Source organism: Meleagris gallopavo, chromosome 19, assembly GCF_905368555.1.
Source record: "Meleagris gallopavo chromosome 19, MGAL_WU_HG_1.1, whole genome shotgun sequence".
In the NCBI taxonomy this organism is placed as follows: Eukaryota; Metazoa; Chordata; class Aves; order Galliformes; family Phasianidae; genus Meleagris; species Meleagris gallopavo.
The window spans coordinates 1942894-2501271 of NC_139422.1; the positions used below are offsets into that span (position 1 = coordinate 1942894).

The 558378-nt window shown below is 48.0% G+C and overlaps 13 protein-coding genes and 1 long non-coding RNA gene across 25 annotated transcripts; 8 read left to right on the top strand and 6 right to left on the bottom strand.

Moving 5' to 3' along the window:
* Positions 1–110582: 110582 nt before the first annotated feature.
* On the top strand, positions 110583–158082 carry LOC146543113 (voltage-dependent N-type calcium channel subunit alpha-1B-like). Its single transcript, XM_085239659.1, has 8 exons — positions 110583–110593; positions 110702–110793; positions 113351–113503; positions 117682–117869; positions 136871–136974; positions 149491–149606; positions 157891–157947; positions 158033–158082. Exons 1-8 carry the CDS (start codon positions 110583–110585, stop codon positions 158080–158082), a joined length of 771 nt encoding a protein of 256 aa, XP_085095785.1.
* A 2587-nt stretch (positions 158083–160669) lies between these two features.
* Positions 160670–176085, top strand: LOC146543114 (voltage-dependent N-type calcium channel subunit alpha-1B-like). The gene is made up of 6 exons (XM_085239660.1): positions 160670–160751; positions 160843–160932; positions 165260–165469; positions 173162–173274; positions 175738–175850; positions 176052–176085. The coding sequence occupies exons 1-6, from the start codon at positions 160670–160672 to the stop codon at positions 176083–176085; spliced, it is 642 nt and encodes a 213-aa protein (XP_085095786.1).
* Positions 176086–183014: 6929 nt separating this feature from the next.
* On the top strand, positions 183015–278975 carry LOC100539318 (voltage-dependent N-type calcium channel subunit alpha-1B). The gene is made up of 31 exons (XM_031556159.2): positions 183015–183129; positions 187957–188024; positions 192752–192858; positions 207619–208440; positions 209724–209938; positions 211224–211344; positions 214876–215005; positions 215999–216058; positions 217051–217157; positions 226041–226137; positions 228047–228207; positions 229322–229459; positions 230322–230523; positions 232036–232200; positions 232578–232688; positions 232843–232926; positions 241446–241562; positions 243504–243569; positions 244185–244276; positions 245637–245787; positions 249018–249145; positions 255301–255397; positions 262309–262417; positions 264229–264336; positions 265709–265821; positions 266008–266135; positions 267207–267333; positions 267968–268078; positions 272565–272772; positions 272901–273112; positions 274685–278975. The coding sequence occupies exons 1-31, from the start codon at positions 183042–183044 to the stop codon at positions 275219–275221; spliced, it is 4980 nt and encodes a 1659-aa protein (XP_031412019.2). The 5' UTR covers positions 183015–183041; the 3' UTR covers positions 275222–278975.
* Positions 278976–280920: 1945 nt separating this feature from the next.
* LOC104913712 (uncharacterized) lies at positions 280921–323567 on the top strand. Its single transcript, XM_085239661.1, has 68 exons — positions 280921–281017; positions 296728–296875; positions 297063–297221; positions 297728–297923; positions 298280–298417; positions 304543–304807; positions 304891–305207; positions 305881–305925; positions 306278–306397; positions 307946–307984; positions 308097–308150; positions 308649–308702; positions 309624–309731; positions 309834–309887; positions 310213–310266; positions 310347–310391; positions 310631–310684; positions 311028–311072; positions 311167–311220; positions 311306–311350; positions 311441–311494; positions 311592–311636; positions 311790–311843; positions 312029–312073; positions 312481–312534; positions 312667–312774; positions 313233–313286; positions 313562–313615; positions 313776–313820; positions 313942–313995; positions 314129–314173; positions 314511–314564; positions 314723–314776; positions 315112–315165; positions 315361–315414; positions 315615–315668; positions 315831–315875; positions 316198–316242; positions 316366–316473; positions 316626–316679; positions 316854–316907; positions 317089–317142; positions 317233–317340; positions 317417–317470; positions 317585–317692; positions 317993–318046; positions 318189–318242; positions 318401–318454; positions 318831–318884; positions 319114–319221; positions 319338–319391; positions 319501–319554; positions 319763–319816; positions 319958–320011; positions 320143–320196; positions 320357–320410; positions 320879–320932; positions 321090–321143; positions 321230–321283; positions 321372–321425; positions 321506–321523; positions 321624–321677; positions 321799–321861; positions 321962–322127; positions 322419–322525; positions 322779–322859; positions 323019–323201; positions 323361–323567. The coding sequence occupies exons 1-68, from the start codon at positions 280921–280923 to the stop codon at positions 323508–323510; spliced, it is 5289 nt and encodes a 1762-aa protein (XP_085095787.1). The 3' UTR covers positions 323511–323567.
* Positions 323568–324125: 558 nt separating this feature from the next.
* On the top strand, positions 324126–327498 carry SLC31A2 (solute carrier family 31 member 2). The gene is made up of 4 exons (XM_010720798.4): positions 324126–324244; positions 326178–326244; positions 326402–326609; positions 326818–327498. The coding sequence occupies exons 1-4, from the start codon at positions 324239–324241 to the stop codon at positions 327014–327016; spliced, it is 480 nt and encodes a 159-aa protein (XP_010719100.1). The 5' UTR covers positions 324126–324238; the 3' UTR covers positions 327017–327498.
* On the bottom strand, positions 327471–346629 carry NIBAN2 (niban apoptosis regulator 2). 2 transcript variants are annotated; one of them, XM_031556161.2, is made up of 14 exons: positions 346596–346629; positions 337376–337506; positions 335167–335295; positions 334769–334874; positions 334359–334526; positions 332248–332363; positions 332070–332174; positions 331277–331439; positions 330840–331027; positions 330503–330658; positions 330260–330376; positions 329776–329883; positions 329573–329684; positions 327471–329280 (listed from the first exon to the last, which is right to left on the bottom strand). In XM_031556161.2, the coding sequence occupies exons 1-14, from the start codon at positions 346612–346614 to the stop codon at positions 328241–328243; spliced, it is 2658 nt and encodes an 885-aa protein (XP_031412021.1). In that variant the 5' UTR covers positions 346615–346629; the 3' UTR covers positions 327471–328240. The 2 variants fall into 2 exon arrangements, with proteins under 2 accessions (XP_031412021.1, XP_085095317.1); XM_085239191.1 differs by lacking the exon at positions 346596–346629 and adding an exon at positions 345960–346160.
* Positions 346630–352768: 6139 nt separating this feature from the next.
* STXBP1 (syntaxin binding protein 1) lies at positions 352769–366196 on the top strand. Of its 2 annotated transcripts, XM_085239149.1 has the most exons (20): positions 352769–353015; positions 358867–358916; positions 359032–359113; positions 359368–359444; positions 359596–359674; positions 359940–360043; positions 360531–360679; positions 360940–361024; positions 361129–361259; positions 361707–361814; positions 361904–361964; positions 362212–362277; positions 362390–362470; positions 362560–362698; positions 362799–362908; positions 362992–363093; positions 363776–363861; positions 363963–364117; positions 364947–365070; positions 365951–366196. In XM_085239149.1, exons 1-19 carry the CDS (start codon positions 352979–352981, stop codon positions 365054–365056), a joined length of 1812 nt encoding a protein of 603 aa, XP_085095275.1. In that variant the 5' UTR covers positions 352769–352978; the 3' UTR covers positions 365057–365070; positions 365951–366196. The 2 variants fall into 2 exon arrangements, with proteins under 2 accessions (XP_085095275.1, XP_085095276.1); XM_085239150.1 differs by lacking the exon at positions 364947–365070 and having other exon boundaries at positions 352772–353015.
* A 1339-nt stretch (positions 366197–367535) lies between these two features.
* Positions 367536–376546, bottom strand: AKNA (AT-hook transcription factor). Of its 3 annotated transcripts, none has more exons than XM_085239146.1 (20): positions 376399–376546; positions 376011–376326; positions 375212–375894; positions 374669–374743; positions 374291–374441; positions 374015–374172; positions 373877–373936; positions 373501–373604; positions 373183–373398; positions 372943–373116; positions 372633–372858; positions 372446–372552; positions 372109–372332; positions 371914–372037; positions 371443–371613; positions 370951–371045; positions 370564–370830; positions 370338–370448; positions 370098–370257; positions 367536–369205 (listed from the first exon to the last, which is right to left on the bottom strand). In XM_085239146.1, exons 2-20 carry the CDS (start codon positions 376225–376227, stop codon positions 369001–369003), a joined length of 3528 nt encoding a protein of 1175 aa, XP_085095272.1. In that variant the 5' UTR covers positions 376228–376326; positions 376399–376546; the 3' UTR covers positions 367536–369000. The 3 variants fall into 3 exon arrangements, with proteins under 3 accessions (XP_085095272.1, XP_085095271.1, XP_085095270.1); XM_085239145.1 differs by having other exon boundaries at positions 373501–373607; XM_085239144.1 differs by having other exon boundaries at positions 373501–373634.
* Positions 376547–379636: 3090 nt separating this feature from the next.
* Positions 379637–407039, bottom strand: WHRN (whirlin). 2 transcript variants are annotated; one of them, XM_085239147.1, is made up of 13 exons: positions 406344–407039; positions 397542–397757; positions 393881–394006; positions 389266–389468; positions 388886–388922; positions 387872–388084; positions 387564–387776; positions 386354–386386; positions 383354–383425; positions 382442–383024; positions 380951–381129; positions 380597–380719; positions 379637–380173 (listed from the first exon to the last, which is right to left on the bottom strand). In XM_085239147.1, the coding sequence occupies exons 1-13, from the start codon at positions 406920–406922 to the stop codon at positions 379991–379993; spliced, it is 2760 nt and encodes a 919-aa protein (XP_085095273.1). In that variant the 5' UTR covers positions 406923–407039; the 3' UTR covers positions 379637–379990. The 2 variants fall into 2 exon arrangements, with proteins under 2 accessions (XP_085095273.1, XP_085095274.1); XM_085239148.1 differs by lacking the exon at positions 386354–386386.
* A 14497-nt stretch (positions 407040–421536) lies between these two features.
* Positions 421537–424694, top strand: ATP6V1G1 (ATPase H+ transporting V1 subunit G1). Its single transcript, XM_003211202.5, has 3 exons — positions 421537–421700; positions 422136–422236; positions 424143–424694. The coding sequence occupies exons 1-3, from the start codon at positions 421619–421621 to the stop codon at positions 424314–424316; spliced, it is 357 nt and encodes a 118-aa protein (XP_003211250.1). The 5' UTR covers positions 421537–421618; the 3' UTR covers positions 424317–424694.
* A 6649-nt stretch (positions 424695–431343) lies between these two features.
* TMEM268 (transmembrane protein 268) lies at positions 431344–439373 on the top strand. 5 transcript variants are annotated; one of them, XM_085239364.1, is made up of 10 exons: positions 431348–431549; positions 432771–433071; positions 434157–434266; positions 434929–435072; positions 435532–435681; positions 436626–436736; positions 437537–437617; positions 438142–438315; positions 438745–438971; positions 439065–439201. In XM_085239364.1, exons 2-9 carry the CDS (start codon positions 432966–432968, stop codon positions 438949–438951), a joined length of 1083 nt encoding a protein of 360 aa, XP_085095490.1. In that variant the 5' UTR covers positions 431348–431549; positions 432771–432965; the 3' UTR covers positions 438952–438971; positions 439065–439201. The 5 variants fall into 5 exon arrangements, with proteins under 5 accessions (XP_085095488.1, XP_085095490.1, XP_085095489.1 ...); XM_085239363.1 differs by having other exon boundaries at positions 431349–431549; positions 438745–439206; XM_019621390.3 differs by lacking the exon at positions 438745–438971 and having other exon boundaries at positions 431353–431549; positions 439065–439373.
* Positions 439374–445127: 5754 nt separating this feature from the next.
* LOC104913661 (uncharacterized) lies at positions 445128–448198 on the bottom strand. The gene is made up of 3 exons (XR_795532.4): positions 447744–448198; positions 446573–446730; positions 445128–446447 (listed from the first exon to the last, which is right to left on the bottom strand). It is a non-coding gene; the product is annotated as an uncharacterized LOC104913661 (long non-coding RNA).
* Positions 448199–473179: 24981 nt separating this feature from the next.
* On the bottom strand, positions 473180–490193 carry TNFSF15 (TNF superfamily member 15). 2 transcript variants are annotated; one of them, XM_085239307.1, is made up of 5 exons: positions 490034–490193; positions 489675–489855; positions 483440–483491; positions 483031–483078; positions 473180–477690 (listed from the first exon to the last, which is right to left on the bottom strand). In XM_085239307.1, the coding sequence occupies exons 2-5, from the start codon at positions 489804–489806 to the stop codon at positions 477263–477265; spliced, it is 660 nt and encodes a 219-aa protein (XP_085095433.1). In that variant the 5' UTR covers positions 489807–489855; positions 490034–490193; the 3' UTR covers positions 473180–477262. The 2 variants fall into 2 exon arrangements, with proteins under 2 accessions (XP_085095433.1, XP_010719102.1); XM_010720800.4 differs by having other exon boundaries at positions 489675–490191.
* Positions 490194–519681: 29488 nt separating this feature from the next.
* On the bottom strand, positions 519682–534742 carry TNFSF8 (TNF superfamily member 8). 2 transcript variants are annotated; one of them, XM_010720801.4, is made up of 4 exons: positions 534245–534742; positions 529594–529639; positions 522087–522158; positions 519682–521713 (listed from the first exon to the last, which is right to left on the bottom strand). In XM_010720801.4, exons 1-4 carry the CDS (start codon positions 534404–534406, stop codon positions 521316–521318), a joined length of 678 nt encoding a protein of 225 aa, XP_010719103.1. In that variant the 5' UTR covers positions 534407–534742; the 3' UTR covers positions 519682–521315. The 2 variants fall into 2 exon arrangements, with proteins under 2 accessions (XP_010719103.1, XP_085095499.1); XM_085239373.1 differs by lacking the exons at positions 529594–529639; positions 534245–534742 and adding an exon at positions 522941–523671.
* Between the last annotated feature and the right edge of the window lie 23636 nt (positions 534743–558378).

The window sequence follows — 558378 nt, forward strand, 5'->3', positions numbered from 1 at the left end:
GAGAGTAGGATTTCTTTTCTTTTAATGTGGTGAGAGCATCTGATTCAAGCTTCGCTCTCAGGCTGCTGCGTGTAGCTTTGCTCGTGGCAGCTGCTGGCACAGGAGGATGGCTTTTCCTATTCACCCTCTGCTGATACTCCCCTCGGCTCCACTTACAACACAAAGAAATCTCCAATAATTCATTTGCCTTGATTTTGGCACCTGGCATGCAGAGCTTCAGGGCATCCCCAGGGCCATGCAGCTGCCCCAGCACTGGACGATGAATTTTTGTACTGAGCTCAGGTGGGAAGGGGGACACAAATCCACCTATGGGGAGGGACATGGAGGGGTTGTGCAACCCAAAGCATTGCACAGCATCCCATGGCATCCTGATGCCCCTGGAATCTGTAGGATCACCCCAAAAGCCCAGGGCTGCAGCAGGTAGGAGCTATCGATACAGCTGTGTGATTTCACCCCACCCCTCATTCCTGAGCCTGTGCCAGAGCTGGAAGCAATATCCCTTTATTTCACAGATAGCACAGAATATTCCCTCAGCTGCCAAAAGTGTTCTGTTATCACTCTGCTCATTTCCTCCCCAGCACGCAGGCAGGGTGAGGGGCTGCTGGTGGTGGGGAAGGGCTCAGCCACCCAGAGGCTGAAGGCAGTGGACACAGGGGCTGAAGGCCCAGCCCTCCCTGCCCCAGGCACAGCACTGCTGTGCTCAGCACCCAGAGACAGCAAATATTGCTCAATGCCATGTGGTCATGCCACGTCTGCTCTTACAGCAGGGATGTGGAAGGGATCCCATTGGAAGGGGTGTCTGACGGGAGGGATTTCTGATGGGAGGTATCCCTATGGAAGGGGGTTCCAGTGCAAGGGATCCCAATGGCACCCAGCAGTGAGGAAATGTTCCTGTACCCAGAAAGTTTGTATTTATAATGAATAAATACCCCCCAGCTCATCCGGAATGAATGGGGAGGTGGAAGGGAGGGACTGTTGGCAACATGTTGCCCAACCACATTTACACCCCAATCACTATCAGCTCAGTGCCAGCAGAGCTGCCAGAACATTTGGAGCTTTTTAGGTCACAATTTAGCACCCTGGAGGTCTTTAAGCTTCTATTGTCCCTAGGAGGAAGGTGCTGGCTTTGATAGTTGCCCCTTCTCAGGAATGCAGGGATCAGGGTGTTTATGCCTTAAGGCAGACAAATGCCATCACTGAGCCTTTGCAGCCTGTGCTGGACTCATCCTTATAGCTGGGATTAAAGTCATCTTTACAACAAACCTCCCCAGCTGACCAGCTAGGGGCAGGGCATCAGCAAAGTAAGCCAAGAGTTTGTTTAAATACTTGGAGTTCTGCTATCTAACAGGAATGACAGGAGATTACATTATGCAGAGGGCTGGCTATTTTAAGAGGGAGCCACTTGCCAACTTTCCTGGTTGCAGAAGTCTTTAATACTGCTGCTGGAATAGAAAGCGTTGGACACGCATGGATCCCATGCACCCAGCTGATCACCAAGGATGGGTGTGCACAAGAAATGAAATGCCTGCAAGCCCAGGTGGTGCAGGGGGTGCTTGGGGCTGATTTTAGGGAAGTGGCTCCTTCAGTGTCTGGGGCAGGACATGGAGTTGTGGGAGCACCAGGATGCTGACATCCCAGCGGGAATGCAATAGTGATGGTGGGTAAATGCTGAAACGTTTCAGTGCAGCTCACTTGTAGATAAGTATTGCACTGGGGGCTTTGTGTTGTAGGGTGGGCAGAAGATGCTCCTCCTGAGCAACAGCAATTAGTGCATTTTTCTTTGTGCTTTGTAAGTGTAATTCTGAACAGCACCTGAGCAGATAAGCTTTCCCCAGCCAAAAGATGAGCATCCTGCCCTTCTATCTCTGCTGGGAGGAGTATTCCTTTCTGGTTGTGCAGCTGCTGGAGGAAAATTGCTGGAATAAATTGCTGAGAAGTTTGTGAGCAGCAAACGTGGCCTGCAACATTAGCAAAACTGCTGTGTAAATGAGTTTTTTTTTTTTTTTTCTATTTAGAAAGAAGGTGATTTGGGATGATGCTCTCATTTATACCTTGAGAATCTCTATGAGACAGACTCATGTTGGAAGAAGTTGGGAACTCATGCAGCCCCTGGCCTGCAGGAGGCTGTTCCTACCCTAGCTGCCATTGCAACTCTGTTTTTGGAAGGGTGCTTAAAAGATTTGCTCCTGATGCATGGATGCACTGTTTGCTGTTTGTGTGTCTGCCCTGTGACTCTGCATAGAAATCTTTCCTTTGGGTGAGTCTGCATCTGGTCCTCGATGAAAACTCAAGATAGGAAAAAATCTCTTATGACAGTGTTTTACACAGACTCAAACAGATTGCCTGGAGGCTGTGGTGTGTCATCTTTGGAGATCCCCAGCATCTACCTGGGTATATCTCTGGGTGTCCCTACTGGAACAGGGGTGGGACCAGATGGACGCAGAGGTGCTGCCAGCCTCAATACTGCGGTTCTGTGAAATGAAAAGGATAGGAAAATCCTAAGCCCGCCTCAGAAGGGGATGAAGAACTCAGAATGGGAATGAGGAGGTGGCTCAATAGGGGCAGTACTGGAGGGTAATGTTCCTCACCCAGAGAGTCACCAAGCTTGCATCCTCCATGGCGTGCTTTGGAGCATCTCCTCTTTGCAGGGAGAAGCACTGCATGGATCTCAAGGTCTAGTGATCAACATAAAATCCCTTTTTCCCATTATTTGGAAGCCTCCATAGTATTGTTCTTAAATTTGAAGGAAAGCTACCAGAGCAGGAGCTGTGTCTTGGTTAAGCACTGATTTCCCCACCTTCCTACATGATCATCTGCCCAAGGTCCAAGGGAAGCCCCTGGTGCTGAGCCCTGTGTGCTCTTGGTGTCATTGACCCGCAGAGGAGATGCAACACCTGATGCTGGGGACAGCAATGGGGTCCTTGGGAGCTGCTGCCTGCAGGAGCTGTGGGGGAGGCTGTGAGCCAGAGCTGAAATGTTACATTTCTCTGGAACAACAGTTTTGCCGCATATTGGATTCTGTTAAAGGAATTCAATTTAGAAAACATTATGCCGGGGAGAGGAGGAGAAGGGCAAAACATTATGGCTAAATAATTTCAATTAACCATTCCAGACCTTTCTTGCTAATTCAGTTGAAATAAGTGCTGCTGGTCTATGGGTCTGTGGAATGGAGCTCTTCTTGCAGTCCCGGTGACGCCTGTGCTGACTCCCACCAGCGGAGGGCTGGACCTGGGGATGTGCTGTTCTGATGTTAGGGAGTCTTGTTTCTTGAAGGAAAACACAAAGAGAAATCCGGACTTCGAAAAAGCTCTGATACATTTCAAGCAGCCCATCGTTGCTGCCACTTCTCTTAGTACATAGTTAATTTTCAAGATAATTCTTAAATCCATGAAAACATCCAAGTGCTGCCTCAAACCAGGCAAATTATTTAGCTCCGTTCTGCTTTGGAAAAACAACTGAGCTCCAAATGAGAAGCTTTACCAGAAGTTTTTGGCAACCAACCATGCTTTTGCAAGCTAGCAGTTACTCATGATGGAGAAAGTCAAACTTGCTGCTCAGATTATTGATTATTCCTCATTGACCTTCTGGGCAGCTACCCTTGGTATCAAGGTACAAAGCAGCAGTTTCCTTACCCAGTTCTGCTGCAGTGCCCAGGCTAGGGTGAAAAATACTTACTTGTTGTTGGGAATGCCAGGAATTCCTTGGATTTCAACTCAAAACAAAAGGAAGCTGAAAACATGTTGTAATGGAAATGCTAAGTCATAACTTGAAGCAGTGACTGAGCACCTGGTAGGAAGGCAGGGCCAACCCAGGGGAGCTCAGCTGCATGCAGCACACCTGAGTGGCTAAAAGGGTTGGAGCCAGGATCCAGACCTTATTTAATGGTTGGCAGGGGAGGTGCAGGCATCTCTGGCTGGAGATTCCTGCCTACCTGAGGCATTTCAAAGGTAAGTAGCTCTTTCCCTTCACTTCTGTATCTACTTGGGCTCATTCTCATTTGCTACACCCAAAGACTTTGCCATCCTGCTATTATTGTGGTACTTTCCATCCTTTCTGTCCCTTTATAGCATTACACATGTGAATGTTGGATACTGCTGTTGAGTCTTTATCTCCCTTTGCTGGGCTACAGTGCCTCCATGTCTCTGCCAGTTCTCATTCTTTCAGTCCTTTTCTGTAATGCTCTGAAAAAGTGACACTTTTCAGTTGAAAACAGCTTTTTTCAAAGCGTGTGCATCCCCTTCTCACATGTCTAAGTATGTCTTCTCTGCCATTGTTCTCCTTTAATGTGCCGAGCCTCAGTTTTGGTTGTGAATTCTTTGGGTCAAAGACCATGTGGTTGTGTAAGTTCAAAAACTGTGCAGAATGTGTCTTCTCAGTGCAAATAACCTTGGTTTCTGGTAAAAATAACCTTGGAAGATGCAGTGCCAACTCTTTGTCTCTTTCCATGTCTATCTTTTCTAGCTCTTAAGAAAATGCTCTTTTCCTTCTTGTTCTCTTCAATCTGTTATCTTTGTGCTTTCCCATTTGTCCATTTTCCAGTTTTTGACCTGGGTTTTGCCTCACTCCTCTAACTTATGACTTTTCCTCCCCCAGCCACACATGAAGAAGAAACTTTTGGATCTTCTTTACCAGGAGCACAGCGTCCTGCCCTGGTGCTGCTCAGTATTTAAGGACAAACTATTGCTACTGGAGTTCTGTATCCAGACCTGGGGCTCTCAGCACAAGAAAGGCATGGGGCTCTTGGAACAGATCCAGAGAAGGGCCACTGAGATGATCAGAGGGCTGGAGTGCCTCTCCTGTGAGGGAAGGTTGAGGGAACTGGGATTGTTTAGCTTGGAGAAGAGAAGGCTGCAGGGAGACCTCATTGTGGCCTTCCAGCGCTTGAAGGGAGCGGATAAACAGGAGGGGGAACGGCTGTTTGTGAGGGTGGGTGGTGATAGGACAAGGGGAATGGTTTTAAACTGAGACGGGAGATTTAGGTTGGATATTAGTAGGAAGTTTTTCATGCAGAGGGTGGTGAGGCACTGGAACAGGTTGCCCAAGGAGGCTGTGGATGCCCCATCCCTGCAGGCATTCAAGGCCAGGCTGGATGTGGCTCTGGGCAGCCTGGGCTGCTGGTTGGTGACCTGCACACAGCAGGGGGTTGGAACTGGATGAGCATCGTGGTCCTTTGCAACCCAGGCCTTTCTATGATACTGTTCTGCAAAGAGGACTAACATGTAGCACTGACTCTGGGGCTTTTGGTTTACTGACCCCTGTACTCCAATCACCTGCCCTGTGGTAGATGTAGGCTTGCTCAGAAGATGGGTTTCCTTATGGGCTGTGCAGATTTCTCTCCTGATTCCAGTGTGGCTCTTGATGTTGGTTCATGCATCTCGGCTCTGCTGCAGAGAGGCAGCCTGGAAGCCATTGAGAAGGCTCTTTTAAGAGCACTTTAAAGCAAAAATGAAGCTGGTGCCTAAAGAGTAGAGAGCACTAATGAAGCTGTTTCATCTTTGCTGGCTGTGTGTTTACAAGGTGGGGGTAAGGAGAACCCTGCTGTGCGTAGCAAACACATGTAGGGCAAAGCAGTTAATGGGATGAAAATGAAATCTATACACAGAACTTAATTAAGAAGCTGTTTTTATTCACGTTCCAGGAGCAAACCCCCTGGATCAGAGATGTTGAACACTTGGTGGGTTGTGGTCCTGCACAGGCTGTGGTCTGTGGACCTTATTTAAATACTTTTATTGTGTCTTCAGTGGATAACAAAAGGAGAAGGTGAGGGAGGAAACAAGGATGCAGTCTGGCCCTCTGGCTTTGGGAGCCTTCAGCTCATTGTTGTAGAGATGTTTGGGTTTACTGTGGCATGAAGCCTCATCCATAGTGTCTGCAGGTTTTCTGCAGGGACAGCATCACATCTCAACCCTATGAGCAAGGATAGGTTTCACAGGTTGCTGCAGTGGGGTGAGGAGGGTATGGCAGAGGTACATTGTGCTTCTCTTGGGAAGGATGAGCTCTCTTGCTCTTGTGCCACTTGCAGAGCAAAATGATCCTTATGTTTATTTCTCAGTGAAATGAGAAATGCAGTCGTGCCTGAGAACTAATCCTTTATTAAACTGACTGAAATAGGAATAGCAAAAACTTCAGTGGAGTGAAATATTCTAAACAACGAATGGGGCTGCTCGGTTGCTGCCTGCTGTTGAATGCTTTAGACCCAAGAAAACAACCAACCCATCCCCACCATGCCTACTGACCACATCCCTTAGTGCCTTATCTCCATGGTTCTTAACCCCAGGAATGGTGACCCCAGGATGCTTTGGAGCTGCTCCTACAACCTCACGTGCCCATACAGAAGGTAATGCCAACCACAATGTGTTCAAACACTTAGTGAACAAAGTCCTGCTCCCACAGCAGTTCCTGTTGCTCTTACCTCTTTCCCAGCTGAAAAGAGACATGTCTTCACCACACTGACCCTTTTAGGCCATCAGAATTCCTCTGGTCCTGGTGGTGTGGCTGTGGGCCCTTGGGCAAATGGCCCCAAGGAGAGGCAGGGTTGCCAATGACCCAGCTCACCAGCATCCATGTGTGTTTCTGTTCTACCCCGGTGATGAACCCTTTGATTTTCATATTCCAGGAGATGATATCAAGTGGATTCTAAATCCTCATTCAGTGGCAGAGCAGTGTATCCCTCCCCTGAATGCTTCGAGCCATAATTGCTGTGTTTAAGTTGTAGAGATGCCAGTACTGAAAGCTGGCAGTACATTTGTATTTAGCCATGGATTAGCTTGAATAGTGGACACTATCATTAGGCAGGAACATGGGGACTAGCTTCTTCCCTGTGCTGGGGAAGAAAGTCCTTGTGTTGCTGTGCTTGTGGAAAGATACAGAGCTGGGAGGGGAGCAGTCCCTGCTGCATCCTGCCTAAAGGTCCTGGGTTAAATAATGAGTAGGAAGAAGCATTTGATCTGATGATCACATCAGCTCTTTAGATGTTAAGGCGAACATCAAATAGCTGGACATGAAAGGCAGACAGCTAGTGCCGGATGGTCTTGCCTCCACCCAGCACGCCTCAGCAGGGCACTGAGTACCAGTTCCTCCTTAGTTTTGCAGGCTTCTTTCTCCAGGAAATGTCCAAGTTTCCAAAGCAGATTGAGATGGTGTGGCTTCCAGTAAGGGCATGGCTATGGGGTTTGGTGTTCTTGTTTTTGTTTTTTCCACGCAATGAAAGATTTTGTTATTTTAAGGGACTTTTTCTGATTATAGAAAACTAAGTGAAGGAACAGGAGTGTTTTCTTGCAATAAGCAAAAAGACCGTGTACTCAAATCAAACTTTCTCAAACACATCTGACATCCCTTTGAATTCCCATGTTTGCTCAATGGCATTAATTTTTCAGTTTTGCAGAGGATTTGAACAGCGGTTGTGAAGAAGGATGCAGAGCTCCATGTGAGTCAACCAGTGACCTCCAGGGAAGGAGGCAATCAGCTGCCATGGTCACATCTGGGCACCTCTGGCCTTGTGTGCTTGGGGATGGGCCATCGCCCTTCTGCTTGTTTCCCAAAAGCCAGCAATGGGATTAGTTCATGTGACGAGCTGACTTCAGGGTCCCTCTTCTGACCAGTGGGCTTTGCTTTCTGCTAAAACTCAGGCAAGAAAATTGGCTTGCTGCCCTAAATCTGCCTTATTTTCTTCTCTTTTCTTTTGGCAACTCTGTGCTTATTTGCAGTGCTACCCACTGAAAAGCTTGATCAGCTTTGCTACAATTAGTCTCTCTCGTTTGTGGGTCAGTCTGTGCAGATCAGGCACATGCAGCTGCATTCAGTGAGGTTTTGAAATATGAACTCTTCAGACATCTGACTTTCCTTGCGATGAATGTTTGGTTTGTGGCATGTGCTCTGTTTGCTGATTGGAATTATTTTCTCTGTAATAGAAGCTCTCAGTATCTCTCCTAATGTAAGAAGGAATAATTAAGTCCTCTTGGTAATGCAAATAAATAATGTCACTGGAGGATCTTGAGTGCATCATAAATCATCAGAGCTGTGTTCCTGAGATGCCACATCCTTGTGTCCTGATGCTGAATGATTACAATGGGGTTTTATCACACGTTGTGCACTGATCACCTGCTGGCCCTTGATGCCACCTGTAATGTTACTGCCTGAAGATTTCAGTGATGCTGTGGTGTCACTGATGATTGACTGCAACCTTGAGTTTTAATGACCTCACTTTAGCAGCAATGAAACATCTTGGGCTTTTGGCTTTCTTCTCCAAATAGCCCCACAGTGGAGAGAAGTGCAACCATGCTCAATCCATGTTGAGATGATGGTACACGGTCTTGGCCCTGTGCTATAAGTATAATGCATTTATATAGGTATTATTCTGAATGTATGTATCTGTGCATATAGATAGCAATATTAGATCTCTTGGGAATTCATACTTGACATCCTACCAGCTGTATGGGAAGAGGTGGGTGCCAAAGAAAGGGCTCTCAAATGGGCTACTGGGGTAAGTATTGTTGTGATAGCACGAAGGGAAATGGTTCCCAACTGAAAGAGTGGAGATTTAGACTGGGTATAAGGAAGTTTTTTACACTTAGGTCAGTGAGGCACTGCACAGGTTGCCCAGAGAGGTGGTGATGCCCCATCCCTGCAGACAGCCAAGCTCAGGCTGTTGGGGCTCTGAGCACTGCTGGAGCTGTGGGTGTCCCTGTGCACTGCAGGGAGTGGGACGTGATGGCTTTTAAGAAACCCGTCCAACCCAAACAATACTATGATTCTAAGAATTTTGGAGAAAGGTTCAACTTCTGTGCTAGCTACTCTATGGAAGTAGCTGTTGGGTTCTGAGCTGTTCCTGTTATTTGATTCCTTGAGATATGGCCTGTGGACTCTCATTGTGAGTTAGGTCTTCACAGAAGGCTTTTTGGGTTGGAGCAAGTAGTGGTGTCTCTCTTGTGCACTATCCCAGTGATGAGAGTATTGAGAATGCTAGGAAGTGCCTCATCTGTGAATCTTGCTGGTTGCAAGTGTGTGTGTGTGTCTGTGTGTGTGTGTCTGTGTGTGTGTGTCTGTGTGTGTGTGTGTCTGTGTGTGTGTGTGTCTGTGTGTGTGTGTGTCTGTGTGTGTGTGTGTCTGTGTGTGTGTGTGTCTGTGTGTGTGTGTGTCTGTGTGTGTGTGTGTCTGTGTGTGTGTGTGTCTGTGGTTTATTCACTCAGCATTGCGAAGGCTTGGACAGTTTCAGGCATGCTCGGGAAGACTTTCAGATGGAAAATTAAAGGCTAAGCTTCTGCTCCCCTCTTCCAAAGGGAAATCTCTCTTGAGTAAAGCACTGGGGACTTGTTGATGTTCAGAAAACCCACAGGTTTTTCTACACGAATGCTAGCAGCTTCCCTCTGCTGACACAGACTGGCTTGTTTAGTCTGGCCCTTCTGCAGAGTCTGGCATGTGAGCATGGAAAGGAGCTGCTCTGCACAGCAGGAGCACCCATCTGACGTGGGCTTGCGTTTTGTATTGCCCTGCCCTGGAAAGAAGGAGGATTTCTAGGGTAATGGTACAGAAGATGGACCTGCCTGCTAGTATGAGAGCCCCAGCTTCCCTGAGATCAGTGACAGAGGAGAAAGAACTTATGGATGAGCAGTGGGTGCCCTGCTCCTACCTTCTCCTACCACCTTGGTAGTAGTATAGCACTGCTGTGGCTGCCCAAAATTCATCACCAGTTGTGTGCTGGTGGTGCGGCCAGGACTTTCTAGAGTTGCTCCCAGTGCCCAGCAGTGCTGACATGCCCATGTTGGGTGCATTCCCCAGCAATTCGCCTTGCAAATCGTCACCGCCTCGATGCGTTGCATTAGTCAGACACCTACTTCGTTTCTAAAGCCACACTGCTGTATGTCAGTGGGTCTTCCTGGTGTCTTCTGCTCTGTGGGCACAAGAGCCATGGGGCTCAGAGCCTCTGCAACTGCCTGTAGGCTCATGGCAGGCACAACCCTGATAGCTCAGCATTTCTCTGGCCAGAGGTGCAGCAGATCTTTCCTTCTCCTTTACAGGAAACAGTCCCAGTGGGATTGCTCTGCCACCTGGGCAGGGAGCCAATGACCTGAGTGATTCTGCAGCCTTGTAACCCAAATGTTTTTCCACCAGTGAAGAGAGGAAGCAGGGGGCTGCTTCAATTAATGCTGTGCAGTGGGGATAAATGATGCATTTAAAGGATTAACTCTTCCCTTTCCTTCGCCTATCTTCTCTTTAGCATGACAGCCAACAGAGAGTGCGATAGAGCAATCTCTATCTTGTATGTGACCACAAGAGATTAATTAAACAGTAAGCCCTAATTACTGAGGCTAAGGCTGACCGACTTACCGTGCCTTGTAAAATAGCTGAATACTTAATTTACGCTCGAATGTGGACATAACTTTCACCATTAGCTGAATAAACAACGAGCACCCAAGCTAAGCAGACAGCTTTCCTAATAGGTGCACCGTTATAAATAGAGCTCTCCATTGGTGTGGGCTCACTGGGGCTGCCTCCCAGCTACAGAGGGTTTTCATAGGGAGGGGGATCTGCTTTGCAGTGCACCAACCTGCCCTAAGCCTGAGGGATTCCCTCACTGTCAGTGCTCTTCAGCTTTCAGGTTGCTTATCAAAGCTGTTGTCATTTGCATTTCACTGCAGGTTGGAAGAAAAAAAGGGAAGATACCGAAAGGCATAAAACAAAACCGAGCCCCAACTCCCAGTGCAACGCGGTGGAAGTAGGGCACCTAGCTCCTTTTCTCTTTTTTCTTTTCTTTCTTCCCTTTCAATATCTGCCCTAATAACAGTAATAGATTCTGAGAAGTGCAAGTTAATCTATAGCTCCAGAGCTTTTTATTGTGTTTCTCCCTTTTTGTGCGCATTAACCTTTCAAATCTTAGAAGGCTGTGGAATGTGCATTGCTTTTTTAATTCCTATTATTCTTGCTTGCTGCCTGCTTCTCAATTTGGTCCTAGACAGAGTAAGAGTACAGGCACCCATTAACCCATGTGTCTCGCTGAGCACTTCACCAAACCCTGGGTCTGTCTCTTAAATTTGTGTTATGTGTATTGCAAGTCCCAGGTGAGCTTAAAGCTTCAGCGTGCTGCAAATGAGGAGGGAGCATCCCAGAGAGATCTGAGAGATCTGAAACAGGGAAAAAGTAAGCAAAGGACCTCTTGATGTAATGATCTTTTATATATCCATGTGTCTGGGGTCATTGGGAAAGCTTGGATTAAACCTTGGTGGCCCTTTGCCTGCAGACTGTAGTGCTCACTGTGTGTTGGCCAAAACAGCTCCTGGGATTTGGGGAATGGGGAGAACATATTTCTTCACCAGCCTTAGACCCCTGCCTGCACATCTGATGTGTATCTGCAATCTATCTTAATCGAAGCCCAATTTTTTTTTTTTTAAGACATCCTCTGTTCACCTCTTTATGTGCTTTGTCTTTATTTTGTGCCATACGAACTGAGGACCCTGTATAGGAAACTAATCCTTGTGGTTTTTTTTCTTTTCTCATCTGACCATGTGTTACTAAAACCTGTTTTGTTTCCTAGGTTAGAAGGCCTTAAAACCACTTGGAAACTGGAAGATAAAGGATGTGCTGATGAAAAGATTCAAAGAAGTTTTCAGGTTTGCATGACGATAGGATGCGTGAAGTTAGTGCCACTATCCCAGTCCAGGCTTCACCTGGCTTTCCTAAGTCTGTACCAAAAGATGAGGATGGATTCCCACTTAACTGCAGCTACAGCACTGTAGATACTGTCACTACTCCCCACTGCTTCATTCACCTGCAGTGATACCTCCTGGGAGATAAGCTTACTCACATTGTTGTTTCCAGCTCTTCTAGACAAAAGGCTATTTTTTCTTGGGTAGAAGAAAATACTGAAGAGGTATCTGCTCTCCCCACGTGCCCTTCCTCAGACACATTCCACGTGCAGTTGCATAATTAAGGATGTTGTACATGCAAATGGCAAATTTTTGCAAACGTTAGCTGCAGAAACACCCACTGAAGCTGCAGGTAGCCAAAAATTATACCGTCATCTTCCTTGCTTTTAGAATACAGCCTGTCATCACAATTGCCACCCTGCAACTTGGGTAGAAGATGGTTCAAAACTTGAGAAGACTCAGTAGGCTGGGCCCTCCTCCACCTTATCCTCACACCACTCATGGAACCATTTCCCTGTGTGTTCCATATTCCTTTATCCATCTTTTCTCTCTTTGCCTGAATATCTTCTCTTGCCCATCATGGAGAAGACAACATACTCTTTGTCCTTGATCAACCTGTATTCAGTATGAAGAATGAAAATAATCTGGCAAACTGTGATTACTTTTGCAGTGTGATTTGATGTGTGCGTGTTGTACTGGGGACTTGATAGCAGGTGTCTGCGTGGGACAACTACACACTGTTGGTTTCACGTGGAAAGAAGCATGGGAGCAAGCTGCCTTCAACTTGCATTGACCTCTGGGTAAGTGATTGATTATTTTCCTACAGTATAAACCTCTGACTTTCCATTGCCAACCCATCTAGTTCACAATCAGAGGCCCAGAAGAGTCAAGGTGCTCAATCAGTTTTTGTGATGCTGCTCATTATCAGGTTTCAAGAGTGATGTGCTCCCAGAACTGAGCCTATACATTACTTAATTTTGTCTGAAGTCAGATTTGAAATGTTGTTGTGACATCTGGATATACTGAGAAGCATCTAGGCAGATTTTCAGAAGAGCCTAAGCATGGGATGGACCTGAATCTTAATGAGGATTAGAGCTTAATCATTTTGGTAGCACAGATAGATACGTGCTGAAAGACAGGCTGATTCACCAAATTCCCTTCTCTGATGACCAAGTTCTCAGCTGAATTGAAATCCATGGAAGAGGAGGTGTGATCTTGCAGCCTTTCCCTGCTGTCTGGTCAGTCTTTGAGATCAATGGGGTAAGAACAATCTTGGAAATGTTGGAGGGAACTGAAGTATGAAGCCTGATGTTAAAAAAAAAAAATAAAAAAAAAATAAAAAAAAAAATAGCATTTTCTGTCCATCATCTTGCTGAGGTCCCTCTGCTGTGAGCACTTGAGTGCTTGTGAGCAAGTTGCTTTGCTGTTCTGAGGAGGAAGCATTGCCCTGCTGTTGCTGAGGCTCAGATATGGTGCAGTAATGTCAAAGGCAGTAATGTCTGGTATTCACTGTCCACATTCCCAACTCAAACTCTGAGCAATCAGGTCAGGGTCTCTCTTTAATCTGCGTGAGTACAGCAGCTGATGGTAATGGATCCCAGTGACTCAGAGCACTGTTTATATTACATGCAATACCAGGATCGTGACATGTGCATAAGAGGAGCTGTGTCTTCATGAGTCTTTTGTTTCCCTTTGATAGCTGTTTTATCCTTGTATTGCTGACAAAAGTTAGCAATCCATCTTTCCCACTGCCCTCCCTTCCCTGTCTCTTTCATAATGCCATTTGGCGTTTTCTGGCATACTTGAGCACAACCTTTAACACTTTTCTCTACCTGCATCACAGCAGGATCTTCTTCTAGCACAGCTGGAGCAAATTACATGCATGTGAGTGAGGAAAGAAGTCAGTGGCCAGGAACAGCTCTGTAAGCTGTTTTTCTTGGCCTGGAGCTTTAGACTTTCCTATGGAATAGAAAGAAATGTTCAGCCTTGGCATTTAATAATTTTGTGGAAATATTGTGCTCTTGGAAGTTGCTCTGTCTGGTGATAACCTTGGTCCTGAGTTCCAGTATGCATGGGGTTGAAGTGGCTGCTGTGTTCAACCTTGGGAATTTCAGAGAGGTGGATCCAGACTGCCCTGGGAGTCCCTATTGGCTACTTATGCTGGTGATGCAGCTATGTGCCAAGATCCTAAATGTCACACCATTGTCTCTGTCTGGTCTCAGCAAGGCAGATTGCCTGCCCAGATGGAAGCACTGCTCCAGTCAGCCCATCACCTGCCTCAGGATTGGTCTTCTGGATGGAGGTGAAAGTCCAGGGACGTGCTTGGTTGCCTGGCAAAGCAGCTCAGAGAGGAGGACAGCTCATTGCTGAAGCTGAAGCAGCTGAGGGCCATATGATTTTCTCACCTTTGTCTTTAGTTCTTACCAAGAGGGGTTTCTCATTACTGAATCCATTTTTAGAATTTACCATGAAATTGCTCTTTGCCCTCCTGTAGTGATAGACCACAGATGTCTGACCTGTCTTAGCGCTCTGATTTCTTTGGTTGTCTCTTAACTCCCTGCTCTGTTCATAATCTTAAAAAGCCCAACTAAATCCTGATGCTTCCCTTTCTAAAGCTTAAATAATCCCCGCAATTGCAACCTCTTTCTTGTGTTTAAGGATTTCAGAGCTTAAGATCTGTGTGATCTTCCTTATGGTGTGGAGGAAAGAAAAAAAACAAAAAAAACCCAACACAAAACAGATCCTGAGCATGCAGATAGAGAGAAGGGCAAGCAGTGATGTAAGAGAACAACACCACACCACATTGCACCATTTTCTAGCTGTCACAAACACCCCCACTGGCCTGTTTGCTGACTTCCTGCAGTGCTGTGCTGGGGAGTTGGTGGCTTGTGGGCTCTGGGAGGAGAGAAAAAGACACGGGAGTCCACGTTATACCTGATTCTCAATACCATTTGATATGAAAGGCTGGCTGTTTTATTTCCTTGGGGGTTTTTTTTGTTTGTTTGTTTTTATTTATTTATTTTACTTCTCAGAGCTTTGTTCCCCAGCCTTCATCTTGTTGGATGCAGGCACAAAGATTTCTGTAAGCAAATATATTTAATTTTCCAGATGCTGATTTCTATCAGTAGAGGTGAGGGATTATTGAAAATGGCATTTCTCCTTCCAGTGGTTACTGACAGAACCAGTTTTTCCTCCACTGCATAGCATAAGACCACAGGATGTTAGATTGAGTGACCAGAAGCTGAGAAGTAAGAATTTAGACAAAATAAATCGGCTGGGGGGAACTTGCTTTTCTAAATTCATTATAGGAAAAACTGTAGTGAGGGTGAAAATGATATTTTTAGGGAAAACTAAAGGGAAAGAGCACCTCCCACTCTTCTCAGCCCATGAGCTGTGAGCTCTCTGCACCCTCCTTCTGCCTTGGTAAAAAGATGATGTGGCTTCCCTGGTGCGTCCATTTGTGGGGATCAGCTTCAGCGTGATGCTTAACAGATGATAATTTACATGAGGAAATGCATATTAATCTGTGCCCAGGGATGGTTTGGGTGTCATGGGGGTCCTGAGCTGGTGGATGCCAGAGCAACTTGGTGGTAGCTGAAGAGTGAGGCCCTGCTTCTCGAAGTCTTAATCTTCTTTCTCTGGGCAAAGTTTTTACCAATGACTCCAGCATTCAATTCAAGCTGCAGATTATGGTGAGCTGGGACTGGGGGGCAAGTCCTGATCTATGTTCTTCAGCCCCATAGACTCTTAAAAACATGTGAAAAGGCAAACTACAGCCTTCCCAGCCTACTGATCTTGTGCCCAGGGCTTCAGATGGCTTTGATCAACCCTCAAAGCAGCAAGAAATGCTGTGCCTTCCTCCCTTGCTGCTTCCTTCTACAGCTCCCTGAGTTAATGTTTTTACCAGCTGCCTCCAAAGGGCATCTTCTGGCCATCCTGCAATGTAAGAAAGCCCTTCAGGTGCCAAAGTCCTCCATAAGAAACTGGTTTCTTTTGGAGAGTCACCCTTTTCGATGTTGCCAGCCCTTATTTGTGAAAACCCTCTTGCTATCTCCTGAAGTCAGCAGATGTTGTTGCTGCAGTCTTGCCTAGTTGGTGGGTTGGTTTTGAACTGAGACAGCTTGGATGACTAAGGCAAAAAACTCATAAGCAGCAGAATCCAAGGTTTCCTTATTGGGAGGAAGTGAAAATGTCCCCTTGTTGAAAGCCCTGACATCTCTGGAGGGCTCCTTCCAGAGATTAATAATTTCTATTGTTGGTTTAGCCTAAATGTAGAAGAAGGGTATCCTTACCAGCTACTGTGGTGATTGTTGGTGTGAGTGCTTCAGGAACAAGGAGTGAGCTTTCTGACTTGGGGTGGATGGAAACAATAGAGGGTGTTGGAATAAACAGGATTAAAGGATTTCATCCATAAATATGGAATTAAAAGTATCCAATGCTCTACAAGAGGAACACAAACCAAGGGGGAACAAAGTTGATGGGATGCAGCTGTCCATTTTAAGCCAGCCTGCACACACTCGGCTTTGCACCACGTTATCCATGTGCCTTGTTCCTGCAGCCCCCTTCCTTCCTGCAGGGGCCAGATGGGGTCAGGCTCTCAAAAGAGCTTTCGCAACCCCAGCCCCCCATTTCTCTAAACCTTCCCCAGGGATCTTAATGGCGGGGGGGGCTGGAGCCTCATTGCCCTGCAGCTTCCATGGGTGCAAGAGCCGGGCAGCACACATCTGGACAGCGGCGCGCAGGCGCGGGGGCTGCATCGCCTGTTCCCCATCCCCTCCATCCGCACCTTCGGGTTGGGGCTTTGCGCGGCCGCGGAGCCGTTCGTGGAGTTGGGGGCACTCGGATCCTCCTCCCCCCGCTGCCCCGGGGAGTGGCCGCGGTTCCACCGTATTTAGCGGGATGGAGGTGGCGGCCGGGCCGGGTCGGCTCCTTCCTTCCCTCCCCGCCTCCCGGTGCCGGTGACTGGAACGGGCGGAGCCGCGGCGACCGATTGGCTCCGGGCATCACATGCGGCGGGGCCGGGTAGGGCCGGGCTGGGCTGGGCACGGCGGAGCGCTCCGGCGGTGGGCACGGCATCAGCGCAGCCCCTTCCCAGCCCAGAACCTCGTCGGTCGCCGCGGAAGGGTCCGCGTCAGCCTCGCGGCTTCGGCCATGAGGTCGGGGCGAAAAGACGGCACCTGTGCGGGGAGGTGAGCGGAGCATCGGCACCTTCCTTCTACCCGGGCAGCCCCAGCGACGAGCGAAGAGGAAGGGCGGAGGAAGGGAAGGGAATTTTTATTATTATTATTTTTTAAAAATCTAGCTATATATTTTGGTGCAATCAATCCCAACCCTGCAACAGAAGCCCCCGGAGGGAGAAGTGCTGCGCGCTGTGATGCGTCTTCCTCTCGTCTCGGCTGCCAGATTGGATTGTAGCACCCAGCTCCGTGCGCTGAGAGAATGGCTCGGTTCGGGGATGATCTACCAACACGCTATGGAGGTGGAGGGCCGGCCGGGGCTGGAAGAGGGAGCAGCCGGCAAGGTGGTCCCCAAGCCGGCCAAAGGATGTATAAGCAGTCGATGGCTCAGAGGGCCCGGACTATGGCTCTCTACAACCCCATCCCTGTCAAACAGAACTGCTTCACAGTCAACAGATCCCTCTTCATCTTCAGTGAAGATAATGTTATACGGAAATATGCCAAGAGAATAACAGAATGGCCATATCCTTTCGGGGAGGCTGTGTGGGCATGGTGGGGAAGCTGGGGAGGGGGGAGACATGGAGAATGAGACCCCTCTTGTCAGCTGAGGATGTGTCTGCTGCTAATATAGAGATGCATGTGTGATCCGGTGTGTGCAATGGGTGTGTGTGACATAGATCCTCGTGTCTGACATAATGTACAGTTGTGTAGCTTGGTATCACAGGAAAATGCTTCTGTGGGAGCAGCAGAGTGTGCTTTTGACTGTGCCAGAGGTGTTAGATATACATGCATTCTAGTGTGTATTTAGGTGCAAGATATATAGTTGCATAGATTTGTATTTCTACAGTATAAATGAAATGTTAATGGATTTGTTAGATTTCTGCTAATGAATCCCAATTCTTATTTCCATCTTAGAGACTTACAACTCTTACTTCTAACTCTGAATAGAAGAATAAATGTAGGATAAAAATGGTGACACCTTAGCATTAAACTGCATTGATAGGAGAGACATTGATAGCTAAGGTACCTTGTGAAATCCCACTAACACAACCATTGCAGTCGTTTTTTCAGTGCCTTACGTCCTGAATCCATTGGAACCAACAGGAATCTTATCACTTTGAATGAAGTACCTAATCTAAGCTTAACCTGTTCTAAAAAAAAAACAAACAACAACAACAGAAAAGTGAAGCTTTGTGAGAGGGGAAGGCAGTAAGTGGAGGGAAAGCTCATCTGTTGTACTGTGAAAGGGGCAGATGCTTTCTGTCTCAGAACCAACTTCCAGGCCGAGTGAGCTGCAAATATCTTCCTTAGAAGGAGGTTTTGCTTGTAATGATACACACAGCGGGGTTGTAAGCTCTGAGAAAAGGGAAGTAGGCTCTTCTTCCAAGATTAACTGAGGTTACCAGGTAGTAGATGCAGTGCATGCGTGTGTGTACGTGCGTGTGTGTACAGGAGTGCATTACACTGGTGATCTCAAGGGAACTGGTTGTTTTCTTTTCATTTGAACACACACCAATTAATTGTGAGCTAACATCAGGAAGGCCTTCTCTCAGCTTCCTAGCAACACTTTCAATTGCCATGGAGGCCGGCTCCCCTTTAGTCTTCCCAAGCTTTCACTTCCAAAGAGGCTAACAGAAAAAAATACATCAGTAGAGTGAATGCACTTCTTCTCCTCCTGAATACACACGCGTATTGATCTTCCCATCTGAATTATAAAACCACAGGCATTGCTGTACTTCCTTATCCATTTCTGCTCCCTGCATGAATAAACAAGCTCCAAAGCACCAGTGGCAGCCAAAGCATCGCGTTTCCTACAAGGCTAGATACATTCCATCCCTCGCTAGCCTCATGGGCTACTGCTCTTTTAGCGTACAGTGTGGGAAGGGGGCCCACGGCGCTGCGGAGCCAGCCGGCTCAACAGAGCCACCAGCAGGTCCCCACGCCCGAGCTGCGGGGCCGGGTCCTGTCCGAGCTGCGGCCCAGGAGGGCGGGGGCAGACAGGGCAGGCGCTGTCCGTGGTACTGAGTGAGGGAGCTATCCGTGGTGCTGAACGGCGCTAGTCGCGGTGTCGAACGGACGCTGTCCACGGTGCTGAAAGGGCGCGACCCAACGTTCTGATGCACGATTCCCGCTGTATGGTACGGAGCTGTCCGCGGTGCTGAGCGGAGCTGTCCGCCGTGCTCGGGTAACGTTGCCGCCCGCGACGCGGCTCCGCCCTAGAAGCGCCGAGACTCGCAACGGCTCAGGGCTAGAATGAAAGCATGAGACGAGGGGCTACCCTGTGTTGGGTTTGCCTTTTTTCCCTCTAAGATCTCTTCTCTTCTGCATCTCGATAGAGCACTGACTATTTTGCTCTCATCAGGAGCAGGTGTTGCAATCTAGCAGTTTGGACCTGTGTAGACACTCTAAGTCAAACAAGTCCATCACTTGTTTACATGATGCGAGCAAGTTAAATGATGGCAAATTTCTGAATAATAATTCAACAGATGATATGCAGCTGTATTATCTATTTTGTTTCAATTTGGGTCATTAATTTCATTCAATAATGATAAAAAGATAGCTTTCTGTTTTTTTTTTTTACTTTTTATTTTTTCTTTTCTTCATCCTTGTTACACTTCACCTTGAGTAGCTCTGATCTTGTGTAGATCACTAACTTTTACAAAGATGAGATCTAGTTTCCTGTTCTTCTTCCAAAGATACCCCCCAAAAGAACTGAGAAAGTCTAGGAGACCAAACGTCTCCAAAAGAGATAACAGATCTTTGAACATTCAACTGTAATTGCTTTAGGTATAAATGAGTTTAATTGTGGTTCTTCTTGTGCTGTCTTGTTTTTTTCTTTAACTTCTGGTTCCCACTCCATTTGAATACATGATTTTAGCTACAATCATAGCCAATTGTATTGTGCTGGCTCTGGAGCAACATTTGCCGGATGGAGACAAGACACCTATGTCAGAGAGATTGGTGAGTTCTATTCATTTATTTAGTTTTTTTTTTTTTTTTCTTCTAGTCTAATACAAAAAGCAATCAGCCACCCAATGTTGTGGGTACTTGTATCTATTTTCAAGATCCATATGTGAACAAATAGAAATTGAACTTACAGTCAGAACAAATAAGGTATTGACAACAAACAGAAGTACAGCCTCCCGATTTTATAAGCACAAGAATGCTTCATCACACTAGCCAATCCTGTGCAATTTCAAGAAAAGTGAGGGACTTTACAGCATAACAGAAGAGCAGCAAACTTACACTGTATGTAGACCAAGACAGGAAGGGTCTGCTCAGATTTATGTGTAGAATCGAATGAATATATTTGATATTTTCAGAGGAAGTGTTAGAACAATGTAACCTTTAGGCCCGTGAGTCTTTCAGCTGTCTTCCAGCTACAGCTGTATATTAAGGACCATACAGAGCAAACTTTTGATTTAGAATATTACATTCCCCTGCCAAAAAGGAAACCAACTTACAGAGGAAAATAATTTACCAGCAGGCTTTATGGTAATGAGCTCAATTACCTTATTTCAGAAGGAAATATAAGAATAGCTTCAAAATCATTCTTTCACTTATCATCGCTGTAGGAAAAAATGGATAATACTTGGTCTGATTTTTTTTTTCTCCTGTTGTTAATGATCTGGAATATATTTCATGTCTAAATTCATTAGTCTTGGTGTATGTTCAAAGGATTAATAAATATGTATTTCCATGCGTTTTACATGTAGACATTAAATTATTCAAACAACAATAATACTATCCTTCTTGTCAAATGCTTGAACCTCTGAAAGCTGGTTGCTACAGTTTCTAAGTCTGGTCCATAACAGTGGGCAACTTTCACAATTTCAGTCTTCAAAATAGAGAAAACAAGAATAAAGTGTGTAATTGATAGACCTAGAAAGAACTTCAGGCTCAGCTGGTTGATACTGCCTGTTTGGAAATGTATCTGCTGATACTGACTGCCTATTTACATTGTACACTAGTCACTTTTAATATTAATTATTATTATTGTGTTGGACTAGATTATCTCCAGAGGTCCCTTCCAACTCCTGTGATTGTGTGATTTCTAGTTAAGATGTAATGATGAAAAAAATGAAAAATGTATTTAACTTTTTCATCAGGTGACAACGTGTTTTGGTATGTTTGAGGATCTGATAGAAAGGCAAATCTGGGTTTGTGAGCAAAGCACAGATTTAGGATGATGACTGAGCTGGGAAAATTCCAACGTTCCATACATGGATCTTAAACATATACAGTAGTGAATAGGAAAGGTAGTTTTGTGAATATTCTGGCTTGGTAACCTTAGGGCGATTTGTTATTTTATGCAGGAGGTGGTATGGTTAGCACATTGCGTCTATGTTGCACTATATCCCTAGACTTACAAATGGATCCAGGATGGTATTTATTGCTTCTTTTCTCCATTGCATTAATTCTGTTTTTCAGTGCCCTGTGCTTCCATGTACTCTTTTGGTTTCTGCCCATATCATGACTGTGCGGGGCACTGGCATTAGCAGCAGTGTAAAATAACTGAATGAATTATATGCATAGTACCCAACTTGTTGTTTCTGCCTTGGAGATGAAGGAAGAATTAACCGTCAATTTTTGTCCGTAACAATGCTGTGCAGCATTGTATTTTAACCACATATTCTGAGGCCATCTTAACAACCGCACTGTAACTGCAGTGTTAAAGAGTTTAGCATAGAATAACAGTGATGATACTTACAAATCATGATATTTTCTATTTTCAAAATGTGCTTTAAAAATTAAGCATTGCAAATAAGAACTATTTTCTGGTTTTCAAAGTGAAACTTCATTAGAATGCTCCTGTTGTGTCCCACAAACTGTGAGTAGTTTCACTGAAAATGTTACAATTCTCTGTTAAAACAGAGTGGCCAAACTATCTCATATATTTCCAGGTTTTTTTGAGCCAGATTATAAGTCCACATAACATCAGGTACTTGACTACTGTCTTTGGCAGGAATAGAAATGGCCTCTTTTGGCTAATGATTTATGACTATATATTCCTTTCTTCTGGGTTCATTAAAACTCCAAACTGGACTGCGGACTCATTGCTGAAGAGTTAATCAGATGTTAAGGATAAGATGTATGTCATCAGCCTTTTACAACTGTGAGATGTAGGGTGAGGTTTTGAAGGAAAACAAAATCTGCTCAGATACTTTGTACCACAGATAGAAAGACAAGGAATCTTAAGATCATCTGTTTGTTAAAGACGAGAAAAAGATGAAGGAGGAATCCTTGCAAATATTTTCATTATTTTTCTCTTCTGATCAAGATTTTCCTCAATGTATCTCCCCAGGGACCCAAGATACGATCCTGCAGTGCAATCTCAATTTGCTTTCCATGTGCATGTTTCTTGACAAGCGAGGTTAATTGAGTACATGGGAAGAGTAAGTGATATATCAGTATATGCAATATCTCAAGAGTTGGAATGGCTGAATTATAAGTAATCATTTTTAGTTCATATTCAGAATGTAGTTTGTAGCACAGAAAAGCTGTTGATGCCTCTTTTGTCTCAGGACTTGGTTAATTTCTAGCTCTGTTTGTCTGCAATTTCTGCACAACTGATGTTTATATGGAAGCATATAATCTTATTTTTCTATCAAGTTAGGATGGGGGAGACCAGTCTGCTAATAAAATCCAGGAAAAATATAACCAGTGTTTGGAAACTTTGTCAAAATCCGACTGTTTGGGCAGAAATGTACCTCATGTCTATCACTGGAAAAAGTGACACTAGAATGGGAGTCAAAATCAAAGCTCTGAAAGTACATCAGTCTGGTGGTTAAAGCAGTTAGAAGTGAGCTGGAACCTTGCCTGCAAATTCTTGTTTTTCAGACAGGAGAAATAAACTCACACTCCCACTGAAAGGGGAATGCTCTACTCCCTAGGCTCTTGCCTGTGCTGGTCTGGGAGCTTGGCATTCTTTGGGTGCTGGAAGTTTTTACTTCAAATCAGTAATTATCCACTGGAGCAGGAATGCTGCAAGCTTACTGCTCTCTGTTTCAGCTGAATGCCTTAGCCAATAGTTTGTAGAGGCAGTTTCACTCTGTTCCAATAAATATTGCATTGTTTATACACTTTGGAGCAATGCCAGGATAAAATATGCTGAGGGAATTGCACTGAGTGGCCCAGAGCCTGATTGTGAGATCTCCAGATGTAGGAAGGTGAGCTTCAAATTGAAGCCTGAATGACCTTGCAGGTGGATGCCTCAACCATTGTGTTCTTGGCTGTCCAGCCTAAGGTGTGCTTGTGCTCCCTCCACTGTCTTGCTAATTTCTTTCTTTCTTTCTTTCTTTCTTTCTTTCTTTCTTTCTTTCTTTCTTTCTTTCTTTCTTTCTTTTTTTTTCTTTCTTTCTTTCTTTCTTTCTTTCTTTCTTTCTTTCTTTCTTTCTTTTTCTTCTTCTTTCTTTCTTTCTTTCTTTCTTTCTTTCTTCTTTCTTTCTTTCTTTCTTTCTTTCTTTCTTTCTTTCTTTCTTTCTTTCTTTCTTTCTTCTTTTCTTTCTTCTTTCTTTCTTCTCTTTCTTCTCTTCTTCTTTCTCTCTTTCTCTCTTTTCTCTCTTTCTCTCTTTCTCTCTTTCTCTCTTTCTCTCTTTCTCTCTTTCTCTCTTTCTCTCTCTCTTTCTCTCTTTCTCTCTCTCTTTCTCTCTTTCTCTCTTTCTTTCTCTCTCTCTTCTTTTTTTCCTTTGAAGCTTCTATAGACCATGATTTTTTTCTCAGCCTGACACAATATCTGAACTAACAGGATAAGAAACTTATTTTCTGCTCTGCTCTTGTGGACAGCCTGCTTGAAGACATCAATGGGTCTGTAGGATGTGTGTCACTGTAGGGCTCCTAGGGTTTGGCTGGTTTTGATGAGGATGGAACATAATTGTTTTCTCAGATATTCAGCATGACAGATCCTTCGCTTGCCTAATGGATTTAATTCTTTAACCTATTCACTGGCACTTCATGCAGCCATATATGAGCAGTTCATATTAAGCTTTGCATGAAGAAAGGCTTACACACCCAAACCTATTAAGGCTGTAATATCCAAAGGCCAAGGAAAGACATTAGGAAATGGACTAGGAATAGTAATGACTTCCCAGACGTAGAAGTTGTTTCTGATCTGAAACATATTGATTAAATGTGTGTTTGGCCCAGACTCAAGCTTTGCTGTGTCCACAGCAAACAACCTGCTGGCACAGCTCTGGCTGCTGCCCAAATTCTCCACCCTCTTTCTAAGCATTCACATAGATACTTATCGTCTCCTACTTCCCTAAACTTGAATTCAAGCAAGACCCCAGTACCCCATCTGAAAGGGGCTTCAGGATGACCTGGAAGGAAGATTTTTCAATTGACAGCAGTGCTGTTTCAGTGTTGCTCAGGGCAAGTCACCCACTCCTCATCCTTCCATTACACACAGTAATGCGAATCCTTTTTTTCAGCAGCAGCTCCTACTACCTAGAGGGGCATCACTTCTGCATTTAATTCTATCCTTGTTACAGACCTGATTCTTAGGCTGAATTAGTGTAAATATAGATAGGCTTTAGAAAAGATCTTTTTTCTATCCCCTCTTATTTCCTCAGCTACTCACTCTCATCAATGTTGTCAATAGTTGTTTTTTGTTTTTCTTTTTTTTTGTTTTTCTTTTTTTAATAAATACCCAAGCCCATATGTGATCCTTCCTGATTTCTTAGATGTTGGTAAGAGCTTTTTTGACCCACTTCTTAAGAACTCTGTATCCTCCTGACTTTGGGAAAAAACATATTCTATAAAACCCTCGAGTATCTGAACACTGGTCCTTTAAAGATGGGAGCTGTAACCACAAGGCATCTGACCCAGATAGAGTGTATGACTAGTAGCAGAGTAAATGCAGAGCTTTCAGGAAGTGAAGGAGTAATAAGCAAGGAGTGCATTCAGAGTGGGGGAATTTTAAAATTTATTTTATAATGTGGTAGAAAAACTCTTTTTAGAGGTCCACTAGTAGATGTGTTCTGGAAATGAAGGATGGCCTGGGGGGCCTTTGTTTTGTGAAGATTTTAGGTGTTTGTTGATCTCAAAGGTGTTGTAGGGCTGAAGAGCAGGCAGCCTAGGCAGCTAGAGTGGCTCTGTGATCACAAAGGAAAGCCAAGGGAGCGGTAAGGTAGATTCTCCTTAAACCCTGTACGATAATTTCAGACCTCTCTTCCTTCTTGTCTGGCCACAGGGGAATAGGAGGGGGAGCTGTGAGGTTAAGAAAGGTAGAAGGGACTAGAGATGCTGTAGAATGAAGGATATAGGGGTCTTGTGTCACTGAGATGTGCGTAGGGATGCAGGACTCTTGGTAGGAAACAGAAGTTTAATTCAGACGCTGATGGAAAAGCCTGTCTACATGTAGTTATTTCCAACAGCTTAGAGGTACCCTCGGGGATTAGTGCTTCGTGATTGATTTTCTGAGTTGGGTATACATCAACGTGATAAGTGTTCAAGGCTCTTTGGGAAGGGTATGCTATCATGTTCTATAAGAGAAAAACTGGATTTTTGTAACAAGCATCATGCCTAAAGCGTGGTCTGTGTGCTAGTGCTGGGTTGAAGCTGTGTGTTGCTATGTTTGTGAAATATTTGTATCAAAACTGCTCCTTTCTTTGTTGTGGCCACAAAGACTTGACACTCATGTTCTTTCTGCACAAAATAAACTACTTTTAGGCATTAACAGAACTGCACCCAATATCTCAACTCTTGATCAGAATTATCAAAGCTACCTAATAACAATTTTCTAATTTCCTAATTTGGTAGTTTGTTTCCTTTTAAGTAGGGCTGCCTCACTTCAATTACCTTCAGCTAAAATCATGGATCTAAGGCACGTGTGAAAATTGGATGCAGGTGCTCAAGCTGCTTAGCATGCTCTTGAAATTGACACCTGGTGTTTTCACCTTTCCCTTTGCTCTTGTTTCTTGCTGACATCTCCTTTTCCAACAGTGAATGCTTCCTTTTAGAAATGAATTTCTTTAAACTCTTATCTATATAATATCAAGGGATCAATATAATATTGAGGGATCTGGTGCCAAGGATGGAAAGGAAGTTTAATAAAGCTCTAAACATGCTCTCTTCTTTATTGGGTTAGGGTACGAAGTCTTAGCTTCAATGGGGGCACAAAGCAAAAATCTTTCTGCTTCCACTATTAACAGAAGGAAATTAGGTTTCGTCCCTGAATCAGGCACACAACAAAACAAAAATAGATGGATTTGAAGCTGTGGAATGTGAAGCAGAAAGAGCGAAAGAAATGATGGAATAAAAGATAAAAGACTTCCTGGCGATGTTTGTAAGTTTGTTTTCCCCAGATTACTCTGGTTTGTTTTTATAGTTCATCCAGGAAACAGAAACGTGTTTTCTTCCATATCAATAACTATAGAAATGTAATTTCACATTTAGATATATGCCTGGAGCAAGATTTCAGTATTAAAGTTCTTTCCAGGAGTTTGAGTAATTGTGAAAAGTGGGGGATGAAACCACTGGAATAAAGGCAAATAGAATTTTCCACGTAAAAAGTCAAGTTTATCCTCAAAAGAATAATTCTGAAATCCTTCTCTATGCTTAGTTTCAATACACTTGAACCTTTTGATTTCAACTCTGTCCAGAGCTGAAAAGAATGGGAAGTTGGTGCGCGTGTTTATTCTACAATTGTTGAGGCGAGTGCAGTCATGTGGGTATCTTTGACGCTTCTGCTTTTTATTCCTTGCAGGATGACACTGAGCCGTACTTTATTGGAATATTTTGTTTTGAAGCTGGTATAAAGATCATTGCTCTGGGGTTTGTTTTTCACAAAGGCTCTTATCTCCGAAATGGTTGGAACGTGATGGATTTTGTTGTGGTCCTCACAGGGTAAGTGACCTCTTCTTGCTGTAAGTTTAGGGGATAGTCTTGTTTTGATTTGCATTATTTTTAAACTATGGGTTAGAGTGGAAGTGGTTGTGGTGAAACATTGCTTTAAAACTGCATTTGCTGTCTTTAAATGATGATTATTGAGCTGAGTGAGTCACTTTCAAAGCATTGTTTGAACCAACTACAGTGAGACTTTGGGGAGATTTATTTGTATACATGCTGGCATGTATCTCATCCGAATACTCACTGACATTTCTCAGGCTTTGCAGGTTCTAATTGCCACAAGGTACTTGAACCTGATTTGAATCAATCTATCTTCTGACATTACAGTCTGACTTCAAAAGTCAATGTAGAGTGAGCTAGTAAATTAAATGCATCCCATCTTTAAGATATTATTGTGCTGAAATCAGTGAAGCTTCTACAGGGATGAATTTAATTTTCTGTAAAACAACGTTGCTGAAAATAATTCAAAGAGGGTGCATGTCTTGTAAGATTGTAGTTGAAAAATGTTATCTGTGTATTTTGTATCCTATTTGGAGACACCACTAATTTATTTCTGGGAAATGTTTTCTTGTTACACATTGCAACAATTTCTGTGTTTAACTTAGTGGATAATGAAAAAACAAACATTAAGTAACTCTTACAATGTACAGATTGTACTTCACTGTGAACATCAGGGTTTACAGAGGTTTGCATGAGGTCCTGATCTTGCAGCCTTCATCTTGGAATCTCAGTTTTTGAGTGAACACTGGTTCTTGTTTCTAATATGCACTCATTTCACAAACCTTCCATGTGTGATGAATATATATTCTTTGGTCTACTTAGTGGTGTACAGTAGGATGCTGGTAGGAAAATGCTGGCACACACATACAAATATATTCATTGAGTGCATTAGCACTGTAATTCTATTTGCATTCAGCACACCATGTGATATAGCAATTGAGAGGCCAAAGGGAGTTCTGTATGTATTGAGAGGAAGAAAATAAATATGCAGGGCTTGATCCTCCTGCTGCTGGGGCTGGGTATTTAATCAATAGAAACTTCAGTGGAGCCACAAGGAGAATCAGATTTACATACTTAGAAGCACACAGGGTATCAGGATTAAAAAAAGAATTAGCATAGATGCTACAATTATTTGCACCAATGGTACATTCTGATTTCTTGTTTGCAATATGCCCTTCTGTGTGCTTGAAGAAACAAATGGAAAACCCAGCCAGCCAACCACCAAAACTAAGGCCCTTGTTCTGGGAAGAACTTGCGTTAGTTTATCCCACAGCAAAACATTCAAGTACCTGTTTGAACTTGGCTGGCTCCAATGGTTCTGTGCTTCAGGTCCTACATAAAATCTTTCCCAAATTAAAGCCATTTGATTGGATTTTACCTGAATTTTTATAAACATAGGCCAAGGATCAGAATACGTATAGTTAAAAAACGCTTGGCTGTGATTGAGACTTCCAACATTTTGCAATAGCATCTGAAACTGAGTGTGTGCCATGCTTGTGGAATCACAATTGAACGCTCAATGTATAGTCGCGACACGGGCATTCCTCTGGTGCCAGTTTTATTGCAAGTGCTGTTTGATCTTGGAGTATAATTGCAGAATATCGGCTTGATTAGACAGCTGTAATAAGGAACCCTGTTGCTATCTGCAAACATGCGGATTCTTTTGAAGTACAATCCTGTTAATGTCAAAGCTTCTGGTTTCCAATGGTGATGCTAGCTGGGCAGTATTGAAGCTGTCTTGTACATGGGCTTCCCACCAGGCAGGCAGTGTGGGGAAGGCAATGTGAAAACCAATCGGCACTAAGCCCAAGGGTTAGCTCCAATGAGGAATCCCACAGCCCTCTAATCCTGTAAACTGAAAGCTGGATTTAGCAAGGCTCTTGAGCCCATGACCAAGTGTTGGTGTTTGGCCTTACTGTGAAAGCACCAGGTATGCTTGGTTAGGTAAATGTTGTTTTTCTGAATCTGGGGCTGTATTTGCAAATCCACTAATGATGTGGAGGGACCTGCAGTAGAGAAATAAGATTGAATGATCTGCAGATTAACACAGGGTTAAATTAGTATTTTCTCTGCAGCCTGCTGTGTTTTGTTCTGAATTTCCTAGATCCTTATGTTTTACCTCACTGCTGTGTTGCCATGGGTCTGTGCTAGAAAGCAGACGCTCCTGTTCTTTAAGCTTCCTCCAGTGACCAGAAACCCTCTCAGCCACCCATTGCCTTCCCTGCTTGGCTAGCTGCTCCTCAAGGGGAAGTCTGAGTGAGAGTTTTACTGCAGATAGATAGCAGCTTGATATTTCTGCTTTTAGACTTTGGAGGCAAGCTGCTGAGGAAGAAAGCTCACTGCTAACAGCCCTGGCTGTTTCTCCAGGGAGGTAATAGCACAACTGGTGCTTTAATTTTCCTTTCTGTGGAAGACGATCGCAGATCTGTTGGAAAAATAAAATAAAAATCAAGCCAGGTTCTGTAATTTATCAGAGAATAATAAAAAAGGACAGCACTGAACTTGTGCTTCACGTATTCTTACAAATACAGTTACGTAGGACATCAGGATTTGAAACATTGTTTTACTACTCAGTATCAAAAGCTTTCCTTTGCCATATGTGCAAGATTTCTACTTGAATATGTTACTTCATGTTTTGCAGGCAGCAATTGATGTTCGGTTCCTAAGCTCAGTTTCACATTGATCTTCAATATTATAGAGGGATTTTGATTTCTTCTTTTTTCCATATAAACGTGAAAGAACATGGAATGCATTTCATGATATCACACGCAGGGTTGTACACCTGCTAATCCTGTTGGGTGCACATTTTTAAGGTAGATAGCAAATGTCAGAAAACTTGATCTCATTTTCAGCTTTTAACTAAAATACCCATGAAAGCAAAAAGCATCTTTGCTCTCGTTGGCTGTTTCCATAGGAAGAAGGCCAGCCAGTGTCTGAGTGTGTTTTGGAGGAGGCTGTGGGGGAAGACTCTGCATTAATTGAACTTACCCTTATGTAAATGTTAAAGTGATCGTGCAGTAACCCTTCCCACACCTGCTTTTTTTGACACACCCCTCCCCAGCTTTTTCTACTCAAAGCCTTCATATTGTTATTACTGATAAATATGGTTGTTTTTTTTTTTCTGCAGTGATGGACATCTTGTTTGTCAAAATCCAACAGTCAAACTTGTTAATCAGAAAATAAATCAGGGTTCTGTTATATGTGACCAGGATCAATATCCTATTGAGCTAAACTGGAAACTAATTGATAGTAGCCCTAAAAAGCTTGGCTTGCTGTTCCAGAAAATACTCCCCTGGTTTCTTTCGACAGCAGAGTTGCAATGCTTTTTCTCATTTTCCTCCAAGAAAGCCTGTGCATCCACTGCTAATAAAGGCCTAAGAAAATAATAGACTGCTGCTTCCTGGAAGATTTTCTTCCCTCTGTAATTTATTTTTATTTATTTCTTATAAACTCTTCCAGTTGTAGATGAGTATTGAGGAAATGCGCCCTGCTGTGATGTGCCTGTTGCTATTGTGGAGACACATGTAGTTTATTGCTCCTGTTCATTTTATTTTTCACGTTTTCATGGGCTTGCATTTGTTCCTGTGATCACGTACCCGTTAGCAACTCTAAATCACCAAAAATAGAAGAAAAAAAAAAAAAAGGCAAACATCCAACTGGGCTGGAAATATACAACCTTAATGCACTGTTCTTGAGGGAAGATTAGGGGAATTTATTTACTTTCTATTGCTGCTCTGGAAACAGAGCCCTTCCCACATCCAGACCCCTTGTTTACATCTTTGGACCTATGAATCTGCATTCAGGACTTTCAGGGCTCAGATCTGTTCTTGTTGGAGCTCATGGGAAGACGGGTCTCTTGGCTTTTAAACTGAGAGTTATAAGGGACTCTCCTCCTACGTGTTGTGGAGCCTGTTTATAATTCTGCCTTCTTCATATCTTGTGTAAAAGATTTCATGATTCAGCTACACACCATGAAGAGTGGTGCTGCTTATTCCTCTTCCTCACTAGCTACCTGAGATTTCCATTGGTTTTCCATTAGATTTTGTGAGATCAGGGAAATAATTTATTCCTTTTTCTGCATGTTTATAGTTTTATGAGTCTCTATCTTTTCCCCTATCGGAGACCTCAGCTACCTGACCTCCCTGAACATGAGAGCACCACTGACTCGTGCTGCTATTTGATCCTTTCCCTTTCCATTGGATCCTCTGGGAGGCAGTGACCACAACTGTGTGTGTTGTTTGTCCAACACTAAGAGTGGCTAATGACCAGTATAAACAAGTGGAGCACTTAAAAAAATATAAATAACCTCATGATCTGTCATTTATGAGCAGAATTAAATTTTTTGGCTTTTAATTGGCCTGCATTGAACACTCTTGAAGAGTCTTGGTGTTGCCTTGAGCCAGCTGGATCAGCTGCCTGGATCTCTGGGTGGGACTGGCAGAGACAGCATGTGCCAGGCCTGGAGCTGCCAAAAGATATGTATGAAGTATCCATGCAATTCCTGATGTCTCAGGCAGTTGGGAACAAATTACAATAGCTAGAATTATCTCGATTGTCTGGACGATAGGTTGTGGTGATGCTAATAATCTGGGAGGTAACTCATTTAATAACAAGGACCTGTTCATCCTTGATATTTGCTTTGCTAGTTACCAGGACCGTCTCCGTACGTGGGCAGTCTAAGATGCTATTTCTGGTGCAGTGCATGAGAAGCAGCAGCAGGCTTAGTTGCTGCAATGACTATCAAAGGGAGAAGCACAGGAACCATCAAACCTGGTCTGTACAGTGGGCTGCAGAGATCTGATCTTCTAGCTTGAGGTAGATTGTACCCTTTAGACAGCATGTGAGATGTAACGAGGCTGGGAAATAGTCTGAAAAGTGAATGTGTGGTTGAGGGCTGGGATTCCTAAAGCTGTCAAACAACATAGATGCCTGTAGTCTCTAACATTTATTCTCCACACGCATTCCTTTGAATTCAAAAGCTCTTAGAATAGGATGACTGAATTATAGGGCCCTACGTGACTGGTGCCTGTGTATTGCTGAGAATGGTTGAATCCCCCCTCCTCCAAATAGCCATAGAGGATAGTAATTTGAAAACCAAAATTAAAGTAGAATAACAAAAACCCTTGAAAGCACTTCCAGTTATGCTTAGACAATATGCTTGGTGTTTTCTTTTTAAAGCTTTAGATCGAGACAGCCAGGGAATAAAGGAGGTGGGTGCAGGGAAATGCAAATTTCTTTTTTTCTACATGGAACTTTCGCTGTGTCTCTGCTAGAAAGCAAAGCTGAGCAGCAACAGGAGTTGGGTAAATGAATGTTTTAATAGGGGCAAGCTTTATCTTGGAGTTATCTCATGGAAAGTAAGTAAGACTTGTTATACAGAAGGGGTGGTGATGGGCCAAGTCTGATTGCTGTTAGCATTATGCATGAGTCATGCTAAAAACAAAACCTCTACAGATTTTAATGGAGATGATCACTGTTCTCTATTTATTTTATGCTCCAAAGATGGATGAATGTTTGTTGTCTCAGGAAAGCTCAGGATACATTCTAATATTAAATTAAATAAAAAGAGGATGAGAGAAAGGGAATTAACTTGTTTTCCTGAATGCAAAGTGTTAAGTGGAGATCTGACAGCTGTACTGGAGCAGTGATGGAGGAAGGCAGAGAAAACAAGTGGCTACTAATTAGAAGAGGAGAGGGCATGTGATCTCTCAATATGGACCTTAAATTTAAGGTTGTCCTCTCGTCTGTCGCTTGACCATCTGGGCTCATGGGACACTGAAGCCACACTGGGGAGCTTAAGAAGCATAGGGCTGTAGATGGTCACAGACCCTCAGAAGAGCCACAGGTAGATGCAGCCCTTCCCTGGCAGAAGTTAGCCTTGAAGCAAGGCTCTGCTCTCCCTATTGTGGTACACTGAGCGTTTCAGGTCAGAATATTTCTGAAGGGCAAAGAAATAATGAGATCAACATGCTCCTTTCTTACTTTATTAGAGCTGAATTCAAGATATTGAATACTTGGTATGCTAACTGATAAGCGATGGGTACTGCACAATAAGCCAGAAGAGGCACTGGCAAATAGTTTTTTTTCTGAGTGGAGAAAAAATGGAAGCATTTATTCAGTTTTCCATTTTGTGCTGATTTTCATGTTTTGCGCTTGTTTATGTTCTTTCTCTGAAAGAGTGCTTGGGCAGTGGAACAGATGCCCAGGGGACAGAGGTGGAGGTCCTGGAGGTGTTTCAAGAAATGCATAGATGTGGCACTGAGGGACGTAGTCAGTAGGCATGGTGGAGATGGGTTGGGGTTGGACTTTATGATCTAAGCGGTATTTTCCAACCTTAATAATTCTAGGATTCTATGCTTCTCTCAAGCTTTTGGCACATAAGGAGAGTGGTGCTGGGCATGACCTAAAGAGTGCTTGATCTGCAGGCCCCGAAGCTGAGCTGCTATCCAGCAAAAATGCCCATAGCACATGAAAGGGAGATGTGCTTCCTCATCGCAGCCAAGGATTCATCAAAGCCAGCCAGGATAATTAGTACAGAGTCCAGACAGTGGTTTTAGCTTTACACAGCTCTTGAAAGGAGGAATATTTCTTGGTAGGGAAATATTGCCTCTTCTGAGTGGACCAGATGTACCGTGCACGGGCAATTACAGAGATTGCAGGTGTGGAGAGAGGACTTTGGGCCTTGTGATCTGCTCCTAATCTCTGATCCTGCCCTGGCAGAATAGGTATCCATTTAACTGTTTGCTGTTCTCTATCAATGGAAAGAATTGTTTGTCTAGCTACTGGGTATAAATGTTAGGATTTGAAAACCAAAAACAGTGAATAAAAATGCGGCTCTGAAGTGCACTAATGTTAATTTTATTACTCCTTCCCCATTAAAAAACAAACAAACAAAAAAATGCAAATCACCCAAGCCCTCTATTTGGTGTTGAGTGCTGTCTCATGATTAAATGTGGAGGAGTGTGCAGGATTTCTCAGGCTCGTGCTTCTCAAATGCTACTTTCAGTGCTGTGTCCCAGTTCCCAAGTGGCACTTTGATGGCAAAGTGTCTGTACATCTCAGATGACAAGAACTTGGCTGTGACAGTTGAAAAGAAGGAAGATTTAGAAAATCAGCCTAATTTTAATTGTAAGCTAATCCTATATGTCAGGAGCAACAGGCTCATGTTTGAACAAGAATCCTTGAATCCATGGATGGCTCCAGGTCTCTGTAGGTAACTCAGGCCCTATGCTCAGCACCTGCCATCTGGGGACCTCAGGTGCTCCTCAAGACCAAGAGAAGCTCTCTGCTTACCTCTGCTATTCTGGATATTCTCTATACTGAAGAATCTGATAGAGCTTAGTTAAGGAAAGGTTTCTCTGTAAGTCAGCTCAATGACAACAGAATATGCATTGCAAAAACTCCTGGCTACATGGGAAGGTCAATTTCCTGCCATGGGAAAGCCTGGCAGCTTGGGCTGAGAAATAATTCCTGCTTCTTGTGGCACATGTCAAACCTGGACTGTGAGGTGGGGTTTGGAAAGCTTCCAGATCCTTGCAAAAGAAGCCTGGACTCCTGAATCTTTCCTTCCTGGCATGGTTAGCATTAGCTGAATAAAGGGCTGACAACATACAACCTTGTCTTCTCCCACCTTCTTTTTCCTATTAGTAGTCAGAAAAATAATCCTTTCCTCCTTTCTTTCTTTCTTCCAATAAAATGAACTTATTTTCTAAGTGATCTTAGAGTGGAACCTTGAGGAAACAGGTCAGTGCTGGAGAAGATGTCTTGGTTTCAAGAGCTGGCTATGAGGGTTACATAGGCTGATCTTGTGATCAGCTGTAGATTTTTAAAGGCATCCCCTTGGAGCAAGAATCTCAGATAACTTCAGAGTTAAACCCTAGATTTTGCCAGTAATGAATTTAGCTATTAACTCAGTTCAAGGTAGTTCATGCTGGGCTGTATGAGAAAAAGACAGAAATAGAGATGAGAGTGATACTGTGTTTCACTGGGAAAAGAAAGAATACCTGGGCCTCTTGAAAAAGAAAAATGATTGCTCTCAACATGTCATCCCTCCACTGTAAATCTGCTTGCAAATGCTGTGAAGTTTGTCCCTTATGGATGCTAAAGGCGATAGGCTAAAGTTTACTCTTTCCACATTCCTATTATTAAGAATACATGTAAAATTGGCCAGTGAGGGTCTGAAAAACAGGACACACACCATGAATATGGGTTTAGACATGATTTAGTGGTCTATGGGGTGATGTAGAAATAAAGAAGGAAAGGACAGAATGAAGAATACCTGGAAGAACCAAGAGTTCTTCAGTTACATAACGTCCTTCTACTGAAGAGTTCTCAAACTAAACTAATAACCAGAAACATTTAGTTGGATGTATCTCTATTCTCATTCAAAGTGTAGTTGAAATAACAAAGCTTGTTCTTCAGCTTATTTTCCAATTCAGAAAGATAAAGGAAGATTGCATTGTCTTTCGTTTCAGTTTCCCATCTTGAACATCTTGAACCAGCATTCTTGAATAAAGCTTTTCTTGAGTTTGAGCATAGGAGCTTATGAGAAAGGCTGTGAAAATGATTAAAGGGTTGAAAAAAAAATCTCTATTTCAGGAGGAATGAAAAGGCTGAGAGTTAAAATTAAGAGGAAAGTCTCATAAGGGTGATATAGTTCAGAGGAAAAAAGAAGAATAAAGAGAGGAAATTGTGTTTCTCTATCTATTTTGGCAGGATGCAAAAAGAATCAGTAAAGAAATTGAAGTTTTAGAACTCCTTTACTAAGGGAAATATAATTAACTCATGGAATTCGCTGTCACAAGACTTTGCTTCAGCTGGGCTCTTTTGGGTCTTGAGACAAAAAGAGCCTTGAGATCATCTACAGATTCACCAGAAAGGAAATGGATTTTTGAAGGAATGTGATTAGACCTTTTTACTTCCTGCTGCTCTCTGAAAGGAGTTAGGTGGAAATTTGAACAGGCTGTTTCATAATTGTCCTTTTCTTTATCTTGTAATTTCTTCTGAATCATGCTGGAGATATCCAGCAATCCAGTCTGTTACAGCATGACACGTGAAATGAAGCAGTGTATGTCAAGGGCTAAACTTTCTTTTTATATGTGAAACAATATCAATAGGACTGGTAGTATTCTATCACTTAATGCCTGATTTAAAGAGCAAACATCTTTTGCAAGCCGTTCTTCAGCTTTGAGAAAAAATTGATATTCCAGTGCTGTATAAAATATTGTCCCATATTCTGCAGGCCTAAACTTCAGGGGAAGATCTGGGTTTCAACACTGTCCCTCATTTTAAATGATTCCAGGGTGATTTTTTTAATAATATAAATGACATTTTGATAAAGCGCTCTGGTTTTGGAGAGCATTGAGGGCTGGTACCATCAGGCCAGGTACTGTAGTTTTGCTGCTCTTTCCATGGTGGAACATCACTTTGGCCTTGTGTTGGGAGGAGAGGGCTCCCCTTGGCTGCAGTCCATTTGCAGAACCTGGAACGTGTCAACAGGTTCTGATGGATGAAATGATCTTCTCACAGTGAGATCCTGTGCTGGATGAAGCGTCAGTCAGGCTTGACAACTCACCCAGCTGCAAGAAGCTGGGCAGCAAAGCTCTCATGGTAGGTAGAAATGTTAACATACTTCTCTCTCAACAGCAATGCAAATTTCTGCTGCTTTTCAGGCCCCCTAAGTTGACTGAAGGGTGGTAGTCAAGGGCTACGTAAAGTGGCAGCAATCTATTTCTGCACTGTGAAGGAATAAGCAGTTTTGGCTGGTGTGTTGGTAGACAGTTAATAGTAGTGTTGGTGGTCATAGAAGTAGGTATGAGAAAAAGATGGGATGAAATTCTGAAGTCTTGTCCTGGTAGACATATACTGTATTCTGGCTGGTATGGCTAAAAGTTCTGCTTCATGAAGGAGATGCTGGGAACAAAAACCATGCAGGAAACTCCTCAAATGTTTTTTTAAAATCTCATGATCTTTGAAAGCTCATAACTACATGCTCCAAGTAAATGATGCTCTAGAAGTCCAAAAAACATTCAGCTGATAACATCTATATCCTCATCACCCATCTGTGCATGTTATTGCTGTGCTGAGATGCATGTGTTGGGAAAACTTTGCATTTCTTATCTCTTGAATCATAGAATCACCTAAGTTGGAAGAGATCCATAAGTGTTGTCTCTGAGCATTTTTTGCTTGCTTCCTGAGCAGGAGAACTACAAATTCCTGAAGTTCTGCGTTCAGATTTATCTCCTAGGCTGGACTGGCTTGTGGATCCTAAACTTGTGGCATGGTTTAATTTTTTTTTTCTTCAATAGAATTAATCAAAGTACTTGAATTGGTTAGATACATTGTAATGGATTTGGAAAGACTATACTTGGCTACCAGTTGCAGAAAAGATAAAACCACCAAGTCTATTACTAAAACAACATTATTTTTTTTCCTTCTAGGTTACAACATTAAAGCTAATTATAACAGGTATAAAATCATGGTAACCTCTGACTTTCGCAAGAGGTGAAAAGGACAAAGGAAGCTCAGCCCGATTCAATTTACTTGCTTTAATTGGAAGACATGAAAGAACATGAGACTATAGCAACAGATAATATTGCTTGTCTGAGACAGATCCAGGCTAATAATCTCAGTTTTCTTGCCTAACAGATCGTGCAGTGGGAAAGGATTTGGGGGTGTCTTGGTGTTTTTCTGCCTATGCCATTGGCTAATGAAAGATTTTTTTTCAGTCACTGCTTTTCAATTTTGTATCCGCATTTCCATCTCTTCAAAAATGAATTCAGGTGCCGTCATTGTCTTCATAACATAATAGTGAAATAGGCTGGTTGACAGTATTGAAAAGAAGTGAGTTTAAAATGTCTCAAAAGAAGTAAAAATAATTCTTAAAAAATGTTGAATTCAAGCGAGGAAAATTTGAATCAGAAGTAAAATAGATGGTAACAGCATAATTTTCTAGAAATGCAGATGCTCACTCACAGTGAGTGGGAGAATCTTGCATGGAGCTCGGTGTTCATGTACCATGGGGAACGTGTTAAAACGATGGCGTGCCACACAGGGGAAATTGCAAATGTGGGTGTCTGTCAGATTTTAACCTGAGGAAAGATTGGACCTTTGGAGGAGGTGACATGCTCTGAGTCAAAATGTCCACAAGTATTTGTCACTGATTTGCCAGAGAATAAAAAAATGCCTTGACTCTTGCTGGAACAGAGAAAGATGAATGTCAGCCATGGCAAAGACAGTCTTTAGGTTACTGTCCTGTCTTTAAATTGCTTGAATCATGGGTAGAGTTTGGAGAGATTCGGTTCACACAGAGGATGAATAAAAGGGAGAAGGTGATGTCCTCACCAATGCCTCTTTCCCAAGGAAAAGGATGGAGGTTGCAATCAATGTTTTATTGCAGCAGAAGTCTCATGGTGAAAGCAGCAATGCCAAAGCCATTGATTATAACTGCTGGCCAGGTTCAGGTGTTGGGATCTCAAAGGCCTGATCCGAGAATCAGCCAATGCCTGGGACTTCTCAGGGAACACAGAGAACAAAAGCAAGTAGGTCATGTGTTATATTTTATTTTGAATCCCTGGAGTTCTTCCAGCTCAGCAAATACTTTCTGTTTCTAATCCCTTAAGGGCTGCCCTCTGGTCTTCTTTGTGTGGAAAGTAGGAGAAAACCTTCCCTTGCAATAGGGAACTCCCCTTTATGTAATTACAAACCTCTGATCTTCAGCAGAGATTGAACTGATGTTATGTATACTGCAATATGAGGAAAAAAATTTCCCTTTTCCCAGGTCACTTTAGTAACTCCTGGTCCATTAGCAAGAATGGAATAAAGTTCTGCAATTTTTTTGAAACCCTTTTTCTTAAGGAAGAAGGTTTGGGTGAGGCTTAATTTCAGTCTAATAGGCTGTTAAAATCTTCACATTCGTTCTTTGATAATGACATTAAAAATCGATTACATTAATGGAGCTCAGTTGGAGATGTTCTGAAATACAGATAGGATCAAAAAATGTGACTTTGCAAAACAGAGCCTTTGGTGCAGCAGACTTGTAAGCTCTGCTTGGTCTTCCCAGTCACATCTGTATGGACCAAATCTTTTCTTTTGTTAACTCTTCAGGAAATAGTGGCAAATGACGTGCAACTTGGTGTAAATCTATTGCTAGTGGGGTGAGGAAGGAGTAAGCTTCCTACCCTGCTGTAAATGTTCACCCATTATTGCAGCTGAGCTTCCTGCCTAGAAATACACCATCATCACTATCAGCTCCAAAGGTTGTGGAGTCCTCCCTCCTTGGAGGTCTTCAAAAGACCATGTCACTTGAACATGGTCCTGAGCAACCTGTTCTAGGAATCCCTGCTTGCACAGCAGAGTTGGACTTGATGACTTCTAGAGCTCCCTTCCAATCTTCACCATTTTGAGATTCTGGGCTCACTCAGGCCTTGATAATCCAGCTCTGCACTGCAAGTATCTGCAGTCCTAGAGATGTCTGGTACCCCTTGCTGTTGACACTGCAGTATGACCATGGACTTGCCATAGTACTGTGGCAAAATGTTCTTGTTCTCAAACCAGTCCCAAAGAGAAAGATGGACTAATGGCTGGAAACCAGCTCAAGTGAGTGGTGATCAGCTTTTCTGGACAGTGCAGATTGGCTCATTTGGCTTCTCTGGTCTCCATCTGTGAAATAACTGCATTGCCTAAGTGCATAACTGTGTTGAGAGGATGAATGCATTGGAGTATCTCTAATAATCACATCCTCTAGTAAGGGAGGATGTGTGGCTTTCTGAAATAGTTAAGTAATGCTGTTCCCAGCCTGCTTGCACTGAACAGTATCTTCACCTCTAATTCCCAGATTGCAGTTCACCATGCTCTCATCTCATTTTATGTAAAGCTGTACTTGAACTACGTTTTTTTTTTCCCTCATGAAGAACATGTGAAACAGATGTTGCATGTCTTCCTTTAAAAAGCAGCTTGGATTTCTTACTGGTCAGTGAATCTCTTTTTTTTTTGTTTTGTTTAAAAAACTGAAACCAACTTATGAGAGCTCAGAGAGATTTCTGGGTGGTTACGAGTTTTTAGCTTTGTACGATTTCCAGACGTCATTGTAACTCTGAAAGGGGATAGGATATGCTGGTGATAGTCATCCCTTGTGTCCACCCTTCTTGTGCAGCAGATGATGTGGAGCTGAATATGCAGAAATGATGCAGACCTGCTGTAGAAAGGGGAAAGAAGCAGAGGCTATACAATGAGGAGAATCGTGCTTGATTCTTGTAGCTGAGTAAAGTTTGCCCTCCTTATTCCCAAGTGGGGCTTCTGAGATGATTTTGTCGATCTTTCAGGCGTCAGCCTGCTGTTCTGGAGGTATGAGAAAATTGGGAGAAAAAAACTTCTTCCCATGGTTGGCTTGTTCAAATTGCCTTAACGTTTGTGAAATATAACCTTTATCCAGGGAGGGAAGGCTGCTATAGTGTGGGGCTTGATGCCATTGCAAGAGGTGTGTGTGTAGACAGCGCATATGGCACAAAGATGAATAGCCACTTGTAAAGCTTCCTATGAGCTTGTAAAATGACAGTGATAGAAGACAACTACTACTGTTGCTTCTATGGGCTGCTATTGGGTGCCCATGCTGTGCTCATGGCACTGCTGGTGGGGCAGAGACCCACTGGCTCCACATGATCTTGTTTCTGGTAGTAGTTGCTATGCTTTGGCCCTGCTGCTAGTGTGGGAAACAAGACTGAAGTTGAGACTGCAGTGAGTGTGCTGGGGCAAGCTCTCCACCTGGTGCACTGTGGCATTAGGATGGATGGATTGAGGTAGGACTGGAGAGGAAGCTGCATAGCCACAGCAATTTGGGATGAAGAAAGCATGGTAAAGGGATGGAGAATATTTACCAGGACAAAGATGAGGCTATTGTATATGTCCCAATGCTTTCCACCATTCTTTGAGTCTCCTGGCTTTAGAATGAGAGGGAATGGCCTCAAGTTGTGCCAGGGGATATTCAGATTGGATAGTAGGAAAAATATTTGCTCAGAAAGAGTGGCAAGGTATTGGAACAGGCTGCCCAGAGAGCTGAGGGCCTCACTGTTCCCGAAGGTTTTCGAAAAAAGTGTGAATGTGGACCTGAATGACATAGTCTTGAGTGGTCACAGGCATGGGTTGATGGTTGGAGTAGGTGATCTTGGTCCCTCCAATCTTAATGATTTCACGATGGCTCTGGGCAGCCTGGTCTGGTGGTTGGTGATCCTGCATGTAGCAGGGGATTGAAACTTGATGATCATTGTGGTCCTTTTCAACCCAGCCCATTCTATGATTTGTAGGAGTATTTTTGTAGGAAAGGAGATCTGTGAAATCCAGTGACCTTGTGCCATATTTCATGGACAGGTGGTTTGAGAAACTCAGCGGAGAGACAGAACCTTATAAAATCTTTAAAAACTGGTGAGGATGGGTTGAGGATGAATAAGATCGCTCTGCATGACCTCAGTGAAGCACTTCATAAAGTGTGTCTAAAAAGACGTAATCACTGCCTCACCTCAAACATCAACATAGAGCAGCTGGCAGGAAACTACCAACCTGACGCCTGTCCACAGAACTACATCCTGTGCAAGGGCTGCAACAGTGTGTTATCACTAAAGCTGGGAGTAGTTTATGCGTAACTTTGTAGTGGGGAGGTGAATTTGACTAGAAAGGATGGTGCTGCAGCCCACCTTGCCAGCCTCACAGCACAGTGTTCTTGGAAATGAGCTGTTTCAGGCATATATCGGGGAGCCAGAGGTTTTTTTGGCTTGCCACTTGCTGCTCATTTTCTCCCTTGTATTAGGGCTGCGGTTCCAGGAACCCTGGGTGTACATGGGAGCACCTCTCCAACACACATACAAGTAATTAAACCTCTCAGCTCTTTTCTTTAGATTTACTGTCGTTCTTCAAATTTAGGTTTTAAGATAGGACAAAATGTGCAACTGAGAGCTGACATTCTGTTCCAGCACTGAGCAGGGGAATGAAAGGATGAAGAGGAGACTATTCAGGCAGCCCCGGTGTTGCTCCTGAAATAAGAGGTGGTTGCTTGCTATCAGGTACAGCCTTTATTTCTATCTCCCTCTTCTCACCCCATAATTTAGTAGTTAAATTTAGCTGTCTGATAGGTATGGCAATGGATGTGGCGTAACCACTTTGGTTGTGCAAATAACTACTATTCTGGCTCACTTGTAGCTCCGAAAAGAAATAAAATCCAAGAAATGACATGACTGTTATTCAGATGAAAAGACAAACAAACCAAAAAAACAAAAACAACAACAACAAAAAACACACAAAAAAACAAAGCCCCTTCAAAAATAAAGACAATTGTGTAAAATGAGATGTAACTCTTTTGTTCAATCTAGATTAAGAAAAAAATAGAGCTTTTAATGTTTTAAATAATTCAAACTTTATTTGCAAAATTAAAACTTATTATCCTCGCAAATTGAAAAGATTAAGTTTGAATTGTTTCAACTTAATGTTGTTGAAATTAAAATAAACAACAATTGTCTATGCTCCCTTCAAGGAGCTGTTTTGGTGAGCTTAGCATTCGTTACTGCAGTGATGTGGTTGACCTAAATCTTTGGGGGCAATCCAACAAAAGCTACTGAGCAAAATAGTTCTATCATGCTGCGTCAAGTTGCATCAGGGGTGGTTCAGGTTGGATATTAGGAGAAATTTCTTCTCAGAAGGAGTGGTGATGCACTGGCACAGGCTGCAAACGGAGGTGTTGGAGTCACCATCCCTGGAGATGTTCAAGAACAATGCATATGTGGCACATAGGGAAATGGTTTAGTGGGCAGTACTGATGGTAAACGGATGGTTGGACTAGATGATCTTAGAGGTCTTTCCCAACCTTAATGACTCTGCGATTGGGCGGATGGGGCCTTTTGCTGAAATGCCTTCTCCTTTAAGTCTCCCTGATTGCTTGGTGATCACCCAGTCTGCAGAGCTGAACTTCAACCTTGCCCTGTCAACAGAAGGATAGGAGACACCTGTGAAGTACATGGAGCAAGTGCACCAACCTGTTGGGATGGGTGTGGATGTTCTTGCTCTGTTGAATATTAACCTGCCTCCCTACAACACACCTGTCCCTGGAGCCTTTTACAACCCATGAATGCAGCACGCACATGATGGGTGCCATCGCGACGCTCTTTGATCTCAGTGCTTTGCTCCCTTGGGGTTCAGCACACATGGGAAGAAGGCTGCTGATCCACCTCATCCCAGCTGCTCCTGTAGTGGCAGGGAGGAGAATGGGCCCACTGTGAGCATGGAGATGCTCCTCAGGGGGCAACCAGACAGTGGACTTCTGCAAAGCAGGCTTGGTGCCACAAGCCCATTTTCTGCTCAGTGCAGACTTGGTCAGAAATTGGGGAACATTAGAATTAACGTTGTCTGGTGGTGTCTGCTCCATGCTGCCCTTTGATCATCCCTATATTCTCTGCTGGGCTCCAGCACTGTTTGAGGTTGCAGAAGGGACCATGCTAATTTCATTTGCTGTCTTTATTGCTCAGTGCACAGCCCTGGGTTTATTTACAGCTCACCATTCACACTGGGGCTGGAGAAGGGAATCTTACTTTTCTTCTGGGCCTTTCTTTTTATGGACTTCATTGCTATACTGAGCTCTTCATGCAAACATTAATTCACTTTCACAATGCCCCTGTGAGATAGACTGATTTTTTTATTTTATTTTATTTTATAATGAAAAGGTAGGTATAGAAATCTGAAAGAAAAAGGTAGTCATTAACTCTCACTTAACACTTTCAAAACGTATTTTGGGAACAGCAATAGACTTGTTATTCCTGTACAGGCTCCTTCCCTGTGAAGTTTCAGGGCAACAACCCAAAGCAAATGATTTCTAGGGCTTCTCATAAGTTTTTCTTAAAACCCTCCTTGATTTAGGATAGGGCTGTGCTGCTTCATCAGTTCCTAAAGAATGCTCATATACCCAGAAATGTAAAACTATACACAATAAAAAGAAGTGGGAGTCAGCCTTTGAGTCTGTTGGTAACTTCATGTACTTAAGATGGATAGAGGCATGCAGAAACTAAAAAACATGTAGGTGATCGTGGTAAAGATTGTCTTAGTGGCCGCTTTAGCTTAACGATGACAGTCTGTGCAACTTGTACTGAATGCTCATCTGAAACCTTCTACCACTCATCCCATCATGTAGCCCTCTGTGCCATCTGTCAGTGAAAAGTGAGTTTTAAACTCGTTGGTGATGTAGCTGTACTTGAGGAGGGGGGAAAAAGCTTTCATGATATTATTTCTTTATTTGGTATATGTGTGCTGAAGGAAGAAAATGTCCAAGAATAATTGAGATGAATCAGTTCTCTATATGTGGATGGTTTGAATATTTAACATCTGAGCTCTTGTGAAGCAAAAGGGGCAAGGAACAAACACTGCTTATTTTTAGGATTGGAAAGTTGATGGAGCTGTTGGCCTAGATCGTGTGCTCCTTCCAGGAGGAGCAAGAGAAAACAATCCCAAGTGGAGCATAACTGTGTGATGAGTGGATTTCTCATGTTTAAGCTGACAAAAAAGATTTGAGTTTACTTTGAGTTATTTCTATTGGTGATGAGGGAGGTAAAGCAAAACAAAAAGCAACCCAAAAACCTGTGTGTAGAAAGTATGAAACTAAATCTCTTCTCTCTTTTTGAAGCTGGTTTGATTTCATGTGTCTGAACAAAAAGTTATGGAAAAAAATAATAGGAGAAAAGCCATCAATGAAGTCCCACTCCTACTTGAAAGGGGGTTGGGGTGGTCTGGCATTACTGTTTCTCTGCACTTCTGATCTTCATTAGTCTTACTGCTGTAGCATTTTGGGTCCCAAAGCCCTGTTGGTGCCAGAAGGGTCCAATCTGAGTTTAAGACAACAGCTCTGCAAAGATGTTTGTATCCCCCAGATAAGCTCAGCACATAGCTGCTAACTTCCCTTTTTCAGCCATGAATGGACAGCTGAAAATTAACCCAGCCTGCTACCCTCTGCCCCACGTTAATTTGGAGACACAAGGGGAAATCATTCAAAAACAAAATGTATCTATATTCCTGGGCAGTAGTTAGTTGTCTTGCTTCCTCAGCCGCTCCAGTATTAAAACCAGGCATTTTGTAGGCACTTTCCTCTGCCCTTCTCTCTGCTGTGCCATTCTTGGAACTTTGTACTGGTTTCAGTCAACGATGCATCTTAACATTATTGACCTATTCACAAGCATTCCACTGGTTGTCAAATGGGTTATTCATAAGCATTAAATTAAACTTTAGTAGCAATTCAGAGAGAAGTCTAGGCTTTCCTCTTCGCTAGAAGTATTGCTGTTACTTTAAAAGTCAAAAATAAGATCAAAATACAGTGAAGAAAGGATAGTAATAATTGAGGAGAACTGCCTTTCAGCTGAGACTGAGAATGGAAAATTTCTACCCAAAAGACAAGTATTTCAGGAAATGACAATGGTACTATAGTTCTCTGAGCTAATGCATTCACTGTTAAGTGAAGATTATTTATATTGGAGGAAAGAATTGCAACGTGGCACAAGATATTTGGTTGCATGTTTGGAAAAAAATTAGAATCCACAAGCAGGTATTCATAGTTTGCAAGTAAGGAGCCTGGGATACAGATGAGATGAAGGATGAAGGCGCCAGACAATTGCTCTGGTAATTTACATTTTGTTGATATCTAGAAAATTGAACTGCAATCAATTTGCTTCAAGCAGAAGTACTTAGCAGGTATGGGGAAAACTGTTTGAGACATTAAGCATATATTCAAACTAGTTTTCCTGGAATAAAATCATTTGGAGTTAATGTCTGTTCTTGTTCAGTTGAGATTATGTTCTCCATGTTGTTTTAATAGCAGGTCTAATGCAATTTTTGAGACTTTATTGGAGAGGCAACATATTCTTACCCATGTTGTCTGCAGACACTTTTCTTTTTTTATTAATGCTTGGACGTTTCTCGCTCCAAAGGGGAGATGCAAACCCCCAGCTGACTTGGGCTGGTTTGTGGTCTTGACAGACAAATGTGATTCTTGCCAGTTCAGACAAGATTTGCTTTTATTCCCTTTATTCAGCCCTTCTGAAGTCATTATAATGGTTTTTTACCCTAAGGTTGTGTGATGCTGCTGTTTCTGTGCTGTGGGCTCTGTATGAGTATTGCTTGGACTTACAGGTCCAAGTGTTTTGATGTGTTAGGTTCCTGCACCAAGATGAGAGAAATGGGAGGGTGAACGAGTTCCCAGTGAACCTCGACTATCCCAACTCAGACACATTCCTCTCACATCATGCCAAAAGGAGCTTTTCAACATGTTCTTCCTTTCTGTAGTCTACTGAGATGATATGTTGGCTGGGACCCTTTCCAACCTGCTGCACAGCCATTCTTTCTGCCAATAGAAAGGCAGAGGTTTCACGCTTGCGATTCAACATTGTGCTCTAGATGGTAGCGACCAGGTCCTCAAAACTCAAGTTGCTGATTTCAGTGGGTTTCAGATCAGTCCCCAAAGATTTTCGACCACACTGCTGTGCTGAATTCATTGCCTGTGACTGCTAGCATCTTAGCCTGCAGGGCAGCCAGCAGTGCTGGTTGGGTGTGCTGGGCTGCTGTATCCTGCTGAGTTATTCCTTCAGCAATAAAGACGGGCGGGTTGACGGATAAAATATTTTCTGTCTTTGTAATGTCTTTCTTCGCTCAAAATTTATGGATTTCTTCATGCTCATAAAACATTAGAAAGTATATTCTCTGTCCTATCAGTGCATTACTTGCGTAAATTTGAATCCATCACTTTGAAATGATATCATTGCAAATGGGGTACAGGATGAATAATGAAATATCTTGAACCCTAGTAACTTCAAATTAATGTCCATTACTGTGGAGTAATTACTGTCCCATAAACGAATCCTTTGTACCTCTGAATAAGTTTTTCCAGCCCCTCGTGCCACAAAGTCCTTCAAACTTTCTCTTTCAAGTCGATCTGAACCAAAAATACACATACTCTCTAGGCCCTGATAATTTTCCAGACATTTTAATTGGTTTTGTGGAACTGTCTGAGGCCAGGAGTGGCTGGAGTGCATCTCTGGATGACCTTGTCCTGGACACCACTGTGATTTGCAGCCACCCTGTTGCTTTTTAGGTCTTCAGAACAGCATGCCAATTCTGTGGCTCATTCTAGACCATTTTGGAGCTAGTAGCAAATTGTTGCAGTTGTCCTTTGTTGCAAAAGTGTTCTATCCTGTTCGTGTGGCTGTGAATAGATTCTTCTAGGAATATCTCATGACAGATTTTTGCTGATGAAAGGAGAGGAAAAACTCTAACCCAGGTATAAGCTAACATAACTCATCTCTTCCTGTGTGTCAGGTTTGCTTCTGTTTCTCAATGCCTGAGGCACTGAATGAATCAGAATCAGGCCCCAGTTATCTTATGTGCAACCAAGGGAAACAATTGATGTCACTGAACATCGAGAAATTTAAATCCACTGTCTTTCAGGAAAGTCATTCCTCCCATTTTACCGATGCTCTGTGATTGATCTTGCTTAAGTTTAAAGCTGCTCTCTTGGTTACAGATGAGGAACTGGCTCAGGTATCTGAAAGGAGCCTTAGCAACATAAATATAGACCGCAGCTCCTCAATTCTTAAGATGATTACTCCATCTTACAGACTATACTACTCAGACTCTTCTGTGTCTTCTGTGGTTTGTGCAGTTATGTCTGCAATTTGTCAATTTTTATAGTACTATTCCATCTATTCTACATAATTCCAATATAATAATGTAATTTTTTTTTTCTTTTCACATCTTGCTATTTGAAACAGATCATGAACATAAAACCATGCAGATAAGTTTTCTCTATCCAACCCAGAGCCTCTAGGGAGCCAAAGGGTGGGCAATGTATGGCTGAGACCTGAGCCTAGTTGCGTGCTGATGAATCGGCTCTGTAATTACCTCATTTCATAATGACTAGTTGGTGCCCGAAGCTTCAGGAAAAATCATCCCTAACCTGAATGACCATCAGTCTGTGTCATTAAACAGGGACTGACCTAATGAACCAGAGTTATTTAAAAATTAAAACATAATCTCTTGGGCGCCTCTGTCTGCATGAATCTCTGGAGACTGCAGATCTGCGTCGGGTCTTCTAAGGGAAGCTTTCAGAAAAGATTTCTCTCTCATGCTTTGATTCACAAGCAAGATGGCCCTGATGGTCTAAGGAGATGACTGTGCTGCTGTTGGGTCATTCCATCTTCATGAGGGCTCTTTAACACTCTTCTAGTTTTTCTGCTAGTGCAGGAAGCTATTCAAAGTAAGGGTCAAGGAATCTGATGCAGACAGTGCCATCCCCCTAGCTGTCCTTGCCAGCCACTCAGCTTTAAATATCTCAGATGACAGTATGAAAGGCTTCCTTCGGGGCTTTGAGACTCCAGAATGAATGAGTATCCTTGGATTAAATGATGATTAAGTGGCTGACGAAAGGGGATGAATGAGGTGCTGCAAGGCATTCCGTTCCTTCATTATAGCGGCTGACCTCAGGCCAAACTTCCTCTATTTCCATGTCTGTAAAATTGGAAGTCCATTATATCACAAACTAAGGTTGAAGTTGGTGTCTTACAAACCAGCCTATGTTGGAGGACAGGAACCATGTTTCTGCAGGAATTGTAGCACCTACTCCTGTATTTCTGCACTGCTAACATTTCTTAGGAGAAACTTTCATAAAACAGGAGCTAAGATAAGAGGCAGATTTTTCCCCAGACTGGAAACCTTTGTGATCCATGTGGCAAGGAAAAATGGCTCCACGAAGACCTCATAGAATGGCTTAGATTGGAGAGGACTTTAAAGATTGTCTAGTTCCAAACCCCTCCAGTGGGCTGGTTGCTCCCCACCAGATCAGGCAGCCCAAAGCTCCAACCAATTTGTCCATTCATGCCTCCAGGAGAGGGGCATCTACAACTTGTGGACAGGCCTTTAGGGGACCTGATGGAGATGGTCAAGCTTCTGTCTTCTGTGAGTCTTTATTGAAGAGCTTGAGGCAGCTGGCAAGCAGGCAATTAGAGTATCTCAGGAAAGATGGAAGAGCAACACAGCTATTATCCATCTTCAAGGAAAGGAAATGAAGGAAGGACATAGTAGGATAGTAGCAAAGCAACACAGAACAAAAATGCAGTCATTTTTGCTTTAGGCAGCTGCCTGTGGTTTATTTAATTTTTTTTTTTAAGACCTGGAAAGGGAGCAGGCTGCAGAGCATACTAAATTCTTCCTTCTATGGAGCTTGCTGTGAAATTCATTGTGGATCTTCCTGGTGCAGATGTAAAAGTGAGGCCTCAACCCAGTAAGGTCAATGAGCCCACACAGCACTTCGAGCTGAATTCTTGTTTTTTTCAGTCCCAGCATCCTGGCTATGACACATCTTGGCATCTGCCTTTCTTGCACCTTTAATTGCATTTGGTTTGTTCTTAGCTTCCTGCCTTGGGCTGCAGAGCACTGTTGCAAGCTGTGGAATGGCTCCCTGCCATCTATCCCAATGGTCATGTCTGTGTGCCATGTGAAGAGACTGTTGCATCTTATTAAAACTTCCTGTTTTAAAGGAAAGATAAGAGAGGTGGACATAACTAAGATCTCGTGATCATTAACTAAGTGATGTCTTATCTGTGGAGCTCAGTTTTACATAAAATCATTTAGCACCCAAATGATGAGAAAAATAACTCATAGCGGTCTGGATGAAAAATCCCTGGCTCTTATAAAAGCTTAGCATTGTTACTAGGAACTCCTTGTTATGCAAATCTGGAAATCTAAAAGATAAAGAAGTGAAAATGTGGCTTCTGGTGGAAAACTACTCTTGTTTGACCATAAGGGAATAAAAGAAGCTTTGTCTGGGGGGGCCTTAAACCCCTCCCAACTTCGTGGTAGGACACAACACATACCAATGGTGTTATTTTCTGAGTGTTGGAGATATATTTTCTTTCTGGAAAGAAGCAGTAATGTTTGGGTGAGAAGGACATGAAGTTCCTTTTTTTTTCATCAGGTAATACATTTGTTCAAATATAGGAGTTTCAATATAAAAATGTGGAAGAAAGAAAATCTGAGAAGTGTTTCATTTTGGATACCACTTCATGTATGGCTTTTACATATTTGAAATGATATGCTCTGACTTTGTGCTTTGAAATAACACTGATAATATTGTCTTGCACAAGCTTTCCCTTAGATCATCAAACTGAAAAGTTCTCTTGATCAGCTCCAGGTGGCAATAATTGTTTTGTTTTTTTTTTTTCCACAATTTTTTCCACTCTCAGAAAAGTGATTTTCTCCCCCATGCCAGGGAAAGTATCTGCAGTGAGGAATTTTCATTGCTGGTCTCCTCTGAAATGCATTCCTCTTGAATTGAAAGGGTCTGTGCCTGCTGGAATGGGAAGCACTGAAATCTGACAGGGAAATGGAATAAAGTAGACACAGAAGAATGAGGATATGAGGTTAAGTGTGCCTGATTGCTTCCTTGCACCAAGCCCTGACAGCATGTTCCATAGAAAATTGTAGTTTAGCGTAATGTGAAAAAGAAGAGCTTTATTCTGTTTGCATGGATGGTTTTGCAACCTCTATTGAGGAAACATGTTGATATGAAGAGTACAGTTACATGAAAGAGCAGCATCTGTGCTGTGCTGTAATCTGTAATGCCAGAAAAAAACACATAGAAGAAAGTGATTTGTCCATGTGACATCTGGGTATTGCTGGCTGCAGATCTTGGCTGTTAAATTCAGTTTAAAACATCTGAAGAGTCTACAGAAGCAGTTTAGCAGACAAAAAAGAAATGCTGAAAGGTTAAGGATCCCCTACCAGCATTTTCCTTGAAAACATGGAGTGTTATAGGTGCTTTTGTGTAACAAAGAGAAGGCTGGGCAGTCTTCAAACACTGGCAATGAAAAGGGGTTCTGGTCAAGCCAAAGGCAAAAACAGGCCAGAGTCATAAGGATGCATATCTGAGCAGTGTTCCCTGGAGACAAAAGTGTGTGTGGTTTCTGCCCCATGGGGACAGAATCCTTTCATTTTTGGTATTTTCACGGGGAAAGGGTTAAAAAACTTGCACTGATTATTTCAAGTTGAAGAGATTTAGAAGAAGGGCAGCTTATGTCATCAGACCTCCCTGTTCCACCCCGGATAGATGGGTTTCTGAAGAGGCACTTGAGGGTTTCATTCTGTTTTCTTTTATCCTCTCATTTTCAGCATCTGCATTGGCAGGAGTGGCCATGGAGGGGTCCCTAGTTTTCTTTTCTTTCTTTCTTTCTTTCTTTTTTTTTTTTTTGTAGATTTCAATGAAGTCATGAGAAAGTAGCCTTTGCTTCATCTAATTTTCACAAAATGCCTTAAACATTTAATACTCTTTGTACAAAAGGGCTGTGTGCTTATAAAATGGGGCCCTGGCTAGAAAGGAGGGCAGCAAGCTTCAAGGCAGAAAGCACTCAATAAAAAACTCCTCCCTCAAATGAAGGATTTGTGCGTCCCCTCTGCCTCTTCTGAGAGGAAAAAGGAGCTGAAGCTGAGCAAAAAATGATCACGCCGTTTTCAACAGTTGCTGGATGAAGTGCATTGCTTGCCAATCCCCACCTCAAACGTGCCATGTGCCTTTGGTATGGTCACTGGGATTGTCTTACAGCCTGTTTGTACGTTTGTCTGTAAAACAGTGATGGCTCTGATCCATTGGTTGCCCACTCAGGTGGCCCTTAGGCAGAAGAGGAGCAGCTCTTATTTTCCTATTGTTGAGAATTTTTAAGATATTATTTTTTTCCAAGGCTTAGATAGCTGTTTGCCCAACTGCAAAACAAGTGCTCTTCTAAAATTTTGGATTAGATCTTCCAAAAAGGAACTGTTAAGGTTGAGAAGTACTTTTTTTTTTTTTGCCCCCACACATACATATATATGTATATCGACACATTTACATACAGTAATGTCCTTCTCTGGCAATACATATTTAGTTGAGCTGGTGTCAATGTACCTTTTCAAAAGTCTCCCAAATTCAAAGCATCTGTACAGAAATTTGCTGAAATTAAATGCTCTTCTTGTTGCAGTTTTTCAACGGAAATGTGGCTTGATAGTGGATAATCTTAACTCCCAATCATCATATTGAAAATATTTTAATTTAAGAAATTATCACATTCCATTTCATTTTATTAACCTATTTATCTGCATTTGCAAGAAGCCTGTACATGATCCAGGATTCCATTATACTAGGTCCTATAGAGATATGAATTGGATCTGAAACCAATTAGAGGCTCAATTTAAACATGTAGGTCAGTCATTAATCTCTGGTTTGCCAGACAATACTGCTACTTTCTCTAATACAATAGCTACACATCTGTATTTTGGAAATAGGATTCAGAAGAAATTAAGCTTGCATGCAGGATGGTAATTGTTGCATCTCTGTTAGCAGGAAACACTAGCAGCCTCTGTTTTAGCACTAATGTACAATGTATTTGTTAACGGTCCAAGAAAGTGGGTTGTGAAGATGCGAGGGTCAAAGTCTCATGTTAGTAGTGAGATTAGCCAAGACTGAAGGATTTCAGAAGGTGGAAGCCAAGTTAGCATGACAGGCAGGAAGACAGGAGCTGGAAGACAGTGCTGACAGCCATATAGTTTATGCCACGGAAAGGGATAATTTGAGCTACTGATGTGGTGAGCGTGCCTTAAATGAATGATGACTATGGAGAGAAAAGGGAGTTAGATCTGAGTAATGCTGTGGAGAGTGAATGGAAAATATGCTTAGTGCATGGCAATGGTGAAAATAATAATGAATCTGCTATGATTACAGTGGGATAGAAAAATAAGCTTAGCATAATATCAGTGAAAGTCCCTTTCTTGAGCTGTTCTCTAATTCTTGCGTCCGACAGTGGGCATGAAGTAGAAATACAACTTGTCAAGATGAAAAACAGTAGAAGTAATATTAATGAGAAGTCTAGGGTCACTCAATGTAAAGAGATGACTAAAAGGGGAATGAAAAATGTAAAAAAAATAAGAAATGATGGGCCAGTGAATCAGCAACTCCTTGTTTATGAAATACAAGTAGGAATTGCATGTAACTATTGAAAATAATAAAGCACATGGAAGGGAAACATGATGTGTTTACCTTTTACAGAGGACGTGAACTGGGGAGCTCAGTGTGTAAATACTCTCAAGATTGAGACTTGTGCACGCGGCATCTTAAGACAGCCCAGCACTGCTGCTGCCTTTAATGCACAATGCTGTGGTTGTTTTGTGGCACCTGCTAACATGGAAGGAGGAGAAGGGAGTGAACAAGAAGTGCTCTTGGGTTTCATGTTCCTTCTCCAAAGCTTTTGGACCAGGCTATAGTTGAAGATGAATTTTTTGGGGGTGTCTCTCTCCTGGAAAGTCTGATTTTCTCCAGTCTAGGGCTGGATTTATATTTGTGCTGTAGGAACTAGGTTCAACAGCTCTATAATCTTCTCTCAGATCATTTTCTTCCTTCTCTTCTAAAATTTGCAGATGAAAAACAAGAGGCTGCTTCATCCCTGCCCCATGACTGCAGTTGGTGTGTGTGTAGCAGAGGTGCAGGGTGAGGCAGCAGGCACTGGGGGATGCTGCCTTGCAAAGCGGTGTTGGGTGGCTGAGGAGGAAGCCTGCATGGGGCTAAAAATAAAGCCCAAGGGCGGGTGGGGGATGTCCCCACCGGCACTCATCTGCTCTCGGGTCAGTGCTGCTCCAGGCATTCTTCTCACCCACCCTGCCTCGGTCCAAAGTGGTTGGCCTCTCTGGTTGCCGTCACATTGAAATTAGCTGGGGAGAGACACTTCACCCATTTCCTTGCCTAGTTTCTATGGTGATATTCCACTCAACTGTTTTCAGCAGGTCTGAGTTTATTTCCCTGCAGATAAAGCAGCCTATGCTAATATACTGCAGTCTGGGCTCTATATCTTGGCAACAAGCCGAGGGTTCATACCACTGAGATTAAACAGCTCTGGGTTGAACACATCTCTTGCTAGCATTGACAGTAGCTGGCATTATCTCATAAAATAGTGGTTTGATTGTTTACTGCTGCTGTTTGAAACCCCAAACTGGAAGGCTGGTGTGGCAAGTGGAAATGTGCAGTTTCACGTTCTGTCTCTGTGCTTCCTGGTGCAAAAAATCTCAGGGACCTTCAGCTTTGTCTTGGTGAAGATTGAAATACAGCTCAGGATGTAGAAGGAAAGATATGTGAGAGAAGAGCGATGGAAGCATTGGGAAAGTGCTTTTGATAGAGATATTCAGGCTGCTAGATCTATGTTGACTCTAGGTGAGTAATTCACACTCTTTCCCCATTTTGGAGCTGCTGCAGTCTCCATCCCTGGAACACCTAGAAGGCTTTTTGGATTAGGTCCGCCTGCTGTTTTCTTCAACATACCCTGAATGCTTTGGGTGCTGGCAAGAGAAAGTGATGAATGTCTCCCCATATGCAAGAGGGATGATGGAGTTTTCTTTCTTGCTGCTCTTTGTACAGTCCCAATCCAGTTTGCTCGCTGTATACCTACCCTTATGTTGGCTGAAGGGGCTACAGCTCATCCAACCCCTTAGAAAATGCTGGTTGTTGAGATCTCTGAGGGCCTTGTTCTTCAATCACATCCCAGAGAGCAAGGCTTTGTCCCACTGCTTGATATACCAGGTTGTGCAGAAAATAGAACCCTTCGATCCAGCTAGCCCAACCATGACCCTCTGTAAGGACACAAGAAGTAGAGATGAACATATTAAGGATTAAATTTAATTTCTTGCTGGTGAGTAACATGAGGGGAAGAGGAAGACTGGAAGTATTACAGCAGAGCTCATGGCATAGTGCAATGCTGCCATTAATCGTGGTTTTCCTCTGAGCAGAAATACTGCCCAGCAGTAAAAAGGGGACAGGTGGTCCCAAACACTGGGTTCAGTCCTTGAGGACCAGGCACCCTGTGCTACATCATGGAGCTGTGAAGTGATGTTATGTTGAGAACCACTTCATTTTGCTCAGTGATCGCTAGGCTCCTGGTTGACTCCTTCCCCCCCACGTCCGCAGGCCAAGGCCTGCTTTGAGGGCTGCCATCTTCAGAAGCATCTCGGTAATGCCGACTCTTCCTACGGGTGCTGTGTGAACAGGCAGGAAAGCAGGTCTGCTGTGGGCTCAGACGGCATCTGTGCCTTCACAGGAAATGTGGTGGCACCGTCAAGCCTCCTGCAGTGTGACGCAGGTAGTTGGCTGCTTCCCTGGTACGCTTCACACCTCAGAAGTATAACTGATCTCACTTACCAGTGGCATTTTAACATACCCACCACTAAAGCTCTGGGCTGACGTTTCCAGCAAATTCTCTTCTTTTTGCAAAGTGGCCTCAGTGTAGAGAAGACCTGTGAAAAAGAAGGAAGGTTTTCTTTTAGGAAGCGGCAAAGTGAAACTGATCCCAGGCTCCACCTGAAGATGCTGCCTACCTCCCTCCATTGGGGTGACTGAGGGGGGTGGAAGGTCATCAAACCACGTTGTCAGCACCCATCCTGTGGGCAACCCCCCAGATCCTCAGGCAGCTTTGGCAGCCAGGGTCCCATCTGTGTTAAGGAAGAGGCAATTCTGCTGTGCAGAAAGGATGTGGGGGAAAGCGTTACTGTTTCTGATGGGATCAGAGCCCACTTTCAATGAATGTTATGGAAAAATACTGCATACCTCAGGGAAGAATATGGCTCCAGGGCAGCCCCCTGAATGCCCTGAGCACAGTCATGGGTTCCTCTTTGTTTTTAAGACTTGCACAGTATTTACATGGACCCAAAACAGAGAGCGTTGATGTAGCTAGTAGGGCTGGACATCTCTGGAAACCATCTAAATTTACTCCAAGCCTTCAGGACACTTACAGATCCTGAGCACTATCTCACTCCCTGCTCTATGTGAAAAATTTAATAAGGTTATTGTTATAGCCACAGCACAACTGCAGACAACTGACCTGTGTCGCAGCTAATTGTGCTGCTTTGGTTTATTTTTGTCCATCTCAGACTAACAGCTTGTATGTCTGACAGAAGCTTGCTTTCCTTTTCCCCTTCTAGTGAAGGATTATTAATAGATGAGGCATCAACAAAGAAAAGACCATTTGAGAAATAAGATGGGACACTTGCTCTCCAGTGGAAAAAAACAACAGCACACACCCACATGAAACATTACTTTCTTTTTAAAGAGCATTGACAAGAAAGCCCTCTTTCCTTCGGGACACATTCATATTCCCTAGAGTTCATGATTCACCTAGCGTTTCTGCCCTCTGCAAATAGATTAAAATCTGAAGGACTTTTTTTTTTTTTTTTTCTTTTTCCCCTATTGTGCTTGAATGATTTTAACCTAGGTCAGATGCTGACTTGCAGAAGGCTGGACTTGAACATCATTTCCTTTTATCACTCTTATCTCAGACCTCATGGTCTCTCTTTGGGCTCTAAATAAAATGGGACTAAACATAATCAAATCTCATGCTTCAGGGCAAAATATAATTACCTGGAGGGATCAGGAAGAAATTGTTTTTCTTCTGTGAATAGCACTGATTAATGCAATGTGTGTTGATGGTGTTTTTTCTCTGACAAGCTAAAAGTGCTGCTGCAAACAGACTCCATGGGCCAAAGGTCTTATGATGCGCTGTGATAAGCTGAAGGCTTGTTGCATGGTGCCTGGAAGTGGGTTCTGAGAAGCAAAGGAACTTTATCTTCTGGCTTTAGGAGACTTTTGGGTTTGGGTCTGAAGCAGAACTTCATACAGAGCAGTATGGAGGAGCTGAAAGTATCTATAGAGGAAGAATCACAGGATTGTAGGGGTTGGAATGGATTTCCAGAGATTGTAGAGTCGAATCCCTCTGCAAAGCAGGCCCCTCAAGCAGGCTGCACAGGTGGGTCTTGAATATCTCCAGAGAAGGAGACTCCACAGCCTCCCTGGACAGCCTATTCCAGTGCTCTGTCACCCTCACTGTGAAGAAGTTCCTTCACAAATTGGTGTGGAACTTTCTATGCTCCAGTTTATAGCCATTTCCCCTTGTCCTGTCCCCATAGAGCACTGAAAAGAGGTTGGCCGTTTCCCTCTGACTCCCACACTTAAGATATTTACAAATATTACTAAGATGCCCTCTCAGTCATCTTTTCTCAAAGCTGAACAGACTCAGGTTACTCAGTCTTTCCTCACAGGGGAGATGCTCCAGGCCCTTTATCATCTTTGTGGCCCTCTGCTGGACTCTCTACAGGAGATCCCTGCTGTTTTTTTTTTTTGTACTGGGGAGCCCAGAATTAGGTACAGTACTCCAGGTGAAACCTTACTAGGGCAGAGCAGAGGAGGAAGATCACCTCCCATGCCCTGCTGGCCACACTCCTTTTAATGCACCCCAGGATTCCACTGGCCTTTTTGGCCACCAGGGCACACTGCTCATGGCCAACCTGTCATCCACTGGGACCCCAAGGTCCTTCTCCATAGAGCTCCTCTCCAGCAGGTCATGTCCCAATCTGTACTGATACTTGTGGTTATTCCTTCCCAGGTGCAAGGCTCTACACTTTTGTTAAACCTCACCTGGTTTCTGACTGCCCTGGGATCTATTCCCCAGTTACTACTGCTATTTCCATGCTTTTGGTTTGGCCTCCTGTGAAGCAAAAGTAATTCATCTGTCCCCCAAACTTGTCTTCTTTGGGTCTCTGACACATCTTCCCTTCTCCAACAGGCAGTCTCAGAGTGCAGAAATGGTTTTGGAGAAGAGTATTTTTTTCTGGTGCAGTACTTGCCCTATTTCCCCAGGGATCCTGGCAAAAATATCTCCTCCAGTAGGTGAATGCTTTGAGGGTATTGGGAGCACTGATGGGGAAAACGAAATAGCACTGAGTTCAGCAGGAAAGGTTCTGTGTGGAGGCCTTGGGCTGCCCCAGCCCAGCTGCCATATGGCTGATAGCCATCAGCTGGTTGTTGCCAGGTGGCTCAAACCTTAAGTGCAGCCCTGGGACCAGGTGGGAGCAGGGAAGGTTGAAAAGGATGGACTGTGGGAGGGGGCTGGTTTCTGAACCTCAGCTTCCTGTTCTTGTGGAGTTTTTACTTTACCCTGATATTTTAATATTAGATTGATACTACGTTACTATACTGCAACAGATGAGGCAACTCACTCGATAGATATAACTTATAAGGTCTCCCTTTGCGGAGAGAACAAGGCTTTGCTGCTGTCTTGAGTGGTGGGCGATGAAAGCCATGCGCTACATGATATAAGGGAAGACAGCAGAAGCGTCTGGTCTACCTGCTAAAGGAGGATGCTGAGCTCAAGGCTTCATTTTCACTTGCACCAGGCCTCAGGTCCTCAGTAATTTGAGGGTGTGTGTTATAGATGGGGAGATCTGAGCTCACTCACAGCCATGTCCTGTACTTCTTGATCTATCCTATCATGTGCAATGGCAGGTGAGTGATCTGGGGCCACCTAGCCCTGCTCTTCTCAATTTTTCTGTTTGCTTGCTGCACTCAAGATCAAAACATCCATAGGAATAGATATACCCTGGGACCTTTTGGCATAATGGGCTGTGTTTTCTGTAGGTTGATTGGTGGCTCAGGTACCATTTACATTTTAAGAAGCCTCTATGAAAGGGAGATAAAAAGGAAAAAAAAGCAATGTTCTGAAACTAAGACCAGGATTGCACAGAAATCAGCAAATATAATTTTAATGTTTCCAAAAGCCCCGTTAATTATCTCTGTGAAGTACTGAGTTCTGTTGAGGCTCCAGCTGCTTTGCCAGTGGTGCAGACACTGGAATCGATAACCTGCTGGCTACACCAGGACCCAGACTCACATGGTGGGCATGTAATCATGGCTGTGGGATTCATAATTTTGCAATCTGTGTTTTTTCTTGAAGTTAAATCCGTAGCTTTTATTAATTATTTCATTTATAAAGCACCTTCTTGGAGGCAAGAAAGGTGTTGCGCAAGCTATTAAGGTGCACTAATAAAGAAAATAACCTCATAAAAAAAAAGTGCAGAAATGAAAGGATCTACTAAAAAAGCAGCATTGTGAAGGCAGTAGGTGTTACAAGCCTTATACTGATGTGAAAATGGGCTCTTCTGATGTTGTAAAGAATAATACTTTGCTACTGCGAGCTCAGAAACCATGGTGACAGGACTAGAGTAAGATTTTGGATAGAACTAGGGTAAATGGAAATAGCAAAGTCAAAGCAAGATGTTTTGTTGATTTTATATAGTGAGATATGTCATCTGTCATAGCAGCCTGGGCCAGGATAGTGCCTCTTAGTCCCAAAGTGGGATGGTATCCATTCATCCTTCTCCCTATTCATGGTTGTATCCATCAGGTGAAGTTCTTCATCTCGCAGTTTGCAGGGCTATGGTTCCTGAGCTCTGGTTGTTTACCTGTTGTGCTAAGACTGCGTGCTCTCTCTGTGTGCTCAGTGCTGAGCGATGGCAGGGATGGTGGTGTTTGGAAGCTGTGCTGAAGTCGCAACAGTGTAAAAGGCTGGAGATTGTGATGATGCACAAAAGTGGTCTATTCTGTTCATTCTGCTGAGCCCAAACGTGGCCTGAAGTATTGCACAACACTGGCAGCAAAGCAAATGGTGCCTTTTGTAAGAAAGCAGGTTTTTAATCAGTGGTAATTTCTATGTGATTTCTCAGAAAGAGGAGCAAAACATACCCCCGCTTCTATCCCCACCTCCGTTTTCAGCCCCCAGTTTATTCTGCCTGGTCTATTTCTGACTTGTCAGAGTTACTGGGAGAACAAGATTAGCAACTGATCATTTATGCTGATTTCCTAAGCACGAAAATGTCTTTCATTAAAACTGTCATTCAAGGAAAAAAATGTTAAATCGTGCATTGAGTTTCACGGCATGTTGCAACTCTGGATGTGGCTTTTATCTGTGTCTCCAGAATAGAGAGATTCGGTTGACTGCAAAATTCCCTTGAGAGAAGGAGAGGAGCTGTTGGTCCAGACTGAGCATGGCAGTTGGAGCTCGATGATCCTCAAGTTCCCTTCCAATGCAGCAGGATGAGGTGCTATGCGTTCTACTGGATTTTATGCAGCCATAGTGGAAGCTGTTCATGGAGGGAGAAACAAGAGCTTGTGTATCAGCAGCGTTGACTCAGGGACTCTACTTTTTGCCTCCCACTGCTGCGGGAAATGCTTCCCAGTGTCTGATTTAGAGGCATTTACGGCCTGAAGCTGGGGGTGTGCCTCTCTTCAGGGTGGAGGTGGTGTGGAAACATGCCAGCCCAGTAAAAGCTTTCTACAGGGCTCCCTAGAGGCACTGCAGCAATATGGGATGGAGGCTGAGAAGCTCCTGGCCTTCAGCTCATCCTGCTGTTAATCCCTCTGTGCTGTCATCCCTGTCCCCTGGCTGTTGGCTCTGGGGTCTCTCAAGGCTTCCTGACAGCCCACAGTGCGCTCAGCCATTCTGCACTGCCCTCCCAGGCTCTGACAAGGGCAGCAGAGCTGTATGCAGGAAACAATTGGGCCCAGCCTGTGATCACCTGCTTCATTCTCCTTGTAACCCCAGGCAGCATCTGCAGTGTTGAAAGGTTGCAGCAATTACCCACCTTGCCACCCACTGCTTCTCTCTGCGAGTTCCATTTTGATCCACACTCCTCCTGGCAACTTGTAGCATTACCTCCCCATGCTTTGATGTTTAGAGACTTAAGCATGTCAGAGGCAGCATAAAAATTGCATGTAATTATCCTTGGTCTGGGTCTTTGGGAGCAAGCAAACATCAATATTGATGCATGATGGCATTTATGTTTTATGTGTGAGTGTATATCTCCTATCCTCCATATTCAACAGCGGTTTTTGATCACTGTCTGTGTGCTGAAATATTAGAGAGCTGCTCTTGTGCTGCTGCTTTTCCTGCTGGGGCTGGATGCTGCTGGATCCTCTGGAGCTGACTGCAATAAAAAGAACCCAGGTCTGGGAGGCTGGGAGAGCCTGGTGTTTGTACCAGGTTTCTTCTTTGCCTCTGCTTTCTGCACCATTGCTGACACCAATGAAAAATTCATGCTGAAAGATGGGAGGTGGAGGATGAGTGCAGCTAGGAGAAGAGAAAGGGGTAGGGAGGAGGGAGGGAGTGGTAGCGACCCTGCAGTGGCTGTGGGATGAGGTGGGGAGGGGGTTAACAGCAGTGCGTGGTGATGGAGGGGCACACGCATGAGTACAGAGATAAAGAGGCAGTGTCTCTGGAGGGATCTGGATCACCCTCCTCAAACTGAGGATCTAGGGGATTAGCTATGGGGGAAGGGGTAGTAGTGTTGTGTAGACATAATGGTTGTGCAAGGCTCTTTTCAGACACCTACCATGGAAGAGAATTCCCATTGTTGCCAGCTCTCTCTGACTTGGCCTTTAATTGTAGCTAGGACCAGAAATTTCACACCTCATCTTCCCTTGTGCACCCAACCTACTGTTCCTACTATGCCTTCTCTTTCCAGTGTTGGTTGTGCTAGGACTGTGTTGTAATATCAGCAGGGACCTGTCCCAGGTCAAGATGGATGGGGCAACACCGGATTGTGTTAATGCAAAAGAACCATATAAAGAGCTACAGGGTGCAATGGGAGCTTGGGAGGGCATGGGGAAGGATTAGGCTGTCACAGCCCTGATGGACAGCGTGTGCTGGGATGGGACAGGCAAAGCACAGTGGGCTGTTCTAGGTGGGTTTCCAACAGGGTGTTCCCATGTCTAAGTGGGACTTATTCTTAAGCAGGGTGAACAAATGAGGATTGGGAATGATTCCAGACCAACCTTCTCACAGTGTTAAATACTGATGAGCCACACAATACAGGGAACCCGTGGGACTGTAGTGAAATCCCCTATGGGACAGAGCGTGTGTGCACAAGGCAGAAGCATCAGGGATGATGGGATCTGTTTGAACCTCAAGAAATGAGCTCGCTAGACACCTCTCCAGCACACAGAAAACAACTTGGTGTTCTTGAATGGATCAAAGCTGACAGGGCAGGCAAGAGAATTGCTAGTGCCATAAGGCAGAGGCTTTGATGACTTTGGGCTGATGCTTTACTGTACGAGATTATGGGTTGGGTTCCTGCTGGCATTTCATGATACCTTGGAATGTTAGAAAACAAAGCCATGCTATGCATAGGTATGTATCCAAGAAAAGTTCATACTTAAACCATGCTTTGTTCCCTGTGTATCTGGGTTCCCATATTGGGAACTGGAGATCTGCCGTTTGACATAGGGGAGCTGGGAACAGTGCCTGGCTGGCTGAGCATTCTCCATGCACAAGCTTGTATCAGCCTCTTCCTGCTGCAACTCATTATTCTGCTTCTCAACTCTCAGAGGAGTGATTTGATGAGAAATGCCACTGCTCTGGTATTTGTAAATGTGAATGGCTTCTCCCAGGGGCAGCTGCCATTTTGCTAATACCACATCAAAATGGATTTCCTTCCCAGATATGGAGTAAACCACAGAAATAGGAAGAAAAAAAAAGAAAAAAGAAAGACTCCCCGACTCAATCACTATGAAACTTATGGTTTTCCGTGCATTTAAAAGGGGAATGACATTTCCTGGGCTTTTGTTCTTCCTGTGGTCACTTTTAAAATGCTCCTTTCTTGAGACAGCTATATGACTTTGGGTGGTAAGTAACTGCAGAGTAGAATCTGTTTATGCAGCAGTGATACCACATCGGGTTCTTGGTGTCAGTTTCTCTTTATTTTCAATTTTTTCTAATTACAACTAAAACATCCAGAAACACATTTTTTATTTTATTTTATTTTATTTTTTAGCAGCTTGTTACCCCTTCTTGCAATCACCGGCTTTGATGAAGATAGTCTATTATGCTTCAAAGTGAGGTTGGGTTCTTGTAAGTAATCCTGTAAATTGAGTACCACAGGAGCCTCTCGTGCCAAATGAGATCTGAGGACTCGAAGTGGAAAGAAATTGTACTCTTAAGTCAAACGCTCGTACAGTTTCGCTAGGCAACACTGACTGGTTTTCTGTAGAATGTTGGTTTATTCTTGCATTCCCCAAGGAAATTCATAGTTGATCTGAAAATACAAAATTTTTAATGTTGGTCTGCATGGTGTGAGCATCCCCAATTATGTCACAGAGGTGTCATGACAGTGGTAGTGGTGGTGTTGGTAGATGATCTTGAGAGCTTCCCTCGGCTGTCCAAGCTTTGATGGACTTATTCAATCTAATACTCAAGAGTACTCAATCTGTACTCTTCAATCTAATTTGTTTTCAAATAATCTGATACAGAGAAAATACTCATTTAAAAAAAAAAATAAAAAGCTTTATTTCCCTAAAATACATTGTTTTAAACAAGATTATAGTTTATATTTCTCAGAGCTTTGTTTTTGTTTTTTTTTTTTTAATCTTCAATAAGGCAAGAACTTTTTGCCTTAAAAACAGGGAGACAACTACAAAACAGCTTTTATTTCCAACGCATTGTAACCTACTTCTCAGTGCAGCTAAAAGCAGTCTCTGTTGCAAAGCACTCATTGAAACTCTGACCTAGGGCTGAGATTAAACAAGCATTTTGCAGGTTTGTCTGTATGTTGACACATTTGATGTATTGCCGATCCAATTAAGTTTTCGCACAGTAGTTGTATTGCTACTGCAGGACTTCTTTGTTTATTAACCTTTCTTAGTGAGAAATTCCTTCCACAACCCTCAACAGATTGGACATATGTTAATCTCACACAATAGAGAGGAAAAAGTGTCAGAGGGAGGTGAACAAGCTGCAGATCTGCTGGAGGAAGTAACTATGATAGACTGTTTCTGCTAGGGCTCAGGTTAGGGAATTTAGTAGTTTCTGTGCTCATGGCTGCTGTTACAAAATTAAGCTTTCCTGTGGGTAACCTACATATTGTCTATACATCTAGCCTTGTGTTAAACTTTCCACATTAGGCAACTTGAATCACATTTTGGGAGAAACGCGTTTTGTTCTCCATCTAGTCACTGTTGGCATTTCAAGCCAATTGTGCTTGTTCCCTATCAGTGTACATTAATGCTTGATTAAACTCCTGTGATGTTTATTCTCTCTAACTGGATGGGTCTAATATGCTGGAGAAACATTACTGTAGGTGGGCACCTTGTTTCCCATGGGCAACCCAGCACACCATGCATGTGCTGAGGGCTTGTATTCCCTTGGGAAGGGTTACACTATGAGGGCTGGAGTAGAATCATAGAATCACTCAGGTTAGAAAAGACCTCTAAGATCACCAAGTCCAACCCCAACGCATCCCACCATGCCCACTGAGCATCCCTCAGTGCCACATCCCCATGGTTCTTAAACACCTCCAGGGGCAGTGACTCCACCACCTTCCTGGGAGGACTGTGCCAATGCATCACCACTCTTTCTGAGAAGAAATTTTTCCTAATATCCAACCTGAATGGTGTGTTTCTCATTGCACCAAATTCACACTAGCTTACAGAGCCATTAAATTGATTTTGACTTGCTGATCTCTGCATCATGTCATTCATCAAGTGTGTGTGCTTAAAAACACATCTGATTTTTGTCTCCCTGGAGCCTATGCCTAGAATCTAGGGCTATGAAAGCACAAAAGGCTGTGACTCAGGCTGCAGAGCCAGAGGCATTTTGTGGACAGGAAAATCTCCTGAGTGCTTTTCCAACCCTACAGGCAAGGAGTTTCCCCATGGGGTCCAGGTATAATCTACAAATTGTTCAGCTGGTTTCCTCCTTTCTGTTGTTGTCCTGAAACTTTTGCTTTGAGTTTGCAGATTCACTGTGTGTTTGTTCTTGTTTTTGGTATCCAGTGCCACTATTATAACGGTCCATCTAAGTGCACTGGTCAGATGGTTTGGGTTTTTGTCTCCTGGTGCTATTTTTCCCATGCCAATTCAGACAGAATAAGAAAAGTGAAATGCTAGTGAAGCAAACCTCGCTCTTTGGGTGCTGCATAGCCCCAAGGACACTGCAGTAGGAGGGACTCCAGGTTTTCCTGTCTCTCTTTGTCACCCTTTACTATGCATCATGCAAGGTTTCTGCAACAAGTGCAAGGCACATGCTTTAATCCTCCCCTAATCAGTGAAAAATTAGTAATGTTCTTAAACCAGCGGGGTTTATGTCTGTGGTTAAATAAGTGCTCTACTGAAACAGGGCCTGCACAAATAGTGACAGTACAAATGCAAGTTGTTGATGCAGACTTCTTTCCGTCACTTGAATTAAACCCAAACTTATTTCTTCTTGGTTTTGCCTTGTATTCAAAAGTTTTCCAGTCTGGAGCAACTCACAACAGCTTGGACATTGCAGCTTATTTCCCTGTTTGGATATTTACTACACTGCAACAACCCCTGTAGGAACCCTTCAAGTAGCAGTCTGACTCTTAGCAATCTGTGAGGAGGGGTTGAAGGATATTTGACTCATCAGGTGCTCTCCCTGGCAAGAAGCAAAAGTGAACAGCTTCAAAAGCTTTGCTCCAGGGTTTGTTCTGTATTGACTGCTTTGTTTTTGAAGCTGCACCTGTAGTGCCCATAGTACTTTGTAAGCAGGCTGAGCTTGCTGAAAGAAGGAGAATGTTGATAGAGGCTAGAAAAGAATGAGGCTGGAACTCAGCACGCTGATCTGTTACATCATTGTAAGAGAATTTGCTTTCCTCTGGCTACCCCTAGAAGTATGGGTTATTAGTTCCAACATACCAACTACATTGTTCATCAGTTTGGGAAGCTGAGCATGAAGCAAAAATGCTTCAAACACTTCCTTGGCCTGCTTGGCAAATCAGCACTCTGAAAGGCAGACACAAAGCAGCATCCAATTTCCTTTCCTTTGGCTGTTCATCACCATCAGCTTTTCTGTAGCCTCCTTATGGGCTGTGCAACAACATGAACATCTTCTGGGGCACAGGGAACCCCACGAAGGCTTGGATGGGCTTTGTGCCTCCTAAGGACCTACAGTTCTCTCAGTACTGCCCTATTTTTTTTTTAATGCCTCAGATATTTTTAGATCTTGAGCGACAAATATAGTTAATGCATTCAGCACTGACGTCAAACCCAGAGCCAGTGGGTAGCTGGAATAGCTAACGTTTTATTTAATCATCTTGGTAAGCAATTTTTTTTTTCCCTCCCTTTCTTTTTCAGTTAGAGAATCGAGAGAGGCAGTTTGAGCAGGGCTGTGAGTATAGAGGAAGGCAATGTTTGTTTTGGTCTCCAAGAGAAACCTTATTCTATGTCTTGTTGCTCTTCAAACTAATGTTTATTTTGGAGAAGTGAGACTGAGACACCATCCTTTGGATCTGGCAGTGTCAAAATGTTGCTCTGATGACTGTGGTTAGCTGTGCTTAACCCTTTTTCTCCCCAGCCCATTGAGGATGTGAATGACAGAGCTCTCATGTTTTGCAGTTAAAGCCTTCAGATCAGACCCAGGTGTGTTGTTCACTGATATTTTAGTGATATGTTCTGACTGGTGCAGTCAGTGCTGGGTTAAGAAATAAGGTTATTGCAGGGGTGATGGAGCTGTGACTCTTCCCTTGACATGAAGCACGTGGAGGGTGTGGTAATTAGTTTGTCTTATAAAAAGATAACTTCCATGTGCACCAAAAGCAGCTGAAGTTAGTCCTGCCATGGCTCTCCAAGTGTTGTGATCCTAAGTATCTATCGTGCTTAGGATGATGTGCTTGAATGGTGAGAATTATGACGAGCAATCCATAGAGGTACAAGGCAGGTGAGTATCCAAGAAACATGACCTCTTGCTTCCCCAGTGAATGGCTCCCTTGTGTCCTGTGAGCAGATGCTGCAAGGATCAACTTGTTGGTGACTGCAGTAAGGGAGGAAAATCTCTCTGTGCCCAAGGTAGCTATGATGAGAAACTAAAATGTCCCAGCAAAATTCAGCTTAGACATTAAGAGAGGCTCTGCAGGGGTAAGGGCAGGGTAGATGGGGATCTTTGTGAAGATGCTGGCAAGCATTCATTAGCATCACTTCTAAGGCTAGCAGGTGGACCCAGACCTTGTCTAAAACCTCCTTCCAAGTCTATGGTCTATGCCTGTCGCCCAGCAGCACCCAGTGTCCCAGGACTTTGGTCTTCCATTGGTGACAATCCTGCTCATGTGACAAGTCCCTGTCTCCACAACCCCACTGATAGTACTGGTAGAGAGGTGTGCCCATGCAGAGTGCCACATTCCAGCATTTGATGGAAGCATCTTACTGTGGAGTGAGATGTGCTCAGCTTGTAGGTAATTATTATTATCCAGTTTTGTACAGTCAAAAGCATGCTATTTGAGCCCAATGTCTCTGTGACACAGAGTAGAGGAGAGAGAAAATCAAACCTATCTGAGTTGGGCTGTAGCTGCCAGGCAGCTCCAGATGTGGTTTACTTTCATATATGAAGTATTGTAAGAGCTGGAGCTGGGCTCCTTATGCTGGCACCATGTGAACCAGACTCTTCCTCTTCCTGGAAAATATATTCTTCAGGAAAAAAAAATAAAAAAAAAAAGAAAAAATATTTTGAGATGTTATTATTTTGTCTGTATGCAAAGGCTTTTGAAGTAACATTTCTTATAAAATAGGCTGAGTGACAGGAATGAAGACCTCCAGTGTTACAGTTTCAGCAAAAGTGTTAGCAGTGGCTTGTTTGATGTTGGGAAATTTCATATGCAGTGCTTCTTTGTAATAAGTTCTGCCCTATTGTACTCCTTGGAAGGATGCTTTAGGAGGAGCAGCATATTCTGTATGACTCTCCAATGGGCTGGCTGGAAGCAACTGGTGCTTTGGCACTTGGCACCACTGTTGCCTTGGTAAAATGCTTGCTTTCTCTTTTCAAACACATCCACTGAGAAAAGGGAAACATGAGCTTTTCTTTGTAGGTGTCTGCAGGATTGAGCAGCTGTGATTTGCACTCACAAAAGACTAAATCCCAAGTTACATCCCATTAGTGCTCAGTAGTCAGCCAAAGTGTGCAAGCGACTTAACTCCATGTGGTTAAAGCTTAGAGATACTGCAGAAGATAATCTGTACAGGTAGCTTTAGAGTTGCTTAATTGTTTCTCTTTAAATCATCCTGGGGACGTGATGGAGCGTTGTCTGCACTGAGTGTATAAGCCCATAAGTAAGGTTCTTATGAGTCGTGTAAGCAGAGCCCTTTTGCACTTTTTGGGATGCCCTCAGGCTATATGTGAGGCTGATGAACATTTGTGTGTCCTGCTGGGAGATGAACCCTGCTTCCTTGCTCCTTCTGCCCTCTTTGCTGCTGCAGGGCAAAGCCAAAGCTTGCTGCATGCAGCCACCACCATGGCTGAGTCCACATGGCCTCGTTTATTATTTAGAGCTATTGGTAAATGTGACTCCAGGGCTCCTTGCAATCAGGTTCTGCCTGTGCTTGGGACTGCTTTGCCTGCTGTGTGCCATCCAGCGTTCTCTTCCCCTCCCTCTGCCAAGAGCTCCTGTTATTTCGGCTTTTCCTCTAGGATCATTCTCCAGGTAACAATGTTCTTTCTCTGCAACAGTAGAACCAAACACTTCTTTTAAACAGACAAGTCTCTTTGTGCTTTTATGTGATTTTTATGTTATGGTTTTTTTTTTTTTTTTTTTTTTTTTTTTGGATCTGTATATAAATTTTGCTGCAATCTGCATTGTAGAAGGCTTTTAGGAGGAACCATTAAGAATGAAAGGACTGGGGTCTGATGATTGTTTCATAGGGTGTGTCAGTGCAGAAATGAGCCTCTCTTGTCATTCATGTACAGTTCAGACCAGATTTGGACCCCAAGTGGCATCGATTTAGCCGCAAAGCAATAACTTTGTACACTCAATTGATTCCTAGGAAGGGTTCTGCTGGGATTCCTCTTTTCTCCTAGCCTAGCAAGCACATCAGGTAGGTGATCTCGCATGAACCTTGCCAAATATTTTAATTTTGTCCTCCTCTCGCTGATGCAAGGCTCAGCATGTTCCATACTGCGATGAAGGTCAGCATCTATTTGCACCAACTTTCTTCTGCTCAACTTCGATCAGCAGTGCTGGAGGCAGGGTTGGGATGTCATATTTTTGCCCAGGATCATATAAGCAGTTTATGCTCTCACAAAACCTCTTTCTGCTGCAATCTCTCCAGCGTTGAGATGAATGTAGGTGCCACTGTATTAGAAAACTGATGCTTTGCCTGTTCTCTAGCAAAGCCAGTTGGACATGGTCATAGTTTTTCTGCTCTGCTGTGGGGCTGCACGGCCGTAACAAAGCAGCCAGCCCTATTCTGTTAGCTCAGGCCTATGTGGCATGGCCAAATATCTCCAGCTCACATGCTAATTAAGTTGCCTGTGCGGCTCTGCAAGTATGCCACAAAGCAACTACCTTCAGTTCCTCTGCAGACACCCCCCTGCCATGGCATTTATAGCACACCTGCTAGTGGGTGGTGTGATTCTTTCTTGTGTGTGTGTGTATATATATATATATATTTTAATTTTCATTCATGAAGGATGAGGCTGCACCACCCACTCAGGAGCGATGCTATCATCCTGCACTGCTGTAGGCATCAAAGCTCTCATTTCTGAACAGAGGTCCCCTAGGATGCTCTCTGTGGTCAGGCTGCTGTGGCTTTTCATGGGGCATGAATAAAACCCCTCGTTGCCTAGGTGCCCTTGGAGCACTATGGCTCTCATAAAGGCTGGTGCAGAGCTGCTTTTTGCTTTATTAGGCCCATCTGACCCTTTTTTGACTCTCCTGGTATTACAAATAGAACTCAAGCTCCCTAAGAGAGCCCTGGCCTAGGCAGACTAGGAATTTTGTACCGAGAATTCTTTGTCTGAATGCATTTATCCTCCTTTCCAGCTAACAGTCAGGGTTGCTTTACCAAGTCCCAGACTGTACACTTAGAATCCTTCCTTAAAATTATGTTTTTTTCTTTATTTTGGACATTTCTCCACTTCTTCAGCAGTTTTGGAAGCATCTCCAGACCCATCTCTGCTCCCTTCCATCTCCCTTGCTGTCATGATCATCACCCCCTTCCCCTCGGATGCTTTTCTCCTCTTCCTTATGTACCCCAATGACTTCCCTGGAGCTTCAGACCTGCACCACCTCCTTGCCAAAAGTCCTCACTTTGCTTCAAAAACCACGGCATGTGTTAATCTCACTGCTTCCTTTCTTTGTAAGCCCTTTTCCACCTTTTTGGGTTGGTTGTGGCTTCAGAGGCTCTTTATTGTGCAGCAATGGTTTGAAGGTCCTCTTGGGTATGGAGAAGGGATGTAAGATGGAAACAGGTGAGGAACTGCATTACCCCAAAGGGATCACAGAATGGTTTGAGTTGGAAGGGACCCTTAAAGGCCATCTGCTCCCACTCCCTGCAGTGCACAGGGACACCCACAGCTCCAGCAGTGCTCAGAGCCTCATCCAGCCTGACCTTGGGTATCTACAGGGATGGGGCATCACCACCTCTCTGTGCAACCTGTGCTAGTGCTTCACTACCCTTATCATAGAACACTTTTTCCTTCTATCCAGTCTAAGTTTCCACTCTTGCAGTTTGAAACAAAGCTGTTGGATGAGGGGTTCTGCACCTCTACTGCTCTGGGCTAGATGCACACCAGCAGCCTGTGGGCCAAGCAAATGCCTACAGGGTTGGGGTGGTCTCTGAGCTACCTGGGGCACCGGGGACAGGCAGGCAGGTGTGTCACAGTGCTGCATAAGGATCTGCACAGCAGGAAAGAAGCAACGTGATATCTTTGCCTTTCCTTAGGGATAGGGAATGTCAATGTGATAAAACTCATTTAAATGCCTAATGGGAGACTAAATATCCTTGGACAGCAGAGTTATTTCTTAGGCTTTTTAGACAGCTGCTGAATGTACTGGAAGCCTCAATGCAGTCTAAAGTAATAGAGGAAATATTTTACAAGGATATGACCCTGATGAACAGACTGTTTTAAATGAGTGACCTTCTAGACATATATACTAATAAGTTGTCTAAATAAGCAAACCCAGGAATAAGTTTCCTTCCTTTTGCGTGTGTCACTGCACATGATATTTTTTCCCCTTGGAATGTAATATAGGAAATTGTTTCTGAAGAAATTACATCAGTTTGAACAGTGTGCTGAAAAGAGAGCTCTCTCTACAGCTCAGCAGTCCATCTGCATCTCAGCTGGGAGAAAGCTGGATGAAAAGGAGAATGAGAAGAAGGGAGAGCCAGGCTGGCATCCTGCTCAGGGTGGCTCCAGGGCTGCCCCAGGTGGGGATGGTGGTACCTGTGCTTGAGCAATGTCATGCACTGAAATATGGGATGGGGACTCAGATCTGGCAATAAGTCCAAGCTGTCCCTCCTCTGGGGACCCTTAGAAGATAGGGCCCTATGAGAAGACGTTTGTTTTCAGGCAGAGGATTGCAGGAATGGAGGACAAATTCCCCCACACACTAAACAACTGCTTTTCCATAGAATCATGGTGCTCACCAAATCAAGGCATCTGCATTCTACTTCTGGTTCCTGGATCTCCAGAAAGGAGATATAGGCTACCAAGTTTCTGATAAAATAGACTTTTTCTGGTATGGTAGACTTCATTTTTACATTTCCTGTAGCCTGTTTAAATATAAAGCAGAGATCTTCTTTCCAGAGATGTATGACCTGTATCTTGCAGGTGAGGGGACAACTCATGGGATGAACAGAATACTGTTGGCAGGGCTGTGGTGAGCTGGAAACGCAAGGACCTGCAGACTTGAGTGCTGTTCCTGGCCTTCCCATCTCTGGAACATCTAGAGTGAAAGGTCTGTGTGTCATGGAAACACACTGAGCAAGATTTGGCTGCTCCAGTATTCTGCTGAGCCAGACGAGTGAGTCTGGTAAAGTATGGACTCTGTGAACTTTTTCATTTGTCCGTGTACTTCTGCACCTCATCAAACCAAAGTTGAAGTGCTGCCAGCAGCTTTCTGCAAAATAACATGGTTTTTTTTCTACTTGATAAGGGGTATCTTCTGGGTCCACTGATTGTTGCCAAAGAGGATTTGTTCTCTTAAGGTATTTTCAGGCTGTGCCCAGAAGACTTTTTATGTCTTTTTCTGTGACTTGAGTTATTTATCACAGTTCAAAGGATGGGAAAACGTTGCAGCATGAAATGGTTCTTACTTTTCAATGGGACATGGCTCCCCATAGTGTACATTCAACAGTGATGGATAGAGCTAGCCATGGGTTGTGTTTGACCTGGCACTCACTGTTACAAGATCCTGGCTGGCTTTCAACCTAGCACGTCTTTAGTTTGCCAAATTGTGCTGAAACAAGTGACAGATCAGAGCAAGGTGTGGACCATTTCCCAGCCCTGACCTGCCTGGATGAGGGGCTGGGGGTCCAGCTGGCTATAAGCACAAGGCAGGGATGGAAGAATAAATCAGTGTTTTGTTTAGACTTGTATGACTACTTGTATGAATTGTTAGCTTGGTCTTTTTGTTTTAAATAAATGTTTTTTATCTCTTAGTGCTCTGGAGTACAGTGCAGAGTTTCAAAGCAGGGCGGTGCTGGCTCAAAATCTCGAAGATGAATTCTTTTTGGAAATCTTTTGGAAATCTCCCCTTCTTTCTTAGCCAGTCTCTGCCTTGTGAGGGCTCCTCGTTGTGGAGATGTAAGCACATGGGAATGTCAACAATGTCATGGACACGGGTCCTAGCTGCTGGATTTCACTTCTAGTTTGATGTTTTAAATGTAAACGGTGGGGTTGTGGAGGGAAGTTGCAGGCTTACTCCTGTATCAATATCACTTGGAAATGGTATTGCAAATCCCATGCTATAAAAACAAGATTAGGAGAGAGACGATAAACAGTACAACCACCATTGATGCCACATAATGCGTTGTGTCCTTACAATATAAATTTTTCCATTTCCTTTTCTAATTTCTAGTAATTGAGCTCAATGAGCCTGCTTGGAGCTGATTTCTTGATAGAGTTTTCTTTACATCTTTTTCTGATTTCTGGCCTCACTCCAGCTGCTTGCTTGATGGTGCATTTTATTTCAGCTTCTTAATTTGCTGTTAGAGTTGTCAACACCGCAGGGCCCCCTTACTGCTTTGCTTTGCTTAAGTAGAGTGGATATATTTCTTAGATTAGTTAACCACTTGGTTGCTACTAACATAATAAAACTTACAGGTGTTATTGGAAGGCACCTGTTATGTTCAGGTGTTGTACTGAAGGACATGGTATAGTGGGTAATACTGGTTGGACAGGATGACCTTAGAGGTCTTTTCCAACTTTGGTGATTGATTCTATGACTCTGTGGCAGACTATGTGGCAGACTATGACTTGGTGGCAGAGGGAGTTTAAGAAATTGCTAATGGATGTATCAGGTATGCTCAGGTAGGGAACAAATCAGGGACACAGAGATGAATTTTCTGGATTCATTCACACTTGCCTTCGGTCCCAGTGAAGTTCCTGTACAACTCACAGGAGCCCAGCAGCAGTCCGAAAGGATCAGCTGCCACTGTCTTTTTCCTCATCCATGTGCAGGTAATTGCATTTGAAAGAATATTGCGGGTTTGTAAGCCAACTGCTTATGTGCAGACCACTCTGATCACTGATCTGTGCAGGTCAAAATCTCAGCCTTCTATGTCCAAACCGTTCTGTTGGCTGCTGCAGAACGATGCTGACCTCCAGCTACCTCGGATCTGGCTCGCTGCCTTTGCAGTTATCTTTCATGCTGGTTTTTGTTGATGCAACAGAAAGCTTTTCCATCTTCTCTTTTTCCAAGTAACAGACACGAACAAATCAGGATTGCAATGAAGCAAAATAAACATGGGGCATAATACAGAAGCGCAAGTGCTTTCTATGAGAACTTCCTTGTTTCCCTCTGTAGTTAAGTGTTGGATGGCTTTATAGGAGAGCTTTCCCCAGTGTGTTTTTCTTGCATTACCCATTTACATTTTGCAGAGCTCAGTTATGCAGACAAAAAGTAGTTGTTCTGCAGGTGTCCCTATGCATCTTCTTTTTTTCCAGAAGCTCATTTTCTGACAGTGTGTTCTAGCACTGCCATGCTATTGCTAGCTGAAATGTCCCAGCTGGTTTGTGTTTTCTGTTGTCTGGATGGAAAAAAATATAAATAATTAAGAAAAAAATTGGTCCTAGATCACATGATCCCCTGTGGAGCTGATTTTCGATTTTGGCTTTCATGTGGATCTCTCAGGTTGAAAATCACATGAATTCTCTCTTGACATTGTGACCATGCTGTTGTCTGGTGGCTGTGTAAGACAACTCGTTCCATTGCTCACTGGAGAATCATCATTGAGAAAATAAAACACATGTTTGTAGTCTGTTACTCAAACACTTATCTGCTTCTTTGGCTGAATCATCACCCCTATGCACATAATCACTGTTTATTGTTTACCTTGCTTCTGAATTAATCAGCAAGTTGCTTTATAGAGGAGAAAGGAAGAAGCAGTTCTTTTTTTTTTTTTAACCTTGCTTATGGCAAAATTTCTTTGGATTCCTCAGTGCTGCAGAATAACTTCTGCATCTTGGGCAAAATAACTTTCCTTACATGGAGCTCATAGACTAGCACAAAGTTGTGACTACTGCTGCATTGGAGAAAGTCTAATTGTGCTTATTTTTGTGTTACGTGGTAACTAGCAATTAGAGGAAAGGTAGCTTGATCTGAGGCCATGGTTTAGTGGACAGAGTGGGGATGGGATGATGGCTGAACTTGATGACATTAGAGGTCTTTTCCAACCTTAATGATACTTTGATTCTATATGCTATGGAAAGAATAACAATCCTTGCCATGAAAGGAGTATGTTCTCTAGGCATTGGATGGACAAAACAGATGACCAACAGGGAAGTAGTTGCTTTGTGGGTAGGGTTTAGCAGGAGAACATTAAACTAACTGCTGGTGCAAATACCAGTGCCATCAGTAGCACAGTTCTTTTTGCAGGAAAGAAACTGCAATGACTTTCTGTTTATTAGCCAAAAGAGGGGTTTGTTGCTGTTGTTTTTTTCCCTTGAACGCAGAGATCTGCAGAAGAGAAGTATCAGTCCACTTACAGTTTGAACTGAAGAGAAATTTGAGCTTGATAGTGATAGAAAAAATCAACAATGGCTAATGGTTTCTAGCTTTAATTCTCTGCTATGTGCTTGTATTGGCAAAGGCTGTCCACCCTTGAAGGAAAGTGGGTGGTGATTTGCATGGAAAAGGAGGAGGAAGAAAATGTTGGGACATAAAGTAGAAAAGGAAATTGCCATTAATTGGAGAAAAGTCTGGATTCATCCCAGTTAGCTTCAAATCTTGAATCACGTGCCTGCAGTAGAGGATCAGGCACTGTAGAGAAAAGCAGCTTGTTGGGGCTCTTCCATACTTCCATTCTTCCTGGAAATACACCAGTAGCTCCTCTGTGCACAGGGGAGACAGGAATGAGTGTCCCTGTGCAGTTGATGTGCTTTTGGCTTCTCTGCCTCTTGTGCTGACCCTCTGTGGCTTTTCTGTGCTTCTCTCCAGTCTTCAAACTGGGGAATGAAACTGGGTGTGGTGTTCAGATGGAGGTTGTGAAGCCAAATTAATAAATAATTGAAAACCACCTTGGTTCATTCAGGTGGACTCTGTGATTTGTAATGGAGCCATTGGGTCTCCAGCTGTATGTAGGGATCACTTGTATGTTACAGACTGGTAGGACTGGGGTTGCACTTCTCCAGCCTCATTTCCTAAATCTGAGGAGACTGCAGTGTAAAACTCAGTGGCAACATGCCATGGAGCACGTGAGACGAGTGCATATTTACATTTTTTATGCAGAGCACATACACCAGTTTTTACAGCCTGAAGTAAAACTTTAATAGTTGTTTGATGGTAAATTTCCGTGTCAGCTGCTCTGGAATTTGGTTTCAGGGCTGAGCCAGGAGAAGCATATTGTAGCTAGGGGATTCCTGGTTATGTGAGAGCCACAAATGTGACCTGGGAAGGCAGAAATCCAAGAGGAGAATGCAAAGTTTGAATGATAACAGTTGCCTCATTCTAAGATGCAAATGAAACACCAAATGTTCAAGTTCAAGCTGGGGTGGCAGCTTTTTTTTTCCCCCCCCTCTCAAAGGATCTGGCCACCCCCAGAATGGGTCTGGTATAGTTTTGTTCTTGAACATATTGAAGGCAGAATTCATCATCTTGGTAACTTTTTCCATATGGCTGTTATTCCTGCTGGAAATAGTTCTGCATTTGGCTTCCTGTTCCCTGGTCCTTCTTTCCCATGTCTGATATCTTTAATATCTTTCTTTATTTTCTTGCTTGAGCATAATTGTGGGTCTTTTCAAATTCATAGCTTGAAAATGAGCCCGTGTTGGATGCTGGATGAAAGATGAGCATGGAGCAGTTAGGTATGTGCAGCACTGCTGCCGTAGCGTGCACGTCTCCAGCCCACTTGTTCACTCAGACGTACTCGCTCCTCCACATGGTTACAGGCACTGGGTTCACTCATCCCAGCTTGCATCCACGCACTCATTCACATCCTTTGCCAACTCCTCGGCTCCACCTCGGTGTTAAAAAGCAGGAAAATTTGATCCGCATAACTTTTTGTGCCTCTCTATATGCTCTTTATATTAGCGTGCCTTCATGGGAGTTGGATTAGATGATATTTAAAGGTCCCTTTCAACTCAAAGGATTCTGTGATTCTGTATGGATACGTGTTGTCACTGCTCTTCAACTGAAATGGAAAGAGGTTAGAGGGATTCTGTGCTTCTCCAAGAGATAATAAAGGCAAATATGCAGCAAGCATTGGGCTTCTTCATTAGAGTAGTGCTGGGCTTGGGCAGGGGATCTTGGTTCCAAGTCCTGATCCTTTGCGTTGAATCCTGACAGAATTCTAACGTGTGCTACTTAAGCCACAAAAGGGGCATCTGCTGATACGGTGCTTTCACAGTCACTACTTCTCCTTGATATTCTCAGTGCCTAACACCTGGTGCTGCAGTAGGTTTGGTCTTTGCTGGAACAGCCTTGAGGTGCTCTGTTATTGGCAACGGTTCTGAGTGAGTGCCAAGGACTGACTCTCCCAACAAATCATTCAAGGCTCTTCTCCATGTGCATCATTGTAAAATGACATTTAGCAGGGTAATTGGTTGCCTGTGAAAGTTAGGAGCTGATGATAACTCTATAAAGGAACAGAATATAGGCTGCCTTCCATGCGCTGCTCTGCCCAACACCTGCATTTCAAACTACGTTCATCTCAAAGGAAAGTGGATGAGTGTTTGCTAAGCAGACTCTCAGAACATTCATCCAAAAGCTTTAATGCTTGATTTGTGCTGCTGTGCTCATCAGCATCCACTTCTCCAGTAGTGCCAGGCAGTGGTAGCACCACATCAGTGCCAAACACTGACTTCACTGGGACGTCTGGCATACTGCAAGTCAAGCTTTCAATGTCCAGATGGCAGCAAATTACCCATTAGGTGAATAATTAGGTTTTCTGGAAGGGAACAGGACCTGTGGCTGACCTGTGTTCACAAGAGACATTGCTTAGTAACCTTAGATCTTGGTCCTGCAGCTGATGGTCTTGGGATTGGGAACACAGTCCACATGGCTCTCCTAGTTGCTGGGCAAGTGCACTACTCCTTCTGCATAGGCAACCCATTGCAGAAAAGGCACAAAACATGTTTATTTCTCTATTGGACAAAGTTAGGTGGAGCATGGAGACCAAGGAAAGTAATGCTTTTGGAGCTGAAGCTTGCCTGAGCTCCTGGCTGATAGAGCACTGAAGTTGGGTTCATAGGGGTAGCAGGAACACTCGCAGACATCAGCCTCACAGCTGATGATGCTGAGCTCATTAGCACCATCTAGCAAATAATAGTGCTTAAGGTCCCTGAGAGCAGGCTAGAAAATATTGAAGGCCCCTGAAATGAGGAGGGAGGATCCATGAGCTGAGTTGTCTTGGCCAGAAGCTGGTTTGTATGGTAACACCCAGACAGGGGAGCTTGTGTGAAACAGCCTAATTATTGGCACAGCCTTACTGGCATCAAGTCCATCCCTCCCAGGTGTGCTGCCAGAAGAGAGTAGGGCAGAGCTGGTGTGCAGGTACTGCTTGACTGGCCTGGAAAAAGGGAATTGATGGGTCTCAGAGGGATCCTCTTTTTTCTTTTTTTAACATCTAAAAGGAATCAAATGCATTTGGAGCTTTGGGGAAACTTGTCCTCGCTTAAAGCAGAAGATCTTTTCTGTTCTCTTCAAGACGTGCTTTCTTTTGCTTTTTGATTTGCTTTCTTTGGAGAATGTTTCCTCTACCAAGAGCTAGCCAGATCCTCTCAATGTATCTTTGACCAGCCAATGCAGCCCATGTTTTTGTGAGTACATTTGCTGCTTTCCTGCTTGAGACGTGAAACGTGACCAAGTCTAGAAAGAAGGCAATGGGATCATAGAATCCTATAGAATGACTTAGATTGGAAGTGACCTTAAGTGATCTTAAGATCTTCCAGTTTCAACCCTTCTGCTGTGGACATGTTTGCCATCCACCAGGTCAGGCTGCTCAGAGCCCCACGCAATGGGTTCTCCATCACCTCTAGGGATGGGGTATCCACAGATTCTTTGAACGACCTACTGGGTGGATGGAGAAGACTTTCCCTGGGCTGTGCCAGCTGGCCCGCACTCAGCTTTTCCAGTGGAAGTGGCCATTACACCACCTTCCACCCCAGGTGCGTTTAATCCATGGCAGGACAACACTGGTGCAGTGGCAGTCTGGATGTTTCTTGCTGGAGCAGCTCAGAGTGCTGCTGAGGAGGCAGCGGCATTGCCAATGTCTTATAGACAAGCGTACTTGGCATTATCCTTCATATTCAGCATTGTTCTATTAATTTCTCACATTAAAAGCCACTGCCCTTGCTTGGGAAGGAGGAGATGAAAGGACAGACACTAGCTGTCCCACCTGCCAATGGAGGGTCACTCCTCTCCTGGCACTGAGGATGCTTTGTTTCCTATAGAATAGCTGTGCTTAGTGAAATAATCCTTCTAACACAACACACTGCAGCTATATGTGAAATATATTCAGGTATTAAGTGAACAATGCTGTGGTTTTTTTTTTCACCTTCCTTTGCTGAAATATTCAATGGTATTAACTCAGCCTTGCAAATATCTCTGGAAATCCCGAATGCTTTCCTTAATCCCTCTTTGTATATTGGGGAAACTGAGGCACACCGTGGCTACCTGTCTTTAAGAGCCTGTACTGGTGACACTTGCTTTAAGGCACTGAGCTGCTATGTCTTCTTTTCTCCTCTCTGCCCTGAAGACAGCAGTGGATTTTGTACTCTGGGGGATGGTAAATGATGACCGGCTGTCACTTGGTGTCATCACCACATGAGAATTGATGCCACATTCATTGTGTTGCCGTGAGTCTGACACAAACAGAGGCAATGAAACATCAAATATTAAAATTTGACCCTTATTTCTTAACCTGGCATGCAGACATGTTTGCGGACTTGTATCATCATTTTCTTTTTAGTTTTTATTTGGTACCTTAGAGCTTTCCCTGACTCTGCTAGTACTCGTTAATGGATTTTGTTTTAGGGCACACCCAATGTTCACCCAGTTTTTGTCAGACAGACAAAGGTAATATTTTAGGAACTTGCCAAGATCCCACATTCCTCCCTGAAGTGTCAGTCTCAGCCATCTGCACTCCTTCCCACACTCAAACCTGCTGCTTGTGCTTTTGATTCCTTTTCATCTCCCACCTCGAGAACCAGCTGGACTCCTCCAAGCTTTGAGCACGGACATTGTGGTGTCCTTCTGAAAACCACCATACGCACCTTTGGGCATGCACTGAGGATGCAAAGCAGCTTTGCAGACCTCAGACCACTGCTCTCTATTGGGACAGTCCCAACACCAGCTGGACAACTACTACAATTGTCTCTTGGCCTTCAGCAAGGGGTAGAAGCTGGAGTGTTTTGCTGTGTCTTGTAGTCATTGCATGGCTTGTGCAATAACAAAGAGCAAGTATTAATTGCTGGATCCCTGCAGCTTGGGTCTGTCCCTCAGTGCCTTGTGTTTGATTTCTCTCTCTCCTTCACTGCAGCCTCTCCTTTTGCCCTGTATCAGACCAGTGATCAGCAGGAGGCCTCCTGCTGAGCTCTGATGTTTCTTTCTCCATGTTCCTGTAGCGAGAAGCAGCACAGTGCATTTCCCCCTTTAATTAGCCTAACGATGTGTAGGAGGCAGCAGGGCTGTTTGTTCAGCTGCAGGGGACGGAAGCACAGCCCATGGCATTAGCAGGGGATGTTTTGACATTGTGGGATGCGATGCTGTGCCAGAGGGACCTGCACAGCCACACTGCTGTGACAGCATCCATTGGCACCTGGGTGCCACTGATGGGACCATTCTGAGGTGTCCCTCCTCCCACGAAAGCTGAATGGTTCATCTATAGGGCTGTGCTCATGTACTGATGTGTTCTTGGCTCTGGAGATAGCTGGATACTGCAGCATGGGGTGATGTTGCATGGGGAAGAATTCATCCCCTGCTGGCATAACTACTCCCTGGCACCTTGGTAGCCCACACCTGAGAAATTTAGCTGCTCTCAGCTGTGTTCGTATCTAGAAGGTAAATTTTTGTGTTTCCGCAGGTGTTGTGAGCTGCACCGCACCGTGTAGGTGCCTGGAGGATCACTGGGGTGATTCTTGCTGTAGTTCCCTATCTCCTCACAGTTCCATCCAGCAACTCCTTGCTGTAGCTATGAATCTTGCTCCATTCTTCCTGAAAGCTCAAGTTAACAGCAAGCTCCTGAATAATGTGCTTTGAATTATCCCTTCTGGGCCAAAGATGATGATTACTGCAGGAAGAACCCTTGAGATGTTTGTATTTGGAGGGTTAACCAGTTTCTCAAAGGTTAATATTAAGAAGGGGCGATTAATAAGTAATGAGACATGCTGATGAGGTGATGTGACAACTCCAGGAAATGTCTATGTATTTTTGAATAATCCTTAGGAAGCATTATACTATATTATTTAGCAAGCCCAGCTCTAACCATTGTCTGGTGCCTTAAATTCCCCTGTCCATGGGGATTCACTTAGTTGGTAACTTGTCCCATTGAGATTTCTATGTTTTTCTCTGGTGATCTTATTCCAGAACTTTGTGATAGACAAGGTGGTAGATGCTGTGGAAAGATGGATGGCACCTGCTTTGCTGCTGGACATCTGCTTGTGCTCTGTGGCCCTATGTTTCAATCCCAGCCCCAGAGAGTTCCTGGGCGAAGAGCTGACGGATATAAGGAAAGACTTGGTGTTTGTGTATATACAGTCTATCTAGATTTTGTGTTTGTTACAAAACTCAGATCTTTGGTCTTGAGAGATTCCATCAGCATGAGGTTTACAAGATCTAGTTGCTAAATGTCCTCTTCTTGTGCAGGTTGGCTGGGAATGGGAGCAGAGTGGATTCCTAAGATTTATCCCTGTAACCCCCCATAACCCTGTCCTCAGAGACCAAGATGAAATTCCCATTAACAGGGATGGCTCTCTTTGTTATCCTTATTAATAACCAAGCTAGGAGAAATGCAAATAGTACTTTAGAAGCTTAAATTTGCACTGGAAAGATTAGGAGATGGAAGATGATGGAGAGTTAACTTGGTTGCATCGTGGTAGCTACATGCGCTTGAAGTCAACCTTGTGTGGAACAGTTTCTCATGGCCAATGTGACTGTTTTGGTCCAAAAAGCACAGAAATAATCCTGAAGGCTGAAATCTTGTGTGCAGCATCCTCTGCTCTGTTCTGGAGGTAAGGTGACTGGGGAACAGGAGATGGCCCCATCCTGTTCCAGAGCAGCCCCATGGTGATCAACCAACTGGTGGTACTCAGGCCTAAGATCAGACTTCTGCCATTCCCTTCAATACAGCAGGTTTCAAATAATTCAATTTTCTGGTTCCTGTTTCTTGGGATTCCTCATTCTCAGTACTATTTTGCCTTTCTGAGACCAAACACCAGTGACAAAGAGGGCTATCAGGCATGCTTCAGTTTGGGCCTTTCTCTTCTTGCCATCATTTCCATGTTGCAGCAGTGCATGGGCTCTGCCATTCCTGTGCCAGATGGATGCTCCTACCCAGGACAGGATGTCTCCTTGTGCTCCTGGTAACCACATACCCATGGGGATGGGCTGGGAGACAATGATCTGGAGCACTTGCGTAACATGCAGAGCATCCAAGTGGACTCTGCTGAGCTGTAGCAGGGCTAAAATGCTGCCTCTTGTTTATAAATAGAGTGAGTAGGCCAGTTTGCCTTAAGATAAGAATATTTCCTCCCCTGAGAGCATTCTAAACTTTCCTTTCATGGCTGATGGAGCCAGGACTACTGAAGACACTAATTTCCTTCCCATTAATTGACCCCCAGTCTTTCGCTGGCCTTTGATTGAGTCTTCAACCTCAGCTGCAGTCTGGGTGCTCCAGTCCCACCCAGTGGTGCTGGGATTGGAGATGCTCCATTGAGGGATGGCAGATTTTGGAGAACTCTTACACAAGTGGCTCCCTAGAATAAGTGAAAATGTGAGTGTTCATGTGAAGAACGGAAGTTTTGCAGAAGTAGTTATGAGCAATTTTCTTGTGATAAAGGCAGACAGCATGAAGGACAAGAAATTGAAAGACACGGACTAGTTTAGAGAGCTGCTGGAAGAATTCTAGCTTTTCACACTGCCAGGTGCAAATAATCATTGTGTTGCTGCAAGAGAAAACCATGCTCAGCACTGTAATCTCCTGGAATATGAAGTTTGGTAGGTATGACCCCATTGGGAAGGCTGAATCAGTCTAGTACAGTCTCTCACTATCCCTGTCCATTCTTCCTTTCCTCCTGCCCAACCATAATCCGCCCCCAGTCTGAGCCACTGGGATGGGAACTGGGATTATGAAGTCTGGAGAAGAGCAAGCTCAGGGGAGACCTTATTGGCTCTCTCTTGAAAGCAGGCTGTAGTGAGGTGGAGGTCGGCCACTTTTTCCAGGTAACTAGTGATAAGACAAGAGGTAATAGTCTTAGGTTGTATCAAGGGAGGTTCAAGTTGAACATAAAGAATATTTTTTTTTCTCAGAAAGAGTGGTGGAGTATTGGCACAGACTGCCCAGGGAGCTGATGGAGTCACCATCCCTAGAGGTTTTCAAGAAAAGGGTAAATGTGGCACTGGGTGACATGGTCTAGAGTGATCACAGACATGGCTTGATGGTTGAACTGGATGATCTTGATGGTCTTTCCAACCTTAATGATTCTATGATTCTGTGATTGCACCTGAGGCGTGAAGCAATAATCCCTAAAAAAATAAAAATAAAAATTCCCTTGATTTGGTGTTCTAAGTTCAAATTTTTTTTTTTAATAGTCTCTTAATCCAACCTTGAGAACTTCAGTGAATGTTTCTACCATTTCCCCCTTGAACACACTGTAATGCTCCAAATTGTTGGTTAGAAACTGATTCATTTACTCCTGCTATAACGGATAAACGAAGTACGCTGAGAAGCTAATTAGTTGGGATGTTCTAGGCCATTTTTCTAGCCAGGTGTTCTGGTTCTTATTTCTCAGCTGGCCCCAGCTCTACCTTCTGCCAGTTTCTCCCGTTGGTGCTCTGCTCTCATGGCTGTGGCAAAAGGTTTGAATTATCACTGTGATATTGATGTGATTGCCGTGGCAGTTTGCACTTGCTGCCTCTCTGACAATTGTAGTTCTCTCTCTGTGACCTCACATTTCCTTTCACAAATGAATCTTTTTAGGAATTTCCAAATGATTTTTCGGGAGGAGGAGGCCATTGCAATGAAAGCACTTTTTGCTTGCAGCTCAGCCCATCCGGCTCTTGCTGAGCACTGTGCTCGTGCTGAAGGCAGCAATGACTCAGAGCCAACCTCCTGCTTCCCCCAGGTGCCAACTGACAATGGGCTGATGCAAAAAATGATGTGTGTGTGTGTGTGCATGTATATGCATCTATGTATTTATAGCATCTGAGAAACTGGGAGATATGACTCCTGGACCTAACGACTATTTTGGACGCTCGTTCCTCTCTTTTCCCTCTTTGTCATTGGTTTGTGGCCATGCCATAGTGGGCTGGGAACAGACCTTGGGCTCAGATAGCTGGGGGAGAACAGGGTTGTGTTTATTGTCCTGGCTGCAGAGGGACATTGTCTCCAGTGCCAGCCAAAGGAAGACAGATTTAGTCAAAAGGGTGGTGACTACTGTCCTTTCCCTTGGGCACAGATGTAGGATGCTTTGTGTGTGGTCTGCCTGGCAACACGCACTGGCTGTCCTTCAGTTATTGCTTTTAGTTTGCAGCATGGTGTTCCATGTCCTCTGGACAAAAACAATAGGGATTAGGAGGTGTATGTACTTGTTTCATACTCCTTTCTCTCCGGCTTATTGACTTTAACACCTTGGAATCCTACTGAAAGCTGTTTCTTGCCCTGAGATTTGGAATTGATTGTGCTTCCTTCTCTTTTGGTGGTTTTTCCTCGCTGGTTCATAGATTTCACGAATAAATCCATGAGCATCAGCTTTCACGCGGTCTGAAAAGAGGCTTAAAAAATCTCTTCGTAAGGAATCAGATTATTTTTGATTCTGATTTCTCAATCCTGGAATTGTCCTTTTTGGTTGAATAAATAGAAGTGACGAGATTGGCTTTCAGTTAGCTCTGCTCTGTCATCCCAAGGTGGATCTGCAGCAGTTACCAGAAAAATCCTCCAGAGACGGAAATGAATCATTTACCAGTTCAGGCAGACGTTGGTAGCAACCTGCGTGCCTGGGGACTGCATGCAACAGCATTCTGCTTACTTTTGTCTCCTCCATAATACAGCTTGTGGCTTCCTTTCATGCCTCTCTTCATATGAAAATGCAGTTGCAACCCACTCAGGAGACAACTGATCCAAGCAAACAGTTATTTGTATTTAGGCTAGGCTGGATGTATGCTATTATTTCTACTAAGAACAGACTGAATTTTATGAGATTGGTCTTTGCTTGCGGTGGATTGTAAACTGATTGGGGACAACGAATGTCATTTGGGTCAAGCTTGGATGAACTGACCTCCAGCTGGGAAAACTGCAGGAATTCAGGATGTTGTGCTAGAGCTCATTTTCTGCTGAGTCTTTGCTGAAGGCTGCAGTGGAGCTTGGAGGGTTCCTGCTGCCCCTGCCACCAGGCAGGCTAATCACTGCAAGACACTGAGATGGGTTTAAGGTCAAGGGCCAGAGGGAGAAGAACTAGAGTTTATGCTAACCCTGGGATGCCCTGGATGTTTGCTGGAGGGTTTTGTGGATGGCCATGAGTAAGAAAGGATGGGCTGTGCCTTGGGAGAAGCAGAGAGGAGCCACAGGTGGGGTGGTCACCTGCAGCTCAGGCGCTTATTTTAATGCAGTTGCTTTTCTGCTTTCTCTTTTTCAGCACAACTTCTGAGCCCTTTGCAGGCAGGGTGATTTTCCCCCTTATTTCATCCATATTTTGGGGTCTTGCTGCAGACGGAAAAATGAGTAACAAGAATGAGGGACTGTAACATGCATTTGGGAACAGTAGAGGGAGCTTGGAGATGGGTGCAGGATCCAGGCTATGGGGATGCTGCCTTTTGCCTGGTGTGAAGGCTCTAGCTAGGACTGTTGGGCTCTGTCTTGCCTGGATGGCTTTGTTATATGACCCTGGGCAAGACAATTAATGTCTATCCAGGCTATCTGCTTGCTTGGGAGAGAGGAGCTGATGCTGGTCCCCTGGTAGCCACGTGAAGGCTGCAGATGCAGTGTGTGGGCTGTTGGTGAAACCAGAACTGAGTGCTCAGGTTGTCATCTGGGGAAATCATGGGCATCACCCTCAGGTGATTCAGCTTCCCCTGCTCTGTTCAGGTCACATCAACAGCAAGTTATCCAGTGTGTTTTTCAATGCTGCAAGTGAGAACAGACCTTACATCAGGGTGCTGTGTGTATGTAAGGGAGGGGAGATGGTGTGCCAGAGGAATGGCTCAATTCCACCTGAGGCTGATGGAAAGCTTTCTTTTTAGAGAGATCCACTATATTCTTCCCACTCCTGCATTTTGGGAGCCAGTTTGTTGTTTGTCTCATTATTAACCACTACTGGTAGTTCAGAGCCTAATGAGTTTGGACTTTTTTTTTTTTTGGGGGGGGGGGTCATTTTCCCTTTGGGATAAAGGCTAAAAATGACCACAAATCCCAATCAACCTGCAAAGCTGCTGGGAAAAATGAAGCAGAGGGCTGCACAGCTCATATGTGCCAGTGTGTACAGCCAGCATTGAGCAATCTGAATGGCAAAGTCCACAAAAGCTGGTTGGGTTTATTGTATATGTAACACAGGTGCTGTCTGCTTCCCCGGATCCATGCTAAGTCAGGTCCTGCTCACGCTGCCACTTGCATTAGTGAAGAATTCACAGTCAGCACTGGCTGAACAGAGCTCTGTGGGTTTTGCACAGTGCTGCTTACATTGCCCGGATTAGGAACTGCTTGTGATCCTCAGCCCATGGGTCCCTGGAGGACCTTTTGGCAGCCCCAGAGTGGCTCCAGGGGATCACTGCCACAGAACGTGGCTGTCTGCTGTTAAGCTGTTGAGAGTAGTAGGGCTGTTCTGCAAGCAGAGTGAGCTGCTGAGGCTGTGCACACAGCATGCTGCTCTAAGTGCTGATGGGGATGGGTTGGGGTAAGAAATTACTGCCCTCTGCTGCAGGTTCCCATTCCTGTGTAGGGGATAACATTGGGGAAAAATTGTAGGAAAACACAGGGCAAGAAGAGAGAGGTGAAATAAGGTCACCCAGAGCATGCACCCAGCTCACTGCAGCAAAGCAGGGAAGGTTGCCTTCACCCTGTCCTGTGCTTTGAGCAGCACTGAGCCGCATCCCCAGGGTGAGATGAGAGATTCCCACCAGGACAGGGCTCTACACAACAGCAGTGTTCGCAGGAGGGAGATGAGGTGATGGCCCTGTGGCTCCACTGCTCTGCAGACCCACCTTCATCCGTGTTGTTGGTCGCCTTTAAAATAATGCAGCATTATCATTGCTCTGGAAGAAGTCATTTCAGCTCTACCACCAGTTCCCAGCCCTGAGCCCATTCTGCAGAGGGACATGGTGTGACCTCACACTACATCCTCGCCAACCTGGAGTGGAGTGAATGAACAGGGTTATCTGAAGGCCGGCTGGGTCTCCCTCCCTGCCTTAATTCCATATGAAATACAGGCGTATAATGAGATCAGACTGATGTTCTGAGTGCAGCTGGGGCTGATTTTGCATGCTGGAGGCATCAGAATTCAAAATAAATGCTTTTAATGTCTGAGAAATGGGAATGAAAGGAATGCCTTCACAGTACCAGAGGGAACAAGGCAAAGGCAACGGTGAATGAAATAAATGATGTGATGACAGGAACGAAGGGAGAAATGAAAGAGCACGGAACAGGTGTGAGAAATACCATCCCTGGCGTGGACCCACGATGGATTTACTTCCTCAGGAGTTGGAAGCATAAATGCTGCTGTGACTCTGGACCTCAAGCGTTTTGCTTAACTTTCACTGCTGCGAGCACTGCGGTTCTTTGCTCTACTTTTGTTGACATCTTGGAAGACCTGGAGTTGATGCTCCATGTCCCTGTCTTTGCCAGCATCCAATCACAGGGACAGGTATCCCCACAGCATCCTTGGATGGCTCTGCTGGATTTTCCCAGTGGCTTTCCAGCTTCTGTTTGGAAAGCCAAAATGTGAAACTACCAGCAAAGCAGAAATAGTTTGTTTTGGTGACAGATCAAAATATTTTTATTTTGCTTGTGGAGTTTATTTTGGGTGAGTCTTAATGAAATTAAATACGGTTTCAAAATGAGAACAAACATGTTCAACCTAATGATAAGACAGATTGTGGCTGTTTTCCCGAATGAAAGTTTTATGAGGTCGGCCCATTCTAGCGGGATATTTTGATATGATCAAGTTGGCATTTTCTGTCAGAAAACTGTTCTCCCAGAAAATCTGCAGTTCTAATCAATATTTTCCTTTCTTGCTGCCTGGGCACCCTAGGAAATGGATATCTTGGTGCACTTCGTTGCAATATTTTTTCTTCTCCTGGTGACATAATTGAGCTAAATGGCACCTGGCAACAGAGGCGGCTTTTTAACCCCTTCCCTGCCTCTGAGCTGCCTCCTTCGCAGGCTGCTGAGCTCAGCAGAATGTGCCACTATGGCATGAAGCAGAGCACAAAGTTGGACTATGTCTGCTTCCTACCTGGTCTGAAATCCTTCAGTGAACCCCTCTCCTGGTTCTCTATGCACAATACCAGAGACTCTGCGTTGTTTTGTGGGCAGGGGGTTTGCAGGGCTGGCTGTACCCTGGAGCTGACAGCACCTGGAAGGGTGGGAAAGGTTTGTGTCAAGGCTTCACTGAAGTGAAAATCTGCAGCCTTTTGTTATAGGGCAGAGGATTCAGGTGGGAGCCGAGCGTGGCTCTCTGCATGTGGAAGCAGTTGCAGAAATCAGTGGGAATGTTTGTGCTTCCTGAATTCCTTTTCTCTCTTTGATCCTTGACTCCAGAGAGGGTTTTCCATGCTGTTCTGGCAGCATGAGCAACCTGGCTTGGTTACAGGCATCTGGAGCCCAGTGCTGCTGGAAACCAAGCTGGGAAATCCTGGGAGAAATCATCTCACACTGTGAGGGGTTGTGCTGAGGGGCACGTAGGCAGGCTGTACCTCTCTGCAGCAGATATTGAAGCATTTTGGTGCCCATCCCCTTCTTCAGGGAATGTTTTGACCGCTTTACAATGGGATTTGGGAGCAAGACTGGAAGGATTAGTGAGAAATGAGCCCAAGAGCACCAGTGGTACCATGGGGCTGATGGGGAACATCCCTGTGGGGTGGTGGTGGGAAGGGGATGAGGTTGGACCAACTCTAATTGAACGTCTGCTGTTTTTGCTCCCATATAAAGACTGAGCCAGGTGACTCCCAGGCTAACATCACGGATTTTCAGGGCTGGAGCTGAGCAGTAGGGGCTTTTGAGGCTGCGCAGGTGTTTCATGAGATGTAATCTCCTGTTAGATCAAATGATACAACTACAAGAAACACACTTTTTTTTTTATTTTTAATTTTTTTTTAAGCAATCATCTAATGGCAAATGAATTCCTGAAAGCTTCTCTCTTTTCCCAGAGGGCCTAATAGGAAACATTGCCTCTCCTGCTAGCCCTGCTGTTCCCACCTGTCATCTGTAAGGAACTCACCAACTCTTATATAACATGAAGAATACTTGAATTTGCCACTGTAATTGGGGCCTTGCCCCTGCTTCAGGCTCTGGAGGGAGCTATTAAAACCCCTGGGAGCTGTACATGCTCTGGAGAGAACTGAGCTGCCTAAGGGCAGCAAAGTCTTTACCAAGAGCTGCAAAAAAGTGAGCTGATTGTGCAACAGCATCGCCTCGCCGTCAGCTTGCACAAGGAGTGTCTGGGCTGTGCCTTTCCCAGGATGTGTCAGTCCAGCAGCAGCACTCTCACTCTTCATGGTCTCTCCAGCCATCAGCTAATGAGGAAGCATGCATCAGTGCAACAGAATTGTTTGAGTTGACCCTTAAAGGCCATCTGGTTTCACTCCCTGCAGTGTACAGGGACACCCGCAGCTCCATCAGTGCTCAGAGCCTCATCCAGCCTGACCTTGGGTATCTACAGGGATGGGGCATCACCGCCTCTCTGTGCAACCTGTGCAGTGCCTCCGTGTCCTAAGAAAACTTCCTCCTTATATCCAGTGTAAATCTCCCCTCTTTTAGTTGGAGACCATTTCGCCTTATGCTATCACAGCAGACCCTGCTAAGGAGTCTGTCCCCTTTCTTCTTACAGCCCTGTAGACACTGACATGCATCTCTCAGATCTCCCCAGAGCCTTCTCTTCTCCAGGCTGCACAGCTCTCTTAGCCTGTCCTTGCAGGGAGGTTTTTAGAAACAAAACCCCAGTGCAACTCTTCTGGCACCAGTTTGCAGCAGGGCAGCTCCTGGGGCAATCCACTTGTGTGCTCTAGCATGCTCAGGCATAATGAACCTCCTCAAAGGTTGCTATTAATGAGAGGCACGTTGGAGCAGAACGACATTTTCTGGGTATGGGACCAGCTGGGAGATGAGGGGTAGTAATTGTTTTGGGTGCCCGGAGTGGGTTTGTGTCTCAAAGCAGCAAAATAAGAACATTTTGAGCAGTTTTAGGGTTAGTGACCTGATCTGACTTTGTGTTTAGTTTAGTGATGTATGGTAAACAGAAGGATGGGTGTCCTCCTGTAGGGGTGAAACCATAACTGCTCTCTTTGACAGCCTCCCTGAGCGTTTAGTAGTGTTTATATGAAGTGGCACAGCTTGCCCAAGAGCTCCTTGCTACATCGTGCTCAGAGCTTTTGGATTGAGGAGAGAAAACTCCAGAACTAAGCTCTGCTTGATTTTTAGGATGGGAATCCCAAACTCGTTAGGGATGAGCCAGCTAATCATCAGGTGTTTGGAGTGCCTTCTGGTGGAGCAGCTTTCCTTCTTGTGTATCAGCCTTGTGAGCAGCCATTGTGCCAGGGAGTGGGAAAGGTCCGTGGTTGATTTCTTGGACACCAACCCTGCTGCTGCCTTCTCTGCATGGGTTTGTCTGCACCAAAGGATGCAACAATAAGAGGAGAAATTGAGAGCCTCCTCAATTCTTTTCCATTTCTGTTTAAGCAATCTGAGAAATATAAGTCCCATCACGGCTGGTGGACCCTAGGTACGTTTCTCATTGCTTTTTCCCCAGATAGATGCAAAGATGTGTTGCACTGTTCTGTTTTTTATACATATACTTTTGGTGCTTGTTTATGCTGACATATGGAGAATTGCTGAAGTTAAAGCACTCTTCTTAACCACCTAATTTAGCAAATACCGAGAGGAAATGTTTGATTACTCTTTCAGCTCTTCACTTTTCCTGGCTGAGGCTATTTACTGCATTCATCCCAAATTAGCCAATGCTTTGGGTTTCACTCCACATGCATTTTCTTTTGATAAAACATCTTCCAGAAACTTAGATCTTCTAGATTAAAAATGAGAACAAAAAAAATAATAGTTCACAACTTCCAAGGAGGGCTCCGCCAGAAGAGGGGTGGCCAGCAGGGATGGGGAGGTGGTTGTCCCTCTCTACTCTGCCCTCATCAGACCCCATCTGCAGCACTGTGTCCAGGTCTGGAGCCCCCAGTACAAGAAAGGCAGAGAGCTGTTGGAGAGGGTTCAGAGGAGCCACGAAGATGAGCAGGGGACTGGAGCACCTCCACTACAAAGACAGGCTGAGGGAGCTGGGCTTGTTCAGCCTGGAGAAAAGAAGGCTACAGGGTGACCTCATTGCAGCCTTCAGTACCTAAAGGGAGCCTACAGACAGGAGGGGAATCAACTCTTTGAAAGGGTAGGTAACTGTAAGACAAGGGAAATGGTTTGAAGTTGAGGGAGGGAAGATTTAGGTTGGATGTTGGGAGGAAGTTCTTTACAGAGAGAGTGGTGAGGTGCTGGAACAGCTGTCCAGAGAGGCTGTGGATGCCCTGTCCATCCCTGGAGGTGTTCAAGACCAGGTTGGATGGGGCCCTGGGCAACCTGGGCTGGTATGAAATGTGGAGGTTGGTGGTCCTGCATGTGGCAGGGGGTTGGAGCTTCGTGATCCTTGAGGTCCCTTCCAACCCAAGCCATTCTGTGATTCTGTTGGATGTGAAATTTCATGTTATTTAGGATGCATATCAGTGCTTTTGTAAGGGAAAATGAATTTGTGGCCTGAAGATGTTTTATTATGTTACAAGCATTTTATTTTCCTCAAGTGACAGCTGTGTTTGCACAGAAGCAAGAAATTTGCACTTGTGTGTGCTGACAGTGTATTTCCACGCATGCTGAATGCTGCTTGTGGGGAGGAGACCTGTCCAGAGGTTTGGAGATCTGTTTCAGCTCCCACTTCTTCCTTGGACAAATGTAGAGGATGGATTTCTCATGTAGCTAATATTGAGACTGAAACCTACTGAGCTGGCTCACGTGTTTAAATTTTTATTAGGGTAATTACCATAGAATAATTGAGATTCTTGCTCTGGTTTGACCTGCATCAATTAATTTGTTTCCCGCCTCCATGTAAGAGGATGCAGCTCTCCACCATCTGAGGTATATCGCTTAAAAATACATTTCTAACTCCTTCTGATGTGCCGCTGTGATTTAGAAAGAAAGAGGGGCCCTCTCTCTTCATGGACAGCCTTAATTGAAATCTGCTTACTGCACAAATGCTGCAAATCTCCAAAGGCTCTTGCAATTACTGGCAGCTGCTCCGATTTTATATACTTCTTTTTTTTTCTGTTCCTTTGGTGCAAGGTAGAAAACTGTGTGTTAAGGCATTAGCTGTCTCTGGGGCGAGAAGAGTTGGGTGTGGGGTTTGGCCTTGGCAGTGATGTCTCTGGGCTTCGGGCAACTTAACACTCTGCTGGCTGAACGGTCAGCTGAAATATTCTGGTGTCGTTCTGATAAGCCCTTGTGAGGAATTGCCTTGTCTGAGACTTGCTTTTGGGCAGTGTTGACACGTGGCTGCCTCCCAAATGCAGCCACTGTTCCCAGTGCAGGATGTATCCTACCAGCATTCCCATCCCTGCGTGTCCTGTGGCTCCTTGGGCCTTTTGCTCCATCCCTGGGGTTTCTTTGCAGCCCCAGACCCAGGAGCTGCAGTTCTGTTAGCACTGTGAGGTATGTGTGATATACAGGTGGCTGCCTTTTGTTTTCAGTTATGCTTCTTTAAGATGAAAAGTCTCTCTCAGATAGAAACTGCGTGCCACTTTACTGTTCAAAGAACGAAGGGATTTGCAGGCTACATCCCACCAGCGCAGACAGCGATGAGCTCTCCCCTGAGCTCCCCTTCCCACACTGGCCCATCCCAGCTCCCCATCACACTTGTGCTCCAGACCCCTAACAGCTCCATGCTCATCTCTGCACTGCAGTGAGGGCCCAGCACTGAGCACAGCGCTGAGGTGCGGCCCCACCAGTGCCGTACAGAGGGACGATCCCCTCCTGCTCCTGCTGGCTGCACTGCTGCTGACACGAGGCAGGATGCCGTGGGCCTTCCTGGCCACCTGGGCACACTGCTGGCTCGTCTTCAGCTGACTGTCAGCCAACACCCCCAGGACCTTTTCCTTCATGCAGCTTTTCAAGAGTCTGTAGCACCGCATGGGGTTGTTGTGACCAAAGGACTCGGCGCTTGGTCTTGTTGAGTTTCATCCCATTGGCCTCAGCCCATTGATCAGCCTGTCCAGATCTCCCTTTATAGGGCCTTCCTACCCTCAGGCAGATCAATGCTTCCTCCCAGCATGGTCTTTAAAGCCTTGTTGGGTCTTGTTGGGTTATGCATTGCTTTTGTGAGGGAATTTGGAGGGGCTCAGGTTGGTGGTAGGATTAAAGTGAAGCTGGACTGTGCTTAGGGATGGAACAGCTCTCCTGTGGGCTGGCAGTGCAAGAGGAAGGCTGAAGCCTTACAAATTCATCAGGATGGAGTGAAAGAGCCCTTTGGAGAGATGGGGTGGCCCTGGCCATTGTGCTCCTGGGACTGGGGGCTACGACAGTGTGCAGGTGTTGGCCTGGCCCAGTAGATATCAATTCCTGTGACCCAGGGATGGCACAGCTCTGCTACTCAGTTGTCTTCCGCTGCTGTCAGGACACTGGCACTCACCCACCAGGCTCTGGCTATGAGGAGCCAATCTCATTAGTAAATAGATATTGGGGACCACGTATTTATCCCATCCTGAGAGAATGTAACACTAGAAATCACAGTTTATGATTTCAGAATTAGAAGACAGACCAGAGACAGCTGATGTGGAGCAAGCTGGCAGTAGCAGGTGTGTGGAAAGAAAGGCTTTATGTTGTACAAACACTGACACTGGAGTGCAGGAAGGCTGCTGGTGTGGTGGTTTTGGGGTGACTGTTTTCAAAGGGGTTGTAGGACACTGTGGGGTATAAGAAGGGGATGGACATGTACAATGCCTTTGTGTGAGTTGTCCAAAGGCAGTGGGGGAGGTGAGAACAACCTGAGGGCCAGCACTGTTGCATTATCATGTGGGAAATGGGTATTTGTGAGGCAGGAGGCTGGCTGTGAGCTCTGGGCCTTTGCTGAGCTGGGCAGCAGCTGCTGACAGAGCACAGGCTGAAACACCCAGGTGCTACAGCGTTCAGGGACTCAAAGACAAGGCTGATACTCAGATGCCCCAGCAGGAAAAGCTTCCAACCCAATACCCACATCTGTTCTGTTTGTGAAACAAGGACCTTAGATCAAGGGACTGAGGCACATGACTTTTTCCCCTCTATCCTCTCAGCACTCCTCTTCAGCTAGCAGAAAGCCAACTGCCTCTGATCCTATACCCCACACCTCCTCCTTTGCCAGAGGTGACGGTGGGGAGGCTTCAATGATTTCTTTTTGGCAGGAGGAGAAGAGAAGGACAAGACAAAGCTCTAATTATAAAGCTGTTCTTGCCAGATATTTCATGCTCCTAATTGCTGACACAGGCTACTCAGGGATGTTTTTCTCCCTCCTTTCCTGCCTGAATAAATAAGTAAAGGCGGGTTAAAGGATGCTCATGTTTCAGAGCAAGCTGTGTGACAGATGAGAAGGATGTTTCCGCCAGTGCTTTGGCCTGATCTTTTCATTGCTGTGCTAAAAACCACAGGGTGAGGGTGGTAGGGATTTATTGACTGGCCAGGGGTGGCAAGAGACAGCTTGAACGCTGAAGGTGCAATTTGACTTAATCTTTCCAGCAAAGGGAGGAGATGAAAGCCTACAGATGAGTCAATTATCTGGGCTGCAGAGCTTGGTGACCTGCAGGCTGAGATGTGAAGGAGGATTTGCTGACCTTGTACCTACTGCGAGGTTGGATGGCGTGGTGGAAGATTGTTGTCCCATTGTCGAGGTGGGACCAGGGAGGGGAGCATCCCTCAGGGCTGCTGAGGGGCTCAGAGGAGAGCCTGGCCCAGGAGAGATGGTGTGCAAAGTGCATGCCACTTGTTTGTCCTTTCAAAATTGCTCGTTGTGCAGTTGTGATCAAGGTAACCAGCACTGGCTGTGCTTCAGAGAGGTGCTGACTCTGTCATGGCTTTTCTGCAGGTAGCGAGCTGAAGTTCTCGTGGAGGTCACCTCATACCCGTGTTTTTTACTTGAAGTCACACCAGCTACATAGCCCTGAGCCTTTCCCATGCCTGGCTTTGGTGTCAGTGCACTGCCCAAATGAGTTCTGCTGTTCCTGCACTACTGTTGGTGTCCCCCTGGAAATGATGAGTGGGATAGATCTCTAGATAAATGAAGGATTAAGGAGGTATTTCTGTAAGCACACAAGGTCTCTAAACTGCTGTGTTAGAAGAACTTGGCATTGGATCGCACAACTGATTTTATCTGCCTTTACTTCTCCTCTGCTGCATCCAGATCCATCCAGCTGCACTCAGCAGCTACGTAGGGAGAGCTGTTTACAGGTTTGAAGTCTTAAGACAATAAAACACCATCTCCAGCCAAATCTCCACTCCCAGTTGCCCCATCTCTGTGTGTAGCTGGTGGAAAGCCACCTTCGAGTCAGTTTCAAGAACTGTCTGCCTGTACTGGTTCTTCTGTTGCAGTGGGAGGTGCTGAGTGGTTTTTAAAGCAAAGACCAAAGTTTTGAGATACATTAGGTTCACCGAGGGCATGCAACAGCTGAAGCTGATGTGTTGAGTGGAAACAATCCTGTTGGGAGTGTTGCAAAAAGCTGTAACCTTGTAATTTGGAAAGCTGGAAGAAAGGCTGGTGGCCATTCCATAGAGGAGGCACCATTTGGTCAGTTATGCATTGGTAAAAGATAGTAATTTTTCAAAATGTTCCACAAAAGATTATAATTAGTACAATTAAGCATCTTAAATGGTAATTTTATTCTACTCAGCAATGGTACAAAACACAAAGAAACTTCTGTGAAACAATGGATCCACTGCATGACAGCCAACATCTTCGTGTTGTGATCTGTACAACACGCGCTTGTTTAGAATTATATTTAGCTCATTCAGTCCCAGATAACTTCTTATCTACTGGAGAAAAGCCCTTGTGTTACTTGCATACTTTGGAACATGAGTGAGCACAGAGGCAGCTGTGGCCCAAATTGCTGTACACAGTGTGTTTGGGTGGAGCTGCACGTGGACGAAGGCTTGGGGTACACACAGTGTCATTAGATTTGGCACTTAGGAACATGGTTTAGTGGGCAATATTGCTGGTAGGTGGATAGTTGGTCTGGGTGATCTTAGAAGTCTTTTCCAACCTTAACAATTCTATGATAATCTTGCAGGATGCTCTCTTTGTGCCTCAGTTTCGCTTTTCACTTATAACTTGCATGATACATCCAACAGCACAGCAAAGTTTGGTGAGGATGGGAGAGCAGCCACTCTCCTTAATTACTAAGTCAACCTGTAGAAAATGTCTTTTTAAAGTATATCTCCAAACTCTGTGACAGTTCGGAAGCCATATGAAAGAGTGAGAACTATGGGGCAAGTGCTTTGAAACAAATAAATCTATTTGCTCCTGGGTGCTGCCAGAGCAGCAGCAGCAGCAACCAGGAGCTCTGATGGGCTCTGGTTCAGAGCTCTCCCTCCCCTTTCTTTCCTCCAGAGCCTTCATCCACTGCTTCTCGTGCACTAAACAGTCAATTAGCTTTCACGTTTCCAGGCGATTTCGTGGTGGCTGGCTCTGTCACTACAGACCTCAGCTGGAAACTTCGTTACAGAAAGAAAGCACAAAGTTGGGTGGGAGAGGAGATAATTACCTTTCTAATATAATTATGGTTGGGCTGGTGAGTCTTTTATCTCAATCTATGTACTTCTAGTGGTAGCACAATAACAGGCAAGGATTAAAATTTACTAGTTTATCTCTTGCCTGTGGCAGGCAGGGCTGCTTTCTACTTGCAATAGAGAGGAAATTTGTTAGAGGGGATTTCATGTTTGGCATTTGGGGAATGGGGTGATTTTTGGAAGAGGAGGAGGAGGAGCCCTTTGGGCTATTGAAGCATTTCCACAATGCTTTCTCCAAAGAAGGTGCAGTGTTCTGGAGGAGAGGTTATGTTTGGACGTAGTTCCATCTGTGGTTGATGTGAATTGGACTCTGGATCTGCAGCACAGAGAAGGTCTGCTCTGATTGATCCAAAGCAATTTCCCCACTGAGGCTATTCTGCCATGCTGACATGTCCACAGTTTGCTATGGGGAAGGAAACAGGGACTGGTGTCAGCCTCCTGCTTCCCATACTCTCTACTGGCAGCTGAACTGCTTCTATAGAATTGATTAACCCTATAGAAAAAGTATTTTTTCAGTCCTCTGTGTTGCTGTTCTACTCCCCTCCATCCCTGATGTGCACAAGAGGGAAGAATGGTTCAGAACATCTGATGAGATGGCAAAGTGCTGAAAATGTCAGCGTGGTACCACTCACTGTTATCTTCCACCAAACATAAGAAGCATTAAAATTCTGCTGTCTCATTCATGTAACAAGGGAGAAAGTTGGAACAAGAAAGCAAAATGAAAAGAGGAAGATGACTTCCATCCTGCAGCTGGGCTAGGGGAAGGGACACAGTGGGAGCTGAACTCTTTGGTGCAACCAAACTGGGTTGTCTCAGGTTCTACAAGGGGTACAGAAGTTAGGGTTAGACTCTGCTCTCAGATCACAGTGAAAAAGCTGTTTGCTGGCAGAAAGGAGCTCTGGGCTCCTTTCTGATGCAAGCTGAATAAATGGGAAGGGGGCACCTGGGAAGATGCATTCTGATTGCATCCAAGCATCTCCATGGCTGGAAGAAATGGGAAATTTCAGGCTGAAATGCTCCTTTAGTTTTTGCAGCAGTGTGGACCTGAGATAAAATGCCAAATTCTGACTCTACCCCAGCCTGTAAATTTAGTCATCTGCAAAACCCAGATGCAAACTTTATCACTCCAGCTCCACCTGCGCTCTTGGCAAACCCAAGCAAATTGATGTTGCTTGGCATTCTCCAGCCCCTCTCTTTGCTCCCTTGCTTTTTTCCTCCTCCCACAATCTCAGTTATCCTCTTTTGCTGGAAACTTTGTTGGAGATCTGTGTCCTGCATGGTCTTGCCTTCCAGAACGAGGATGTGTCTTGCCACGATTCTTCCTTCTGAAGCAAGCTTTTCCTTGTCCCAATTCACACCCAACATCTGCTTCCATCCCAGATGCTCAAAATCTCACCACGTCCCAATGGGAAGGCAGTATGAGCTGCTTCAGGTGAGGGCTGCCTTTCTACAGCCTTGCAGGATGGCTGCTGAGAAATTCAGGCTTTTTCCCAATGAGAAATAGCAGAGGGAAAATTCCCAGTTCCCGAAGATTTCTTTCAAAATGTAGAGCTTCCCCTGGGAGAGCTCAACCTGATTTTAAGTGGAAATGCCTACTTTCAGCCAGCTTTACAATATCATTGCAGTTAGAAACAACCAAATAAAAATAAAATCTGAAGTCATATTTGAAGACAAAATGAAATCAAAATGGTTTGTTATTTCCCTCTGGAAAACTGATATTGATGTTTCTCTAACAGTACACTTTTTTTATTTTGGGTGGAAAAAGGGTATTTTTCAGCTCAAAGCCCTTTTTTCTGAGTGCTTTTTCTAAGAACCAACAACACCTCTTGATTTGCTTGAGTTATTCCCTCTAAGATGCCACCTATTTGCACGTTGCTGTGGCTGCTCTTAATGTAGGAGTTATACAACGCAGTGTTTTGTACATTCTTCTGCTGTTTCTTAATTGAGGTGTTGCTAAGAATAAGATGATAATGACACTGTGCTGGAGCTCTTCAGAGCTGTTGGTGGTGGACAGAGCTATGGACTGCTCCAGTGAAGCTGGAGAAAAAGCAGAATCAAGGCAGAAGGAAATGAAATCAGTCCCAAAACAAGCTATGGACAGTGGTTGAAGTAGGGCTTAAATTTTTTACGGTCTTTCTTTCTCTGTTGGTGTCCCTCCAGACACGCCATGGATGCATGCCTTCCTCTGCTCTCAGCATGCAGTTGCCTCTGCTTGTAGGGTGGTGGAAAGAGGCAGAATTTCGAGGTGTGATGGGATTTCCCAGCTGGGGTGCCATGGAGACCCACTGTTAGGTTATTTCATTTTGCTGTATGTGATCTGGACCATATGTGAGGCTTAGGTCCATGTTGGAGTGACTCCTTCTGTGCCGATGTGCTTAACTATTATGCTGTGTGGGGTCTAAAACAGTAAGTGGCTCCTTCAGGAGGGATGTGGGAAGAATGGCTTCTGATTGCTATCTCCATCCAGATTTTAGCTGAAACGTCTTGATTACCATTTCTTTGCTGGAGCTGAAGAGTGCCACATCTTCCAGCTCTGCTTTGTTATCACTTTCCTGAGCTAAAAGATGGATACAAGTTTCCAGAGCTTTTTCAAATTGATCTTGGTCCTATCCAAAGCTCATCTGCAAAGTCCCCTGGGTGGCAGAAGGATTTAGGCAAAGGTGACAAGTCCCACGTCTCCCCCCAATGACACCTCATAGTGGCAGTCCACACCTGCAGCTGCCTCTTCCCATGGTTCCCAGGGCTACTGGAGCCGGGAATCACTCAGACACCAACCAAGAGGGAAGGGGATGACTAAGCAAATGTCAGAAATGCTTACTCTGGAAACCACACTGCATCGTCCTGCACCTTCCCCAGTTGGAGCTTAACACTGTCTAGACGATGGTCTGTTCTGTGCAAACTCCATTAGCTGATGCTGGCGGGCTGGAAATGTGCTCGGAACGCCTTCATTGCCCCAGTGTGCTGGATGCAACCTCAGATCTTCTTTTCTGGGGTTTTGGTAATCGGAGAGCAGCGAGTTGGCTGTTGTAATGGCAATGGGTGCTGTGAGCAGGAGAGATGTTCTGGGAGAACAATGGGCAGAGATAAGGGTTGGGAGCCAGTCAATGTGCAGCATTCCCCTTCCTAAAAATGCACAAGAGGTGTATTATAAAGAAAAAACAGAAGCATGAGGTGAAGGAGTGACTTGTCTCGCCTTGCTCACTTGGTGATTAAACTCATGTCAGGGATTAAAGCCACTCTCACACTCCTCAGTGAACTTGACCCATGCAGTTTGGATGCCAGAAATTGCCAGTGCTGCTTTTGGTTTCCTTTTTGCTTCTTACACTCTTCTCCATTGGCTGCAGAGATGATTTAGCTCCTAACTAGACACTTAACTCTGGTGCTGAGAAGCTAGGAGGGATTTCTGGACCATTTCACAGCAATAGGCTGTATCAACAAAAAGCATTTGATGCTGTTGGCCCGCATCCCAAAGTCCTCCATGCTATATTCTCATGCACCGCCTTGTCAGAAAGCTGCTGTGGGTTGCAGGATGCTTCTTGCCTTTTCTGTAGCTGAGAAATCCCCCATAGATCTCTCTCTCCTACCCCATAATTCAGATCTGCCTTTGTGTCACGGGGGAACTTGCTGCAGCAAATCAGTGGTGCTGACGAGCACCCAGTCCTGCTTGTATTTCATAAGCTGCAGGCAAACTTGCCTGCGTGGTCAGTGCAGTGAAATGAAACCCCAAATCTGCAAAGCTTTGTGCCAGCACAGCCTCATCTGGAAAACTGCAGCTTCCACCTCTGCTGGCTTGTAGCTACCCAATGGGCCCAAGAGGACTGCCCTGGAAATTTGGAAAACACAAATGTTTGCTGCTGCAAAGGGACCTTCTATGTCAAGTTTCAGCCCAGAGCATATATTTTTTAAAGGCAGGATTATGCAGTCCAGAGACATTGAGCTCATGATGAAAATACTGCCAGGCTTTTATCTGCAGCAATTCCAGCATTCTTAACAGCCCAGTGGAGACCGAAAGCCTCCGTTATCTGAACCACCAATTAATTTAAGCACATTCCCCTCTCCTGATATGAAGATGTCGCTTCTCCGCGTCGATGACATTGCTTTGGCCTCTGAGGTCAGGAGGCTCAGCTCAGTGCGACCTGGCAATGATGATCTGCATTGCTGAACCTTGGTGCAGTTATATGTTGGTTTCAGGCAGCAGACTGTCATGTTGTGGTGGGTGAAAAGAGGGAGGAGAGTGGGGAGAGAGTGGACAACTGCAGTGTGGGGTGGAAGAGGTGCAAAGAAGAGCTCGTAGGGACTATGGTTGGAGGCATGTAGGTGTACGTTGGCATTGGTGGGGTGCCTGTGGTAGTTGCACGCAGAGGATGGCAGCTATGCTGTCTTCTCTGAAAAACCTTGACACCAGGCCAGTGCATACCTGGTGTATCCAGGTGATTAGATTTCATTGGCAGCAAGTGGTCTTCACCCCAGTTCTTTCTATCCAACGACCTTGGTGTTTTTCACTCTTGAGTAAAGTAGATGAGCGCTCCTCTCCTAGATGCTGTTGTTCATGCTCTACAGAGGGTGAATCCAGTCAGGCATCCTCTTCTTACTGCTCATTGTGGTCCTGCAGGGTCTCAGCCCTGGGCACAGATATGCCAATCAGACCCTTTCCCATGGTCAGGTGGGAGAGGTGATACAGCTGAGACCTTGCTTGATATCAGGATAGAGCACATCCGAAATGGTGGTGTGTCTCCTTGCTCCCGGAGCTTTGTTCAGTGTCTGGGAAGGCTGATGGGATTTCATGTCTGTCCTCCTTATACATAAAGTCTTGGGACCTGGCTTGTGTTTGAGTAGTGTATGTCCAACTCTTCGGGTGGGACTGACCCTGCAGCTTGACCCAGCAGCTGCTCTTGCAAGGGAATCCCTATTTCTGTGGCATTATTTGTGAAGAGTGGTGTGATATCTCACACTTAGCAGTGGAACAAGGTTAAAAAAGACGCGACTAAACTTTACACTTTAAACTTTTGACACAGGCTCAGTTTGATTTGGGATGATAATACAAATAATTCACCAGTAAATCTGGATGATGGAGCCCTGCATGCAATGGTGCAAGCAGCTGGGTGCAGCCAGAAGAGACTTTCTAATCAGGCATGAAGGTTTCTGGGAAAGTCTCCTCTGTGTTGGTCCTTCCCAGCAGGGCTCAGGTACAGGCAGAGCACTGCTGTTGTGCAGTCGCTGCTGAAATATATTGTGTCATAGTTGCACCATGCTGGGCAGAACCTCCTCTTCAAGGCTGCTCTGCTAGAGGCAGTACTCACCTGGGACTGTTCCGACCTTCACCAGATTCAAATCCTGAGCTTTATCTATGCTAGATAGGGAAACAAGGGATTTTATCTGTCACGGTCCTGAATTACAGTTCCCCAAGCGCCAAGCAGATGAGCTGATATAGTGAAATTATCCTAAAAAACAGAAGGGGGGAAGTTACAATTTCTGTTTGCAGTATGGAAGGAATAAATTCTGACTTTCTCATGTCCACAGCCCAGCTTGCAACAGGTTTAAAGCACGGTGCAGATGGCTATGCAATTATTGCCAACATCTACTCGTTATATTAGATAAGGCCCTGGGTTTATTTAGGAGAAGCAGATGGAGGGAATACACAATATTTTAGATGTCTTGGCAAACTGTGTTTTCCTTAGAACAACATTACATATTTGCTGTGATAGTTCAGGCCAAAACAGAAAATAATAATAATAAAGGAAAAGAATTCTATGAAAGAGGGAAACCAATGCCTTTTGGGAGTGGCAATCAGGTGTGCACTAAGGAAGGGATATTACCTTACAAGTCTTTTGGTATCAGTTGACTTGCTTTAATCCTCATCTTCAAGACTCCTGTGACAGAGGAGATTTCATCTGAAAGCGAATATTTTTTGTGTCTTGTAGATTAAAGCTTGAAAACATGACCCCAGCTGCCTACAAAACCTGAGGAGTCAATGCAAATTGCCCTAATATAATTAGTATTCTTTAAATGTCTAGTAATTATCAATCTAGCTTTGTGGATTTGGGGCCTGACTACTTATTTCTGGAGTGTGAACGCTGGTCAGGCTTCAGCTCTGAGCAAGGAGATTTGGATGTGAAATGCATGAGCAGCATTTGTGTTGTAGTCTGGCTCAATTCAGCTCCAGCATCGATTCAAGCTAAGATGTCTGGGAAGGCACAGGCGAGGAGGGAGCTGGCACACCCTTTGGGGTGTGATGTGATGGTGTAACATGAGCAGCAGCCTGGAGCATTCGACATGTATCTAGGGAATAATGACACAACCGTGTGCTGTCCAACCACTCTTGAGTGTTCAATGTTGGCTCCTATCCACTCTCAAAGTAATTAGCTAAAAGAACTCGTGAACTAGCTAGTGAACTAAATGCTCAACATCTCATCTTGCTTGCAACGCTTGCAATGGACTTGAAGTCATGAGCACAGTGCCAAAACCAGATCATTAAATTAGCTAGACCCAGGCATGCAGGTGGACCCAGGCTGTGTTCCCATAGAAGACTTTCCCAGCTGCTAGAGGAGACATAAGGAAATACCAAGCAGTGGTGGGTGCTCATACACCCACTAACCCCCTTTGATGCTTGATTGGCATATCAAGTTATATCATCTCCGTGGTCATCTGTAACGATATACAAATAGCAGCCTGACTTGAGTGTTTCTCATCAGGCATAGCATGCTTGTACTGGAAGGAGCAATACAACTAGGCTACAGGCAGGCAAGAGGCAATGACATACTGGTGGCTTCTTGTTTGTCAGCATTTTGCTCCACTGTAGGGGAAAAAAAAAAGAATGTTTTTGAGGTTCTGGTCAAGCTCTCTTGCTAGGATGGTTCTGATCAATTGGTGTGCTGTTTTGGATTTTTGTTTGGCCAAATGCATGAGTATATCTATGCACAGATGTTGATGCTGATCCATTTTTGCCACTTTAGAGCTTGCAGTGGTGCAGTGACACCAAAGTGCTGCATTAACACTTGTTAACATTTAGGAATTCAGGACTGCACCATGGCAGAGCAGAAAGGAGAAAGATGGCTCTAGCTCCAAAGATCAGCCACCTCCTTGTGCTGCTTCCTGGCATTGTGTTCAGAAGTGGATCAGGCCAGGAAGGGTGATGATCACTGGTTGATGAGAAGATGGAGTGCATGGATGCAGAGGAACGTCTTCCCTCCACGCATGCCCTCAAGAAACCAGTGCAGGCTTGGCAGGATCACTTTGGGAAGAAAATCCAGCTGTGCAAAGAGGCTCACAAGACAGTAACAATACGAGGATCTCCTTTTCATCCTGACTGGTGTGCATAGCACCGCCAAATATTTTCCTTCTCCTTTGCACCTGCCCCTCAATGATGATGCTCTCTGTTTCTCTTCTGCTTGCACCAGGAGAGATGGTTGCGCTCTGTTCTGAACCTTTCACTGTTGGCTGCTTTTGTATATGTGTTTTTCTTTTTTCCTTCCCCCTTCCCCCAACACCAGTGTAATTTGACAGTGATGACATTTTCTGCTCAGCTCCTGAACAGCTATCATTGGGGACTGGCCAAATGCAGAGGGTGTTGTGGATCTGGTTCCAAACAATGCAGGTTTTGTCACCGCTCCCAGGGCAGCCTGGCAAGGAGGCTGGGTGGGTCCTGTGATGATAGAGGGCTGAGATGTGCTTTTAGTGATTCAGATCTCTCCTGCAGTGTCCTTGCTGCCCTGCTAGCCCACCTGGCAGAAAAACACATCCCCCATCCATCTACCAGCTGTCCTCTGCCCTTTGCCCAGTAGAGAGCACAGTCACACTCCTCCTGACTTACTGAAATTTAGCATCTAGTTGGGGAGATATTTTTCTTGCACGCAGGATTTGAAGTTTTGTCTTCCTTCCTTCCTTCCTTCCTTCCTTCCTTCCTTCCTTCCTTCCTTCCTTCCTTCCTTCCTTCCTTCCTTCGTCAGGCAAATGGCAGCTTTAAATCAAGTCAAAAATATTTGTAGGCTTGACATGAATTGCTTTCGCTAAAAAGGAAAACACGTTAGAAGTCAGAATAGTTCATTTTAGAATTTGACAAGTGGAACAAATGATCCCAAATGGTGTTTCACTGCTTTCTTTTTTTTTTTTTCTTTCTTTTTTTTTCTTCCCCTCCCTTCTCTGACATAAAGTAAAAACACTTTGAACGTTTTGTTGAGTCTGACATTTCCCTCCCTGTCTTATTTAAGAATCTTGACCTGCGGCAGGAGGTTGGAATTGGGTGGTCTTTAAGGTCTCCTCCAACCCAACCATCCTATGATTCTATGACTGTGAGCTACTAAGCTAACCCCCTCTGTTTTCCTGCCCATACCCAAAAGACTGTGGGACGCCAGGAAAGTGCTCTGGGCTCCCAGTTCCTGCTCTCCTCATCCTCCGGTGCCAGGAACAAAATTCTCAGATGCCCATTTCCAAGGACAGAAAGCAGTCATCTCTCCTTTGTAATGTTAATTTAGCAAGACTCAAGGTATGACCTACTTTCCAGCCACGATGAAGTGCAGGATGGCTTTAACTCCTCTATGCTCAGATTTCCCAGTGTATGCTCAGTAAAATGATTTGGACACACGCATTTTCCTGCCAGCTGCCATGGCTTACAGCAAATGAGCCTCTTTTTATACTACGTGCCATGGTGTGTTGATGTCTTTCCTGCTTAGAAGCAACAAGGACTTATTTGAGTAATTGCATCGTTGTAACCAGAATATCTCCCTTCATCCTGGGCAGATGCCAAGCCATCAGCCCCGTGCTCTGCAAAACCTCATTCTTTTTCTTTGAATGCTGCACGCTGCTTGGCTGCAGACTGTCTCACTACAGCAGAGGAGTGTGTGCCTACAGATGCTCCTCTCCCTTTGATCTCCCTGGAGCCTGGTTCAGGAATTACAGTCGGGAAAATAGGTTGCAGGTGGTTTGGGGAGGGGAGTGGTAATTCTGCTCTCATTTTGCTGTGTCTCTTCCTAGGACTTTGGAGCATGTCTGCCATGCAAAGAGGTTGCACTGGTTTCCAGGCTGCATTCTGTATGCTGAAAGCCAGTGACAAATTCAGTGATACCTACAAAAGAAAGAGTTGAGGTGTTTTATATGCTGTTGTAAGTGTGCTTTGAGGGGAAGGAGTAAGCTTAGACATGCAGGTATTTGGATACTGAGATTGGTGTTGGCCATCCTATGAGGTAAAGAGCTGGCAAGCAGGGTCCTTCCATATGGAAAGGCCCGGGGACAGCTGGTGGGGACGTCACTGATGTGGAGTGCTGGAGCCAACAGTGGGACCTGTTCATGCCATGAATTAATCAGTGCAATTAGCATGCCACATCTACTTATCGGCTCCGACCTGGTGTTGACTGTGTGTCATTGGTAGTCAAGATAAAGCTTACGCACCGTGAAATCAAATGGAGTGAAAGAGGGCATCTTTCCAGCAGCTCTCAGCCCTGCCTGCATGCAGCTTTGTGCTGCAGCTGGGAGAAGCAGGGCTGGCAGTAGGATCCACGAATCTCATTTTGGCTCGCACTGCAGCTTGGGTTGTGAGCTCTAAAGGAAGGCTGGGGAAGAGGTGCTGCTTGAGTGTTCAGCTCAGTGATGGAGATGTTCCATCCTCCTCCATAACTACAGACATCTGCTCCTTCCAGGGTCAGGAAAAGTGGTCTAGTGGTAAGCACAGATGTTGTGCAGTCTGGAGACCAGAGCAGCAGGATTTGCTTGTTGGAGAGTGCCACAGAGCTGATAGGATTATAATGCTGTAAGTCGTCTGAAATATGATAAGAATCAGATTTGCTGGGTAATAAGCTTTTATGGCACCTGTGGATGTTACATCCAGTTTCAATCAGTTGTCACGGCCTTTCATTTTCCTGTGGATGAAGCTTATGTTAATTTTCCTGACACCTGGAATGGTGTATTTTGTGACTCCTTGTGGAACTGTGGGTATTTCATGAGTGTATGCTTCTCACACTGGACTGGTTGGTGTATACGTGTGTCAATGCTTCTTTAATTTAGAGCCCAAAACCTAGAAATCCAGGAGTCCTTTGGCCTGATTCTGACCCCAAATAAGGCTGATTCCCTTCCAAATTGCTACTACAGCATCTGAAGTAATCGGTCCAGGAACGTGATGATAGTGGGCTGGTGCCTGAGTCAGAGCAGAGCCATTTGCTGTGCAGGATGGACATCGCAGCCATTCAAAAGGCACCCAATAAAAGGCCTGTCTGTTTAATATGAATTGAGAGGCCTTTTTTTTTTTTTCTTAAGGCAATGAAACTTTTTGATAGAATCTTTCATTTCAATATGCATATATAGTTCTTTCCAACAAACTTAACCTGTAAATTTGTCAAGCGTTTAGATGATTGCTTGTGGGTTCTCCAGCACTGAGGCATCCATATAGTGCAAGCACAGTGGCAGTGATCCTGGAGGTGGTGTCAGCTGCCATGGGGCTGGGGTCTGTTTCTGTCTCCTGGAGGAGAAATCAGATAGAAATACAAGGGGAAGACCACAGATTGAGATGGCAATCAGCCACAGGCCTCCCATAGAAAGGGGAAGCATCTTTAAACTGGTTGACCAATATTTCTGAAGAGTTACCACAGCTGACAGCCATCAGTATTGGCTCCTTCAAGATAGGGAGGACAAGCCTACTTCTCCTTCTTCCCATTGGTTTCAGTGTTGGTGAAGGACCTGGAAATCACTGTGGCCCCATATTTTGGGGTCAGTTTTGCCAAGGTGTCTGTGTTAGGAGGGGTTGATTCCATGGGTATGGTTTGGTGGTTGCTATTTCTCTTCACAAGGTGGCTTCTGTGCTTCTTGCAAACTGGATCTTTTTCTTTTCTTCTTTTTCCCTCCAGGAAAGCTGTCTCATCAGTATTTAATCTCTTTCCTAATCCCACTGAAGAGTTTGACTCAGTTCTTATGAATGGTTTCTTTTTTTTTTTTTTTTTTTTCTGATAAGATGTCTGAAAAAATTGCTCTTTCCACTTACTTTCTAGGACTAGAGTTTACTACAACCGAAAAGATTTCATTAAAAAATGCCTATGTTTATGCCAGTGATTTCTCCTCTAGCAGAACCCAGTGTTGTCCAGCAGAGACACCTACTTGGAAGTGTTAATAATTCTGTTCTTTATCTTGCTGCTGTTTGCTGTAGCTTTGTGTTATCTGCTTGCAAGCAGACACACCAAAGCTGCTGGACTCACAGCCAGCCCCGGTTCTTTGGCGAGCATCTCTTGTGGCCTCCAGTGTGATTTATGGACAGTGATAACAGGAGGTAGCACTGATATCAGGCAGCTCTGAAATGTGCAGCATTGCGTGGTAATGTGTCTTGTGGAAGCAGTTTGCATAGAAATACTGAGCTCTCAGGTACTTCCAGAAGCGGATTGCTAATTATTTATGTTAGCATAATGTTCAGAAAGGACACTTCCCCTCTGTTCTTTGCATCCTTTTATACCCAGAGGAATGAGTTCTTTTTATAACTGATTCCAGGTTTTCTTAGAACAAAAGATTTTGGGCATTTATCACAAATTTGGCCTTTGTGTCTGGGAGCAGATGTCAGAGCTTGTTAGTGTGGAGGTGGTAGTACAGAGCACTGTGTGCAGCCAACGTAGCATCTAAGTGAGGAGCAGCGTGCAGCAGCCCTGAGCACTGCTGAGCTAGCAGGATCTGTGCCCAGATCCCTAGAGCTGCAGTAGCATATGAGGAAGAAAGGTCTGATGGCCAGCCTGTACAAAAGGCAAATGGCACAGAGGTATTGTTGCACTCAAACAAATGCAAAGAGAGCTGCAGTGTGTTTTACAGGAGATGCAAACCCTCAGACTTTGGTTGGAGCAGACCCTCCCCACCTGTCTGTGCCAGCAATGGTTTCCAATTGCTCCCACCATCCAGGCTGAGAGAGGGGAGCTGGCAAGAAGTGACTGCTGGTGTGAACAGCCTTTTGTCAGTGTAAAGCAGTTCCAGAAATGTCTCAGGAGCCCCAGGCCAGGATGAGTCGTGTTGCTGCAGTCAGCCCCAGATCCTACCTGTCTCTTTCCCAGACACTATGTGCACAGCCTGCAAGGCTGCAGCACCTGGCCCTCCTTGTGCAAAATGCATTGCTCAAAGCTGAACACCCACCTGGGCTTTCTCACCACCTGCCTCACTTACCTGCAAGTCTCAAATGAGGGCTTCTAGACCCAGAGCTGTTGCCTATTTTACCACTTCATACCCTTGTTCATCCATTTCTTTCACTGGAAGTAGCATTATTTAGCTTGCTGCTGTGTATTTCTCTCTCTAGTCAAAATCTGTCTGGGGCTTTATGGTGTTTCAGCATGGCTGATTCATGAACAGAGTTGGCAGCTACATCTCAGCCATGTAGACATGGACAGGTCACAAGATTAGACTGAGATTTGACGTGATCCATGGACCAGCTGTCCAACTACAGGAGATGGCGGGATGTAGAGTGCCCTATATTATTTGGCTAGGGAATTACAGCATTAATGATGTGGGAATTAATGAATACTTAGAGTTTTTGACTAAGGAGGTTTGCCACATGTTGTTTTTTTAATACCAAGACCACTGAAGAAGACAGGACTTGAGTAAAGACCTTCAGCCATTGATGCCCTGGGAGTGTTTGATGGTGTCCCACACTCACTCCTGTTTTGTCCTTGTTGAGCTCAAAAGCAAATTAATGAACATACAGAGTATCCCTCCCATTCAGCCCGTGGCACAAACCTGCCTGATGACAGCACAAATCCATCTTAGCTCACTGGAGACTAATTGTGCTTTTAGCAGCAACACCTGAGGTGGATGTTCAAGATTATCTTTCAGCATGAAGTGTGCACGGTTCCATTGCTGCTGAGGTTTATAAGCGAGCAATTATGTTGTGAGGATGGAAGGAAGGGAAAAGAGGAGCAAAATCGTTGGCACAAGAGCAGAAAGTAAAAATTAAAGTCTCTGAATACGATAGCCCTTGGTTTAAGTCATCTCCTGTTGCTTCTGCTCAAATTGCACCAATAGAGCTGATGTAACACGAATTTTCAGGTCGTGGAAATGTAGGAACAGGTGTCCTATAGAATAGATACTCTGCTCCTCAGGTTCTGGCTTGCTGCTGCCTCTGTTGCCATCCAGCATCTCAGCATGCCTTTTCCTGATCTCCAGCACCTCCTGCTGATTGAGTCTGGCCCTTTCCGCACAGCAATGCTGAGCCTGCTCTTCCCTGGCCCACACTTGGCAGCAGCACTAAGTCAGTCAGTAAGTCAAGGACAGGGCTTTTATTCTGGAAACTGTGAGCACAGCTCCATCCTGCATGGCCACTTTGCCAGACATCCTGCATAATACATACTACATAATGAAACTACATGTCTCCTTCTGCATAACTCTGATTTTCTTTGTGTTTTTATGGCAGCTGGCCACTTGGCTGAGAGATCAGCTACACGTTATCAGGCATTGAGCAAAATGGCTCGTGGGCGATTGGAGGCTGATCTTGGGTGCACGTTGCGGGTGCTCTACACCTCTCAGAGTGTTTCTGTGTGTTGCTGTGAGGGAAATGGACAATGGGAAATGATTTCAAACTAAAAGAGAGGAGATTGAGCTTGAGCGTAAGGAAGAAGTTTTTTACATGAGGGTACTGAAGCACTGGCACAGGTTGGCCAGAGAGATGGTGGATGTCCCATTCTTGTAGACATCCAAGGTCAGGCTGGATGGGACTCCAAGCACCCAGTTGAGCTGTAGATATCCCTGTTCAGGAGAGGTTCAGGTTGGATGTCAGGAAGAATTTATTTTCTGAAAGAGTGGTGATGCACTGGCACAGGCTGCCCTGGAGGTGGGGGTATCATTGGAGGTGTCCCAGAAACCTGTAGATGTGGTACCAAGGGGCATGGTTTACTAGGCAGTGCTGATGATGGATGGTTAGACTAGATGATCTTAGAGTTCTTTTCCAATCTTACTGATCCTGTGATTCTATTATGTTCTTCCTTTACTGCGTTCTGAAACACCAATGTGATTTCATTTTCTGAAACTACTCCATTTTTAAGAATCATTTGGTTTTGGGACCTGTATTTCTTCTTAGAGCCATGTGAGCATATCAGAGGAAACACGCTCTACTCTCTGGATGTTCTCCTCAAATAAGATTCCCTGAACAAAAATTAATTTTGCAGAGATAAACTGTATAACCAGAAACTTCTTTAAATATTATGAAACACCGGGTATGGGTACCTGAGGGATCTCTGAATTTATTGCAAAAAGCTCTGGCAGGTAATTTCTAGCACAGCTGAGGGGGTTCTTTCCCTCTTACTGTCTTAAAATGGCATGTGTTCTCTAAGTACAGGGTGCTGTTCTGTAAGGGCCAGAGCCAGAGCCACTCTAAATGCAAACAGCCTCATAAAGGTGTTGTGGATTTTCCCATGTCTGAGTAAAGCTTAGGAGAAGCACGCAAACTATTGGTTTTCAGCAGATCCAATGAATGACAGGTATAAAAACTGAAGCAGCCTGAAAAATGCCCATCCACGCTTTGGAAACAGGAATTTGCATTTAATCCCGTTTTTCTTTCTTTTTCTTTTCTCTTCTTTGAACTCTAGGATTCTAGCAACTGCTGGGACCGACTTCGACCTGCGGACCCTGCGAGCCGTCCGTGTGCTGCGGCCACTGAAGCTGGTGTCAGGAATCCCAAGTGAGTGCCATGAACCTGTTACCTTCACAGCCAAATGGGTTCTATACCTTTTGGGGTCTAACGTGCTTTTATGAACAATATGTTCTTCCCTTACGCTTTCAAGGCTCAGGGTTTTTGCTGTCCCAGTTTTGGTGCAGCCATCTGATGTAGCTCCTGAATTCTGTTGGTGCGTGGCAGGGTGTTGTCCTGGGACTCCTTTGTCGTTGGGTTTGAATTGTTTCAATTCACATACAAAGCTCTGAGAATAGAAATTTACAGCTTTCAGACCCCTTGACCTGACCTTGGAACTTCTGACTGATTTACCAGCCCAGTAACTCACAGCGGGGAAAATCCTAAGGCAAGGAACAGACAGGACTCGGTCTTATCTTCTCATTGGCAACTTGGTCTATTTTACATGCTGATGTGAAGGGTCTGATGAGGATAAATCGTGCCTTGCTTATAGCCTGAGACCACCCAGCACCAACACCGCTCCTTGCTGCTCTTTTTGAGCAATAGGACAAGAGGGAATAGCCTCAAGTTGTGCCAGGGAAGATTCAGGTTGAAAATCAGAAGAAACTTCTTCTCTGAGAGACTGGTCAGGCACTGGAACAGGCTGCCCAGGGAGGCGGTGGAGTCTCTGACCCTGGAGGTGTTCAAGAAACATCTAGGTGATGTACTGGGAGAGAAGATTTAGAGGGAAATATTGGTGAGAGGTGAATGGTTGGACTGGATGCTCTTGGAGGTCTTTTCCAATCTTGGAAATGCTGTGATTCTATGTTTCTTTGTCCTTGTTCAACAGTTGCTCTGCACAGTTGACTGTCAGGAGCGTATTTCATTTCTGGATGTGGAACAGAGAGGTCTTCTCTCTAGCAAGAGCCAGTGAAGGGAAACCTCTTAGCTCAGGGGAGGCTCTGCTCTGCATTAACTCCTTTCCTGCTGGCCGGCTGCTACCTCAGGATCAAATGCCAGTGCTGTAGAAATGAAGCAAAGGTTTACGCTATGCACTAACAGCAAATTTTCCCCAGATCAGCATCCTTTCGTGGGCAGGGCTTTAGTCTGAATGCCCAAATAGGTCAGGTCCTTGGTTGGCTCTGAAAGGCACTACTTACTAACATATATCTAAAAAGGAAATGCTGTATGTTTGTCGTGTCTGTGTCCAAGGATGCTGGAGAAATAAGGCTTGGGGAAAAGCTGATTTTTTATTTTATTTTATTATCTGATATATTTTTTATTCAGGTAGCTCAGGATGTACCTTGTGCACCTGAAATATTGTCTTCTTTCTCCACGTACTGCAGTCACTTCAATAAAAGATATTGCTTCTGCTGATGACTGCTATGGGGAAAAGGGCCTCAAGTCAGAGAATTTTGACTTAAATTACTTCCAGCCAACACAAGTATCAGCTCACTGAGTGCTGAGGAAAAAAAAAATAAAGGGCTCAAGTGATGATATAAATGTTTACAGAAAGGCCAAGCCCTGGTGTCCTTGCTAGGGGCTGTGATCCCTTGGGGGGGTGTTGTCTGGGTAAGATGTGCTCTCCCATCTGCTGGCATGCCCTGGGCCTGCACAATCATAACCATAGAATCTCTTGAGTTGGAAAGGACCTTTATAAGTCATGTTGTCCAACCCCTGGTGATGAACAGGGGCACCTATAGCTCCATTAGGTGCTCAGAGCCCCGTCCAGCCTGATCTTGGGTGTCTGCATGGCTGGGGCACCACCACCTCTTTGGGCAACGATATTTTCCCATATGGCATTATTTGATTTACTGAAAGCTGTGAGCAGTGTGTATTTTTTCCCCCTGTAGTAAATGTAAAACTCAATGCTCATTCACACAATCACCTTATATGCTTCTCTCCTACATTCTAGGTACTTTTTCCTCTCCAACAGATCTCAACGCTTTTTTTTTTAATCCTGTATTGCCCTCAGAGTGCTCTCAGCAGTGCAAGGTGGTGAGACAGCGATGACCCTTCCTTCTCAGCACCTTACAGCAGGCCACCAAGGTGGCTTTCAGCTGCCAGTTATCGCTGAATTTATTTTGTTATGTGCGTCTGCATGACGTTATCTGACACCTCCATCTCGCCTCTCTAGCCTTATCTCCCCTAGTTTTAATTGAAAATGAGTTTTAGTGCCTGAAAAAGCTATAGATGGAGAACCCTGGGAGAACATTTGAGTCTGGTTTTGTTCCTTTTGCTTCTGTGCTGGTCTTGTGGAAGCAGACCTCAGGCAACTGGCACTGTCAGGGGAGATGCTGTAAGGGCCTCGTTTGGCCCCCAGCTGAATCTGGGGACTCCACCAACTGCAGGGAATGTCCTTTTAAAGTCCTTTTAAGTCTCTGAAGCTTAAGAGACCTTTGAATCTCGGATCTGAAGAAAGGAGATCAGAAGAAAATAACTTTCCTGGTTGCGTGTCTGAAATATCGAGTGTGTGAAGGTGTCTTTACAGCGCCCTAGAAGAGCAGCACTGCGTGGAGTTTCAGTCCTAATCTGTCCCTTAGATGCCCTGTGTCCCCTGCTTCACCCCCGTGCTCCAGCCCTCATTTTCCTTCCCTCCCCGATGACCTGTATTTCCCTGTCCCTGCAGGTCTGCAGGTCGTCCTCAAGTCCATCATGAAGGCAATGGTGCCTCTGCTTCAGATTGGGCTGCTCCTCTTCTTCGCCATCGTGATGTTTGCCATCATTGGGTTGGAGTTCTACATGGGGAAGTTTCACAAAACCTGCTTCTCTAACGAGACAGGTGAGTTTGGAGCTGTGCTGCCATCCCAGTGCATCTCGCGGCACTCTGAGATCCCATGCTTTCCATCTCCATTTCTATCTTTTCCATCTCCATAAGATTCCTTTCCCCATCCTGTTCTCATATTGGCTTTTCCTTTCCCATCTTTACTGAGTTAACAGACTTCTGTTCATCCTGTGCACCTGGGATGGGTCCTCCTGCCCCTTCAACACCAGCTCTCGGTGCTAGTGGATTGCTGTCAGTCTACACAAGAATGATACAAAGGTGTTCAGGGCCTCCTCTCATGGGAGATTTGTTTCACAGCCATCACAGAATCACAGAATGGTTGGGTTAGAAGCAACCTGAAAGATGACCGAGTTCTAACTGCCCCGCCATGGGCTGGTGGCCCCCTGCCAAACCAGGCAGCCCAGGACTCTAGCCATGGCCACAGGCACCTCCAGAGAGGCATATAATAGATATACAGAAACGAATTTCAATGGTTACAGCCCACTGAAGGGCAGCTTTTTATTTCAACTTGTTGGTCTCTGTTTGGTATCAGTGGGTTTAGCTCTACAAACTGCAGCGAAAGGGAAATTTCCTTGCAAGATCTCTTGGACAAGTTGTATGGATATCAGAGGATGTCAGTGCCATTGGTAATATTGGAAAGGTTGGGAGCAATCCCAAAAATTTGAAAAAACAAACAGGTAAATAGATGAAAAGTAAGGAGCCCTCTGATGCAGAAAGGTTAAAAATGCCCTTCAAACAGAGCAGGGAGCACTCATGAAGGTGAATGAGGTGGATAGGAGCAGGCATCATGCAGCATTGGCAGTGCAACAGGTGCTCAGCTTCACTGAACTCATTTCAATTAAAATAAAAAAGCCATTTTTTTTCCATGTAATTTTTAAATATTCCTGCTACAATAGCGCTAATAGGTGCTGATTATCTGGACTAACCACAGATGAAAATATTGTTCCTGTCTCCAAAAGATTGCAATTTAAGGTATAATTGACTGTCTTTAAAGCACAGTCTTGTATTTTCAGTGATTATCACTAATAGGTCTTCATATTGATTTATTATGTGCATTCAAATGGTAATAAAAGAACATCCCAGCCAAATCTCTGGGCATCCTTCACAAGGATTTGTAATAAACAACATGGAAACAGTTTAATATATTCAGTTTACACAGAGTTTAGCAAAAAGAGGGAGAAATTGTTTTCTTGCTTATGTTCCTAAGAAACATTAACAAAACAGAACACAGCTTGTACAGGACAGTTAGGTGTTTAGAGATTGTTTGTGGGCAGCACAGAGTGATTCCTAGAAGAGATGGAGTTTCACAGAATCATTGAGGTTGGAAAAGACCTCTAAGATCATCCAACCCAACCGTCCACCTACTGCCAATATTGTCTACTAAACCACATCCCTCAGTGCCACATCTCCACAGTTCTGGAGCACCTCCACCTCCCCCCTGGGCAGCCTGTGCTGGTGTCCAACTGATCTACCAGAGAAGTTTTTGGGCTGGAGGGGTAGGAGAGGAAAATTGTTTTGCTGTGTGTGCATTTTGGTGCCAAGCAGAAAAGGTCTCAGCTCACTGCAGCGACTGCAGAGGAACAGCAATAACGGTGACCAAGAGGTGCAGGAAATAGCAATGCTCTCACTGAGATGGCAAGGAGAAAGCAATTAAGAATAACAAGAAGAAAAGATTTGCTGAGGAGCATTTTCAGATTTTTTGTGTTGAAGCCCTAGAATGAGCTGGGTGAGTTCTTGCACCCTCAGCTTGCAGGCTGGGAGCACTGGGCTCTGCAGTTCATTCTCTGCTGGGGTGGCTGCAGCCAGTGAACAAAATAATTCAGATGTATTCATATTTCCTCCCCAGAAAACTAGTTAGCTTGGAATGGAAAAATAAACCCCAGCACTCTGTTCTCTGCAAACAACCCTGACATCAGCGATGACTGAGAGGTCTCAGTGCCAAGCTGGGGGCTGAGAACAGATTTTGTCACTGTGCCCCATGGTGTGCAAGCGACTGCTGCTTGCTGAGTGACCCCCAGCCAGGAATTGGGAGCGCAGCCAGAAAATGCTGCATGTCACATCTCTGCCCTGCAGCACCTGGCATCTCAGTAGTGCAGAAAGCGGCTCTTCTTATGGGCACTGAACCCTATTCTTCCCCTCCCCTCGTTGTAGGGTGAGTTATGGGGATCAATGCCACCTGCTTTTCAGGAAATGATGCTTCTGGAAAGGCAGTGAGGCTTCCTGGCTCTGCAGTCCCTGAGCGGAGCAGCAGAGCATCCCACAATGCTGTCAGCTCAGCCTTTTAAACCCTAAGTGCTCATCAGCTCCAAAGAGGTGCATTAACGAGCACAGGCCTGAGACCACTGGCTCTGCAAGCTGACTTCAGCATGCGAATATGAACCTCGTTAAAAAGATGACCCTTGTCAAAGGGTTGCAAATTGGTGGATGAGGACTTGCTCACATTGGTGTCTATTCAAATCCTCAAAGTGAGAAATCTCCGGAGATTTTTTCCCGGGATTGGGGACCAGGTGAGGGTTATCAGTCATGAATTCAGGTCATTGTGGAGGGAAGGAAGTGGAAGTGTCAGCAGTCAATGTTGCTGTAGCCCTACGGGCCCGGAAACCCTGCAGGAGAAGACTATGACAGAGGGATGCTGGGGACCAAAATATGGCAAAAAGTTCATTTGAGGCTGACAGCACTCAGCTGGGCATGAGAAATGGATAAAAACATTGGTAGCTGGGTATTGTCTGGTGGGTGCCAGACTTGTTTTCCTCTCCTGGCAGCCTCCGTGCAGTCTTGCTCTGCAGACACAGGATAGTTTTTAAGCAGATGTCCTCTGCAGCTCGCCCAGGCCAAACACTCTGAATCTGCTCTAAAAAACAGGGGACATCACATTTACTTCCCACTTCTTCCCTGGTGTGCTCCCTTTCCTCCTCTCTTTACCCCAGTTATGAGGGTAGGGACCAATTCTGCTCTGTCAATGTCTTTCTGTCCGAAAGAAAAAACTCACTACTTTTTTAGAGCAGCAAAAGGCCAAAGAGAGAGATTCTCTATTAGAGCTCACAGACGGTCAGCAGGAGCCAGGTTTGATATTTCTTTGCACAGCCCTGTCTCACCAACCCCTTCCCAAAGCCTGCAGTGACCCAGCTGGGAGCTGGGGAGCGATGCCCTGCATTGAGGTGTTGAGTCAACAGGAAAAGGCTGCACTTACACACATCCACATCCTGCAGCCACGCTGATGGGTTTGTTTTCCTCCTGCAGGCTTTGCTCTGTGGAATGATTATTCCTAATTATTGTTAGTGCTGATTTTGTTTCCTCCCCCTGGTGAATTTGATTTTGTGGAGTTTGCTGCTCCACCACCATAACGTGTCGCTTTTAAAACCATTTAATATTTCCAGAATTGCAACTCTGTGTAAGCAGGGACGTTGTTTGGTGTATTTATTTACTTTGAAAACCCAGCACTTTATTTTTCCAAACTGCTCTCTGCTGGCGCTCATGTCTCTGGAGGGATGCAATGACTCACAGCTGGCCCTGGAAGACGTGGGACACTTTTGGCCATCCCCAGTGGCCCTGAACCATTGCAGACTGCTTCCCCGTTTGCACTGCCTGAACCAAAGCTCAGTGGAGCAGCTCAGTGGAGCAGCCCCATCCCTGCTGCTGGATGCCGTCTTTGACCTTGGGGTAGAAACATGGAGCTTTAAAATGAGACTGGAGCTGAGCAATTAGCTATGCTGTGTGAAGCTGTATCCATATCTCACAGCATCTTCTTGTACACAACCATTTCCAAACCTTTGATTTTATTTTACTGCACTATTTCTTTTCTATAGTGCTTCTCATTGGTGGCACCAACAGGCATGGCTTAGTGATGGGACTCGGTAGGTCAGGTTGGACATGGTGATCCCGAAGATCTTTCTAACCCAGATGATTATGATTCTGTATATGATGTGGCTGAGCGCTGGGGCAAACTGTGGGCATTCAGAGGTAGTTCTGCTCCACTCTGCCACTTAACTGTCCCTTAAGGCATGGCAGTATATAAATGCTTGTACAAGTGTAACATCTGTTACATGCCCAGAGTGGCACCAAGGAATCATGAAACTCAAACCAGGTTTGTGTGATGGTGCAAAGAGGATCCAGCAGTTCCAGCTGCGTGGCTGGCTTTGGTCAGTAAGTTTTTCTCCCTCTGTTCTCCTGTACAGGTGAAGAGGTGGGAGATTTTCCTTGCGGAGAGGAACCTCCTGCCAGGCAATGCGAGAGTGGGACCACCTGCAGGGAGTACTGGCAAGGGCCCAACTATGGCATCACCAACTTTGACAACATCCTCTTTGCTGTGCTCACCGTCTTCCAGTGCATCACCATGGAGGGATGGACCGACATCCTCTACAATGTGAGTCTGCAGCTGGGGCTGTAGGGCTCCTGGGTGCTGGTATGCACTGCACTAGCTTGAGAATGTTTGTACAGGAAAACAAGAAGTCAATTTGTTTGGCTTTTTTTGGCTTTTTTTTGGGGGGGGAGAGGGAGGAGGGGATCCTTTTTGAGTCTTTGAGAATCAGTGTGGGCCTTGTGCCTGTTGCAGAGCTGACCCCACCTTCATGCTTTGTTAAGCTCTTCCCATATTTTCGTAGTGGGTGTAACAGGTCTGAAGGATGATCCTTGTGTTTTGTACTTGCATTTCCTAGGATAGTAAAGGACTTTATCCAGTACAGGGGCACAAAGGACACAGCACTTTTCAACTCACTTTAGGAATGGGGATGACTTAGCAACGTATGACTGCATCAGCTGCTTCTTTCTGTTGACTGTGGAAGAAAGGATGGTCTGACAGCTATGCGTGGATGATCTGAATTACCACGTCCTGTCTTAGGCAGAAGTGCCAGTGTGGAAAATAAAACATAGCAGGCATTAATAGACCATTTCCCTGACTGGTAAGACTACAAAATATTCCATATACTTCATTATAGGCTTTGGATCCACGCTGGGCTCTTCTGCAGACCTTCCTGTGAGGGTTTCTGTAGCAACAGGGAAGTATTATTAATACCAACCACGGTAAATTGCAAGGTACAAATCGTCAGTGCTTGAAGCTGATATATCTGATTTATTACCATTCATAGCTCAGTTCCTCCGTTTCTTCCAAGTCCTTACCTGCTTAAAGTAATCTCTAGAAGGGCCCATTTCCCCATTGCATCCCCTTGCCCTGAAAGTTTATCACACAACCTGGTTCTCCCACTCTCATTCAACAATCCCACTCCTTCCTCTATCGCCAACTGTTGCAAGAAAAGCCCATTAGCATCCCGACTGGGATTGATTAATCAATATGTGGTGTATTAGATCATTTTCTCCCAAACTGCTTTTTGTACCACATGCAAAAAAACCAAACTTTAGTATTGGGGTATTGATTGTGGGGGTTGCTTTGAAAATTATTATAGTATCATTTTAGATGTCCCTTAATCTAATTGGAAATAGATGCCTGGATGAGATGCAGCATGCATTTGCTGTACAACGTCAGGCCTTGCCTGAGACCCCCAACCCTGGTTGGGTTTCAATGGTTGATGGGTTCTTTGTTGGATTGGAGGATCTCTGGATGGTTTACTTGCAGTGTGCTTTGTGCAGTGCTACCAAACCACTTTGCAGCCTTCCCACATCTGGTGCCTGCAGCCAGCTCTGCCCCTCTTCTCAGCCCCATCCCCGTGCTGCTCTGCTGGCTGAAGAGCTGGCTGTCCTTTTGCAGGTTAGCAGCCAAGAAAAGACGTGGGTGGAGAAGATGCACCCTTAAGTTTTTCACAGCTTCAGTCATTGGCTGTTCCCTAGCTGCTTGGCTTTCATCTTGGTTTCTCCCATGCCCACTCGAGGTTTGTCAAAAAGAAGCAAAAAAAGAAAATTGGAAAAAAACTAAGAGAAAAAGAAAAAAGAAAAAACAAGAAGTAAAAAGCCCAAACCTTGCTGCAGTTATGGCAGCACACATGGTGCAGTGGGTGCCAGAGGCTAACAGCAGTGCAAAGAGTCCTTCCAGCTCTGACCTGTCCCACACCTCAGCTGCAATCATGAGTTCCTACTGCAGCCATACTGGATTATCATGAAGTGTTGCCTCTTGCATCCAGCAGTGGTGGAATGCATTTTTCTGCCAGCTCTCCTGAAGGAAAGCTGCATTCCCCAGGTGTGGGATCCTCGTCGGAGCTATGAACCTACTTTCAACGTGTAGCTTAATTAAGATTTGCAAAGGTCTGTGAGACTACAAGATACAGTCTCTGTAAACTGTGACTATGCATTAATAAGGAACAAAGCTGGTGCTTCTCTCACCAAGCAGGAGCAGAGGAAGGCTGATCTTCCCTTTCCCCTGCCCTTATCTGACCACTGCCATATGCAGGGTTTGCTTGGCTGGGGTGGGTTTGCTGCCTTGCTTTTGCTCACCCTTCTTCCTAATGGCCCCACCTCGGGTCTGTCCTTAGGGCTGAAATCCCTGGGACGCCAGGCAGCGTAGGACTGAATGCAATTACTGGGAAGCTGAGGTTACCGACTGCTTCCTTAATGGGCCATTCATTTCCTGCTGCAAAATAGTGATTGATTGATCGAGCTGCATGAATGGGGCTTTGTTACTGCTCTGCTTCCTGCGATGGGGTGCTAAGAGCTCGAATTTGTCTTTGCAGTCAGGATGGGGTCAGTCGCAGGGTGAGACTGCTTTACCACTTCTGCATTGACACTACCAGGGGACAGAGCCGTCTGCCCTGAAAGCAGCTTCAAGACAGAAAAATGAGGGCTGTGTCTGAAGGTTGATGTAAACCGATGCTCACGAAAAGAGGGAGCTTGTGTTCGGGTCCGATGGCCTGGCTCAGGTCCTTCCAAAGGTTCCAGTGAGAGTAGCTCTGTGAGGGTTATCGAGTGGTTTCTCCATGACTTCACATGGTGTGCAGATGCAACTTCCATACATTCCTTGCCATCAAAGGCAAGGCTTTGCAGTCAGTAATTACCTTGCGGGTATCCACTCCTCCCGTGATAAATCGAGGAATTAGGAGGGCAGAGAGAATGCTGGCTCGCAAATCTCAGCCCAGTTTTTCCTTGCTGATCCACTGTTTATAATTCCAGAGTTTCCTTTTAATTGGGGCCAAAGAAAGCTTTCTAGCAAGGCTTTATCTGGAGGGTGATTTATGCTCGAAGCAAAAAGACTGAATCGTTAATCAGGTGAAACGCGCTAAGAATAAGCTGGGGAAAACTCTTCCTGAGTCAGCAGCACAGGAACACCAGAGCAATATCTCCGACGGAGCACTTCTGTGGGCTGCAGATTTGTCGGCTGCAGCGTTGTTTATAGCCAGAAAGGATGTGAGGAGCAACAGGTGATTTGGGGAGGTCACTGTATGCAAAGGACAGGAGACAAAAAAGTACCTTTTGTCTTCCGAAGTAGAGACAGAGCATCTTTTGGACTGGGAAATGAGGGAAAACCTCCTTAGAGCACCAGATCACCAGCAATGCTGTTCAAGATGCTCCGGCCACTACAGCAGGCTGATGCACCATTCTGAGTCCTGCTTTGGTGGTGCTGACATTGGGCTTTGCTCAGGACAGGGCCTTCCCATAGTAAGAATCATAGAATCATATCATAGAATCATAGAATGACCTGGGTTGAAAAGGAGCACAATGCTCATCCAGTTCCAACCCCCTGCTATGTGCAGGGTCACCAACCAGCAGACCAGGCTGCCCAGAGCCACATCCAGCCTGGCCTTGAATGCCTGCAGGGATGGGGCATCCACAGCCTCCTTGGGCAACCTGTTTCAGAGTAAGTAAGTAAGTAATGTTCACCTGGAGTATCACACCAGGGATGGGAGTGATGTAGGACAGCAGGAGCTGCACTGTCTGCTTCCCATGTGCCTGAAAGAACTATTGTTGAGCTCATAAGTGGTAACTGGTGATCAGAGCGTCTCTTGGGACCATTATGTAAATGTATTAATTAGTTCTCACAAAGTATTTTAATATGCTAAATATTATCATGATGCACTTGTTATCCTGTCGGAAGCACAGCTGACAATGACCTGGGGATGTTAGCACTGAGGGAGAACAATTCCACAAATGCCTCCAGGTTTTTGCCAAAGGGGAAGGAGGATAGGTGAGCTGAAGCTGTGTCGGTGGTTTGGCAGCAAAGGCTGAACCTTCCCACCAATATTCCTGTTGCTGTGTGACATACGGCACCAGAGAGGCAGTCTGACAGAATGGCATCTGACATGGAAGTGCATATGGAGCAAAAGTGTGTCATCAAATTCCTCCACGAGGAAAAAATGACATTCATTGACATATGCTGAATATTTATGGAGACCAACACAGAGAGGCAGTGGGTGGGCTGCATTTCAGCAGTGGTGACAGTAGTTACCTGCACTGGTGCAGAATTTTACAGGTGTGGCATGTAGGCTCTTGTTCAATGCTGGTGAAAATGCAGAGCTAATGGTGGCGACTATGTTGAAAAATAGTGTTTTGTAGCTGAGATTTGGCTCTATCAAGTAGTGTTATTGTGCTCTTTGTTCCAGTTGTAGTTTTCTATGGAAGTAAACAGGAGGCATGACTTTTGGAGCGACCTTTGTGTATGCAGCCCAATACAATTGCCATTCACTTAATGTGAATAGCCAAAAGGTTGGACACCCATGAAGCAGATGATAGTATAAGTCCTGGTTTCCTTCCTACAGCAATGATTCTCAGCTTTTCCCATACAAGGACCTTCTCATCCATCATGACCCCTCTCCTGCCCGTGACCCTGATCACTGGGGGAACCTCAGATTGCTCTGCAAAGTGTGAAAAACCAGAGATGTTTTGTGCCTGCATACGAACTCCCAGCTGTAAAACGCCTTGCTGTCCTCTATAGAAGCACCAGTTACTCCACAGGGACTTAAACTACACGCGGGATATTATTGATAACTGTAAATGAGATACCTCGTGTAGACCTAATGGCTGAGGTTGGTTGGGGCTCAGCGCTTTTGTTGTATACTCAGTTGTTTGGGAAGGTTTTTGGGCTCTGTGCTGTGGTCCTCTTGCAGTTTCCTGGTACATAACCCTCTGGGAGGTGCAGTCGTGCCTTTGCAGCACACTGAGCTTCCAAGGAGTTGAGGAGCGTGCTTTGGAGCTTTGTGGCCCCGTTTCTCCTACAGGAAACCATGGCTCAAACCTGACTCACTTGAAGCTGGTAGGAAACTGGATGTTGACTTTCAAAGAGCCAGATTTTCACCTTTTATCTTTCCTCTGCAGGAGCTCAAGGATAACATGGTGGAATTTGCTTTGCAAAACAGGCACTCCTGGCAGGAAAGGAGAAATGTCAAAGTGTACGCTCACTCTCTTTTGATCTTAATGGCAAGAGATTTTCCTGTTTCTTCTATTTTCTACTGTCAAATATTAGTGTCCAATGGGTATTACAAGAGCGTGGACTGGGCCTAACCTCTAATATGCTTGTAAGTAGAAAGGAACAGTTCAAATTAAATGTAAGTTTGCCCTAAATTGGATCTCAACTAGAACTATACCCTCACTGAATTGAGGATGATTCACTTGGTATTTTTTCACTCCTTTTTGTGTCTTTGAATTTCCTACAAAGACACAGGAAGAGAAGGTCAGGATATAATTATTGTTCCATGCCCAGCCCAGAGGTGGTGGATGTGTTGGAATTTATTGGGGCAGAAGAAAATCTGATTTAGCTTGTTGTTTGGATACCTCACATGTGTTTCTGGGGACTTTTGACTTTCTGATGTTGTGTTGCTTCAGCCAAAATGCTATTTGGGAATGTGGCATCTGCCTAAAGCCTGGGATGTGAGTGCAGGGAGAGCATACACAGCAAAATTCCCTGCTGCACTATTAGGGGATGGATTATCCCTGGGATCTGGTGTTCACCAGCACTGAGCATTCACTGCCACAATGAGGTTGCTCTTGGAAATATGTTGAGCATGATGAGAGATGCTCATATACAAGCACTGGTTACAGAGCTGGCAGTGCACATACAATGCATGCTGGAGCAATGGCAGCTCAGCACCTGTACTAGAGTTAGTGCTGCTGCACGGATGTGAATGACAATGCTCTTTTCCTCCCTGCAGTTTCGGAAAGAAGGAAAAATCCCTGAATGCTGTTAGTGTTAAATAGTATTTACTATCCAGTTAGGATGACTGTAATCTTCTAATAAGAGTCAGGCACCACCTACGTGCACACAGGGTGATGGATAATCCCTCTACCCCTCAGCAGCAGCAAGTGTTGGTTTCTGGTGGTTCAGTAGGACCAATTGCTTACAGGAAAATTAAGCAGAGATGTCTGGAATGGGTTGATGCGCAGACCTGGTTACAGAGGTGTGGGTTTCACCCATGCTGGCTCTCAGCCTGCTGCATCCCCATCGTGCTGTTGCAACGCGTGTTTGGCTCAAACAACAGGGAAGATCATTACTGTGTAGAAAAACGCATCTTTGAGGATGACATTCATTCATTTAAGCTGTTCTTATCACTTGTTTGTGGCAGTCGTGTAGTCCTCAGCGTCTCTCCCAGGCTTCAAAAATTCTTGCACAAACAGAACAACCCACCACTCGTATCCTGCTCCAGGCACCAACATAATGGCTACGTGAAAATAACAAGTGTTCTCCATGCCTTAAAACCCTCCCCAGAACTCCATGCTCTGTCCTGAGTACCTTGCTATGGGGCAGAAGGTGGACTGGATTTCTCCCTTGGGTTTCTCCAGGGAGATGTCTAACAACAGACTTTGGAGTAGCACTGTTAGTGATGAGACCTGGTTGGCTGTATGTAATACAGCAGTATAATAAATTAGCACGAATGAGCAGCACAGCTTTCACCTGCTAGGCTGAATTTCTCTTCTGGCCCCTGTGAGACAGATCTAAATGGGAGGAATCTGCACCCCTGATGGGTCTTGTGTGGGAGGATGACCTGCCTGCACAACAGATTTTCACCACTCTAAATTCTGCCTTGGCCAGCATCCATTTATTCATGCCTTCCTCCCACTTCTCCTGGATTTTGGAGCACCACAGAGTCTGTTTGCCAAAGGGTGAGGTCCCAGATCTTTTAGAATCACAGAATTGTTTGAGTTGGAAGGGACCTTAAAGGCCATCAGGTCCCACTCCCTGCAGTGCACAGGGACACCCACAGCTCCAGCAGTGCTCACAGCCCCAACAGCCTGACCTTGGCTGTCTGCAGGGATGGGGCATCACCGCCTCTCTGTGCAACCTGTGCAGTGCCTCACTGCCCTGACTGTAAACAGCTTCTCCCTTATATCCAGTGTAAATCTCTCCTCTTTTAGTTGGAAAACTTTTCCTCTTGTCCCCAGACCCTGCTAAAGAGTCCATCCCCTTCTTTCTCACAGCCCCCCGGAGATCCAATTGTGTTTTATGGCACTCTGTGTGTGCTTCCAAAGATAATGTAATAGCAAATGGGGAGCTTGTCTAAGGCTGAAGTAGCTTTGCAATGTCTAGATGCTAAGACAGGTCTGATGCATGTCTCAGGCCATGCCCAGGTCTCCATCTGTCTGGAAAAACAGGCTGTCTGCCCCCACGTCTGCTGGAAGCTCTCTGTAAAGCTGAAAGGGTAGGGCATTTCAGCCCTGATTCAGCACATTGCCCTGCTCAGAAAACCACTTGAGCAAATGGAAATGTAAAGTTGAGCAAGTGTTTAAGTGCCTCACCGTATTTTCTGCGTTTTATTGAATGTCTCAATGAAGGTATATTCAAAATGACTGTGGGGCAGCCACCTCCAGGCTTTGATAGGAGATTTTAACACATACAGCCGGAGAATGACATACATCATACAAACTTAAAGAGCCCTTTCAACAGAGCAATTGCTCTCTGAAAAGAAATGAAAATCTCTCCAAACAACAGCTTAATCACCAATGCCTGCCAAGAAGTGAAAACTCCAGCTGAAGAAATTCGCTTGCAGCTTGACAACATTACAGCAGCGAGGGGATAAGCAGCTCTCTTACATGCCCTGCAATTGGTTTCCTACAAAGGGAAATAAAAGCAGCTGGATGCTTTCAGAAGCATGCCAGCCTGCTTGAGCCATGACTGCTACATCTGTGGTTGAAGTGGAAAAGAATAAGAGAAAACTTCTTTGAAAGAAAAAAGCAGAAAAGAAAAAAGTGAAGACCTTACTTGCTGTTGTAGTTCCTATAGCAATCCAGAAGACCTAATGCTAGGTGCTCCTGCAGAAGAGGCTGGCTGTGCAAGGGATTCAGGATGATGTCTTTGATCTGCAGACTGCGTGCCCTGGGGCACTGATGAGCTGTGCTAAGAGGTGCAGTACTGGCATATGGGGTTGTGCTGTTGTTAGGCAGCTTGACAGTGGGATGAGTGGGATGCTCGGTGTGTGGGTGGGATGCTGGGTTTAGGAACCTGCACAGATGGTGATCACAGGTCTGTTTTCTGTGCTGTGTCAGTAATAGGGAGGCAAGGAACAATTTGCTGGGGCAGAGGTCCTCTGTGCTCAGCATTTTGGCACATCTCAGGGTGCTACAAGGTGCAAACTGAGGCTGCTGTTTGGCAGGAGGTTCATCATTCTCCTTTGCAAGCAAAGCCTCTCTTCTCCTTTCTCCTCCAACTGGTAAATTTACTAGAGTTACAGAGACTTTCAAGTGGGAGGTTTTTTAAATCCAGATGCATCTTCTGAGGAACATAGTTCAGTGGGCATAGTGGTGATTGGTTGATGGTTGGATCTTTTCTGACCTTAATGATTCTATGATTCTTCAAGCAATGCTCTTGTTGCCCTTATTGCTTGTAGATCCACGCATCAAAGTCAGGCATGCACTCAACTACTCTCTTACAGGAGGTAATCATCCAGTAAGTATGAAAAGCAGCATAACTTCATGTAACAAGTCATGCTCTAAATCAAAATCACCTTGTCTAGACTGAAAAGTCCTGATCAAATGAGAGATGCACAGATTTACAGGGGTTTGTTGCCACAGAGGAGCTCAGGGTCCAGCCCATTGAATTGGCAGCTGTGCTGCCATTTAACTCTACTAAACCAGTTGGCGTTTGGCTGGATTAAAAACATACATTCACTTGTTTCCCAAGAGGGAAGCAGGTACATTTGGAGACTTTTGCTGAGCAGGGCTTCTGATTTCCCAGCCAACTTGTTATGTGAAAGATGGATTTGTTACTTGGTGTGCAATAATCCAATCACACACAGAGACAAGATATTGATTAATTGCAAAGTTGTGCAAGATGGTCTTCCACAAAGCAACCACACCCCAGGATTTTCACTATGCTCTTTTATACATATTTGTATCACTTAACTCTGCTACAGCCTCTAACCTAAATTGGTCAGTTAAAGATAGGGCTCATCTCTCTACTGCAGGCTGCTAGTTGTGCTAATGAACTAATTAATTTATTCAAGATTCTCCTATCTTTAAAGACAAGTTTAGTTGTGGCACTGTGATTAAGAGTTGCTCTGCTCTAATCTAATTAGCAGTTTCAAGGATGGTCATCCTGACCTGGATATAAGTTTCTATTTGCTATATCAAGAGATACGCTTACGAAGACTTGCACCAAGTTTTTGACTGAGACCTGACAAACCAAGCTTGCACTGCTGCTCTAATTAACATGTTGCATAAAACCTTTATGAAACATCTTTAGGTAGAGCTGGGAGGATCTTGGCCAATTTTTTTTTTTTTTTTTTTTTTTCTGTCTGAAATGGGAAAACTGTAGGAAGAAACCAGTTTTGGGCTCCTGTCCTGAGAAGCAGAGTGTGCGTTGACAAAGGACTGTTGGACCTCAGGGTCTTGCTGTGTTCTGAAGTTTGTGTGATTGAACTCTCAGCTCTAGCTTGTTTTGTAGGCTGTAGAAATGCCTACCAAGATATTTTTTGCTTATAATTGACTGGAGGAGATAGCTGTACAGCTGGAGGTATTCTCATTAAAAGACAAAATGAGAAGGTGGCCTGACCTAAATAGATCCATATTCTGCACAAACCTAATTCTCTGTTGAGGAATGCACATAACAATAGCCTATTGTTCAGATTTTATGCAATAAAATCAAGAACTTAATTCAGTTAAACAGATTTCTGCTATTGAAAATTTCTTGGGAAGCTTTTGCCTACAAAAAAAAAAAAAAAAAATCAGTGCTTGAAATATATAGGTTTTTTTCTTTCAGGAAAAGTCTAGACCTGCATTTAAGATGATGAGCAAGCCAGTGCATTATTCTTAGGACTGTCATTATCTGCAATGATTTGGGGCATCGATCCATTATTTCCCATGGTCATTGTCAGAAAGTGACTGAGTATTGAATTCTTTGTTAAGTGTTCTGGGAATCTGTCCATGTGAGAGGCTCTGTCTTGCTGACTTAGGGATACAGGCAATGGGGGCTGCTGAGCAGGAGGACAAGTTTATTCTGCATCTACTCACCAGGCCAACAAAATTCATATTTTAGTCTGAATGTACATTTACCCTGATGTAAATACTGCATGTATCCTTGAGCAACCATAGCTCATAAATAACTGTGTCTGTGTGCACGTGCAAGTGTTTGTACTCCTCTCTCCTTACAACTTTAAGAGTAATTTGGGGATAACTTCGTCTAGTTGATGAAAGATAGCGTGTTCCTTAAGCCTTGATGGTTGGTTATGCAGTAAAAGAAAAAAGACCAAGGAAGCCCTGGATGTAACATGCCTTAGGCATGAGTCTTTTCATGCAATGAGTGAAATACAAAGCGCTCTTACTTTCCAAGAATTTCAAACTCAAGAGTAGCACTTGTTTTCCAAGGAGCAACCCTTCCTCAAACTCTCCACAACCTCTGTGCTAACCTTCTGGGGGCACTTGGCAATGTAAGGTCTGTCCCTTCCCAGAAAGCAGGTCTTGGCTGTGTGCTCAGAGAAAGGAAACTTGAAGGCAACAACAGGCCACTGCGGTACTGGTTTTAATAATAGATTAAACTAGAGTTGTGCTGGATGAATTGGCTGCCCATTAGCATCTCTGAGTTATGCTTAGTTGAAATTATCTGAAGTACTTGGTTTTACTTGTAATTTGGCATTTAAATGATGAATATTAAATGCATGTATTTGCTAGATGTTTCTTTTGAGGGCTTTGAAATAAAAGGGGTCTGGCTTGGTGCAGATGCCACGTGGTGCTGCTGGGTAGCCCATGGGTTGGTCCGTGGGTCATCAGCAATGGTTTCCTGTCACCCATGGCCAAACAGAAGTTGCAGGGAGTGTTGAGGTTGCAAGTAGCCTGTGAGCTGCTTTGAGGTGTCTCTGGTTAGAGCCTTGGACATTTTGGGCTCTGTTCATCATTGTGCTGCTGACTTGCTCTGTGGCCATGGAGAAGGTGCTCACATGTGTAAAATGCTCGTTGTTCCTAATGAGGTCTGTGCTGTAAATGCCCTCTGTGGTTCCCAGGGTAACTGGTTGCATGATCCTTGGGTAATGCTTTCACCTGGTTATTCCATCATAGATCTGACCTTCCTTAGCATGAACAAACATTTCCTGTTTCCTACAGGAGTTGCTTAGGCCTAGTTTACATTCATAATTCAAGTTCCAAGCTGTTTAAAATAAGAAAGAGGAGAGATTAGCAAAAATAAATAGGTAGAGTCCCTTGACCTGCCTGTAATTTCTGACAGTGAATGAGAGTTTTCACAGCGCTGGGCACGCTCATGAATAAAGCAGCTGAGTGAGTCCACGCTATCAGGGGACAGAATGAATTTTTTATTGAGAAGTCCTGTTAGCATATTTATGTATTGATTTGTTGGAGCCGTAAGCCTGCAGATCAAGGCATAAAACATCAGCGTTTTTGCTTTTTTCTGTCTTAGTTCTGTGCTTCTTTGGAAAGCATAAGGCTGGAAGAGGGAAGAAACAAGGGGAAGGATTTGGGCTTCTATTTTAATTTGGTTGTATTAACATTATTACTGTGTGCAACAACCGTACTTAGAACACGCTCGTCCGCAGCTAGCAATATCCTAGGACAATTTAAATGCTGCCAGCATCAAGGATTTTACCAACAGTCATCTTTTGCTTTTTGAGTTGATCCCAGTAGTTGAATAACTCTGTATTCTGCTCCTCTAAATATCCAGTGACTGAGGTGTTGGATGCTCCTTTTGGGGGCAGAAGGATTAACATTGTTTCAGAACACCACAGATTTTAGTGTTAGGAGACTCAAAAGATTTGTGGATATTTTTTTCTGTTGCCTTCTTGGTCACAGGGTGGATCCAGGCAGTAGCAGTAAGCTTTGAACGAGGTGGATTGTTATTTTCTAACATTGGTGAAGCAGGCTGACTCATATCCTGAAGGTAAAAAGTTGGAGTGCAGTAACTCAGAGGTCTTCTGTGATGAGAGAGGATCTTCTCAGAAACATCAATTTGGGTATAAATGGGCCAGGGGTGTAGAGAACCTCTTCCCAGACAGCTCACTTTGAGCAGAAGTTGTGTTCAGGATTTGGATGCTTTTTAGCCAATGTAAAAAGCAGTGTGGAAGGCCAGCGGGCTCTCAGAATGCTTTTCTTTCAACTGCTGGGCTCCAAGACAAGTGCTGTCACATCCCAAAGAGCCTCCAGAAAGTACTCTGCCACAAAGTCCAAAATCCATTTGGGAATTACCATGAAGGCACAGAAGGCACAAATACGATGTGTTAAGGAAGAGATTGTCCGAATCGTTTGCTGTTAGTTGGACCTTGGGTGGACCTCTGGGATTCCTGAGTTCTTGTCCTTACCTGGACATGCGTGGAGACCTCCAGCTCAGGAGTTAGCCTTAGAACATGTGTAAGCAGACAAAATGACGAGATGTAGTTGGTGCTGGTGCGTGGCTCCAAATTTCCCTGCATCTTGCTGGACTGGGGCTCTTCCATTTGAATCACTTCTGGACCTTAGAGCACCTGAATGGACCTAAACCCACTGTTCCCAAATGGAGAGATGCTCAAGGGGACCATCTGACTCCCAATCCAACTCTGCCTCAGTGCATGCAGGGATGCGATTCGGGCTGACCACTAATGCCATTAACCAACCCATCCTGCTTTTCTCCTTCACACAGACAAGCACACCAGGCAGGTGCTCTGTCATCTGCTCCTTTGGGTCATACAACCCCTGAGCATCAATTGGACGTGCATCTCTCTGCCAATTTAATTTTGCTTGGAAGGGTCAATCGCCAGCAGTTCCCCATCCCTGGCTGTCGTGTTCCTGCAGAGCTCAATACCAGATGCTCTCTGCAAATGGACTGTAACATCTGAAAGTCAGTAACCAAAGTTATTGGACTGACTTTGTGCCAAGGTTTTTATTTAAGCTGTGACTGACAAAAAAAAAAGGAAGAAATATCTTAAAAAAAAAAAAAAAAATTGAACGCAGCTATTTTGCAGATTCTAATATTTCATATGATAAACCAGAATGTGAGGTCAGGACTTGAGAGATAGGACTTATCTCACTGGTTCTTATAGTGATCTACTGGGAAATCTGTGAGCAGCTCTCCTCTCGCCTGCCTGTGACTCTGTTTCACATGCTGTAACCCCAAGGATAGGCTTCCCCAGTGCAGGATGTGGTGATGTTTCTGGGTGAAAACTCTTATTTCTGAGGGTTGCAGTACTGTAAAAGGCTTGTACAAATCTTTTCAGTTCCATTTTGTAATCATCTTTGTTGAAAATAAAAGATGGAATACAATATCAGATGTCCTGCTAGGCTTTAGATTTGAGATGTTATTTTAGGGTGGATTTAGGGCAGATGTGTTTTCTGTAGGAATTTCAGCAGAATGGAATCCAGACTTGGATGCAGACCTTCTTGCACTGGATGGGCAAAGCTTATGCTTGGCCATCAATATGCCTTTAAGGACTTCAGATGACAGTTAGATTTGAGCTTGGACCTATTAAGTTTGTATGAAACTTATATAACTCATTGTCCATCTGTGAGAGGACTTGTTACTTTCTGTAATTGAAGATTAGTGCTTTGGGATACAATGTGGACCATGCAGCATACCAGAGAAATGTCTAGATTAAACTTCATTTGAGTCTGTGATGATTTTGTGAGTAGATCAGTCATTAAATCCCAAGCTGAGCTGAGAAGGCCTTCTCAGCAAATTTGCGTTTGCTGCCCTTATAGTGTCTTGTGCAAGGTCTTTCTCTGATAAAAAGAGCTCAGCAGGAGGAATTTGGTGCATGGAGAAAACGTGCTGGACAGAGCAGGTCTCCTTGTGCTTACTGTGAGTGCTTTTCGTTGCTGTGGTTTTGCTGGTAATTTCCACGTTTGCCTAATCCTAAGACAGGAAACAGGCAGAAATGAATCAAACATAAATGGTGTTGCTAATTAACAGGAAAGGAGAGGACTGTGAGAAATCAGATAAAAGGTAAATAAAGTTCATCTCTCAAAGACAGCCGAGAGTTTCCCCCAAAGCAAAAGCACTTATCTAAGGGAAGATTGCACTTTAATTGCCCCAAATAAGCCACGGTCTGCCATTGGTTGAATTAAAGTGAGTGAACTCTAGACATACTTTACATTTTGATTAAAATCATAGTAGGAAACATAGAGGTCTGTTTCAGCTTGGGCTGTATCTGTCAAATTAGATCTCTTCTTTATTGAACCCTGCTTTGGAAACTTTTCCAAAGGTTTCTATGCTGGTCCATTAATCGCTTGTCTTTCACATCAACAGTATGCTGAGAGATGGACAAAGATTGTCTTCCTTGGAGAGATGAGAAAATTGCCTCCAGGTTGTAGTTCCTTTCTAAAGTGGCTGAGAAAAGAAAGGTGTAGGTAGCAGAATGGGGCCCTGTTTAGAAAAGACAGATGTTTTCCTCTTCTACTGGTATTTAAAAGGGCTGTGGGCAGTGCAGGGTGGTGGCAGCTCTTTCGCTTGCACCAGCTCCAGACTGCACATCCCTCAGCCCTTAGATTCACCCAGACCATGGCTTCATGTTCACTTTGCTGGCTCTTGGTAGATGTAACACATGCCCAGATGTGTGGGAATCCCCCAGTTATCTCCTACGTGAAATACAGACTTAAGTCCTGTGTTTCAGAATATAGATATGTTCTGTAATGTAGCTGGAGGAGTGTGGGAATGTGTGGGCAGCTGTGCTGTCTGCTTAGAGAGATTTGGGGGATTGTTCTTTGTTTGACTTGCTGTAATTTTCTGTCTGTAAATCTCCTGAAGCCTCAGGTTTGCCATCTGCTGAACAGAGGCAGGAGCTCCCCTGCTCCCAAGGCTGTGTGTAAACCAAATTTCACATCATGTTTGTTGGGATTCCAGAACCAGGAACCCAACACTGATTCAAACTCTGGAGCATGCCCAAAGAAGAACAGTGAAAGGTCTGGCTCACAAGCTTATGAGGAACAACTGAAAGAACTGGGATGGATCAGTCTGGATAAGAGGAGGCTTAGGGAAGACATTATTGCTCTCTCCAACTGCCTGAAAGGAGGTTGTGGTGAAGTGGATTTGTCCTCTGCTCCCAGTTAATACTGATAGAATGAGAGGCAATGGCCTTAAGTTGCTCCAGGGAAGATTCAGGTTGGGTATTAGGAAACATTTCTTCTTCAGAAGAGTGGTAAGAAACTGGAACAGGCTGCTCAGGGAGTGGTGGAGTCACTGTCCCTGGAGGTGTTCCAGATCTGTGGAGATGTGGCATTGATGAGGGGCATGGTGGAAATTAGTTTATGGTTGGACTTCATGATCTCAGAGGTCTTTTCCAACCTTAATGATTCTATGACTTTCAGCAATCCTAGTGAAAAAGCACAGGCTTCCCTTCCTTGGTGCTTTGGATCTCTTTCTGCAGAGGCTATGACAGTTTTCCCAATTCTGGTGGGAGCATTACTGGCAAGAATGTGCTATGGAGGGCTTCTTCTCCTACCAAATTCAGCATTTATTCCCTTTGATCAGCCCTGTCTGAAGTCAGGGTTAGCCTGGAGGGCTGTGAGTCCTTATGCCCCAGCCATAAAATCATAGAATCGTTAAGGTTGGAAAATACTACAAAGATAATCTAGTCCAACCATCACCTCACCCCCACCATGCTTACCAAACCATGTTCCTCAGTGCCACATCCACTCTTTTCTTGAACACCTCCAAGGATGGAGATTCCACCACCTCCTTAGGCAGCCTGTAACATGGGGAGCACGGAGCCAGAATTAGGGTCCCCAGAGCACTAACTGCTGGGATGAGCTGGGAAAGTGATGGCTGAGCAAAGCTCTGCTGGCATTTGTTGGCTGGGGAAGTCCCTGTGCATGGGGATGGGATGGGGCTGGCTGGGGTAGAGCTGCTGCAATGGCAAGGAGCTCCAGAGATGTGAAAAACTCATCTTGGGGTTTTGCCTCTGTGTATGTCCTGGGAGGCAGGGTTATGGCCAGGACTGCAAAAAGGAAGGCAAAAGGTAATAGAAGTGCATTTCTGCTCTCGACAGCCCATTGCAAGCAGGAGTGATTATCTCAAATCATACCCTTAAATGAATTAATAGTTAGACACAGCTGCCATCTTGTTAGCATAAAGAGGCAGTGGCCCAATTGTCTGTATTAGTGCTGGCCTTCCCCTGCTGTCAGACAGGTTGCATGAGGCCTGGCTGTGGGAAGCACCTCGTGCTTGGCTGGAGTACACTCTGTTCTCTTGGATTTATTGGCACTCAGGGCATTAATCTCCCTGCTTGACAGAAATCTTTTAGCTCCTGCGTTTGTTACAGATGACAGTGTTCATCCACTGATCTTTGCTGAGAGGTGGGGTGGCTGCTTGAGGATGCTGTCAGTCTGCTTGCTGCTGCATGACAGGGAGAAGAAAGCTCCCAGATTAACGCCGAGGTTGTCCTTTGGCACCCAGCTGTGACATGGGCTCTCCAGTTGAGCTTTGGGCTCTGGGGTGGCCAATGCAGCAGAGTCACATGGAGGAGCTTAGAGAATTGCAGGGGTGGGTTTAGGTCAGGCTTGTAGAAAACAGAGAAGTGAAAGATGGGAAACATCTGTGAGGGTACATATGGCTGCTCATTCTGGGTGAGAAGCAGCTTGCAGATGAGCAGAGGTTGGGCACAGGAAGCTGTGACTGCTGGGCTCATTGGGAAGAGCACTTGAGTGGCTGGACTGTTTTTAGAGGCTTCAGGTGCCTGAGGAACAGATCTCCGTGTCCCTTTTTCTACCATGACCCTGCACTGTCCCTTAGCATTCCAGTGCCTCAGTTTCCCACCGTGCAGCACATCTCCTTCAGGAATTGGATGCTGCCAAGCTTAATGGACATGAGCTGTTCATGCCTGTGCCCAGGGCACTCCTGCAGCAAGGCTTCACTTTGCTTTGGGCACTATTGAGGTGCTGCTGGTGAAAGCAGTGGGTGAGCAACAAGGGAGCCCTCTTGCAAGCTGGTGCTTCATCCTGATGTAATTGTGGCACATCGTTACATGTATTTTGTTTCTACTTCTTCCCTGTTGGGTTAGGCCTGCAGTTAGGATCAAGTGGCACTGACAGTCAGCCAGGCATTACTCTGGCAAAATATGTCAGCTGGAACATTAAAATTGATTTTGTCTTTTGGCTCATTCTACTTAATGAGCAAGTCTGGAGCTGGGCCACAGCCCAAGCTCCAGCTGCTGTTTGCAGGGAGGTGCCTGCAGGATTTTTCCTGGAGGAGAAAAGCGTGGCTTTCCTGTCAGCTCCCAGGTTTCATTCACTGAAGCATCTCACCGTGGCAGAGCTGCTGCCATAAGCTCTGCTTGGGTTCAAGTGTGTTTAGCAGCACTGAGAAAGACACTGCATGTCTGTGAAGGCTCTGCTTTCATGGGAGGAGATTTCTGCTCACCTTTTTGCTGATGTTTTGTCCTCTGGGTTGTTCTGAATCACTACATGAGAGAGAAGTGACAGAGCAAGGCTCTGCCCTGCCCTGAGCATCAGGCAGTCTAGCAGGAGCTCGGAGCAGGGTGGTTAATTAGCTGTATTTCAGCACATTTCATTTTAAGGGCTTTGATCGTGGCATGGAATTGTGGATCTGTCGCCAAGTTTGGGCTTCAAATGAATAAATAAATGATAAACGATCATTTGGCAGCAATGAACCTGCTGCACTCTCTTTGCATGTTTATGTGGTTTCTCTTCTTCCATCTGTTCCCTTCTTCCAGCTCTTCCTTTTGGGTTTCAGCCCCCTTTGCCTGGCCAATGGCAGTTCCCAGCCTTGCTGTGCAATGGGTGACATGAGGGCTGCCACCAGGGTCAGCAAAATGAGAATGGAGGCTGGGCTGTGATGACAACTATTGGAAAAGGCATCAAAATCCCTGTAAGGAGATAACAGGTGGAACAGAGTTTTCCTGCCTTTCTGCTCTCGTTTTCCCAGCCTGTTTTCGTTTCTCTGTCTCCCAGTGGTTTTGCCTTTGGCAGGGCTGGTAGGTGGCTGGGTTGGTTGGTCCATGCTCCTCTTGGGTGACAAACTCACATGGGTATTTCTGTAGATGTTAGCTGTTTGGAGAAAGGCTTGTCATTCATTTGACCTGGAAAAGATTCCTTGAGGAAGGATTTGTGCGCTGTATTAGAAACAACTCAGAAGGTATTGATTTGCATCAGTGTTGTGAGTGTTATTACCTGCACGAAACGTGATGACTTTGGTCACCCGTGTCATGGGTGCACTCTACTTATGCAAAGACTTTGAGATGGAGTTGAGCACACACAGCTGGAATAGTCCTGCCTGCGTCTGATCTGGTTGGATGGGTAGGTTGTGCTATTCTGTGCCCACTGCAGGAGGAGGCAGGAGCAGCAGAAATGTATTTGGGACTCTGTATTTCTCCCCCTTATCCCTCCCTTCCACCTGACATTCTCAGATTGCTGCATTTTTCACTCACAAGAGCAGAATTTGCATTTTTCTCAGTATGCCGTGTGGCATTTTACTTTTCAGCAGCTCCTTAAAGAGCTCCCTTGTGCTTGGTGAATGCAGAAACTCTCACAAACCCAACCACCCTTCCCTCCCCCTAATCTGGGCTGCTGCTTACTCAGGGAGCTTCAGACAGAGCTTTGATGACAATTCCAAGGTGCTGAGCAAGCAGCTGTGGCATTGCAGTTGCTCTGAAGATGCCTTGTTTTCTTGCAGACTTCTTGTCTTTTGCTCCATGTGTGCAGACCCTGGGCACAGTGCCATGCAGCCTGGTTTAGTGGAAGGCTGTGGTTCCTTCCCATGCTCCAGATGGAGATACTGCACTGATGCTCAGTGTGAGGGAACACAGAGTGGTGGGTAGGGACGAGGATGCTGTAGAAGGTACACAAAGTTAGGGTGCTAAAATTTGCAACGATCAATTTTGGCCCCTTCCAGAGTTAGAGATGAACCCTTATGCTGGAGCTGACAGTAAATTGTGGTGCAGGAAGTGGTTCATTGCATCACCTGCAGTTGTATTGCAACTGGTTGCCGTAGCTAATTGATGTGTCAATGGTACACATCCCCATGGAAATCTGAAGGGAATCACCGGTGCCTCCTGCTCTTCAATTTATGGTATTTTGTTTCTGAGGCTCATTAATATTTATTTGTCTCTCTCCTCTTCTCTTGGTTTCCAGACAAACGATGCTGCAGGAAATACCTGGAACTGGCTTTACTTCATCCCTCTCATCATCATCGGCTCTTTCTTCATGCTCAACTTGGTGCTGGGCGTCCTATCAGGGTAAGGCACTGACAGCTTCTTTATCTCTATCTGGATACCAAAAGGAACAATGTATTGGTTTTAGCACTGTGGAGAGGATGTAGGTAAAAAGGAGCAGATGAGTGATCTATCACGCTGTACCCTGTCCCCATCTGCACATTTCATACCCTGCCCTTCCCTTGCTGTGGTTGGTTTTTGTAACGCTATAGAGCTATAAGTCAAAGGATGAGCTGGCAAGAAATCCTTTGTTGAGATGATAAACTGAGGCAAGGGAGATTTAGTTTAGGTATTAGGAGGAAGTTTTTCATGCAGAGGGTGGTGAGGCACTGGAACAGGTTGCCCAAGGAGGCTGTGGATGCCCCATCCCTGGAGGCATTCAAGGCCAGGCTGGATGTGGCTCTGGGCAGCCTGGGCTGCTGGTTGGCGACCTGCACACAGCAGGGGGTTGGAACTGGATGAGCACTGTGGGCCTTTGCAACCCAGGCCATTCTATGATGCTATTATATGATTCTGTGATTCTGAATCCAGACATATTAAATGATCTCCCTCTAATTACACCAACTTGGGCCTGTTCTGCTGCTGCTTGCTCTTGTGCTGCCTTGAAAATCAGTGTTCACGCTGCATTTGGTGCAGCATGGGGAAATAAGCAGCTCAAACAAAAGCTAATTAAAAGATATCAGTGTAAATTTTTTTTAATAAACTTGTGCAGTTTAAGCCAGTGTCTGGATTTTAGGAACATCCTGGTCTCATGATACTCAAATTCCAGGGGTCAGCCAAGGATTCTGCATTTGCTGGCCACGACTGTTGGGTTTTGGCCATTGTGGAGATCAGGCTGCCAGGTTTGAAGCCTAGCTGGAACGCCCCCAGCGTCTGTGGAAATTTGATCTGCATTTAACAATCTGACTCATCTTAATGATTTGTGAGCTCTTAGACTGTGGCACCTCATTTTGCACACAATTTCTTCTTTGCTCATCCAGGTGATCTCAATTATGAAGGTCTGTAAAGATGTAGATTTATTTCTGTCTCTTGGCAGCTGAGGAAGAGAGAAAAGAGTTAATGCTGTTAACTGATAAATGCCTTTTGGTGGTGCACGTATGCTCTTTAAGTTACTAGAGAAAGAAAATCATTTTCCAAAGAATAGATTCGTGCTTAAGTTTAGTATTTTGTTAGAGATCCTCATCCTCAGTGCATGAGCTGAGGTGAGGAGTAGGAAGCAGCAAGGCAGTTCTGTTTCAGGATGAGGATATGTGTGCTGTCTAACAAGACGACGTCATGGAGAAGGCCAAGTGGTCCAACACATTGATTCTTTGGTCCAGCAATAGTGGCCATGATCAGTGAAAGCCACTAAATCAAAGCATTTCCTCAGACATCCTATCATATCAGATGCTCTGCAAAGGAGAGCTTGGTGGCTGTGTGTGTTTGGCATATGATTTAAAGCAAGAACCAGAGGCAGGGCTGAGTGTGGTTCATTAGGTAGTTCATCTTTTCTGTTCCACGGTGGGGTCAGCCCACATAAGCCGAAATGGATGCTTGTGATTTAAAACAAAGCCTGGAAGCCTGCAGGCTCCTATTCTTTCATCTGCTTCAAGAGTGTTTGGTGACTGAAAGATGGGGACCTCGGACTGGCTCTCCTGAAAGCCTCTTTTTGCTTGGGGCAAGATATGAATATTATATAAATGTGTATCTTCTGAAGGGGATGAAAAGCAAGGAGGCAGTTCTGCATGTTTGGTTTCCCTTTGCTAGTCGTAAGGATAATGATATTTTCTTCGCAGAGGGAAGCTTCTAAATTTTATTCTGTATCGTGGTTCGATGTCCTTGGGTAGAATAATTCCTGGGGAGATACTGAAGAAAATAAACCGTGCAGCACAGGTGTTGACCACATTGCTCAGCAGGCTCCTGGTGGGCTTGCAGCTATTGAGAAATGAAGAAACCTGTGTGTACTGGAATGGCCCAGAGAGGGAAAGACCTTCTGAAGGCACAGACTGTTGTCTTATTTACTATCAGAAAGCCCCAGACAACACTTCAGAAAAATACGCATTTCAGCTGGAGGTTATTCTTTGCACAAATCTCTGTGCATGGTTTTGATCACTGAAGGAGAGCTACAGAGGAGGGGTTGTTGGTAAATGCATGTTGACTTTCACAGGGCAGAGTTTCACCCAAGGGCGTAATGCAATCCCCGTTATTACAGCAATAGTGTCAGCTGGTGGCTCCTGCAGTGGGGACCCTCAGCAATGTCCCTCCTTCTTTCTAGAAAAGAAACTTAATTTAGGGTTTGGGCTTCTACAGAGAGTCCACAATCCAGGTGATCTCAGCATTCGCTCTCTTGCTGCTTATTTTCATGATCTGAGCACCTCACAGCCTTTGGATGGCACAGCGCTCTGCCCTCTTCCCTCTCTGCACTTTACAAAGGGAGCAGTGGAGTGGAAAGAGGGGGCCAAGATTAGATCACTGGTTTCACAGGCTCTTTCGAGATCTTTGTTACTGTTGATTTTTCAGTTTTTTGCCGTATTCATGGAATCAGTAAGGTTAGAAAAGACCTCTAAGATCATCAAGTCCGATCATCAACCCATTGCCACCATGCCCAGTGTCCCTCAGTGCCACGTCTCCATGGTTCTTGAATACCTCCTAGGACAGTGATTTTACCACTTCCCTCTGCTGCCTATTCCAGTGCTTGAGCATGAGTATTCATTGTCAGAATTAAAGAGTTAATCTTCAGTATGCCACTGTACTTTGGAAAGCCACAGAAAAGTCTTTTACCAGAGTGTTTTTCATTGTCCTTGGTTCTGAGTCATTTTCTCTCATGTATTTGTGCTCTGTACTGGACAATAAGGAAGGCACATTTCTGAGATAGGTATGTGGACACTAAAATATGGCAATACGAATAAGCTGAAATGACAACAAAGTTATTTAGCTTCCTACTGACGCTAGGTTATACAGAATTTTTCCATAACTCTTAATGGAATTTTCTGCCTTTCTGTAGTTGCTTATGAACCCAGGTCAATGGGCAGACACCACCTCATAAGGTGGTCTTAGCTCCTGGGTTTATCTCTTGTGGAGCAGTGGAGATGGATTGGCCTAGTTGGGATCCTGAGCCTCCTCTGCTAGCAAAACATGGCAACATTTGCAATGCAAATGTTACAGGAGAGATTATACCTGTTTTAAAGTAAAGAGCAAACAACCTTTCCCCTCTGTTGCTGCTTCTGGAATTATAATAAATGCAAAGACAGGGAAGTGCCAGAGAGATTGGAAATATGTAAGTCTTAGTAAAAACTTGGTATAAAAATAACCCCAAATCTCAGGCCACAGATGAGATGTCAAAATCCTCTGAGTACATGGCTAAAGAGGTAATTAAAAGCATGTGGACGTTATCATTTAGATTAAATGAGACTCTTTCTGCTGTACAGAGTGTCCTCCTCCAGCATGCTGATCAAAGCCCTGCTGGTGCTCTTGTCAGCAGCTAATATTTAAGCACCCTCCCTAAAAGATGCTCTCTGCCTTCTATTCCTTTCCTATTGCTGATGAAAGCTCTGTAGCTACTGCTGGCACAGCTTGGCTTTCCTTGTGCCACCAAATACTGAGATATCCCCAGTAGTCCTAGGATAGGGGGTGCAATGTTTTTGGGAGCATTATTTTTCTGATGGTGCAATGGGAGTGCTGGGTTCTCCTATATCTTTACAGGATGTGTTGAGGTGGATGTCATGCCTGCTCACCACAGTCCTTAAGATGGATATCTGCCTTGGGAAATTGGGAAATTGGTAGCTATTTCCCCCCCGGCCAGGTTTTGGGTCATGAGCATGAGTGTGCTTTTCTCAACCTATGGACATGGAAGGATGTACAGTTTTCCCAGTGTATTGTGCTGGTCACACATAAATACAAGTGAACTGCAGCTCAAACAACTCCTACAATCCTTCTGTCTTGCTTACAAAAGATGTGGGGCTCCAGCAGGAGCGCAGCATCTAGCTTGCAGTGTTGTAGAGGTAATACAGCTTTGTGTTCCTTGTTGGGACTTTTCCTCTGTACTTGGAGCAGGAGAAACGAGGTCAACTTTTTCTGGGGCAGCATTTGATGAATGCTATGGGTGATCTGTGGGAAGGCTGGAGCTGTGTGGGACATGGAGAGCCCAGGAGGTGGTGGTGGAATCACCATCCCTGGAGATGTTCCAGAACCATGGAGATGTGGCACTGAGGGTCAGTGGGCATGGTGGGGGTGTGTTGGGGTTGGACTTGGTCTTTTCTGAGAGGTCTTTTCCAACCTGAATGATTCTATGATTCTAGCAAGATTTGACCTTAGACACCTTTTACTTTTCCCCAAATCACAAAGTTGTTTGCTATCTTTGATTCTAACTTGGAAATGCTCTGTGATGATCCTGAATTTTTTTTTTATTGAACTCTACACGTGGCTCTGTGGTTTCCAGTGAGGAGAAAATAAAATCTCCCTTGAAGTAGGGAAGTCCTGACCAATGCTCATTCATTTGTATGCCTTTGCACTGATTTCTTACTATCAGGATACTAGTAGGCATCTGGTGGCTCTTCCCATCCATCTCCATAAGCACCATTATCTACCCAGTGGTTTCCCTTTCTTTGCAGTGACTGAAAAGCTGTTTTTTTTCATCCTGATGCTGTTCCCTCTCAGCCCAGATATGGGCTGAAGGGATTACTGAGTTTCCTACTGCTTGGGTTGAATTGGACATTAATTTTACCTGGCAATGAGCTGAATGATTCTGGGCAATGCATTTGTTACTGTTTTGACGCTTTGGATTACACAATGCAAAGAGGATAAATGTTATCATGGGATGCTGTGATGGAAACAATTTGATTTATTTCAAGTCTAAGTGCTTTCTGGCACTGTTTCCCACAGCAGTGGGGAGTGATGTGGGTGATGAGACGGTGGGAGCACTGTTGGGAGAGGGCAGCCTGCTGGGGATGATGATGCGTTGGAATACTGAATCCGTGCCTTGCGAGCGTGAAAAATGCTGCTTGTCACATCCTCAAATATTTATGGTGAAGCCTGAGGTGTTTCCAGGCCAATAAAGAGTGATGATCTTTCCTGAGGTTTACTCATCTGGCTGCCATGTTCAAAGTGTGGAGTGGCACACTTTGCCAGTTTGCATTTTCCCAGCTGAAGTAGTGCCTTCATGTTGTTCAGACTTGCTCTGATCTGTGCAACAATGGCCTCGTGTTGTATGAGACCACCTGCTGTAAGAACGGCAGGGAGATGTTGTCAATGGTTGTAGCATCTTTGTAACAGCAGGAGCCTGGCAAGGGACACGGCCACCGACCGTGCAGGCACCTTGCAGGTGAAACGAGGGTCAGGTAAATGGTGCTTTCACTCTTCCTTGCTGCCCACTGTTCTGAGCAGTCTGCAATGAGATGATGCTCTGGGGGCAGTGGTGTTGAACACTGTCTTGTGTTCAGGTCTCCCTAGGGGACATCTGCTTCCACATCTGACAGCAGTGCCTGGGGTTGCTGAGACCTTGTGGCTGTTGGAGCAGCTCGAGGGGAAGAAGCACAGCCTTATTTGGACCCCGTTGAACTTGCTCTGCTGGGTTTCGTGACATGTTTTCCCAGCCTGAGGAATTTTGCCAGATTGAGATCGTAAAACTTCAGCCTGCAAGATGCGCAGAGGCTGGAGGAGAATGAAGCTGATTAATTTGTCATAATGGCAAAGTGTTCTTCTGTCCTCCTTCTATCTCATTACAGAGACAATCGTTCATTTTCCCTGAAAATTTGTTCCAAGTCTGCTGTTACCTGCTGCGATCTGACTTTGGCAGCTGTTAACTATTTACTCTAGAAGAGCTATCCTTAAAAGATATGGACCTGCCTGCTTTCTCATAGTTTATTCCTTCTCCAACCTGTGTTTAAAAGGGATGAGAATGACAGGACAAATGGGTTGATGGTTAGACTAGATGATCTTGCTGGTCGCTTGGGGGTCCGTTCCAACTCAGGATGTTTTATGACTCTATTTTACAGGACACGGCTTCATCATTAAGCACCAAGCCCTTATTTTCAGGGACCAGAGCCTATATTTGGACTCTAAAGCCATTGTTTTATCACCTGCAGCATAATTTTTTAGGCTCAGAGTCTTATTTTAGAGCCCAAGGGCATTATTTTTAGGGTAGAAATCCTCCTCTTGGGGGTCCATGGTCTTCTCTGACAGGGCAAATCCTTCCTTTTTAGTGTTCGAACTTCATTCTAAGGGCCAAGGCCTCATTTTAGGGCCCCAAATCTCCTTTAATGGCCACCCCTCCCATCCCCCTCGTGAGGGCCCAAAGCCTTGTTTTAGTGCTCAGAGCCTCCTTTCCCATGCCCAAAGCTACATGCCAAGAGGCAAAGCCTGATATATAGGTCCCAAAGTCTCTTTTGGGAATCAAACTCTCGTTTTGAGGAATCAAAGCATCACTTCAGAGTCCAGCCCCCAAACTGGATAGTGCAAAGCCCCACTTTGAAAGGTTCAAAGCCTCATATCAAACCATCCTTTGTAGTGTACAAACCCTCTTTTCTCCACTCTAAAGCATGTTAATGGGGCACAAAACTGCTTTTTGATTACCCAGAGCTGCCTCCTTTAGGTGGGGTTGATGTTTGGACTTGATGATCTCAAAGATCTTTTCCAAGTTAAATGATTCTGTTTCTATGTTCACTTGTCCTTCTGTTTTGCTGCAATGGAAATTAAAGCCTGTAAGATAGGAAAGACACAGTAGAGACCAAAATTTGAATTGCCTGGGGCCTGCTTTGACTGAGCTGGAGGCTTGAGCCACTTGTTCATCCATCACATGCACTGAGCTGATACTGTCTGTTGATAAACGATGTGTCCATGTCCCCCCAACACCCACTGTTGCCTGGTGGGGCCGGGTTTGCCCAACTTTTGCATTCACAGCACTTCAAATCAGGATAGGTGGAATCAAAGTGAAACTGGCATAAGCTGGATGTAATGATAAAAGGAAGGAAGATGTATTGAAGGCTTCACCTCTGCACTTTTCTTTCTAGAAATACAAGATGTATCCCACACCTGGCTTACAATTGAAGCATTTTCCTCTGTGTTCAATGATAAAAGTGACTGTGAAGCCTAGCTCAGTGCTGAGAGATCAATCTCACCATGATACTTTCATCCTTTATCAGCTGGTTGAGGGAAGATATTTTGTCCTCCTCTTCAGAACAATGAGGAGGAAGTAGCAGCAGCTCTGGCCATGCAGGATTGATTGAGCCAGTCCTCATCCCTAAGTGGGGGATGTTTGGATGGATGAACCAGTTCAATCAGGTAGATCTGTATACTGGGGGGAGACAGGTATTCCCCCTCAAAATGTTCCCAAGGTCATCTTCATTGGTTGTAGCCCCAAGTGAAATAGAAACAGGTAACAATGGGTGTGTTTGAGATTTCATGCATCTGATGGGACAGAGTGAGAGTCCTTACAATTTTATTGTCTTCAGCACTAAGAAACCTCAGTTCTACCCATTCTACTCTCCACCTCTTTTTTTTTTAACATACTGGCACCCACCTCAGTGATTGCACTGAAGGGAACACTGAGCTCTCTTCTCCCTGCCATCGTCCCCCCCTGACTCCTGACCTCCTGTGTGCTGCCATAAGCAATTCAGCCCCAGTGTCCATCTTGCTCCTGCTGGCTCTCCGTGTGCTCCCTTTCTTCCAGGCCTCCCTCTATGTCTTTGTCTCTCGATGTACAGGTTTGCAGTAGGTGAGATAAATGTTTAGCACTGCCAAGGCTTTGTGTCCTTTGTTGTATAAGCAGTTACAGTCATAAAGGTGTTGGTTTTTTTTTTTTTTCTCCTGCATCCAGTAGAGACTTCCACTTATAAAGGATTTACTGTTCTTCAGAAAGACAAAAGACAGAGATATGAACCTGCAGAACAAATTCGTTCCCTGGAGCGAGAATCTACTTTTCTGTAGACACTTGGGTGCTGATGTGGTTAGTGAATGAAATGCTGGGGTTTTTAACCAGATCAGGCCCTGCTGAATCAAGTTGCAAGGGGCTTCGCAGGACTGTGTGGGTGAGGCAGGAAATTCAATCACAGGAGCCTTGCAGTACTGCAGGATGGCAGGAGCAGAAGGAGGGGACTCAGCAGGAATATGCCCGCCATGCTGTCATAACAAGCTTCACCCAAGCAGTAGAATCAAAGAATTGTTAAGGTTGAAAAGGCCACTAAGATCAAATCCAACCATCAGCCCATCTCCACCATACCACTAAGTCATGCTGCTCAGTGTAACATATCTATTTTTCTTGAAAACTTACAGAGATGGTGATTCCACCACATCCCTAGGCAGCATGTTCCAATACCTCACCACCCTTTCTGAGAAGAAATTTTTCCTAATATCCAATGCAAACCTCCCCTGTTGCAACTTTCAGCCGTTACCTCTTGTCCTATCGAACCAAAGTAGGGGTTTGGTTGGATTGGGAGAAGATGGCAAACCCCTTCATCACAAAGACCTGAGAATGAAACTAAAAATTAATTGAAGTTCTGTCCCACAGTTGATTAACCAGAACAAATGGTAGGAAGTGGACATCCACCCTTAAAACCCCATTAAGTGTTTCTGCTTGCATGTAGATTCTCTCTTCCCTTGTGCTTGGAGGTTATCCTAGGGCTCTGGAGGATCTGGTGAGTCAAGTACAGCCCATGAGGCTGAGAAGCACAAGAAATCTGGTTTAACTGAAAAAAGAAATGCAGGTAGTTTCATGTCCATCTTACAAATTTTATCAGCCAGCATGTTCATTTGTCAGCTGTCCTGCAAGTGCATCTCTGGGTTCCTACTGTAGCATCCTATAGAAGTTTAGTTCAGCATTGTTCTTGTTGAAGGTTTACAGGCAGTTAGGTAGATAACTGAATCTTTTTTTGAGGTTCTTTCCGTGGTCTCTCCCCATCCAGATAGTCCTTGAGTGGCACAAAACAAGTGAGTTTGTGGAACTGCTGCTCCTCTGGCTTGTGTCTCCTACAGTGATGCTCCTCCAACTTGCATGTCGAGCAGCCAGAGGAGTTGGTGTATTCCATCAGCTGTCTCCAGCCCGTCCTTCACTGCTCCTGAGTGATGTGGGCTGTTTAACAGGCTGCTGTCAAATAACAAGTCTGTTCTTGGGCATTGTTCCATGTTCAAGTAACAAAGCTCACAAATTAAGCCTTCGGTCTTGGCCAATTTTCTTTCTCCACCTGGAGAATTCACTTTGGCCAGTGAGTGACTCAGGCAATCAAACATCTGTAGGCCTGGCTAGTTCCTTAGCTAGCAAATCACCCATTTGAATTTCTCTGGCAGTTCTGAGGGGCTCGCGTCCCCCGCTGCCTCAGTTTTGCTCATTCCTTTGAAATACTTGGACTAGAGATGAAGCTGGTTCTTAAACTCTTTCTTTTGTTGTTCTAGACATAAAATTCTGATGACTTTTTAAACTCCTTTCTGGGAATTCTTGTTGAAGTCCTCCTGAGATTTGTGCTCCTTTTTTTGCTAGCTCTGAACAGTGCTTTAGATTCATCAGAGGAAGGCTTTTCTCTCAGCATAAGAGATGAGTTTTCATGAGATAATGTGTAGCTCAGTGGTACTGTTCTGAATGAGGAGCTAATTACCTATGTCATTATCGTGAATCGCTAATCACCACCACTATTAGAGCTAGCAATGACAGCAATGCTGCATCGTCTCTCTACCTCTCTCTTTTGAGTGGGAAGCTTTTCTGTCTTCTTTCTACTGGGAAAGCATGAATTACAGATGTTGAATTATGTGATTAGTCTTGCAGCAAGCCTGGGTGCATGCCACAAAACCCAAGACCAGGCAGCCTGTTGCACAGTACTCCAGTTCAGCTGTTGTATGGGAAAATTGAACAGAGGATGTAGATCAGGATTTTTGTTTGTTTTCCTTTTCAATTGATGTGACGGTGCTTTGCACTTAAGACTGGCATGGATAAATTAATTGTAAGAATGTCATTGGAGTATAATATTTTTATAGACCCTGATGGTTACTCATGAGTTGACCTTGTCTCTCTTGTGACTGGGAAACTCTGGAGTTTCCCTGAAGTGGCCATTCCAGTGCATATTTACACCATGATTTATTTCACTCTTCCTCCCAACAATGTGACAAGTAACAATCATTCATTTTCCCGGTGACTTTAAGCACCAACCATTCTCGAGAAGAAAAATGTGACACATTGAGCTTGACTGGGATGGCATATGGTTTCCATGATGAATGCCCTTACGTTGATGTCTACTCCAGCTGTCTCTGTAGGATCAGTTATTCGCAACTGTCATGTTTTAACTAAAATGCACTGTAGTCATCTATCCAGGCAGATCTTATCTTCATCCTAAGCAGTGTCTCCTGATGCTGTGCGGTGTGTAGGAGTGCCAACCTTTCCAGCTCTCCACCTCCTAACGCCCATCCAGGCAGTGCTGAAAGAGGAATGTTTTGGGGGACATCTTGGGGCACAAGGTAGCTGTTAAGAAGGATGAGAGTGGATGAATGCCTTATTTAATATTCTTCATTCCAGAATTAGCTGCTATTATGAACGTCCTGGATGTAAAGCTGGGCAGGAGGCAGCCTATTTTCTGCTAAGATTTCCAAGAAAATTTGGGAGATTTTTAACATTTTTAAAGTCAGTGGCATAAATAGCAATTATGCTGGATAAAAAAGTAGATTTATTTACTGCTATGAAACACTCCTAAGGGGTTTTCCAAGCTTCTGTTGGAACAGGCAGAAAACCTTCAGCTTAAGTATTTCTAGATGAAATATGCCATTTTTATAATTTGTTCCCTTTTTCTTTGAAATAGTTCAGAAAATTTGCCGAAAATCTCTCATAAAGAAATTCTGAGATTTTTCCTGTTACTGCAGATGGGGAATACTTCAGTTCCTGAATGATGATGAATGCAGTGGAGGAGAGAGAAGCATGCATTTATTAATGCATAAAGAAAAAATCTTTTGACAGATTCCAGCTTAGTTGAATCTCGTGAGGTAGGAGAAAGGTCCACGATGCTTTCCTCCACTAGGAAGACCATACCTCAGGACTCTTCAGTCTTCAACCTGCTAGAGCTCTGCCGTGCTCAGAAGACAGTCAATGAAACCCAAAGTGTTTGGGTCTTCTCTTGAGAGCTGCTTTCCCAGCAGCGCCAGTTCCAGTACCAACCCCTGAGGAGCACCACTCAGGAGGAGTTCCATGGCCCTGAACCAGTGGGTGCTGAACCAGAAATGAGAACATTAAAAAGGAAGAAGGAGAAAATGGGCATCCCAGCTGTCACATGCAGGTACCCGAGTCCCCAGGCAGATGTGCTGAATGGTGAGGAGCTGCTAGCTGTCGGTGCAAAGTGATGTTTCAGCTTCCTCCATTTCACGGATGGGTCTGCCTAGGGACTCGGGTGCCAATCAGGAGAGGGGAATGAGGATCACATCATGGTTAATTGCAGCTCTCGCATCATGGCTGCAGAAGTGTGTGCCGCAGTGCTGAGCCGAGTTCTCCTGCAGTCCCCTTCTCCTTGGGTCAGTCCTGCCAAACTAAGCAGAAGTGTCAGCTTTGAAGGCTGAAATGTAGGCTGTGAATGTAAAGCTGGCTTTGGCACTTGCAGTTCCTTGTTCTCCATTCTTCCTCCTTCCTCCCATCTCCTGTTCCTTGTTAGATTCTAACTGAAAAGTGTTTGTGGATAACAAATAGGTGACGAGGGGAGACTTCAGCAAAGAGCAAAGTTAAGTAATGCTTTCAGGGAAGGACACAGCAGTGTTAAGAAGTTAAATGGGATGAAGAGTAGGGCACTGCTCTATGTGAGAGTCAGAACCTCATTGAGATTAACCATTTAGGTTAAGCTATTGTGGGATTCACTCCTGTAACTGCTCACTTGTGTATGCTCAGAGCAGGGGATTGTAGGGGCTGGTTCAGAGGTGTATAAGCAGTAGATGGGCACATGTCCCTGCAGAGGTCACCTCAGCTGGAGCGTCAGGTGCTCCTTAGAGGCAATAGAGATTAGTCTGGAGAAAACCCCATTGTGGGTGTGTGGGAGTGGTGGCTGCACTGCTGCCTTAGCATCATTTCAAAGCAGGCTGTAGGATGTACTTGGACAAGGTTTTGGCAGTGGTTGAGTGTCTTTTTTCTCTTTTTTCCAGCCTGCATTATTTGTTTACTTTCTGACCCTCTATATAGTCCCATTGAGATGATTTGATGCTTTCCATATGACTATATGACTTAAGAAAAACTAGATCACTGTTGCCCTCAACCTAGATCATCTGGGGTATTTCTCCTTGCTTCAGAATAACCAACCTGACCTACAACTGTCGTTGGACTTGTTCATCAAGGCTGGCTTAAGCCTGGGAAAACTCTAAGGAAAGCCAACTGGGAAGAGCAGATCTCTTCCAAAACTCAAAGATCGCTGGTGCTTCTATGACAAATATTCTGCTTCCAGTGGAATCAAAGTGGTGGCTTGTTGGACGTTGATGCGTAGTGTGCTGTGGTTTCTTCTTGCTGCTGCTGCTGCTTTCAGTCTTTGTGAAGTTATTCTCAAAAATGAAGGAGAAGCTGCATATCTTCCCTGACCTCGTGTGATGTACTTTCTCATTCTTCTCTCTCTGTAGTGAATTTGCCAAAGAACGAGAGAGGGTAGAAAACCGTCGAGCTTTCCTGAAACTCCGTAGGCAACAGCAAATAGAACGGGAGCTAAATGGATATTTGGAGTGGATCTTCAAAGCAGGTAAGTGGAGACAGCTAATGTTGGTTCACTAAGGTGTGTGGCATGTAGAGTTTGATGATGTTAAGGATCTGTCTTTGGTGCTCCTGACCATCCAAGACTGGGCATGGCCCAGCCAGCAATTACTGGTTTTGTTGAGGTGTCACACTGAAGTTATTGTGGATGACCCCAGGTTGGTTAAGCACAAATAAAGAGCTTGGTCTAACTTTATTGCTGAGAGCAAAACATTAAAGCATTAACTGTCTTAAAACAGTACAAAACAAAAAGCAATATGGTGCTGAGTCTCCACTGTGGCGAAACTGTTGTCTTACATGAGTCATTTATATTTTATTTACTTTCCACTGCAGCTATTTCATAAACCTCTGTTGCTATAATGGCAAAATACGCTGGAATGTCATTTTTATGAGCTACAAAGATCACTTTCATTAAACTTACCCCAGCACACATTAACATTGCTTTACAACGATTATAACTGAGCATAACACTTTATTGCAAGCAGTGATTAACTTTAACAAAGACCTAAATACTTTAATTTAACAACAACAAAAAAAAGGGTGCTTTCTTTTTCTTTTTTTTATTATTGGACTGTAAAGATTACCAATAATCCTTCTGATATATATTGACATAACCTCAGTGCAATTCATTAACATTCGCTTCCATGCTTGTATTTCTGCAAAGCTTAAACAATGGAGTGAAGTGAAAATGCCTTTTAAAAAAAACGGTGGAGAGAAAAAGAAGTGGTGGCTTCACAAATAGATTTTCAGGCACCTTTGTAGGCAGGTCAACTTAATCCCTGCCCACTGTGACTAGGGAAACTGAGGTCCAGTACTGTATGGTGACTCGCTGGACGCCAGTTGATGAGCCAGTGGCAGAACTGGCATGTGATGTGTTGCCAAGTCTGTGGGCTGCTGCTATATCTCTGCTCTGAACTGTATGGTGGCTTTGAACCCATTATTCCCCAGAGCACTATCCACAGTGACAACTGAGTGCCAATTGTATTGACTTTTGTCACTGTGCCTGTTCAACAGCAACTGCCCTCAGTTAAGCAACCGAACTTTATCTCCCCTTAATTCTGTGACTGTAGGATTGAAAAATAAAGGACCATTTGCTTTTCTTTCAATTTGGAATTTGTCTTCTCATTTGTTTGCAGCTGTTTTGCTAGCCCAAATTCAGATTGATTAATGGTTTATTGGTTAGCTGGAGCAGAGTGCTGTAGTTCTGCCTTGAGTCTGCTGCCATCTTGCTTTTAAGGATTTGGTCTTTTCTTGGACTCTAAAATCCAATTTCTCCATTGAAACAATAAAAATTAGTTTTTTTTTGCATGGATGTGCGTTGCTTTGTTTCATTCTGGAGACTGTTCAGTTATGAGCTGTCCACTATGAGGAGATTGCTAGCTGAACCTCGAGGTCTGAAGGTTGAGGTGGAGAAGTTAGGAAACACAGCTGCTCTGCTCCAAGCACTGAGTCCCTATGGGAACAGCTGGCTTTTTGATTTCTGTGTTGCCAGTTCTGCATAAATGCCACATGCATATACAGTGAAGTTGCTCTAAAATACCCATCTATTTTTTTTTCGTTTAATAACATGAGGTTCAGGAGGTCTTACAGAACAAGCAGTGTATGCAAACGAGCTGAATTAGGGAATAATAAAATCGTCCTATTAAGGCACTGTTGAAAATACGATAGGAATATAAAAAGGCTTTCTAGTACAGCTGAATAATAACAATAATAAAAATCAACTTAATGCTAGTAAATCTTTAAATACGAAATATAGCATGAAGGCAAGACCAAAGAGAGAACTAAGTGTTTGGAATTCAGGCACTGAAATGTGGAACTGTGCAATCAATTGGGATTTCCCATTTCTGTTGTTTTAGAGGCTGAGATTTCAGCTGTGATGCTGTGCATCAGGAATTTCCCAACCAGACTCCTTGTCCAGGACTGTGGATGGGCCAATGGCCAAAGCAAAACCAGATTGCTTTGCAGGAAAAGCGGAAACAACTCACAGACATGTTACAAAATATTTGCATAAATGGAAGAGCAAAAGGTCTTGATGTCCTACTCTAATATAACTATGGAGGTTTTTATTTATTAATCACATAAATATCTGATTATTTTTAAATCCTTATAGCATCCTTGACCTCAGAGAATCCTGCAGCAAGGAGTTCCACACATTTATAGTTGGTTTGAATGGAGAAAAAATATTTTCTTCCTTAATTTTAAATGTGTTGTCTTTCTGCACAGGAGTATATTTCTTTTTATTACTCCTCTTTTTCTGCTGCATTTCTACCTTGTTTCACCTTATTTTTTCCTGCTGTAAAGCGTGCAGAGCCAATCTGCTCATGTCTTCCCTTCCCATGGAAGGCTCTCCAGGCTTCTAATATTTATAGTATCTATCTCTGAGCATTTTGTTTGTTTATTTTTTTCTCTCATTTATTTTTGATGCAAAGTAGGAAGAATGGAAAGCTGTGTTCCAGCATCTTAAGGGGAGTCTTAACCTGGTTGACTTTGCTCTGTAACAGTTTCCATATACTGAGTAGTTAGTGGGGCTGGAAGGGAGTTTTTCTTGTTCTCTGCCATGCTCAGGTTCTTAGCTCAAGGGCTGTAACTCATTTAGTACCAAGGGAAGTATTTGAATGACTGAAATATTCCTTCATCTGTATGCTACCTCCCGTTTGCCAACAATGATTTTGATTTAGCATTCTGCTCATCATTTACTGACCACTTTTGAGTCACTTTTAATGTTTCTTAGAGTCATTTTTCTTTGTAAAGTGAATAAAATTTTATTACCTCTTGCTGCACGTGTTGCATTAAACAGGTGATTCTGATAAACTTTGGAGGTTGATACCTTTAACTCCTTTTCATACTGAGATTGTAGTCTGTTCAGTACACCTGAAGAAAACAATGGGTCTTTGTTTTCTATTTCTTAAATGCCATGTGACTCGATCATGTTCTAGACTTGGTCTGATGAGTTATCTTAATAGACACTTACATTGTAAGAATGAAACTCCTTAGCAGCCTGGGCGTTTGATAACTGTCTATACATCTGTCCTTTTTTCTAGGAGTACTTTCTATTATTTTTTTTCCAGTGATGAAATAAGGCTATAAAAAGGAAGATAATATTAATAAATAATACCTGCAAAGTTTTCAAGGAGGTACTTTGGCACAGCTGTAATATTTTGGTGCCAGTTCAGTACTTGATTAATCACCAGAAGTACAGCTATACTTGAAACTGAAGCAATTGTAGCTTAGGCTATTTTAGATGAGGATTTTTTAACATAATCAGCAGTGAATCTGCTTGAGGAATCTCTACTGAGGTGTTTTAAACAATGGCATCCTTAATGTGTGACTACTTCTTATGCTTAATACAAGAAGCCTTAATTGATGGAGTGCTTAACAAATCCCTTCTTTATTTACTGAAGGGCTGGGAACAAAGGGAAGAATTGTAACAGCTAATGCAGTGCTGAATTTAGACATGTGTGACTTAAAAGGAAAATCAACCCACTGTCCAATCAGTTCCCTTAGAAGTTGGATTTACTTTCTTGAAATAGGATCAAACAAAGATTGGGGATGAAGCTGTTGCTTCATCTACTTCACATGTGTATGTTGAAGAATGAAGACATAGGATGTTCAGGAGAGTTCAAATTATCTTTAAAATGAAATAATAGGAGATTTAATGTACAGTGCCCGTATGTGTTTGTCATGAGGCCAAGAGAAAAGATCAAATATGGAAAATTGTCATAGAATCATAGAATGGCCTGGATTGAAAAGGACCACAGTACTCATCCAGTTCCAACCCCCTTCTATGTGCAGGTCGCCAACCAGCAGCCCAGGCCGCCCAGAGCCACATCCAGCCTGGCCTTGAATGCCTGCAGGGATGGGGCATCCACAGCCTCCTTGGGCAACCTGTTCCAGTGCCTCACCACCCTCTGTGTGAAATTGTAACTCAGTGGAGTCCTTTTGGGGATGTTGTGAAAAAATGACCCGTTGCACTACATGACTTACAAATCTGGCAGTGTCTTCAAAGCAGTCAGATGCTCAGTGCTGTGAGTTTCAGGCCAGAAGCAATGGTCAAATCACAATTTCTTGCTTCTCACAGAATTTGGTCTAGTAGTTCATGCAGTAAATGCCAGGTCAAACCCATAAATTTTGACTGTATGTATTACTTAGAAGCAAAAGGTGTGGCTCATTTAGAAATGGACCAGTAGTCCTAACTTGGATGTCAACGGAAGAAGTCAGTTTTCTGTTTTTAGCAAATCCCTTAAACAGACCAACTCTTCCCTTCTGAATGTGTTTAAAAACCATCTGGATGCGGTGCTCAGGGACATGATTTAGCAGAGGGTTGTTAGAGTTAGGGTAGTATGGTTGGGTTGAGTTTGGACTCAATGATCTTGAGGGTCTTTTCCAACCTGAGCAATTCTATGATTTCCAATGCTGGCAGTCAGCTGACAGAGGTGCAAAAATCAATGCTTAACACCACGTCTCCTCCTGGCACAGGTGAACCAGTCTTATAAAACAGCACTTCTCCAGTCCAACCAATATCAAATAAAGTCTTACTGGTGGTCAGCAGCTCTGTCCTGTCCCACCTGCTGCTTGTTAGGACAAGGGTTGCTCCTTATGCTCTTTGTTTTATGTCTTCTTTTGACTCTGTGCAAAAGCAATAGGAAGTCAGTTTGAAATTGTGCCTTTCAGAGGAATCAAAACACGGGGAAGTCAAGCAATGTAATCCATGCAAATGATTTTGCCACCGCTGCTTTTTCAGTTAAACTCCTTGAAACTGTAGCATCTGTGAGGCTGTCATACTGCCTTTCTATAGGAGAGCAGAGAACTGGGTTCTCTGCACGGAGTAAAGAGCTTATAGGTCCACAAATATTCTTTTGAAGGTGTTTCTCTTATCTTACAAGGACATGCATCATTTTGAAAACACACTGCTCAGGGACTCAGAGCCTTTCTGTTCAGAAAGTCGCCTGTCTTCTGCATTTTAATTCTTTGCCAGTCCATCTCTTTCACACAGCACTGATTCTGAGCATTTCTTTTCTTCTAGAGTAAGCAGGCTTTGTGAATGGCTTGCAGTTCTCTCTTTTGGCTCTCTGTAACATGGAATGGGTAAGGTTGGAAAGACAGCTAAGATCATTGGGTCCAACCATCTACCCATGTTTGTGACTGCCATTTCCTGACACAACATTTCCTGACACAACAGAACCTTGCAAGCCTCAGGTTTCAGCTTTCTGTAGAAGAAACAGACCAACAAGCCCTTGATACGACTGGAAAAAGTAACCTTATATCCGTGAAAACTGACAGCAACACATGTGAGATGGCCAGAAAGGACAGTTGCTAGAAAGACAAATTAGGGTTCAATAATTAGGGTGAAAGCATAGGGCCTTTTTCTAAGAGATGCATTTTATTTGCTTTATCTGTTTAACACATTTGAAGCTTCAGTGGTTAAATTCAGTTCCCTTCCCTTCTTCAGTAGAGGATGCCTGCTTTGATTCCCAGTCCGTTGATGTGCTGAGCATGTCAGTGCTTAATGACCAGCAGTGAATCTTACAGCTGAGAAACTCCTTGCTCTGATATCCTAGTGAAGGTCCCATGCCTTTGTTTGGAGGCTAGAAGTCGCTGATACAATACTGTGTCTTTGTTGAATATTTCTTTTAATGCAGAGGAACTGTTCTTTGGAGGTTTCTCAGGCTCCCTAATTATCTTCTGCCTGTCTCTATTACAGGGATGACTAAAGGCAATGCGACTTCTGAGCGTCTGCTAAGGATGCTCCCTGGTTAAAAAAAAATCCCGGTAACAATGTGATTTCTTTCTGCTGAATTGTCTTATTAGCAGGTTTTGAAACCTCTTAAAGCCCCACTGGGGTGGATGTGATCTTGCAGTTCCTGGTGGATGTAAAACAGATGGGAGTGACTGTGGAGGATGAGAATGGAGGAGTCAGGCTTGAGACAATGCATAGATGAGATGGAGATTTTGGTTGTTTTAAAGTGACAGCAGAGCTGAGCCTTGGATGAGGAATGCCTGTGGAGGGAGAGAGGTCAGGGATCAAATCATGGCCTTGGATTTGAGATAAGGGCTCATCTGGTCTGCAGAGTTATCTCAGGACTCTGTATATTGTAGGTGGAAATAAACTGATATCAAACTGTTACTTGCAAATTCTCAGGTCCCACTGGTATGTGCCATTCTGGTGCAGAATTGAGTCTCCACCTCAGCAAACAGGCTTTCTTTACTGCAGCACATGAAATAACTGTTAACATGATGTGATGGAAGCCTGCAACTCTCAGAGCACTGACCAGCAAGCATGCCAGGTCTGGCTGAGATCTTCCTTACAAAGACACCTCTTGCACTGCCCTTATCTGGTATAGCTCCTAAGGAGAAGCTGCCAACCTGCTGCCCTTTGCTAGCTCATTACTTTTATTACTCACCACCTGCATGGCCGTGCATCTGCTCCCAGCAGTCCCACAGCATATTGTATTTGTCCATCCCAGCATATTGTATTTGTCCATCCCATTTGCAGACCCTTTGTCTGGCTGCCCTTGGGAAGGGGCCATCTTATCTAAGCGTCACTTCTGTTTTAGGGCAACCATGTTTGTTATTAATGGTCATTAATCCTGTTTAACTCTTTCTGTATTATCAACCCCACAACACCACTGCAGCTTTTCCTTAGGCGAGGCTACAGAGGTACCTTCTGATTTTGAGCTTCGAGAGAGAAAGTTCTTGAGCCATCTGAAAAAAAAAACCATTTCAGTTGTCCAACTCAACCAAGGAATTTCTAGAAAAAACCCAAATTATATTGTTTTCCTTTTTTTTTCTTTTAATGATTTCATGCCTTTTAAAGTGCAGATTTACAGCTCAGTTGACGTTTTTAACCCTCTCCCAGCACCACTAATTTCCTTCCCTCTTCTGTGTCTTTGGTGCATTAGTTTGCATTTTGTTTTGTTCTCCTCTGCTTAGGTTTCTTGTCTCCCCAAGTCCTTAATATTATTTTCCAGCCGTCTCAATTTGCTGTCTTATTAATGTATCATTCATTCTCTTTCTCCCCCAGATGATTAATAAAGAGATTATATAAGACTTGTGTGGTAGTGCTGATCCCTCCAGTATTCCTCCAGACAGCTCTTTTAGCTTCACACTTTGATGTTTGGCTGTGGTTTGCTGTTATTTTTGTAGTTAGCCTGTTAGCCTTCCATCTAGGCTGGTTTAAATGGGGCTTTGAGTAAAGTTTTGTAGGAATGCAGTGTCAGATCTTTAGTAAGATCCTAAATTACATCTCTGCCAAACATGGAAGAATTTGTCATTTTTAATAATAGGAGGAAGTATACAGTTTACCAGCTGCCAATTCAATATTTTCTACAGTTCAGATCGTCCTTTAGAAAACCCTTACATAATTTCACAGCAGCAAGCTAAAATCTGTAGTTCAGACCATATGAACTGTGAGGTTTCAAGTGTTGGTGCAGTGTGTGGTGTGTGCTGCAAACTGACTTGGGCGATGACATTTGCATTGTGAAACCTTGGGAAATTTGGTCGTTCTCACGCAGATAGAAATGACTCATTTCTGATTGAGGGGTGGTGGGTTTTTTGGTGGTTTTTTTTTTTTTTTTTTTTTCCAGTGCTCTTCAAATTCTTGTAGTGTAGGAAAGTATAAACTCATATTTTGGAGGCTATACAGGAATGGAAGGTCACTGGTGCCATCTCACATGTGTTGTGCTTTGAACTGTGCTAGCCTGAACTCTGCTGTGGCAGCCTTGCCATTGGTTTTATTTTGACAAATATTTGATCCAATGGCTGTTTGGTGACTTTTGTCCCCTGCAATGTGGCACAGCCCCACTTGTGTTGCCTTATGCCGTGAGACGTGGATCCCTTCCCTCCAGGTTAAGTCCTGGTCTTATTGATGGACACATAAGTGTGGTAATGGCCACAGAATATCTTCCACTCCTTGGAGTCTCCAATATGTATGGGCAAGAGGGACCTGCTTTGGCTTTGCTTGGGGCTGGAAAAGTGTCTGTGCTCTACAGAAATCCCTTGTGTGTGGTAGCTTGGTGAAGAAACTGGCTCATTGTGAAGAACATGGAGGAATGCTGTAGGTAGTGTAGGCTAACCTCCTTCCCTATGCAAGAAGGGCACAGGGTAACAAAAACTCTGTGAACCATCCTTTCTCTACAGGCTTGGTGTAACTGGGTAAAACAGTGGGATAAGGCTGTTGGCAGCTGAGACAGAGGTCTGCTGCATCCAGCTCAGCTGTTTTTAGAGCGGGGATGTGATAAATCAGAGGTTGAGCCTGGCTTTTTTTCTCCTTACAGAGGAAGTCATGCTGGCTGAGGAAGACAAGAACGCAGAAGAGAAATCTCCTCTGGACGGTAGGTCGTTTTGCTGTGTGGTTTTCCTCCCGCAACACGAGAGATTCACCTGCTGTATGCTGACATGGCTTTCTGCTGCAACCAGAAGGGTGTGAGGAACACGCTCTTGCATGCACTTGGAATAAGTCGGGCTAAAGAGTCCCTTTTCCTGGGCCTTTTTGAGGTTGAAGGTGGATGATGAGCAGTTATGTGAGACCACTCTGGGATGGGGATCTGCCCTTGGGGTCAGTTGGTCCCTGCACTGCCTGGGGGCCCACGGTGCGGCGGGGGCGGCTGTGCCTGGGGATAGGCTGCAGGGCGATGCCAGGAGAGAAATGCATTGACTGAGAGAAGGCAGGGCTCTGAACCGAGGTTTCCAACGGACGTGACAAAGAGACTAAGACCCCTGTTACTTGTAAGCAGTAAGACATAACAGGGTGTGGTGATCCTATCTTCCAACATGCGACCCTAGCTGTCAGGCCGGCTGGAGCTTTGGACACAGTGCAGCGAGGATGCGGGGATCGCTCTCCCTGTGCCTCGAGACCGATGAGCTCTTAGGGTGCGACAGTCAAAGTTCAGTTAAAGACTCTTCCCTCTCCCTTTTCTGACCATCTTTCGTCCTCCCATGTCTCCTCCTTTCCCTTCCCCTCCCTTTCCCCCCTCTTTTTTTTTCTCCTCCCATTCACTGTCAGGGAGGGCCGCCTCGGAAGGGCCGATTCAACAAGGCACGGCACCGGCAGAGACTAGCAGCGGCAGCAGCTACAACAGTGAGTGGATTGCAAATCATCAGGGGCTCAGGTGGCACAAGCGGGGCAGCGCATCCCCCTCGCCCCGAGCGCCCAGGTCACCAGCGATGCTTCCCACCTGCTTTGGTTCCTTGCTCTGAGCTCGGTGGCTCCCGGTGCAATCCGTGCCCGGCCGCTGGCTTGGCTGTGTGACCTGTGCTCGGGAGGACCTGGGGCTGGAAAGAGGTCAGGGCTGAGGTGCGCTTGGCAAATCTTTCTGTTGTGTGTGTGAGTGTGTGTGGTGGTGTGTGGATATAGCCAGGGTTTGTGGTCTTGAGCTGCAATGAGCGTCTGGAAGAGCTGAAGAGTTGAGTGCTGTAAGCAAACTAGAGGTGGGTGCAGGCCGTAGAATTCAGAGATACACCAAGGTTTCATCCCTGCTGATAAGCTTAAGTCAATCTTCCCAGCCTCAGGGAAGGGCAACTGATATGGAGCAGCCCACCTCTCTGCTGATTAATTGTCTCAGCCTCCTACATGGGAATGTTGCATCCAAAGTATCTGTAGAGATGGGGAATGGTTTTAAACTAAAGGAGGGGAGATGTAGATTAGATATCAAGGGGAAGTTTGTCACAGAGGGTGATGAGTGCTGGCACAGGATGCCCAGAGAGGATGTGGATGGACCCGTCCCTGGAACTGTTGAAGGCCAGGCTGGATGGAGCCCTGGGCAGCCTGATCTGGAGCCTGATCTGTTGGTTGGCAGCCCTGCCCACAGCAGGAACTTTGGAACTAGATGATCACTGAGGTTCCTTCCAACCCAAGGCATTCCACGATTCCATGGTATACTCTAATTGCTAAATTTAGAACTTTTGGGGGGGGAAAGAAGATAAAGGAGGTGGTGTTCATTTCAAGCCAATGAGTGCTGTAAAACTTTACTCCCAGGGTTGGTTATGTTCCACTGCTGGGATGGCCCCGGACACGCTGGAATTTACTGGGAGAGGTGCAGCCTGAAGGAGGCTAAGGCTGGTGTTGCTGGGACTGCCCTACTGCTGGGTGGGGAAGGAAATAACAGAAGAAGTTATCTGTGAAAATTACATCCAGGTTACAACAGTGGGTGAAGAGCTGTGCTCTTCTCTGTTCTTCAAGCCTGTGAACCTGGGAGGTGTTCTGGGGGCTCCCTCGAGGTGACACGAGCACTAATTTGTGAAGGAAGGAATCCGTTTGCAAGGCAGGGAAACTGGTGTAGGGTGAGAGAGTCTTCTCGTACGAACCCACCCCCATGTCAGTCGCTGTGGAGTGCGTGGGCTTGCTGTGTGTGCCTCCTGACCAGTCTGTATCACCACACCGTGGGGTGTCTTACTGCTGATAGCAAGCGGTGCTTAGTTCCTGTATGTCTTGAAGCTGTGACAAAACTGTGTCGACGTATTTTTTCTCTGCTAGTTCTCGAGGTTTGCAGGTAGGTGGTGGCGGGCCCAGCATCCTGCATTTCCCCGTGTGTGCTGGGTGAGCAGTGCAGACCTCTCCCAGCCTCAGGCTGCGGTTCTCCTTCCTTCCTTCGTGTAAACCGATGCAGCGATGTTTACCCTCCCGATAAAAGATGCAGTTGAACAAAATGTGTTCTCAAAGAGCTAGGACGTTCCCAGAGGGAAGGGGTTGTGCAGTGGGTGCTATTAAGAGCGCGTGCACTGATTTGCAGCAGTTGCTTTCACCATAGTGTTTTCGCTGCTTAAGGCATCGCTCTGCGGTAAGCTGTACCCAAGCCCTGTAAATGCTAACTTCTTAATGGTGCACACTGTAAACAGCATTAATGTTTTTAATGGATGGAAGCACTCATCTCATGACCCATGGGGGCTCAGGGAGTTTCAGTGACCCTGCCCAGCCTTTCTGCTGCGCTAAAAGGTCCAGCAGCTGCAGTGACCCCCCTCCCCCCATCCTCTTGCTTCTGTGTAAGCATGCAGAACTGTGCCTGGCAAGCCTTCAGGATGTAGAAGGTTAAGTGAAGAACTGCCCTGCATCGAGGCATGCAGAGGCCCTGCAAGGCTCTGGGTTGGCCAATTTGCTCCAGCTTGCCCTTGTGTGAGAGCTTGAAGCTGGTGTTGGGCAGTAAGTGCTGGCCATGAAGAGAGAGAAGGGAGGGGGAGAGAGAACCCACTCTGAAAGCTCACAGGACGTTTTCTCTTTAATTTGTACACAGTGTTGAAAAGAGCCGCAATAAAGAAGAGCAAAAACGACCTGATTCATGCTGAAGAAGGTGAGGACCATTTCACAGACATTTGCTCCGTTGGTGAGTACTGGCTTCGCATTCCCCCAGGTTTAGACCTTCAACTAAAACACGTTCATGTCCCGTTTCTTCGAGCGGCTCTTTTGCTCCGAAAGGGAAATCACTCAATTTACCAAAATTTCCCAAAAGCCAAAGGCACTGCAGCTTCACCCACTCCCCTTGCTGCCATGCTATTGCATGCTGCACCTCCAACAGAGCCCAGATGCCTGGAGATACCACAGTATGCTGGGCACCCCACAGTTCTGCTTGGAATGCGCTCATTTATGCTCATGAAACCCAAATATGTCAAACGCTCCCGCTAAGCCTCAGCTGTTGTGGGGAGGACAGGAAGTGGACAGACATTTACTCACATCTGCCACTGCAGAGCGAGGTATGGATTTGCCAAGAGGAATGGGCACTGGGAAATGCTGGACAGTGGCCCTCGACTCCTCATTCTTGCCTGAACAAGGGTTCTCATTGAGTTTTCCAGTTTCTAAAGGCAGATGTGGTGATGCACAGCCACGTGATTGTCCACACACCTCCAGTATAGAGGGTGGCATCCTGTGAAGTCTGCCATTGCTGCTGCAAATTTGGTATAGAATCATAGAATCACTAAGGTTGAAATGACCAGATCACCAAGTCCATCCTCACCATGCCCACTGACCACATCCCTCGATGCCACATCTCCATGGTTTTTGAACATCTCCAGTGATGGTGATTCCACCTCCTCCCTGTACAGCCTGTGCCAATGCATTACCACCCTTTCTGAGAAGAAGAAATCTTTTCTAGTATCCAACCTGAACCTCTCCTGGTGCAACCTGAGGCCATTATCTCTTCTATCAAAACCTCTTGTCCTACCCAAAATGCTTCAGTTCCAGAGAACACACGTGTGTCAGGCTGCTGTGGTCCTACTTGTCCTGCAAATTATTGGGCAGCCAGGTCCCACTCAGGGACTGCCAGGGGAGGCCAGTGGGGGTCTGCATGGGAGCTCCTGGCACTCCAGAGAAAGGGAGATCTGTGGGCATCCGTCAGTTGTGGCTTTTCCTTGCTGGCTGGAGAGACATTTCCCTGCCTGCTTTGGAGTTGTTTTGCTTGCTCCTCTCCCTGTTCTTTGAGTCTGTATTTTGTTTTGCTGCTGAAGTAGCAGATGTTCTCATTATCTTCCAAAGAAATGTCTTGGCACCCCAGATACCACGATGCAGCAAATCCTGGATGCATAAGGGTAGCAGCACAAACAGTACACTTGAGAGTACATGTCCATGTATGCTTGTAAGCATGAGTGCCTCAAATACTCTTTGGAAATTTGGCATTAACCTTTTAGAAGATCACAGCTGTTGCTGGATTTTTTTTCCCCCATTTTTAAATGAAGACCTGCTCGCTGTAAATGAGCATTGCTCTGTGTGTTCCTGACACCATCACCCTCTGCTGAACTGCTGTGGGGTTTTATGGCCAAACTGCTGACAATCTTATGAGAAAAGCTGATGAAGGAATGCAAAACTGCAGCAGCCGTGTGTGGTTTTTGTTTTGTTTTCTTTCCGAGCTGCTCGCATCCCTGCATGGATAACAAGCAATGGTCATTTCTGGAGCATTTGTTGATGGCTGCAACCGTTACGAGATCTTTTCAATCACATCCAAGTCCCTCCAGGCACTGGGCACCCATGCCATCCAAACAGATCTCTCTGTTCAGCCTTTCAGGTGGCAGCGGATGACAGAGCATCTGGGCTCGTGCATAATCTGGTGCAGAGCTGGGAACTGTCTCGGGAGCATATGGCAGGGAAAATAACAGCAGTGTTTTCCACCTCCTGCGAGCGGTTCATCCACTGGGGGAAAGCGGGTTTGATTCTGATTTGTGGAACAAGTCAAAAAAGAAGTGGGTAAAGCAAGCAGGATAAAGCCTGCTCCTTCTGCAGGCTCTGGAAAGACTGAAACTTCATAACATAAACAAACAGATCATATGGGTGATTATGCATGAGGAATATGTTTTTGAGCAGTTTTTTTTTTTTTTTTTTTTTTTTTTTTTTTTTTGGATGGTTTCCTTGTGCTATCGCATCTTGCTGATGAGAGCATAAGGACTATGGAAGAACTAACAACGCAATTACTGAGTGCAAAGTGATGCAGACCAGAGGGGCAGAGATGCTGACAGGTCTCTTGCTGGCTGTTGCCTGCATACGTTGCACTTTAATTCAAATACAAGTACCTCAATGAGCCTTATAATTGCATTATAAAGCTCGATAGCAGTAAACACTTCCCAGTGTGTTCTCTGCAGTTATTCTTAAGATTTATTCTTTCATTTTCTCCTGACTCTTTGACTTTTCTCCGCACTAACCACCCTGCAGCAGTCAGTGCTGGCTCCTCACTCTCCAAGCTGTGCTAGAGACATCTTTAGGAAAGAAGACGTTTTAAATACACAATGTGGCCTGATATTCTTTCCTGGAAGACAGAATCATAGAACCATTAAGGTTGGAAAAGATCTTTAGGATCATCAAGTCCAACCCCAACCAGTTCCCCCATGCCCGCTGACCATGTTACTCAGTGCCACATCTCCATGGTTCTGGAATTCTTCCAGGGATGGTGATTCCACCATTCCCTGTGCAGCCTGTGCCACTCTTTCTCTAAAGAAATTTTTCTTAATACCCAACCTGAACCCACTCCCCCCCGGCACAACTTGAGGCATTTCCTCTTGTCCAATTACTGTTACTTGGGAGCAGAGGCTGACCCCCACCTCGCCACAACCTTCTTTCAGAGAACTGTAGAAAGCAATAAGGTCTCCCTCCTCCATCCCAGCTCCCTCAGCTGCTCCCCATCACACTTGTTCTCCAGACCCATCACAGCTCCATTACCTGTCTCTGGACACGCTCCAGAGCCTCCATGTCTTTCCTGTAGTGAGGGGCCCAACGCAGAGCACAGCATTTGTGGTGCAGTATCACCTCGGACTGAGTAAAATTTCTTAACCTGTATTTCATTTTATCACCTTAAAGTAACAGATGAGCACTACTACTGTTAATTTCTACACCAACAAAGGAAAGATGATCAAACTAATAGAACAACAGCCCACCGAGCTTCCCAACAAGGATTTGGTTTGTAACTCAGCCAGGTGCAGCCCTGCATTTGGATGTTGCTGGATGGCCAGAATTGAGCAAAGGAGCACGGAGCTTGCTGGTTGGGAGGTGGTGCTGCACAGCTCCCTGCTGTCACCACCCATCTGTGACTGCGGTGTTTGGTGTTACTGCAAGATGACACAGGGTGAGATCCTCACCCCTTCCGTCACTGGAGGTGTTGAAATGCCGACGAGTGCACTCGAATCACTTGGCTGCCATAGCCAGAACACTTTGTTCATGTAACTCAGCCATCTCCAAGGAGAGTCAGTGCGGGTCACCTGCTGTCAGGTGCTCGGTCCAAGCAGGGCAGTGTGTGTCCTGGCCAGTCCTACCCATTGGGAGGCAACAGCCAATGACAGCGAAGGCCAACAGCACGCTGCTTCACCTTAAACTGCCAAGAGACAAGGTTTGCTACCATAGTGTGAACACAGTGTGATGCAGGTAGCAGAGAGCCTGTGGCCATCACCAGTACCCTGCTTGCAACAGCACTTGTAGCTGTTGCAGAAGAACTCCCATGGATGTACGTGTTCTGCACTGACCAGAGATTGCTTTTCCATCACTCCTTTCAACAGTGCTTCTACCTCAGGGGGAGAGCTTACATTAGGAATTGTTTCCTTCGTCAGCTTGCTATTATTAAAACATTTGATTCTCTTCCAGGGTTTCAGAGCAGACTTGAAATGTAGCTGATAAAGGCAGAATGGATACAAAATGAGAAGCTGTGCCCAAAACATGATGCATGGAGGCAGATTGAGCCCTTTGCTGCAGAGAGATGTGAAGTCAGAGTAAAATAAGGAGGCTCAGTACGGTAATAAGGGCTTGGCCGTGCTGATGCTCTGAGTGGGGATGTATGGACCTGCTGGCAGCTGCACAGCTCCAAGGGGATGTGCTCCATGCACATCCACCATACCCAATCCAACCACTCAACCCAACACACCACCATACCGAACACATTGTTGCTGCAGTCTCTTGGGATTCTAAAGGTTCTGAGTTCAGCTGGAACATTCAGGATAGCTTCATGGAGTTGGGAGCCCACTTCCTACTGATGGTGGAGCTGAGTATTAAGCCATGAAGTTCTAAAATCTCAGCCCTTGTACCTTGCAAAGTCATTGCAAGCAAGATGCCTGTGCTCAGTCCATTCTCAGTGTGCCCAGCCTGGTGCTCAGGAGTGGGCCTGTATACCCTTAGGCATCCTCTGGCCTTTCTCCTGCCTGGATGTGCTGTGGTGACTCTTCTTTCTATGCCTCACTGTCCAGGGTCTCCTTTTGCCCGTGCCAGTTTGAAGAGTGGGAAGAATGAGAGCTCATCCTACTTCAGGAGGAAAGAGAAAATGTTCCGCTTCTTCATCCGGCGCATGGTGAAAGCCCAGAGCTTCTACTGGATCGTGCTCTGCGTGGTTGCCCTCAACACGCTCTGCGTCGCGATGGTGCACTATGATCAGCCAGAGAAACTCACCACTGCTCTGTGTGAGTACCAGGGACTTCTCCTGTACCTTTCCTCTCTGGGTCTTGTGTTTGGGCTGCTCACAGCACTGGTGTCGCATCCTCATGAGGTCTGTTTGTGGCTTCTTAGGTCTGCCTAGAGTAGGGTGGCAAATGCATTAATGAATTGCTCTAGTAGGTTTGTTGAGTCGTGTTTCATTGAGTCATGTTTTCATTGAGTCTTTCAGAAAACGACTACATCAGTAGTCTCATCTCATGGTTTGGGATGATTTGGGAATGTGATCTTAAACTGTACCCGAAACTCAACCACGTGATTCAACCACATGTTAATCTGGTGATGTCAGAGGAGGGTTTGCTCTGTAGGAGGAACTGCAGAATTTGTGCCACTTTGCAGCTGATCTGCATCCATGGGTATTTCTGTTGTGACAAATCCAAAGCTCTGTCAGTGCTGGGATGACCATTTGTGCCATCACCAAGGCTACCTGGGAGGAAAAAACATCTGTATGTGTGTACAGAATCATACGCTAATTTATTGCACTTTTAGCAATTACTTCTATATTCCTTAACTGCTTGCAACTTTGCAGAAGAGCTTTTTTTGATAATTATGTCTTCCTTAAATAAATGGATAAACCTCAGGATGCCCTTCTGTGGAAGTACATGGAGTAGTGGTACAAATAATACCATAGAGTGGACTTATTACACTTGTGATAAAGCTTTATTTTTAGCTTGTTTCCTATGGTCACCCATCAGTATAAGGCTTCAGATAGTTACAGATTCTTTTGAAGTATGATTTGTTATTTTTTTTAATTGCCAATAGTTCTGTCTTGTGATAGAAAATCGGTGGATGCCCGTACACGTTGTGGTGTTACACTGAGGTTGCAGAGTTGCTCGTGAAGCCTTTTGTTAAAAAAAGAAGTGGAGTATGGTGAATTGAGCTTTTATTTTAATGAAGATTGCAGGCTGTGACTACTGGAGCTGGAAAATTTGTTTGAATATATTGGGTCAGAATGGGATAACACTGAGAGTGGGGCTTCATGAGCTTTGCTTTGGAAAGGCAAGGGATGGAAGGTTTGTTTCTGAAAGGTAGAGCTATAAAATCAGCCATCTCTGAGTCTGTCAAACAGCCAGAAACACATCTTTATTCAGATGGGGCAAGTTGAGAATATGAGTAAAACTTCTAAAGTGAGAAAAAAGGCTAGGGGAAAAAATATTTCAAACAGTCTGACTTAATAAGTGTGACTTAGATCATTAAAGTTACTTATCTACCTAATTTTCATTGATTTCTATATAAATTACATACTCAAATATTTTTAGACCCACATCTTCAGGTCTTGCATTATTATAAGGGAGCAAATGTTTGAAGTTTTTCTTTTATAGAGCTAAGGGGTCAGGAATACTGGCTGCTCCGACTTCAAAAAACACCCTATTAATGTTTGCTGAAATATTTAATACAGACAGGTAACTGAAGTTATAATGAAATGTGTAAGGAGGACAGAAGCTCCTTTCAACTGTTTCTCTTGCAAGATTTAGACTGAAAAGACAGACCACACAGAGATATCAGTCTCACTCATTTCCCAAATTTAACACTGGAAAGCTAGATTGGCAGAGTAATTAGCAGTGTGAAGCTTAGGATTTCCTTTTGAATTAGGACTAAATATCTGGGAAAAAAGTAACACTTTAAGTCTTTCAGCTTAAAAAGGAAGAGTACAGATTTCCAGGCACTCTTTTGGGAACACCTTACACAGTAACATTTCTAAGAGGACATTAAGAAAGTTGTGAGCCAGCAACTTCTCTTGACGTTCATCTGGGAGCTGCTAGGGTTGCTTGTGTTGATTATAATGAAATTCCCTCTAGGTGGGAATTGTATTTGGTACAGCAGCCATTAATTAGGCTCCCAAACAACCTCAGCTGCAGACAGGAAGCAGGGAATGTTGAAATTGTGTTGTGCCTTGAATCAGGGACTGGGGTGGGTCTATCTTTCTGAAGCTGTGAAATTTTCCTAATGTCCAACTTACGAATTACATTCAGAAAAATGTGGGTGTCATACTTTAATTTCTTGATGCTAGGATGCTGCTGCCTGGAGAAGTTGTGGGTGCTCCAAAGGGTTGGCTGGGGCAGCCTCATCTGATGTCTGATTTAATGGTTGGCAACCCTGCCCATGGGACCAGGTTGGAACTGAATGGTCTTTGAGGTTCCTTCCAACCCAAGGCATTCTAGGATTCAATGATACTACTCACCCAAGAGCAAGTGTTACTACTGAGTTCTCAACTTCATGGGGAGTGTTACTGTTTTTTTTTGGCACAATCTTTTCTGCTAATCTGTTGTTGAGTACAAGGAATTTTATTCCCTAAGGTACACTGGGCCACGTGTGGACTAACTGGTTTTCTCATTATTGCTTTCATGGTAAGACTGGGCTTGACTCCTCTCCCTCCTGTGTACACTGACCACAGCCATCCTCATTAACCCGGCACCAAACACATTTGTGAACGAGCCCATCTGTAGTTCAGCTCTTGAGGAGTGCTCCTTGAAAGCACTCTTCTGCCCAAGGCTCGTTCACAAATCCTTTAGATGCAGGCAGAACAGGATATTACAAAACCAGGGGATTTTAAATAGCTTCTGGAAGTACTTGGCCAAATCCTTTAACTGTACGAGTGACACAGTCTAGGAGTGGCTTTAGAGTTAATCCATGGTGAGGGAGTTTCACTGCAGAGGAGCAGGGCTTGGCTGATGGGGTGCAGAGTGATTGAAGCAGCCAATGCTAATGAAGTTGTTCTGCGGAAGGTGCTCAGAAATGGGCCAGTGAGGAGCTGTGTGAGCTGTGGCAGAAGGAGAGGAGTGTGGTGAAGTCTGAGAAGATCTGTTAAACCCTGCAACTCTACCAAGCAGCTCTAATTCAATTATACCTGTCCCTCTGGGGGAACATTTAATTACGTTACAAATTAATTTTACTTAAAGAACGGTGGGTTAAAACCTTGCAGGTATGCATTGATTTATTTTTCCTGTGGTCTTTTCTTTTAACTTTTCTGCTGTTGAGTTGTTCTGATTAGCTTTCTCTACTTGATATTCCATGTTGCTGCAACTGCTTTGAAAAGGGAACAGCAGGAGCTTTACAAAGGGGCTTGGAATTTCTTTAGTCATATTGTAAGAGCTATTCACCCTGATGAGAAATTTCTGGTATTCTTGAGGTATGGTGAATAACAGGACATACTTCATGCCCTCATGGTTATCTCCAAATTAAATTGGAAGTTTTCCTTCCCTGTATGGGAAGGACTTCAGTGCCACTCTGCAGTAAGTTTTCTTATACTGTACAATCATACCTGGCATGTGCCCTTCCCCAGAGCATGGACTATCAATTAAGCAATTTTCAGTTCCCTGTAGAAGACTATCTCCTATAAAGCGTGCCATGGTCATTTGTTTGCACTTATTTCCACCGAGAGAATTCTGACAGAAAAGAACTCTATAATCTAGCATAGACAAGCATCACTTGAAGTCTAGTTGCAGAAAAGATGCATCTTCATCAGTAAGGACAACAAAACATAAAATCTGTAATGTGGGCACATAGTGCAGATCACAGAGTCATGGAATGGTTGGGTTGGAAGTAACTTTAAAGATCATCCAGTCCTGACCCTTGTCATGGGCCCCCTAGCAGATCAGGCTGCCCAGGACCCCATCCAGCCTGGCCTTGGGCACCTCCAGGGGTGAAGGACCTGGAGCTCCCTGGCATCCCCAAATCAGATTTTAGGAACTGTGGTGAAAAGGATTTTGGATTAAATCAGTAAGTTTTCCCCTGGGAGGAGGGAGCCTTCTCACCAGACTTCCCTTTGCCTATGGCTGCCCTCCATGAAGACACTCTCTCTGGATTTCTCTGGCTAATGCTGCGGGGATCTTCAGCTTGCTTCTCAATTTGTCTAAAAATGGGTTCTATAATGCCTCCATTCTGAAAAGCACAATGTTGGAAAACAGTGTTTTAGACATTACAGCTTGAGAACAGCTTCTCAGTGTGCTGTGCTGTGTCGAACCCCGTGTTTGATGCAATTATGCCTTGTTGATGATATTGTGTTTGCCTTTGAAGTAGATAGCCAGCTCCCTCTGGATATAAATATGCAGCATGTGTGGTTGCAAAGAAAAGGCTTTCTCAAACGAGCATATTTATTTATGTCTGCTGAACATTTCACGTCTGCCTTGTCAGAGGGAGAAGTTGTAATTCACTGAGGTTCTCCTCCTGGTTGGTTTAATGCAAAAGGAGAAAGAGAAAAGGAAACAGAAGTGGCAGGCTTGACACCTGCTCTTAATGACACAAGACTTGGGTTGATCCAGGGCAGAAATGGAATTAATCCATTGGTGATTGACAAAAAGGAGCTGCTGAATATCTAATTCAAAAGTTTGGGGCAAGAAGATACTAGCGTGGCCTTTGCCAATGGTACAAATTTTTAATTAAATAAGAATCTTAATATCAAACTTTTTAACTAAAATTTCATTACAAAATGCTTCTGTTTAAGGCAGATTAAATTACCTGTGGGGTCTGAACACCAGGAGGTCCAAACAACAAAATTGCATTTTCAATTAGATGGGCAGGGCCACGTCAGAAGGAATCACGTATCTGATCTGTCAGCTGGAGAAGCTGATTCACTCTGAGTGAATTCCTTGTGTCCAAGGAACTCACCACGTTCACCTCCATCCCCTGTTCTCCCATTGCTGTGGTGTGTGGTGAAATACAGCTATCCTGCCTGTTTTGAGCTCTGCTCCAGATGGAAGTCAACGGCTGTGAAAGGATGAGATGGGTTTTTCTTTCATGGGTGACTGAAGGAAGTTGTTTCTTGGATATTTTGAGTTTCCTGTATTTTGATATCAAATATTGTTTGAATCTTTTCTACTTTGGCCTTTTGCTGGCTGATTTTCTCCCATAATAATCTGGACTTGCATGTGTGTGAGCATAGGATGTGTCAGTCCAACGATGAAACATTGCACTGGGTAGTGCCTGGTTTTTTGTTCATACTTCAGTGGATGGGTGATGGAATATTAATCCTTGTTTCCTTCCTCCTTTCCCTTCTTATGAAATGATTGCTTTTATTTTTGGCAAAGTGCACTGAGACCTGATGGTGAAAATTGCAATTAAAATCCTACCTAGTATTTTCATTATTTTGTGAAAGAATACTGGGTCTACCTGAAAGGTAAATGGGTCTGGTGGATAAATAGGATGAGAAACTCCCTACGAAGGGGAGACACAAAAAGCACGTGAAGGCTGTGCAGTGCTTTCTGTTGGCCTGCTCTGCAACCTCTTGCAAAGGTTCTAAGTTTGGTCTGCCAGCATGGCCACCAGTTTCAACGCATGGGTTTGACGTCAGTCTTCACGACAGGGGGACTTTGCATTGAAGTCATTCAAATAAACACCATGCTGAGCTCTACTGAGCATGAAACCTAAGACACCAGAGGTAACTTCCCAGCAAGGGAGCAACTCCGTAAACAGCATAAACACTGCTGCAAGATTTCCCTCTGGGCTAATGAGCAGAATAGGTGACAGGAGCAGCATCAATTCTTCCTCACCCAGGGAAGATGCATCTGCTTTGCTAAGGGAGTTTTGCCTCTTGTTTATTACCATTTCCAAAGTCTACAGGATGCAGAATGGAAGTGCAGGATGGAATTTTAGAGTCAGGCTTGGAAGCTACAGTCTAAGCATCTAATTTAGAGGGTCAGCTATTAATAGTTAAGAATTTAAACATTCTTACTATTTGCAGTCTTTTTAATTGTGGTCAGGAGAATTTGTTACCACTGAACGTGTTGTTTTGGTTTTGCTTCAATTTCGTATTCTTATCCTGTTGGTGTCTCATGTCATGCTTGAGATTTAGTTCATCTGGTCCCTTCCTTATCCTCTGCACTTGGACTGTGAGATGTATTGCCAGTGTAACTGGATGATTGCCACTGGGATCCCTTGTGTTGTAAATGCCTTTTTGCTGCCAGGAAGGAGAGAAGAATAGAGACATGATGTAGCAGGTGTTTCTCCAAGCAGGTTCCATGCATTAAGGGGAAGGCAGAAGTGCTGTTCCTTCGTCTCCATGCCATCTCGATGCTCTGTGAGCATGAAGATCCAACCAGTGGAGCCTACCTGTTGGTAGGAAAAGGGCTGAGAAGTCTGCACACCTCACACTTTGCCATCTTATTCCTCAGATCTGAATGCTTTGCCCTTGCCAGTCTCCTTTAAGGCTATTACTCCTAGTTTCAAGGAGTCTGTTACATGGTGTACATAGTTAATGCCCTCATGATGTTCCCTCCCTTACTGTAAATGTTGGCAGAAGTGCCCTTGTAGGCTCCTTGCTGAAGCATTAATAAAACCACTCTCATCTAGCTGATGCTTCCTGGATTTCAGTTAACATCATGCTCATGATATTTCATGGCTTTCTTTGATTTAAAATGTAAAACCCCTTTTTATTTTTTGATAATTGAAGCTGTATTTTTCAGGCAATTGCACAAGACAAGCAGCGATGTGAGATGAACTTGGGCCAAAAGCACTTAGGAGAAATGTACAAGGCTGAAAACTGAACAAAACCCTTGTCTGAAAGAAGCCTGCTGTTCTCCCTTCTCTTTCCCCATGCTTGTTGGCTGAAGCCATGCATTCCAGGTGTACAAAACACCCAGGATTTGGGATTTCTTAAGAGAAATTCCTCGCTGCAAAGTGTATCCATTGCCACTTTGCTGTCAGCATGCACCTTTGAGAGAAGCTTGGTGCCATCTCTTTACTACTCCTGGAATCATGAAACTTTAATTAGAGGAGAAGCCTTCCTTGCAGCATGTGAGAAAGTCTGTGCTGCTTTAAGCAACACCTCTGCTCTCTGCCTTCTGAAGTCTGACTCTTTCTGTCAGTGTTTCTCTATAGGGAGAGGTTTGCTGTATGCTATTTGGTTTGTTTTGGAAGCACTGAGGGGATTTTTACCCTTTTAATATTTGATTTTTATTAATATTCCATTGTTGCTGCTGCTCCTTGGATTCCCAGTCTAACTTTGGTAACTTACAACACCGAACACAATGTTTCCTATAGCTTCAAGTCCTAAAAACCTGACGTGGAAATAGAAAACTCCAACTACATTCTTTCTGCCCTTCGTTTCATCAGATGTGACACATTTTCCCACCAAAATCATGGCAGCCTTTTGCCTGTGATATGCCAGGCAGGAGGAATCTGAACTTGCTCTTCCAGAACTGTGGTTGTGCAGGCGTAATAGGAATCAAAACTAACAGCAGACCCAACACCTCTGAGCCTGAGCTCACAGAGGCAGCAGCTCTGTTGGGTAAGGAGGTATTTTTATCATGAGAGAGCGTTATAAAAGCTCACACCCCACTCCCAAAATATGCATGGACGTCCCCAGCACGCATTTGCAAAACGTTGTCTGTGCAATTAAATCAGACCTTTGGGAATTTTAGATCCAGAACTTTCCTTTTGAAATTCCTTTGCAGAGAGATTGAGAGTATTATTTAATGCTCATATGGACCTTCCCACAAAACACGTGCAACACTGACCTCCCAGCTCCTCAAGTCTGAATGCAGCTCATGTACATACAGACATAACCATGTGAAACTCTCCTCAGGGTCCTGTTTGCTTTTGCAAAGGGATTTTCTTCCAGCAGGAGAAAGTCTGCACTGTGAAAAACGACTGCTGTTCCCTGCATGAAGAGATCTGCCCACTGAGGTCTTGTGGACTAATGTCATCTCTTCTCTGGTTCCTAGATTTCGCCGAGTTTGTTTTTCTGGGTCTGTTTCTTACTGAGATGTCTTTGAAGATGTATGGACTGGGACCAAGAAATTACTTTCATTCCTCATTCAACTGCTTTGACTTTGGGGTGAGTAGGCTTCAGCTGCATGGTCCCCCTGATTGAATAGGGCTGGGCATTTCAGAGTGAGTATGGGAAGTGGTGCCGACAGGGTGTCTTTGCCAGGGAGTGGTTGTCATATAAATTAGCTGCAGGGAAACACATTAAGGCTCCCCTGGTTATCATTCCTCTTGAAGAAATGTGACAGTCAAGGGTTTCATTTCCTCAGTGAGTTACAGGCTGTTCACAGCATCAGCACCAGTAAGTGCTGTGATTAATGGGAGAGTCTCTCTCCCATTCAAATGAGGTGATTGAAAGATTACAAAAAAACAACCACACATCTTATTGCTCATCTCCCTATCATCCTTTCCATGGCCGTTACCTCAAGATACATAGGCAGTGCTTTTCAGACACGAGTGCCCTGAAGCCTGAACAGATAATACAAGAAAGCTGTAACTCAGATCCATTTAGTGCTGACGTACAGACTCTACAGGTAGAGCTACCACAGTCCCTTTTTGGCAGCATCATTGTGAAAGCCCAGAGCTGAACAGCCCTTGAGATCAAACCCAAGAGCCATCTGTGTCCAAGAGGCTGAGGTTGGTTTGGCTGCACCCAGTCCCTCCATGTGGGTCTTTCTCCCCAGGTGTCTGTAGCAGCTGACAGTGGATCAGGGCCATGAAATGTGCTGTGCAGACCCTTCTGTCTGCATGGCCCAGTAATGCACAGCCAACCGTGGAACGAAACCAGTGCATAAATAACCTGCTTAGTGTAAGATAGCTGGTGTGGACTCTTGCATCCAGAATGCTCTGTGTTTCAAGATAAACTTGTTCCTGCCGCTCAAGCTCAGGTGATACAGGAGCTTGACATCAATATGAGATAAATCCACCAGGCCTCTCTGCTTTCTACCATGCTGTAGTGAGTGCAGCACTGGCACTGAGCTCTGCAGAGGGTTTCCCAGGAGGTAAAGCTGTTGATATGTTCCTAATTCTCCATCCTTTAGAGAACCCGCTGGGATCCTACTTCTGTCTGTGTTTTTCTCCTCACCCACCTTCCACCCCCCAGAACTAATTTGGCTCCTGCACCCACACTGGGACATCTGAAGCCAGTTTAGTCTGACAAACCATCCTGATAGAACAGTTCAAAAGCAAAGAGAGAAATAACAAAACAGAGCAACATCAGTCTTGGGAGAAACGGTCCAGCGGGGTCTCATGTGCAACTGCCCCCAAGAGGCCCTGCTGAGATGCCAGGGAAGCTAATGATCAGTGTAATGCGTGGAGTGCCTGAGGAAAGGCTTTTGCTGATTCACGAGGGATTCCCAAGAGGGATAGGCTGTGGGAGAGGAATCTTAATTCCTTCCTTTTGTAATGGGAGCGACCGGCTGAGCAACTGCTGTTTGTTCCTCTTTTCCCACTGTGTTTCCTTGAAGCTCAGGGTACCATGCTTCTTGCAGAGCAGCTGCAGGTCCTGCTGTGTTTTTCGAAAAACAGACAGGCTTCTGCTTGTTGAAATGGTTTACAAGCTGCTGAGTGCCACAGCACTGTGCAGGTCCCCAGCATTGCTCTGCTTTGTTTATGGCGTGCTTCATGCCATGGGACCACGGTCTGTGCGAGTTCTGAAATGCCAGCTTAATGCAGCTAATGATAGCTATCAGCAGAGAAATGCCCATCCTCTCTAATTAGCTATGCAGTAACCCGTGTTGATATAATTGCCCTTTCCCGATTGTGCTTAGCCTATTATTATTTTGTCCTTTTTGTAATAGGGGATTTCAGGAGAAAAAAAAAAAAGAAGTATTTATCCCTTCAGGTTAATGCTCTGCGAACCTTAAGACAAACGAGCGAAAATTAGAAACAAAACCAACCCCCTTGACTGAGAACAATTTATTTTGCATAACCTGAGGCAGATGATGGGTGTGCACATGAGAGACTCTTTAGGATCTCTTCGTAGCCATTATCTTAATCACTCTCCCAAAGACTCAGTGGCCAGAAGTGCCTGGGCATTCAGTGAAGAGCTAACACTTGGCTGTTCTGCAGCTTTGGGATGCAGCCATGGTGCTTTTCTAATGGGATGAGGTGGATGGGGCGATGTCCCCACATCTCTGAGGGCTGCCTGGACCATGCAGGGTAGGCAAATGAAATACCTGTACAGATGGCACTTACAGTTATATAAATTATGAGTTATAGTAATGAAAAAGTCTTGTGTCCTCTAAAAAAGGCTACTTTGAAGTAATTGACTTGCTAGAGAAGAAAGAAGTGATTTCCCACTCTATGCCAGTCTATATTGCCCTTTTTTAGATTGGACTGCAGAAATTTAGAACCAAACCCCTCTTATACTGCTGTTGGCTAATTCACAGTTTTGCAAAATTACACTGAAACCTTCGTTGGAAAACCATCACATCCCCAACTTTTGACTCTTCTTTAGCGCCCAGCCTCTCTGGCAGCGCCACAAGGATCTAAGCAGAAGTTTTCCCTTCTGTAAAATGAGCTCCTCTTCCAGGTCATTGTGGGAAGCATCTTTGAAGTCATCTGGGCTGCAGTGAAACCTGGTACCTCGTTTGGCATCAGCGTGCTGAGAGCTCTGCGGCTGCTGAGGATTTTCAAAGTCACCAAGTAAGTCCAGCTCCTGTTTCACTCACCTTAGGCACCGTGCAAAGTCACCCCATGGGTAAAGGAAGGAAGAGAACCACAGGTGTAGAATTGTCCTTCCCTTGGTTGGTCAGTCTGAGCTTCTGGTAGACAGAAGTTAGGCTGTTCTTAGAAAGTTGCACCTTTGAGGACTTTTAACAGCTTTTTCCACACCTTTCTGTGCAGCTTTGTAGGTGTGGATGGGTTGGGCTTGGACTAGATGATCTTAGTGGTCTTTTCCAACCTCAGTAATTCTATGATCTACAGCTCCATCAGTGCCCCATCCAGCCTGACCTTGGCTGTCTGCAGGGATGGGGCACCAACACCTCTCCGTGCAACCTGTGCAGTGCTTCATTGCTCTGAGTGTAAAACACTTCTACTTTATACCCAGCCTAAATCTCCCCTCTTGTAGTTTGAAACCATTCTGCTTGGGGCAGCTGCATCCAGCTTTACTTCATTATTTGTTAAACTTGCTTAAAACAAGACTCTCAATAAGTGCCTGCTGCCCTTATCTGCTGCTGATGGTATTTAAGGATTTAGATCTACTGAGCTGAGCTCTGGCTACCACCAGATAATAAATCCTGATGCTCAAACCACGGTGCTGACACAAATATAAGTGCACTGCTGCTGTCTGTGCTCTGTCTGCTCTGGGGATGTCTGAGGTTTCTCTCTGGAGCCTGTAAATGTGAATGTTGACTGGAGTTGGGTTGCTCCAGCTTCTCTGTTGTCTTCGTGCTCTTGTGTTGTGTTAATGTGTGCTGCCATTAGCAACAGCTGCTGTGCAACTTGCAAATCCACCAAGAGCAATTTCTCTGTTTTAAAACAGTGCTGTGGGATGGGATGAAATATTTGGGTGCTCCTGCTGTTGTTTTTCCACCTACACCATTGCCTTCATTGACAGTAAAAGAGCACGTTGAAGTAAGCAGGTATTTTCTGGCTATTCCCATGCATGGGTTTTGTTAGCTGGAGAATTTGCCAGTTTATATCTGATGCTAATCATCACGAAGACTCAAAATCCCTGCATGACAGTGTGCCATTGGAGGCACTTGGGAGTTGGGAACACCAAGTTCTGTAAATGTCCAGTAAATGAAGTGGGATCTTGCCCTAAAAATGTCACTTCGTCTACCTCCACTCTAATCTTACTTACTGAAAATGGCACATTTTGTAGCAAATTTTTAGCAATTAATTGTCAGCGGAGCTACAGAGATAGAATGTATCTGATTGTATGGTGTGCTTTTTTAGAAATTTGGACATTTTTGCGAGGTAAAATGATCTTTTTGCCTGTTGTGACTACTCGGGATTTGAGCTGGTATAGCAAAGAGCTGAAGCCTGAGGTTTAACTTGACAAAGCAATCATGAAACAGGCTGAGCGATCTCCCACTCTCAGGGCAGCAAGTCAGATTTTCACCCCACTGATCCAGAAACTCCCTTGGCCTTATTAAGGAGATTTCTCCTGATGGAAACATCCTGATCCCAAGCAGTTGCCTTTCCCTCCACCCCCCATTTTTCGTATAGAATCATAGAATGACTTGGGTTGGAAGGGACCTCAATGATCATCAAGTTCCAACCCCTCCTGCCATAGGCCAAGGCTCCTTGCCTCTGTATTTAGCTGAAGATAATAGTCCACCTTGATTTGGAGAATTGCTATTAGGGCTTTTGATTCCTATGGCCCAAATCAGTGTGACTGCTGATGGCAGAGTGATGTGAAAGTTAAAAGCTAAATTGCGTCAGTCCCAAACGTGGCACCAGGATGCACTGAGAGGAACACAGCCCAAGAGGGACTAAAATTCAAAAAGGAAGACAAGGAGAGGACAGCTCAACATGTTTTCCTCTTTGTCATGTTTGAAGTTAATGGGGACTGGCAGCTGCAGAAATGTAGCCCCTCGTTATGTCCTGGTGCTCTGTAATCATCCAGGGTTTGGTGTTGAGCTACTCTGGGGTGAGCTGGAGCTGCTTCAGTGGGGTTAACCGTGAGATGGTGCTGGAAGCAGATTTTGCCTGAAGGCATTGCACCAAGCAGGACAAAGCCCCTGTGACCAACGACTCCATCCTCCTCCTCCTCCAAGGAGAGATTTGGTTTTGTCTTTCAAAAGTAAAGATATTCCACAATGAGACCAACATATCCCCCGAAACCTGCAGTTGTTGTGTTATGAACATAACTTCTCTTGGAATGGGTGCATGATCCCAGAGCAGTGTGAGGCGGTTCGGTCCTCCCAGCTGCAGCAGGGGAGAGGAAGAAGAGGAAAACAAAAGGAGTTCGGGAAAAATTCCTGCCTCAAAAATCCTCATTCTTGAACTCAATGTATTTTTCAATTACATTGGCAGGGGGAGATTAAAGATGCCAGCAGTCCTTGCTGTCCATTTTTCAGAGTTATTTTTAATTAAAGAATGGATCTAATTAATTTCTAAACTGAAGACTCTTCTACCGCTAATGGTTTCTGTGCTCTGATCTCCAACACAGATACTGGAACTCCCTGAGGAACCTCGTGGTCTCCTTGCTGAACTCCATGAAGTCCATCATCAGTTTGCTCTTTCTGCTGTTCCTCTTCATTGTGGTGTTTGCTCTGCTGGGGATGCAGCTCTTTGGAGGGCAGTAAGTCTAATTAATCATTATGCTTTCAGTCACTTGGAATACACAAAAGGAGAGGGGCAGCAGGGCAGGAAAGTCCGACTCCAATGGTACATGCACCAACCTTTCTGCTGAGAAGTGGTAGACAATTTCAGTTTTGACTTTGCACCTATGGACTAAGGCTTCTTGGAATGGCTTGTTCTGCAAAATGGTTTTATCTTTTCATTGTTCATTTGAATTTAGGATATAATTAATTTTGAAGAGCCAGTTTTTCTCCAGATCCAAATTTACTTTCTGCTCATGGCTCTGTTAGCCATCTTCTCAATGACGTCACGTTCTCCACTGCAGTCATTGGGATGTTATGTCCAGGTGAAACCAGTGTTGGTCTCTGACTCAGATTACAACATATTACAGGACTGCAGGAGATTTGCTTGTTCCCTTATTGCTATTGTTTTTATTTCTGACTCTTCTCTAGGTTCAATTTTAGAGACGAAACACCAACCACGAATTTCGATACTTTTCCAGCTGCCATTCTCACAGTGTTCCAGGTAAAGCCATCCCTTGTCTTGGGTCAGAAAAGAAATTCTTGGGCATCTCTTCCTGCTTCTGGTGAGCAGAGAGGTCTCCAATGAATTTAGGAAAGGTGAATTCCTTCCTTCTTAGGTGTTTTGACCACATTAACCAATCAGTGCATCATTAAAGATCAATGCTCCCGAATTAAGGGAAGCTAGAGCAGAGTATTTTTTGTTAGGTAAAGAAATATCTTGATGAAATAGATGTTTCTGTGCTCAAAGATGTTGCATCCATGTTCTCCTCTTCTCAAGGCCCCTGCCCACAGCTGCACACTGCAGTGGTAGCATTTCATGTGGTCCAATGCATAAACCATTTGGCCAAAAATCACAGCCCGTGCGGGTTGACCTGCCCCACTTCTTCCTGCAGTTGCTGTAATTTAATGAGGAGAAGTGCCTGAGCTAGCTCCAGGCAATAAGGAAGTAATGTAGCATTTTGCACTGTAATAGCTCAAGATAAGATAATGCTGGATAAGAATTACAGTCGATGGGGGAGCACATAAAGAGGCATCAGCCTTGGGCAAGTTTGTGTGATGGCAGGGGAAAGTAGCAGCTCTGGGAGATGCAATGTGCAGGTTTAAGAGGCTCATTTTGCAGCTGTTCTCTGCATGCCATTTTTAAACATTTATTTCAGGTACTGAAGTAGAGAGGTGGAGATGCACAATCCTGCTCAACGTGCAGGTAGCAGGTCCATGGAGGACCTCCCTTCCTTGCTAGGTGTAGCACAGGTTAAGACTTTACCCTTATCCAAACTTCTCTAGAGCTCAGCAAGATTTGGGTTATGTTATTTCACATCCTAAAAATGAGGAGAAAAGACAGAGGGGAAAAAAAAAGATGGGTTGGGTGGATGACAAGTTTTGGATTAAAAGAGAAAAATAGTCTTAAAGAAAATGCATCCCATGACCCCTGCGTAAGCAGCTTCATATGGGCATTGCTGTTCTCCAGATGTAGAACAGGTTCTGCAGTACTTACCTTGCAGGATATTGCAAATCATGGTAGATTAATATTTGCATAGTATTTTAGTGCTCATCAAAGGAAGGGCTTACAGAAATGGAAAGGTATTGCCACAGAGTCGGAACGGAGCCCCCGTCAGGCTCCGGATATCAGCATCTGGAGATTTCATTGCTATTTTGGCTTGGGACTACAGCTATCTCTTGAAAATACTTTGCTGAAATATTTCCTTTCTGTTCCCAAGATGAATGTCCCTGTAGTGTAGTGGATGTTCGATGAAGGAAAACAGTGCTGATTTTATGGCATCTGTATAAAGCATCAGAGCTATGAATTAAAAGCAGCAAAACCACTGGCACCGAATTAACTCACTGACAATTAACCTCACAGAGGCATTTCAATAACCTCTTGCTCCCAGCCAATCTCACTCTTCTCTTGAGTGGCAGATACGATGTCAACATTTCTTCAACAGAGGCTTTGGATCCTCCTTGACCAGCCAGAAGGTCCATTTGGATGCTACTCCAATAAGCAGAGTGTCATTATCCATGCGATGCAGTGAACAAATACAACAGAGCCAGATACACCCTGCCCATCCCACACGCCTTTGCAGAGGTTTTAAGATGGAGATGGATGACCTCCCTCAGAGCCAGCCCCTTCAGAGCTCAGATTGAACATGAAGCTATAGAACCACTGAGGTTGGAAGGTTGATCACAGCCTCTGTCATGGGTCTCCCAGGATGTGTTGTGTCTATCTGGCTGACCTCAGCATTGGATGCTACTGAGTCCCACTGCCCTTCAATCCCACAGAAAAGTATCACACATTTTTACCCATCTCCTAGCTCTCAAGAACAGCCTTTGTGAGCTGAATGCCAATCAGTGTATATACAAATATATATATATTCACATATATAGGTGTGACAAATAGCAACGTGCCTCTATTGCAGCAGCTATTGAGCTGCAAGTGTTTACAACACCCATAAACACAGAGACTCTATAAAGAAGAAATACCTCTGTCAACCATATGTATTCTGCTCCTGGAGGGCAGCTGCTTAAATAACTGCACGTACTGTGAAGGAGGGGAGCCCCAGGGGCTGCTGGAGGTGAGGAGCTGAGGCAGCAGGGTGCAGCCAGACCTCAGCATCCATAAAAACACTTTATAGATTAGAAAGGCCTTATTAACTCCACGTGCTCTGCTCCTTGAGGGCTGCTGCCTAATTGCTTGAGTAATTCCTGCAGCTGAGGAGCAATGGTGCAAATGGGGGAAGGACAGCAGGTCAAAGAGTGCATCTCACCAGGGCTTCTGAGAGCATCCCCAGCTCTGCGCACAGCTTGCTGAATTTAGACCAGTTATCTCTCTGCAGCAGTTTCATGAAACTTCTTTCCTTCATTATCTCGTTTCCTTTTCAAAACATTCTGCCTGGATTTTTGAAGCCCAAGTCCTGCTGGGTGTTTGTGCAGCCTGCAGTCTGCGGTATCTGCAAGCCCTGGTCTCATGCAGGTCACACAAATGCTCTCACCAACCCCCTTCTCATGAATGTCTGTATGAACAGCAATCACTATATGTTCATTTCCAGACAGAAGGAGCAGCTGTGAATTCATGGGAATGATGTGAACACAGGTTTGTGAACGCTGCTCAGTGTAATTGAATGCCAGAGCTTGAAGCCCAGTGGTCTGGTTCACATTCCCTGCTGCAAGCCCAGGGCATCTCTAGTGGTGCAGATTGCTCTGGGCTTGCAGTGAATTTTCTGCAACCAGATACTGCATTTGGGAAACAAGTTTGTATATGCACTGTACAGCCTTGTGTCTCTTCTTGCCTTAATGCTGTCATCAGCACCAGCCCTGCAGCAAGACGTTTTCTCTCTATCAGCAGATAGTCTGGAATTTGTAATTATTTGGAGCATACTGTATGCACATGGGATTCATTGCTTCTTCACACTGTGCTTCAGGGTGTTTTTCTGTTTCTTGGTTTTTGTTTTTTTTTCTTCTTTTTTTCTTTTTTTTTCTTCTTTTTTTTCTTGTGCTAAACACATAGACAGCTTTCTATTTAGGTATCTGAGCTCTTAATTCCAGTGGCATTTCTCAATGTAATGAATGTAACTATCAGTAGGATTGGCTGTGGTGGGCAGATGAAAATCTAATCTGCTGCACTGTATTGGTGAGGAAGGTGGTTCAGGATAATGCAAAGTTAGCATCTAGAGTGACAAGGCTTATTTAAGGCTTAGGTACTTCCTCTTACTAAAATGAGTTTTGTATTATTCATGTTTGCTAATCAGCCTGGGGTCAGCATCCCATCCTGCAGCCAGCACAGCTCTTCAGGGCTCCGCTCATACACAGAGATGTAGAGGAGCAGAAACTCCTTCAAACTGCCCTTTGCTATCCCCACACGCATTTGGATATTGCTTCTGCTTAGGTTTTCTGGAGACTTATGGATGCCTGGTTGACTGAAGATCCTTGTGGCCTTAGGAAAAATAACCGTTGTGGTGCAAATCTTGCAGTGGTTGTGCTAGAGGGTTTTCCATTTGGAGCAATGATCAGCTGCAGCAAGGCTGTTTGCAGCCCTGAGGGTCTGGGGAATCGTGGGTTTTCAGTAGTGGGAAGGAGTTTAGCTGTGTTTCTCCTGTTATATGGCTAACTCAGTGCTTATAGACTCTGTGTGTTTGGTCATGACTGAGCAAACTCTGAGTTGAAATGAGGGGAGATGAAGCACGCGTGGCACTGGGCTTGGATGTCAGAGTTTTCTTTGGAAATATGAGCTGCACGTGGAATTGTTAAAACCTGACATCCCTGCATGACTTACAAATGGAGGTGGGTTGGAAGATGTGTTGGAATGTGATTTCTACATGGGAGCCCGTGCCAGAGGTGGAAAGCATACGCATAACCGAGAGGCAGCAGAAGAGAAAGCTGTGTGTGACCTGTGACCATCTAGGGCTGCAAGGCTGGTGTCCCACTCCACAGCCTGAGACCAGTCCAGGATTGTGTCCAATTGCCCAGCTTCCCCACTTTGTACCTTCTTTATCCTCCCTTTGTGTCATTTTCTTCACTCTTGCATTTCTCTGTGCAGATCCTGACTGGGGAGGACTGGAACGCAGTGATGTACCATGGCATAGAGTCACAGGGCGGTGTCCACTCGGGGATGTTCTCCTCCATTTACTTTATTGTCCTGACGTTGTTTGGTAACTGTATCCTTGCATACTACCTTGTCTTTGTGCCTACTGTAGGCTGCCAGAAATATCTAACATGGTTTAATTCCTACCCACCCCAACCGTGCACTTTTTAAAACCAGATCTTTGCTGTGGCTTTGCTCCTTGTAGCACCTGAGCTAAGAGTAGTAGGCAAGCTGTCCTTATTGGTGTCAGACTTCTGGTGGCTATGTGAGTATGGTCTTTGTCCATTTTAATTTTCATGGATTTAGATTAAGCATTTTGAGTTCATTTATGTTGTAGGAAAAATATTTGAAAATTCAAGTCAAAGCAGGACATCTGTACTTTGATTATCTTTGTGGATAGTTTACACTAAACCAAGCAGAGAAAGAGTTGAAATTGCTTTAGCAAGTAAATTGGGCGTCAGTCTCTTGGTGCCATGACAGTTTAACCAGCTGTGCTACTTCAAATGCTTGAAAATGTCTTCGCATAATACTTAAATCATGAGTCTAACTCTTGTATTTTGGGCTCTTGGAGTATTTGGTCCTGTTCCAAGTTAAGAAATACATCCTGAAGATGCTTTGTTTTGCTTTGTCATTGGGCAGTGGGAACCTGGGAGCCTCCAGAAGTGACCCAAGGTGTGTGCTGGAAGTAGCTGTCACACAGAGCAAGGACTTGGAGCAGGAGGCTGTGTTTTATGTGCAACCAAGCAAAGTGATCCTCAGACCTAATGGCTGGTGGGACGGGAGAGCCTGCAGAGCACAGAATTAGTGATAGCACTCTCTTCTTTGTGATGAAGATGCTGCTGGGCTGATGTTGCATAGCATTGCTCACGTTAGCTGGCTACATGTTCATTGGTACCAGCTGTTCACTGGTGCAGTGATAAGCTGTGTGGTATCAAACAGCATCCTTAAGAAACAGAAACTTGAAAATGGTTGCATATATGAAGCAGTGTGCCTGGCTTGTTTGTTCTGTAAATAGGGATAATAAGGCTGAGTGTTTCTGTTCTGCTGGAGCAGCAGATGACTAGATGAGGGGAGAGCAGTGGATGTTGTGTACCTTGACTTCAGCAAGGCTTTTGTTGTCGTCTCCCATAACTTCCTTGTAGGTAAGTTTAGGAAGTGTGAGATAGATGAGCAGACAGTGGGGTGGGTTGAGGCTGTGCTGCCATTCAGCGGATCTGGACAGGGTGGAGAGTTGGGTGATGAGGTTCAACAAGGGCAGGCGTGGAGTCCTGCACCTGGGGAGGAATAATGGCACGCATCAGTACAGGTTGGAGGCTGACCTGCTGGACAGGAGCTCTGCAGAGAAGGATGTGAGTCCTGGTGGCCAGCAGGGTGACCACAAGCCAGCAGTGGGGCGTGGGACATCAGAGCCCATGGATTGTGAAGCAGGCTCAGCCCTTTGCATTGCATGAAATCTCTCCACTGGCATGAGGAGCTGTGGCAGAGAACAGCAGAGCAGGCAGCATGCAAGCTGTGCATGTCCCAGAGGGCTGTCTGTGGGGTTTGTCCCATTAATGTGCACTGCCAGAGCAATAGCAGCCAGGACACGTGAGCTGGTTCAGCAGCTACACTCAGGCACCCGCCTAAGCGTGCTCCTTCCAGAAACATGCTGCGTCTGAAAAGTGGGTCAATGGAGAGCTGGGATTGCTCTCAGTCCTCAGGGCTTGGCATTTGGAAATGAGATTAAGTCGTAATCAGGCTTGACAGCAAGGCTGAGGGGAAGAGAGAGAGACTTTTAACCTCAGAGCAGCTGAGATACAGCAGTGTTGAAGAACAGGATATTAATTCCTTTCTTGCCCCTTCACTTGAAAGGGAGGTCTTCTCCCTTGTACTTCAGTTTCATTAACAGGCAGCAGGGGTTGTTCACATGGATGCAGTGAGGACCTGCTCACCTCTTGCAATGCCATGGGTTCAGACTTTGCCTCTCCTTGCCGTGGCCAAGACTTTGCCTGAGAGGATCGTTTGCTTTCGTGAATTGGAAGAGCTCTTCTGCACCACACATGACTCTACTGGCATTTAAGCACCGTGAGAGGGGGCAGTGGAGGATAGGGGGTTAAATCCTTGTGTGTTTACCGTGGGAGTTGCAGCATTAAGCCCACAGATGCTCACGCTGGTATTTCAAGCAGGTTTTCAGGAAGGTCAGAGCTATCCCTGCTTCTCCGTAGTTACGGTTTGGATGCTGAGAGCAAGCAGCAGGCAGTCATTTATCTTGGGGTGAAAGCTGAACTGTGTGACTTACCAGGGACTTAACGTTATTCTTAGCTGTCAAAACATAAGCAGGAAGGTCTGAAAATAAAGTTCAGTTTGCCAGAAAATAGCAGAACTGCATTTTTGCTGGAAGTAAAAGAGCCGTTAATGTCAATGATGCTGCAGTGTGGGGCGAAGCACAGATGTGAGCCGTGGGTTTCACCTTCCTACTGAGAGCGGGTGGGTGCCCAGCACAGAGCAATCCTGCACTGCTGGTTAGTTTAGTTATGGATTGGCTTAATGTCAAATGTCTTTTCTTCTATAACTCGGGACTTAAACATTGCAGCCACTCTCCTTTTTACACAGATCTCCTCCAGAAAGCTTAAGAATATGTTATTTAATGCAATTTAGAGAATGGGCATTGGTGATTTTGGGTCAGCTTGCAAAACCTGCTCCTTTTAAACATGAAGACCTCCTTTGCTCTTCAAACTGATGTGTGCTCTGTAATCGTTCCATTTCAGGAAGAAGCAAGATTGCTTTCCCTTGCTTTTGCTGTAGCTCAGTTGCTTCTTTGAATCTATTTATATGGATGGTTGGACTTGATGACCTGAGAGGTCTTTTCCAACCTTAATTGTTCAGTGAATCTGTATTTTCAAAGCACGTTGCAAGGAAAAGATCTAGAAACATTGGTTTTCTGAGACAGAATTCTCTTGCATTTTCAACTGCAGAGACCTCTGTGTCTGAAATGGTTCAATGGAAGCAGTGTGACTGGAGTGACAGCAGGACTTGGCTCATTTTCTTGGAAATTACACCATGCTTTTTCTTCATTGTTATGTGGTAAATTGATAAATTCCTGCATCTGTTGAGGGAAAAAGAAGAAAAAAAACCCCAAAAAATTATGAAGAAAAGCCTAAAATGAAAAGCAGCTAATGCTTGGGGTCAGGCACCCTTCCCAGGCCTGGCCACTGGCTGCCTTCTGCACTTTGCTGCAGCGTGTAGAGCTGTGCTCAGTGTCTGATCAGGCTGTACAGCCTGGAGATGGAGGTTTGTTGGTGTCTGGGTGATCCCAAGCTCTGCAAAAGGGTTGGAAGGACTTCTTTGGGGGGAAGAAACACTCAATTCCACCAGAACATGTCTGCTTGATTAATCAAAACATCCCCAAACTAAAAAAGAAAACAAAATAATGCTGTTTCCAGTGGCCAATTATGTTACACGAGGCATTTTCAGCATGTGTGTGTAGGAGGCAGAGGTAGGAAGACAACTTTGTTATGAGACATTTCTTCCCCCCAGCCAGGGGCTTGGAGGCGTTTCCAACATCGAAGCACCAAGGGTGGCCCCTCAGCCATTCACCAGGTAAAAGGAAATGGAGACACGGATATCTTTGCAAATGAAAAGTTGATTTTGCTCTCTCTCCAGCGTGGGAGGGAGATGATCGTTCTGGTTATCATCATTCCCTTCTTGTTCTTCATTTGCTGGGCTCAGTGGGAGCGAGGAGCTCCTGCCCCGTACCCCTCACAGTGGATGTGCATCACATTTCACAGCTCTTGCTGTTCCCTGTGGAACCATCTGTGCATGGTAAAACCCACTATCCCATGCTACTTGTTGTGGTGAAATCCTGATGGATGCCTGGAGAAAACCCAGGAGTCCTTGTCCCATTCCCTGCAGGATGCAGACACATCCTAAAGGAGTACACACTGCTCCTACTTCCACTGCCCCAAGCAGAGGATTGGGTTTTGATCAGTGTTTTGGCTCTGGAGGCATTCATCTCAATGGGAATGAGAGGCCTGAAAGGTTCTCAAGTCTGATGAGGGCTCCTGAGAAGGAAAGCCATGAAGCCTTGAGTTTTTGGATCTGGGCAAGTTTTGCTCTCTGGCTGCCCTGGGAAGTCTCCTGAAGCTGTGCCAATGCGAAGTGGTGGTGCCCAGCATGCAGCACTCACAGCCAGGGTGCTGCTGGAGCCAGGCTCATATATGGCTCTGAGGAGGCCAACAGAGTATGAATGCAACAGCAATGCAATGCTTTGTGAATCTCCAGAGGGTAAATACATTAGATCAACTTACAAGGCATGTATGCTCATATTTAGGGCAGTAGTCATAGCTTTACACAGCCATGGGGTCCTGTCACCAGGCAGTGTATGGGAGCAAATGTTTTTTTGCTTCTTGGGCATTGGTTAAGACTTGGATTTGTTTTGCTTGCTCTCATGTTGTATGCAAAGATATCTGATTTACAATTTCTCTGTGGCTGCTTTGCAATTTCTGAGCGGTTGTCACATCCCCTCTGCTGTGATAAGCCATGAGAGTTCCTCCCAACGGCACGTGGCACAGCACTGATCTCCATGTTGCCCAATGTCTTTATATGCTGACATGGTCTTGAAAATGGGCAATTTCCAGGAGCTACCGGTTGTTCTGTTAACTAGGAAGGATAAATGATGGTGAAATCCTGTGTGTGTGGGTGTGTGTATCCCCTCAGGACGTGTGCTGGTGAAGTCAGGTGGGTGTCCAGCACATGCTACTCCTGGTGAGTTAGAAATAAAGACAACAGAGCAATGGTGCAAGGGATCCACCAGTAATATAGCCGTGATTGGAAGTGGAGAAAGAAGGCTGTAGTGTAGGAGAAGAGTAATTGCTTTCTCTATTTGCTATGTGAAGATTTTTCCTTAGCTGCTCCCCAACAGATACACTCCTGAATGTCTTCTTGGCCATCGCCGTTGACAATCTGGCCAACGCCCAAGAGCTGACCAAGGTAAGTACGTGACTTCTGGTTCTTCAAACTTGGGCCACAGCTGCTGGACCTGAAGCAGAGACTTCCATTCAGTCTGTGTGCCAATTTACACTGCTGATAAGAACCCAGAGGTCCGCTCTCATTCAGTTCTGTTTGGTTCTCCAGGCTTGTTTCTGCAAACTGTTCCATTTCTTGACGCCAGGGCAGGCAGCAGGCATTGCTCATGTCGCTGCTGTGTGGAGGTGAACACACTTTTGTAGCTTTTGCTTTTTTCAAGAGCAGGGGCGAAGGAATTAATGGGTTTTGGCTGACTCATGTGTCTGAGGCTTCGGCGTGGGGAGTCACAGGTGGTGTGTGGCTGCCTTTGCTGTCTCATGCTGGTGCTTCGTGTGTTGTGGAGTTTGAATCAAAGAATTAATATTCTCCAATCAACTCTGGAAAACAATTTGAAGAGGTCACTGTGAGTTTAAAGCCAAAATGTTGGAACCTTCCCACCTCCTACCAGGTGCAGAGAGCAATCCAAGGCACAGCACAGGCAGAAAGCCGAGTCCTGGCACGAGCTGGAAGTGTCACTGCTGGAGCTCTGCTGTGTGCTTAGATTTATACTGAGCATTCCCTATGGAAACAGCCTCTGTACAGCACAGAAAGGATTCCAATTGCTGCAGTTTGCATTCGGGTTATTGCACACTTTTTGTTCCTCACTGTGGGGTACTCAGTGATGTTCAGCAGCACTTGGCTTGGTTTGCACACCTTTGCTCTCACGAGGTGGAGGTGGATGTGCACAGCCCATTGCCCTAAGCCAATGATTGCTGGTGCAAAAGCCCTCTATTTGCCTTAGCAGCTATATTTTACAACTTCTGCTTGTATAGTTGGGTAATGAAGCTCATCCTATTTCTTTCTTAATCCTTATAGCACTTTCTCCTGAATATTTCAGCAGCTGACTGGAAGGGTTAGAAACCTGACTTTGTTTATGTTTATAAAGTATAATTAAATATTGATGGATTCAGCGGCATTGCAAAATCATAAAGCTTCTTGAGAAACTTCTTTTTTTGCTTTAATTTTACTTATGATTAAAAAAAAATCTCTAGGAGTTTCAAAAGCAGAGGGAAAAGATTAAAGCAATTCAATTGTATAGCATACCTGGAGAATGAGAGATTTATTGCTAAGTAAATATGATCATGCAAAACCAAAAATGGCCTGGAGTTATAATTAAGTTACTCAGGAGTCAGTTGATCTCAGGAGATATTCTTGACATTTATGCTGTAAAACTAATCAAGATCGGTGCTGCATAAACTGTGGGAGAACCATAAGCAGTTTGTACCGCCTCTATTCTGAGAAGACAGAAAGCTTCCCAGATAGACATCAGGACTGAAGCATTTTAACCAGCATTCCCAGTTCTGGATGTGAATTTGGATTTCCTTTATTGTGAGTCTGGGACGTTTTCTTGTTTGCCTTAGTTTGGCCCTGTGACCTGTACCAGGGGGCACCAGAGCTGCAGCTGTGTTTAACTTGATCATCTGTTAGAGAACTCAGCCTGGAGAAAAGGAGGCTGTGGGGTGACCTCACTGCAGCCTTACAGTACCTAAAGGAAGCCTACAAACAGGAGGGGAGTCAACTCTTCGGGAGATAAGGGGAGATAACAGCAGGACAAAGGGAAAAGGTTTGAAGTTGAGGGAGGGAAGACTGAGGTTGGATGTCAGGGGGAAGTTCTTTTCTATGAGAGTGGTGAGGTGCTGGAACAGCTGCCCAGAGAGGCTGTGGATGCCCCGTCCATCCCTGGAGGTGTTCAAGGCCAGGTTGGATGGGGCCCTGGGCATCCTGGCCTAGTGTTAGATATGGAGATTGGTGGCCCTGCATGCACAAGGAGGGATGGAGCTTCATGATCCTTAAGGTCCCTTCCAACCTGGGCCATTCTATGATTCTATGAACAAATCTGTTATCCAGCCTTTGCCTCTCCATCCCTGGGTCTTTCTCCTTTCTGTGTTGGCTCTGATTTTACAATGGCTCAAACTGTCCCAGCATTCTACACTTCTCAGAACTATCTCCAATCCCTCTAGGCTGCTCTCTGCTTTTTTTTTTTTTTTCCTATGAAAATTTTTTCTTCTTGTTTGCTAATTCAGTGTAGACTCTGAAATTGTCCCCCAAATTTGCTTCCAATTTTCTCTTTGGTGATGCAGCATGACACAACAGCCCTGCCTGCAGTGTGGGGGTTGGAGCCAGATGATCTTTGAGGTCTCTTCCTACCACTCTAGGATTCTCTGCCATTCTTCATGTTGGAGTGGGAAGCTGCCATGGGTGAGCTGGGAAGCCCTCTGCCTTCCTAAAAAACACCTGAAAGCTCCAGATACGTCCTCTGATCTCTGCTCCATACAATCTTGGAGAAGGCTGGATAAAAACATGCAGTAGGAGGGATGTGTGGATTTTACATAAAATTAGTTCAGAATTCCCCAGATACTATAGGTTGAAGACAAGAGAGTAGCAGCCATGGAGGCTTCTCATGCAACCCAATGGAGAGGTCTTTAATTGGGTGTTAACTATGCACATCATTATTATTAGCACTGAAGCCAGGCTTTACCATGTGGTAAAATATGGTTTTGATGAAGATGTAGAACTCAGCTCCTGTTTACACTTCTTTGGTCCCTATAGGCAGTGCCTTTATCAATGAGGTGATGATGGAGCTCCCAGAGGTGGCTCTAATGTCACAGTTCAGAGCTCACTTCAGTCATGCACCGTCAGCCCTGTGTGCTTCAAACAGAGCAGGATGATCCCATGCCCCCATGAGACACTGCAGCACACATAGCAGGCAGGGAATTAATTAACATTTGTAAAGTGATCACAGATCTCTGTGTAGAAGGAGCTACTGAAATATTATTAAGCAGTCATCTGATAAAGAATGTGCTTGCTCTGAGTTAGGGATGGCTGCCTTTATGGCAGTGAACATTTTGCTGTGCTATGGATGTGCTGGGGAGCATAGAGTGGAAGCTAGACATTTTATAAAGACAGTAAAATTTGCACCTGGTGCTTTAGTTGGACAAAAATAAAGAGCTCCCCAAGAGAAGAAACTGCTTCAATATACCTGCTGAAAGAAAAACCTTGGAAGACTCCTCTTTGGGGAATTTATTTCTCAAAATATCCATATTCTGCAGATAGTACTGATTTACAGGCTGCTTCTAAGCCATCAATAAATTTACTGGAAGTCAGCCATTGAGAAATATGGACTGCTGACTTGGTGTAAGGCTTCAGCAAGGCTTCTGTTGGTGGCCTGTCCCATTCTTTATTCATCACAGTAAGAGTTTTTGTTATAGTTGTGTTAATGTTTGGAAAGGAGGCAGCCTGAAAGGAAATTGTAATGGCACCAGATTTTTTAATTAATTACCTATTATTTCTTTTTCCTCCTAAAGGAGAAAAGGCCTTCAGGATGGGTCCCTGAGCACTCCAGGGAGGTTGGACTAGAGGACCTTTAAGCACTCCTTCCAACCCAAACGATTCCCTGATAAACCTACGTGCCTTCCTATTTCAAAGTTGGATGTCTTACTGTTGTTTTTCGTTGTTTTAAACATAACTATTTCACAGTTTACCTCTGAAGGGCAGATGCAGGTCTGGGGTCCTTGACAAAGGAGCTGCTGACTGCTCTCATCTTGACATGTGGTTCTTCCCTGACAGTGGTGCGGATGTTGCCATAGTGTCTGTACTTTGGCCTGATTTTCTTATCACAGAATCACAGAATGGCCCAGGTTGGAAGGGACCTCAAGGATCACAAAGCTCCAACCTCCCTGCCACAGTCAGGGCCACCAACCTCCACATTTAATACCAGCCCAGGCTGCCCAGGGCCCCATCCAACCTGGCCTTGAACACTTCCAGGGATGGGGCATCATGTCCTATCTAAGTTAACTACCTGGAAAGTTCAAAGGAAGTTCAAGCCATGTGACTACTGGAGTTGAATGGGATGCTGTTTGTTTTGCTTTTTGTTCTCATTCCAGTCCTAAAGATCCTACAGTTTGATTTTAAGCAGTGTTCTGTTGTAATTACAGCAGGTGGAAGGAAATAAATCACAGTTGTACTTTGTGGGAACTTGCAATCCCAATAATAACCCTCATAGGTGATCTGACGGATATGTAGAACTCACAAACATGACCAACTTTCTGAGCTGTGCTCGACTCTCCCTTTAATCTGCTTCACTCTAATCTGTCTTCTCCTTTCCGTTTTCACCCACTACATCTACGGTGATACACCTGAGATCAGTGGTAGTGTTTGGGATAAAACTGGTGTGAGCAGGGTCAGTCAAACCCTTTGTTATCTGCTGGGTCTATTGCTTCAGATAGTTCATGTTGGCTTTGGGAGTGTCCTATTTTGTTAGGATGTAGGCTTCTGAATGTTTTTGCACATGTAAATGTGTGATGAATGAGGCTGCCTTTACCCCAGAGGTGTCACAGTTCTGCTCAGGTCTCTCCCTCTTGTGCCAAAGCACTGAGTGATAAGAAGAGACCCAAAAGAGGTAAGAGCTTCACAAGGGAGATGCATTCTCAATAAAGATGCACTGAGCACTTGACCAAACCCTGTGTTTCTCATCTCTTTGCTGAGAGAGAAACCCTACCTTGCAAGATGTTTTGAGATTCTGCCTTATTTTAACGAATTTCCACTTTTCTCACGGCAAAGCAGTGCCAGTCACATTGCACCCATTCTTTGGGGAACTCCAGGTATTGTCGTTGCACCGTGCAGGCTCTGATCTGTCTGATTTTCTGCACCAGGATGAGGAGGAGATGGAGGAAGCCACCAACCAGAAGCTCGCCCTGCAGAAGGCCAAGGAGGTAGCAGAAGTCAGCCCCATGTCTGCAGCCAACATTTCCATAGCCGCGTAAGCACTGTTTTATTATTTGAGACTTCAATTTTGTGGTTTCTGTTTCTCAGTGCTGTTACTCGTCTGTTCAACTGGAGCATCCTGTAGCACTCTGTGAACGTTTTACACCATCTCTGTTACTGATAGGGCTTTAGGTTGACTGAACACTTCAGTGCTGATCACTTAACCGTGGATTGCAGTACTTCTTTCAGTTTGTTACTTTTTTTCCTTGTAACGTCTCATCTTTTGCCTTGTTATAACTGTAATTTAGAAGGTTTTTTTTTTTTTTAAGCTGTCCTAAGATAGATTTCACCAGGTGAAGTGTTAATATCTATTTCACTTTGGATCTATAATTCTGGGAGGTATGTGTACATAATTACATTAAAACTATTGTATGATAAGCATAAAGCTGTCCCAGGGGACCCTTTTTTAAGGGGGAGTTTAATCCACTTCATCATAGTCAACGAGCCAAATGGAGCCAGTTTGTTATATGTGAAAGAAAAGAATGTTGTTCACTTGACTATCTTCTCCTTCCCATTTTTATGTTTTGCAATTTCTGCTTTAATCATCTATTTATGCCATATCTGTTTGTTGGTTTTAAATATAATCCTCTTCTTACAATGATTTCCTGTCCAGTCTAGACAAGAAGTCACACAAGGACATTTGCTTTTGTTCTTTGTTGAATTTCCTGGAGCTATTATTTTATAGCAGAAGATAATGATGCTAACTTTCTTCTATTTTTAATCAACAGTACAGCGCGTGTGAAGAGTTTTTAGAAACCAGAAAAAGCACTTTAATGGAGCTAAGATTGCTCACCGCATTGTTAGTTACTTAAAATAACCTTGTTCCTTGACTTTTTCACCATGTTTTCACCTGGTTTTCTATATCACAGGGGCAGTTTTGTGACCAAAATTGTAAGTGAGTACAAAATCATGGGTTTCTGGTTCTTTTTGCTTGAAATTGTATCTGCCTAGATCCTGCCATGTGTAAAAGCAGGTTATCAGGCTTACAAGTGAACACGTGGATGTGCAGTCCGTTCCTTCCACATCTACAAACCATGGCAACATCCATGGTATTGGAGGCCATCCACTATCCTGTGGCATCTAAATGTCCTGTGGCATCTATTTATCTCTCTGTGGTGCCAGTGAGGTGCTTACAAGGGCACTTGCAAAGCATGCTGAGCTTTAGTTTGGGGAAAAAAAAAAACACAAAAAACACTCAGAAAGTCAATAGGTTGATGACCAAATGGATAATAACCCACAGAAGGCAAGGGAGAAGCTAGGTGTACTGTGAGAGAGAAATAGAAATACAGATGGGTTGCTGGCTGATGATCCAAAAAGTGTTTAATGACTGCATGCCAAAGCAATATTTAATATAGAAATTAATCCGTAGTGAGAACACCAGAGATACATAGCAGCTACAGCTTTAGGGGTTGCAGCACTGATGCCTGAGGTACTGTTATCCTGCCCAGTAGGGCTGATGACAGGGACTCATGGTTGACAGCTAAACATACCCTGGTATTTCTTATGGTCCTGAAGGCAGAGCAGATGCTGTGTCGATGGCAAGACTTGTTAAATCAAACTCTGTTGTTATTCAAGCCTGGACGTGCTGATGGGATCCCACCATAGCTTTGGTGTGAGGAACCATGAATGGCTCAACACCTTGGAGAATGAAAGGTGCTGGGTATGCTTGGAAACAGGATTCTTGGCTTATGGGAACATCACTGCCAAAAACAAAGCTCTGTAGAAATTGGGTAGCCTGTCCTGGTTTCAGTAGAATTTTTTCTTCATGGTGTGTGGTATGATGCTGTGCTTTGGCTTTAGGAGAAAAACAGTGTTGGCTGTTGAGCAAGTCAGGGAAAAGCTGGGACTGAGACACCGAGGTCCAGCTGCAAACCCTGTTCTGGATCTACATTACCAGTTTATCTTTAGAAATACTGGTTTTGTTTTTTTCTACTTCAGTTTTATTTTCGAAATGTAGGAAAACGGTTTTCTGCAGCAATGGGCATCCGTGTCGCGAGTCAGTACTCTGAGAACATCATCATTTTCTCTGCCTTCACCAACAAAACCAGGTCTGTCAGGTGTTGAAACACAGAGGGCACCATGACTTGCATTTCTTCAACGATATTCACATCCCGGTGTGCTTGTCCACCTCCTGCTGAGGTGCTAAAGCCGACCTGGGGCTCAGGCTGGTGAAAGTCCCCTTGCTCATCCTGCTGTTTCACCAGTGAAGTGCTGTGCTTGCTGTTTTGCTGCTTTCCTTTGTCAGTCCCACATCAAGGACTGTGAGAGCACACCTTCCTCTAAGCCTCCTTCAAGGCCATTGCATACTCTGTAGTGTACCTGCTTCTCCACCTCTAGCATTTTTGCTATGCAAATACAGAGCACAGTTGTGGTTTGCGTGCTCGTGTCCCTGCAGTTCATCTGCAATGGCTCTCTGCTATTTAAGCCTCTCAGCAGCTCAGCTCTGGGAAATGTTTACTGCATCATTTGCAAAATACAATTTTCTGGACTTACGAACCCGTTTGCTAATTTACTGTGTCAACCTGCTCGCAGTGTCTGTGACCTTCACAGCTCCACGTGATCCACAAATTATTTTATTGCTTGATGCGTGGTGAAGCACTACTACATAAAGGGGTCTGTTTTGATAAAACAGTCACTCTTACAGCAGCATCCAGATCTCATCTGTCTTGCAACTGGCTCAAGGTGCTTTATTACAATATTCAGCCTGCACTTAGTTTGTACCTCATAACTCAGTGCTCTCCCAGGATGTCTGTGTCTTCTGCTCCGCCAAAGGACTTACACGAATGGATTCTTCTGACCACAATTCCTTTCTTCACCTGGTGAACTCTATCCCAAATGGGCCTTTCTGTTTTCTGTTTCTTCAAGATTTAAAAACTAGGATGGTGTGTTGTTTCTGTCACTGTTGCAATTTGCTTTAAAACAGAATATTTGTTTAACATAAGCTATTGTGCTTTAATTTTAGCCCATTGTTTCATTCTTATTTTTGTGACTTTTGTTTTCTGTTTAGCATTTTCCTTGCTTTGTTGTTTCTGGAGGTGAGTTTCTGGGTTTGTCCAGTTTGCCCAGCATTGTCTTTAAGACCCTCTGTTCTGTACAACGTTGAAACCACTCAGCCTCTGGAACTGAGCAGCTGTATGGATCGATGGGTCTTTGAGCAAGCCATTGGTGCAGCTTCCCTGGTGGTGAGAATGGAGGAGGAGGGAAAATGGGGCAATGAATGTGCAGAGCACCTCAAGGTGTCAATTGAAGGAGTGCTGCCAGGCTGATTTCCACGGGCAGCACAAAGACTCCACTGCAAATGGTTTTACATTCCGTGGATGAACTTGTCTCTTTGCCAACCCAAAGCCTGAGCGCCCTGCCTGTTCTGTTCCGGCCAGAGCTGCACCAATGTCCCGTACAAAAGGGGCTGAACCAAGCACACAGGACATGGGCCAGCAGGTCAGTGGGAGAATTCATGAGCCCAAAGCCCAGCACGAGTTTTGCCCACAGCTGCTCCAGGGACCCCGTATTGCTGACTAAAACTGCCTCCACATTTATTTCTATGCATTTTCCATTGGCCTGCCTTGGGAAGAATCTTAAGATAGCATTCACAACAGAAAGCAAATGCTAAATTTGAAGGAACCTACCATGTAGTCACGTCTGAGTCATGCTAAGAGAAACTTATGCCTCTTTTTTTTCACTTAGTGTTTCTTAATTCTACGTAATATTCTCATTGTGGTAGCCAGACCAAAGGAAATGATCCAAGCATTAGCTGTGGGGTGTGAGTTCTCTATGGAAGAATTATTTCTCAGATATGATGGATGACACTTTGTAGGAAGTGGTAGAGACTGTTATGGCACCAGAGCTGAACACTGTCTGTAGGTTTGACCACTAGAATTTTTCAAAACTTGACAACAACAGCATCAACAGAACCCCAAAGACCTCTCCTGGTCCTGCCTGGTTTCTACTGGTTCCTCACAAGTTTGATCCAAGCAGCTGATGTGTTAATTGCATGCCTACAGGTAAATACTACCTGGTAACACGAGTGAGCTGATTACTCATTAACAAACTGTGAGGGCAAACAGAGGTGGCACTTCACAGTGACTTCTCAGAGGTGTCTGTCCCTTTTGTACAGGTCTGGGGACAAAGGGAGGGGGGAGCTGCTTTATCTCTCTAGGACATTTTTCCATCTCAGAGGCTCCATGTTTTCCTTTTGTCTTGGGAAACACCGTGGTCTGTTTCAAAATCCCTGTTGGGCTGCTGGTACCCAACAGAACCCAGCAAGATGTATGCCTGAACACTCACCACAGTTCCTGTGTTTGACAGTGTGTAGACTAGCAGAGATGTTCTTTCTCTCTTGCTGGCGTGTGACTCCTTCCCTTTCTTTTCTCCTGATGTGTGTGGATGTGTGAGGTACTGTGATTCCTCCCGGTAGCTTTCCTTTTTGCCCTTGCTGTTGATGTAACGATGACCCTAACGGCTACACAGAAAGACACTCTCGTGCTCTGTGTCCCTCTCAATGGTAAGTAAAGCTCAAGTACTTTGTCATTTCGACTTGGAAAAGGAGGCTGTCTTTGTTTTCGCTTTCCACTCTGCAATTCTAGTGGAAATTTAGTCGGTCACGGTTTCAAAAAAAGTCCAGGAGTCAACCTGGAATGCTGCAGGACTTGCATAACGCTGTCTGGCCAGGTTACAAGGATATTTGGCAGGATCACAGCATGGCCTCCACCCTGCACTGCACCAAATGAGGCAGGGATACATGCAAAGATAAAAGCGAGCCTTCTGCTGCGTGGCATTGAGAGCTGCTTTCAGCAATTCAAAGCAACAGTTCTGCAGGTGTTGCACAGCGTCGGTGCTGACTCCCAGGTAAATGAAAGCAACCCAGTATGTTCTCCTCTATCACAGCTTTCCCACCTGTTTTGCTCAGTATTTCCTTTCCTGTGCTTAAGGCGTTTGTGCAGGCAGGGGCTGTGGAAACGTGGAATGTAGAAAACACTGAAGTTTGGGCAGAACACTTTACCAGATTGTTTGCTCCAAGTGAAATGTTCACAAACACCTTTCATAATGCCATTACACTGCAGTTTTCTTGGCCTCTGGGTGGTTGAGTTATACACTCCACCTGGGCCAACGCTTCTGTTCAAGGTATTCTGGTAATTTTAAGGAAATGTGTATTTAAAATTCTACTCCTGTGGTATCCAAAGAACATTAGATTTTTAATTGGACCTTCTGGCTTTGATAACGTTGGTTGTTTGAAGATTGAAGGAAAAAATGCTGCAACTGAAAAGACAAATTCAGGAGGTGAAGGGATTTTATCTGTCCTTCATCTGAGAGAGTTCTTCAGATGATGTGAATTTATAAAAGTTATTGTTTATAACTGTGAATAATTAGCACCTCAAGCCAAGAACTGTCAAGATATTTAGAAACCTGGTTTTGAGTAGGTCTCCTACCAGAGAAAGAATTAACTCAGTGTAATTCAGCTGCGTCTGTATTCAGAAACCCCCCGCACAGAATCATAGAATGGCTCAGGTTGGGAGAGATCTCTAAGATCCTCCCATTCCAACCCCTGCTGTGGGCTGGCTGCCCTCCACCAGGCCAGGCTGCCCAGGGCCCCATCCATAGCCTTGGGTGCCTCCGTGTAATGGCATCTACACACGTACACACTGAATGGAGGAGAACCTACAAAATTAGATGTGAATTGAAACAAAATTTGGATAGCGGTCAGTCCCGTGCCTAAGATGCAGCAGACGTATGGTTTTTAGACATGGCAAGCCATATTCAGATGGCCTGAGCTCAGACACACGCCTGCATCTGGCTGAGGAGAGAGGTAGGTGCCTCTGCAGAGACCATCCTATGCAAGATGGAACTGATGAAGCCTAGCACCAGCTGCTGCAGCTCAGGTGAATTTGGGTTTGGATTTGGGTTCTCCAAGCACAGCCCAGGGTCCTCCCTGTAGCTGGGGCTCCTCTCTGCTCCCAGGCACTTCCTCCTCTCATATCAGGGTGCCAGAGTGGGAACGAGCAGCCTTGCACCCTGCTCCCACTTGAACTAATGATTGCAGCACAGCTGTAACAGCAATCACCACCTGTTTCTACAAAGGCTTCTGCCCTGAGGTCCTAAAGATGACTTCTGCAGAGGACTTTCAGTGTGTGAGTATAACATATGGAGGCATAAATTCCTAATATCATTGTGTGTCTTTTGGTTCACCTTTTAATTTTTGTTTCCCTTTTGGTTCCATTTCGGTTGTTTCCTTGTTAACTAGAAGGTGGTGTGTCTCTGGCTTCCACACTTTCTGAAGCTTGCCTGGTCTCCTACCAAGATGCACGCTGCAGTCTGCATTCAATAGGACACAGCCTGTATGAGTCTTTTCCCGATGTCTCTTATGGTTTCTCTTCTCTTCTTCGTTTTTTTTTTTTTTTTTTCCTTTTTCTTTTTTTTTCTCACTTTTTGTTTTCTTTGTTTGTTTTGTTTTTGCATGTGCAGTTTTGTAAAGCAAACTCGAGGTACTGTATCTCGCAGCTCGTCAGTCTCCAGCGTAAATTCACCGTGAGTTGCTCTCTGTTACAATATTCAGTTAATGGATTTATGATACCTATATTTATAAACCTCCCTCTTCCCCCCCCCCACTCTCCTGATGCCTTCACTCCCCACCTTGTTTTTTCCAAAAATCATTCCCATCATTGTGGAAAGCCTCCAGACCAACATGTGGTGGAAGGACTGGAAAGTGTGCAACATTGCCACATAATGCTTGTGATTTGATCGTGAGCAACTCTGTAGTGTTTTGTATATTGACTGTGAGTTTTCCTCCTCCCTTCCTTTGTCCTCCCATCCCCCTAATTATTTCCCTCTGTTGCTTCCTTAATTATCTTCCCTGTTCTCCCCCCTGCCCTCATTTGATGGTTCATCTTATTCTCACTTGTACTTTGTTCTCTGTTTATTCTGTACTGGGCTGATGGCTTTGATGTTCCACCAGTGTTTGCACTTAGGGTTCAATAGGAGAACAGATGTCCACCATGAGTGCTCTCTTCAAATGAAAGAAAGCTGGAGGAGAACCTGAAAGAAACCTCTGGAATTGGGTCCAAGTGAGACCAAACTCCTTTGGAAATTCATACTCCTGAGAGCACGGTTTCTACCTGTGTTCTCTGACCTTCCTGAGATATTGCAAAAACGAGGCACTCATTGAGCTCCTATGCATCCGTGTCAGAGCAAACACAGTGGTAGACCTTCCATTCACTCCATGCACTTCCTAACAACCAAATCTTGCTGGCTTTGCTGTGAATCACGGGTGTGCTTTGACACCAGTGCAGGTTTGTAGAATATACCATCGTTCCCTGCTGACTAATACGACAAAACTTGTCACCAGCTTGTCACCAACCCATCTTAGCGCCTTTGCTTTGAGTTTTACTGTTACCATTTGACGTTATCTTTCTTCTTTAATGCTTTTGGAGAGACAAGTAAGTGCAATTCACTTGTGGGTTTGTCCTTACGTGCACCATAGCAGGGGTCAGCACGGTGAAGATGGAGTGAAGCAAAGGTTTTCCACCAGCTTCTCAACATCTGATTTGTTCCCAACCTCCTTGGGCTTTCTGGGGGCCCTTGTGCACTGGTGGATCTCAGGCTCATTTCTTGCAATGCAGTGCCTGGCTGCTGGGATTCCAGGCAAACACAGCATTATGGGGGGAAGGTCTGCTGCTTTTTGGGTCTCTCACCCTGCCTTGCACTTGGTAGGAAGGAAGGCAAGAGGTGGAATGGAGAGCTTGGTTCAAGTAGTGATGCAGGAGAGGTGCTGCCCAATTGTCTTCCTTCTCGTTGCTTGGGTGCACTCCAGCTGAAGTTGAACCGAACCAATCCAAGGCCATGGTTGCAAATTAGGAATGAAATCTGAAAGAATGGAATTTTGTTCCTTTTGCAAACTTCCAGAGATGGAGCTGTCACTTAAATTGTTCAAACAAACTGCAGGCACTGGAATCCCCTTGGAAGGAGGATCTGCCCACATTCAGTGGCTATTGAGATCTGTTGCTGTCTGCCCAGTAGCGACAGAGACAGTGCAAATTAGGAGGAGGCATCCTTGGATCTTATGACTTGCATCCATTCTATGAATTTTTACTGCCAAAATGTGTAGGTGGGCCTCTGCTAGGGTGGATTTTCAGTTATATGCTGCCCAAAGACAACTTTCTTTTGCCTGCACTTTTTTGTCTTAGCCAAGCTGGCCAATGACTGCAGCTTAACATCATGTTTCTCTACACATAAAGCCACTTTACCTCTCTTCAGTTACGTGAAGAGAGCCTGATTTGTAGGCAAATACAATTTGTGCTATCTGTAACAACACTGTGTGTTGTTTGGGCAGTAATCTGTAATTTCCTATGCAAAATGGGGCCATTTTGACAGATTAATTGAATGTGCATTTTATTCTCTGTGGGTATCCCCAGCATTTCCCTTGCATTTTTGCTGCAAAAATTCTTATTTCGGCTCAGTATCTGGACTCCATAACTGTGTGTGATGCATAGCAGTACCAACTGCTATTGAGCATCAGTAGAGCCCCTGTAAAGTGTGAAAGCATCCAAAGGTCTCATATATTCAGTATAAATGTCATTGTTAGAAATGTGTGGTTTTTATTTTTATTTTAAATTCAAATAGATAAACTCTTCTCAGGCACCAGCACCCCGTGTCCCTGGGTGAAGGTTAGTATTGGTTCCAGATGCTCTAACGTCAGTCTGTTCTCTTATTGTAACCATAATGATTGGAGAAGTGGTTGAAACTCTGTGCAAGATGAAAGTTGAGCGGTGGTCTCATCATTTAAAAAAGCTGTTAAAGGGTACAAAAAAACCCATTTCTGTTTGTCTTGGTTGCTAAAGAGGCAGAAAATTCCTTCTGCCTTCAACATCGGTAAGAACCAAGATCTGGAAATCCGTTCTTCCAAAAGAACAGAACTTATTCAAAATTCTTTAGAAAAAAATACCCTCCTGTATTTCAATATTCTTTCTTTAACTGTTCTTTGAAGGAAAATTGTAAAAGGGTAGAAAGTGAAAGATAAGCTACACGAGCTAGTTCCTTAACAAACAAACAAAAAAACCCAAACAACCAAGAAAACCCAAAGTGAGCCTTTTTCTGATCCTGATTCCAAGATTTTATGCTGTAACATTCACAATTTAAGCACTGCAAGTGGTATGAAGACCATTTTTTACTCACTGAAGAGAATTTTGCACAGACATGCTCTATTTCTTTAACTAAATCAACACATATATAAAATCCATACTGAAGTTAGCAATTAATTCCTATCTACATAGGTGATAATGCACAGCTAAGTGAGTGATTATGTTATGCTTTTCCAACTGAACGTATTTAAGAGTTATGGGACAGTGGGTTTTCATATGAATCATCATTATATAACAGTGGGTGATGAAATCCCAAATGGTGAATTTGAGGTTTTCTCTGTATTGCTATTGTTTATTATTTGTTTCTAATAGGATTCGGAGATGTTAGTCATTGCTTGGTCATGAGAAATGGTATGTTTTTCAGGCATTTTCTGGAATGTTAAATAGAATGAGAGCTGGGGATTTTACTTCTTTCCAGAAGTGCTGAGTGTCTGCACCTGCCAATGATTTAGTTTTTTTTTAAAGACCGTAATTTGATTTTCTTGGAGTAGCTCCTTCCCACACCAACCATAACAGCTTCCAGCAGGACAGCAGCTCTCTCAGGGGAGGTTCAGGTTGGATCCTACGTAAATTTTCTTCTCAGGAAGACTGGTGATGGATCAGAACAGGCTGCCAGGGGAGGAGGGGAATCACCATCCCTGGAGGTGTTGAAGAAAAGGGGAGATGCCACATTGGGTGACATGGTCAGAGCAGTCACAGGCATGGGGCAGTGGCTGGACTATGTGATCTTAGTGATCTTTCCAACTGTAACGATTCCATGGTTCTGTGATTATGGTACAGCTGTCAGAATGTCCTCTAGAGAAGGAAATGTGCACATGTCAGAGGCCAAGGAGAAATAAAAGTAATAATCATAATTAAAAATTAAACGTCCCCAAGACTGAATTTCGGAGAACTTAATGCCTGTCTATAGATTTAACCTAGGAGTGCTTGTAGTAAAATCACCTCACAGTGGGTTAGCTTGTCATAAAATCAGGGTTTGTAGAAAGCTAAGTCTTGTTTTTATACTACTGGAATTATTATGTGATGTACTTAAATACATATACACATATTTAAAAACTTTTCCTATTGGAGAGATAGGAAGCAGCGTGCAGGTTGGTGAGCTATGGTGGAGTGAAATCATTCTGTCCTCCTTAGTGAAAGCATCTGATGGACCTTGCATCCCTGCAGAGCTGTATGAAAACTGGTGATGATGGCAGGCTTTGTATACTGAGCAGCAGCATATAATGGCTTCTGCTTCTCATAGGAAATCATGCCCATGGACACCTCCTGGGAGCAGCAACGAAGCATGAGAGCTTTCCAAATTTTTGCTCAGGCCACATGCAAAATGTAGCGTTTCAGGCCAAAGGACATTAGGAGGAAAATTGTGAAAAAAGCATATTTTTCTTCTGAGAAAATTATATATATATGTATACGTGTATGAATTTAATATATAAAACCAAAATCAAATTCAAGAGGAATATTGGAAGGGAGTGGGCAGCATTTCCCATTGCTGTCCTTGATAATGGTGTTTCTGTGATGTGCACCATCACACCCGCTCAGTGGGAGAGCACAGAGCATTTCCCAGGAGAGCCCAGGCAGGGAATGTGGCTCACAAAGAAGAAAAAGTGCTAAAGCATCCAGGCTCCAGCTCCCGGGTCATGGGCAAAGCAGAGTGAAGAGCCAGCAGTGAGCTCATCTGGAAGAAAATTGTTTTATCAAAGCAGAGATAAAGCTTTGTGTGTGTCCACCATGGACTGATGTGCTGCCTTTGTATTTTCTAAGTGGAAAATTCAAACATGGAGAATGCTGCTCCAAATGGATGCACAGAAAATCAGATTTATTTTTTTTGTTGCTGTTCTTGAAAGGTTTTTTATATCCCATTTTCTGATACTCTATTTTAACAAGAAATTCCCTTCCACTTGTAATCAGAACATACTCTTTCATACCCACAATCTAATACCTAGGTATTTTTAACATCAAATTATTATGTTTGCAGTCAGATTTCATTCATTATTTACTACAGCAAAATTGTGAGGATTGCGTTTAGATGGCTGATTAAACCAGCAGTGCTGGGATGCAAAGTGCCATTAACTACGGCGCTGTTTTAAAAGCTTACAACAACAAAATCTTTGGTCATTATGGAACGGCTAAGATTGGAAGATGGCTAAAAGTATGCTTTCCTTTCCTGAGTGGTCTATACAGTGGCTGGCAGCATTTTTTATTTGAACCAATATTAGTCAACAGTTCATTAATATCAATTATAGAAAGATTTTATGGTTTTCTTTCTAGCTCTAGGATTTGCTTGACTGCTGGCTGCTTAATCCAAGGGATACTGATGGGACTTTCCCAGAGAAGCGTGTCAGCAGCAATAATAACCTACAGTGTTTTGACCCCGGAGGACAATGCTGGTCCCCCATTAAGGAGCACAGCACGTTCTGTAGACAGAAAATAAGAATGAGGAGTAATTGTAGAGAAAGTGCATTAGCACTGACCTTCGTATCGTGTCAGTACATCGGAGGTGATCAATGCAATCTTCTTTTTGCCCCCGCTTGGTTTTTCCATCTCGTCTGCAGATGTGGGTGCACAGGCGGCTGTAGGGGGACAGCTGTGCTGTAAGGTGACATTCCTGCTGTGCCACAGAAAGTTCAAAAGCTCTCCTTGGAGAGGAAGTGCAGCAGAGCAACAGGAGAGGAGAAGCGGTCGCACATGGCCGTGCTCAGTTGCTGTGGGAACATATAGGAAGCAAAAGCCCGATAAATGGAATTGGACAAGCAGGCAGCACGTTCCCTCCAGTTGCTGCTGCTTTCGCTCTGAAAAACCCTAAATGCTGTCCCCAGAGGGACCGACCTGCTCGGTTCCTTCGCTCCCATTTCCTGCAGCAGCTTTATGCGTGCTGTCACTTGCTCCAGATGTTCTCGACTGGGTTGAATGCAGTAATGAGCTTGCAGGCAGGCTGCGCGTTTTCCTGATTTCTGTTTTACTGCACTTTATAAATTTTCTGTGGGTTTTTTTTTTTTCTTTTTTTTTTTTTTCTGGTGAGTTTTCATGTGGAAAAGAGAAAGGATGCAGCCATTCTGAGCTTCCCGGTCTGGGACTTAGCGACCAACACCAGCATGTGGCTGCGTGGTGCTGTCAGTTGGCAATTACTTCCACTATTGGGTCAGTGCTAAGGGTGTATCTCACTTCTAGATGCTGTGAAATTTGAGCCTGTAATGCTGGTGTCCGTTGTAAAGAAGAGATTTTAGCAAAATAGGCTTAGTTAATGTGTGCCTTGCTGGGATTCTCCAGGTTCTTATTGGTGTGTGCACCCAGCTCACCAAGTCAAGCACAACTGGACCCCTGGTACCACAGAGGTATTTGTGAGGCTGATTTGTGTTCTTGGAGTAAGTGAAACCATGAAAAGGCCCCTCCTGAAGCGAGACTCTTTGTCACAGCAGCCCATTCCTTCACTCGGAGGTAAATGACCCTAACCTTCATAGGAGGGTTCTGAAATCCTCTGTGAATATGTTATTCTGCATCCCACCCCAGCATGGTGCTCACCTGTGGAGCAGGAGGTTGTGCCGTGCTCCGTTTAGAGAGAGATGGAAGACCTCAGTCAGCATAAAGGCACTTTACCAACTCTAATTTAATGTTTTTTTTTTCCTATTTATCCCTTTGGTGTAGGCAGCTTTCTCTGGATGTTCAAAACACTAAGCAGAAGCTGGTCCTCACCCTGAGGACTTTCATTATGAAGTGAGAAATGTCCCCTCAGAACAGTGCTGCGGAGCTCAGACATGCATGTGCGTAGATCCAAGCTGCCTTGTTTCCCTGAGTGCTACAGAGGAGGTTTGCTTTCATTGCTCATAGTTTGGCAGTGCTAGATCTGCAGCACTGCAGAGCAAGGCATCCCTCCATCCATTCACCCATCCATCCCAGAAGATGTGCAGGGACAACTGTGCCAAGCAGCTCCATCTCTGATGGTGCAAGGCTGTAAATGTGGAGCATATGTCTTCACATAGGAAATACTCTATGGAGCAGCAGGGAAGGGGTCAGAGGTGGCTTTCCTGTTGCCCACTAATTCCCTCTGAAAACAAGTAAATGGCTGATAGTAGCTGAACCTTTCCCAGCACTGAACCCTAACGAATTACTGGGTTACTGACAGCTGTCCACCTCCTGAACCAGGGGTCAGTGGGGCAGCCTGGGGTGCTGTGCCCCATGAGCCCTCTGAGTGATACGTGGGACTCAGGTGGGATCTGAGCTATGTGCCCTGCATTGACACTTAGAGCCGAGGTTTTTGCCACTCATTCTTCTGCTGTGGTGTCAATCGGGCACTCAGCTGGTGGGAAGTTTGCCCTGGATGTGCCCCCTGGGAACAGCGAGGCTTAGATTTGTAGTTTCGGTGATAAGCTGTGCTCACCCTGATTTCTGGATTAAGATTGCTTCGCCTGCGTGCCCTCCTCCCATCTGCAGCGAACATTTAAGTCGGTTTTTTTGCCTCTTTTAGCAGAGCCAGGCAGCAGCACCCTCAGTGAAGAACCAAACCCCAAACCCAGCGGAGCATTTGAGACGCAAAGCCGTTCTGACAGCTCCCGCTGTGCTCTGTGAGCCCATCTGAATGCTGCCTCCCCGGGGGCTGAGCGTGGCGACAGATCCTGACACTCTGAATCAGCACAGACACACGCAAAAGCTGCTTTCTGCTATTGTCAGGGGAGCCCGGAGTGTATGTAAGGATGTCTGCTGCCCTATTCCTGCAGCCTTGTGTGGGGTGTGTGTTAAGTGGTTGGGGTTCGTGAGCACTGTGCAGCCCCTCCGGCCACTGAACCCAGGCTGATGTGTAGCAAATGGAGACATCAGCATGGTGGAGAGCAGCGTGGTGGAAGGGAAATGTTTTTTCCTCTCTGTGTTAAAAGTTGTTTTGTTTAGGAAGAAAAAAGGTGCCAACTTCAAGCTAGATCTGGAATTCCTCCATGGAAGCCAGTGGATTTACTTTGATTTTATGGGAAAGCAGAATGTGATTTGCAGTGTTTAGGATGAAAGGCAAATCTTCTCTTCCTGCATTGGCTGAGAATGTGACATTCACATGGAGTGGACAGAAACCAGGTGCTGTGCTGGAAAATCAAAGAAGTAAGGCAATGTCAACGGCGGTATTCCGGTTGTAGCAGAGAACAGGACAGAAAAGAGCAAGTGCTCCAGGGAATAGAAGTGTTCTCATCGCGTCTGCATCTGCATGTGGCTCTCCCAGTCCCTGGGTTCAGAAAAGTGCAGGGATTTTGGGAGAAGCCCCATGGGTTGCTTCACAGCTGCAGTTGTGCTGTACAATTTTGGTGGGCAGTGATTTATAATCCTTCAGATTACGCCTGAGGCTTTCAAGGGGGATCACCACCTTTTAGAAACCAAGAGAACTCCTTTCCTGAGGGCCTGTTTCAAAGTGCCTGAAGCGTGTGGGGACAAACTAACACTGATGATCCCGCTGGCTTTCCCTGCTCATGTTCTCTCTCCATTCCTATAATTTCTTTGGCTTAACCGTCTGATCCCCCATCTCAGCTGAAATTTCTTTTTTCTTTCTTTCTTTCTTTCTTTTTTTTTTTTTTTTTTTTGGTGCTTGCTTTGTAGGGAACTAATGCAAGAAACTGAGTGCTAACTTATCTCCTTCCTCCTCTTGTTAGCAAGCAGCAGAACTCCTCCAAATCGAAGTCGGTTTGGGAGCAGCGAACCAGCCAGATCCGGATGCACAATTTCCGAGCCAGCTGTGAGGCTCTGTACAATGAACTGGACCCTGAGGAGCGGGTGCGCTACGCCACGACCCTACACATCCGTCCAGACATGAAGACCCACTTGGATCGGCCACTGGTGGTGGAGCCAAGGGGTGAAGGGAGGAACAACATCAGCAAGCTGAGCCCTGTGGATGTGCAGGAGGTGGAGCAGACCAAGATCAGCTCTAGCGATGGAGCAGAAGCTCCTCGGAAGCATCACCGGCATCGGGATAAGGAGAAATTGGGAGAGCAAGAGAAAGGTGATATGACCAAAGATGAGAATGGGGAATCTGGCATCAACAATAAGGAGGAGAGGCACAGGCAGCACAGAAGCCGCAGCAAGGAAGTGGAAGGGGGCAGCAAGGAAGGGAAAAGTGAGCGTATCAGGGGTCAGGAAGGAGGGAAGAGGCACCATCGCCGGGGGTCGGTGGAAGAAGGCGCTGAAAAGGAGCACCGGAGGCACCGCACGCACCGGCACTCTGCAGAACGGCAAGGCAAGGAGGGCAATGGGACCATCAACGGGGCCAGGAGCGAGCGGCGGACCCGGCACCGTGGAGGCTCGAGGTCTGGGAACCGGGAAGGAGAGCCTGGCTCCAAGGGTGAGAATGGAGAGGAGCCTCACAGACGGCACCGGTTCAGGAGCAGGGCGTTGTCGACGTACGATTCGGTGGAGAAGGAGAACAGGGAGAAGGAAGGGGAGACTGCTGAGAAGGAGCACCAGAATCATCAGCCCAAGTAAGTGAGCGACTGCAGGTGCTCCTGTGCCAGCTCAGGGCCATGAGACCCCAAATGCCTTCCACAAATCAGCTTATTTCCCCTCTATGTGGCACTCCTGCCGTTCCTGCTGTACTCGCACCAGTTACCACTATAATCTGCAGTTCCATTTTCCATAAATCAATAGTAATCACGTAGATTGTCATTAAGGTTGGAAAAGATCAATAAGATCATCAAGTCCAACCATCAGTCCGTCATAGACAGAGGCTCACAAAGATGATTTTCATCCATGCTTGCCCATAGAGTGCTTCAGGTTTCAGAAATGAATTATCCTTGGTGTCAGTGCCAACAGATATACCAGGACATGACACAGAGCAGAGAATTTCACAGCCTTTGAAGGAAGCTGATGTTTGAGTGACACACCTTTATGGGACATTCAGTCCGGCTTATGGTCCTCTAGGTTTTCTCTTTGTCATTGTTGAACCTATGGGTTGCGTCACCAGCTGCTACAGCACTTGGCTACTAGCGAAATGGGTTCTTCCATTAAGAACAATGATGTATCCCATGCTGTTTAATTTTTATGTAAGTCACGTGAGAAAAATAGTATTGGTGAGGCATTTAGAGTAGTTAATAAAGAAGGACAGATTGCCTTTTCAGCTTTATTAATTTGATGGAAAAGAAATTGCACTGGGATTCCTTAGAATAGAGTTCATGTCACCATGGAGAGCTGTGAGTGGCACTGAGATAATCATTTTCCTGTCTATATTATCTTCTTTTCAGATGGGTTTCAAAACACTTTGCATAGTGTTTCATTTGATCATGTGCTCACTGAAATATAGTCACTGCTGCGGAGGAAAAGCTGCAGAAGCCATTTATGACAACGTTACAGAGTGGTTTAGGACTGGAAAAGAGAATCACCACATTTAAATAGGGCCTCGGGAGAACATTAAGCAGCAGAATGTCAGACTTGATTCAGAAAGCAGCTGATGCTGGAGAGCTAATGTCACTGCTGCATGCAAGTGCCATGTGTCCTTACTCAGGGAACACAGTTGTGAATCTCGTTAATTAGAATAAAGTTGCTTTCAGTGGCACAGTTTCTCTTAATGCTGTATTTGGATGTTGCTTCAGGTCTCAGAGGAAAAGGTCACACCTTGTGCTTCCAGGAGGTTTTCCCGCAGCCTGTGAATTTTCTGCAAAGGACTTCTATGTAGAGAACAGTCTAGGAAAATCTAGCAGGAGCTGCAGCATATGTTCTATGAATCTTTGTCAGAGCGTATTTAATAACATCCGCTCTTCTGCCTTAGGGAGAATCAGTGTGAGATTGAGGCCAGTGGGAGTGTGAGCATCCCGGTGCACACCCTTCCCAGCACCTATCTGCAGAAAGTGCCGGAGCAGCCAGAAGATGCTGACAACCAGAAGAACGTGACACGCATGATTCAGCCGCCTCTGGACAAAACCACCACTGTGAACATCCCTGTCACCATCACTGCCCCGCCAGGAGAAACCACCGTCATACCCAGTGAGTGCTTTGTCCCCCTGCCATTTGTTATTATTGTCCTTTCCCAGAGCCATAGTTCTATCGGGGCAGCTTCACGCTGTTTTGCAGACAGACCCCATATCCAGACACATGCTGACCAGCCTGTGGCTCATCCCAAGCTGTGCAGGCATGGCATGAAGTCCCAAGAGCTGAGGCTCTACGTGCTTTTTCATTGTCAGCCACACAAGATTTAACCTGTTGTCTCTTCTTTTTTTTTCTCAACTGGTGGTTTTACTCTATTGCAATACTGAGTTCCCATCAATCAAAGTTTATCAGAGTCTTTCCACCCTGGCCATTTCCTGTGTATCTAGCTTGAGATACAGCAAGGGATTGATTGAACGTGTCACTCACACACAGTGAAATGTCATTTTGTTGCAAAATAAAAGGTAATAAAAAAACCCTCCTTCTAAGGCATTATAAGTGGGTGAGGGTTTTGGATACCAGCTCCTGTGAATTAAGAGAAGTGAATCAGTCTGTCTGAGAAAAGCATTCGCGTTTTGAAATGTCTTCCAGTTCATATATTGAACATTATTTTAAGTAAATAATCTTATAAACCCACTGCAAGTAAACTTATAATGGAAATTATAGAATGTATTTCCAACCTTTTGGGACTGAGATTCAGAGTGATCTTCTAAAATGGAGTTGTGTAAGTTAAAAGCCTGATGTGAGGTGGAATATGACACTTTTGTACACGGGGAGCGATGCCAAAACTGAGGTGCACAATGCAGACATGGAACCTGCTGATCCAAGAAGTACTTTCCAACTCTTAGCCCAAATATTACCAAAGCTCATCTATGAGTTTGTTCTTTTACATTCTGCAAAGCCAATCCTGCTACTCATCTTTGGGAAAAGGTTCAGAATCATGAGGTTGGTCAGACTCGTTGCCTTTTTTTCTTTCCAAAGATACCCAGCTGATCTCTCCATAGTGGCTTATGATACTTGGGATGGGCTCTCCATCCCCAGTTTGGCAGCTCTTGTACAAATAAATGCAAGGTTTCTTTGTCTGCTCTGGGCATCTTCATTTCCTGCCCATTTCTGCTATATTGCTCACCAGTACAGCGGTTAAGAAATATAATTGCAGTACTGTAGTAAATAGCAGAGATAATAATCAAATGATTGTTCATCACATTTAATCAACATATTCAAAGCTGTTTTCTATCCCAGCTGCATTGTTTGCATATCCAGCTGTTGCCGGCAGCCTGCTCTGTGCAGAGAGGAGATACATTTTTAACTCTTTCATTTCTGTTTCCTTTAATTCATGTTTCAGTGAACAACGTTGAGTTTGAAAGTAAAGCAGAAGAGAAGAAGGACGTTGATGACTTGACAAAAAATGGGCCTAAACCAATCTTGCCTTACAGTTCCATGTTCATCCTAAGTCCTACGAACCCGTAAGTCCTTTGGCTCTTAAATGGTGCTCGTGGGTTACGTGTACTTCAAGCATGGGTATTCAGACAAACATCATTAGCTCAATCTTCATCTCTGCCTATCAAAAGCACTGGAAAATCAAATAAAAGCTCGTGGAGGCTGCAAACCAGATACTTCTGTTCAGCTCAGCTTTATTAGGAGAATCAATTGCCAGTAAAGGGAAACGATGACGGTTTAGGCAGACCCTTCCTAACTATGGGCAGTTATTTTTTCAGCTGTAGATCACTGCAGGAAATGTGGCTGCCAATGATGAGAGCGATGGGCAGCACTGGGGAAGACGTTTCCAGGAGATACAGGGGGTGGTTCTGATGGCAGTTGATCCTTGTAGGATCGTCTGCTGGAATTCCTATTTTTTTCATTCTATTACTCCCACATCACCAAAAACTTTGAACTGGAAATACATGAATATTTTTTTTTTTTCTTCATTTTCTAAGGCTGAGAGTACAGCTTGTGGGATCTGCTGGGATTACAGCATTTCTTCTGCTTCAGGCATCTCTGCCTCACGGGGAGCTTTGTACGCAAAGGCTGTAAATAGAGAATGTGTCGCTTTGAAGGGCTGCAGGACTAGACAAGTGCAGCGGGGGTTGTGATAATTGTAGCATAAAGGCCTATGAGTCACTTAAAGCAGTAACTTAGGGCAACAGAGGCTGTTTGAAACTTCTGCCAACCCAGATATCTGCCGGGAGCAGATGTGACTGTTTCTCTCTGGTCTGGGTAGACGTGTTGCATATCTTAGTTGCTGTTCTCTGAGGTTGTCCTCTGCATGCTCAGGTTCTAGAAGTAGGCTCAGACCCTTCCTGTGGCAAACTGATTAAAGAGAACAGTGGTTGACTCTCTGCTCTCCCAATGAGACATCCTGGATGCCTGTGTAGTCAGTGGAACAAAGAGGGGCTGCTCCATGTGCTCATCTTTGACATCAGAAATGCTTCTGTGGTGGCAGCTGTGGTCTGGCAGGCTGAATCTCTCCTTTAAATGCAAGTACCCACAAAGTAATTCAGCCTACGCCACTGCCCAGGGAGGTTGTGGATGCCCCATCCCTGGAGGCATTCAAGGCCAGGCTGGATGTGGCTCTGGGCAGCCTGGTCTGCTGGTTGGTGACCCTGCACATAGCAGGGGGGTCGAATCTACATGATCTTTGAGGTCCTTTTCAACCCAGGCCATTCTATGATTCTGTGATTCACTGCCTGCTCCAGGGTCATACATTCTGCTTGTGCAGCTGTATCAGTGGGGAAGTCTGGAGACTCTCAATGCCAGGTGGAAGAGAGGGAGAATGACCCAAACTGCTGCTAATCAAATCTCCGAAGGAAATGAACTGAAGACAAGAGCCCCTTTTGTGTGAGATCCGTGAAAGAGATGGTTGTTCTTTTTGGTTTTCTCCAGCCACCTGCCAGTGAACCCTCAGTTATCTTCTGGATAACTGAGCTGAAAGTGCAGAAGGCTTTCCCTTATCAGAATGCTGCGATCATGCTGTACTATTTCAAATAATTTCCTTTGAATTTGTCTAAAATGCTGCTAATAGGAGGGAGAGCATTAGCTGGGGTGCACTCATAGTGCAGCAGAAAATTAAGATGTCTGAGATAGACTTGAATTATGGAGATTGGACCCTGTCTGGTTGGGTAAGGAAGCAGTATTTCCCTGTTATTTAGGAACTCAGGTCTTTTTTGTTGTGACATGACCACCAAAAACGAGTGTTAGCTACAAAGGTGTTGCTAAAGGTAGCAATCTCTACCTCCTGAGAGCAGAAGGTGGGCATCCCCAGGTCAAGAAGGGTCTGAGTTGAGCAGCAGACAGCGCTGACAAAAAAACAGAAAAACTTTGTCATCTGCTTCATGTGATTGCCTTTTCTCACCTCGTCCTGCGCCTCGTGTTCCAGGGTTTGGCAGCAGTTGAGTTTTCTTGTTTATATCTCTTGTTCTCCACACCAGAAATTCTACAAAAAGACTATTTAAAAAAAAAAAAGTTGCCTGGAAGAGAGGTATTATAACACAGGACCCAAAATAAATAGCAAGACGAAGTCCCAGCTCTAGGAATGCCAGCAATTTGCTTCTCTTTCTCTGGGCAAGACACAAACCCAACTGGATGCCCCTAGATGTGGTGGCTGCTGATTAGTTCTCTAGAGAGGTCTCTCTGCTTTCTGGCTTGGGAAGATTTTCACCCCATCTATTTCTAACTAGCTCCCTTCCAAACCCCATGGGGGATACATGACCCAGGTCCTGGCAGAAGGTGAAAGACGTTTGGGAAACATTAATGAGATGTACCACTTTCCAAGTGCCACCCACCCTTTTAAAACACACGTGCATTATGGTGGTTTCTCCAGCACCACTGGAGGTTTACTCATACTTCTGCTTTCTCATCACTTGTTGTGAATGATGAAGATCTAAAAATAAAGATGTTATTTCTGTGATGAATTGAGTTTGATACGTGAATTACAATTACAAACGTTGTTGAAAATGTTTTCATTTGTAGGATTCATAGAGAACATAGATGATAACCCTCTACTGTCAAGGAATAGAGTAAGGAGTCGAGGAAACCACAGCATTTTCCTTCGTGTTGCTTCATATCAAATCTGTACCCTTGATATTTGTAATTCTTTTTCATTCTGCATCCATTACTAATCTAGAGAAAAGGAAGATGTAAGTCGGTGTGAAAAGTAAAATCTGACTCTTCAGACATTTGGTTAGAGAAAATGCAATACAGTAACTGAATTACATCTTCCATAACAAGGCTGTTGGTTAGTTGCATGCGTAATTTGATTTTTGACAGAACTGAAGACCTGTGTTCAATGGACATATGTAGAGTTCTCTGCATTTGCTGTAAAGTGTTTGTAAATTAGCTGAAATATGTGAATAGTTTTGCTTTGCTTAGAAAATGAAGCATTTGTTACTTTTCTCGGACACCATTTATGAACCAGAAGATTAAACTCATCAAATATATTATGTTAAAGCATTTGTCCAGCGTATGAGGAATGGCTTAGAATAAAGTGCAGGCAGAGGTGCTGTGCAGAAGAGAGCTTATGAGAACTAACAGTCACAGTTACAGTGCCAGATTCAGCTGAGGGTCTCAAAGTATATAAAACACCAATTTCAAAGGGATTATTTGATATTAGAAGGATTTCGAAACGGGTTTTGAACTCACAGGACTTCCTTCTGTGAGTTCAAAGTGAGTAGGTTTGAAGGGCGTATAATTTCTCTTTCAGGCATCCAGACTTGATTTCTTTCTTCTGATAGCGCTCTTGTGATAGGTGCACATCATTGCTTTGCAGAAGGAGCAGTACAGAGATGTTAAATGCTTTACCATAAATCTCACCGCAGAACTGTTGCAAACTTGAGATTAAAGCTGTTATTCCTGCTTTATATTCTCTTATCGTTGTTGTGATAAGAATCCTAAAGATGTTCTTGTTGAACACTGTCCTTCTGCCACCGTGCTGTACTTACTGCCGCGGGGCACTGCTTCCAGCACCTGCAGCATTCCTCCACGTGCTTCTGTCGTTCCAGGATCCGCCGTCTGTTCCACTACATCGTCAACCTGCGCTACTTCGAGATGGTCATCCTCATCGTCATTGCTCTCAGCAGCATTGCCCTGGCAGCAGAAGACCCCGTCCAAGCAGAATCACCGAGGAACGATGTGAGTACTGGCCACTGTGGCCAGAATAAAGCTGTGCTTCTTCTCCCAGCAGTTATGCGTGTGCAGCTTGCGTTCCCATCTCCAAAGGAGCAGAATCTGAGGAGGCAAAAAAGTGGTATGAAAGCGGCTTGTTGCCTTGGCACAATGAGTAGAAACAGTAGAAAATCTATTTATGCGTGGGTATGAAGCCAAACTCAGAATGTTCATGTTCTGAGAAGTGGGAGTGTGGCCCCAACCAGTGCAGCATTGTTCACTGCAGCAGGGAGCGGGGCGTACCCAAGCACACCCACAGCAGAACAGGGGCACAGAGGTGGTCACAGCCTGCTATGTGGGCACCAGTGAGCATGCAGAGCTGGGGGTTAAGTTCACAAATTGCAAGATGCAGTTGCCTGATTTTTAGAATCTTCGACGTAGTTATCTGTGGTATGCAGCTGGCCTCCTGCCTTTGAGTCTTGTCAGTATCATCTTTTTCCGACGGGGATCAAGGAATCCCTATAGAGGTAATGAGCTGAAGTATCTACAAGCGATCTTTCTTCCACATCCTTAATAACTGTGCAATGAGCTCTAACAAAAGGGTTTTATCACTCTCTTATGCTCCCGATGTCTTTAATAATGTTATCATCAGTTACAGCAGAAAAACCCAGACCGCTACACAGATGCTGGCAAACAAGGTTTTTAGGAAAGGATGTTCAAATATTTGGATTTGTAATATCCATTTTGCCTTATTAAACGTGCTGTGTGTGCAGGTGCACTGAAGCAACCCATGGGCACGCACTCTGTGGTCTGGCAAGGACTGGGAAAAAATACTAAGGGTTGAAAGGGGATGATTTAAGTTTATGTTCAAAGTGTCCGACAGCCTCCATGAAGAGGGTTTTTATCCATCAGCACTGTGTCTAGTAGACCATGGCTAAAAGAGACCTTTTACACTTTGCTCACACGCAGATCATTTCAGTGTGCAGGCTCCCCTAACACTTATTTCTTTTTCCAATTTAGGCTCTGAAGTACTTGGATTATATATTTACGGGTGTCTTTACCTTCGAGATGGTGATCAAGGTAAGAGTCTTTCCACACAAATGTTCACCTCGCCTATCGGATTCACACTCATCTATTTCTGGGAACCTGCAGAAAGAGGGTGGAGTGCAGCAGAGCTTGGTGGGGGTGTTGGTGATGAAAAGCTTTAAATCAGGAGCAGCATTCTGAAGTAGCCAATACGTAACAGATGCTTCTCTGTAGCCGCCTTCCTAATTCTTTCAGTCTCACATTTCACAGAGGAAAAGAAAGATATCTTTAGCAGCTATGGTTGTGTAAGAGGCTGAGAAAGGTGGGTGCACGATGCAGAAATGTCTGTGCGTGGCTCAGGACTCAGCAGCTGATGAACCTCACTGAGACACGTCTGCTTCTTCCATTTTCTTTTGATGCTGATCAGGAATATCTGCAGCAGCTGATGCTTGGCTTATTGAATTTCACATTGAACATTTAAATTAGAAGATCCTTAGCAGCATTTAAGGAAGAATCAGGCTCATGCAGAAGCAAGTAAGGCTGCACAGTGAGCAGCATCCTTTAGCAAGTGATCCAGAGTGGGAGTTTGCTTTGCTGCATTTGGCTGTGGGTCTTCTCATCCCCTCCTTGTGTTTCATTATAGCATCCTATTCCCAGCATTAATTCCTACTAAGCTGGTAGAACTGAGGTAGTATAAAATTAAACTATTAGCACACACACGTCTGTTCGTATAAATTAATGTGTGTCTATGAAAAGAATTTATACAACAGTTAGTGTGGTTTTCTGGCATGCATTTGGTTATAGTTTAGGTAATTTGGTTATAGTTTAGGTAAATAAATTGGCTTCAGATTTGGCTGTGACAGGGCTCTTTGTGTCCTTATGGAGATACACAGCTTGACTCAGGATCTCAAACATTGCCCTGCTGGTGTCAAACCTAGAAGGGTTTGTGAAGGGTTGTTGCTCGAGGATGTTCCTCTGTGCCTCATTAACTTTAATTTGATACTTGTTTTGCTGAAACTCGTTCTTTGGATGTGTTTTCTCCTAAGATGATTGACCTGGGGCTGTTACTCCACCCTGGCTCCTATTTCCGTGACCTGTGGAACATCTTGGACTTCATTGTGGTCAGTGGGGCCTTGGTGGCATTTGCGTTCTCGTAAGTACATTTTTCTTATCATCCAGGTTTCTTAGGGAATAAACTGAAGAGGAGGCAGGAGCTTGGAGCAGGGCTAGCTCAGGTGCAGTATTTGTGGATCAGTTCCTCAGAAAAATGTCCGGTTTTTGCTCTTTATCATCTTACAGCTGGTTGGAAAAAGATCTAAATTTGATCTCTTGAAAATTTTCCCAGCTTTGGAGTGAGTTTATTCACTATTCATTCAGAGGTTGAGCCAAGATGTTGGGGACCTTCTGGCCACCTTCTTTTCGAGGAAGCATCACAACGCTTTGTGGCAGTCATCTCTCTTCAGGCAATCGTTTTAAAAATTGTCATTGCAATGGAAAAATAGTTGATAAATGGAGCTGAGAGTTCAGTGGACTTCTTACAGAACATTATTCCTAGAGTTATGGATACTTATGATTCACATTTATGATTCATATACCTTGGTATTTCCGCCCTCCTCTCTCGTTCAGCGTATTTGTATTTCCAGAGAGTTTCCCTTTAATGCTAATTGCTCCCTCTATTTATGACATTAAATAAGGTTCCACGTGCTTCTTTAGTGTCATAAAGGGTTTTATGCAGCAAACACAGATAATTTGTTTTTATAAAATGAAGATTAGTTCTTAGTTGGAACTTTTTTTCTCAGAACAAACCATAGGAAGAGCCGTGCAGGTTCCTCAGAATTTGGGGAGCTCAGAGTTGGATGGCAGAAAGAAATTTACCCCCCTGCATTTCTGGGACACAGAGTCACTGTGGTGCAAAAATTTTTCCGAGAAGTTCTGTGCTTGACCAAGAACTAGGCTTTGAGAATCGGCCAGTATAATTTTCTACTAAATTAGACTTGAATAATTACAGTGAACGATTAGCAGCCCATGTCCAAAATCCACTCACCTGTTTGTTGACACGATGATTAGTGAAGATGAAGAAATTAGCAGTGTTTTACTTGCTAATGAGAAAACCCATTCACCTTTGTCAGGGAACTGTGGAAGCGTGTCTTGCTTCCTTCAGGCTGATGGTAATTTTTGGGCAGATGGCCATATCTGCTGCTCTTCTGACGTGCTTACGTGTTGCTACCAGCATAAAAGGATACTGGGGTCTTTCTGGTAGTGTTGGTCTGGAATATTTCTCAGGAGGTTTTCATTTTCTGAGGCATCAAGATCCCCTTCACATGAGAGCTGTAACATTTGTATTTTAGATCTGTTGTTCTTCATAGCAAATGCTGGATAAAAAAAAGTGTCTACAGTGGTTGGACTCATGCAGGCAGTAGATGAACAGGACATGGAATTTCTGGAATGATTTTTGAACCAGTTGAGGAACAGCACTTCTCCTTTACCAAGTAGAATGTATTAAAGACAGAACAGAAAAAAGCAGACCTAAAGTCATATGCACAAGTTCTTCAATCCTAGGCTTGTATTTGAGAGCAATATTTTGAATAGAGGTACTGGGGTTTGGGCTTTGTGTGCCCAATCCTACATAATTGTTTTGATCTGGGAGCAAGTTTTGCCCAATACTAGTATGTTGAAAGGGGGCTGCCATCTCATCTCTTTAGTTAGAGACTTTGCCACTATTGGTTGTCACTCATCTCATCTGAAAAAAAATGATTTCTCTGTTTTAAGGTAGGCTGTTTTGAGATATAAAGGCTGAAGAGAGAGATAAATGTTAAATAATATTAGTCACAGGTACGTAGGTTGCTCTGAAAGTAATGCCTCCTACCTATTTTTATGGAAACTACTACACGTACAAAGAGCACGATAACACTGTTTGATATAACAAATTCTCAGCTATGAAATTCCATTTTTCAACATATTCACCACCATTAGCTATGCATTTACACCAGCAATGAACAATGTCACGCTTGTAAAAATCTGTACCAGCAGAGGTGACCCCCTGTTTCACAGTTGCTTTGATGCAATCGTTCCAAGGAAAATGTTGCCCATGTGGTCCATCTTTCATCAGCCCGAACAGATGGAAGTCAGAAGGCACCAGATCAGTGGACATGGTGGGACAGTCCTACAAATATTGACAATGTGCTCCATAGTCTTCAAACTGGTATGGAGCCTGGTGTTATCAAGTTGCAAGAGGAAGGCTGTCTTCTTCTCTGGGCTGACCATAGAAGTTTGAGCCTTCAGCTGATCAACAGCATTGCAATGCAATGGTCAGAGGTGATGGTTTTTCTGGGTCTCAAAATCTTGAAGAATCACACCTTACCTATCCCAAAAGACAGTGCACTTCACCTTCTGAGGGTTGTGTCTTGAACTGTTCCTTCAATGCTGAATTCATGTTGCAGCTCCATGATTGCTGTTTTGCCTGCAGTAGTGATGACATCATGTCTTGTCACTGGTAATCGTGTGATCCAGGAAACAGTCACATTCAACCTTATATCAGTCCAATAGGACCTGACAAACTTGCATGAGGTGTTATTTCTGTTCCTACACGAGCATTTGTGGGACCCATCTGGCACAAACTTTGCAACATTCCAACGTGGTCACCACCATTTCCAGTGCATTGCAGCTGATATTCAGCTCCATACACAGTTACCTGCTGATTCAATCTGCTGATTCGCATAGATGAGCTGATCAAAGTGTTCTTCATTTTGCGGAGCGAGTGCTGTGCGTGGCTATCTGGAAGGTGGCTCATCACCACTGCTGAAACACACCACCACCCTCCTCTCTCTGTGCTGACATCTGCAGTTTGGTCTCCACAAACATTCCGCAAGTTTTGAGGAATGTCAACTGGTGCCATTTTTTTTCTGCATGGAGGAATTCAGTTCCCCCCCTTTGGTTCATACACACTTCCATGTCAGACACCATTCTGTCAGATTGCCCCTCTGCTGCCACCAGTTGCACAGCAACAAAACGTAATGGAATATTGGTGAGAAGTTTCAACCTCTACTGCTATACCACTAACATCTGCCTATGATGCCGTGGGACAGTGTAATAAAATAGGAGGCATTACTTTTGGAGCTGCCCTCATATTGGCATGCATAGCAGTGTTACCCAGTTCTATGTTTCACTGAGATTTTCCCTTTTTCCATTAGGAATTCAAACATTATAGAAAGACTGGGGAAGGGATAGTGGGTAAATTCTTCTGAGCCATAAGAGCAAACATCAGGGTTTGCCTCTAAAATGTTTTCTCCTCAAAAGGATTTTATTTTGGACAAGTTATCCATTAGAATGAATAATTTTTAATCCTTTTGAGTCTTTTTGTGCGCAGGTTTCCCATTGCTCACATTGGACCATGAATATCTAACAACCCCTCATCGGCTTTTAAATAAATTACTTGTACATCCCCTGACTGTGCTTCATAATAGTGTGCCCCAAGCTGTTTCTATTTTACATGCTCTTTGAGCAATTATTGAGCAGGGATTTACAAAAGTGAATGCATAAAACCTGTCTGCCTATTTACTATCTTCCAGATTAAAGTGAGTCAAACCTATTTCTGAGGCTTGGAAAAATTTGAATTTCTTCTGTGATTTTTATTATGACTGTAACTGCTGCTACGTGCCCATATTTCAGCTGGCAGGGAGAGTGCTGACATAGGACTGAGAGAACCCTTCTGCTATCTCTGCTCTAATCTGAAAGCAGGAAATCCAGTCCTTCACGGGGAGATGGCTCGCTCTCTGTTCCTGCTGCCCAGTTATGAATACTAACAAGTGTCAGACTGTTCAGATGAAATTTGGATGGATAGCAAGCTCCTTAGCTCAACTGTGTTGTTTGGTTAAGCCAAACAGATGCACTGACCCTGCTGAATTTTGATAATCCTGAAAATGAGCTTCTGGGTAATGTTCATTGTTTTGTTAGTGGGTTTTTGCAAATACCAGAGTCCTGTCACTCATCACTGATGTCACTGTAAAAATGTACTTAATGTAGCTGTTAGTAGTTTGTGTTTGCAGGAGTATGTGATGGCCATTCAGATGGTGTGAGTTAATTTGTTCTTGACCTGTGGGTGTCCAGTCAAGGTGATGTGATGTGTCCCTGAAAACCTAGGAAAAACAGACCTACCTCCATCTGGAATATTGCAACAGACTGTTTATTTAGCCATATGAGATGGCATCAGTCACTGCTGCAAGATACATGATGTTCAGCTCAGTCTTTCAAACCAGCCTTTCTGCCTGCAGCTTTTGAAGATATTCTGTGCTTTGCTGTAGTTTAAACATTTTTGAAAGCAAGATCCCCAGTGAGATGCTGGAGAGGCTAATAATACTGATGATAAAGAAAAATAATAATAATAATAATGTCCTCCATTTAGCAATGCATTTCAAAGGGAAATACTTTTCTTTTTCTGGAGATAAATTTGCCACAAACACACAGACGTGTTTTAGTCTTTAGGGAAACAGAAGCAGAAGAGCTTAAAGCAAGCTAGTAAATATGTCATCCAAATTTACCAGCCCTAGGTGTAAAGCCCACTTATTCCACAGAAATAGCTGATGAATAGGAGCAGAGAGATTGCATTTTTCCATTTTTGGCACTGGAAGGGTGGCTGAGACACAGAAAGTTTCACACTACTCCCTGAAAAATCAGATGACGTTTGCCAAACGACCAAAGATATAGCTTCCCAAAGTGTCAGAGGGATGAAGGTGTATTTGCCCTGCCTACTTATAGAATCACAGAATCATTAAGGTGGGAAAAGGCTTCTAGCATCATCTAGTCCAACTGCCTACCTATCACCAACACTGCCCGTTAAGCCCTGTCTCTAAGCACCACGTCCAGAAGGGCTGAAGCTCTGGGGGGATGTGTGGGTATGGCTGCACAGCCATTCTGTTGCTTTCTTGTGTGTTTATTTTTACGACAGTGACTCGATGGGAGCGGGATGGGACGGGCTTCTCTGCCAACACGTGTCTGCAGTTGCATGGGGTGCACTGTATAGCCTTATGTTTGTCATTGACTCTGCTCTTTCTTTGTCTTCTTCTTGCTGGAATCTCTCTCTAGGAGTTTCATGGGGTAATACGTTATTCCTGTATCTTGCTGCACTGTTATGCCTGTCAAATGTGTGTACGCACACCAGTGTGGAAATGGTCCATGTTACACCCATCACATCGACCTCTCTGTCACATTATTCAGTGAAAAAGTTATCTTAACATTGTCTAACCCTTAACAGCTCTCATTCATTCCAATTCCCTTTAACCACAGGATAAAAGCAGACTAGAAAGCCAGCTGACAGGTGCTGCATTTGACCAGAATATCAGCAACTACAATAGGTCAGCATCAGAAATACTTGAGGGTGCCATTTAGTGGCTGCATTGCTGATGCGTGGGTTCAGAAAGATTGTTATTTCCTAATTGAAAAGGAGTGGTTTTGCTCTTGGAAAGTACGTGCTGGAGCTAAAGCAGCTTTAGGTCTCCAGGTCTGGTGACACAGCCTGGCCCTGCCTGACCTGAAAAGAGTGGGAGAGATTCTGAGAGGTCAGGAGGTGCAATTTCCAAAGGAAGAGGTATGAAAAGTGACATTTAGGTATCTGTAGGGGCTGTTTGGTCGGTGGCATAGAGCAGCTTTCCCTTGGGGACGGCAGGGGACACAGAGGGGCCTGCAGTCGCAGCACAGCCCTGGGCCAGCAGTGGGGTGCGCTCCCCTGCAGCACACCAGGAGAGCTCTTTGAGGCCCCAAATTCGGGTGCTCATTTCTTCCTTCCTTCTCCCTGAGACACAGGAGAAGGCAGCTCTGAGCTCAGGCAGGGCAGGGTGACCTCCTTTCCTCCTCACTGGGGCATCCGTGCTGCCTTGGAGACCCCAGGTAGCTGCTCCAGGAAAACTGTAGCGGCCTAATGCAACCAGAACTGACGTACGCTTCGGGTTTTTTTTCTTCCTTTCTGTTTCCCTCCCTCTATAGGTCACTGGGTCTGTTTGCTGTCTGTCTTTCTCCTGCTTGTTCTTCCATAGTTCTTACGAATTTGGTAGTTTTTACAGATCTTTTCCTTCCGTACCCATTTAGTTTTGTGGTGACAGATGTGTAGTTGTGACTACTCTGGTCAGATGTGTGCTTGCATACACCTTTTGACAGAATTTTACTTCCATCTAGACCTTTTCTTTTGGGATTTGTGGCTTTTGTACTAGCGTAGTGAAAAAAAAACCATTATGGTCCAGATAGCTCTTATACACAGCAAAACCATTTCTTCAGGTTCTATTTGGCTGAAATAGTTGCAAATTACATTTAATCAAAATGCAGTTTGCAAATGCTTTGATTTTGAGCACCAGGCCTTCAGAAAAGCTTTCTCTTATGGTAAAGCTCTTAGTGACAAGAAGTAAGTAAGATTCCTCAGGATCCTCTATATGACTTAGATCATAAATCCCATTAACATTTAATAAGCTCATACTCTTAATTTGCTTGGGTGTCTGAAAGAAAGAAAAATAAAAATCAACCCTTCTTAGTGTCTTTCGTTCAGGCAGAAGGAATTTTTTAGGACTGGAGCTGTCTCCCTTCACTTCCCAGCTCTCTGGGCAGTCTGCACACACTTCCTTGGGTGAGGAAAAAGCCACTTAATCCATCATGCAGCAAAGAGGAAGGATTTGCTGTCACCAGAAGGTTGGGTTAACCATCCCCCAGTATTAAACCCACAGAGGTTCTTGCTCCGTGCCTGGGGCCAGCCCTTTAATACCTGAGATGGCTCCTTCAGAGCCGAGAATTATCTCTGTTCCCATCTCAGGCTTCACTTTCCAGAGGCCTTACTGCTGCAGTTGTTATTTGACACAAATAAACAGCAGCACAGCAAATAGGATTTCAGATCTCCTGGATCAGGAATACTGGGAAGATACAGGATGGAAATTTTCCGTGGTTCAGCCTTAAACCAGTTGAGGACTGTCGAGGTTCAGTTGCTACCTGCAAGAGGTGGTGCTGCTAAGCTGGAATGTGAGTGTATTTACAAACTAGAAATGTGGCTACAAACGATCAAAGATTCAATATATTTCTGGACCAAAGTGTCCCTTCCTCTTCCTATGTGCTTCTTCTTTTCTCCTGCTGCACAACCCTCTCTCCTTTGCTTTTCTCTCACTCCTGCATCCCCCAGCTCCTACTTCTTCACTCCCTTCTGCTCTGCTTCTTGCTCAGTAGTAGTTGGTGATTTGAGAGCAAGTATGCAAAGCTGAACATGGAGTAAATCTTCATTTATCTTCAAATTTAAAGAGAAAACCAGCTTAGCTATGCTGTCTGTCTGCTTCACGCAGACTAGATTAAAGGGTCTCTGATACAAATTGAAAAAATATTCCTTTTAAATATGTAATGGCTCTTTTGCAGTATGAAATCAGTCCTGTAACTCCATGAGCATTAACACAACCACATGGACGCAAGCCCTGCGAGCAGGCAGCTTCCATCTGCTGCTGCTGCTGCTAAAATGGCCCTAAAACAGCCCTGAGAGACTGGGAGGGACAGAGCGGGTAAATCTCCATTCCTTTCTTCCTCTTCTCCATTCCTACTAAATCACGTACTGAGGCAGGTTATATTCTATGTATAGATGATTAGGACAAAACCTATTGCCTTCCAAAAATTACTTATGTCTCACTTCTAATTGTATTTCAGGACAGCAGCAGTTACAGATAATTGTGAAAAAAAGTCTGGATATGACACAGGAATCCGTGTTTCTAGGCTGCAGATTCTGGCCCAGTATTTGTACTGAGTAACACAGTCTTAGTGTTGCATTTCTGGTCTGTTAGAAGTGACCAGATTGCAAAAAGCCACTCTGCAGGGCTCGGAAATGTCGGTTTCCCACAAAAGGAGGTCATTTCTTCCCAGTCTCCATCCTTCTCCAGCACGGTGCAGAGGGCTGGCTGCTAACAGGCTGTGGGTAGGCTTTGCAGTCACTCCTTGTACATACTGTGAGGGGTCTCTGGTGTTGTTTGTGTTTGTATTGCTTTCCTGTTAGACAAACTTTGTTAGCAAGCTGAAGACTAGCGTAGGTATATCAGCATCTGCTCAACATGTTGTTCATTCCCACCTGTGTTACCCCAGTTCAGCCTCAGACCCAAACCTCCAGTCATGAGTTAAACTCTGTTAAAGATTTCCATCCCATTTTCACTTCATACTAAATGAAGGAGAATGCCTTTTTTTTTTTTTTTTTTTTTTGCAGTTGGATTGGAAGAATATGTAACCATGTGGGGAGGGAAATAATTCTTTTCCATTTATTTTGGAAGTGCACGGGAAAAGTAGCTCCTTTCTCCCCCTAGTTCCTCTTTAACGGTGACAAGAGTAATGGTCTCATGTCATGCACACACAAAAACTAAAAAAAATAGTGTGACTTACAGTGCCTGCATGCAGAAGTGGGGAGTTGCCCTGGTGCTGTTCCAGGCATGTAATATGCCATCATATTACATGGTCCAGCATGGGTTTGGTAGCATGTCTTCCAAAGGAGACCTGAGGGCAAGAGTATGGGCACACAGAGCAGCTCTGGTCCTGAGCACAGCACTGCCTCTCACCACTGAGTCTCCACTGATCACTGCCTGCTGGTCCCAACACAGTTTCCCTGCTAGAGAGGTACCAGAAGCACACAGAAATGTCCTCTTGTCTTCCCAAGCTGCCTGGGGCAGGGTGAGCACCCAGTGTGACCTTCTCACTTTTGAAGTGAGCCTCCCAGTGGCATCAGCCCATATGTGCTGCCCATCTGTGAGCGCTGCCAGAGGAGAGCTGGGGTAGGAAGGCCACTGGTTCCTTGGGGATGCTTAGAAGTAAGGTGGGAAGTGCTGGAGAGCATGGGAAGCTGAGTCTGGCAGTGTCTATGTGCTGCCCCAGCTTCCCTCCACACATCACAAGTGAGCGGTCACTGCAGCCCTCAGCATCCAAGGGGAGGATGGCACCCAGCACAAAAGCATGACACCTCTGGGTAGCACTGGGTGGTTTGCTAGTGTCCTGAGGACCAAACTATTCCCTCTGTTGTTCTTGTGCCTTTCATACCTTGCAGAGGAACCAAAGGCAAGGACATCAACACGATCAAGTCGCTGCGGGTTCTGCGGGTCCTCCGACCTCTGAAGACCATCAAACGGCTGCCAAAACTAAAGGTTAGAGAACAAACAACCCCAAAGCTTGCTTTCTCTGGAGGTCTGCAGCAGATCTGAGTGGAAGCTGATGGAGTTAACTTCATCCAAGCTAATTTTGTTTCTTTTATTTTGTTGCAATTCGTCTCCTTGCCAGATTTATAAAAATAGCCATGCAGATGTTTGGCAAATGTCAACCACTTGTTAATTTTGCAAACATTGTACGCAGTTTATGAATTGTTGTGAATCCATATGAAAATCAAACTTCTAAAAAAAGAAAGGAAAAAAAGTTGCACGTAAATTAAATTACTGTTTGTACATGTGATGCTCCTAGAAATGATACACCAGAAAACAGGTTTTCCATAGTCTGTCTGAAGAGAAATGTCATTGCTGTAGGAGGAGTTCTAATCTGTTCTTCTCTTCTGTTAAAGAATATATGGTGTGGGGTTTTATAGCAGTACCCTTTCATCTCCAGAATACTAAGCTGCAAAGTGAAATAAACGTAATGTCTTGTGGTTACTTATTCAGCACCACCTCAAGAATGCTTTGAGATAGAGCCAGCCCTGGAAGGACAGTGGAAGATGTTACAAAATTTAATCATTTCTGCATTTTGGAATTCTGGAGTATCTATTATAGAATGTCTTCATGTCTCAGTAGTGCTTTCAGGCTGTTTTCTCTGAGAGATGGGGGAGAAATGAAGGATGCTTTTGCAGTGGTGAAACAATGTCTGACAATTCCTGTTTTCACATAGTGCTACATAAAAATTAGAGTTACTTATTATACAGATTTGCCTTTGTCCTTACCCTCAATTCATGCCTAAATAATTTTCATTTCATGCATTTTTATGTGTACTAAATTTACCTCACAAGATAAGGAAGTGTGGTGGTGAACAATGTAGAAAATGGTCTTTATTTGTTTAGAAAACTGAAATGCACAACGCTTGGGTCGTGCAACAGTCAAGAGCAGCTCTGTCTTACTGCAGAATGCAGAGCTTTGCTTTTTGTTGAATGACTTCCTTACTTTCAAGTCATTTTACAGAGTAATTTTACCATTTCTAAAGAAGTATTCAGAAATCTTTGTGAAGCAGAAGTCAGATTCACATGGCTTGTCTTCAGAATTCTTTTCCATTTTTTTTCCTGGATGAGATCTTGTACACAACAATCAGCAAGATTAATAGAGTGATTAGAGATACTTCCAGTGTTTTAATTTTGGGTTTCTATGTTGCATTAGGAGCATAATTCTGGGAATTATTCACTTCCATTCAGAGAAACAGAAACAGCATTGTACAAGCCCTGTGCCTAGGCAGCAATGCAGCTCCATTTCTATTATTATGACAAACTCCTCAGACTAAAATTAAGCTGCAAATTACTTGTAACAATGAATCGGTGACTAGTAACCAAATAATAAATGTATGAGAAGTTATTCACAGGGAGTTCAGAAGTGACATATGCTCACTAGATTATTCATACTTAATTTTGATAGACACTTCATTACTGTTCAAAGTATTTGGTTGTTTTGCATGTGGTATGGTTTCCTTATTATTCAAACAGTTCAAATAACAGCCAGTGAGTGGCAGATTTCATGAGGTTTTTCCCAATCCATTATGAATAAATTAAACACAAGTATGTTTTTCATTTCATAATTTGCCATGGGAATATTTGCTTAGGGCTGAAATTTCTCTGTCTTCTTTGATTTTGTGGGCAGGACCAAAAAAAAAAAAAACAACTCAGTGGCATGCCAAACTCATCAAGCAAGCAGGAGTTGTAGGAAGGCAATGTTTTCTCCTACCAAACACTTAGTGTGCAAGCCAATGAAAGCATACACTGGTTAGGTGTTGAGTAACTGTCCTCATGTGTGGGGCAATGCTAGATGCCAGGGCAATGCACTTTGCCTTTCTTCTGACCCCTTAACCTCATTGTCTTCTTGTCCCCAGGCTGTCTTTGACTGCGTGGTGAATTCCCTGAAGAACGTCCTCAACATCCTCATTGTTTATATGCTCTTCATGTTCATCTTTGCTGTCATTGCTGTGCAGCTCTTCAAAGGCAGATTCTTCTATTGCACCGATGAGTCGAAAGAGCTGGAGAAGGATTGCAGGTATGGCAGGAGCAGGGGCTGTGGAGGGACCCCAGGGTTCCCATGGCTGTCCAGAGGCTGCATCACATGGCTATCTGCTGGGCTTGGTGAGGGCTCCTGTAAGTAAGAGCTTCTTAGAGGTGAATTTTCCCTTTTGCTTTTTTTTTGTGGCTTCTCCATTCCTACTCTTAGCTAGCAAATGATTACTCAAGGGGTTAACAGTTTAGGGGAACAGGTTCCTTCTTCCATTTAGGACTGGGTATGAATTCAAGATAAAGCACAGCAGTGGTTTGGCGTGGCGTGGTTACTCTTTCTACCTGCTGCCTTTATCCTCAGAGCTTGTACAAATTAAGAAAACAGAATGAATAAATAATCAAAAGAGAATCTGTGGAGAGTTAAAGATCTCCAATTAGCTTGGAAAAGGAACTGCATTTGGCTGTTATAAAAGCCCTATCATACTTTATCCTTTGCAGCAGACTGTGGAGGTGCTTGCTTCCCCTCTATGGATGTTTTCCTTGGCCCCCAAGCCAAGCACTGTCTCTTTCTGCTCACCTGCATCACTCTCTGTTGCCACCCATGTACCATAGGGCTCTCCATGCAGCTCTGCTTTGCAGCAAAGCTGATGCATTGCAGAAAAGTGTGGAATTATAGAAGAATTTAGGGTGGAGGAGAACTCTCCAGATGTTGGGTCTGAGCCTCTGGCACTCAAATCAGGACCAAAAGTTAGATACAGCTTTCAAGTAGGAAACAAAGACTGCTCCCCATCAACCAGCACGGTTTTCTGTGAGGTCAGACAATTTGGGGGTCACCATGCTGTTAGCTGCCAGCTTTGCACCTCAGGCCTGGTTCTAAGGATCCTCTAGCCTTTACCTATATTACCTATGTAATATAATACCTATGTTAACAATTTGACCTAGTGGGAGGTGTCCCTTCTCATGGCAGAGGTTGGAACTAGAAAGGCTTTAAGGTCCTTTCCAACCCGAACCATTCTGTGATTCTACAAATCCTGGGGCTGTTTCTTGGCTCTGTATAGCTGAAGTCTGTTACTAGGGCTTTCCACTGCTCTCACTGAGTTATAGCACATGACTGATTTGGTTTTACTCTCCCATTTGATCTGAATCTCTGTTGTTCCTAGGGGTCAATACCTTGACTATGAAAAAAATGAGGTGGAGGCGCAGCCCAGAGAATGGAAGAAATACGAGTTCCATTACGACAACGTGCTGTGGGCTCTGCTGACGCTTTTCACTGTCTCCACAGGAGAAGGGTGGCCAACGTGAGTACATGGGGCTGGCAGGGACCACCAGCTTTTGGTCAGAGGTAGCAGCAGCTTTCTGTGGCTCAGGGACATGTACAGAACATGTGACATGGGAAAGAAGAATAGTCAGCCAAGATTTAACTTTCCCTTGCATGAATACAGAATGAGTCAGTGAGTAGCATTCTCAGTGCCCTATGAATTTGTACACTGATGCTTAGGCATTTTTCTCTCGGACATGCACACCTTGCTTAGGTGCACCATTTATCATGGAGATGTAAGAAAAGGAGGGGGAAAAGCATTGCGCTCAAGCTGAACGTGTATTGGATATTTGAGCTCCCACACTGTATGTATTGTTCAACATATGACTTTATTTTGGCAGACATTTCTGCTGGGACACACAGGTGGCAGTTCATGATTAGGGATCTCTATGTGGCCGGACTTTGCTGTCCTCCACATTCAGCTATTCAGTAAAATAAAGATTAAACCAGCATCAGTCTCCACTCTTCAAACCTTTACCTTCCCGTGGGTACTCAAAGACCATCAATACCTTTCTTTCCACTCTTATTTCATTCGTATTGACCAGAGCAGAAGAGAAGCCAGATCTGTCTATATCCTCTCCCCTCACTTGCCCAGGGTGGATATGTGGATCTGTACATAGTAAATCGCCACCATTCATCAGAATGTTGGAAACAGAGAGGGTTTCCTTAAAAATATCCTCAAGGAAAACATCTTCCTAATCACAGAGGTGGGAAGAGGTTTGACCTGAGCATATGTGGAAAACCCGCCTTGCAAGTGAAGGCCAGTGAATGACTATCACAGTATCATTGGTGCTTCACAGTGATTTCATTGACTTTTCTTCTCTCTTTGCGCTTGCTTGCAGTGTGCTGAAGCACTCAGTGGATGCTACCTACGAGGAACAGGGTCCCAGCCCTGGCTACCGAATGGAAATGTCTATCTTTTACGTGGTGTATTTTGTTGTCTTCCCTTTTTTCTTTGTGAACATCTTTGTGGCGTTAATCATAATCACCTTCCAAGAGCAAGGAGATAAAGTGATGTCAGAATGCAGCCTAGAGAAAAATGAGGTACCCACATCTTATGGATTGAGCAGCTGCGGGAGGTGGCACCTTGGGGATTCAGAGCACTTTGATGCTGAGGGGACAATCTCTCCATCCCTGCTGCACTAGGAGGGGCTCTAGAACACGTGGTGTCATGTGCTGAATGCAAGACTTAGAGACTATAGACATCAGTCCCCTTACAGACCTTCACTTACAGGCTTTTGCATAAAAACAAAACCAGGGACAGTCCCCGAATGCTGCACTTTAGCTAAGCAGTGTCCCGTATCCCTGTGGATCACACCTCTGCTGCAAAGTGGAGATGGTGCTGATTGTTAGCTCAAGCGTGTATGTGCTTGGCAAGAAGTGTTTGGCATTTCAGTGGCTGCTCATCAGAAGTCAAAGGGAAAGTTGCTGCTGCTCCCCAGTGGAAAGTTGCCCTTACCAGCCTGTTTTTGCTTGGCTGAGACAGTGTTCTCCTGCAGCAGCCAAAAGATGTCTTAGGAAGAGCGTGAGAATAGTGCAAGCACACGCGATGCTTTCCTTCTGCACTCCAGCAAACAGCACTGCTTCCAACTCAGGAACCTTGTTAGATGTGGTCTCGCTGTAGTTAGCAGCAGCTCTGTACTGTTCTTCCACAAGCGTATCCAGTTTCCTCATGAACCCAGGTAGAATTTTAGTATTTGTAAAATCCTTTGTCTGCTCTGCCTGCGGTTCCAAAAAAAAACCAACCTTCTTTTCCTTCAAAAACTGTGAAACTGGAACCTGATTTTTGATTAAAAGAGATTGCTTTTAATCAATTCTACAGTGTTTCAGCTCTATGTCTGTTTGAACAAAAAGTCCAAAATAAAGTAGAATATTTAGACATGATTTACTCACTTTTTTTTCCATCTGTATCCCTGAGATTTTCAGTATGACAAACCTGGAGGTTTTGAATTTTTATCTGTATCATACACGAGAAATTGTTTCAGAATTGACACCATTTTAATGTACTTTTCTTCTTGTGGAAATTTCCAACTAGAGATATCTTTGATGATTCACATTCACACATTCACACATTAATATTTGTTGGATAATTTGTTGGTTGAGTTTGGTTCACTTTTCAAAGAAGTTATTACCTGGTTGTGTGCTAGGACAGAACTGAGCTTCATAATACTTTTTTAAAACACAAATAGCATCTTCATTAACCCTCAATTTTCCGGAGTTCTTTGTCAGGAGGAATTAGCCAAGTGCTTTCTGAAGTGAGCCCATGAATTTAAAACCCAGTAAGGGACTGGAACCTGCTGAGTGATGCAAAGCCATCTCCTGGGTTGTGGGGGACTATAATTCTGTGGGGGTTTAGTAGATACATCAGGATTGAGAAGTGACCACAATGTGGGGATGATGTGCTGCGTTTTACAGTAGTAATCACTACTTGCATCACGTGTAAGAAACACTTAAAGGTACCATCCTCCAGTAAATGCTCTACTCCCAGAAATATTCTGACTGATTGAACTGCCAGCCCTTTTTTTGTATTCTTTTCACCCTGTTTTTGTTTTGTAGAGGGCCTGCATTGACTTCGCCATAAGTGCCAAGCCACTGACCCGCTACATGCCTCAGAACAAGCAGTCATTTCAGTACAAGATGTGGAAATTTGTGGTGTCCCCTCCCTTTGAGTATTTTATCATGGTCATGATTGCACTCAATACTATTGTTCTCATGATGAAGGTTAGTGAGCTGTTACTGAATCTTTGCAATTATGGGCTAGAAAACGTGGTGTTAGCTGTAGAGGTTTTGTGCTCTCAACATGAGAGCTGAGCGGATTGGCAGGATCAGCTTTCACTTCTTCCTCATCTTCCTCATATGATTTTTAGAGGCCGTGTGGGATTCCATCCATCCCCAGAGGGAGGTGGTTTGGTTGTGATGAGGCACTGTGAATGGGAACTAGGCTCTGGAGTTCTGCAGCTCCTGGTTCAGCCTGCACGAAGTTGGTTCACTCCTTGGGGATGCTCTAACTCCTTGCAGTCAGTTGAGTCAGCTGGGAAGGTTTTACTCTGCCATCATAAATGATTTCCAGTAACAGCCTTCCTTCCATCCTCTTTTAGTTCTATGATGCTCCAGAAGCATATGAAGAAATGTTGAAATGCCTGAATATTGTCTTTACATCCATGTTTTCAATGGAGTGTGTGCTGAAGATCATTGCCTTTGGTGTGCTGGTATGTGCCTTCCTCATTTGCTTTCAACTGTTCCCTCTCCACTTAAAATGCTTGTATTTCATGATTTAAAAGCAAGCAAACAACCAAAGAAATTGTCTTGCAAAGAGATAATAACCCCTGTATCTCCCTATCCCCTTGTGTTCTCATTTGACAGAATTATTTCCGAGATGCCTGGAATGTCTTTGATTTTGTAACAGTGTTGGGAAGTATTACTGATATTTTAGTAACAGAGATTGCGGTAAGTACAATTTGCTCAATATTCTTCATTTACCCATAAAGCTGTACTCTGTCAGGACACTGCACCTTCTCTCTACCAACCCTACGGTAGCTGAAGTCCTTGGGTGACCTGGCAGCCTGCTTCCATCAGTTCTGCTCTTTGCACAGAGATGCTGTCTGGCCCAAAGATTTTCATGCCAAAAGCTCTGATGAGATTGATGGTGCTGATGACTGTCAGGAAGCAGGCTCTCCTTCTCATTCAGCAAAAGGCTCTAACCCCGAGCTGTTTTTGCCTATTAATGGAAAAATCCTGTTGAATTTAATAGAGGGACAATGTCAGAAGGAGTCTAATGAAAGCTGCTGGCTTGTAGAGCGAGGTGCCTTGCAGGGCATTCCCCAATATCATGTCTGTTTTCTGTGGGTCCCAGCCCATACTGAGCAAGGAGGAGATAAGAGGAGAGAGCACAGGAACATAAACCCAGCCAGAAGCTCATCATCAGCACAGTCTGTCCTGGGGAAACTTTAGTTTCTGTTCCTCACACAAAAGTTCTGCAGGGCAATTACTAATAAAAAAATAAAAATAAGATGTAAGTATACCACAGTATTCGCTGGCCACCCGTCCCATGTCCTCAGTCTCCCTGCTCATGAGTCCTGGAGATTACATTAAGTGCACAAACTTGCCATTAAATTCTAGAGGATTTTTCCATAAGGGCAGCAGATAACTGACCAAAGCTTTGGCAATCTGATGTTATCCAATTTAAAAATGTGCTCCTTTTCTCTCCCAATGCATGTTTTAGTTGATGATGCTATATCTGTATGTAATGGATTTGAATTTTACCATACTTTTTTCTTCTCAGTTCCTGAGATTTGCTTATAGACCTGTTTTGTGTGTGCTAAGTACTATGGTCCCCAGGCTTCTTTACAGGACATTCAGCTGGTGCTGAAGACCATATTACTGTTTCTGACAAAAGATATTATTATCTAACAACACTGGTACAGAAAAGATAGGAAAAATGAAGCTTTTTGCTCCCTTCACAAATGGTATTCATTTAACAGTTGACAAATATCATAAACTTTTGCATTACCTTTTGTTCTTAGTGCACAGGGTAGAATCATTTAGATCAAGCCACCTCTGAGAGCTTGGAAGATTTGCAGTGCTGTGGGCAGGCATTGAATGCCTGCCTTCATTCTTTCTGCAGTGGAACATGCTCTGATGGGACCCAAACCTTTGCTTTGGTTTGAAAATCTTGCACATCAGCCACAGAGATTAACATTTCCTTTCAAACCATCTTTTGGCTGATGTTACCAGGAGGGAAGAGCTCAATGAACTTGAGCCTATGGTCTCAGAACTTGGTAAATGCTCCTTTGGGAAGAGAAGGAATAAGAATTAGTGCATAGAAGTTCCCTATCTTCTCCTGGTCTTCAGGCTGGAGGGTAAATGTGCTCCCAAATCCCCGTGTGGGGGTCACTGATGCAGTAGTCTTGGTGGTGCTGGAACAGTTGCATCATCTTCTGCTCTGGTTTCTCTGGTTTTCAGCATCAAGGATTGCAGCGATTCAGGAATGCCTCTGAAGAGGAGTAGGAATTATCTCTAAAACAGCAAAATCCAATAGAGTTAGGCTCGCCAGCATCTATACACTTTTCTCTTATCCTCCCACGTGATAATTGAGAGTCTTGGTGTGAATCATTATGTCCACCAAGCCAGCCTTGGGGAGGACTACATGATGGAGTTCACCAGAGCATCCAACATGAAGCTGTTCACAAACATCTTTCATATAAACCCTACTGCCTTTCCAGCCCCTTACCTCTCAGTGCTGCCTCTCAGTCCACAGACTAATTAGAGCTCTGCTCTCTCTATATCTTCCCTTTCTTCAGCATTTCTGCACAGCCAACGTGCCTCCTGCCCACATGCCTCCCCCCGCAGAGTACCTGGAGGTCCCCCTGCCTTCTTGCTAGACTTATTTCTCAAAACTTCTTCATATGGTGCTTCTCTGATCTCTCTCCAGCCCATGCTTGTCTGCAGCAGCACACCCACCTGCACTGAATAACAGCTGTAGCCACCAGTGTGCTATTTTTTAAGCTGTGTGCATCCATCTCTGAGCCTCAGCCAGGGCAATGGGCTGGGAGTTCAAATGCATCGTGAGCAGCGTACTGAAGAGGTATGAGGAAGGAACTTATTTAGCTTGAAGGTGACATTGAAGCGTTGAATTGCTGCTGAACTATTCAAGTGAGAACTTGCAACAGTGCCCCAAAGATTAGGTTCATAACACAACTGTTAATGGCAGCAAATAATTGCAGCTTTCAGGCTGCCTCATCCAGGGGCACATACTGTAGGTAGAACTATATCAGCCCCTCCAGTGCCACCCTTCCTCCCTCCCGCAGGCCCAAGGACGCTGATGGGACCCAGTCTGGAAGATGAACGGAAAGATAAAGCAGTGCTGCTCTGGTCCCACAGTAATTAACAGGATGTGCAGCTCTAAGCTATGGCACTTTGGGAAGCTCAAGGTGTCCCAGAGCTGCCTGGGAAGCACAAGCACAATTTTTTGCTGCTTGGAAATACAGCAGCTCTGCACTGTGTCCCAGAGCTGAGAGTTACCAGAGTGATCAGGTCTTCACTGGCCATGACCCAGAGCCACCACAAGATGCTCTCTTCTCTCTTTGCCTGATGGGCGGCCATGCAGGTATTTGGGTGGCAGGTAGCCCTGCCCCATGTGTTCACCCTGCAGTTGTCCGTTTACATCTCAAGGTTTCTCAGACTGAGAGAAGCCCAGGTGATGGTCAGAACGTTGACATGGGTTACGTGGATCCATTCCCAAAATAAACAGCACTTCCCCATCCTTGTGGCGAATCCACAGAATGGTTTGGATTGGAAGAGACCTCTGGAGATCATCTAGTCCAACCTCCTTGCCATGGACAGGAACATCTTTCACTTGATTTTGACGTCAGGCTAGCAAATAGATGCAGGAGCACCGATTTTCTACATGGTGATCTATATTTTTCCAACTGTAAGAGTCCTCTGAAGCAACTAACCCTGCTCACCTGGGCGGTCTCACCTTGAGAGATTTGGCTTCCACCAGCCTTGCTACGTCGGTACTTTGATCCACTGAAAACTAAAGATAAAAGGAAAAGAAATGTATTGACTAATTGCTTTGTTTTACTTTGGTAACCGTGTCATACGTAATTTACTTTGTGAATGCAGTGGAATATACATATCTATTTTTTATTTCCTTAGGCAAAAACATGCATGTCAGTTTTTTAACCCTCTCAGTAACTGAAGTAAAACAGCAAAGAGGTGGCATTAAGGAGAAGCTATCCTTGTGGCCACAGCTGGCCCCAGGAAGCCCAATGGGTGTATGGCAAACTGACATCTATTTCTGTGCCTGGAAATACAAAAAGCGTCGTGAGAAGTGTTTGTGAATTGTCTCCCAATTTGCATTACAGAAAGAAATGCAAATAACGACTGCACTGTCTGTGTTACCTTTAGGATCTCAGAACCTCTTTTGGTTTGAAGCATTCTTTAATTTATATAATTGCCATAAAAATAACACCCCCAAAAGCCCGACAGTTTTTTTCCAGTGAAATTTTCAGAGTTTCCTTTTTTGCTTGTCCTGATTACTCATTTTCTCTTTTGTTTCCTGTTTTGTTCTTTATTTTCCTTATCTACCTGCTGAATCACGCCATCCAATCAACATACAATGCGAAAACCATGTCTCCGTCTGTATGTTGTGCACCTGCTGCTCAAAAAAAAATAATAATTTGTAAATAATCTTGCCAATATCCATCCATGAAAACATCACATATAGGACACGGTTGGTTTCATTGAATTTAAACAATTATTTAAATTCTCTGCTTTTATTTTCTCTCGTTTTTCTTTGATTTAATTTGTTTTGATGAGATTTCCGATTGCACTGGTGAAAAAGCCTCACTGCAGCGTGCCTCAAAACTGGCTTCTGTTCTGCATCTTCTTCCCCTTGGCTAATTGGTGACGTGAGGCAAATGCAGTTACCAATAGCCCGTTCTCTCTGTTTGTTACACCCAACACTGATAAAGGGGAGACTTCCACTTGCTTTATTCTCATGGAAAATCAAATGAGGGTGAGAGGAAAGGATGCTTCTGGATGGCCTGGGTGGGAAACCCTTCCATTTGTAAACAACGGCACCAAATTCAGTTCTCAGAAGCTGTTACTATTTTCCTTTTGGACGAGATGCATTGAGCAGAATGTCAGAGAGGACGGCCTTGCAGGTATTTCTAAGCCTGTGGTTATTGCAAGGCACAAAAAAAGAAAATTATTAAAGCCGTTACAGAATTGCTTCTCCCAAATCAAGAGAAGCTGTGGGAAAGATTGTTTTTTATTCGACTTTGAAAACTCTGTAATACTGGCATGTAGAAGCACGGTGCCACCGCAGGGACACTGAGTCCCTGGGTGCAGAAGCAAACATCTCATGTGAACTGCAGAAGCCGCCCTGTGAATGTGGCTGAGAAGTACTGGGCACCAGATCCCATTAGGAATTACAGTGCCAGATTCCAGAGGTGTCTTTGGAAATAGGAGGCTTTTTGTTTGGAAATATTCTCAAAAATAATATTATTCTATTGTTAATTATCTTGGCCACGATTAAGAATAACATAAATGAGGCCAAAAACTCTTGGTTGCCTTGCAGCAGCTCTCAGATCTACTTTAACTTACATCTGGTCTTTCTGTTGCACATTTGCTGCTCACAAACCAATGAGTGTGAGTCTTTCTGATAACTTGCAGCCAGCCTCTGTGCTTGTTTAAGAGAGGTTCCAGGAGGAAACTTTCTGCTTGTGAACAGCAAACACAGATACAATGCTATGTAAGTTGCACTGTACCATGGGCTGGAACCATTGCTGATATGTGGGAGCTGCAAGAACAGCTCTAGGAGATTAAACTTCGGCTCCCTTGGCCCAAGCAGCACTGAGAACTGCTCTGACGTCAGCTTGCTCACGTGATAATATACTAGAAAAATCAACTTGCCTCCATTTCTCCAAATTTTGGCCCTGTTGATGTTGGTGTTGCAAATTAAAGATTTAAACGTTCATCCTGCAGTCATTAGATTGCAGCTCTGTGGTCGTGTGCCCAGGTCCAGGCTCCTTCCATCGCTTGGTGTCCAAGGCACAGGTTCCATTTTTGGAGTGCTGAGCTGCTGCTGTTCCTTAGCAGCACAGATTAATTCTTGCAGCCGTGTGAGAACTGCCAAATTTTCCTGAGTTCTTGGGCTGATTGGATTCCCCCTTTCCATGCCTCTGTGGTGGCTTGGCCACTTTGGGTGAGCTTCTTGTTCTGCTGACAGAAAAATGAGGATCCATGATGTTGTTTTGTGTCCCTCAGCTGGGCAGCCATACATGTAGGGATGACCAGCCCAGCTTCTGCTGACTTTATTGCTGTGGGGCAGCGTTGAGAAACCCCTCTGCAAAATCCTCCAGCTGTAACAAGACAAACTCATTCCCACCTCAGGTTTAAAAACCCAAAAGAATAAATCCACTGAGGTGATGCTTCGCTGCAGAGCTCCTTCTGCATTTCTCTGGACAGCAAGCACAGAGCCAGTATCAAGGAGAAAAGCAATCAAGTACTGGAGATGCTGGAGAAATAGATCCAGGCAATGGCTGTACACCCTGCCCAGCATGTTTTTTTCTGCTTTTTGCTATGGAAAACAGCCTAAGAAAGGATAAAGGAGCTGTCTGCACGTGGCTGGGCAGCAGTCAAGGCTAGTTATGTCCCTATGATGGCTCTTCTCCCCACTCTCTCCTCTTCTCCTGCTTTCAGTGAGCTCTGGGGAGGCATTGCAGACCCACGTGGGTCTCTTGATGCCCTCTGTACCAGCGCCCCATCCACCCCCTCTTTTGGGGTAATAGCAACAGGCCAGAAGGAAATGTATTTCTAGCACAGTTGGCTGGTCCTCAGATGGATCACAGAATCATTGAACAGTGATGCCTCACGTGAGCACCCAGTGGCCTTTAACATCTGTGCAACAGAAACACAAACAAAACTCTGGAAAGACAGCCCCTGGGGATCCAGAAGACAATCATGTGTGTGCCACGTGCTGCACAGGGGTAGCCAAACGGGCGGAGAATCCATGCAAAACACTGCTGTCCACGAGAAATATCGCAATGTGGAGTTTCCCCTTTAACTGCATGCCATTCTGATAGTGCCTGGAGGGCTGAGCAGCCCAAGGATGGGTTTTCTATGCGGTGTGCTGAGGGTTACATGTGAAGCCCTCCTGCCTGTCACAGGCGTGTGTGATTTTGCCTCTTTGCAAGTTCTGTGCACACGAGTGATGCTGGATTTTCCTGGGTTGCAAAGGTTTCCCTGTGGAGCTGAAGCTTTCATTGCTCTTTAGAAAATGGCAGTGGTTGAATCAAAAAGGGAAGATTTGAAGCTGGGAAAAAAAAAAAGCAGTGGAAATCTGTGGACGTGCATAGACAGTTTTGAAGCCCCCATTTTTACTGCTCGTACAAAAACTGTCATGTAGAAAGTGTCAAGTGGCACAGGGATGTCCTGCGTGAAGTGTGGCCAAAGCAGGCGTGGGGCATCATGCTAATCATGATAGGAGATTAGAGCAAAATCTGAGCAGAGTAAAGGTTTGATGCTAACCTGTATTAATGTGGGAAGAAGGAAGAAAGGCAGCAACACACAGAGAGCCAGATCCTGCAGATGCTGCCTGTGTGCATGCTCCTTGGAGGAGCCTTAGACTTGTGATGGGGAAAATCAGGCTCCGGTGATGCTCTATGATTTGCCTGACTTGAAATAGTGCCACGAATGGGATCACATAAGGCCTGAGGCATTTCCTGCAGGTGGGGACAATTCCTGGGATTGCAGTGGGCTCTGGGTTAAGCCTTAGCCCTGATCTGAATGCACCCCATCAGGACAGTAAGGACCAGGCTGCTGGTGGCATCTCAGTCACGCAGCCATGCTCTGTCCCTGGCTCAGTACAGCCCTTACCCAAGGTGAGTTCAACCAGTGTGTTGTGAAGGGACTGTAACCAATGCAATAAAAATAAAACAGATGCTGATGCTAAGAGACAGGTGTTGAATTTTAGCACCTGTTCTACCGACCTTGACCAACCCAGGGGAATCCTTGCTTGTGTTTTGCCTGCCAGAGCTGCTTTCTGTTGCTGACTTGAATGAGCTCGGTGTTGTCTGCTCTTTCATGGAACATACCTGTGATTTACTCTTTTCTCTTTATTTGAGGATTAAGTCTGATATATGGTCTGTGCCTAACTCTGAGCTGCTTGCCTTTTTAACATGAGAGAAACCAAGTGCATGCATGATTTCTTGAACTCTTCGATGGGATTGGTGGAATGCAGTGCTAATGGCCCAAAAACTGAGCTGGCATTTAAATAAATGAATAGATCCAACAAGCCCCCCCTCAAATTCAGCGTGAGCTCTGTCACCAAATGAGCAAGAAATGTGGGTCACTTTAATATGACTGGGTGTCTCCTGGTAAAATGATGATATGAGAGAAAGACTGGCTTTGCTCATCTTTACCAATAAGAGCTCTTATGATGGTATCTTCCCCTCCACTGCTTGACAGTTGAAAGCGAGCTGTTTTCTCTCTTTAGTTAACTCAATCAAATAAGCGGCTGTGATCAGAGATTCACAAACAAGTGAATTGGAATAGGTACAGAATGCGGGGATATTTTTCATCTCCTTAAAACAGGAGGGCAAGAGGGATCTGGCTTTTGCATGTTTTGTTTTGGAAAGAACCCTCTCTAGATTAGCTCGCTGGGGCAAGCAACCTCTTTTCCATAAAGGAAAGAAAAGATGGGGGTGTGGGGTGGGGAGAATCACACAAAACGCATGGAAATCAGACCCCATCTCCAGCAGTTCTTTGATCCACCAGTGAAAGCACACTTAATAATAATGAGAAAATCAGCAGGCTCCTAAGGCACCTGCCTGCTGCTGTATGCTCGACCTCCCCAACCAATTTGCTACCAGTGATCCATCTTCCAAACTCTTTCTGGTGCCATTTCTCCTTGATGAGCCTGTCCAGTCACAAGTTGGATATAAATACTTTAAATCTCCAGGTTAGAAAACATCCCTATTTTTCAAGGATGCTTTAATCTTCACTGGACAATGCCTTTCTCTATTATAGTTGAGGCTACATGCGCAGTCTGTCGCAGCTGTCTTGGTTGAAGTTCAATTCATGGTAGAAAAGCAAGCTGACCAAGACTTCAGTCTCATTCTTTACAAAATGATAATATGGCACCATTACCTCTCCCTGAGTCTTTAGGGGAGAAAATCTGCCTTACTCAAAGAAAACAGGACATCCATGGACAGCGTGAAAGGGCCATTTTCTTTTCTGTCACTGACCCAGGATAGAGGGGAGGGCTCTTGTGGAGAGGGATTTTCTCATACTTGCTGCATGTGGAGTGATCTGCACTGACGAATGTTTCTTTTGGAAGGTTTTCTGGTGGCCGATTTGCTGCTTAGATCGTGAAGCTGGTAATTTTAATTTCTTTTTTGCGGGCTGTGGTTTCTCATCGCGTTAATTTCTGAAGGACACAAAACCTTTACTTTCCACAGGACAACTTCATCAACCTCAGCTTCCTGCGGCTCTTCAGGGCAGCAAGACTTATCAAACTCCTTCGCCAGGGTTACACTATCCGCATCTTGCTCTGGACGTTTGTGCAGTCATTTAAGGTGAGTGTTGGGCCAGTGGGAGACGGGGAGAAGGCACGTGAGATGCTCTGCACTTCTCCAGCATCAGCCTTTGAGTGTCAAAGAGCTCCCTGCTTCTCTCTGTCTCCTCAGTGCAATTGCAGTAATGCTCGTTTTGCACAAACACTGGTGTGCAAAGCTTAGGTTGTCCTTGAGACCGCCACAAAATGCTCATGGCAAAGCCTTCTCTTGTTTTAGCATGAAGAAAATGCAGGGTGACTACTGAGGGCCCTCATGCCTGCTATTTGCATGCAGCAAGTGCCAGGTTTAAGTTAATTTGTCTGACCTCACTGTTGTGCAGGATAAGGGATGTGCTCAGTGAGCAGAGGTGTGGTAACATGTTAAACCAGAGTAATTTGTCCACGTGTCTCAGTTTTGGTGGAGCTGAATAGAAGAGAAACCCAAGCTGTTGCTATTACCAAAATTCACTCCGTGCTGGAGCTGGTTGGAAGGAAGTTTCTCTTAGAACTTTTAAACCTTAGAGGCAAAAGTTTTAAGAGGGCAAAAATGGGAACATAGAAATTGCTTCTTTCCACAAGTGGCCTGGAGAAGAACTAGGTGCATCCATGCTGTTATCCCACAGCCAGGATCAGAGAGAGTTCTATATTACACTTTTCTGCCCATGAGAGACCCCAGAGAGCCAACTGGTGCTCTCACATGCAGTTTCTACATTACACTTTCACCCATCAAATAACTTATGGGAAGGGGCTGGGATGTGAGTATGCTGTGCCTTAAAGGATACAAGCAATGAGATTTGTTAGGTCACGTTTTCCTTAAGTGCAGAGGAGGTAACAAGTCTGCTGCTCTCATCTTGTAACTAATGAGGTCTGCTGCAGCCAAGAACCTCCACCAAAGGCTGAGATGTGGGGTCAGTGGATATGAAATGTTCCCACCCAGGACGGTGTTCTTGGACTGTATAATTCTGGGTGGATTAGACAGAGGGAGCTCAGCCAAGTCTCAGTCTCTGAGTAGTTTGGGCAGCTTGTATCCTTAGTACATTGGTAATGATTCAAAACCAAAGTATGTTGTTCTAGACGTGCCTTTTACTAACAAACTGCACATGGTATAACCTGCAGTCCTGCTCTGCTCCTCTGCAAACAGAGAGCCAAAGAGGGGAACGTGAACCTGATGTCTCCCAAAGGCTGGGACTGCAGCACCTGGGCTGGTGGTGTTGGTCTGATGGGCCACAGCGGTCTGTCTGTCTGCAGTGGGATCTGTCTGCCCATCCTTTGTCCACTCTCTAAGCTGCACTCTCATCTTTGGTTCATGTGCAAAGGTTTCCAGCTGAGACCCATCAGTTCTGGGCCATGGGCTGTGTAACCCTTCCCCTGACTTCAGGCTTCCCATGGTAGCCCCAGGGCAGGGCTTTGCATCTTTGCAACTGTTGCTAGTTAAGAGATATTAATTACTTCTTCATCTAGCCTGAGTGCAAAGTAGCTGTTATTCCCAGCTCATGCGATATAATTATATTGCAGCACTCACTGATTTCTCATGAAAACTCAAAACCTTTTTACCCTCTTGGGGTGCAGTCTGCGCCGAATTCAGAGCAGGAACTTGTTCCTTGGCTATATGTGTTTTCTCATACTAAATTTATAGCAAGGTCATTAAAAATTAAGGTTTGTCCCCGTGCAATTCTGCATAGGAAGCACCAGTGCCTGCTGATAGCCACAGTGCCTGCTGCAGAGCTTCTTACTGTGTTTTCCCTGGTTACTGCTTATCTGCCTGCAAGAATGCGTACAGAGCTCTTGGAAAACACAGCCTGGTTTGTAATTGATGAATACCTTCTTCCAGGATTGTTCCAATTCTTTTCCCAGCTCCTTTACCTGAAGGACAAATGCTACAGAGCACAGTGCTGCCCAGGAATTAAATGCCACTGGCTAATACAGGTTTACTGATGTTAACACTTTCTTCTCCTTTCCACAGGCCTTGCCTTATGTGTGTCTTCTCATTGCAATGCTCTTCTTCATCTATGCCATTATTGGCATGCAGGTAAAATTTTGACTTTAATACTGTCTGCAAGTAGCCTGGTTTTGTCCCATGGGAACAGGGTGTGCTGTCACCTCTGCAGCAGCATCAGTACCTGGCTTAGGATGAGGCAAACCAACACCTCCTGCCTGGTGACTGGGGAATTGGAAGAGCAAAAAGGGGCCACTTTTTTATGTTCTTACTGCCAAGTCTTGAACCTAGTGCCAATCCAGATGTGGGTGTAAAGTGGGAGAGCATGGGCTTGCAGACCTGGTCCTGCTCTGTAGGTACCTACTGATGGACGCCTCTGCAGGTGACAGCAGGGCACAAGGCTGTGCCCAATGAGCTCTTCAGGCACCACTCCCTCCCATGAGGGAGGAAGAGATGAGGAATTTTTCTTGGCCTGTGCTGGAGCTGTAAAGTGGTGTTGAAAAAGGTCAGCATGAAGATGAAGAACATTAATCTGATTTTTTTTCCACCATTTGATCTTCACAACACACTTCTAACTGCCTTGAAGGGGGGCAAAATGCTTTCCCTACCTTTTCTCCTAACTCCACTTGATCCACCTATGCTCATGACTCCCACGTGATTCTACAGCAGGCTGCATTTGCCCTGAACCCCTTCTGCTTTCTGCGGCAGGTATTTGGAAACATCGCACTAAATGACGAAACCTCCATCAATCGGCACAATAATTTCCGTACCTTCCTTCAAGCCTTGATGCTTCTGTTCAGGTAAGCAGATATCAAATACCACAGGGCTTGCAGGTGAGCAGCAAGTAAGCCTTTGTGTCTTGGTGCTGGTAATGATATCCTGCATAGGTCTGGGTTTGCATAATTTCTGTGAAGCCAAGTGGAAATGCAGTTCTCAGAATAGCTGCTCCAACCAAAACTCTGAATGCCACACAGTGGGATGGTGTGGGCAGAGGCAGCAGGACTATGATGGGAAGCAGGTTTCTGCACGAGGGAGTGAGGTTTAAGGACTAAATGCTGCTGATATCTTATGCTATACAAACCAGAGTGATCTAGGAGCTATTTCAGTTTGCACTGAGCACCAGATCATCCCAGAGCCCAGGAGAAAGGCTTATGGTCTGGCTCAATGTCCACATTTTTGCTATTACTGTGGGGTAAATAAGGATTCCTGAACCCAAGGCTCAGCCCAGGGTCTTTGCCCAATGCTGCTGCTCACTGGAATTCATTGTGTTTGGAAGTGGGTTCACATCTTATGTGATTGTAAGGGTATTTTTCAGATCTGAAGTCTCAGTGGCAAAATGAAAAGCTTTGCACCCACTTTGTGTAGCTGTGAGCAGCACTGCAACAGGCTAGGCTCTACATGAAGCTGTGGGGTGGCCCTAAAGGCACCTCTGAGCATGGCGCAGAAATTACTGGGGGAAAACCTGAGGTTATGTGAAAAGCTGACATCAGCAAACATGAGGATCCCCCCGCCTCTGATCCATGCATGTGTGTTGCTGGGTTTGGTTTCTTTTGAGGACGGACATTCCGGGCCTGCCAGTGTTTTCCTTTTGATTACTTTTTATCCCCACAGTAAAAGGGAGAAGTTAGGATTTATTTGGGGATACACCTATCTGCTATTTCAGCTTTCACACCCAAAATGGGAGAAGGGAAAGGATGGAGAAAACCTGGGAGGCCGGGCCCTGTGACCAATCAGACTTTCCCCGGTGCTTCTGCACCTTCTGACAAGAGAAATGAGGGATTCCAGTGGAGGAGGCTGTATTTGTTTCCCAGCATCTCAGCTGGGCTTGCAGCCAATGCTAGGACAGAAACATCAGGTGCTTCAGAAGGAGGCAATGCAAACTGCATCTATTCACATTTCCATGTTGCTACTGACTTGTTTAAATCAGTCTGATTTTATCCTCCCTGAAACCAACCTAGCTTGCCTTACCTGAGCCTGTTTGTTTTCCTTGACCTCCATGCATCAGATGGAATTATTCTCCTTTATTTCTCATGACAGCGGGTTGGCAGCTCGGACTCTTAATGCAAATATATCTCTCTCCACCTGGGCGCACCCCTCCTCCTAATTACCTTAGTTAATAGGTGGGGATGAGCTCACACCCTTCTGCCTATTTGTCCACAGGAGTGCCACAGGGGAGGCCTGGCATGAGATCATGCTGTCATGCCTGAGCAGCAGGGCATGCGACCCACTCTCTGGCCTCACCAAGAACGAATGCGGCAGCGACTTTGCCTACTTCTACTTCGTGTCATTCATCTTCCTCTGCTCCTTCCTGGTAAGCCAGTTCCTAAAAGGCAGATGCTGGGGAAGCTCCGAGCCATCCCCACCCTCTTGTTTCCTTCTTCCCCCTAATTGTGATTTATACAATGTTATGCGCCCGCTTTGCTAAAAACTATTTATCTTCCTGGTGCTAAAATCCTTTAATCCCCAAAGAGACCATTTAGTCATTAGTTTAAAGGGAAGCGTTATTTTTATCTTTCTTCCCACAGGGGATCTAATATTTGGAATTAAGCATTAATCTGTTTTGTCTTGATTTGTAACGTGGTCCTTTGAAGATGGGGATGGGAAGGGCAGGATGGGAATGGCCAAGATAACATTGGTTGAGAAGTGCTTGGAGCAGGCAGCTGACAGCACCATGCTTGCTTGATGGCATGTTTTGTTTTCTTTACCAAATACATGCATTTTCTTCTGACATAGTGTCAGAAGACCTTTAGATGTGAAGGTATGTGGAGCTTTTGTACTCTGTTTGTGCCCGTGGCTGTCATAAGGGGCTGGCTTTAAGATTTTAATTCATACCAATGTCTTTCTGATCACTTGTGTGCATAAAAAGCCTTCTGCTCTCAGGGTTTGGATCTTTCCTGTGCTGCTGGGACAGAGGAATAGAAAACCAGGGACAGGGACCCAATTAAACTTCAAGCAGCAAGAGATAAAAATCATGGCTCTGAAAAAGCCCCCAAAAGCTACCTGTCAAACTTGCTTTCAGTTTCATGCCTTGGCTTTAAAATATCAGATTTGATGCTTTGTGCAGCTAATCCCTGCTATCATCAGAAACCTTTACCCAGGAAAAAGAGGTACACGTGGCAGTTTGATGTCGTGTACAGATAGACAACTTCAATGGACCCTACTGAGATCCTTTGTCCAGCTGCTGTTGCCCCTCTGACATCCCAGGGATTATTTCTTCTGCATATATTAAAAAACGTGGAGCCCTGAAAGCTCCTGAAAGTTAATGCTCCGTTTACAGATTGTACTCTATACTTCAAAGCCTAAATCCTTCCTTGTACAAATCCTTCCCCAAAAGTCAGGTGTTCTCATTGGTATCTTCAAGAGTGTCATTGCTCCTAAACTTCTTTATTTCATAATAATCATAGCAATTAAAAAAAAAACCAAAAACACAGCTCTTCCTCTTTGGCTTCCATCAGCCCTTGAGATGCAGGCCTGAAGGCTGGGGCACATCTGTGTGAAATACAGCTTTGAATTCTGCTTTGCGTGAGCTCCTGGAACTCCCACTGAAACCTCATTTGCTGGCAGGGCAAGTGGGGGAGCCCAAAAAGATCCAGGCGAGGATGTCCAACTCCCAAACCAGGAGCTTCAATGCCAAGCAGCTGGACTGCTGCAACTAGGACTGGAGCTCATTTCTTAAAATGTGCTCAGCACTTCATTGCAAGGAGACATGTGGTTCCCCACAGGCGATTAAAGCATTTCAGAGCTGCAGCCCTGCCAAGAGGAAACGTTTTTATGGTTTGCCGGGTGTTGTTACGCCATGGATTTGGGGGGAAATTGGGTAATGTGTTTGCTTTTTGATATTGTTTCTAGCTCTTTGTGGATGTTCAGCTTGACATCATTTTACTCCTTTAAATTTATGCTGTAGAAAAGTATAAATTGACATTAAAAAATACAGAAACTTTAGAAGCAGCTTTATGCAAGTAAGGGAAAACTGTACTGAGCCACAGCTGGAGCTGGGAGCAATGCAAAAGGCTCAAGGGGTAAATTCACACAGGTTTTACTACCTATTGATTCTCTGGGGGTACTGTGATATGTGTGAGGTACTCGTAGCATTGCTGGTGTTTCCAGAGCTATTTTGGATGTCTCTGCATCAGCGTATGGATACAGTGATTTGTTATGGACTGTGCTTGTCTGCAGCAGTGAATTGTGCCCACTCCCATATTAAGACCTCTTCCACTTTCCAGATTGCTCAGGGATATGAAAACTACACGAGCCCCAAACTTCCACTGATTTTCTTTTAATGGCTGGCAGATGCTGATCAGCTGGGGATGGCCACCTTCAGCTCATCTTTGCTATTTGCTGCCCTGGAGCAGAGCAGCAGCACTCATAGCAGCAGGGACAAAAGGATGGAAATGTTCTTCGTGCCCATCAGGACTTTAACTGACACAGGAGCATCTATTTCCATCCTCCCTCCTGCTCTTCCATCCCGCCAGCTGTGGCTTGATTTTTTTCCTATTGAAATCCTTGTGTCTGTTCCTCTGGCTTTAATAAGAGGAAGCTCTTAATATACTAAAAGCATTTTCTGGGTTCTGTTAGCAGCCATGAGGGAGAGGAGCCTATTGTCCTACCCTTGTCTTTCAGGGGAGCTGTAAAGGTTTGAATTGTTACAAGCCTAAAATAGGATATTCAGGCTTTTCTTCCAGCTATTTTGTCTTGATTTGCTTTGATATCAAGGTGCTGGAAGAGCTAGCACAATCCAGTTGGTGAAGCAGCGACAGCTGGACTGTTCCACCAGTCTGTGGTCATGCTGTAGAACCTCACTGGTGATAGACATGCTGTCAAACTCTCCATGGTCAAGAGCCATGCAGACTTGCTGCACACCGTGGAGCTGGAACTGACTTGCAGAGGGCAAGGAAGACAGCAGGGGCCCAGGAACCCAGTCCTGGCTTTGCCAGGTTCATTCTGAAGGGTGTGTGAGGTTTTTGGTCTCTTTCAGGTTGTCAGCAACACTTTGTGGGGATGTGCTGGGTGGAGCTGCGTGGTTTGGGCTGATACCCAGAAAGAAGTGGCCCTACTCTGAGAATGGGAAAATCGGGTGCCTTGCTGTGCACCTGTAAGAAGGAAAGAAACGTTGCTCATCACAGTATTTTTTCTCCATGTGTTAAAATCCACACAATTTCAGAGGTTCTCTGCTCAAGGTCCTATAAGCAGCCAATCTGCTGCCTTTACAGTGGCCTCCTGCAAGCTTAAATCTTTCTGGGGTGAGGCTGTGGTGGGGGTTTCAGGTGGGGATGGGGCTGACAACCCCAGCAAGAACTTGGAAGTCCTGAGGGTACCTCTCACCTCCCCATCTACCTGCTGCACTTGGCTCTTGCAGTGAGGGGGACAGGGCAGGGCTGCTACCCTGAAAGCAGAAAGCAGCTCCTGGGAGAGATGTAGACAATTCCTGGTCAACAACCACGGTGTTGGAATCACGTATCTTGCTAAGAAATTCATAACCCTCTTAACCTTCCTGCTTTTATTTCTATTCTGCCTAACTTTGTAACTGCTGCTTCTCTGCAGATGTTGAACCTATTTGTGGCTGTAATCATGGACAACTTTGAATACTTGACAAGAGACTCCTCCATCCTTGGGCCCCATCATTTGGATGAGTTTGTTCGTGTCTGGGCTGAATACGACCCAGCTGCCTGGTATGTATGCTCTTATGCTTGCATGTGAAGAAAAGGATTTATGTTGCAGATAGGTATCATATTTATGCACACAGCCTGTTCTGAATGTGAATGCAACTCCAGAAAGAAAAACGTGTAAAAATTGAAGTAATGTTTGAGGTAAATGATCCATTTTACATTCACTATGTATTGGAGTTGAATTAATCTGATGTCATTACATGAGAATTTCCATTCGGTACACATGAGATAGACATAAACCAACAACTCAGTAAAGCCAAACACAACCACTGTCACCCCATGCACACATGAGGCCAAAAAATAATAGGATAAATTCGAGTAACCTTGGCCAAATGGCCAAGCAAAAAAGATGTTTAGCTTTTCCAAAAGCAGCTTTGATTGCCTTTGGTTCCTGCATCTCAGGCCAAAGATAAGCTAAGCGTGCTGCCATTGGCAGTTTTTCTTGAGTTGTGAAGCTAAGCCTCACTGCTCCTTAATCAGGCAGCATTCCTATCCTAGCTGAGAAGGACGTGAGCAGCTTCACAAATCCTGTGAGACATGGGGTCACACACAAAACCTTCAGGTTTTCAAGATGCTCTCTCTCCTTTGAAAGGAGATGACAAATTCCACTGCTTGGCTTCTGCTAATACAGTACTGTGGGCCCAGAATGGATCTTTTGCTTTCAGGCACCTGTAAGACAGCAGGGCGTGATGCAAAGCCTGTTAACATGAGGGTGCTGTTGCTGAAAATAGGATTTTTAAATGGACATTTCTCATATAACCCTGTATTTTGATGTTGGAAGCCTCCTTTTGATGACAGCATAACCGTAGAGGGAGATTTTGTTCTTATAAATAATATTTAAGTTTGGGGCATGCAGTTGAAATCTAAGACACGTGAAATAATAATAAGAAAATGCAGTAAGCCTGGCTTTGAAAACATTTGAGGTCTCAGTGAGCCTGTGATTGAAATGTTCCTGATATGTGATCATGGTAAAGCAGAAAATGCTTTTCTCTCAACTTGATGAGGGAGTATTTGGTTTTACTGTTTTGTCTTTGCTTTTTCCCACTCTAAGACAACAGCTGGGAAAGCCAAACCCCTTCGCTGGCAGCACAGCCCCTCAGGAGCAGCTCTGTGCTGTGGCAGACCCAGGAACCATTGCTGCAGCCTTTTGAGGGATTGAGAAATACAGAGAAATAATTTGGACTGGGGATCACTTCTAAAGCAAGACTGACTTGTATATTTTGTGTTTCCCTTTGTCTGTATAAAGCCACTGCACAACAGTGCTGGTGACTGTCGCTGTTATTTCAAGATACATTTCGAGTTACAGGTCACAACAGGTTCCTCAGCAATCTGCAGCTTGGGCATTTGCCTGCTGAGAAGCTTTTTTTTCCAAGCCCTGCTAATTTTGTTTCCATCTTCCTCCCCACAAGTTACACTGCAGAGAATCCCCTCCGCATGTGCACGGAAGCTGCCTGCAGCTCTTAAAACCTTTCCACTTCTTCGTTTCTCTTCAGTGGAGACAGATGCAGGCAGGGTTGTATAATCAGGATCTGAAAGTCCCTGCTAGGATGCAATTAAACTGCTTGAAAATCTCACTAAAATTGATTTAGACTAACTTTAAGTGTAAACCTACCCAAAATGACCTGTGATTTTTAACGAGCTCCAAGCCATCTATACAACAAGCCTGCATGTATGTGGCACAACACATACTAGAAGGCTGTAATCTCTAAGCAGATTTTCCTTACCACAAGGAAAGGAAAGGCTCTGTAATACAGACATGTCCTTTGTGGCTATTTGGCAGGGAGTAAATAACTATTTTTCTTTTGCAAATCCAATCCTATCTCTTACAACTCGGAAATCTCAGTGAGACTGAGAAGTTGGGTCTGCCACTTTTCTACTTAAAAACAACCTGATTGTCATCCATGGGAGAAGTCACTCACCGTGAGGGGAAATAATAAGTACCAGTGTAGTTTTTATCCATGTTTATGTGTTCAGGAGCTTTCCACCCATGAAAGTTTAAAGATTTTCTTGCACTGTTAACTCTGAGCACAGAGGTTATCTTTCATGGAGCATTCACCCATTCGTTTCTAGAGCTGTTAACACAAAATACACCATAAATAAAGATCCTAATTCTGATTTTCCCTAATCTTGCCCTCATTTTGCTCTGGTGTGAAGCTATTGATGTTGGCAGAGCAACTAGGGACAGAAGTGCAAAGCAGGGGAAGCTGAGGCGTGGTACTCAAGCCTTGGTCCCAAAACACGTGCATGTTCTGCATTTTCCATGTGTGAATCATTCCACTGAAATCATTTATGTTTTCACAGTGGGGCTAACATTTCCACAACGTAAGAGCAATCTCAAATCCATTTCTAGTTTAAGGCCAGAGCAAATCTTTTGAACGTTTGGGCTGAACTCCATTGTGGCCTTGGACATTGTGTCTCCCAGTGGTGATCCAAGGATGGAGCTGAACAAACTGTCCCGTAAGGCATTGCTCCCAGCAGGACAAAGCACCCACTTTTCAGCTGAAGATGCAGGGCTGTTGAGAATCCATTCTCTGTTTGTTCTCTTAGTTGGTCAAACTCGCTGAAAGAAAGCTTCCAACCAATTTTTCAACTCCCAGTATATTGTATCTGCAGAGGAATGATAAATAATGACCATAGTACAATTTGCATGAAGGAAGAGTCCCAGGCTGTTAGCTTTTGCTTCCATCTTTGACTGTTTCATGCCTTCTCTCACAGTCTCCCCCTTGGCTGTCCCATGCAAAAGGAAATGATGGTGTTTGCCCACCTTCTGTAGCTTGAGACCCTTGATGAAAGATGCTGGCTGGCAAACAAGTACAAATGTTGTTATGTTTTTGTTGCGTAGGCAGCATTTTCAACATAGGCTTACCTGTGTGTGTATTGACGTACCTATTTCTGATGTCAGAAACCACTGGCTTTGTTATAACCTCCAACTTTCTTTAAAATTTTCCTGGAAAAATATATTCCAACGGAAGTTAAAAAGTGCAGCTAGCAGCTGTTGTGAATGTGTGTGGCACTCAGGAGGGGTAAGTGTGGCTAAAGTGTTGGGTTTAGGGGTAGCAGAGACCTCAGGCATCACAGAAAAGGAGAGAGCGGGAGAGCAAACGCACACAAGGTTCTGAGGCTGCGAGTTAACCAGGATAGAGCTGAACTGAAGGGTGAGCTGAGAAAGAAAATTTCCTTTACATCCAAGATATATAAAGTGAGAATTGCCTCCCTTATGCCCTACTCCCCAGTGCACAAACCTTAGAGCTATTGGGAGTGTTGGTCAGCCTTCCCATTCCTTATTCCTGGATGCTGGATAAGGGACAACCAAGGAGGAGTCCCACTGACTCATGGAGAAAGCAGGGAAATGCTCCTGTGCATTTGCTACACGCTGATTTGGCAAAGCCCTTCTAAAATTGGGGTTTGACTTGACTCAGTTCAACCAACATACATTTTGTAACTATGATTAGGCCTGCAGCCAAGACATACACAGCCCTATTTGATCTGTTTCTAAATTAATAGTTTTGAGTTGATTGTGAAGGTTTTGAATAGACCTTAATTTTTCACATCCAAAAAAGCAGTAATATTGAAGGAGCATTTCCAAAATATTCCAGCCTTCTTTATATAAGGTACAAAAATAAACGCAGTGAAGCCACATTATCTCATTTTTCTTCAGAGGTCATTCTGAAGTTCAGCGCAGCTCTTTTTATACATGATTTGGTTACTTGCAGAACATTAAGAAATCTAATCCTACTGTTAAATTGGCTGAAAGTATTGTTGTGAGTTAATAAGACCGACCATAAAGCTGCCTCCGGGCATCTGACTTCACCTTCTGGTGATGAACACTCCATTTTCCCAGTGCTGGTGGACCTTGAGATGCAGCTTCTCTCTCTCCAGCACATTGCTTACTGTCCACACAACAAGCTGAGGCTACGCAGGTAAGAGCAGTGGGAGGCAGAGGTTCCCAAGCTCTGTTGAACCTGCTCATCCTATTAATAATCTATTAAATAAACCATTGGTGTGCCGCAGGCCCTTTGTTTTACTGGGCTGCTCATTGCCTGGGCAGTGGGTAGATGCCTTCTGTAGGCAGATGCTCAGGCATAGAGAGGTAAAGCACGTTGATGCTGGAAAGTAAATGCAATGGATGGGAAGTCTACCTTATGACATGGAAGGTTTTGTGAAAGAAATATGAATATAAAGCTTTTATTGAGCAGCAGGAAGCACTCTCTCTCTCTCTCCACCTGTGTTAAAGTCACTTCTTCATCACAAACTCAGTTGTTATCAGGCTAACTTTGCTTTTCAGCGTGGTTTGTCCTTCCAACCTCTTCTGTTTGCAAGGGAAAGTCTGATTCCCCATGTTTTTGCTGTCATAACTTCTGATGTTTTCTTTCCAGTTGCCGGATTCATTATAAGGATATGTACAATTTGTTACGTGTAATTGCTCCACCCCTGGGCTTAGGAAAGAAGTGCCCTCATAGGGTGGCATACAAGGTTTGCAACTTCAGAGACTCCCTCCAGCATTTTCAGTTTTGTTTTTATTTCTTTTCTTTTACCCCCAAGTGCAAATGCAAACGGTACAGAAAAGAAACTGTACCGTAACAAAACTTGGTTGCCTGACCAAGGAATGATTGATGGACTCCTCCGTGCATCTCATCCCTGCCCCATCCCTTCCCACACCCAGCTGGCTGGGGCCAGGCAGCCTTATGAGACAGCCAACCCTCGAGCTTGCATCACACAGGGGCTGGGTGGGAAGTGTTAGGGAAAAACAGCACAGTGTCTAAGTGCTTCTCTTTACATCTATATGCCAGAGAGAGACATTATCCCAGGATTTTTGGGGAGCAACAAGATTTTGGGGGGCTTTGTAGTGTTGTCCCTCCAGTTGAGTGACTCAGGTTTGAACCCTTCCCTTTCCTGAGCTGGAAGGGCATTTAGGAATGGGGCTGTAGGGCTGGTTGTCCAGGCAGGGGAGAGATGAAGGGATGAGCTTTGAGTCTACCCGACTGCAAGAGCCAGAGGTTGCCTTGAGAGCAGCAACACTCGTGTCTCTGAGCTCACGAGTTATGTTAGATACAGCAGGGAACCTCCTGAAGGTGTGCAGCACTTGGGAGTGAGGGCGGAGAGCAGAGGATGGGCACTGCCAAGAATTCAGAGGCACCGAGCCCTCTGCCAGGAGCAGGAGCAGAGGAGAGAAGCCAGGGGGAAATCATTGGCTGCAATTACAATTTGTGTCTCTCACCAGCCTTCAGATTAACTCTGGGCTATGAAGCTGGAGAGGACAGGAATAGATGGCTTTGGCACGGTGAGTTCTCTCATCAGCTTACTCCTGCATCAGTGCTTTCCATAGGATTTGAGACCCGTGTCAGGGCAGCAGGCTGGCATGCAGTGCCTGCCTCTTCAGCTGTCCTTCTTGAAGGGTTTCCATGACAGCACACAGGGCAGGCAGACGGTGGTGGTGAAGGCAGGCGGTGGGTGTTGGTTTGAGGAAAGAGGGGTCCATCAAATGCAAGGCAGAAACAAATCCAATTTCCACCACCATCCTGCAGGTTGGGCTCTGGTTTTGCCGACCCCACATTCAGTCTGGCTGGAGTTCTGCAGACTTGCACTTTTGATTTAGAGCAGTCCCTGTCTGTGCCCCTGAGCAAATTAGGAGTTTTAGGATTAGAAATAGCTATTTCTTCTCTGGCAGTTCATAGGCTAACCTGAAAACCCAGCTCTTCATTTGCTGAGGGAAAGCCCCCTGTCCCATAACTCTGCCTACCAGCTCTCCCTGGCATGGTGACCACAACCTCTTGGACCCGTTTGGGGAGCAGGCAGAGGAAGCACACCTCTGCCCCCAAAACCCATCCCAAACCCAAGCCCTCCCTCCCAAACAAGACCTCAATCATTCCCAGCTGCAGGGGATGTGGGGCTTCCCATGGCGAGGAGGAGACGTTGGGTGCCGAACCACAAGAATGGAAGTGGAGAACCTTTGACTGACCCACCTCTTTCTTTGGTTTTGTTTTCCTGAGAAACCTGATTAACCGGATCTCTGTTCTCTTGTCTGTTTTCCCCTTTCTCTCTCCTCCTCATTTGCTCCGTTGTGTTGCCCTCCCCTTCCCCCACCTCCCTTTTCCCCATCCTGCTCTGCTTTGATTTCCGTCTCCTCTCGCTTTTGCCTCTCTCCCTCTGACTCCAAGCGGGCGCATCAGTTACACAGACATGTATGAGATGCTGAGACACATGTCCCCACCTCTAGGCCTTGGAAAGAAATGCCCTGCTCGCGTTGCCTATAAGGTAGACCACCCCAGCAGCTCCTGCCAACCCACCAGCTTTTTGTGCCGTGGCTGCAGCGGGTGCCATTCCTGTGACGTTAGTGTTGTTCCTGGACTCCTTCTAAGCGCTCTATCTGCTTCCCGAGCAGACTGGATTTTGGATCTGCTGCTTTTTCTTTTTCTTTTTCTTTTTCTTTTTTTTTTTTTTGTAACCATTTTTTTGGTCTTTGAAACGGTGGCACGTCAGTTTGTCTTTCTTACTATGTCTCTGCTATTTCTATCAGTGTTTCTCTCTCTCTCATTCTGCTTCCATTTAGGCTACTCTGGGGAGGGTGCTAATGAGTAAATTACCCTGCCACCACAATCCCCATTTGTCTTTCCACCGCTCTCACTAGCCCATCAGTATGATGGTGGTTTTCCCCCCTCTAAATTAGATTGGTGTAATTAGAGTAGGCAGTGCTGTAGGAGTTAGCGAGCTATTAAACAGTGGCAACGCCAGAAGGCCTCCTTAAATACCCTCATGAAAGAAATTATTTTAATGCGAAGCATTTAAGATGGTGAGATGAAGAAATCACTCAAACTGATTGTTGATTCTGAAAAACTTTTTAATTGAACCACAGAAAGGCATTTCAGCCGAAAGGCTGCTTGCTAGCTGCTGCCTTGATGAGCACAGTGGTAATTCAGATACAAACAGGGCTAGCTCCTCGGGATCTTTTAACACCAAACTTCACCATTTATTTCAGAAGGAGTCTGCCATAAGCACCTAGAGTTGCGCAGCTCAACTCAGTGTCCATGAAACTCAACCGGGTTGTTGGTTTTGTAGGTGGTTGTTTGGTTTTTTTTTGCTGTTGACCTCATTTCGGGTACCAGCAAGCCTAATTCTCACCCCTCACTGTGCTTGGTGCAGTGGGACACAGTGGATTCAGATCACAATGTCCCTCCCAAAGGTGCTGGGTTGTTTTTTTTTTTCCATTGAGCCTGTATGAAAGCCAGGTTTTGGAACCTGAACTAAGCCCCCCCCAGAAAAAAACAAAAAAACCAGGCCTGCTAGGACACATAGCAGCAAGAAGAGGTTCAGATATGGCTTTCTGCAAGATCCTTCCTCTGCGTGTTGGGATATAAAGAGCAAAGTGAGCAGAACCTTAAAACTGGGCAGTTCGGTATCTTTTCCATACTCGTTTTGATGAGTTTGATGCTATAATAGTCGCTGTTTAAAGGAGCACCTCTGTTTGAACAACTCATCACCACCTTACCATGAATCCACTCGAGAAACCCGGCTGCCTTAATGCCCTCCTAGCTATTTCAGATGGATACCCACAGTTAAACACTTCTGCAAAGGTGCCAATTATGCACAGAAACCCCAAAGCTTTTAGAGCAATCAGTGGATCCTTTTAGCACCTCTGAGTTCCCATTGACTTCACAGGGAGCTGGCACTGCTGGGAGCTGGAGATGTTACAGCTCTGAGGTCACACACGTGTGCCAGGAGCATAAAGCTGTCACTTTTTCCCCCCTTCCCCTCCAAATCTTTGAAAGGAAGGGAGGAAAAAAAAGAATATATAAATAACACGTATTAAAATAAGCATATTAAACGAGGGTTTTGGCTGATTTCCATAGTGAGGAGTCTCTGTGTCTCTCTGTGATGGCTCTCAGCTGCTGCAGAGGAACTCCCTAGGTGCAGGCACTGCAGCTGTGCCTTCCCAAATCTGTCCTTTCCTTCTAAGTTAGCTGGTCTCTGGTTTAATTGGTCTTTGCAGGGAAAATCCACAGAAGCTAGGTACACACGGATGGTTTATTTTTAAGATATATATATATAAAAATATATCTCTATATAAATATATATATATATAAAGAGCTGTTTAATTTTTACCCACCTACTTAGAAACCTCTAAAAAGTGCCTATGTGTGGCTGAACCAGAGATGGGTTCCAACAGAACAGCTCAAACCTCAACTGTACGTCAGGTTTCTGAGTTCGAGGGCAATCTGATTCATTTTGTCCCTTATCACAGAGCCACAAACCACAGCAGTATGAACCTGAGACCAGTTCTGAGCTTTTCCCATGGTCTCTGCATCATTTCTGCTCCCTCCCTCTCAACGAAGCAATGTAGATTTTTTTAAAACTTCCTCTTCTGTCTGGCAAAAGCCCTTTTGCCCCACACCTCCATCCTTTTCCTTTCCATCTGTATAATTTTTCCCAGTCCTCTCCATTTGTAAAGGCTTTGTGTGTTTTTCCCCAGTCGTCTCCCTTCTCAGTATGTCTGTGTTTGTTTGGTTTGGGTTTTCTCCTCCTTGCAGCCCTGTTGGCTGCTGTCCTTCCTCTCTGTTGCTTTCTGTTCCCCTTTCTCAGCTGTCCTTCTGGGTTTGTGTGCCCACCCTCGGCCGGAGCTTGGCTATGCATGTGGGGTCCTGGGGCACCAGGAGAGCTCTATCCTGCAGCCAGGGTGGGGGAAATGGGAAGAAATGCATTTTAAAATCTCTTCTATCTGGTTAAACAAAAAAAAAAGGGGAGAAAACCACTTTGACTTCACTCTAGTGCCTTGAGATTGGATCTCTGGCCCATTGGCTGGTTGGGGTTGTTTGGTTTTACTCAGTTTGGGAACTCTTGGGAACATTTACTCTCATTTATTGAGACTTGGAGGCCCTTTATCATCACTTGTCTATGGTGAAGAGTCCTCAGTTTTTATATGCTATTCACTAGTAGCAACATTTTCAGCAGGCATCTGTGTGCTTTGTGGCTGTTGCCTTCCCTCCACTGGAGGAAACATCATGGGAAGTGAGTGGCTGTTGCACAGAGACGTGGCAGGACTTCACACCTGAGGTGTGCAAATCCTTGGAGGTTGTAAGAAACGTGGAGATGTGGCACTGAGGGACATAGTTTAGTGGGCATGCTGGGGTTGGTAGTCGGACTGGATGATCTTAGTGGTCTTTTCCAGCCTTAATGATTCCATGATTTTAAGTCCCAGCTATGCACCCTGACCTGCAGGAAGGGCTCCTTCCATGCAAGGAGCTGCCACATTGCTTATCCATTCTTTGCATCACGGAGGGGGTCTGTAAAATGGGTGCAGGAAATGCCCGTGCTGCTGCTATAATTCTCTGCAGTGTGATGGGACTTTTCCATGCAGCAATCTGACCGTGTGCTAGGGCAGGGTCAGTGTTCATAGAAGTGTAGACTCATAGAATGGTTGGGCTAGAAAGGATCTTGCAGCCTGCTCCAGCACTCCACCATGGGCAGGGACACCTCCCACCAGCTTAGGCTGCCCAGTGCTCATCCAGCCTGGCCTGGAGCATCTCCAGGGATGGGGCATCCATAGCCTCCCTCAGAAACTATTCCACCATATTCATCGTGAAGAATTTTTCCCCTATATCTAAATCCACCCTTGCCGTCGAAGGGAGGAAGGCTTGGGCAGCCTCTCTGAAGCTGAGAGAAGAGTTAAAGCAGAGCAGAATAATTACAAGTAGGTCGGAGTGAATTATTCATAGCAAATAATTTATTCACCAAATTCAGCCTCGTTTTCTGCAAGCAGTGCTCCATTGTCCTGAATTTATTCACATTTGAAAATTATTCCCAGAGCAGTTCTTGTCCCAGAGGCTGCTCAGGAGCTGCTGATGAGGTGTTCTTAATAATTAAAATCCATCAGGGTGCCAGCTGTTTTCCCAGCTCTTCTTTCTGCCAATACTTGGGCAAATGTTTGAGCCTGAGCTCAGTGCTCACTTTCTGGGTCACACTGGGAACCAGCAAAAGACTTCAGCCTCACCCAGGTGCTGCTTTACCCTCGCCTGGATTTTGACACCAGCATGCATTTCCCCATTTCTCCAGCATGTTCACTGTCTATGTGAATGCTGCCCCAGAATTCTCCAGGCAGAAGACATTCAGAAACCAAACACTGAGCAGGCACAAATTCTGCCAACTCCACTTGGTGCAAAGCTCTGGTTCCTTGTTGCCCATGTCTTTGCTTATTTGCAATGAAGTCTCTGCTGGTGCTGGAAGATGCCTGCTCCCCTCTGACCATACAAGCAACTGCAGCAAAAAGCATCACCTACTGTAACCCAGCTGTAATCAGTTACCATTTGTTATCACTCTCCTTTTTGTGATACACAAAGTTAATTAGGAGACTCTGGAGACAATATTGCAGCTCCTCCCTTGGGGGCCTTTTCCTGCAGAAACATAATGAGATCCCCCATGCCAGCTCCCTTTGCATCCCTCCCAAACCTTCTGATTAAATCCCAGAGCTGGAGATGGGTCCCCAGGTACACACTGGGAACAGAAACAGGGACTCCATCTGCTGCTGCTACTATTCCTTTGATGCTATTGGATATGGGAGACAGAGGGAGGAAGAGGAGCAGCATGGGGAGCACCGTCCTGCCAGGGCTGCATTGGTTTTGCCTTTTTCACTGCCCCAAATTATTAATTCACCTGAACACCCCTTGCTTGTGGCCATCAATTCCCATAGCAACCCAGGGCAGTGCAAGCTTCCCTGCCATCCCCGTCAGTATGCTCATATGGGGTCCTTCTGGGGTCTAGAAAAAAGGAAAGCAGGGAGATGAAAGGGCTGTGATTTGGGAACACTTCCAGGTGGCTGTTCTCAGCAGTCCCACCCAGTGCTGCCTTGGGTGCAGGTATTTTGTTCAGCAAAGCAAGTGTGCAGTTGTACATGCAAGCTTGAACCTCCTTTCTACCTCTTGAAAACCTTCCTTTAAATCATAGAAACACAGAATGGCCTGGGTTGCAAAGAACCACAGTGCTCATCCAGTCCCAACCCCTGCTGTGTGCAGGTCACCAACCAGCAGCCCAGGCTGCCCAGAGCCACATCCAGCCTGGCCTTGAATGCCTGCAGGGATGGGGCATCCACAGCCTCCTTAGGCAACCTGTTCCAGTGCCTCACCACCCTCTGGGGGAAAAACTTCCTCCTAATATTACTAATATCCCTCCTGAATGCAATTGAGGAGGAAAGACCTTCATGCAGCCTTGCTGTGCTCTGCCTCCACACTTCTGGGGAATTCAGTCTGGGAAACTGGGGGAGAGGACTGGGATATTGCAGTCCCACAATAGGTTTTTGGTGCTGGTTTGTGTGAGGATAGAGCTCTCCTGGAGGGATTATTTCTCATCTGCTTGTTCCTCTCTGCCATGCATCTTCTTTCACTCTCCAGCTCTTTACTCTCTCTGTCCCACTGCGGTGGGATGTGATGGGACAGCTGGTCTCTGGGCTCACAGTGATGCAGAAATTTTGTGCTACCTTTTTGTGCACTGAGGGGAAAGTCTGAATTAAAATGCTTCTTCATTGGAGACAAGAGACAAGAGAAAATGGTTGTGGCTTTGCCAGCATTTGCTGCTGTCACTGAGTTACAAAGGGAGGGGAGTCTTGGCTTTGATTCCACTTTCTCAGAGGCTTGTCAGACACAACTGATAACCTCTGGGCACAGTTTAAGAGCTCTTTGAGATTGCAGTGGTTCGTCTCAGCCTTCAGGAGCCAGGGTCGGTTGCTACATGAGTCCTTTGTGCACCGTGCCATGAAATCCGAAGATGCGTAATAAGATAAAAAAAGGGGGGAGGGTGGGTCTCAGCTCTGCCAAATGTCAGCAGATTTTTTTCACTTAATTATTGCCCCCCGTGCCCATCAGCACCAGCAGCACAATGCCTGTGTGTTGGTGATTTCTCCAAGCAGCCCTTGGTGTTGCATGGTGCCATGGCACGCAGGGCAGGCGCTGCGCTCTCCCGTGCACCCGTGCTCGGTGCTGCAGCAGCACGCCGGGCTGGTGCTGAACAAAGAGAGGGTTCTGCAACACTGATAGGGATCAAAGCCACAGCCTAAGCAGCTTTTGGACTTGGATGAAATTCCCTCCCGAGCGAGGGGCCCCGGCCAGGCTCCTGCTTGGCTTACAGCAAAGATTAATTCTCGGTGACTTCCTCGGGGCGCAGGAGCAATCTGGGAGCGGAAGCACAGGGGCTGCTCTGATAAGGCTCTGAGCGAGGCTCAGCAGCTTTTGAAAGCTGAGGAGCTGAGAAACGAGGAGATTGCCAAAGGAGAAGAAATTCATCCTTTAAATGCATTGCTAAGGTTATCAGAAAATGCTTCCACCTGTCTGCGTTTCCATACTCAGACGCCAGATGTGTTAAGGGAGCCACAGCCTCTGAAGCACTGTGCTCAGGTCTGTACTGCATATAGCAGGGATGGTTTTGCCCCATCAGAGCTGGTCCTGATTGCTGGTGGGGAAGGAGATACCACCAGGTCTAAAGATCTTGGAAGATGCATGCAGATTCTGGGGGACTATTCCATGTGCAGACTGAAAGAATGTGGGAGAAGGAAATTACAGTCCTGCTCTCACCCACTCAGCTCCTTCCCCTAAGGGTAAGACCTGGATGGAGCTGTGTAGCTCATTGACTGGAGATCTTCACAGCTCCTGGAATGCTTATAGGTAAAGGAGGTCCAAGGTAGAACCCAAGAGTCTCCAAAAAATGAACATTTTATCCTTTTACATATTAGCAGCCAGACCCAAACTGGGCCAAACCGCAAAGCTCATTGGCCCTGCGTGGCCCAAGTGTGCTTCAGGCTGTGTGCAAAAGACATCATCATGGGAGCACTCCAAGGTCTGCAGAGCTACATGTCCAGAGGCTGCAGGTAGGACTGCAGATGGAGACCATCAGGAACAGAGTGGTAGGCTCTGAAATGGGATGAGGATATTCAAACCAGCTTCTTTTGGAAGGAATCTCCTTATAGGATTGCAGTACAAATGCTGGCAATCCATCACAGCCAACAGCAGCAGCTCAACGCTGCTCCAGGAAAGATGTCTGAGCTCAGTGCACAAAAGGTTAACACAAGGAGAAGGGCTCATGTTTGCAATGGAGCTATTAATAGGGGCTCTCAGGAGGGAAGGGAAGGGGAGGGATAGGGGGAGAAATGCTGACCAAAGCTGACAGTGCCCGTTTTTTTCCTGCAGCGCCTGGTGAGGATGAACATGCCCATCTCACCCGAGGATCTGACAGTCCACTTCACCTCCACGCTGATGGCCCTGATCCGCACTGCTCTGGAAATCAAGCTTGCCTCAGGTGAGAGGGAGGGAACAACAGCTGCATGGCTTGAACCCCAGCTTGCCTGCTGCTCTGCAGTCCTGAAACCACAGCAGTGCCGAGCCAGGTGGAAATCCCATTTTCATTCCCCACACCCAAAATACAAGAGAGCTCCAGGGACAGGCAGCAGAGGGGAGTCCTGAGCCCTGTTGTGCCTTTGGGCAGCCGTATCCTGGCACCGTGGTCAGGGAGATGTGCAGAGCTTTGGCCATCCCAGCTCAGCTGGGAGCCCTGTGCCTGCTCTGTAATAGACACAAGAGTTTCTGCACCTCACTTTGTGATTATCCCAGCACGAGGGAGAAAAAAAAAATACAAACAGTGTTACTGTCTGCTTGTGGTGAGGCAGTGACTCAGAGCACTCCGAGCTGCCCTGAGATAAAATTTTATTATTTAAGTGCTTAGTCAGGCATATACTTCACTTCCCAGTTAAACACTGCAAGGTAGTAAAACACACCGGCCTTTTCTACGGGTCGTTACGCTGTTTAATCAGGCTGGCTGGGGTCACAGTCAAGGCACAATGGGCCAAAGCACTGTTTTACCTAATTTAGAGGCTAGCAGGAGGCAACAGTGCTCTTGTGAGCAAAGGGATGAGTGGGATAGAATGCTGTGCTTTTCCTTAGGCCACCCTTTCCCCCTCTCTGCATTAATTGCCTTCCTAGCCTGTTACTGAAACTTCATCTTTGATGCTTTGGCGATGCTGGAAGAACACAAAAACTCTGAGGCCCTGGAAGGACTCCCCTAATAATGCTCATATTTAAGGATGCATTTAGGACTATCTGGGATTTTAGGGCCAACACTGTATTTTAGTAATAAACCCTGGAGAAAGCCACTGAAGCCCTGAGACTTTGCCTTATTTTAGGGTTCTAGTTGGCTGTCAGCAGGGTAATTCACGCAGACTTTTTCAGTTGCAAAAGTCCCCCCTTCCTATTTTTTTAACCATACACCATAGAGGAAGCAGAGAACCAGCCTGGCCGATAGTGCTGGCGTTGCTCAGAGGCTGAGTTATTGACCTGTTCTGTTGCTGTGTTGCTGGTTTGAATAGGTTTCATGTGCTGCATTTAATTGAGTCTTTAGTAAGGCTAACAGGCCCTTAATAAACCCTCCCTAATGAGACCGAGTGTGGGAGTTCAGACTGCCATGTAGCAGAGCACCCAGAGCCTCCTCCCATTACTTTCCCCTTAGAAAAATAATCTCTGTCATTCAGATGAACTACTTAATTGCCTGCTGTGTGGTGCATTCAGCTGGGAGCTGGCCTGTTGGCTTACATATACTTTAATCACTTTCCACTTGTGTATTGAGACCTCACTTTGGCCGTTTGAATAATGCTGCAGTGTTCAACTCCTCCTGGTTTACGCTGCTCCATGGCTCCTGTTTGATGCTGTTGATACAGCACTGTGCTTTGAGTGTTTGCTTATGTCTCACTGCCAAACAGCTCAGCAAGGACTGTTGGTAGAGAGGGTTTCTAATCATCGCTGACCACCTTTGCATCACACCCTGCAGGTGCTGCTGCTTTCTGCTGGTGGTACCTACTTGGGCAGCACGTGCAATTAGGTAGAGGAGGCTGGGGCTGAAGTTTAAGCCTTAGGTGACAGCACAGGTCAGCAGGCTGGGGCTGGCCCTGCTGAGCTCACACACTGTAGTCGTGGTCTGTAGTTCCCTGCTGCAGCTGGTTCTGGTTTGGTGCTGTCGAGGAAGGAGAGTGGGGGATGTGCTTTCTCCTGTGCTTGCTGTGCTGAATGAATGAGGATTTTCACTCATGTGCCTTCTTGTTTCCTCTCCCTTTTTTTCAGGGGGTGTTAAGCAGCACCAGTGTGATGCTGAGCTGAGAAAGGAGATCTCTCTGGTTTGGCCCAACCTGTCTCAGAAGACACTGGATTTGCTGGTGCCTCCTCACAAACGTAAGCACCCAGTCCTCCAAGAAGCCTGGCATGGGTTTTCCCCCTTCATGCCTGCTTTGTCCCAAGCCTTATCCAGGTTCATATGCACAGGATGCAGCAAAGAAAACCAGTGTAGATCAGCTTGCAGGTGTTGCTGATCACAGAGGTATTGAAACAGGCTGCCCAGGGAAGTGATGGAGTCACCTTCCCTGGAGTTTTTCAAAAAACAGAGAGATGTGGCACTTAGGGACGTGAGTATTGGGCATAGTGGGGTGGGCTGGTGGTTGGACTTGGTGATCTTTTCCGACCTTAATGATTCTATAACCACCTAAGGAGCAGGTAAGCTGAGGTCAAATTTAGGCCTGCATTTCCTTAACGTTACACTAGGTTTCATGTCCTTAGAAAAAGCACCATGCTGAGAAGAGACCGATGCTGCGTGGCCTCTTTCAGATGTTGTTTCTAGCTTTTGTTTGCCTCCAGCCTGTGCCTCAAAGGGCAGGAGAGCAGTTTTTGCCATCTGGGTTCAGTCTGCTGCAGAAAACCAGGAGAAGAAAATTAAAAGTTTGCTGAGAACTTACAGAATCAGAAGTGAGGTATCTTGGAACCTTGCGCTGCTCAATGATATCCCAGGAGAAAGTGCTGAGAAAGTGGAAAGCTTGCCATTATCTTGATTGGCCAAAGCAAGGGCTCAGATTCCTGAGAAGGGCTCAGATTAATGAGAAACAGTGCAGAGCAATAAAGGCAAAGTTAATTAAGACAGATGAGGGAACTGAGGAGGTGCAGATCAGTGGGTAGCAACTACAGAATTCTTTTCCTCCTCACTTCTCGTGGTGCCTTTGTGTCTTTTAACTCCTTTTCGTTCAGCTGCTGGGTAGGGAAGGGAGCGGAGCAGAGCTGGGAGGGTGAAAAAGGCATCTGGAAAAATGAAATACTTTGAGATGTATGTTAGCCCGCTATGCCCCGGTTGACTTTAATTCACAGAAATTGGTATAAGGCTCTTTTGTTGATTAAAAAGTTTGCTGCAGATCCGGTATTAATTTAGTGGTTCTTTGTTGGCAATGCTGACAATGGCACGGAGTTTCTCTGCCTGATTCTTTTCCACCAAGCCTCTGTGAATGTTTGCCATTGGGAGTTAAGGACAAGGGGCCATCCTCCTCAGATGTTAAAGGCAGCAACTGGCAAAGATCTGAATAACTCTGTGATAACCTTTTTTGCTTTTTTTTTCCTTTTCCCTGTGTCTGTTTTGCCTCAATACTCTAATGTTACCTGTTCTTTCACCTTGTTTCTCACACCCCTTTGATGTTTCTCATGCACTTTGACTTATCCATCACTCCCCTGGTCCTTTCCCTTTCTCCACCCGAACACCTCCATGCGTTTCACCACGTGTGGACAGCTGATGAGATGACCGTGGGGAAGGTCTACGCAGCGCTCATGATATTTGACTTCTACAAACAGAACAAGAACAGCAGGGAACAAGTCCACCAGCCTCCTGGGGGGCTGTGCCAGGTACTGGGGATGCCACTCCCTGTCCTCCCTCTCCTGCAGCTGCTTCTCAAGCAGAGGGCAGTTCTCACTGGAGTCACTGGTGCTTTGCACTCAGAAAGTCTGGGGATGCAGAGGATGCTTTGTTAGTGCAGTGCATCCTCTCCACACTCAGCTCCATCTCTTAGAACAATCTTTTGTTCTTCACAGCCCGGACCAGTGTCACTCTTCCACCCCTTGAAGGCCACTTTGGAGCAAACCCAACCCTCAGCATTCAGCAACGCGAAGGCATTCCTGCGCCAGAAAAGCTCAGCCTCACTCAACAACGGGGGCACATTGTGAGTATCTGTGATACAGAGCAGGGGCACCGAGGGCAGATACGTCAACCCTGACCCTGCTGATTCAGTTGCTGTGGTGCAGAGTATTACCATTATCTCCAAATTCAAGGGCCTCCTCACATGTGGCCAGGACAGCTTTCCACTGGTGGTTGCCGAAATACATCCTACCAATGCAGTTCTCCACGTGGTGGTACTGGTGGGTTCTCCAAAGGGTGTTTCCTCAGTGGTCTCTGAATCTTAATTATAGTGTTTTCCATTGTGGCCAGTTTTAAGTATGAGTTTGGTTATAGAAATTTGGGAACATTGCAAAACAGAAATCCCAAGCTAATCAACCAATGGATCACTAATGCAGTGAGTTCTTGGGACACCAGGAGGCCTTGGGAGCAGACATGTCCTTTAAGATTATGGCACTTGATAACAGCAAGAGTTTCCTGAGGGCTATCTGGGACAGAATGTCTGACTCCCTCTCTTTGGACAAAACAACACCTCCATAGAAAGCTTACCAAACAGTTACAGTAATGGCAATCCCTAATCAATTCTCCATTTCCTGTTCCTCAGTGACTTTCTTCAGGGTCACTAATGCCATGGATTTTTTAATGATAGAGATCTGAGGTTTAAATACCTCAGGAGACCAACTGCAGATTCAGATATGAAACCTAGGGCTACATATACCACTGTACATTGCGTGAATTTAACTTAGCCTGAGCACAGTTGTGCTTGACCAATGACATTTAAGGTTATTTGTCTGTTTTTACATACGTAATTTGCTTGAATTCCAGAACAGTCTGTTTTGCTTCATTAGAACTTTAGCTGCAGAGGTCGATTTCCTCATTTACTGAAAAAGAATGTGCTGATTTCTTTGTTTTCCTGGTTGCTCAAGGGATCTTTGAGTTACAAAGAAAGTGGCCCTGGGGAAGCCTACAGGACTTAATAGCTTCACCAACTACCCTTCACCTGGTTTCAGAAGTGAAATGTTAGAGGTTACTTGGATGCTTTACCTTTACCACAATTAAGTTAGCAAAACCCTTTTGCAAAAGAGTTCATCTTTTCTTCCAATTTACCTTCTGGCAGGCCAGCCCCAGAGGGTGGGATCAAAGAGTCCAGTTCCTGGGGGACCCAACGCACCCAGGATGTGTTTTATGAAACCAGGACACCAGCTTTTGAACGAGGCCACTCGGAGGAGATCCCCATTGAACGGGTAAGCAAACAGGTGATGGCTGGGTGAAATGCAGCAGATCTTAATAGATGTCAGGGTAGACACTTCTCTGAGGGCTGGAGAGGTCCACTGCTCTCTGGGACAAGCATTGTCTCTCTTACCACCCAAAACTTGCTTGAACATTGTGGAGAAAAAGCAAATCTGTTAGCTGTGTCTGCAGACGTGCTTATCCTGCTGATAACAGGCTGCTGAGATAGGACTCTTAGGCTTTTGTCTTCCTTGTTGTCCCATTATTATCAGTGTATAAACCCAGAGGAGAGGTATCACAGGTCAGAGCTGGGGTTCATTTAGGCTGGATGTGGCTCTGGGCAGCCTGATCTGGTGGTTGGTGACCCTGCACATAGGAGGAGGGTTGAAACTCGATGATCATTGTGGTCCTTTTCAACCCAGGCCATTCTATGATTCTGTGTTTCTGTGATTCATTGCCATGGCTCGTGGCTCACTGCTGTCTTTGCTGAAAACAACCCTATTGATAGAGAATAACTTGGGTGCTCCACAGCTCCCAGTTTCTCTTTCCCTAGCAGCACCCCTTCACATATCCATTAGCAGAATACTGCTAATACAGTGGGTTTGAAGCTGTTGTGGTCTTGCTATTTAACACTGTTTCTTGCTTCAGGTGGTGGAAATGAGGGAAATCAGCCCCACACTTGCCAATGGAGAGCACCAACCAGGGCTGGAGAGCCAGGGTCGGGCAGCTTCCATGCCACGCCTGGCTGCCGAAACTCAGGTGAGTGAGGGAAGCAAGGGGAGGGAGGCTGAGAGCATGGCAAGGGATTGGAGCTGTTGTTGTGAGGTTTTTTGGAAGCTGATCCTGGCGCCAGGTAGCCAGGCTTTTTGCTTGGATGATAGGCATTCATGTGCAAAACAGTATTGTCTGCAGATTTACTTGCTCCTGGTTGCAGCAAAAAGCAAGCAAGAGAAATCCCTCTTTTTGGATTGCTAAATGGTGACTGCCTACCCAAGAGTGTCTGTTCTGATTACCCGGGGACAAAGATGTTTGCCAACCTGTATTCCTAAAAGGCATGTGTTTCCCACTGCCAGTTGTCTGCCATCTATCCAGACAAACAGCTGAAGCGTGCTCCAATGTCCCAGCCATAAAATAAGCTGGAGATTTCCTGCGATTCTCTTTGATAAATGCAGGAGGTATGGAAAATACCAGGGAGACTGTGCCTGGAAGGCTTTACTGAGACATGAAGCAGTCTCCCTGTGTTTTCCTCTTCCCACCGTTATTAGTTTATCTTGTGTTGTGATTTTGATTGGTAATATGTCGCTAAGGATTTCATTTTCCTTGTTTAACTTCTTGTAAAGAAACCTCATCATTAGAGTTGGCTTTTACAGCAACTTGGTGATTAATTGTGGACGTTCCTCAGTGCATAGGAGATCGTGGTTTTCACGTACCATTCTTGGGCATTGTATGTGTTCACTGCTTGTTAACCCAGGTGCTCTCTAGACTCCATTCCTCCTCTTGTGTGTCAGAACATCTCACAGTTGTGTCTTTTGTTCAAAGGGCCTGATTCATACAGAAAGAAGTGAGCAGCCCATGGCTGTGAGCCATTCCCCATTGCTCTTCGTATGAAGCAGGACATGGAAGATGTGCTGCCTCTCAAAACTCAAAGGCCATGTATTGCATAGGTGGAAATGGCTCCAACAGATAGAAAAATTTTGCCAGTGTGCTTAGGCTGATGTAAGCTATGCTTCACTGCCTAACAAATTTCCCAGCTGACGTCAGAAACTCCACTCTTTGTATGAGAGCTCCAGCAAGTCACTGAATGGGATCTTGTCTCCTGGGATTCTCTGAGTTATCAGCAACACTAAGCAGGATGCTTAATGAAAGAAACAGACCCCCATACAAACCATACTCCTTTCCAAAACAAAGTTGTCCTTTATCCTAGACCTCCAGTAGCCTTCCAGTGCAATGTAGTAACCAACAGCATAAGCTTTGTCTTGGGAAACTCCTCTCTGTTGCAGCAGATATGGCTGATTTAGGTTTTAGCAACCTTCTGGGTTGCTTTCACTGCACCATGCAGCTGCAGTTTTCTCTGAGGAAGAGTTCAGCTGCTTCTTCATGCACCTGGTGGTTGGACTAGATGATCTTAGCAGTCTTTTCCAACCTCAGTGATACCGTGATTTATGACCTCTCCAGTGCTGCCTTCCTGGTCCCACCCAGACCAGAGCAGTCCCAGCAATGTCTTCCCGCACTGCTGGGAAACGCTCCAACACAGAGACAAAGCCTGTCGCTTTCCACCACTCCATTTTTCCAGAAGTATTTGCTTGCAGGAGCACAGTACTTGTCCCCCAGAGCACGACTGCCCTCACCAAAGCTCTCTGATCTTATGATGAATCAGGCCCGTAATACCTGAGCAGATCTAACCTCATGTAATGATGTAATGTTCTGGTGTTGTAGCTTCAGCCAAATAACCGATGTCCTCTCTGTGTGTCTCCCCCTCCGTTTCCCCCCCCCTCCCCCCACTTCTCATCTGTTGCTCCACTCCCCCGATCTTTGAGTTCCTTACAACTCTTATTTGCGATACATTCCCTTTCCTTCTGTTTTCTGGACATCTTATTTATCTGTTATTCCTTCATCTTTTTTTTTTTTTTTTTTTTTTTTTTTTAACACTCCCCTTTAAAAACAAATCCCTTACGCTCTCCATTCCCCCGCCTCTTTGCTGTCCTGCTCCCCACCGCCTCCCCTCCCACCCTCACCTCATCGTGTCTGCTGCACATCTGCTGCGGTGTCTGACAATGGCTGTACTGTGGGGCTGCTTCAAATAATGTCTCTCATCTTGTCCGAATTGTTTGCAGAGGAGCAAAGCACGGTCACCTGGGAGTTACCTAGCAGTATGTAGTTTGCACTAAGTTGTATCCTATTAAATCCACGTTAAGAAATAATTAACCTTCCTTAACCCTTTACTTCTTTCCCTTCTCATTTGGAGTACGATGTTGCACCGATGCAGCTGTTGTCTCTCCCCACTTTGCTGCCATCCCTTCGACCCACAACTGCACGCCGCACGCTGTAATAGCAGGGATTTTCTTTGTTTTGCTTATTCATTTCTTTTGAATGCCTTGTTGCACAGGGATTTAGGAAGTGAAAACTGACAGTTTGGTAATGAAGAAGCGATTAGTAACTCTGTGAAGAGTTATGGGGTGGTCTCCCAGGGCTTATGTGTGTGCCCCATTAATGAAATGAGAGCATTGCTGGGATTTCTGAGGAGGATAGGATAGGCTTTGCCTTGCTGAGATCCACCTCCTGTTTGTGTCAGTGAGGACTTCTGTCCCAGGAATAAGCACAGAATTGGGTCCAAAGAGAAGTGTTCATTTCTTATGGATTTGGCTGGCTTTTTATTGGGAAATGCCTGTCTTTCTGGTAGCTCCTAGCATGACTTAGGAAACCCTGTTGAATGCTTTTAGCGAGAAGTATTTTTGCTTCCTTGCCCACATCAGTGAATTCCCAAATCTGACTGCCAGTTTATGGTCCTCTCCCACCTCCTCCATCTTTAGGCTCAACAGTACAAAAGTGGACAAAAAGTGAAGGACAAAAGTGAAGCCCTAAATATGATTTCTTGCTTCTACAAAGTGTAGATAGGAAGGGCTGTGGGAGGAGAGCAATGAAGCAGCAGCTCACCTTGCTCCTGTAGCTGCGCACTGCTGGGCAAACAGCAGTGTGATGCTGTGTCCCCACCTCAGCTGCCCAACCATATCTTCCTCGTGTCCATGGCAAGCTTTCCAGTTCTAACACTGTGATAGGAAAAGGCAACGCTTGAGTAACTTGAAAGAGAGAGCAGAAACTAAAAATTCAGCTGAGATTGCACCTCTGCATGCACGGTGGCACGCAGGGAGGAACAGAGGCTCTTCCTCTCCAAAATACCAACTAGGGCTGCAATCCAACCAGCTCTGCTTTATGTAAATATCACAGGGAAGCAGAGATCTGAAATTCAAGCAAAGCAAACGGAAGAGTATAGATGGCAAAAATAATGCAGGGCTCACTGGAAAGGTTACCGTGAGCAAAGTAAATGTTCTGCTGGCAGTGTCATTTGGGGCACCTATTGGATTGAGAACTCAAACAAGCCTCAAACCAAAGGACATTCCTGAGCTCCCTCCCCATTCTGCTGCAGTGCTGTGCTCCGATGGCTTCCCTCTAGCAAGAAGATGTGATGACAGACCTGGGAAAGCCAGCAGAACGTGGATGGAAGTCCTGTATCCACCTGAGAGCACTCTGCAAAGCAGCTGAAGTCCAGTAGAGTTATAGAGAAGGAAATACAGGGATTTTCCTTGTTTTCTAAGTTTTACACCTCAACAGGAAGGTAAAAGGATGTGAGAGCATTTGTCCTGCAGCCTATTTACCTTGTGTTCTGCAGAGCATCATTGTGAGTTTTGAACCCAAAGGGAAGAGAGCAGAGTCTGGAGCTACCATTGGTGTAGACACAGCACCCAGCAGTGCCTGTGGGAGGCTGCATTGCTGTGCAGAGCTCTTGCGCTTGGCTGTCAAGCCACAGATGGTTTGAAAATTGCAGTAGCAACCCCTGAGTAGTTATTTCTGGAGATATGCTGGTAAAATTACAGTGTATACATGATGTCCTGCTTGTCCCAGCCACAAGGGCATCAAGAGCAATGATGGGACAAGAGGGGAGGTTTAACAGTTTGATGGGAGTGGTCTTCAGGTGCAGGGAGACAGTTGTAGCTCTTCGGTGGCTTAGCCTGTACCTTGCCCATTTCTTTATTTCTGATTTTTCTCCCTCTCCATGTGATGCCCAGAAATGCTTTCGTGCTTCCCTTCTTTGGAGTTGCTTTGGGATGATCCCAGGCCCTGAAGCAGCTTTAGGTAGAGCTGGTCTTGGAGTATAACCTTTGTGAGACGCTTGGCTACTGTGCTGCCCTGTGCCCCTGCTCATCTACTATTGAATCCCATGAGGCTGTGTGTGGTGTGACATGCTGCATCCTGCTCTGCGCCCGTGATACCTGGGGATTGGCACAAAACTGAAAGTAAAAGCCCATTTCAGCAAATGGAGATCTCATTTGCTCCTCGAACTTACCGCTAAGTCCACCACTCCAAGTTCTTCTGCCCGTTCCAATTAGAGCCAATTAACTATTTTTCTCCTGCCCCTCCTTGCCCCTGTCTTATCGCTATAAAACTCACCCGGTGCTGAAAAATGAGCAGCTGAGCAAGGTGAGGTGCTTGTCCCCTGATCCTGCTCCATGTGCCCTGTGCCCCGCAGCCCATCCCGGACACGAGCCCCATGAAGCGCTCCATCTCCACGCTGACCCCGCAGCGTCCACATCCCATGCACCTCTATGAGTACTCCCTGGAACGCGTGCCCACGGATCAGGTGCATCACCACCACCACCACCGCTGCCACCGGCGGAAAGAGAAGAAGCAGAAGTCCTTGGATAGGACCACGCATCAGCTGGCCGACGGGGAAGCTGGTAAGAGCTTTGTGTTTAACGAGGATTGGTCCTTCCCTTCATAACAGTCTTTATATGTGATTTGGGATCCCTGCTCCACATTTCAATGTTCTTCCCACATTGGTGAGCGCCAATTAATATTCTTTCAGTGGCCCAGTCTGGTGAATCTTCTTCCAAGGACAAGAAGCAGGAGCGTGGACGGTCCCAAGAGAGGAAGCAGCACTCTTCCTCCTCTTCAGAAAAGCAGCGCTTCTACTCCTGTGATCGCTATGGCAGCCGGGACCGATCCCAGCCCAAGTCTGCTGATCAGAGCAGGCCCACTTCGCCCAACGGTGGGCCTGAGCAAGGTCCCCACAGACAGGTGAGGAGATGCAGAGTGGGAGGAGAGCCTTTACTTCTGCCAGGAACGTACATTTTCTATGCCTCTCTTAAAATAGAGGAGATGGAAGACCATGGAAGGGAAAGCCTTTAAGGTCCTGCTTATCGTAGGATTGTTTGGATTGAAGGGACACATCATCTAGTTCAAGCGCCTGCTATGGGTAGGGATGTCTTTTGGAAGATCAGGTTGACCAAAATCCCATCCAACCTGAATTTGAACACCTCCAGTGCTGGAGTTGCTGGAGCATCCATTTGTACGTTGTAATGTATGACCGTGCAAAAGGTTGGCATCCTCCCTTGGAAATACTAGGTCACTGAGTGGTGGTGATCCTCCCCACCACCTCTATTAGCGTGCAGAAAGCCTGGGACCTGTTTGTAGCAGAAGGGGTACAAGTGGAAGAAAAGAAAGGCAAAGATCCAGTGTGCAGGCTCAGAAGGACAAGAGTTTGCATCCCAGTCATATGAGCACCCAACAGAGCAGAGCAGAACAGGCACTGCTGGCTAGCCCAACCAGCAGCAATTTGGTGTTGCCACAAAAGAAAAAGCTACTCATGAGAAATTAAGTCCTGGTGCCAAAAGACTGGATCCTGAAAAGTGAGGGGTTTTTAAAACATGCTCCTAGGGCTGTTCATGCACTGCCTTGGGAGAAGGTGAACAGAAGTGCTGAAGCATGGACTGCTTCTCTTGCTCATGGTTCTTTTCCTCATTATAGCTCAGTTTTCTCCCATGCATCACTGTTAGTAACTGATGGAGCTGCCAGTTTGTTCTTCCATTCCAATAGTGAGGGTGCAATATTAACGAGTATAAGGTGAACACAATTTTCAGTATTTTTCTTGAAGGAGCCCTCTTGGTAAAAAGCTAGAGCCCATAAAAAAAGAATATATATCCTTTTGTTGTTGTTCTCAGAAAGTGTCTATTTAGGAATAAAACACATTCTAATTAAAACTATTAAAAGAAGTCTATCCCAAAATTCTCCCACATAATTCAGTTCTGAGCACAAAAGCGACCCCCAGTGCCAATGTTCACAGCTCTTGGCTGAAGCTGAGAAAAACTTTGCCCCAAAGCAGAGCAATTTTTGCCAAATTGTGTAGTTGCCAAAAACACAGCAGGTTGTCGGGCCGCTCACGGAGTCGCTGAGGTAAGGGCATGTTGGGCTGTGTGTGCTGTGGGTCCTCTCCCCAGGCTCTGCTGGAGCCATCTACCAGTTTGCGTCCTACCAGTGCTCCAATCGTTTCTGTCCTTACCTACTGCTTGCAGAACTTCAGTTCTCTAACTTTTCCCATCTCCTGTTTAATTATTTCTGGAGAACCTCCTTCCCCTAACTGTGCGTGTCTAAACTCTCTCTTTTTCCTTCTCTTTCCTCTTGTGACTTGTCTGTCCCTCCTGTTGCTTCTCCTTCTGTTTTACACCTGCTTGCCTTTGTGTTCGTCTGGCGTTTCCTTCTTTTTTTCTTTTTCTTTCTTTCTTTCTTTGTTTTTTTTTCTTTTCTTTTTTTTTTTTGGTTTTTGTTTTGGTTGTTATTTTTTTCATTCGCTCTGTTCCAATTTTGATGTAGGGCAGTGGTTCGGTTAACGGGAGCCCCTTGCTGTCGACATCTGGTGCTAGTACCCCCTGCCGGGGTCGGAGGCAGCTCCCGCAGACCCCCCTGACCCCACGCCCCAGCATCACTTACAAGACCGCCAACTCCTCGCCCGTCCACTTCAGCACGTCGCCGGGCGGCCTCCCGCCCTTCTCCCCGGGCCGCCTGAGCCGCGGGCTGTCTGAGCACAATGCACTCCTGCGTGGGGACCAGCAGCCGCCCCCAGCCGCGGTTGCCCGCATCGGCTCCGACCCTTACCTGGGCCACCGCGACGCCGCCGACAGCCCTGTGAGCGCAGCGCCCGAGGACACGCTCACCTTCGAGGAAGCCGTGGCCACCAACTCGGGGCGTTCCTCCAGGACTTCTTACGTCTCTTCCTTGACCTCCCAGTCTCACCAAGCACGCCGGGTGCCCAATGGCTACCATTACACGTTGGGGCTCAACACGGGGCCCGGCGCCGGCACCAGGGGACGGAGCTACTACCACGAAGCCGACGAGGACGACTGGTGCTAGCGGCACAGCCAAACCCTCAGAGGCTCACACGGGGAAAGTCGATGAGTTTTATCATCTGGAAGGCTGTGCGCTCAGACACACGGTGCCGGGGAGTGGCCCCTGCTGCCAGAACTGCTCTGCCCCACTCCGAGACCTCCGGAGACATTTGTGCAGCCTCTCTCCTGCCTCTCTCTTCTTTTCATTTTTTCTTTTTTTTTTTTCCACTGAAATATACCAAGGAAGAAGGCTCCCTCCCAGGGGGCAGCACACCTCTCCCCACCTCCTGCTGCTTTCAAAGACGTGCACCAGGTGCCCAACCACAAGGTCCACAAGGAGCCATCCCTGTTGGCAGACAAGTAGACTATCAGTGTTTTTTGGGGGATTGGCACTGTTTGGTGCCAATTTGTTTGACCAGTTGATTGGTCAATGGGTGGTTGGGTTACTACTTCATTATTATATTTTCTTTCCCCACCCTTATCTTGGCAGGAGTCAGGGGTGCAAAAGGGACACCGGCAAACAAAGCTCGACCCCGTGTTTTATCTCATTTCCCACTAAGAGGGAAGAGATCTACCTAGTGAACTGGGAGAGGAGAAAAAAAAAAACCACAGATCAGAACAAAGGACAGTCCACTGGGACTTGATGTTCAGCCACAGCGACCCTTCCCAGGAACTCGCTGCTTCGCCCCGGACCTCTCACGTGCATCACCACTTCGGGTCCTCCACGCCCACCAGAAAGCCACACGAGAGCTCCTTCCTAAGGACTGTTTCCTTGCTGCTGAGACTTTTCTTCCTGTCCCCTCTCTCCTGTTGACTGCAACATGCCCTCACTGTTTTGTCTTGTTTACAATATAAGCTTGATTTAGCAAAAAACAAACGAAAAAAAAACAACAAAAAAAAAAACAAACCCACAAAAACTAAAAAAAAAAAACCACCAAAACAAAAGAGGAAAAAAGGAAAAAAGCGTAGAGTTGAGCAGAAGAAATGTTATTGGTTTTATATCAAGCTATTAGATAGAACTTTAACTTTTCATTGTGTGCATTTTTGTAAATTGTACAGTTAAAAAAAAAAAAAAAAGAGAGAGAAAAAAGGAAAAAAAAAATTACTCTTTATGTAGAGAATTAGTCCAATTGTCATTCCAGGTCCCACCGTTTCTACCGAATGCTCCAGTTGTTCACTACTAAGTGCCTAACCTTTGAAATCTTTCACGGCAACAACGACGCAAACTCTTGCTTCGATGCATCGGACGTGGGGGTAGCGGGGCCTGGGGCAGCGCCTGCAGGAGCTGGGGATGGAGCTCCCAGGGCGAGCACATGGCCTGGGCTGGGTTGGAAGATGATAGTGGGGAAGGCAAACACGTTTTGGGGTTGGTTTGGTGATTTTTGTTTTGTTTCGTTTTGTTTATTTGTTTTTAATTTGGCTTTCTTTTCTTAAATATAATTTAATTGTGGAGAGCGGGAAGGGTGCAACTGCAGCAGTTGAAACTGGCCTTGTCTCATAGTCTGGTGTTGTCTCGTTGACCGATGTTTAGGTCCTGTGGGAGAGCTGCAGTGATGCTCCCAGAGGAGCAGCACCTTTCCCATTGCATGTCTAGAGTTGTAGTTGGGCTGCGGGAGCCGTGGCCATGTCCCGTGGTGCGTCGTTTGTGTTGGGGGCAGATGGAGAGAGTCTTGTTTTTAATTGCCTGTTAAGAAGAAAACAAAACAAAAATATCAAAACCTCTAACTCTGATTCTCAGGGATGAGATTTCTGTGTTCTTGCAATGACTTTTACGTTGGACGACTTTTTAATTTTGTGCACGTGTGGATTTCTGCACTTTGAGCCTGGGAAGGAGGCACAGATGACCTGGCAATGGGGAGAAAGCACCAAAAGAAACGCCTGGGCAGGACCTGGTGTCCATGGCTTTGGAGAACCTCAGTAGGGCTAATTTGGTGCACGGGAGGCCAGAAGCCAAGCAGTTCCTGGGCAGAAGGTTAAAGCAGGAGGGGTGGGAGGTGCCCGTAGAGCACGTTGCTAAAAGTAATGATAGGAAATGGTTGGACAGTTGAATTACTTCAGAGGATCAACCGAGCCCCAGGACTGTGGAACTTCTCAAGGCAAAGCTTGAACCGGGTGGAGATCCCGGCACGACCTGCTGATAGGTTTGGACACGAGGGTGGTTTTAGGCTGTTGGAGGCTACCAAAACACTCAGGAGGTCTCTGATGCTCTCAGCAAGGTCCTTCTGGGGATTTGTGCTGGGAGCATCCTGCTGTAGGATGGTTCTTCACATCTCCTGTAGCTTTTCTGTTGGAGAATTTCTACCTGTCGCGTTCCGTTGCGTGTTTTTTGTTCCGTTACTGAATGATTATCTCTGGCCGATCTCATCCCTGGATTCTGCTAAAGGAAAACTCCTGTCTCTGTCTCTGTATTTATGTGCACTTTGAATAAAGGAAGTGCGGTAGCCAGAGGTCCTCTATGGGTAATGGCTGTAATTTGCAAACGGAGGGCTATGCAACAAGATGACACGTAAGGAAACACATCCACACCACAGTCAGTGAGACCTTCATCCATTCTGTAGCTTTATCTGCTGGATCTTCCTGTTTCAGGCTTCAGCATGATTGTGACCAAATGTTTTATACATTTTCCTTACACGAAGGCACAAAGGCTTTATTTGAAATTTTAAAGAAAAACGTTACTCTTTTACTCCAAGGAGGAGAGGAGGAAGCAGAACCTCTCCAACACTGCATGCAAACATTGCACCCACACCGCAAAGCAAACGAGCTGTCTTTCTGCACCAGTTTTGCCTTTCCTCCCCCTCGCCTCGCCCCTTCCTCGGTCATTCTCAACCTCAGCCCCCACGGCCCCACACCAATTCCCCCTCCGGAGCTCACAGCCCCATAGGGGTGTGGGATCGCTCCCGTTCTTGCACAGAACACAAAGCAGCAGCTCCACTCGTCCAACCCTCCGCCCTCCCCACAGGGGTTGTTGCTTCCAGCGATGGCGGTGACAGAGGAGCCCGACCACGGTTGTCCGTAGAACCCTTTCCCCTCTATTTTTACAGCCTCGTCTCTTCAATGCATACGTCATAACTCCAAGGATCCTCATAGTGAGTTGCCAAACTTGAATTGCACCAATCAGTTTTCTGCATCCAGAACCAGTCTCGTAGTGGCTGTACTTTGAATAAGTAATGTTTGCATGTAAAATATATACATATATACATATATATAAAAAGTATGTGCATGGAAAATGTTTATCTTCGTACTTTTTTGATACGATGTATTCATCAGTTGTTAATTTTTAATTATATTTGATATAAATTGGGGGTTTGTTGCAAAACTTTCTATTTAAAGAAAAGGAAAAAAAAAAAAAAACCAGTGTTAAAAATTATGAAAGTTCCAACCATGCAACACAACTGGAACTTTACCCAAAAAAAAAAAAGGAAAAAAAAAGAAAAAAAGAAAACAAAGATTCTGTGATTGCCTGAGTGGATTCAGTTTGCTGCCTGAGTACCATTTATCAGCCAAACGTTGAACTCTGCAGTTGTTTCTACAATTACGTTTTGTATGAAGCAAAGTCCTTGAATTCAAATAAAAACTTAGCAAAAAAAAAAACAAAAAACAAAAAACAAAAAACCAACAACAACAACAAACAAACAACCTGACCAAGTCCCACCAATGTGTGCAGTGCTGAATGGGAGCCCGCCTGCAGCCGCAGCTCGGCCATCGCTCCCAGTGGCAGCATGGGAAGGAAGCTGCATGGAGGGCCCAGGTTGGGTGCTGTAAGAAATGGAATGGAGGTTTTTTGGTGTTACCTTGGGGCACTGTGAGCATGGAGATCAGCAGTGTGAGGTGTGCTGATGGCCGGCACGCTGCTACTACTAGTGATGATGGTGACGGTGCTTGCTGAGAAGACCTTGAAGTTCTTGCCCTGAGCAGAAGGCAAACCCAAGGGCTGCTGGCACGCGAGGAAGGAACTTCTCATTTCTTTTGCTACCTTATTCCCCACCAGGGCTGAGCACTGTGTGGATCTCCCTCCCTGGGCTCTGCTGCTGTGACCCTTCTGACAGCTCCAAAGACTCCCCAGTGTGGAGTTAAAATAATTATTGGCAGCTGGAGAGCATGCCTGGGGAGGAGCACTGCAGTTTTCAGTGCACTTCAGAGCCCAAGGTCTGGTTTAGGATTTGCTCTTGTTCTTCCTCGCTGTGATGAGGTCCCACCTGGGGTTCCTGTGAAGGGCAGTGTGAGCACAGGGAAGGTCCTTTTGGTCGCCAGGTCAGGATGTAGCACAGGAAGAAGATGGATTGGCTTGAGGTCACTCACTGAGTTATTGGCAAAGTGTGGAGCAGAATCACTTCCCTTAGCTGTTGTCTGGGCTGTGCAGACTCTGGCTTCCTTAGGAACAGAGGACAGAGGAGCATAAAGAAAAGCAGGATTTTATTTTATTTTACGAGATAAGACGAACCGAGGGGTGACGTGGAGATTTCTGAGTGCTCCTGAGCAGCGTCCGTGGAAAAGCACCAATGCCATCCGTGCAGTGCAGCTGCGGGGCTTTGCACGGCTTTGTCCCCCCGAAGGGCACCGCTGCGTCCCAGCGTCGGGATCCATCGCAGCCCTGCAGATCCCATCAGGGCTCCGGAGCAGCATTTCCCACTCCCCACACCTCGTGCTGCCGTTAGGGGGAAGCATTCTCAGACCTTTTCTACTTCTTAGCGGGGGAAAAAAAAAAAATAAATAAATGGAAAAGGGCCGATTCGTCTCTCACCGCTGCTCCTTTGAGATCGTTTCCCCCAAAATATTCGCCTTAGGCTGTGGTGGTGCTGCTGAGTGCCCCACACGGCCCACTGCACGGTGCACCAACCCCAGACCGCTCGTGGATGTTCCTCCCGTCCTCAGAGCTTTGAGAAGTGCTGCTTCCAGAAGTGCCTGATTATAGGAAGGGCACTTAACGCTTCCCTCCAGCAGATCCCCGGGTATTCAGCCAAAGAGGATGCTTTGATTCCAATGGGAAACGGGGATATGAAGGGCAGCGGGGTGCCCGGGATCAGCAGCAGCGAGCTCAGAGCAAGGACGAGGTCACCTGAGCAGGTCCCTCATGCCTTGGTTTAGCTGTGTTCATGTGCCCACAACCCCAGTTTTACCCACATCTCCATTTCCTGGGACTGCTCTGAAGGAGTTGGTTGTGCACTGGCCCACCTGAAAGCTCCCAGGGCAACGGGGTGCTGCTGCAGGAAGGGAGTGAAGGACATTGCATGCACAATCCCCCGTCCCCCCAGAAATCCACTGCAGGACAGAGGGATGCAGCAGAGGAACGTTCTGCTGGGCCAGAAGGTCAGCGCTGTGCGAATCAGCAACACCTGAGGAAGAAAAGCCCAACCCGCATCGCACGTTCTGAACGCAAAGCAAAGGGCTGCCCGAGCTTTGTGCGCAGACCAGGCAAAGCCACGAGGTGGGAACGGGCGTGGAGGGGGGGGGGCGATCCGGAACCCCCAGCAGCCGCGGTTGCTCAAGAAACCCGTGTGTGCACGGCCCCGCTCAGCACACGGGGAGGGGGCCACGCGATTCCCCCCGCCCCGTAACATCCGTGCCCACCCTTCCCGTGCTGGGGGCGGAGGGATGAATGGAGGGAGGGCAGGAAGGTGCCCCTCCTCACCCCCTCCCCTTCCAGCCCCCTCCCCTTATCTCCTCTCCCCCCCTCCCCCTCCGCGGGGGTCCCGGAGCTCGGGGCGGTGCGGGACCGGGCGCACGATGCGCTGCGGGGCTCTGGCTCTGGCGCTGCTCTGCGCGCTGCCCCTGGGAGCGGCGGGGCTGGAGCTTCCCGAGACGGGCTCAGGGCTGCAAGCAGGTAGGAGAGAAACTTCTCCGAAAGGTGGGGATGGGATGAGGTGGCGGGATTTGGGGGAGACTCCCTTAGGGTCGCTCGCGGGCGGTGGGGATGCTCGAGGAGGAGGTGTCCGCTAGGATGCACTGTTCTGCCGGCATTGCGGGCGCGGCAGCGCGGTGTGACCGTCCCGAAGCCCCGCACATGGGGGGGCTCCGCTGCTTCGGGGCTGCCTCAGCGCCGCATCCCGCACCGCTGCTGGAGATGGGAGCGGGGCTGCAGGGGGAATGTCTCTCTTGGGCTGCTGCCTCTGGGGAGTGGATTTGGATGAGGGGGGGTCGTTGTATGGCGTGGTCTCGGTGGTAGGGTGATGCTGGGGTAGATTGAGATGGGGGTCCCTCCGTAGGAGTGGAGCAGTCGGGTCTGTGTGTGACTATTCTGATGTATCCCATAATATAATGCATTTGTGCATGCCATGGTTGAAATCCCTGCGTTGGGGCTGCAGCACGTGTCCTCCTCTTTCCCAGTGCCATGAAACTTTTGAGAACTCCGGGTTCCCTCTGTCCTGGTGGCTGCAGGATCAGCTGGCCCTGCCTAGGATGGGGGACAGCAGGGCCCTGGGGGACAGCGAGGTCCTGGCACCTGGCCTATAGGACGGGGAGCAGAATTAGTTGCATGGATTGAAACGTAAGCCACGTTTTGAAGATGGGGCTGGGACGTGTCCCTGGGAGGCGTCGTGCTGATAACAACGTAAAAGAAGTCGTTTGTTCGGCTGGGATTTTGTAGGATGGGCATTGCTACACTTGCATTGCACTGACGCACACAGATCCTGGCACTAGGAGGTGCCTCGTGGAACACAGCACAAACCCTGCTCCAAATACGGGTGTTAGGCCCAAGCTGGAGCACGCCAGGGGCTGCTGTGCGGCCACATGGCTGGGAATGTGTTTTCAAGAGGGAAAGTGTCGTTATCTCAGTGGAGCTTAACTCTGCCTGAACGTTGGCTGGGAAGAACTGAGGTGGTGCAGCTCACAGCCTGGGAACCGAGTGTGAACTGCATTCCAGCAGCTGAAACCGGAGTGAGATCCAAAGGGTGGACAAAGCACTGGAGATTGGAAGTGGGGAAGGAAGCTGGGTGATACAGGGCAGACAGAGGGCTGTCTGAGAATGCAACCCAGAAATGAACGTGCACAGTTAATTAAAGCTTAGAGTCAACCAATTAAAATCTGCTTAATTAAGGGATGAGCGGCATGTGAAGAGGCAGCACTTGGCAGCACTTCTCTCCCGAGGGCTGGTGGGAGTTGTCCTTCAGTCACTGATCCTCCAGGAGATGCGATGCTCTACGATGTGAATCTGAACAAGTTCACAAGTCAAAGGGCTTAAAAACCTCCAAATACCAAATCTCATGTCACCTCTGCTTGTCTCTCCAGTTCTGCCATTATAGGACATTATCTCCTCCTTTTTACACCGTTCTTTTTAAATTCCACTGCACTGAGGAAGAGTTCCAAGGGCAGAAGCATGGATTTCCTAGGGGGAGAGCTTTTTGGGACAAGACACGTGATGGATATTCTGTGTGCTGCAGGTCTATATAAACTGTATACAAGGCTGTATAAACTGCTTTGGGGTGTTCAGCCAGATGATGTATGCACTGCACCTGTCATTGCTAGGCTGCAATGCCTCTCCTGTGTGTGTCAAACATTGCCCAGTGCCTCGCAGCCCATCAGCACACTGCATGGGCTGACATAGCATCCCTCCTCCTCCTCTGGCCAAGCAGACAGCCTGCTTCTATATGTTCAGTATGTGCAACATATATCTGTAGCATCAATCTTTGCTCTCACAAGCCATGTGTATGCTAGAGAGCTGTGGGGCTGATGCCCAGGCATGGGATGCTGGTTTGAATTCTGCTCTTGCTGGCTGCAAATGATTAAGGCTCAGCCTCCCTGCAGCACGGAGGGAGTGTTCTTTCCTTTGGGTTTGGGTTGGTTTGAGGTTGCGTGGGGAGGAAAGCTTGGGAGCTCCGTTGGAGATTGCATCCAAGGAGGGCTGTGTCCCAGCACCCTGTGTGCAGAACAGGCTCTTTGTTTACCCAACCAGATGGGGAAGCTGGGGCTTCGGGAACTGCATTAACCCTTAGCCTGGAGGTCCTTATAGGAAGGAGCACCTGCGCTGTATGCTTTGCCCATAGAGGAGTGGTGTTCTGAGTGCTGATACAGCATTGGGAACATTCAATCCTGGGGACCTTCAGCTCCTGGGTACCCCGCAGATCCCCATCCACCCACATCCAGGGGACACAGAACAGGGCTGTGGGTCATACAATGGTAGCTTCCATGGTGAGCAGCATTTGATTCATCACAGCTGGACTTTAGGAGCGGGTGGCTGCTTCTCCAACTCGTAGCAAAACTATTGTGTGTCTATGTGTGCTTTGCTCCCTATTTTTGAACAAGCTGGGCTGGCTCCGTGCCCTTCCATCCCCTTGATGAGTGAGCACGGGGCTGTGGCTGCCAGCTGGTGGCAAAGGCACTCCTTGTCCCCAGCATCCCCTCATTGTGCAAGGGATTCATTCAACCTGCAGCCCCTGTGACAGCACTCTGCTGAAAAGCTTTGGCCATCAACTGGGAAAAAATCTGAGACTTAAGCATCCTCCTCCCTGCCTTTCCCACTCCAAGAACTCAAGGGAGCAACACTGTGACAAAAGAACACCTTCTGTTTAGCGCACATCAACCTTGACAGCGCGTCTCAGTCCCACGCTGCTGGTAATTAGTGCTGTGCTAATTACTGTCTCGAGCTTTGCCTGGTTCTGCTGTGCCCACTGCTGGGGATGGAGTGCTCATGGAGCTGTGAGCGGGGTTCTGCAATGGGATTTCTGGCTCGGGAAGGCCATGGGGCTGCACACAGAGCCCTAGTTCTCTAGGTTCCTCCTTGGGCCTGGTGTCCTTGGTGACAAAGGAGCATCCTCACGTTTCTGTTTGGAGATGTTTGGTTCAGCTCCACGCTCTGGGGTTCCTCGCCTATCCACAATGCATTAAGCCCCAGCAACATGGTGAAGGATGTTTGGTCTTCTCTCCAAAATAATCATCCCAAGACTTGGGAGGAGAAGGCTGTACGGTCTCTGTGATGGAGAGGTTCTTTTATAGTGGTTTTTTTTTTTTTAGTGTAGTCATGGTCTTTGTAAATGAGTTCATCATTTGAAAGCTGGAAGTGGTTGGTAAATGAGTTGGTGAATGAACTGGCAGACAATGGGAGATATGTTGGAAGTGAATCTAGCCCCAGAGATCACAGCTAATCCACAGCGTCTCCTCCATGTCTTCCTGGTCTCTTTCCAACACAAAAATGCTGTTTCATCAGTTGAGATGCTGAAACTGCACGCAATTTTCCCTTATTAAAAGTGCCTTAAGTTCTCCACCGAGGAAAGTGAACCAAAGCATTCCTCTTCAGGCCAACCCCAGGCAGGCTGCTCCCAGCCCAGGAAGGCTGCACTGCAGCCCATGGCATTACACGGTTGTCCCATGTTTGTGTCACCCCACTGTCACCTCCAGGTCCAGGCAGGGAGCAGCTCTGTCCATCCAGGGCTGAATGTGACCCCGTAAGATCAGTGCTGAGATCCCTCCAGATGAAACACGGCGATCCATTGCCACAGACCTCTTCCAAAATGTTTCATCTGGGAGGAATGTCAGGATCTCCTATTTTTGATCCCAAATGTCTCAGCAAGCCATCTGGCTATTTTTAATGCATTGCTTTTGCTGCCTGCAGGTTTTCTCTGCTGTGAGAAAAGACGGATGGCGCCGAGGCGTTTCGGTGTCTGATCACTGCGGGGCACTGAGGTGTGGGTGGAGGTAGTGATGTTGCTCCTGGGATGGGATTTCTTGTGCTTGCTGAGGTTATTGGGCGTTGGGATCCCATCCAGGCTGGGTTGGGTGAACTCTGAGTGTGTGGCAGAGTTTGCTCGTGTAATCATAGCATCGTTAAGGTTGAAAAAGACCTCTAAGATCATGAGGTCTAACTAAAAGTGAGGAAGTTCAGGCTGGAAATAAGAAGGAAGTCTTTCACATCCAGGGCAGTGAGGCACTGCACAGGTTGCACAGAGAGGCGGTGATGCCCCATCCCTACAGACAGCCAAGCTCAGGCTGTTGGGGCTGTGAGCACTGCTGGAGCTGTGGGTGTCCCTGTGCTCTGCAGGAACCTGATGGCCTTTAAGGGTCCCTCTATAACTCTATGATACCACAAAGACCTCTCAAAGCCCTTTGGAGTCCCAGTGTGTATTGCTCTGAGCTGTGAGATCTCTTTGCAAGACAACGTGCAGCCAGCAGATGATGCTCCATCAGCTCTTCTCTTATTTTAACCTGCTAGACATGATATTCTGAAGAAATGCTGTTCTTTCACCAGCTTGCTCTGTCTCATGCTCATCTACTCTCTCCCCTACCCCCAGAAGTGCCAACACTTTCCCAATATAGCATCGGCAGAGCCTTGGATGGGGATGGAGGGAGGTGTTAGTTCATGAACATGTCCAGCAACTGTGAGGAATGCCACACTGTGGTCCTCTGCATGGCCCCTGGATCTGGAATTCATGATGCATGTGGGAAATAGCTTCAGCTGGAATTTGAAATTTCTATTTTTCTCCCAAGTATGTACTTCAAAATGAATGGCTGAGACGAATTTTTCCTTAAAAAGGAAGGGGGGAAGGCAGCCACTGGGAGCCCTGCAGCCAGAAGAACGTTGGTGCAATGTGGGTTAGCAATGCCCACAGAGAACAGTTCAAGGTCAGCCAAAATATATTTTGTCCCCCCATTTCAAGCCCTGAAGCAGAGCTGGTTCTCACCCCTGTCATCTCCAGGCTGGCGCTTCACATTTGGCATCTCTGGCTCCTGGCAGCAAAGGGGCACCATCCTGACATCCATCCTTGTGACAGAGCTGGAAAACGTGGATGAGGGAGGAAGCTGCCTGGTTTTCAGGGGCAGTCACTGCTGGGGTTTTGTCTGCCTTCCTACTGCTGAGCCCTTGTCCCTTAGGGCTGTGATTTCGATGGCAGCTTCCAGTGTGGAGCAGGCACTGCGGTGCTACCCACACTTTGCAGGATAAGCCCTTAAGCTGCTAAACTCACTTCAAGCAATCCCCTCTTCTTGTGGGTCTTTCTAACAAGTGGATCAGGCGCCTGCCTGCCCTAAGCAGTGCTGTGAATCCATATTAATGGATTCATCATAATGCCTCGCTCGTGCCTTTGCTCTCCAAGTGAATGGACTTTTGGGAGTCCTATACCTTACAGTGAAAGTGCCGTTCGTTTTCTTCCACAGCTTGGCTGGTTTTAACTGTAACCTCCCATGTTGGCTTATGCTGACTGTATATACTACTTGATTTGCTTAATTTTGGCCTCCCTCGTGGCTTAGGTTGCTGCAGAGCTGGACCCTGATAAACCCTGCAGCCCTTCTGGAGGAATAAAGTGATGCCCAGAGCTTCTCCTTCCTGGCAGCCTCCTCCCCCAGCCCTCCACCGTGGCCATGGGACCTCCGTGTCATGCAGTTTCCTGCCTCCCCTGAGCCAAACATGTGCAGACTCAGCCATGGATCCCACCCTGCATGTTTAACACACCCAGGCTGGTATTTCCGCCGTCTCCCTCTCCCCCTGCACGGCCCCTTCACATCGTCAGCCTTCGCTGTGACCTTGACCTCCAAACCTTCCAAACATGGAGCATCTGGCACACAGCTGGCCCTGCTGGTGCTTTTGGGGTCTGTCTGGTAGGGGGAGACCCTGAATTTGGAAGTGGCCACAAGGGGATGGATGCCTCGTGCATCCTATCACAGTGTTCAGGAAAGGATTCCTCCAGGGAAAGGGCCCGGTGGTTGCACTGGAAGTCATCAAGGATTTGACTCTCATAGGGTGAGGAAGGCTCCAAACTGATTCCAGCTGTTAGGAGTGAGACAGATCTCTGATGTGCTCCTGGCTCCCAGCCAGGGAGCTCAACAGCAGCTCTTTTAGAGCAATTTGGAAGGAGGAATCAGCTCGTAGTGGTTAATTGTCTCCCGATGCTGCCAGCAGCCATGCTGCTGTGTGCTCTAGCCCCAGTCCAACCCAATGGCATGACCCTCTCCTACCAACATGTGAGACAGAAAAAGAAGTTGCCCCTCTTTCTTGGCTGGATATATGGATCATCCATCCCTCTGCAGGGACGTGCAGGCCCCGAGCATCTCTTAAGAGCTTCTCTTTCAGATCATAGAATCACAGAATCACCAAGGTTGTGTTTTCCATGCTTTTCTCTACAGCTGTGAGACTCAGGAAGGCAAACTAAAGAGAGACCCAGGGCTCTTCATGAGTCTGGTAGCTGAACATCAACTTACTGTCTGTGCCATAAAGTTCTGTTGTCTACCAAGAACAGATCTCCAGAGCAAAGCAGCATGTCAAAGGCCCTGCATCTACATTGTGAAAGTTTTGCATGTTCATAGAATCATAGAATGGCCTGGGTTGAAAAGGAGCACAGTGCTCATCCAGTTCCACCCCCTGCTGTGTGCAGGGTCACCAACCAGCAGACCAGGCTGCCCAGAGCCACATCCAGCCTGGCCTTGAATGCCTGCAGGGATGGGGCATCCACAACCTCTTTGGGAAACCTGTTCCAGTGCCTCAACCACACTTTTTCTGCTCTGAATTCCAATGCAAGGATGTGCTCCATGTTCAGAGCATTACATGTCCTCCAGAGTTGTTTTTTTCTGGCTTAGTGTCATCACTAATTCATCTGTTTGTGTGATCAGGAGATTTACATCCATTGGGCAGCTCAGCACTGGGGAAGCCCTTCTCCAGTAGCATTGCATATTTTAAAGGTGCTGGAGGCATTGTGTTGCACATGTCCCTGCAGGTGGCCCCAGTAGTAATGACTGGAGAGAAGAGTGGGCTCTTGAAATGTAGAAATAGGGAACTTCAGAAAGAAGAGACATTTGAACCTGATTTTCCCACATTTTATAGCAGTGTTCTGGTCTAGGAGACATGGCAGAAGATGAGTGGCTCCAATGGTTCGCATACCTGAGATTTGGCCCTCTGTTTTTCAGATTTTATGTTGAATGACTCTAACTGTATTTGGGGCTGAGCTGACTGCTCACAACACTTGTTTTGCTGGAGGTTTGTTGGGAGAGGCACAGCAGCTCAAGCCAAGTCAAACTTTTGCATGATTTTTACTTTGCTTCACTTCCAAGCTATAAAAAAAAAAAATCAGAAGAAGGAAAATCAGTTCTTCACGTAGCTCTGACAAAGCACTGAAACACATTACAAAGGCTGGAAGCACTGTTGCAAGCCCAGCGTGAGAAATTGCTGCAGCAATTTCCAGGACGTGTCATCTGCTTGCGGGAAAGCACGTTCACCCCGTTAGCAGGGGGCTGTGTTTGCAGCAATTCACACGTTGCTCTGCAGATAAATCTAGCAGGTATTGCTGGAGTTAGACAGGAAAATGATGCGCTCTGCCCTTAGGAGAGCCAGGTGCAGAGAGAGAGAGCGCATTCAGTGGTGTCTGCAGCACCTCAGGTTGTTCTGCCTCTGTTGGGCTTCTCCTTATTAGGGCCTTGGGAGCTCCCAGGTGAGGTGTGGCGAGGGATTTGGACATGTAGGGCCAGTGGGAGCTCTGCTCCTCAGTTCCTTTTCTCTCTTATAGGATCACAGAATGGTTGGAGTTGGAAGGGAACATTAAAGGCCATCTGGTCCAACTCCCTGCAATGAACACCCACAGCTCTGTCAGGTGGCAGGGCAGTTGGATGGACTTCCCACTTATGAAGCTGGGGAGATGCCAATCTGGGTTAGAGGAGAAGTGAGCTTTGGGCTAAAGGAGCTCTGGTGCATTCCAACCCATATGTATCTAAAAGGGTGGTGATTTGGGTGGTCCTCATCATGAGAAAGTCCAATTCTAGACTACGTCATACTGGAAGAGATCTGCAAGTGCTGTGGAACAGAACTGCAGTGAAGTGTTTGCTCTAGGGGTTATCAAATGGGATGTGATACACTAAAAGAGAATACAGGTCTGCACTGAGGAAAAATATGCTTGGGATGTTTTCTGGTTGGCCTCACCCAGGTAAATAACAGTGAAGTTGAGGGAGGGTGGGTTTGGGGATTTGCCTTGGTGGGCTTTGGTGGACCCAAAATGGGGCTTCTGGTGGAGGTTTTGTGTGCTTTGGAAAGAAAGTTTTTTTGTTTTTTGTTTGTTTGTTTGTTTTGTTTTGTGTTTTTATTTTTGAACAAAAAGTCTCCCTCTCACTGTCAAAACTGCTGTCTATGACTGAGATTGCACAGAATATAAGAAACCCAAAACATGAAAGGGGTGAATCGCCCACAGAGACAAAGCCCCGCATGAGGCTGACTCAAAATGACTCAGCCTTTTACTTTTTTATAGCAAGATCAGGAAAGTTTTCTGCGTGACTTCTTCCCAGCCATTTCATTCAACCCTGAGAGCAATCTGATGAGCAGTGAAGGGTCGGAATCTGCCATCTGTAGAGCCCCTTTGGTCTGGGTTATGGCCGTGGTGAGCCGTGGTCAGGCTCAGGACCTCGGACAGCCGCAGTGGATGGGAGAGCCGTGATGGATAAGGGCACTCAGCACAGCTTGGGGCATGCTTGGATAACATGCATGCATTGCCATTCCCCAGCTGGAGCGTGGCCATGAGCTTTAAAGGCACCCCCAGGTTCCAAATGTACCAATGGGGAAGCTGGGTTGCAGAAGGGAGTGTAAAGAATTTGGAGGAGCGTTTGAGAGTTTGGTAAAGGTTGAAACCTCAACAATTCAACGGTTTGCGCAGGAAAATTGGCAGCCGTGGGTGTAGAATGAATCACAAATGTGCACATGTTTTGCCCGAGGTGAAAAGCAGAGTGCTTTTTGGCTGTGAACTATCAGCTTGTTAGCCTGGAAATGCTCCTTTTCTGTAATTTTTTTCCGCCTTTTTTTTTCTTTCTCTCTCTATTGCTGGGAGCAATGTTGTAGGGAGGACGGTGGAAAGGCTGCTCCCGTTTGCCCAGCATCGCTCCCCTTCCTCTCCCTTTTCTGAAAATCCCCCAGGCCAGAGGACGCACAGGGCCAGGAATATTTGTCCCCATCAAATGAAGGTCAAGAGCCTGGTGCTTTGGAGGGAGCTCCACTGTCTCCAAAGTGAATAACTGCAGCCTGACGTGGCCATGTCTCAGCAAAGGTGAGCCATGTGCTGACCTGCAGCCATCCTTTTCAAGGGGAAAATTGGCTGTGCTGAACGAAGACGTGGCTGGGAACATCTCCCCATGCTAGGACAGGTTTGGGCAGATGCAGCACCTTAGCCAGATGCTTGTGCAACAGCAGATCTCCCATGTTAGACCCCATGCAGGTGGGATCTGTCTTCTCTGCCTTGGTTCCCTGCAAGCTCCAGATTTTTTGGGCAGTTCGCTGGGAAGACCTTGCAGCTGCTTCCCCAGCCTCACTTGTCACCGTCGGAACTGTGAATCCTCATCAGCTGAAATGTGTCTGAGTGTGACTGTGTGTGACAAGTCTGCAAGGATTGCACAGCGTGAGAGCATGGGCTGCCCAGGGTGGGCAAGGATCCCTGCTCTGGATCCATGGCGGGGAGATGGCAGTGCCCTGAGCCAAAGCCTCTGTAGTTGCAAATCTGATCACATCCCAGTGAAGTCATTGGCTCTTATCACAGTTGGAAAATTGTGCTGTCTCCCTCCATTGCCTTTTTCAGCTGCCTTCTGGTTCCTTGATAAAGCACATTGGGCTGAGTACAGAGAGCCCAAGGAAAGGGAAGCGATGACCATGGCCTGCAGAGTGGGATGCTCAAGCATTGGGTTTGTTAATGAGTAGAAGATGTCCTTTCTCCATCTGGCTAAAGAAGCAGAAGTGCCACTACTGCTGTCTAAAAAGTTGATGATGTGCACAAGGAGAGTTAGAACCTCATTGCTGCCCATCAGGCACACCTGGTGAAGCACACAAATGATGAAGGTCAAGGAAAAAGGCTTTCAGGGCACCTTTGGTTGCATGGAAGTTGCCCCTTCCATGAGAGAGTTGCCTACTCTTCTCCAGCCCTGCTGAAGACTCCTGCACCTTGCATCTGCTGGCAGCAGTCTGAGGGGAACATCAGCCAGGTTAGAATAAATGTGTCTGATATTTTATTTGTTATTTTGGGTTGCAGTGAAGCAGATAGCCATTGGTTTGGTCAAGGCAAGGACTGAACAGTGGGGCTGTTGGGGTTAAAAGCTGCAACATTGACTGCAGATCTCTTCTTGGCACACGAAGTCTGGAGTGAGTGGAGAGCACAGGCATAAGAGAAGATGACAAAGATCTTTCAAGAATTTCTCTGTGTCTGAATTAGTTTGGAAAAATGAGAAACTCTCTTTGGATAGGGTTTGTATATGTGCAAATGTTGACTTTATTGCAGCAGATGTGTTCTTGTGCTGTGGATAACACCATCCCTACTCCTGTGTCGGGCTGTGCAATACTTGTTAATGCAGGCTGCATAAAATAGTGTTTACCAGAGCCCTCCATTCATGCTGGCTGCGCAGATTTGCTCTTGTTCCCTCCTGCTGCTACCTCTACCAGAATGGAGCAGCTTTTGGTACCATGGTCTGTCCCAACAGGGCAGCACGGTGCCGGAGCTCACAGCCCCAGGGCTGGGTGCACAAAGCAGCTTTCAGAACAGCGCTGTTCCTTTCTTGCAGGTCTCTGTTCTTTGATTAGAACCTGGAGAACTAGAGTGGCAGGGATCGGATCCAACGCGCGCTCCATGGCGGTGTGACAGATGGCTGCTGGCACGAGATCAGACCCTTCCTGCTGCCTTTCAGCAGTGACTAACAGCTGGGTGTGCCGCCTCAGGTCTGCCGTGCCTTGCACATCTCCAGTGTTCTCAGGTTAAAGGTTCAGTTTCGGCCTTGGATGACGTTAGTCGGAAGTTTAAAAGCGCTGTTGGATTAAACTGAATGAACTGTTTCTTCACCAATGGAAGGAACAGAGGCAGGATCTTCTTTGTTGAAAGGAGGGATTCCCAGTTTGGGCCTGGATGTACTGATTTTGATGTTCTCAGGTTGTTATCTCTCCCAAATGCGTATGCCTGCAGCAGAGGATAACACTAGCCTGATCGCTCCCCTTGCTGCTCGAGACACTTTCAACGCTGTTGAAATAATAGCTCAGGTTCATCTCTGCCAGGCTTTCAAATAACTAGACCGGCACACTGGAAAGTTAGGCTGAAGTTGTTTGTGAAGATCAACTTCTAATGGAGAAGAAGGGGAAGGAGGCATTCCAAAAGTAGGTGCTACCCATCGAATTGCTGCTTCCACCTCAAACTCCGCAATTGCATTTCCTTTTGCAAGAGGAGATCTCCACCATCATTGCTTCTCTGCAGTGTGTACTCACACTTCCCAGCTCCATAAAACAGAGGGAGATCTTTAGGACATGAGTTCCCTGGAGGGCAATAGTTTCGTAGAATCATAGAATGGCCTGGATTGAAAAGGACCACAATGATCATCTGGTTTCAACCCCCTGCTATGTGCAGGTCGCCAACCAGCAGCCCAGGCTGCCCAGAGCCACATCCAGCCTGGCCTTGAATGCCTCCAGGGATGGGGCATCCACAGCCTCCTTGGGCAAGAGCACAACCTCCTAGTTTGTAGAACTCGTTACTTTACTTTGGCAATGAAGAAACAAAGAGAAGCTTATTTACGAGCAGCAGTGAGGGCCAACGTTTTTGGTACTTGTCCCCACTTGCTGTCACATGAGTTTTACTAGAATGTGTTTTACATCTTTTTAAATTAATCCCACCGAATTCTCTGCGTGAATGTTGTAGACTGCTCATATCTGGTTTATGCTGACTCACTGCAATTCGGTAATTAAGTTTAATTGCTATAAGGTAGACCTGTACTGATTGAAGGATGGCCGTGAGGGGATTTGCACAGGTTTAAATGCAACCCATTTAAAAATCTCCTTCCAGCTAAAGCTATTAAGCCCTGACTATAGATAAAACATCAGTTCCACAGTGTTTATTGGGAAGGATACGTGGAGAACAAGGTATGCAGGGTTGGGGTAAATTGTAACAGCCCAGGGCAATTTGCTAGAGACCAGGCGCTTCACTTTGAGGTCAACACTCAGGAAGGAGATGGTTGAGGAGCTGTATGAGATGGAGTTGTAGAACCACAGACTTGTGTTGGAAGGCAACTTACAGCCCCCCACCTCAACCTACAACCCCCCACCAGATCAGGCTGCTCAGGGCACCATCCAGTCTGGCCTCCTTTCCCTTGTGGCCAGCGTGTCCTCACTCAGGGTCACTCTGTGCTCCCAGCAGCCCTTCTTCCTCCCCAGGCGCTGTCCCCAGAAGCCCCATCCCTCTGCAGACCCCAACACAAAGCAGCAGCAGTGTGCGATGTCTTGGATGCCCGCCCGTGCTCGGCTTTTCCTGTCTGAACAATGTGTGCAGCAGGCTTTTCTTCCGAGAAGGTTTCGCTTCCCTGATGTTTTCTGTCCTCTCCATAGGTGGTTAGAGGCATTCACTCTTCCCGGGAGCAACGTGCTCTTTCTTTCTCTTCCTGCCTTGGCTCTGTCCCCTCCAACTTGCAGCCACTGAGTCACAATTGAATTCTCTTTGCTCTCCAGAGCAGGGAGGGGAAGGTTTAAGTCTTGTTGCATAACCTTCTCAGTGGACACACACCACCCTCAGCTTAAACCTTTCTCCTGTGTCTTTTGTTGCACTTAAAAAGAAGGCAAACAGGGTACTGGAAATGGTAGAAAAGCAGTGTGGTGCAGACCGGATGGCTGCTGTGGATGCTTTTAGTAGTACAAATAATGCTAGGGTAGAGAGAGATGGGAAGAGCTACCAAAGGGCTGGCATCCTGTGGATGCAATACTGCAGAAGTGTCCTTGTCCACCCACAGTGGGCAGTCAGCAGGCAAGTCCAAACAAATGCAAAGATGCCATTCTGGCTGTATTTTTTCATTGGTTGGGTTGGGTTGTGGTTTGTGGTTTTTTTTCCCCTCTTGCTATAGCACTCTGTGTTTCACAAGGTCAACTATATGTGGGTTTTTAGGAAGTAAAGGGCATCCATGCCTCTGTTTGTGGACATGGGAGCTCTGTATGGCACTGGGACTAAGTAGGAAGGTGAGGGCTCACTGCAGCCCAGCAGTGTGTGTGCAGTGCACAGCCCTGCTCAGGTCACAGCTCCAGCACAAGCAGTTTGCTCTGAAGAGCAAAACAGAAATGCCAAACAGTGGAGGAGCACTGGGAGGGCCACCTGGCTTCGAGCCCTTGGTTAAGGGCTGTGCGTGTGCCAGGGTGATGGTGGTGGTGGTGATGAGAGGGGCCAGGAAAGCCTTGTCCTGGCACAAACACCTCTTCTTCCATCATTTAATGCATCATTTCCATTTCCATTTAATTTTATTATTAAGTTTCAGTGGTGATGTGCAAGTTTCTCCAACTCAGAGTTTGGAAAGGCTGCAGAAGCACACGGACTACGAGCCTACGCAGACTTTGAGTGCAGTATTTCCATAAGGCACTCAGAAACTGGAGAGAAGATCCATGCACTCTGTGCCCCAGCCAACAAGCAGAGGACTGTCTGCAAGCCTCATCCAGTCCTGTCACTTCACATCCCAAGCAGCAGTGCCACGTCCTGAGGAAGTGATTGACTCTGACAGATCCTATGATGAACTCTCCAGGGCTCCAATTATGTTTTCCAACATTTAGCATCATCTCTTTTTCCCTTCACTCCCCCTCCTTGGGGAGAACTTCAGTCTGAGCAGAAGCTCTGTGTGTGTGCAGATGGGCCAAGAAGGGATGGGTGTTCTAATTTCTGCCACTTGTGCTGCAGCACTGGGGATGGGATGGGATGGGATGGGATGGGATGGGACGGGACGGGACGGGACAGAAGGGGTCCTGAGAGCACCAATGGGCCCTAATGACCCCAAGCAGCCTCACCTGAGACCTCCACCCACAGCCTCTGCCCCATTTAAGAGCAATGCTGGTAAAGCAGATGGTGCTCATCTTTTAGCCCTAACTGAAGCTTTGCCTTGGTGTTTTCCCCTGTGTTCCTTGATAGACCAAAGTGTGCTCTGGGTTTCTTGTTCCTCCTTTTGTTCTTGGGGCTTTTTAGCTGTCTGGGGACAAAAGAATAAGAAAAGCCCTGTGTTGAAGACAGGAGCTTACAGTGGTACAGGTGCACTGGGAAAGTCCGTGGTACCAACCAGTGCTGGGATGTATGCAGGCATTTGTCTCCTCATCTTGCCATTCTAGGTATGCTCGTGCTTAATTTTGGGGATGGAATTTGTTTATAACTTCTTAGAGAGTTTCCATGTGTTTCTTTTCAGCTGGTTTCATTTTATAGCAGGGGTGTGTACTTTTCTGGAGGTTTACCATTTAGCTTTGCAACCATTATTTAAAGCACACTCGTGTTCATATGAAGGCAGGAAAAGTGATGCTGGTCCTGGGCATGCCTCTGGGCTGTGCTGTGTAATCCAGGGAGTGTAATGCAAAGATTGAGAAACAAGCCTGCTCTGAAACACAGGGCAAGTCCATGACATTCCCATAACAAGCAGAAACCCTGCAGTGCCAGGGTGGGAGTGACCCTGGGTTAGTCCTGGGGAGAAGCTGCAAACAGAGGCTTTGGTGCTGAGGCTTTGCTGCTTTTTGTTTAGGAAGGCACGTGCTTCACTTCTCCCTGTGTGTTTTCGTGGAATGTGGTTAACATCATCACATGCTCAAGTCATGCGTTAAGCCCATGCCTTCCCTGGGAAAGCTTGCATTTAAGCATGCTATTTATTGTAGTGAATCCTCAGCTGTGGTTTGTATGGGGCAGCCATTCACCTAACAGCATCCCCTGCTTTCAACTCCGACCTGCAGGGTGAGGGCCTGGGGATGGAGCACACAGCACACAGGGAGGAATGGGAAAGGAACAATATCCCCGTTCTTTTTTTTCTCTCTCAGCTGTGTTTGATCCCAGGTTAATTCCCAGCACTACACACATGCACCACGTTTGGCACAGATGAGCTCTGCAGATCTGGTACCACTTTGGGGTCCATAGCTGTTGTCTCCACGGAGCTCAGCCCTGCACTCTTGCTGATGTGAAGACGTTGTGGTGTTCCCAACTTCTCAGCTGCTGGGGAATAGATCTTTGTGATGCACAGCAGAGCATAGCTCTTGAAATATCAACAGACTGTGCTCTGGGCAGAGGGTGCCCTGCAGTCTGGCCAGTGCAGCTGCCTTTCTAGTGGATGCAGTAGTATAATTTCTCTCCCTGGTACAATTTTTATTGCAAGTGAGCAAATTTCAACGAGGAAACTTGGGAAAGGACTGAGCAGCTTTCCAGCTGAGCTGGGACCTGTGTTTTAGGACACTTGTGTCCCACACTCTGCTTCACAGTGCCCAGCTCTACTTTCATAAAGGTGCTGCTGGGGTGGGAATGGCCCTCTGTGGTTTTGGGGCACTGCTCTCAGAAGGCACCTGGCTGCTGCCGATGTTCTCAGAGCTGTTGGCTGAATCTGCGAACTTTCAATGTCCCCAGACTGTATTTTCATCCTCGATGAGGCAGCTTTGTTGCCCCTCCCAATAAAAGGAATGAAGTGAGCAGAGTGAGGGCAGCTCAGCTGCTGATCTCCTCTCCTCTCCTCTCCTCTCCTCTCCTCTCCTCTCCTCTCCTCTCCTCTCCTCTCCTCTCCTCTCCTCTCCTCTCCTCTCCTCTCCTCTCCTCTCCTCTCCTCTCCTCTCCTCTCCTCTCCTCTCCTCTCCTCTCCTCTCCTCTCCTCTCCTCTCCTCTCCTCTCCTCTCCTCTCCTGCAGATGAAGTGAACCTGCTGGACAAAATGACTTCTCAATTAAAGGACCTCAGCAATGTTTCCTTCAGCTACGATGAGGCCAACTGCAGCACTCTGCAGATCGGGCAGTACTCCACCCTCAGCATTCCTACACAGGAGGTGTTTGGGGACAGGTGGGTGCTGAGATTTGCACCTCAGCTTGTATAAACAGTGCTTTGTGTCCTGGCTGCTGGGTATCCAACCTTACAGCCTGAAGGACTGTTTGCTCTTGGGTTTTCTTGTTATTCCTTGTTCTCACTGAGCTCGTTTGTACTGTGACTTGTTTTGTGCTGCAAGATGCACCATACTTCTTTCTCCCAGGTTTGCAGATGAGCTGAGTGTGCTGATGAAGCTCAGGTACTCACTGCAGGAGGACACCAGCCTGTTGACCATCCTGAGCCATCGGAGCCATGTGCTCTTCCAGATCCGGGTTAGCCCATATGGTTTGGTCTTTGTCACCACGAGGAGGAGGCACTATGAGTAAGTGACACTTAAGGGATGTTTGCTGCTGTATCTGCTCCTCTTGGGCCATCTCTGCTCTGCTGGAGCCAAGCCAGCTTGCTCACAGCACTGACATCCTGGTAGGGGATGCCCTGGGTCAGTGTTACCTTAATCGTTGCTTTGGTAGCCCGTGGTTTGCCCTGTAGAAAGAGTGAGGATAAGCCAAGGTGCGAGAGAAACAAATAGCAATAACTTCCAAGACACCACCAATTTTCCGTTGTTTTCAAGATACAAATAGCAATAATTTTCAAAACAACACTTTTCACTCAGGCTTCCAAATCCATTGGAAACCTCAATTTCCCCCAAGCTGGAAGGAACCAACAGCACTTATTTGTAACAGTAGCATTGATTCCTCCTGTATCATCCTTAGCGTCCACTCTAAGGATGGAGGAGCCCTGGGAGCTGGTAAGGGTGATGCTTCATCCCGCATTGTGTAGGACCCAGGTTTCATGTTCTGCCTCTTCTCTTCCCTCTGGGTGATGCAGGTTCCCTGTGTCCCTGCTCAGTGATGGGCGCTGGCACCGAGTTGCACTCAGCATCTCCCAGGAGAGCCTGGAGCTGCACGTGGACTGTCGGCTGGTGGAGAGAGCCAGCTGGCCTGGCTACCTGGGGATGGGTGTGGGCACCGAGGGGCTGCTCATCATCGGAGGTCTGGTGGAGTCCTTTGAGATCCCCTTTGAGGTGAGGGCAGGGCAGGGCTGTGTTTGGGGATGGAGTTTGCTTTATCTACATGAAGTGTGGTTGCACTTCTCTCTGTGGGAGTCATAGAACTGTTTGAATTGGAAGGGACCAGTAAACGCCAGCTGGTCCCACTCCCTGTACACCCACAGCTCCATCAATGCTCAGCCCTGTCCAGTCTGACTTGGGAGTCGCTTTGCAGTTGATGTGCTGTGGGTTTGATGGGGAGATTGTTGATGCTGAGTGCCCACCCCACGCTGCAAGAAGCCCCTGGCTGCAGGATGCCGGCAGCTCCACAGGCTTTCCCCTCTCCTCTGGAGGAAGCACGCAGGTAAATCTTTGTTTGTCTTCCCCCACAGGGAGCTCTGCAGCAGCTGACCTTTGTGATGGGGGATGCAGCAGCAGCTGGCGAGCATTGCCACAGCCACACCGTGACATGTGTGCACTCCTCTGGCCTCAGTCCTCCTCCGAGGGACCACTCTGCAGCATGGGCAGAGGTGTGGGGCAGCTGGCAAACTGGGAGCTAATACAGCCTGGAAGGAGCTGGGTGTCTGCTGTGGGCTGAGATGCTGGAAGCTCGTGGTGGTGGTGGTCAGCACGTGGGATGGAGGCTGTCCATTGATGTCATAGTTGGGTTTGGTGCAAAGGGGAGAATGAGGCAGGGAAAGAGTTTCTGAGCCAAAGCAAGCCTGGGTGTGTGCACGGCTGTGTGTGCCATGTGTGAAATTTAGAGCAGCTGTAGAGTAATACAGCTGGAGCTCTGCTATAGTAGTGGGGGAAAGCTGTCACCAGGAGCTGGGCATCACTTTGAAGTTCTTGCTCACACCCAGCAAGATTGCTGCATTGCAACACCCTTTCAGATGTTTTCTTCTTCTATGTTGTCAGCACTGGTGGAAAATTGAATAGTAGCCTACTCAGTAATCTTTCCAGAAGTACATGGGCCTCCATCAGTCACACAATTGATCCCCAAAGACACATTGCACCCAGGATGTCCTCAGGACTCTGCTCAGGGAGAGCCCTCATCTCCTGGCCACGTTCTGAACTCAGCACCCATGTTGTCTCTCCTTCCCTCCAATTGTGCAGGTGCCAAAAGAAACCAGTGCGATCCAAGACTCCTCAGCTCAGGTACAGCTCTGCACTGCAGGAGAGATGTGCAGGGAATGTTCCTTTGCATACCCTCCTGGTGTCTCACCCTATTTATTTGTTTCATTTGGGATTTCTAGCCGTGGTTCGTTGTCCAATTTCATGCAAACAGACATCCTGAGAGGGAAGCCTGCCAGCAAATGCAAACTGGGATTTTTTATTTTTATTTTTTTTGTATGACCGAGCAATGAAGAGTGCTCTCTATTTCCTTCCCAGGCACTGCCACTGAGCACTTAAGGATGGTTTGTGTTCCCGTCCTGATGGATGGGATGCTGCCATCTCCACCGGGTTGAACTGGTGGAACTCGTGGGTTGCAGGGGAAGGCCAATGATGGTTTGGGATGAGTTTGGTTTTGGAGCACTTAATCAGAACCAGAGACGCCTCAGGATCTTTGATGTTTGGATTCATTAAAAGAAAAAATGCACTACTAACAGTGTGAAATAATGAAGAGCAGAGCAGGGATGTCCAGTGCTGTGCTTTGGAGTTATGTTTTCTATGCCTTTGTTCACTCAGAAGTAAGTAAATACATCAATAAATTCCCAGATCCCTAATTAGAGCTGATTAATTAAGGAGAGCTATAGTGACAACGGAAGATGTGGGTGGGTGAAGGCAGTAGATGTGTTGTTTGTTAATGTTTCCTAGTTGGACTCAGCTCTGCTGTCAGAGCTTTGTGAGAGCTTGATGGTTGTTGCCCATATCAAGACAGGTTTCAGAGGATAAAGCACATCACAGTGTGATGCTTGTGATGACTGGGGATAGCTCATACGTAGAGAGGAGGGGACAAAAGCTTGCACTGCAAGTGAGGCTCACTTAGGAGAAAGTCTGCTCTTGGTTTTCAGCCTTCCTGAGACTGAGTGTCTCCCAGAAGGTTCTTCCAGGGGATCGATGGTTGAATGCGTTGGGAAGAAAATAGGTTGGTATTGTCTTTTTTTGGTCATGAGCTGGTAAATTGTATCTTAGTCTGCTGGATGGAGAATGCTTCTATTCACACCATGTTTTCTGGTAAGGTGTGAAGCTCTGAATTACGCTCTGCCTGGTCTGACCTTGCAGAAAATGAGGGCAGTGTGGTACACTGGTGTCTGCACTCCTGAAGACAGACATGCCCCACGCTGGGCTTTGACCTGCTTGCTGCTCACTGAGTGAATCTCCCTTCTGGATGGTGGAATCCATCCGTACCAAGCAAACAGCCCAACAGAAGTCAGGGATCATCACACTGGCACTTTTATCTGTATCAGCAAAATGCTATTAATCTTCTTGGACAAGATACCCACTGAGTTACATGAGGTCCCCTTTAAAAACTATGGCATTCGTTGCATTATCTGTGATGTTGTTATTACCACGCTCCATATCAGTTGCTCTGCTACTTAGAGTGAGCTCTGCTTCGAGGACAAGCTCTGTAATTGCTCTAGGGCTCCTGTTTGCCTTTTTTTCTTTTTTTTTTTTGGCACATGAACACAACACAAAACCTTTTCCCAGTACCCCTTGGCCTTCCTCAGTTTTCTGAGCCAAACCAACCCTCAGTGCTCACGTTGGGCTATTTCAGTGGCTGCCACTGCCCTGTGCTGAGGCTGCTCCTCTACAAGTCAGGATGCACTTTGCTTATCACACGTCTATTCCCCTTACCTCTCTTTTACAAATACCCCTTGTGTCTGCTCTCAGTTCCTGCCGTCCCTATTCCCAGATGTCCTTCCACACCCCAATACCTTCTGCTCCATTCTTGTGGGCAGCTTTGAGCCGCTCAAAGCATTTCCCAGCTTGTGCATCTCAGTTCTTCTCACAATGACTTCTCTCTCTAAATTTGGCTGTTACAAAGGAGCAGGCAGGGATGCTATTGGTCTTGGCATTTTATTCTGTTTACAAAGAGCCCACATAACTCAACTGTGATTGCTGGAACATGTGGGACCTGTAACTTTCAGCTCAGAAAGTCAGACATTTCCCCTGAGCTCACCAGATGGGAACCTCTAACCCAGGCCTTTCCCATGCCAGACATTAAAGACGAACAAAATCACAGACAAGCATTTTCTAGGGACTCCAGCATTGCACTGCAGAGTCCCCCTGGCTCTGGTTCCTGTACACAGTGTAATTGCAGCAGATCCCAGCCCTGCCATCCCCTGCTGCACACCCTGGTGCTTCAGCTCCTGGTTAATGTATGCACCTGGTATCTAAAGCCTTTAAACCTGCTGCTTTAGGCAGAGCTCAGGCTTCCAGCACTGGCTCCCCACCGTGCTCTTCCTCCCTTGATGCCATCCAGCATCGCCTAGACACCTTTCCTCTGCTGCCAAAAATGATGTTGGATTTTATTTTAGTGGTTTGCCATTCAGTCCTCCTCCAGCCCTTGCAAACCAGTAGTTTTCCTTTGAAGCACCTGCCTTTAAACTCAAAGCTTTGTGCAGGTTTTGCAAGGCAGGATCTCTTCAAGTCCGACCTTCCTCTGTCCTCTGCCTGCTGGGGGGTTTCTGGTTAATGATGTCCATGTGCTCCATGGGCTGAATCATCCCCTCCTCGTGATGCAGCACAAAGCATCGTAGCTCACCGATTTCCCCCTCTGTAAGACATACAGAATGAAGTGTAAGTTCTGGCTGTAGCTGGCACCTTTTGTGTTTCATTTATTGCAAAAATGTGTCTTAAGGAAATGAACGCTTTTGGTTTGGATCAACAATTATACATATAGATAGATATAGATATATGTTTTGTAAGAATGGGGAATAGGGGTCTTGTTGGAGAGATGAAGTGCTTTAGTTCTCACCATTAAAGCTGTATTTCAAAACAGTTTTTAATCAGAAAGCAGCCCCCAAAGCAACGTTGAAACTGCCATGGTGGTGGTGGGATGGTGGTTGGACTTGGTGACCATTAGAGGTCTTTCCCAACCTCAGTGATTCTGTGGTTATTTAGGCATCAGGTGGCTTTGCATTTTTGATATTTTAACAGCAGAAGCCAACAGGACACCCATGTTACAAACTGTGTGCCCAGCAGTGCTCTTTGCCCAGTATGTGACTGGAAACAGCAGTGAGCAAAGGCAGCACGAGCTCCTGAATGTTCCATTTTATGGCTCTGACAGGAGCTTTTATCTCCCTAACTGACTTTTAATTATTAGCTAAGGCCTTGGATAGAAGAAAACTGGCCTGAAGAGTGGGGCTGTTGTGGATTGAATGTGTCTCCTGCCCCACATCTTGGTGGGGTTCAATGCCTCAACAGGGGAAGGTTGGGCTGGGAGTCGGGGGTGGTGTTTGTAGCCTCCAGGAGGGTCAGATTGCAAAGCTCTCTCTTAATGTCCTGCATAGTCTGCCTGTTAATGACATTTCACTTACAAAATAAACATTTTCTCTGGCCAAGGCTGAAGAATCTGCACCCCGAAATGCAACATAGCCAATGCTAGAACTATTCTAATTTGAACTTACAAAGATGCCAGGTCCCCACCCCCACCAGCTCTGGTTTCTTGCTGAATTTACTGCATGCCAGACCCCAAATTGAATCACACAGCTGTGATTGCAGAAGCTGTGGGTTTCATTACTGTGCCTGGTTGCAGGAAGAGGATCACCCGATGCGTGGTGCCACTGCTCCCCCAAGCCTCCCTCGTCCCCTGAGATGAATTCCCATCCCGTCTGCTATTTATTAGCTCTTTTTTAAACTGCCAGGTGCTGGGGGTGGAGGTTTACAAATAGCATTAAATCTTTGCTGGGCAGATGTTGGAGCGTGCGTCGGGCTGACCCCAATTTGCTGTGGTTTGCTAACAAATTACACGGCCCACGGGCTGCATTGTTCAGGGGGGAAATTGAGCTCATGACTGCTAATTATAGTGTGTTGATAGGCTAGGATGTTAGTACTGAGGAGCTCCTCCTACCAGGCTCCAGAACTTGCTTTCCATCTTGCCCTCTTTGCTTCTTGCACTTTGACCTTATCACAACCTCTCTCAACTCCTGCTCCTCAGTGCTGGGTTGCCCGTTGCCTATATAGGCATAGGTTGATGGTTGGACTAGATGGCTGGACCAGGTGATCCCAGTGGTCTTCCCAACTTTAACGATGCTGTGATTCCACAAAGCTCTGTGGCACTGAGGGACATGGCTTAGTGATGAGACTTGGTAGGTCAGGTTGACCTGATGGTTTTTGAAGGTCTTCTTCCAACCTAATTCCAAGCTATGATTCTACTCTTAAAAATATCTTTATCAATGAAGTTTGAGTAATTTTACTCGTGCTGGGGATTCTGAATGGTTCCCAGCAAAGCCAGCTTTGCTGGGTGTGGGCTATACACAAGGTTGGAGGGGTTAGACAAGTGTCAGCACCAAAATATGAGCTTGCTGCCTCTGAGTCAACTGGGGGGCTGGATCACACCTGCTGGCATTATTTCTGGCTCTGCTTAAAGCAGAAATATGACATGGGTGCTTCAAAGAATGGGGCTTGGTCCTGCTTAGTCAGACATTCAGTGCACGGAGTGTATCTGTGTTGGAGCAGGCAGCCTCTCACCAGCTACCTATACCCACGATTTTGAAGGTAGAAATATTCCTGTTCTCCCCAAAACCTCTATACTCAGAGATCATCTTGGCTCAGAAGAATATTGTCCTTTGGGTGAGAGCTATGGCTTCAAGAGGAGTTAAGGATTGGCCCCAGCCCCCACTCAGTTGTAGCTGCAGCGACTGGACAAATATGGGTCAGATAATGAGGGATGGATGTGAACTGGGGTGTTTTCACAATTGAATGCAAAGCATTCCAGTTGTTTCGAAAATGCTCTGATGCCTTTTGTGTTCCTCTGTCTCCCAGTTGCCCTTCTGAATTGGGTTTGGCCAGAGCCATGCATTCCACCAAGTCCTTGCCTCGGAGCCACTGGGTTTGGCAGTGACATTGCTACTGCTGGTACTTGGGAGCACCAGGATGAGTTAGCTTCCCATCCAACTCACTCCCAACAGATCATGCACCTTGGGTCCATGGTGCCGAGCAGAATCAGAGCCAAGTGATAGGTTCAATCAAAAGAAGATGCCCAGGGAAGGACGATGGGAAGGATGCTCGCTGCCTCCTTGTACTTCCCTGCTCCCTTCCCCAGCCCTGCAAGGCAATCACGGACCTGTGTCTCCCTCTAGTGACTTCTCACTGGCTCTGTTAGTCAACGACCTTGCACCAAACTCAACGATGCATCAGCCAGGGCCGAGCTCCCATGGGTTCCTGTTGGTGCCCTGTGTTGGGTTATGTGTGCCCTACGAAGTGTGCTTTGAGAAGGTGGTGTGGGCCAAAGAGAAACACTTACAAACAAATCCGTGTTAAAATAATTAACTCAAGCAGGTGAACTAACCCACCTGGCACTGGGAAACTGCCTGGAACCCATTCAGTGTCCTGCCCTGCTTTGGGTGCTGAAAGAAGCTTATGGTGCATGGTAGTCCAGGACTGGGTATTGGTACAAAGCTGACACTTGGAGACCTAATAGAACAACCTGCAGGGTAAAAAAGAGAGAAAACAACAGATTTCATTACTTTCCCTCCTTCCTTCTCAGGATTCCAAGCTCTCCCATCCAGATTTGACTTTGGGCCCACCTTGGACATGGGAGGATGCCCAGGAGACCCTTAGCCTGCAGCCAGATGGGAGCATCCGGACTTTGTTCTCCGCTGCTGAAGTGCCAACAGCTGAAGAGCTGGAGGAGGAAGAGGGAAGCCTTTCCATTGAGGATGAAGGCTTTGAGCTGTTGAACTCCACCTATAATAAAATCCCTGGCAGGCCAGGGATCAGCAGGAGCAGACCACAGATCATTGGCATCCCCAGTAAGTCGGCTGGTGCAGATTCCTCCCTTTCTCCCAAGCATCATTACAACGCCTGGCCCCTTATGGTGCTTTTGTTCTCCCAGGATCATCAGCCAAGAAGGAGCAAGCCTCTGACTCTGGGCAGGAGAACATCACCAAAGAGAAGCTGAAGGGCAACGCAGACACCCACCTTCTCCTCCCACCCATCAAGCCTGGCCATGCCACCAACCCCATTGCCTCCTCCAAAGTGTTCCCATCGAGACAACACACAGCTGCACCCGAGGGTTCCTCAGGGATGGCTGCAGGGGATCCAGAGCATCCTCCCACCCCCCTGGGGCACCCCATCTTGCCATCAGTGCGCGGATATCGGGCTCGTGTGAAGCCAGGACCCCCAGGGCTGCCAGGACCCCCAGGGCTGCCGGTGAGTGGTGGGGGACAATGGGGATGGGTGGGTAGGTGGTGTAGGCTGGTTGCATTTCCATGGCAGACAGAGAGGAGAAACCCTCACAATATTGTCAGCCTGTGGTCCCATTATTTGCTTCCCCACCGCTGTAATACCTAAAAACTTCATTCAAAGAAACTTAGGATTTTCCTTTTGGAAACATGACTCTGCCTTCCTGCTGGGTTGGCGGTATGACGCGTGTCAGGCCCATAGCACACCCTTGTGCTGCATCACCTTGGGCATCTTCACCTCCAGAAATGTGTTGGGAAGGTGACTGTGCCTGAGACCTGCCGAGGACACTGCAGGGATGAATGTCCCTTCGGTGACAGCTATCTGGGACAACTCAGAGCCTCTGACCTCAGGCTGGGCAGCCTGCAGGGCAGAATGGTAGTCACAGTATCATAGTTTGAGTCAGAAGGGATACTTAAAGGCCATCTGGTCCCACTCCCTGCAATGCAATGCACAGGGCCACCCACAGCTGCATCAGTGCTCAGAGCCCCAACAGCCTGACTTTGGCTGCCTGCAGAGCAACCTGTGCCAGTGCCTCACCACCCTGAGTGTAAAAGCCACCTTCCTTATATCCAGTTTGTTGGTTTGTTCTCTGCTGGGGAAGGCAGCAGGGCCGGGTGATGCAGCTCTTCTTTCCTTGTAGGGGTGTCCTGGGAGACGTGGACTGGTGGGGCCCAAAGGAGACAAAGTGAGTATGCAGGAAAATGGGTGAAGCTGTGGGGTATGGCCAAGGGTTCAGGGAAACACCACTGATGGTCTGGGTTTGCATCTTGCTTGTTCTGAATCAACACTGCAAAGCGAGCATCCAGTGCTGCAGTGTAGTGGCCCCTTATGTGTATTTGGAAGAGGAGAACAAACACTCTTTTTGCTGGGTGTTTGAATCCCATGAAGCAGCTTTTAGCTCAGGTCACCTGGAGGGATGCTGTCGTGTGACACTGACATCCCTGTGCCCAAAGATTATCCAGGCCAGGACCTGTGCCCAACCTGTGACAAGTATCCAAACCCTAGGTTGAGTTACAGAGCTGCCTTTTTCTTCTTAGGGTCACGCCGGAGCCATGGGGCGGATGGGACCCCCAGGGGACCCAGGCCCCATAGGCATCCCTGGCATCCCCACTGTTGTCCTCTGGAGGAACTCCCGCGAGGACTGGCTGAGCTTCATGGTGAGAACTGAGATGTTTTTTTTGTTTGTTTCGGTTTGGTTTGGTTTTTATCCTTTTTAATGCTTCCAAAGGGTTTTCTCAACCTTTCCATCTCTTCCTGGCTGGCAGGGATGGACTGGGGAGGCTGGCAGGGTGGAGGTATGGGAGGGAGAGGGAAGATGCCACAGGCCTTTTCCTTCTTTAAGGTTCCATGTTCTCCTGTTCTGCTGCTGGGGATGAGGCTTGAAGGCAGGAGGGTGGCTGGAGGTGCAGTGCTCAGTGCTGCATCCAGGCCTTGTTGGGCTTCATCAAGGTAGCACAGGGTGGAAAACAGGAAAAGAGTGGAAAACAGGAGCTGCTGCACAGGTTGGGGAGCTCAGCCTGCAGCGCTGCTGTTTTCCTTGTCTCTCTCTATAGTGTTAAAGGCTATAGTGAAGTCAGGCTAAGAAATGAGGGCAGGAAACTTTAGAGCAGAATAAAGCAAGAGCTCAGCTCTTGTGGAAGATGGTGGTGGTTGTGTTTTTTTTTTTTCCCCAAAAGATTGGATTTGGGGTATTTTTGAAGTCTTGTGAAATAATATCCTGTCCTGACTGAACCTGAGTTCACTGATTCCTGAGACAAAGCAAAGTGCTGGCCCTGCTTCAGCCCCCAAAAAGTCCTGGCAGGGGAAAGGAGCAGTGGCCAACTCAGGATTGACTCTCAAGCAGCCACAATGAGTGCTGCAGCATTAGGGCTCGTTAAATGCATCCATCCATCATCTGCCCCCCAAACACAGCAGGCTGATAGAAATGCTCCCATGTGCTGAAGGCTCTGTTTTTACCCTCTGTAATGAGTTCTTCGTCTTCTTCCTCCAGTGTCAGAGGGCCCAGCTTTGGAGGGGGTTTCCTTTGAGGTTGATGGTGGGTCAAACCTGAGCATGTGGGATCCTGAGCATTGCAGTGTGGGTTTGGTGGGGACAGGGCAGGTTTGGGTTGCAGCATTGGATGCAGTGGGTTTGGAGGTACTGCTGAGCTTGCTGCTCAGGAGGGATGGGTTTGCCTCCCAGGTGTCTGTAGGCTGTGCTGCTGGGAGGAAAGGAGGCTGGATTGTCACCTTAGGTACAGCTTTGTGCAGGGACGTGGCCCCAAACAGCTGCTAATGGCTGAATTCGATAGCAGCAACGTGCTGGGGATGATGAAGGCAGTGCTGGAGAGGATTTATTTGTATTGAAACAACCTGGTCTCCTTCTCTGTGACAAAATGTCCCTGGCAGGGGTGGAGAAAAGGAAAGAGAGAGGATGTTGGGCTGTACAGGTGGGAACGTAGCAGGGCTGCAGCAGAAGCAATGCAACAGAACAAGTCCCTGCTATGCTGAAAAACAACATTCCCAGGCAGCTCAATGGACTCGAGGAGGAAGAGAACCTCATCTCCCAGCCTGGGCACCTGCAACCTGGATAAGAGTACAGTGTGGTACCACCCCACATGAGATAGACCTTGTAGTTTGTGTAGTGGAAGTTAGTTTTCTTTCCCAGCAGAAAGAGAATGGGGATTTAGGGAGAACTTTGTTTGATGTTTATTCCCATTCTTTCAGCAATCATCCTTTTACCAGCTGCTGCACGCTGGCTGGCCGGTGAGTAGCATTCCAGGTTTGTTTTTACCTCCTCGTGGCCAGCTGGGGGGGTTTTCCTCTACCCAACCACTGACAGCAAGATCTGCTCTACCAACACTTCTCTTTAATGCAGAGAAAACCCGGAGCCCCCGGACCCCCAGGGCACCCAGGGAAAGCAGGCATACCGGTAAGCACAGCCACCTCCAAGTGCCCCTGCCTTCCCATGGACGCTCTGGGTTCCCAAGAAATCCTGAATTCCCTCAAAATCAGCTGTAATTTGAGGGCTTGGGATTCCAGCCTAAGGGTTTGCTTGTTGGTGGTCCACTGATGGACAGGTGATGTCTCAGCTCTGTGACATTGTCCCCCCTCTGCCAGCCCCTGGTGCTGCTCCCGTGTGTGCTCACTTATTTTGGATAAGGACAGGGTTTGTTCATTCAGAGAGCCACCAGAACAAGTCAAGGAGCAGCTCAAGTGGTGCTTGGCAACGGGTCACAGGTGGGGCAGAGAGGTATGGGTGCAGCCGCAGGGCGCTTGGATGCGGATCCATCCTTGGATGCGATTTCCACGGCTCTCTGTGCATTGTTCCTTGTTCTCCAAGTAACCATAACCACGACATCTCTCTGTTCTGCAGTATGATCCAGGGGCACAGCCAACTTTTGCTGATTCAATCTGTGTTTGCACACAGGGGCTGTGTGGGGAGCCGGGACAGCCGGGGGAGAAGGGCCAGCGGGGGTACATGGTGAGTGCCACCCACCCCGTGACTAGGGATGCTCAAATGCAGGATGGGATGGAGGGTGGGGGGCTGGTGCCTGTATTGGACTTTCACAGCTCCAAAAGGTGGTGGAGAAATTTGGAGTTTAAGATCTTGAGCAAGAAATGGAGCCACACCACAGAGCTCTGGATGCCGGAGCAAATCCTCTCCTCACTGCATACCTGCTGCAAGGCGTCCTCTGCCCACCCTGCTCTGTGCAGCAGGGATGTGCATGGGGACACTGCTGCCAGCTGTGCTAGGAAAGGACAAGAGCTGGAAAAAGACAACCTTTTCCAAGCAAGCTTTTGTGTTTTCCAAACCTGTTCTTCGCTCTGAAAGACACCAAAGAAGCCACATCTTTCTCTGCTTCCCTCAAACTCTGACTTTCCAAACTCTGAGCCTAGATTTTGGGGATTTCGTGGGGAATCCGAACAATCAAAGCAATTTGAAGGGAAATGCTTTCTGTCAGTTCCAGATTGAGCTTTATCCTGCCTTAATTCAGAGCTGCCAGGGAGCTGAGGACAAACAGAAAACTGCCCCAAGCCTAGGCTCTGCACATGGGGAAGGATTGAGGGCAGCTGGAGTGCCCCAGAGCTGAGTGACAGACACAGAGGGCTTTCACTCGTACTGCTTAATCCCAGTGCGCTCCCCTACTCCCAGTTTGCTTCTGGCTGTGGCTCTGCTGTTCAAACTTGAGGATGGAGCTCACGGTGCCCAGAGCAGTGCCCTGTGATGAGCACCCTGTTGGGCACGTGGTGGCCGGAGGCACCGCTGTCAGAGCAAGAGCTCAGTGTTCATCTTCTCCAGTTCATCACAGCATGGACTTCTGGCTCTCCTGTCCCCACCCATCAGCCTGTTCCCAAGTCCCCCAGCTGACAGAGGGGCTCATGGTGCTGGTTCTCTCCGCAGGGCAAACCAGGGCTGCAGGGCTGGCCAGGTCGTGCAGGGCAGCCTGGCTTGGATGGGTCCCCTGGCTTGGGGGGCAAACCTGGGCTGTGTGGGCTGCCTGGCGAGCAGGTGAGTGCTGTGTGATGCTGCCCAGACCCCACAGTGACCCCAGGGAATGTGGGGCTGGGAGTTGTTGCATTGCTCAGCCCATTCCTTCCTTCATCTCTGCAGGGGCTGCAGGGCTTCCGTGGGGACCGGGGGCTGACTGGTGAGAAGGGAGAAGAGGTGAGCTGGACTTTGCTTTTCTGGCCTATACTTCATTCCCCTGTAAGTATTGTCTCATCATCTAGATGAAGAATCTCTTGCCCTTGGGCCCAACCTCATTACACATGGCTGCTGCTGGCCAGGGCAGCGTGGGTCACTGGAGCAGGGTAGCAGTGTACTGGGGATCAGCTCTGTGGCTATTTCTTTTCTTCCTGAGATGGTGCATGTAGTGCAAGGTGGAGGGTCCCCACCTCCTGCCCCATACCAGAGCTCCTTCGAGCCATAGCAGACATGTTTTAACTCCTGATGCTCTGTTTGTGGCTCATATGACCTTGTTCTCTTCCAGGGCTTCTTGGGTGATCCTGGACCTGCTGGGGAGAAAGGCGAGAAGGGAATGAAGGTGCAGTGCCTGTCCTTGCCCTGTACAGCCTTCCCTCCTGCCCCGAGGCCATGCTGCCCTCCATCTCTTGCCTTTTTTAGGGGTTGAAAGGAGAGAGCGGCCTGCCTGGTCCTGCTGGAACTCACGTGAGTTGATGGAGGAGCATGGGGTGTCCTTCTCTTTGCACATTGCTCCTTCCCCTCCTGCTACATCCTCATTCCCCTTTCCATAATCAATGCCTTTTCTTTGGAGAGGTGAGGTCACGTCCCCTTGCACATGTCCCAGCCCTTGGGAAAAGCCTTTAGGATCTCCATGCCTTCCCCCACTCTACTGCAAGGGATGCGACAACAGCACTTTGTTAAAAGTCCTCTGCCTTCTGTCCTAGGGCATGGCAGGTCTGAAGGGTGCCATGGGCTTCCAGGGCCCTGCAGGGCCAGAGGTGAGGGTTTTTTTTTTTTCTATGTCTCCAGCCCTGCCTCATTAAGAGCAAGAAGACCTGGGGCAAACCCCAGGCTGTGGCAGCACCTGGGCTCTGTGCTGCTCTCAGCATGATGACAGCATTAGTCAATGGGAGTCATCCCAGTGAGAAAGAATGGGATTTGTAGGAGAGGTAAAAGGGAAATTGAAGTGGTTTGGAGTAGGGAAGAAACAGGGACAGAGGGATAATGGGTGCCTGGAGAGTCCTTGATGCATGATGCGAAGAAGAATGGGGGAATTGGGGATGTGAAGACTCAAAGCAGAAAATCGCATCGTAAAATGGCATCTGTTCTCTGCTGCCTTAGGGAGAAGGTGGTTCAGTGGGTTCCTCAGGCCCTGCTGGCCCTATGGTAAGTCACGGTGCTCCACTTCCCACTGCAATGCTATGGGGTCTGCAACTCAGCTCCCACAGCCCCAGGGCTGAGCACTGCTCTTGCCTTGCAGGGACAGCCAGGCCAGCCAGGCTCTGTTGGGTGCCAAGGAGTCAATGGCTCTCAGGTGAGGCTGCCCAGGCTCCCTCCTCTGTCCTTTGGGATTTTCCAGCTGCTGGGCTCACCAAATCCCTTCACTGCTCTCTTCACAGGGAGAGATGGGTCCTCCTGGCTTGCCTGGCCCCCACGGTCCCAAGGTATGTCAGGATGGGCAAATCTCACAGCAATGGGGTGTCTGGGGGCAGCTGGGGGTGCTGGGAACTCTTCACCCCTCTGCTGTTTCTCAGGGACCGCAGGGCTTGCAGGGACAGCGTGGCCCCCCTGGCCTCAGGGGTATGCAGGTAAATGACGTGTGGGTGCCATCCTGCATTGCTGAGGTGCATACATGCAAGTTGGGAAAGGAGCTGCTGAGCCCCATCCCTGCGTGCTTCTCTGCAGGGTCCTGCTGGGATGGAGGGATCCTCCGGTCCCAAAGGAGACACTGTAAGAATTTCTCCCCTAGTTTTGGCCTCTGGTGGGGCCGGAACTTGGGTTCAAGGGTTTCCCTTTGAGGCACCCCCTTCCCCTGGGGTCTATGCTGCCTTTGGCTGTGCAGACATCGTGCTGGGGTGGCTGATGCTGGCGTTCCCCTTGCAGGGCACAGAGGGGCTCCCTGGAGTGAGGGGACAACCAGGACAGGAGGGACCTGTGGTGAGTCCATGAGGGTGAACGGCAAGGTGGGGGGTGTCCCATCCTCATCTTGAAGCACCCCCAAAGCAGTGTGGGGTAATGCCCAGCAGCCCCAACCCCCTCCCCACACACCCACCCCCACTGGCAGAGTTTTTTCCGTGCTGTGTTCTTTTAGTCTAACTCATGTTTTGTGTCTCTCTCTGAAGGGGTTTATTGGCCTGCCAGGGTCCAAGGGCATCCAAGGAGAGCGGGTGAGTGATGGCACCCACACCATGCATGGCTCAGAGTATGGGAAAGTCACAATCAAGCAGCCCAAAGCACCAGTTTCATCAGTACATCCATGTTTGGGCTTGACATTGGAATAGGTGGCATTGCAGTTTTGGATTTGTCTGAAGTGCTGTACCACGAGGAGCAGGCAGAGATGGCAGTGTGCTCTGTCACCTGCTTTAGGGTTGACAAAGACGGTGGGAGTGCTTCAGCTTGTGTTAAATAAGTCTATAATGAGGATGAGGTGCTGACATGGGATGGGATGCTGATTTGAGCAGAGCCAGCACTGTGATACCCAAATGGGCATCAGTGCCCCAGATGGGATCTGACCAAGCTTTGGTTGTGGTTCCCAAGAAGTCTGAGGGTTCCCTCCCCTCTGCTGCTCTTATAGGGCTGCCGGGGTCCCAGCGGAGCCAAGGGAGACCTGGGTGCCAGAGGAGGCAAGGTACAGTGCGCAGGGCTGTGGCTGGGAGCTGCTCCCTTCCTTTGGCTGGGAAAGCAACCAGTGTTGCACACACTGCGCTGTGTGTGATCTCACACCGTGCTGCTGATCCATTCCCATCCTCCTCCTGCCCAGGGTCTGCGCGGAGCACCAGGAGCTGCGGGTCCCCCAGGGCTGCGGGGCCAGATGGGCTCATTGGGCTTCCCAGGACCCCGCGGGGCAGCAGGACCCCAGGGACCTGAGGTGAGGCTGGGGGTGAGGAGGGGTGAAGGGAGCATGGGCAGCTCTGCCGGCCACATCCTTCTTCTTCCTTCTGTGGGATGAAGGCTCTGAGACCTCTCATTTGTCACCTGGAGTGATCGAGTCAGGGAAGAAATGCAGCATCAGGCAGGGGCTGTGCAGCCTGCGCAACCATGAGAGGGCTTTTGGGGTGCCTCCCTGGATCTGCCCTCACACTCACTCTTCAGGATGAGAAATGAACCCTCCCACATCCCTAGGAGATGGGGATGCAGCGCAGCTCAACTTGCTGCCTTTCCCACCTTTTAGGCTGTGCTGCCTTATGCACTGCTGCAGTATTCATTGGTCTGAGCCACCTGTCCTGGAGCACCATGGTTGTGTCTGAGCCCACGGAAGCTCAGCACACCCACCTTTTGTATGCCCTTTGATTCTCTCAGTCATTTCTGTTCTATTTTTTCCCACAGGGAGAAGAAGGGCAGATGGGTCCAGTGGGGCTGAACAGCAGTGATGGACCGAAGGCCAGTGATGGTTTTGGCACTGCATTGTGGTACCCCATGGGCAACCCTCACCCCTGCAGGGAGGGGCAGGGATGTGGCCACCATGCCCTGGAGCCCCAGCATGAGTGCCAGCACTTGGGGGACAGTGTCACACTGTCACTCAGTGCTCCAACCATGGAGGTCCCCAGCCTCATGTCCCCAGTTCATGGCACCTTGTATCCACTCTGAGGTGGAAGGGTTGGGGGGAACCTCAGTGTTACCTAAAATGACAGCACTTCTCTCTGGGTAAATTGTAGGGAGGCCGAGGACCTGATGGCCCAAAGGGAATGCCAGGACCACGGGGTGCCAGGGTAACTAATGGGCTGTGGTTGACTACAGCTGAATTTTGAAGCATCTTTGAGGATGGAGATGGAACAGCACAGGGGCCATTTGCTGAGTGATCCCTGTTGAATCTCCATTAGTGTTACTCCTACCAGAAAGAATCTTTTCTCAGTGCTCAATCTTTTCCAGGGCCGTGGGGGCCAGCGTGGGCTGGTTGGAGTCCCAGGAGCTCCTGTAAGTAGGTGATGCCATGTGCATGAGGCTGGGGATTTTGGCCACTGTTGGAGGGCACAGCTGTTGGGAAGCTGTGGTATCTGTCACCAGGCTCTGCTTTGAGATGAGATCCTCTTTCCAGGGCTCAAGAGGCGTCCCTGGAGCAGAAGGCACAGAAGGAAAGCCTGGTATACAGGTTCCCATTCTACACTACGTCCTATATATTGTATACAGATCTGCCTGCATGTGGCTGAGGTTGCAGGGATGGGATGGGATGGAACGCCTGCCCCTGCCTCTCCATCCTCACCACCCCCTGCCTTACCCTGCAGGGTCCCCCCGGGGCTGTGGGCAGCCCAGGCAGGATGGGAGCACCGGTGAGTAGAGCTGCCTGTCCTTCTGCCTCATTTCTGTCCATCCACATCTGTGTTCTCCCTGTGCAGCTCCCTGCCTGGCTCTCTGCCCTGGGGAACGCGCTCTCGAAGGGCAAAGGAGACAAAATGAGAAGGGTGCATTTAAGAAATAGGTTTTGCAAAATTGACATTCCTTGTCACTGATGGCAAGTTTTCCATTCCAAAGGTTTCTTAGTGCTCGCTCTGCTGGGGAGCCTCTCCATTCCCCGTGTTCTGCCTTTGCTCTCCTATCACCCTCTCTGTCTGCCACCCTCGTGCTCTTTCCCTTCCCTCCAGAGCTCATCCTCTGCCTTCCCTATAGGGCTTTGTTGGTGTACAGGGGGGCAGAGGGCACGCAGGACCTCCTGGACCCACAGTAAGAACAATTTGCATGGATCCCCCCCTTTTCCTATTCTGCATTCGTATCTGTGGGAAGGCAGCAAGGGTGTCTGGGGAGGGCTGGGATTGTCCCCTCCTTGGGGAACCAGCAAAGGGTCAAATTGGCTGAAATCTCCTTCCTAAACACTTCCAAAGGGGCCCCAAGGAAAACCTGGAACTGATGGAGACCTGGGTTGCATGGGTCCAAAGGTGAGAGCTGGGGATGGGAATGGGTGTGGGTGTCCTGGGGAACACTTGGTGGCAATAACTGCCCCTTGGCTGGTGTGGGGAGGATCCAGGTGGTTGCTCAGGTTTGGATGCAGGAGGGTGGGGGGATCTGAGCTGCTGCTCAGCATGAGGTTCAGACCCCATTCCCCGTGGGGCAACACAGAGGGACACAGATTGCTCAGAGACAGCTTGGATGTGGAGCACAGAGGGGCACGCACACCTTGTGGAGGCATTTGGGGGTGGACATTCTCTTGCCTCATGGATCTGCCCAGCCCAGAGCACATGAGCAGGGTGCTGAGGGCTCTGTCTCCTGGCAGGGTCTGCCTGGGAAACCCGGCTTGGAGGGACCACAGGGGCCGGTCGGCATGTATGTAAGTGCTGTGGCTGCCCAGGAGGGGAATGGGAACCAAGGGAGGAGGTGATGCATCCATCTGGGATAAGGGCAATGAGCCAGAGCCAAGCAAAGCACTGAGCCCTAAGCATCACCACTGCTTCCCCCAAACCCCACTGCTGCTGCACAGCCCTGAATGCCTCCTAACATCATCCTAACACCATCCTCTCCCTAGGGCTACCCAGGACTGGCTGGCGATCGTGGGAAGCCAGGGCACAGGGGAGACAAGGTAGAGCCAGGATTGGGGTGCTGATCCTATGGGGCTGTGGGGCAGGATCCAGCCCCATTCAGAATGAGCCAGCAGCTCTCCCTGCACTTCACCTGCTGTGCCTCCTGTATAAGATGATGGACTGCTATTTTTTTCCCCTTTTAAGGAGCTACTGCATTAAAAAAGGTGGCAGAAAGGATTTATCATTTGTCCTCAAACAGGGAGAAGCTGGAGCCCAAGGCCCACCAGGATTCCCTGGAAAAGCTGGTCCCAAGGTGAGGGCTGTTGGCTGCCTCTGGGCAGCTCCAATTCCCTGCAGGATGCAGAGAAATGGGAAATCTTTGTTACCAGCATTAAGGAGCAGATTTGGGGAAGGGGATGAGTAGGGCCGCAGCTAGGGCTGAGCATGGGGCCCTGATGTCTCTGTCCTCCCCCAGGCCCCACCAGGCCCCCCTGGCCCACGAGGTGCTCCTGGCTCCCAGGTAGGACTGGGTCTGTTCTGGGCTGCTCACCTGCTTGTTCTCTCCTGCAGCCATGCAATGCCCTGTGCCACACGCCATACAGCACAGTGCAATGTGTGTTAAGGAATATATGCCATGCAATACCCTGCAACGCGTGCCATGCAGTACAACACAATGTATTCCATGCAGCACCCTGCAGTGCACGGCATGCGATGCCAATGGCACTGGCAGTGTGTTCCCCAGCCCTGTTTGCTGGGGGTTTGTTTTGTTGCTGCATATTGGGGATGGCCTGGGCAGGGTTTTTGGCTCTGCTGCAGCCTGCTTGGGGTCTCTCTTGTTTCAGGGAAGAGCAGGAGAGCCGGGTCCTCGGGGGTTCCCAGGGCTGCCGGTGAGTGGGGAGCTGCGCTTTGCAGAGTTGGAGCTGCGTGCTGTGTGATGGAGTGGGAGAGAGGTGATGGAGAACAAGACCCACACACTGCCTGGGATGCTAAATATCCTCCTGGCCTTGCAGGGAGCTCCTGGTGTGCGGGGGCTGCACGGCGTGCCTGGGAAGCCTGGCTTAGTGGGGGAAATGGGGGCACCTGGAGCAGCAGGGGCTGCCGGCCCTCCTGGGTACCCGGTGAGTGGGAAGCCATTGGGATGGGGCTGCTCAGCACTGAGGGAGGTACAGGGGGCTTGGGTGTGGGGGTGCTGGGTCCTCAGCATCCAGGCTGCAGGGTCCTGCTGGGTTAGCACTGCACTGTGCTGTTAATGCGGATTGCTTGTCTGCAGGGCCAAGAAGGTCCGAGAGGACCTGAGGGGCCTTCAGGGATGCGAGGCGAGCAGGTATGGGAGGAGGAGGAGAAGAGCTGTTCCCCTCATTGGCATGAGGGCTGATCCCTGGGTTGCCACTGAACCCCATTTGCCCAACACAATGGGATGGTGCCTTGCAAGCCCTCCAGCTAGCACTGGCTGGGCTGGAGGGATGCTGTAGCTCTCTGTCCCTGTGTTCCCCGGCAGGGTGTCCTGGGTTATCCTGGGGAAGCCGGCGTCAGTGGGCTGGATGGTGAGCAGGTAGGTGCGGGATGTTGCGCCCTCCCTTTGCATCTCCTGCTGACCCTGAGCCAAAGCAGGGGGGAAAGCCAAGGAAAGGGCTTTGAGCAATGTGGGGATATGGAGGCAGCAGCATTCCAGGAGAGACCTCCAGCCCTGGAGCAGGGGATGAGGCGGGTCCCAAAGTGTGATTCTTCTGCAGGGACCGCCAGGACCTGTGGGAGCTGAGGGACGGCCGGGGCTCAAGGGCCAGCAGGTCAGTTTTATGGGGCCAGCAGGTCAGTTCCATGGGGTAACATCAGCCAGCAACAAGTGTTCTTCTTCACTTCATCTTCATCCTTTGCAGGGTGATGCAGGACCTCGGGGAGCTCCGGGTGTCAGCGGTGCTTGCGGGGAGCAAGGAGAACGTGGGCCAGCGGGGCTGCCAGGGGGACCTGGGCAACAGGGGAAGGAGGTGTGAGCACAGATCCCCTGGGATAGGGCTGAGATGGGGCTGCTGTGTTGGATGCTGATGCTTCTCCCCTTGGCAGGGGGATGTTGGTGATGCTGGAGAGCTGGGTGAGCCAGGACCACAGGGACAAAAGGTGCGGAGACAGTGGAGATATGGTGCTCAGAGGTGGCATCAGAACCTCTGAGCTGATGTGTTTCCATCTAGAAACTCATTTAATCACTATTTCCTCACGTTTATCCTGGAACAGGGTGATGCTGGCCCCCAGGGCCCTCCTGGAGTGCCGGGATTGGGAGCTGCACTGGGGGAGACTGGAGAGAAAGGCCGCAAAGGAGAGAAGGGCCAAGAGGGGCTGCTGGCAAGTACAGCTGCAGGATGCAGGGATGCAGTTGGGTGTGGGGTGATGAGGAGCAGCATTTAGCCCAGCAGATCTTGGGCCTGGGAGCTGTGAAAAATGCCAAGTAACACATTTCATTTAGAGAGTGCTTTATCCCATGGGCGTGACACCCACGCTGGTTCCTGTTTGCAGTGTCCATGGGTTTCATTCTCCATTTGCATGCAGCCCCGAGGCCACTGCTCGTATCCTCGTGGGTGTATACCCATCTCACTGGGTCCACACTGCCTCCCCCCACTGACCACATCCCTCTCTCTGCCCCAGGGCCAGGTTGGTGTCAGCGGTGCCGCAGGACCCACCGGAGCCCGGGGACGCTCTGTGAGTCAGCACGTCCCCATCCCATTGGGGTGGCTGCAGACCCTGGCAATGGGACATCTGTGAATGGGATACCTGTGAATGGGATGCTGGGCTGCAGCCTGGCTCTCGTGGATCAGTGGCTCTTTTCCTCTGCCCCAAACAGGGTGGGACAGGTCTGCGAGGCCCTCCTGGGCTCCATGGTCTTGAAGGAGTGAAGGTAGAGTGGGGTGATGCTGCAGCCCTTCTCCATCCCTGGTCTCTTCCCAAGTCTTGGTGGGGAGACAGTAGGGATGTCTCACACCCAGGACAGTTCACCCAAGATCTAAGGGGCCAGGAGCTGAGGGCAGAGCTGGAAGCATTTCTTTTTCTTCTCAGGGTGATGCAGGACCCTGTGGCAGGGATGGAGCTGCTGGAGCAGCTGGGCTGGAGGTACTGCTTTGTGTGCACTGGTGGAACTTGGAGCTTGCAGGGACTTCACTGCTTGCAGCACAAAGTGAAGCTGAAGGACTTCTTGCCCCAAACTGTTGGGGGCAGGGGAGAGGGAAAGGGGCAGAAATGAAGTACGGAGAACTGAGACTGTATACACTCCCAGTCCCAAAATTCAGCCTGGTACCCAGGGTGCTGAATCCTTGTGCAGGACCCACTGCTGCCATCAGCACATCAATGTCCCTGTGGCACCCAGGTGTCACCTGGCATTACTCCCACACTTGGCAGAGTGTGATGGGAGGGAGAGGATGCTCCCAAGGGTCTGAGCATGGGGCATATGGTGGGGTGGGTTTGTGCTGAGTGCCCAACGTTCCCACAGGGACCCGCAGGAGAGGATGGAGCAAAGGGAGACCGTGGCCATCCTGGCCCTGTGGTGAGTTCCCAGCATGGAATAGGCTGAAGAGCTTTTGATAATTAACCTCGGGGCTGTTGTCACTGTTGGAGGGAGGCTGGGGGCACACAGAGGCTGCTCCTCAGCTCAGGGATTGCTGTTTGAGGATGGTGGGTGGCTCCGTGGGAGATGCTTGCTGTTATGGGGCAGGTAGGCACTTAGGGGTCAGCACCTGCTGTCTGATGAGCAGCCCCATCTGTGTGTCCCACAGGGCTCAGTGGGTGCACCTGGGCGGCCGGGCAGCCCTGGCTTCAAGGGCTACGCTGGGCACCGAGGAGCTGGGGGAGCAGCAGGAACACGGGGGCAGCCGGGTCGACAGGTGAGTGGGGCTCTGTAGGGAAACTGAGGCACGGATTGGGGGTGGACCGAACCTTGGGGTCCCATGGGGAACAACTCAGAGCTGAGGGTCCCGTGCTTTGTCTCCAATGAATGCAGGGTCCTCTTGGGCCACCGGGCAATGCTGGAGTACCGGGGTCTGGTGGCATTGAGGTGAGTGCCACCCTCTGCCCTTGTGCCATCCCCATCCTCAGCTCTCCAAGCTGAGTGCTGCCACCTGCCCAATGAGCAGGGTTGATTTATTTGTTCTTTTTCTTCTTAGGGCCTCGTGGGTGCCAAAGGGGAGCCAGGCACAGTGGGAGAACCAGGGCATACGGTGAGGGGGTGGGGGGAACTGTACTGGAGTGGGTGGCTGAGATTTCCTGGGATCATAGAAAATGCTCACATGGAGCATTCCTTGATCCTGCTGAAACCCAAAGGAGATGTCATCTCAAGCCCTCTTCCTGTGCATGGTGAGAGCAAGGAGGGAGAATCTTGGGCACGGCATTCTCAAAGAGGGATTTCTTTCTCCTTTGGGATTTTAGGGCTCTCCAGGACGAGCTGGTCCCCAAGGGCAGAAAGGTCACAAAGGAGAAAAGGTAATGACAGCAGCATCCTGCATGGGGACACTGGGGATCAGCTCTGCAGCACCACCCCAGTGACATCCCCTGGTCCGGGCAGGCAGCAGCCCCTCACCCCCCGCTGCTGGTGGCTCACATCTCCATCTCTTCTCTCCCCAGGGTGATGTGGGGCAGGAAGGGCCAGAAGGAGCTCCTGGAGAAGCTGGCAGACGGGTAAAGGGCACTGCTGTCCCTATGGAGAGCTGAGCTGTGTCCCCAGAGTGGCAGTGAGGGGATGCAGGCAGTCAGGTCAGTGCATTTGAGCTGCTTGAGTGGCTCATGAGTCTTCAACCTCCTGTTCCCAGGGCAAGCGAGGCAAAGTGGGGCACCGGGCACCCAGGGGCTCCCGCGGACCTAAGGTAGGGTGACCTCATCAGTACCAGGGATGCTGTGGTACTCATCCTTTGGTGCCTTTTCTGAAGGATAGCTGATAGAGGGGCAGCATGTCTTGGAGCCAGGGCTCTGTCCCCATTGCCTCCCCATCCCTTCCTGCCCCCCACTAATGTTTCTGCATTGCAGGGCCATCAAGGTGATGAGGGGCTGGCAGGACCCCAGGGCCTACAAGGACTATATGTGAGTACTGGCACTGAGCTGGGGGGCTCAGGGTGTCCCCTTGCTCTCCATTTGCTGCCCAGCCTCAAAAGTCAAAGCAGGGACTTGAAAAAGAGCAGAGTTTCCCGTTGTTTCATGGCTCACTGCCTGCACACTCCTCCCATATCAGCATCCAAAGCACTGGCAAAAGAAACAATCAAGTAGTTACTTGTATTGCTGGGATTGCTGCTTCTCTATTAAAAAAGTCCCAGCTTTGGGAATGTCACCAAATGCGAGCAGAGGCAAGAAGTCTGCAGGCAGCCAAGAGAGCTGGTCTGCATCAGTAGCAGTGGTTCCTAAGGGCACGGAGGGCTTGCCAAAATGGGAAACTAAAACCGTGATGAGGAATGCCTCAAGATCCCTAAAAACTCCCCAAATTCACCAAATCCTCCTGGCTGCCTCCATGACAGAGAGGCGTGCGGGGCCAGAGGGCTGCTGCTTCTCTCCTAGGGCATCCCTGGGCTGAAGGGCTTCAGAGGGGACCCTGGACACAAAGGACCCAAGGTGGGTGACACGTGCCATGCCCATCCCCACATGGGAGACGTGTGGCCCCAGGAGCTGTCTCCAGGCTGACATGTGCCATGGTCCTGCAGTGCACCAGTCAGTGTCCCCAGCCATTCCCAGCCTCTCCTTGCTGCAACAGCTTCCCTTTCTCCCGTAGGGTGAGAAGGGCAGCAGGGGCCACCTGGGGCAGCACGGGGACGATGGCTTCAAGGTGCGTGGGAGGCTCACAGCTCTTCCCCCCCTTGCTCCCTATGTCACCCTGTGTAACACCCTGTGACATCTCTCTATGTCTCCTAGGGCAAGCACGGACCCCAGGGTGCTCCTGGGCAACCAGGGCCCAAGGGAGAGCAGGTACTGTGGGGTGGTGGGGCTGGTGCAGAATGCACCAGCAAAGAGTAACTTGGGACAGGGGCTGGTTTGGACCCCTGTCCCTCTGCAGGGTGATGCTGGCCCTCCTGGTCCACGAGGACTGCCTGGGCTCCCTGGGAAGCCGGTAAGTGCTTCAGTTCCCAGTGTGTGGGGTCTGAAGGGGCAGCTGCTCCTGCTCAGAGTCCCTTTGTTCTTCTCTTCCAGGGCTTGCCAGGACAGAAGGTGAGTGCAGGGTGAGGACGGCCCCATGTCTGATCTGGGGATGTAAGGCAATGCCTCACCTCCTTGCTTATCCTTCATCCTCCTCTCCACCCTTTGACAGGGACTGAAAGGTTTCCTGGGCCCCCCAGGTGCCAGGGGCAAGCCAGGACCACCGGTAAGAAGAGCCACCAGTGTCCCTTGTGCCCTCCATGGGGAACTGAAGCGGTGGTTGGTGCCACGTGGAGGGGCAGTGCTGCGAGGGCTGCAGTGTCACCGCTGTTATCACTGTCACCCAGGGGCTGGCCGGTCCTCCCGGACCCAGCGGGCCAGTGCTGATGCTATCTGAGGAGGAGCTGTGGGTGCGTGATGCTGTGCTGGTCTGGGGTCTTCCACCCCTGGCACCCTGCTGCCTGGTGGGAGGGGGGGGAAAGGGGGCTATCCCTCCCCATCACCTTCCAGCACCTGATTTATCCCGCCGACCGCCTGAACCGTACCACAGTGCTGGCTCTGCTGGACAACCTGAGCCGTGAGCTGAGAACACTCGTTGGACACCCCGATGGCACCAAGGACAAACCTGCAGCCACCTGCAAGGAACTGCTGCTGGCCCACCCCGACCTGCCCGATGGTACAGGGCTGCCTTGTGCCCACAGCCAGGGGACGAGGCAGGGGGGACAGATTTCCTTTATAAATGCCTTTAAGAGGGAATGAGGATTTGGGCTTCAGCTCAGTCAGGATTTGTTCTGGCCCCAAGATGCTCAAAGGGAGCAGCACCTTGGGGTGCTCACATGCATGCAAGGAAGGTGTGGGGGTGCAAGGAATAGAAATAACACAGAGCAGCCCCAGTTTGGGGGTTTGCAGCCTGGGACCTCACACGCTGCCTCCGCCGCACCATCTGCTCCACTCTGCATTCCCACAGGGCATTACTACATCGACCCCAACCAGGGCAGCCCTCGGGATGCTTTCGTGGCCTTCTGTAACTTCACGGCAGATGCTGAGACCTGCATACCCCCTGTGCACAACCAGGTACAGCCCCAGGCCTCACCTTCAGCCAAGGTGCAGGGGTGGCTGCAGAAGGACAGTAATGCTGGTGCCGTGCTGCTGTCACTGCTGTCACTGCAGGGAGTGGTGGCAGCAGTTTGGGGTGAGGATGGTGGTTCCCCATCCTCATGCTACAGGGTGGATGCACACCTCAATAGGTTTGGAGCTGGTGGGGGTGGATCTGGCAGTGCTACCATCCCTTGCTGGGACAGTGTGACAAGGTCCCCAATCCCTACAGGTCCCCATCAAAGCCTGGCTGAGCTCCTATGCCACCATGCACACCTTTGAGTGGTTCAGTGCTCTGCCTGGGGGCTTCATGGTGAGTACCCCTAGGGGGTTACAGAGCCCTTCCCAGGGTCCCCCCTCCCCTAATGGCTGCATTTTGCAGAACACAGTCCCAACCCTTGCATCCATAAGGTTGCATCCCATCCTGGCTTTGGGGACCCTACACCCCACGTCTCTCTGGTTGTCCCTGCAGCTGGAGTACACAGGGGCCAGCGCGGTGCAGCTGCGCTTCCTGCGCCTGCACAGCCATAGGGCTGCCCAGAAGATCTCCTATTCCTGCCGCCCCGCTCCCCACTACCGTCAGCCCCAGAAGGAAATCCGCTTCCTGGCTGACACCCGGGAGCAGAGCTACGTGGCCACACTGCAGGGCTGCCTGGTGAGCGGGACTGGGACATGGCAGCATCCTCAGCACTGCAAACCAAGGGCTCAGGATTGAGCTGGGTCTGAGCATCCCCATGGAGCCCCATGGGTGGGATGGGGCAGGGATAGGGGTGAGCCCAGCCGGGGGTCTCAGCACTGCTCATGGTTCTTTCAGCCTGACAACGACTCCTCCATCACTGACATCATCTTCCACTTCACCACGGAGGAGCTGGCCCTGCTGCCCCTACGGGACCTGGCTGTGTTCCACGATGGTGATGCCTTGCACCAGTTTGGGTTCACCATTGGCCCTGTCTGCTTCAGCTGAGCGCCGGGAGTCAGGAGGGGTTGGCCCCAGGGTGGGATGCTGTGTTTGTAGCTGCATTATGCCATGGACTACATTTCCTTCTGAAGTAGAAGAACATTGTTTACAAAGTCATTTCTCTATAAATTATATATATATATATGTAATATATATATGAGAAGGTGTTGATTTAATGAGTGGAGGGGAAGGGGGTCCTGTGATTGTGGGAGAGGAGAAACAAAACGCAGAAACACTGCTGGATGGGGAAAGGGGATTATCCACTGGTTTGTTTTTTTCCTTACTTCAAGCAGCAAGTGGAGCCTTAATAACTGCACTGCTACATCTGGCCACAGGATAAACACACCAAGGACTAAAAAAGCAATACTTCACACACACCCCTATTTCCTTCCCCAGCACTGGGAGGTGTGCTCACAACTGGGGAAACTGAGGCAGGGGCAGCCCCAGCGCCCACCTTTGTGGGGGGCTCTTCCTGGTGGCCGGTCCGGCTTGGGTGCGAGTGGGCCCGGGTTGACGGCACGGCATGGCACGGCACAGTATGGCACGGCACGGCACAGTATGGCACGGCACGGCATGGCACAGCACGGGGCGGTCCCGCAGCCGCACTACAACTCCCGAAATACCCCGCACCACGCGTCACTCGGCAGCGCCGTGCTGAGCCGAGCCGAGCCGAGCCGGGACGGGACGGGACGGGACGGGACGGGACGGGACGGGCTGCGCTCTGCACCGCCGCCATGGAGGTGAGGCTGCTGCCGGGGCCGCACTGTGCTGAGCTGTGCCATACTACACCGTGCTATGCCGTGCTATGCCGTGCTACGCCGTGCTATGCCGTGCTATGCCGTGCTATGCCGTGCTATGCCGTGCTACGCCGTGCCATGCCGTGCTATGCCGTGCTATGCCGTGCTATGCCGTGCTATGCCGTGCCGTGCCGTGCCGTGCCACCCCTCGCCGCGTCCGCACTCCCGCAGCTCTCCGCTCCCCCCCTCCGCCCAGCTCTGTCCGCCCACCCTGTCGGGCGATGCAGCGCATCCCTTCCCTCGGGGCTGGACGCGTGCCGGACCCCTCAACACGGCCGCATCCCGCTCCTTCCCGACCTCCCCAACCCCTTTCCACGCTCATCTCCTCCCGATCATTTCTCCCTGCAGCGCTGCACGTCTTCCCGCAAGGCTTTGCCCCGCTTCCCCTTTCAGCCCCGTGCTTTGTGTTTATGACTACGACAAGGTTGCAAAACCCGCTCGCCCCAAACTCGTCGTCCCCACCCCGTGCCCACGCAGCGCTCACAGCAGAAACTCACAGCCGGGGCTGCCATCGCTGCATGGGTGTGCCATCACCCTGTGCTCAGATGTTGTGTTTGTGGCTGCCGGCCCGAGGAGCATCCTATCAGCCCCATAAACACACTTGGGTACTCAGTGATACAGAGCAGCAGCTCGCAGGCAGCAGCGTGGAGACCTTCTGCACGTCGCTTCTGTTCCTGTGCCCCCAAAGTAGCATTGCCTCCTCTCTGCCCAGCCTGGTAGTTGAGGTGTGCAAAGTAGAAGTAGTTTCATTTGACGGCTAATTATCATAAATCTGTTGCCAAAGGAAGCTTAAAAGCATAAGGCAATTACATGTCCTAATGTGCTTTGGTAATGAGTGGACGGAGTGTGTAATTAGAGCCTGGCTGCAGCACGGGTGCCTCTGCTTATGGGATGGGATTCCTGGCCAAAGCTGGTCCCAAAACGTGACCGCGGATGGGCCAGGTTGGGGCTGAGCAGAGGGGGACAGCTGGGGATGGTTGGGGACATCTTGGGTGCTTTGAGCTCCTGCATGGAGGAGGAAAACCTGGAGTGTGTGGCTGTGGCGAAGAAAGAAGAACTGGCAGCGGTGACCTCAGCTCTGGAGGTGGTTTCATTAGGGAAGAGCCGTGGGCTAGAGGCTCCTTCTCCTATTTCAGCGTGATAAAGCTCTCTGGATCCTCTGCTCCACTGCGAAATGGCCCCAAATGGGATTTAGTCACAGGTTAAAAGCAAACCCTGCAGGGATGTTCTGAGCTGGAGGTGCTGACATGGGGTGGCTGTGATACCCCTTTCCAACCATCCCCAGAACACAGACCCCCACCACAGGGTGCAGAGGCTGCAGATGTGGGGCGGTGCTCGTGGAAGGGAACAGGTCATTTCCATTTGGACAGAGAACATCTGGCATCTGTGGGTGCACCTTGAGCAGCCTGCCAAGGCAAGGCAAGGCAAGGCAAGGCAAGAGAAGCCCGTGGGAGGCAGAGGAGCACAGTGGGATCCCAGGTGCTGCTGTTACGCCAGTTTTGCTGCAGGCTCCCAGCAGCTGGTGTCATCAACTCTCACCTCTGGAGTCCTGGCTGTGCATGCAGGGCGGTGGGACATGGCTGGGTGTCTGAGACAGGAGTAGGTCAGGGCTTCCCTTAGCAGCATTGCATGCCAAGCCTGCATTGCATGCCTGTGATTTGCAGCTGCAGTTCCCCTTCCTGTTTTGGGAACTGGACAGAACTTGTAGCATTTGGCCAAACCCGAAGTGATTGCCAGCACAGTGGGATTTCCTACTGATGTCACCCAGCCACGTGGGACGGCTGTCACACTGCTCCCTGGGAGCTCTGCCAGCATGGCTTTGCCTTCAAATGCACAGGAGGGGATGGTCCTGAATGCTTTCTTGTCTCCTTTGCAGATGACCTTCTTCTTCTCAGATAGGCTGGTGCTGCTCTTTGACTTCTGGAGCGTGCACAGCCCCACAGGTAAGCTGTGCCCCCAAATGAACAAACCCCTCCATCCCTGCAGATAGGGAGCATTTCCATTCTCCCTGCTGAAAACGATTTGCTCAGCTGAGTGCAAGCTGTTCTTTTTTGGGAAAAGAGCACTGCTGCTGGTGACGTTGGGGTTATCTTTCTGCAGGGCTGGTGCTGTCTGTGCTGGTGATCCTGCTGCTCTCTGTGCTGTATGAAGTGGTGAAGATGGGCAAAGCCAGAGTGCTGCAGCGGGCACTGCTGGCCGTGCCCCCCAGCCTCAGCCAGGACACGCTGCTGGGCCCCAATGAGGGGGATGGTGGTGGTGGGGACAGTGAGGACAGCTGTGTCCAGGAGCATGAGGCCGTGCAGGGCAGGTATGGGGCTGGGGGTGGTGGGAGGGCGGGGAGATGGGAGTGGAAAGAAGGACCACCTTCACCCTCTCTGTGATCCCTTCCCCATTCATTCAGAGCCAGGTTTGTGTTTGCCCCGCTATTGCAGCTGCAAAGCACTGCCCAAATCCTGATCACCCATGGTGGTGATACCTGTGCTGTTCCCGTGCTGATGGCCTCTCTTTCCCCATAGGTGGTTCCGGTACCATATGGGCCAGACCTTGCTCCATGTGGTTCAGGTGGTGGTGGGCTACACGCTGATGCTGGCCGTCATGTCCTACAATGCATGGATCTTCCTTGGGGTGGTTGCAGGCTCTGCCATCGGCTACTTTGTGGTGTACCCACTGCTCTGGGTGGGCAACGGGGCTGTCACCTCTCATCCCATCCAGTAGCACTGTCACTTCTGCTGGCTCTGTCCTTGTCCCTGTGCCGTGCAGGATGCAGAGCCCCAAGGATGCAGTGCTGGGATGAGCAGTGCTGGCAGGACGGGGCTGGCTCTGGGACTGTCCCCTGCTCTGCCACTGCTGCGGCCATCCTTGTGCTCTCAGGGAGCTTTATAGCTGTGGGATGGGGTTGATGGCTGCTGGGGGGCACTGGGATGCTCCAGGTGTGTGCTGGGCAGGACTCAGCCCTGCTCATGCCCCTCACTCTGTGCCTTGTGGGTGCAGGGTTCTGCCTCGTGCACCTCTTTTTTAGCACTTTAGGGTTAGAGTCAGGGGGTGCTGCTGCTGGGATGCCCATGGCAATGAAACCATCGCATCACTCAGCTCTTGGCTGCTGCGTGCTGCAGAGCAAAGGGAGCCCCGGCTCGCAGCAAGGTTTAGGAGTAAGGATGCTCTCCTCTGGTTTTAAATAAAGCTTTTTTTCTCTTTTATTAATTATTATAAGCATATATATATTTTAAAACATTTGTATAACATTCTTAATAAAATATCTTGGAAGAGACAGGTCTGAAGTTCCCAAAGCAAGGCACTTCGGGGGGGCCTCCCCCAGTGGTTTGGGCTGGGCACCCCCTGCAGCAGCAGAAACAGCGGCACCAAACCTACAGCGGGGTCGAGGTGAGCTGTGGAGGGGCTGTAGGTGTGCACACACATGTACATGCAGACACCTCAGCCCCAACCATCTCTCCAGTGCTTTTAGTGCATCCCTACCCAGAGCCCTGTGTCGGACCCTCAGACCTATGCTGAAGCCCCAGGGCTGTGCCCCATCACTGCTGGTGTGATGGCAGGGGGTGCTGCCAGCAAGGTGGGGTGCACCCCTCAGGACCAAACGCCACGCAGTGCTGTGCACCCCAACCCTCATGGATATGTTTTCCACCTTCTCTCAACGGTTGCAGAGGATGCCCAGGAGCACCCCATGGCTGTGAGCATGGGGATGGCAATGGGAGCATCCTGCAGCCCCAGGTGGGTAAAGCATCTCTCCAGTAGAAAAGAAGGAAATAAGGCAGAAGAAGGACAGAGCAGAGTGCAGCGGGTGCCCTGTGCCAATCCAGGGTACCCCCAGCCTCACCTAGCAGGACCACGCGGGGCTCCTCCCAGTTAGGTGTTCCCCATCCCCTCCCTGGTCCCAGTCCCCATCCCCGGTGTTACCAGGGCCAGTCTGCAGCAGGAATGGGGCTAGAACTCAGTCTGCATCCCCTCAATGCTTTCCGTCGTGCCCGCAAGCTCTGGGGGGCTGCATGCCACTGGGAGGGCCACCTCCTCACCCGTCTCCTTGTCACTGCGCTGGCAGGTGGTCCCAGCAGGCGGCAGTGGGACCTCGGCTCTGGGTGCAGGGGATGCTGGTGTGGCACGATGCACCTCATCTCCTGGTGGGATTTCAGCTCTGGGTGCAGGTGATGCTGGCACACCATGGTGCACCTTATCGCTGGGTGGGACATCAGCTCTGGGTGCAGGCGATGCAGATGTGGCACGAGGCACCTTATCTCCAGATGGGATCTCAGCTCCAGAAGTGACCTCAGCTCCAGATACAGGTGATGCAGGCGCAGCACGGTGCAGCCCATCCTGTGACAGGACCTCAGCTCCAGTTGTGGGTGATGCAGGCATGGCATGCTGCACCTCATCCCTTGCTGTGCTCTCAGCTTCAGGTGCAGGTGGTGCTGCTGGAGCACGGCGCACCCCATCCTCTGACGAGACCTTGGCTCCAGATGTGGGTGCTGCCGGTGCCGCACGCCGCACTCCATTCCCATCACCGGCCGGACCCTTCGTGGGGACATCACCTGGTGCAGCCCCCTCTGCCACCACCACCTCCTTGGTGGCACCGCTGTCCTGCGTGCTGTGGGTACCGTTCGTCAGCCGCTCCTCTGTGAGCACCTCAATGCTCTCCTTGGCCAGCGCCTCCCGGATCTCCACCACCCCATCCGGGGATCTCGGTGGCACCCTGGGCTCTGGCGGCTCCGGCGAGCTGGGGGACATCAGCATCTCGGCACCCATCTCATAGGGCAGGGCCCCCTCGTCGTCCTGGATCACCGACACCACCTGCTTGGCCCTGCGGCGCTTGTCAGCAGCCGGCTCAGCCTCAGGCTGCCCGCCGTGCTCCTCGCCCCAGTCGATGGGGGTGCCCTCGCCCAGCAGGTGCAGGTTGGGATCGCTGTTGTGCATCACCATGCTGTCACGGTACAGGTTGTGCTTCCGCTGCACGGCTGCCTCCTTCACGGCTGGTGGCACCGAGAGAGATATCAGATAGGGTGGCACCGGCACCCTGCACCCTGGATGGGGCCACCCTTCCTCATATAGCACCCTGCACAGGGTCATCCATGAACCTCAGCTCCTTGCATGGGGTCACTCCTTCCTTCTACAAGCCCCAGCATTCTGTGGATCTTCCTTCTATGGATCCCAGCACCCAGTTGGACCCCCTAGATGCTTCCCATGCTGCTAAGCCCTTGCATACATGAGGGGCCTCCCCATCCAGCACCCTCCCAGGCAGCTGGAGATCCCAGAGCCCCCTACCTTGCATGATGTCCTTCATCACAGACTGCAGCACGACCTCCTCATATGTGTTCTCCACCAGGATGAAGCTGGCAAAGTCCTCGAAGATGAGCTCCTGGAACTTGGCTAGCTCCTGCCAGAGGGGAGGGATCAGGGTGGGATGCAGGAGCTCCCCATCCCCAGGGATGCTGAACCTCCACAGAGAGGCCTTCCCATGAGCTTACCCCCTTGCAGGTGGGTGCCAGCTTCTTCAGCAGGAAGGGGATGGTGATCTGCAGCAGGGCCTCCCTGAAGAACTTCTTCCGCACCGTGCTGCTGTCGTAATCATATTTCTGTGGGGCAGGTGAGAGTGGCCATGGGTCAGCGCCCATGAGGGCTGCATGGTGGCACAGGCACAGCCCATACATTTGGGTTCCCAATCCATTTGCATGGGGCTGAATGGGTTCCCTTGTCCCTCGCATCCTCGGTAACCACTTTCTGCAGAAGGGTTTGGGCCACTCCGAACCCCGAGTGGCTTTCCTGTGGACCCATGCGTGCCTTCAATGGGTCTGGGTCCTCCACCTCCTCCCTCACTCACTTGCCCCAGATCTCAGCAAGAGACATGAAAGTCTCAAAAAGCAAGAAGCACTTGCCAAAAAACTTTTGGCATACGCTATGAGGGTCCTTGCTGTCCTCCTCACAGGGCATAGGAGCAGCCCCAGCCCTTACCTTGAGCACCCTCTCGAGGATGCGCTGGATGGACTTGCAGAGCTCATCCTTGCCCTGAAGCTTCCCCAGCTCCTGGTGGAGCAGCGTCTCAAAGGTGTACAAGGCATCATCCATTTGCTGTGACAAGAGCCAAGAGGTCAGTGGCAGTGGGGGACCAAAGGGGCTGGGCTGGATCTGTCCCCACACTCCAGCAGCTCTGCCTTGGGCAGATACGGGGATGAAGGCAGGGAATGGTTATCCTACCTGTCGCATGTGGATCTGGGCCCTCTGCTTGAAGACAGACGTGCTGGAGACGTCGAAGCGCTGCTGGAGGCCCTCCAGCTTCAGCTGCTCCATCTTCTCGTAGCACGACTGCATCTTCACCGGGTGAAAGGCCAGGTGGGACAGCTTCTCCATGTACTGGGGACAGAGCTGAGCTCAGCAGGGCTGGGACGTGCCACCCCACAGCCCACACCTCTACAAGGGCTCCGTCCCCAGGTGTCTTCCCAGCTTGTGGTTCCCCAGTTCTGTCCCTTCTGGGTATGGCAATGGGATTGGCCACGTCACCTCCAGCCTCCACCCTGCCCGGCTCAGAGCTCACCTCCACCAGCTTCTCCAGGCCGCCCTCATTGACGATGTTCATGTTCATGTCCGTCACCTCCTTGAAGAAGACCTCCCGCACCTCGGCGAAGCCCTGGCTCGTCGGGGTCATCAAGGCCTCCAGGATGGAGGAGATGTAGGGCTGGACGTGGTTACGGACACAGATCTCCGCTTTGGGGAGGACGAAGGCTGGGCGGAGAGCAGCGGGGAGCATGGCAAGGCTGCTCTGCCCTTCCAGCTCCTCCTAACCCCAGCCTGGGAGAGAGGATGCTTCTTTCCACAAATCCCTCCAGAAATCTCTCAGACCCATGGGGCAACAGAAGGGGTTCTTGAAGGTGGCCCTCAGCCTGCATTGAACCCATTCCTGTCCCACTGCCTTGCTTTGGGCTCAATGCCCAACTTGTCCCCCATCTGTGCCCTCTCCCCACGGGGCTCTACCTCGGATCTTGCTGGCCAGGTGCTCCTTGGAGGTGATGATTTGGTCCATGTCAGTCCGGATGCTGCTCTCCATCTGGGGCCGCTCCAGCTCACACTTGGCCACCAGGGCATCATACTGTGCCTTAGTTTGCTCGTAGACCATCCTATAGACGGCATCCGAGATCTGGGAAGGGAGAAGAGGGTGACAGGAGGCCCCTGATGGTCACAAGCCTGTAGGATGTCCACAAACTTAGGAAATGGGCGAGACCCATGAGCTCCATTGGACTGCTGGAGCCCACAGTGCAGCCTGATGCTGTGATTTTGGGACCAGCAGGCGGCAGAGCAGTTCCTCCCCTCCCTCCCTCCTCCCAGTTTTGCAGCACTAACTCTGGGCTGTGCCGTAGAGACCGCAGCCACTGGAAAAAAAAAAAAAAGCAAGATTTGAGCATTTTTAGGCTGCACATTATGAGCTTGGTGGCAACTATGAAGGCTGCAACAGGCAGTTCTGAAGAGTGCTCTGTTTTCTGGCAAGGGCTGGGGCTGGATTTAGCCTCCGCTACCCTAAAAATGGCTCACTAAATATAGCTGGATGGGCTGTGCTCGTGGGCTGGGCTTCCTCCACTTGGCTTCCCCCATTCTCAGAAGCAAAGCGCTGGGCAGGGCTGGCTGCAGCAGGGACAACAAGGTCCTGGGCAGAGTGACACCAATAGGAAGCCATGAGGCAACCCAGCCTGTGAGATGGGACATGCCCCAAAGTGGGAGCGGCCCAAGCAGGGGGATCAGCACTGATGTCCCCACTTCCACCACCCCGCACCTGGATCCAGGTCCGCTGGCGCTCCTGCGTTTTGCCCTTCAGCCGCGGGCCGATGGCGTTCCGCAGCTCCGGCAGCAGCTCCTCCATCACCAGGTTGCTCAGGATCTGCAAAAGGAGGCGATGGGGGTCCTTGCCCAACCCTACCCCGGCCCCACACAGCCCCTGGGCCAGCCCTCACCTGGGTCTGGTTGCCGCACAGCATGTCCCAGGTGCCGTACTGCTCCTTGGACTGGCGGTACATGCGGACGGCGTCAGTGAAGGCTGGGGCCTCTACTTTGGAGTCCTCCGAGATCCCTGATGGGGAGGGGATGAGTGAGCATTAGGATTGGGAGGTGGGTAATGGCACAACCCCAGCCTGCATGTCACAGGGGCTCCCCGTGTCTGCAGGGCCATTGCACAGTGCCTGGGGATAGGGGGGACCCTGTCCCTAATGCTGTCCCATGCACAGGAGGGGTTGGGGAGCTCCCATAGGCAGACCCCCCTGAACGGGACACAGGGCGGGAGAGCATCCAGGAGGAAAAGGGGAGGGCAGGAGAGCAGTCAAGAGAAAACAGCTCGGTAGACCCAGGGCCTCAGTGAGCACTGAATGGTGCATGGTGAGCCCAGCAGTTTGGTGAGCTTCAGTGGCACGGGAGGACTGGGGTCTCAGTGTGCCCCAATGCTGCACGGGAACCTGTGTGTGTTCAGCAAGCCCTGAAGCACAGCAGGAGCAGGGCACAGCAAGACGGGGGGCTCAGGATGCCCCAGTGATGAATGGGGAACCGCTGACTCAGCAATCCCAGATGCCACAGTCAGAAGAGTCATTGGTGTGCCCCAATAGTCCATGAGGACTCAGCAAGTCCCAGTGGAGCACAATGGTCCTGCAAAGCCCCAGTGGCACAGCTGGAGCAGGGGCTGAGCAGGACTGGGAGAGCTCTGCAAGCCCCACTGGTGCATGGAGTCAGTCTTAAAGACTCTGCAAGCTCCCACGGTGCAGGGGGCTCTGGGCTGCCTGGGAGGGGCTGGAGGAAGGGGTCCCTGAGACACAGCACATCCTAGGAGGAAGAGGAAAGTGGGGATGAGTCACGAGGAGGCACAGCGTGCTCCAGCTGGTTCTGCTACCCCTGGGATGTCAGCACTGTGATTCACCACAGCACGGGGCTACGGCTGTGGCTAAGGGGCCATGGATGTCACCCTCAGTCCCTCCTCAGGGGTCTGGCTGCTGCTCCCCAGCTCTCTTGGCAATGTTCCCCTGGTGACAGTGCCACATAGTGAGGTGTCAGGCACCAGGGAATGATGCTGCGCCCAATGCAGCATGGGCAGAGGTCCCATAGGTGCATAGGGCAGGGGGTGACCCAGCTGGATACGCTGTGTGAGGAGTCCCATAGCTCATCCCCAGTCCTTAGGGAACAGCTGGTGTTTCAAAACCAGGGACTTGTAAAAGGAGGTGAAAATTCCCACACTATTTACAGCTGGAGGCAGACACAGGGCCTCTAATTTGGAAAAAAAAAAAAAAAAAAGTTGCTCAACAGCAACAAAAGATCTTTCATTGGATTTGAAACAGTATCTGAAACAGCAAGAACAGCAGCGGGCAGAAATCTGGAGCTGGGAAGGGAAAGAACGTCTCACAAAGAAAAACAGCCTGCACAAATGGAGAAATCCACCCGAGCAGATCTGTTCCTGGGGCTGTGCCCATCTCTGCGCCACTGCAGAGGAGGAGGAGAGGACCCAGCGCACAGCACAGATTATTGCCCAACTCCATTGCTCTGCCCCCTAAAAATGGGGCTGCGGGCAGCACCCAGGAGGGAAAGGCACACAGCAGAGCAGGCAGCATTGCTCTTTGCTTTGCAGTATGCTGCAGGGCCAGCACCTCCTCCCTAGGATGCTGTCTCACCCCAGGAGTGCCTGGGTATGCTTAGCAGGAAAATCATGTTCTCCTGACACAGTATCGGGGCCGTGGGAGGCTGGTCCTGTCCGCACACAGCCCAAGCCCCAAAGAGGGTGGGAGGAAGAGGGAGAGAGAGCAGGATGGTGGCTGCCTGCAGTTTGAATGACTTTAATTACTGAATATTTTCTGCCTTGGGGTGGTAAATAGTCATTAGGGCTCCCCACGCCGGCGTCCAGCTGGCTGCAGGCAGGCACTGCCATCACGCTGCTCAGGGGCATAGGATGGAGACCCTTGTGCCCACCTTCACTGCTGGCCTATTCCCACCTCTTCATCCCCATATCTTCCCCTGTAGGTCAACAAAGAGCTCCGTGGGGCTCCCAGAACTCCACAATGCTCTCCCCACCGAGGTGCCCCCCGCTCACCGTTGTTGCAGTGCCGCACGCAGTCCTGGAACACCGCTCCCCACTTCTCCTGCTCCTTACCAGTCATCAGGCAGAAATAATAGTGCCGGGCGTAGGGGTGCCAGAGGATGAGGGGGAAATCCGTGGGGCACTTCAGGATGGGGGTGTTCCCCGATTTGGGGGTGATGCCTGCGGGGGGAAGGATGCGCTGAAGGGCAGAGGAATAGGGACAAGGGATGCTGCGCAGGTGGGGGGCGTCTGCTGGTCCCCATCTGCATCCCAGGGGCTTATGAGGAGCAGAGCATCCCAGTGGAGGCTCTACCTGGGGTTGTAACCACACACCACAAAACCACCCCTTCCCATCTATCCCCACGGGATGCTGGGCAGCATGGGGATCAGGGGGGATCCCCAGAATCCCCTCCCCCACTCACCAGGCAGGCTGGTGTTCACCAGTTCCAGGTACTGCTCCACTGAGGTGAGCACCTTGTAGCCAGCACTGTTGATCAGCACACGGGGCGGCAGCTCTCTCTCATAAGCCTGAGCAGAAAGAGGTGGTCAGGACAGGGTGGTGATGTGGGGCATAGGTATGGCATGGGAAGAGTCCAAGGGAGATGGGTGAAAGGGTCTTTTCCTCCTCCAACAGGATGGATGGGAAAGGAAAGCTCAAAGGGCAGCTTGGAAAACACCAAGGGCCACCAGGAAACATCAGCGATGGTCACAGGGTGTCCATCCTTGCAGGGAAGTCAGCCCCAAGGAGGTTGGGGGGCGGAGGGAGGACAGGGGCAGGATCTCCCACAGGTGACAGCCCCATGCAAGGAGCCATCCTCACCAGTTTGTTCTCATACAGCACCAGCCCATAGTTGTGTGGGACCACGCAGAAGCGGTTCCTCCACTTCTTGTTCTCTTCGATGTACTGGAAGAGGTTGCCCGAGTAGATGACGTGGTCCTCCAGAGGGACCTGCAGGGAGGAGGTGTGCTGTGACATGGGAAGGGGCAATGGGGAGCACCCACCCACTGTCCTTCAAAGGCAGGTGCCTAAATAGTGCCTCTGGGTGATGTTCTGCGGGGGTCCCACCTGCACAGCCCTAACAGAGCTCCGGGGGATGCTCACACAGCCCTCACCACAGAGGTGGCCATCCTCTGTAGCCCAACTCCGGATGGTGCTGGAATGCCCCAGGCTGCCTGGATGGAGTAGGATGAGGCCATCCCACATCTCGGGGCTGAGCAGCCTCTGCAGCCCCCACATGCTGCGCTGACACCAGCCACAGGCCAGCCAAGAATGTGACCCAGGAATTTTTATGACCCCAGGAATATAAACAAGAGCTGAGAGCACTCCTGACAGTGGGAGCAGCCGGCGACTGGCTCTCCATACTCCGCCCTCCGTGGTGGCCATTGCAGGCATCGCACTGTGCACCCAGGATGACTCTCATGATGGACATTTCTCCCCTCGTTTCCTCCCCCAAACACTGAACTCCTTCACCAAGCAGCACCTGCTTTGCTTTTGAGGAGGACCGGGAGCATGCTGGCTCAGCAAGCAGACCGACAGCCCTGCAGCACAGCCCCACTGCCCATCCAAAGCATTTCCCATTTCCCAAAGGAATAAAGAGACACCTAGATGGGGAGAAGCAGCTGGGTACTGAGCTGGGGGTGACTGCCCTAAGAGAGAGAGATGGGGACAGCAAAAGTCCAGCAGAGCCAAGGTGAGACCAATTCCCATCAGCATCGCTCAGGGGCAGCCCAAACAACAGGGCTCAGCCCATTGCAAGGACCTGACTTGCACCCCAGAGCCCTGAGCCTGACTCACCCAGCAAACATCTGGGACATGCAGGAATGTGACAAATTGCAAGGAGGGGCAGGGAGGCGGCTGGAAAGCGTGGAGGAGGATGCTCGGGGATGGACTCCTGGGGTGGATGAGAGCTTTGCAGCAGCCCTGCTCTGCCCCAGGGGCTGTCCCTGCATTGCTCCCACATGCAGGTGTGCCTGCACCAGGTGCTGTTCCCATAGCTTGTCACCAAACCAGATGCCGACATGCACGCCTCTCTGCAGAGGCAGAGGGGACTTCTTGCAGGAAGAACATCCTACCTGGTCCTGCTTGGTCCTATTTGGTCCTGTTTGGTCTTATTTGGTCCTTCTTGGTCCTATTTGGTCCTACTTTGTGGCCCAGTGCTGCACCGTGCCCCTGACCTCATACTGTTGCCACTTCTCAGACATTCCTGGGCTTGCTTCAGGAGGCACCACCCGGTGAAGGCATCAGCCAAACAATGATGACCCGATTATTTCCTCCCTGCGGACACTGGGCTCCCTGTTCCTGCTCAGGAACTCGTCCCTCCACACCTTTATTTTGCTTGACACACCCGGGCAGGCAGGGACATAGCAAGACAGGACGCACCAGGAGTGTCACTGCTCCAGTCCTCATGTAAGCTGTCCCTCTGCCATTGAATTGGACCCAGTGATCCCTGTGAGTCCCTTCCTCCTGCTCGAGGTATTCTGCGGTTCTGTGACTTTGCAAACACCCATGGCTGTGTGCCCATCCTGCACACCCTGCCCTCCTGTGCCCAGTGCTCCACCCCAAAGGCTGTAATGATGCCAGCTTCCTAAGAGGGGCTTTGGGAATGTTTTCTGGTTACTTTATGTCACTTAAAGTAGGGTGATGGAAGCATTTCAGGCTGAGTTGCTCAGGAACGATTTCATCCCCTTCCTAGTGCTAGAGCATGGCTTGTACCTAGCAGCAGAGCAAAGGCAGTCCAGAACAACCCAGCCATGGCCTACAGCTGCAGCCTCACCCAGGGATTTATAGGGCATGAGCAGTTCCCAGGAGCTCCATATCAGGAAGGAGTGCCTGCAGCCAAACCCACGTCCAACCGAGCTGCTGGGTGTGCTCATTGCACTGAGCAGAGCAGAAAGCCTTCAGGGGACCCCCATGGGCTACAGACCCCCTCCATCACCTTCTCCTCGGGACTCCTCTCCCAGCCCCGTAGTGCCTCCATTCCTATGGGGCAGCCCAGCGTAGAGGGAGGAAGGTGAATCTGAGCTCTTACCTTGCGGTGCAGCAGCTGTGCCTGCGGCCCCCCATTGCCTTCAATCTCATAGCGGACGCTGTTGAAGAGTGCTACCCCATACTGTTCCCTGTAGCAGCGGGAGAACTCCCCCAATACCTTCCCAGTCTTCTCTGTAAAGGGAGAGCAGAGTTAGGATGCACCCCACGCTCCCTGCAGTCCCAACCAACAGCACTGGGTGCATCCTGGGGACGTCTCCCCAGTGCCATGTCGCTGCAGGGCCTCCAGCACCTCTGTGCCCCACGGGGAGCAGCCCCACAGGCTGAGATCTGTCATCCCACAGCACAGATTTGGCCACATTTGCATTTTCACACCCGGCCAACACCTCCATGCTGCCCTCGTGCCCAGAGGAGCAGGGTTCAGCATGGGACCATCTCCGAGCCCGCTGCCCTCTGCCCTCCCCACCCAGCCCAGGCTTAGCAAAGTCTTATTATTATTATTATATTTTTTTTGGCTTTTCACGTTAGTGCCGTGGATTCCTCTCCCAGGCAGGAAATTCCTGACATTAAGGCCATTCCGGCACCACGGCGCTTCCTGTGCATTGTGCAGCCCTGCACCCATCCCACTGCAGCCCCGCAGGAAGGGCTGCGCCTTCACCGCCGCTCCAAGAGGCTGCAGATGGGGCAGCCCCCCAGCCCCATGCTCAGGACCCGCAAAGCCCCATAAGGAATGTCACAGGAGACGACGCTCAGGGCCAAGCGCGCAGCAAAGGGAAGGACAACCCAAACGGTGCCTCCCACCCCACAAAGTGTAGACACACACCGTGGTGCTTAGAAAGCTCCTGCACCCCCTGAAGCCTGCCTGCCATCACACCCCCCGTCCTGCCTGACTTCAGCACGATGGAATCTGGAGGTTCGGAGGGACTCCCACGGCCTGAGTCACCAGGTGCTGGCACAGCACCCAAAAGCCACCCTTGTGCCACCCGCGCCGCTTGGCACCAGCACCCTGCACCACGTGCGCCCCATGGGTGCCCGGCCCCACGCAGCACCCTGCACCCTGCCAGACCCCATCCGAGCCTCCTCCTCAACAGAGCCCGTTGCAAAGCATCAAGCATTTTGGGGAGAGATTGCCAGCAAAAGGATGGCTTTCTCAGAGTTCCCTTGAGCGCACAGGGCCTCCAGTTTGAATTCTGCTCAACTTTGCCCTGGATGTGTCACGGGGGAAGAGCTGAGGCTGCCAGCAACGAGCTGCTCCGTCTCCCCGGCGCTATGGAAGGATGCACCAAGGATGCACCGTGCACCACCTCTGACAGCAAGCAGCCAGTTTGGGCAAGGAGAGAAATTCCTCACCCAACTTTTGACCTTTTCTCCTGGCACCAACCCGGTGCGCAGCCACGCTGTGCCCATGTTCATGAGGCGGTTCTGCAGTGCATGGCTGCAGAACGGCATTATTTTGGCTGCAGCTCCGGGCGGCGACGTTGACAGCTGAGATTTAGAGGGACGTTTTGAGGTTTCATTTCCTTTCAGTTCATGGGAAAAAAAGCGTCCCTGCTCCCCCGGCTGTCCAGACGGCTTAGTCACTCATTCTTCTCTGATTAACAGCGGGGCCAATTAAGCGGTCTTAAGCAAATGGAAAAGCAAAAGTCAATTACTTGCAGATAGTGAAACAAAAGGCTCTCAGTGAAGCCGCCAACAGCGCTGCATCATCCCCAGATGGGGTGCACTGGTGGGGCCCAGAGGGTGCTGGAGTCTATGGCACGCAGTCCCTGCCCCAAGCGGGGTCCTCCGGGCCTTCAGCAGAGGATCCAGCACTGCTTTGCCCCTGGGTCACCTCCTAAGGGCTGAGCTCAAGGGGATCCATCGGCAGGCGTGAAAGCACTCAGCGATGCACAGCTGTGAGACAGAAGGTGCCACGAGGCCAGGCACGATGCTGGGTGCCCCATGGCAGCACATGCATGGAGCTCAGTTCTGCCCTTCCTGCATTCTGCCAGGGCTCATCTCGGTGAAACCAGCCTTGCTTGGACCGGTCACGATGGGACAGGTGCCAGCCTGGGGCAGGGGCACAATGCATGGGGCAGCCCCACAACGCTGGCACTCCCAGGGGTGTGCGCAGCTCCTGCCTCGCTCACAGGGGGGGGGTCACAGTTTGGCCACAGTGTAATGTGCACAGCATCCCAGAGCTCAACGCATGGACCGACCCCAAGAGAGCTGCCTGCTGCCATCACCAGCACAACTCCACCATACCCTCCCTTCCAGCACTTCACATTTGCCCTTTGAGTTTCGTTTCTTTCCGTGCAGCAACACCTGCAGCACGCAGCGCCCTGTGCAGCACTGTAGGCACTTTCCTTCCTCACCCCAAGCAAAAGGGATGGAAGGGGAAGGGCTGAGCGCTGTGCCAGCCCCATGCACGAGGCACCAGTGCGTGGCCAGAGCCCGTGTGCCTCATTCCCTTGGAAATCATGTGAAAATGAGAGTGACACCATAAATAGCCGTGGCTGCAGAGTCAGCGGGGCCGGCAGTGGGGAGGTCAGATCTGACTGCAGCAACAGCAGGACGGCAGCAGGGACGGGGTGAGGACAGGGTGACCAGGCAGGTCCTTGGGCGCAGCCAGTGTTCCCTCTACCAGGAGTGGGGCATGCAATGGGGTTGCTCCAGGTTTACTCAGCTCCCAACTCTGGGAGCAATGGGGAGGGAGCAGTGCGCTGTGCCTGAGCCCCAAAGATTTGTAGGGTCCCCCAGCAGTCCCAAATGGACGCAGCCATTGCCCCCACACATACGGGCTGACACATCCGAGCAGGAACGCTGCCCCAACCTCTCCCTCAGCCCACATCCCGTTTCGTAAGCCCATAGCCCTGCACCCCATGCCAGATGCATCCTATCCTCCAAGAATCACGTCCTCCCCCACTCCAGTCCCACTACTGAACCACATCGGGGGCTGCCCTGGAAATCCCAATCCCTCCCGCTCCCCCACCCCCCGGCTTTGCTTTGCACAAGGAAGAAAGCGGAGCAGGGGGCACCCAAGCAAAGCCTCATTGAAGGGCAGGAATTTTCCTCCCGGCACAGGGTAAAAAAAGAAATAATAATTAAAAAATAAAGGATAAAAAGGCTCATTGAGTCAGCCCTGGGCTGGCGGAGCCCGCAGTGCCTGAGTCAGCAGCAGGCTGAGGAAAGCCCCAGCACTGTGCCACCGCCTGCGTGTCCCTGCACTGTCCCCACGGTGGTCAATGACCAGCAAACGGGGAGGGGGATGCATCCCCACCCATCCAGTGTGCTCCTCTGGGAGGAGAAAAATGGGTGGCAGCTGCTTTCCTCCTGATAAAGTCAACCCAACAGCAGGGCTCCCTTGTTGGGCATCTGTTCCCTGGCAGCCCCCACTGTGTCCCCACTGCAACTCCACGGTGCCCTGTCTGCATGTCACTGCTCTGAGCCCTCCAAGGGACAGCAGGCCCTCCTGCCCATGTCCCCTGTCCCCGTGCCAGCAGTCCTCCATCACTGCCTGGTCCAAGCCCACCTGACATGCGTGCATGCCCCAAATCCCAGTGCTACGTGGGCATCCTTAAGGGTGCACAGCGCGATAGGGATGGGGGGCACGACCAGAGATGGGGTGCCCAGCACAGCACAGATGGGGTGCACGGTGTGTTGGATCTTAACCCAGCAGCACTCTGTGAGCCCTGAGCAACTGCTGCTGCTGCTGAGCTTGGGGGTGGGCTGAGGACAGCCTGTGGACATTGAGCCCCACTGCCATGTCACTGCACTGCTCTGATGGAGCTGGGCATGGGGCAGCATGGGCTGGTGGCTAAAATGAGTTCTGAAGAGAATGGGCCAGGTGTGCCAGCAGCAGCACAAGGGCACCTCACTGCCCTGCTGCAATAATCCAGCACTGGGATTCAGGCTAATCCCCAGCCTGCAGATCAGAGCTTTGGGAATTCCAAGCTCAATCTCCATCCAGAAAACACAAACTAATGCTCATAAGCCTGACACAGCCCCAGCCCAGCACCCCCTGCCCAGCTCCATCCCTGTGCCCACATCCCTGGGGCACCCAGCCAACCTGAACTCTCCCCCTCCCCAGTCGCCCCTCTCTGCCCCACAGCATTATCAGGATTTAGATTAAGTTTATCTGGAGCTGCTGGGGAACAAACAGAGGGCGGAGGCAGCTGGCAGGACCTGCCCCAGCTTTTTGTTCGCTCTATCAATGGGCTGCACCCAGCAGCACTAGTCTGATAACCCTGGGAGGATGGCATCACCGGCCCTCAAACCATCCAGGGAGCTTGGGGTTAAATCATATCTTCAAGGAAGGAAAAAAAAAAAAAAAAAAAAAGAAGAAGAAGAAAAAAAAAAGAAGAAAGAGAGGACAAAAATGAAAGAGACTAATCAGCCCAGGTGGTGGAAGTGGGACAGCAGTGCTATTGTGTCCCCAGCAGTGACCTCAGCCCCATGACCTCAGCCTGGGCTCACTGCTCTGAAGAGCGAGAGGGACGGGGCAGGGAAACCAGGCAGAAACCCGCAGGGCTCAGCAGGGAGCTGGTTTGGGCTCTGCCAACGGATGAGAGTCAGCGGTCACCCAACAGCCACCCCAACGGGTTACAGCGCATGGGGACACGGGCTTGCATCCCTTCAGCCCTCTGTCCCCACGGCGGTGTCCCCATGGGGCTGTGCCCCCTCCCAGTGCCGCTCCCAGCCGGTGGTTTCCCAGCAGTGCTCTCAGCCCAAAGCAAATAAACCTGTGCGTTGCAGAGCGGGAGGAGCTCACGAAATCCACGGGGGAGAGAGCAAAACAGCAAGCAAAGCACGGCCCTGTGGCCTGGGAACTGCTGGGGTGGGTGGCTGCCTGCCTCCTGCTGCTGCACCAGGGACTGCGTGCTGGAGCTGCATGGAAGGAATGTGCATCTGAATATCAAACAGCATTCGGGGCCTCTGCGGGGCTGGGGAAGCATCACTGAGTCCAACCCCAGCTCTGCACAGCACAGCCAAACCCCAACCCTACAGCTGAGAGCGATTGTGCCACTGCTCCCTGAGCTCCAGCAGCTCCAGGCTGTGCCCACTGCCCTCGGCTGAGTCACAGCTGTGCCACCCTGCGGTCACCCACGCTGTGTCTGGTGGCACTTGGGAGCCATGTGTCAGCTCCGTGGGGCCAAGTGGCTCCTGGGGTCTGCAGGGCTCCTTTGCCTCTCGCGCAGACAGCAGGAAGAGGATGGTTCCAGGGGTTACACGAGCAGGTGGCCCCTCTTGCCCACCCACCCTCCCTCCCAGCCCCAAGGAGAAGAGCTAGAGCTGGCAGGCTCCCAGTGCCAGCGGGAAACCCAATCCAGCACCGGGGGAGGAGACCAAACAAAGACTTTTATGTACGTCAAAGGAAAAGGGAAAAAAAAAGAGGTATTTGAACAAAACAGTCCTGAGCTTGTTCCCGGCTCTGCCCCTGCTGCTGGAGGGTTTCCTGTTCCCTGATGGGGATACCCCACGCTGGGGCTGGAGCACCCACATAGCAGAGCACCCATGGGAGATCCCAGCTCCGGGGCACAGGGATGGGCACCAGTTCTGCCACCGTGCACTGAGTGCTGCTGCCCTTTCCCTTTACAAAGGGGGAAAAGGTGGAGCTTTGCTCCTTCCTCCTGCTCCGTCCTTGAGCAGCTCTGCAGGAAATATGCTCGCTGTTAGCAGCCGTGCTCCGGCCTTTCCTCCTGTTGGCTTTTCCCATGGGACAGCACGGGGACATTCAGGTGTGGGGCGAGCTGGGCAGATGCGAGGCAGTGAGGTTCCCCCACGCTGGGATCCTACAGCTGGGGACCAGCCAGGTCCTGGGATGCTGTAGGGAATGGGAGGGGGTTCCTTTTGTAGAGCCATGGCTGGGACCTCTGCAGCCACGTGGGGACAGAAGGAAGGCAGAGGCTTGGGAAGAGCCAGCCCTTGGCTGTGCCTTCTCTTGCTTGGGCAATGCAACAGGAGCCAGGGGTGGCTGACTGCAGTGCTCAGGGGCTGATCTGAACACCCAAGGGGAGCTCTCAGCTGTGATCCAGGCTCAGCTCCTCCTGTTCTGGGGCAGCACGGCACCCATCAGCTGCCTGCACAGGAGGGGACCCACTGGGCTCCCCTGTGCCCTGACACGTTGGCTCCAAGCACATCCCATGCTCCAACACGATGGCTGCAGGTAAGCCCCAGCGTGCCAGAACTAGCCGATCCCCCTGGTGCACAGCCCTGGCATGCCAAGGGAGTTATTTATTGAGTGATGAAAGGAGACACACACTTTGGGATGAGAAACCTCCCGACTGCCCTGGATCTACAGGGAGCTCAGCACCCAACCTGCAGAGCTGATGCATCCTGGGGCTGTGATTGCTGCTGGCTGCTCAGCCCCAGCAGTCTGGCATAGTGCTGATTGGAGATGTTCCTTAGCCATTGCAAAGGACCAAGTGTCATGCTCAAGCAAGCCAAGGCCGGGGCACCCAGCTGCTCCCTGCCAGCCCACAGAGCTGCTGAGGCACCAAGGTCCTCTTGCAGAAGCCCATCAGATCTCTGTGCTGGGGACACGGAACCCTGTGGTCACCCTGTGACATCCCTTCCTGCTGGCATGCTGCTCCCTCCACCCTCGTGTACCCTGTGCCACAGAGCCCGTGCTGGGCACACTGGAACAAAGAGAGTGGATTGACGCCTGCTCCAGCCCATGAGCAGGGTGGTCCCCACCCACAGAGTGGAGGAAGAGGAGGAGGAAAGCAGCCAGAGGATGCTGACAAACAAGTGTGGTGACTCAGGCTGGGATGATGGGTTGCAGTAGGAAGTCATTCCCATCACCACAGCCCCCCATCGTTGTGGTCCCAGAGAGGAAGACTGGAGCTGCCAAAAACTCATCCCACTGTAACCACAGCCCTGCTGCCACCGCTGCTCCCTGCCCAGCTGCACCCTAAGCACAAGGACCCCCAGAGCCCCTCCGTGCTCCCAGCAGCAGGGATGGATCTACTCCCAGCTCTCACAACCCTCCCCACCGCTTGCTGCACGCCTACCCTGCACCATCCCCAGCGCAACAGGGCTGCAGGAGCACAGCAAAGCAGTGGGGTTCCCAGAGCCTCCGTTCCTGCAGCAGGGCTCACACCCCACTGCCCCCTCCCAGCTCTGGGTGCCGGTGCAGCAAGCAGCAAACAAGCCGTGCCAGCAGGAAAGCCCTGCGTTTCCCCCGCCAATTGCTTTGCATGCCTGACAGCAAGTCGTGCCTTGCCTGCCTGCCTGCCTGCCTGCCTGCCTGCCCGCCGCCCCTCCCAGCCCGCAGCCCTTCCACCCAGCGCCCAGCCCAGCCCAAAGGTGCACGGAGCAGACGGCAGGCAGGCTCCAGCCCTCCTAGGGGGGTCTCAGTGCAGGTATCTGCCCACCCCCAAACCTCAGTGCACAGACCCACAGCAAATCACCCGCAGCCCCCAGACCTCCAAGCACGGGCTGAATCCCACAGTGCAACACCCCAGTGCTGCTACTTGTCTTGCAGACACCCCATGCGCAGCCCTGCAGAGAGGTTCCCAGTGGGATCCCTTGGCTGTGCTCTTCGGGATTGAGAGAGGGACACGGTTTGGTGCCATGGGACGTGCTTTGGGGGTACGGCGCACTGGGAAGCCCCAAGTCCACAATCCCAAAGCCGTGCAATGCGCACACAGCTCACTGCAGGCTCAGCTTCAAAGCTCGCAAACCTGCTGGCGTCCTGCTGCTCCAGATACCACGTAAGCATTCCTGCGAGCCAGCCGCAGGGCCTGGCAGGCGGGGTGGGCTCTGCTCCCCACTTCGGGGCCATCACGCAGTGAAATGTAGGGACAGAAAGGGAGAGCCACGTCCCTGCTGCTGCCTGGCACTGCATGGGGGGACCCTGCAGTCACACTGCTGCGTGGGGTGCAGCACGTGGGGTGCTCTGTGGGGGGAGAGGTTTGGGAGCAAAGGGGTCGGAGGTTGAGCCGTGGTGATGGAAGTGAGCCCTTGCTGGATTATGGCGAGGGCAGTGCTGGGGGATGGGAGGGTGACCCTGTTTTGGGGGGTCACACACAGCCCTGCAGGCAGCCCCACACAAAACCACGCTTGTCGGGGCTCCGGCATCGTCCATCAGCCACTGCACAGCTGTAGGGTCTCTCAATGACCCCATTGTCACCCTCCTGATCCCGGCCGCCCCAAAGCCCCTGAGAAACCCCCTGACCACAACAGGGAGCAGAAAGTTCCTCTGGAGGCCTCCCCACAGCGCCAATAGGAAGCAGAAAGTTTCTTTCGGGATCCCAACCATCGGCAAAACCCCTTTTACAACCGCGCTGCCAGCATCTCGTCCTCCCCACCGAGCGGGGCCAACACAAACACCGCGTACAACTGCGCCTTTCAGCCGGGAGGAGGGAGAGCCCCCAACCCGCACACCCACCCCAAAGGGCCGGGGAGGGGCAGAACGCAGGGGTAGCTCGGATGCGGGGCGGGGGGGGGTGGAGGGAGGCAGGGAAAAATAGCAGATAAATAAATCAGAGGAAGAATAAACGATACAGAAATGAGCAGAAGCGAAAAGTTTAAAAGTCGGAGAAAAGTTTTGGGGAGGGGGTGAGGAGGGCTGGGGGCGGCAACACGCGGGGTCCCCCCCCTCCCTTACCCTCCTTCCCTCCCCTCCTCGAGTTTCGGGCTCTCACCTGCGATGTGCTGCCGGCGGCTCTCGTCCAGGTGAGAGGAGAGCACATCGCCCATGGCGCCGGGCCGGGGGGTGGGGTGGGGTGGGGTGGGGGGGTTCAGTGGGGAAAAGCGCGGTGTTCAGGAGGAGCGCAGCCCCATGGTGAGGTCCCGCTTCCGACGGCGCTGCGGAGCCGCCCCCGAACACTCCCTCTGCTCTGCTCTGCGCCGCTCCGCGCCCGGCCGCGCCCGCTGCCCCCAACATCCCCCCCCCCCAGCACTCCGCCTTCGTCTGCGGTGGGGATGGGATGGGCTGGGCTGGAGGAGGGTTAAGGAAGGTTGAGAAGGGAGGATCGGGGAGGGAGAAGGGGGGCACCACTTCGGTTTTAATCCCCAAAGAGCACCTCTGTGCCCCCGCTCCTCCCCCCGCCCGCTCTTCTCTCCCCTCCCCAGCGCTGCCGGCTCTATGCCAGCTCCTGCGGCTCCTGGCGCCAAGCAAACCAGCTCTGTTGGCAGCGGTCTCCGCTCTGACATTGCTTCAGAGGGCGATTGCAACACGCGCTCTACCTGCGCGCCCACACCCAGCTCGGCGTGGAAGTGCTCTCGGTGCAAAGTGTGCGTGTGCGGGGGGGTGCAGAGCTTGGAGAGAGCCTCCATACCTCCGTGCAGAGCACGCATGGCTCCAAAACGCTTTGCAGCCGCGGGTGCGCGACCAGAAAGGTGCCAGCAGCGCCCAGACCCGAGGAAACATCAAACTGGGGCATCTGGGATGGGTTACGCTCCACCAGCCAAGCAAAACGCCACCGCACACCTCAGCGGAGCTGAGCACCGCTGCGCCCCAGGCCCAGGCTGCTGTACACCGCAATGGGAAGCAAGCAGTCGGAGGAAGCGGTGCGGAGCTCCTCCTTCCAACGCCGCTGCGTTGCCGCTCGTTCCCGGAGCAGGAGGCGGAAGCAGCAGTGCGGGATCCCCGCTGCTGGACGCGCGGTGCAGCCGTGGGAAGGAGTGCGTGGACCCCACGGCTCTGGGTGCAGCCAGCGGGCAGCTGTGCCGTGGGGAGGAAGAGGAGGAAGCCAAGGCGTAGCGCTCCGGCTGTTCCCTGCCTGTTTAACCACGAGGAGCGGGAGGAGAGGAGGTGGCTGTGCACCATGTATCCTGTTTACCCGGCCCGAAATAGCAGCTCTGGGCCGACCACGGGCTGTGCAGGACGGGAGGATGCTCACGGCCGTGCCACCAGCATAGTCCTAAATGGCACCCGCTGCTTGCGTTGGCAGCCGGGGGAACAGAGCCTTGCCTCTTTCCCTTTGAAACGCCCCATAAGGGCGCTTTACCCTCACCAGTGTCCTTGCTTTCAGCTGATTTCATTGGCCGTAATGTTGAAATCTCATGGGAAATGCAGCGCGCAATCCATGTAACTGCAGCAGAGCACATGGCGTCCTGCCCAATAGACCAAAAAGTGGTATGAAGCACTGTGAAGTGAGAAATCAATGCAGGTAACCACTCCAGCACTGCGCACTGAGCTCTTACCTGTCTCCTTCGCCCGCTGACGTGGTTCTTAAATAGGAAAAAGCCATTGAATTGAAAGGTGGGAATAGAAAGCAGTGATATTGTTGATTTGCAGACAGGAAGGCTGTGTTTGCTGCCTGCAGAAATAGAGCATCGACGGAGCCTGGAGGCCTCAGCTCAGACACAAAGGGCATTTCTGTGTTCCAACAGCCACCCGAGAACAAGCCCAGCCCTGCAGCCCCATAGGGGACAGCAGTGGCAGGGACACGCTCTGCTGCAGAGCCTTTGGGGCTGAAATGAAGGAACTTCAGCTGGAAGCCTTTTGTCATCGCAGGAAGCGTCTGGAGGCTCAAAGCTCGGCAGCGGCATCACTTGAAGCCCTGCTCAGAGCTTTCCTGTCTGCAGAGGAAATCATCCCTGCACGCATTTCTGGTCCGGGCTTCCTCTGCTCCCGTGGTCCCATTGGTGCCTGAGAAGGAAGGGATGGAGAGAGCTGCCTGGGGAGCACTGGGAGCACCCAAGCGCTGAGCTCCAGCCTATGATGGCTGGGTGAGATGTGCAGACACAGCCCTGATGCCCATGCAGCCTGTCCCCACCTTGTTCCCAATGTGTCCCCAGCGTGTCTTATTCCTATTTCCAACCTATTTCCAACCTATCCCCAGCCTGTCACCAGCCTGTCCCCCACATGTCCCCAGGACACGCATCCTGTCCCCATTGAGCTCCAGGGGATGGTGTTTACGTCCAGCCCCACTGTGTGCCAGGGAAGCCCCAGGCTCTGTGTTGGGCACTTTTGGGGTGGGTGTCCTGGGGGAGCCGAGGGATGGATGATGCACATAACCCCCAGTCCCATGTGTACCCTCCCTCCCCCCTCCCCTCCTTTCCTTCCACTTAGAGACATTTTTAAAAATGGCACCGTGATAGAGCCCAATCATTGCAGCTAATTACATCTCACTAAACAGATGTAAATAATGCTTATCTGTCTGGAGCTGCCTAAATTATCAGTTGGACAGGCTGGCTTGGGAATGAAGGATTTCCCTCTGAGTGCAGCCTGGGAGATGAATGCACTCTGGTGCCAGACAGCTGCTGGGTCCACACGCTCACCACCAGCATCCGAGAGAGAGTCCCTGAGCCAGCAGAGACCTCAGCACGTGGGTGACATCTGCTCAGTGTGACACCCAGCTCAGCACCATGGGGACAAACCCCTCTGTGCCCTCCCCTTGTGATCCTCACGCAGCCTGTAGCCTGCAGGACTGGCATTGCAATCCACGTGCTGAGTTATTGCAGTCATTACACGCAGGAGTACGTTGCAGGGTGAGGTTGTCAGTGCAGCAAAGATTGATTTCCCGTTCTCAGACATGAGAAACAAGCTCTGTGTTTTTTCCTTTTCCTCCCAGGCTGTGCTGTGGGGGCTGTTCACTCCTCACTGCACAGCAACTGGCCTTGGTGCGATAATTAACAGCCGTGTAATTGCCGCAATACAACTTCTCTGTGTTGATAAGGCTGCAGGGAGCTCTGCCCAGCTGTGTCCCTGGCTATGGGAACAGGTCCCGTGGGCTGGGGCACCCCGCATCCCTCTGGCCTCAGCAGGATTTATTGGGCTGGAGCAGCACTGTGAGATAACGCCGTGATTAAACTGTGCTGAATCAGGGCTGCTGCGCCTCCGGCTTGCGCTGACTCAGGGCTGGATCCTGGGCAGGACTGAGGCCCCCCTTCTTCCCCCCCCCCAGCTCAGAGCCCTCTGTAACAGCATGCTGCTTGAGCGTGGGCATGGGATCTGGGCACAGGGCATAGGGCAGAGGATGTAGGGTGTGGAAATGGGTAGCGGTGTGGCACCAACATGGTGTGGGATGTGGGAGTGGGCACCACAGTGGCTTTGGGTTCAGGGCATGGGGCATGGACACAGGGCATTGGACAGAACATGAGGGCAGGGTATGGGGATAGAGCATGGAGACAGAATACAGGGCATAGTCACAGGGCATGAGGACTAGGCATGGGGACAGAGCATGCGGCATGGGCACAGGGCAGGGGACATGGGCATAGGGCATGGGGACCAGGGCATGGGGACCAGGGCATGGGGCATGGGAACAGGGCAGGGGACATGGGCACAGAGCATGGGGACAGAGCATAGGGACAGGGCATGGGGACCAGGGCATGGGACATGGGCATGGGAGATGGGCACAGGGCATGGAGACGGATCATGGAACATGGGCATGGGACATGGGGACAGGACATGGGGACACGTCATGGAACATGGGCATGGGACATGGGGACAGGACATGTGGACAGTGCATGCAACATGGGGACAGGAAATGGACACAGTACCTGAATTCAGGACATGGGACATGGTCATGAGCACCAGCACTGGGCATGGGCACAGGGCATGGGACAAGGGCACAAGCGTGGGGCATGGGCATCTGTATAGCACAGGCCATGGGCACAAGGACATGGAGCTGGGCACCAGCATGGCATGGGGTGTAGGAATGGGCATCGATGTGGTCATGGGTACGGGGCATGGGAGTGGGACATGGACGTAGAGCATGGGACTTGGGTACGGGTACTGGCAGGGGGCACGGGCACCACCATAGTCATGGGTATGGGGCACGGGGATGGGAGTAGGGCACCCCCACAGAGCACGGGACGTTGGCACAGGCCATGGTGGTGGCACAATATCCAGCTCCAAGCATGGCTTTGGCTGAACGCAAGCCCGGGTCCTGCAAAACATACAGATAAGCTCTGGGCAGCGCAGGAGCTGCGGGGTGCCCTGGGGCTGGGGCTGGGGCTGGTGCGGGGCACCGGTGGTTCTGCGGATCACCGATCCCCTCTGCTGGTCGGCACTGGGATAACTGGTCGCCGGCAACCGGGCTTGGCAGGGGCTGGGGTCGGGCCGGTGCAGCCTGCGGGGGGGGGTGAGATAGCCTGCGTGACACGGCGTGTGCGTGGGCACCAACACGAGCACGGGGATGGCGTGGGGAAGGGGTGTGGGCAGCATCATGGGCGTGGGAGGTGGCACTTGGGTTATGGTGCGGAAAACAATCTTTGCTAGGTGTCCCAAGGGCACTGGGGCTGCTGTCACACAGGGACCTGGCACCTCACCTCTCTCCATCACCTCCCACTGGAGATCCTTTGGCTGCCCACAGCCTGGCCCCGTGCAGCTGGTGGGGATGGCAGCACGGAGCTGCGGGGGTATGGGGAGATGCTCACGCTCTCCATAGGTGCTCTGTGATCCCCCAAATATGCGTGGGGGACCTCACAGCCACCAGGAATGGTGGGGGAGCAGCCTCACAGTGCTGCTCAAAGCCATCCTGCAGGAAACTCAGCGTCGGCTCTCTCACCTCGACTTCGTGATCCTGACAGCGACCCCTGCTCTCAGCTCTGTGCCCTCACCCCGGATTTTAGGCAGAGTTCCATAGGTGATGCTGCCATATGTATTAATTAGTACATAGGACTGGGACTGTGTGGCTGTGGGCTCCATGCATCTGTCTTAGGCTCCATCCAGCCCCAAAGCCCCAAATCCAGCACCTCCCGGATGTCAGGAGCGTGGCAATGCTGGATGCAGCATCCACAGCCTCCTTCCCCTCCTTGCACCCATCACGTGCAGGACACCCCCCAGCAATCACCACCCCATCCACCCCTTTGCCCAGGAGAGGAGGGTCCCTGAAGGCAGAGCTCCTGCCCTGTGCTGTTTCTGCCTTCAGACAGATGATGCTTGGCCTGACGGGGAGATCGACAGCGAGAAGGGAAAGCCATATAAATACCTCGCTCGTAAATAGCAGTCTGGTATTTATAGCGGGTGGTTGGCAGCGAGTCCGGTGGTTCTGACAAACCAAACTCCAGCTTATTTTTAACAAAGTGTGGAAGAGAGTGGGTCTGGAAGTGGAGGATGGATGCAGACGCCTGCCTGGCCCAGGGCTGCTGCTCACCTGTGGGGCTGCGTCCTCCTCTCACTGCTGTCCTGCATCCTGCCCTGCAGTGACAGGAGGGAAGCATCTTTACAGCCCAGCTTCTTCTATCTAACAGCCCCTTCTGAGCCATATTTGCTGCAAACACGGTGAGAACCTGAAGCAATGTCTGCTCCTCAGCCCACGGCGTAGCCCCAGGCTGATGGTGAGCAGAAATAAGGCCACAGGTGGATGTGTGGGCATGCAGCAGACAGCTGGCACTGTGTCCTGTGGGCTCTCTGTCTCCACGCAGCCTCTGTGCTCTGCATCACAGCTCTGCAGGTGCATCCTCCCTGGCACCACCATAGGCACCAAGCATGGGATGTGGGCTCCAGAATGGGAATGGGGCATGGGATGTGGGAAATGAGAACCATCATGGGCATGGGGCATGAGACATGGGCTCCAGAATGGGAATGGGGCATGGGACATTGGGCATGGGCATGAGCTCCAGAGTGTGTGTAGGGCGTGGGACATTGGGCATGGGCACTGGCAGGGGGCATATGGCATGGAACATGGGGTATGGGCCCTGTCATGAATGTGGGGTGGTGAACCATCTGGGCATGGAACAAAGGACATGGGACATGGCACCATCGTGGGTATGGGACATGGGGCATGGGACGTGGGCACCATCATAGGCATTAGGTATGGGGCACGGACACTGTCATGGGCGTGGGGAACATGGTATGGGACGTGGGGCACGGGCACCATCATGGCTATGGGATGTGGGACAAGGGCACTGGCACCAGCATGACATGGAGCATGGGAATGGGTACCACCATGGTCATGGGCACAGGGCATGAGGATGGGAACCCATCAAAATGCCCCCCGGCAGCACGGATGAGCACACAGCTCTTGCTCATTGCCCATCATGTGTGGGTGGCCGCAGGAGAAACACGAGTGTCTGCATCCCCTGCAGCGCAGGGGGCGGGGGGGGCATTTTGCTGCAAAATTAACCTGAACCGGCAGAGCGTGGGGGGGGGGGGGGGGGGCGGGAGGTGAGATGGGAGAAGGTTCCTTTCTGCCCTATGAAGCAAGGGGAAGGTAAGGGGAGGGGGGGGGGAGAGAAATATACTGCGAAATTTTATTGCGAAATATCGAGAGAAAAAAAAAATCGGAAAAAAAAATGGAGGGGAAAAAATAAAGCAAAAAAAAAAAAAAACCAACTACAGAAAAAGATTGCAAAACGCATTGCCGATAAGCACAGCAAAATATCGTACAATAGGGCGGGGGGGGGTGCGCACCTCGGAGGGGGTGCATGGAGCTGCGGGGGGGGGGGGAGAGGAAGGCGGGCTCTGCGGTGCGGAGCGGGACGGGCAGAGGGCGGAGCGCAGTGACGCGCATCCCTCCCGCCCCCCCCCCTCCCCAACCCCCCACCCCGCCTCCTGCGCGCAGTCAGCTGAGCCCCGCCGCGGCCAGCGGAGCCGTGTGCCCCCCCCACCCCGCGCCCCCCCCCCTCTCCCCTAAGCGGAGACGCGGGGACAGGCGCTGGGGAGGCGGCGGAGCGCTGCGTTCACCGCTTTGTGCGTGTGTTTGGGAACCCCCCCCCCCCCCTCCCCAGCGTCGTGCATCGGTGAGGACCCCCCCTCCAGCGAGGCGACATGGCTCCCATCGGGCTGAAGGCTGTGGTCGGAGAAAGTAAGAGTTAGATGAGGGTGGGGAGGGAAACGGGATGGATTGAGAAATTTTTTTTTTTAGGGGGGACTTGGGGGAGCCCGGGGGGGGGGCTTCCTGCGGGGAAATGCCCGCGGGCGGGGGATGCTGCGGATGCGCAATACGGAGCTCGGGGGGCGGCATCGGATGGTGGAGCCGTGCGGGGGGGGGGGCATGAAGGGAGGGCATGAGGACAGCCGGCCAGGGTGGGGGTCGCCGCCTCCATCTGTATTTTATTTATACTTATTCATATATAGGATATATCGGGGTGTTTTGAAGCTATCGGGATTTTTCCCAGCTGGCAGCGCTGGAGGATGGGGGAGGAGGGGGGGGAAGAAAAAAATGGGGGTTCAATGTGGGGAAGCGGTGGAGCCGCTGTGCCCGCAGCTCCCTGCAGCGGTCGCCCCGTCGGGGCGCGACGTGCGGCCCCACTGCGGGGGGGGAGATGAGGGGGGGGAGGGAAATGGGGGGGGGTCTGAGCGCCGCGGGGGGGGCTGTGCGGAAATGCCGCCGAGCTGCCAGGCCGCTTTGTCTGCACCAAACCCTGCCTGGCTGTAATCGCGATGATGATGATGATTTTTCTTTTCCCCCGGTGCCCCCTCTCACCCCACACCCCCCCACACTTGGTCGTCGTCCACCCTCCAACTCGGGGGGGGGATTTCGGTGCCCTTCGGGGTCGCTATTTTTGGCCGCGGGTTGGGAACGGGGTTCGCTTCCTCCTTGCTTGGCTGTTGCAAGCTGATATTGCACCGCCCCATGGCGGCTGGAGGGGGGGGGGGAAGAACCTTCATCGGGGAAAAATAAGCAGGGGAAAAAAAAAAAAAGAGCAAAAAGGGGCAGGAAGCGGTGGGAATATTTCTCCCCCCCCCGGCCATGGCCGCCCGTCCCGTTGGGTTTATTGCCGTAGCACCGCCGCCAACCGGGTGTGCTTTGAGGGGGGGGGGAGTGGAGAGAGAATGGTCGGTGTTTATTACCGTGAAAGGAGGGGGGTGGGTGGGAAATGGGAGCAATCCCCGAGGCTGAGAGATGGCTGCGGAGGCGGCCGACCCCTCCCGCAGCGGTGCGGATGGTGCGGCCGGAGCTGGTGGTGTGATTGGTGACTGGGGGGGGGAGGGGGGGCACGGGGTGTGCTGCCCTGCTGTGCTCCCGCAGCTGCATCATTGGGGCTGCGGGGACAAATGCAGGGAGATGTGTCCTCCCACATCCAACCTCCCCCCCCCCCCCCCTCCCTACCCCCCTTCCCGGTTGCTGTGCTGCAGGGTTGGCTTCGAGGGGGGAGAGGAGGGGACCCCCAGTGCAGCTCAGTGGGGCTGGATGCTCCCCCACAGCTGAAGCGGGGGCACTGCGTGTCCCTTCACTTCCATTCGTTGTCAGTGTGCTGGGGGGGAAGGGGAGGGGGAAGTGTATGTGTGTGTGTGTGTGTGTGTGTGTGTGTGTGTGTGTGTGTGTGTGTGTGTGTGCACATCTGTCAGTCCTTCCCTCTGCAGTTGTAACGAACCCACCCGTTCCTCCCCAAAAACACCCCTCCTGATGGAGAGATGGGGTCCACTAACAGCCCTGCCGTGGGGTGTCGGGGAGGTGCCAGCAGAATGCTGCATAGGATGGAGGACTGCGAACCCTGCAGAGCTCCCCACCCTCTGTATGGGATTCCAGAGCTCTGAGGGCTGTGGTGATCGGCTCCCACCTTGGGGTGCTGGAGCTGCTCCTCCCTGCTGCAGGGACCCACTCACTGCTGCAGCCCTGCAGCCCTCGGGCATGGATTCTCCAAAAGAGGAGGTGGAAGAGATGTTTCCTGAGGACGGAGGTCCCAGCCCGTGCCCTGCAGCTGACCCGAGGGCAGCATCCCTCTGGGGGTTCCTTGGAGGAGGGCAGGAGGCAAGGATGCTGCGCACTGCCACGGCCCCACCTCCAGCGCTGCGTTCTGCCCTGGCAGCCCTCCAGGATGGGATTATTCCCCTAAGCAGCTGCTGCCACAGTGCACGGTGCTCCTAAGGGCCCTGAGCTGAGAGCTGGCAGCAAGAGGACAGCTGTCACAGGTGCCCCATGTCCCCTAGTTGTCACCCTTTGCCCCCCTGCTTGTCACCCCGCAGTGCTGCAGGGCTGTCCCTACACCTTGCCAGGTCTTGGCGAGCTGCTGCTCCTGGGGAGTGCTGTTGGGAAGGCAGTGCAGACAGGAAAAATCCTGCAGGAGGTGGTGCCAGGCTCAGTGCCTGCACTCCTGCAGCCGTGAGGAGGAGGAGGGTGGGCTCGCTGCACCGAGCTGTCTCCAGCAGCAATGGGCTGCACTGTAGTCTGAAAGCCCAGAGGCACCTTCGCCTGCTGGAGGAGAGAAGCATCCCCAGAGCCATCATTTTCTCTCCAAGGGTGGGGGAAGCACAGCCCTCCTGGACCCTCCTGCCCTCAGGACAGCAGCCGGTCCCCCCGTGGAGCATCCTCGTGTCAGGCTGCACCTCCAGACCGCAGTGCCATGTCCCCGTCCCTAACCCAGGCAGCACACAGCATGGCACCTCCCTGGGCACACTGCTGTCTGCAGGGCACGGCCAGAGCCCGGGGTGTGCGTGGTTGGAGCGTGACTCAGCCGGGCTGCGTGGGGCACCATTGCCTTTGCTAAGGCACAGGGGGATGCCAGAGGCACAGTGCTGCCTGCTGAGGATGCTCTGGGGCACGACAAACACGTGTGTTGCCCTGTGGCCAAGCAGAAGATGATGAAGAGTTCAGGACCAGGATGGGGATGTTGCCTCCAGCCCTTCTTGGTGTGCTCTGCAAGTAGGTGGGCAAGGAGGGGACGTCTGTGCCCCAACCCTGTGGTTGGAGCCGGCACTGAAGCCAAGCCTCCTCTGAGGCCTCAGCATCTGTCCTGTTGGGATCCATCCTTGCCTGCAGCATTGGCTCCGTGGCTTCTACAAGCACACAGCATGGAGCACAGTCTGCACCCTGGCATGGAAATACTCATCCATCCTTCCCCATGGAACATACCAAGAGTGGCAGACCTCGCTTCAGCAGATCTGCATCCAACCACTGGTGTGTGCGTGTGGAACAAGGCTGAGAAAGTCACTAATGTGAAGCCTTTCCCTCTTAAAAAATGTCCCGAGAGGAATCACGGGATCGTAGAATTATTAAGGTTGGAAAAGACCTCCGAGATCATCCCTCGTGCCTGAGCATTTGCAAAGAGAGTCATCATCACGTGGCCCTGGCTGCACGCTGAGGAGCAGATGCTGTGTCCACCAACTCGCCATGCAGGAGGGAGCTCAGAGAGAGCAAAAATAGAGCAGCTGAAGGCACATTGCTGCGTGGGCTCCATGCAGCCCATTGGGAGCCCACTATGGGAGCAGCAAAGACCTCTTGGAGTTGTTGGTTTATAAACACAACGCCCTCCAGCCATCTCGTTGAGTTCAAGATGGCTTTTGGCTATGGTGAGAGATGCCAGGTGGGCTTTGCATCCCATAAATGAAGTTATTTTCTATGCCCTGGCTGGGGCTGATGGCCTCCTTGCCATCTACAGAGCCTGTTTGCTTGAGGGGTGTTTGGGGATGGCGCAGGCACCTGTAGCTGCCTGGATGAGGAGGTCGATGCACTGCCTACTACATTCGACACGGTTGTGTCTATGGAATGCTCACACTGTCTTAAGTAATTAGTCAATGAACCAGCAGAAAGCAGTTGCCAGGCCAACCCGAAGGAAACACGTTCGTTTCAAAGATGCGTCGTGACAGCTCTTGGAGAAAAGTGGGTTTGGAGCAAACCTCACTGCGGATTTCATAGAATGCTAGAATGGATTGGGCTGGGAGTGACCTCAAATCTCACCCAGTTCCAACCCAGATTTCTGGGATTCAGCATTCCAGGACTGCTCCAGGGGTTTGGATCCTGAAATGGAGGGCATGGAAGGACTGAGCCTTGCTAGGGGAGAAGTCCACGGGTAGGACCGTCCTTGTCCTGTAGGACCGTCCTTGTCCTGTAGGACCGTCCTTGTCCTGTAGGACCGTCCTTGTCCTGTAGGACCGTCCTTGTCCTGTAGGGCCTTGCCATCCATTAAGGCCAAGGTGTGCCACACATGAGGTCCTGGGATGTGCTGAATAAAGCAGAAATGGGATGCACTGCTCAAGCAGAAATGGGATGTTCCCCAGAGCAGCATCCCTCACCAGGAGGTGCTCCAGGTTGGGGTGCTGGACAGGGCAAGGCCACTTCTTCATTGGACATTGGGACTGGGACCACTCGTTAGGCTTCAGGCTCTTTCTGAAGCGTGCTAATTGGTTCAGGACACCTCAAAATGAATCTATCTACGTGTCCACGAGCTGTGGTGGGTTCAAGCCATTCCCCCCGTGCCCAGCTGGAGATGTGGGGTAGCTCAGTGCCAGCAGCCCAGGCTAAGCTTCTTGGAGTGACGGATGGGCTGCAGTCCTACTAGGCCACCGTGTCACCAGCTCCTGGCTCTGCATGGAGACGATGCCAGGGGTCATTTTCCTGCCAACTGTCACCCCAAGAAGGAGCCCTAGCGAGTGAGATGGAGCCTGCTTTCTTCCCAGGATGGCACTTTTGGGTCTATTACTCAGTGTGCTGCACAGAGGTCCATTTGCAGGTGGGACGCATTCCCTTCTCCGGAGGTGTTGGTGTCTTCTCTGTGTTGAAGGATAGACCCAGAGCTGTCTGTGAGATCTATTCTCAGCTGAAGTTGTGATTAAAATCCTTCCACCCTGAAGGAAGCAGATGCACTGTGGTAGGTTCAGACAAGCCAAGCGTTGAAGGCACCGGATCAGCTCTGCAGATGTATTTTTCCCCTGGAACCTGGTTTATCTCCAAGACAAAAAGCCTTGGCTGTGAGCATCACCGGCTGATGAGGACACCCTGCAGCCTCCAACCCGCTGACATGGGAGCATCCCTTCCCCATGGCTCACGGCTGCATGCAGGATGCTGTCCCAGCCTCCTTCCTTCCTCCCTGCCCCGCAGCAAACACCGCTGCACTCTCAGGGCTGGGATTCCTGCCCCACGCTCCCTCCCCCAGTCGGGGTTTGGTGGGGCGCTGGCTGCAGGGTGTGGGACGTGCTGGTAAACAGCACTGTTATTCCTGGATCCTCACTCGAGGGAAGGAGCCAAACATGAGTAATGAGGAGAGAGCAAGGTCCTCAGCAAGATCCGGAAATGTCCGTCACTGAGCTTGGTTCCTGCTGGCACCCATCCCTGCCCTGGGGACCGGGGATCAGCAGAACCCTGCAGGAGGACAGGGAGCGGAGGATGTGACGCCGCAGCTGATGGATGCGAGCCTGGCCAGGTGGTTTGGTGCCATGTCCCTGTTCTGGAGGGGGTAGCAGCCCAGAGAAAGGGGACCACTGGGCACAGCTCTGTAGGCTCGGGTTGTTGCACACCTTGGTGACCCATCAACACCCGCCCAGGAGGTGACATCCCCATCCCATAGGAGCAGCCCTGGCACCTCGGGTGGCCCTGTGGTGACAGCGCAGGGACGGCCCCCAGCTGGTTGTGTAAGCGTGCAGGGCTGGGATGCAAAATGGGATTGTGGGGGATTACAAGGAGCAGGTTGAGGCCGCTTGATTCTTGTTTCTAAAAGGAGCCCTTAAGCTGCTGTTGTTGTCCTGGTGCTTTGGATTAGGGCTGTGGCGTGTGGGTGGCCCAAGGGGATCCCCCCCATCCCCTTACCACCCTCTTTTGGGCTCTGCTCAGTGCTCCCCACTGAGCCCTTGAGTGCCATGTGTGGGTGCTGGGGTTGATCCCCCGCCACCCCGGCCCCCAAAACATCCCCACCACACATCGCCAGGGAATGGAGCATCCCAGGGTGCTGTGGTGGGGCTCAGGGTGCTCACCCCATCCCCATCTCTTCCTCTTGCAGAAATTATGCACGATGTGATTCGGAAGGTGAAGAAGAAGGGAGAATGGAAGGTAAGCGAGGCTGCAGGAGGAGAAGGGGGGTGGAGAGGATGGAGCTGGGAAGGAGTGGGAGCAGGTGGGGTAGTTCCCTGCTGCCCCGTCCCTACCTGATGGCTGCTGTCCCCAGGTGCTGGTGGTGGACCAGCTCAGCATGCGCATGCTGTCCTCCTGCTGCAAAATGACCGACATCATGACGGAGGGCATCACAAGTGAGTACCAGCACCGTGCATCTCTCGCTCTGGGGGGGATGCAGCCACCCCTGTCCATCTCACACAATGTCTGTGAGTCCCCTCCTCCCACACAGACAAATCTACTGCTCCTCCCAGGGCCGTTCCTTACTTCTAGGGGGCAGCGAAGGGGTTGCAGAGGGCAGGGGGTGCGTTGGACACTCACAGGCTCTATTGCAGTGGGATGTGCTCACGTACCCTGGCATGGTCCCTTTTTTTCCCCCCTCCCCCCCCAGTTGTGGAGGACATCAACAAGCGCCGGGAGCCGCTGCCCAGCCTGGAGGCTGTCTATCTTATCACACCCTCTGAAAAGGTGAGCTGGGGCAGAGGGGTGGGTGCCCACACCGGGATGGGCAGTGGTGCCCGTGGGATGTATCGGGGCTGTGGCACAGGGTGCAGGGCTCCCTGTGGGGCTGGATGTAGGGCTGCCCTGCCCAGCCCTGACTCTCCCTTCTTTTTTGCAGTCCGTCCACTCCCTCATCAGCGACTTCAAGGACCCCCCCACCTCCAAGTACAGAGCAGCCCACGTCTTTTTCACCGACTGTGAGTACCCACAGGGCACTGAAGGCGTTGGCAGGTAGAAGGGGAGAAGCTCGTGGTCAGGTTTCTGCATACCAAAAGTGGGATTTGGGCTCCCAAGGGCAGGGCATCACATCCCTCCATTGCAAATGCATTGTGCGAAACAAGAAAAGGGGACGCTGCCACTAAAACGTGCACAAGAAAGCAGGGTGGGAGGGATGCTTGGGGCAGGGCAGGATCATGGCAGCGTGGCCACCTTGTCCTGAGTGCTGCTTCCTGCTCCCTGCAGCCTGCCCCGATGCCCTGTTCAATGAGCTGGTGAAGTCCCGTGCTGCCAAGGTCATCAAGACCCTGACTGAGATCAACATTGCCTTCCTACCCTCTGAGTCCCAGGTGGGTGAGGGCTGGGGATGTCCCCTGCACGTGACCCGGAGGGGGATGCTTGGGTCCTCCCCCCCCATCAGCGTCTCTGTAAGAGCTGTGAAAACACCACGATCCCCATCCTGGCACTGCTCCCTACACTCTGTCTCTTTTGATTATGTCTCAGGGCTGATCCGCTGTGGGGATTTAGCAGCCGTGCTGCCTCCTGGCACTGCACTGCCAAGGGCACTGTGGGGACGAAGGGGACAGGGAGGGACAGATGGCATCGAGTTCCAGGGGAGATCACGGTGAGGGTGGATGGGAGATGGGCTTCTTGGCAGTCCAAGAGCAGGGGAAGTGCAGGGGGTCAGGACACCCCAAACATAGCTGAATTTGGACCCCACAGCTCTCTAGTTTGGGTGGGACCCCCCCATCTGTTTGGGTTGGTATGTGTTGTCCCAGCCCACGAGGATGTCCCCACACCCTCTCCCCTCTGACCACCCCCTGCTGCCCTCCCCAGGTTTACTCTCTGGATTCAGCAGACTCCTTCCAAAGCTTCTACAGCCCTCACAAGGCGCAGATGAAGAACCCTATCCTGGAGAGGCTGGCGGAGCAGATTGCCACTCTGTGTGCCACACTGAAGGAGTACCCAGCCGTGCGGTACCGCGGGTGAGGCTGCAGGGTTGGCAGGTGGAAGGCTTAAAGCCAGGGGATGCTCTGCAGAGCTGGGGTTTCAGAACCTGGAATCCAGGGGGTGTCTCCTGTGGGGTAAACCAAGGGAAAGCAGAGCATCATGTTCCCTGAGGAGAGGTGAAAAGGAGCAGCAAATGGTGCTCAGGTCCCATTTCTCCCCTGAGCCAAGAACATCACAGCAACTCCTCCCCACCCTTTGCATAGCCAGGGGCTGATGTCCCTTCCTCCTTCCCTAGGGACTACAAGGACAACGCCATGCTGGCGCAGCTCATCCAGGACAAGCTGGATGCCTACAAGGCTGATGACCCCACTATGGGTGAGGTGAGTGGGGTTGGGGATGGGGTGGCATCTCACTGCTGTACATCAGCTCAGGATGGCACTGGGGACTCCAACACCTGCTGATGGCCCTGCTGGTGACTCTGTAGGGTCCGGACAAGGCTCGCTCCCAGCTCCTCATCCTGGATCGTGGCTTCGACCCCGCTTCCCCAGTGCTGCACGAGCTGACCTTTCAGGCTATGAGCTATGACTTGCTGCCCATCGAGAACGATGTCTACAAGTGAGTGAATACCACTGGTGGGGAGCCAGGTGCTGGCAGCCCTCCTGGCACGGGCAGCTTTGACCACCCTCAGCCCATTGCCCTTTCCCAATCTTTAAGCGAGGAAGGTGGCAAGACGTGACACCAAGCTGAAGTAGTGTCACCCAGCTGTTGGCGGAACTGAGTGGCCCCTGTGTCCCTTTGTGGTCCCTCCATGTCCCCCCAGTATCCCTCCATGGCTTCCCTGCATCACCCTGTGTCCCCCTCCATGCTGCCCTATCCTATGTCACCCCATGCCCCCTGTAGTCTCTCCATGGTCCCTTGTGTCCTTCCATGGTCCCTCCGTGTTCTCCCACGTCCCTCTGTGGTCCCTCTATGATCCTATGTCACCCCATGCCTCGCATGTCCCCATGTCTCTCCATGCCCCCCTGACCCACGTGTGACCACGTGCCTTGTTCCCCTTCCCAGATATGAGACAAGTGGCATCGGGGAGGCGCGGGTGAAGGAGGTTCTCCTGGATGAGGATGATGACCTCTGGGTCTCCCTGCGCCACAAGCACATCGCCGAGGTGTCCCAGTGAGTGTCCCTATGGGCTGCCCCACAGCACCCAGCCCTGTGGGTTGATTCCCTCTGTGCTGATGACTGTGTCCTCCTCCTTTTCCCAGGGAAGTGACCCGGTCCCTGAAGGAGTTCTCATCAAGCAAGAGGATGAACACAGGCGATAAGGTGACATCTCCCAGTGGGAGCTCGTGCATGGCCAAGGCTCTTGGGGACACCATGAAGGGCTGTGGCAAAGCCTGCTGGGGCCACGGGTCCTTTTTGGGGGGAAGGCTGGAAGGGGGGCTGAGAAAATAGGGAACAACGACCCCCCAGCATGAGAACAAGACCCCCCAAAAAGGGGATGCTTAGTAGGGTCATACCTTCCCTCCTTGGTGCCACCGTGGATGAGTGACCACATCCCCTTCCCTCGCAGACCACCATGAGGGATCTGTCCCAGATGCTGAAGAAGATGCCACAGTACCAGAAGGAGCTCAGCAAGGTAACGCCAGGGGAAGGGTCCTGGTGGAGCTATTGGTGCTGAGCAGCACTGGAGGTGGCTTTGAGGTGGGGGCTTCCCTGTGATGGTGCCCACACCACTCGTGTCTCTGCAGTACTCCACTCACCTGCACCTGGCCGAGGACTGCATGAAGCACTACCAGGGCACGGTGGACAAGCTGTGCCGAGTGGAACAGGTACTGTCCCCCTGCCATCTCCCTGCACCCCATGGGGACAGCAACCCAGTGCCACATCTGAGCCTCGGTGATGGGCATGTGCTCTGCAGGACCTGGCCATGGGCACCGATGCCGAAGGCGAGAAGATCAAAGATCCCATGAGGGCCATTGTCCCCATTCTGCTGGATGGGAACGTCAGCACCTATGACAAGATCCGCATCATCCTGCTCTACATCTTCCTGAAGAATGGTGAGAGGGGGTGTGAAGGAAGGGAGCAAGGAGGAGCCAAATGTAATGGCCACCGAGGTGGGTGTCCCAGGGAGATGGTGCTCACCCACTTCTCATGCAGGTATCACCGAGGAGAACCTGAACAAGCTGATCCAGCACGCCCAGATCCCGGCTGAGGACAGCGAGATCATCACCAACATGGCCCACCTCGGGGTGCCCATCATCACAGACGTGAGTGTCTACCCTCCAAGTCTTCACACATCCCTATGGAGTTGCCCTGTGTCTCACTGTGTCCCCATCCCCTCTGTCCTCAGTCCACCCTGCGGCGCCGAAGCAAGCCGGAGCGGAAGGAGCGGATCAGCGAGCAGACTTACCAGCTGTCCCGGTGGACCCCTGTCATTAAGGACATCATGGAGGTGAGGTGGTGATGGGACTGGGTGTGCACTAGGGACCAGCCCAGATCCCGGCACATATCCTCAGCACGTGCCCTGCAGTGCCAGTGCTTGCAGTTCTGTTGTGATTGCAGCAAGGTTTGTTTGTGAAAGTGTTCCTGGTCCTAGATGCACATTGCACAGCCCCAGCTGGGCTTGCACAGTGCTCAGAGCACAGTGCTGGCACAGCTCCTGTGCAACCCTGCAGTGCAAAGCCCCAACCTATTGGGATGGTCGAAGCATGGACTGCCTGTTCTTCATCCTTGCTGCATCCCCTTGGGTACCTCTTGGATCAGAGTATCCTCATGGGGCTCAACTGGGGCTCTGCAGGCACTGAGCCTACACTCCAGTGGTGTGAGCATCTCCCACCTGCTCACACCAACAGACAGACCAACCCCGGGGCCATACTTTGATGGGACATCACTGCAGCCCAGCCCCTGCTTGCCCCAGCTTTAATGGTTCTCAACTGCACAAATGTACTCACCTCATTTTGTGCCCAGCCCCCCCCCCCCCAGAGCTCGCTCCCAGATCAGAGCTGAACCCAGCCCCACTGCACCAATGGGACTTTGCCTGCTTAGTGTCAGTGCTGCAGGGGCCTGGGGGTAGGGCCACCAAGAGCTGAGGATGGGGACACTTGGCCGAACCCTACGGGGCCGTATCCCTGCAGGATGCCATCGAGGACAAGCTGGACACCAAGCACTACCCGTACATCTCCACCCGCTCCTCCGCCTCCTTCAGCACCACGGCTGTCAGGTGGGTCCCCTTGGTGCCATCATCCGTGAGCAGGGGGGCTGTGACACATCACCCCTTCCTGTGCCTCGGTTTCCTTTCCTAACCCCTCTCTCCATCTCTAGTGCCCGCTACGGCCACTGGCACAAGAACAAGGCCCCCGGCGAGTACCGCAGCGGCCCCCGCCTCATCATCTTCATCCTGGGGGGGGTGAGCATGAACGAGATGCGCTGCGCCTATGAGGTGACGCAAGCCAGCGGCAAGTGGGAGGTGCTAATAGGTGAGTGGGGGTCCTGCCCTACTCCCCGCTGCTCATCCCACTCTCACCCTGCAGCATCGGCCTCCAGGTGACCACGTGAGCAGGGCAAGGGGGTCCTGCTGGTGGCACCCCCCCACCCCCCCGCCTCGTGCTGCCCCTCTCTTTGTCCCTTTGTATCCCCCTGGTGAGTTTTGTTGCCTGAAGCACGGGCAGAGCTGGTGGAGGAAGAGGGCGTTTTGCAGCTTGAGTTGCTCCTGTTGCAAGAGCTGTTGTGTGGACGTCGTGGGGGTTGTTGCAAGGAGAAATGGCTGTACAAGCAGGCACACGAACCGCGGTGTGTGCTGTGTGTGCAGTTGGGCATGCACTATGTGCAGCAGGCTGTGCTCACCTGTGCAACACAGCACCTACCACGTGTACAGCAGGGCATGCACCGTGTGTGCAGTGAGACACGCTGCGCAAGCAGTGGGGCATGCAGGATGTGCAGTGCACGTACAGTGCCCTCCCAACACCCTCTGCCCAGCACTGTGGGTGCAGCCATGGCTCAGGCATCCAGCACCATAGCACAGCAGGACCGTGGACTGGGACGGCCCCCCAGGTCTCAAAGGGGAGCGGGGCAGACCCAGGCCAGGTGGGGGCAACCCCTCATTGCCCCCATCCATGTACCAACCCCTTCCACATCTCACCCATCTCATCCCACACCGCTCCGCGACCGACCCCGCGTGCTCTGGGCGGGCAGCACGTCCTTTGTCTGCACCCCAAAAACAAAACCCACACCTGAGCCCCCCGGCCCGGTGCATGCTGCTCCCCCTGGGGCACGGCCGGGCCGTCAGCCCACTCTGTTCTCCCGCAGGTTCTACTCACATTCTCACTCCCACCAAATTTCTCATGGACCTGAGGCACCCCGACTTCAGGGACTCCACTAGGGTCTCATTTGAGGATCAGGCTCCAGCAATGGAGTGAGCCCAAGCAACCAAGTAAAGGCAGCCAACTAACGAAAAAAGAAACTCTTCCTCCCTGAAGGGCTTTCTTTGATTCTTCCGTTCTTTCGTTATAATTCTGGTTTTTTGCTTTTTCCTTTTGATGATTTTGATTTTTGGATGAGAAAATGCTTGCAGTTCTCACCGCTGCCATGCCTGGCCCTGCAGCCCCTCCATGCCATGTGCTCCCCATAGTGCAGATGGGCTCCCCCTGCTCGGGGAGGTGCGGAGCGGTGTCCTCGTGCTCAGGGAGAGATGGGTGTGAGCCCTTGGTTCTGTAGGAAACGATGGGTTTGTTGGATTCTTTGTGCCCTGTGATGGGACCGTGTGTGGTCCCCAGCGGGGTATACGGGGACGGTGACATCTGCTCCATGTCCCAGCATCGTGCAGCCCCCAGGCAAAGTGGGAACGTGGGGACACCCAGGGAAGGGACCGGGGGGGCAGCCGTGAAGGAGTGGGGCTGTGGCAGGCAGGACCTTCCCACCCCTCTCCTCCTCTCCAACCTCTCTTAACCCCTTCTACCCAGGGATGCTCATCCCACTGAGCCCCCCCTTGCAGTGCAGTATCCCCCCCAGTGCCTGTGGTGGCATTCAGTAGGATCTACTGCATGCGGGCAGAGGACAGGAGGGTCTTCATCATCTCACCCCCCAACTCCATCCATCCCCTCATCCCTCCCACCCCCTCCCTTTCCCCATTCCAAGCCCCCATGGGTGTCCATCTCTCTGCAAGCATTTCCAGGTAAGACCTCGCTTGGCATGGGATTGGACCAGGGACCCCATGGGGAGCGGGGCATGGAGCTGGGGGGGGGGGGGGGGGGAGGTGGGTGGGGGGAGAATACAACAACAGCGCTGACCCCTTGGTCCCCTCTGCCCCGCAGGGTCCACGCACATCCTCACCCCACAGAAGCTGCTGGACACGCTGAAGAAGCTCAATAAAACAGAGGAGGAGAGCAGCAGTTAAAAGAAAACGCCGCCAGACCCCTCCCCCCCCCCAACCCCGATGCCGACTGTACCCCCGATGGGCACCGGCCTGGGGCACATCCCTGTCCCATCCCTGCCCCCATCCCGGCCCGGCCGAGCTTTCTCTTGTTGTGTTGAGCCCCCCTTTTCCCCCACCCCACCCCTTCAAATCTCATTTTACCACAGGGAAGAGAGAACGAATGCAAAATGATTAAGGAAAAAACCCAATGCATCCCATTTTAAAGAGGAAAAGATAAAAAAAAAAAAAAAAAAAAAAAAAAAAGACCATCATCATCTGTGCCCATCTGAGGATCTCACTTCTCAGCTACAGTGAATGATGGTGGCAAAAAGAACAGAATCCCACCCCCTCCCCCCACCCTTCCCTGTGAGCTCCCTGGACGGACCCACGGACAGACAGACCCATGGCCTTACCCTCCCCCAATCTCCCCCCATGGGTTGTGGTGCCGCTGTCGGTGTTCTCTCATTCCATGGGCATAACCCCCCCTCCCCTCCCCACCAGATGTATGTGTGCGGTGGGGGGAGAGAAGGGGGCTCTCCCCATATTCCCCTCCCCCCCCCCCAACCCCCACAAAGGGACCAGAAGGGTCAGACCCGGTGCCGGGACCCTTTCCTTGCACGGCCCCCCCCTCCCCCTTTCCAGCCCCCCCCCGGGTTCCCTACAACACACACACATACATCCATACCCCGCTATGTGTGTGCCCATGCAGGAAGCTATGAGGCCCCCGCCCCGCTCGTGCCCCCCCCCCCTCCCTCATCCCCCCCCCCATCCCCAAGCAGTGCCGCCCCCTCCAGCGGACTCTGTGTAATGACTCAATGTGTCTCGTGCCGTTCTTACAGCTTGGTGTATGGTGATTGAACCAAACCTCCTCTTCTTTTGTACTCCCCCCCCCCCCCCTTTCCTCCCCCCCCCCAGCCAATAGACGCACTGCGATATTTTGGGGTTCTTCGTTTTGTTCTGTTCCCCCTGAAGGCTGTGACCCCTTTTTCCCATCCCCCAACCCTTCTCTCTTTGCCTCGGTGGTGGTTTCCCCCCTTCCTTTCCCCGTCTGCTCCTTGCCCATAAAGTTAAAGATATATTTTTAGGGCAAAGGCTGTATCATTGCACTGATATTCGTCGGTTCCCCCGCCCTCTTTGAGTTCCTTAAGTTTAGCCATGCTTCAGGATTCCCCTACGTTGGACGTTATTATTAATTATTATTAATTTTTTTTTTCTGTTACAGTTATTTATATAAAAAATAATTTATCAAAAAGGAAAACTAAAAAAAAAAAAAAAAAAAAAAAGGAAAACAAAAAACTAGTCTGTCTTGGAACTTGTTTACCTTGAAGTTACTGGAAACCTAAATGTTTGGAAGTGTTGAAGCACAAACATGTATCATCTCTGTATATCTGTTCTGTACTAAAGCACTCAGTGACTCAATAAACGCGATCTCCATCTGTAGTGCACAGAGGCTCTCGCTTCCAGGAAGGAGAAAAGCCACGAGCAAAAAAAAAAAAAACCCTGTTTATTTTGTTAAAAAATAGGCAGTTCTCTCGGTACAAAATAGGGGGACGGTTAGAAAAGAGGAGAGGTGGGAAAAGCATCGTTTTTGCTCCTCCCCGTTGCTTGAAGGCAGCCCCACGGGGCGTCCCTGCTTCCCCCCTTGGGCTCAGTGTGAGCTCTTTGAGGGGTCTCCATTAGGAATCCTCCCCCCTCCCCCCAAAAAAATAAGTTATTATATGAAAAAGTCTGACGGTAAACAAGTTGGGCACTTTAGGTAGGATCTACACAAACACAGGGATGCACCTGCTCAGTAAATGTGGTGCTTGGAGGATGCTGGGGGCTGAACCGGTGTGGGGATGGACCCCCCCAAAGGGTGTGCAACAGCAGTTGTGCTACAAAAATAGGCATTTGTTTATTATAAAGAACAGGAGTGCTGGCTACCATCACAGGGCTGGATCTGCCCATGCCTGGGGCTGGTTTTACTCTACCAGCCTAAAGGAAAGTCATATTGATTTGGCATTCCCAAAGAAATCCGACCTGAGCGATTCTATGATTCTTTGGGAATCTCAAAGAAAGTTTGCATTGCTTTTGGGAAAGCCAAAGGAAACACCCATTTATTTGGTAATCCCAAAGAAAAATCGCGTTGCTTCTGGGTATCTCAAAGAAAATATCAATTTCTTTGGGAATCCCAAGGAAAACTTGCATTGCTTTGGGAATCCTAAAGAAAACTCTGCAGTTTCTTTGGGAATCCCAAAGAAAATCCACTTTTCTTTGAGCATCCCAAAGAAAACTCCCAATTTCTCTAGGAATCCCAAAGGGAACACTACCAGTCTCTTTTTCTGCCCAGACACCGTCCCAGGAAACCATGTGCAGTGAGGGACCCCACATCCCCCCTCACTGCAGCCCTTCAACCTCACCCAACATCATTATGCACATTGCAGGGCCGTGCAGCACAAAGTAATGGGGAAAACCTCAGCTTCCCTGAGGGTTGTGCTGGAAATGTAAAACAAACTACGTGTATGTACCTATATATAAATACACACGCATTATATATGGTCAACCAACCCTCTGACAATGGTAGCCTGGGGAAAAATCCACATAGAAGTGCAGAGAGGAGAGTGGTCCTGGGGTACAGCGGGGTGTAGGGACAGCACCTGAACCCCAACCTCAGCCCCAATCCATGGGGTTGGGCTCTGGCTGGAGCTGGGGGAAGGGGAGGTGCAGAGTACCGAGAAACCCTAAAAATCACCCTAAAAAACATTGAAAGCAGCGAGAGATGGGCTGTGGAAATGGCTCCTTCTGTGCCAGCGTGGCACTGAGGTAAACACAGCAGTGTTTTGGTAGGACCTACAGAAATGTGGGAGATGCAGGATGGGTCCGGTTCGGTGTCCATTCCCATGGGATGGGATGGGATGGGATGGGATGGGATGGGATGGGATGGGATGGGATGGGATGGGATGATCCTGTTCAGAAGAGGCAGGAGCTCCGCACTGCCCGTGCCCGGCCCAGCTCTGCTGCCAGCACCTGGCCCAGCCGCCTTGAGGTGACGCGGGCACGGCGTGCTGCTGCCATTGCTGTGCTCAGGGAGAGATCCAGGTCCTCCTCCAGGTCTGAGAGTGGTGGGGAACGGCTGTGGTGGGGGGCTGAGGTAGGTGCGGCTGGGGGGCAGTACCTGGGGGGAGAGGGGGAAAAAGGGAAGGATAATGGTAGAAGGGAAAGAAGGAAGAAGAAGGAGAAGAAGGAGGAAGGAGGAGGAAGGCGAAAAGGAGAAAAAGAAGGAAAAGGGGGAAGGGGCAAGGGAAGGCAAGGGAAGGCAAGGGAAGGCAAGGGAAGGCAAGGGAAGGCAAGGCAAGGCAAGGCAAGGCAAGGCAAGGCAAGGCAAGGCAAGGCAAGGCAAGGGAAGGCAGAGGCAAGGCAAGGCAAGGCAAGGGAAGGAAGGGAAGGGAAGGAAGGGAAGGGAAGGGAAGAGGAAGGGAAGGGAAAGAAGGGAAGGGAAGGGAAGGGAAAGGAAGGGAAGGGAAGAGAAGGGAAGAGAAAAGAAGGATGGAGGAGATGAAAAGGAGGAAAGGAAAAGGAGAAAAAGAAGGGAGAAAAAGAAGGGAGAAAAAGAAGGGAGAAAAAGAAGGGAGAAAAAGAAGAGAGAAAAAGAAGAGAGAAAAAGAAGGGAGAAAAAGAAGGGAGAAAAAATTGAGAAGAAAAAAATGAAGAATGGAGAATAAAGAAAGAAAGAAAAAGGAAAAAGAACAAAGAAAAATGAGAAGAGAAAGAAAAAAAACGGAAAGAAGAGAAAAAAGAAATCAAAAGAGAGAGAAGAAAGAAGGACAAAAAAAAAAAAAGTGAAGGAATTAAGAAAAAGGGAAGAAAAAAAAAACAACAAAAAAAGAAGAAAAGATGAAAAAAAGAATATGGGGTCACCGTACAGCTTTGCCCACGGGGGGCTCTGCTTCCCCATCTCTATGACACTATTTTAGCCCCCCCCCCCCCCCCTCAGCTCACCAGTCCCTCCCCTTCCCTTTCCTCCCTGGCCCCCCCTCTCCCCCCCCCGCATCGCTGAGCATCCTTACAGCAGTGAGGGCCCGTAAGGCACCACGGGGACGGGGGCGAGGTAGGCGACGGGAGGCCCCCCCGCCAGGTACCAACACCCTGCGGGCTGCTCCGGCTGCACGGCCTGGGGGCGGCTGCGGGGCTCCGGCGGGGATTTGCCGTCCGATTTGCTGCGCTGGGCTGCGGGTCGGAGGCGGTGGGTGAGGTGGGTGTGATGTTCCCGGCTCTCTGCCACCTCCACCCTCTGAGGTATCACCCACCGTGCCCGGCTCTGTCCGTGTCACCGCGTGATGCCCGGCACGTCGGGCAGCGCTCCGGGGTCCTGGAGGTGCTGCTGCGCTGCTGCCGCGTGGCATCGACTGATGGGGCACCTGGGGGGATGGGGAAGTGGAGGGTGGGGAGGAAAGGCGTATAGATGGGGAGGAAGGCGAGGAGGGGATGGAGCAAGCAGGAGCTCGGTGGAAGCAGGGAGGACGTGATGCTCACCCGTCGTTGTCCCGTCGGGGTGGCAGCGGGGGCACGGCGCGGCGCTCGGCTCCCCACGGGGCGGTGCCACGCGGTAACGCGTCCCCCCGAACGCGGTGTCGGCCCGGCCGTGTGCGTTACCCAGCGGGTCGGGCTCCCGGCGTTCAGCCGCCTGCTGTCCCCGCAGTGACACCGCACCCAGGGGGCTGCGAGGGCGTTTGTGCGCGGACGGGGCGGCTCGGGGACGGCTGTCACCGTGCGCACGCAGCGAGCGGTCCGACCGGGAAGCTGCAGGGAAAGAAGCGGCTCTGCACGCCGACCCGCGAGGATGCGGGATCCCTGCGCCCCGCACCCGGTCCCCGCCGCATCCCTTCTCATTTTGGAGAGGTCCCAGGTGTCCCCACTCACTGAAGTTCGGCGGTGTCCCATCCCGTGGCAGCGATGCCCATCTGCCTCTGGGGCCGCCCGGGCTCATCCTGCCCCGCGCAGTGGGGCTCTGCTCCCTGCGGAGGGCATGGAGCCATTAGAGAAACCAGCACTACAGCAGGGCCCGGCCGGCAGTAGGGAGGCACAGGGAGAAATCTGGGATGTGCAACCCTCAGCGAGTTGCTGCCAAAGGATCCTATCCCAGTGACCTGGGAACCCCTTTGTGCATCCCCACTTGGGCTGGGCACATGGACCCCCTCAGAGCCAACCCTGCTCAGGTTGAAGGAAAAAGGGCTAGGGGAAAGGGGATGAGGGAAAAGGAGATTGGGGGAAAGGGGATGGGGCTAGGGAAAAGGGTTAGGGTTAAAGCTAGGGAAATGGGTTAGAGTTAGGGCTAGGGGAAGAGACAGGTGCTTCCAGATCCCCCAACCCAGCGCTCTTTGGGGACAATCCGGTCTCTGCTCAGCCACCTACCCCACGGGTGCTGCATCCTGGAGGAATGAAGCTCTGCTGGCTGCTGCCTGCCTCCTCCCCTTGGGGGTGTGAGGGGCTCTGCCCTCGGGGTAGCTGTGGGACCGGTGCAGGCTCTCCTCCAGCTGCAGGCGTAGCCGCCAAACCTCGTCCTGCAGCGCACGGATGGCCTGGCTGTAGGGACAGGGCACAATGAGAGAACATTGAGGGACAGGAACAGCCCCAAGTCCCCCAACCTGGCCCTGTGGGACACAGCTGGGGGCCTTCCATACAAACCTACAAATCTATTTAGGAGTGGGTGCACCCACAGCCAGCACAGAGTTGGATCAGATCACACATGTCATGAATTTGGCAGACTCAGCTCTCATCAGGAGCCATTATTCCCAGTCAGCCCCCCAACAAAGGAACAACCTGCGCTCTCAGGGACCCCCTCACTCTCCCACACCCTGTACTGGCAGGGCTGGGGGCACTCACTCTCGCTGCATGCGGGATCCCAGCAGGTCACAGTGATCTGGAGCTGGGGATGGTGAGGCGGGCGTCCCACCAGGGGGTTGCCCACTGGTGCAGCTCCTGTCTCCTCCTTCTGAGTCAGAGCGAGCTGGGGGGCAGAGATGGGGCAGTCAGTGGGACAGCGTGGGGCACGGGCACAGCTGGGGACCGGGCACTCACCACCATCACCCTCAGGTCCCAGCTCACTGCCCTGGCTGCCGACCCAGCGCAGTGGAGAGCTGCTCGGCGAGGGGGTGCTGGGGGGCACGCTGTGACCTGGGGGGGGGCCGTGCTCAGGGGCTGGGTAGGGACCCCTCAGCGCCTTCCTGGGGGGCAGCAGCGGAGCTTCCTTCTTCTGCGGATGGAGGGGAGCGGGGACGGGAGGTTCCAGCACGCCGTGATTCCTGGGGAAGGATGTGTCAGTGAGGCACCCCTCACCTCCCACCCACAACACCCACTGCCTCTTCCCCCCCACTGCCCCATGGCATGGAGCAAGCTCGTGGTGCTGGTGCCGTACCCAGTGCCCAGTGGCTGATGCTCAGGGGTGCGTGCCAACAGGGACACCCGGCTGCTCTCCGAGCCCACGAAGCCGCTGTCCGTCTCCGGCGACACCATGCGCTGCTCCTGTGAAAGGAGTGGGATTGGGGCCACGTGCCCCCTCCCCAGGCATGGGGATGGCCTCAGGAACCCCCCCCAGCACTCACCTGGCGGCAGGGCTTGAGGGCATTGTGCTGAGGGGCTCTGCTCCCTGTCCCACTGCTGCGGCGGGACGGGGCTGTGCGCGATGGCAAAGGCTCAGGGAATGCCAGCGGGAGCCTGGAGGTGGATGGTGGCAGCGGGGTGGTGACAGGGGACAGGCGGCTGTGGGTCCCCTGTGGGTGTGGGGGTTCAGTGTGGGGCAGCGGCACTTCTTTCCTCTGAGGGGGGGGCCTGTGGGGAGAGGAGTGAGAGTGAATACCAGGTGTGCCACGGGGGCTGCTCACCCTGAATCCACCCAACTGCACCCACACTTACGAGGGGGAGGTCTCGAGGTCAGTGCCCTCCTCTGGTGACTGTGTCCCACTGAGGACCCCCCCGGGGCCTCTGTCCCCTGCTACGGTGCCACCAGCCTCCTCCAGCACTGCGCTCCCCGTCAGGCTCAGCTGCTCCAGGCTCAGTGATGCTGGCAGCGACTTGAGGTGCTGGTACCTGGGGAGTGTGGGCAGGTTTTGGGGTGCCCCTTGTGCCCTCCACCTCCCGTTAAGGGACACTCACTGCTGCAGCAGGTCCCCAAAGTCCTCCTCCGCTTGGAGCTGCTTGTGCCGTAAGGGTCGGGGCAGCCCCACCGCCACCATCTCGCTGTCCCCTGCTGTCTCCCCGGTGCTGGGGGGGCCCTCTGGCACCACAGGGCTCCCTGGTGCTGCCCGCTCCAGGTGCTCCTTCAGCTCCTCCAGGCGCATCCCCAAGCAGAAGATGTCCCCTTCCACTGTGCTGCAATACAGTGCCCATCATCAGGGACAAGGGGCTGAGGCTGCTCCCATGCAGGACTCAGAGCAGCACTGCAACCCCAGGGAATGCACAACCTGTGCTCACCGCTCCGGGTCGAAGTTCCCCATGTCCCCAAGGCTCTGCTCTTCCCGTGCCTCCAGGTACGCCCGCTCCAGTGCATCCTGTGTATCCTGCAGCCTCCAGAACCGCTGCTGTGCAAAGGGAGCCCCCAAACCTCCCTGCAGTGACCCCACAGCATTGGGGCTACACCCTCTGGAGTTAGGGATGCAGAAAGAGATAGGAGCTTGGGGGGACAGGATGGGGTACCTGGGGATGAAATGGGCCACTTTGTGAACAAGACCGGCCCTTGGGGACAGGATAGGGCATCTAGGGTGGGATGGGGCCCCTAGGGATGAGGTGGGGCACCTGGGAATGGGATGGGGCCTTTAGGGATGGGTTGGGGCACCACATAGTGCTGTACCTGGAGCTGCTCCTGTGGCACAGAGCTCCCTGCTCGGATCCAGGCTTCAAAGGAATCCACCTGGGTGGGAGAGAAGGGGCTGAGCAGGGCTAGGAACCCCACTGCTTGTTCCCGCTGGGGGCTGTCCCCCTGACTTACCTGCGCTTGAAATTTGCGGGTCTGCTCTGCCAGTGTCTGTGTGAGCCGTGGCCCTGCACAGCAGCACGGCCCCACACATGTGGGGCAGCCCCCCAGGGGGGAGCGAGGAGAGCAGGGCTGGGATGCTGCCCCCGGCTCTGCTGGTTGTGGCGCTGGAGCTGCAATTGGACGAAAAGAGAAGCAAAGCTGGTGACCTCCAGCACTGCTTCCTCCGCTACGGGGGCACCTGTGGGGTGGTTGGGTTTAGAGCAGGAGGTTTCCTGGCACTCAGCTCACCTCCACCCACGGGGAGCTGTGGGTTTGGGGCTGTGCTGATGGCTGCGGCGCTGGGCCGTGGGATGCTGAAGGCCATCACCCTGCAGCCACCACTCATGGTGCCGGCGCGGGCACTGCGGCTGGCACACGGCGGGTCGGCATACAGGTTCACCTGGGGGCAGAGACAGCAGGCACTCCATCGGGGGCACCTCAGCCCCATTGCAACAAGGCCACGAGGGGTGTCCAGTTTGGAACTTGGAGCACCCTGCCTCAGTTTCCCCACCTGCGCAATGGGGGAGCGCAGGAGGATGAAAGGATGCCCCAAGCCCTGCAGAGCATCGCATCTGTCCCCATCCCCTCCACCCCTATATTTGGAGACATCCCTACATCCCTCCCCACCTTGGCCCCCAGCCTCAGCTGGTCAATGGTGTTTTCGGCCTCGGCGTACTTGGTCAGCAGCTTGTGGTAGTCATCCTGTGGGGGCACATGTCATCATGTCATGGGGAGGAGCACTTTGGGGCGCACAGAGCTGCCACACCTGCACAGCTGGTGTGGATGTAGCCTTGGATGATGGGGAGGGGGGTGATGGGACCATCCCTCTCCTCCCAAGGGACAGAAGGGCATCAGGAGACAGAAGCACTGCATGGGGTCAGGAGAATCCTGGGGAGGGGACAGGAGCATCCTTATGGGGACATGAGCATCCTAAGGCACGGAGGGGGGCAGGAACATCCTTCGGGGAGACAGGAGAAACCAAAGGCGGACATGAGCATCACAGAGGGGACAAGGGCATCCCAAGGCGGACATGGGCATCCTGGGGGGGGTGGGACAGGAGCATCTCTATGTATGGACATAAGCAACAAAAGGGGGTACACGTGCATCCCTAGAAGGGGACACGACCATCCCACAGGGCATATGAGCATCCCAGTCCAGCTCTGGGGTTACCTGCAGTTGCTGCACCAGTGCAGTGGCCTGCCTGGGGGAGCGGAGCTCCTGTGGCACTCCGGGGGAGGAGGAGGGCCGTGGCGGGGCCCCCTCCCCACTGCTCAGCAGCACCTCCCGGACGATTTCGGCGGGGGATTTGGGGACAAGGGGACCTCCGTGGGGCCTGGCGCGGGCGGGCAGGGCCCTGCTGGGTGGAGGACGGTAGTTCTGCCCCACCTTCACCCGTGCTTCCACCTTGGAGAGGTCAGGCAGGGGGTGGTTGAGCCGCCCTCGGCCATATGGGCAAATGTCTGTGGGGTCCTTTGGCTTTTTGGTGTCGGTGTGATGCCGGGGGCTGGGGGACAGCCGACTGGGTTTGGGCTGCTGCAGGGTTTGGGAGCTCTGACTGGGGTCCCTGGTTTTGCCCCAGCTCCGGCGCTGGCGTGGGGGAGTCGTGGGGACAGGACTGGAGTCCGAAGGCCCTGAGGTGCCGCCGCCATCCATGGTGGTACCCGGGGCTTTCAGGGGAGTCTCAGCATGGAAGTCCCCATCGCTTTCTGTTCCCCAGGGTCCCTCTGGCCTCTCGTCCTCCTCAGAGCTGCCCTGCTCTTCCTCCTCTTCTTCCTCCTCCTCCTCTGTCAGGTCCTGCTGTGCATACCAGCGTGGCTCTGCTGGGGACCCCACATCCAGGTCCTCGTTGTCCCCTGCAAAGCAGCACTGCCGCCAATGTGCACCATCCCTGAGGCCCCCACCACCCAGGGACCCCCCCAGGCATGACGGTCCCTTCCCCACGGGTTTAGAGGCAGCAGAGGATACTCACCCCATACTGGGCTCCCAGCCGCATCCTGTCCCCACTCAGAGCCTGAGTCCTGTGGGTCGCTGAGCTCCGCAGTGGCAGCCCCCAGCCCAATGACACCGTTCTCATCCATGTGCTTCTCAAAGTCTTCCTCCTCCTCTTCCTCCTCCTCCCAGCACTTGGGCTTCTGGCTGCCCAGCTCCGATTGAGTCCAGCGCAGCCAGGGCGAGGAGCTGCCCATGGTGTCCTGCTCTGTCCCTGTCACTTGTGCCACCCCGTGGCACCGCAGCAGCTGGGGTCCTCCTCATCACCAGTGTGGCTCACATGGCTGCTCGGCATCCTGGGGGGAGGGAAGGAGGGTGCTAAATAGGTTCTGTTCAAAGGCATCAACCCAAGCTGTGCCCCGATGTACCCCAGATAGCCACAAGCCCACAGTGATGAGAACCAGGGCTGGGGGACAGGACGGGTGCCCTGCGAGCAGGAACTGCCCTTCAGAGCTGTGCGCCCAGGGTTCCCATAGCAGCAGCTCCAGGACAAAACACAGCCGTGGGGCGGGGACAGAGCGCCGCAGGGTTATTGTGCTGAATGGCACTGAGCCACTGATCCTGAGGGCTCCACAGCCCCCAGCCCACCCCCACACACCCCCAGGATGTCACCGCACAGCCACCAGCACGGCACAGAGAGAGGGTCTTTCAAGAGGACCACAAGGCACTGCAAGGACCTGGCACTGCCAATGGGCACCAGAATTGACCCCCTTTGAAAACTGGGATACAGCTGACACAGCGAAGGCAATGTGACAGCAGCCCTTTCCACTCCTCCCCCCCGAGCTGTCACTGCTGATAAACATGACAACAGTGATGGCACCGCGCCCCCACGCATGCAATGAGTGCAGGGTTCTCAGCCCCACACCTCCATCCTGAGGGGGGATGTGGGGCAGAGCTCATCCCACCCTGCATCACTCCCACCCCAGGCACAACTGGGGCAGCCCCAGTGGCACACAGAGGTGGAGGGGGGTTCAGAGGCTCAAATGTTCCCCCGCTGATGTTTTGCATTTCTGTTCAGCTCCGAGTGCAAAACCCGAGCGTTCCAAGAGCAAGGGTAAAAACCACACATTTGGGATTGTTTTGCTTTGTGGTTTCTGAGCACACAGCTATGTTGGGTTATTCTTTCAGGCCTTCTTATGCCACCGTAAGAGCGAGCAGCTCACTTAGAGGAGAAAAAGCAAAAAATCAAAGGAAAAGAAAAAAAAAAGAAAAAAGGATTTTTCCCTCTTACCATCATGACATTTTGGTGGAGGGGCCTTCAGGAAAAGTGACAGACATGGCAGAACCCTGCTGCATGGGGATACTGCAGGTGATGCACAGCTCTCCCAAGTAAAGGGAGACACAGTGCTGCTCCCACACAGCAGCAGCACTGGGGGTCAGCCATCTACTTCCCCCCCCCCCCCCCCAGAATTTCACTGTGCAGGGTTCTGGGGATCCCTGCCCCCCCCCCCCCCCCAGCCCCTTAGGCCTGATGCTGGAGCACAGCTGTAGAGCTTGGGGCCGCTTTCCCTTCTCCATGCCAGGATCTGAAATTGGATGCATCCCAACCCCACCAGGGACCGGAGCCAAAATTGCTCTTTAGTCACATTGAGAAGATGCAGAGCCCAAAGCATCCCTGGGAGCACAGACATGGGGAAGAGATGAGGTGAGGAGAGCTGGCCTGCTGGGGCAGCCTATAGGGAAAAGCCTCGAGCTGCTTCCTCTAGGGCTTTTGGGGCCCTGCTGGAGGGTTTGGGGTCTGCTCTGTGCCCACAGTGCCTGGGGGAAGCAGAGCGGGGTAGTGGGAGAACTGCATGCACCCCTGATGTTGGGCAGCTCTGCTGCACGCAGGTCTCACCCCAACAGTGGGATTTAAGTAGGGATTTGCAGCTCTGGGGCTGTGGTGTGGATTAGAGGCTTTTCCTGCAGCATGCAGTGCAGCAGGGTTGTGGCCACCCCCAGGGCATCACTTGGGGACCTCCAGATACACCCTGGGCCGAATACCCCCACCATGGGGCCATGCTGTGGTTTCAATAGCAGCCTGGAGCTGTGCAAGCTCTGCTCCGCGTGCCACTAATTACACACTAACGGGCTGGATTAATTACCCTGCTGAGAGCACGACAGGGTGTGCCACATCTTGGTGACAGCCACAGGGACAGAGCAGGGGGACTCCCACCTCCACCAACCATGCAGAGTGCCATCCGTGGAGCAACGGGGGAGCAAGCATCAGTACGGTGGGGTCACTCAGCCCCCTCAGCCCCAGCTGCAGCAGAGGCCTTTCAGAGCGGGTTCCCGGACCACGAAGCAGCATTCACGCCTCGGTGAACTGCAGGAACACCGCTCGGCGTTCCGACAGCCCCGCAGGGCTCAAAGCCGGGGGGGAGGGAGGTTGGAGGCTCAGTCTCGGCTGCTGCCTGCAGGGAGCGAGTTTGGGGGTAGAGCTTCTTTTTGTCTGAAAACGTTTCCACCCAAACCACTTTTTGGGGAAGGGAGAAGGGGGTGAGGGGGGCTCATGCAGGCCAAAAGAATGCTGCTGTGCCTCAGACTCGGCAGGGGACATCTGCAGCTCAGCGGGCAGTCGTTCCCGGTTCGTAAAAACAACGGGGAAAACAGCGCAGCGAGAAAAGGCGTGAGGGGCCCCGCGGCACTGCCTGATGGAAACCCCCCCGTGTCCCCACCGGCCCCAGTGGGTCAGCATCGTTCCCACCTCCCGACCCTTAGAGCTGCGGGTCCCTTTGGGGAAGAACCCCAACGCACCAGGGTGGGCGCGGTGACAGCCACGGCTGGGTGACAGCGATCGCCGGTGCGACCCGCAGCCCGGGCTGGGACGGGGATGGAGGGCGATGCCCGCACGTCGGGCCGGGAGCGGGGCAGCGCTGCTCGGGGCGGCCCGGGGATGTCACAACCCCAGCGGGACCGCAGCCGGGTGAGCTCAGCGCCTTCCTCGAAACCAGGAACTGAAGCTGCCGGCGGCCCCCGCCACTTCCTCGCAGCAACAGCAACAACAGCGGCAGCCCCCGCTCCCCGCTCCCCCCTCCCTTCCTCCCGCGGCCGACCCACGGGCGCACCCCGAACCCCTTCCGGGCGCACAGCTCATGCAGTACCGCTGCTCGGAGCTCCATCACGACTCCGGATCTCCGGCCGCCTCCCACCGCAAAACCTCTCCACGATGGGGCCCTTGGCCGTGCCCCCTTCCGTACAGGGAGGAGCGGCGCTGCGCGGCGTTGGCCCCGCTCCCAGTGCCCGCCCAGCTCCGGGCAGCACTCCATCTCCCTCTCCCCTCCCTTCCCATCACAGTTCCCATCCACTCACCTGTAAGGCGCGTTCTTCCCCCCCCCCCCCAGTCCCTCTCCGTTCCGCTCCCGGCCCCGCCGGACAATAGCGCGGCCCGCGCCGGAGTGGGCGTGGCCGTGCGCTCATCCCCGGCCCCTCTTCTTTCCTCCAATCGCAGCGCGCCGTCAGAGCTCGTTAGCATAAAGACCGCTCTTTGCTTTCATTTGCATAGCCTGGGCGAGACGACCAATGGGAGCGCGGAAAGTGTTGCTCGTCATCATAATTTATGCAGCGCCGGCACCCCCTGGCGGCCACCGAGCCGCGCCGCGCCCCATAGGCATCCTAAAACCGCCCTATAACCGCCCATTTATTGAAAAACTAAAGCCAAGCTCTGTGTATAAATACAATGACAGCGGCAGCAAGTCACAAGGCGTCCGGCTGCTCTCTGCGTGCTCACCCTTCCACCTCCTCCCCCTCGCCTCACACCAGAATGACCGCGGGGACACGGGGATAGTTCCCCCCCCCCCCCGGGCATAGGGCACCCCTGCCCCAAAGTGGGTGTGAGTCTGTCCGTTCTTAGCCCCGTGGGGGACATCTGGGGACGGTGTGGGATTCTGCGTGTGCATTGCGGTGCGGCAGTGGGGGGGGCACCGGTGCCCCCACGTCGCCTCCCATTCCCATCCGGGTGTCCCCGGTCCCACGTGGCTCCTAAAGGGCAACGTTGAATTCTGTAACCAGGAAATCGATGTAGTCCTTCTCCTTCAGCTTGAAGGCCTCGGCGATGATGCGGGCAGCCTCGCGGTGCTCCTTGCCCCGCAGCCCCGTGCCGTTCACCTCCAGGATGACGTGGCCCACCTTCAGCTGCCCGCAGTTGTGTGCTGAACCCCCACGCTGTAAGGAGGGACGGGCTCAGCTCTGCCCTTCTGCTGCTGTAACTTGAGGTTTGCTCCAAGCAAAGAGCAGAGCAGGCAGCTCCCGAGGGTAGAGCTGTGGGCACTGCTCCCCAGCCCTCATCCACCTTTCTCCCTTCCCCAGCCCCCACACTTGGCAGGTCCTTGGGGCTGCCCACATCCCCTGCACGTCTGCAGTGAGCCCTCCATTCCCGGGACACGCCTTATGTTATGGGATCAGCCACAGCACGTGAACAACCCTCCACTCCTCAAGTCCCCCCTAACAGAATGGTACCTCTGGGGGCATCCCGAAAATCCCCTCTGGGCAGGGCTGACAGCAGGTGACTGTGGGGCTTTCCCAAGCTAACAGGGAGCACAGGGCTGGGACGTGTGCTGAGCTCTCCCCATCCCCAGCTCCCCCTACCTGTATGGTGACGATGCGGGGCAGTGGCTGCCGTGTGTTCGCTCCGCCCTCGATGGCGATTCCCAAAGTCGGCGCGCTCTTGGACACCCGGATCAGACACGAGGTGGGTTCCAGGAGCCCTGGCTGTGGGCACAGGGCAGTGATGCTGAGGGGCTCTGGCCACCCATTGCGATCCCACAGCACACAAATGCAGAAAGCAAGACACTGTGCCAGCGCCTCACCACCCTCCCTGTGAAGAATTTCTTCCTAAATCTCAGTCTCCCCTCTTTCAGTTTAAAACCATTCCCCTTTGTCCTACCAATGATGTTCTCTCCCTTCATCTCTGACCCCAGCGCCCCCAGGACCCATCCTCACCGGTTTGGAGGCTCCTTCTGCTGTCCCCTCACTCCTTGTGCCCTCCTTGAGGCTTCTGCTTTTCCCAGGGACCGGCTGCCTGCTCTTATCCTTGCCGCTGACCTCCACCTCGCCGATGTCCACCCCGCTGTCCTCGCTGAGGGTCTGCCCGCTGTCTGACAGCTGGGAGAGCGTGGAGGCTGCGGAGAGATGTGGGCTGTTAGAGGGGGGTCGGATGATGGGACTGGTTGTGCCAGGACATCTCCTCTGCCCCCAGGGCTGGGCAGGTCCCCAGTGCTTGGACCTCATTTTAGAGCGAGGTTCCCAAGTGAACCCATCCCAAAGAGCAGAGTTGTGCATTGGGAGCACCAAGTGCCCCCAAGTTTGGGTTTGGGATTCAGTTTGGGTCATGAATTGGGGTGGTTGGGAGAGGACGGTGAGCTCGAGGATCCTGCTGGAATTACTGCGAGCCAACCCAGAGCCTTCCCCTCCTGCTCCTGAAGCATGAGCTGCCAGACTGGGGCTTCATCCCCTTGGAGGATGCAGGATGTGGGTGCAGAAGGAGCCTGGAAATGGGCATCGGGAACCATTGCAGGAAGGTCTCAAGCCCTGGGAATGTCCCTTTGGAAGCGCTGGGTCCCACCGCTGATGCCCCTCGAGCAGGACGCTGCCCGAGGCAGGCGCTCGTTCCTCTCATTACCGTGATTAATGAACTAATTGCAATGGGAGAGCGGTGCCACGGGAGGGCGGCAGTGCCACTCTGAGCATCCTCACGGCCCTCTTCTGGACCCACTCCCACAGCCCCAGTCTCTCCGTGCTGAGGAGGGCAGGGGGACAATCTGCCAGCCCGCTACTGATGCAGGCCAGGATGCAGCTGGCTCCGGGCTGCAAGCACACATTGCTGCCTAATGTCCAGCTTTCTATCCATCAGGGCCCTCAGGTTCTTCTCTACGAGGCTGCTCTCAAGGACTTATTCTCCCAGTCTGTACTCACGTCTGGGATTGCCCCAGCCTAAATACAGCACCTTGCACTTGGCCTTGTAGGACCTCATTAGGTTCACGTGGGCAAGCCTGTCCAGGTCCCTCTGCGTAGCATCCCTTCCTTCTATGGAGTCAGATGCACCACACAGCAAACTTGCTGAGGGTACAACTTGATACCATTGTCAAGGGCTTTGATAAAGATGTTCAAGGGCACCAGTCCCAAGATGGACCCGTGGGGAATACAACTCCTGACCAGCCTCCACTTGGACACAGAGCCATTGACCACAGCCCTCTGGCTATGACCATCCAACCAGTTCTTCACCACCAAACAGTCCAGCTTTCACATCCATCTCTCTCCAACAGGCTGCTGGTCAGACCACAGGATGTTGCTCCCATCCCACAGCCCAGCACTGGGACTGTGCGTGACAGATGAGCCCCCCAGCTAAAGCCAAAGTGGACTCACAACCAGCACCCCAATAAACAAAGCAACGGGGACCCTCCAATTTTGCCTTTACCCTGGCAGCACACCCACCTCGAGCCTGGGGCAAGGGCCTCACTTCGTTGACATCGGGCTCGCTGTTGGGTTGGTGCACCTCCACCATGATGAAGTGCTGGTTGGCCTGCGGGCTAGGAGGAGGGGGAGCGGGGTGGGCTGGGGGTGGAGGTGGGGATGGGGATGCAGGGCTTTGGCAGCCGGCAGCTGCAGGGCCATCTGTAGGAGGGCTGGTCAGCCTGGTGGGGGACTGCACTCTGGGGAAGGGGCCGATGGGGGGATGGCTGAGCAGGGAGAGCTGGGGGTCCATTTGCCGTCGGGAGCCACGCGGGGCTGGGGAAATGGTGGCGTAGATGGCGCTGGAGGAGGATTCCTCGGTGGAGGTGGTGGCAGTGGAGGCCACACTGATGGTGTCCTTCTCAGAGTGGCTCGGAGGGGGTGTGGGGTTTCGGGGGGCCACAAAGAAGAGGCCTGACTGGGAGGACTCGGAGGAAGGGCGCTTGGGTTTGTCCTTCCCCGGGTTCCTGTGCTGGGCAGCGGAGGGGTCCAGCATCTGGGGGGCTGTGGGAGGAGGGGGAGGCTTGAAATTGGGGGGTTCTTCTGGGAAGGACGAGAGGTCATCCTGCCAAAGCAAGGACAGAGCCAGTCACTCACCCATGGCACTAAAGCCACCCACTAAAGCAGCTGATTCACACAGAAATATCTTTCGGGCAGTATTGGCAACATGACTCACAAATGAGGACAATTAGAGGACAAACCATCCCACTTTTGCCTGGTTCCTGTAAGCACAGATGCTACTTTTACTCAGACACCCTGAATCCTTCTTCCAAAGCAGTTTGGTTGCTTTACTTCAGCAACTGCAGTGGCACCAGGGGTCGGTGACAGAGCAAATTGCTACAGAACCTGAGGTAACACTCAGTATCATCAATAACCAAAGGTGTGCTGTCTTACCAGAGAGATGTCTGGCAGGGTGTTGATGCTGCTCTGCTGGCAGTCTTCACCTCCCTCCAATTCTGATGTGTTCTGGCAAGGCAAACGCAGAGAAAACCTGGTCATGGCAGCAACAAGAGATCACTGAAATGCCAGCACAGTAGGGAACACGCAGAGCAATGAAGGGTATTGCCTAAACCCCCTGCAAGCATCTCTCACTCAGAGGTATTTATTTCCTGGAGAATCACACACCATACGAACAAACAACTCAGTTGAGAAACAGCTCCTCTCCCAAGCTAATAAAGTGCCCAAAGTGTGCTGTGAGCCTGGCCTGCAGGGAACCATCCTCTGCAGCACGGCAGTGGGCTCCTCTGAACCCAAACCTGTGTTTAGTTTGGAGAGAGGGGAGGAATGAGCTCTGAGGGTGTCAGGTTCAGTACCTGGATCTTCCCTGGAAGGCAAGCAATGAAAAAGACAGAATTTCCCTCAGCAAAGGAGAGCGGTCAGTCTTAATGCAAATAGAAGCCGCTGCCGCTGCTGAAGAGTCGAAATGTCATTAGAAAAGGTCAGAACACAGCTCAGGACATGTCCTGGCCAGAGAAAGTCAGAAAAAATCCAGCGTGCTGCAGTTCCCCAGTAGCTCCCGCAGCAGCTCCTGGTCCTGAGACCGCTGCCGTTCACTGAGGGCTGACTGCCTTCCCATCACACAAAGCTGTTTGCTCATCTGTGCTGGAACGGGCAGGGTACAGTTTGTGTTCAACTGCACGCTATTTATTGCAGGACAAACAACTGATTAGCTGCAAAGCTGGTGCATCTGCGTTTTGCCCATCTGCTGGAGGCTACTGCTGTGCCTGTAAGATGTCAGTGTCCCAAAATAGATGCGGGAGACAATTAAAAGCATTAGAGGAGCAGTAAAAACACTGATGCAAAGTGCTTTTATCTCCGTGGCTTCAGAAGGAACCCCGGAGACTGAGAGCTCAGAGCAGTGACTTGTTCCAAGAACAACAGGGAGGTCAGCCTGCAAGTCTGCTCCTTCCTCTGATGAGGGCAGATGTCGTCACCGATTCAATCCGATGCAGTGGTAGGTGGCTTTTGAAAGAGAAGAATCCCCTACCCGTTGGGTTACTGTGCTAAGCCAGGGCTGAAGGCAGATCTGGCAGCAGCAATAGAACCATCAGGCTTGGGCCAGACCTGGTGCTGTGCAAATCCAAGCTCTGCTGTGGTACCACGTGTCTGAGGCTGGAGGAGGAGACAGGTAGGGCTATTTCAAGAGCAGCTGAACTTTATATTGATTAAAATGATTAAGAACTGCTCTGGCAAGCCCAGAAGGACCACGCTGGTTTGAGTGCCTGGCACGAGGGCAGTGCAGGGCCGAGCAGCTTCAGGTGAACTTCATCTCTGTCCCTAAACTCTTCCCTCTCCAGCTCTGCCTTTGCCTGCTTCCAACAGTTTCCATTTGCAGATTACGTGGTGGAGAAACCACCACCCCCTGGGGAATACAGATCAGCCTTTAATTAACCTCGCTGCTCCAAATGAGTCCCTTATTTTCCAGTAGCAGAGCTACACAGCCTGACTCCCACAGGGTTTTGCTTTTGAATAACTGTGCCAGCCTGAGCAGCAGCCCAGCTTTTCCCCTCTCCCACTCTCCCAAACCTCTGCAGGGTTTGAGGATGGAGATGGAGGAGCCTGGGAGCCTGGGTGTGCAAAAGCCCCAGGCAGTGAGCACAGACATCTCAGACTTTGAGTGCTCTGGGGGTGACACGAAGCACACAGCATCCATGTGGGATGATGGTGCCTGTCCTGGAGGGGTCAGAGCAAAGCAGGGAGCTGGAACAGCCCTGTAATGGGACAGCTGGGGCTGGAGAGGCAAATGGTGCTGGAGCCACCAGTGTAGGAGGGCCCTTGTTCCTCTGCTCTCATTCTGCTCTCTCTGGGGACATGCAGACCATCTGCTAGATGTGAAGAAGGCTGCTGACTCCTGTGCTTCACTTTCCAGATAGAAGAACAGCTCCACACCACCGTCCTCTCCTTACTGCTGGTGACATGGAGCCCAATGACAGGCTGGCGAATGAGCTGAGTTACTGCAGTGCACCCAGTCCTGCAGCTTCGTGGAGCTGGGAGCAAGCCAGCACCTATGGAGTCAGGCTCTGGATGGCAGTGTATTTGTTAGAAGGTAGCAGAAAGAAAAACGAAATCAACAGAGATCTCAATTCCTTAATCCTAACGATGAGGGCTGAGGCAGGAGGCAGGGACAAAGTCCCTCAAGGGCTGCTTTGGTTGCAAGCAAATGAGAAATTCTGCTGCTCTGATCAGACAAGCTGCATCACATTACTTCAGTCTACAATTAACCTCTGCTTTGTAGGTCTCATCTTGAGATCAAAATCCTCAATTACAACAGGTGGTGATGAAACTCAGACAACCAACCAGCGGGTGGCACAATCAAACAACACTCTGCCTCATCTCCGAGCAGCCTTCAAGAATCCTGTGATAAAATCACTTTAAGTCACCGTGCTGATCAGCCCCATACTGACTGTTTTTGGCACGTTTGCTCACCAATCCACGATGGAACCTGCTCTGGTGTCACCAACTTTGCCCACGAAACCAAATTAACCCGTGTCCCAAAGGATCCCTCCTGCACAGATGCTCGTACAGACCTTTTCCTTACAAGGTCTGTAAGGAAAACTCTCAGACATCAGTGCTGTTGGGCTTTGCAAAAGCACAGCCTCGAGCTGCCAGTGGCACACGAGGCTATAGTGCAAGCAGGATGCTGGCACCAACTTGGGTTTGGTTCACAGCTGAGCCTTGCCCGCACTGCACCACTAAGACCTACAGCTCAGCAAAGCCACGGGAAGGAGAAGCAGAGTTGGGAGACACGAGGCAGCCGCTGACGTGGCTGAGATGTGTGCCGGCCCCTGGAGGGGTCCGTCCCCTCCTCCCACCCCATGCACATCGCACGCACTCGCAGCCCATCTGCTATGGCAACCGCAGCGCTCAGAGCTCCGCCCCGCCGGCAGCCCCTACCTCCATCAGGTCTATTAGCCACAAGAGCCGCTCCTGGGGACGTGCGAGGGGAAAAGCAGATGAAAACAAGCACAAAAGCGAAAACAGAACATCAGGGAGGATGCAGAACAAACGAGCCACAAAAGCAAACCCCAGCACAACGCATCCCTCCTCCCGCCTGCCCACCCTGCGGAACCCACATCCAGCTGCATCCACACTGAACGTGAAGGCTGCCAGGGAGAGCAGCAGCAGAGCAAAGTTTGTAAGCTCTGTGCCTCTTCTGCTAGCTGAGATAAGCCTCCATCCACCCAAAGCCCCTCTGCCCACTGGCTGTGTTTCACGGGCCCCTGAAGCACAGTTCCACCCATCCCACACTTGGGCTGCTCTGCTCGCTGCCAAAGAAGCAGAAAGCCCCTCATCACCCGTTCTTTTTCAAGAAGGTTTTAATTTCCAAGGCTGCTAATGCATTTATGATGAAAGGCATTTTATGGCGAGGAAATTAATTTCGGGTCTGTGCGCCAGCACGCTCCGGGGTGATTATGATAACTTAATTAGATGGTGCGTGCAACGAGGGCCTGGCAGCGAGACGTGGGAGTGCTGCTGCTCAGTGCTGGGGAGTGGGCAGGGGTTTGGATAGGGTGCAGCTGGCCTGAGTGCTGGGCATCACTGGGATGGCAGCAGGCAGCCAGCCCCTCTGCAGAGGCTTAGAATGGAAAACCAAGAGCTGGAAGATAGGGGCAGGCATGGGGTGACAGCAGAACGCTGCTGAGGTTCCTGCATGGCTGCAGCCCACATGTCCTGGGTGGAAGCAGACTTGCTCCCTCCATGAGGATAAAGCAATGCTCAGCCCCTAGGGGTATCACATTTGGGGGGCATGGAGCACATGCTGCAATGTCACCCTACAAACCACTTCCCAGCACTCCCTCCAGCTGGCTTAGCCCACATCTCTGCTGCAACGCAAATGGATGTGGCAAAGGACTCTCAAAGCCAGCAAAAAATCATCACTCCAGGACACTGCCTGCTTTTCCTGTCTCTAAAAGCAGGGTTCTGTGATACAGCCTGCAGCCAGGGAAGGTGAGCTCCTCACACCCTGTAAGGGGATAAGGAAAGCTTTGGAGGAGCCCCTTCCATACTGGGGAAATGCCTTTATAGCACTTGAGGGATGTGAGCCTGCTGTAGGGCTGCCAGGAGCAGGGACTGAAAGGTGAAGGAACAGCAGGAAGAGGCTCACCCGGGCTGAGCTGACGGTCGTGGAGGTGAAGTGGCTGCTGGAGGAAGAGATGGTGTCACTGTAGGACATCATGGAGTAGGAGTCAGTGCCAACGCCGGGTCCTGCAGGCTGCCGGGCTTTCATGGACTCAATCTCTCTCTTCAGCACCAGGTTGTCGAAGCGATCGAGGTCTTGTGGGGAGATCACACCCCTCACCTCCGAGAGCAGTGAGAACTGGGCCAGGCAGGCAGACAAGCAGAGAGATGTCAGAGCCTGACCACACTCCCGATATGGGACAACCCATCCCATCACCGCTGCTCGGGGCTCACCTTCGCGTGCGTGTTGAGCAGCTCAAAGAGTGCCATGACCAGAGCATCCACAGAGATATGGCCTTCCTTATACTCGTCCAGGTAGTAGCCCATGGTGGCCCGTTCCTGTTCGTTCAGCAGGTGCCTCGCCTGCTCCTCCAGCATGACGCGGGTCTGGTTCACCATGCTGCTCAGTGTCACCTGCGAGCCAGCCAGGCCCCGATAGAACACGGGCTGTGGAAGAAGACAGGAGATTGGTTTTGGTCTGGGACGCTGAGAAGTCAGCAGCTGACAGCAGTGCCCAGAATGGTCCCCATGCCCACCAGCCCCAGCTGTCTGCTGCTCTCACATCACCTGAAGTGATGCTGGAAAGAGCAATGCTTTGGATACCCCAAAGAGCCACCAGCACAGCCACCTGCTCCATGTCTGCCCAACTCAGCCAGGAGTATGCATCAGTTGAATAAACAGCTTCCCAGCTCTGCTCGACAGGCACAGACACTGAGCTGCCACTGTTGTAACAGCAGGCTGTATTTCTCCCTGGCAGAGCTGGGGGAACTGATGCCATAAGAAAGGGACTTCCTATCTTGTGTAACACGCAGTTCCACAAGCTCCAAAAGGAGTCACCAACGCCAAAGCCAGAGACATCTGGCTGCAGACAAAAGGCTTGTTCCTCTGGGAGGGATTTCTATCTAACAGAGGAGGTCCATGCTGCTCCCATCCCTGGCAGTGCTGTCACACCACAGGTGTATGAGGCCAGACAAGACCCGGGCTACCCCAGGACAATAGAGCTGAGGCTGGGGAGGTGTTTTGCAAGCAAACAGCATGAAGCCATTATCAGTGTGAGCCACCTGTGAAACCTCACTGCTTCATTTCCATTTTAAAAGGAGCAGCACACTTTGTGAAGGATTGCTTGGACAGGACAGGCTGAGGCAGAGCTGCAGGCACAGTGCTGGGCAGGGTCTGGCTGGCTGCTTCCCTCCCATGGGAAAGATTGATGGCTGTGTTTTTTTAAGGAAGGGCTTTAGCAGCTCTTACCCTGGCTGTTGCCTCCGCAGCATGATCGCCCACCACTCTGCAAGGAGGGAGAAGATCAGTCAGCACTGAGCACTGCATGCCCATCGGTCATCACCTGTTCTACACCCTGGCTGCCTGTAAGCTAATGGGGGAAAGCTCCCACAATGTTCAGCCTTGATCCACCACACAGGCGCTGTCTATGAGCACCAGATATGGGGACCACACATCTAAGCACTGGGGGTGCTCCCATAGGCAGCTGGCTGAGGCATGAGCCTCTCAGCATCTCATGGCAGAGGATGTGCTGCCGTTCTACACCCACCCTACACATCTGCACAGCCCCTATGGGAGCTCTGAGCCAGCTCTGCACTCTGTACCCCTATGGGGTTGTACCAAGCACTCACCCCGTGGAGCTGACGAGGGTTTCTCCAATCTGGGAGCTCGCAATCCACCTGGTCTCATCCACAGTGGTGCGGGCATGGGGCAGCCTCCCAATGTCCTTCACTGTCATGATGAGGTGATGGGAGGACTTGAGCAGCTTCACTGCCTCGTCGTGGGGGATGCTGAGGAAGCTCCTGCCATTTACCTCCAGGATCTGGTCTCCTACCTGCGGAGCAAGGACAGGGTGAGCCTGGCAGGCACCGTGTGCATTTCTTTCCCACTGCTCCACCAAATTAGGACCAAAGCAACTGGAGAAATAATGAGATGAGGGAGAGGATCCAAGTGCTGCTGGCTGGAGACCAAGCCAACAGCCACTAATGGACCCGGCTGTGAAGCCTGGAGGAGCTATTTAGGACCCCAAGTCAGACTCACCTGTCAAGTCCTCTCCATTCGAAAGACTTGAAGACCCCACTTGGTTAGGAACAACCCCCAGTGAATACACAGCCCCACTTCTTCCTGCTGAGCTCCAAACCTCACATCCATGTGCAGCATGGAGGGCTCACTTGAGATCCTCAGCAGAGCCTCCACTTCTTTGCACGCTATGGGACGTGGGACAGCTGGGGGTTCACCCCTCTTCTCCTCCCATTTCCTCCCCAGCTGCTCCCTTGAACTTTCATTTTGCAGCCAGGGTCTTTGTTGTACTCCGGGGCTTTCAGATAGTCAGGCTGTGTTCAAAGCACAGCACGCATCTGGCATTTTTCCCTTTGTCCCAAGTGCTTCTAGGGCATTCCACGCACTTCTCACTCCACATATCAAAATTCACCCTGTTTCTGATAAGCCACCTCTTTGAAACAGCTCTTTCATATCTTTGCTTAACCATAGGCTTCTGCTCAGCTCTGTCAAAATGCAATCTTATTTTCTTTATGCCGCAATGCAAGCAGAACAAGACAGTTCTTTAAATAACTCACCCCGTCTTGGAGGAGAAAAGGAGAAAAGAGGGAGGGGGGAAAAGCTTCTGAGGCTGAAGGAATAACACAGGGAGTCAATATAAACTCTGCAGCTCAGTCTGTCTCGTTCTGCTGTTTGCTCTGAGGAAGCCTCAGAGGGCTGGGATTAATTCTCCAGACTCATCCATTTGCTCCAGCAGGACATGACTCACAGTTGCCGTGCCACCTGCAGTGGGCTCGGACCCTGCTGGCACCTGAGCTTCCCCCAGCACTACCCAGAGCTTTGCTGGAGAAGCCCTGGGAGCTGTGATCCACGCAGGGACACAGGAAGGCAGCAGGGCACTGGGCAGGTGAACGTGGAGATCTTTTTGCTTCTTGCAAAAACAGATGCAGAGCTAGTGGATGGCACAGGGTCTCCCTGAGAAATTATAATGAGATACAGAAGGAGCTGAAGACCTGAGGATTACTGAATAGCCCAGAGGTGGGAAGAAGAGGGGAGGAAGATCCTAGGATGCTTTTTTTTTTGTGGGTGCCCCATCCCTGGAGGTGCCCAAGGCTGGATGGGGCCATGGGCAGCCTGAGCTGCTGGGGAGCACCCAGCACACAGCAGGATGTCAAAACAAGATCATATTTAAGGTCCCTTCCAACCGAAGCCATTCTATGATTCTAGGCCTGTAGTAGCAATGTGAAAGCAAGATCAATAGAATCAAGATCTACCAGCATCACTCAACTATTTGGGGAAGTTCAGACAGGAAGGAGCTGGTAAAGATGCTCTGAAGAACCAGGCAGGACCGTGCAACTGGCCAAGATGTGAGGAAGCTTCTGAAACAACCCGAGCAGACACAGCTGAAGGAGATCTGTGGCTCAGCATGCAGCTGTGATTTGAGAAGGACCGAGTAAACCTGCAGCAAAAGGTGCATGATAGGAAACCGTGTCAAGAAACGTCTCGAGAACAGCTCTAAAATGAGTGTAATGGTGATACCCAAAGGCGTGACCTTGCTGTCAGTGCATTCCCTGAGTACAGCCTGCCTGCCCAGCAGAAAGGGAAGAAAACAGAAAGTTCCAGAGAAGAGAAAAAACGCCTTGTGGCAATGAAGGTGAGAGGACAGATGAAAAAGATTAGGCCTGTTAAATTTAGAGAAGAGATAACGTGTCTGGATTTGATGGAGCTCTCTAAAGCAGTGCTGGCAATAATGAGAAGTCAGGGGCTCTTGTTTGCCCAGTGAGTGTGTGGTGAGGCTGGAAAAACATCTCCCACAGCTCCTTAACACGCTGGGCAAGGCAATGAGAGGGACCGCCAGAACCCCAATTCAATTAGGTCGTTTTATTGCAATTATGAATCTTTAATAGTTTCCTATATCAGGGATTAAACTTTCATGGTTTTTTGGTTCAAGGCAGTTAGATGGATTTAACGCACCACTCACCCTCCAGCTTCTCAAAAACAAGGCAGAAGGAGCTGGGAAGCAAGGAGACAAGAAGTCTCTGCTTTCCATCCCTGTCAGTGAAGTGCCCAGCACAAGGGCACAACAACCTGCTGCTGGCTGAGAACAGCACGCAGTGCTGCCTTTGGTGCCCAGACCTGGCACACACAGCTTTGCATCGCCTCGCTGCACTTTTTGCCCTATGGCTCATTCCCTCTTTATGTCATGCACCACTTTGTGCTATCTTCATCTGTCTGCGGGCCTCAAAACACAAGAGGCAGCTTTGTGAATGGCACCGATGGTGTAAAATCATTCACTTCTTATTTATAGTCTGGTTTTTTTTTCTCTCCTTGCCTTGTCCATGGGTATATATGGATCACAGCAACCTCCTCCTACCCCAGCCTCTGTGCTGCAAACTCAATATTGAGTTGTTTGTTCAAAGAAAGCTACCTGAAATCTGCAATACAACGAATGCAGAAGAAACTGGGGTGAGCAGAGCACGGACAGCAGCAGGACGAGCTCATCTGCCACGTCCATCAGATGGACAGAGCTGGGAGCAAGCATCCTGCCAACCCACGGCCTTCAGCCTCGGATTTCTGAATATGCCTCAAGAATGCACTGTCAGAAGGCTCAGGGATGAATAAACATGAAGAAGGCCGAGGGGTGAATATTTAATTCTGGAGCGGCTGCAGTGCTGCAGCCCCACGTCCTGCTGGCACCTGCAGAGCATTCCCCACGTGGTGCCACTTTGGCTGCCAGCAAATAATGCAAATAATTTAGCAAATGCTTTATGCAAAACCATGCTGCTGAGTCTTGGCTTGCTTTGGACAGCTTTGTTTTGCTCATCCTTTTGCCCCAGAGCATCTTTCCTCCTCCTTGATACTTACAGGATGCTGGTGTGCCAGGACCATATATAGAAACCATCCGTACCCAGAGCACCCACACCAGTTATGGCTGTGCCAAGCACGGCACAAAAGCAGCCGAAATGAGAAGATAAAGGCATGGCTCTATGGCAGACAGAGATTTCCTCAAGTCCCTGCCCCATTCAGGTGCCACATCAAGAGGTCAGCAGTACCAACGAGGCACCTGATGCTGACTGCAGAGCTGAACTGGCGGCACATTTCCCAAGGTCACTGTCAATGAGTGACAGCACACAGAGCATCACCAGGGCTTGGGGAGCAGGCATCCTCCTTCTCCCCGGCCTCTGTGCTGCAAACTCAGTACTGGGGACCAGGCATCAACTTCGGCAGCTCATTAAATGGGGTTTTATCCTCTGCCCTGAAAAGGGCTAACACTGAAAAGGGCTGTAGCTAATTACCCACTGCCAAAACAATCCCGATGAGAAAAAAGTATACCCTGGCATTGGAGGAAGCAGCAAAACCCCCAGAAGTACCCACTGCCTGAGATGTCAGCAGGAACCTCTCCACCAGCTCCAGCTGAGCCCACACAGCAGAACACAGCAGTGCATTCTCTACAATCATGTTTACCACCAGTTCTTCCCTCCACGAGAGGAGCAGGATCCTGGAGAGGACAAGTTCAGGATCACTTGAATTCCCCCAGCAAACATCTCCCTCTCTCTCCTCTGTCTGCACAGAGGACTGCAGTGAGCTCAGTGCCCAGCTGGATGCAACCTGCTGATGCCCACCCTGTTAAATATCAGGATTATCCCCTCAACATTCAACAGCCTACCACCATTTCAGTGCACTGAGAGAACACCAGGGAGTTCAGTGTCCACCCAGACTCACAGACACAAGGAGCAGGGAAGGAGACAGCACTCAGAGCCCACGGGATTGCAATGCAGAAAGCAAAAGTGCACAACGTGATTGCACAGAGCATCCTTTAGGGTGGACCTCACACCAGGTTAGGCTGCTGATATCGATCACCCCAAGGTTGGTCGTGCTGCTTCTGCTTGGTAGGACACGATCCTTACAAATGCCAGCGCTGCAGGATGAAAGCAGCACGCACCTGTTTTGCACTGCTGTGAGCCCAGCCTCCTCGCACTGAGCAGCCCTGCACAGCCCTGCAGGCACACGGGGCACCTCGTGCACACACTGGCCCCAAACCTAATGGGGTTGGGTGTGAAAAGCAGGGAGAAGGCACAGGACCAAGAACTTGAATGAAAAATGCTTTCTTGCCAGCTAGGTGACTTTCTTCACCTGCCAACCCCAGAAATGCAGCAGTGGCCTCACACTGACAGCTGTGTGCCAGCACTGCCCTGTGCTACAGCTGAAGCTCTCCATCCCTCCCATCCTGCTCGGCTTCACTCTTACCTTCAAGCCAGTGCTCTCAGCTTCAGAGCCCTTGTCCACACCGGTGATGTAGATGCCCAAGGAATACTCTGCCCCTCCTCGGATCATGAGCCCCAGGGACTTCCCCTCGTTCAGGACCAGGTTCACCTGCAGAGGAGGAGGAACAGATGCTGACGTGGCACCCAAGAACTGCACAGCAGCATCTCAGCTCTGTGCTTCTGAGCACGGCCACGTCCCTGTGCTGTCACCACCCATGGATGACAGCAGGTGTCATTCTGCCATGGCTCCCTGGGCTCGTCCATCTACTCAGTAATTACCCACATCCAGGCAGGATGGGAGCAGCTCAGCTTCCCAGTGCTCTGAGCACTGTGTCTCTTTAGGGAGGGCAGAGAAGAGGGCCAAGCAGACTGCCTACACCCAGCACAGCATTTGCCCGTAAAATTAAGGGCAGTTTAACTCTTTATTTGCATTAACACGTTGCACTCACTGAACAACTACATTACAAAAAGTTTGACTGTATTTTTTAAAAGCGGAAAAGCAGTCAGCTCGTCCAAAATCCTCCTTCTTCCCCCTCTGCCCAAGCAACATTCAAGGTTTCTTTCCTACTATAATTTCTTTGCCATGCCTTTGCCATGCATTTCAATAATTCCCCAATTTTGATGACAATCCACGCAGCAGAAATGCAGCAAAGCACACACAGCCACAGATCGGTGTGAAAATAGCTTTGTACTGACTGCACTCCCCCCTCTTCTATGCATCCCTGGACAATAAACACCTTTTGCCAGCACTGCTCTAAGCTGGATCCGAATATTTACATTTCCTTTCAACACTGCCCCAAGGGGTTTGGAAGCAGAGCTCATCTCCCCTCCCTGATAGCATCAGATGGAGTAAGAGATACACAGCACTGCTGCAGTGCTGCAGGAGCTGCTTTATCACAGAACCATAGAATGGCCTGGGTTGCAAAGGACCACGATGCTCATCCAGTTCCAACCCCCTGCTGTGTGCAGGTCGCCAACCAGCAGCCCAGGCTGCCCAGAGCCACATCCAGCCTGGCCTTGAATGCCTGCAGGGATGGGGCATCCACAGCCTCCTTGGGCAACCTGTTCCAGTGCCTCGCCACCACTTTATTTGCACACACACACACCAAACCCGGACTGAAGGAGCAGCAGGTGGAAAGCAGCACACAGAGCCCAAGCAACCAGATCTGAAAGACCTTCCACCCAGCAGGGCCAGCACAGAATCCACCAGCTGCAGGGCTGGGAGCAGCAGGAAAACTGCAGGGGAATGGGGAAATGGCCACACATCCTCAGCAGCCTGGATTGGCTGCAAAGCTCAGCAAGGTCAGAGCAAGCAAACTGCAAGAGGTGCGGAGAGCAGCGCTGCTTCACATGGAAAACATCATTGTCATCTAATAGAAAGAAATCTGTCCTCATCTCGCCTGCTTCTATTATCCTTCATGCTCAAGTAGTCACCATTAGGCTCTCAATAACATCCAAGCCGTGCAGTGATATCACAGATGTATTTCTCCTTTTTGGATTTTTTTTTTTCCTTTTGTAATATAGCTACTTTTGAGTACAAAACTGCCTGGAGGCAAAGAGACATTCTCTTCTATGCATATGTTTTTTTTCTTTCTTCTCCTGCACCAAAAACATAAAGGAATAAGCAGTTCCCCTGGCAATCAACACATTAGAGCAAGGATTTAGTCGATGAAATGGCATTTCTTAGGGAATTATCAGCCCAACATTTGCAGAGCGTTTCTTCTCCCTCCCAGCTCAGCAGCACCTATGAGTTTTTGCCGGCTGATGGTTTCCAAAGTGCTTTTAATGAAATAAGCTGTCAATCCCAGAAGCACAACAATGACAATTCACAGCCTAAGTGGTCTCTGCCATTGTCAGAATCCAGAGGATTTGAGGCTGGACAGATCAAAAACACCAATGGGAACCTGTGGGGCTGGAGGCAGGCAGGGACATCTCTATTGCCTGATGAATGTGGGATGCCTCCACCAACCTTGAATTTCACCTTGCCAAAACTGGAAACATCACCTTAACTACAGCAGATTCACTGAACTGTGGCAAAGCATTAGCAAACTTTCTGGTTTACATCCTCCTGCTGCAGGGCTAAAATCCAATCTGCTGCGCTTCCCCAAACAGCACCAGCTTGAAAGCTTTGGTCTATGTGTTCCAGGACATTCAGATCAATTAGAAATTGCAGAGGGGGAGTGGGGGGGGGGGAAGCACACAAATCCCCAGCCTCTCCCTTAGGAAGTGCAGACATCCAGAAATCAAACAGCCCTCGGGGGTACCTGTCAGTTCCAGCTGACTGCGCTGAATTAACCAGAGATATGTTGCATTTATTTGCATGATATTTGTCAACAGGATAATCCCATTTACAGCAGCAATATGCATACAAACAAATAATAATAATAATTAAAAAAAAGCAAAAGGCTGACCGTTATCCTGTTATAGGGGTGGATTCACCTCTCAGGGGTGTATGGTGAAGTCAGGACAAAATGATTCTGCTAATTGGTGTTTGAAGCACGTGCTGTGCCCCATGACACAGGCAGTCAGACCAAATAACCCCTCCATCACGGATCATGTTCATGGTGGGGTTTCCTTTCACTGCCAGCTGGCAAAGCAGGACGTTTTGGATACAGAAGTGCTTTGGTCATTTATGGGTCATGCCAGGGAGTGGAAGAATGAGCACAAATTTGGGGAAAGCCAGGCAGGGAGCTACTCACAGCTTGGCAAAGAGCTGCTGAAGGCAGCATGCCACGAGCTGGGAGTACCAGGAAGCATGGGCATTCCAGGCTGGCAGACTCCCCAGTGCTCTGCCACATAAAATAGCATCACAGCAATGGCACCAGAGCAGCACAGCCTGGCGCAGGGACAGTCTCTCCAGCCAGCTTCAGGCCTGAATGTCTCACATAGGGCAACCTGGAGATGGTGCCCCTCACACCTCAAGAGTGAGTTTGTGCAAAAGCATCCAAGCCCTGCATCACATCTCCCTTCACATCCAACGTTGGAAAGGGGCTTCACACAGCTGCAGGTTTGCGTGTTGATACCCAGCTTGCAGCAAAGGAACGACGTGCAGAGCAACACCTCCTGCCTGCAGCTTCAAAGAGCCTATCTGCTCTGCTGGGACTGCATCAAGGTGACACTGAGTGGTAGGGGGTGGGGGACACTAGCAAGCCAGCAGCAGTTGCTTTTCTTTCCTCTTTAAAGTAAAAAATAATAGGCCCTTCTCCCTCGTGGCCAACATGAATATTTCAACAGCAAACTCCCTCATCCTGTATTAGATTTTCCCCTCTCTGGCTGAGACGGGAGCCTGCAGCTTACAGATCCCTTACAGCCTCTCCAGACAGAGCTGAGGGCACACAGTTGAAGTGCTGGGTGATCTCTAGATGGCAAGATGGAAATACTGAGGCTCGGGTAACTCCATGCCTTCGGGCTGCTCACTCATATGATAGTACTTGGATATCCAATAAGCAGCAGAGAGGCAATAGCATCTCCTTCTTACACAGGACCAACAGGTTCCCTATCCACCACCTTGGAGAGCATCCACCTCTCCATCCCAAGCCTTCGCAGTACCCAAGGAAGCAAAACCCACAAAATCAGTGAAGATGGTCGGCACCTGCATGGCAGCAGGTAACCTAAGGCAGACCCGTGGTGCTGCCCTTGCTCACCTTTTTCTCATCTCCCTCCTGCAGGAGCTGGAGGTGGCTCCTCTTCTCGCCATCCTTGCGCAGCGAGCTGTTCTGATGGTGAGGCAGCCCCGTCGGCGGGGACACGCTGCGGCCCTGCGGGTCCACCCAGGTGTAGATGTGGTTGGTGACGTAGCCCCCCGGGATGCGTCCCACCGAATGGACGGACAGGTTCAGCTTCTTACAGCCTTTCAGAACCTGGGAGGAGAAGCCACAGAGAAGAGGGAGTTGAATGCCTGTGGATGGGGAAGGACGATCCGCGTTGGGGCTCTGGAATGACAGGACAGGCTTTGTCCTTCTTGGAGGCTGAAAGATGTCAAGTTACTCTGCACACCTACAGAATGTAATGAGCGACAGAAAAAGCCAGTGAAACAGCTCGGATTTTTATATTCTCTTGAACTACCACAGTGCCCAAGCCATGCTGCTGTCGATGACAGAGGAAATACGCTCTCCCCATCAGCAGATGAAGCCATGACATGCCTGCAGGGAACCCCAGCGTGGGCTGAATCCCAGACTGAGCCCCTCTGAATGGGCTCGGTGCTTGGGAAAGCAGCACTTTTGTCCCCCCCCAGCCTGGTCCCAAGCTCCATCTTTAGTAATGCTCCTGATGTCCAACAGACATTGACAGCACTCTCAGAAATTCAGCCATCAAGAGGTTGGCAACCCTGCCTGCAGAAGAGGGGTTTGAGCTGGGTGATCTTTAAGATCCCTTCCAACCCAAGCCATCCTATGATCTCACCAGCTGCCCTCCCAGGACAAGCCAGCAATTAATGAGCACAGCCATTAACAAATACATAAATCTATTTCGAACAGCATGCACCAAGATGGCCTTGAGATGCAGATAAGGCTATTTGCAACTGCTCCCCTGCCTCCCCAACTTTCACTGCGAGGAGCTGACATTGCTTTTATTAAAATAACATTAACATTATGGGAGCTCTCTGGAGACAGCCGTGAGTGCTGATCCCTCCGAGGCCTCAAGAACATCAACGCTCAGGATCTGCTCTCAGAAAGGAGCTGCTTTGTATTTTTCCATACATGCGTCCTTCTGATGAGCTGCCCCTGCAAGGTCTCCTCTCCCCACTGAGCAGAGAAGCTGCCGAGCAAAGCTCGTGACAGCAAAGAACCAATTCTGGCAGCTCATGGGCAAAATGTAATGTCATCAGAACTGCTGGGCTGGCCGGGTCCCAGCTCCAGCCTGGCATCACTCCTGCTTCTCCCTGCCAGAGCTGAAGGATCCAGCTCACCACCTCCCCATCACATACAGCAGCTTGGCTGCCAGTCCATCACATGCTCCCAAGGTCACCACGTGCCTGGAGAACTGGAACGAGGGCTGTGAAACCTGCAGCCCCATCAGAGCACTTCCACTTCCCATAGCTTCCCCAGCCACGGTTGCTGTGCTGCTCCACGATGAGCTCAGCCATGGAGGCCCTGGAGCGGTGCGGAGATGGGCCTGGAGCTGTGAGGGTCTGGAGCACAAGTGTGATGGGGAGCGGCTGAGGGAGCTGGGATGGGTCAGCGTGGGAAGGGGAGCTCAGGGGGGAGCTCAGCGCTCTCTACAGCTCCCTGAAAGGAGGTTGTGGTGAGGTGGGGGTTGGATGAGAGGTGATGGCCTTATGTTGCACCAGAGGCGGTTCAGGTTGGATATCAGGAAGAATGTATTCCCCAAAGCAGAGATCAGGCACTGGAACAGGTTGCCCATGGAGATGGCAGTCATTGCCTTTGGAGGCAATGTTCAAGAAACAGATGCAGCAAACTTTGCAAGCACGAGAAGCTAGAGGTCTACACGGGGCTTTTCACATCTCCCTGCAGCTCTGCTGATGAGGCCACAGGAGATGGGCTCTCCTACAGCAGGGAGATGTTTTATGCATGCAGGTGACAGCTGAGCACCACTGGGACAGAGCAGCCTGGGTGGAAGAAGAGACACAAGAGCAGGAGCTGGCAGGGCCCTGGAACCCTACAGGAGCACAAGGATGGCTGCTCAGAACATCTCTGCTTGGCAGCACTGATATTTGTACTGTGGCATGAGGATTCCTGGCCACATTCATCCTCCATTTCACTGAGACCCTGTGCCAAATGGCACTGCTGCTATACGGGTGAGGTAAGGCAGACATCACAGCACTCTCAGTGCTGCTCCCCAGGCCAGACTGGACCATGCTGACGAGGCAAAGTCCTCCCCTTGCAATCCTATTCCAGTTGAAAGAAGAATTTAAAAAAAAAAAAAAAAAAAAGGACTTAAAGAAAGAAAAATAAATAAAAAAATTGGTCCTGCAATCCCAGTTCTGCTTTCACGAGAAGCAATGGGAACCCAGCATGGTTTCAGCTTGAGTTGTGATGAAACTGCTCCATGTGCCCTTACCTTCACAGGCATGAGGCTGCCACTACCAACTCGCTGCAGACTTTCTCCAAGTTGCAGCATTACACAGAGAAGTTAATTACTGGAGACAGCAAATTAATCAGCCTCTTCCCAGCAAACACATCTGTAGAACGTCCCATTGCCTGGGCTGGATGTTCAGGGCTAAATAATGTAACTGCCAGTAGCCCCAGCCTCTGGCCCCTTCCAAAGGAAGAGAGGGGATGTCCTCAGTCCTTGTCCAGCCCCAGCCTTCAGACACATACCTTCTCAAGGTACTTAAGCCTCTGTCGATGTAGGTCAGCACATTTGCAGCTGAATTTATTTACAAGAACAGATTTTTGACTCATGAGCTTCCACCAGCTTGAGAAGATTCTTTATTTGCACTTTTAAGTTAAGTCTCAGCTTGTGGGCTAAATACAAGTAAATACATTGGCTGCAGGTCCCACCAGCTGGGGAATCTCTGCTGTTTTAGAAGTCAAAGCCCAGCCCCTGTGTGGGGAGGAAGGCAAGAGAGCAGGGATAACAGCACACATTCCATTCTCCAGCAGGCATAGGAACGAGACCTGGCACAGGTCTACGGAGCCTCTGCACATCCACACAGCAAACCAGACCTTGACGAAGCGCTTGGCAGCAGAGCTGCAACATGAGGCATCTGTGAGCCAGATGGGAGCAGCTCCCACAGCACAGCCAGAGACAGAGGCGCCCATCAATGAGCTGTGAGTGAGCAGGGCGACTCTCCATCTTCCTGCATGGGGAAAACTTCTCTTCTTCACTCTCCCCCCCTGCCCCCAGCACTGAGCAGGATCCCCAGGGCATCCCCAGCACTGCAGCTCCCAGCTGGATGTGGGGCTGCCCCAGCAAAACAACTCTGAGATGAGGTGGAGGTTGAAGGCTTCTGATAACAGAAAGTGCTTTGGGTGTAGAGATACTGTGTAAATGAATCTGGGACCAAAGGCACTGATTTACTCATAGACCACGCAGGCAGCTCCCTCAGCAGAGAAAGGAGTGCTGAGGCACCATATATCCATGGCAGAGCACAGCATCCATTTTCCAGCTGCTCTCCATGAATGCCAGACAACCAGCCAGGAACCATTGCCCATCCTAACCACTCATTTCTCCCCCCGGGCCTCCTGGAATGTACTTGCACACAGTCCTAAAGCCCACCTGAGCACGGGTTTGGCCAGTTGCACCAACCCTCAGTGCAGGTCTTCATCTTTGTACCCTCCTCTGCAAACCATCGGGCTTCTGCCCTGTGGGGCTGATGGAAAAGAAGGGCTGTGGGTGGGATGAATACAGGGAGAGCTTCTTCCTCAGGCACACGCACATCCTGAAGCCCAACCACTGCAGAGATGCTCCCTTAGCAGCACTATCCAGCCTGCAAGCTCTTGACAAAGCACATTGTTTGATGGGCACACTGAACCGAACCCATTTGCAGTGGACCATTAAATAAAATAATTCCACCTCCTTAATCCCTCTGCGGCATCAGCGCAGACCTCACTTCCCCAGGGCCCTGCAGCACATTGCTGCACTCTGCTCCAAGCTCAGAGTGATTTGGCTTTGCCTCAGCTATAACTCATATGAGGAAGACCACGGTGTGAAGGCTGTAACAGCAGCACCGCAACGCTGCTCTCACGCTATTGAGGACTTTCCCCTTCTTCTCATGTTCTTCCCACTCTGGAGGAGCTGGAAGGCTGAAGGCTGTGCAAAAAGCATCTCCAGGCCTTCAGAAATCCCCTGGTAGGAATACAGATGTTAGAACTGAATGGCAATTAATCACTAGCACTCCTCTGACAGCCTGACTATAACACGCGTCTCGTACGGACGCAGCCCACTCGCTTACCTCCGCTGCTAATGAAATGAGCAATCTATTCCAATTCATCCTCTTAGAGGGTAGATCGCAGTTTGAAACAAGCAGCATTAACTCAGAGCCATCCTCCCCCTCACTGCAGAAGATGCTTGCTTCCAAAAATAACAGACTAGGGGCTGCTCGGGTAGCGGGCATCCAAGCACTCGCTCCATCCGTGAGCTGTGAGGGTCAGTATGGGGGTTATCCATCAAAGCAACACCCAGTGCTGCACCAATTCCAAGAAAAAGTAAGGTAAAAACCACCCAAAAAGCAAAAGCGAGCAAAGTGTTAAGGGGAGAGGAACGCAAAGATGCCACAGGAGGGAGGCAGAGGGAGCTGTGCGAGCTCCAGCACCACCCAGGAGCGATTCGCAGAAGTTTGTCTGAATGCTGTCTCCTGAGCTATGCTGGGATGCACCCCAGCCTCTAAGCCCGGTTTTGCTCGCCTCAGCTGGCTCCCATCCGAGTGCCAGCGGGGATGGAGCGGCCCCTGTGTGCGCTTATAGGGGTGGGGGCTGCAGGGGCAGGGCTGGGACTTCGCACGGGGACGTGGAGGAGCGTTGGGTACCCGGCTCCTCTGCAGGCAGAGAGGAAGAGAAGCGGTGTACGGGCAGAAGGAGGGGAGCAGAGGCACCCACGGTGGAGTGCGGGATGAGAGGTCGGCACAGAAGGATGGAGAGGTGAGGCGGACTCCTCGGCAGAGCAGACGGGACCTGCGGGAGGATCAGCCCAACCTCTCTCCCTCTCGCAAGGCAAAGGCGACAGCAGTTTGGTTTTCAACAAGAGGTGCTTATGCAAATCGATGTAAATGGATGCGTAATTGTGACTGCAGGCAGTTAGCCTCGGGGCATCGGGAAACCGTGTCCCTGTCACGTGGGAAGGGCAGAGGAGATCTCAGTTCCAAGGACACCCCACCGTCACCCCCCCAGCTCCCACCCGCAGAGCCGAGCACTGCCCCGCGCATCCCTCGCACAGCCCCAGGCAGCCTTAACAGCAGCAGGAGCTCCGCATCGCCTCTCCGTGCTTTCAGAACAACAACCCAGATAAAAGCTAACTCCTTCCTGCTCTTTCTTGCACACCGAAAAGCGAGAAATAACGCAAACAGCATCCACAAACCCCCCCACTGCCTAGAGACGGTCAGTAACCTGGTGAAAAACAAACTCTGAAAGAATCCATGTGGGTAAATGAGGTGAGCAGCAGTGCCGGCACAAAGCTCCTGAGCACAGCACCCAGGCACTGGGCAGGAGCAGAGGTGCTGCAGGCAGCGGTGACAGCAGCACTCGCTGCAGCCACGTCGCTCAGCAGACACGCTGTCAGCTCAGGAGAAGGGATTTAGAGCCCAATCATTCTCCGAGGAGACACAGCATTGAGGGAAGTGTCAAGGAAATCCATCATCTTCCCCGAGGACAGAGGAACAGAGTAAGAGATACTTCCATTCGCCGGCTGTGCGGCACAACAGTGCTTTTGTTTTCTTCTAGAAGAGGGACAGGCTTTGTCCTTCGGGTTATCTTTCCAAGACAGAACTATTTATTTACAAGGAGCACAGCAAATCACATCAATTGTACTCTGAGAACCACAGATGCCCTCAGCAACACCGGCCCCACTGAAGGAGCCAATGCCAAAGCCAAGTGCCAGCATCTTCATACTATGAGTGGGGAGATTAAGGACCTCCACCTAATTCTTCTGCATCGGTGTAATCCTTCATTTCATTAGGGCTGGTGGAATGAAGGGAAGCCCACCAACAAGGGAATGCAGCAGTCCAGCAGCCAAAGCCCCACTGCAACAGGATCAGGGATGCCCCATATGCACACGCTCACCCCGAGCCACCTCACACACAGCATTAATTTGATAGGCTCAATTAGCATGCTGCCACGATGGAGCAGCACCTCATCACCTGCAGCCCAACATCCGGCCCCCAAGGCACCACCAGTGCCACCGTGACCCCACCAGGAGCCTTTCCCTGTATGGAGCATTGCAACGATTTGAAATGCAGATGCCTCCAAGTCCCAGGGTGAGCTCCTTCCCTCCCCCTTTTTCCTTGTTGAAAGCAACAAGGCTGATACTCTTACAGAACCAAGGCTTGATGCACTGCCTTTGCTCCCCATTCTCCACCCAGGACTCAGTTCCCAGTGCTCAGAGGTTTTAAAACCTCACAGAACCAGGCTGCGTCCATGCCTGCCAACTGATCATGCAGCACGGTGTGGGATCACCGACCACAGCAAACAAGTCCCATAGCCATCATCTATTCATTAGCCATCAGAAGAAGCACTGAAAACACAATTTGCTTTTCTGTAAGCCGCCTGGAAGGTGGAATTGTTCTCTGCTCAGAGCTGCACATCTCTGCTACGTCTCTGCATCATCTGCAAGCACCTCAGCTGCTCTGGACACAATATTAGAGCTTATTAACACAAACTTTCAGCACTTCTGTTACAATCAAGCACAAACTGTAGCGAGGCTGATGAAAGCCAGCTGCCTGCTAGAAATACAACAGACAACACAAGCTCTGTCTCTTAAGCCATAATTCAAGCGACAGTGATCTTTGTCTGAAGTGCAGTCCTGAGCTCCAGGATGATGGAGCTGTAATTGTAATGGAGTCATTTAATTTTGAGTTGGATGAAAGAGAAAGCACTGAGCAGCCAAGCCGTAAAACTCCACTGCTCACATAAAGGTTAAGAAGGCAATCATTAAGTGAATTGTTTTGGAGTGCTCAGCTAATCCTGTCACTAAAAAAATTAATTGTAAGTTAATCTAATTTTCACTAAAATACCTACACCATCACACTGTGTGTGCTCACAGCTGAGCATCCCTGCAGCACGTTGGGCACAGAGGAGCTCCTGAGCACTGCCATCCCCTCACACCCCAAGCAATGAGCTCTGACAGCCTCCCTCTCAGCACTGTGATGTTCTGCACAGCAAGGCTGCCACAGACGGGCAGCTTCGAGCTGCAGGACAGCTGAGATGGAAACACAGCACTAAAATGTGCTCCTTTTCAGAGAGCCACAGCATCACGGCGCAGAGAAACAGGCAGGCAGCACTCGGGAGAGCACTGTGCAGCTGGGGTTTCTATCAAAAGCCCAAATCTGTGGTTCCCCACCAAGCCACAAAGTGGCTGCTCTGATGGAGCAGAAGTGCTTGCAGAACTGTGACACTGACCATGAGCTGAGGTCTCAGGGTCACCCTGCAGCTCCCCATGGTCACAGCACCTGGATGGGAGTTGATGCAGGAGCTCCAGCGCAGCCCCAGGACTGACACAACAGCTGAAAGAAGTTCAGCTCCCAAACAGACAGTTTTTAAGCTTACCTATTAAAATAGCAGTGGTAAAATATAGCTCTCGTCACAGAGCAAGCCCTTATCAAACTGCATCCTACGGGAATTATTTCTGTGCAGGAAGCACTTAGCTTCACACAATATTAATAGAGTCTAAAAGGCATCACGTACGTTGTATTAGAGAACAAACTGAGAGTTATTATGTGAATTACCCGGTGCAGTGGGCTGAATTAGAGATGAAATCATTCAGCAGACATGAGAACTCCTGACACCTGGCTCCCCATCGCTGCAGACGAAATGCGTGGGGCTTTTCTCACAGTTTTAAGAGCACAGAATTGCAAGGCTAACTTCCAGAAACGTTGTCTTTGTCTTTCTGTTATTAGAACAAAACAGCAGCGAAAGAAAGAATTCCTACAGACTTTCCCTCGGGTCTCAGGACGGCCAGCATTGCTGCCAGGCAGCAGATGTGCCCCTGTATGGAGCACAGATTTAAGGATAGAGCAGGGAGCTCACAGCCACACAACTTCAATGCTGGAGAAACACACCGCCCAGAGAGGGCTGTGCACAGAAATGCTTTGGCTTCTTATGGAAGAGTTAAAGCACAAACAGCTACAAAAGGGTCTCACTGCCCCACACACCGACCCTCCGTGCACTGCCTGCAAGCTGCAGCCCTGAAGGCTGATTCCCCAGCTCCGTAGGTTTGCTGAGCCCAGCAGCCACACGATCGTGGCTACGCAGGTAGGGAATGGCTTAGGGTCATTCACACACGGACACAGCCTCAGGATACCGAGCACCTTTTTGTTTTTACTCTCTTTCCTGTCATATATTGTCCCTTTTTTTTTTCTTCTTTTTTCTTTTTTTCTTTTTCCAGCAATGTTGATGTTCCATCTGCTTATTTATCACCCACAGTTAGAACCTGGTCCAAACACACAGCTATCAGCAGCCCTATGCCTTTGATTAGAGCTTCTATCCGTTCTCCCTGCTCTGCTCTGGGCACTCTGTGCCTCGCTTTCTCTTCCTTTGAGCGCAGGCAGCACGGTTCAGCGGCTCAGTGCGCACTGTTAAGTGCGGCTCCTGCAAATTTCCAACTTTCAAACGCTTCTCAGACTGAAGAAAGCAGCACAGTCGGCGCTGCCACATCACACAGAGACATCGGGAGAAGGCAGCAGCGCCGCTCAGCCCCGAGGACCCCGGAGCGGCTTCGCACCGCGCCCCGAACCTCGGGACGAGCCCGAGCCGTAACCGAACGGCCACACGGGGCCGAGGGGGAAAGGGCAGCTCCGGGACGCGCACACCCGTCGAGCACGAAGCCCGCGTTACCTTGACGGCCTCGGCGTGGGTCACTCTGTCCAGCGGCTTGCCGTTCACCCCCAGGATCTGATCCCCGACGCGCAGCCCCTCCCGTTCGGCCAAGGAGCCGGGCTCCACCAGGGACACGTAGATCCCGACTCCGTGCTCGGCTCCGCCGCGGATGCTGAAGCCCAAACCCTCGTGGGCTTTGCTCCGGCGCAGCGTCACCTGGCGCAGCTCCCCCGGGGGAGGCGGGGGGCGGCCGGGGGGCGGCAGGTACGGCCCTTCGGCCGTGTATTGGTCGAAGAGCAGCTGGTCGGAACGCGGCAGCACCAGGCGCAGCAGAGGCAGCAGCTGCCGCCGTCGGGGCCCGTCGAGGAGAGCGCGGAGGGAGCGCACCAGATCGCAGACGTTGCGGCGGCCGTGGTAAGCGTTGAGGCAGAGGATGAAGCGCTCCCGTTCCGCCTCGCTCAGCAGCGCCGTCAGCGCCTGGTGCAGCCGCCGCACGTTAGCCGACAGCGGCCGCAGCGCCGGCCCCGCCGCCGAGCCCAGCGAGCCCGACGAGGACGAGGAGGAACGCAGCGAGACTCCGTCCGGCTCCGCGCTCATCTCCGCGCACCGCACCGCACCGCACCGCACCGCACCGCACCGCACCGCACCGCACCGCACCGCACCGCACCTGCCCGCCCGCTCCCCCAGGAAGTGACGCGTCCGCTGTTGCTGGGAGACGGTTATACAGAGCGGGGCCGCGCCCCCCCCCCCCCCGCCCCTCAAGCCCCGCCCCGCGGCAATTAACGCGGCCCTAATTACCGCCCCCCGGCCCGCGAGGTGACCGCTCTTAGGCTGAGACCGGTGAGCAGCTCGTTGTATGGATGGACTTCCCTCGCTGTGGGGTGAATGGAGTAGAACCGTTCCTCAGCAGCACCAGATGCCTCCCCCAGCACCTCCACCCCTCCCAGTGCTGTGGGATCAGTTACAGGCTCAGCTCAGCCTGCTGCCCCCGTTACCTGACCCGCCTGGAGGTTTTTCCATTGCTCTGGGCAGGAGGATGTTACCCAGATGTGGGTAGCGCTGGAATTCATCCCTTCAGCCGTGATTCAGTGGAGAACTTTGGCAGGAGCTTCATTTTAATCCTATATCAGTGGGATTTGGACAAAGGCTCTGTGGAATGAAGATGGACATGCTCTATAGCTGGCCCTGAAACCCACAACAGCAAGCTTGGCATCCAACCCAACCTCGCTGCCCCAGAGACTGTTTTTCCCACTTTCTAGATCAATTATTTCTCGCTATTATGAGTTCTCAGTGTCTTTTGCATCTCCAGAGCAAAGAGTGTTTTCCATCTCAATCATTCAAAATCATTCTATCTTTGCTGAAGTGCTTTCTACCTGCTGCCGTCAAGGAGGACTAAACCTAATTTATCAGATGCATCTTGATAGCAGAAGTATTCGTTTTGCTCGTGGATATGATGGAGAAGCTCTAACAGCTGCATTACAAGCAGTTTTCTGTGTTAAGGCTTTGTTGGGGCTTTCAATGCTTTGCTTAAAAGAGAACTCGACAGAGCAGATTGGTAATTGAAATTCAGGTTCTAACTGTGGGTGATAAATAAGCAGATGGAACATCAACATTGCTGGAAAAAAAAAAAAAGAAAAAAGAAGAAAAAAAAAAGGGACAATATATGACAGGAAAGAGAGTAAAAACAAAAACACTCCCACGTCAGCCAAACAAGAGGAGAAGGGCAAACAAGGTATTGCATGTCTTCGAACTGTGATTTTAATGCTTAGCAAACCCCCCTGAGGGCTCAGCTGTGTAAGTGCTATGATTCCCACAAGCACGGGGCCTGAGTGCCTCCAACTTTGCTTTGTCCTACAAGACACTGAGCACATCAGCCCAGGCCTTCCTTGGCACTGCAGAACCATTGCCATGCAGTGACCCAAAGCTCCCCAGCGCTGGGATTTGCTCTCTGACATTCTGTTACTCTGGAATCTATCACAAAGCTGAAGGCTTGAACCCAACGCTACCCAACAGAGATGGATGCAAAGTCAACGTAAGGAGCTGCACTTGGGAAGAATTCCATTTTCTTGCAGCTGTGAGGGTTCTGCTGGGGGCTGTTTGTCCATCCCACCGCTGTTGCACTGGACATCCCTCAGGGCAGCGCTCTGGAGCAGGGCTGAATGTAATACTGCTCGAGTTCTGCTGACAGGTACTCACAAAACACTCCCACGTTGATCCCAAGATGTTCTTCAGACACTGTGCAAGTTGGGCCTTCACCTGATACTGCCCAGCTGGGGACACCTGCTGCTTCTCCTTGGAGAAGGAAGAGATGGAGATCTTCCCATAGAACCTTGAAGCAAGGCAGATTAATTTCCAGGGGCTTTATCCTTCCCACTGCTTTAAGCACTTAAGCCACACAGTTGAGAGCAGCGCACAGGCTTGGAGCAGAGGGAAAAAGGCTCATCCAGCCCTTGGGCACGGCCCTGGCAGCATGGCTCATGGAAGCCGTGCTTTGGGTGACAAAGGCAGGATGAATCCATGCTGACCCCTGGCTCAGCAGGACCTGAGCTCACACCACTGGATCCTGCACACTTTGCATCCAGCCCCAGGTTGTACAGCAGGGCACCATGGAGCTAACGAGAGCTGAAAAGGTGTTATTTCCTTTTTCAAGAACCAAAGAATCCAAAGGATTTGCTAGGCTAGGAATGAATTGCCTAACCTTTCCACTTTAATCCACTGCAATCGCTCTCCAGCACTCTGAGCAGCGAGCTGTGTGTTCCCATGCAGTTGTGCTCCTAATTAAAAGGCGGCATAGCAAGAAGAGGGGGAAACTTCGTTCTGGTTGGGAATTCCCTGCTGCAGAGTTGGATGGAGCTCAGAGGGGCAGCGAGGGAGTGACAAGTGCTGCCCAGATCCTTAAGGGAGCACCGGAGGATGGCTGGCACTCAGCTTGGCTAAATCCCTGTTTAGCAGCTTGGCTCCCAATCCCCTGTCCCTGCATTGGTCTGCATGGCTCGAGCAGGTGCTCTCCTCAGCACAGACAAGAATTAACTGAGTGCTTCATTCTGGGCAACAGAAATGGTGAGGTTTTAATGTGGTGCAGCAGCTTCCTCAGCAGCACAGGAGCTGAACTCAGCATCATTCAGGCACAGGTTCCCTCTGTGCTGGGTGCTACACACAGCAGAGATGTGTGCTCCATCCCCATCGAGGGGATTTTCTGAGGGCTGTTATGAGCACAGAGGCGTTCTGCTCACAACAGGGCAGTGCCACCCTGAATCAGATGCAGTTCGGTTTGATGCATCCCAGCCTCCAGGAGCTCAGACGGAGAGGGGCAGGAGCTCAGATGCTTCCTACAGCCTTCAGCAGCTGCATCCTAGAAATCAATGCGCTCACGTTGCTCAGTGCCATTGCTGTGAGCAAACCCAGCCCGAAGCAGACAGCCAGGTGGGAGCCTTGTTGTTTTCCATTATGCAGAAGATTGAAGATGAATATTTCTGCTCCAGACCACCACTGTTTCCACGGGATTACATTTGGATACTGCCTACGTAAGAAGTTACCCAAGTCAAACAAAGCAATAGCTTCACTCTATTACCTGAAACGTTTTGTTTCGGCTCTATCAGAATGCTTTCCCACGGATGAAAACCCAAAGTCAAAGCGATTCAAATGAAAACAACTCCATTTTGGGAAAGCATTTGCTTTAAGGTTGCGTTGGTTGGTGGCTGAGGAAGGAGGGAGCTGCTCCCTGCTGCTCTCCGAGGGCTCTGCAGGACCACAATCCTCCCCAGGAGCAGCAGCTCTCATCTCCTGCAGCCCTCAGATCTGTAAGAGGCAGAGGGACGGTTCCAGCACTGCAAGGACACACTCCAAAGAAAAGAAAAGGTTAATGAGGTACTAATCACTATTGATTGGTAGTATATAATGCAATAAATGCCCACTGCCACTGATTAAATGCAGCAGGGCACAGGCATCTCATCCATCAGGCCAGTCATTTTATTTCCTTCTACCAAATGAATGCGGTGCCATCTGAGGCCACGCTGCGAGATGCTCCTCTGCATCTCCTCACCTCAATCTCTGCATGCTGACCTCTGCCATATTCATTCCCACAGCAGCATCCCACGTAGAGATGTGCCCCACGGCGCAGCACAGTGCGGCGCAGCGCCTGCCCAGCCCCAGAGCACACACAGCACTGCCTGCAGCGGGCAGGCAAGTGGCAGCTGCCATGGAATGAGACTAATTAAGGCTGTGATCCCCCGACTCGCACGCAGTAATGCCCGTGGATACATCTCTAATGCTCTCAAATCATGCTCATTAGCGCAGGCAGCAGAGACAAGACAAGCGTGTTATGTCATCGTTTAATCCTGTCACAGCTCCCCGGTGACTGATTACATTTTCAAATATTTGTTCTCTTCCCTGTGGCAGGATGTCTGTGACATGGAGCCCAGCAGCCTTGCTGCCAGCACTGCTCCCACACAGCAGCCAGGCACGGATCCCACTCCCCTTCCCCCTATGGAGTTTCCTTGGTGTAAACTTTCGGCGCATCACTTCTGCTTACGAGGGTGGATGGTGATAGGACAAGGGGGAATGGTTTTAAACTGCGACAGGGGAGGTTTAGGTTAGATATTAGGAGGAAGTTTTTCCCCCAGAGGGTGGTGAGGCACTGGAACAGGTTGCCCAAAGGAGGCTGTGGATCCCCATCCCTGCAGGCATTCAAGGCCAGGCTGGATGTGGCTCTGGGCAGCCTGGGCTGCTGGTTGGTGACCTGCACACAGCAGGGGGTTGAAATGAGATGAGGATTGTGGTCCTTTGCAACCCAGGCCATTCTATGATTCTATGATTCACCTTTCACTCATTTTCAACATGAATCTTTATTTCAGGCTAGCATTGAACTATCGGATTCCTATCACCTGTGCACAAGGATGGGGAATTGCAGCACTGGAGAAGCAGCTGGGTGCTTAAATAGCCCACTTGAACACTGCCCAGCACAAAACCTGTGCAAGCACAAGGAGCCAACTTTGCTTGTGAGCCAACCAGAGAAGAGATGATGAGGTGTGGGCCCTTGCACTGTTGCTCCCTCCTGTCAGCGCTGCTGACCGCCCTTGCAGCCTTCAGTAGGGTTTTACTGCAGGATCTGCTGAGGGAACACCCAAATCACTTCTGTTACAGCAGCCGTGGGTTTTACATCATGTGCAAAGAAGCAAGGAAAGGAGGGAATAACCGAAACCTGGATGGAGTCACATCTGCTCTGAGAGAATGGGCTTACACCTGGCAGCACCTGACCTACATGCATTTTGGTGCCAAGAGTGAAACCACCAGTACTGTTATGCCAAAGGATGCTGTGGCTTTGCTTTTTATTTTTATTTTTATTTTTATTTTTATTTTTTATTTTTATTTTTTATACAGAAGCCAGAGAATAAATTCTCCCTACTGAGCATGAAGAAGCATGCACAGCCTCTGGGGTCTTTTGCTCCCAAACCTGTGTCCACAAAGCAGTGCAGGATGCTTTGAAGAAGGAGGAGATGCTGCCATGTGGGAGGGGAGGAAGGAGGGCTCAGCCCAGGGCTTGCTGCTGCTGAGTTGCCCATTGCACCTGAGCCAAATGCTGGACCACTGGTGGCTGCTTCTTGCTTCCCCAAGCTGGAGCCTCTCTGGGAAATGCTCCCATCTCCCCCCAGGCGCAGCCATTGCCTCAGCAGGAGGCAGCAGCTAGATTACACCAGATCATTTACCAGCTGACATGAAAACGCTTCATTTAGCCCAGAATAAAAACACTTTCATTCAGCCTGAGCTGTATTAGGGCAACAGACTTTGCAGTGCGTTTGGAACAGCTGCTCACCTGGACAGCTGCATGGCAGCTGTTCTTCCCCATCACCTCGCCCTCGCTGGAGCTCAGGGATGACAGCAGGGACCTGTGCAGTGAATGCATTCTCTTCTGGTCTAAATCTTCCTCTCTTTGGTACAACAGATTTAATTTTCTAGCTTTCCTTGGTGAGTTACTTGTTGCCTCGTTCCTGCTTGTGGCTCTCCGCTAATGGAAAGCAGAGATGAATTTCGCTGCATCTCAAGCAGCTGGTGCTCAGCTTTGACTTAATCCTGTGCTGTGAGCAGAGCCTGGAGTAATGCTGTCGTGTTAATGGTACCCTGAATGAGACAGGGAGCAGGGAGAGGAGATGTAATGGGATGCAGCAAGCAGGGATATGTTAAGTGCTGATCTATCTGATAAATCCTGCAGTTATATATCCTGTGCTCTGCTTTCCACCACAGCCCATCAGCAGACAGCCGAAAACAATCTTTACATCGCATAAGCAAAAGAGAAGCAATGAAATCCTTGCTCCCAGTGCAGGACTCAATTGTAGAGGTGCCACTTCTGTAACCTTTGGAGACCTTCAGAATAAAAGAAATGCAAAAAATACAAAGCTACAGTCCTTGTCCATCCCATCTTTGCGCTGCTGGAGCTGTTCAGGTGAAGATGCCCGGGCTCCTCTCCCAATTTTCGGGCTGACACAGCGTGCAGATGGAATCAGTTCCTTCCTCAGTGCTCTGCAGCACTCAGCTACTTTGTACCTGTACCAAGTGTTAACCCGACCAGAACATTCTGTTCAGTTACACAGTTGCTGCATTTTAACATCAAGAGAGAAGGATTTTGGACACCGGCTAACGAGCCGTTCCTGCTTTGCATAAAAACTTGGCACCAGAGCTCCTGGGGATGATGGAGGAGGAGAGCTGCCAAGAGATGGGCAGGGAGAGAGGCAGCTCCTGATCCTTCCTCTGCCCCATGCACAGCAGGAGGCTTGCAGAGCAACCTCAGCCCAGCAGCAGGGCTCCAGACACCGAATTCATCCCCCCCTTTACCCAGCATTGCCCACAAGGGGCTGCAGCTTTCCACCACCTGGGCTCCTCTTGCTTTCTCTCATTCTGGGGCAGCGGCAGCAGAAGGTGCTGTGCCTGTAGGACTGCTGCCCTGTGAGAAAATCATGGCACAGAAGCAAGCAGCTGCTGAAGCTGCACAGTCCATGCAGGTGGCAACGCATGCAGTTACCCCAGCAGGGATTTCACCCAAACTCATCTCAGGTTGATCTCCTTCTGCAGTTTGTGAGCCCCTGTCTGTGTTACCGGGGACACAGAAGTGCCAAGTGCTCAGCGCCACCATCCTTTTCCCCTTCCTCCTCTATTCTGGTGGTGCCCACGGCCTGCTGGGCTCAGTCAGCTCCTCTGGGTTAATTTCAATCAGTGCACCTCCCGACAGCAGCTCAGGGCTGAGGGCTGAGGCTCCCACAGCACAGCAGGGCTGAGCACCCCGTGCCCTCCTGAAGTGGCATCTTATTCGATCCACAACGCGCTCTGCTTCAGAGCAAATTGGAGAGAGAAAACACTCGAAGCCCGGATTTAAGTGGGAAATAGCATAAAAGTCAACACGGCTAATGATGTGACAAGGAGCACGCAGGACTGATTGAGCACTCCTTGATTTAATGGGGAGGAGAAAGGCTCTGCGCTCAAGCACCTGTGGTGGAAATTCACAGCAAGGTGAGAAGAGCACCAAGGAGCAAAGCACGGAGAGGTGAAAGGAGGAACGGCCGAAGCCACCACCAAGGGGCTGTGATCGGCAGCGTGCAGGAGGAGGTGGCAGTGGGAGGTAATGGGGCAGCTCTGTGTGCCGTGGGATGATGACAAAGGGATGCCCTCACTTTGTTCCACTCCGTGCCATTGGGTTCGCCTTCCTAATGAGCGCTGCATGACAAATGGCTGCGTGTTTCCACGTGTGATTACAGCCTCTGTTGCCTCAATCAATAAATAAAATGAGCTTGAATAGCCCTGCGAGTCCCTTAGAATCATATCCCCTATTAGAGGCACAATCAATAGTACTTACTCCAGTTTGGTGGTGATTACACGCTGGTTGCTGTGGAACACGCTGGCAATGCAGAACAGGAGACTTTTGGTGTAGAGCACATCTGCCTGGCTCGATAAATATTAGCTTTTAATTAAAGTGAATGGAACGCTCCAGAAAATGCTCATTTAAATACCAGTCATCATTCATGAGAAAGGGACTTAAGGAGGGGAGTCAGAGTGTTTTGTAATGAAACACGTGGGGTATTTCAGTGAGGCAGATGCAATTTGTTCAGCGTGTCAGCCCTGAATGAGATGCTTCCTAAATTAAAGGGAGAGGAGGAAGGGGATGGATGTGTGTATATACACAGATACACTTGGTTTATATTAAACGTTTGGAGTTGATGACAAATTTCTTCATTAAGAATGAAGGAAATTACATAGCAACCATGCACGTGGGAGCAGTCCCCTTCCCATCTTAACACATGAAATGAAGGACATGCAGGGTTTAAATCACCCGTTATTGAACACAATTCCAAGTTTGCATGTAGCAGGGATGTGCACACCTGTAATTCTGAAGCTGATCTCCTGGAGCACTGCAGACAAACAATACAATCCCAGGTCTTAGGCATCGTACACCAATAAACTCAGACCAGAACTGAAGGGGATGCTTTACCCATCACAGCTGTTATTCAGTATCAGTAACGGCAGCCTGACGCGTTTCCTGCAGCCATGGGCGTCTGGGTAAAACAGAGCTGAGCCTGAGCTCTGGCAGAGCCCTGCCCTGCAGCAGGATGAGATTGCAAAGCCAAAGGTCTCATGTTTGTTTGTTTTTTTTTTCCCTTTTATCACAAATTCACTTTCTTGTCTTTTCTGTTGGACAGAAGAACTCAACACGGCGGTACCCAGCCGGGCTGTGCTGCTGGAGCCAGGCAGGTTTCGTGTGCTCTGCTCCAAATGAGTACTGAAGGCTCCATCCAGTACTGCAGATCTGAGACCTGAGGTACGGAGGGTGAATAGCACTGGTGCTGCTGGGCTCAGCCCTGGCAGGGAATTCCAAGCATCAGGCAATGCAGGGCTGCTGGCACATCTCGCCTCCAAGGACACACTCCTGCTGGCACCGGGTGCCAGTGAACCTTTTCTATCCATGGTTCAAAACCAAACCATGGAAAACTTATTGGGATTGATAAGCAAAAGCTGCAGACAAATAGATTGGTCTGTTGAAGCTGCAGAAACACCCAAAGTCTCTTTCTGAGGGTCAGTCCTTATTTAATGCTTCCTTCATGCAGTGAAGGTGGGAAGAGTTTCTATTTTTATGCATGTCTGACCTCCCCTTGGCTGCACCATTTTGCTGCATAAATCAGCTCCCACTAATGCAGCAGTGGATAACTTGGCCATCCATCCTTTAATACACAGCTTACCATGCTGAGACCCCAATGTCATTACACTGGCATCCCACCAGTGTTATGTCCAGACTATAAAAGTCACCAGCCACAGAAGTAAAAGGCTGCAAATTCTGCTTTGTTTGCAAGGTGCAATCAGTGGAGGCATCTGATACTGCTGAGCCCTTTTGTCTCAAAGGGGAAACCTCAAAGCCACCGAAAACCCCATGCATGCACACCTTTGGAGTCTGTTCTTCCAACGATAGGTAGACACAAACCAAACAGCAGTGCTGCAGCGTTGCCATCTGAGCTGGCTGCTGAACTCCATCACTATCATCTTTCTAAGCCCAGACCTACTGATTGCAAAAGGAAGGGAAAAGATCCACGCAACAGAAAAGCTGATGTGGGGACAGAGCACGCACATGCTGGCAAACCACGAGTGGTGCTTCTAAAAACCTAAGCCAGCAAAGGAGCTCTCTCAGGAGCATTGCTCTGCCCTGGGCTTTAGGATTGCTGTGGAATCCCACTGACATCAATAGGCTGTGCTGATGTGCACTGCTGGAGCTCAGGTGCGGTTGGGGGTGAGCACAGAGCTACGCCACAGTCACAGCCGTTCTGCTCACTGTGCTGATGGGCCAGGGATGCTCTCAGTCATGCCCTGTGTTCGTATATCATGTTATTATCTGCAAGATGGATTTGTAACATCTCTCTTGGGACCCTGTGTCTTGTCACTGAGATAACGGATTGTTCCTGGCAGTGAGCTGAGGCTGTGCTGGGAAGGGTCCCAGGGAAGAGCTGGGGAACTGGACCCAGGTCTATGGATCTACGGCCTCTGGATTGCAGTGCTTGGTGCTTCCTGTCCCATCTGCCCACTCAGGCTTCTGCTCAGCATCTAACCTCGGTCCAAGGAGCAGCTGCACCTCTCCTTAGGACCAAAGGGCCTGGAGCTATACCTGCTGTGTTGTGGTGTGAATCAACCAATGGAAGGGCATGGACAGGAGTACAGAGATGAGACCCTACCCAGGAGATGCCTGGCAGCAAGATCAGCTCTGCTCTGAAATTGAATTAGCCCTGCTTGTTTGCAAGGAGAGGAGTGGAGGAGCCAGCTGGGCTGATGGGGCAGTTGGGACGCTCAGCTCACCCCATGGGCTGTGCATTGCTCCTCCCCATGCCCTTCATGCCCGGAGCCATATGGCTTCAGACCCAGAAATGTCTGTCTCAAAGTCCTCCAAAAAAGGACTGGCCAGTAAGTTGTGGTGAGAAGGGGCAGGGAAATAGGATGAAAGCTGTTGCATGGCTTGTGTCCTCATCCTAAATGCCTAAAAGCTAGCAGGCTTCCCCTTCTCCATCATCTGCATTCCTAAAATAGAGTTTAATGAAGTGCTTTTGGTCTTATCCTGGGTATTACTCTACGAAGTTGTTATAATCTTGCAGACATACTCATGGCTTTCCAAGATGGAAAAAAAAAAAACAAAAACAAACACAACACAACACCCAAGCAAGGCAAACCCCGGGCCACCTATGTGAGATGATTTATTATTCTGGATAATCAAGTTGTTATTGCGGTTGTTGCAGGTTAATCACGCTGTTAATGTCCTAAAACCTCCTGAACTCCAATTTCATTACATGTCATGCGGCTCAGCCCTCATGCCCTGCCCATTACCCAATTAAGCAGATGATTGCAGCAAATCAAATGGCCCTGGGCTCGCTCCATGGTGGCCAGATGCTGAAGAGCCCTCCTGGCAGCAGCAAGGTTGTCACTGGGACAAACTGATGGATGAGGTGGGGAGAAAATAGATGGACTTTTCTTTTTGCCTTGCAGCTGAGAGCTTTCCGGCAAATGGCAATTAAAGCAAGTGGAGCAGAGCTGGGTTTGGGTCTGGGGAGGGAAGAGCAATGAGAGAGCAAGGGGGTAACTCAGGTAAGCTGAGTGGATTTGATTCTGCAGTAACTGGGAGGCAACAAGAGGTGTGGGGCTTTGCCAAGTGAGAGCAGCAGGCAGTTTGGTGGAGCTGCAGGAGCTGCCTGATGTCCCTCACTGGGGAAGCATCCCCCAGCACCCAGAGCTCTCAGCTCAGTGCTGGCATCAGCAGGCTGCATGGGTTTGTGTTGGCATCACAGCATATCTCTTCCAATCCTCCAGAGCCTCTAATGAGCATCCAAATGAAAGAGAGCCCCCTCAGACACTTGATGTTTCTGAGCAAAGCTGGTAATGAATGAGACTTACGCTGCAGTCTGTCACTTATTCAAACGCCTCTCAAAGCACAGAGCAATAGATACACAGAGTTGATTTCATCCATCACTGGAATGCAGCGCCTGAAAGCAGTGGCGTGGGGCAGAGGAAGTCAGACTGCAAAGAAAGGGAGAGGTTTTATAGAAGGGAAAACACTGAGCAGGGGGTTCCTCCCAGCTGATAACACCTGTGTTCTCACAGAAGCTGATAAGAAGTGATGGTTGCCTTCAGCAGTCAAAGCTTTGGCACTGCACATTATCTACGTATAACATCGTTTTGTTAACTTCATTGTGTCTCAGCTCCTGGTCCAGGCAGCCTGTGTGGCCGTGGCTGCTGTGAAAAGAGGACATGCGTGCTCCCAGAGCCAGGACACCAACGGATTTGCAAGCACCAGGTATGGCACCTCCAGCAGGAGCACTGGCTGCTTCCCAGGCATTGAGCCTCCCAGGCATTGAGCCTCCCAGTCACATCCCTTGCAGAGGGCACTCAAGCCCTGATGTCGAATGGACACTGGGAGATGTCAAGGAAATACAAATTGAGATTTCTTGCACACAAGGAAATTAATACGTTCCGCTGACATTCAATCACAACAAACAAATACAGAATCAGAGTCCCCAGCTTCCTCTGCTCTTATACTCTTATGCTCTAAGGCTGTTCTCCTGGCATGATTTAGCAGGAACATTAGCAGGCATGGGATGGGCTGGTGGTTGAACTGGATGACCTTAGCAGTCTTTCCCAACTTCAATGGCTCTGTGCCCAAGGAGGCTGTGGATGCCCCATCCCTGCAGGCATTCAAGGCCAGGCTGGATGTGGCTCTGGGCAGCCTGGGCTGCTGGTTGGAAACCCTGCACACAGCAGGGAGATTGAAATTGTACGATCATTACGATCCTTTTCAACCCAGGCCATTCTATGACTCTACGGTTCTACGAATCTACGAGTCTACCACCACAACTGTGCCATGGTAGGCTTTGGATTGCTCTCAATCCCAAAGAAAATAAAAACCAAAATGAAATATTCACTCTTACTTTGGGACGTTGGGGCCAAGCATTTGGTGTAAGTCAGGTCCAGTGGGGCAGCACTGATTTGTGCATTTTGGTTGATTTTTCTCTGTAAATTCCATAGCTCTGTTGTGCTTGGATTTGTAGTACTCAGCTCATAAACTTGAAATATTGCCCTCAAACTATGAATCACAGTTAATTATTCATGGGTAGTTTCTAAACTCTCGACAACAATCATTTATCAACGACGAACAGTTGCGACGTCTCAGTGCCTCAGCGGTTTGTGTTAATGAATTAAAGCTCAGAAGAGAGAAACCAGTTCAGTTCCCAGGTGACGAAGACAAAACCATTTTAAAAGAACAGACAATTGCAGAGCAGAACCAAAAAAGTTGGGGAACGGAGAGTAACAGCACATCCAGCTGAAAGTGCAGGGGGGTTTAAAGAGGAGAAATGCAATTCCCTGATCTGGAAAGAAGCCGAACACAGTTTAAAATCTCATTCCTCACAAAATGTCTTGGAATGCTGCACGGCTGGAGGTTCAAAAGATGTTTGTATGTTTTTTATGTTTAGAAAGAAAACGGAAAACAAAGTCGAAGGAGATCAGCTTTTCTTTCCTTCCCAATTCCAGAAGCATCTTCTGAGTTATTGATTCAGAACCCGCTTTAGCACACGCCTGGAGATAGAATCCAGCACAGAACAAAGCAGAAAAGCAGCACGCTGCACTCCGAGATGAAAATCAGCTTCCCAGGCTGGCAGGAAAACAAATCTTTTGGGGGGGAAGAAAAGGAAAACAAAAGGATTAAGCAAAAAATATATTTAATTTCATTGAAATGATCTGTGGAGGCACCAAAGAGAGATGAAATGCTTTTGCCCAGTCCACACCATGCAGAACAGCACTCCCTGCTTCCCAGCCATCCCCACCAACCTGCTGCATCTCTGAAATACTGCTAAACTTCCCCTGTGCTGCTTCACCAGACCTCCACTGACCGTGTGGTACAAGAAATTGAGGATGAGCTGAGTTTGTGGTGTGAGAAACCAGCACCAGGCAAATGGAGGGATGTTGATGCCAGCTGCAGCAGCAGCCCTTATGCTGTAATAGCGAGTGAAGAGCTTGTTACAATTAATCTTCAGGGAAGAAAAGACAAGTTCAGAAGCACTCGTGGTGCTGCTTAATTATAAAGCCATTGCCTGTAGCTGGAGTCATAGAAGCTTTTCTTTTCTGAATGCCAATGCAGGTCTGAGAGCTGGGAATCCATCCTTCGCAGTCAGAAATTGTTGTTCGCAGTGTGAAGCGAGAAGTGGATCAGAACACTCTGACATTCACAAGTGTTTCATGTGACCCACACCACGAGGCTTCAGTTGGATTTGGAACAAAAAGCAGCACAACCAAAGGAAGGGTTGTTTTAAATGCAAACTGTTGTCGCCTCCTTCGTTAAGCATCAAAGTGAAACTGTCAAAAACTCATCGTGCGGTTTCTGCCCACCCAGAGCTGTGCTGGTGGAGGGATTTCTCCCTGAAAACTTCGTGCAATTACAGCCAGGATATATTTCTGGTAGCAGAAAAGCGTGTGCTTATCTTGGGAGCAGCGAGTCTGAAAATCCCAATCATCCAGGAGGAAAATTACATCCTGATGGTTTGATTTCTGCAACCAATGAGCTGCAGGGCATCCAAGCATTCTTCTATGGTGCAATCTGCCTTGCAGAAGCCTGGTCCTGCTCCACGGCCACACATTGCCCATCCCCAGGCTTAACATAAACTCAGATTGATGGTCAGAGCTGAGCGTTAGGCCAGGCTGACAGCCCCACTTTGTTAATCTCCAGGCCCTGCTGAAGGTCACCCTGTCACACACTCATCCCACTCTATAAATACACATTTGATTCATTGTCTCACGTCCCTTCCATCACGGGGGACAGGAGCAGTGGATCAGCCACCACCAATCCCTCCCTGCGGGGATGTGAGTCACCGCCTCGGCGCTGCCACTTCCACCCTGGCAATAATGGTGATTTATGCTCCAAAAAGTGTCAAGGAATCGCATTCAGGGCTTTATATTGCCACTGGGATGTGATGGCTGAGGGCTGGGATGGGGTGAAGCCAGCACCTTCACGATGGGCTGGGGTTGCCAGGTGTCCCTGAGATGTCAGGGATGGCTATGGGTCACCATGCACAGTGGGGGGGAACATTTGATCAGAAAATGCTTCAGGCCAGAGGGAACCAGAGCTTCCCAGAGGGTTAATGGGATGCATAGAGCGTCCTGTATTAGCATCACAGCATGGCTGGGTTGGAAGAAACCATAAACCCCCAGCCCTACCCCTGCCATGGGCTGGCTGCCCCCCTCAGCTCAGGCTGCCCAGGGCCCCTCCATGGCCTTGGGCACCTCCAGGGATGGGCACCCAAAGCTCTGGGCAGCAGTGCTGGGCTCTCATTGTAAAGTTAAGCATTGAGCTTAACTTAAGCATTAAGCTGTGCTTTTTGGTTGGCAGCCCTGCACATAGCAGGGGGTTGAAACTCGATCATTGTGGTCCTTTTCAACCCAGGCCATTCTATGATTCTATGGATATATTATGGATACATTAAGCACTGCAATGTGCTGAGTTGCCACACTGGCTAAAAGCCATGCCATTAAAAAGTAAATAAATGAATCCCTTCTTGCCTCGCACCTTCCGTCCCCCTCACGGAATGACGGGGCCAAAAAAGCGCTCGGGCAGCACAGCGCGGAGGGGGCGTGGTTTGAAACAGAGGGGGGGCGTGGCCTATCGAACGCACCGCGGTGGGGGCGTGGTCTAACGAACGTACCGTGGAGGGGGTGTGGCTTAGCGGGGCTTGGTCACGTGAGGCGGTGACGCGGTGACGTCAGACGTCGGCTGGGAGCGGAGGGTCGCCATGGCCAGCCAGTCGCAGGGCATCCAGCAGCTGCTGCAGGCCGAGAAGCGCGCTGCTGAGAAGGTGGCTGAGGCCCGCAAGCGTGAGTACGGCTCTGTGGGGCTCCGGGAAGGCCGGCTCGGGCCGCATCAGGCCTGCCGAGGGCTCGGCCTCAGCGTGCAGGAGCCGGTTGCTGTGGCTGGCCCTGTCGGTAGCTCTGGCAGGGTGCGGTGGGACGTTCAGAAGGGAAGGTCGTGCGGCAGCCGGTTGCCTCTCACCGTTGCACAGCTGGAGTGAAAGGAGGCTGGGATTTCACGTTCTTTCCGCTGTTTGGGGTCACCCTGAGGTGCTGCGTGCTCGTGTGAGCGAAGCCAGATCCGTACATTGTCTCATGTGACTACTGGATGAGCCTCCAGTTGTGGCTGGTGGAAGCTCCAGCTGGGTGGGTCGGTGGGGTTGTGGTTGTGCAGCAGGTAGCTGGAGCAGGGTGGGGATGGAGGCTGGCAGTGCTTTCTTTATATGTGTTCTTTGGAAACAGGAAAGAATCGGAGGCTGAAGCAGGCAAAAGAAGAAGCCCAGGCAGAGATTGAGCAGTACCGCCTGCAGAGGGAGAAGGAATTCAAAGCCAAGGAAGCAGCGGTTAGTTCGCTACATCGCTCTCTGTTACTGTCCTGCCCCCTCCCTCTGAGAGCTGCCCTCAGTGTGGAACGTGTTGTCAGAGGTCTACTTCCCTTCTGCTGGTACACAGTCACATGTTGGAGAGATCGGTGGAAATGAATCAGAACATGGTGTGCTGGATCCCAAGAGCTGGGAATATCAATTGGCAATGAATTAACTTAATAAACTCGTATACTGCCTGGTGCCCTGATGGGTCTCCCTCTCCCCAGACCTACTCTGTGCAGCAATGTCAAAAACACTGAACAGATTCCTCCTCTGACAAGCTGGTTCCCGTCATGCTAACTTGGTAGAAACTTACTTTGGAGACACAACTCCTCCTCAAGTTGTAAGGCTTGTGCTCCACTCAGCAGTTTTGCTTACTGTTTCCCATTTTGCTTTCATTTTGAGTAAGAAGAATTGTTCCTCGGAGGTGCAGAACCAAGTGCCCCTTTCCTGGTGAGGGCTGTAGCGCAGGTAGAATGTTTCCACTTGCTGTGCACCCCTGCCATTTCTACTGAAATCTTCAGAAATTGATCTAGCAATTCTGCCCTCTGTCCTTCTTCTGGTTAGCACACCATGTCCTCTGTTCCCCTGTGTAATTACTTCTCCTGCCAATCAGTGGAGATTAGTATTTTTAAGATCCTTTGTTAGTTTGGTTCACTAGGTATGTGATAGTGAACAATTCCAAACTAAAAAGTGGAATTCACTGCTTGACAGCTGGTTCTGTTTTATTTATTCTTCTCCAGAGAAGTTTTTGAATTCAGTCCCAGGGTATTACTTGTCTCAGCTTTTCTGTGCCCATGTTTTCCCCACTGTATAATCAATGAATGTACAGATGTTATAATTACGAAACATACCAGAGAGTTTGGCTAAGCAGTTCTTATACCAAGAGAGAATGGACAGAGTTCTTACCCACATTCTGGGCTCACTGTAAAAGTCCAAAGAAGGGATCTCCAGAAGAGATCCTTCCCCACTGGCAGTCAGCTCTTCAATGGCTCTAGGAGAGGTGCAGCCAGGCTCCAGCCCTTCCAGCAGCACAGGTGAATTGCCTTCACCTGAGCTCCTGTGGCTGACTCAGTGCTTGCCTCAGGTGATCAATGAGAGATTCAGGCCATGATTCAGCAGTTCCCATACACCCACTTACAACAGGACTTCTCTTGCCCTTGCTTATTGGTCAAGGGAGGCACTGTAAGCTATAAGAGACTCCTTGGGATGCACATGACCTGGACCACAATTATATTTAGGAGTCAGGTTTCTTGAAAGATTCTTAAAATACAGAAGCAACCAGGTGATCTGAAGTCTGAGCTCAAAGTAATACTTGTGATTTAGTTTATCTGTGCTATCTATGATAGTAGTGCCCGGGGCTTCCCAGTTTCTGTCACCAGTACAGCGGGGCATTGAGTCATAGAATGGCCTGGGTTGAAAAGGACCACAGTGTTCATCCAGTTTCAACCCCCTGCTATGTGCAGGTCACCAACCAGCAGCCCAGGCTGCCCAGAGCCACATCCAGCCTGGGCTTGAATGCCTGCAGGGATGGGGCATCCACAACCTCCCTGGGCAACCTGTTCCAGTGCCTCACCACCCTCTGGGTGAAAAACCTCCTCCTAAAACTTCAGGCGTTCCTCAGAAGCTCGTGCTCCAAACATGATAATTACTAAGTAAAAGAAGACAAAAGATACAGGCTGTTATGATAAGCTAGGACATATTCTGTGGGAAATCAGAGAGGACAATCCAAGCGTACTCCTATTTCTTCCAGCACATTTATTTCCTCAGCAGATAGAGTTGAGATGCAATGAGGCAGTACAGAACACCAAAATATTGAACCAGTCAGTGTTTCCTTTGTCAAACAGCTTGCACGTAAGCTTTCTCTTCCCTTCGTTGTTTGTAGGCGCTTGGATCTCATGGCAGCTGTACTACTGAAGTCGAGAAGGAGACCCAGGAAAAGATGAGTGTAATCCAGCAGAACTTCCAGAAGAACCGTGAGGTGGTCCTCTCCCAGCTGCTGTCTCTGGTGTGTGACATCAAACCTGAAATCCACGTGAATTACCGCATCAACGGGTAGTGCAGGAAGGAGGAACAAAGCATACCAGGAACGCTGGCAGAAACATTTGAGCTTGGGGTGGAATGTACAGCTCATAGCCATACTGTAATTGTTCTTCTTGTAGAGGTGTTACGTTATTTCAGTGAGTTGTAGGTCAGTATTTCGTTGACTTCTGTTAGTTTCTTTCTAGATTGAGAGCTTATCCAGTCGTTAAATGGACATGTCTCAAATCTGTGCTAAGTTATTAAGTATATATTCAAGTTGGCAGATTAATGCTCCCTGTTTTCTGGATAGTATTCAAAGAAAGGCTGTCCTCTGAGAAGCAGAAAGGGGAAAGCTGACCTGAGTCTGTAACCTGGACCTATGTATTCTTGTTCACTAAAATGCATTTTTTCAGTGTGTTGTTAGCATTTGTGCAAGGTTAAACTTCATAAGAATTCTCTGGCTGTACAGTGCTGGCTGATAATGTTCAGGTGCTTGAGTTTCTCTGTATTGAATATCCTCTGTATATTCTGCTGTTAGCTTGAGTTACAAGTCTGGCACTATGACACTTGAAAGTAAAAACCTCTACTTAACTCAAAAGTCTCTAATTAGTCTTCTTGTAACAACAAAATTGTTCTGAGAGTACCAGCAGGACTCACTGTTGCATGAAGAGTCTGGACTCTGAAAAATGAATATCAAGTATTAATAAGGGAGCGAGAAATAAAACAAATGTCTGAAGGTCACAGCAGGTAAGTTTAAAATCCATTACAGATCTCCTCCTCTTGGCTCCAGTCTGATGCTTTACCTGCCAGGTTGTTCCGAAAGCCTTCAGGAACAAATGTTCTTTGAACTATTAGGAGAAATAAAATGTTGCCAGTTCAATAGTATAGTTTGATAGCCAGGCACTGTGCAGTAATTATCCTTCCCTGGTGGCTGCTTGTTTATACCAAGGTCATGTAGCATCCTGCTATTCCCAGAACAGTGTGAAATAAGTGTTAGGGCTGTCCATGCCTCACTTCCTAGCTCTTTAATCAAGAATACACACAAATACATCATGAGCTTTTGTGTTTCAGCAGTTTACTCCCTCCCAGCAGAATATTAAAATATAGCTTTGCTTCTTTATTTTTGAGTTCAATTTAATACTTTTTGCAAAGAAGAGACCTCAGCACGAAGTGGATCAGAGCTGCAATTAATGCAGTTGCCAGTCTGAGGAGGAAGCCTTGATGCTGTTTGCTCAGTCAAAACATCCTGGATTTTTGCAGACCTTCGGCGCAGCACTGAAAAACCTCTCACACCCTCAGGGTAAGACTGCAGTTGGGAGGGAGAAGAGCAGGATGGATGGAAGTCTTAACAAAGGAACAAGCATCCGCCTGCAGTAGCGCTGCGCTACAAAAGAGAATGCTGTGTTGTCTCCTGTTGTTGTATTTTACGTTAGCACACTCTAGTTCTTAAAGGATCTCTTTAGGAATTGAGGCTATTAAACGGGTTGTAAAAGTGAAACAAAAGCTCCTGTGAAGTAGAATCTGTCGGGCTGGGAAGGCGCCAGGTCTGTGCAAGGAGAACAGAATCGAAGCGCTTTTAATCAGACTCATCCGATGGCCGGAGAAGTGCTATGGCCTCATCAAAGGTTGCAGCCGTGCTAATTCTAGTCTGTCCTTTGGAGTTGAAACAGTTTTTCCTGTTGAGAACAGGTGGCCAGGCTGCAGCACGTTGGTACTTGTGAATGTCCTCGTAGCTCCAGGCTGTAATTAGCAATTTCATCTGGTTTGTTTATCAGTAAAAGGAGACTCACTCTGTCTGGAACAAGCACAGCGCGTGCCTCCACTTTCTCATAGTTCATAAGTTTCCCTTTGTTAAATGAGCACTTTCTGTTCTTACTCTCCACAGTGACGAAGAGCCAGAAGGAAAGAATGTATAAAATTCTCCCCAGATTATTCCCTCGCTGGCAAAACAGCATGTGAAGACCTTCCCTTTAAAACATGCAGAAGTTTCAATGCTTGCAAGAACATCAATTTTCTGTAACACTTCCCTGAAATTTACCTGTTAAGAATTACCTGGCTGTGTAAATTCACACAGAAGCATTTCCAGTTGCTGCTCACTGGGAAATCTGGCTTTGTTTGTGAATCTAGAGAAGTTGCTTTAAACTGCAGTTCTTTAATTTTACAATGAGGTGTTGTGGGAAAGGAGACCTTATGTGCCCAAGCCAGGCTGTGCTGAGAATTCTCTGTGGGGAACGACTTCATACTGGCAGAGGTCTGGAGTTGCTCAGTTTGTTGCCTCTATGGTCTGATTTTCCCAGGCTTCCTCCTGTTCTGCAACAAATTTGGTTAAGAAGAGTGAGGCCTATCCTAACTGCTAGTGCAAATCTGTCTCCAAAGTCCCACTGCTGCTCTGCCTGCATTGTCCCTGGCAGATGTGACCCTAAATGCAGATAACCCTGGATGGAAGGAGTTGGAGCTTGCCCTCAAAAAGAGCCCAGAAGCTGCTTTAAGCACGTATAAAACTGTCTGATTCTTTTACTTCGAGTTCCCACCTCTGAAATAGGGACAAATTGCCATCCTGCTCAGTCCTGGTGCTGTATGGAGGTGAAGAGCATTCGGTGCACGTCCTGTTCTGTTCATGCAGTGTCAAGTGGGTGACTATGGCTGTTTTCTCGTGGTTCAAATTAGCATTTTCCTTGGATGAAACAGACACGGGAGATTAACACAGCATGGTTTGGTACCAGTCACGTTCAGCTTCATCAGCAACGGTCTGAACTTTGATTTTTGTGGGATTCCTTTTCAGACATTATATAATCAACGAATGTACAGATGTTACAATTATGAAATATACCAGAGAGTTTGGCTAAGCAGTTCTTATACCAAGAGAGAATAGACAGAGTTCTTACCCACGTTCTGGGCTCACTGTAAAAGTCCAAAGAAGGGATCTCCAGAAGAGATCCTTCCCCACTGGCAGTCAGCTCTTCAATGGCTCTAGGAGAGGTGCAGCCAGGCTCCAGCCCTTCCAGCAGCACAGGTGAATTGCCTTCACCCGTGCTCCCAGGGCTGACTCATTGCTCAGGTGATCAATCAGAGGTTCAGGCCGTGTTTCAGCAGTTCCCATACAGACATTATGCAGACATATATTTATAGTTGATGTTTTTCATTTCTAAAACATCACTGAGAAGATTTATCAGCTGTACTATGGGGAAAGCACCATATGGACAAATGGCTTATTACCACTGAAATACCAGCGTCATCTGGACAGCTTAACATGCAGTACGAGGTGCAATTAAGACACACATTTGTGCTGCTTGAAGCCTGAGTTCAATTTTCAAGGCTCGCTTGTGCTGATGGAGCTTGTTCCCTGCTCAGCTTGCGGTGCTCAGCCTGAAGGTCAGCATCTCCTTCTCTCTGCTGCCTGTTGCAGGAGTGCTGGAACAGGTTGCCCAAGGAGGCTGTGGATGCCCCATCCCTACAGGCATTCGAGGCCAGGCTGGATGTGGCTCTGGGCAGCCTGGGCTGCTGGTTGGCGACCTGCACACAGCAGGGGGTTGGAACTGGATGAGCATCGTGGTCCTTTGCAACCCAGGCCATTCTATGGTACTCCTGATGAGAACCTCCTGTATGGCAAACTGGGAGGAACTGGGCAGTGGCAACTGTGGGCGAGTGGACTGTGATTTTCAGTTGTTGCCCAACACCAGGGGTTCTTGCAGTGGTGCAGATTAAGATGGAAAAACATGAACCAACTGATTGCGGCTGAGGTTTTGGCTCGCAGGTCTCAGTAGAAAAAACTATTGAGAACCCTCAAGATCAACAGCTCGCTGCAAAAAAGCAGTTCAAAATATTCCAAGAAAAAAGGTGAGTCTCATCTTTCTTTGAGGCTGAAAGGAGACACAATCTTTTCTGCATGAAATTAATGTTATCTCAGACCAGCATAGGAATAGAAAATAAATAGGTATTAAATTACATTTGGCTGTCGTAAAGTAATCTAATAAAGCATCTGCTGAATCAATAGCCAAATCATTATCCAAGGCACACAGCAAGCATCCTTTTTTTTTTTTTTTTTTCCCTTAAATTTGAAGCATAAGAAAAAGGTTTTTGCATTACCATAATAAAAAGAAGCAGAGTGCTTGAAGTCTCCACAGGAATAAGGCAGAAAGAAAAGAGCCACGCTTTATGCAAGTGTCGTTTTCTTCATTTGAAACATGTATTTTAGGAATATTGTGAAACGAAGATTTTGCATTTAATGACTGTCAGATCTGTCAGCTTTGCTGAGCTGTCTGACAAAACGCAGCCTGCAGAAGAAGGCTGTGTGCAGGGAGAGGGGAAAGGCAAGACCAGGCTCTCAGCAATTCTATTCACCTAATTAAGGCTCATTGGGGAAAAAACAAACAAACAAACAAAAAAAACCCCACCAAACTGATGGAGCAGTTACCTGCTGAAAATGCAGTTTCATTAAATGGAATGGGATCTGCTGTGTTGGCTGCTACTCACAGCTGCAACTTGCATGGCAGAGGCTGCAGCTGCTGTTTGCAAGCAGAGCATTCCTGGAATCAGGTTCTCTGTAATGTATTCATTAATGCAGTGCGATGGAATAGGGAGTACAGTTCTAATATATTTCCAGGACACCAAGCTGGGAAGAGATATAAGCAGCACAAAGGGTTGAATTACAATTTAAAATGATCTTGAGAAATGGGCTAAATGATCTAAAACGGACAGCATGAAACTCCCAGAAAAAGAGAAGTGCAAAACTGAACTAAAAGTGAAACGAAGTGCACAAAACAGCTGATAACCTCTGTACAGGTTGTGAAAATTTGGGTAAACCCCCCAGACACGGAACTGGCCAATGCTTTATTTTTGAAACGAAGCGGTCACAACGCAGCACAGCACAGCAAGTGTCTTGTGGCAGACGGAGGTGAGGAAGAGATTCGTTGTGGTCTTCTTTGGAAGATCTCTACTTGCAGGGCGCAGGCTCTTTGCTCCTTGCTTTGCAGATGGGGCAGTTCCAGAGGCTGTCAGCTGTGCTCCGTGCAGCAGCAGCACTGCTGGGACGCTGCCAGTGCCCTCCGTCTGTTTTATAGGCAGACTTCCTGATTTCTTGTTCCTTTTCCTAGCTTTCCAAACACCTTCCTAGTTTACTGATTGACTTTGTGTTTGCTTTGTAACTGCAGTAATTGGTGCTGGTTTCATAGAATCATAGAATGGCCTGGGTTGAAAAGGCCCACAATGCTCACCTGGTTCCAACCCCCTGCTGTGTGCAGGTCACCAACCAGCAGCCCAGGCTGCCCAGAGCCACATCCAGCCTGGCCTCGAATGCCTGCAGGGATGGGGCATCCACAGCCTCCTTGGGCAACCTGTTCCACTGCCTCACCACCCTCTGGGGGAAAAACTTCCTCCTCATATCCAACCCAAACCTCCCCTGTCTCAGTTTAAAACCATTCCCCTTGTCCTCTCACCATCCACCCTCACAAACAGCCGTTCCCCCTCCTGTTTATCCGCTCCCTTCAAGCACTGGAAGGCAACAATGAGGTCTCCCTGGAGCCTTCTCTTCTCCAAACTAAACAAGCCCAGTTCCTTCAACCTTTCCTCATAATTCAGAGGGCTGAATTTCTATCTCCTGGCTTCTAAGTGCTAAAGTTTTGCTGGGACCATTAATAGAAGGAACAGGTATGTTACAGGACTGTGCAATGCCAAGATTGCTGTCAAGCCTGAGTATGAAATATACATGCTGTTGATTGAAATAGATTACTCACTGAATGCTTTATTGGCTGTTCTGCAATGAGATGAGCGCATTCAGGGGGCTGGATGGCTGCAGAGCTCAGCAGAACACCTGTATTTGGGTTATTTTTTGCCCTCCCCCCACCTTGGCAGGGTTAGCTGTGTTGGTACAACGGGGCGATGCCAAGCTCAGCACACGCATAGAGGCACTCCTTGCTCAGCCAGGGCTGCGTGTGTGTGTGCAGGTAATGAGGGCAGCTGCTCCCAAGCCTGTTGCCCCCACAGAGCTGTGCCTCGGGCACTTTGCAGGGAGATGACGGCGCTCTTTCCCAGCACTTGGATCACCCAATTCTGCCGTGCGTGGGCAAGAAGGAGGAAGCAAAGCCAGATCTGGCGAGGAGTGCTTGAGAAGAATGCAGCCTGGGTATGGGTGGGGATGGGAGCTGAGCCTCGAGCTACCAGCACCGGTGAGAAGATGGATCTGATATTTTCACTACCTGGGTGATGTTATGTGTGAGCCACCAGCTCCCAGGGAAATGAGATCTCATGTGGATCAGCGGTTTGAAGGCAGTGCTGCTCGCTGTGCAGCCACGTGATTTAATGAACACTTTGCTCAGCAATGTCTGGAGCCAGGAGGATTGCAGAAGTTCAGCCCTCCCGAAGCGGAGCGGAGCACCGCACTGTGCACAGATGGCACAGTGAAGCATGGCAGGGTTTGTTATTCTTTTTTAACTGTTCACTAGCAGTTGCTCTGATATTTGACTGGCTCAATTCCCAGCCTTTGGGGTTCCTCCAGCTTTGCTGCGAGCCCCAGAAAGGTGCATCCCAGCCTTCTCTCCCATGCTGTCTCCCAAGCCTATCTCTTTTGGCCTAGAAACCACAGTGCTTTGGGAAGGTCCATCTGGCTGTGAATCCCATCCTGTTTCCATTCTCTGGAGCACAATAGCCAGCAGGAAACCTTCTCTTCCCTCAGTATCAGAGTAGCCTCCTGTTGAGAGCTGGGCTGCAGTTCCCACCCCGTTATCTCCGTCCCTGTGCCTTGCTGTGACCATTTGCTCAACATCATCCTGGAGATCTTTGCTCACCCCTTTGGATTCCTTCAGCCCCGCTGCTGATGCACGGCACTGACTCAGGTATTCACCACGACTCGTTTGATGCAGTTTCAGGATGTGTGCTGAGTGAACCCTGGCTGATGGAGAAGGAAGAGCAGAGCCACTGCTCCATCCGAAGCCCTCCTTGATTCCAGCTGTGGACCCCCACCCTCCAAAAGGCAACCTCAGCTCCTGCAGCGGAGTCTGTCCCCGATGGGGAAACAGCTTGGAGAAACTCTAGAGGGTTAAAAAAACCACAGCTCTGAAACGAGCCTGGGGGAAAAGTCACATGCACAGGGGAGGTTTTGCAAGTCAGTGCTTGTGGCGCGGGGTGATGGGAGTGCGGAGCTGCGGGCGCTCGCCTGCGCTGTGCGTCCCAGCAGCGGGACCTCCCCAACCTGCAGGGCACAGTGATGGGCGGTACGGGGCAGTGAGGAGGAGGAGGGAGCAGATTCTGCACCCCAGGAGCACGGCTGGATGAGGTATGGCTCCAGTGGGCTCTCCGTAGTGAGGACGCAGCAATGGGGCTAGGTTGGCTGGGGCTTGGAGGGGTGTGTAGGGGCAAGGAGGTAAAGGGAACGGCTTTGTGTTAAAATAAGAGGTGTACAAAGATGCAGAGCCCTGGGGAGCGCAAGCGGGGAAGGCTTTGAGGGGCCAGGCTCCATGCACGGAAGCAATAAGACGCAGTGGAGCCAAGCGAGGTCTGTGCTGCACAGATGGCTTAAAGCAACGCTGCTGTTGTCTCTGGGCTCGGCTGTGCTGGGGAAGGCTGTGACTGTAGGAGCCGCCCTGGATGTTCCCACAGAACTCAGCAGCTCTGAGGTGCCTGGGACAGAGAGCACTGCTTCAGCTCTAACTTAATGTGACAGCTTGTAATTAGGCTTCCCTTCTGTCTCCAGCACTGAGTGGCTACTGAGGCCATCCCCATGTGCAACCCACACCTCTTATGCAAAGTGCACCATGTTTGGCTTCTTCAAGCGTTGAGTTTCCAGCCTTTGCAGTTATTTTGTTCTTTCTTTGCAACCATGCAAACTTTTTGTTTTGCTTCCCTTGCCTCAATTTCCTGTCTGACAGTCCAGGCTATCCTGGCTTTGTGCAAAGGGGTGATTGCAGCAACAACCATTAGTAACAAAAAAAAGCAGCAGTCCTTTTGGAAGGAGAGCTGCTGAGATGTGATCCTGGGCAGTGTGTTCTATTTGACTGCTTGAAGCAGGAGGTTTGGACTGGGTGATCCCAAGGGGTCCCTTCCAACCTCAACTGTTCTGTGATGAGGGACCTTCAAACCCATCTTCTGGTGCAAAAAGGTGGAGTTAAGCTTAAAATTAAGTGATAGCTTTGGCAGCAGAGTTGCAAGAATGAAAGATAAACTTCAAAGCCTTCCATGCACTTGGTTTGCATAACCACCCACAAATCCTTACAGCATTCCCTGGAAAACCCATGGGAACGGCAGCTGCTGTGGGGGTGAAGATGAGCAGAGCTCCCCACGTTGCTTCCTGCTCTGCTGCTGCTCTCCTCTGCTTGGGCGGGTGCACAGTTCTTCCTTATCTGCACCATTTCCTTCCTGTGATAGGGTATTCCTGTAATCCAAATAAGCAAGAGGAGAGCCTGTGCGTATTGCACTGTTAGCACCTGCGTGGTCTCACCCTTTCTTTGCTGCCTCTGCAAGATTTTTGAATTCTTCTCCTTCCTCTTTTCGGGGCTAGAAAATGCTGCCGTGCTCATGGAAAGCAGAATCTCAAGGAAGTCGCCTGTGGGAGTCTGAGTGAGGATTTCACAACCTAGTCCCTGGCGAGGAGAGCGAGCTGCCTGCTGCCCGGTGCTGTGAGATAAAGGAGATCCAAGAAGCGCTGAATCGCTGACGCTACGGCACAAAGTTCTTAAGGAGCGGTGCCTTCAGCATGGCCTACAAAAGCCAGGATGGTGGGATTGAGAAAAACAGCTCGCTTTCCTCCGTCCTGTATTGTAAGAGTGATTTGAAGGAAGGATCCCCGCAGTGGGTGAAAGGTAAGTGAACAGGGTTGGACTGGAAAGTTCTTCAAGGTTCTCTTCCAACTTCAGCTGTTCTGTGTGTCTGTGAGCTTGCTGGTGACTGAGAAATGCAGTGCTGAGCTCAGTGCCAAGCAAGACCTTTAAATTGTTCTTTGCAAGTGAAGAAATCTTTGGGAAGCTTGTCCTGTGCTTTCTGAGTGCCTCTCCTCCCCATTAACTGAGTGCTGCCTCTGCAGCAGTGCCTCTGCAGCTACCTGGGATGCTGTGCAGGGTCTGAACGCGGTGCCATGGACGGCCTTTTTTGCACTGAGTGTTCAGCAGTTCAGTTCGTGGCACCTCCCTGTGCTCTGCTTTCACAGCGCTGAAGCAGCTCTTGTTGCTCCAGCAGAGGTCACAGCCTGAGCTCCTCTGCATATTTTGGGTATCTGAGGTCGGTACCCTGGCATAGCCTTATGCCAAGCACCTTGACCGAAGCCATGGAGAACAGCAGAGCCCAGCCCAAGGGCTAAGGCCACTTGTTTTCATTCTTGCTTCATACTCATCACCTCCACTGCTTAATCTGGGGATTAACTTCAGCAAAAAAAAAAGTAGGACCTTATTATCCTGGAGATTCTAGATGCATCTTTTCTTCCCTTCTTGACTTGAGGCAGTCAAACCCTATTGTAATGCAATTGCCTCAGTTAACTTGGCACCTCCTGTACCTGAGCAGTGAAGAGATGATGAGGATAGAGGATGACAGCAGGACAGAAGGGAAAGGGGAGTGCACGCTGCCCTTGGGCCAGCACAGCAGCCTGGGGGAGCACTGCACTGTGCCATAGAAGCAGCCCCAAAGCATGGGCTATCCCCAGAGCTGCAGAGAGGAAGGAAAGCTGGATGAAATGTGTCGGTGAAACAGGAGCTCATGTGAAAACACCACTTTCTTGGCCCTGATTTCTTCCCGTAGGCATAGCTCAGCTTGTGTAAGCTCTAGGGGAATGCCATCCATTCAAAGTACGTCATGACAGTCTGTGTTGTCAGCCTTCCCTTCACCACAGGCTTCTGAGCTTCTGGGATTAAACCCATGCCAAAGCCATGCTGCTGACCTCTCTGGGTTTTTGCAGAACCCCGCAATGGCCAGGTGCTCATGGTGCTCAGCATGGACAACACTTGCTCATCTGCCTCCTTCGACATGGAGCTTTGTGCAGAGAAACTCCAGTCCCTGGGTGTTCAGGTAAGCTGCTCACCTGTCATCTCCCCTGGCGACCCATTGGAGTGAATGAATGCTGGCTGGGTTGACACTGTTTGTACCCTGATCACAGAGAGCTTTTTTAATTTTTTTGTTTTTTTTTTTTGGGGGGGGGGTATGAAGTTGGTTTGTTTCAGTTTAATTTCAGTCTATTCCTCATTGACTTCAAGACAACTGTAATGACCTTGGCTTAAAGCTCCGTGAAGAAACCCATTCAGTGCAGGTTCAGCTGAAGAGCATGAAAGCACTCCGATGTGCTGGAACATCCCTGGGACAATCTGTCTCGTCTTGTCCTTTGCCATAAAAACACGTTTTTTCTCTTATGACTTTCCCTGCCCTTTGCAGGGAGGCATTGCTCACTGCAAACGCAGCAGCACACAGCGTTCTGGTCAGTGACAGCCGTAGGGATGAGGCTGGAGTCTGAGCCTGTGCCCTCTGCACACATCGGCTCTGCAATGCGGGCTGGGCCCCACCATTCCTGTCTGAGCTGTTCTGATGGAGCTGAGGACCTGGTGGGGTTGGGGAATGGCTGTGCCCCAAAGGGCAGTGGGCACGGCCCTGGAGCTCAGGGAGGCTGTAGGGTTGTGTAGTGCTGCGTGGAGCTGGGAGTTGGACACCGTGATCCTTTGGGTCCTTTCCCACTCAAGGCAATCCGTGATTCTTGCTCCTGGTTCCCTGAGCAGGCGGCAGCGGGTGAGTGGAGGAGGCTGATCGAGGAGGCAGTCCTGAAGCCCGAAGTGAGGCGATACCTCTTCTACAACTCCAGGGCATTCCAGATAGCCATTGCTGTGGTAAGGATGCTGGGCTCTCCTTCTGTTTTCCTGTTTTTTGCTTTGTTTCTAATGCAAAGGCTGAGTTTGATAGTCCTTAGCATCCTCCTTGAGCCCAGTGTCCATCTCCCTTCACCACCCTGAGTTCTCTGATAAAGAGAGGACTATCACAAGAGTTATCAATATTCCTCAGTGAGTGCATAGCTTATCTAAATGGAAGAACTCAACTGAAAACGTTCCTAGATATGAATCATCATTAATAATTCAGTTTGTCTTTGATGATTGGTAACTTTTGATGATAAACTAGTTCTCAATACTTCTAGACCCCTCTCTCCTTGATTTATTATTGCGAAGAGCTCATGTCCCCACTCGCTCTCTGAATACCCCAGACAATTAATTTATAGCAAGGTCTCTTCTTCCCTTGACTTCTCTCACTTCTGGAGTTTTACAAGAGCCATCCATCTCTCTGGGTTCTCACAGATTTTCTACATGTCTCTCTGGATAAATATTTACACCACAGTCCAGCTCTGCTCCTTTGGGCGCTACTGGGAGGCCAGCGTGCTGGTGACTCTGGCTGCTGTGGCTGTCACTGTCGTTGTGATCCTGGTCATCGACCACCGCCAGAGAAAGGTGAGCTGACCCAGGGAGCTTGGGGAGTGAGTTCCTTCCCATTGAAGTGCTGGGATCTGCAGCTTTGGTACACATCCAAAGGAGGGCAACAATGCTGGTGAAGGGTCTGGAGCACAAATATGGTGAGGAATGTCTGAGAGAATTGTTTAGTCTGCAGGAGAGGAGGCTCAGGGGAGACCTTATTGCCCTCTACAATTCCCTGAAAAGAGGTTGTAGTGAGGTGGGGATTGGCCTCTTCTCTCTTGTAGTAGTGATAGGATGAGAGGTGATGGCCTTCAGTTGTGCCAGGGGAGGTTCAGGTTGGATATTAGGAATCGTTTCTTCTCAGGAAGAGCAGTGATGCATTGGCACAGGCTGCCCAGGGAGTGGTGGAGTCACCACGCCTGGAGGTGCTGCACTGAAGAACCATGGGGATGTGGCAATGAGGGACATGATTAGTGGGGGTGGGTTGGGATTGCATTTGGTGCCCTTAGTGATCTTTTCCAACCTTAATGATTCTGTGTGGATGCTCCATCCCTGGAGGTGTTCAAGACTAGGTTGGATGGAGCCCTGGGCAGCCTGCTCTAGTACCAGATCTGGAGATTGGTGGCCCTGCCCGTGGCAGGGGATTGGAACTCGATGATCCTTGAGGTCCCTTGCAACACAAGCCATGCTATGATGCTCTGATGCTATCTCCTGGATGCATATGGGGAACATGGTTAGCAGGGGGAGGACAGTATTTTTAGAGCACGCTCAGAGATCTGGTTCAGGCAAGGGATGTTGTAGTTAGGTGCCATAACGCCTAGAAAGTATGTGTGAAAGTAAGAAAGGGATGCTCAAAGCACCTGCTGTTGCTGGGAAAAAGCAACCATTGCACAGCTCGCACTCCCACGGTGGTGAGCAGCCTTGAGCTGGGCCAAGTTTTGCCACAGAGCAAGTTAATTTTTTCCTGCATTCTTTCCTAGATAAATATGAATACAGATGTGCGGCTGGCAGCTGTCAATGAATTCTTTATCAAACACAGCTTAATTCTGGGGATTACTGATGTCCTGGATGGGCCACACAGCATCCTCCAAGTATCCTTTCTGTGCAGAATTTTTCCTAGCCCCTGGGCAGCCTGATCTGGTGAGGGGCAAACAGCCCATAGCAGTAGGGTTGGAACTTGATGATCTTTAAGGTCCCTTCCAACCCAACCACACTGTGATTCTGTGATGGGGAGAATGTTTACTGATGTAGTGATCCATAAGGCTTTCCAGAGGGTGGGATTTCTAAGATTCTTTTCTTCCTATTGGGTGGCGTGGAGAATTGGGTGTTTTTCTTCTCCCATCCATAGGCATTGAGATATACCCAAAGCCACTAGGAAAAGTCTAAATGACTGAAGTGAAATTAGTCCTTGGGGCAGACAATTATTCCTGAAACCGTATTATGTTTACATGGCAATGATGAGTCTTATTATGAGAATCACAGCAGTGTGCCTATGGCAAAAACAGACAAACAAACAAACCACAGAAAAGTGGAGTCCCAGTTGTGTTGTTCCTTGCAGAGAGGAGCTAAGGCAGCAGCATCTGAGTGTCTCTGCTCTCAGGAAGCAGCAGGGTCAGTTGTGACACAAGGGGAGATGGTTTCCAACTAAAGGAGGGGAGATTTAGATTGGATATAAGGAAGTTTTATACAGTTAAGGCACTGCGGCACTGCACAGGTTGCCCAGAAGGCTAGTGATGCTCCATCCCTATAGACACCCAAGGTCAGGCTGCTGGGGCTCTGAGCACTGCTGGAGCTGTGGGTGTCCCTGTGCACTGCTGGGAGTGGAACCTGATGGCTTTTAAGATCCCTTCCAACTCAAACCATTCTATGATTCTTAACCTGCTTGCCCCAGCTGTGGTTTGTGCACTTCAGCCCCGAGCGCTGCCTTCAGTCCCTGTCAGCCCACATCACAGAGCTGCGACAGGCACCAGAGGTAAATGACAGCAGGCACAGCCTGTGGTGGCACGGCCACCCTATGGCCCGTCTCGGCTGAAAACTAGGAGCTGGGCAAACTGGAAGGTGGACAAACTGCATCTACTGGTGCCCAGTGCGGCAGGAATTTATTGAGGACCTGTGGTGTGAGCATAGCTGGGTAATCAACTGTGCAACTTTCAGTAAAGGAAAGTCGCCAAGGGTAGATGCTGAAGGCAGGTGTTACTGTCTGAAATAGCTGACACCTTGAGCTGTCCTCTTGAAATAATGAGATAGCCTGAGGAATAAATAAGCATCGCACTGGGTACCTGGATGGGAATTTTGTCCTCTTGGCCTTTGGAAAGTCTCTTCCTTTTTGTGGGTGCATAGATATCTAAACTCTGCAGGCCAGTTGTGACTGCAGGTCAGGAGGTGAGGGGTACAACCCCCAAATCTTGTACTTTTCTTGACTCCTGGGAGGATAGTTTTGGGAGGAAATCATGCTCTTTGTCTCCTTGCGTCCCCCAAACCATCCTTCTCCCGCAGCTGGGCTGGCGGCACAGGCTGGACCAGCTCTGTGTGGTGATGGAGGTGGCTGTTCCTGCAGCAGAGGACACTTCGTGCGAGGAATCACCTCTCCTATCCGGTGGGGAGAACTTCAAGAAAGAGCCCATGATGTGCAATGAGCTGCTCCACCTCATCCCTGAGGGCCCCCCAGAGGTAATGAAAAATACCCTCCTATGGGCAGAGCACCTCCTGGGCAGGTTGCCTCCAAAGCTCATCCCAGTAGGCATCAGCCATGGGGTAGAACACCTGCAGAACTAGAGGGGTAGAACCTCATGCCTTCTTCAGTCCTGACAGTACTAAGCAGTTCATGCTTATGGCCTTGATGCTGTCCGTTTTATGGACCAGACGTTTCCTTCTGGTCCCTCTTTGGAAGTAGATGTCTGCTAGGACCTGGTGCCCATGTCTGGGCTGAGTGTGGCCATGCTGAGCCCTCATCTCTTCCATGGAACATGCCCTCAAACACTAGTGCCATGCTGAGTGACAAATGTGTCCTCATTTCCACTCAGCAAGAAGCTTCAAAAGAGATTATTCTGATTTATTTCTCAGTTTTCTGCTTGCTGTTACTAAATGAATTCAGTGCAGGTGACATCCCTGTTGGTAGAAGCTCTCCAGCCATCTGACGGCAAAAAAAAAACAACAAAACAACACTCAAGAGGAGGTGATGGCAGAACAGGAGGGTCCCCGAGCAGCCTGGCTCCCAGCCACTCCATCCCAGCCCTGGGCTGGCCTTGCTGCTTGCCCCCAGCCTGGCACGTCACTGTCCTGGGGACGGCATGCCAGCGCTGCTGAGCAGATGGGGATGTGGAACGGTTATGTATCCGTCCTTGGCTTCTGTCCTGATTCTGTTGGACAAGAGCAGTGTTTGAATGAGGCAGACACTGACCCTCTCATGCTCGTTCCAGGTGATGGCCCAGCAGCTCCTGGTGATCTTCAGTGCCTGCTATGTGCGGTTGCTGGTCAGCGGCCGGCTGCCCCGTCCTGTGCTCTCTGGGCACATGGAGGGCAGCTGTGTGCCCTGCCTTTGCCAGTTCATCCAGGCCTCTGTGCTCAGCACAGAGCGCTGCTGGCTGCCGGGCAGAGGGCTGCGGGGGGCTGAAGGGCAAGCACAGCGGTGTGAAGAGACAGAGAAGGCTGTCACCACTCATCCCGGACTCTGGAAGAAGGAGTGGAAATAGGACTCTAATAAAGCATGCAAACTTGCCATGCATTCATTACTGCTGTGCTGTAAGCCCACGAGTCATCACAGTGGGGTGTCACCGGGGTGGTACAAACCGGGCTCTCAGACTCTGTGCTTTGGCTGATTTTACCTTCTTGGAAGCAGTCTGAATGCAAAGTCAGTGGGAGCACAGTTTGTTTTCACAGTATCCAAATTGGATTCGCTGCTGGGATGCAATGGCTTGTGCATTAGCCACGTGAAGTGCTTCTTGGTATGGAGTGCTGCTTGGAAAACCTCCTGCTGGGTCAGCATGAGGGACTCAGGCCAGGCTTAGAGCACAGGGCTCTCCAGCAGAGCCCAAGGAGGGGACAAAGCTCCATGCTGTGTTCTGGATACCACTGTTGCCCCCGCATCCCAGAGAGGGACGTGGCATCCCCAGGGAGGGATGTGGTGTCTGCAGGGAAGGATGCAGCCTCTCCTGTCCACAGCGATAGAGGGCTGCCATGGACCTTCTATTACTGGTAGCTGAGACAGCTTCCCTAATTGCAGTAAGCACTTAGCAATTGACTGGATGTTAAGCGTTGAGAAAAGCTTAACTTTGCTCAAAGAAGGAGTTTGATTCCTCTTGCTAATGCACCCCGGCACCTGCCATGCTCTGGCCCTATTGCAAGGCAGATGGTTAATGCCTCACTTTTCCTTCCTGTGCTCTTAATTAAAACATCAGTGATGAGAGACATCCCTTCCCCCCTCCCAAGGATACAGCTGTTATTCTATGGGAAATGTGATATTCTGGAGAGTTTACAGGACCCCCAGGCACACAGCTCCCTGGTACATGGCAGTGCATTCTGTTACCCGGCAGAGTGCCAGGTGATGTGAAGTCACAAAGATCCTCCCAGGGAGATGTTGCTCGAGGGTATCAGTGCCACAGTGGGGTATGGCTGCATGGCCCTGCTTTTTGCCCCAGAATAAATCACTCTGTGGGCTGCTCCATGGGGCTGAGTGGTGGCTCTGGATGCTGCTGGCAGCACAGAGTTCCCAATCTCTGGGCCATGTTGCTTTGGGCTGAGCGGGAGGGGACAACAGTTGGCAAATGGCAGCGGTGCCTCACAGGGGTTGTACCAATAGCCCTCCCCAGGCTGCCCAGAGCCCACCTCTGTGAGATGGGAGCCCTGCTTGGGAGGGTCTGCCAGGAGATGCTGAGTCTGTGGTAGGGTGCAGCCAAAAGGAACAGAAGAAATGGAGTTCATCTAATGGGCTGAAGGAGTGGTGCTTGGGCCGGTGTCCTGGCTGTGATTCAAGCCGCTCCATTATCAGACTTTCTCCCCAGACAAGCCGAGGCCATAAAATATGCAGCGTGTTTGCCATGCAGAAATCCCACTTATGCTCTCTTGAGGTTTCCCTACCATTGATAATTACTCAAGCCATTTTCTCTGGGGCTCAGCAATGCTGTCCTTCCCAGCCTGCCTGCCTCGCTCTCCTTTGCATTTTTGCATCCCTGCAGCCTGGTTCCTCCTCCTCCTCCTCCTGTGGGGATGGAATATGGCTCCATGGTGCGTTTGAAGCGTGGGGAGCTGGAAGCTCGGGGAGCATCAGCCGCAGGGCTGAGCAGACCTAAGAGCCAGGTGAATTCTGAACCCTGTTTCCTTAGGCCAGAGCAACGTGCTTCCTATCTCCAATTGCTCCTCAATGACCTTGCCTCAGGGCTAATGGGAAGCAGGCACTGCATCTCACAGCACTGCAAACCCATGGCCTGGGCTGCTGCGGAAGAAAGTGCAAGATCATGGTGTGAGATAGAAAGGAGATAACATCACGTGGTCTTGTTCCGGTGTTTCATGTTGGGAGGTTTGAGAAAGCTCTGATGCACAGGGCTGAAAGCTGTAATTTGGCACAGAGAGCTTTACATCAGCGGGAGCCCTGCTGTGCTTTTGTGCAGTGCCAGTGAAAGGCAAGGGCATGAATGAACGTGAATCACAGAATGGCTTGGGTTGGAAGGGACCCCAAGGATCATCAAGTTCCAATCCTTAAAAGCGTGGATCACGATCTTTGCTCTTAATGCTTAATAATAACTCCCCATCACATCACCAGACATCACTGGAGCCTGCAGGAATGTGTGATGCAAGATCTGTAAGTGTGGTAAAATTCAAGTCAAGGAAAAAACCCAAACCCTACACATCCTCCTGCTGCTGACCCTCCCAGTCCTGCCCCAAACCCACAGCCACCACTCCCTTCTGGAGGACGCATCCTCCCATCACAGAGTGCTTTGCCAGGACAGGAGCGAATGGCTGCAACACAGCTTTGTGTTTTAGCAAGGAGAGCTGGAGGGGTGAGCTTCTCTTCCAAAGCTTTGCTTACCAAGCCTTTGGTTTCCCCCACTCCAAAACTAATACAGATAGGCGTTGCCCTTTGCCCAAAGCGTGCCATAGAATTGATGTGTCCCGCTGTCCTGGCTGTGCAGGCACATCCCTCTAGATGGTGCTAAGCTAAAGAGAAAAGGGTGACCTTGGAGGGCTGTCCTGCAGTGTGCACCTCTGCATGTTGGCACCGCCAGGTCTGGGATGGGAGAACGGCTCTGCCCACTGCGTGTTCCCATGCATCCATTCTAGTGCTCTCCTGTGGCTCCTGAAGATATCCCTTGAGCGAAGGTAATGAGAGCTGTTACAAGGAGCCATGTGGCCACTACAGCATGGACTAAATGCCTGTTTTCCCAAAGGAAGGCCACCTTAAGAGCTCACAGCCAGGCTGCCAGAGAAGAGCAGTGGAGGATAGCTGTGCAGGGGAGAACTTACCGGTCAGCAAACAGATTTTGTTTTGGATGGGCAGTGAGTATGCTACTGAAATAGAGCTATTGTTAGAAAAGACTTATTTTTGATTCTATGATTCAAATCTATTTTTCTTCTTGCTAAGTGCAGATAGGGGAAGAGCATCCCAATTGACACTAAGAGCAGTGTGATGATGTAACACTGTGGGGAGAGGAGAGCTGAGCTCCTTGTTCTGCAGAGATAAAGGCGTTTGTGCACGTTGGTCCCATTGATGCATGACTTGCTGCTTTGGGAACAGTATCACACACAGGTCTTGTTGCTCTCCAGTATAGGTCTGTTGGTGTCAGCTGTGAGTGCAGTTTCTATTCATACAGCAGAGGAGAAAAGCTTTGGCCAAGTTTCCCTTCCAAGAATGGCTCGTTTCCATTCATGATGAGCCCAGAAACTGGATTAAGAGGTCTAGTATTTGGAATCCATAATCTGGATATGGTTTTCAGAACAGTTCAGCCCCTTTGTAAGTGGTAAATTATGCTCATAAGAGCTCAGCACTTTGCCTTGAGCATCCTGATATAAAATGCAATGATTAGTAAAGCTCAGCACCCAGCACTCTGGTATTGTGGGAAAACCAAGGTGATGATCAGAGGTGATGGGAGACCTGAGATTTTCTGAAGGTCAGATTCCTCATTTTCTTCTTTCCAAGAACTGCCAGCAGCTGTGAGATACATTGCCCTCACGTTAATCCTTGGGCATCCTCCAGACAACCTGATGCCCCTCAAAGCTCTCCAAGCTACGGACATTGCCCATGACCCCAGCACACTGCCTTGTGATGTGGCTGCAGCGAAAGGCACAGCGTGCAGCTGTAAACACGGGGCTGCTGTGCTGTTTACTTCAGCTCTGAACAGCAGCCACAAATAGGCCAGGATGGAAAACTGCATTGGCGTCACCAGGAATGGAAGCGTCAGCAAATGTCAGCTACTCCAAACAAAGCTGTCCTCACAGTGCCCGGCCTGCAGGGAATGGGGTGGTCACAGTGTGCTGAAGCTGGTGAGGCTGTCTGAGAATGCAATTACCAAACAGGAGAAGGCGTTTTGGAGCCAAAGTTGGCACGGTGTTTTTCCAGATGCTTCATTCTTGGCATCAGCCATGGGGGATTCCTGCTGAATCAAACATTCCTCAGGTGGGACTGGCACGTAGCACCTTGATGACCTCTTTGCCAGGGCACAGGTTTTGTTTTATGGCAGGCCGATGCCACCAGCTGCACAGGGTTCTTCTTACCAGCCTAGATGCAGCATTTGCAAAAAACACAGCAGGTTTCTGAAGAACTGGTCCTGGCATCTGTAAGTCATGCAGAAATGAAGGTGATCACCAACATTGCTGGCAAACCCCCCATCATGGTTTGGCTGTGCCTTTCCCAGCCCTCGTTACTCAGTCCAGTTTTCTTGTTGCAGCCGTGCCTCTTTTTCACAACACTGTTTTCCTGCAGGAGGAGGTTTGTGTTGTGCTGTTTTTTGCCTTCTACCCGCTGCCCACTCTGTCTCCTTGCTTCCCTTCCAACTTCAAGTTCACGATGCAAACTAAAACTGGCTGCTGAAACAATTTGCAAATGCGAATCTGCATTTTCTCTCCAAGCTGTTGTTGTGTTTTCCCCCAGTGTGGGCATCAGCAGCAACCAGTACGCACCAGCGCCAAGCTGGGTGAGAGGTGGAGTCATGGGGGCATGGAGCATGCAATGAATGTGATACAAACTCCTTCCCTTCCTGCCAGCATCTGGCGTCACGTCTCACCACGAGTGAGAAATCTCAACTTCAGGAGAGGAACTATTTTTTGTCTGATTCTAAAAGTAGTATTGGGATCCTTAAATATGCGAGCTGAAAGTTTTCATTCGACATCCTTGGCTACTATTGGTGTGTGTGCAATAGCCTCATGTGATGCAGCTCTTTATCAGGAAGGAATCCCAGCTGTGGTTAACTCATGCTGCAATGCTGTCAGGCAGCCAATGAGCTGAGGACATTTGACTCATGACTCCGACTCTTGGTTTTGTTGTAACTCCAGATTCATTTCCAGTGATGAACTATGGCTCATAAGGCACAGCAGTGCTTCCAGTAATGAAAGGGAGACCGCAGCAGCTGCATGGAAAGGGAAGTACTCTCCCAATGACACTGCGTGCTGTTACATGGTTAGGCTGCAGGTTATTTATTTCAGGCTGAAAGTTGCATCACTGGCAGCAGGATGATTGGGACCCTCAGGGACCCTGAGCAGTGAATGAGGCACATGGAAAAATGCCTTTTTCTTAAGATTTCCCCAGTATGGAAACGATTTGTGTTTAAAGAGATGATGGTTGCATGATAAATACCAGTGAAATATATCCTTGCCCATGGCAGGGGACTTGGAACTACACCATCTTTAAGGTCTCTTCCAACCCAATCCATTCTATGATTCTACAAATACCAAATAACTGTAACAAAAATGTCCCTGGCATGTGAAGAAACCTCCGTGTTAGTATAGAAGTTGGTCAGAGTACAGCAATGTTGCTGTAGTCGCTAGTTATTATTTACATGAAGTGATATTTCATTCCTCCTCAGTGCTGCTCTGGGGGCAGGTGGTTTGCCTCGTGGCTGGTCAGGAGCTGAAGAAGTCCAAAGTCTTGTCGGGTGCAGGATCATCCAGTCATAGAATGGCTCGGATTGGAAGGGACCTTAAACATCATCTTGTTTTGGCCTCCTGCCATGGGCTGGTTGCCCCCCACCAGCACAGGCTGCTCAGGGCTCCATCCATGGCCTTGGGCACCTCCAGGGATTTGGCATCCACAGCTTCTTTGAGCAAATGGAGCAGCACTCTGTCTTTGTTTCTGACCAGGTGTTGGTCAGTATCTTGAAAGGGAACGGTGCAGAGCCACGTCCTTAGCCAGTGTAATAACTGCACTCTGGGTGATAAATGAGATGAACTTCAACGGGACTTCATCAGCTCACAGCCACTGAAGCTGCGGTTGGTCACATTTGGAAGCAAATTGCATGAAAATGGTTGCAATTAATGTAAATGGGAGTGATGTTTTTACAGCAGGCCAGGGCTTTAGCTGTCACATTAATGGAACATTATGGAGAAATTGCTCTGGGCTGCTTCAGAAATGAGCCTGGGGCACTCGTGCTGCTTGGCAGATGCTGGCCCTGTAGGTCCTGCCCAGTGAGCAGCCTCTAACAGCAGAATTCTCACCACCAGAGGTAACAGTGCTGAGTGAAGCACTGAGGTCTGTGCTGAGACAGACCAGCACTGCTCAGGGCTGGCCGGCATCTGCTGTCCCAGGAATGCACTGTATCACTGGGGTAATTCCTCTGACTGCCCACACATCCGTTCTCCTCGCTGTCCCACCTGGAGGTTTTCAGGCAGCCTCTCCTCATCGCTACCTCATTCCCACATACTTTCCAGAATCTCTTTCCCTGAATAGGAATGCAAAGGCTCAGGGCCACAAGAGCTTCGGGAGTCACCCCTGGCAGAGACCAGCGTCGTCTCCTGGTGTTTTCCAGGGGTGAAGTTGTGCCAGCAGGCTGGGCTGCAGTCGTGCTGCTGCTCTTGGCACAAGTCGGTGCAGAGCCCTGGTGCTTCCTTGCTCAGCTCCTCCAGGGTAGGGCAGGGCTGGGCTGGGAGCACACAGGGAGCAGGATGGCTGATGTTCCTTGGGCTGTTACGGCTTTTATCAAAGGAGAGCGCTCAAAAAATCATTAATCCCATGGTTTTTTTTTAACCTACCGTTGAAGATGCACTGATTCTAGGAAAGTGCTGTTTCCTCCTTGATATAAATCGTAATGAATAATTCTCGATAAAGGCGATGGATCATCTCCTCTCCGCCTTTGGTTTATTAAATGTGTTCCTATTAAAAGTTATGATCTCATCTGCTTTCATTGTGTGTTAAAACCTGTTTCTACAGCTGTTCACAGAAATAACCCCCAGCTAGCTCATATTTTCCCATGCCTACCTTATCCTATTATTATTCTTATTCTTTTAACAAGAATAAAATAAGACTGTGAAATAGAATACAAAAATGACACAGTACAGCTGAGATTAAGTGTTGCTCTGCTGCATTTTGCCACCGTTGGTTTCCTGGAGGACACTTTAGAGTTGATTTTCTTGTTCTCTGCCCATGCTGATTACGGGAATGAAACATTTCTCCAAATGCTGCTGTGGTTTCTTCTTCTCCGTTGTGTTGTTTCTAAATGAGATGCGTGCAAGCAGTCCTCCCTGATTCTGCTGTATTCCCCCTGCAAACCCTCTAAAGCAGTGACTCTACTTTTTACCAGTTCTTCTTCCAGTCCTGCTTGGGCTGGGAGATGCTGGTCCAGGGAAGGAGCAGGGAGAGGATGGGGCCAAGAATCTTACTGCAGAAGGAATAAAACCAAAGCAGTGATGGAGGCTGCGTGCAGGGAGCAGAGAATCCCCCAACCCCTAAAACTTGCTGCAGCAGGAGGACGTGGTCCAGGAGCACCCAAACATTGATACAAACCTGATTGAAGCTCTGTGGGGCAGGATGGGAGCTCAGGAGAAGCACAGGCTTCTGTACTGTGCAACAGCAGGTGGCTTTCTGGATTGTGTGGCTGGATGGATGCCTTCCCATGAGACCTTTCCCCCTTTGCCATCTGGAAGCATCCTGATTTGCTCTGCCTGGAAAAGAGAAACAGCTCCGAGCAGCCCCACTTGCTGGGGCCTTTTGGGAAGCTGATGAAATTCAGCATCCAAAGTTCATCATCCATTCTGTAACATACCCCTTTTTCTCATCTCCCTTCCCTCCATGCTGCTCAGGTCCTTCCTCCCAGCCAGAGCTGTGTGTGAAGACCTGGGTGCAGCTCAGCCTGACTCACTGGGAGGCTGCTGGATGCACTTCCTCCTATGTCCTAGGTCCAGTGCTGAGTTCTTGGATAAGAGAAAATCCAGCTGCATTAGGCAAACAGGATCTAAAAGTGGCCCAGGCTATCAGATCCGAGCTCACCACTCCAGAATAGCTCATCCAAATACTTCATGTTTTCAAAGAAGCACCCTGCTGTCCAAATAGCAGCTACACGTGGCCAGTCAAAACAGCCATCTGGGAAATGAGGCTTGTTTATGGAGTTTGGAAGCAAACAATGAAAAAGCACACAGCCTTTGTGCTTTAGTGGGAACTCCAGGTTAACAACACAGCAAGGGACAGGGACTGGGCACAACGAGGTGCTGGGGCACAGAGGAAAGCAGTAGGAAGGGGAGAGGAATGCATCCTGTGCACTGAGCTCATGAGCTATCTCTTGGCAGGTTTATTGTTAGTGTGCTGAGTGCTGCTGATGTGCTCACATCTGGGTGCACTGGGTACCACTAAGAACAGAGCCTTCTGCCATCCCAGAGGATCAGCTGGGAATGTTAATGCTTCTGGCAGCTGTTCCTCAATGTGACACGAGGAGGGAGCCCAGCACTCCCAAACAGATCATTCAACACCCCAAATCCCCATGGAACAGTGCATGCTGCATCTGCCTGTTTAGGCACAGTGCCAAGGGATGGGAATGGCTTTCTGCCTCGAGATGCTGCCACATCTCCAGGTCTTGTGGGCCCAACCGTGCCTATGGCTGTGGTCCCGATCCTGCTGCTCTGCAGGCACCATAGCTCCAAGAACTGCTTGAATCTTGATTACAGTTAAACATCAGCCTTACCTGTGCTATTAATGGAGTCTTTCCATGAACTGGGCTTGTTGCCTTCCCATCTGCAAAACCCTGCAGTGACAAGTCCATCCCTGGAGCCAGGAGGGACCAATGGCCAAACTGCCAGCCACAGCTCTGCAGGTCACAGGTTGGGCTGGAGGAGTGTGAGATTCCCTGTCCCAAGAGGTTGCATCACACTTGAATCACCCAAGCGAGAAAAAGATGTCATCATCACCTTTCTGCTGCTCTCTGTAAAGTGAGGTGTGAGAAGAGTGAGTCACTGCCTTATGCTTGCAGGGGAAATCGATGATGAAAGCAGGAATCCAGCTCTGGCCTGCAGCCAGGGGTGGTGTTTCAGAGCAGCAGATTTCCTATAGGCACTTGGCTCAGCACCCACATGCCTTGCGTGCCATGGCAGCATTAGGGAGAAGACCAGAATAGGCAGAAGAGGAAGAAAAGCCACAAAACTTTAAAAAAACTACAACAGGTGAAATGTAAATGAATGAAAACGTTCCATTTTCATCAATGGAACTATCCCCAGTTTACACAAGATAAATCAGATTTAAGAGCCATGCCCCTATTTGTGCCAGATGAATGGCCTTGCACACTAGCATGTGAGGCAAGTTGTATTCACACCCCTACCTAACCACAACAAAATTATTTATGAGGGCTATTAACATAATTGATTAGCTGAGGAACAGTTGCCACCGTACAGTAACAACACACATGTGTGTGATTAGCATCTTGCAGCTGAGCTCAGCAAGTATTTGTGTTAGTTGTGAGGTATTCAGACTCCTCTGGCTCGTGATTGATGGAGCGTCTGAGCTGGCACATAGAGTCAAACAAAACAGTATGTTGGGTGGTTTTTAATCTCAGTGAAATTAGGAAGATCTTGTGGCTGATGAGGCAAGCCATCTACATCCTCATGACTAGCCATTTCTGCTTGCAAAATGGTATTACTGTAAAAGAGGGAAGAGAGCACAAGATACCAGCGTGGTGAACAAGGGATGGACACATAAATCCGCCCCAAGTTCCTCCCCAGCATGGAGGAATGAGACAGGGTGTCCCTGCTGAGCTCAGCACTGAATTTGGACAATTTAGAGCACAAAAATTGAGTGAGAGAGAAATTGAGATCTGTAGGACTCCTGCTGCAGGGCTGGCTCAAGGGTGGCATAAATTAATTAAGGGACTGAACATAATTTTTCCAAGAATCACAGCATCATTAAGGTTGGAAAGGACCCTTAGGGTCATCAAGTCCCACCATCTATCTACCACCAATGCTGCCCTCAGTGCCACATCTCCACGGTTCTGGAACACCTCCAGGGGCGGTGACTGCATGGGCAGCTGTGCCGCTCATCACCACTCTTTTGGAGGAGTTTTTCCTAATATCCAGCATGAACTTCCCCTGGTACAACCTGAGGCCATCACTTCTCCTCTCGGAAGAAGTGGCTGTTGGGCAGCAGTGGGAAGCCAGTGGTAAATAATTTTTTGCTTACATCTTCAAAACTGCGTATGAGCCCTTCTGAAGCCCTTCGAGGACAGCCAGGAATGGAAAGCATCTTTAGAAGAACAACCATGTGAGCCAACAGCCTCAGGTGCACAGAGCTGCCCTACAGAGCCCTGGGCTCAGCCCAAGCAGTGGAAATGCCCTTTGAGCAGAGCACTTGGATGGTGATGGAGACACAGCTGTGCCACGGAGCCAATGCAAGAGCAAAGAAACGAGAACGAGTGACAACAAGTGACTAATTAGCCCAGGAGGATGTTGCCTGAGTAAGCAGTCAGTCATTTCAGGATTCAGAGCACCGAAGAGCCCTCTCTCATGCGGTTATGTTGAAGGTCACACTGGTGTGATGTGCTGGGAATCAGGCCCAAGGCAAGAGCCCAGCCTCAGATCCGCCATCGCACAGGGCTTGTTGAATTTCCCCTCTACCCATTTTGTTATTTCCTGATTCAGCTTTGCCCCATGTACCTATTCTCTCTGAACTTGCAACCGGAGAAACGATGGGAAATTTTACCGGGACCGCAAAGGTACAAATGATAATTCAACTCATTGTTGTTTGCTTTTTTTGTTTCTCAAAATAAGGTTGATTGCATATATCTGAGCCAATGGAAACATGAGGTGGAATTTTTTTTGCTGGTTAATGTTTCCAGGTATTTTCTGAAATGATTTAATAGGTGCCGCTGAGATCATTTGTGGTAACTGGGCAAGAGGTGTCAGCCTTCAAAATTCTCCTGATGTCCTTACACTATTTTTTTTAATGCATTAATGAAGCATCCCAGCAGTGACACTGCAATGCCCTTCTGGAGCCCTGCCTGTGGCAATGCCATTGGGGTTGGTGCGTCATCAGTATGGTGTTGGTTTTGGCCATGGGAAGATGGAGCTTCTGGCCTCACAGCTAAAGGCTCTTCCCATGGGCTGGACACTGGATCATAGAAAAATGAGGCAGAGCTGCTTTGATTTCGCACACTTTCCTGGCCATTGATTGAAATGATTGTTGTTTATTTTAAATCTCCTTCTCAGCTCATAATTGATCAGCAAATAAGTAGAAATTGGAGCAATTTCAGCATCTGCATGTTATTCCAGCCTTATCCAGTACTTTTTCTACCCCTGACCACACATCCTGTTCCAGGGGAAGCTGCAGCTCCATCCTCACCCTGCCGAGACAGCAGAACTTACTGGAGGATGTGTTCTATTTATCTAAGGTGTGAAATATAATTAACTCTGCTAGGTACTGTGAGGGTTTACAATGATCAATTTGTGTGAAATTTCTGCAACGGGAGCTGAGCCTTATCTCCTTCCACTGTGCTGACAACGCTGTCTGCGTAGATAAATCCCCATTTATTTGTTTGAAATGTGCTTTTCATTTATTTGGCTCGGTTCTGGCTCCCATCACGCAGTGCAGAGCAACAACCAAACACTCAGCCCATGTGTGAGTCTCACAGCTTGGAGCAAAAGGTCCAGACCCAAACCAGAAAGCAGGATGTGCCCTGTCATGGTGGGACTGCCCCAGAAGAGCTTCAGAAGGGCTGGTGGAAGTAACACAGAGGGGGTTTGGTGTGTGTGCATGTGCATGTTTGAGTGCAGCTCTGATATCTATAGGGTCACATCCACTGGGGACATGGGGACAGGGAGGAGTTCATGCCATGCTCAAAGTCAAGAGCCATGCCTTGGCTCATGGCCGTACCCAAACAACTCCAAAATGCTTGGCTCACTCTACACTATCTAAAAGAGAATTCCAAAGAATATTCCTACAACTAAAGATGTTGAACCTCTAATTGCAAAATGGAGAAATACATAATTTTGAAGTACTTTTAGGTCACTTACTGAGAGCTAATCAGATCATGCTTGGTTGGAGTAGACTGACTAGTTGGATCAAACTCACAGATCCAACATCGTGGCTCATTCTGTGTCTTGCAGAGACTCTTGCAGCACCTGGTGATGTGTTATAGCACACCATGGCAATGGGCTGATGGTTGGACTAGATGATCTTAGTAGTCTTTTCCAACTTGCATGATTCTATGATTATATGCTACATGGGACTTCCAAGAGAAATGAATGCTCCCCAAGCATATGGAAGCAAAATAAAGCCTTAATTTTGGAAAATACAGAGAAGGCCAAAAAATAAGGTGGCTTGAAGTCACTTAGGGGTGCATACATCTCCTACTGAACACAAAGTCAGGACTTCAGCAGAGTGGGGTTGCAACTATCTCACCTACAGCCTTTCAGTGCACATTGCTGGGACTGTGGAGGAAAAGCAGATGGGACACATTCTGGGGACATGGACACCTTTTGTGAGAGGCAATGCTGGGCTGGATGCTCATCCCTGGCTTCCCTTTCCTTGTCCTGGGGCTGGAAGTGGTGCTACCAAAACCCATCCTGCTCTCACCCCAATGTGCACTGGAACAGATGTGGTTGCAGCAGCAATGAGCCTGGCACAACATTTTCATTTATTTTCATCTTGAGTGGAAGCAGAAAGCAATAGAAATTTTGTCACTGAGCAATTTTTGACCCAATTTTGCAAACTCAAGAACGTTCTCCTGCTCAGGTAAGCACGCAGCGTTCCCCAGATATTGTACCTCTCCTTGGTTCCCCATCACCTCTGTGCACCTGGAGCTGCAGCCAGCAGAAAGGAAGGGCTGAGGTGGCTGTTGGGGATGTGGTGGCTGGCACAGAGGTCATAGAGCCAACCCTGTGTCCCTCTGTCCGTTGACTGCATCCCCAGTTGAGTTCATTGCCCTCAGCTCAGTGTGGCCTCGGGTTTGCCCAGAGCAGCAGCTGCCTAATGCCAGCTGTAATAACCTCCAGGCTGATGGCATCGAGCCTGTGCTGAGTGTGCAGCCGCAGCTTGACAGTAAAGCTGACACACTGAGAAATAATTCTCCTCGTTATGTCAGAGCCAGGAAACTCTTACAATTAGAGGAATATCCTTTCCATTACAAGACACTCGCCATTCACTTAATGCAGCTCCCTCTTGAGTGGCCACACCCTGCTTTGCAAGCACTCATTAAGGATGTTTTAATTTTGGAGCTATGATGCCCAGATTCTGTAGGCAGTGAGATGTCAGCTGGTTTTAGGATGCTGCCTTAGGCTGCAGCAGGGCTGCTTGGATCTTTGGTGTTGTGCAATAGTTCTACCATTGACTGCCTCTTTTGCTGGGATGATGCTGGTGGTACCAGTGCAAAGGATGCGAAGAAAAAGGTCCACCCTATGTTTCCAATGACTGGGATGTATTCCTGAGGAAAGACAACTCTTTGTTTCCATTTACTGGGTGCTCTGCATCTGCAGAATATACAGAATGTCTTCCAATTTCCTTCTGAAGGAAAGACAACCTCTTCAAGTAGTGACATGGACTACCTCTTGCTTTGCTAACTCAAGCAGTTGAACAAGATTGCGGAAGGAAGGTTTGCTAGCATCTTCCCTTGAAATTCACATTGCTGCACAGAATAATATGCAGGACATTTCTCAGTCTGCTTTTGATGCTCAGAAAGCCCATGCAGTGAACTGGAGCTGCTGTCCTGCTCAACCTGTGCCTTCCTGATTGTCACCAATTCCTTGGTACAAGCCCTGAAATTGCTGCGCTGCAGGAATTTGCAAATTGGAAATACTTCACAAGCAGGAGCACAAAGCACTAGTCTCTCATCTATCTTGATGTAGCTTTTTTACATGCTTTTAATCATTTATCCAGGGAGCAGAAACACCATCCACTCCCCACAGACAGCAAGTGTCAGATGGGAATGGTCTGGGTGAGATCTAGAGACTGGTAGGTAACTTATTCTTAGATGAAAATTAAACTTGATTCTCAGCACTTTGCCCACCTGCTGTGAATGGAACCTGCAGAATGCGTGTGCATCAGTGGAAGTGTGGAGTGCAGAATTGGTGCTGTTCCACACTTGTTTTGCACAAATGCATCTCTTCCAAAAGCCATGCAGTGCTGCAAAACCCACCTCAGCTCTTGGCAGCTGCAAGCTGAGCCAGCCCTGCTTCCATAAAGCCCTCAAGAAAAACCATAAAAGTATCACGGTTACGTTAGCTTACTGTTTCCCCTGGTGCTGTGCAGAGTGAAGGTCTCCAGGCCTGGATCTCCTCCTGCAACCACTCCTCCAGCATCAGCTGTCCTTTCTGCAGCCATTCCTCAGCACAAGAAGCACCTTTTTGCAGCCTTGTCCCAGCCCGTCCTGCATTGGGTGAGCGTGGTGGCAGCAGGAAGCCCTGAGCTCTGCACAGATGCTTCTCGCTCTGTGAAGGTTTCACACTGCAGCAGCTGAGCACCAGCTCCCAAAGGCACAGCATGGGGTGTGTGTGTGTGTGGGGGGGAATCAGTTAACGGCTTGTTTGTGCTCCCCAGCCACAAGAACAAGCGTGGGTGCTGCTTTTTCACTTCTAAGCTCAGTGGCTGCATTTGTTGGGTTGGACAAGCAAGGCAGGTTTCCTCAGGATCTCAGCATCTCAGGCTTTCAGTGCATCCCAAGGTCTGGCTTTCTCTTACATTACTATTTTATTGTCTGAAAAGGAAGGTGGGTTTTCTTCACAGAATCACAGAATCATCAAGGTTGGAAAAGACCTCTCCGAGCACCAAATCCAACCATCAACCCATCCTCACCATGCCCCCTGACCACATCCCTCAGTGCCACATCTCCATGGTTCTGGAACACCTCCAGGGATGGTGACTCCACCACTCCCTGGGCAGACCTGTTGCAGTGAATGACCACTCTTTCTGAGAAGTATTTTTTCTTAATATCCAGTCTGAACCTCTCCTGGTACAATGTGAGGCCATCACTTCCCATCCTATTGCTGTTACCTGGGTGCAGAGGCCAACCTCACCTCACCACAACCTCCTTTCAGGAGTTGCAGAGAGCACTGAGCTCCCCCCTGAGCTCCCCTTCCCCACACTGACCCATCCCAGCTCCCTCAGCTGCTCCCCATCACACTTGTGCTCCAGACCCCTCACAGCTCCATGCCCATCTCTGGGCACGCTCCACGGTCTCCATGTTTTTCTTATAGTGAGGGGTCCAACACTTCTTCCACCAGAAACTTTTTTTATGGTCACTACTCAGCAAATAATGGGTCACTGTAAAAGTATAAGACTTCCTAAGACAGCTTGTACAGGTGTCTGCCTACCCTGCTGTCATGCTGAACACCTAATTTTACAGCTTTGGACTTCCTAGATCACTGCTGATCACAACAAAGCAATCTTAATCATCAGTGTCAAAAATTTACTCTTGCGCAAGTGAGTGGCAACCAGCTGAGGTCATATAGCATGCTATTACACATTCATACTATAAATAAATCAAAAATGCAAAGCCAAGCACCGGAAGGGCAATGCAGGCAGACACTTCTCAGTTTCCCAGTTCTTGGCAGTGGGTGATGGGGGTTCCCTTGGCGCAGGGCTTTGCCCTACACAGGAGAGAACCCAGCTCAGCTGCTGCCCCAGCACAGCCTTCTGGAAGCCATCCAGGCATGTTTCACCTGAACTCCTTCCTCATGTCTGCACATCTCTCCAGCGTGGATGGGATGGGCTCCTGCTTTTGCTGGCATCCGATCAGTGACCCAAAATTTTTTCATGAATGAACCTAAATGTATACAATTCACCTCTCCCCTTCCCAGCCATCGTTTGTGCTCTATGCCAGAGGAAATGTGAACTGGTTTGGTGACTGTCTGCTCTGAGGCACCCTGGAGGTAAGAATCAGGCTTCGGTTCTGCAGGAGGCTGCAAAGGCTGGAGGGCTCCTGTTGCTTTCTTTACTTTGGAGATTTGTAGGGAGATTGGCAGTGGTTTGGGAGAAAGAAATGTGGAGGGACTTTCAGGGCTGGCACAGCTCTGATTTAAATAACTTTGCTGTTCACAAGCCAGGAGCAAGCACCAGTGCAAAACAATGTGGGAAATAACAGTCCTGTGTAGCTAGAACTGTGGAGTCATAGAATGGCTAGGGTTGGAAGAGACCCCAGAGATCATCCATTTCCAATCACTGTGCCATGGGCAGGGTTGCCAAACACTGTTAGGCACTGGATCGTGCTTCCTGGAGTCCCATCCAAAGCAGCCTCAAGAGATGGGGCAGCCACATCTTCTCTGGGCAACAGGTTCTATGGTGAATCTGAGTCCAGATTAATTAGATAGGATAGATGATGGAAGCAGGAGAGGTTCCCTTTGGTGAGGAGCATCTCCCTGCCCTTTGGGACCTTCCCATGCTTGTCCTATACGGAGCACCCAATGTGGCGTTTCTCAGGATGTCCCTCTTCATCCGTCCCAGCTGAAGGTTCAGTTGTTCTCAGTGGGTTGTCCACCAGCCCTGCGATCCCTTCCAGCCCCTCTGAGGGAAGCCCTGATCCAGCAGTGTCAGTGGTGACATTTCCAGCAGTGACAGTCCACTCCCCCTCCAGCTTCGATCCAGCACATTGCTTACTTGGGTTTCATTACTTTAAACGAGGTTTAATTTAATTTGCTTTAAGCACAAGCAGCATAAGGCTGATTAAATCTGATCACAGAGCACCATGCCAGCAGCTGTGGCCACTTAATTCCATCAGCCAGAGCCTTGCATCCTGCTCCCGTCCCGTGCAGAATCTCAGCTCCATCTGCACTTCCACAGCTGCTAAAAGCACACACCAAGGGACTTGTGCCCCTCCTGCTTCATTATCAGCTCTGAAAGGGCTCTTAGTAATTCCTGCTCTCCTCATGGCCACAGCATTCTCTTTTGCTCAGGGAATGCATAGAGTGATGGAGAATAAATGGAATGGTGACATCCTGGCATGGAGACTTCTGTCAGCTGCTTAAAGTTGTTTGCATTGGCAGTTATTTCACTTAAAGCATTTTGCAATTTTTACAAAGCTCAGGATTGCAATTATTTTGCCTGGCTGATGGTAACACTCAGCACTAATCAGAGCCAGCCAAGCCAGTTTACTCAGTGCTTCCTGAAATTTCATATTTAGGTCAAAAAACTGATCAATCAAATTCTGCGTTTCTTGTCTTTTGAAGCCAAAGTGCTCCCATTCAACATCTTTCAGTACAATATGTACTGAAGTTATGTTTAAAAATGAGGTTTCAGCGTTAAATTTAGATACTTTTTGATTAAAAAAAAAAAAAAGGACAAAAAGATGAATTCCCATGAAAACATGCAGTCACACATCTTCCCTCATCTCCAACCTCTCCCAGTTTCTATTCTGTCTTTAGAAAGATGGAATGTTTAAAATGAGCCTGAACCAGAGCTGCCTCCAGGGTAGGTCATCTCCAAGGCTAGCTCGCCCTTGCTCAGGGCCTTCAGAAAGTTTGGTCTTCATGAACATTCAGTAAGTGTTGATGAAGAACAACAGGAAGAATTCAATTCCACCCCTTTGCTTCATACGCGCTCCCATGTCAGGCACTGTTCTGTCAGAGTGCCCCTCTGCTGCCATCTGTCACATGGCAACGAAATGGAATGGAATATTATCGGGAAGGTTCAGCCTCTGCTGCCATCCCACCAACATCTGCATCTGACATTGTTGGCCAACATGATAAAATAGGAGGCATTACTTTCAGAGCAGCCCTTGAATTTCTGAAGAAGTCTTGCAAATGTTGGTGGTCCCAAACGTTCCCCCAGGAAATTTTGCTCTACCCAAGCACTGGGTACAGCATGTCCCTGTCCCCACACCAGGCTGTTTGTTATTGCCCAGCATCTCTTCCTTGTTCCACTGTCACCCTGTTACTCTCTGGCACGTCCCACAAAACTGCAGTGAAGAAGCATTCCATGGGACGGGCTTTGACTCGGTCTTAGTTGGCAAAACTCCCAGGGACAACAGCAAAACGTGCCCACAAGGAAACTTAGCAGGGGAATCACACCATAAGATCAATGGCTTGACATGCCAAAGAGCTGAAGTCACCTCCCTTGCTGGCTCTTGATCTGCATGCAGTGAGGAATGAACTTGGCTGTACCTGCTGTCTCTCCCAAGGGACTGGAAGCCAGCATTGTCCCATGTGCTGTGGGGCTGAGCTGGCAGACCTTGGGGCTGAGCTCTTTCTGGTCCGGTGGGCACAATGGCGTTGATGGTTGGACGTCATCATCTTAGTGGTCTTTTCCAACCTTAACAGTTCCATGATTCTATGTTTCTATGATGGGCCTGCAGGCCCATTACTGAGTGCTCAGAAAAGACAATTTTCAAGCTGTACAGATGCTCTGCATTAACTCCATCCTTTTTCAGGTGCCTGATGAGAGGCTGATTCCCTGAGGACTGCCCCACTAAATGTTTTCCTTTGTTTCCTCCCTCCTCCCTCCCTTTTCTCTTATTTCTTTCCCCTCTCTCTGCAGACCCACAGAGCTCCTCTTGCAGTATCATCCCCTCTGCATTCTTACTCCCAGCTGCACCAATCCTTCAATAAGTCCGGCAGACCGATTTTTATTGATATTAATGGCTCTGGGTTCCTTTTATTTCAGGGCTGGAACTTTGCTTTTACCAACAAAATTTATCTCCATCAGAAACATTGACAGATCGGGGCGTTTATCCAGGCATCTCTTACAATTGCTTTTTCCTTTTTGTTCAGTGGCAACCAGTAGGTTTATTGCTCAGTAAGAACAGTAGTGGAATCAATGCCCTGGTTATATTTTCATTTTTTATTATTAAAATCTTTTTGAAACTAATGTATGAGCTGAGATGAACATTGGGAGCAGAAGAAGGAGCTGCAGCTGCCCTCTGCAGCCTCTTGACTTAATCAATACGGTACAATTTCATTCCCAAGAAACAACCACAGCATTTACTTCTTTCCCCTTCCTTTCCACGGAAGGCATTTGCAGTACAATGAGTGCTGACTATGGGGACCAACGTGGGCACATCAGTTAAAAACAAGATGAGTGTGACTTTATCCCCATCCTTCTCCCTGGATATTAGCAGGCAAGTGCCCAAACCCAAGAGGATTTTATAGATACAGAAGCACAGAATGGCTTGGTTGGAAGGGACCTCAGTGTTCATTATGTGCCAACTTCTCTGCCACGGCAGGGCTGCAAATGTTCAGGCATCAGTTCAGGCTGCCCAGAGCTCCATCCAACCTGGCCTTGGGCACCCCCAAGGATGGGGCACCCACAGCTTCTGTGGGCAGACTTCACCAAAGCCTGTTCCAGACGTGCATAGCTGCTCCTTATGAAACATGTTTTATGATATCTCTTCACCCAAGCAGAAGGGGCTTCTTGAAGGCTGGGGTCTGAGGAAGGTCTGTTTATCCCTTGGGATGTCCCCAGTGCTGCAGGGAAGAATCACCCACTGGGTGTGAGGGGTAGAGAGGGCATTGAGCAATGCTCCTAACGGCAAACGTCTCCTGTTCCAGCTGGAAAGCCACTGCCTTGCAGTGCCAGTCCTGTGGTTAGGCTGTGCATCTACATTTACTCTGCCTTTTCCTGGCAGTTTCCTCTTGCCAACATTGCCTCTAAATTCAGGTCAGAACTGCTGTATCACGCAGCCTGTCCCACAGGACTGAGGAAGTCATTTCACATGTGTCAGAGTGACTTAATCTTGTTTCTATTTGCAGAGCATCCAACTCCATCAGCTTTTTCTTGGCTCTAGAGCAGATGGACAACTACATTGCACCTCTTGTCACACCTCCTCCAACTTACCAACCCCATCCCTTTGTTGTCAGCAGCAGAAGGGGCATCACATTTGCAACATCTCACCACAGGTTGGACCAATCCAGCAAAGCCAAGAATGCTTCTGGCCCAGCCATCTCCTTCAGACACCCAACTGCCAAGGACAATGAGGGTATGCTTTTGCCTTTCCCCCCTTTCACTGCATTCTCTCTCTGCACAGCCCCATCCCTGTGCTGCAGTTTCATTCCCCTTTCTGTGCTGACTGCCTGCTGGATGTGCTCGGGAAGTGAGCAGTTCTGCTTCTGAGGTTTTGCAGCTCTGGCTTCTGCTTCTTGCAGCCCTTGCAGTTATTTCCCTTCCCTTCCTGCAGGGTGGGACAAGGTGTAAAGTGCTGTGGCATCAGCCACAAGCGTGGCCAGCATCAGAGGTGTCCCAGCCTTGTCCACAAACCATTCCCAGCTCTGGGCTGTGGGAGTTTGCTTCCAATTTCCCTAAGCACCTTTTATACCAGAACCAGCATTTTTTTCCTTTCCTTAGTCACGCTGCAGCAAGTGATGTGGCACTGAAGGACATGATCAGTGGGCACGGTGGTGATGAATTGGGGTTGGATTTGGTGATCTTAGAGGTCTTTTCCAACCTTAATGTTTCTATGATCCTATGATTCCGTGTGCTGCCCTTTAGAATCTTGACCTCTTCTTTTGCTTTTGTCAGGACTTTGAGCTGACTTCTCTTTGGCACTAGAAAGGCAGAAAACAACAAACTCATACGTACTTTACATGCTGCTTTAGTTTGCTGTGTTCTCATCTCCTGGAAGATGTTGCAATTGGGTTCAGCTAAGCAGGGGATATTGTTTCCAGCAGTTGAGACTTAACACTCTTCAGTTTCCTTGAAACTTTCCGAGCATACGTGGCCAAATGGTTGGCCAGTCAGTGCTCTGGAGGGCTTAGAGCAGTGGAAATTTCAGTGATGCTGTTGACATCTCCAGCAGAGCTATGTAAACATGGCAGAGCACTTCTTCATTGGCTGTTTCCAAGCCAAGGCAAGGTGATGTCTCTGCCCTGGGAATGAATCACAGCAAAGACCAGGGACCTTTTTGGTTTCTTGTTTCCATCCACTTTGGGAACAAGGGGGCAGCCACCTGCAGCACCCACATCAGCACTCCCTTCTTTCTCCCCAGGGCACTCTGTGGGCTGGATACCTCTTTGGGAACCCCATGTAGAGACAGAATGGAGTGTGTCCAGCACTGCAACCTCTGGCAGTCTCTTCCCAGACAGCATGTCCTGAGCACAAACCCTGACTGCCCAGCTGCAGGCAGACATCACAGTCTGGCTTCCTCCTTCAGCTGGGGGTAAAGGTTAAGAAGCAGATGGGTTGTTTTGTAATCTTGTTACAGTAATGATTCCATTACATAAACGATCACTTCTACTATACCGTGCTACTTCTTTTCCAGCAATTCTTCAAAGAAACCGCATCCAGATATTCTGCCAGCGACATTTAATTACCGCAGCTTCTATTACTTAGAGATGCTGAAAACAGCTGGCTGCCTGTTAGAATCATCCCACCTCAACTCCCAGACCAGCCCACAGCTGGAAGGAGAGCAGACTGATCCGCACCACAAATTCCCCACTGCCCATCCTTGCTGTGCTCTCTGGTCAGTGTGGCAGGTGACATTCCCATCTCCCAGGATTGTTATTTTCTCCTGACAATCCATGGGAAACATGAGGGCTCTTTGAAAGCTGGACTCGCACACACACGCCTGGTGTCCTCAGCCCATATTTAGAGAGGGGCTGTGGCTCCAGCCCAGTGCCATGCTATCTTTAGGCACTGTGCTTCAGAAGGCACTCATTTTGCGTCTGATAAGGGCTGATATGTCTGATAAGGGAACCAGCTCTCACGTGGCAGCACATGGAGGCTGGGATGCTGACAAACGCTGTTATGCCTCCGTTTCTCCAGAGAAGAAAGAATAAAACAGACAATTTCTGACTTATCAGATTGCTTCAGAGGATATTCCACAATGCACGGTGTGAAAACAATCTCAGTGAAAATAAGAGCAGGCCTCCTCATTTTAAATATGCAATTGTCCTTCAGATTTTGAGAAGCTCAAAATACTTGTCCCTGAGTGATCTCCTTATCAGTCATTGCTTCAGACACGTCCATCTAGTTCCCAAAAACTCCCTTCTGAAACAGGTCCGTTTTTCCTTACGGGCAAAACCCTGATTTTTTCCCTGTACTTTCTCTTGCAAGGTCACCCTTGAGGATTTAAGTCACTTCTTGATTTGAAAAGAGCACGGACATTACACCAGCGGGTTGTGGACGTCACTGGGGCAAGGTAAAGGGCAAGGTAACTTGTATTACAGCACTGTAGGCTATCTTGCCAACACAGGATTCTCAGTTCCCCTTTGCATTTTTCTTTCTTCCCTGGCGCTGTCTCCACAATCTCATTCCCCTCTGTGTCCCTGTCTGGAAAGTGTTTCTGGGAAGGTGAATCTGGCTTCCCATCAGCCTGGAGTCTCCTTCCTTCCTTCCTGCAGCTCCTCTCTGCTGTCCAATAAGGAGATCCCTATCGCAGCTGAGCTCACATCCAAATTCCTCCCAGATGGAGGACTCCAAGGAAGGACTGTACACCCTTCCACAGAATCACAGAATGGCCCAGGTTGGAAGGGACCTCAAGGATCATGAATCTCCAGGGCCACCAACCTCCCCATTTAATACTGGACCAGGCTGCCCAGGCTGCCATCCAACCTGGCCTTGAACATCTCCAGGCATGGGGCATTGACATCTGCTGGCAAAACATCTGGAGAATAATAACTGTGCCCTACTTGGTTTTGTCCTTAGTGCAGGACTGATACAGAAGGACCACCTTAATGGCAAGCACACTGATACAAGATATATGCTCTGCTGCTTGGTGCCCAGAAGCATACAGAGAATAGAAGCCCTCTGCTCTCATAAACTGGAATCATTTTTTTTTTGAATGTTAAAAAAACAATTATTGGTGATATTGCAAACATTAAAAACAAAACAAAACAAAACAAAACCAGAAAATCAACTTGATTCTGGGAAACTCTTCTCAGATACCCTCACTCTCAAATGGGGCAGAGTCAAGCACTGCTGCAGAGCTCTGCTGGTGTCCTGGAGTCAGGTAGATAACGGGACCCAGGGCAAGCAGGAACCAGTGAAAGTCCTTCTGAAATCAGATTGCTGAACTGTTGACTATGCTCTAAAAAAAAAGTCTTTACTGCTCCAGAACGGGTTTATTTGGTGCATTCTGGAGTAGGATGTAGGCAGTTTCCCATGCTAGGTAGAATGATATCTGAGTTGATACAAATTTCTTCCACCCATCTCCACGTTTCAGTGAAGAACTTCAAGGTGCTGCAGGTATAATTAAGAGATGTTTAGAGCTAAAGCCTTAGTGGGGTTAGAAATTTCAGTATACATCCTTCTGTAATTTCATCTGGATGGGATTCAAGCTCATGCATAAGAGCAGCAATGCAAGAGCCAGACCAAGCCAAAGGAAACAAGTTGGTTAATGTGAGAGAACACAAGGGATGAACAGACACAAATCTGCCATGAGGAACTTTTGCTTGCACAAGGTGGTTTTTAAAATGATGACCTCCTTGAGTAATGGCACCAGCAAGAGGTTTCTTTATGGCAGGTCTTGATTGAGGTTACGAGTGTGAACAGAACTTGCTATCGGATCCTTGAATTGCTTTTTGCTGTGCTCTGATCAGCAGTGCTGATAGGAGTGGGGTCGGGCTTCCACTAAATTACAGCCAGATATTTACACTCTTTGGGCTGCTTGGTCTGTCCTGGAGCAGGGAGGTCAAAGTCACACAAGCTAGAAATCTGCTCACTTACAAGCTGATGAATGCAGGCTCAAAAAGACCTACCAGGAGAATGACTCAAATGATGTCAAGGGTTCCCTGGTTCTGATGAGATGGGCTAAATGTCACTGCTTATACTATGTCTGAGCTATGATTAATTACGTGGAGTGCTCTGTGCAACAGGAAGGGAGAGGCTGTGTAGTCTGTTGGCTGCAAATATTGTACTGTTGAATAGGAAATGTTTACTTCTAAGTTTTATTCACGTAGCTTGTCTGGTTCCTTGATGACATCTGTGAGAAATGAAGGTTTATTTGCTATCTAAGGTTTTTCTCTTTGTGTCATAGGAGGCAAAGGCTCTTTTGGTTGGCTTCCTTAGGCATCACACGGTTAACACGATGCTATGAAGTGTGTTGGAAGGGCTTCAGCTTTTCCTCACCAAGAAAACATCTGTTCTTGTTTTCTATGGTCCTAAGGAAGAGATATTGGCTTTTGGGGTTTGTCAAGTTTCCATGTGTGCATTTGCTTTCATTTCCTTCTTCTTTGTTCCAGGACAAATTTATTTGTGTTTTGCAATATTGCTGATGTAATAAACTTTCCTGCAGCTGATCAAAGCTGTGTGCCCTCACGTATCTATCAGATCTACCTGGCAGGTTTGGCACTGCTTTTTTATGACGGCCATGGGAAGCATGCATTCTGTGACCATCTGCTTCACTTCTGGTTCAGTGTTTCTTGCCTTTTTGACTTCTTAGGCTGCAAACAAGTCACTAGCAGCCAGTCTAGGGGCTCACCAGCCCTTGTAAATGGGGCTTAAAAAAATAAAAAAAGGGTTACAATATTTTTTCTTATCTTCCTACTCTGTAATTACAATATCCTGCTCCATTTTATTGATGAGATAAGCTAATGATCAGTGTAAATCCAAAATCCCCAGACTTCCCAAGTTTCCCCTAAGGCCCCTCTTCCTACAGCTGTGTTTCCACAGAAACATCTCACAGCAGCAAACCAAGCGAAAAAAAAAAAAAAAAAAGCAGACAGGAATAACAAAACAAGGCAAGAGTCCTCTGCAAGCCAAGAGCAGTTGGGTTTGGTAACCAACATGAGCAGAGGGAATTATTTATGGCTATGTAAAGGCTTCGGTGCACGGAGCACCTTTGTCTTGCAAGCTTCTACCTCAGGCAGGGAGAAATGAAGGCAGAGTTTGGTTGTGACACCGGCTGCTCCCTGAGAGTCAGAGAGCTGCTCTGTGGCTGGAGAGGCTAAAGGTCTGAGGGTGCATCAGTGCTGATGTTCAAAGAGTGGGGAAAGGCAGTCTCCATTTTCCAACCTGGGTCAGTAATTTGCTGAGGTTGGACTCGACCCAAACGTCAGCTTGGCACATGTTTTGCTAATGCTTGCCTGATTGTGTTCATCAGAAAGCAACCTGTGGTTCCCATCAGTTAATGGAGGTTGCTGCGGTTGGTTGGCACATGGATGCAAAATAAGCAGAAAGAAAAAATGAGCTGGTTTTGCGACTCTGTTCACCAGGGCGTTTTTCCTGCACCTTGTCAAAGGGTTCTCTGTGTTTTATTTTCCTCCTTGATGACCTAAAACACATTTGGGAAGAAACTACCTTGTAAAATTCAGAGGCACTTTTAACGTTGTTGTTGTTGTTGTTTGCTGCTCTATTTCCCATCCTCTGAGCATTTCTCATTCCATTGCTAAGTTCAGTGCTCTCCATTTCAAGCTTCTCCCTCTAACAAACCACATGAGTCATTCTCTGGCTCCTTGTCAGCAGTGTAAGGATGCGTAGAGCTAACAAATATGTTCTCCACAGTGTAATGCTGTTTTCTTTAAGGTTTGCCCATTGTGGTTCAGTAACAAACGGGCGGGGGTGGTACGAAGCACTGACACCCTTTGAGTGCATTAAAGCCATTATCATTCCACATCCATTTTCTTTCTCTGTGGCATGTTAAGTGTTTCTGCTCAGCCGCTCGAAAATGGTTTTTGAAAGAAAGCCATTACATGGGGTTCAGGACCCAGATTTGAAATTTAGATTGAATAACACTTGAATAAAACATTTGTAACTGGAGCAACAATCTCGTCGTGATACCAGGGCGCTGGATTTGGCATCTATCATGGGAATGTGATGCTTTAGGGCAAAAATTCTGGTTTTAAGATAAGGAATTTAAATGAAAAATATCTACAAGAGGAGGCATTTTGAAACACCAACGTTGGGAATGAAATATTTCTTTAGAAGTTACAGAGGTCTTCCCATTATTGTTGTTATTATTATTATTATTATTTTCAAAGACAAAAGTTCTTGGGTGCCTTTAATCAGTGAACTTTAATATTTTCACTTTTCAACATCCGTGAAGATGTTGAAACTGCAAATGTCAGAAATTGCCCTGGGATGGAAGTTCTGGTTTCGAGTGCTGCAGATGGAGGCTTCAGGGCCACAAGTCACCCTGTGTTCCCATCATTAAACTCGCTCAGAAATTAACTGTAGTCTATAGGAATGCATCCTGTCCTTCCCTCCTTGATTGAATAGTTCTGTACATCAGAAGGTTACTTGTTTCAAAGCAAAGGGCTTTTACTTGAGGAGTAAAAGCAGAAAGGAGTGTTTGTTTCAGGTTTCTTCTCCCCTGTGTTTTTAGTCAGGCTCAAAAGAGGGCAAGGAAACCCTCTTGGATCTACTGCACAAGAAGCCCTCTCAGATTTTCCTCTGGGGAAAGGACGTGGGATCCCAATGCTTCACCCCCAGCACAGTCAGGTTTCTGGTACCTGTGGGTGAACATGACATTGTCCCAAACCTCAGACTCTGAAATGTCAGGTTTGAGCTCAAACCACCCCTGGGGATGTCAGGGAGATTCAGAGGTGACTTCCCCGGAGGAGATGCTGGATTCTGTAGCCTTTTCCAGCACCTCCTGGCAGCAGAGATGGGGAAACCAGAGCATGTGATGCTCATGCAGTGCTCAGGGGCTCACAGGTGAGCACAGACCGTGGGTTTTCCAGGGCCCCTTGTATTTTGGTTGATGGGAAATCGTGGGGTCGGGGCTGTATGTGTGTTCTTCAATTTGCTCACGGGAGACCAGGTCCTTAATTTTGCTGAAGATAGTGCGGGGAAAGAGGAGTGTTCATGGGGTCCTGGATGAGGATCCCTGCTTACACCAGTGCTCAACCCCTGGGGATGCTGCAGGGAGGCTGTCTGTCTGTCTGTGCACAGGAGACAGACAAGGTCCCCACATCCTTGTTTTTGTGACTTTAGTCAGCACACTTTGTTTATTTAGTGACAATCATTCAGCAAACATCCTCTGGAGGCATACCTAGAAACACTTAGTCTGTTAAAAAACAAACAAACAAACAACAAAACACTTCAAGAACAAAACTGATAGAGAGAAGCTGGTCAAGGAGAGATCTTGTCCAAGAAGCTCTGCGCATGAGCACAGTCAGTTCAGGCTTTTGGCACGGTGCAGAGCATCCTCTGTGCTGCAGTGCAGCCAGACCCCAGCAGCCATCCCACCATCAGTCACAATAGCTGGCAGCCTGCTCTGATGTGCACAGCCTGCTCTGATGGAGCTCTTGCCAAATCCAGACCTTCAACCCAACCTTCCAACCTCCCAAAGGAACAACATTCATGCTACGTTAGAATGCGTGCAGGATTTATGACTGCTGGACATTATTTAGGAGGTTTTTGTTTTCCAAGAGATTAGTCACTGTGGGAAAAAATTGTTGAATGCCCAATTACAAGGCTTCCCGTAAAACGATTTACTTGGCAAATTCAAAGGGGCTGCATAGAAGTCTGTGTAAGAGCTTGCACACAGCTCCCTGGGGATGGGAGGTGAATGTCCTGCCACAATTCCTCTGCAGTGATTTTTGGGTGGCTTCCTGGCTGGTGATTCTCCAGATTAAGCCCATAAATTGTAGCTGCTAATTAGAGGCGCTCACCCTGTACAGGTGGTAATAAGTCCAGGAACAAAGGTGGATGACAGTAAACGAGGACTGGATCAATAACTTTAATTCTAGAGCAGAGGCAGCCCATATTAATTCAAAGTGAAGCCCTCTGGACTGGGAATTTAGTGGCTAGAAAATATTGCCTTTAAAAACTCATCTGTTCTCTTTTACGTAATTTTTAAATCTAATGTCATCTTTCTAGCAGAGGATGGATGAATTCCTTAGAGACAAATGTGGTCATCCTTAGCTTTGTTATCCCACTGAGATAGCAGCAAGCATGGGGAGACACTTTGCAGGGCAGGAGGATGGATGAGGGCACACCAGTGTGACAATGAGCACCATGCTTCCCAGTCCTGTCCCCAACAAGCCTGGTCATAGATTCTTGCACCTTTTGCAGTAGAGACGGGGAACTTTAGCATTGCCCCCTCAGTCCCACCCCCTGCCATGGGCTGACTGTCCCCCACTCAGGCTGCTCAGGGCCCATCCACAGCCTTGGGCACCTCCAGGGATGGCCCCCACAGCTCGGGGCAGCAGTTCTGGGGCCTCACTGCAATCTGAGTGAAAAATGTATCCCTAACATCTAATCTAAATCTCCCCTCTTTTAGTCTAGAACCATTCCTCCTTGATTTATCACTGTCTGCCGATGTAAAACATCACTCTCCCTCTTGCTTATAAGCTCCCTATAAGTCCTAGAAGGCTGCTGTGAGGCCTTCCCAGAGCTTTCTTTTCTTTCCTATGTTGTGGTCCCCAACAGCACAGTGGACAGAAGTGACCACCACTGACTCAGCCTTTGCTGTCCCTGCCCGAACAGTTCCATGGCAACTCTGATTGTCTCCCAGCCAGCAGCCCTTGCACCACATGCCAGGGATGAGAAGAGGTAAGAAGTGGGGACCCTGGAGGATCTCTGTGATTCCCTTTTCTTTCCCCCACACAGATTTCCTGTGTGACTGTAGACGAGTCATTTAGTATCTCCACAGTTCCCCATTTGCAAAAATGGATTTTCCCTACTTCACAGATAAGGAATAATAAAAGGATAAATACACTAATGAGCCTTGGAGGCTCTCTTGATGTAGGCCAACTGGATCCTGTTAACTCAGTGTCTTATCTGAGTGAAAAAAACACAAAACATCCTGATTTTCTGGGAAGACATCAGTTATTCCTATGAAAACGAGTAATGCTTTGGATGACTGCATCAGAGCATATGGAGTATTTGGAAGTCATTCTTGATAACTAATTCTGTTTGGTACTCATAGGACACTAGAGTTTGGCTGCATTGGAGTTTTCTGCTTTAGGTCTATGAATACATCAGGGAAAGCCTGTAAAGATAGAAGGAGAAAGTAAGTTACATATAATATATGTATTCTTGTTGAGAATATTCTTGACAGCTCACTTATCAAGGGGAGCTGTGGATGGGATCAGGGGATCGCTTGTAAAGTCTAATGGCAGGTTTGTCTTCACCCCACCCAAATCCAAATCAGGTCTATGGGAGAGGGATCCCAGACATTTCAGAAGGCTATGGAGAGCACCAGGGCACTCCTTGAGGATTTTGGTTTGTTGACTGCTGCATTTTCCTTAAGAGAAAGAGGCAGCATGAAGAGACAGAGACAGAGAAGGTTGGGTTGGTTGAGTTGGGTTGGGTTGAGTTGGGTTGAGTTGGGTTGAGTTGAGTTGGGTTGAGTAGAGGAAGTACTCCCAGGTCCGATGAGCTGAAGGAAAGGCATTGACTTTGATCAAGGTGTTAGCGAGGGCCAATTGACCCCATTAGCCCCACCTTGCTCTGCTCCTGTAGCTGTGTGGGAGTGAAAGTGTGAGTGGTGAAGGAAGGGGTTGTGAGGTGCTGCGTGCAGGGCAGGAGGGGCTCTGCAGAGGGTAATGTGATGGTGTGTACTGAGGCTCGGGTGTCTGGGTGTGCTGATCACTGAAGGTATAGGGGCAATGTGAGGCATGATGAGTTATCTGGGAAGGTTGCAGTGTGGGAAGTTGAGGGAGATCAGCTGCTTACGATATTTATTTATTTATTTAACTATATTTAGCTACTTAGTCAATTCTGTAAAGTACTCCTTTAGATGCGTGAGTGGAAAACACTTAACTATTGCAATAGCTCAGGCTAATGCTTATTTGATGCTTCCTGTTGCATGTGATTGAGTTGAGCCTTTCCTTCTTCAGCCAAAGGCTTTCTCTGCTCCCCGTCCATGGGAAGAGTTGACAGTGGTGACTACAGGGTGAGTGAGATGTCATTCTGCTGTCTGAGCCTGCTGACATACTTCTGAAATTCCTCGGCAAGCCCTTCTGTGTGGAAATTCTGTGCTGTGGAAGAGAGCAGCCTTAATCCTCGGAGCGTGGCTTTCAGAGAACTGCAGTGGAAGTCACAGAGAGCTCCTCCTGGCCCCGGGACTGCATGACCTAGAGTGGATAGGGAAAGAAGAGGGAAATGCTACCTAATTGCTGAGGAGCCAGGTGGGAAAGGCTAAAAAAGGGAAAACGCTAGCAAACCAGCAATATCCTGGCTGATCTTCAGTCTCTCTCTGTTTTCCAGATCAGAGACTAATGGCGTATAAAGACGGGGGAAGGAGGGCAGGATGAAAAGATTTATTTTCTTGGTGGTGTTTCTTATCAGAGACTGGGAGCTGTCTGAGGCTGTCATCTAGTCCTGACCTCTCTGACTACAGTGGGCGAGAGTAGGGAGCTCTCTCATCACTGGGGGATGGTTTCATATGGTGCAATCTCTGGCTTATCAGCACCCATGCTAATTCCTGTGAGCTCCAGAACTGCTCTGGCTGCAAAGAAGGGCCACAGATCAGACACACTGTATCCAAATGGGAAGGAGACTTCTGATGAGGTTTCTTTAATGTGACACAGGTTGCTGTATGACAAACAACAGGAAACACGAATGTTGTCACAGATTTGTAATGTTCCAAAGTCTCAGCCAAGGAGGAGAGACTGATCTCACACATCCTGTGCTCCAGGTGAGCGGTGCTGCCCCGGCTCAAGGGCTTTCCTCATCCTCAGGTTGAAACTGATGGCAATGCCCTGATACAGCAGGCAGGGAGTGTGAGGAATCTGCCACAGGCGATGGAAAGAACAGAAGGATCAAACAACCCCAACTCGTTTACAAAGCTATTATTCCGTTCACAGACTTCTTAGTTGTGAGCTTATTCCTGAAAGTCATAGGTGTTGGAAGCACTTTGTCAAAGCGCTGCTGCACAAATGTGGATGCAGGAGGACAGGAAGGCAGTCTGGCAGTGCTGAGTGCAGGTGGAAGCAGTGTGGGCTGCCTGGTTGCACCGAGGGCACAGCCAACTCACATATGCTCACAGCACATGTGCCTTCCTTGGGGGTTTTTCGGCAAGGACAGAGCAGGTGCTGCTGGAGCAGGGCAGTCAGCTTTGTCACTTAGGAAATTCACAATATGAGACAAGAAAAATCCTTGTGGCAGCTGTGCCAGCAAGCTTCTCTATCCAACATCATTGCTGGAAAAATAGTGTTTTTTTTCTCAACTACCACTTGAGAACTTTCTGCAAGAATAAACTAAACCTACTTGAAGGAACTGTGCTCTCATTGCTACATTCGCAGCCTTAAAGCACGATCCCAGCGGTGCCCCACTGAAGCAAGAAAGCAATTCCACAGAAAACTATGCTTGCCAAAAAAATGATTTGTTCAAAGCACTTGGCTTCGAATAGATGCATAAATGCTTCCCTGAAATTTGGATTGTAATTGAGGAGCAATATGCTCGACAGAACATGCCTAATGAACAGGCATCAAAATTTATGACCGTAGAGGTGTAGCAGTAATGGGTTATGCAGGAGATCAGTCCTACATTTCCAGTCAAAGTGAGAACTGCCAGCAGCCTGTGGGTGAAGAAGAAGTCTTTTTTCAATCTCACCTCTTCTTTTAACATCCTTCATCAAAGAAGCATAAAGGCATGACCTCCCAGTGTAAACTAATGAGATGTCAGCACACGTACGGTGGTGGTAGCAGAGCAGAACTGTGTAGTTTCAGTGGACCTAGAGGTCTGTACAAACATGGGAGTTTTCCAAATGCTGTAATGCCTTTTCTACCTACTCGCCTGATAATTCTGTAGCAAAGAGGAACAGTCCCACCGCTACAGCAAAAAGTTGTTTCATATCTCCTTGTTTTTGTACTAGAGATTCCCCTGATTTACATGAAGAAAAGGAAGTGGGGTATCTGCAAGGAGTGAAGTCATCTTGCTAGAGGGTTAGGGCTGGAGCAGCCCTTGCCATATCTTTGGAAGGATACCATTTTTCATGTGTTGTTTTTAGGAACTGTCAAGAGAAAGGAAGTGTAGTGAGCAAATAGCTATTTTGAGTGATAATCATGCTCTGGCAGTGGCTTGCATGGTTACATCTTAATAGATCTCTTCCACTTCGGTCTCTACATGCACAGTTGTGCCTCTGTATCCTGCCTGCGGAGACCAGCTAAAAGCTTGGGGATTTTTGTATGTGAGCTGTTAATACATTCACATCTTCACATAATGGTTGCACAGACTATAGAATCATTCAGGCTGGGAAGACCACTAAGGTCATCCAGTCCAACCATCAACCCATGCCTACGACTGCTAGAGACCGTGTCACCCAATGTGGTATCTCCCATTTTAACACCTCCAGGTATGGTAACTCCACCACCGTCTGGGCAGCTGTGCCAATATCTCACCAGAAATCCCATCCAAACCCTACAATTCTGTGATTCTGTGATCTGGGAAATCACGTATACGGTGTGAAAAATACAGCACGCTTAACCACACTGCCATGGGTGAACAAACTCCTGCTCTTTGCAGTTGTAAACGTGAGCTTTTGGTGGATGCTCACTGAAGTACAGAACAGAGTCAGGAATGAAGCTGAATCAAATAAAGTGCTTTTATTTATTTATTTATTTTGCTTTAAGATATGAAGTGATTTTAAAAACAAACTGCTGATAAACTTCATCATTAGAAGATATCAAAGCCATCTGCTGAAGGAGAAAGCTGCTGAGAACAATAGGTCTCAAGTTTGTACCTTGATTTTTACAGTCACTTACATAAAATTGACATATATATATGTACAGTGCCAATAAATATACAAAAAATATTTCCAGTGCCTTTTTGACTTTTTAATATAAAAATCTACAGACGATGGAAGAACATAGCTTGACTTGTGCAAAAACGAGGGAGCCTGAAGCAAGTTTAGTTCATACTTCTGAAAAAAATCCCACCAAAACATTCTGGAGTTTGGGCACTTGATAATGTTGTATATAAGCTGGTGCTTGTACTACTTCTAAGGCACAACAAACTTTTAACTGCTGCTGTTACTTGGCTCCTGCTTTCACACTTTTGAAGAGATTCTTATCTGTCTTTGGCATCATGGAGCCCTAATTTCCTTTGAGAACCTGTCTGACAGCAGCTGAGTGTGCTAGAAAACACAGCCCTCATTCAGCTGCTCCTTGTCGAGCTGGAAAGTGTATAACCCATGCTGTTCCTGGGGGTGCAGATTGCCTCCACTTTGTGCTCCATCCTGCAAGATGCTGAAGACACGAAGTCTCCAAACCCTGCCAGAGTGAACTCAGTCATCTCCCCAAGAGTTGGAAGTACTGTGACACAGAACATGTCCCCAGCCTGGAAAAGGGATCTTTGTACATGAACAAAGCTGGCATGAACTTTGTGCATGAACAAATAGTTTCAGCTGTGGTTGGGCATCTCAGGAAGTTAAGCTGCTGTGGGTAATGTCCTGGTCACCAGGAAGAACTTAATGGTGTAGTAAATTCATCATTTGAAGGTAAGGTTCTTCCTTCCATCAAGATACATATCTATATACATAGCTGCCCTATGTTCTACAAGGCAGCAAGTATTTGGGCAGCTTAAGTGCAATGCTGCAGACAGCTGCTGCTGTTAACGAATATCTTAATAATAATAAAAAGCTTTTGGCTTGAGATAACTATTGTATTAAAATAAATTATAAAAAAAAAAACACATCTGCTTTGATGTGGATGATCTACAGGAGAAAGTCTGATGCTTACTGTTTAATTAACTTTTGGCTGATCTGTGGAAGCTGCCACTCACAGCCTAACAAAACATCTCAGGTATGTGAGTGTGGGTGCAAGCCAGGGTAAACATGACTGAACGTGATTCCTCCCTCTGAGGGAGGTGAAAACCTCACTTAAGCCAGAGCACGTAGCCCTTAACCAGAAATCTCTTCTAAAACAATTTAAAAACGCTACTTGGAGTTCAATCCTGGGATATATCAACAATAGGGCAAATATGAAAGAAAATGGGAGAAGGTTTCTGGGTTCTGCTAGTGGAAAGCAATTGGACACGCTCAGTTTCCAAGCTGCCGAGGTGCTCTCATGTAGAGGCATGGAAGATATGGCTCTTTGATCAGGTGATGATATTCAAAGTTGGCTGGAAGAATATTCTCATCTTCCTCGTGTGCTCAGCGGGGCATTGCTCAACCTTCACATTTTTTCTTTTGAAATGGGAGCCCTACACGCCCCATGGCAAAGAAAAAAGGGCCGTGCCTGAGTTCACTCTGGTGGGGGATCACTCACCGTGTGTGTCTGGAAGCACAGATGATTGATGCACAGCAGAGGAGGTTTCTCTGGCTGTATGAGCTGATCGCTCTGCGTGTGATTTCGTTAGTGTTCTTGGATGGAGACCAGGGTCAGAAGCTTTTAAATTAGTTAACTTGTATTTTTATTATCGTAACACTTGGAAACAAAACACTAAAGTCAGTTCTGCTGTTGAAGGCTCACACCGGTGCTGAAGCACAAAACAGTATACAATCATTTATATGAAAATACATTACAGTAGCAAAATGCTATACTGGCGTTTAATACCCAGATTTGGGCAAAAATTCTTGACACTGTCTGATTCTTCTAAAGAATGAATTTTCTCCTCATTTCCCATCTGAAATGATGGGCCACTCAAGAGATTAATAAAAGCAAAACACAGTGCAGTCAGTTGATCGTACAGAGCTGAATAACGACGTTCTCTCAAAATACATTTTTTGCGTGTGTGTGTTGGAAATCACAATACTTTAACCCATTCCTTTTGGTTAATGTAGCCTGGTCGTGTCCCTTCCTTCTGAGGGATGGCTCAAACTAACATTCACCAAACTGGCACGTCCAAAATCTTCCCACCAGCCTACTTTATGCTATTCGAGTGACGATTGACTCAGAAACCCAACCTTTAACTTTCCACCTCTAGACCCCAATCCTGCCAACACACACGGGCTGAAGGTGGTCCTTGTGAGTTCTCCTTATTGAGAGGTTACCCATGTAATGGTGTTGTTCAGGGTCAACATGGCTAAAACATTCTACCAATCAACTTTTAATTGGCTTTACTCCTGTACGCCAAGAAGGGAAACTGAGCTGCCTTTCACAATGGCACTCTTTTTACCCACAAGCTTAAGACTAAGCAAGGCATGCATATATGTTGGTAAGATTGGAGTTGTAACCTCTTATAGCTTGATTTAGATTTACTTATTGATACAGAGAGAATGCTCATTTACTAGCATAAACACCTTAAGGGGAAAGGAAGCAGTAGGTAAGTGAACTGCTTTAGGAATTTGGGTTATATTTAGTGTTAGTTTTTGGAGATCAAAGAAATCAGAGAAGAATTCCTAAGAACAAAAGTCTTTTGTTAATAAATATTCATAAAAAAATATACAACAACAAAGCCAACAGAAGTTGAAACAGTTTCTTTCAATGTTTTTTGTACTGAATAGTGCTTAAATGTCTTTTTCTGAGAGATGAAAGGGCCAAATCCAGAAATCGTACCATTATTTTTAGCTCGTGAACATAAGCTGCCTTCTTGAAGCTCTTCCTCTAGCCAGAGAGCTTCTTCCAACTGTCTCAGTTTCACATCCACCCAAAACAAAGCGCATTTTCAGCCTGACCGCAGGCTGAAAGGTCACTTGTTCACAAGGCCCCATTTCGTCACCCCATTCAACTGAAAATGCTGACCTGTGGGCATCTTCACATCTCCACAAATGATTTACATTAAAGAAACTTTTTTTTTCTAACCCAATAACGGTGATTTTTCTGAGAACGCTTCCATCCTTAATTAGCTTTGGGAAAATCTGATCACCCACAGCTTGGGTTCAGTCTGCCTGAGACCCTTCCCTCTGAGCCCGACCTCTATTCCCCTTAAGCAGCTTTACCCCAGTGCCGTGCCTTTGGCTTCTGCAGTCAGTGGGGTCACAGCCAGCCCTGGGTGCTCCTGCTGTACCTGCTGCTCACTGTCACAGAAGCGTTATTAGCACTAAGAGGGGAAAAAAAAAGGGAGAAATAGAAATTTCCACTGGGTAGGTGTGCTTGGATTAATCTGCCTGCACTACTTTAAAACAAGTAATGCTAGATATGCTACTTTATGATCTATAAGTTGTGCTAGCGTGCTAAACGTGCTAGAAGCCGGTGTATGAGATGGGGTGGGACAGCTTGCAAGGCACGAACTAAAATAAACACGCTTGTGCTATGGCCAATGGAACAAGACAGTCACATCTGTATCTATTACAGCAGCAGGAGATTTTGTGCTTGTGGAATTTGTCGTCAGTGTACAGCAGGCACAAATTATGTGTCTTGTTATAGCAAAAGGCTCATCATTGCCAAAGCACTTCCTAAAACTTGTACGTACAGTATGCATAAATATATAAGAAAATCTATGTTTGTGCATTTATGTATCCCTAGAAGGTTCTTCTACTGTGAGTCAAATACTGCATGCATGACTCCTCTCCCCTAGAACCCATATTAAACATAATTCAGTGCAACAAGCAGTAAGGGATGACAACTTAAAATATAGTTTTTATGGAAATCTGTTCTACAAGCCTATTAAGATTGCATTATGGCCTCAGAAGAGTGTTACATAATCTCATTTGTAGAAATAAAGGCCTTTCTGGATTTCTGTAAATATCTCAGTAAAGCTAGAATTTGCATTTCAACTTTCTCCAAGGATGAACCAAATTCGTCCTATTAACTTCACAGAAGCTTTTCTAACTAGTGGCTGAGAATCCCCTGTCCTGGACAGGTCACTTTAAGTCTTCTCTTTGTGAGATAATGAATTTTGGGGTGCTGGTCACCTACGTGCCTTTCTATGGAGGTCTGCAAGAATGCAGATCCAGGTTTGGGCACAAAATGAAGGGATCAGAAGCTCTGAAGGACTCAAATCTAAAATCTAAAAAAAAAAGGAAAGTCTTAGGGTTTCCCAGAGGAATAAACTTTTCCTGGACTTGTGATTTTACCATATTTGTGCAAGAGAAAAACTGGGGCTTCTAAGCAGTGGGAAAAGCCCTGCTGAGGTGGTGATGGTGAGCTGCCCTTCTGGAGAGTAACGAGACCAGATTGGGTGCTGGGTGCCTCCCTGGTGCTAACAGCATGCTGCTGGGGCCCATGTCTTTGGGTGGAAATGTTAGCTGGGCCATCTTGGTGACACTTCTGGACAAGAAGGAAGGAGCCCAATGGGGAAAGGGAAGAAAGAGGGAGAGCTGCAGAGAGCGCATCCTGGCCACTGGACAGACCCTGCCTAACGGCTGCCTGGTAGGGACTCGAGTGAGAGACCACCAAGCAGTTAAGTGTGTAAAGCCTGAACATACTAGAGCGTGACTTGAGTCACTGACAGTGATGTATTTACTGTGGAAGGAGAAGGGGAGCTGGGGAATTTCCCTGAGATAGTAACGTCTATGAGAAAAAGAAGCACGAGATGGGAAGCTAAGCGTTCCCAAGCTCTGTAGCTGGCCATGGCACACTGTAAGCTTCTCTTTAGATCCTCTGACCTTTTGCATGGACTACTGATCATCAGCCTGCACCCAGGCAAAGGATGGGGAGACCTTTGTGTCAGCAGATTGCTGTAGCAGTGGTTGCAAAGCATTAGGAGGGCAATGATGTCTTTAGTTGCATTTGCTTTGCATGAAGCACAGTGGAAAGCAAAATATTGCAGAGCAATTTTCTTTTCTTTTCTTTTCTTTTTAATTTTGTGATTGATTTTAAAAAGTGTGGAGATGTTTCTGCGTATCTCCCTGCCTTTTTTTTGTTTGTTTGTTTTGTTTTTTGTTTTTTGTTTTCCTAATGTTTGGATCTGGTGGGGGGATTCTACAGTCATGCTGAAAAGAAAATGTTTCTGCACGTTCCCTAGAAGTTTTAAATAAAAGCTAAAGCCTACACATTGATTTAGATATCTGCAAATGGTATCCTGGAAAATAAAAGAAAATCGGGTAGCTAATGCAAAACTCATGATATAATTTTAATCTACTTTACAGGGGAACTGGAAGTGATTAATTGAGCAGTTAATGATTAATCCGGGCTTTATATTAGTGCAAAGTACTGAAGTATGTTTAAGGAAATTATTAATTGTAATTGTCTTTAAGAATCTGAAGAAAAGTGATGCAAAATTACACTGAAAGTGCTGGAGAAAGTTTAAAACACTTCTTTTCAGTTGTAGAAATGATATACTGGAAAAGGAATTAGTGATGCAGCCTAGCCTGTTTACAATAAATATCCCTACCCAACCCATAAAAAAAGGCTCCTCTCCAATATACAGAGCTTTCAAGAATCCCTATCATCCTTTAAGTCTGACTTTCATTTTTCTGGAGTTTTTTGGGCTGCTTCCATTCATCCTGCAGCTCCAGCTCTCCCCACCCCATAATTTAAGGCAGCAGGTGAGCGAAGCACAGAAGACAGCACAGAGACCAGCACCCCAACATGCAACCACCAAACCAGGGCCCTTAAGGGAGGCCTCCACAAAGCTGCTGCCAGAGACCTACAATAAAAAGGCACCAAAGAAGGTTTTGTGCTCCTTAGTGTAATCCACCAGCTTGATGTCACTAACATTGACCATTAGCTTGTCTCCTATCTCTAAGGAAACCACAGCTCCCAGATAAATGGGCTGGAACCAGTTGTTCCTTTCTTCACCAAGGGTCTTGCTGCTGGTCAGCAGCTGGGTGGGCTCGGGATAGCTGTCAGTGACTTTAGTGATGACTGCAGTGACAGAATTGGTTTTACTTGAAGTGTCACTGGGCCCTCGGAAAGTGACCTGAGCATAGACATAGTAATCCCCAGACACAGGTATCACCAGTGCGTTGCTGGAATAACTCAGGTTGTTCTTGGTAAAGGCCAAGCCTCGCTTGTCTTCCCACTGCAGGATGGGCAGATGTCTTCCTGTGGCACTGGAGGGATCTTGTTTCTTCACTGCGGGACAGAGAGAGGGAGAAGAGATGTGTTAGCCTGTTCCAGCTGGAGAAATGCAGGATCTTTCCTCCACAGGGCAATCAAAACTCTAGGAGAGAAATGTTCTTCCTTTACAGTCAGTCAGCTGCAGGCAAACTGTCAAGAGCTACTTTTGGAGGCTGCCCATAGGATGTCCAGATCTGAGCAACCAAGAGCCAAAGCCAAAGTTGGAGGACCTTGGTTGGAGCATGCTGCCCACAGGGCTCAGTTACAGCTGGGCGTCTTAGGTGACAGGGCATCCCAAATGATGGGATTGTCCTTCCCAAAGGCTGTGCCACTGTGGGGTAGGACACATGGCTTTTGCTCATAGGTCTGGAGTGCTCTCACCCATTTGCAAAGCATAAACTTTGCTCTTAAGTGAAAGCAGTGCTGGGCCAGTTGTACAGCTGGGTACGTGCCTGCACCTAATGGCTCAGGACAGCAGTCAGAGGCATGAGAGCAATGTTTTCATGAGTACTGATGGACTGAAGCTGTGTTTGTGCCATAGTAGAGCTAACTACTACTACTAACTGAGGACAACAGGCTCTGTCTGCATGCAGAAGCTTCACAACGATCACTGTGATGTATCACTGAGCACCGAGAACCTTGAATTCTTCCTGCCAGGTTACTTCTGGAGGCTAGAGATGGGGTTTGCTGCTGGGTGCTGCACTGAGATCTTCTGCTATACAACTGCCTTTCCTTTACTGCCTTCCTTCGATTTCACCATAGAGCTAGAAAACCCCACTCTGCTTTAAAACACCCCTTCCAAAGTGACACACTGTAATAAAACCCATTTTTAACTCTGTTTTGAAAACGTTTGGGACAGAACACTAAGCTTAGTGTTATCTTCAGCTTTACTTCAGACAGAACAACCAACAAACAGAAACACTCTCGTGGTTAACCGATGACAAACAGAGCTCCAATCCATCCCCAGCACAGCCTGATCTAAGCAGAGGATCAGGATGCTCAGGACAAGGGGGGAAGAACCAGGGAGGGGCTTTCATGAGCTCAAGTTAATGCTAAGGTCAATTATGACTCAGCATGTGGGGATAGGATATCTGTGCACAGGCAGGGAAGCAAACTGAAGGCAGGTGGGGATGAGCTTAGAAACGCTCTTGGCAATGTCTATTAGGTTTATCCTGGGGGAAATGAGATTCAGGAAAACAAATACCCTCAGCCCCCAGTGACATCCTTTTTTTTTCTGTTTTCTGACAATAGATAACCCATAAGAAAACAAGCTACTGCTAGGAATGCAATTTCTTGCATATTCTCTCAGTAGCACAACAAAATAATGTTTTTTTTCCCAGTCTGCCTGTCAGTGCTCGGAAAAATTAAATCCCTCTATCTTTTCCCAGAAGGCAAAGCACGTGGAGTATTTCTTTGCTGGAAGACGATAGACGGGGACTGTGATAACAAGCCAAGCTAAAATATAAAAGTATTACAAAGAATGTGAGCTTGGAGGAAACAGAGCTTTGCTTGATAAAGAAAGAGAGGAGGAAAAGAAAGCAAAAGTGCTCATGGTCTGTTCCTTGTCTGCTTTGGGACCTGGCAAAAACAAGCATGGCACTGGGGTCACTGTGGCTAAGGAGTAAGGCCTCTCTGAGATAGGGTGGTGGCAGAGGAAGACAAGAAAAGATTATAAAATTTCCTGGAAGACTTTTGGGCTCTCTTCCATCTTGAGTAGTTAGAGAAAAAAAAATGGAGGAGAAGCTTCCTGAGAAATATTCTTTTTCTACATAACCAATGATGCATTTAAGATGTCAGTGACACTCAATTCTTCAGTGTTTTTAGTAACTATGAAGCGTCTCATATGAAACACACTATTTCATAACTTCTGGAATGAGGCAATTCTAAATTTTATGGCTCTAACCTTCCTTTTCGGTTAAAACTCACTTTGTTGATGCTCTCCATTTTCAGGCTGATCAAATTTTCCTATGATTTAGAGATATATCAGGAAAGATGCATGCTGAAGTGACTCTGAATATTGTGTGGCTCCTTTTCTAGCACAGCCGTACTTGTGATTCATTTATTTCTTAAGTACATGAAGCTGCACTTCCTGCAAATACACATCTTATGCTAATCTTTGAAGTAAATAAAATCTGCTTTCACTATGGGATTTACTGCTGCAGTTCCTTCAAGTTTCCCTTTCACTTTTGTTTTTCTGTGCATCTCTCAGATGTAAAATTTCTTCTCTTTTCCTAAAATCCCTTTTGGTTTAGTCACTTGCTGGGGAATCCCTGTCACTTGGTTGCACTGGTGGCATGCTGGTGAACTTGGGTTTCTACAGTTCATAGCTCTCACTGGTGACACTGAGCTATACCTGAGGAAGGAGATGAGGGTCTTGGTCTCTTACACAGCTCAGGTCTTGTGCTGCATGAGTTACAAAGCATAGAGGCTGCAGGGTCTCTGTTTTTCAAGAAATTTAATAACTGATCTTAAAATCACAGAATCACAGAACCATAGAATGGCCTGGGTTGAAAAGGCCCACAGTGCTCATCCAGTTCCAACCCCTGCTGTGTGCAGGTCACCAACCAGCAGCCCAGGCTGCCCAGAGCCACATCCAGCCTGGCCTCGAATGCCTGCAGGGATGGGGCATCCACAGCCTCCTTGGGCAACCTGTTCCAGTGCCTCACCACCCTCTGAGTGAAAAACTTCCTAACCTAAACCTAACCTAACCTAAATCTAACCTAAACCTCCCCTGTCTCAGTTTAAAACCATTCCCCCTTGTCCTATCACTATCCACCCTCATAAACAGCCATTCCCCCTCCTGTTTATATGCTCCCTCCAAGCTAAACAAGCCCAGTTCCCTCAACCTTTCCTCATAGGAGAGGTTGCCAAACAGCCAAATGGGGCCAGGAAGTTATTTTCTACCCAGATTTAGCAAGGTGCTCAGATAGAATAACAGCACAAGTGCTGGACAGGTCTTTGGTGGGTCTGTAACACCCTGCATCCAGCTGTGCCATGCCATCTCATGCAGGCACTGGCTCTGCCTCCTGACCTGAAGCACGGCCCCACGAGGGCCGCAGGGATGGTGGTGGTCAGCACCAAATCTGAACTACTGCATGGGACACAGTGAAGTTGGAGAAAAGCCCCAGCTGGGGTTCACAAGGACTGTTCTTCACTGGCAGACAGGGAGAGGAGGTCTTGGTGTCGGTATGGATGAGTCCAAACTGCTCTGTGTATTTTCCAGAGGCCAAGGACAGGTGGAGAAAAGGAACAGAGACCCAAACATTGAGTCATCCTGCTACTGCTAATTCAGTGGTGCATTCCCGTGTTAAACACTCTGGTTAGTTCTCATTCCTCTCACTCTGCTTTTACATTTAAAACATACGTTCCTAAACCCAGAAGGAGAGAAGGGCAGCTGAAGCTCTGGAGAAGATCTGCCACGAGGAAGGGCATCTGGCCTGCTATCTGCACAGTGAGCCAGGCACCTGAAGTGGGGGAACGTACAAAAGATCTGAAGAATAATAATTCCTTTTTCACTTTCTCTGCCCAAGTCGTGGTTTCAGAGACGTGAAGACCAGAAGGACACCCAGGAAATCATTATATAACAAGTTTAGAACAACGCCAAAGACTTCTGCATTGAGCTCAGGAAATCATCGCTGCAGGGTGCAGAAAAGCAAAAGAGAAGTGCTTGAACCCAACAAGAAGGCTTAAAGTCAAGTTCATGGAAGCCTGGTTTCCTGGTGGCTCAGTGGCACAGCGCCCTGGTTGCAGCTTTCAGGCTCGTGACTCTGTTATGCACAGAAAAGAAGTGAGAAAATTCCCCTTGCTTTTTCCTTCTCCCAGATAGCATTGATGGGGCTGAGGCAGGAGGTGGACAGGCCCCATCCCAGGGCACTGCTTGGGAGTGATGGTGGAGGAGTTTCAAACAGAGGCCTGAGAAAACTTAAAGCAAACTGTTGGGTGCTTCCCTGTGACAGCTGGACTTTTGTGCAACCCAGGGAAGTTCCCATCAGCAGAGCAACACTTGGGCTGCAATTGTGAGTCAGCTGCACTGAGAGCCTCTGGGTCTTGATCATGTGGAGATTTGGGAAACAAAGGGACCTACATTAGCAGCCAAGGTTCTTCTTCTGCAGAGCTGAGGGAACAGCAGTGGAGCTGTCAGGGGATGGCCCTGTGGGGTTGGGGAATGGCTGTGCCCCAGAGGGCAGTGGGCACACAGCCCTGGAGCTCAGGGAGCACTGGGACACCGCTCTCAGCCATAGGGCTGGGGGTTGGGGGGTCCTGTGTGGAGCTGAGTTGGGCTCAGTGATCCCTGTGGGTTCCTTCCAACTCAGGATATTCTGTGGTTCTGTGATTTTATGTATTTTGAGCAAGCACAGATCCATTTTGCAGTTCTATCCAGCTGTGTGTAGAAAGGGTTGGGACATAGGAGTGCATTAAGAAGGAGCTTGTGGGTTGGGGAAAGTAAACAAACTACTGTGGTTGACAAATCAGCCCTGAAGCACTGATAACCATGTGCATACATGTGTCAAGCCTCATTTAACTTCTTGCATGCTTCAAGGTACTACAGTGCTCCCCAGGGACAACACACAGGGTACTGGGGAAGCCGCTGCAAGTGAGCTATATTTTGGGGAGGTATAAATTATCCTAGTGGACATAAGGGGGGAGCTCAGAGCAGCTGGAGAGCTCCACAGCTCTCAGTCCCATCCATTCAGGAAACTACAAATCTTTTCTTCAGGTAGTATTCCTTTTAATGTGCTGACATCCCCTGCTTCGATGCTGAGATGGTGTTGTTTTGAGATGGCTTCTTCATAGCCAACACAAGCTGAGAGGTTCAGCTGCATACAGCTCTCCCCTTGGTTGCTCCAACGCACGTTACATATGACCTCACCAAAACCAGGAAGCTATTAATGGGAATGTGGTGTGTGTGGCTTCAGGTTGGACTTGCAGAAAAAATAAGCACCCTAAAACCAGCCTTATTTGGTCTTATTTTACTCCAAAACTGGCAGATCTTTCTAACTCACAGCTCACTTGGGATCTTCCCACCAATGTTCTCAGTAGACCCAGCAGCTCACTAACATGACAGGCAGCACTGAAGCTCAGTTACAGGAACCCAGGTGCTCACACAAGGACAGCAACAGCCCAGAGAAGCGGCAGTGTTTGCCAGCTGCCTCCTCTGTGGGCCCTTTCCTATAATCACAGCAGAAAATTAATTATTGTTTTTGATTATTAAATCTGCTGTGGTGAATGAGGCAAAGCTGGTGACTTCTTCCACTGCATCTTGGAGCTTGATCCTATCAGACCCTATGAACTGTGGTTATTGCACTACAACATCTGTAAGACCCAAAGGAAACACTGGTTTGGAACAAGCATTACCTGTCAGGTGTGCTCTTGGCTTCTCAGCACTGGGAAGCGTGTCTGTAACTGTGAGAAAAAGAGAAGAAAAGTTTAAGTGTGTGGAGTGAGGGTGTGAGGGATGAACTCAGGCTCCCAAATCCACGCTTCGGCCCATTAAGGGAGATATATTGATCCCAGCGAAATGCTGGGAGGTGTGAGCCCACCCTGGGATGGAGTTGGCCCTGTCTGGGGTTGGGAATGCTCACCCCTCGCTATGGCCCCAGCTGTACCCATCTCCCCACATCCCGTGACCCTGCCCTGCTCTGACATGCTTGGATCCTTGTGGTGAGGGCAGGCAGGGAGCTGTCTGCCCCAGGGGCTGCGTCAGCAATTGCAAAACCTTGACAAACAAAGATGGTGGGGATGGGAAAAGGGCTGGCACACTTACCAGCAGCTACTGCCCGCTGCTTCAGAAAGTGAGAGCTCCTCTCGTCCACGACCTGCAAGAGAGATGTGCAAGCAGTTAGTTCCAGGGCTCCTGCACCACATCCAGTTTGCTTACCCCCCAAAATAGGAGATGGTACACTGATATCCTCCTCCTCAGTTAAAGCTTTTATGCAAAAGGACAAGCCCTGACAGAGCTTTGCTTCAGTGCAAGAGTACCTTGCCTTTTGTTGGAAGCCACCCACATCTCAGGCAGGTGTTGGGGCAGGAGCTGGGCTGCTGTAGTGGCTGTGCTCAGCTCATGGGCTGGACAAACCCCTGGCACGGCTTGGGGAGCACAGAGGGGAAGGAACCATCACTCCTGGGCCAGTACCTTCACATAGCACTGCTGGAGCATCGCTCCCTGGTTGCTGCTGTCTCTCCATCTGTGCAGTGAAATGGAGCAAGCAGCACAGCACGAGATGCTCTTCCCTGCTTCAATCATCTGCATGGTGCATTTGAAACACCAGTAAAGAGAGTAAGAGGTGTACCACTTACAGGCCTGCAGCTTCTCTTTCTACACCTGCATTATTTCAGGCTGCAAGTCTACTGCTTAGGCATGTCTTGAATTGTGGGCAAGATAAGAGTTATTTCACATTTGTTTGCACCTTAAACCTTCCCCTAGCACTAAGCATGAGCACATCCCCACAGTGACAGTGCTTGTGCCAAGCAGTGCCAGCCTTTGGGTTGAGCAGCAAAAAGAAGAAGGGGCTGCTGGCTGCATGCCATGCTCTGACAGGCTGCTTCCAGCTCACACCCTGCCATGCTCCTGTAGCTCCAGCCCTCCTCCAGCAGCTTGGAAAGCAGTGTGGCTGCAGGGGGAAAGAAGGAGCTGCGAGATGCTGGCTCTGCATCCCTGTGACACAAAGGGCATCATTCACTGTGCTGGTGCCAGGCACTGTGAGTGGCAATGTGATGTTGCAGTGTGGATGGATGTGAGTGGTTAAGTGGTAAGTGGGGTATGCTGTGTGCTATGCTGCAATAAATACATCTGCTCTGAGTTGCCACCTGCTTGCTGTCCCTTCCATGGCACACAGCCACAGCCCTTCTGATGGGAAGCATGAGGTCTGTATGAGGATTTCCCTCCAACACTCCCATGCTTTTGGCCAGATGCACATGCACAGAATTACAGCAGTACTGATGCAGCACTTCCTACGTATTTATCAAGTAGCATTGTTTTCAAACAATGCTAAGTGCCACAAAGAGCTACAAATCAATCACAAATCACAACACTTAATGATGTAACTGCAGTGGAGCTGTTTGCTTAAAGCCTAACTTCACGTATCTTATGTACACTCAGGTGTTGAAATAAAAGCAGAGGTGAGAGGGAAGAGGGAAGGACTCCACTGCTCTGTCGAAAACATCACAATGGTTTTTCTGCCTGCTGTAAAGAAGCTTTTTATGCAACCTCTGTTTACTTGTTTCCAAAGAATGCCAGATGGGTGCTCCTCGAGCAGCAGCTGCACTTCTGTGTGCTGAAGAGCAGCAGATAGAGCACTGTGCTGCATGGTGTGAATGTGTTCTTTGCGTGGCAAAGGTGGAGTTTTTTTCCTAATTGTGCTGTTTGATAAGGAAACAAACCTAAACTTAAACAGAAAATGTTTTAGTACTTAAAAAGGCTACACAGTAGCCTGATGTTAGCAATACTTGTGCTGCTGATGTACACCGGGGGCGTGGATGAGGTGCATAAAGAGCTTTCAGGATGAGGGGGGGTGAGGGAGAGCCAAGCAGCACAAGGCAGTAGAGAAACCACACAATTAGCATTTTTCTCTATTCTCCTTTCTTGCTTAGCTGTGCTTCTGTAAAGTTCACCAAATGGCCACAGTTTTCCCTTTGGTTACAGCAGAGAAAAATGTAAGCAGCATTGAGCAACTTTGAAAATCCCGCCCTACAGCTGAGCTGGGAGCAAAGGGCACCTCCAGCACCTCTGGTAACCCTGAAAGCTGCAGTATGCAAAACTCCACCACTACCCAAAGTCCCGCAGCATTTACATCTACAGCCCAGGAGGAGGGCAAACACAAAACATCCCCTCTGCACCTCAAGGAAGGGCTGGGATTGTCCAAGAGAAGTGCCTGGGAAAAGCAGGCTGGCAGTGGAGGTGGGGGGATTCATGAGCCAAACATCCCCAGCTCCATTTTTAGCACAAGGTGCAATCTCATGGCAGGTCTCTGCAGGGCACACATGGTCCTTGCACTCGGTTTTCCTCAGCCCAGGGGTGGTGCATGGCCTGAGTTGGGCACCTTTGGCAGTTTGGCAAAAGCTGTCCTTAACGCTGGGTGCGTTTTGGCTGGGCTGTGGCATATACTGGCTGTTCTGCCCGTGAGGAACATAAGCATCAAAGAGCAGTTTTATGGCTTTTAGAAGAGTCTCCCACACCCAGGACATGGCACAAGGCTCCCTGCTGCTCCCCAAGCACCTCTCCATCCCTATGGATCGAGAAGTCATTTTAAATCACAGAGTCATTATGGCTGGAAAAGACCACTAATATTAAAGTCCAAAGATCAACCCATGCCCACTACCCACATCCCTCATTGTGACATATACCCTTTTCTTGAAAACCTCAAGGGATGGTAACTCCACCACCTCCTTGGGGTTCCCTTCCCACCTGGGCAGGCCATTGGGACATCTGGCTCTGCATGGGCTTCAGCTCTGCCAATCCTATTCTGATCTTTGCTGCTTCATCCTTTTGGACTACAGGATGGAAACCCAGGCTGAGCTTCTCCAGTACTGTAGCGTCTCAAGACTGACATGGCACACAGGTACATGTGCAAATTTTTTGACTGGTTTCACGCTGAACCTCCCTTGTGCCCTGCTTGTGGTCCTGCCACGCTAAGGTTCCTACCAGCCCAAGCCCAGGTACCAATATCTGCAGGGCAGGCCTTGACTTTCAGCTTTATGGAACAAGTGGAGTGAGTTGCTAGGATGGATGGAGATGCTTGCCTGGCTTCCCTTCAGTGCATTTGTGCATTCAGATTAGAACTTGGCTTTCCTTCTGGGAAGGATGCCCCGCAGCCCTTTATAATTTCCTGCTAATAGCCCAAACCGTGTCAGTGCTTAAAGAACCCTATTTCCTCACCTCGCTTTGTCTTGAAGAACAAAAGAAAGTGATTTCTACTTCCAGCAGGGAAGCCGCGTGTGAACCTGGAAGGTGTCCAGGGCACCCATCATCAGGCCTCAGTTACTCACACAAGACGCAGCTCACCACAAGAAAGAGAACCGGTGCTTTGCACGTGTTGCTGTGATGACATAACTGCTCTTCCCTAAAAGGGGCATTTCCTGAGGAAAAGGTGAGTTTATGTCCCTTCCGAGGAGAGTGTGACACCACGTGCACCCACACAGAAGCTGAGATGAACAACCGTCTCACCCTGCAGCCACAGAGGCACACCCCGCTTGCACAACCCTTCCCCTCCTCCTTGCTCCAGGAAGGATGGGTTCAGGGATTTACTACGTCTGCTTCTCGCCCATTCAGCTGCACCAGTCCCTCCCAGTTGGCGCTGGAGCTGTGGCCCAGGACTGGCACGAGTGCAGTGGAAAAAGATAATCCTGTGTGGGCTGAGCTCTGGTCCTGCGGCACTGGGAGGGCTCCTCCTGTGAGCTCACTGCTGCAAGGGGCAGTGAGTGAACTCATGTCAGCTGCAAAGCAGGGCCAGCCCACCTACTTCCAGCCTGCCCAAAAGCACTGCTGTGAGGGCTTCTGAACACATAGAACCACAGAATTGCTCGGGTTGGAAAAGGTGTTAAAGATCATCAAGTCCAACCACAACCTAACCATGCTAGCCTAACAGCCCACCACTAAATCATGTCCCTGAGCACCACATCCAGACGGTTTTTAAATACATTCAAGGATGGTGACTCAACTACCTCACTGGGCAGCCCATTGCAGTGCTTAACAACCCTCTGTGTAAAGAATTTTTTCCTTATATCCAACCTAAACCTCCCTGGTGCAACTTGAAGCCATTTCCCCTCATCCTGTCACCTGTTACAAGTGAGAAGAAGAAGACCCTGCTCTTGCTGCAATCTCCTTTAATATTTGAAGAGAGCAAAACAGCCCCAGTCCCTTCAGTCCCTCCTCATAGGGCTTATTCTCCGAGCTCTTCACAAGCCTTGCTGCCCTTCTTTGGACCTGCTCCAGTGCATCCAATGCTCAGTGCAATGTCCTTTCTGTACTGAGGTTCCCCAAACTGAACACAGAACTCCAGGTGAGGCCTCACCAATGCTGAGTACAGGGCAGGATCACTTCCCTGGTCCTGCTCACCGCACCATTCCTCATTCAAGCCAGGATGCCATTGGCCTTCTTGGCCACCTGGGCACACTGCTGGCTCATATTCAGCTGACTGTCCATCCGTACACCAAGGTCCCTTTCCATCAGGCAGCTTTCCAGCTGGGCTGCAGACATGCCGAGCTCGGAAGGGTGAACAGCAAGCAGGCAAACCCACCCCAGTGCACTCTGCTGCTGGACGAAGCTGGTGACACACTCAGAGTTTGGAGGAATGAATGAAAAGCTCAGCAAATGCAGCACAGTGCTGCCAGGCACACCCCGACCAGCTTAGCACTGGTACCATGGGCACACAGCCAGCCCCGATGCTTTCCCTGCCTCCATGGGACATGCAAAGGTTGCAAAGCAACGGATCACCTCATTGCATCACTGTGGGATTATTGCACACTAATTCAGTTCAAGCGCATAGAAGTACATGCTTGTGAAGGGCATGTATAGGCTAGAGCAAACCTAATGGCTTACAGTGCACCTTTCCTCTTAAAAAAACCAGACCTTGTCACAAACACTTCTCTCCATTGACTGTGCCAGCAGAATAGGAACAAGGAACACACAATTCTACCTAACAGCTTGCATTCTATCATTAATTCATGCTATTACTAATTCTCTTTAAGGTCATCTCAGGAATCGAACTGTTCTGCTTGGAACCTCAGAGGGTGGGAACAGTAAGAGCAGAGAGACAGCCCCAAACGCCTTCTCACTGCATGCACCCACTCCATAAATAGCAGCAGGAGGGTCAGCACAGCAGTAAGCACTTGCACACATGCAAGAAATCAGCATCCTTAGCTATCTGAGGTGCCAGTGCATTGCACCTCCTGCCAGCTGGGTCCAAAGTTAATGTGGAAGATGCTGCACCAGAAGCTGCTTGTGTTCAAGCTCAGGTTCAAAGCAGGGCCAACGCTTTTCCATGCAGCCAAACAAGCAGAGGCACAGAGCTGCGGGCACAGCTGTCAGACTGTCTAAATACACGCAAGCAAAATGATTGCTGCATCCAAAATTTACCCTCGAGGCCACTTATTAACACTGCTTTCTTCTGCTATTCCTAAGTGAGCACATGACGAGCAGGCTAATTGAGTGCAGAATTTCAGACCTGTAGCTAACATTCCTTCAAACCTTCATTCTTCAGAGCTGTATGCGTGTGTTCTCCTTCTACCATAGGGCAGTCCTCATAGATTCATAGGATGGAATGGAAAGAAGCACTTGCAGGCTGACATAAGCAGGAGTGGGGCAGCAATGAAGAGCTTTAGTGGTGACCATCTTCACCAGCCCAGGAGCAAATAGAGCTCAGCTGTCTTATCAAAGAGATGAGAACTTCCCCAGATGTAGAGAAAGTTTTGATGGGGAGCAAATCACACAGTGGGAAATTTAGGGTCAGGCTCCATAGTTGTCCCAGATACCATCTGTGCCAGGCTATACTCTAATAACACATGAGAGCTGCTGCTATCTGCTGGGTGATGTATGATGGGCACTGACCCACTGACATCAGCGTTTGGTCAGCAGATATTTGCTGAAATAGGACACGGGAGGGGAAGTCTCAGAGCTAATCTGAAAGGAGGGAGGAAAATGAGTATTAAAATCTGGCTGAAATCAGTGGAGAGACACAGATTTCAACCAAATACAGAATTCCCTTAAGAATTTCAAGCAGCATGCCAGCAAAAGTTTTAGAGGCATATCTTGTACTGTGACCAGAGTGAAATAAAGACAGGAGGAGCAGGGACTGAGCAAACATCAGCTATAACCCCAGCAGATTGGCTCTGCACGAGGATGACGGCATGTAACAGCGTGCTTCTCTCCTTCCTTTAAACACAATAAACTCAAAGAGAGAACCAGACCCAGAAATTAAAAAAAAAAAAAAACAACAACAACAAAACACAACTACAAGGGGAGAGGTAAAACTTCCACAGGTGGAGATACGGCAGTGCCTTACCTGGGGGCAGGAGGTGGGTGCCCGCAGGTTCCCTGCCAGCAGGTACGCGATGGGCAGCGCCAGCAGCAGCACGGCCAGCAGGCAGAGCAGCACGGCGCAGCGCATCCTCCTCAGGTCCTCCTTGATGTGCATCCTGGAGGCTTGGCCGGTCCCCGAACCCTCTTCCAGGGTTATTTCAGCCCTGTGACACATACCGGCAATTGGCTTACGAGCTGCCGCTGAGCCTGACACTGGCTAAACCTCCTCTGCCTTCTGCCCTGCATGGAGACCCCCATTAAATAAGAGCTGCCCGGAGTGTGGGAAGGCACCGACACACACACACCCTCCCTCCCGAGGAATGCACCGCCTACAATAGAAACCTAGCTCAGGGAAGGGAGCACCGCGGCTCCCCGAGCTCCCCGGGATGCCTGCTGTCTGCCTCTGCCTTTTTTTCCCCTCGCCGTGCAGGAGGAAGCTAGGAAAGTCCCAGTGGGTGGAACCAGGATAAACTCTGCTGCCGGGCTGGATGAGCTTGAAAGCTTTTCCGCGTGGCGAAGGGAACGTGAAACCAATGGGAGGGAAAGTGAGAAGCGAAGGGGGAGCATGAGGGCGAGCGGCCGTGGCATGGTTTCAGCGCGACACGGAGAGGAAATGGAAGTGCTGCAGGGAAGGCGAGGAGCACCCAGGAGGGGTCCTGGACCCTGATATACAGTTTAATTCTCAGGTGTTAACAGGATGCTCCGGGTTGGTGCCGTGCACCTCTTGCAGCACGCAGCCAAGGGTCAGGACCAGAGAGCAATACCTTCATCACTGTGCTCTCACAGGAATCTGCTCCCTCTGCTTGGAAAGAGGAAAGCTGGGAACACATTGCACGTGGGGAGATGATGTGAAAATGGCATGTCATCCGCTGATAGTGGCTATCTCAGAGAGAAGGGTGCTGCACAGCGTGGTTCCGACAAGGGCACTCCAGCAGCAGCTCCTGCTGCTCTCAAAGGGGCCTCTGTGTGCCACACTGCAGGAGATGATGGAGATGGGGTCCTCAGGGCTGAGCCAAAGCTTTGAAATGGGAAGGTTTTCCTACAGAAGTGTTGTCTCCTCAAAACTGAAACGTCCGCACATGCTGACGCGTGGAAACTTCTCTTTCCCTCAGTGTGGATTTTTCTTTTCTGTTTTCTGTTTTCAGTGAGAGAGCATTAAGTTTTGGTTCCCTCCATCTCTCACATCAAAAATGTTTCAGAGTTTTGTTACTAGAAAATGACATCTGAGCAATGAAAGTATTTGCTCGTATCCCAACCTGCCTGCTGCCCTCCAGTCACCTGCAGAGGAATAGCCCATAAAAATTCAACCTTATCACTTTGATTTTGATAACACTGTTAGAAGCCTTCTTATCAGAGGGTACATTACTAATACCTTCTGGTGCAGCCCTGCGTGTGTCACAAAGTATGCAGGCAAGAGCAGGAAATGCTGAAAGCCTTTGGGTTGGTTTAGGGAGAGGGGACAGAGAGCTGCAGAAGCACCGAGGGAGGGATGTGTGCTGCAATGCATGCTGAGCCATGTCAGTCCTTCGTGACCTCAGACAAGTCACTGACTTTGCTTTCTTCTCTAATTCAATGTTTGTTTTCATTCGGGCTTTAAAAGAAGGAGAAGTGTTATCATCTATTTTTACAGCATCCAGAGCTGATTTCACTATAGCTCTATTAGTCACATATATATATATTTTTTTTTCAAAGGGCAAGAATGTGCTCCTGGGAGCAGCAGCACGAGAACTCATAGTTCTGTGGAAGTGCCGTGTAGAGATGCAATGTTGTGTTTGCTAGGATCCCAGATGTTTATTCTAGGGCACAGTATTACAAAATTAGAACTAACACTTTGACATTAACATTCCCTTCATTGTGAGTGCCCACAAATGCTGAATGCACATCTGAAGCGTGGAGATCCCACCACGCTGCACTGGGTTTGGCAGGAAGGGGCAGCCCTGCTTGTCTGTCTGTCTGTCTGTCTGTCTGTCCATCCTGGTGCTCTCCAAATACCTCGTGCTGCTCTCTTCAGTGCCCTGGTGCTCCTACCTGTGACCCCTGACAAGTTGGTATCAATGAGAGAAAAGTCTGCAGCGATCACCAGCCAGCTCCCTTCATGAGTTTAACAACCTCTAAAGGGAGGAAATGTTTTACTGTAAATGCATGGGACTGAGAGATGTTTTAAGAGAAGAAAAAGCCCAAATAGAGTTAGAGATCTCTGAGAGGAGGAAGGAACATCCTCGTCATTGGGGCAGTTCACCTGCATGCTGCTGTCTTGTCTTTTCTTCCCAGCGTACTTTTTGTTCTCTCTGCAAGCTTGTGCATGATACACATGAGGATAAATAAGCTGAATCATATATGTGGTAAGAATAAAGCAGCATGGGATGGTACTGCAGGCACATTTTGTTCATCTTGGAAGCTAGTTTGCATGTAGTGTCTTTATTCATTTCTTATCTACATCAAACACTGCCTGTTGGTTTTAGCTTTTAAACTTGCAACAAGTTTGGAGGAAAAAAAAATGAGCATTCAAAGGCCATTTCACACTTTTTGGTGGACTAGATGACCTTTAAGGGTCCGTTCCAACTCAAACAATTCCATCATACCATGATTTTCTGAGTTTGCAAAGTGCTTTTGGTTCAGCAAGGTTAAGTCTGTGAGATTTAATCCGGTGAGATTCCCTTTAGAAAGACAGAGCACAGCTGGGAAGAGAGGGGGAAGCAATGTGTGATATTTGCTCCTTACCATACTGCCATCTCCTTCCTGCTCAGTGTTTTACTCGCTCACCTGGAGTCTCCCATTTACACAGCATGGGCAGGGTGCAGCTGCTCACCGAGCACTTCTGTTCTTGGTCACGGCATCCCTGCTTGGCATTTTATCCTTCCTTTGTGTTGCTGCCACCCCAGTGCCATGGCTGTTGGGTGCTGGCCCCTTCTTGGTCGTGGTTTCCCCACTGTCCCTGTGACCATCCATACCCTCCAGCACTTGGGGCTGTATGAGAAGAACATGCAACGTGTGCTTCTGAGCCAGGCAGGGAAAGGGCGAGAGCAAAACGTGCTGCTGGTGTAGAGACTTCTGCACCACCAAGCTCACCCCATGGACACCAATGTGTTGCTGGTTACAACTGCTGTCTTTGAAAACAGCGGGGCTGGAGGGAAGGCAGGGTACTGGGGCTCAGCTTAGTGTGCCCAGCACCACCGCTGTGGAACAGGATGTGTGTCCTCCTTCACGCACCACAGCTGTGGGAGGGCTTTGCCCGGGGCAAGGTCAGGTATGGATGTGTGTCAGGAGGGGCTTTTCACACCAGTCCTCACTGTTGCACAACCCTGTTCCCAGCAGGAACGCGGCCAATCGGTGGAAGTATCACCCAATTAGATTGGGTTTGTCTCCAGAGAAGAGACACGGACCTGCTCCTCGAGCTGCCCCTTGCCAGGGCATGACGTGAGACGGGAAGGAGTGGGAGGATGCGGAATGGTTTCCTATCTGCAATGCCATGTCCCTGCCGTGACCTCCCATCTCTCTGCTGCCGAAAGCCTCCCGTTGCCGTCCCGTGAGTGTCGTGTAAGCACATTTCCCTCCCACGCACCCTAAAAAGGAGATCAGCGGGGAGACAATCAGCCAGCCAGTGTGGGGAACTGCACCAAGAATGCCATGGCCCCGGGGAATGCCACTCCCAGATCCCTGGCTGCACATGGCTGTGGAGGAGGCAGGGATGGTGGGATGGGAGCTGCTACCAGCTCCTGGGAGCTGTGCCATGCCACGGTCTCTGGGAGAGCCTTCCAGAGCAAATCTGGGTCTATTCCCACTTGTGTGCTGTGTCAAACCGTGATTCTTGTCAGCATGATGTAAGCTTGTGACTGTGCTGAACTGTCTCACCTTGTTCTGCCACCAAGAGATGCTCACAGGAGCGAGACGTGGTGAGGCCCAGGCAAAGTAGATCCATGGTCTCTCTGGTGCTCAGGCAGCACTTCCTCACCTCTGGGCCTTCACTCAGGAGGGAAAGGCAAATAACACTCAGGACGCTCGGCGTTCCTCTTGTGTTGAGTGCAATGGGGCAGAAAGGGATGGCACAAGGGAACTGCAAGGGCCTTGAATAATTTTAAAGCAATGTTGACCCAACCTGACATGGCTCCCATGGGGTGTAGGCCCTGAAAGAAATCATCCCCCACCAGGGAAACTACTTGTTTGGCCCCAAATTGCTGCCCAGGAGGGAGTGACGTACATCTTGGAATGACGTACATCTTTTATACGACCAAGGGATAAGAATCGTGGCATGACATAGGGAAGAACCAACTTGACAAGGCTTCCCTTGCATACTAGTGTCTCTCCTCTCTCTTGAAACCAGGAGAACTTAAGTGCAGGGCTCCTTGTTCTGCTCGGATTCAACTTTCCTCCTTTGCCCATGGTATTTTTCCTCTAGCATGTATTCAGGAGTTGTGGTGACTTAGCAACAAGGTGATTTACTCTCTTGGAAATTCATTTCTGGTGGTCTGAGACCCATTCACTGTCCTTCCTTCTCAGCCATAATGCTCACAGCTCCTCCTTGTTCCTCCCAGTGCATTTCCCAGGATCAGAAAATAGATATAAGGAGGAAAGCTCATGATTAATGCCAGTAGAAAATGTTTTGGAAACCAAAATGATCATTTACCTTTTGCAGCAGCCCAGGTACAAACAGTTACAGGGCTATGGAAAGTATTCTTAGCCAAACCAAGCAATGAAAGATGCTCTGGGGCAAGTACTCTACTCCTTGCCACATGTGTACAGGTGAGCTGAAGTTCATGCATGAAAAGAGCATGCATCAGTCCAGGATGAACAGTTGTCCTGATGAAAATCACAGAGTGTACTACCTGTGCACTAGAATATACGCTGAGCTCAGCCTCTCATTCAGGAAGATGTTTAGGGAACAGACACTATCATCAGGAAATAATATAATCGGGTCAGACATATAAAGTTCTCCTCCCGAACTGAGTACAAGATGCATTTACAAAGACAGTGCTTATTTCTGTCTACTGCTGGAGCACGTTCTTGTTCAAGCTTTCGAAGAATGAATTTGTATTGTTAGAGACATGTTAGCTGGACATTCTCCCGACTGTTGCAATTAATGCAAGGAAGCTCTCTCCATGAAGTATTCCTTTCATGATGAAGCACTGTATTTTTCTCCCTGCTGCTAGCAGTCCCTCCTGACTGCTCCACACCAGCCTCGTTGCTCTATGTGTCTGTTAGTACTTCAGAAGCAAACCACAGCTAGCAATTGTTGTCTCAATACTGAGAGGTTGCTGAGGATACACAAAACAGCATCAGCGACGCATATTTGTGTGGCAAGTGCAAACAAATGGAGAAAATCAGATTACACAGTGCAGTTCCTGGTTCTTTTATAGAATGAATTGTATGGCTTGGATTGGCGGAAGAATGACTTGTTGGTGCCTTACTTTTACATGTCACGGCCAGGCACAGCTGGACTTTCCCTTTCTTGTTGCTTTTTCTGGAAATGTGTCAAGTGTGAGCAATGGAATCAGGGATCCTGCAACTCACTTGCTCCAAACTCCAGCTTTCTGCAAGCAGGGCAGTGGTGACACAGTCTCAACTTGACATCTTAGCCTGTACTGCCCCAATATGCTCCCAGACCCTTGTGACTCAGTCTACCACGACTTGTCTGTGTGTTTCAGTTTTGAGACAGAGATTAAATTTTTAGGCTCACCCATATATGAAGCGCACATGGTTTTGGCTAGGATAGAGTTATTTTTCTTCATAATAGCTGATTAAGTGACACGTTCTGGATTTGTGATGAAAGCAGCGTTGATAACACAGGAATGTTTTAGTTGTTGCTGAGCAGTGCTTACAAATAATCAAGGTCTTTTCTGTTTCTCACCCTGCCCTGGGGACCAGCAGGCTGAGGTGACAAGGTGCTGGGAGGGCACAGAGCCAGGAGAGCTGACCAAAGCTGATGTCATGTGCAGCAATAAAAGCTGGGGAAAAGGAGGAGTTACAGTGTTTGCTTTCCCAAGTGTTAGATCTGATGAAGCCCTGTTTTCCTGGAGATGGCTGATCATCTGCCTGCCAAAAGGAAGTAGTGAATGAACTCCTTACTTTATTTTGCTTGCATGAGCAGCTTTTGCTTTACCTATTGACAAGTTTTATCTTAATCCACGGGTGTTCTCACTGTTGCATTTCCAATTCTCTTTATCAGCACAATGGGGACGAGTTGCCAAGTGGCCATGCAGGGCTCAGCTGCCCACCAGAGCTAATAATCCCCAACAGCATGCCAAAGAATCCTGGGGATAGAGATGTATTTCTTTGTATCATGGAATCACAGAATGGCTTAGGTTGGATGGGACCCTAAGGATCATCTAGTTCCAACTTCGCTGCCATAGCTAAGGTTGCCAACCATTATGTCAGGCTGACCCATTCAATCTGGTCTTGGATGCCTCCAGAGATGAGGCATCCACAGCTCTCCCAGCAGTCTATTCCAACACCTCAATGCCCCATGTAGAGGCATTTATAGGGGCAATTGTAGGGATGTCCCCAGGTCTCCTTAGTCAAGGCCAGTTCTTCCCCTGAAAATTATCTGCTGAAATAGCCTCAGACATGACTGAAATGCAGGATGCTGCCAAGCAGCAAGGTTGCATTCCAGCCACACACATGGAGCCATTGACATTGCTGCCCTTCCTCCTGCTCTCTGGAGCAACATGGGGAGTATGAAAATGCCCCACAGCTCATTTCAAGAGAAATATACACTCACATCCCAGGCCCTGGACCAAGGGCAGAGCATGTGGATTGACGTCAGTATTTTTATGTCCTCATGTGTGGTAGCACAGCAAACCTTACCTTTTGCATCTGAGAGTAGTTAATGTTTCTCTATGTACCAACAATTTCCTTGTGCTGATATGACCCTGTTTTTTCCCTTGAAATGAACCGGGAGGTATTTTGATTCCTACGTCCACATCTCATGCCATACTTCTGTTATCAAATATTTTGTCCTTCATATCTTTCTCTATTAGCTTTAAAAACTTGCTTTGGTGGAGATTTTATGGCCCTCCATTACCCTACCAGGTAAACAAACAAACAGAGGACCTGAACCATTCACTGGCCCTTATTTCAGAGCTCTTCTTCCCCCACGGTCCTGAGATATATGTGAGAGGAAGACTTACATTGGAACCTTACATAAGACATGCATGGCTTCAGTAAAGGACACGGAGGTATGACTTGTCTTTGGCCAAGCTCAGCCACCACCGAGATTTCTGATGCATAGACCTGTGTCCTGTCACCATATAAATGCTGTTAGTGAGCATTATTATATAGAAAAAGCACTTGTTTGTTTAGAGAGAATGCAGTATCTGCATGAGAAGAAACCCCGGTGAGGTCATTACCTCTCTGATTTGGGGCATGATGCTCAGTCTTCAGCAAACTAGAATTTTAGAAGCCATACTGCTGGTGATGACAGCTACAGCTTGGTTCATACTGGGAGCTGTGTGAATCTCAGAATCTTGCACATGTATTTCATTATAAGCCTCCACTGCTAAGTATTTGTGCTCACCATCACCTGAATGATTTAATTAAAGATGGGATGGGTTTGCCATAACTTACTGAAAAAAAGTATTTTTCCCTCCATATTTAAGCTGTAGAACCTCTTTCCATAGGGTACTATCCCACAGTCAAAGATTTACTTGGGTTCAAGGAATTTTAGATACGTTTACAGAAAAGAAGTTCCATACGAATGCTGAATACTCAGAATTTGTGTCTGTCTCAAGATCTTGGGCCTCCCAATTGCTGGCAGCTGGGGGAATGTTTTGGGTAATCATTGTACATGCTTATCCTGTACATCCACATCTGCATCAGGGCTGGGGACAGCTGGGACATGCCTGTATAAACGTGCTGGTGGGAGATCTCAAGCTGCAGGCAGCACAGGCACACTTCTGGATATAATTCTATGTGGTTTCCTGATACCAGTGCCCTGTCATTGCTTCAAGGGGAGGAAATATATGGAGTTATTTCACCAGGGAGGCTATAACTACAGGTACTATGGACACATCTCCATGACCAACAGATAGTAGGCGCCCACATCAAAAGAGAACTTACGCTTCCTTCTTTTGTATTAGTAAAAATTAGACATTTCCTGAGCTGAGTGTTTCATCCCACTTGTTTGTCCTTCATAGAAACTTGTCCATTTGAGTAATACCTTCACAGTTTCCCCAGGTGGGTTGCGGAAGAGTATCCCCAAGTGGGTTGCTGGCAGCTGCCTTCTGTTCTTGGTGTGGGAGACTCCTCGCTTGTATCGCTCTTCCCCTCCCACTGGCACACCCTTCGTGTTGGCTGCAGTTCTAAAGAACCTCCCTGCCCACACAAAACTCTTCCCTTACCTCAAATTAAATGCAGATGCTCGGGATTGAGAAATAAATGCACTCCAATAAAGGCTGGAGAGTCAGCTTGATAATCCAACTGTGATGTAACCTGAGAGATCTTGCCTTTCCAGGGTGGAAATAGAATAAGAAAGTTCTCTGATAGCAGCTTTACATTTCTGAATCTGGGAAGATTTTCAGAACTGAAGTAGGCTGAAAAAAGCATTTGTCATATTTTTTTGGTTGGTTCTTAACGTTCCAGCCCCCCTTTCTTCAAGGTCCTGTGTGAAACCACATCACCTCATGATCTTTTCACTAACACACAGGGGATTTTCTTCTAATGACACAGAGACTAAGAACTTGCCACAGGTACCTTTTTGCTGGTTGGGAAGTAGAGACAAGCAATTGTAGCATTTTATTGTGACACCAAAAAGAAGATGTAGGCACAAACATCAGTCAGCCTTGGGCTCATATAGTTTACCTTGCAGTGGGATAATTGCTGTTTATTGATTCTCCTCCAGTAAAAAATGTGCTTATTTGTTAGTGAAAGCAAATCTTCCGTGGTAGTGCAGCCCAAGTACCACGTATTTTGTAGAGATGAGAAACAGCAAATTGTTAAGTAAGTGTACAACAAAGCACGGTGACTTTTTTGTGCTTCAGAGTTTTCTGTCTCTCCTTCTTTTTGCTCAGGATGGACTGACAAACACTGGGAGTGTTACCAGAGACACAGGAGATGCTCAGCTCTGGAGAAGTCAGTGAGACCTCAGGGTCAACCTTTAGATGTATGTAGATACATACTTGGATGCATTGAAGATGTCGTATCTCTGTTGCAGAACTGTCTATAAGTGTAGCTTGTATAGCCTGATTTATGATATGAGATGGGTTGTTTTGAGCTTGTTTTCTGTCTGTCTGCGAAGAGCTGGTGGTTTTTTGTCCCTGGAAATGGCAATGCATAAGCTGTTCGGTTGAATTCACATGTAATAAAATTTGTTGTGACTCGTATGGGTGTTTCAGTCCTGAATGCAAGGCATGGAAATCAAATCAAGACGCATACAGACTGCAAGGTCTGAGAAGACACTGTTGTTGGTGGATAAATGCCATCTGCAGTGAGCCAGGAAAATGATCACCTCATATGAGGATGAAAGGGGTTAGGGAAAGGGATTTACAAGATATTATTTTTGTGTTACACAAAATGTGCGGTCATGGCTTCAAAGAAATAACATAAATGTGAACTGAGGGTCTGACTCAAGCCTTTGCTCACCAAAGCTTCACTATATTTAGTGAGGAACAGAGTCGTGCTTCAGGGCTGAAATAAACATCTGGAAAAATTTTAACAGAAGATCAATTTATCTGGGTTTATAGAATTACTAGAAGAATCAGATTAGCTCTGTGCAGCATTTACCTTGAGTGTTTACGTGGTTTCTCACTCTCAAGTGCTCTGTCAGTGTTAACACACTGAGCCTCTCAGAACTCATGAAATGCAGATATCACATGAACCATTCCCTGGTTCAAGATCTGCTTTTCCTGGATGAGTTTTTTTTTGCTTTCAGATTTCTGATTTGGTTGGAATTGGTTGAGGAACTGGGAATTGGTGCCCTCCAGGATTTGTTGGAAGAGTAGCAGCTTATGCTGGCTAGCTAGTAGGCTGGGACAGTGTAGTGCTACAACCTCGTGGTGTGTGCAGAGGGATGAAACGGGGACCTGAAACAGATTTGAATCATGGTCATATTTGGATTTCTACATAGCTGTGGGAGAAGCAGCTCAGAGAGCAGTCAGGAAATACTTGATACGTGGAAGATTTCGTGACCAAATCACTTGGCCAACCTGTGCAGAAAGACGTGGTGGAGCTTGGCAATTGGTAAGCCACAGAATCTAGATTAAAAAAAATAATGAGAGGAGTGAACAATTCTTTGACGTGTTGGGCTGAAGGGGTTATAGTAGATATGGTTACATCAGCTGGTGTCTGGTCACTAGTGGGGATCTGCAGGGTCTCATTTTATGGCCACTTCACTTAGATGTTGTCACTAGTGACTTGGATACGGGACTTGAAGGAATGCTACGTAAGTTTGAAGGTAACACTAAATCAGGAGAAACCGTTATCTCCCTTCAGAGGATGTGGCTTCACCTCGAGCACCATGCAGTTCTGGGTGGGCACCACGATGGGAAAAGGACATAAAACAGAGAGCATCCAAAGGAGAGCTATGAAGATGGGAAAGGGTCTAGAGGGCAAGGTGTGTGAGGAGCTGCTGAGGACCCTTGGTTTGTTTGGCCCTGAGAAGAGGAGGCTGAGGGGATCTTGGCTGCGTGGGTCTGAACTGGGAAAGCAGATGAACTGTGTCCAAGAAACCAGCTTAGAGCAGGACTGAATGCAATCAGAGAGTTTGCTCCAATACTGAGCAGGTTTTGGCAAAAATAGTATTGGAATGAGGATGAAGATGCACCTCTGAAGCCTATCTGTCTGGGAACGGAACGTAGAAGAACACGAGAGGAGGGAAATTCACCTCAGCACAACAGAGTGCTGCTGGGGTGTGGTTATTATGCAATTCACTGCGAGGCATTATTGCTCTGTCAGCTTCATTGGTTGAATTACATCTTGAGTGGGTGAGGAGGGAGACTTGTTGGAACAGCCCTGCTTCAGAAGAAGACTCCTGGTAGGAATCTGTGAGTCTAACACTTCTGGCTGGTTTTTGAGGTCAGAAGTTTGCTACTTACTAATTGAGCATTTCCGAAGTGCCAAGAAAGTCAATGAATCAATTCCTGAAACTTGCCAACAGATCTGTATCCCTCATCTGTTTCCCTTGGGTCTCTTGGCAGAATCTCACCTATGTGATGAAGAGCCCTCTGCTACTTGCTCCACTTTCAGATTGTGGGTGTTCTCTCAGCCTATGCTCCTGATGCAGGCCAGAGCAGGAGTCTTTGGGGATGTGCATCCTCTGAGTCCTTCGAGATGTGCGAGTGTGGGCACGCAAATGGGGAGACAGAGCCATCATGTGCTCCAGTGTGTCCATGAGCCTGGACGAGTGGTGCAACAGCCCTCATCTCTCAGTCCTGTTGTGTGGGCTAAGCTAGTGAGTCAGTGGCTCTGGGAAAGAGTAGAAATGATCTGCACGGGGCATTGGAGCTGTGATTTCCGGTGGTTGAAATAATAGGGGTAATGGAGAACGGCAGAGGACCTTGGAAGGATCACTGTCTCTGAAAACAGGATGTGACTATACCATAACCCAAACTTTACCTTCTGCTTATCTGATGAGACTGATAGTACCTAATTAAAGTGCATTACCTCTGCAGAGCTGAACTCTAACTAAAGATACTACAGGAAGTAATAGGTTAACCTATGCAGAAATCGAGCTGTAAATGCTCCATTTTTAGTAGCTGGGACCAAAAAAATATTTGAAAAAGCAAAATTTGCTATTTGTTTACTATTGTGACCTGTCTGGCATGTCAAAACAGAAGGACAATAGTGGAAGTCAAAGGTTTAATATGAGGAAATTTCTGAGAAAGAGCTGCTCAACTTAATGACATAGTTTATGCCTTATCACAAAATTGTACCTAATTATGTAATTCATATCATTAAGTGTACCTCATTTCCCAGGTTAAACATCAACTTCTTTTTATACTTTTGTCTAAAGTCATTGTTACATACATATAGATGTCATACCATAATGCTTTCCAAGTGACCACCCCTGGAACGTGTTATTACCAAATATGCTGGGGTTTGAACCAAACAAGTTAATGCACTACTGTTGATGATAGGTATACTTTTTGATTTTTGAGCCTTAAAAGTGTAGAGAAAGTACATTTTCAAGAGGGCCAGAAGTGAGGTAGGTCTTCCAAGGGTAGCATGCAGTTCTCTCATAACGAGAGGATGCTCTCTAATAACATCCCCCATTGAATTGCTAAAGGCAAATCACTTCTGTTTTTACTTTGATCTGTACAGTTTTAGTCATGGCAATCTAAGATTAGAAATGCGGCGGGACAATGGGAAGTAAAATTTCTGTTAAACAAAATGCTATGAGAGAAGAAACGTGATAGAACTGTTTGGTGTTCCTCACACCGTGCTACTTCCAAATGCCATGCAGCACATACACAGGTACACTGGGATGTTCTGAATGTATTATCCAACAGCAGTGATGTGGCCCTCCAAAAGACACCACAGACCCATGTCCTGCTCCCCAGGCACAGAACTGATTTGCTGAGGACATTTATTTCCTTGTCAGCTGGATGGCGAGCCCTCCTATGCCATGCTCCCATGCCAGGGAATGGATAGAGGAACAGGAAAGGCTGGAGAAAGTGCAAATGGACTGCAAAAGGATTGCAGGTCTGCCATGGTAAATCAAACAAGCTGCAGGCAGAAGGGTTTCAGTCGCATCTACTTAGCCTCTTCTTTTCTTTCTTCCTCTTCTTAAGTCTCACTACTGCCAAGTTGAAAAATACGGACCAGGGCTTTCAGAAATATCTGGAGAATTTGAGCAACTCAGATGTGGGGAATCAATCTGGGGAGGAAAAAAAAAAAAAAAAAGTGATATTTAGGGCTTATTAAACTACTTGGAATAAGAGAACTGCTGCAAGTCACATCCTCTCTCCATCACTTGTGGTATCATACGTGGATCAAGCAGGATTAACATGGCTTCCCTCTGTGCCCCACTCATTTCTGAAATCTGAAAAATAATCTTAACCTATGTTTTAGACTGCTTATGTTATGTACAGTTTGCATGTCATTGGCTGTAGCTGAAGCACTAACATTTATTTGTAGTTATGACTGAAGAACATCCCTCATGCAGTTGCTGGCTGGTGAATTGCTGTGGAAAGCTTTAACAAATGTAATAAAACTCTCCCATTTGCACAAATGCCACACAGACTGCCATGTAATTCACAGAAATATTTCTTGTTTTATACCATTCTGAAGTAAAGCAAGGCAGGAGAAACACTTCTTTGCTAAGAAAAGGCAGTGATCTTAATGTAATGAAATTACAGATACCCACAGGAGGGTTACTGTAGTGACTTCTGCAGCTTTTCACTAGAAATAAATTGTCAACGTGTTCATTTCAAGCAGGTGCTGGATGAAAGATCCTCTGTGCTTCCTTTATCCTGCTTCTCTGAGCCTTTAGTAGAGCTGCCTGCCCAAAAGCATGGGAGGAAAAGAATGGGTCCAAATCACAAAGCTGCTCCTGCTGATCTGCCCAGCTTAGCAGATTCCTCTATTTTGCTTTCCCATTGACCCTTCCACAAGTTTCTTGTCACAGCATTTCTCTTGTCTTCCTAAAGTCCTCCTTTCCTTGCTCCATCCTCCTCCCTTGAGCTCTGGGTCATTCCAGTAACTGGTTTATACACCACTGAATGTTCCTTCTTCCGTCCTTTGGACCTTGGCCCTCATCTCCCAGTGTGACGTCTCTTCACCAAGCCCTCTGGATTTTGCAGGAGAAAGTCTAAAGTCCTGGGAACTCAAGGGAAAATTTGCCTTGAAAAATTATCTAAGATTTATTCTTAGAACAAGTAATGAAAGAACATTTGAGTCAAAAGGTATCATTACAAGGAATGAGTAACTATTGTATTTAATGGAAATTACATTCATTTTTTAGACAAAAATACATGAAAAAGACAGGCATTTCACTCACCTAGGGCTGATTTCTTCTTTCTTGCTTTTTCTTACCTTTTTCTCTATATGTTTTCTCAAATTATGCTTTGCACCATGGTGCAAAAAAAGGCTTCTTGCAGGTATCCAGACATCCAAACCTTTCCCTGTTCATGGCTTTGAGTTTGCTTGGCTTCATCAAACATTTGTGCAGCATCACGTGTAACTGAAGGTGTTCTAGGAACTCAGGGTTTCTAGAGGTGTGGAGAATGTAAACAGAATGAGGCATAAACACTGATTAAGTGTGTGGCTGAAAAATGATTACAGGCTTCTTTGAAAGCTTCAGGTACTACACAAACTTGAGAACAGGAAAAGGACACAGAACTGGTCCAAAGCTTACAAGTGTTCTCTCTGCACTGATCGGTTGCTTCGCTTGTCTGGGCTTTGAATTTATACCCCAAAAACATCAGATACAACACCGGGTTTCTTATTTGTAAAACCATGACGACTTCCGTTAGTAATTATTACATTGTTATGACATAAAAAAATGCCTTCAGTAACAAGCACTTTTTACATGGTAATAATGTTTCTATCTGTAACACCAGTGTTGTTTAGATAAATCTGTTTAGGAGTGCAGCTGTTGTGTGAAAATTGCTTCCTAAGTCTTTCCAGGCCATATACCATGAAGTTCGTGCCATGATGACTGTGGAAGAGGGGAACTGACACGTTTTTTAGAGGACTCAGTTCTCTGTACTGTCCTTTCATACAAGAGGGGAACCAGTTGTCGTGACATGATGCTGCTCCTTGGTGCCAATGCAGTAACATTTATCTGGAACGCTTCTCGTTTAGTTGCATTTGAAAATCACACTTGATCCCTGACACTGAAATAGGTGCTGAAATGCTTTTTAGAGTCTGACTGCCATGCAATGGCCTCTGCCTCAATACTCATCTTCAGAAAAATTCATCTGTCATTCCTCAGGTCCACTGCAAGACAGTTTGAGCAGGGATTGTTTCACACTATGTATGCAATGCATGCAACCCCATTGGGTTGCACAAAAATACAAAATGCATCTGCATTAAAAGCATAGAGGACTGTCCAGAACAGAGTGGTGGTGGCAGCTGGAAGGAAAGCTGGGCTGGCAATGCCAAGGGAAATCATTTATAACTTAACATCAATTAGCTCAGAGGACTCTTGGACTGACTGCAAGCCCCTGCACTGGAGTTAATGCAGAAGTCTCTCCAGCTGCAGGCAGATCACTTGCTGCCTTTGCTGTGTGCAAGAATGATGAAGACATCTGGTACCTGAGTCAAAAACATGACATGGCAGAGAAAATGAGCACTGCAGACTGAGCCACAGTGGTGCTACAGGGCTCAAAGAGCCATGCTAGATTGGTGCAGTGAGGGCGAGATGTGAACCATCAGCCCCAGGGCACATCCATCCCTTGGGCTTTCACTCTGTGCCATGTCAGATCTGACTGGAATATCTCTGACAAAATTATTTTTCCTCTGGAAGAGAACTTTGCTTGAATTAACTGACAGCTCTTGGAGGGATGGCAGTGTTCTTTTCAAGAATACTCATTAGTAGGTTTAACTACAATGACTGTCTCATTTTCGCTTACTTGGACCAAATGGTTCCCACAAGTAAAGGAGTAATTATTGCAGTACTGTGTAAACACAATTCCACAATTCTATTTGTTTGTTATGGCTTCAGTTCACTGGTCAGAAGCAGCTGTTGCACCGTTTTCTTGAGCAATAGCTTTCTTTCAGCCTAGAAAAGGGATGTGCCAAAATCAGAAGAATTACAAACCATTTCATTATTAATTTGGAATGAGTATGGTGCAATCAATGGATATTCATGAGATGCACCCAAAGGCATAGTTCTGTCTATGCTGCTGTACTATTTTTTCTATGTATCCTGGTTTATATTAGATAGTTTGCACTATTCCAAATATCCTCTGAGGTCACAAGGGAGAATTGGAGCACAGCTCAGGACAAGGCCCAGCTTCCACTCATTAAACACCCCTCACCTCCCCATCCACCGGAAAGACCTGAATTATAAAGGTCTAAACGCAGAAATTCAGGGGCTGGGATTTGAAATCAGGCTTATGGATTCTCCACATGTCAGTTTATGCAGAAGTGGATTGCTTTTGCCCCCATTTCAAGCACATCTGCTTTCCTTGGCAAGCTACAGGAGCATGAAGCTGCACAGCTTGCTGTCTCAGCATGTCTGCTCATACCAACTGGTGTCCTTCTTTGCATAGTGCTCCTCAGTGGGACATGTAAGAAATCTAAGAGAAAAACTGTGTTTTTTCTGCTTGTGCACAGCATTGGATCTTTCACAATTGGCTCCCAGGAGAATCAAGAGGAGGCATCCCAGGAGCATCAGGAGCTCTTGGTTGTGGTCTTGCATTGAAGCAAACAATGTCTGGTCAACACAGCTTTAAAACTGTCACCAGGACGTAAGTATGGTGCTTCAGGTCAGCATGAGAGCGCCCTTCAACAGCCACTGTGCCACAAGGCTGCATCAGTTCTTCCTGCCATCATCACTCAGTACCATCCAGGAGGTGGGGCATGGCTGAACTGAATCAGAACCTGAGTTCCTATGTAATGTTCCTGTAGTGACTTTGAGAAACCTTGACCTTTAGAGGGAGGATATGTCGTGACAGCCACTCACTGCACATTTCCTGGAGGGAATGCTCTGAGGAAAGAAGCTGATGAGCACAGGCCTCTAGGACTTCACTCGGCCCCTAAAAACAAATTAGATCAGAAAAGAATAATTGATTTTTTTTTCTTCTTTTTCTGAAAGACTACATCGAGTTTCCTAGCCCGGCTGATGGAGCAGAGCCTAGGAAGAAGCCTCTGTATTTCATAAATATTTTCAGCCATGGCAGAAAAATTCCCATTGTTCCTGCTAGGGAGGAGAGGGAAGTCCCATAAATATGGCAAAGCTTTAAGTTCCTGTGTTATTATTCATGTTTTTCTTTCCTGCTTCCATCATTGTGTACAATTTGTGTAAAGGTGCATAATTCTATGATTCTACGATCTAGGGGGGAAAAAAAAGAAAAAAAAAAAAAAAGAATGAAAATCTGGAAACCCTTGCCTGTGACCACATGGGATGAAATTCCCATTCTCTCCTCAACACGCCCTCTGTGAGGTGCTTCCTCCACACCACCACGTCCGGAGGTGGCTGGGAAGGCCATTTCCACGCAGAGAAACTACTCTGCATCTGCCTGATAAATAAGGCACCAAAGAATGGCGTGGGCGTTGCAGCCGCAGGGAGCTTCGAAGCTGCCAAGGGAAAAGGGAACTTTAAATAAACTTCTTTCCAAGTGCCTGGGCTTGAGAGGAATGCAGTGAGAGATAACATTCTCTGTAATCCCAGCTCATTTGTCCCAGGGAGGGGAAAAATTCAAACTCATGCTCTTTGAGCATCTGTCAATGTCATCCAGTTTGTGGCAGTGCCAGTAAAATAGTAGTGCCTGATCCACTGAAATTAGTGGAGGGTGTTCCGCTGCTTTTAGGAAGGCCTTGTTATTCCAAATTAAGGTATGGGATTGCAGGTGTGGATGGCAAAACAAGGTGGTTTCTTTATATCACAAGAAAAGTGTGGAAGAATGCAGCCAGCAAATCAAGGGGTGAGTTAGATCCACTCACCCTGCCTGGTGAAGATGAGGCCATATCTGGAATATGGTGTCCAGTTTTGGCTCAGGAGGGATGTGGAAAACCAGAAAGCATCATGGGCATCATGACCTATGGGGAGAGATTGAGGGAGCTCAGCTCTTTCAGCCTGGCAAGGGGGAGCTGAAGAGCCTTAGTAATGGACAGATAATATGTCAGAGAGACATGAAGTGCATTTTAGGAAACTGATGGTGGATGTAAAGAGGATCTTTTCCACTCAAATGTTGACATAGCAGAGAAATAGTTCATCAGAGAGCTACCTGAATTCCTTCCCTAGAAGCTGTCAGGGCTCAGTTGGAGATAGCCATGGCCAACCTGATCTCTGCTTCGAGCAGGAGTTTGGATTAGAAATCCTGAAGGATCCTTTCTAGCCAGGATATAAATATACAATTCTTTAACTCACTAATTTACAAGGGGAATACTACTAATGACCCTTTAAATAGCACCACTGTAGTATCAAGGTGCTCATGTCTCAGATATTGCACAAAGTGAAAACCAAGTCCTAATTATGAAGCTAAGTGCCTGATGTTTCCCGAGCAAGAGCCAGCTTTGCTTAGCTTAACTGTGAGAAGCTACCAGCAAAACAACATTTTTTTTCTGCACACTGTTCCGATTGTTGCTTTGGGACAGTTTTGGTTATCATTGCATCAAAGTTTATATAGCAGATGACTTGCTTTATTTGAGAATTTCTGGGGAGATTTCTGTGTGTAGTGTAAGAGGAGCGACGGCCACATGCCATTAAGAGAGCACAAGGCTGAGGATGAAGCAATAGTGGTCATTAGGGTAAGCAGTAATAAGCAACACCATATACGTCATTGTTTCATTGTTATTTTTTTCATTTCTGAAATGATGAACACGAGCAGAAGTGGAGAAAGCAGAAGGAAGACTAGTAACAGCTGCCTTGAGTCACCAGAAGCAAAGATTTCATCACAGAATCGTTAAGACTAAAAAAGATCACTAAGATCAAGTCCAACCCTCAACCCATCACCATCATGCCCACTAAGCCATGTCCAGCAGTGCCGTATTTACTCTTGAATAACTCTAAGAACCGGGACTCTAACACTTCTCTGGACACCGTGTTCCAATGCCTTCCAACTCTTTCTGAGAAGAAACTCTTAATAACCAGCCTGAGATTAGTGGAGCCCTGCCTGCACAGCTTTCTAGCAGCCCTACAGAGACTCACTGATGCATGCAGAGGGCATCCAGTGTGAATGAAGTCTCTCTGGCTGTGTGTGAGAGGACAAGGAGTCCCTCACGTCCTTCTTGACCTGTTTGAGACAAGTAATCATTCACTGTGTAGATCATGAACAATACCTAGAGCACAGTCAGCTTTCCCCTAGGGCAATACAGCTCCAAGAAGGCAAAGGACATCACTGAACATGTAGGCTGTGATGGCAATAGGACTTCCCAACATGACAGCCTCCATATCAGATGTGGCTGGCAGCACAAGAACAAGGACCTGACAGGACCCCAGACAGCTGGGCTTGATGATCTTCGTGATCTTCTCCAACCTCAGTGATTCTGTGCTTCCCAGAGCACTTCTATGGCTGTTCTTACCCGCAAATCAAAGTTCATTCAGTGGAAAAGCAAGTATGGGAAAAGCTGGCCATTTCTGATGTCTTAGCAGGGAGCTAGGCAGCAAAGCCATGCCTTGAGCAGAAGCGTATTCTCACTCCCACTCCCCCTCACCGTCTCCTTTTGGTGGGTCAAACATGAGAGCGTGCCGAGTTATGTCTCACTGCTTAGGATGGATCCAGAACCAAGGGCTGTCCCACATAGTTACTCTAAATAATGTTTAGTCTTTCTTTTATTAAAGTTTGTCTCCCAAAAGCAGAGTTGTCCCTCTCTGCCAAAAAGAAGCTAATTATTTGCTGGGATTGGCCTAAGCCCTGGGTTGCTCGCTCAGTTGCCTGGAAAGATGCCATTCATTTTGCAATGTCTGGTGCTGCCCAGTCAAATGTGTTTCTGATTAATGAACTCAATCTCTGTGTGTTTCTGAAAAAGGACGAGAGCAGCAGGAAACACGTGCAGGGCTCCTTGCTGTGCGTGGTGCAAATCTAAGTGCCAACAAAAGAAACAGTGAGGGGAAATACAACAGGACTGTAAGGTTTTGCACTGATAGCATCAAGAATGTCCAGTGGATAGCTGGCTATTCTCCTCAGTCTTTGATTAAGAGTAAGATTCTTTCCTATTTAATATTTCAAGCCCTGTGAAAAGTAGGGGAAGCAGTTTCAGGGCATTAGGGTTGGGGTGGAAGGCAGCAGCAGTTAGGTGCTGTATCTTATAGGCATGTCTAGACACATGAGAAAGAGGAATGGCTGAGATCTGCACCGTGAGGACATCACTGTGCTATTAGGAAGTTACGTAAGTTGTTTGCTCAATTCTGAGCAAGAAGCCGGGATATAAGGAGAGCATGGAAATGCAAGGCAAATTGCTTTATCTTCTGGGCTTGTGGTCTTCCTGCTGATGCTCCTCCCTCCCTCCACAGCGGATCTCCTTGCTCAGTTTCAGATAAAAAGCGGTAAGGATTGTATCATCGCCTCCTCCAGCACAGAGTAAGGCCTGAAAAAAAAGAGTACGCACTTAACCAACCTATTAGCAGACCAAAGAGCAATTGCTGGCTCATGTTTCATTAAGATGCACTCATTCTCCTGTCACTTTTCCTCTAAGCAGTGGCACCTGGGAGCACACGGCGTTACGATCTCGGAGGCTGTGGGATGTTTCAGTGCATTCATTTGAACACATCTTGCACTTGCTCAGGACTTGGTCGTACCCCGCTTTCAATCACAGAGGGGATCAGAGGTTTTGATTCCCAGGATCCTCTCCAGCGTGCTGTGCAAGCTGTTGAATTAGGCTGCCTCAATGCCCAAGAAAGAAAGCATAAAGGATTTCCTCTTGTTCCTCACCCAAATGATTTTCTGAACACCACCTTGCCTTCATACTGCCTGGTTTCAAATGGAGCCGTGAGACTAAATGGCAAATATGCAAGGCTTGAAAAGAGACTTAGTAAGATTCCAGCTGAAAACAAAAACAACCACAAAGCCCCAAACAAGAAAACAAAATGAAAAGCAAACAAGCAAACAAAAAGCCACACACACAAAAAGCAACCAACCACAAAATCAAACAAAAGCTTCAATCTCTTTCATTGCCGTCACTGTATCAGCACCATGCCAGACGTCAGAGGAGAAGATTGGGTGAACGCAGCTTTTCTCAGAGTAAAGTGTGCTTTGCATTGTTGTCTCCTCAGGGAAGACGACATGCAAAATCACTCCATAAACCAAGCAGATATTGCATTTGGTATTCAAATTCTCTGGCTGCCCATAGAAGTCGTCACTGCCCCATCCTTGGAGGTGTTCAAGGACAGGTTAGATGGAGCCCTGGGCAACCTGAGCTGGTGCCTGATTTAGAGGCTGGCAACCCTGCCAAGGCACATTGGTTGGAACTAAGTATTCCTTAAGGTCCCTTCCTACCCAAGACATACTGTGATTCTATGATTTATGTCTGCTGGCAAACACTAGGGCTGCAAAGAGCTCTTCCCGTTCTGTTAAGGAAAGACACAAGAGCAACAGGAGAAATGCCAGCACTCCCAAAGAAGTGTTCCAGTTTATGACATCTGGCTCAGCAGGAAAGGCACCTAGAGGCTTTCCTCTCCTCGCCACCAGCTGTGGGATGTCCAGGCCTGACTACAATGAAAATCAGGCTGCGTGACTTTATTAATGACTTGCCAGAAGCAAATGATGTGGTGAGGATGTGCCGTGGCCACAAATCAGCCACAAAAATGGCCCTTCCAGATCTGGTGGTGGGTTGGGTTGGTATGGCCTCACACTGCACTGAGCCAGGGACTTGTTGTGGATTAAGTGTGAAAATCAAAAATGGTTCTTGAGCTGCAAAGTGTGGTTGACAGTCTGTGACTATGAAGGGAGGAGAGCTTTCCCTTTCCATGAATAATAAGGGAAAACTGAGACCAAGGAGAGTCATGAGAGTAATGCTTGTAATGAAGCATATGAACAAATAGATGGATGTTGCTTGCAAGTTTTAATTCAGCAGTTCCAGGTTAAGCTTATGGGAATCTTCACAGGGCTTATGATTGCTCCAGATGTTTAATTGATTTTTCTTTTTTTTTTTAAATAAACTCAAACATCCAATAGACTGAAATATTCCAATATTCCATTACGATTAAATTGCAATACTCTGAAAAGGAATGCACTGCAATGTGAAATTCAGCTTGAGAAGAATATGAAATGAATACAAAATGAAACATCACAAAACCTTTCCTTGTAATTTGTTCATTGGAAGACATCCCCTTACTTGTGGTTGAAATACATAACCCTGTATGTGTTGTACGTCTAGAATTTCTCCCAGATATCTTCAGCCTATTAGCATTAGTTATCTTGTGTTTTCATGGGAAGTAACTGGAACTCAATCAAAGGTACTGTAGAAGCTGCCTGTACCACTACAGTCACAGGTGCTGTATTCCATGGGGGTTGGTTCACACACATCCAATAGGGAAATTTTGCCTTATAAACACTTCTGTGTCTTCTACAAATATATTATCACAAGTTTCCCCTTTGGGGTCATCACTCTGGGTCATTTTTGCAGTGCCCTTGAATGATGTAGAGCTAACATAAAGATAGATGTGTTTTATTGCAGGTCAGGGGGCATAAGCCTCACGTGGGAGAGATGGTTTCATAGATGGTTGCTCACTCAGTGCAAGTGCTTTTGGGGGATGGTGAGGGCAAGGATGCACCTTGAACAGTGCTTGTGAAAATGGAGATGGACTCAAATGGTGCCCCTGACTTGTTAGAGCTTGAAGAATGAACATGAGCGAATGCAAAGTGAACTGCATGCTGAATGTGGTTCTCAATGGGATCCTGAGTCCAGACTTGATGTCCTGATGTATGATCTGAGACAAACCAGAACCAAGCACTGGGATACAGAGTGAGATGTGCTAAGGGGAGGGAAGGGAAAGGAAGCCTTTACGCAGGCCAGGAACACATCCACCTCCAGACGAGCCTGGTTAGCCATGCTGCCTGCCCTGCATCCTGCCTGGGAGGGCCCCAGCCCCATGATGTGTGGGAGGGTGGGATTTGTCACCCTGACACCATGAGTGTTACACCAACAGCACTTGACAGGGTGACCAGCAAAGCTGTTGCTGGAGCTGGACCATTCTGGTGCTGGTGGAGCACAGCCATACTGAGTCAGAGACACAAACAGAGATCTGAGAGCCAGTAATCAAGTGCCAGAGGATTTCTAAGCAAGCTGCATGTTCAGCTGCAACTGTTTTTTGCCTTTCTGGAAAACCCCTGCCAAAATCCATCCCAAGCTCTGACAAGTCAAAACATCGTGTTCAACTTGCAAAACTATTTTCTTCTTTCTTTAATTCATACAAATGTGGTTTTATCCCTAAGAAGAGGAAGGAGGCAATGGTGTCCCAGTGCCCTTCTGCTAGTTTCTGTCTGCTTCCACTTTTGAGACATAGAAGCTCTCAGTTGCATGACACTGCCTGGGAGCACCAAGGGGAAGGCAGCAGGAAGTGTAGTTGGTACAAACAGAGTGGCACAGGAGATGTACTCGAGGAAAAGGAAAGAGGAAACACTGGTCAACAGCTTGCATTTTCCTTCTCCCTCTGCATGGGAAGAAAATAGCACAGAAAATGCCTGGCACAAATCTTATGTGGATTTTTTTGTTATTGAGAGAGGAATCGCCACCTGATGTCAGAAGGAGAGTGAGGCAGAGCTGGAATGTACATAGGAATGTGGGTGAGAGTGAGCAGTCCCAGTGCTGCTCAGTGACTGATGTTGTTCCACACATTCTTTCAAGGGAGTGATTTAATTTGCAGGGGATGGGGACTGCCCCTACTGGGGAGTTACACAGAATTTTCCAGATGAGTCCAACAACTGCAGACTGCAGTGGTTGAATCTGGCTTTAAATCATTTCTGAGTTTTGAAAGTATTTGCAGTTCTCCAGGACTCATTTCAGAGCTTCTCCCGTTCCAACTAAAACTGAGTGAATAACAGAAACCATTTGCAGGACTTCTGGCGCAGGAATAAGGAATTCAGTCTCCCTTGGGTGAAATCAAAGCTATTGGCACTACTAATCCTTCCAGCTGAGGAGTTTCTCTCCCCAGCCATGGCTCCCAAAACCATTGCTTTTCCACTTTTCCAAAATAATTCCCTATTGGGAAGGCAGCATCTCTGCAGCGAAGAGAGGGGCACACCACAAGCACGTTGTGAGCACCACTGGATTTCTTGTAGCAAGCAATGGAAATTTGAGCAATGGGCTTCTTCACTGGTTGTAGTGGGGAGCATAGCACTGGGGCTGGAGCTGACTCTTGGGTCCTCCTCCAGCACAGGGGACCTGGAATGAGGCTGTGCTACCATGGCCATCTGCCTCTGGGGACAGCCAGGCCACCTGGATCTGTGTTCATCTCTTGGTCTTTCTGGGGTTTTGATCAGAAATTCCAGCCTGGTCTTAGCAACTTCTGCTGACAAGCATTTCTGTGAAACTGGTACTTTCCAGAAAAAAAAGAGAAAAAGTGTGGTCTTGGTGAAACATTCATGGCTTGCACTTTCTGGGATGTTATTTATCCTTGTTGAAAGAGGAGTAAAGAAGGGAGGAGAGGAGAGGAGAGGAGAGAAGAAGAGAGGAGAGGAGAGGAGAGGAGAGGAGAGGAGAGGAGAGGAGAGGAGAGGAGAGGAGAGGAGAGGAGAGGAGAGGAGAGGAGAGGAGAGGAGAGGAGAGGAGGGGAGAGGAGAGGAGAGGAGAGGAGAGGAGAGGAGAGGGAGAGGAGAGGAGAGGAGAGGAGAGAGAGAGAAGAGAAGAGAAGAGAAGAGAAGAGAAGAGAAGAGAAGAGAAGAGAAGAGAAGAGAAGAGAAGAGAAGAGAAGAGAAGAGAAGAGAAGAGAAGAATCAATTTAATCTTCTCTTTTGAAATGTTGCCAGTTGCCTTTAACTTCACCTGCTCTCTCTGGTAGCAACTGCTAACGCAGAATTGAGAAACAGATTGTTTTCTTCTCCCTTGGAGCTTGTTCTTTCAGAAACCAATGTGAATGATACAAGTTTATGTGTTCTGTAACACAGGCCCCATCAAGCAGGGATGCACAGTTGGTTTGAGGGGACACAGAATATGTCAGAATTCTGAGGGATAAATCAGCCTGATCTTCTTAACTTCTGAAAACAATTAAGGGAAAACTTTTTGTTTGCTATTAAAAGATAGAAGATTTGCTAATGAACTGGGGCAAATTTAAGCATTATTTCTTTGGTTATATGATTATATGTTGTAGCCACCATTGTTGCATGCATACATTATGTCAGTTTCACAGAATTTGAGTTGTGGGGCAAAACCAGGTCATTTCTCCAGAAACACGATGCATAAAATCAGAATAGCTGAACTATCTCACAAAATAAATAGGAGTATGTGTTGGCTTTTACTCATTCCATATATAACTACTTGGACTTTCATGCTTGAGTTTTCACTGTGTACACTTCAGTTACTCACTGTTTACTCACTTTCCTTGTTTTTTGTGGATAGCTTAAATAGCAACAAGAGAGGGAACATGTGAGATGGACTGTAAATCCCCTAAAACCACCTACAACACCTTCATGGAGGAGCATCAGAGTCATGTCTTCCTTGGATACACCATAGGGAAAGCCAAACAATAGTGTGCCACTGATAGAAAGGGCATCATTTAAAAACAAGCAAGCAAATTGATCTTTTTTTCCTCTCATCTCCAAAGAATTTATTGGTCTGTGGCTGTTCTGCCTCTGGATGGTTGTGAGTTGTGAGATTTTGGTGTGGCAGTCTCCACACTGCAACAATGGTTGCTATTGGTGAAGTCTATCCCTGAAAATTAAATTCCATCCTGGTGAATCTGCTATAACAAAACATGTTTTTGTTTCACTGCAGTCCTGTCAGTGGCAAATGTTAGACTTCACTAAGACAAAAACATCACCTTTTGGATTTCACATGGCATTTCTCTTGTGGTGTTGTTTATTTAGAAAGATAATTTCTCTTTTCCTTATCTTTTACAAGTGCGTGTCTCCGCTTTATCTGCAAAGAATGTAAAAGCACTTGCAGGATGAATCATGTCTATTTTTTTTCCTTATGCAAAATTATAGCTGCTATGGTTGTCATTATTAGTTTAATTAAAAATAATAATAAAAAGAGCATAAGAACTCTTTTGATCACTGACTTTTCAGCTGCCATTGTCCTTTGAACGACTTTATGTAATAACCAAACAAAACATACACACAAGTCCTCCCTGCTTACTGAGTTTTGCAGTCTCAAAGTTGGTTTGAAATTATTTGGAGTTATATATATGTATATATATATATACACACACATACATGTAATGAAGGATCGAAGAGTAAGGAAAAGCTCAAGAGGCTCTTTGTGAACATTGGCACCAGCCAACGTCACATTTGTGATTTGGGCATGCAGTGACATGATCCCCAACTGCTCAGGCTTCTCATACACACTCGTGCACCGCGTCTCTTCCTGTTTAAAAACACTGAGCATTTATGCGGCCGTGTGGTTTTAGGGCCTCTTGACTGCATCTCAACACCTGCTAGAAGGGAAGCGTCCCCTGCTGAATGCTGAGCACTTTCCAGCTCAGAATTCCAACGTTTGCAGCAGCCACATCTGCCTCCATCACCCCTTTCATACCCAGAGCACTGGGCAACGTCTGGTTGTTTTTCACACAGATGTGTTTGATTAAAGACACATTTCACTGTGTTATGAATCAGAATGTGTTTATTCAGGAAAACACTGCCTCCCCACCCCCACCTCAATATTTAAACCGGAATAATTAACATTTTTTATTTGACACAATACAATTACTTTGACATGTGTCTATTGCTAAAGCCCCCAAAGCACTGTCTCACAACACAGGCTTATATATGAAAAAATACCCTTTACATATAAAGGTTCTGATATTCTGCACACTATCTGCTTGCCAAAGGCAGAAGTTCTGCTCTTCTACCACTGTCAAGCTTGAGGAACTCAGCTGAAGCCCCTGAAATTACATTCATATAAAGTATAAACAAATCACATGTTCTCATTTTTAAACATGAAACTTATTCTTCCTCTTAAGCATAAGCTTTAGAAATATTTCTTTTCAGATGGTTGCTTATGTGAAAGCTCACTCACTTCCTTGGAGTCGGAGCATCAGTAGAGCTCATTTGGCCCTTCAAACTGGGTTTTATACAGATTCTTCACATTTATGTGGCTTCTTTTCTTTTTTTCTCCTTTATATTTCTTTTTCTCCATTCATTTTTTTATAAGAATGACAAATAGAAGCAAAGAAGAAGAAGCAGAATAAAACAAACAAACAAACAAAAAAAACCCACGGAGATTCATAAAACTAAAAGAATGAAAAAAAAAAAAAAACCAACAAACTATTTAATAAAAATTTCCTTGTGAACTCTTAGTACTGAATTGGTGCTTAATTACAAGATGTTGTTCTCCCCCTATCAGCTCTGCATGAGTCCAAGCAATATGCAGTGCTGGGAATGAAACGACCCAAGTGGGAAAGTCTTCTTTGCATGCACACATCCAACAACTTTCCCAGCTGGCATTGGTGTTTGTACAGTTGTCCTCTGCTGGAGAGCCACAGGCTTTCCAGGAGTCTCACAGCCTCGGTGCACTCAATAGGAAGCTGTAGGAAGTGCCCATAAGTGATCAGGCCACAGATTAAACAATCTTTGAATTCTGTTGCCTTGACTGGAGCTGATGAGTGCCAGGGCTTAGTGGACTCAGTGAAGACTCAGTCACCAGCTGACAGTGTTTAATATAGGCAGCTAATTTGGGTGCTCTGACTCACCTCCTGAAAGTTCTTGCTTCAAGCCGGCTGTATAGGGAAATGGTAATCCTAAATTTAGATGCTGTGGATGTAGTTGAAGGGAAATGGTGTGCTAATACCTGCAGGATATGGCATCTCAGGAAAATATGATGGATTTACTCATGGTGTACACATCCTCATCTTGCAACAGAGGAGAGTAGCCGCTGCCTGTGAGCAGCCCTTGCAGCCCAGAGGCAATGCTGAGTGCAGAGGGGATGAAGGCTCTCTGGCCCCATTGCAGGAATTGTGTGCCAGGAACTCTGGGCTTTCACTCTCCTTGAAGCCATTTGAACTTCAGAACATGCTGTGCCATTCTGCTTTGGTCTCTACTCTCACCCACCCCAAACCTTCAAGCTCTCCAAATCCATTTTGAAAATGGTCACTGGGGATTTTTAAACATGAGCTCATCTGGGTGGGGGCACTGCTGCAGAATAGACTCAGCCAAAACACTTTTCCAAGACTCTGATTCCTCACAGTTTATCATGTTTTCTTCTAGTAGTCCTACAGTCACCATTAAAAGGAGTTTTGAGGTCACGGAGTGCAACCCATGCTGTCACAAGGGTTGCTTGTCAGAATTTGTTTTCTACAGCTCTTCCTCCTACAGAAGCTGCCTTTGCTGTGAGGCTTTCCCTCACTCCTCACACCCAACACGCGCTGCATCACTTCCACTTTTAGGAGATGCATCAGCCAGAGGTCCCCAAAACTTAGTGAGCCTCCTCACTAACTCTGCTTTTTAAATGGTTATTTATGCCAGTTAGCCCCTTTCTCCCTTTAACCTTGGGATAGAGTGCTTGAAAATAAATTGCTTCTAATATTGAACTATGAAGACTAACATTCTGAAAAAGAGCAGATTCATTTAAGAGCAACAGCTGAGGCTCCTCAAGAATGCTGTTTGCTCTCGAGAGGAATCTGTGTGTGTAAGAGGAGCACAGAACCAGGTGGGCGCATGGCTGAAGGCCAGTGGTGTGGATCCAGGTGGGATCTTTAGAAGAGGAGAGCTCATTCTGGGGTAGCACACAGCCCCTGGGTTGGCTTAGAGCACAGCGATGGATTCCTCTCTCAGTGACTGCAATTTCCTCCGTCTGGGAAATGTGGAAGAACATAAAATGAAACAAAACCATCAGCCAAGCAAATGCAAGTCTTCGTGTCCTCTGTAAGCACTCATGCAGCCTGACAAACGAATGCGTGTCAGGTAAGCCATGGCCTCATTTTCAGATATGAGCTCTGAGAAGTTTGAGTTCAGGCCAATACCACAGGGGGTGTCGCTGAGCCTTCTGAGGTGCCTCGCAGCTTCAGGGAAGTTCAGCTCCAACTCTACAATCTCTGCTATCAAACTTGATTTGACTTTGATTTGCTGCCCCTGGGTGAGCTTGGATGGAAGTGAATTGCACTGGCTTGACTTCTGCTTAAGTTTCCTCCTAAAATTTCTTATGGTACTTAACAACAGCCAGAATTAAGCCAGTAACACACTTTTTTTTTTCTTTTTTTTTCTGTCAACCAGGGTCACAAATAATGGCACATATCAACGCCTGCGGACACTTCTTCTTCAAGCAAAACACAGTTTAAGAGTGTGATCCCTTCTGAGAAGGGTGAGATGCTGCTGCTTTCTCCCTGGTCAACTTAGCAATAAATCACACACACATAAAGCTGCACATTTGCCATATCTAAGAACTGGGGAAGGAATTTTCAAGTTTTTATCCATCTCTTTAGCACTGTCACTGTCCACTCCTTGGAGCATCCATGGCTCAGGGAAGGGCAGGTTGGGGTGAGCAGAGCCAGTGGGAAGCTGAGAGCATGGGACCGGGTCCTTTCCCAAAGCGTTGCCATGGATGCTGCTGAAGAGCCGTGGCATTGTGCAAAGAATCAGCCTGGATTTACTTTTTTAGCAGAGAGTTGTTGTCAAAAATAAACTGCCCCAGAGAACTGGGAAATCAGAGAAGGAAACGTGATGGAAGAGTGAAGTGACTTGGAGAATGCCAGAAAGCAAGGAGGCTGCTGCTTGGCTCAGGGCCTCACTTCAGTGAGAGCTATCTAACAGTTTTACAACCAATGGCAAAATCACGCTCTGTTAATGAGCCCTCTTTATGGCTCTAATTTATTTTTAGTTCTCAGAGGCAATGGAGTAGAGGCCAAATAGTTTTATCCCTCGGTATTAAAAAGCCACAGGCTGAGAAGCTTAGCGCTGCTTTGTCAGGATTTTCTCCATCTGGCAAAATAATAGAATAAAATGATCCTATGAAGAGAGCTCCTTTAGTTTTTTAAATAATGGGCTTTCTCTTTCAATTCCAAGCACGTAGGGAAAGGTGGGAGTGGAGGGAGTTAACACATATTTTCACTCATTAGTTGCCTTCTCAATATTCAGGAGCTATAGCTCCTAACTGTCAGTCTTGCTGACACTTCTCTGGACATTGGTGGTACTCATCAAGGCTGTGGCAGATAGAAGTTAAAAACCCTGTTCCAAGATGGGAAAGATTGATTGGGTCCAGAGGGGTGAGGTGATGGCAATGGAGGTGACAATGACATGAACATGTCAAGGGGATTCTTTTAAGTTTCTTTAATGTGGAAAGAAAAAAAGAAAACACAAATTTCATTTTCTTTTTTTTTTTTCCTTTGGTCATTAATAATAGAAGGGATTTTTGTTTTCGTCAATGTTTATCAAAACAAAAAGGAGATATCCATAGCAGTGAGTCAGCCTGACTATTCCTGACCCTTTGAAAGGTTTGTCACGTTTGAAATCACCTGGTTAATGGATTGAACCCTCAAGAATGTAGCAGGAAATATCACAAGTAAAAAATTACTTCCATGAGAAGCATTTTGAGTATGCTCACACAAACTGATCATCAGATAAGCCTGAACAATAAAAGACTTCCGGGGTTTTGGAAGCCAGAAACTGATTTCTAAGCTAAATCCATGACTAAAAGTTTTGGTGTGAACAGTTCATCCAGTCTTAGTCATGTGAAAGGAAGGATAAACAAGTACCCAAGGAAAAAGCTGAATGCCAACAACAACGGGCCACGGTAGAACCCCGGTGACAAAGGGAAAAAATGAAAGCCTGGATCCTTGGCAACTTTTTCCTACATCCCCTCATGGTGAGAATCAGATTTTAAATAAAAGCCTGTGCTACTGAAATTCACGGAGTACAAGGGCCTGAGGTTGCTTCCATGATTCATTAAGTCGTAACTCAAAGATCAAATTAAATCTGGACTGTCTGAATGCCACAGCTGGTAGCTGAGGGCCAGCTCTGAAATCATCCTTGGGAAAGTTGGAACCTCCGATCTAAATCTTGGATTTTCCAACAGTTCAGATGTTGGGATGTGTTTACACAGCACTGTGCTGTCGTATCACTCAGGGAACTGCCAAACAGGCAGGGCACAATTTGGGGGAAAAGTATCATAACAAACTCTTTTGTCACGTGGCACAAGAAGATCATTTTTTAATATTAATTATGGAAAGGCCTAGAAGTTCCAGGTGAGAACAGAGGCTGAACACGGTGCATGTACAAAGGCTCTGCCCCGAAGAGCTTAATTTTAAATAGAGAAGATGGATAAATAGTGAAAAGGAAAACACTTGGAACTAAACTGCATAAAGTTTGTGGCAGAATGCAGCACAGAAACGTTTGGTGAGTCCCCAGTCTCCTTCACTCTAAAACCCAGAGTTTTAGCTATCAGCCTGGGAGTCAGCAATTTCCTCTTTCCTTAGTATGATCTATCCATAAACTCACTCCAGAGTTGTGGTTGCATGCTCCAGTTGAAAAGAAAGCCTTAATTACAAGCGTTGGTTGTTAGGTTTTTTGGAACGACCGTGTCAAAACACTGTTCCATAAAATTCAGATCAAAAGGATTTCCCCCGTCTCCTGAGCACAGGCAATCTGCCAGCAGTGCTTTAGCCAAGAAGTCTTGATAATGTGTGCTCTTCCCATTATCTGGTTGCATTTCGGGCTGTGTTTGCACTGCATTGCTTGGAGGATCCGCTGCCACATCTGTGCTGCTGGATCTGCTATCCAACAGCAACCCTACCGCGACCAAACCAGAGCAACCTGACATCCGCCAGGTGTGGGTATTGCAGTGTTTTAAGATTTCGTTCTGGGACACAAGGTTCCTCATTTACCCTAGCAATGAGGTGAGATAGGAAACGTAAAACAAGATGTAGCCTAGTAAAAGCAGGCTGCTGTCATCAGAGGAAGACAGAGAAAGTCTGTGCAGCAGTGGGGAGTCAGAGGGCTCCTCACATCTCATCGCTGTACCTCAAGACCCCAAGCACGTTATCATTGGGAAGGTGAATTTCATTCAGGAATTTAGGATGGCTGAGTGTTACTGATATCCGGTCCTCCACGTTCAAGTACGTCAAGTGGAGCTGGAACAAGGTCTTAAAGTTCTTTTCTTGGCACGAGTCTGATGCACACCACGTGGATAACGTCTGCCTGTTGACTTCGTCGTTGACGAGGAGCTCTATCTTGAGGTCTGTGGGGCTGTGGGAACAGTTGGCAAAGCGGAGGTTGAGGTGGCAGTAGATCAGGTAGAGGCCCTCTTCACGGATCACCAGCTCCTCGCTCTTGCACTGGATGTTGTCACATATACCCTTCCCAGCCAAGCTCAGCTTCGAGCTGTTTACTGAATTTGACACTAGAAAGAAAAGCAAGGACATTGTAAAGTGAGCCGATGAACTCTGGTGGCCTAAATTCAGATTTATGGATGTGCAGTCTGGTAAATGGAGACACGTGCTCTGCGGTTTTCCCAATGGAAACTCTTGGAGAGGGGCTCAGTGGGTGGCTGAGCACTCATGGGTGGATTGGGGCGCTGAAAGGTCCCAGGGATTGTGCAGCCCCTTGGGAAACCCAAGACAGGGAGGTGCAGTGGGAAATGGCCTTCTGCGGTATTTAGGGGGAATAATGGAGATATGTATTTGCATGTTTGTGTGGGGAAGGTATCTAATTATTTACTGTCTCTTTTGAAGTTAAAGAAAATGTTTATGTGATTGGATAGAGCTCCCACTGACCTCTCATGTACGCAGCGGCTCCCTTGGCCGGGACATTCTGTAGGATTCTTAAATAGTCTTCGGAGGTGTTCCCTGAAGGAAACATCACAGCAGGTGAGCACTCCTGATTTCTTTGTGCTGACAAAAAGTCAAATTCTGGCACCACATTCAGCACCACCAGGCTGGGTAAACAGGGAAGGGAAGGAAGGGAAGGGAAGGGAAGGGAAGGGAAGGGAAGGGAAGGGAAGGGAAGGGAAGGGAAGGGAAGGGAAGGGAAGGGAAGGGAAGGGAAGGGAAGGGAAGGGAAGGGAAGGGAAGGGAAGGGAAGGGAAGGGAAGGGAAGGGAAGGGAAGGGAAGGGAAGGGAAGGGATGCAATAGAATCCTTTAGGACTTCTTCCTTGTGCTCCCTGACAGCTTGCTTGTGCTGTCCCCACTGATCTGAGCTCCCTGGGATGATGGACGAGCCGAGCAGCCAAACTCAGCTTCGATGCAGAGGATGCTGCTCTGTGCTATCACCAGAGCTGTATTTATTTCCACCTAGGTTGGTGATGTGAGAACTGTTCTATTCTCCAGGGCATTGACTGGCGTGGAAATGTCACTTTTCACCCATCCTCTTGGGTTTGGACCCAGATGATCTTTAAGATCCCTTCCAATTAAGCCATTCTATGATTCCTCACAACTGCACAGTGGAAGATCCAAAGCAACAAGCAGCAGCCCACATAGCCCTGAAAGCTGTTTCCTTCTGCTTGACCTGCACGCTGATTCCATAGCACCGTAATGCTCTCAGCTCAGTAAAACTTGCATCTTAAAATGGCTTTTAGGGTACCCCACCCCCTCCGTTACAGTGTGAGTTCCAGCGGGATTCCAGTGCGACCTTTGGATCTGAGCGCTGCCCTCAAGAGACGCCCGGCCAGCTCGGCCCTGCTGCTCGGCTCGCGGCAGGAAAAGCTACGGGGCGGTACAGGGGCAGGGCGGTACGGGGGCGGTACCGGGGCGGAACCGGGGCTGCCCCATCGCACGGAGCCCGAGAGCGGCGGCCGCGCGGTGACGGCTCCCTCCCACGGCCGCGCCCGGCTCTGCATCCCGGCTCTGCATCCCGGCTCTGCATCCCGGCTCTGCATCCCGGCTCTGCATCCCGGCTCTGCATCCCGGCTCTGCATCCATCTCCGTTCCTCATCCCCTCCCCGCATTCCCGGCTCTGCATCCCTGACCCTGCACTCCTCCATTTCCTTCCCCGTTTCACCTCTCTTCCAGCCGCACAGAATCAGAATCGTCTGAGTTGGAAGGGATCCTTAAAGGCCATCAGGTCCCACTGCCTGCAGTGCACAGGGACACCCACAGCTCCTGCAGTGCTCAGAGCCCCAACAGCCTGACCTTGGCTGTCTGCAGGGATGGGGCATCACCGCCTCTCTGTGCAACCTGTGCAGTGCCTCACATGCCCACCTGCTTTTCCTGAACCTTTCCTCCTCCTATCATACCAAACATTCACTGAAAGGCACTGATTATTCCTCCTTTTTTCTCTGTTTGTATGCAGTCCTGCACAGCCCACGTGCATAAGGACACAGGGACAAGTTGTATATTCAAGACTACAGAGAGCATCTCCATCAGTGCAACCACGCAGGTGGATGGTTATTTCTCATTGCATTGATCTCTCCCTCTTTACATTCTCCTGGCCCTCCTGTAGCCGGGGAAGGGATGTCAGATGGGGGACTGGGAAGGAATGAAGCATGAAGGAATTTCAGCAGCATCCTGCCAAATTATGAACTCCTATCTCAGGGTACGCAAATCATTTTCCTGACACTTAGTTGGTAATGAGTCCCCCAGCCTCCAGGGGCTCCTGAAGGAGCAATTAACACAGAGAACTGAACTCTACTACATCATGATGCTATGGCATGGCACGGGGTGACATATTTCTTGTTCCTCACATATGGCATAGCAGGAGTCTACAAAATCCAAAGTGAACAGAGAATCTCAATATTCATTCCTGAAACTAAAGGTACAAGTAAGAACTTCAGACCCTTACAATGTCTGGTTGGCCTGATTTTAAGAGGCGTTTGGTCAGAAGGATAGAGAAACAGGTCCCACAAAGTCCCACTGGTTGCTATTTTGAAACAGTGCACCCTTTGCACTCATTCTGTTGGAAAAGTAGTCTGTGCACGTCTTGAAAGAACAGTAACTTTCCTCTGCTTCCATCAGCTGCAGCAGTTTTAGGGGAGCAGGTGCTCCCTGCCCTCCAACAGTGAGTAAGTAGTGTCTCAAACTCTCTTAGCTGTGCTGGAAATCCCCAGAGAAAAACCAAAGCCGACTTTCCTGATGACAGTCATATCAATATAGTGTGTTAGTGTACAGAGATGCGGAGCAGGATAGAAAAAAAGCTCTTCTGGTCCTTATTTCAGGCAACAAGAGCAGCAATGGTAACAAGGGCCACTGGAAATGCACAGCCAGGGCTTTGAGCCCACCTGCATTACTGATATCCTTCATACAAAGACAACATTTATACAGAAACGTGGTGCCATGTGGGGGCTTTACTCTGTAAAGCAGAGAACCCCCTGCTGCTGCTCAAGCAGACCACGCAAGCTGCAGCCTTGCAGCTTCTGCCAGGTGAGAACAGCACTGTGCCCACACACACACACAGCTGGTGCTGCATGGAGCCCCTCCAGCCCTGAGCTGCTGCAAGGTTTTCACTGCATCTCTTCAGAACAACCGTCACTGATGTGGCTGCACTTCACGCTTTCAAAGCTGCACTTACGTTCATTGATGTCAGCAAGTTTGATATGTGTGTGTTCAAAGCGTTTATTTGGTGACATCAGCTGTGTTTCTGAGAAGGCAAGATATGGAAAAAAAAAGGTATAGAGACATTTCCTGTCCTCGCTCTGCTGAGGCAGCTTATAACCATTTTCTAGTTTTATTTATCAAGTTACTCCTTTCGTCCGAATCATTTCAGCACAAGCCAGCAGAGACTGAAATTGCCAGAGCTGCAGGACTGATCGATGGATGTGCTCAATCACATCGCCTAATTGGCTCTGCACTGGTAGGAGTGTAAATCAGAAGTGATCCCGCTGAAGTCAATAGGATTATATCTGCTTATAAATGAGGTCAGAAGGGGGAAAAGTAAAGCCTCAGCGAGGTCTAAGCACCAAAAAGCCCCACTGGTTGCACGTGCACCATCAGACTGCTTGAAGGAAACCTGCTGATAAAGAAGCAGCCTTAAAGGAAGCTATCTAGGCTATTTTATCCTAAAGAAACTATTGGGAGATAATTCTCTTTTGCCTTCCTGACGCCTTTTACCATAGGCTGAGCATCCACAGTGGGCAGCCCACAGGGAAAGGGACAGATTAGTGTGCACATAACACAGCTCTTCTCCACGCCAGTGGGGTTTGATAGTGCTGCTGCCCCACAATTTCCACCCACAGTACAAAATGTTTGTGTTGAAGCAGCAGGCTGTGTTTTCTGGCCAGAGGAACCTGAATGCTCCAAGACAGGGCTGGACCTGCTGCCAGCCAGATCCAAGGAGAAGAGGATCCAACTGGTTATCTCCTCACTGCTTGCTGCATCAATTTCCCCACTTGTGAGGTGAATATAGATTCAGGGCAGTGAAATCAAGAGCTGGAAGTGGCATGAAAAAACAAATCATCTACTCAGAGCCTGCTAACCCAGCAGCAAAAGCCCCACAGATGGTGTTTTTGAGGATCCTCCTCATCTCCAAAAACAGAAACTTCAGAAACATCTCTTTCCTAATTTCATGAGCTCTTCATATATGTATATATATATATATTCATATATTTGTCTAATACCTGACCAATCTGTTGGCTTTCTATGATAGAGTGATGGCTTCATTAGACAAAGGAAGATTAACTGATGTCATCTACCTGGATTTCTGCAAGACCTTTGAAATGGTCCCACATCACATTCTTATCTCTAAATTGGAGAGGTATGGATTTGAAGGCCTGTCTGTTCAGTGGATAAAGAGTTGGTTGGATGGTCATTGCCAGAGGGCTGTGGCCAATGGCTCTGTGCCCAGGTGTCCCCCAGGGTTCCATCTTGGGACCATTGTTCTTGAACGTCTTTATCAGTGACATAGACAGTGGATCAAGTACGCTCTCAGTGAGTTTGCTAATGACACCAAGCTGAGCAGTGCAGTTGGTACAATAGAAGGAAGGGATGCCATCCAGAAGGACCTGGACAGCTTGAAAAGTGGGCCCACGTGACCCTAATGAGGTTCAACACGGCGAAGTGCAAGGTGCTGTGCTTGGGACGGGGCTCAGCACTTTTTATCAATACTAATCAGCTCATTATTAATTAAACAAGCCCTCATTTTGACTAACTGGCACCAGTCTAGGATTAGTTTCCCCTGGATGTTTGCTCATGAAGATGCTTGTGCACTCTGTCTGGCATTCACAAACCAAGACTTGCCAAACTTGTTAAAATGAGAAACACAGCTTAAGAGTCCTGATCTTGCTGAGGCCAGACAGACCCTTACAGACTTCACAACGCACACGTCCTGAAGCTGATAAAGCTAAAATCTGATAAAGCATGCTCTAAATGTGAGGTGCCCATTTCTGGAGAGCCCGCTGCCCTGGGATCAGTAACACCCCGTGATTTCAGTAGTTTGCACTGGACAATTCCAGGATGGAAGAGAACATTTTCAGAGGTTGAAAGTCAGTCCAGAACCATGGGGATATGCACTGAGGGCCATGGTTAGTGGGCATGGTGGAGGATGGGTTGGGGTTGGACTTGGCGATCTGAGAGGTCTTTTCCAGCCTTAATGACTCTATGATTCCACATTTCTCTTTGTATTTTCCTCTATAAAATTAATCTATCAATAATTTCCTTCTGACACGTATTAATACGTGATTCCGTATTTATGAAACGTAGATGAGTTTCCAAAGAGAAATATTTCCACAGAAAGAATAAGTCACAAACATTTACTTTGTGACAGCTTTAATTCCTTTCCCCTGTTGCTCAGGCACTCCACCAACAATGACACAGGTTTGCAGGAAGTTGCTATCATTTCTTCACACCAACACTTAATTAGCTGACGTTGCATCTCAGCTACTGCTTGCAGATTGCTGCAAACCCATCCATCGAGGGCTGACAGCTGAGTCAGGAACACAAACCTTCTGTAAGTCAGCCTTAGTGCCCACCTGTGTATAGCTAAGAATAGAGTGTGATCTCATTGGAAATCTTAATGCAGTCAGAGTGTTTTTCCTGTTTTGGGATTACAGAATTAATTTGGGAACAGGCTGTGCCTGGTTGTCTGGAGCACTGTCCCTTTGCGTGGCAATGCATCATAGAATCATAGAATGGCCTGGGTTGCAAAGGAGCACAGTGCTCATCCAGTTCCAACCCCCTGCTGTGTGCAGGTCACCAACCAGCAGCCCAGGCTGCCCAGAGCCACATCCAGCCTGGCCTTGAATGCCTGCAGGGATGGGGCATCCACAGCCTCCTTGGGCAACCTGTTCCAGTGCCTCACCACCCTCTGGGGGAAAAACTTCCTCCTAATATCTAAACTAAACCTCCCCTGTCTTAGTATAAAACCATTCCCCCTTGTCTGCCTTCAGACCCCTTCAGTCTGCCAGCATGGCACCATCCATCAGCACGCTGGATGATCCTGCATCCCCCTGAGCATCTCTGAGATGCTGTGCACAAGCAGACACCCTCACCTTGCCCATCAGATGGCTTGGAGCAAGGCTCAGAACCCAACCTTGACCACTTATCAACGCAGGGCTTCAAGTCCTCTTGTGAACCAAATTACACTGTCAACACTGCTCAAGGCACTGAGATAGCAGCAAACAAATCCCCAGCACAGTTCCTGTCCTGCAGTGTGGAATCCCAATTTGTTGCTCTGCAGCTGCTGGATGGAGCCTCACAGTTCCTGCTTAGGAGTCAGCAAACACTGCCTGGCAGAGCTCCCTGCTGTAAATTACCCGCTGGGATCTATTAATCAATTAGCTCTGCTTTATGCATTTTAAGAGAAAAATAAAAGACCATTGTAATTTGCTCACACTTTAACGCTTCATTACCCTGCCAGAGCTGTGCAACAGAACCTGATAGGCTGATAGAGCACCTGCACCCATTGCAGACAGCTTCCAGCAGCCCTTCCTGCCCTGTGGCATTTCTTTGTCATCCCCTCCTTTGTCTTTATGCTAATCTCAGATTCGGCAGCAGAATTCAGAGCGACAGGGAGCCTGCCACTGATATTGACCCAAAGGCTAAACTGTTTCTGCCTAATGAAACAACACCTTGTAAATTCCTGGAGAGAACAGGCTCCTGCTGCCTCGATGGGGAGAAGGAGCAGTTGACGTAGACTGTGAGATTTGGAAATATATATCTATGTATTTACATACTGAGATGCTTTTCTGGACTAGTGAGACTTCTTCTTTCTACTCTGGGAATGCCAGTGTCACTTGAGCTTTGCTTCACATTAACACCAACCTAGCAGATGGCCCCTGTCCCTCCTCTGCCAGTCCCTGGCCACCACTCCATGGCTTTCACTGCCTCTTTCCAGCTGGTGGTGGGATACTGCCTTGAGAGCAGCGCTTTGTGGGCACCCTAATGGGAAAAGAAAACCCCTCCGGTTCAACTGGACTTTTAGTACACAACACAGATGATGGTGAGGCTGCTGAGGAGTCCTCTGAAAGGGCACTGTGATGTACAGGGACAGCTTTGTGTGGTATGAGGAAAGCCCAATGCAGAAGAGCCCTGGATTCAAAACTTCTCCCAGTTTGAGTGTACGTTGCCTAAACTCAGCACTATGTCACCTGTGTGCAGAAATGGAGGTGGAGAAAAAGATGGTTATGTGACAGGAGCTCTCTAGGCCTTGAATTTCAGTTTCCTGTGCTTCAGCTTTCCCATCTGTAGAGTGGGAGGTGATGCTGTCTCCTATCCTCCAGCACCAACTAGGAATCAGCAAGAACTCAGAATGCTGAGTGCCAAGGGCCGTGGAAACAAGAAAGAAATGGCAATGAAACAAATCGAGCTGCTCTGATTTACGCTGGGGAAAAAGCAGAATCTGGGCACACGGTCTCTGCTGTCTGGTTAGAAAGCTTTCTCCTATTTTGGGCTCCCCATGTCCATCTTCTGACTGTTTAAATTCCTGCTCCTTGCCTCTTGCTGCATTTCTGCACTTTCCTCTATTAGATCTACCTCTTCTCTCTTTTCTTTTCCCCTCAAATGGGTAAGAAATACGTAACTGTCTCCATGGGAGACAGACCAGAGGAGCTCAAGAGGAGGTCCTGCTGTTTTGAAGTATGTCCTTATACAGATGGGGACATGACACCCACATGTGCAAGAGCCAGCAAAGACACCTGACAGCAGAGTCAGAAATGGTTGTGCCTTCCTCAGCCATGCCCTGCTTTCCTGAGCTACTGAGTAATTCAAAATCTTGTTTTCTTTTTTCCTTTCTTTTTCCACCTTGGCTTTTCACCAAGAAATGCCTTTATGTGCAATGGGCACAGCTGCCTTGCTGGGCAATATTTGCATTACAGATGGAATGAATTGCACAGGCTGCCAGGTTAGGTTTCTTACCTTTGCGGATCCGTTCTGTGCTGCCCTCTGTGGCAGGATCAGCTGCCTGAAAGAGATGTGGGAGAGGTTATTCTGGGAGCAGAGCACTTCTGTGTTCAAGCAGATCACTGCTTTACTGTTGGATCTACAAGTTTCCATCGCATCTCTGGAAGGCAATGCTAGCACCAGGTGTTACAGAGCACATGGCTCCAATGGAGCATCATGGGGCAGGGATTGCTGAGGAGCACAGCCCTCCAGCAAGCTCTCTGCGCTTGGCCAAATTAGAATCACAGAATCATTAAGGTTGGTAAAAACCTTTAGGATCAAGTCCAACCATCAGCCCATCCCACCATGCCCACTGACCATATCCCCAGTGCCACATCTCCACGGTTCTTGAAAAACTCCTTCCTCACTCATTCTTTGTCACAGTCTATAGAAATCTGTTTTTCTGACATAGTAATTCTCTGATGTGTGGCTTTTGTTTGTGTTGTTTTGGAAGCAGAAGTCCTGAAAGCTCCAATGTGGCTTTGAAACCTTGGAGGAGGACAGAGTGGGACTGGACACCCATCAGAGCCAGTGGGATTCATCTGTGGTCCTGCTTCTATTTCTAAGGTCTCCTGGCAGAAATGAGGCAGGCTGCATACATGGGAGACAGCTTCATCTATGGTGGGCTGGAGATCTCAAGGGACTTAAAACATGAGTACTTTATTTCTGAGTGTAAGTATAACACGTGGTACAGGAAGAAAGAAGATAAGCCATGTTGTGACCATTTCTGATACTTAATCTTATGGCCTTAGAGGTTGAAGAATACATTTAATTAGATTTTGGCCTAATCATAGTTGAAGTGCAGAGCCATGTCTGCTCCAGGCAAAGCAATGTTATCATTTGGTCTAACAGCAAAACATTGTGTTCCACAGATAGAGATTGTATAGCTGCTTTGTGATTTGGGCATCTCATATTTGTTTGCCTGTTTTCTCACACTTATGTAAGACCAGGGAACAGTTATCTGATGCTGAGCCAAAGACTTTCTCCAGGTGATCTTCCCAAGGAATGAGGGAAGGCTGCTGGATTAGGAGCTGAATGGGAACCTAGATCTGTAGTCTGGCAAATTTGGCATTTACAGACCTCTTGGTCCTCTGTACAACAACATCCTCCCTCCAAAAATCTCCTGGTTCCTCTACGCACGTCTCATCAGATGTTGGGCTGAGAGCAGTTCTGACTGACAGTATTGCACAGGAGAACTGCTGGATCCTTTCTGCTCACGTCCTGGACCCTCGTATAGGGCTGTCTCTATCACACACGCTCAAGGCGTGGGGAAATTTTAGTTTCCAATGCAATCTATGAGCATTTCTGTACTCTGCAAGGAATTAAAGGCGTTTATAGATGGGACAGAGAGATGCTATATCCCCGGCTAGAGTATGCTGAATGATATCAGGCAGCAAATCCACTGCTGCCTGCCAAGTGCTCGGGATGGTGATGGAGACGTTGTCGTCAGGAGGCATTGGCCCAACAGCCCTGCCTCAGAGACACGCAGGACGGGGCTGGTGGCTCAAAGCTTGCTTTGTAGCCAGGGCAACAGGAGAAAAATGAAAACGAATTGACGTATCGTATCCTCACCTGGGAAGCAGATACTGATGCAGCTCATTCTAGTGGCAATTGATGAGGCATTCAAATAAAGCTTTAGAGTTTTCTCTGAAATACCACTTAGCACTGCTGTTTGCTAACAGCATATTGCTGTAATGGTGTAATGTGGGACGTAAAGACACGCACTTGGAGCTCAAGGAAGTTACATTCTATAACCCCAGCTCAGGAACAATTCAATGCAATAAATTCACCCTGCCTGGGTGTTGACGATGAAGGATTTCGGTCTTGGCAACAGAAAGAGAAAATAATAAAGAACAAAAGAAAGTCATTTCTTTCTTCCTTCCCTTAAATATTTACAAGTAATTTTCCCAAGCTGAGACACACTGGTGCTGTTATAGAATCACAAAATACCCCGAGCTCAAAGGCACCCACAGGGACCACTGAGCCCAACCCAGCCCACAACGAGTAGCAAAGCTGCTGTCGCGAGCAGCTGCCGGAGTTTTCTCCTTTTTGTCAGGGCTGACCAGCAGAGGGGGCCAGCAGGCTCCGGTGGGACAGCCCGTGTGGTTGGGAGGTTGAAAACAGGACCGCGACAAAACGCAGAGCGGTGATGGGTTGTCCCACAATGCACCCAAAATCCGTTCACAGAGCTGCACCCCAAGGGCTGGGTGTCCAATACAGCTAAGATCTCATTAAGATTGTGTGCCTAACAATTACTTTCATCCTTACTCTTTCACTGATTTTCACTCTGTGATAGAGAAATCATATTATATCCTTGTTCTCTCTGCATATACAGAGATCTACATAGATGTGTGTATTGTATATATGCACAAATATACACAAGAGCAGTGGGCTGCAGCAGGCAGAAGTGTGTAGGCTTTGGGGCCCTTCTAACAGGATTAAGAAGGAAAGGATTAAGGCAGGCTAGGGTCTTCTCTGCAGCAACTGTTCTCATCTGAGAGAAAAACAAAAATCAGTTCTGAGAGACGTAGATCAGTGAATGGCCCAAAGCCAGCTGCTTCTGTGGATGAAAGCTGAGAACTGAACTGACTTCAGTTCTGAATGTTGTTCCAAAAAATGTCACTTCCCAGGTCTGACACTGTGCACCAATGCCTTTCTTGAAAACAAAATATCAAAGAGAAAATTTCTTGGGGTGCTGGAAATTGCAGGACAATGAATAATGTGTGTTGTAACTGATGCTAGATTCAAAGAACAGCTTTGGAATAACGGTTGATTTTTGTTGTTGTTGTTCTGGTCTTTCACATATATTTCTGTTACTCAGATCACCTAGATTTTGGGTGAGGGAAGAGCCTTGCTTCTACACAGTTTGATTTTCCTCTTTTCAATACTCCCTCCTTCACCCTGATTTAGGCAAGCATAAATTCATCCAAGAGGTGAAGAAAGATGAGCAGACAGCTTCCATGTCCCTGCAATGGGGCTGAGGGGCTGTGTTTTCTGCATGCCACTAGATGCTTCCACTTAATGCAGTGGCAGCCAAGACATGGGTCATCAGGCCAGCACTGTGCCTGTGGTCCACTCGTAGAACCCAGCTGACATCTGGAGAGAAAACCAAATCACCCTAACGGGTTGATCCTCTGTTGATCCTCTCTTGAGAAGATACAAAAGAACAAAGCCAATTGGTGATGGCGTATTCCCTACAGCAGCTGGACTCACTGCCCACTGAACTCCCATAACCACACAACCCCCAGCCCTGGAGCTGCTGGAGTCAATGCTATGGGATGCTCAGCCCAGCCATGACTGCATTCTGCCCAGCCTTACACTGCCGTTGTCACCAGGAGCCAATTGGCTTTGGAGCAAGCCCTGGTGATTCTTGAGGAGCCTCTCACACAGGATCAGAATCTCACACTTACTCCCTGGTCTATCAACTCAAGATGGAGATGGATGGAGAATGACCAGATGATCTTAATGATTCAGCCTTAATGATTCTATGACTGCTGCTTCTGGACTGAGGGTCTCTTGGTTCCCCAAGAGCAAGAAGTGAGCTATGTTTTTGCTGCCCAGTTCCCCTCATACTGTAAAACTGCAGCTCAGTTTCTCACATTTCTCTCACTCCTCAGCTTCCTGCCTTCTCGTTAAGCCAAGCTGTGTTTCCAAAGCAGCTGCAGAAATGTCATTACTCTTTTAAATGAAAATCTCAACTCTTTCAGTAATATTGTTCCTCTGGCAACTGGTCTAACTGCATTTATCCTGATGGAGAGGTAATTTAATGCTTACTTTCATAATAAGCACAAATGAAAGCCTAATTACATAGGAAAGCTCTGGCAATTCTGTAATTATCCAAGCAGTTATTTTAAAGATCTCCCTTAATATCCCAATATTTATCACCTGAAACCCCCCATGTCTCATTCTAACTGTGCACAGACTGCTTCCCTTTTGGAAGAGCACTGATTTCAGGTAAATGACTCCTCACTGGTACAACTTAAAGAAGCATCAGTCAAGCTTTAATGGCTTTAATTTCTTGGTAATGTGCATACACGGACACACAAATTGCACAAGATCAATTTAGTAAGAGAAAATATTGAACTGAGAGATCATATTTTGTTTTCCATAGCCAGTCACTTCAGCAGCCCCATGCTGGTGCTTTCATTCTTTGAATCTTTGTGGAGATCCTTCAGCACTCAGATTTTATGTGTAAAGGCTATAAAATTTCTAATGTGGCATTTGAAGTTCTTTCCTGTCTCCAAAGAAGACCCATAAACAAAGGCAGCACATAAACCAGGTATCACACACTGAGGCACTGATGTACCTCTGCTCCACTTCTCCTGTGAACCATGTGGACAGAAGGTGGTTTGACTCTTGCATTATGAGCTTTCCAATTCCACTCTCAGAGAAGACACCACATGCTAGAAATTAACCCATGGAGGAAGGATTTCTTTCTTTGAACATTCTTTCATCTCCCTCTTTTTTCTGTCTTTCTCTCCCCCTAATTCCTGTGTGCATTCATAACAGGGGACAGAGACTGACCTTCCAGCCATGGGATAATTTTGAGATTAGAGCAGAAGTTTATATTTAAAAAATAAATAAATAAGAAAAGAAAAAGATAATGAGCAAAGTGAGAATTGCTTACCGTCCTCCGGATAACTAAGACCATGATGGTGGCTAACGCAAAGATGAGTAATGCAACAAGGGTAGCGATGATGAAATACAAAAAAGTTTTGTTAGTGGCTCCAAGCCTCCTTGAAACGGTGTCTTCATTCACATGCATGGCTGATTCATAGGAGTCTTTCATCTGAAAAAGTGTTTGCTCTTGTGCCAAGCACCTTCTTATATAGCTCTCAGGGTACTGGTCTGTATCTCCCCTTGATCAGGTTCAGGTCGCAGCCCATCTCTGTTCCTGGCAGGATTTTCCCCTTCATCCTGGCTCATGTGATCTGGAAAAAAAACTTCATCACTTGTGGTACAAAGAATGAGGGAGCTGGGGGCGTGAAGCAGGTCGCAGCTGTGAGGAGGGGAAGGAGCTTCATGTTCGTGATCAGGGATTTCGCGACAGCAGTCTTGTGTGTTGCATCGGAGGTTTCTGATGTCAGAAGGTGAATAGTTACTAAGATCAGTGCCCCCTCCCTGCTACTGGCTTTCCGTGAAAAAGAGAGCTATGCAAATTTTGTTTCATTTTATACTCAGTGCAGCTATAGTTCGGTGCAGTACGTTGCCTGGAGCACTGCCTTCCTGTTGCACAGAGCAACCTCTTGTTCTCCTCCGTACCATCCCAGTACTGTGGTCTCCGGGGCTCTGCATTCAGAGATCACGGAATCATAAAGGTTGGGAAAGACCTCTCAAATCAAGTTCTACCATCAACACATCCCCACTAAAACATGTCATTCAGTGCCACACCTCCGTGTTTCTTCAATACCTTCAGGAACGGTGACTCCACCACCTCCCTGGGCAGCTGTGCCAGGGCCTCACCATTCTTTCTGAGAAGTTTTCCCTAATATCCAACCTGAACCTCCCCTGATGGACCTAACGCCATTCCCTATTATCCCATTGCTGTTACCTGGAAGATGAGGCTGACCTCACCTTGCTACAACCTCCTTTCAGGCAGTTGTAAAGAGCATCCTGGACTGACCCAGCCCAGTTACCATAGCCACTCTCCATCACACTTGTGCTCCAGACCCTTCACAGCTCTGTTGTCCATTTCTGGACACTCTCCATCCAGGGCCTCGATGTCTTTCTCGTAGCGAGGGACCCAACCCTGAATGCAGCACTTGAGGTGTGGTATCACCAGTGCTACCAGTACAGAGGGATGATCCCCTCCCTGTCCTGCTGGCTGCACTATTGCTGACACAGGCCAGGATGCCATTGCCTCCTTGACCACCTGGGCAGACTGCTGGCTCACGTTCAGCTGGCTGTTCACCAACAGCCCCAGATCCTTTTCTTCCATGCAACTTTTCAGCCACTCTGCTCCAGTCCTGTAGCAATGCATGGGGTTGTTGTGATCTAAGTGCAGGACCTGGCACTTGGCCTTGTTGAATTCCATCCCATTAGCCTCAACCCATCAATCAGCCTGTCCAGATCCCTCTGTAGGGCCTTCTTATGCTCAGGAAGATCCATACTTCCTCCCAACTTGGTGTCATCTGCAAATTTACTGAGGATAACTCAGTCGCTCATTCAGGTCATCAATAAAGATACTGAACAGGACAGGACCCAGTACCAGCCCCTGGGGAACGTCACTCATAACCAGACACCAGCTGGATAAAACTCCATTCACCAGAACACCCTGGGTCTGGCCATCCAGACAGTTTTTTTTACCCAGCAAAGAGTGAACCTGTCCAAGCCATGGGCTGCAGCTTCTCCAAAGACAGAGTCAAAGGCTTTACTAAAGTCTGGACAGACTATGTTCACAGCCTTTCCCTCATTCACACAGCAGATCACCCCCATCATAAAAGGAGATTGGGTTGGTCAGGCAGGACCTGCATTTCAGGAACCCCATGCTGGCTGGGTCTGAATCCCTGCTTGCGCTGCGCATGCAGTGTGATTGCGCTCAAAGTGATCTGCTCCATGACCTTCCCTATTGAGGTCAGGCTGGCAAGCCTGCAGTTTCCCAGATTCTCTTTCCATCCCCTCTTTAGGTGGGTGTCACACTGGCAAGTCTCCATTCTTTGGTATTGCTCCTGCCTCTGAAGGTCTGCAGGTCTTCACAGAAATGCATCAGGAAGGTGTCTTTGGTACAGGATGCAATTTTTAGGCAAAGGCAGAGAAAGAAAGAAGTCACAACAAAGTAGACGAGCAGAATGTCAGGATGTGCCCATAGAGAGTGTCTGTATTCACCTCCATGCTCTGACTTATTTGCAGCTGATGAATCATCCCTGGCTTCTCTCTTGCCCATGATTCTCTCCTCAGTTCTAAGACTGGTACTAGCATTTAGCCATGGGGTTTCTCACGGAACCCAAGTGAGATTTCTTTCACTGGAAATATTTCCACTCCTTTTCACTGTGGAATCTCCAGTAACTCCTAACCCTGCCCTTTTAAGTGAGGTGAATCCTTGCTCTCAGACTAGTCCGACTCCAGAGACGCTTGGTTTTCTTGATAGTTTTTGCAGTTAAATGAGTGCCCTCTTTTGATTCATATTTATGTATCAGAACCAGATGATGAGGGGTATTTTGTGTCTTAGCTATTCTCAGTCCACAGATCAGTGACATAAGTTCATCAGAATGGCCAAACAGGATCTTACCAATGGCCCATCTAACCTAGCAACTTGCCTTCAGTAGAGCACAACCAGAGCACAATGCCTCGTGAAAGATGTCAGAACAGAAAAAGCAGGGAAAGTTATTAATTGAGTATAATTATCCAGGTTTCTCTGACTTTGGCATATAAGGGTCCCAAACCAGAGGTAGTACTTTTCTATTCAATCCAGTCCTGCTTAACTGCAGTGACTGGCAGCATCTACTATGCTTGAAAAGACCTTAAGCATCTCTTGCTCATAGCCGAGCAGGTATTTAGCTCAGCAAGGAAAATGACTTACAAGAGGATAATGGTGTTATAGTTTTAACAGTGTCACATCATCTTCGGTGTCACGAGGAGAGCACTGTGAGCGTGTGGGTTTTTTGTGGCTGCACAGAGATGTGCGTGGTCAGCTCCTTTTACAAGGGCAGAACACTCATGCTAAATCTACATATAAGTAGAAAAGCAGATGTTGCAGTGCTGATAACCACAAAAGAAAAATAGATTAATGAAATACCAAGGGGGGGAGGGAGGGAAACATGGAAAAAATTAGCTCCTGTGCTAAGAAGTGCAATCCAGATTAAATCTGGCTTGTTAGTTTCTAAAATAAATTCAGTCAGCCCATTAGCATGGCATTTGAAAGTGACAGTTTCTTGTGATCAATCAATGCTGACATCTGCTGAGAAGATTAAAAAAAAAATAATTAGGAGACACAGAGCATCAACATTGTACAATAGAGGTTACTAAGGCAGGAAAAACCTAAGACTGTCCCAAGTAACAGCAGGACGAATAGATTAGTCCCATCTTTCTCTGAAGAGGGTGAAATACCTTGAAATGCAGAAGGGAACTGTTGCTCAGCTGAGGCAAGTGTGCTGTTAAGGCAGGTAGTGATTTTCAAGCAGGACAAGAATGCAGGATGAATGAGTGCTTCTAGTCCTGCAGTTCTGTCTTAGGCAGTAAATAACCACCTCAGCTCCCTATCAAGCTGATGGTGATGCACTTTCAAACATAACTTCAGTACAATGCCCTGTTACCCTTTACATCTAATATCTCTCTGTAGGGTTACCACACTGACTGCCTGATAATGCTTCTTTTCCAAAGCTGAGGTCACTGCTTTCATGCCTTCTCACCAGCATTGCATCCATTCTCACAAGCCCTGGTTGAGAGGCCAAATAGCATTGGTTCTTAATATGATGCACCTGCTGCATCCTCTGCAGCAAAGAGCTTTGCTTAAAAGGACAGGGAGGGAGAAAACAGATGAACCACAAAACCAGCAGTTCTAATGATTTCTTGGTAGAGTTTTCAAGTGAGTGTCTTTAGCAGAAAAGTACAAAATATCCTATCCCCTTATTAATATTTAGTTATCTCCTCTTCGCTGAAAGGAACCAAACTACTGAGAACTGAAAACACATCCATGTGGTCAACGGAAATTCACCTTTGTTTGAAGTCTGTGAGAACTGAAAAACCCTTCTGGCAGACAATAAAGGCCAGTTCTTCAGAGACGTGTGGCCCAGTGACACTGAAATCCAGAGGTGTGAAGAGAAAAAATGCCTTTGGGACTTTCTGTTTTTATCCTCAGTGGGAGCAGTGTCTGTTTCTTATCAAACCATCATTCATGTTTACATCCGTACAGTTTGCTACCAGCGCCCCGTCCTGAGCTTTGGAAGACCTAAGAGAGCTCAGAGAATGTTCACCACAATGGACCGTTAATTACTGTGAATGCTTCCTAGCTGTGCCCCAATTAAGGGTCTCAGGCAGCAAACATGGGGCAGTCGGGCTCCTGCCTTCAAAGAGGCTGAACTGCACCCAAGCGCACATGCGGATGCTTTGTAAATCACTTGAAATGGAAATGCAACCTCAGTAAACTGAGGTTAGTGCAAAACATCATTGGCACTCAGGGTATGAATCATAGGTTTTTGAATTTCCTCTGATGAATCACTCTCCCGTGTTGTGCTTTGCTGTTGTGTTTGTCCCCAATGCCTCAGCCCAAGCTGAAGGAGATGGGGCAGGGTCCTCTGCTGAGCAGGGGCCAAAAACTCTGCGGCATTGGATCCCATAGGAGTGGCACACAAGCTTGCAACCATGGATCAAAGAGGTCTCATCCACCTTGCCTTACCTTTACTGATGTGTGGTAGGGAACATTTCCTGTTGGTTGAGATGGTTATTATGGGATTCCCGTGGAAAATCAGCAATTCGGCTGTGACAAAGATTTCTTTTATATAATATTTATTAGAAGCTGTGCCTATTCATTTCCTCCTGATCCAAGGTAGGTCCCAGCACGAAGTAAATGACACTCCAGCATCACACTCCCAACACTGCTGTGATGATATTGTTGGCAGTTGCTGTAAAGCAGTCTTCCGAGGAAGGCTCTGCGTGTCTCTCATCCAGGCTTTCTTCTGCTTTTGCAACACGTTGGAAGGTTTCCAAGAATAGCAGTGTTCTTTTCTCATTTTGCTTCTCCAATAAAATTACTGCATAAAAATAGGCACCAGACAGGAGGAAAATAAGAGAGAAAAAGATAGGTTAGAGCTGCTATTGCACACTATTACCTCCTTGGGAAGCTAAGCAGTGTTTATTCATGCTGTGCAACTGTTTTCCTTGTTGAAAAGAATTATATCACTCAGCCTTGTAAGGCAATAGAAAAAGAGGTAAATTAAATTAGCTGAAAATTGGCTACAGAGGGAAAGACATCTTCTTGTACTGGGGGTGATACGTAACAGCCATTTGCCTGGAAGTGCAAGTAGAAAGCAGAGGCATTAAGATTGATAATAAAATGCAGTAATAAAGCAGTGCAAATGGAACAGTTGTCAAAGTGCAACAACTTCCACAGATTTGTCAGAGTGCATTTGCTCAAGTCCCAGGAATCCCAGGCAGTACCAGTTCTTCCCATGAAGCTCCCACTCCAAAGAAGGAGCTGCCCAACTTTTCTAGAAAATCTTTGCTACCTTTCAGCAGCATTTGCTGTTATGAGTCAACAGAAATGCTCTTTCCTGGATACTGATTCTCTTTGATTTCTGATTAATGATTTGGGAGTGAGATGAAGAAAGTGAGTCACAAAGCTATAAGAAATAGGATAACTAGAAACATTGTTAAATAAAAAATGCAGTTTTATTTAGAATGTGGTTTTTGAGACCTGTTTGGAGATTGCATACCTGGAATTCAGTGAAATAACATGGGAAGAATCTTCATGTCCATCAGGGTGCCCATCACATCCTGGAAAATAGGCCATTTGTGTGTGATTCAAGCAGCACATCCAAAAATGGAGCCACCCAAAACTGTGCTACAGAGCTATATTTCAGAACATGAAATTTTAGTAATTGCCTACAGTAAGAAGTAGAGGCCTGAAGTAAAGAATTGTTGGTCTCAGTTATGTCAAAACCTGTTATTTGTGTTCCTTGCAGAATGGGGAGTGTATTGAAAGCTTCTGATTGAGGAGAGAGAGAAGTGATTTGGAGGTCAGATGGAAAATAATAAAACCTTTCCGGGGACCAAATCCTCTCTGGCTGAAGTCTACTAGAAGGGTAGAACTGCATCACACCTGAATTTAGCTGGCAGTGGAATGTATGCAAATTAGAAATAAAGAACAGCTGAAAGCTTGTCTTTGTTGGCTAATAAATCTCCCTTTGTCTTATAAAAAGGGAAATATACATAACCTGTTCAGTGTGGCATTTGTACATTAAGCCCTATTGGGAAATAATATGTGAACAAGGGAAAAGTCAAAGTCACATTTAGCTTGAAGAATGGTCCATACATCACAGCAAGAGCACAAACGCAGCGTGAAAATACATTTATAATTTTGGCAAGCTGAAAGATTTCGTGAGTTCATCCTCCTCAAAATAATGAAACACCATCACTCTTCCTCTCAAAGAAGAGCTGGGGAAGCTGTTTATTTTTCTCACCCCTATAATGGGATTGCAGAAGCCACTGCTCCACTCCAGTGTTTGTGATGGAGCTCTCTCAGGTCACCTCCCTGTCTGAGGTGGGATTGTCCTTATAGCTCATGCTGAAGGCAGTTTAAAGCAGGCTCCCAAAAGTCCACACTCATTCCAACTTAAAACATCTGACAACCAGAGCTCACTGAAGAGCATTTGTGGCATTGACACGATGTGGCTCAGGAATTTGAGCACACATAGTAAAGCTGCAGCCCAGGGCACCTCAGCTGTAGCTTAAGTGATGTGCTCAAAGCTGCAAAAAAATTGATGGCAAAAAGGAAATAAAGCTGATTTGTGAATCACAGGAGGATGAAAAAGCAAAATCACATAGGCTATAGCCTTGACTATTGTCCTTTTCTGCACCTAAAAAGGCAAATATCAGGCAAAATACTGACAGTATTCTCACAAGATGCCCAAAGCTTTTATCAAAGCCGTATTTCTTATTCAGAAGAAGGACATCAGCAACGTGGATCCTGTTCTTTCTGCCCTCTTTGGAATAAAATTTGGTATTTCTGTCTCTGATTCCAGTCACTGCATACAAAAGCTCTGTGCATTTCCATTGATATTCAGATCATTTCTACTTGAGCTTCCTTTGAATTAATATCACCTAGGAACCTTAGCAATGTCAGTCTCAATTTATGCAGGCTTAGGTTGAAAATTTTAATCTTGTCTGTCCTTGATATGATTTTTTTTCAAGAAATTTGGTTACTTTGTTTTTCTTTGATGTCTTGATGCAAGTGTCACACAGTACTGCCTCTGGTCCACAACGCTTGGCAGGGAAAGCAAGTTTTTCACCCTCCCAGAAAAGTTGGACATCGAGACGTCCCAAGGACAATGAGGAAAACCCATCCACACGAAGTGCTGTTTTTGTTTTTTTTCTGCCAATACCAATTCTCCATATTTTTTCCCCAGATGCCATAGCAGAGGTCTGTCAGCCAACACAAGGGTATCCAGCTGATAAAAACACAACGGGTGGAATCATAGAATCATAGAATGGCCTGGATTGAAAAGGACCACAGTGCTCATCCAGTTCCAACCCCTGCTGTGTGCAGGTCGCCAACCAGCAGCCCAGGCTGCCCAGAGCCACATCCAGCCTGGCTTTGAATGCTTCCAAGGATGGGGCATCCACAGCCTCCTTGGGCAACCTGTTCCAGTGTATCAACCATGCATGTGAAAGTGCTGCCTTGAACAGTAGCACACAGGTAGGTGCTTTTTTCACAGCAGCTTGACAATTCCCAAGTAGCCAAAGAGTCACGGAGTCCACCAAGCACCAGCCATGGTTCAATGAGTCAGCAGCAAACACGATGCAACTCAAAGTGGTGCAAACCTGACCTGCGGTTTCATGCAAACCCTTTTTCCCTATATGGGTTCATGCCCCCTGAATTTCACTCTCAGTTTCAGGTATGAATGAATTCAAAATCTTTAGGTAAGATGCAATGAGAAGAAACTACCTAGTTTTGACAAGTTTCAGTACAAACCCAAGCAAAACCACAGAATTGCTCATGGTTTCCAGACTAAACCGTATATTTCACCTCTTTTTTTTTTTTTTTTTTTTTTTTTTGGAGTTTCATTATGAAATTTTCATGGAGTCAGAAAAAAAAAATTATGAATCTTAACGTCCCAAAGCACTTTGCTATCTATGCCCTTTCGTCTTCTGAGAATAAAATGATTGAAAATGCATGTCTTTTCTAACAGCCAACGTCTGGTTGCAAAGAGACAGTTCTCTGCATCATGACAACACTAGTTTGCCTTAAGAGCAAATAAATTGTCTGACTGGTCCTCCTTGTCTCCTGAACTTTGGACTTGACTTTGGTCTCTGTGTTAGTCTTGTTAGTATATCTTTGTATACATGCCTGGCAGAGAAAAACAAAGGATTCTTATGGTAGGATATCTATGGGCACGGTGGCATTGCATAGACATGTCTGCATCTTTTATTCTTTCTACAGTAAAGAATATTTCAGAATTTGAAGGGAACAGGAAAATACTAAGAATCCGTTGGCATTCTCTCTCATTGATTAACAGTGAATTCTTCCAGTAGGGAACAGAACTAAGTTCTGTTCATTAATCAAGCTCTTGCAGTTCAAATTACTATGAACATTAATGATCGCTTCAGCCTTAAGCTTATGCAATTCAGATAGCAGATAAATGAAAATAACGGTGAGTTGGAGGGTGCACAAATGGGAGACATATCTTTTACTGTAGAATTTTTTTCATTAAATATAATGCATTTTATGTCATATGTATGCAAACGTTTTTTGGTTGGTTTTTCTTTTTTGTTGAATCTGAAGGCTGTCTCTCACCTACTGAACCAATTCTGTCATCCAGAATATATCAGTACTAATTCTCTTGTTGAATTCCATAGAAATTATCTTTTTGAGCACAACTGAACCAAGAAACTTGACTAGGCTTGAAGATTTCATTATAAAAGACAGTTAGCCTTCATTTCAAAGTCTTCCAGTCATGATGGACTTGCCATTTCCTTCAAGTAGTCACGCCAATGCTTAATTAACCTCAGCCTCATGGATTTGTTTCTCATTTCTATGGAACAGAGTCAGACAGACAGGAAGATAAAGAAGAGGAAAGCCCTGGGGCTTGTTCACCTCGTTTATTAACTCTCACTTCTACTGGTAAAAAAATCTCCATTTTCTCAACTTAAATTCACATGGACCCCAATTATCTTCATCCCTCAATCTGATTTAAAAAGTAGAACAAACTGCTTAGATTTCTGCACATAACAGCTTTTTCTAGATGCTGAATTGCTTTCTCACATGCCAGTGTAACTATTTAGCAGGAAAGATCTGTAACGGAGGATTTTTCTCAGAACATGAAGGATGGGAAACTGCAACTTCAAACAGTCCTTCGAGTGAAAAAAAAAAAAAAAAAAAAAAAGAACAGCAAACAATTGAAAGTCACAGACACCCACAAAAACGTAAAAATATCCTGTACCTCTGCGGCCACTGCAAGTGTAATTAGTTAGTTTCAGGATGTGTCTTGACAAGTTGATTTGTTTTGTTTTGGTTTAGCCATTTTCTGGAGGGGGTTGGCCTATGAGTAAAACTCAGATTGAAAGGAAAGTTGGTTCCACGTCTTGTGGCCTTGATGTGTGTCCAGGGGCACATCCCTCCCCATCTCCTGCTTTCCCCTGCAGCACAGAGAAGAAAGCAGCACACTGCCCCCGGCCAAATGGCCTCACCATCTGTCAGCATCCCTTGAAAGAGAAGAAATCATAGAATCATAGAACCGTTGAATCATTGCAAGGGAGTTGGACTTGATGGCCTTCAGAGGTCCCTTCCAACTCCAAGGATTCTACGATTCTATGACTAAGGTTGGAAGGATCTCTAGGATCATCTAGTCCAGCCATGCCCCCATGCCTGTCAACACTCTACACGGTGTCACTCAGTGCCACATCTACTCTTCTCTTGAATATTTCAGGTGAGGTGGTGATGATTTTGCCTTAAGTTTCATAGGCCAAAAGCATAAGGAAAGAGGCTAGGAAGGGAAGAGGTTGGGAAGAGGGGCAATGACCGCTCCGTGAGGAGTCAGTGGTGCTTGGTCTGAACTTGTCTGCTTGTGCTGCAAAGCAACACGTTTGAACCTAGCACAGAGCAGGGCACGCTAATCCCTTTGGCCAGTTGCAGTATGACTGTCTTCTGCATTTTCCTCCCCGCAGCTCATATATTTTTACAAGAAAGGTCTACCTGCTTTCTGCTGTTTTACAGACAGAAGATCTGAGGCAGGGGCTGGAGAAGTGACTCATGCCATGTCTTCCTGAAGCCTTTGCCGGGTGCCGTGGATTTTCTACCATGAATCTCAACCAGTTTGGAGGTTGAGTCCTCCATCCCCAGGCTGTGGCAAGTGCCTGACACCCAATGGGCTGAGTGTCCGATCGGCCAGGAAAGCCAGGGAATGAGGGAAGGAGTCGGGTGAGGGCAGTGAGAAAGAGGAGGTGGAAGTGTAGGCTGTGAGAGAAGATGAAACAGCTTTGACACAAGCAGAGGAAACTTCAAGTTTGGAATTTCAAAAACTCGACTCAACATTTCTGTTGCAGCAGATAAACATCTATTTGCTTTATTACTGGGAATCATTTTTTTTTCTTCTGATTATAAATAGAAGCAGAATGTTACCTCAAGTTATTTCCTCTGGGTTTTTTCGGGGATAGATACAAGTGGGTGGTAAACAGCTCACAAAGAGGTTGTTGTTGTTATTATTAGTCAATATGAACAATAATATGAAGACGTAACATTTATGGGGTAGCCACAAACCAAATATAGGTCATATTCGCTCAGGCACATCTCTGAGGAAGGGGAGACAGCACAGCCCAACCACTAATCTGTAGCTGTGATTGCTGCTGCTTTGTGATCTAAACTGCTGCATGTATTTTTCTTGCCAAAAGACAAACAGAGACACAAAAGACCACATAGTCTTAAAAATAGCAATGAGACATAAAAGCTTTGGTAAGCAGCTGAACAGAGTTATTGCTGCACTTGTATAAATTTTACTTTTTTTTTTCGCCCTGTTTGTCCTGTGGTAAAAGTCAGCAATGGAAAAACGCAGTGTTGGTTGCTGTACAAGCATATTACAAGACAGTCTCGTGAATGTGCAGACTAAACAGGCAATGCAAAGTCTGATAGGAAGCTAAAGCATTGAGCTTGGTTTATTTCATTTTGCTATTGACTCTATTTTCCAGCCTGAAGTGCATGAATTGTCCTTGCTTGCCCAAAGCACACCCAGTGTTGGGCAGCAAAGCCCATCAGTGCCCGTGCTTGAAGAATAGCACCATGAGGAGGGGACAGTGATGGATGGCATGAGCAAGGACCCTGGACCTGGTGCTTCTGAGGCACCTAGAGGCATTTCTGCATGTCCAAATGGGCTCCAGGTGTGACACAGAGTTCCAGCAAGCTACAGCCAGTAGATAAATGCCATGAGGTTTACCAAACCCAAGATGAAACTTAACCCCATGGAAAGGTCATGGTGCCATGGCGTACCTGGGGCTCACTGTGGATGTAATCAGCCAGGACAAGGTTTATAGTGCTTTTTTAGAGTGGCCTTCATGGTGACTCTGAATATCGGGGTTACTCTTGCCTGAAGGATGTGACCTGTGACCGTCATACTGCACACTGGGACTGCTCTCCTGAGCCTCAGCCCAAAGCAGATGCAATTAGTCAGGAATGGTGGATTCCCCAGCATTAAAGAATGCTGTTTCACTGAACACAAAACCCTCTCACAGAAAAGTGGCTGCTCTGATAAAACTTTTTGGAACGTTTTAAATAAATAAATAAATAAATAAAAACTTCTAATTTTAATAAGCTTGAAAATATCATTTCAGCATTTGGGGAATAGAATGATTTCATTTTTCTAGAAAAATAATAAGTTGTTTTGGAAATCTTAACCTGATACTATTTTATTTATTCTATGTATTTATTCAGCTTGAAACCACGGGAAAAAATTAAGCCCTTTGATCTCCATTTGCTACATTTTGGTGGTGAAGAAAGGGACTTTTGCTTTGTGACACGTTTCTACACCTCAGTGTAATAAGAAACAGATGACAGTGCACAAAGACATGGGGAGAGTGCTGTGTGATCACCACCAGGCAAAGCAGGTGGGGTACGGGCAGAGCTGTGAAGAGCTGGAGCAGGAGCTGAAGTTATAAGTGATGGTTGGGTGCCTGAAAGATTCAGTCCCTGAATGTTTGGGAATGGGCCTCCTTAATTCTGCTACCACTAAATCTGATATGGTAACATTATCAAATGCACGGGGACTCGCTGGAAATTAAGTGTAGGGCCACCAGAAGGCCGTGAATATCCTCTGTGCAGCCACACATTGCACTGTGGTTGTGTTCAAGCATCACAGAATGAGGCTGCCTTGTTAGCAAGAGATTGGCTTCTTTCTTACGTGATGCAACACGTGGCAGTGGCAGAAAGTTGGAGGGGGAAGCTGGGTCTGTGGGGTGCCTGACATGAGCCTCGAATTGGGTAAACCAAGGATGAAGCAATTATACAGTTGTGGTCTGGAGCCAGGCAGGACATTCACATGTACATTGGGGGACTGGGGAGGAGCAGAGAGTGGGGATGAAGGCAGCGTGGTGGGGCTGCCAAGGCTGTGTGCCTTGAGCTGGCTGTAACATCTCCTCTCTGCAAACAAGAAATTTCTGTAGGCCGCAGAGGAGAATTTTTTCCTCCCTTTCTATATAATGTCAGAATCTGAATATTTAGCCTGAACAACAGCTGACTGTGCAGTGTAAAGGAAAGGAAACTAGACAGGCAGAAAGCAAAATGACAGCTCATGTGATGGACCCACAAATCAAAGCACATCCCAATCATAAGGAGACTGTGAGGGCTGGTGGTTCTAACACTGGCATCCAGCAGTGGCTGAATGGCAATAAATCTGTTAGATTAATTGAAAGGAGGTAGTGGAGGAGGTGCTGTGAGCGTTCGGGTTACCACAAGAAGATAGTCCTAGAGCTGCTCAGCCCACTCCTATGCTTTCAGCACTCCTACGGTGGAATCGGTTGTGGTAGTCATCGCTCTGAGCAAAGAGCTTCCATTAAATGCGGCGGCTCTAAAGATGGGAGAAGATGGGTCAGTGAATCATCAGTTCATTGGAAAAGGCACTTCCGGGCTGGCCGAGTCAGTTCATGAATTTGAGTTGAATTTTGCTGAATGGTTGTGGTGAAACCACAAAGTGCTGAAAACCTCTGGAAGCATTGGAAGTAAGCAGGATTAGTGCTATGAGCAGAGCTGAGGTGAATTGCTTTGACACCTCTGACAGGCTTGGCTCTTGCCAAAGCTTGAGGTGGGCGATGGAAGCATTTTTCCTCACTCATTAACTTGGTGATGAAGATACTAATGAGTACTGTAAACGTCTGTAGATATGATCTCCCTCTCTGACTAATTCAGAGCACAGACTTGAGCAACGCTCTCCCATCCTCAATAAATTATTATTAAATAGTCTGCACAAATCTTAATAGCATAAGCAGAATGAAAGAGTAGAAAAATATCTGATAATAATCTCCTGCAATTAACTGTAAGTTAAAATCCCCTCTGTGGGATTCATTTTAGCAGGAGAGCACCTATTAAATAAGTGTGAATTCAGCCTGATCAGGCACTTGCCAGAGACAACAATCCTTTCAGTATTAGGTGGATAAGGAGGAAGCTGTAATTTTATTTTTGCCCCAGAAACAGCAGCAACAATAGGAACTAGAAAATGTGACCAATGCGTACATCAAATATTTTGAAGCAAGTAGACACAGATTGAATACAGTGCTCTGACTCACTACAGTGTCTAAAGACAGCGGGTGGTGACCTCTGTTAATGCTTTTTTAAGTGGCTCTTGACAGTCAGACCAAATATTCATCTAGCTCAATACGCCATCTGCAATTCAGATACTTTGGGAGAGAGTATAAGCAACAGACAAAATATAGAGGTCATTCATGTGAGTTATCTGATTCCTATTTGAGGCCAATGAGATCCATAATTTAATTGTGCAATGTATAAAACAAATATGCTTTTCATTTACTTTTTGTTTTGAAAGACTTATTTTCCTGCAGTGACCCTCCAACTTGACTGGAGAGGGTCCAAGGGAGGGCCATGGAAGTCTTTTCACTCCAGAAAAGAGAATGCTCAGGGTGGGGACCTCATCACAGTATTCTAGTACTTAAATCTCGTCTACAAAGAGGATGGAAGCTCTTTCTACACAAGGACCCACATGGAGAAGACAAGAGGCAATGAGCAGAACTTTATCAGGAGAGGCTTTGTGTTGGTGCACTCATCTAGATAGATTATCTAGAGGCCAGGCAAGCTCATCCAGTCTCCCTTTTTTCCCAAAAAAGGATGGACTTTATGATCTTTCAATGGCCCTTCCAACCTGGGTTCTTCTATGATTCTAGATTCCATGATTCTAGATTATGAGACTCCATAATCCTATGATTCTATTTAAAGAACTGGATCCATCCCCGCCTCACTTCATCCATTTGATGTTTCACAATGCCCTTTCATACTTCCCCTTTTTGGGATGACATTGAAGCCCAGAACCCATTTCATCCCCTAACCCTCTCTGTACTACCCCCTCTACAAGGTCTCCTTTCAGGCCATTCCACTCCATTAGAGTGTGACAGCTTTTACAGACATCTGCTACAGGACTTGTCTTCACATCACACTCTTTACCTTGTAACAGTGAGTGAGAAATAGGGCTTTTCAGCAGGGGTGGAATAGGTGAGGAACAGGTGATGAACACCCTGGAAGACACTGTCTCTCCCCAGTGACTCATCTTTTGAGCAGCCTGAAAGCTCAGCCCATGCAGAATGACAAGGACAACCCAAAAGTGCTCTTCAGCATGAAACTTGTGGGGCAGTGAGACCTGGAGGGCAACTAGTGGTGCCGGCCCACTGATGATGGGTGAAGGAACCGTGTGCCTGTCTGGGCTGGGAGGAAGGGGCAGGGCACGGCGTCACCGCGCTTCAGTCGCGCCGTCAGGCTGCTGGTGTGGTTTTGTAGGGCTTCCTGCGAACCAGGGGACATTTGTTGTTTTGCAACTTTACAGAAACCCGCAAGTGCTGTAAAGACCTAATAAACAGATAAGTGGTGATAAAGGTTAGAGAAGGGCAAAAAATCGCAGCGCGGCCATGACCGGAGCATCCACCATCCTGCTGTTGGTCTGAACGGAGCCACATGGAGGCATCGCCACACGTCGGTGGAGCAGAGGGTTGCAGAGCTGCATGAAGAATGAGTTATGAGTTTGGCTTTTACCAGCCCCTGTGGCAAATTCCTCACAGAGGCCCTCCCACAAAGCAGTGTATGCTTGTACATGACGGCGCAGACGGAGCGGGAGGAGGGAGGTGGTGGTGTCATATGTTCCCCTGGGGCTCATTATTTTACTTTTTAAAATAATGCTTTAGATGTCTTTTTTTTTTTTTTTTTTTTTTTCTTTCTATTTTCACAGAGGACATTCAGTGGAAACTATTACAGCAGCACCGTAGGGAAGAGCCAGGCAGGCTCTGCTTGCTTGCTGAGCTCATCCTGATCTGTCTGCTCAGAGGAGGAGAAAGTTGAGGCTGAGGGGAAGTGCTGGGGTGGTTCAGGCACTGGGATGGCAGACACGACAGAAAGTTGATGCTTTTGGCTCTGGTGGTTGCATGCATTGAACTGGACATCTAATGCCTCTGTGCTTGGATTTTGACACACAAAATGGAAATAGTCAGGAGTGAGGTCTGTTGTGGGGCTGCTGTCCCTTGTGCTTGATGGATTCCAGCAGGAAAAATTTTCCTTCAGATTCCTCTTTGAGATGAAAAATTTAATGTATGAAGAAGAAAGAGTATGAAAATGTTTAAAATACAGAGTGGCAGTGAGTAGCTCTTCTTTTGCACTCTTCCCATGCCCCTGGACAATGCCCAGTAGTAGCTGTGCTATTTTGCAGTTATACAAGCAAAGATATAAGGACAGCCTTCTCCCGTAAGTGTTCTTCTAAGAAGAAAGCAAGAAAGTTATAAAATCAACTGTAATAGGTGATCTATGAACCAAATCATCTTTGTTCCCCCAACCACAGCAACACGCAATGGGTTTTCACTTTCTCCCAATGGCCTTGAAAGCATCCTCAGCCTGAGCAGCAGACTATTTCAAGCTAACATTTCTGTACCTGAGCCTGTAAGCCAGGCTGCAGCCCTCACAAGGGAATATACATCTCTATAATTACTGTTATACCTCTTTCTTGACTGATGGGTAAGAAGCATTAAAACACTATCATGTCTTTTACTCTGAAGCGTACGAACCAGCTCTTGAAAGGACAATGACATGAGAAATAGACTCATGTCTCTTACAAGGATTAACTACATATCCTTCAACTTAAATTAAAACCAGCACCGGTGCTTTGTATTGCTGTACATTCAGCTAGAACCAGTGTAAGCAGCGGAATAAGAGCTGTCAGATGTGAAAAATGGTCAGAAAGGATCAGATATGGACAAAAGCTCTAACGTTTCCTGCTTTTTAAGTCCAGCTTGTTAAACTTTGTACTGATTTGCTGAGTACCTTCAGCCCCATTGGGAGACAAAGGGACAACGTCCCGCAGAAGAAAGAAGCCCCCAGGCCTCTCATACTGGCCATGTGGGAGTGGAGTGGCCCCAGATTCAGGTGAATTCAGGTGGTCAGTTCAGTTGAAGTGAGCAGTCTTCATCTAGCTTGAACCTAAAGAGGCTGTAGACTTCGGGTTGTCAACAGCATCAAACCATAAAGCAAGGAAAAAGTCTACCAGGGAGATGCCCAGAGAGGTTGTGGATGCCCCATCCCTGGAGGTGTTCACGGTCAGGTAAGATGCCTGGGCACTGTGATCTGATGCCCGATTTAGTGGCTGGCAATCCTGCTCATAGCAGTGGTTGGAACTAGATGATCTTTGAGATCCCTTCCAAGCCATTCCATTCCGTGATTCTATGCTTCTGTGCCATAGAGTGATACCCAGACTGCACTCATGACTGCAGGTATCTTTTTATATTTGCTTTGCAGTGACACAACTCTGCAGTAACTCCACCAAAATGCGCTGGAGTCATTTTAGGGAGGAATTTTCCTTTCTGATGAAGTCCATCTGGCAACATACGCACAGGTGGGGCCAACACAGCACAGATTTTGGGGCCTTGGTGCCAACTCACAACGCTGCTAAGATATGAAGCTTTTGTAAGATGGGGGGTGGGGGGGAATTTTCTTTGAAGACAGTTTGTTTCTGTGCTTTATTTTTTTTCCAGGAAGAGATAGATGAATCTCAGAACTGATGCGCTCCAAAGTCTTAAATGTGGGCACTGCATATTAGCTGTTCACGATGTTCTTCCTTATATAGGCCTTTTAGAAACTAGGTCAGAGGATTAACGTGAGTGCTGGTTGCTAAAAATCCTTTGTGACAGTCTGCCTCCCTTTATTATTTCTCGCCTTGCCCATGCAGAGCCCAGGAAACACTGCACTGCAAGCAGCAACAGTACTAACAGAAGCCTTCTGCAAAGTGTTTGCGCTCAAACACAAAGCTCCATGCAATGTTCCTCCTTTTAGAAGCTGTTGTTAACACCAAAGGATCACTCACAATACTTTGTGCTGATGGGTTATTTCTTGCCATGCTGCTTACAGAGATGACATCTTCCTGGGACATACATACATATATATATATGTATAAAATGCACTTACCCACACATATTCACACATGCAGATCACCAATAGAAAATCTTAAAGCTATAATTATACACCTATTTGACTAAAATATAAGTGCTATATTTTATACGACACCTGCTATTATAATAGATTCGTGTTATATGTATTCTTAATCTGACTGCTGATCTGTAGCACATGCATACTGATCTCAACACTGCTGACACGAAGTAAGACCCAATGCAGAGTTTTAAATCTCCGGATTGTCACTTAGCAAAGTGCTCTTAGTTCCAAAAATGTCAAATGCACAACAGCCCCCAGCAAAATCTGCAGTACCTTCAGTGTGTTGGAAATGTGATCCCCAGGGAGGGAGCAAAGCCCTAGCAATAGGTTCTGCAGATCATCACACGGCCTTCCACTGGAAACCAACATCCTAGCTTCAGCTGGGATGGAGCAGCTGAGGTTTCTTTGGCCAGTAATATACATGATGCTCAGTTCTCTTTGCTACAGAAGCCTTAGAATTTACTACATGTTCAGTTTGGTTTTCAGTTGTTATCAAAGCCACTTTTTAACCATGCTTTATCATGGAATCATAGAATTGTTGGAGTTGGAAGGAACCTTGAAAGCCCACCTCCCCTGCAATGAACCAGGATATCAGTTACCCTTTCTGCTATTTCTTCCCCAGATCCATGGTCAAATCAGATTACACACGACGTACCCACTCTCAACTCAGGCACTAACTGCTCTGACAGCTGAGCACACTCATGCTTTGCTCTGTGCTAGCTCCAGATTGATCATTAGCTGCATCTGCATTTGGTTTTCTTGCCTTCATAATAGAACTGGTGGGATATTGTCATTTTTACTGCCTCCCATCGAAGTAAAAAGTTGGTTTCTTTCTCAGAGATGCCATAGGTCTCCATCTTCACTGCACTGGGAGGTTCCCTGGGCAGCCACAGAGGTAACACGATCAGGTGGTGTTTATTCAGAGCTCAGCCATGATGAAGAAAACAGACTCCTCCAGAACAGAGCATGTTGCAAAGCCTCCCAAATCCTTGCTTTATTGGGATGGAAATTTGGATGAGAATTGCCAAACCATAGCAGGAGAGAAGCTCTAAAAGTACGGACTGTTAAATCCTTCCCCAGGAGAAGCAAAATTTAAGGAGATTCAAAAAAAGCCAGAATTACAATCACGGTTCCTTTGGTTCATCCTTTCTTTTTCTGTAATGTACTTTGAAGAATATACATAAGTGAATGAAGTGATTGCTACAGAAATCAGAATTCCTACTCATAAACACCTTATAATGACAATAAAAGCCATAACAGTAAGAACAAATATGCTTTTATCACACACTAACAGCAGAGTGGAAGGAAGTATCCATCAAAATGTCACTACTTCAGGGCACTGGTGATTTCTGCTTGCTATAACTGCTGAGTTCCTGCATTGCACACTGACAGGAACAAAAGCACACTGGTGGTTGCTGCCTTTATAAGCTGCAAGAAGAAATACTGAGATTTCTGCTGAGCTGATGGTGTTATCCCTTACGGGGTTTGTGCCTGCTGTGCAAAGCCAATGAGCAGCCAAGGTCGGAATCCACACTAAATTCTTTATTTCAGTTCTGCAGAGTTAAGTGCTTGGTGATCCCTCACAAAGCATGCAGGCTGGTTATTTAGACAGAGCTGTTCACAAAACTCTGTCCCTTTATAGTTTCTACTTGGTTACTCCAGTTCATCTTTGTTGTACATGTGTGTTGTGGGGCTTGGAGACTCTAGATTTGGGAGGGGACACCTGCTGTCTCATTATAATCCTATTTCCATGCTGATGGGTGTGACTTTCAGTACGCAGTTATCCCTTAAAGAGCCTAAAAGTCACATACAGGACACTTCCCCTTCTGTCCTTGGTGATACCAGCTCATTGTCACATCTGGCATACTTGTGGCTAAATTGTTCCTTTTCCCCTTTATTTGCATATTTCTGACCAATTATTTCTACTTTCCTCCTACCACGGTAGCACTTTGTGGTCTTTATACTCATGGCACTCAGCTGAACACATCCCAGCCTTGCCAGGGATATATGTATACCTCCCAACCTATGGATCATCAAGCTCCAACCTCTGATGTGGGCTGGCTGCTCCCAGCAACTCAGGCTGCCCAGGGCCCCATCCATGGCTTTGGGCATCATCTAAGGATGGAGCACCCACAATTCTCTGCACCACCTCTGAATAAAGGATTTCCCCCTAACATCTGACCTAAATCTCCCCTCTTGTAGTTCAAAACCATCCCCCCTTATCCCACTTGGACTCAATGATCCTTATGGACCAACTCAATATATTCTACATTCTATATGTATATATGTATTTATACACACACACACTGCAGGGAACAGTGAATATACACTAGTAGGTATGTACCTGTGGGCAAATCCACATACAGACAGATAATTCCTATGTACATACAGATACATGTGGGCACACATACATATATTACACACGTTTATACATATCAGGTAATGAAACAGAGCTGCCTCAAGGCTGAAGCAAGGGATGGAGCCCAGCTATGGGATGCTGACCCAGCAGCCCAAGGGCCCTGACAAAGCCCAACAGCCTATGCAAGGCAAACAGGAAAGCAAAGAAGTGAAAGGGATGGCACCCTGCAGCACTGCAGTGTGAGGTGGTGCAGAAGTGACCAGCAATGTGTCATCTCAAGTGACTTTTTACATCCTCTGGCACCTGGGATTTTACCAGGGAGTTTCCTGCCTGAATTCTTGCACTGATGACAGTTGTAGGGATGCAAAGCTAAAGGGCAGACACACACAGACACACTGGACACACTGTGATTGCTTGGAAGGCCTTTTGGAAGCACAGACTCCAATCACAGACATGAAATTGGAGTGTTCTCTCCTGGGAATCCCAGTATATCCCATGGCTGGGATATCCTCACACACCTCTGGGCCGACGGGTGGGTGCCAAGACACAAGGATGCCACTCACCACAGTCGATGATACGCATAGCTTATACTTAAAACATCAGAATCGACATCTTGGGGGTTGAAATGCATTTTTACTATTTATATAGAATCATAGAATCACATCATAAAGGCTGGAAAAGACCTCTAAGATTATCCATTCCAACCATCAGGCTATCCCCACCATGCCCACCACCCATGCCATTACACATTCGCTACAGAAAAGTCAACTGGTTCAGGGTACACACATACCCAGAATAGGATTGGAATTTTTTCAGTTTATCTCAGCCAGTTGCACTTTGTGGACCCGTCATAATGGGCTAGAAACTTCTCTGTGGGGGCTTCAAAATTTCCCTTCAAAACCTTTTTCTAGGGAAGATAACGTTTTTGGCTAAATGCCCTCTTTGCAATCAGCATCCTGTTTGCATTGAAACCTGCAATGTCTTATTAAATAAAAAAGTCCCAGCCCTTCCCAAAGCTCAGCGCTGTGCAGTGGGTTTGATGAAGGAGTGGAAATTATCCTCAGGAATACATCTGGAGAATTCTGCTCTCTAGTGACACAGGCAGGAATCGTTCCTTCCACTCGGACCAAACACGCTGCTTCTCCTCTCTCTTTGCCAGATACAGAAATAGAAGGGCAAGGCAGCCAGTAAAGTAAAAGTAAAGAGGCAGGGGAAGGGCGGGGAGGAAGCGAGCACTTTCAGTCTTAAAGCGGTTTCGCTTTAAGCAGTGGACAAAATTTTGGGTTAGCTGCTGTCTGTAACCCCTTCTGCACAACCTCAGGCCATGGGAGCCACAGAAGTGTCGGCAAAAGGGATGGTCTGCACTGGAACCACCCCTGTGTTGTGCCTTTTTTTCCTGTCTGTCTGTCTTGCTCTCTCTTTCCTCTTCACAGCATGTAATTTACAGTAAAGACACAGGAAGCTGAATGATTTCCTCCGAGGAAAGTACCTGACAGAGAGATGAACGAGTAAAATCACCAGGCCCTCAGCCTTCATCCTTACCCGTATGTTCCCAACCGTTCCAGCCCCTGAAGGCACCAGCAGGGGAGAATTTTTCCCTGCTGCAATGCAAGCACAGGTGGCTTGAACTTGGGAATGACAGCAGCAATTAGCAACGCTGCATGTCATATCCAGCTCAACCATTAACACACTGTGTTATCCTCAATATCACCCTTTGGGTGGTGAGGGCACAGGTGAAAAAACTTCTCAGGTGCCATCCCAGTAAGACCACAACCTCCCCATGCTTTGAAGGGGATGACAGTGAAGTGTGTGCGTATCTCAGTGTAGGAGTAGAAGGGATGAAAGATAGAGATTGTGCTTGGGTAGAACATCAGTTTGTCTGCTTATCTGCAATGGACCAACTTCCTCTCTTTCTTTTCCAACTCCTCCTAGCTGCAGAAAACCTTCCTTTAAACAGAGGTGTTGCAAGGCTTGCAGGTGGTTTCATTTTCATGCTCCATCGGGATGCCATTCCTACTGCAGAATGAAATCGGCCTGATTCATCCTGCAGGAGGAACGTGGTCGATACCAGCCCAGATGGAGACCTGTGGAAATCCCTCACCCACTGAAGTGAAACCCACCTCAATGTGCAATCACCAGTTTTGCATTGCTGCTCCTAAAGCTGTGGGCCGGAGCCCGGGAGAGTTTGTGAGCAATTGCAGATGACCCAGAAAGCCAGAGCTCTTCTTGTGTTGTCTTTTATTTGTTTCCCTCTCACCTAAACTGACATCTTCACCACGAAGAGGTCATGTTATTGTCTAGATGAAAGGTCTGATAAAGATGTGTTTTTTACAGCGAGGGTGATCAGCCTTCCAAGAACAAACACTGCACGTGCAGCTCCCGCTGATATTTGCTTGCAGTCTCCCGGTGACAACCGCTCCTTGTTTATCAGAGCAAACATATGTTGTGCCCACAGAAAGCTGCAAAGGCACTGTGGGCTGAGATTTCTTCACTTGGAGAGACTGCTGGGGAAATACCCGAGAAGAAGGCACATGAACAAAGAGAGTCGGGTTTCTGAGCAGACTATTTCAAAGAAAATGATACGGAAATCCTGAAGAGGGGATACACCTGACTGCTAGTTTTAGGCGCTGCTCAAGCCCTGCTTACACACAAGCTCTCTTGAAGAAAAGCAATTGAAAGCTGTAATTTCAAATGAAGTGACTCCCTGTATGGGAAAGATGGAAAACAGAAGCTGCCTTCTGTTATGGGTCACTATCAGGCTTTGAGCTGCTTGCTCACTAATGCAAGCTCAAGAGAAGATAGTTTTGTGGTTGTGTTTAACCCAGCAACAGATGTTTCCCTTGATTGATGAATCAGAGCAGAGTCAGAAGGAGAGCCAAGGGAGCTGCACCTGGAGGTGGTGCACCTGAAGAGTGTCTCCTCCAAATGTGAGGTCTTGCTGGGGCCACAGCCTGAGAAAGGGTTTCTGCAGAGCTGGACATGCACACTAAGTGAAGGAGCATGGTTAAATCCAATGGGGGTTGGAAAAGTTGCTTTGCCACATGCACATCCCAAAACTACCCTTTATGGGTAACCCATGAATCCTGTTCCCCTCCCAAAATAACTCCCTCAGTACGTCTGAGCCCTTGGATCTCACTGCCTGAGCTTCTGGAACCTGTTGTCCACCTGCCCTCTTGGGCTCCCGCGTGGAAGTGATGGGGACGCAGTGCTGCACCTGCGCTACCCCAGTGCTACAGTGGTTTACTAGGCAGGCATTTGGAGCACCCTTGGCAGATCTATAGATGAATTTCAAGCCCGAGTGCATTTTTAAGCCATTCTTACAGGTGATGATCAGGAAGAGAGGGGAGAGAAAAAGCAAATAGCAAACAATCCATACAACAGCCCATGCTGGAGCCCTCTGGTACCGAATCAAGCTCTTGTCAGCTCAGATGGGTATTTTGGCATGAATTACTTTAAAGCTTTGCCAGATTTTCTCACTTGGTAGTAATCATGAAAAATACCAAGCAGGGCATCTGTCAGTGAGTAATTACAGGAAATACCATCATTCTTCTGTGCAGCATGCACACGTCATCTCTGGAACAAGGTGCAAATCCAAGCCCATTTCCAGCAGTACTGTTGGGATCTGCCAACCACCAGGACATCACAGCTAGACACACTCAGCTTTGTGATAATGCTAGATGGGAGGAAATTGCTTTGTAAATGTCAACTCTTCCTCTGAACATCTGCAAACAGACTGCAAAAGCTTTCAAGTCTCAGTTATATAAATTTAGTGCAATTTCTTAACAACACAAAGAACATCTTGAGAGTGGAGCATGTTTCTTCATTACTGGACTTGCTCTCTTTCATGGTGCAAACCGTTTGCTCTGACAAACAGCAAAGAAGAGCTGTTAGCTCCTGAGAATGAACTGAATATGGTGCAGCAGATCAGACCCTTTGCAGCGCTCCGGAGGTCAAAGGAGATTTGTGTCTCCTGTGCAAAACAAACAATATTCGCTAGACGACAGTCAAGGATGGCAACGTCTGGACCTGGATAGCTGAAGGATTTACAAGCATTGCTAAACAGAGCAGCACA

Coding starts and splice junctions, on each gene's coding strand:
- LOC146543113 (XM_085239659.1), top strand. Junction 117,870..136,870: donor GGACCGACATCCTCTACAAT/GTGAGTCTGCAG, acceptor CTTGGTTTCCAG/ACAAACGATGCTGCAGGAAA. Junction 136,975..149,490: donor GTGCTGGGCGTCCTATCAGG/GTAAGGCACTGA, acceptor CTCTCTCTGTAG/TGAATTTGCCAAAGAACGAG.
- LOC146543114 (XM_085239660.1), top strand. CDS start 160,670: ATGCAGAGGCCCTGCAAGGCTCTGGGTTGGCCAATTTGCTCCAGCTTG. Junction 173,275..175,737: donor TCAACTGCTTTGACTTTGGG/GTGAGTAGGCTT, acceptor CTCCTCTTCCAG/GTCATTGTGGGAAGCATCTT. Junction 175,851..176,051: donor AGGATTTTCAAAGTCACCAA/GTAAGTCCAGCT, acceptor CTTTCTGTGCAG/CTTTGTAGGTGTGGATGGGT.
- LOC100539318 (XM_031556159.2), top strand. CDS start 183,042: ATGTACCATGGCATAGAGTCACAGGGCGGTGTCCACTCGGGGATGTTC. Junction 192,859..207,618: donor GCCAACATTTCCATAGCCGC/GTAAGCACTGTT, acceptor TCCTCTTGTTAG/CAAGCAGCAGAACTCCTCCA. Junction 262,418..264,228: donor GGAAATCAAGCTTGCCTCAG/GTGAGAGGGAGG, acceptor CCTTTTTTTCAG/GGGGTGTTAAGCAGCACCAG.
- LOC104913712 (XM_085239661.1), top strand. CDS start 280,921: ATGCGCTGCGGGGCTCTGGCTCTGGCGCTGCTCTGCGCGCTGCCCCTG. Junction 312,775..313,232: donor CAGGACCCCAGGGACCTGAG/GTGAGGCTGGGG, acceptor TTTTTCCCACAG/GGAGAAGAAGGGCAGATGGG. Junction 318,047..318,188: donor CCGGAGCCCGGGGACGCTCT/GTGAGTCAGCAC, acceptor TGCCCCAAACAG/GGTGGGACAGGTCTGCGAGG.
- SLC31A2 (XM_010720798.4), top strand. Junction 326,245..326,401: donor GAGCGTGCACAGCCCCACAG/GTAAGCTGTGCC, acceptor ATCTTTCTGCAG/GGCTGGTGCTGTCTGTGCTG. Junction 326,610..326,817: donor CATGAGGCCGTGCAGGGCAG/GTATGGGGCTGG, acceptor CTTTCCCCATAG/GTGGTTCCGGTACCATATGG.
- NIBAN2 (XM_085239191.1), bottom strand. CDS start 346,014: ATGGGCGATGTGCTCTCCTCTCACCTGGACGAGAGCCGCCGGCAGCAC. Junction 334,875..335,166: donor TGCTGTATGAGAACAAACTG/GTGAGGATGGCT, acceptor CTTTCTGCTCAG/GCTTATGAGAGAGAGCTGCC. Junction 332,175..332,247: donor TGTGCGGCAACCAGACCCAG/GTGAGGGCTGGC, acceptor CTCCTTTTGCAG/ATCCTGAGCAACCTGGTGAT.
- STXBP1 (XM_085239149.1), top strand. CDS start 352,979: ATGGCTCCCATCGGGCTGAAGGCTGTGGTCGGAGAAA. Junction 359,675..359,939: donor CCACGTCTTTTTCACCGACT/GTGAGTACCCAC, acceptor TGCTCCCTGCAG/CCTGCCCCGATGCCCTGTTC. Junction 362,909..362,991: donor GGGTGCCCATCATCACAGAC/GTGAGTGTCTAC, acceptor CTCTGTCCTCAG/TCCACCCTGCGGCGCCGAAG.
- AKNA (XM_085239144.1), bottom strand. CDS start 376,227: ATGGGCAGCTCCTCGCCCTGGCTGCGCTGGACTCAATCGGAGCTGGGC. Junction 372,553..372,632: donor CCCTCAAGCCCTGCCGCCAG/GTGAGTGCTGGG, acceptor CTCCTTTCACAG/GAGCAGCGCATGGTGTCGCC. Junction 372,333..372,445: donor CATCAGCCACTGGGCACTGG/GTACGGCACCAG, acceptor ATCCTTCCCCAG/GAATCACGGCGTGCTGGAAC.
- WHRN (XM_085239147.1), bottom strand. CDS start 406,922: ATGAGCGCGGAGCCGGACGGAGTCTCGCTGCGTTCCTCCTCGTCCTCG. Junction 383,426..386,353: donor GGCTAATAGACCTGATGGAG/GTAGGGGCTGCC, acceptor TTGCCTTGCCAG/AACACATCAGAATTGGAGGG. Junction 380,720..380,950: donor CAGAAGGAGCCTCCAAACCG/GTGAGGATGGGT, acceptor CTGTGCCCACAG/CCAGGGCTCCTGGAACCCAC.
- ATP6V1G1 (XM_003211202.5), top strand. CDS start 421,619: ATGGCCAGCCAGTCGCAGGGCATCCAGCAGCTGCTGCAGGCCGAGAAG. Junction 421,701..422,135: donor GGTGGCTGAGGCCCGCAAGC/GTGAGTACGGCT, acceptor CTTTGGAAACAG/GAAAGAATCGGAGGCTGAAG. Junction 422,237..424,142: donor TCAAAGCCAAGGAAGCAGCG/GTTAGTTCGCTA, acceptor CGTTGTTTGTAG/GCGCTTGGATCTCATGGCAG.
- TMEM268 (XM_019621390.3), top strand. CDS start 432,966: ATGGCCTACAAAAGCCAGGATGGTGGGATTGAGAAAAACAGCTCGCTT. Junction 437,618..438,141: donor AGCTGCGACAGGCACCAGAG/GTAAATGACAGC, acceptor CTTCTCCCGCAG/CTGGGCTGGCGGCACAGGCT. Junction 438,316..439,064: donor TCCCTGAGGGCCCCCCAGAG/GTAATGAAAAAT, acceptor TGCTCGTTCCAG/GTGATGGCCCAGCAGCTCCT.
- TNFSF15 (XM_010720800.4), bottom strand. CDS start 489,866: ATGTGTCACAGGGCTGAAATAACCCTGGAAGAGGGTTCGGGGACCGGC. Junction 483,492..489,674: donor CACCCACCTCCTGCCCCCAG/GTAAGGCACTGC, acceptor TCTCTCTTGCAG/GTCGTGGACGAGAGGAGCTC. Junction 477,691..483,030: donor GCCAAGAGCACACCTGACAG/GTAATGCTTGTT, acceptor TCTGTCCCGCAG/TGAAGAAACAAGATCCCTCC.
- TNFSF8 (XM_085239373.1), bottom strand. CDS start 523,292: ATGGAGGAGTGCAGGGTCAGGGATGCAGAGCCGGGAATGCGGGGAGGG. Junction 522,159..522,940: donor GGCAGCGCTCAGATCCAAAG/GTCGCACTGGAA, acceptor TGTTTCCTTCAG/GGAACACCTCCGAAGACTAT. Junction 521,714..522,086: donor AGCCGCTGCGTACATGAGAG/GTCAGTGGGAGC, acceptor TTTTCTTTCTAG/TGTCAAATTCAGTAAACAGC.